The sequence below is a fragment of the Bubalus bubalis genome, chromosome 23 (assembly GCF_019923935.1).
Source record: "Bubalus bubalis isolate 160015118507 breed Murrah chromosome 23, NDDB_SH_1, whole genome shotgun sequence".
Taxonomy (NCBI): domain Eukaryota; kingdom Metazoa; phylum Chordata; class Mammalia; order Artiodactyla; family Bovidae; genus Bubalus; species Bubalus bubalis.
The window spans coordinates 17806855-18333634 of record NC_059179.1 but is presented as its reverse complement, the minus strand read 5'-3'; the positions used below and the strand labels follow the sequence as shown (position 1 = coordinate 18333634).

General features: G+C 43.2%; 5 protein-coding genes and 2 long non-coding RNA genes across 14 annotated transcripts; 5 read left to right on the top strand and 2 right to left on the bottom strand.

Moving 5' to 3' along the window:
* The first annotated feature begins 10825 nt into the window (after positions 1-10825).
* On the top strand, positions 10826-12579 carry LOC123331344. The gene is made up of 2 exons (XR_006547921.2): positions 10826-11050; positions 11532-12579. It is a non-coding gene; the product is annotated as an uncharacterized LOC123331344 (long non-coding RNA).
* A 77989-nt stretch (positions 12580-90568) lies between these two features.
* PIK3AP1 (phosphoinositide-3-kinase adaptor protein 1) lies at positions 90569-212092 on the top strand. 3 transcript variants are annotated; one of them, XM_044935402.2, is made up of 17 exons: positions 90569-90723; positions 101168-101584; positions 149685-149824; positions 155057-155201; positions 156950-157092; positions 157614-157746; positions 160527-160723; positions 163606-163795; positions 178012-178107; positions 183402-183593; positions 186650-186715; positions 189098-189303; positions 192300-192372; positions 197100-197255; positions 201870-201940; positions 203151-203269; positions 210773-212092. In XM_044935402.2, exons 1-17 carry the CDS (start codon positions 90711-90713, stop codon positions 210828-210830), a joined length of 2415 nt encoding a protein of 804 aa, XP_044791337.1. In that variant the 5' UTR covers positions 90569-90710; the 3' UTR covers positions 210831-212092. The 3 variants fall into 3 exon arrangements, with proteins under 3 accessions (XP_044791337.1, XP_044791338.1, XP_044791339.1); XM_044935403.1 differs by lacking the exons at positions 90569-90723; positions 101168-101584 and adding exons at positions 108608-108751; positions 208770-208922; XM_044935404.2 differs by lacking the exons at positions 90569-90723; positions 101168-101584 and adding exons at positions 135562-135878; positions 208770-208922.
* LOC123331453 lies at positions 206095-209101 on the bottom strand. Its single transcript, XR_006548101.1, has 3 exons — positions 209010-209101; positions 208717-208809; positions 206095-207342 (listed from the first exon to the last, which is right to left on the bottom strand). It is a non-coding gene; the product is annotated as an uncharacterized LOC123331453 (long non-coding RNA).
* Positions 212093-219056: 6964 nt separating the features above from the next.
* Positions 219057-277902, top strand: TM9SF3 (transmembrane 9 superfamily member 3). The gene is made up of 15 exons (XM_025274151.3): positions 219057-219336; positions 228432-228627; positions 241088-241210; positions 244015-244175; positions 245194-245271; positions 248339-248470; positions 250663-250829; positions 255652-255746; positions 257271-257401; positions 266057-266196; positions 269046-269114; positions 271986-272132; positions 272554-272637; positions 272765-272841; positions 276539-277902. The coding sequence occupies exons 1-15, from the start codon at positions 219238-219240 to the stop codon at positions 276604-276606; spliced, it is 1767 nt and encodes a 588-aa protein (XP_025129936.1). The 5' UTR covers positions 219057-219237; the 3' UTR covers positions 276607-277902.
* A 7197-nt stretch (positions 277903-285099) lies between these two features.
* On the top strand, positions 285100-430381 carry TLL2 (tolloid like 2). Of its 3 annotated transcripts, none has more exons than XR_003106211.3 (21): positions 285100-285515; positions 324058-324168; positions 352031-352108; positions 367768-367923; positions 369582-369699; positions 375271-375449; positions 376368-376473; positions 384945-385069; positions 387657-387772; positions 393694-393796; positions 401839-401955; positions 403131-403276; positions 404003-404198; positions 412605-412733; positions 413455-413615; positions 414269-414449; positions 416332-416457; positions 418513-418640; positions 421499-421712; positions 424858-425049; positions 427077-427215. XR_003106211.3 is itself a non-coding variant. In XM_006061180.4 (21 exons), exons 1-21 carry the CDS (start codon positions 285326-285328, stop codon positions 427209-427211), a joined length of 3063 nt encoding a protein of 1020 aa, XP_006061242.3. In that variant the 5' UTR covers positions 285101-285325; the 3' UTR covers positions 427212-430381. The 3 variants fall into 3 exon arrangements, 2 of the variants coding, with proteins under 2 accessions (XP_006061242.3, XP_006061241.3); XM_006061180.4 differs by having other exon boundaries at positions 285101-285515; positions 412608-412733; positions 424799-425049; positions 427077-430381; XM_006061179.4 differs by having other exon boundaries at positions 285101-285515; positions 424799-425049; positions 427077-430381.
* Positions 430382-432961: 2580 nt separating this feature from the next.
* Positions 432962-447679, top strand: OPALIN (oligodendrocytic myelin paranodal and inner loop protein). Of its 4 annotated transcripts, none has more exons than XM_006061184.4 (6): positions 432962-433382; positions 437474-437509; positions 441603-441638; positions 442717-442836; positions 444464-444520; positions 445857-447679. In XM_006061184.4, exons 1-6 carry the CDS (start codon positions 433380-433382, stop codon positions 446031-446033), a joined length of 429 nt encoding a protein of 142 aa, XP_006061246.1. In that variant the 5' UTR covers positions 432962-433379; the 3' UTR covers positions 446034-447679. The 4 variants fall into 4 exon arrangements, with proteins under 4 accessions (XP_006061246.1, XP_006061244.1, XP_044791336.1 ...); XM_006061182.4 differs by having other exon boundaries at positions 437474-437536; XM_044935401.2 differs by lacking the exon at positions 432962-433382 and adding an exon at positions 434981-435029.
* An 8416-nt stretch (positions 447680-456095) lies between these two features.
* Positions 456096-492862, bottom strand: DNTT (DNA nucleotidylexotransferase). Its single transcript, XM_045164226.1, has 12 exons — positions 492831-492862; positions 488276-488503; positions 477842-478016; positions 477043-477171; positions 475605-475775; positions 474277-474348; positions 472952-473075; positions 470187-470319; positions 468824-468929; positions 463827-464072; positions 458322-458405; positions 456096-456525 (listed from the first exon to the last, which is right to left on the bottom strand). The coding sequence occupies exons 1-12, from the start codon at positions 492860-492862 to the stop codon at positions 456439-456441; spliced, it is 1587 nt and encodes a 528-aa protein (XP_045020161.1). The 3' UTR covers positions 456096-456438.
* Between the last annotated feature and the right edge of the window lie 33918 nt (positions 492863-526780).

Below are 526780 nucleotides of genomic sequence, written 5' to 3'. Positions count from 1 at the left end.
CTTAAATCATCCCTGTTTATCATTTTCAACCTGCCTGTGGCCCGACACCAACTGTTGCAAGTTCTGTGTAACTGCTTCTCAGAACTTCTAGGTCGAAACTGCTCCTCCGAGGAGCCTAAGAAGCTGAATTAAGAATAAATGCCCGGATGCCCGTGGAGGCACTGAGCCCAAAAGTTTCCAAAGGTGAGAAGCATGCATTTTATTAGGTTATTGAAAAGCAGCCGGCATTCGTAAACCCAGTAAAAAAATTGAAATCGAACTTCCTAAATTTTGAAAACTATTAGCAAGGCTGATCACGGGCAAAATTCTAAAGTTGGCGTATTCAGAACCTCTGCTGTGTTGTATGGAAGGGATTTTTAAAAATTGTGCTAAAGTGCGACTATTGCGAAAGAAGACAACGATAATTAAAGCAGAGTGTTGGGAAATGGCTTAATATTTAAGGAAAGGACTCGAAGAGAAATATTTTCGATGGCAAAGGGGATTTTCAGGTGAAAACCTGGAATAATTAAAGCACCCTGTTCAGCGCACAACCTATGCCACTTAAACACAGTGCTGATCTTAATTGCTGGACTGTTAATTAGGGAGAAAGAGAAAAAAGATGAAAAGGGAAAAGGGAAAGAAAAGTGCAGGGGCAGGAGGAGGGGGAGCAGAATGCAAAACCAAAAGGAAAAACAGTAAAAATCCCCCTTTAGCAATAGGCCCAGTACCCTAGGATCCTGACCTCTTCCCTACCTTTGCAGTTTAAGGATGGTGCATTCCTACTTTTAGATATTTAAATTTAAGTTTGAAGACTTGATTTTAATTACTGTAGAAGGTAACACAAAGTCGTTAAATACTTGACTTCAAGGATCCCATTGGTGTATTGATTTTTACCTTTTCAAAGGCTATAGTCCTGATTCTCTGAACCAGGCACTTGTGGAGTGGTGTGTCCAAAGAGCTGGACTGGGCGGGCCTCTTGAGGAGGAGGAGTTTGAAATGTATGAGTAGAAAGGTACCTTCAGCACCCCCAAGTTTAAAACCATTGATTTTCCCACAATTCCCAAAAGTCCAGAATACTTCATTGACTTAAAAGTACATCAACAGAACATGAACAAAGTATTACCTCAGGACGTATTCTGTGTACACGAAACTATTCTGAGTCATGAGGGGACAAGACAAATGCAAGATAAAAGCTGTGGACAGTCGTCTTGAACGTCTGATGGCAAGACACCTTGTATTGCCCACATGAAACTTCCTGTCTTCACCGCTAGGTGGTGGATTTGTCTTCTGTAGCTTTTAACCAAGTTTCTATGGTTTCTGGAAGTATGTTTCAAAGTTTCAAATAAATGAACAACATGCAACTCTAAAATGAGTTAATAATTAATATATTTTCCAATTACCCCATATAAGTTGTTTAAAAATCATCAAGTCAAGGCTATTACTTTCGCAACACAATCTCTTTAAGAGCCTGACATACAAATTTAAGAGGATCCTAGAGACTTCAGAGATCAACTCTAATATGAGATACAGATTCTGTAATTTGAGGTATGAAGTTGGAAGCACAAATGAGTAACAGTTACTCCTCAGTCCCCCCCCAACCCTTGGCAACAACTAATTTACTTTCTGTCTCTATGAATTTTCTTACTGTAGATATTTCACATAAATGGACTCATACAAATTGTGGTATTCTGTGACTGGTTGCTTTCACTGAACACAGTATTTTCAAGGTTCATTCATAATGTAACAGTTATCAGTATCTATTTCCTTTTTATTGCCAAATAGTATTTCATCCTATGGCTACACTATTTTTTTTCTATCCATTCCAGTTGATGGATATTTTTATTGTTTTCACTTTGGAGGTATTATAGATAATGCTCCTATGAACATTTGTGCACAAACTTTGGTACAGACTTATGTTTTTATGTTTATTTTATATATGAATATGTATGGGAATTCCCTGGTGGTCCAGCTGTTAGAGCTTGGTGCTTTCACTGCTTGAATCTGGGTTCGATCCCTGGTCAGGGAACTAGGATCCCACAAGTTGTACAGCATGACCATAAATAAATAAAAATATGTATTTTGCTCGGAGAAATATCAATAACCTCAGATATGCAGATGACACACCGTTATATCAGAAAGTAAAGAACTAAAGAGCCTCTTGATGAAAGCGAAAGAGGAGAGTGAAAAAGTTGGCTTAAAGCTCAGCATTCAGAAAACGAAGATCATGGCATCTGGCCCCATCACTTCATGGCAAATAGATGGAGAAACAGTGTCAGACTTTATTTTCTTGGGCTCCAAAATCACTGCAGATGGTGACTGCATCCATGAAATAAAAAGATGCTTACTCCTTGGAAGAAAAGTTATGACCAACCTTCAGTTCAGTTCAGTTGCTCAGTTGTGTCCGACTCTTTGCGACCCCATAAATCACAGCACGCCAGGCCTCCCTGTCCATCACCAGCTCCCAGAATTTACCTAAACTCATGTCCATCGAGTCGGTGATGCCATCCAGCCATCTCATCTCTGTCGTCCCCTTTTCCTCCTGCCCCCAATCCCTCCCAGCATCAGGGTCTTTTCCAATGAACTCCTTACATGAGGTGGCCAAAGTATTGGAGTTTCAGCTTCAGCATCAGTCCTTCCAATGAATACCCAGGACTGATCTCCTTTAGGATGGACCAGTTGGATCTCCTTACAGTCCAAGAGACTCTCAAGAGTCTTCTCCAACACCACAGTTCAAAAGCATCAATTCTTCAGCCCTCAGCTTTCTTCACAGTTCAACTCTCACATCCATACATGACTACTGGAAAAACCACAGCCTTGACTAGACGGACCTTTGTTGGCAAAGTACTGTCTCTGCTTTTTAATATGCTATCTAGGTTGGTCATAACTTTCCTTCTAAGGAGTAAGCATCTTTTAATTTCATGGCTGTAATCACCATCTGCAGTGATTTTGGAGCCCCCCCAAAAGTACAGTCAGTCACTGTTTCCACTGTTCCCCCATATATTTCCCCATGAAGTGATGGGACCAGATGCCATAATCTTAGTTTTCTGAATGTTGAGTTTTAATCCAACTTTTTCACCCTCCTCTTTCACTTTCACCAAGAGGCTTTTTAGTTCCTCTTCACTTTGTGCCATAAGGGTGGTGTCATCTGCATATCTGAGGCTATTGATATTTCTCCTGGCAATCTCCATTCCAGCTTGTGCTTCTTCCAGCCCAACGTTTCTCATGATGTACTCCACATATAAGTTAAATAAGCAGGGTGACAATATACAGCCTTGATGTACTCCTTTTCCTATTTGGAACCAGTCTGTTGTTCCACATCCAGTTCTAACTGTTGCTTCCTGACCTGCGTATAGATTTCTCAAGAGGCAGATCAGGTGGTCTGGTATTCCCATCTCTTTCAGAATTTTCCACAGTTTATTGTGATCCACACAGCAATCAATGCAAAGAAATAGAGGAAAACAACAGAATGGGAAAGACTAGAGATCTCTTCAAGAAAATTAGAGATACCAAGGGAACATTTCATGCAAAGATGGGCTCGACAAAGGACAGAAATGGTATGGACCTAAAAGAAGCAGAAGATATTAAGAAGAGGTGGCAAGAATACACAGAAGAACTGTACAAAAAAGATCTTCACGACCAAGATAATCACGATGGTGTGACTGACCTAGAGCCAGACATCCTGGAATGTGAAGTCAAGTGGGCCTTAGAAAGCATCACTATGAACAAAGCTAGTGGAGGTGATGGAATTCCAGTTGAGCTATTTCAAATCCTGAAAGATGATGCTGTGAAAGTGCTGCACTCAATATGCCAGCAAATTTGGAAAACTCAACAGTGGCCACAGGACTGGAAACGGTCAGTTTTCATTTGAATCCCAAAGAAAGGCAATGCCAATGAATGCTCAAACTACCGCACAATTGCACTCATTTCACAGGCTAGTAAAGTAATGCTCAAAATTCTCCAAGCCAGGCTTCAGCAATACGTGAACCATGAACCTCCAGATGTTCAAGTTGGTTTTAGAAAAGGCAGAGGAACCAGAGATCAAATTGCCAACATCCACTGGATCATGGAAAAAGCAAGACGTTCCAGAAAAACATGTATTTCTGCTTTATTAACTATGACCAACCTAGACAGCATATTAAAAAGCAGAGACATTACTTTGTCAACAAAGGACCATCTAGTCAAGGCTATGGTTTTTCCAGTAGTCATGTATGGATGTGAGAGTTGGACTATAAAGAAAGCTGAGGGCTGAAGAATTGATGCTTTTGAACTGTGGTGTTGGAGAAGACTCTTGAGAGTCTCTTGGACTGCAAGGAGATCCAACCAGTCCATCCTAAAGGAAAATTAGTCCTCAATGTTCATTGGAAGGACTGATGTTGAAATTCCAATACTTTGGCCACCTGATGTGAAGAACTGACTCACTGGAAAAGACCCTGATGCTGCGAAAGACTGAAGGCGGGAGGAGAAGGGGACAATAGAGGATGAGATGGTTAGATGGCATCACCGACTCAATGACATGATTTTGAGTAAACTCCAAGAGTTGGTGATGGACAGGGAGGCCTGGTGTGCTGCAGTCCATGGGGTTGCAAAGAGTCGGACATGACTGAGCGACTGAACTGATTTTGAAATAATCTGAAGTTAAATAGAAGTTGTAAGAACTCCCATATCCTTTTTATTTAGATTCCTTAATTGTTGATATCTTGCCATACCTGTTTTCTCTCTCTTTCTCTCTGTATCTTTATATATGGTCTTGTTTTGGTTGAGTCTTTTTCGGAACAATCTTATAGAAATCTATAGGCTTGATACCCTATCAGCCCTAAACATCCAATGTGTATATCCACAAAGCAAAGGTACTGTCCTTCATAACCATTGCATAACCTTCCAAGTCAGGAAAGCAACATTGATACAACACAAACTCCATTAAAATGTCACTCTCTGTGCCAACAATATCTTCTTTCCTTTTCTGATCCAAAAACCCATGCAGGAAATTATGTTGAATTTAATTGTCATCTATTTTAGTCTCCTTGAATCTGGAACAATTTCTCAGTCTTGCCTTATTTTTCATGACCTTGACAGTTTTAAAAAGAACAGGCTTTTCATTCCGTAGGATGACCCTCAACTAGATCCCTTGTGGTTTCTCATGACTAGACTCAGGCCATACATTTGACAAGAGAACCACAGAAATGAGGCAGTACTTTTCTTTACACCTTTCTGGGGACTCATGATGTCATGATATCAACTGTGATGAGAGCTTTACTCATCTGGTCAAGTGATCTTCTCTACTATAAAAATCACTTTATTCCCTTTATACATGGTAAATGTTTTGCAAAGAGATATTCTGAGATTATGCTAATATTCTGTTCCTCACTTCACCTACCAGTCTTAACATCCATTAATTCCTGCCTGAATCACTTATCACAATGATGATCAAATGGTGATTTTCTTACTCCACCATTTCCTCTGTATTTGCTAGTTAACATTCTAATGTAAAGAAGAGTTTTCCTTTCTATTTATTCATTCATTCATTTACTTATTTATTTCCAAATGGATTCATAGATTCCTGTCTCATTCAGTGGGTTGTAATGTTTTGCTCTAGTTATTTGTTTTCTTGCTCAAAGGCCCCATATTTGGCCAGTGGGAGTCCCCTCAGGCTGACGTTTTGTCCTGATGGCATATCCCCATCATTCTATAAAAACTTCCTTACTTTCTGATTCAACTCAGCTGTTCTAGGTTCATTTTGTATTTTCCCTGCCTCCACTCTGGAATCAGAAATCAAGATCTCAGTGTGTTTCTTGCTATGGAGGTATCCTGGCACCTAGTTTCTTTCAAGCTGTAAGAGCTAAGAAATATCTATTTCTACATCTATCACTAAATATATTTTAAAACTGTGAGTTTATACTGATGCAGTAGATTCCAATCCAGCATCTCTTGAGTACTTGTAAGCATTTTCCTGCTCTAGATTTGTAAATCCCCGCTTTGACAGTGAAACTAGGTTCCCATTTTTTTAATATATATATCAACTTCAACATATATATAATTATTTGCTTGATCCCCTCTGTATTTAACAATCCCCTGACGACACTGGCTGCCTTTCTGGCCTGCTGCCTCTGCCACTCCTTATCCAGAGGTTCATCTATTTGGCTACCAACCAAAGGTCATCTCCTTGGTACACTACTGTCCCCACATTGAATGGCATACATTCTTTACCATTCCAACCAAAATTCCAGTAGGAGCACAAAGAAATCTTCCCAAATTTATAAAGAAGAATGAAGATCTATGTATAATTACGATGTCGATTTTTTAAAAAGTCTGTTAGATGTGGAGATGTGGAGCATAGATCCTCCTTTGAAGAACTCACTGCCGAGCTGCTGGGAGGGCAGCTACTATTCAGCCTCCAGCTCTCAGCTGCTTCAGGGTCAGCCTCACCTGCTGGGAACTGTCTTGCCCAAGGTCATATCCTTCCAGGGCTTCCAGGATGGTGACTGAGGGCAAGTGGACTCTAAAAGACTGGCCATTTCAGCCTGATGCAGGACACTGTGTCGATTCATAGTGTTTGTTCCAAAGTGCTTCACTGGATTGCCTGTGGCTTTATAAACCTTCATCAGCCTGTGATTATCAACTTGCTTTATCAACCTGCAATGACTTTCTCTGGCCAGTTCTGTTTCCTCTCCTTTCACAGATGCTAATCTTTAATAAAACTTTTGCATCCCAAAGTCCACCTTACCTTCTGCTTCCAGACTATCTGAGGTGTGACAAGAAGGGATTCACTCTGCTAGGGTGATGCTAGCACTACTGTGGCCCCCACTCCAGTCCTCCTGCCTGGAAAATCCCACGGGCGGAGGAGCCTGCTGGGCTGCAGTCCATGGGGTCGCTGAGGGTCGGACGCGACTGAGCGACTTCACTTTCACTTTTCACTCTCATGCATTAGAGAAGGAAATGGCAACCCACTCCAGTGTTCTTGCCTGGAGAATCCCAGGGACGACGGAGCCTGGTCGGCTGCTGTCTATGGGGTCGCACAGAGTCAGACACGACTGAAGTGACTTAGCAGCAGCAGCACAGGAAGAGGGATATCTTGGAGAATAATGTCTGTGTGGCTTTGGTGTGGGGATAACTTTGTAAATCAGACCTGCCAAAAACATTATATATATATATATATATATAAAATACATCAAAATTAACAGTCTACAAAGGACATCATATATACAGACTTATTCCAAGAATTTAACAGATACTTGACAGACTGGGAGAAGATGTTTGCAACATCTAAAACCAACAAGGAATTGATGTCTAAAATATACAGGGAAATATTTCAAATCAAGAAAAATATAGGTAACCCAATGGAAAATGGAAAAGAGCTTAAATGGGAAATCCAAAGGTATGAACACCATATGGCCCACAGGTGTATGAAGAAAGACCAGGTTTCCCTAGTGATCACAGAAACACAAAATAAAACTATGAAACTATGGGATGAATCTAAAAGTTGTCAGTGTTGTTGAGAAATAGGAGCCCTTAGTGAGAGTGTGAGTGGGTACAGCTACTCTGAGTAAACTGGCCATACAGATAGATCTGTGTAGATCCCATGAGCCGGGGTCTTAAAGCCTGGGACAAGAATTTAAATTCAAGTAGTCTATTTCACAGAGAAGGCAATGGCAGCCCACTCCAGTACTCTTGCCTGGAAAATCCCATGGGCAGAGGAGCCTGGAAGGCTGCAGTCCATGGGGTCGCAAAGAGTCGGACACTACTGAGCAACTTCACTTTCACTTTCATGCATTGGAGAAGGAAATGGCAACCCACTCCAGTGTTCTTGCCTGGAGAATCCCAGGGACGGGGGAGCCTGATGGGCTGCCGTCTATGGGGTTGCACAGAGTCGGACACAACTGAAGCGACTTAGCAGCAGCAGCCGCAGTCTATTTCAGGGGGCTTCCCAGATGGTGCTTGTGGTAAACAACCTGGCTGCCAACACAAAAGACAAGAGATGCAGATTCAATCCGTGGGTCGGGGAAGATCCCCTGGAGGAGGACATGGCAACCCACTCCAGTGTTCTTGCCTGAAGAATCCCATGGACAGAGGAGCCTGGTGGGCTACATTCTATTGGGTTGCAAAGAGACACGACTGAAGCAACTAATCACACACACAGTCTATTTCAGAGATGATTCCGAGAAACATCGATATGGAGTGGGGAAGTGAAAAAAGAATAAGGAACCAATTAAGGATGCATTCTTAAATTCCTACTGTGGGTAACTGAAGTAAATCTCTCTGGGGAAGTCTAAGACAGAGCCTCAGATGAACCACCTGAAAGATGAGATGAGGGAGCTGGAGTATTTATACATAAGCCCTTTAGTCATTGGTTGAGAGCTGTTCAGAGTTCAGGGGAAGGATTAATTTCCCAGACTTCTGCTTGCACTGTCCATCGGCAGAGCAGGCTCCAGGAGCCAGAGAACGCCCTCAGATACAGAAATGCAGGTGCTGGTAAATGGAAGTCTTGAGCAGCTGTATACCAAAATGATAAGGTTCAAGGGCATAGGAGTGGGGCATTAAAACACTACCTGCTACACCGGGTAATGCTGCTCCATTCTGGCTCTCAGAATGTGGGCATGTGTGATGAAGCCACTAATGTTAAATGGAAATTTAAGTTTCTGAAATATTTTCCTAAATGACAATAGAATTGACTAAGATATAAGCAGTTTCAAGAGGATGTAGGGATAAACCTTAAATATCTTTAGCAGTGTTTTTTACTTCTTTTAAGGAGTGAATGAGACTTTTTCCCCCCTTAAGCCCTTGGGATCACATCCAATGCTGAACTATAGTTACCTAAATACATAGTATTATGTTCATCTGCTCTTCAGGAAAAAAAAAAAAACAGTTCACTATTGTCTTTGTTAGGTAGTTGTAAGAAAAAAGAATCACCAGAAAGAAGTTATTTATAACTAAATAGCACACGAAGGTTGTTTCCATGGAAAATTTGTTACAATTTTTAAAGCCTAGAAAGGTATAAAATACAACTGAATTAGGCTAAATGACGGAGAAGGCAATGGCACCCCACTCCAGGACGGAGGAGCCTGGTGGGCTGCCGTCTGTGGGGTTGCACAGAGTCGGACATGACTGAAGCGACTTAGCAGCGGCAGCAGCAGCAGGCTAAATGAAACCAAAGGAAATTCTCAGAGAAAAGTTTAAATATATATAAACCTTGGTAAAATTACAAAAAACTACTTGAATATCCTTGCTGAACTTGAGCAAAATATACATTTCAAAGTTTATATCTGATAACTTTCCCATCTAACAAAAACAACTCATTTCTGAGTAACCACTCTAACTTGTTCTCATTTAACCATTCTAGTTTGTTTTCATTTAATTTTTTGAAAGATTGGTTATTCAGAGCCTGCTATATACCAACTACCCAAGCAATTGGGTGACTTGTTTTGGTCAATGAACTGTGAATAGAGGTGATGCGAATAACTCCCAGACCAGGTCATTTTCATGGGTCTGAAGATGCAGATGCCAGTCATTAGAGGTTTATTTAAATCAACTTCAAGGATGGAAGGCAGAATAGATAGATAGAGCTGGGCATAGAATTTATATCTGCTCACTCCTTAAACAATGGTCTTTCAATGCTGGCCTGTAGGAGTGTGATATGATATGATATATGATATAATATGATTGATGCGTGTACACATGTCAGTCATGTCCCACTCTTTGCAACCCCATGGACTGTAATCCACCAGGCTCCTCTATCCATGGGATTTTCCAGGCAAGAATACTGTAGTGGATTGATGTTTCCTTCTCCAGGGATCTTCCCAATCCAGGGACCAAACCCACACCTCTTGTGTCTCCTGCATTGCAGGTGGATTCTTTGCCACTGAGCCACCAGGGAAGCCTCATCATGTGATTAATATATATGATATAAAACTAGATTATCAAAAAGGGTAGTTTCAAGACTTCCCTGGCAGTCTAGTAGTTAAGACTCTGCTTCCACTGCAGGGGACTTCCCTGGCAGTCCAATGGTTAAGACTCTGTGCTTCCACTGCAGGGGACATGGGTTCTGTCCCTGGTCAGGAAACTAAGATCCCAAATGCTGTACGGTGGGGCCAAAAAAAGAGTACTTTCATTGTGGATGACTCTTACTTATGTTCCTTGTAGGAATACAGTAATTATTACTGCAAAAAGACAATTCAGAGATCTTAAGTACCTATCAACTTAAGATAAAAAAATCAGAGTAACTTACATGAATTTGTGGAATAATGAAGGGAGCTACATTATTATAATGATAGAAGACTAATAGTCCTCAATATTTATTGAGTGAGGACTCTAAGCTAAGTCCTGAGCTAAGCACTTTACCTGCCTTATTTCATTTAATACTTAAAATAATTCTACAAGTATTTTTTAAATATATATATTTTATTGAAGTATAGTTGACTTGCAATGATTCAGGTGTACAGCAAGGTGATTCAGTTATACATATACACTTGTATTATTTTTTAAAATTATTTTCCATTATAGGTTTTTATAAGATACTGACTATAGTTCCCTGTATTTTTTTTTTATCTTATTTAGAAACAGGGGAAACAAAACACTGATGTGAGAGCTGAGCCATAAAGAAAGCTAAACACCAAAGAATTGATGCTTTCAAAATGTGGTGCTGGAGAAGACTCTGGAGAGTCCTTGGACAGCAAGATCAAACCAGTCAATCCTAAAGGAAATCAACCCTGAATATTCATTGGAAGGACCAATACTGAGCTGAAACTCCAATACTTTGGCTGCTGATGTGAAGAGCCAACTCATTGGAAAAGATTCTGATGCTGGGAAAGATTAAGGGCAAGAGTAGAAGAGGGTGACAGGAGGAGATGGTTGGATGGCATCACAAACTCAACGGACATGAGTTTGAGCAAACTCCAGGAGACGGTGAAGGACAGGGAAGCCTGGCATTCATGGGTCACAAAGAGCTGGACGCGACTTAGTGACTGAACAATAACAACCTTACTCAAAATTCATACAAAACAGATAGATGAAGCAATTTAAACTTGAGATTCAATAATTTCATCCTTATTTTTTCCACTGTGGTACATCACAGATCAAGGTAAATGCTAGCCTGGCTTTTTTTATGAATTAAAAGAAAGTTGTCAAACTTCCCTTTTTCCTAGTTGCTATAAATTAAACATTGTGCTATGGACATTTAACAAATACTTATCCACTAACTCTTTGAAGTTTTTACATCATTTTATGGAATTTCTTTGTCATCAGAGCGTTAAAGTTCTTGGGCTGACTAATAGCAGTTATTTTTGAAAAATGACAAAAGCATTAGAATATATCTAATAATTCTGCTAACCAATTTCCACTCTTTTTCAAAAATAAATTTCTGTCACTATTCTTTTATTTAGGATTCCTCCCTGAAATGCCTTTTCAAAAGTTTGAGCACTTACATTTATCACTAAAACCTGTGTTATGCTGAATGACTTCTATGGTTGCATATGCTATGACTCTTATTATTTTGCCTGAAACACAGATCTATGATTTCTTCTCAAGCATTGTCTTATTGATCCAATAACATTTCTCCCCAGATCAACTGAAAGAAGTAACAAATTCCAAGGCACACCGTATGGAAGACTTGAAGTAGGGTAGGTGCAGTGAAACATAAAACAAAGAACAGTTCATCTATTCATGGGACGGATGACATTTCATATTCAGAAGAAAGAGAATAAGTACAGTAAATTGATGAATGACATCTCAATCTTTTTCTCACATTTATTTTTTTAAAAAGAAAACAATTTCCACAAGTTGCTTGCAGTTGATGTCACCTTAGCACAAAAAATTTCCCCCTTACAACTCTTCTCAGAAATTACTCTGTACATCTCTCTGAAGCTTTTATTCTCTCAGTCAGATTCTTCTTGACAGATATTCTCCTAGAAGCAGCATTAATGATGCCAATATACTCTAGGTGTTCCACACAGAAAAAGATGTTGCTGCACAAATGCTCTTTCATATTGTCTGACACTATTAATTCTGGAAAACTCTACTGGTCAGTTCTTTGATCTATAATCCTTTCAGAAATTTGAGGATCAAAGACATGATTATACCTTTGAAATTTGTTGAATATCTCTTTTGGCAATTGATTTGCTTTATGACCTTCAATAGTCACTGAATTCTCTGGCCCTTGTTTTCTGCATTGTTAAAAGAAAGTTGGATTAGGTATTCCAAAGTTTTTTTTAGAGCTTAAATTGTCTAACTTATTAGGATTCATCACTGTCAAATACCTGAAAGTTTCAAACAACTAATTTTGTATTTGTTGATTTTAACAAAATACCAAGGCATATAAAATAGAATTGTAAAATTGCAGTAATATGTACTATGGTATATTAAGTAAGATAAACTCAGTTTTGTTTGAACCTATTCATTTCAATTTGATGTAATATTATAGTAATTAATATTTGGTTTTCATTTGACAGTGTAACATATTCAAAGTTTAAGGCACTAGAAGTGTTCTAGGAGGTATATATGAGAAATGTATGGCTACCTCTTGGCTAAAAACCATCTAAATCAGTAACACCAATAGGGAAACCCAAAATAATTAACAGCAACAAAACTTAACAAAATAAATTTCAAAACAAAGGAATTGTGAAACAAACCTTCTATATCCAGTTAGCAGGTGTTGCACACCAAATCCACGGGGTCGCAAAGAGTCAGACACAACTGAGCGACTGAACTGAACTATACCACCAAAACACCGTATCCTCACAAGGTGCTCAAAAGGGCAGAAAATTGAGCCCATCTGAAGACTCTTAAGCAAGACAGTGGACAAAAGAGCAAAACTGATGTATTCAATATTAGCAGAAACAAATAGAACCAAATTAATATTCAACAAAAGGAATTGGTCGTGTATGTAATGAGATTGCCTATAGCTAGTACCATGTAGCTACCAGAAATTGTGTTCCAGAAGAATATTGGCTGATAACATGGCACAGTATGTTTACCACGTTTTTCAGGTTCTCTCCTCTTCTGGACACAGTAGCTCTGCATGTCCTGTCCACTTGTGGTTGAGTGGGACCGTGTGACTCCTTTTAGTCAATGAGCTAATTGTGAGCAGATGTGTTACATGTGACTGTAGGCTGGGTCATTTGAGTGTTGATGCAACACCCTCCTGGCACTTTTTTTCTTTGTGGGATGACAACCAGAAACATTCTAGGTAGCAGCTCTGTCAGCTTAGGTCCCTGAGTAATTCTAATGAGCTGAACCACTCTCCTAACTTTCAATGAATACATACTGTGAACAAATGTTGTTCTCAAAATATTGAAATTCTGGGATTGTTTCTTCCATCAGTAGAAGTGCATAGTGTGTTGATTTCACAAACTGAACGCTAGCTTGGGCCCAGTCCCTACATATCCCTTCTTACAAAGAAAATGATTATCCCAACTTCTAGCAGCATAGACTAGTTTTACTTGTTCTTAAATTTAAAAAGTTGTAAGTATACAGTATGTATTTTGGGATGAAGGGTCTTTTGCTGAATATTGTGAGCTTCATCTATATTTCTACATGGATTTGTGGTCCATTCATTCTCATTGGTAAGTACTGTTCATTGTGTGAATGTATTAAATTTTATGTGTTTACCATTTGGGGTGTTTGGATAGTTTCCAGTATTTTACTATTACAAATCACATTCCAGTGAATATTCTGGTACATATCTTTTGGTGTACATCTGTCTGCAATTCTACTGGATATATACCTATATGAGTGGAATTGCTGGTTTATAGAGTATGTTTAGTTTTAGTAGGTATTGCCAAATAGTTTCCCCAAAATAATTGCATTAATTCACATTCTCACCATTAGTATAGAAGTGTTTTGGATGCTCCAACATCTGGCATTTTTCACTTCTTCACTGTAGCCATTCTGGAGATAACTAACAACATTGAGCACTTTTTCACATAGTATTTAGTGGCCATTTCTGCCCCTTTTGGCGGTAATATACCTATTCATCTTTTGCTGTTTTTCTGTTAGGTTGTCTTTGTATTTCTTTATATATCCTTTACTTATAAAGTTGTTTTTTTACATATACTGCTTTATATATTCTGAATATGAGTCTTTTTTGAATATATGTATTTTGAATATTTTACCCCATTCTGTGCATTGTTTCTTCATTTTCATAATGGTATTTTATTTTGAGCTCTTAATTTTAATATAGTCCAATATATCAGTTTTTAAATTTTTGGTTAGTGCTTTCATGTAGTGTTTTTAAAAGTTTTGCCTACTTCAAGGAGAAGAAGATATCCTCTTCTAAGAATTTTATTATTTCATCTTTCACATGTAGATCTGAAATCTGCTTGGAATTGGTTTTTGTGTGTAGAATGAAGTAGTGATCAAGATATGTTTTTTTGCATGTTGTTACCCAATTGCCTAAACACTATTTACTTAAATATTATCTTTTCCCCACTGTAGTGTTATCTTTGTTGTAAATCAGGTGACCATACATGTATGGATTGGTTTCTGGTCTTTCAGTTACATTCCACTGATCAATTTGTCTGTCTTTGTAGTGTGTTAATTGCTGTACCTTTGTAATAGTCTTGATGTCAGATAGTATAAGTTGCCTGGTACCATTTTTTGTTCTTCAGAATCACCTTGGGTATTCTTAGCCCTTTTGTGGTCTATCTGAATTTTAGAATCTGTTGTTGATTTGCGCGCGCACACACACACACACACACACACATACACACACACATAAGCTCTGCTGGGGTTCTGATTAGGATTGCATTGAATCAGCAGATTAATTTGAGGACATTAATATTTTAACAATATTGAATCTTCCAATCCATGAACATGATATATCCTATTTGTCTGAGTCTTTAAAAATTGCTATCTATAATATTATGTAGTTTTCAGTGAAAGTTTCACATATCTTCCATTAGATTTATTCCTAAGTATTTGATTTTCAATAAAAATAAACAATGAAATCTTATCCGTTAAATGTAGTTACATACATCTAAACTTTTTGTTTTGAAATAATTTTAGATTTACATAAAAGTTGCAAAGAAAATACCCTTCACCCAGGTTCAGTTCAGTTCAGTTCAGTCGCTCAGTCATGTCCGACTCTTCGCGACCCCATGAATCGCAGCACTCCAGGCTTCCCTGTCCATCACCAACTCCCGGAGTTCACTCAGACTCACTTCCATCAAGTTGGTGATGCCATCCAGCCATCTCATCCTCTGTCGTCCCCTTCTCCTCTTGCCCCCAATCCCTCCCAGCATCAGAGTCTTTTCCAATGAGTCAACTCTTCGCATGAGGTGGCCAAAGTACTGGAGTTTCAGCTTTAGCATCATTCCTCCCAAAGAAATCCCAGGGCTGATCTCCTTCAGAATGGACTGGTTGGATCTCCTTGCAGTCCAAGGGACTCTCAAGAGTCTTCTCCAACACCACAGTTCAAAAGCATCAATTCTTCAGTGCTCAGCCTTCTTCACAGTCCAACTCTCACATCCATACATGACCACAGGAAAAACCATAGCCTTGACTAGACGGACCTTCGTTGGCAAAGTAATGTCTCTGCTTTTGAATATGCTATCTAGGTTGGACATAACTTTCCTTCCAAGGAGTAAGCGTCTTTTAATTTCATGGCTGCAGTCACCATCTGCAGTGATTTTGGCGCCCAAAAAATAAAGTCTGACACTGCTTCCACTGTTTCCCCATCTATTTCCCATGAAGTGATGGGACCAGATGCCATGATCTTCGTTTTCTGAATGTTGAGCTTTAAGCCAACATTTTCACTCTCCACTTTCACTTTCATCAAGAGGCTTTTTAGTTCCTCTTCACTTTCTGCCATAAGGGTGGTGTTTAATATTAGCATGACCATGGTACATTTGTCAAAGCTAAGAAATGAACATTAAAGTAATAGTATTAACCAAACTACAGGCTTTATTTAGATTTCAGCAGTTTTTCCACTAATGTCCTTTTTCTGTTCAGGGTCCAATCAAAGATGTCACAGTGCAATTAATCATTATGTCTCTAGTTTGTGACAGTTACTGAGTCTTTACTTGCTCTTCATGACCTTGAAATTGAAGAGTTCTGGTCAGGTATTTTGTAGAATGTCCTTTGGTTTCGGTTCACCTGATGTGTTCTCATGAGGGACTATGGGACTGGGGATTCTGGGACTTAGAGAGGACGCCCACAGAGATGGGGTGTTCTTCTCAAGGCATCATGTCAGGCGCAAATGAGACTGACATGATTTATCATGGGGTGATGCTAACCCTAATCACTTTATTACAACAAAATTTGCCAAATTTGTTTAGTCATTTATCTGTTGATGAACGTTCAGGTTGGGGCTTCCCAAGTGGTGCAGTGGTAAAGAATCTACCTGCCAGTGCAGAAGATGCAAGACATATGGGTTTGATCCCTGGGTCAGGAAGATCCCCTGGAGCAGGAATTGGCAACCCACTCAACTGTTCTTGCCTAGAAAATTCTGTGGACAGAGGAGCCTGGCAGGCTACAGTCCATAGGGTCATAAGGAGTCAGAAATGACTGAGCAGCATGGCATGGCATGGACATTTGGGTTATTTCCAGTTTAGGAATTTGCTAGGTTTGCCATAACAAAATACCACAAGACTAGGTAGCTTACGGAGAAGGCAATGGCACCCCACTCCAGTACTCTTGCCTGGAAAATCCCATGGATGGAGAAGTCTGGTGGGCTGCAGTCCATGGGGTCACTAAGAGTCGGACACGACTAAGCGACTTCCCTTTCACTTTTCACTTTCATGCATTGGAGAAGGAAATAGCAACCCACTCCAGTGTTCTTGCCTGGAGAATCCCAGGGACGGGGGAGCCTGGTGGGCTGCTGTCTGTGGGGTCGCACAGAGTTGGACATGACTGAGCAACTTAGCAGCAGCAGCAGCAGGTAGCTTAAACCACAGAAATTTATTATCTTATAGTTGTGGAGGTTTTCCCACAAAGATTATTATGTTGTATTTTCATTTGATTAAGTTAAAAGTGTTTTCTAAAATCTCTTTCGATTTCTTTGACCATGGGTTATTTAGAAGCATGTTATTTGGTTTCCAAAAATTAGTTTTTCTGTAGACCTTTCTGTTGATTTCCAACTTAATTCTATAGTAGCCCAAGAACACGTTGTATGATTTCAGCTCTTTAAATTTATTGAGACTTGTTTTATGGCCCAGAATATGATTAGTCTCAGTAAATGTTCAGTGTGCTCCTGAGAAGAAGGTATATTCTGAAGTTGGGATGGATGGAGTTAAATAGTTTCAGTGTTGCTGAAGTCTGCTCTATTTTTGCTTATTTTCTGTTTACTTAATTATTGAATCTACTTGATGAAATTAGATAGTAGCAAGCTTCCCTGGTGGCTAAGATGGTAAAGAATCTGCCTGCAGTGCAAGAGACCTGGGTTTGATCTCTGGGCTGGGAAGATCCCAAGAGGGGAATGGCAAGCCACTTCAGTATTCTTGCCTGCAAAACTCCACGGACAGAGGAGCCTGGCGGGCTACAGTGCATAGGGTCACAAAGAGTCAGACATGACTGAGTGACTTTCACTTTCCTTTCATGTAGTAGCAAAGTGACACCATGGGGTCTCAAAGAGTTGAACAAGACTTAGCCACTGAACAACAACAAGTTATTGAATTAAGAAGGAGATACCTTGAAAAAGCATCGAAGTCGTTAATTATCTTACCTTATGGTTTTGGTTTCACATGACCAGAAATTGTTGCTAGATATTGTGTATAAAGGACCATGACCATATTGTGCTCTAATGACGTTATCTTGCATCATAGAGGATTCATCCTTTCATTTGTTGGTCTGATAGAGGAGGTGGCTGATCATCTCATTTCAGTCTGGGACTGTGTTGACAGTAGGGAGGGTACAGTGAAAATAGATTACAGTTTTAGACTCAGCCTATCTCTGATTTATTCTTTCCTAGGGAAGACCTTCCAGAGCTTTAATGAGAAACAAGAGTTTGTTTTCTCTGAGGTTTTCTACAGATTAAGTTCTGACTTAAAAGGTTTTGAGGAGGGCATGGCAACCCACTCCAGTATTCTTGCCTGGAGAATCCCCAAGGACAGAGGAGCCTGGCAGACTACAGTCCATGGAGTCACAAAGAGTCAGCCATGACTGAGCGACTAAGCACTAAAAGGTTTTCAGCTTCTGGTATTCAGTCTCCTACACCAAGCAACTTTAAAATTTGGCACATATCTTAAGGGGATGTGGAGACTAGATATCTCCATTTGACTCCTGAAATATCCAGTTTGTCTCCTTTGTTCTTGTTCAGTCGCCCAGTCGTGTCCGACTCTTTATGATCCTATGAACGCCAGCACACCAGTCCTCCCTGTCCCTCACCATCTCCTGGAGTTTGCCCAAGTTCATGTTCATAGCATCAGTAATGCCATCCAGCCATCTCATCCTCTGATGCCCTCTTCTCCTTCTGCCCTCAATCTTTCTCAGCATCGGGGACTTTTCCAATGAGTTGTCTGTTGGCATCAAATGACCAAAAGAATGGAGTTTCAGCTTTAGCATTAGTCCTTCCAGCGAATATTCAGGGTTGATACCCCTTAAGATTGACTGGTTTGATCTCCTTGCTGTCCAAGGGACTTTCAGGAGTCTTCTCCAGCACCACAGTTTGAGGGCATCAATTCTTTGGTGTTCTGCCTTCTTTACAGTCCAACTCTCAAGACCATGTGTGACCACTGGAAAGACCTTCAGACCTGGGGGACTCATCTTTTGGTGTCATATCTTTTTGGCCTTTTATACAGTTCATGAGATTCTCACAGCAAGTATACTGGGGTGGTTTGCCATTCCTTCCTCCAGTGGATCATGTTTTGTCAGCACTCTCTGCTATGACCCATCTGTCTTGAGTGGCCCTGCACAGCATGGCTCATAGCTTCATTGACTTATGCAGGCCCCTTTGCCATGAGAAGGCGGTGATCTGTGAAGGGTTGTCTCCTGTGGCCCTACATATATACCAACATCTCTGCTGCTTTACTTGTTCCCTGCCCTAAGACCCCTGTCCCAGGGCCAACCCTAGATGCTTCAGTTCAGTTCAGTCACTCAGTCATGTCCGACTCTTTACAACCCCATGAACTGCAACACACCAGGTTTCCCCATCCATCACCAACTCCCAGAGCTTGCTCAAACTCATGTCCATTGAGTCGGTGATGCCATCCAATTATCTCATCATCTGTCATCCCCTTCTCCTCCTGCCTTCAGTCTTTCCCAGAATCAGGGTCTTTTCCAATGAGTCAGGTCTTCACATCAGGTGGCCAAAGTATTGGAGCTTCAGCTTCAGCATCAGTCCTTCCAATGAATATTCAGGACTGATTTTCTTTAGATCTTTACGATTTTCTTGTTTGATCTCCTTGCAGTCCAAGGGATTCTCAAGAGTCTTCTCCAACACCACAGTTCAAAAGCATCCATTGCTGGATGCTTAGCTTACAGCTATAATCAGTAAATATCTCCAGGGTAAATATATCTACAGATCCTCAGTGTCATTCAGCACTCCCTCCAAGGCCCTCAACTCCTACACATTGTAGTTTCACTCCCCTGTTATTGGTGGATACCGTGCTGTGTTTTCTTTTCAAATTTATATCTAGAAAAACTACTCAGATGCATACTTTACCTTGTTTATTATGATTTTACTGTTGATTATATATCATCAATGTTCAGATGCATATTTTACATTATTTACTGTTGTCACGCGAGTGTATGTTCCTCGGTTCTTTGTCTCGTCACAACAAAGATTTGGAGCAACGGACATTAAAGCCCTCGGTGCGTCACAGCTCTCGGGTCTTGGACAAACCGTGCTACAGCGCTTAGGCAAATCAATGTTACAGCTCTATTTTATTTAGAAGATAGCAGGAGAATCCAAGACTAGATGAGAAGAGAGTGGAGTGCATGGGGAGGGAGGGAGGGAGGGGGGGAGAGAGAGAGAGAGAGTGAGTGAAAGAGAGAGTGAGAGAGAGAGAGAGAGAGAGAAAGAGCGCAGGCACGCAGGAGAGTCCGTGAGAAAGCGCTTTGGCTCCTCCTTTTATATGTTTTTTCCTCCACCTGGGCCTGCCCTATGCAAATTGGGCTTAGCCAGGAGTGCTGTTTGTTTTGTCTGAAGTCTTCTCTCTGGTCCTCAGACCTTCCTTGGACCTTCCTTGTCTTTTAGCCACCCCCATTTTGGACTCCTTTTCCCTATTCTACCTACCTAACATTTGGTAGTTCTGAATAGGTATCTGAGATCTCCCAGGGGCTCACAGGTGTATCGAGTGTCCTCTTCTGTTTTCTTACATGGCTTGACTCATGAGTAGTGAATCCAGGAGTCATGTCCTGGTACCTTGACTGCTGTGGGGGTAGAAAGTATTACAGGGTAGGGGCCCTTCCATGTGGGCTGGAGTTGAGCCTTTGGGGACCCATCTTTCCAGACTTTAATTAGGACTTGAGTCCCTGGAGAATATAGTGGTGACTCTTTAGAATCTTTTGGGTCCTGGTTCATACCCCACAAGCGTATATCCTGTTGGAATTGACCAACGGCCATGCTATAAGACTGGAGGGTCTGAACCTCTGGATCTAGGAAGAGGGCATTGACATAAACAAAAGGTCTCCCATATAGCATCTCATAAGGACTAAGACCAACCTGTTCCTTAGGGGCAATGCGGGTGCAGAGGAGAGATATTGGTAAAGCCTCCTTCCATCCCAGGGAGGTCTCTTGGGTTATCTTTTTTATCGATGATTTTAAGAATTGATTGGCTCTTTCTACTTTTCCTGAAGATTGAGGCCTCCAGGCACAATGGAGATAATAAGTAATGCCCAATGCTTTGGAGACTCTTTGGGTGACCTTAGAAGTAAATGATGTCCCATTGTCACTTTGTAATAACCTGGGCAGACCAAATCTTGGAATGATTTCATGGAGCAGTTTTTTTACACCTCACAACCTTTCGAAGACCGATCCCAAGGCAGGTCAAGGCGTGATGACCTCCTGGGACCCCCCGGACTGGAGTTTGGGCATCCCCAAGATCTCCAGTGTGACCAATGCTGGGTAGAATTAAGAGGTTTGTAACTCATTGCTAGTTTGCTCACCGTGAATGGGAATAGACATGATGTAAGTTCATCCTACCCAGAACTGTTGCAGCCTGAGAGCCAGGCGTCCCTGGGTCAGGAGGCAGATCCCCAGGCAGGCTGAGGCGTGACAGCCTCCTAGAGATCGAATCCCCGGGGCAGGTCGAAGCGTGACCGCCTCACAAAAATTGGGTCCCTGGGCAGGTCGAGGTGTGACGACCTCCTGGGACCCCTAGGACTAGAGGATCCCCGAACATGTTGAGGCGTGAAAACCTTTCTAAGACCGATCCCTAGGCAGGTCAAGGTGTGATGACCTCCTGGGATCCCCCGGACTGGAGTTTGGGCGTCCCCAAGATCTCCAGTGTGACCAGTATTGGGTAGGATTAGGGGTTGGATATTATAGAGTATTTCCCTCCCTCCCAAGGCCAGCTATTTTCTGGTTGTCTCTCCAGAAGATTGTAGAGGCAGCCTGGTGGGTCTGGATGGTGCTCAGAAAAAGAGCATGAACCAGGAGGGAAGGGGGCAGAGCACAACCTTTGAAAGAATGACATAGCACAAGGGTATAAGGTAAACCAATTAAAATCAATTGGGTCCAAGATGACAAGTCAAATTCAAGTAAACCTTAATCCCCAATCTATAAGCCAACAGACACACCCAGAGGTGGCAGGACAGCTCCAAGGCACAAGGTCAAAAGAGGGAGGAGTGGGTGGCTCCCCAATGGCTGGGATGATCCTCTCACTCATTAACATATGAATTCCATCCCCTCACAAAACCTAGCCAGGCCTAATACTATGGCCCCAGCCTTTGCCCTTGGCAGTGGTTCACACCCTGAAGAGTGGCTTCTCTCTGGATCCTAACAAATCCACCTCTTATCGCTTTGTCTCAATGAATTTTTGCATCAGAGCCTGAGTTTCATTAGTTTTGGCCAGGCTTGAGTCCCGGCAGAGAGCTGAAGGACAGGAGGAAAAAGCAGTGGGAAAAACATGCCAAGGAATCCCCTTCAAAGCCCGCTGGAAAATTTGCTAAATATCTGACCGGTGCTCACAGTTTCATTGGTCTGATCCTTGGCACAGAGAAGAGAAAGGACAGAAGAACCCCCACCGGCTTGGGTAACAGTTACTGGGGCTCAGCAGATAGCGCCTTTGGGACATGCTGAGGAGTAGCCTCTCCAGAGTCCCTCAGTTGTGACCCTGCCGCCTGCCTGTTTGCGGGAGGTTCGAGGAAACAAGAAATGAGAGATTGTAAAGGTCCTTCCAGCCATAGGAGCGAGGACCTCTTACCTTAACCGGAGGTCTTCTGGAATCTGAGACTGGGCCGCGTGAGCTTTCTGCTGAGTTCATTTTTCGCTGTCCTGGTTTCCAGCATGATGGGCCTTCCCCTGCGCTGGGTTTCTTTGCCTTCCACTTGTAGGGCGGGAGCTTCTCTGAGTTGGGCTCCTGCTGTGCTTGGCCTCTTCCGCGCGGAGGTTGTTTCAGCCAGGTTAAATCCAAGTCATGGCACCATAGATGTCACGCGAGTGTATGTTCCTCGGTTCTTTGTCTCGTCACAACAAAGATTTGGAGCAACGGACATTAAAGCCTTCAGCGCGTCACAGCTCTCAGGTCTTGGACAAACCGTGCTACAGCACTTAGGCAAATCAGTGTTACAGCTCTATTTTATTTAGAAGATAGCAGGAGAATCCAAGACTCGAAGAGAAGAGCGTGGAGGAGTGCGTGGGGAGGGAGGGAGGGAGGGTGAGAGAGAAAGAGCGCAGGCAGCGGGAGAGTCCATGAGAAAGCGCTTTGGCTCCTCTTTATTTGTTTTTTCCTCCACCTGGGCCTGCCCTATGCAAATTGAGCTTAGCCAGGAGTGCTGTTTGTTTTGCCTGAAGTCTTCTCTCTGGTCCTTGGACCTTCTTTTGACCTTCCTTGTCTTTTAGCCACCGCCATTTTGGACTCCTTTTCCCTATTCTACCTACCTAACACTGTTACTATCCCCAAAGGCACATAATTAAAAAAAAAAAAAACAAAAACAAAAACATGAAGCCGTTTTCAGGACTTTGACTTCTGTCAATATGGAAAAGTGTTTGTCACTCAGCTGTATCCGACTCTTTGCAACCTCATGAACTGTAGCCCACCAGGGTCCTCTGTCCATAGAGTTTTCCAGGCAAGAATACTGGAGTGGGCTGCCAATTCCATCTCCAGGGTATCTTCCCAATCCAGGGATCAAACCCAGGTCTCCTGCATTGCAGGCGGATTCTTTACCCACCAAGCTACCAGGGAAGCCCTGTGAATATGGGAAGGTAGATACTATAAAAAACCTGTTACTCCAAAGGAAGGAGATTCTGGAAGAGGTTAATTTTTTTTAAGGTATTACAGGACTTTCAATAAATAAAGCAAGTCTTCAAGTAACCCCTAGTAAAATGTAGCCTGAAACTCTAACAGGAGGGAAGAGGGCAGGACACAACCTTCAAAAGAATGATAAACCCTGAGGACATGACATAAATTGATTAGAACCAAATAGGTCTAAAATGGCTGATAGTTGACTTCCAGTAGACTCTTTAATTTTTTTTAAATCACTTGATTTTTTTTTTTCATCAAAAGTCTTTCCCAACCTCATAACTTTATCTGGAAAATAAATCAAGCAATTGTCAATGTAGCTATAAACACTAACTTCAAATTTTCTATCACAAAGTTCCAGTGGATATAAGCGTTAGAATAAAACATTTTTAAATAATGTGCTTCTAAAAACTAAGCTTTTCATGGACTTCCTCTAGACCTTGAGTCTCAGTATATGTTCATGGTAACATATCAGCAAGCTAAATGACACACCCACTGCACCATGACAGTTTCAAGGCTGACAATAAAGGTGATTATCACTTTGTCTCTCATTAAATTCTTTTGCAATGAGACATTTAGAACCTGAACTTCATTAAGTCCTGAGACCAGGTGTGTGATCTCAGTTAAAAGACCATGGGTTCAAGTCCCAATCTGTTACAGGGTTTCAAAACCAGAACGGGAATGTGAGTAGCAAGGTGCCAGGAGATTGGTGTTGATATGTATCTACATTTATCCTTGGTGAAGTGTATATATATATGTGTGTGTGTGTGTGTGTGTTCTGTTCTGTGCTAAGTTGCTTCAGTCATGTCCAACTTTTTGCAACCGTATGGACTGTAGCCTGCCAGGCTCCTCTGTTCTTGGGATTCCCCAGGCAAGAATACTGGAGTGGGTCGTCATAAATATAAGCCACACACACATATATGGCTTCCCGGGAGCCTCAGATGATAAAGAATCTGCCTGTAATGCAGGAGACCCGGGTTTGATCCCTGAGTCTGGAAGATCCCCTGGAGCAGGGAATGGCAACCCAATCCAGTATTCTTGCCTGGAGAATTCCATGGACATAGGAGCCTAACAGGCTATACTCTATGGGGCTGCAAAGAGTCAAACACGACTGAGCGAACAACACTTTTACACTTTCACACACACATATATATGGTGTATCAGTATGTCAACTGATCAGAGACCAAACCTGGACTAGTTCCAAATACACTTCTTGAAACTGAGATTCTTAAATAAGAAAAAAAAAAAAAAAAAAAAAAGCTTAAGTACTATCCCAGGGTGGTAGTGTAACAGGAGGGAAAGGGGAAGGGCAGGACTTTTGAAAGAATGACAGCCCAAGGACACAACATAAGCCAGTTAGAATCAACTGGGTCCAAGATGGCAGACAAGTCAGCTTCAACTAGACCTTGATCCTCAATCAGCAAGCTAAATGACACACCAGAGGCACCATGACAATTCCAAGGCACTGTCACAAGACCAAGGGGTGGGTGGTGGCCCAATTCCTGGAAATCTCCATCCCTTCCTCAAAATAGTTGAAATAATCCTCCCACTCATTAGTTTATAACCATGCCACATTTCAGGGTCACCAGATTCACCCTCTGCAATGGCCCACACTCTGAATTTGAATAGACCCATTTCTTACCTATCATTTGTCTCTCACTGAATTCTTTATGCGATGAGACGTTAAGAACCTGAACTCCATTAGGTCCTGAAACCAGGTAGCAAGGGTTTTGCTGCTGCTGCTGCTGCTAAGTTGCTTCAGTCGTGTCTGACTCTGTGTGACCCATAGACGGCAGCCCACCAGGCTCCCTTGTCCCTGGGATTCTCCAAGCAAGAATACTGGAGTGGGTTGCCATTGCCTTCTCCAATGCATGAAAGTGAAAAGTGAAAGTGAAGTCGCTCAGTCGTGTCCGACTCTTTGTGACCCCATGGACTGCAGCCTACCAGGCTCCTCCATCCATGGGATTTTCCAAGCATGAGTACTGGCTGGGTTCAATTCACAGTGTATGGGTTCAAGTCTCAATCTGAGGTAAATGGTTTCAGTAAGTCCTGTTTGCTTGTAGTAGAAGCATCAAAAAAACCCCAGTTTAGGCCTGTAGGATCCCCAAAGATAAATACATATGATCAGACAATCAGAGATTAATAAACATAAGAGAAAAAAAGCTACTATGATCGTGACCCAGAAAAAAAACAACAACAGATTTGGACCTCTGTGGTCTTCAAATATTGGAATTATAAAATCAAAATATAAAATAACTTTGTATAAAATACTGGAAGAAAGTTTAAAATGAAATCACAAAACTGATCAAGAAACAAGAGACTGGTAATTTATGAAATAAAAATAAATAATATATTTGAAAATAAAATATATAATTGTTGACATTTTAAAACTTCAGAAAGGCATGGATTAAATAGCAGCTTAGACATGGATGAAAAAAATATAGTGAAAGTTGAAGCTAAATAAATTACCCAGAAGGTAATACAGGAAAACAAGGAGATGGATTATTAAAGTGTGATTGGGAGACAAAGAAAATAAAATAATAAACTTAGTTTATGGATTTCTAGGAGATAAATTGATGAGAATAGAAATAAATATTTGATGAGTTAATGGGTAATAATTTTTCAATTCTGATGAAGGCTGTAAATCCATAAATATCCAAAACATGATTTATAGCAAGCTTGATATAAAGAAATCTGGACCTAGACACTTTATTTAAAACTCTAGAACACAAAGGTTAAAATATTTAAAAACAGCTTAAGAGAAAAAAAATTATCTATAGATGATAATTTGACTGACTGCAGATTTCACAACTCTGGTTAGAAAACATTTTTTTATAATATCTTCAGTGTGCTGAAAGAACATAATTGTCAACCTAGAATTAACTGTTCATTCCAAATTATGTTCAACAAAAGAAACTACAAGCCCAAAATGGAGTCACTTGTGCTAAACCTTAAGACTTAATGCTGCTCAGTTTCCCAGTCATATCTGACTCTCTGTGCCCCTGTAAACTGCAGTATGCCAGGCCTCTCTGTCCCTCACCATCTCTTGAAGTTTGCCCAAGGTCATATCCATTGCCTCAATGATGCCATCCAGCCATCTCATCCTCTGACACCCTCTTCTCCTTTTGCCCTCAATCTTTCCCAGCATCAGGGGCTTTTCCAACAGGTCCGCTGTTCACATCAGATAATCAAAATACTGGAGTTTCAACTTCAGTATCAGTCCTTCTAATGAGTGTTCAGGGTTGATTTGATTGACTGGTTTGATCTCCTTGCTGTCCAAGGGAATCTCAGGAGTCTTGTCCAGCACCACAGTTCAAAGGCATCAATTCTTCTGCACTCCGCCTTCTTTACAGTCCAGCTCTCACAACCCTATGTGACCACTAGGAAGACCATTGCCTTGACTTACAGACCTCTGTTGGCAGAGTAATGTCTCCGCTTTTAAACACACTGTCTAGGTTTGTCATAGCTTTCCTACCAAGAAGCAAACATCTTCTGATTTCATGGCTGCAGTCACCATCTGCAGAGATTTTAGAGCCCAAAAAAAGGAAACCTATCACTACTTCCACCTTTTCCCCTCTATTTGCCATGGGGCTGGATGCCATGATCTTAGTTTATGGTTTTTTAAAATATTTAGTTTTAAGCTGGCTCTTTTCACTCTCCTTCACCCTCATCAAGAGGCTTTTTAGTTCCTCTTTGCTTTCTGCCATTAGGGTGGTATCATCGGAATATCTAAGGTTGATGTTTCTCCTGCCTATCTTGATTCCAGCTTGTAACTCAATTCAGCCTCAAATTGCTCATGATGTGCTCAGCGTATAGATTAAGACTTATAACCTATTCTAATTGTAGTTTCACCCTCTCCCAGGAGCAGCCTTTTAAACCAAGCAGTATGGAATTTCCTGGTCAGCACTAGGCAGATAATCTGCCTAAGACCTCCTGCCTCCCCCTAACCTTGTCTGAAATAATCCACTCTTTTAAATCCTTGTCTCACCTCTTTCTGTCTCTGAAAACCTTCCATTTTGTACATCTCCTAACAATGCTTTTCTACATGCTGAATGGGATGCTGTTTAATTGATGAATCATCTAATGAAACCAATTATGCCTTCAAACTGAGTATAATTTCTGTTCTTTAACAGTATGAGGGCAGAGTACACTATCTTCAGATTGTTATCTGAGGGAATCTGCCCCAGTGGACCTTCACCAAAAGAACTTCTAAAAAATGACTTCAGGAAGAAGGAAGATTGTCTCAGTACAAAGACCTGAGATCCAAAGGGTAACAGTGAGCAAGTGAAAAGTGAAAGTGTTAGTTGCTCAGTCGTGTCCTACTCCTTGCGACCCCATGGAGCCCACCAGGCTCCTCTGCCTATGGGATTTCCCAGGCAAGAATACCTGAGTGGGTTGCCATTCCTTTTTCCAGGAGATCTTCCCGACTCAATGATCAAACCCAGGTCTCCCGTATTGCAGGCAGATTCTTTACCTTCTGAGCCACCAGGGAAGCCCAGGTAAACCTAAATAAACATTATTTATATGAAGTTAAGCTGTTATACAATTTGTGTGTTTTTTAAAGGACTCAGTGAAAATAGTGGAAAACAATTATGAATTAAGAGTGGAGCATTTAGAGGTCTTCTAAAGACTTTGTACTGTTCAGCAGAGGAGCAAATATGAACTATAAGTAAGTAAGTAAGTGAAGTCGCTCAGTCGTGTCCAACTCTTTGCGACCCCATGGACTGTAGCCTATCAGGCTCCTCTGTCCGTGGGATTTTCCAGGCAATAGTACTGGAGTGGATTGCCATTTCCTTCTCCAGCGGATCTTCCCGACCCAGGGATCGAACCCAGGTCTACTTTTCGAGAATAACTAGTAAAAGAATGGAAATAAAATGTAGACCTTAAAAACTTGTAGAGAAGTGAACTGAAATTAAAAAAATACAAACAAAACTACTTTCATGATTTTTAAAGGAAAAAACTGAGGAAAGAAAATAATTGAAAAAATAAAACATATTCAACCAAAAGGTAGACAATAGAAAAAAAATATAGATCAATCAATAAGCGCAATAAATGTAATCGGACTAAAATGCCAGTTAAAATTCAGAGATAGTCAGATTGAACAAAAAAAAAGAAATGTCTAAGTTTTCCAGGTCAGACTATAATGGAGCAACAGATATTAGACTTACTTTCCCATTATATACAACTATAAAATTGGCAAAATGTCTGCAACAACTGTTTTTAGGTACTGACCAACAAGCAGTGCTTATGTGTGACTTTCAAGGAAATAGAAATACATGAGGTGAAAGCCATGTTCAACCCAACTGTCTGTCTGGACACACTTTCCAAATTGTGGTTCAGGAAAGTAGAGCCAAAATGGACCACAGAGATCTTGCCGAGCTGAGGAGGCAGGGATCAGAATTCCAGACCATCGTGGTGCCTGTAATTTGTGAGGCAAGTGGAAGACAGGAGACAGCTGCATTTAAAAGGTAGTTCAAAAATATGCAAAAGGATTCCCTTATTGGAAATCGAGTCTTCGTTTGAATGCCAAACTGCATGTACACAGGAAAGCATCCAGAAGGCCTGCAAGAAAACAGCTACCAGTGGGTTGTGAGAACAGAGATCCTTGGAGTCGCAGCATGCTGGGAGAGTAATTAGAGTTCTGATCAGAGATGGTAGAGCGACCTTAATGTAAACTTAGGCCTTAAAATTGGATTTCTTAAACACATGCCTTAGGCACAGGGCTTTTTTACCTGTAGGATAAAGGGTCTCTAAAAGGGTTAAAAAAAAAAGTTGTGATCAAATCAAACTAATCCCAAGTAAATTAACTTATTTTCAGGAAAAAAAATAGTGTACATTTTTTTAAAGGGAGACAACAATATTCAGCTGCTCTACAACGTAACATCCATAATGTACAACATTCAATAAACTCTGCATGTTATGAGAAAGAGGAGAATATGATAAACCCCTAAGAGAGACAGACAAAAAAACAGAAACATATCCAGAGATGGCAGATATTTAAGACTTCAAAATAACTATCATAAATATGTGAACTCCTTGAGGGTAAAAACCATCCCTCCTCCCAAGGCAAGGGAGGGTAGGGGCTAAGAGTATATGCTTTGCTGTTAAGTATATGCCTGGGTTCAAATCTCATACCTGACATGTGTTAACTACAGAAAATTTGGAAAGGTATTTAAGTTGCCTAAGCCCTAGTTTACTTAATCTTAAAATGAGAAAAAGAATATCTTCCTTACAGAATTATCCTAAGATTCAGTGGAATATGCATGCTAAGTTGCTTCAGTCATGTCTTACTCTTTGCAATCCTTTGGACTGTAGCCCACCAGCCTCCTCTGACCATGGGATTCTCCAGTCCAGAATATTGGAATGGGTTGCCATATCCTTTTCCAGGGAATCTTCCCAACCCAGAGATTAAACCCAAGTTGCTTATGTTTCCTGCATTGGCAAGAGTTCTTTACCACTAGCACCAGCTGGGAAAGTGGGATAATGTACCAGGAGTAACCAACACAGAAACAAGAGCTCTGTAAGGGTAAGGGCTAAGAGCAATACTTACCTATTATTACTCATTACACAGCACAGACTGGATTATTTTAGGTTTCTAATATTATGAATGAGAAAAGGCTACCAAGTCCAATGGCACTCATGTCTGGTCTGAATGTTGGAAATCAGCTGGGGTAGGATTAGTGAGCATTAGTTGTCAAATCCACTCATAGCATTGAGCAACTGGCCAAGTGGAGAAGGAGAGAGGAGCACCTGTGGTCTAGCCCCTTGGGATGAGAAGACAGCCGAGAACACTCTGAGTTGAATGGAGTACTCACATTTCAGGGGCCACTTTAAGAAGAACTGAGGACCAAACAGTGCCCGGCCCAGCCGAAAGCACCTTGTTTATCTGCCACTCTCTGTTACTGATTAACAGTAGCTTCCCCTCTTGCCACACCCTTTTGCTCAAACACAATTAAATTTTAAAATAACATGACTTTAGGAAGAACTGTTCAAAGTGCAGGTACCTGGTCTATGAATGAGAGTTGGTTGGGCGTAGTTGGGAATCAGAAAACACTTTGTACCTGTTTGCTTTGACAAAGAATCAGATCCAAGTTCTCTCCCTGTAGGAAACTTGGAGGAAAACAGGGAGCTTTTAGACCTGGGTTTGGGAATCTGTTTAAAACCCCAAATGTGTGATCACAACCTGATCACGTAGAATCAGGATTTCTTGTGTTACAAACATTGACCCCCCAGGAACCTCTTTTGGCCATGCCCAGGAAACATCTGAAATTCAGAGGTTGAGTAGGGTTGTGAGGGGACCACTTGAGGGACATAGGGGCCTTCAGTTTTAATTTGGGCTTTACCACTAGCTTCCTGTGCATGTTTTCTGATCTTCTGAGTCTTGGAGATAGACCAACTAGATCATAATTTCCCAAAGTATCTCCCTAGGATGTTAACAGGTGATAGGAAAAAAGCAGTTCTGTTAACCAGTATTTCCCAAACTGTCGTGTGAACCACTGGAGTTAGATGAGTTGACTTCAGGAGGCTTCCCTGGTGGCTCAGATGGTAAAGAACCTGCCTGCAATGCAATAGACCTGGGTTCCATCCCTGGGTCAGGAAGATTCCCTGGAGAAGGGAATGGCAACCCACTCCAGTATTCTTGCCTGGAGAACTCCATGGACAGAAGGGCTCCTCTGGAACTCCACGAGGTCACAAAGAGCTGGAGGTCTCAGTTGAGACTACGAGGTCACAACTAAGCTACTTGCACTTTCACTTGGTTGAAATTAACATTTTTTTTCTAATTAATTTTGGCAAATGATCCTAATTTTCCATTTGTAATAATGATATAAAAGTACTTTAGAATGTTCCTTTTAAAATGTGAGTGGATTTAAAGGAAAAGATTAAATCAGTAACAGTATAAATTGTCGGTATGGCAAAGACTGTGAAGGTGGTACACGAAGGACTGAAATTTGAGAAAAGTTCTGTCAAATCAGATAAAATTGGTTTATTTGTTTCGGGACTTTGCAGAGATTTTTATCATGTTGATAGAAATTTTGCCTCTTCAAGAAGGGAATTGGCATTTAGCATTGCTTTAACTCATTTGACTGTAGAAGCCTTCTTTTCTTTAAAATAGCAACCTCTTGTTACACTTATGTTCTGGAAATTTCACTTCAAAAAATGTTTATGAAAAGTTCTGAGACAGTTTTATTAAACTTGACCATTTTAGAATTTTGGGTCCTCTACATTTGATAGAAAGTCTTAGAAGAAAGTACAGAAATGGAGCTAGAAATGGTCATTTAAGAAGGTTTATACAGTGGTCAAAAGCACGTTAGCCCCAAGTGCAATGTGCTATCCTGGATTGGATGCTGAAACAGAAAAAGGACATTAGTTGGAAAAGACTAGTGAAGTCTAATTGGGATTTTAGTTAATACTAGTGACATAGTTTTATCACCAAGTCTGGTAACATTCCCTACTCACTCCATTGCCTGGTCTCACAGTGCTCAGCTTCAAAGTACAAAGGCTAAGCTAAGAAAGAGGAATCATGTTCCTCACCAACCCTCAGTGAATCCATGTACCTTTCCTGGTACCAAATTCAGCCCAGGAAGAAGACCCAGGTGGCAGTGAAGAAATGGGCATTTTTCACCCTCTTCTACATTCTGATCTTGGAGAAGGCAATAGCAACCCACTCCAGTACTCTTGCCTGGAAAAATCCCATGGACGGAGGAGTCTGGTAGGCTGCAGTCCATGGGGTTGCTAGAGTTGGACAAGACTGAGCGACTTCCCTTTCACTTTTCACTTTCATGCATTGGAGAAGGCAATGGCAAGCCACTCCAGTGTTCTTGCCTGGAGAATCCCAGGGACGGGGGAGCCTGGTGGGCTGCCGTCTGTGGGGTTGCACATAGTTGGACACGACTGAAGTAACTTAGCAGCTACATTCTGATCTAGCTACTCAGCCCTCCCAGTCACAGCCTAGTCCCTTCAACATTCTTCAACTTCAAACTAAAATCAGGGCCAAAGTCCCCTTGGGGCCAGAGAGGCTAAATTTCTTCAGACCAAGGACTTGAGTGTGCTTACCCATCTAACTGCAGAGTGCTGCAGACAGTCAGACTGTGGCCATAAAATCCTCAGCAGGTGTTAGTGGACAAGGCAGATAGATTGGGAGAGGAATGTTCTGGCTGAGGGAGGCTGTGAGTATATAATTCTGCTAACCCTCCCCACAGCCTTTGTCTAGATGATAAATGGGTGGAGACAAGAGAGGAGTAATCACTCTCTTCCATGTGCAGACAGACACTGGCATTTATTGCCAGCTTATCACAAAAGTCTACAAGTTATTATATTTCACAGCAAACAGTTATTGGAGGGACGAAAGGAAAGCAAGACCTAAGAGAAACTGAAACGGAAATAAGCCTTAACAAAAACAACAAAAGCATTACATGAAGGGCCTCTCATAAACACTTGTCTTATTAGAGAGTCCTGATCCACCCACATGGTTAACACAGAATCTTCAGGATAAATTTTTAATTTCATTGATCCTAATTAACATGAATATATGTAATGCATGAGACTGTCCTCAGGGCAGTGGCAATGGGGTGGGAGGGAAGGACAGGAGAGTGAAAAGACCTGGCTTGGAAAATAATTTCACGAATCTTTTCCAGCTGGTTAGAGAAATTCTACTGCCTTTTTTTTTTTTTTTTTTTGGCCGCAGGATACAGGATCTTAGTTCCTGGATTAGGGGCTGAAACTGTGCCCTACCCACACCCTTGGAAGTGAAAGTGCAGAATGGACTGCCCTGCCAGGGGATTCCCTATTGCTTCTTTACATATTAATTTCTTTCTAGTTATTTTAGCTAACACATTTATTAATTTCAAACCTCTTGATCAATTCTTTTTAGTTTTCTAGCACTGAAACTGCATCATTTACAAATAATGATTTAAAAAAAAAAAACTACATTCTTTTCTAATATATATTTATTTTTACTTACTTATTTGGCTGCACCAGTTCTTTGTTTTGGCATGAGAACTCAGCTGTGGCTCATGGGATCTAGTTCCCTGACCAGGGATTGAACCTGGGCCCCCCTTGCATTGGGAGCATGGAGTCTTAGCCACTGGACAACTAGGGAAGTTCCTACAAATAATAATTTTTGTTTCCTCCTTTTGTTGTTCATTCCTCTCATTTCTATTTCATATCTTACTACATTAGGAAGGATTTTTGAAACAGTAGGTAATGATAATATTAATACTCAGTTCAGTTCAGTTCAGTCGCTCAGTCGTGTCCGACTCTTTGCAACCCCATGAATCACAGCACGCCAGGCCTCCCTGTCCATCACCAACTCCCGGAGTTCACCCAGACTCATATCCATTGAGTCAGTGATGCCATCCAGCCATCTCATCCTCTGTGGTCCCCTTCTCCTCCTGCCCCCAATCCCCCCCAGCGTCAGAGTCTTTTCCAATGAGTCAACTCTTCGCATGAGGTGGCCAAAGTACTGGAGTTTCAGCTTTAGCATCATTCCTCCCAAAGAAATCCCGGGGCTGATCTCCTTCAGAATGGACTGGTTGGATCTCCTTGCAGTCCAGGGGACTCTCAAGAGTCTTCTCCAACACCACAGTTCAACAGCATCAATTCTTCAGTGCTCAGCCTTCTTCACAGTCCAACTCTCACATCCATACATGACCACAGGAAAAACCATAGCCTTGACTAGATGGACCTTTGTTGGCAAAGTAATGTCTCTGCTTTTGAATATGCTATCTAGGTTGGACATAACTTTCCTTCCAAGGAGTAAGCGTCTTTTAATTTCATGGCTGCAGTCACCATCTGCAGTGATTTTGGACCCCCCAAAAATAAAGTCTGACACTGTTTCCACTGTTTCCCCATCTATTTGCCATGAAGTGATGGGACCAGATGCCATGATCTTTGTTTTCTGAATGTTGAGCTTTAAGCCAACATTTTCACTCTCCACTTTCACTTTCATCAAGAGGCTTTTTAGTTCCTCTTCACTTTCTAGGTATCATTATTTTGGAAAGAGTGCCTCTCATATTACTCTTTTAATTGTGTTTTGTTTGGGTTAATTGCTCTTTATCATAGCATTATCATTTTCCCCCACATACTGACTCATCTCTTCTCTGGCAATTTAACTCCTACCCATTCTACAAAGATCATCTGAAATCCCATTACTCTCATGAAATATGTACATACAAAAGCACATATAAATAAACACCAAGCTAATCTTAAAGTAGTTTTTTGGACTTTACAAAGAACTTTCATATACAGATTCTTATTTGATGCTCTTGACAGACCATTGAGTAGGTATTGTTAAGACTTTCATTTTAGATATAAAAAAGTTCACTCTGTGAGTGGCTGAGCAACTGGCTCTAGGACATTAGCTGACTACAATTTTGTGTTTTCTCTCTTCAGTACCACCTCGCCCTGTTGCTGAAGAACTTTCTCCAACATCCTCCTCAGTCTCTGTACTTACTGTGCTCCTTTTCCACCCCTCCCAACTGCCATATAGGTTCTGTAACTGGATTTATCCTCTCTCTGAGAAGGGTGCTCTAGGGTTCATGACATGCATGAGGTACACTTCCCTTCCACCTGAAGCACTGGTGATACCAAGGTGAAAGAGTCAATAAAGACTGAGTTGGAAAAGATATATATTTATATATTTTGCATCCCAAGGAATTGCAAGAGCTGATGCAGTCCAGACAATCACAAACAACTTGTTAAACAAGTTATTGAAAAGCATCTTTCAGACTCAGTAAAAGTCAACAGGCTTGGCTCCAAGTTCACTCACTCAGTCATGTCCCACTCTTTGCAACCACATGGACTGCAGCAGGCCAGGCTTCTCTGTCCTTCAGCATCTCCCAGACCGTGCTCAATTGAGTCAGTGATGCCATCCAACCGTCTCATCCTCTGTTGTCCCCTTCTCCTCCTACCTTCAATCTTTCCCAGCATCAGGGTCTTTTCAATAAGGAACTGGGGTAGCAGTAGGAAATCTCAGGTTATCACTGCTCATCCATTCACTTTTGTTCAGAAATGTAAATATCTGAAAAAAATTTTTTCAGCAGTCGTTTATAAAGTTGAACTTAGTTGGCCATCCTATCCATGATTGATCTTGGACTAGAAGAAGGGTAAAGATGTGGTGTGGGAGGGATGGTGATAGTCCTGCCCTTGCCAATCTCACAGACCTGAAATAAGAAAGTGTCAGGGACAGTTCTTCCAATCTGTAGTGAGCAGCAAAGTATTATTTCAATCCTCTGATATATGGATTATCTTCCAGTTAGACTATGAGCTCTTTGAGCTTGCATGTCTTATCTTGTTCCCCTATTTACCTCTTTAATCAAACACCTGTCACACTAACAGAAGACTGTTTTAGTAAATGTGCACCGTTTTTATTTATTATGGTAAAATATATATAACATAAAATTTACCATTTGAACCACTTTTAAGTATACTGTTCAATGGCATTAAGTACATTCACATTATTGCGTGCTCATCACCCCTATTCATCTCCACAAATTTCACATCATCCCAAGATGAAACTCTAAACACATTAAAATACAACTTCCTATTCTCCCCTTCCCCAGTCCCGAATAACTACCATTCTATTTTCTGCCTCTATGATTTTGACTATTCTAAGTACCCCATACAAGTGAAACCGTACAACATCTGTCCTTTTGTGTCTGGCTTATTTCACTTGATGTCTTCAAGGTTCATCCATGTTGTATATTTTTAAAACAAATAAACTCTTTTTATTCCATACCTCCCAATCTTGTCCATAAGTGCAGACTAGAATGGAAGTCTGAAGGAGGAAGGCAGAAAGCTTCAGAGGTTTTAGGGGAGGGGAATAGAAAGGTAAATGAGGCCCGGTGCTCTCTAGACCAGGAAACAGTGGACCAAGGGTGAGGAGAGGGTATGTAGCGGGACCGAGTAATGGGAAGGAAGGGAATAATCCAGAGGAAGTTGGGTCACTCCTGCTTCTCACCAGGAAATCCCCCTGGATCAACTTCCAAAGCTGTCATTAGATCAGGAGTTCTTAACCCTGGAATCTATGAACCCCTAGGAGATTCATGAATGGACTTTAGGGGTATGCTTGCCAAGAGTATATGTAATTATTCTGAGCATATATATATTTGGGGGGACAAGGTTTATAAATACAGTAGATCCTTAAAGTCATAGAAGCTGAGAACTATTGTGCCAGAGGAACACATTGTCCTTCTTTACATTCAAAAATGTTGAAGGGTGGGCCAGTCAGAGAAACTCGTTTCCTTTGATTATCCCTGAGACAAACTGAGAGTGTTTTGAAGAAGAATCTTCACTATGTAAATAATGCAAACAACAGCAGAATCTCATAAATCCAAGAAAAGAAACTATTTTACAGTGCTGTTTGTCTGATGGTAGATCAATTAAAGTCCAGTCATAGATGAAAATGATCACCAAGACTTAAGAACTTTATGTCTGCCTGTGATTCTCTAATTCTCATCTTTTATCGCTACTTTGTTTTTCTTTCCTGATAAGAATTGCTGTCTCTTGAGGGAGGCTTGGCTACCTGATAGGAACCCTGAGGCCAATAAATGAGAAAGCGGTTCTCCCATACGGGACCACCTATATCTCCAGGTGTTTTCTGAACACTGTTTTTGTTCAGTTGCTAAGTTGTGTCCAACTCTTTGCAACTTCCATGGACTGCAGCACGCCAGGCTTCCCTGTCCATCACCGACTTCCAGAGCTTTTCTCAAACTCATGTTCATTGAGTTGATGATGCCATCCAACCATCTCATCCTCTGTTGTCCCCCTTCTCCTCCTGCCCTCAACCTTTCCCAGCATCAGGGTCTTTTCCAGTGAGTCAGCTCTTCGTATCAGGTGGCCAAAGTATTGAAGCTTCTGCTTCAGCATCAATCCTTCCAGTGAATATTCAGGGTTGATTTCCTCCAGGATTTACTAGTGTGATCTCCTTGCTGTCCAAGGGACTCCCAAAAGTCTTCTCCAGCACCACAGTTCAAAAACATCAGTTCTTCAGTGCTCAGCCTTCTTTATAGTTCAACTCTCACATCCACACATGACTGCTGGAAAAAACCACAGCTTTGACTAATTCAGACCTTTGTCAGCAAAGTGATGTCTCTGTTTTTTAACACACTGTCTAGGTTGGTCATATCTTTTCTCCCAAAGAGCAAGCATCTTTTAATTTTGTGGCTGCAGTCACCATCTGCAGGGATTTTGGAGCCAAGAAAATAAAATCTTCCACTGTTTCCATTTTCCCCCATCTATTTACTATTAAGTCATGGGACCAGATGCCATGATCTTAGTTTTTTGAATGTTGAGCTTGAAGCCAGCTTTTTCACTCTCCTCTTTCACTTTCACCAAGAGGCTCTTCAGTTCCTCTTCCCTTTCTGCCATTAAGGTAGTATCATCTGCATATCTGAGGTTTGTTGATATTTCTCCCGGCAATCTTGATTCCAGCTTGTGATTCCTTCAGCCTGGCATTTCACATGATGTATTCTGCATGTAAGTTAAATAAGCAGGGTGACAATACACAGCCTTGACATACTCCTTTCCCAATTTTGAATCACTCCATTGTTCCATGTCCACAGGTTTCTCAGGAGGCAGGTAAGGTGGTCTGGTATTCCAGTCTTTTTAAGAATTTTCCACAGTTTGTTGTGATCCACACAGTCAAAGGCTTTAGTGTAGTCAATGAAACAAAAGTAGATGTTTTTCTGAACTCTCTTGCTTTTTCTATGATCCAACAGATGTTGGCAATTTTATCTCTGATTCCTCTGCCTTTTCTAAATCCAGCTTGTACATCTAGAAATTCTCAGTTCACGTACTGTTGAAGCCTAGCCTGAAGGATTTTGAGCATTACCTTGCTAACATGTGAAATTAGCACAATTGAGCACTGACTTTTCAGACTCTCACTGTTGTAGGTGCTGCCAAGGATATTGAACTTCTTTGTAAAGACACTGCAAGTTCAGGATGAATTTCTAAGGTGGACTCTACCAACCAACATACCTGGGGTCCATCATTGGTATTTATAATAGGAGATTACATATGTATAAGTCTTATCATTCTAGTGGATATGATTACATGATATCAAATCATAGAGGTAAAGATAGATTAAGAACTGTCAAAAATCCAGAAATAGTAAAATTAAAACCACCAGATCAGTAAGATAGTATTTGATAAGTTTATTGTGTGTATAACAACAGTTTGCAAACCAGGAGCTTTCAAATACAAAACTGATATGAAGCTCAGAAGCTGTAAAATGATTAGCCTCCAATTAAAATTAAAAAATAAAATAAATGAAAGCTGACACACAAAAAAAAGCTCAGAAGCATGACCTTACAGGATGCTTTATAAAGTGAAAATGAGGAAGTACCTTAAGCTTTGCCTTGATTGGTTACTGCAATCAGGGAGTTTCCAGATGGTAGGGGATTGGTTAAAAGTAATTATTTTATACCACTTTGAGGAAGATGACTTAAGTTTCTATTATGATTATCAAAGACATTTACAAGAAATAACCTACATTTCACTTATGTTCATGATTTAGTTTTTCTCACATGGCTCAGGAAATTTTCCAGTTTGGCTTCCATGTTTTATACTTTAACAGAAGAAAAGGAATGTTCTTTTGTAAGTATTTCTAGTACTTAGAAGTATTTCTAGTATGTTCTTTTAGAAGTATTTCTCTTAAACTTAACAATAAATTGTCCTTCTTGACTAAAAAAATTTTTTTAATTGAAGTATTTAGGACCAACCATTTCAAGTCAGTATATTCTTTCCTCTGAGGACTACTGACGAAACAATGGCAAGTCATTTATGTCTAGATCTTTTCTTCATTATTTGTGCAGACCAAAATCTAACTTTACTAAATCTCACCCTTAGTATTAATTCATGTTGCAATTAATAAAAGATACTCACCTTATTTTAATTTTAGATCTAGACTGTGATTTCCCTAGGGAATTTGAAAACATTTTGATTCCTCAAAAACATTCACAAGAAGAGGATCGCTTTTGGGACTATTTCCATAGGTAGCTAATCCCAGACGTTTTATATTGGTTCTCTTAACTTTAGATTTCTAGATAAAATTTTCTTGCTTAGAATTGAATTTTAGGGGTACATTTATTTGTTTTTTTGCCTCCTGTAAACTGTCTTTACCTAAAATTACAGTTTTAAAATATTATTAATTTTAATTATATTGAATTTATTCAATTAATTATAATAAAATAATTATTTAAAATGCTAATTATTAATAATTAAAATATTGTGTTTTTAAAAATTTAGTTTTTATTCTAAAAGGACTATGTTCTGATTGTAGACAGTTTAGAAAAAGATAGAAAAGTTGAAGAAAGAAAAGTGGAAAAAAGTGAAAGTTGCTCAGTCTTGTCCGACTTTTTGAGACCCAATGGACTATACAGTCCATGGAATTCTCCAGGCCAGAATACTGGAGTGGGTAGCTGTTCCCTTCTCCAGGGGATCTTCCCAACCCAGGGACTGAACCCAGGTCTCCCACATTACAGGTGGATTCTTTACCAGCTGAGCCGCCAGGGGAGCCAAGTAAACCACTAAATCTACCATTAAGAACAAAGGCACACTTAATGTATATTTGGGGCTGTATTTTCTCTCTCTCTTTTTGTTTTCTCCTTGAGACAATGCTAAATATTTAATTTTATATTCTGATTGGTTCAGCTATCAGGAAAAGTCATAAGACTTTGAAATGGGGGGAGAAAGGGAAAAGAAAAAATGATGACTTAATGTCCTGTTTGTCCCAAGTCTCTGCTAATCAGTAACAAGACAAAGGACTCTGGTCCATAGATAGGCAAATGATTTCTGTTGGGTGAAGGGACAAAGGACTCCAAAATTCCCAAGTAGATACAGTCAGCTTTGTTATCTATTTGTAAATTCTTTAAAGTATTCCTGATTGACCTATTCCTGTGGGATTCTTTGAATTCTCTTTGGAACCGATTATCAGATCAGATCAGTTGCTCAGTCGTGTCCGACTCTTTTCGACCCCATGAATCGCAGCACGGAACTGATTATAACTGTTTTCTCATTAATTAATAAGTTGAGTTAAACTCTTGATGGGTGTTAAAGTCTCTTGAAAGATGCTGCCAACTGCTTTCTGGTAAGAGATGCTTCTATCAGCAATGGTGGTGAGATTACTCTCACCAACATTTAACATTAGTGAAACGCGTAACTCTGATTGGGATTTAAACTCATGTGCCATGACTCAAACCCAGCCAAAACCCAGACTGAGACTTGAATACCTGGTCTTTTAACTGAGAAGGACACACTTGGCTTCAGGACTTAATGAAGCTCAGGTTCTTAATATCTCATCACAGAAAAAATTCACTGAGAGGCAAAGAGATAGGTAAGGAGTGGATTTATTTAGAGAGAAACACACTCCACAGACAAGGACTGTGGGCCATCTCTAAAAGTGAGAGTGGCCCCAGGACAGGGATTGTCAGGTTTTGGGGTGTGGGAGAAGACTCTTAAGAGTCCCCTGGACAGCAAAGAGATCAAATCAGTCAATCCTAAAGGAAATCAACCCTGAATATTCATTGGAAGGATTGATGCTAAGGCTGAAACTCCAATATTTTGGCCACCTGATGTGAAGAGCCTATTCATTGGAAAAGACCCTGAGAGACAGTGAAGACCAGGGAAGCCTAGCCTTCTGCAGTTCTTGGGGTCGCAAAGAGTTGGACTTGACAGTGACTGAACAACAAAAAATCTCATAGGCTAATGAGTGGGCTTGAACCAGATGTTCCAGCTGGTTTTAGAAAAGGCAGAGGAACCGGAGATCAAATTGCCAACATCCGCTGGATCATGGAAAAAGCAAGAGAGTTCCAGAAAAACATCTATTTCTGCTTTATTGACTGTGCCAAAGCCTTTGACTATGTGGATCACAACTGTGGAAAATTCTGAAAGAGATGGGAATACCAGACCACCTGACCTGCCTCTTGAGAAACCTGTATGCAGGTCAGGAAGCAACAGTTAGAACTCAACATGGAACAGACTGGTTCCAAATAGGAAAAGGAATACATCAAGGCTGTATATTGTCACCCTGCTTATTCAACTTATATGCAGAGTACATCATGAGAAACGCTGGGCTGGAAGAAACACAAGCTGGAATCAAGATTGCCAGGAGAAATATCAATAACCTCAGATATACAGATGACACCAGCCTTATGGCAGAAAGTGAAGAACTAAAAAGCCTCTTGATGAAGGTGAAAGAGGAGAGTGAAAAAGTTGGCTTAGAGCTCAACATTCAGAAAACCTAAGATCATGGCATCTGGTCCCATCACTTCATGGCAAATAGATGGGGAAACAGTGGAAACAGTGTCAGACTTTATTTTTCTGGGCTCCACAATCGCTGCAGATGGTGATTGTAGCTATGAAATTAAAAGACGCTTACTCCTTGGAAGGAAAGTTATGACCAACCTAGATAGCATATTCAAAAGCAGAGACATTACTTTGCCAACAAAGGTTCGTCTAGTCAAGGCTATGGTTTTTCCAGTGGTCATGTATGTATGTGAGAGTTGGACTGTGAAGAAAGCTGAGCGCCGAAGAATTGATGCTTTTGAACTGTGGTGTTGGGAAGACTCTTGAGAGTCCCTTGGACTGCAAGGAGATCCAACCAGTCCATCCTAAAGGAGATCAGTCCTGGGTGTTCATTGGAGGGACTGATGCTAAAGCTGAAACTCCAGTACTTTGGCCACCTCATGCGAAGAGTTGACTCATTGGAAAAGACTCTGATGCTGGGAGGGATTGGGGGCAGGAGGAGAGGAGGGGAAGGGGACTACAGAGGATGAGATGGCTGGATGGCATCACCAACTCAATGGACATGAGTTTGAGTGAACTCCAGGAGATGGTGATGGACAGGGATGCCTGGCGTGCTGCGATTCATGGGGTCGCAAAGAGTAGGACACGACTGAGAGACTGAACTGACCTGAACTGAATGAGTGGGAAGCGTTTTCCAGCTATTTCAGGGAAGGGGTGGGGATTTCTAGGAATTGTGGTACTGCCCACTTTTTGAATTTTATGGTCAGCCTTGAAACTGCCATGGTGCCTGTGGGTATGTCATTTAGCTTGCTGATGTGTTACAATGAGCAGTTTACTAAGGCTCAAGGTCTAGTGGAAGTTGATTTGTCTGCCATCTTGGACCTACTCTGTTCTAATCAGTTTATATCATGTCCTTGGGCTATGTCATTCTTTTAAAGGTTGTGCCTTGCCCAGTTTCCTCTTGTTTCATTATTATTTAAAAGTTTTGAGAGGTTAATAACAAGGTACACAAAGTACAACAGTTTCTTCACATTCCTGCCAATGCTTGTTAATTTCGGGGTTTGTTTTTTTTTTTTTTGGTGGGGGGAGTGATTTTGAGTTGCATTTCTCTTATGATTAGTGATGTTGAGTGTTTTTTATATGCTTGTTGACAATTTGTATATCATCTTTGGAGAAATGTCTGTTCAAGTCCTTTTCCCATTTTTAATATTGGATTTTCTGTTTTTGATGTTGCTGATGTCAAGTTATAGGAGTTCTGTTTATATTCTGGATACTAAGAGCTTATCAGCAGTATGATTTACAAATATTTTCTCCCCATCTGTAGGTAACTCTGTTGAATGTAACCTTTGATGCACAGAAGTTTTCAATTTGATGTAGTAGCATTTAGACAAACAGTATATTGAATTATCTCTATTTACTTCTACTGTGAGGTTGAATTATTTTAATGTTTACACTGAAGTCACATTTTACCCAAAATTTGGGTTCTAAAAGTTAACTGCTAATGCAAAAAAACACAATATTTCTTTCTCTACCATTAATTTTTTAAAAAATGCTTATACCCTGTAAAGTGATCTTAAAACCCACTAATGGATCATAACCCATAGTTTGAAAACACCATCTTAACTCATCCCTAAAATATTAATAGTATCTTCTGTAGCTGATACTATCAGTTTCTCTAACTCTTTATCAGTGTTTCTCTGTGGGTCATAATTTATTCGGCCATTTGTTTCTTGAAGACAAAGTCATCCTAACCCACTTTATAAGACCATCTGAACAAGGGTCTGCATTGCCCATGACATACACTCATAACAGGGAATAATAGAATTGAATCATCTTCCTCTCTTTTATCTTGAGCATTGACAATCAATCAGATTTCAAACTTAACTATGATTTGAACCTACTGAATTTGTTAATTCTAATTCCAAAGTTAGATTAAATTGTATTTTTATGTATTTTGACCATTTAATCTTTGAGGACTTCTAAATTTTTCTTATTCCTATTTTATAAGCTTCTCCTATTATACACCATAACTACGGAGAGACTGAGTATACAAACAGACAATAAAACAAACAAACAAAAAATAGACAATAGCCAGACCAGGTATGACAATAGAGTTCTGTTTTACATCCTCTGTAGTGGCCAGTCCAGGCCACCAAACCAGAACCTCTGTAGAAAGTGACCCAGGACCATCAAGAGTTGAACAAGGACTATTAGTTTTCCTTTTTCCTGTTTGTTTGTTTCTTCTCCTCAATTTCCAACTCAGGACCAACCAGAGAAAGCCAAATATACTCCCCAAACTAATCTCGTAAGATACCCTCCTTCTAGTTAGTTAGTCTACCTCCAGCTTCTCTGTGCCGAGAGTCTCATCAAAGCACACCTTAAGCTTTTTATTTTTTCACCATAAGGCTTTCCCCACTCCCGAGACACTTTGAATCTCTGCCAAAAACATGTGGTGGTGATGACTTCTTTGCTCAGTAAAGCTCTGAGTCCTCATTTGAATAGGTTTTTATTTCCACATTGCATTTATTTCTACATAGCAAATTGTTTTCACATTTGGTTGTTTATCTTTATTTTTAAAATAATATGGTTTTAAGATCCTTTTAACATATATGATTTAAAATTTTTATGTAATCAGATCTATTCAGTGCCTCAGTGGTGAGACTTTTCATTGCGTTTTTGCTTGGCAAATCCTTTCCAAGGAAGGTGGGATATATAAGGGTGACCTTAGGGTGATTTTCAGAGAGTTTAAATGCATTTGTATGTTTTTGCTAATTTTTATGAGTTATGATTGTTTTATAGGAAGTTCCTCAGAGGTCTTCATGTCACCATGATAAAAGTGTTTCTCAGGAAATGCTCCTTTGCATTTTGCTTATTTCATTTAGTGAAATATCCTGGAAATCACTTTATATCAGTTCTTCCTCATTCTTTTTACAGTAGCAAAGTACTTCACTGTGTGAATATGCCATAATTTATTCAAACACTCGCTTATGTAGGGGAATTTAGGTTGTTTCCAATCTCTTGCAATTGCAAACAATACAGCAGTGAACAACCTTTTCATATTTATGGAGGTGTAAATTCAGGGCAGATTCCTAGAGCGGCGTTGCTAGGACAAAAGGTAAGTACATATGCATTTTGTCAGATATTGGCAAGTTCCCCTGTAAAAGGATTGCACCAATTTTGATTTCTATCAGTGATGTGTGAGAGTACCAGTTTCCCCACAGCCTTATCAACAGAATGTGCTGTCATTTTCCATTTCCCCCCCCAATTTTCCCAATCTAATAGGTGACAAATGATATATCATTGTAGCTTCAATTTGCACTTCCCTAATTATAAGTGAGCCTGAACATCTTTGCATACTTTAAAGACCATTTGTAGATCTTTTTGTGAAGTATCAGTTCATATCTTTTTCCCTCTGTTTTTTTTTTTTTTTTATCAAGTTTTTGGTCCTTTATTCCTCAATTTAAGAGTTTAGTCCTTTATCTGTAATGCATGTTGCAAATATTTTCTCCCAGTTAATCAATTATCCTTTTACTTTGTTTATGGTGTTCTTTTTTTTTTTTTCCTTCAAAAGTTTATTTTATGTAGTTGAATTTATCAATCTTTTCTTTTATTATTCTTGGATCTTGAATCAGTTTGATAGCTTTTTCCTATACTTAGGTTAAAAAGAAATTTAACCATATTGTTTTCTAGTAGGTAAAGTGTTTCTTTTTCTCATTTAGATGTTTGATTGGGTTGAAGTTTTTTCTTATCCATCAATGAGGTATGGAATTTTATTTTTCCAAAAGGTTCCTGGATTTCCTCATATCATTTATTTATCCCAGTGATTTCAGATGCCACTTTTGTTGTATACAAAAAATTTTTCATATCTATTAGAATTTCTTTCTGGAATTTCTGTTCAACTCTGCTGTCAAGCTATTTGTACCAATTGCTTTAATTATAGTGGCTTTATTGCATGCTTTAAGGTCTGGTAGGTTTAGGTCCCCCTTTTATTTCTTTTTCAGATTTTTTTTTTAATGTTTATTTATTTTTGGCTGTTCTGGGCCTTCATTGCTGTACTTGGACTTTCTCTAGTTGCAAAGATGGGGGCTACTCGCGGCAGTGCGTGGGCTTTTCCGTTGCAGTGGCTTCTCTTGTTGCAGAGTACAGGCTCCAGGGTGCACAGGCTTCAGTAGTCATGGCACGTGGGCTCAGTAGTTGAGGCTCTTGGGATCCAGAGTGCAGGCTCATTAGTTACATTCACTAAATAGGGAAGATCAGATCAGATCATATCAGTCGCTCAGTCGTGTCCGACTCTTTGCTACTCCATGAATCGCAGCACGCCAGGCCTCCCTGTCCATCACCAACTCCGGGAGATCACTCAGACTCACGTTCATGGAGTCAGTGATGCCATCCAGCCATCTCATCCTCTGTCGTCCCCTTCTCCTCTTGCCCCCAATCCCTCCCAGCATCAGAGTCTTTTCCAATGAGTCAACTCTTCGCATGAGGTGGCCAAAGTACTGGAGTTTCAGCTTTAGCATCATTCCTTCCAAAGAAATCCCAGGGCTGATCTCCTTCAGAATGGACTGGTTGGATCTCCTTGCAGTCCAAGGGACTCTCAAGAGTCTTCTCCAACACCACAGTTCAAAAGCATCAATTCTTCGGCGCTCAGCCTTCTTCACAGTCCAACTCTCACATCCATACATGACCACAGGAAAAACCATAGCCTTGACTAGACGGACCTTTGTTGGCAAAGTAATGTCTCTGCTTTTGAATATGCTATCTAGGTTGGTCATAACTTTCCTTCCAAGGAGTAAGCGTCTTTTAATTTCATGGCTGCAGAACTTACTCCAAAAAGTATTTAGAGTGGAAGTCCCTTGCATGCCACAAACCAAAATTCTTTCTTTCTGATAAAAATGATATGGTTCTTAAAGTTAACTGAGTTTATGGATTTTGAAGGAGAGTTGTGATTTGGTAGGCCTGAGAAGGAAATGGCAACCCACTCCAGTGTTCTTGCCTGGAGAATCCCAGGGATGAGGGAGCCTGGTGGGCTGCCGTCTATGGGGTCGCACAAAGTCGGACATGACTGAAGCGACTTAGCAGCAGTACCAGCAGGCCTGAGATCTTATCTGTAGAAATGGGAGCCCTGTCTCAGCTGGGAAGGGGATGGTTCACCCAACAGTGCATAGTGCCACCTAGTGGTCAGCCTCCACCAGACCGCTCTTTCTTCTGCGAGGTCTGTGACCTCGGAGAAGGGGCTGGACAAAAGGGCAAAACCTCTTAGGAATGATCTGTAACAAAGTCCAGTGGCAACTGACACACGTGTACATCCTTTCTGGTTTTTGAGGTCTTGCCTCCCTTAGCTGACACTGTTCTGGTCTGCACCGTAGGACAACCCGGTGGATCTGTGTTTCCTTTCTGGACTGTGTTGCCTTCTTTCTTTTTGTGGATCAAAATCTCCTCCTAAAGTTTCCTGTGATACTTCCTCTTTTCTTACTTGCAAATAAAGAAGGAAATAAAATGAAAGCCTTTATTTCGAAATAAGAGTTCATGTTATTAGAGAGTGCTTAGTTATAAGATTCATTTGGCAGAAGTGAAATGCAATATAGACTGCATAATTAGGTTCCAAAACAAGCAGCAGAATCAGCAAAGAATATGAGAACATTAATTTTTTTCTTGCTATTTTTTTTTCTTAAATTGTGAAAACTGCATTAAAATTTTGCAAAGTGGAAGACGGAGCTTCACTTCTGTCACTTATTACTATGAGCAGGCTTCTAGTGCTACCGCTTCTGATTTGCGTTGTTTCACACCTTCATTCAGCAGCTGGTGATATAATTAATACCATTTGCTTGGAAATACAGTCAATGAACCAAAAAAAAAAAAAGTAAGGTGTGAAAGTACAATTTCCTAATTGATTACTTAAAATTATTTCTTTGTCAGAGTGACCAAGAGCGTCTATTACTCAACAGCATTAGACATTAGCAATATTTTCCATTTTGCCCATCTTACAGGCTATAGTGATGACTAGGTATATGAGTGTGTCTTGCTATTTTTTGGGGTAAGAAGTGCATTTATTCAGAGAGAAGCACACTCCACAGACAGTGTGGGCCATCTCAGACCACAAGTGCGGTGGCTGAGTGTGTCTTTCTTGTATTACCTCTGAGGATGAACATTTCATAAATTGACTATTTATAGTCCTCTTTTTTAAAATTTTTGTTCCTAGTCTTTGTCCATTTTTCAGTTAGCTTATTTACATATTTTGTTCTTATTAATTGGAAAGAATTATTCATAGTAATGTTTACACTTTTTTTGTATCTTACCAGTTTCTTTCCCAGTCTCTTCATTTATCTTTGGGCTTTGTTTACGGTGTTTTAAATGTTTATGTGGTTGAATCCAGAAATTTTCTTTTTATGGTGTCTAAGTTTTCAGTCTTTCTTAAAAGGACCAACTCCATTCTAAGGTTAAACGAATGTTATCTTTTATTTTCTCCTATTTTAATTGTTCTTTTTTAATTTGCATCTTTAATTTCTATGGAATTTATTGTTATAGTGCAAAGCAAGGTTCCAACTTAAATTTCTTCCAGATAGAGAACCATATCACCCCCTGCCTTTTCCAGACAGAGTAGAAACTGCCCTAATCCTCTTGGAAAACAAGCTCACCCAAACTACTTAAGTTTAAAATGCACATACCATTTTAGAAAAAAAAATCAGTGAAACCAAGAGTTGGTTTTTTAAAAAAGGAAGTGAAAATTGTCAAACCCTTAGCTAGGCCAACAAGGAGAGACGGAAGATTCAAATAAATAAAATAAGAAATGAAAGGGGAGAAGTTACAACTGATGCCACAGAAATGAAAAGATCATAAGAGACTACTACAAACAATTGTAACAAAGTGGATAACCTAGAAGCAATGGATACATTCCTAGAAACATACAAAACTGAATCATGAAGAAATAGGAAATCTGAATTGGTCTATAAGAAGCATAGAGATTGCATTAGTAGCTAAAATCCTCCCAACAGAGAAAAGTCCAATATCAGATGATTTCACTGATGAATCCTGCTGCTGCTGCTAAATCCCTTCATTCGTGTCCGACTCTGTGTGACCCCAGAGACCGCAGCCCGCCAGGCTCCGCCGTCCCTGGGATTCTCCAGGCAAGAACACTGGAATGGGTTACCATTTCCTTCTCTAATGCATGAAAGTGAAAAGTGAAAGTGAAGTCGCTCAGTCGTGTCCGACTCCCAGCGACCCCACGGACTGCAGCCCATCAGGCTTCTCCATCCGTGGGATTTTCCAGGCAATAGTACTGGAGTGGGTTGCCATTGCCTTCTCCGATGAATCCTACCAGTGCTTAAAGAAGAATTAACACCAGTTGTTCTCAATCCCTTCCACAGACTAGAAGAGGAGGGAACACTTCTTCTTTTTTTTTTTTTTAATCACCCAATTATATATTCTTTTTTAAAAATTTTTATTCTATATTTAAACTTTACAATATTGTATTGGTTTTGCCAAATATTGAAATGAATCCTCCACAGGTATACATGTGTTCCCCATCCTGAACCCTCCTCCCTCCTCCCTCCCCTCCCTCGCTAGTCCAGGTTTGATGCACGATAAAGGATGCTTGGGGCTGGTGCACTGGGACGACCCAGAGGGATGGTATGGGGAGGGAACACTTCTAAACTCATTTTACAAGGTCAGTTTTACTTTGATACCAAAGCCACACAAAGATACCACTAGAAAACTATAGGCCAATAGCTCTGATAACTATAGATGTAAAAATCCTCAACAAAATATTAGCACACTGAATCTAACAGCTCATACACCATGACCAAGTGGGAAGCAAGGATGAGATGCAAGAATGGTTCAACATATGAAAATAAATTAATATATGATACACCACGTTAAATATAATAAGGATAAAAATTACATGGTCATCTCAATAGATACAGAAAAAGCATTTGATAAAATTCAATACCGTTTCATGGTAAAAAAAAAAAAAAAAAAACTTTCAACAAACTAGGAGTGTGGGAATGGAAGGAAAGTACTTTGACATAATAAAGTCGAAATATGGAAAATTCACAGCTAACATCATACTCAGCCGTGAAAGGATAGGAAACACGAACAATACAATGGTTGTTCTAAGCCATTACTTTTGGGGATGTTCTGTGATAGGTACAGCAATAGATAAATGACACAGATAAATAGATAAATGTAGCTGCTTGGGCAACTTTTGGGACTACAGTTAAGTTTATTTGGGAGATAATGGATATTACCTGTGGAAGTGGATCATTCTTGATTAGACCACAGTTGTCTGGGCTGTGATCTGTGATACAGACAGGGAAAAGTCTTTGGTGGTACTGATAAGCCCACTGGGGGAGGTCTTCCAAATTGGGAAGGGTGAATTTCGACCAATCATGAGAGAGTTTGAGGGATTAAGTTAGTTTTAATATGATTGTAAAAAATAAAGAAATGTGATATTTCTTGCACTCAAGTGTTACAGACAAAATGCAAATAGGATTACGTAAACCTGTTTATATATGCAATATTTATTATATTAGACGGTCTCTTTAATTTCTTCTTTTTGCTTCAAAACCTCATATAGAGTATAATTTTAAGCAGCGCTAGCTCACAAGGCAAAGAAGCCTATTCAGTCTTCACTTTTGTGGCAGAAATGTCACTGTTTCTTCATCTCTTTCTTTTCTAAATAAAAGGGTGTTTATTTATTTATTTTACATCCAATGAGATTATATTGAATTTTAAACTTGTTAACAACAAAACAAGTCAGGGAAGAAGAAGAGGCATGGGAGGGAATTGTGTTGTTTTCCTTTCTCTGCCCCTATTCTTTGAGCTTCTGAACTCTGAACACAGAGGCATAGAGAGTGAGCTAGTTCCAGTTCCAGTTCAGTCGCTCAGTCTTGTCCGACTCTTTGCGACCCCATGAACCACAGCACTCCAGGCCTCCCTGTGCATCATCAACCCCTGGGGACCACCCAAACCCATGCCCATTGAGTCAGTGATGCCATCCAGCCATCTCATCCTCTATTGTCCCCTTCTCCTCCTGCCCTCAATCTTTCCCAGCATCAGGGTCTTTTCAAATGTGTCAGCTCTTCCCATCAGGTGGCCAAAGTATTGGAGTTTCAGCTTCAACATCAGTCCTTCCAATGAACACCCAGGACTGATATCCTTTAGAATAGACTGGTTGGATCTCCTTGCAGTCCAAGGGACTCTCAAGAGTCTTCTCCAACACCACAGTTCAAAAGCATCAATTCTTTGGCGCTCAGCTTTCTTCACAGTCCAACTCTCACATCCATACATGACCACTGGAAAAACCATAGCCTTGAATAGATGGACCTTTGTTGGCAAAGTTATGTCTCTGCTTTTGAATATGCTATGTAGGTTGGTCATAACTTTCCTTCCAAGGAGTAAGCGTCTTTTAATTTCATGGCTGCAATCACCATCTGCAGTGATTTTGGAGCCAAAAAAGTAAAGTCAGCCACTGTTCCCACTGTTTCCCCATCTATTTACCATGAAGTGATAGGACCAGATGCCATGATCTTCGTTTTCTGAATGTTGAGCTTTAAGCCAACTTTTTCACTCTCCACTTTCACTTTCATCAAGAGGCTGTTTAGTTCCTCTTCACTTTCTGCCATAAGGGTGGTGTCACCTGCATATCTGAGGTTATTGATATTTCTCCCAGCAATCTTGATTCCAGCTTGTGCTTCTTCCAGCCCAGCGTTTCTCATGATGTACTCTGCATATAAGTTAAATAAGCAGGGTGACAATATACAGCCTTGACGTACTCCTTTTCCTATTTGGAACCAGTCTGTGTTCCATGTCCAGTTCTAACTGTTGCTTCCTGACCTGCATACAGGTTTCTCAAGAGGCAGATCAGGTGGTCTGGTATTCCCATCTCTTTCAGAATTTTCCACAGTTTATTGTAATCCATACAGTCAAAGTCTTTGGCATAGTCAATAAAGCAGATGTAGATGTTTTCCCATACAGTCAAAGTCTTTGGCATAGTCAATAAAGCAGAAATAGATGTTTTCCTGGAACTCTTTTGCTTTTTCCATGATCCAGCGGATGTTGGCAATTTGATCTCTGGTTCCTCTGCCGTTTCTAAAACCAGCTTGAACATCTGGAAGTTCACGGTTCACGTATTGCTGAAGCCTGGCTCGGAGAATTTTGAGCATCACTTTTCTAACGTGTGAGATGAGTGCAAATATGCGGTAGTTTGAGCATTCTTTGAGATTGCCTTTCTTTGGGATTGGAATGAAAACTGACCTTTTCCAGTCCAGTGGCCACTGCTGAGTTTTCCAAATTTGCTGGCATATTGAGTGCAGCACTTTCACAGCATCATCTTTCAGGATTTGAAATAGCTCAACTGGAATTCCATCACCTCCACCAGCTTTGTTCGTAGTGATGCTTTCTAAGGCCCACTTGATTTCACATTCCAAGATGTCTGGCTCTTGGTGAGTGTGAGTGATCACATCCTTGTGATTATTTGGTTTGTGAAGATCTTTTTTTGTGAGCCAATTAAGTGGCTTCATAATTTTTTACTTTCTTACTTAGCTGTTTGTTACTTTTAACATTGTATCCAGGTTTTTCTGTTCATCCTTAGTGGACATGTAGTCTAAATTACCTAGTGTTCTAACCTTGCTTTTATGAACAGTCCCCACTTCGTTGAACATAGGGACTTGATTGCCATTCATCTATACCCATATCTCACTGGCAGGGTGATTCTAAAATACTTAACAGTGATTTGATAGATGTACAACCATCAGAATAGATGCTGTTTCAGTGTTGGAGTGGGATGCTGGCAGCTCCTGGCTCTGCCAGACATCACTCCTGTAGGTGGACCATCGCGGAAAGATCCAGGGGTTCCTGAGGAAGGGATGGCAAAGGCCCTTGGAAGGACTGGGTGGTGATTATTGATAAACTGTTAAGTAAAGCTGTTTTCACTTTCATGTACTGCCTTAGTTTCCCTAGAAAAAAAATTCTGAGACTAAGGACATGTATGCAGATGGTTACTCTGAAAGGTGATTCCAGAGAGCAGGAGTGAGGGACGAGGGAGACTGGCTGGGCAAGGAGGGAAAGTCAAGCCAGTTGCATTGGTCACTGCTGTGGGCAACTGTGTCCTGATTTCAACAGGAACTTCTGAATGTGCCTGCAACTGATCAGCAAACGGAGAAGTGTTTTTAAATCTTCATCCATCGACTCCCAGTAAGCATTGGCAGAGGGTTGGTTGCCCCAAAGGGTCGTAATGTGCTTTGCACCTCTGGGTTGTACACAAGCAAGTATCAAGTATGCTCATGTAGGCATCCCATACCACCACATCGGAGAAGCACTTCGGGAGTCAGGGGAGATGGGCAGTGCATACTTGGGCCGAGGCATGGCCAAGGAGGCAGGCTGAAGCCAATGTGGAATCGTGTCCCTGAACAATAGCTGGGGTTGAAGGCAAGACCAAGAGAATACAAGGACATTCATGTACACAGGGGCCCAACACTTTTGCATTCCTCTGAAAAATCTTGTTTTCTGCAAAACTGAACTGTACAAATAATAGGGCTTATGGGCAAAATGAGGTTAGAGGCAGATCACTTCAAATGTTTAAATGAAATGCTAATAAAAATAGTAGTTTGCATATAAGGAGATAACCTGGATGCCCAGACATGCATCTTGGTGTGGCTGGAGGCTGTCACAATGGATAATTTCTAATGCACAATATGTTAGAGTGGGAAAATGCTGGCAATACTGTACTTAAAGCTGGCCCAGCAGCTGCTGAAACAGTGCAGATGGCAGTGGGCTCTGAGTGCTGCTCACCTGGATCCAGGAGGCAGCACAACCTGGCCTGGAGCTGGGGAAAGGGGCTCAGTTTTAATTTTCCTAAAGTACAGCTGAGAGGCTCATGGAGTTCATTGTAGTGATGAGCCAGGGGCTTCCTGCTTTCCTGATGATGGTTGTAATTTTCCTCCGTTAGTGAGCTGGTGCCCTTCCAGGAGTATGCATTCTAGCAGAACGAATGTATACCAGTGTGTCACTGAACACCACTGTGATGCATACTGGCTAAATATTGGCCAACTTCACTGTGCCTGTGGGCATCAGCTCACTCCGTGTTGGTGCTACACTTCTTCATTTGTCAGATGCTGAGCCGTTGTCCATTTGGGTTTATAAGTACATTACCATCTGTGGCTCCTTGCCTGCCATTCTGGCTCCTGTTCACTGGCAGGTGTTACTCTGAACAACCTATTTACTAACTAACCTCTTTGACTTTATGTGTAAGCCCCACTTTCCCATGGGAATGCCCCCATTACCCTTGTGACTGCCCTGTTAGAATCCCTGATGGATGTGGCCAAGTGCTTGGAATACACTTCCTTCTCCTGGTTCTTATTCACCCATCATATACACATCAACACAGGCTATATATAAACTGTTGAGATTAAAAAGAAAACTAATAAAAAAGAGTTGGTCATTTATCACAACTAGGGGAAAACAACCAGTTTTTGAGCTATTGAAGGAATAAAAAGATTATGATAGTAACAGTGATGATCTACTTTAATTAATTGCTATGCAGTAAACATTTTTTTTTTTTTTTGCATTATCTCCTCTAAGGCTCATAAGACTCTATGAGCTCAGTGCCATTGCCAGTGGTATCTGGTCCTTGCAGACGGGAAGAGGTATTTGAGAGACTAAGTAATCTGTCCAGTCACTCACCGTGGCAGAGCAAGAACAGGAATGGTGGAATTTGAATTTATACACTTTTAACTATCCTTTTCTACCTTCTAACATAGATAAATGAATAAATAATAAGGAAAAAGTTGAACGATTAGGACATAGTAAAAGTGAAGAAGATCTAAGTACAAAATAGAAAAGATCGGAGGAAACAGTTCCAGCAGATATGAAGTATTAACAACTGTGTGTGAATGAGAGTATCAGGAAGTCAATTACAAGTGGACAAGGACATAGACAACATACAGAAGAGAAAGCAAAAGTTTTAAATAAGTGGTACACTTTTCAGCAGTGCTGGAAATCATGAACATGAAAATGGAAATTATCACTAAGTGTAACTTGCATCAATAAACTGACTTTTTTGAAAACAAAATCTGACATAAATGAGGCTATGGAGAAATTTTCATAACTCATGGCATTGTAAATTGGCAGGCTTGTATGGTGTAAAAATTTAACAGTATACACTGAGGGTAATAAACATGTAAACTTCTCATTCTGCATTTCACATATTCCCAGGGGTTTGCTTTGAGAAAATAATTTGATAGGAAGAGGAGTTCAATTGTTTAAAAATGTTTTATTACAAATTTTACGAAGCAAAAAAGAGGAAATAACTTCGATGTCAACACTAGAGAAACGGGTGTTGATTATGTCATTTCTACATGATGGAATGATACAGATTTTAAAGATAAGACTCATGATGAGAAGACTACTTTTGAAAAATCAAATTAAAAAGTAGAACACAAATTTGTATGCATATACAAATGATGTTACTTCATCAAATGAAAGTAGAACACAAATTCTTACGCACAAAAATTGTGATTACAGCTCTGTGAGAACCATGCATATGGAGCAGGAAGAAAAGTTGTCCGTCTAAAGAGCTGGAGACTGAGACTTCCTTGATGGTCCAGTGGTTAAGAATCTAGGGGACATGGGTTCCATCCCTAGTCGGGGAACTAGGATCCCAGGTGATGAAGGGCAAGTGAGCCAGAGTGCCGCAACTAGAGAAAGCCTGAGCACTGAAATGAAGAACCTGCTTGCTACAATGAAGACCCAGCACAACCAAAAATTAAGAAAAATAAATTAGAATAAAAAAATATTTTTTAAGCTGGAGACAGAAATCTTCAGAATGTGAGATATCTTGCTTTGCCAAATACTTTAGTAGACCCTCATGGTTGTAGTCATCTAGAACTTCATGGTGGCCTGGATTAGAGTGAGATAAGTAATATAGTGTTGTGCTTTACAGTAAATAAATATGAATCTTTAATTTCCTGGGACAAGTGAAGGGGGAAGGGGAGGAGTGGGTAGAAGCTGGTGGAGTTGAAGACTAAGATCAGAGAAAGAAAAACAGACAAAAGGATGAGAAAAAGTGGCCCATGAAATTGTTCTAGGAACAACCATGAAACAGGAGTGCAAGAGGCAGCTAGGGAGAGGCAAAAAACAAGAAAAGTGTCTGCAGAAAGCAGGTAAATTTGAGATAATCAAGAGGTGGACCTTTGGGTTACACAGATGAAATGTGGAAGATAAGATAAAGTACTAGAATACAACTACACTTTTAACTGTTTTTATGTACTCATTTCAGACTATACCATACTCTGATGAAAAGAACAGCATTATAGAAAATTTTAACTTTTAGTATGTCAAGTCTACTCAAAAGATTTTTTTCTTGAATTTCTTGGCCATTCTCTCACTTTGCAGACCTTGGTTCTTTCTTACATGTTCTTATTTGCTTTCATTCCTTACTACCCCAGCACACCACTGACTCAAACCAATAATGGAATCGTACAGGAAGCTCAGAAATGAATTTAAAGTGTATATTCCAAGCTAATATAGCAAAGTTGTTATTTTATATCAGTGGAGAAAGTATGATTATGGCTAGCATAATTGACACTTCATCTGGAGAAAACAAAGAGACTCTCTACTTCATGCTCTATACTAAAGTAAATTCAAAGCAAGTAAAGATGCAAAAGTCAGAAAAAGAAAACTTTTGAAAATAGCGTAGAAGACAATTTATCAAACCTTGTGGATGATGGTAGAGACTGTGTTAAGCAAAATAGAATCCAAGCCTATAAAAATGGTTTCTATGAAAAAATAAACTATAGACAAGAGTCAATAGATGGTGATGGATGGGGGAAATCATTTGCACACATATTATAGACAAAGGATTAATATCCCTAGTGTTTGACAAGTTTCTGGGTGGCTCAGTGGTAAAGAATCTGCCTGACACTTTACCATTCTTGGTAAAGAATTGAGATGTGAGTTCGATCCCTGGGTTGGGAAGATCTCCTGAAAAAGGAAATGGCAACCCCCTCCAGTATTCTTGCCTGGGAAATCCTGTGGACAGAGGAGCCTGGCAGGCTACTGTCCCTGGGGTTGCAAAGAGTCAGACACGACTTAGCGACTAAGCAACAACAACATCAGTTGATAGGGAGTGAACACATGCCCAGTAGAAAAAGGGGTAAAGGATGCTGTGCTGGCCTTGCTGTCTGGTCCTCAGATCTGTTCTCCGCCCTGAGAGGATGCTCTGTGGATCTGCATCACTGGGGATCCTTGCTGGCTGTCTAGTTCATTAGGTTTGACCAATGGGCAAAACCAGTAAGAGATTTAAGGGCCGAAAGAGAAAGAAGTCAGGATGTTTCTCCTTTCTGGTGATATGTTTCTGGCATGAGTGAAATGCTTCCACCCCAGGAGCTCCTACAGGACATCTTTTCCTTCATGGTAAGTACTCACTGGGCTTAGTGGGTAACACTAGTTCCTTGTCTTGTCCTTACGGCTTTGGGAGGAAGCAACAGATCCCCTCTGCTTCATTTCTGGGTGTCTCACCGGCTCTTCATCTTTTATTTACCCTCTTAGTTCTGCCCTCAGCTCTGTTAGTAAGGCCTTCATTACAACTCCTTCATTTGAACCATCCCAGATGAATTCGGTTTCCTGCTGGGATCCTAACAGATACATAGGTAAATCAGGAATACACAGAAGAGGAAATTAAAACCATCAATAAAGAGGATGATTTAAATAGCCTCAACCTCACTTATACTCAGAGAAATTCAAATTTAAGTGACATGGGCAAAAAATAAGATCATTAATGATAACATGATGGAATGAGGACTCTCATTTATTGCTGATGAATGTACAACTTAGCATTACATCATTTGGGGGGAGTAATTTGTCAATATACATTAAGGTTAAAGGGCTTCCCTAGTGGCTCAAGACAGTAAAGAATCTACCTGCAATGCAAGAGACCTGGGTTTGATCCCTGGGTCAGAATGATCCCTGGAGAAGGGAATGGCTACCCATAAAATCTCACACATCCTTTGACTCATTTTGGGCAATTCATCCTCAGAAACAAAAGTTGTAGGAAGCCAGGAATCTATCAACAAGCATGTTCACTGAAGAAACTTTTTGGGTATAGAAAGGTGGACTTGACTCACCAATATAGGAGTATTGAACATAGTACATTATAACTGTACAATGAGATATTAGATTGGCTGCTATTAAAGCAAATTGGATATAAATTTATTGACTTGAAAGTTCATCATGAAATAAACAAGTTGCAGTGCATGCATGCTAAGTCGCTTCAGTCGAGCACTGTCTATAGTCTGCATGGGGAAAGTGAAAGTGTTACTCTGTCAGTGATGTCTGGCTCTTTGTTACCCTATGGACTATAGCCCGCCAGGCTCCTCTGTCCACAGATTTCTCCAGGAAAGAATATCGAGTGGATAGCCGTTCCCTTCTCCAGGGGAATCTTCCCGACCCAGGGATAGAACTTGGGTCTCCTGCATTGCAGGTGGATTCTTTGCCATCTGAGCCACCAGTCTGTGTGGTAGAGATTATTAAATGTCCCCCCCCACCAACACCTAAGATCCGTTCTTCCCCCTTCTTTTCCTTTGGTAACAGAATCTCTAAATTTTAACCAGGCATGTTTGATCAGCTAAATACTGTCTTTCTAAGCCTCTTTTGCAGTTAGTTGGTTTTAAATTATGGCCAAAGGAGAATGATTAGAAGTGATCTTTCCTTCTTTGAGAATCTGTTCGTAAAAGGAAAGGACCACCACCCTTTCCCCTTCCTGTTGCCTGGAATACAGACATGGTGTGAACCACCCTGGAAAATATGGTTGAAACAACCCCCAAGGATGGTGGAGTTGAAAGATGGAAGAAGCTTGGATTCCAAGTTGACTTCCCAGAACAGAACCACCTCACCAGTTTTGGACTACCCACCTTGGGCCTGATACTCAAAAGAGAAGCAAATTCCCATCTTGTTCAAGCCACAGATATGTTGATCTATATTATAGGAGCAGAATCGGAATCCTAGCTCAAAATAATTTAATTTCTGTAAAAAAAAATAGTAAAGCCCTTGCATATATGTAAATATGGAGCTTAGAGAAAGATATGAAAAGATGCATACCAACCTTTTACCTTGGTAACATAGAAAGTGGTTTGGAATAGAGTTAGGGATAATGCACTTTGTCTCTATGGAAGGACACAAAATTCTTTCAATTGTGTTCTAGAGAAGCTTTCAGGTTGCAAGGAGGCTCCAGTGAAATGAAAGGAACTTTAATATAAGGATTACAGAAAGGTCCAATAGAATCTAAAATCAGGAACTCAAGTACAGCTGGGCTCATGGGAACTGGAAAGTAGTCAGGAACCACGTCTGGTCTCCGCTTCTCTCTGTGGTCTTCTCCATCCTCCTCCCTTCTGCACACATGCTTGTCCATTGTCCAAAAATAGTTGCACTTTGGCAATGTCTTCATCAGTGGTCCTCAAAAGTGTGGTCCTTGGTCCACCAGCATCAGAATTTCTTGAAGCTTGTTAGAAATACCAATCCTTGTGCCCCAATCCAGACCTAGCCAATTGCAAGCTCTGCAGTCTGTATTTTAACAAGCCCTTTGGGTGATTGTCAGGCATATTAAAATTAGAGAACCACTGGTCTTATAGATAATGTTTCACCTCTAAGCCCTAAACTCAATGGGCAATAGATGTTGCTTAATGTAAAAAAGAGAGACTCTTAATAGGCTCAGTTTATCTTTTTTTTTTTTTTTTTAAACCATGTCACACAAATGATAGGTCACTGGCTGGTTGATGGATGTGTCAGGCATCTGTCCTTACTCCAATCAGTCTTTGAGAGGGGTCAGGCTTACAAGGTAATGCTTACCCTGTTACTGTACATTTGAAAAGTGCAATTTTTTTTGCCACTATAGATGTTACTAATAATGAATATCTTCAGACATACACACATGTGTATCGTCACACAGACACGCACGTTCACAGGATAAAAAATAATGCATAATTTTATGGCTGTGTATCATTTTCTACTCCCATTAGAAATATGACATTATACCAGAGAGCTAGCATCAAATATTATAGTTAAATTATTTTTGCTTCTTGTTAACTGTGTCATTAAAAAAATGAAACAAGAATATGTTGTCTTATTAATAAAAGGGAGGGGGGATTCACAGTGAGTCAGATGAGAGGTTCATTTCAGACAGGCACTGCCTGTGTTGTGAGAAGCAAATTTGTGAAAAGCACATAGTTGAAGGAAGGAGAAAGGGTTCATGGAGTGATGTTGAGCAGGGGTCTTGGAAAGAATGCAAGACAGGAGATAAGATGGTTGGATGGTATTACCGACTCAATGGACATAAATCTGAGCAATCTCTGGGAGATGGTGAAGGACAGGGAAGCCTGGCATGCTACAGTACATGGGGTCACAAACAGTCCAACACAACTGAGCAACTGAACAACAAAAAAGCATATACATAAATCTAATCGCTTTTTAATCTTAATTTTGTTTACTTGTCAAGACTTAAAAATGAAAAAAATGATGCATTTGAATATCTGGGTTTAGTGATACTTTTTTTCTAATTGCATTTTGAGTTGAGAAAGTTACTAGTCCTTCAGAGAGCTAATGAATACTCCATTCTCATTTCTCTTTTGTTTTGTTTAATATGATTATTAAATTTAACACTTCGATTGATCTGGAGTATCTTTTTGCAGTATGTTGTAAGATATGGGTCTGACTTAATTTCATCCCTCAATTACTGATTATTCTAGCACCATTCATTAAAGAATAGGCCAAAGCCTTTGACTGTGTGGATCACAATAAATTGTGGAAAATTCTGAAAGAGATGGGAATACCAGACCACCTGACCTGCCTCTTGAGAAATCTGTAGGCAGGTCAGGAAGCAACAGGTAGAACTGGACATGGAACAAGACTGGTTCCAAATAGGAAAAGGAGTACGTCACCGCTGTATATTGTCACCCTGCTTATTTAACTTATATTCAGAGTACATCATGAGAAACCCTGGCCTGGAGGAAGCACAAGCTGGAATCAAGATTGCTGGGAGAACTATCAATAACCTCAGACATGCAGGTGACACCACCCTTATGGCAGAAAGTGAAGAAGAACTAAAGAGCCTCTTGATGAAAGTGAAAGAAGAGAGTGAAAAAATTGGCTTAAAGCTCAACATTCATAAAACTAAGATCATGGCATCCAGTCCCATCACTTTATGGCAAATAGATGGAGAAACAGTGGAAACAGTGTCACACTTTATTTTTGGGGGCTCCAAAATCACTGCAGACAGTGACTGCAGCCATGAAATTAAAAGACGCTTACTCCTTGGGAGAAAAGATATGACCAACCTTGACAGTGTATTAAAATGCAGAGACGTTATTTTGCCAACAAAGGTCTGTCTAATCAAGGCTATGGTTTTTCCAGTAGTCATGTATGGATGTGAGAGTTGGACTATAAAGAAAGCTGAACACCAAAGAATTGATGCTTTTGAACTATGGTGTTGGAGAAGACTCTTGAGAGTCCCTTGGACTGCAAGGAGATCCAACCAGTCAGTCCTAAAGGAAATCAGTCCTGAATATTCACTGGAAGGACTGATGTTGAAGCTGAAACTCCAATACTTTGGCCACCTGATGTGAAGAGCTGACTCATTTGAAAAAACCCGGATGCTGGGAAAGATTGAAGGTGGGAGGAGAAGGGGACGACAGAAGATGAGGTGGTTGGATGGCATCACTGACTCAATGGACATAAATTTAAGTAAACTCTGGGAGCTGGTGATCGACAGGGAGGCCTGGTGTGCTGCAGTCCATGGGGTCACAAAGAGTCGGACATGACTGAGCGACTGAACTGAACTGAACTAATTCATTAAAGAAAGAGTCCTCACCCCGGAATTTTAAAAAGCTTACAGTATCATATAATGTCTTTATGTTTAGCTGAGTCTATTTCCAGACTCTCATCTTTGTTCACTGCTGTATGTTGATTTTCTTTTTCTTTTCTTTTTGCCAGTAATGTATTATATTCCTTCTTGCTTTTGTTAGATAACCTTCCTACTTATAAAAGTAATTATCCAGGGGACTCAAGACAGAATCCTATTATATAATTTTGGATATTTGGGGGGTGAATATTTAATATATAAGAAATCTATATAATATTAATAATATGTGCATTTAGCAGATAAAATCACTAATTTTTATTAGTATAAAATAGCACATATCCTTTGTAAAGTTTTTATTAAAATTTTATTGAGATATAATTTGGATGTCATACAATTGACCTGTTTAATGGCTTTTAGCTCCACAATCAGTTTTAGAACATTTTTATTATCCCCCAAAGAAACCTCATATCCCTTAGCTGTCGCTTCCCACCCTGCCTTCATTTCCCCCAACCTGGGCAAGACCAATCTACTTTCTGTCATATTCTGAACTTTCCATATAAATGGAATCATATAATATGTGACTGGCTTTCAGAGATCATTTGTATTGCAACACATGTCAATATTTCATTTATTTTTATTGACTAATAGTAATCTACTATACGGGATATAATACATTTTATTTATTTACTCATCAGTTGATGGACATTTTGTTTATTTCTACTTTTTGGCTATTATATTTTTAAAAATTAATTATTGAAGTCCTGTTGATTTTTAAGCTTGTGCTAAATTCTGCTGTGCAGCAAAGTGAATCAGTTGTATGTATACATATGTGTGTGCTGTGTTAAGTTGCTTCAGTTGTGTCTGACTCTGTGTGACGCTATGGATTATAGCCCACCACGCTTCTCTATCCATGGGATTCTCCAGGCAAGAATACTGGAGTGGTGTGGCATGCGCTTCTCCAGGGGATCTTCCCCACCCAGGGATCGAAGTTGAATCTCTTACATCCTTACATCTTGTGCATTGACAGTGGGTTTTTTACCACTATGCCATCTGGGAAGCCCTATATATCCACTCTTTTTTAGATTCTATTCCCATATAGGTCATCATGGAGTATTGAGTAGCACAGTTCCCTGTGCTATACAGTAGGTTCTTATTAGTTATTTATTTTATATTAGGAATGTGTATATATGTCAATCCCAGTCTCCCAATTTATTCCTTTCCTACTTCCCTCCTTGGTAACTATAAGCTTGTTTTCTATATCCATGACAATTGTTTTCATTGTCATTGAAATGAAATAAGATTCACTGTTTTGTAAATAGGTTCATTGCAATCTGTTTTGTAAATAGGTCCATTTGCACCATTTTTTTTTTTAGTTTCCACATATTAGCAGTATCACATGATATTTGTATTTCTCCATGTGACTTCCTTCTGGGGAATTATAAACAATGCTGCCTGAACATGTGTGGATTTTTTTGTGCGGACATTCGCCTTCATTTGTCTTGAGAAGACACCCAAGAGTAGAGTTGCTGGTTCATATTGTAAAGTTTTTATAATATAGAATTGTATGAAGTGAAAGTCATCTGATACCCTTCCAACCTCCTCCACCCTCCAAATGAACCAAGTACTTTAACATTTGGTATCATATCTTTTTTTCTAAGTGTATGTACCCCCTTTTCTTCCTTGTTTTAATATTCTTCTTTTACTTTCTTTTTAAAATTTTACTTTATCCTTTCCTTTTCCTCCCTGCTCCCTCTCTTTAACAAGAATGGGAAAGGACTCAATAGAGGAATAACCGGGGGCAAAGCCCTCCATTGCAGGCTGTCCATTATTGAGAATGTGAGCCTCACTCTCCCCCTACTCAACAGTTCCTCTCTGTACCTCCATAGGAAATAACCATTGCTCAGAGTGAAATCATTCCATGTAGCAGAAGAGACACTCATGGGTAACTCTTAATCTTCATCACCACCCTCCGTCCTGTCCCTGCTAGTGTCAGGTTAAGGTGGGGAGTGGGGCTTGCAAAGCACAGTTGCTATTTATCAAGAAAAACAAAACCATTGCATATTCATTATATTGCAGTAATAAGACCCTTTACAGTTATCGGTAATCTCTCTCACCAATCCTAATAGATTTTAGTTGACTCTTGGGTTTTCTTAGAATACAATTATATCTCTGACAAACAGCTTCTATTTTTCTTTTCCTATATTTTCCCTCACTTTGCTTGTTACACCAGAACGATGGTTCTCTATTCCATCATACTTGTAACAAAAATAATGCAACAACATCTTTACTAATCTGAAATTAGTAAACATCTGAATTCATGGGTACTAATCTCATGATTTCTAAACATCAATATATGTCATAATGTAAAGGAGAAAGAAAGCATAATTAGCTTATAATAAGATAGTAGTATTTCAATACATAAAAGTTTGGCACACAAATACACCAACAGTCATAACAAAGTTGCAGATGCCGCTATCTATGAACATTATTACTGGGAATGTGACAATTCACATTTATATAAACACAGACGTGGCATATTCAGATACCTATAGTGGTGACAAGGTTTTTCTAAATAGTCAACAACTGAGAAAAACTTGAAAAAAACAAAAGTATAATACTCCATCAAATTATGTTGTAGTTTTATTCCTGGAAAATTTCATTACATGTTGTTGTTGTTTAGGCACTAAGTCATGTCCTACTCTTTGCAACCCCATGGACAGTAGCCCACCAGGCTCCTCTGTCTGTGGGATTTCCCAGGCAAGAATACTGCAGTAGGTTGCCATTTCCTTCTCCAAGGGATCTTCCCAGCTCAAGGATCGAACCTGCATCTCCTGCATTGGCAGGCGGATTCTTTACCATTGAGCCACCAGAGAAGCTCCTCATTATGTGTTAAGTCCTTGAAAAAAATGCCTTGTGTTTATATATACAGATGTATGAAACAAAGTAGCAGGACATGAGAAAGTTGTGTGGAATGTGAGGCAGTTTTTTGATCTGTAGAACTGTTCTTGTATTGCAAATATCTAGTATCTGGGGTTCCTACCCAGTGTTTACCATTATCATACCCCCCCACCCCGACCCGATCATTATGTTAACCAAATATGCTTCCTCTTTCTTCCCTCACATTTCTTAGGATGTATATGTATATGGCTCTCCTAGGATGAGTCCCAGTGATGCCTTTAGAAAGATCCTCCAATGCAATGGCACTTGTAATTGAAATACTTTCTTCGTCAGATGAATAATCTTTATCCAGTCAAGGAAGTTTGCTATTACTAGTTTCTACTTGTGTTTTTGTTTCTGGAATGTGAGTTAGAAAGATGGTAACAATAACCCTGTGTACAAGACAGCAAAAGAGACACTGATGTATAGATCAGTCTTATGGACTCTGTGGGAGAGGGAGAGGGTGGAAGATTTGGGAGAATGGCATTGAAACATGTATAATATCATGTATGAAACGAGTCGCCAGTCCAGGTTCGATGCATGATACTGGATGCTTGGGGCTGGTGCACTGGGACGACCCAGAGGGATGGTATGCGGAGGGAGGAGGGAGGAGGGTTCAGGATGGGGAACACATGTATACCTGTGGCAGATTCATTTCGATATTTGGCAAAACTAATACAATATTGTAAAGTTTAAAAATAAAATAAAATAAATATTTATTTAGTGCTTATTGAGGTGGTCTTGGGGTTATACTCCCTTATGAATAGAATGATTTATATTAACAGCTTTTCTATTATCTGTCTCACAGTTTTAATATAAATTACAATATGTTAAAATAGCTGGAAAGTTAAAACTCCTGGGTTTCATTTGCTTTTTATATTTTTCTTTAAAATATTTGCTTACATACTTTGTTTTTCAATCAACTTTTGGAGGAATAATTTGCATACAATGAAATCCATTTATTTAAAGTACACAGTTTAATGGATTTTGACAGATTTATATACCCATGAAATCACCACCATAGTTGAGATATAAAATATTTCCATCATTTTTCTTATGTTCTCCTATCATCAGTTTCCTTCTACCTTTAATCCCAGGCATCTATGGATTGCTTTCTGTTGATATAGATTAAATTGATTTCTTAGAGTTTCACATAAATGGAATCATACAGTATGTACCCCTATGTCTGACCTCTTTCATCCAGCATGTTTCTGAGGTTCATTCATGCTTTGTGTATATCCTTTTATAGTTTTGTGTATCTCCTTTTAAAAAGGAATAGTTTATTCCTTCTTACTGATGATTAATATTCTATAATTTTATCTGATTAACTTTTGGATTGTCTCCAGCTTGAGCTATTATAAATAAAGCTGCTATAAACATTCATGTGAAGGTTTCCCCAGTGGCTCAGCAGTAAAAAATCTGCCTGCAATGCAGGAGACTTAGGTTTGATCCCTGGGTCAGGAAGAACCCCTGGACTAGGAATGGCAGTCCACTCTAGTATTCTTGTCTGGGAAATCCCATGGACAGAGGAGCCTGGAGGGCTACAGTCCGTGAGGTCACAAAGAGGCAGACACAACTGAGCACACACGCACGCATTCGTGTACAGATCTGCATGTGAACGTGGGTTTTCCTTTATCTATGGCTGGAATGACTGGCTCTTGTGGTGTTTAACTTTATAAGAAGCTGCCAAACTGCTTTTCAAAATGGTTTGAAATGCTATATTCCCATCAGTAATATTGATTAATGGAGAAAGAAATGGAAATCCACTCCAGTATTCTTGCCTGAAAATTTTCATGGACAGAGGAGCCTGGTGGGTTATAGTCCACGGAGTAGCAAAGAGTCGGCTGCTACTGAGCACGCAGCACACACATGCACAATACTGATTAGAGCCAAATTCTTGCTTTCAAGCATGTCTCCATGCCAAGGATGGAGTCTAGTCTACCCTTTCCCATTCCTTGTCATTCTGTGGATAAGTGGATGCCTAAATTTGAGGGAGGAAAGAAGAGGGAAGGGCGGGGAAGGTATGGGGTCACAGTGTGGGTGTGCTGAGTTGCACAGTAGACCCCTTTGGTGGGCATTGCCTGGGCATCTATCTTCTCAGACAATGTGGCAATGACTGCAGATTCTCACCTTGGGACTTGATTCAGCAAGTGCTGGACAAAGATAAATACTACAGGGGAAGAGGAAGTCAATAGAAAGGGCCAACTGTCATGTACGTGAATGACCCTTTGTGCTTGTTTTTTTATAGAATGGGAATCCTTAGCCTCTTTCTTTTTCGCTCTCAGAGAAATGTGCTTGCTTAATTGCATCCCCTCCCCCAGCCCTTCACCATATTCCCAGCCAAAGAGGAACCAAAAGTTCTGCTGTCGAAAGGGGAAGACAAGGTAAAGTGACTGCCCCCAGACAGTAAAAACTCACATAAAACTAATTCTAAGTTTACACAGACCCAAGTGGCTTCAGTCACTAGGTCTGCAGGACATAGGTCTTCCAGTCGTTAGACAAATAGGCCATGGTGGTTGTGTACCATTATTTCATCCGAGTTTTTCTGGCATTGTGGGCAGCTGCAGGCTGTGTCTTGCTAAGTCATCTCAGTGTTACTGAGATGTTAAGTGGGCACGGAATGCACTGATGGATACCCAATCAGAAGGACCTGTCCAACTGCAGCAGCAGCTTAGCTGTCACTCTGGCGCAGATGGCCTCAGCTGCAGAGAGTTGCCTTGTCCCAAGGCATGCCTTCCCAGGCTGGCCCACTGATAGTGGGGGTGCGGAGGTTGCTGAAGCCCAGGTCTTTGGGACCAACAAGGCTTGGGGCAATTCTGATGGTCTGGTTAACTCTGGAGCTCCAGTTAACTGAGTTAACTGGTTGGCTGAGGCTATCCAAAATCTTTTTTTTTTTTTCTTTAATACTTTATTTATTGACTGGCCTGGGTCTTTGTTGCTACATATGGGCTTTCTCTAGTTGTGGTGCATGGGCTTCTTATTGTGATGGCTTCTCTTGTTGCAGAGCAGGGGCTTCAAGGTGCTTGGGCTTCCGTAGTTGCAGCATGTGGGCTCAGTAGCTGCAGCTCTTGGGCTCAGTAGTTGTGGGACATTGGCTTAGTTACCCTGCGGCAGGTGGAATCTTCTCAGAGAAGGGATCAAATCTCTGTCCCCTGCACTGGGAGGTGGATTCTTAACCACTGGACCATGAGGGAAGTCCAAGGCTGTCCAAGATCTTGACTTCTTCTGTCCACTCTTGCTCCTGCCTTCCTTCCTTTCCACAGATGTTACTTCCAAGAGCACTTCCTAGTAAGCATTTGGCACCCTAAAGTCTGTCTCAGAGTCTGCTTCCTGAGAACACACCTGGAGCAATGATTTAGTAAAAAGTACAATGGCACCCCACTCCAGTACTCTTGCTTGGAGAATCCAATGGATGGAGGAGCCTGGTAGGCTGCAGTCCATGGGTTCGCTGAGAGTCGGACACGACTGAGCGACTTCACTTTCACTTTTCACTTTCATGCATTGGAGAAGGCAATGGCAACCCACTCCAGTGTTCTTGCCTGGAGAGTCCCAGGGATGGGGGACCCTGTTGGGCTGCCGTCTATGGGGTCGCACAGAGTTGGACACGACTGAAGCGACTTAGCAGCAGCAGTAGCAGCAAGCTGTGAATTTGTATGAACCTATTTGTGCAATGAATCAATATATACTTCAGTTCAGTTCAGTTCAGTTGCTCAGTTGTGTCCGACTCTTTGCGACCCCATGCACCACAGCACGCCTGGCCTCCCTGTTCATCACCAACTGCTGGAGTCTACCCAAACCCATGTCCATTGAGTCGGTGAATATATACTTACAAATGCACAAAAATTTGTGGAATCATACTGAAAATACTGTTAATAATACCTACCTCCACAGACAAGTGCTAGGATCTTTGGGGAGTGGAGAGGTTTTTCTTTATACTCTTTACTATAAGCATGAATTTCTTTTTCTTATATAATTTAAAAAAATCTTTAATTTTAAAGAGACATTGGATTGCAATATGCAGAGTTGCCACAGCTACCATTTGGGGAACACCTTCACTCCCTATACATTAGGGTGCATTCTCTAATCCTCCCAGCAATGTGGGGAGGTGAGTTTCATTGTCATGCCATTTTACAGAGGAGGAAGCTGAACTTCAAAGGTGCCAAATGACTGGTCCAGGAGCATCTGTCACCCAGCAGTGGAGACAGAATAGACTCAGGCTCACCTGTTAAAGTTCAGGCACTTTCTGAGCTCAATCAGGGTGCGTGTCCTTCTGCCGGTTCAAATGGTAACCTCTCTTCTACGGGGACAGTGTGGTGTGATGGAAGGAACAACGAACTGGCGGTTGAGTCAAGCTTCTGGTCCTGTCACTATCATTAGTGATCTCTGAGGCATTTACTGTCTCCGTGCTGCACTTATCTATAAAACTCAAAAGGCAGTTTGGTGTAGAGAAGAGATCTAAGGGCCATTGGGTTTGACAGAGCTGAATCCTGCTAGTTACTGTGTGATTTTTAACAAGTTATTTAACCTTTCTGAGCCTCAGTTTTCGATTCTCTAAAGCAGAGAAAATGGTCTGCAAGTCTCAGGGTTGTTATGAGAGTTAAACAAGGTAATGTAACAGCACTTAATATATTGCAGACATGCAAGAAAAATTTTCTCCTCCTTGGAATGTAACCTTTGGTCCTTACAGTAAAGAAAAAAAATTGTCCATAGATTTAGCATAAGTAGCAACACTTAGTTTGGTAAAGAAAATATGTTTAATGTATGTGAGAGAACTGGCTTGGGATTCTTTGGTAGATTAGCCGAACAAAGGAACCATTTTTCTCCTGACCATTGTTTAACCTCATAAGCTCCACAGGAGTGAAACATCTCTGAGGGGGATGGGCTACCTTGGATGGGAACAAGAAGGGCAAGAGATTCCACTCGGAAAGTGTGAAGGGAGAAAAATCAATCCCTAGATTTGGGGAGAGTGGTGCTGTCATGGATTCAATGGTGCCCCTGAAAGGTATGCCCACGTCATGACCCCTGAAACCTGTGAATGTGACCTACTTGGGCAAAAAGGTGTATGCAGATGTGATGTCAAGGTGAGATCATCCTGAATTACCCAGTGGACCCTAAATCCAATCTCAAGTGTCCTCACGAGAGATGTGGAAGAGAGACAAAGGGACAAAAAGTCCACGTGAAGATGGAGATGGAGATCTGGGTTACACAGCCTACATGCAACTCCTGGAACCACCAGGAGATGGAAGAGGCAGGATTGTCCTCCAGCCCTTCAAGGGGTCTTGACTCTGAGAACACCTAGACTCCAGACCGTGCTCAAACCTTGATTTTGGACTTTTGACCTCCTGAACTGTGAGGATGAATTTCTGTTGTTTTAAGCTCCTCAGATTGGGGTAATTTATCACAGCAGCCACAGGAAACAAATCCAAATGCAAAATAAGCTTTTAGTGCCAAATCTGGGAAAAGAATCAAGGTTAAAAGACATCCCCAAAAGGACCTATATGACTAAATATTTAGGGTTAAGAAGTAAGAATCAGATGTCATCTAGATGACATGTTGACGCTCTGAAACTAAGTCAGATGAAGAAGGAAGTAGACTGGCGGAACTGCAAGGAGTTAAGGGCAGAAAACAGAAGAGGCTGTGTTTCATGAAGTGAGTGTCACATCATTTCAGATCCTGACCCAATAATGGCAGAATGGATTCTCCAAACACTGGGAAATCTGATAAGGGCATATAGAGATGTGACCATGTTCCTGCTAGGATAAAACATATATATGTATAATAGGAGATGTTCAATAAGCAGGAAGGGTTTCCTTTCAGGGAGCCAATGAGTAGTGTCACGTGCTTTCCTCAAAGGTGTGAGAGGAGCAACCGACTGATCTCTAGAGAAAGATCTCGTGGAGAAATGCATCAAAGAGAAAGGGTGTGAAAACAATCTAAATGTCCAACGCCAGAGGGCTAGCTAAGGGACAGCATGGCCACACAACGGGACACAATGCAGTCACTAAAGATAAGGCTTCTGATTAATACTCACTCAAATGAAAGATGTTCAAGATATATTAAGTGCAGAGAGCAAGCGATAAAACAGTAGGTACAATACATCCTCTTCTCATGTGAAGATAACAGTACCTGCCTTGTGGGGTGCTATAAGAATTTAATTAATATATGTAATGGGCTGAGGAGTACCTGGAACTTGTAGATGTCATACATCATGAAAATTATTATTACTATCATCACTTCTTTCTAGTATTCAGGTCCATAATTCTGACCTCTGGGGGTGTTTTGGAATTTAGAATTTTTCAGATTTTACAAAGGTGCTCATTCAGTCTGTTTGAGGCAGCAACCAAACCCATTAATCTTTCTGCAGTGAAGCACGACTATTCATACTAATTGGGATAACTAAAGACTGTAAACAGCACTACTTCCATTTGGATTAGGCTGCACAGCCAAACAGATTTGCTGCAAGCTTAAAAAACAAAAGCAAAAAGGTTTTACTTTCTGAATCATAGATGAGGGGTTGTAAGCCTGTGTTCCACATGGGTATCAGGAAAACAAATGCTGTTGCTGGAATTACAGACCGTTTTTATTTTCACTTTTGACTTAGTCATGTTTTAAATTTTTCTGCAATTAGAATTTATTATTATTATGTTGCTATAGTTTCCTGAATTTTAATCTATTTTGATAAACATAACACAGGAGGAATAATGCATGGACCTCAAAAGGATCTTAGTCAATACCAGGCTCACAATTCTCATTTTTGCCATTAAGAAAATATTTTTCTGGTGAAAGTGGAACACTTAAGTAGATGGAATGGAGTTTTCAAATCCTTTTCTTGGGCCTTTAAGCCAATCCCAGCCAACAGTCAATATCCTGGAAGATCAAGCCCCCAGGAATCTTAATTTAACCAGGCTTATCAAATGTCTGCTGCTAAGTATGTACTTGTTTTATATTAAAAGGTAAAACAACAACAGCAACAGACCGGAAGAGAATCATGAGAATGTGGGAGGGAAGAGGGAAGTCTGTGTGGACAGTGTCAAAGGAATAAAGGAAAAAGGAGCTGGTGAGGCAGAGTTCTCTTCCCTGCCTTCTGAGGAAGGGATAGGAGGGGTTGCAGTGGAGCAAGGAAGCAGGTAGAGGGACAGTGAGTGAGAAGCAGAGAAGAGTGAACTGTGTCAAGAGCCAGGAAGGAGGTGTAGGTAGTTGAGCAAAGCTGTGGTCCAGCGAAGCGGGGTGAGGTTGCTGCTGGAGGCTGACTTTGCAGCTGAGGAGACGACAGGGCCCCAAGGGGAAGTGTCCATGTTAGAAGGTCTGCAGAGGCCCTGCTGGGTCCTACAGACAGTAGAACTGGGGCCCTTTCCTGCCCAGCTACTTGGGCGCTTGAACAATTTGAGGACGGAAATTACAAAATCAAGAGGAAATTTCAATGAGTGTATGCAGAATTTTCTAGTGGCTGAGAATTTCTTAGAATGAAAAATTAGGAATGTGAAAAATATATGTATAAGATTTTAAATAATATGTTGTATTTCTATATAATATATATGATAAGATTGGATTGCTGATTGTAGAGGGACTTTTGCCAGAAGGATGGGCAGCCTTGAGAAAGGAAGTGACCCTAAGCCAATGGAAATCACAGAAGAAGAGGGATGCAAAGCACCTGCAGAAAATCTAAATAGAAATGGAGCTTTTGATTAGGCAAGTCATGGCACAAACTTCAAAGACACTGAAAGCTATCAATCAAGACAGTCAAATATGACTAACCTATGAAGTGGAAGAGAGAGGGAGGGAGACAAACATGTTTAAATAATAATGGGAAAAAGCCGAAATTCCCTGGCAATTCAGTACACTTTCTCACTTTTCACTTTCATGCATTGGAGAAGGAAATGGCAACCCACTCCAGTGTTCTTGCCTGGAGAATCCCAGGGACGGGGGAGCCTGGTGGCTGCCTTCTATGGGGTCACACAGAGTCGGACACGACTGAAGTGACTTAGCATAGCATAGCATAGCATCACTACCAAGGGTTAGGGTTCAATCCCTGGTCAGGGAACTAAGATCCTGAAAGTCATGCAGCATAGTCAAAGAGAAAAAAGGACAGCATGTCTGAGAGGAAGAATTTGAAGATGGAGGAGACACAAAGACCCACAATCATCTTGTTTGATGATGATAATGATGATGGCTTATCCCAGTGTTTTATCCCTGACTATGTATCAGAAAATTTGTTATGTTTTTAAAGTAATTTTAGAAATCTTTCCGTGATGGAGATTTTCACAATCACAGAGCTAATAAATGTTAACATTTTGCCAATCTTGTTTCCTCTAATAAATAAATAAATAAACAGGACCAAGGGATTGGAAAGTTCATATAAAACTATATTCCTGGGCCATAAAATACATTTTAACAAATTTAAAAAAATAGAAATCATATAGAAGTATGCCCTCAGTCCATAGTGGATTTAAGCTAGAAATCAGTACAGAAAAATAGTTGGAAAATTCCAATATATTTGGAGATTAAATAATGTACTTCTAAATAATGCCTGGGTTAAAAAAGAAATGTCAAGAGAAATTTAAAAAACATGCTGAACTAAATGAAAACAAAAATACATCTTACCAAAATTTGTGAGTTGTAGCAAAAAGAGGGCTTAAAGGCAAATTATAGCATTATATGTATATATTAGAAAAGAAGCAAGATATTCCACCTTATAAAATTAGAGGAAGTAAAGAAATGTTAGCCTAAAGCAACCAGAAAGAAAGAAAAAATGTAAAAGCAAACATTAATGCCCTTGAAGACAGAAAAGCAATAGAGAAAAATTAATGAAAAAAAAAAATCCTGTCTTTTGAAAAAAATCAAAACCTCTTGCCAGGTCAAGTTTTAAAAAAAAAGCTAGAGAAGACACAAAAAATGAATATCAGAAATGGTTAAGGAGTCATCTCTACTAGACATTGAAAGAATAAAAGGATATTATTAAAAAAGAACAAACTCGGTACCCACAAATTTGCTACCTTAGATGAAATAGACAAATGCATTGAAAGACAGAAACGACTAAAATTCATACAAGGAGAAATAGCTAATATAAACAGACCTATAGCTATTAAAGAAATTGGATCGATAACTAGTAACCTTCCAAAACAGAAAACACCAGACCCATGTGGGTTCACTGGCGAACTCTACCAAAGATTTAAAAAATAAATGATACCCATTCTATATAATCTCCTCCAGAAAATAGAAGTAGAGGGGACACATCTTAACTCATTGTAAGATTCCAGCAAAACCCTAATGCCAAAGCCGGATAAATATAAGAAAAGAAAACTATGAACCAATATCTCTTATTAATGTAGATATAAAAGTCCTCAACAAGATATAAGCAAATCAAACTCAACAATGTATACAAAATTATACATCACAACACAGTGGGATTTATTCCAAGTATACCAGGCTGGCTCAACATTAAAAAAAATCAATTAATGTAACACAACACATCAACAGGCTAGAAAGAAAAAGTATAACTATGTCAGTAGGTGAAGGAACATCATTTGACAAAATCTAATTCTCATTCATTATAAAAACCCTCAGAAAACTAAGACCAGAAGAGAACTTTCTCAAGTTAATAAAGAACATCTACAAAAATTTACAGCATTTTCTCTTTTTTTGGCCCTGCTATGTGGCTTGCAGGATCTCAGTACCCAGGCCAGGGATTGAATCTGGGACCACAGCAGTTAGAGTGCCGAGTTCTAACCACTGAATTGCCAGGGAATTCTCAAGCTAGCATCACTCTAATGATGAGAAAATAGATGTTTTTCCCCTATGACTAGGAACAAAGCAAAGATGTTCCCTCTTACCACTCTTATTAAATATTTTACTGAAACTCCTAGATAATACAAAAAGATAATAAAAGGAAGTAAAAGGTATACAGATTGGTAAGGAAGAAATAAAACTGTTTTTGCTCACAGATGACATGCTTGTCTATGTAGAAAGTCCCAAAGAATTGACACAAAAACTCCTAGAACTAATAAGCTATAATAATAGCAAGATTCCAAGATACAAGGTCCATTGCTTTACTATATATAGCAATGAACAATTGGAATTTGAAATGAAAAACACAGTATCATTTACCTTAGCACTGAAAGAAAGAGAAATTCTTAGATGTAAACCTAACAAAAATATACATAATCTATATGAGGAAAACTACAAAACTTGATGAAAGAAATCAAGTGAAAGTGAGTCTCTCAGTCGTGTCCGACTCTTTGTGACTCCATGGACTGTAGCCCACCAGACTCCTCTGTCCATAGAATTCTTCAGGCAAGAATACTGGAGTGGGTTGCCATGCCCTCCTCCAGGAGATCTTCCCAACCCAGGGATTGAACACAGGTCTCCCACATTGCAGGTGGATTCTTTATTGTCTGAGCCACCTGGGAAGCCCAAGAATATCTGGAATGGGTAGCCTATCCCTTCTCCAGGGGATTTTCCTGATCCAGGGATAGAACTGGGGTATCCTGCATTGCAGGCAGATTCTTTACCAGTTGAGCTACCAGGAAAGAAATCAAAGAAGAGCTTAAAAAATGGAGAAATGTTTCATGTTCATGAATAGGAAGACTCAATACTGTTAAGATATCAATTCTTCCTAAACTGATTTATAGATTCAATTTAATCCCAGTCAAAATCCCAGCAAGTGTGTGTGTGTGTGTGTGTGTGGATAGCAACAGATTTATTTTAAAGTTTATGTAGAAAGGCACAAGACTGAGAATAGGCAGTTCAGTGCTGAAAAAAGACCAAAGTTGGAGAACTGACAAGACTTACTTTAATGTTACAAGAATCAAGATGAGGTGGTATTGACAAAAGAATAGACAAATAGATCAATAGAACAGAGTAGATAGTCCAAACATAGACTGACACAAATATAGTCAATTGATCTTTGACAAAGGGGAACAGGCAATTCAACGGAGAAAGGACAGTCTTTTCAACAAATTGTGATGGAAAATTGGACCTTCATACGCAAGAAAATGAATTTAGACACAGATCTAACACATTTCACAGAAATTAACTCAAAATGAATCACAGACATAGCTGTAAACCAAAAAAACTAAAATTTCTAGGCAATAATATAGGGGAGAATCTAGGTCCCCACAGGATTAGCTATTACTTTTTCAATACAACACTAAAAGCATAAAACACAAAAGAAAAAATTGATTAAACAGTCTTTATTAAAATAAAAAAAATTTACAAAAGACATTTCAGAGAATAGAAAGACAAGGCACAGGTTGAGAGGAAATGTTTTAAAACACGTATCTGATAAAAGACTTGTATACAAAATATAAAATACAAAAACAACTCTTAAAACTCAACAATAAGAAAACAACCTGATTGAAAAAATGGGCAAAAGATCTGAACAGACACTCCACACAGATGACAAACATATGAAGTGATACTGAACATCATACCTATATCATTCAGTTCAGTTCAGTTCAGTCGGTTAGTCGTGTCCGACTCTTTGTGACCCCATGAATCGAAGCATGCCAGGCCTCCCTGTCCATCACCATCTCTCGGAGTTCACTCAAACTCACATCCATTGAGTTGGTGATGCCATCCAGCCATCTCATCCTCTGTTGTTCCCTTCTCCTCCTGCCCCCAATCCCTCCCAGCATCAGAGTCTTTTCCAATGAGTCAACTCTTCACATGAGGTGGCCAAAGTACTGGAGTTTCAGCTTTAGCATCATTCCTTCCAAAGAAATCCCAGGGCTGATCTCCTTCAGAATGGACTGGTTGGATCTCCTTGCAGTCCAAGGGACTCTCAAGAGTCTTCTCCAACACCACACAGTTCAAAAGCATCAATTCTTCAGTGCTCAGCTTTCTTCACAGTCCGACTCTCACATCCATACATGACCACTGGAAAAACCATAGCCTTGACTAGATGGACCTTTGTTGGCAAAGTAGTGTCTCTGCTTTTCAATATACTATCTACATTGGTCATAACTTTTCTTCCAAGGAGTAAGCATCTTTTAGTTTCATGGCTGCAGTCACCATCTGCAGTGATTTTGGAGCCCCCCACCCCTCAAAAAAAAAGTCTGATACTGTTTCCACTGTTTCCCCATCTATTTCCCATGAAGTGATAGGACCAGATGCCATGATCTTCAACCTATATCATGAGGGAGCTGTAAATTAAAACAACAATGAAATTACAAAACTGTGAGAATAGCTAGAATTCAAAACACTGACAATACTAAATGTCAGAGAGGATGCAGGGCAACAGGAACTCTCATTCATTGCTGATAGGAGTGCAAACTGGTACGTAGGAGACAGTTTGGCAGTTTCTGACAAAGCCGAATATAATCTTGCCATACAGTTGTGCTCTTAGGTATTAATATTTCCCCAAATGAATTGAGCTTATGTCCAGATAAAAACCTACACACAAACATTTATAGTAGTTTAAATCATAATTGCTAAAGACTGGAAGCAACCAAGACGTCCTTTAATATGTGAATGGATAAACTGTGATATATCCATATAATACAATATAATATTACTTAGTGATAAAAAGAAATAGTTCTCAACCACAAAAAGATGTGATGGAAAGTTAAATGTGTATTTTTGTTAAAGAAGCTGAAAGGGCTATGTACTGCATGACATTTGGAAAAAGGCAACTATAGAGACTGTAAAAAGGCAAGTGATTGGCATGAGTTCAGAGGCGTTGGGAGTGGGATGAATAAGTGGAGCACAGTAAATTTCTCGTATGGTAACTATGTGATATTGTAACGGTGGACACATGGCCCTATGCATGTACCAAAACTCACAGATGTGCAACACAGAGAACCTTAATGCAAGCTCTGTACTTCAGTTAATAGTAGCACTATCAATACTGGTTCATCAATTGTTAACAAATGTGCCATATTAATGCACGATGTTAATAACAGAAATTCTGTGTGTGTGTGTGAGTGTGTGTGGTGGGAGGGTGGGAGAGTATATGGGAAGAGGGTAGATGCAAAGTCTCTGCACCATATCCCTAATTTTTCTGTAAATCTAAAACTGTTCTAAAAAATAAAGTATTAACTAAGAAACATAAATGTCTGAGGACAATTTTTAAAAAATTGAAAAGGATATGGGAGGGGAGAGGGCTGAGACTAGCTAGGTTCACAATCAATATCCAGCTACTAAAAGACTAAAATGCTTCACTTTCAGATAGGGATATAAATAAACTTGTTAGATGGGACTTCCAGAAACTTCCTAAAAGGGATGTTGGACAGCTGCATGTACTTTTTTGCCCTTCCCTGCTCTGCTTGCTTCATAACTGGGATTAGGGATATATAGCTGGAGTTTCTGGAGAAGGAAATGGCAACCCACTCGAGTGTTCTTGCCTGGAGAATCCCAGGGACGGGGGAGCCTGGTGGGCTGCCGTCTATGGGGTCGCACAGAGTCGGACACGACTGAAGTGACTTAGCAGCAGCAGCAGCTGGAGTTTCAGTAGCCATCTTGGAACATGAGGCAATACTCAGCGTGAAAGTCGCTGCTAAAGGATGGCTGGGCAGAGCAATAGAAGGAGATTGGATTCTTAATGAACATGGTGCTACCATGCCAACCCTAGCCTAGGGTACCAGACTTCTTCTACATGAAAGAAATAAACTTATTTCTTGGTTAAGCTTCTGTTATTGGTATCTATGCTACTAGCTAAACACAATTTCTACGTTACATACAAGATAATAAAATGTATTATAATACTATTATAATAAAACCATACATAGCATAAGAATGAATAAGACAAGTGGAACATAATAAAGAGTCCAGAAACAAATTCAAGTGGGGACTTAATATAAATAAAGATGACATTTTGTTTAGAGGGGAAAGATGGTTTACTTAATATATGGTGCTGGCAGAACTGACGATCCATCTGGAAGAAAACATGGTTACACTTCTACCCCACATCACATGCAAAAATAAACTCCAGATGGATTAAAAATCTAAATGTGAAATATAAAAATATTAGATACAAATGTGAGGAATTATTTATAAGATCATAAAGAAGAGTTTCTGAAGGAAAAGATAAAATGCCGAAACTAAGAGTCGCCACCTGAAAATCATGGGCTTCCCAGATGGCTCTGTGGTAAAGAATCTGCCTGCCAATGCAGGAGATGTGGGTTCAGTCTCTGCGTCCAAAAGATCCCCTGGAGGAGGAAATGGCAACTCACTCCAGTACTCTTGCCTGGCAAATCCTGTGGACAAAGGAGCCTGGAGGACTTCAGTCCATGTGGTCACCGAGTCAGACACGACTGAGTGATTGAGTACCTGAAAATAACAGTCATACATTACCTCTTAAAAGTAAATGCATTTTTATATATCAAAAGAAACTATAAACAAAACCAAAAGACAAAAGATGAAGAAAAATAACTTACTTTGAATTTCATCAGTAGAAAAGAATTGATATATTACAGCGACCATGGAGTATTATACAACTTTTAAAAGAATGACTTAGATATGTATTGACCTAGAGTCATGTCTGAATCAATGAACTTTTTAAGTTCTCCAATGTCTATTTGAGAACTGTGTTTACTTAAGCAACAGAAGAAACAATTTGTATTTCATCTATTATGGAAGGAGTAACCTGAGGAAACTTGAGCAAATTGTCACTGTATTTCTTTGTTTTTCAGTTTTTTTTTAAAAATTGAAGTATAGTTAATTTATAACATTGTGCTAATTTAGAGTATACAGAAAAATGATTTAGTTATATATATATTTTTAGATTCTTTTCCATTATTGGTTATTACAAAATATTAAGTATAGCTCCCTGTGCTATACTGTAGGTCCATGATTACCTGTTTTATATATTGTTGTTTAGTTGCTAAGTCGTATCCAACTCTTTCACGACCCCATGGACTACAGCCCACTAGGCTCCTCTGTCCATGGGATTTCCCAGGCTAGAATACTGGAGTGGGTTGCCAGTTCTTTCTCTAGGGGATCTTCCTGACCCAAGGATCAAATCATGTCTCCTGTATTGGCAGGCAGATTCTTTACCACTGAACCACCTGGGAAGCCCTATTTTATATATAGTTGTATATGTATGTTAATCCTAAACTCCTAATTTATCTCTCCCCCTCCAACCCCCACTGTTCCCTTTGGTAACCGTGGTTGGTTTTCTATGTCTGGGAGCCTATTTCTGTTTTGTGAATAAATTCATCTGTACCATTTTTTAAGATTCCACGCATAAGTGATATGTGATATTGGTCTTTCTCTGCCTGGCTTACTTCACTTAATATGATAATCTCCAAGTCCATTCATATTGCTGCACATGGCATTATTTCATTCTTCTACCATATTTCTGATTTATTCCTGTGATGCTTCAACATTCCTTAGAGAGCAGCACCTCAGGAGACTGTCCAGCTGATCTGTCTCTTTAATGGGCCCAAAATGCTAGTGATTTTAGATCTGACAATAGGGGATAACTTGATTGGATCAATTTTCCCATGATAAACTCTGGACAAAAAAACAGAAACAACCAGTACCCTAAGTGCTATAGAGAGTAATAAGAAGAAGGCGGACATTGAGTCGAGTCAATATTTAGAAGGGAATAGCACTGGGTTTCTCAGTTTTATAGCTTTTTGCCACAGGTCTGCATCCTGTGAGGCAGTTAAAATTCAGGTGGATCATACACCGTCATAAACAACCAACTGCTGCTTAACAGTTTCCCTGTTATGCTTCCCTGACAGGGAAGTTTCCCTGAAGTGCTTCCCTGATAGTTCAGTTGGTAAAGAATCCGTCTGCAATGCAGGATCCGCCTCCAATGCAGGAGACCCCAGTTCGATTCCTGGGTCAGGAAGATCCCCTGGAGAAGGGATAGGCTACCCACTCCAGTATTCTTGGGCTTCCCTTGTGGCTCAGCTGGTAAAGAATCCGCCTGCAATATGGGAGACCTGGGTTTGATCCCTGGGTTGGGAAGATCCCCTGGAGAGGGAAAAGTTACCCACTCCAGTATTCTGGCCTGGAGAATTCCATGGACTATAGTCCATGGGGTCATAAAGAGTTGGACACAACTGAACGACTTTCACTTCTTTTTTCTTTCTATATATCGTCAAGCTGGTTTTCTTAAAAAGTGAAATAAAGTCGAAAAAATTATAATAGATATGATTACAAGGAAGTGTAATTTAATAGGCATAAATGACTTTAATTTTCTCCCAAATCAACAAGCTCAGCTACTATATTTGCAGCTTTTCACTCTTGCTCTGTACCCACAGTTTTATTTCATCTATCAGCTTCTTTCTGGTGGATGCAAGCATACATTGATTTACCTGTTATGCAGCAGTTGTTTGTCTATGAGAAGCAACTGTTTATAAAGGAGTCATGAATAGTTATGGACTTTGTTATTAGAAGAATCAAGGAGATGGCAAATATTTTGCTATCTGCCACTGATCAAGAATAAAAATATCAGGAAACAGAAATGTCATGATATAATTTTATATAGAATATTAAATATTTAGAAAAGTGTATTAAAATAGAGCTTTCATATTTAAGGATAGAGTCACAAATTATGCATGTATTTGAAATGGGTTAAACTACAGGCAGATTGCTGTTACATAAAAGCTCAAATTTTTCTATAAGTAACTACAATATATACCAACAGTTTCAATTGCTTATTAATAAATAACATCCATGTAATAAGGCTCATTGATATTTGGTAGTAGAAGTACAATCGAACTGTTTTAAAGACTCAGAGGATACAGCAGCTGTAAGGGAGAGAAAACAAAGTGAAAGTGAAGTCGCTCAGTCGTGTCCGACTCTTTGAGACACCGCGGACTATAGCCTATCAGGCTCCTCCATCCATGGGATTCTCCAGGCAAGAATACTACTGGAGTGGGTTGCTGTTTCCTTCTCCAGGGGATCTTCCTGACCCAGGGTTCGAACCCAGGTCTCCTGCACTGCAGGCAGATGCTTTATCCTCTGAGCCACCAGCAAAGCCAAGGAGAGGGGTTATCTCAAAAGGAGAGAGCAGGAGAAGGGAGCTCCAATCTGCCCAAACCTCTGCTGAATTTTATTTTTTTAATTTAGCCAATGTTCTTAATTACAGTGTGATAGTGCCTCTGATTCAATAGACTATCTGCCAAGATATTATTATTTGGCATAAGAGATGATTTTATTTTATTTTTCAATATTGGGGGAAGGAGTTTCTTGTACTACTGCAACTTTTTTATATGTATTTTAAATTTTTTATGAAATAACTCTCATCTCATTATAATATCTCTTTCAAAGAAGGCTTTGATATGCTATATAATATTTTTTATATATTTTTATATATAATATATAATTACAATATATATAATGTGAAAGTGAAAAGTAAAAGTCACTCAGTCGTGTCCAACTCTTTGCAACCCTATGGACTGTAGTCCATGGAATTCTCCAGGCCAGAATACTGGAATGGGTAGCCTTTTCCTTCTCCAGGGGATCTCCCCAACCCAGAGATTGAACCCAGGTCTCCAGCATTGCAGGCAGATTCTTTACCAACTGAGCCACAAGAAAAAGGCAAGAATACTAGAGTGGGTAGCCTATCCCTTCTCCAGCAGATCTTCCCGACCCAGGAATCGAACCACGGTCTCTGGGCATTGCAGGTGGATTCTTTACCAACTGAGCTATAAGGGACGTCCAATATATGTAATATAATTATAATATATAATATAATAAATAATTGAAGTTCCATTCCCCTTTATACACTTCCTTGTTTTTTAGCTTTTTATTTTATATTGGAATATAGCCAATTAACAATGCTGTGATAGTTTCAGGTGGACAGCAAAGGGACTTAGCCATACATATACATGTATCCATTCTCTGGCAAACCCCTCTCCCATCCAGGCTGCCATATAACATTGAACAGAGTTCTCTGTGCTATATAGAAGACTTGTTGGTTATCCATTTTAAATATAGCAGTGTGTACATGCTGATCCCAAACTCCCTAACTCTCCCTTCCCCCATCCATAAGTTCACTAGGAGGTGATTTTAGACAGTACATGAACATGGCATTGAATGACATTTAATTACACAATGAGAAAATTGTTCTTTTCAACTCTTTTGTCTTTAATTTAAATCAAACAGAAAATTTCATTCTGGTGCAGTATAACTTGAACCCCTAATCTCTGCTAATCTCCCTTTTCAACAGAGGGGTGGCGGACTGAGGGCCTTCCAGCATTTTGTGTTTTCTTGATTTTATGGCAAGGGATATGGCTTTCCATTTATGGTGTTCATATAAGACTTTCATTTTAAAATAAACTTAAGTAAACAAATGACACATTGAAAGTAAATAAAGCAGGTGAATGCAGCCATGGCAATATTTGTGATGGTATTTTCACATGATTGAAGTTTGGGAAACACTGTCCTGAATTTTCTGTTTTAAAACTTCCTTTAAAGCAATGGTTTTGGCAAACATTGAGATCCTTAGTACTTTCATCACAAAAATTCTCAGTTTCCCTTCCTAGGTTGGGAACCCAGCTGGGATGGAATTTTCATCAAGTCATCCAGGGAGAAAAGTAATGCAATGTGGTGAATTTTTACTAACACAGAATACATTCAGTTTAAAATATTTCTTTTTTTAAAATATTTCTTTTTCTACTTTTTTTGGTGTTAAAATCCCTTTCCTTTCTTGTGAAATGATAGTGATAATATGGATAGATTTTGTTTTGTTTATTAATGTCCTTGCTTAGCAAAATTAAAAAGTTGGAAATTAAGAAATTGTACTTATCCAGAAAACACAAAATTTGGGTGCATTGCTCAGTCACTTTCTATTCATGGTATGAGTCTTCTCGGTCACCTAGCAGCCTTGAGTATTTCAGGAAGGATGATATGGTCTGCTAACCCTTGAACTATACTATACTATATATGGCAGACTCTGTGCACCCCAGTTAAGGCTGAAAGAACTGGACAGAGATCTGCTATTGCTCACCACAGTGGAGAAGACAGAGCTGGAGCCAGAATCACTACCTTCTCTAGAAGAACACTTTTCAAAGCCAAAGTAGAATTCAGTCTTACCAAATATCACTTACAATATCTACGCCACCATCCAGTGTTACTAGGTACATGAAGAAATAGGAAAATGGGATTCACCTCAAGAGAAAAGGCAATCAGTGAAGACTGACCCCAAGATGTACTACGTGTTACAATGAGCAGATAAGAGTTTTCAAAGAACTATTATAACTATATTCAAGGATGTAAAGAAAGATGTATTCAGAGTGATTGAACAAAGAGAAACTATCAGCAGAGAAATGGAAATTTTAATAAAGAACCAAATGGAAATTCTAGAACTGAAAAATCCATTGGTCGGGCTTAAAAGCATTTTAGAGACAACAGCAGAAAGAATCAGTGAACTGACTACAGATTAATAGGAATTGCTCAATCTGAAGAACACAGAGGCAAAAAAGACTGAAAAAAAATGAACAGAGACATAAGTGTCTATCAGATCCGATCAGATCAGTTGCTCAGTTGTGTCCGACTCTTTGCAACCCCATGAATCGCAGCACGCCAGGCCTCCCTGTCCATCACCAACTCCCGGAGTTCACTGAGACTCACATCCATCGAGTCAGTGATGCCATCCAGCCATCTCATCCTCTGTCGTTCCCTTCTCCTCCTGCCCCTAATCCCTCCCAGCATAAGTGTCTATAGGATAATATTAACAGGTCTAACACATGTGTTAATGAAACCTGAGAAGAGATGAATAAAAAAAATGATGCAGAAAAAATGTCTGAAGCTTCCCCATATTTGGTAAGACACATAAAATTACAGACTCAAGAAGCTTAGTTGACCTTATACAGAATAATACAGAGAAAAATCACATCTGAGCTTATTATACTCAAACTGCTGAAAATCAAAGATGAAAAAAAAATATCAGATTGGCCAAAAAGTTCATTCCAGATTTTTCCATACCATCTTATGGAAGAAATTGAACAAACTTTTTGGCCAACCCAATATGTTATTTAATGTAATTATTATGCATAATATTAATATACATTTAATGTCATTAATATTAACATAGTGATTAATATGTAGTTCCACCATTTTACTATTTATTTATTATTGGTCCCTTCTGTATTTTGCTCTTCTGATCCTCTCTTCCTGACTACTCACATTTATTAGCTATACGTAAGAATTCCATTTTAATTTATTTATTGACTATTTAGCCATACTTTTTAAAATGAACTTTTAGTGGCTGTTCTTGGGATGAAAATATACTGTGCATTCTTAATTTTTTACAGTCCACTTAGAATTAATATTTTAATGCTTCTCATAAAATGTAAGAAATTAGACACTCTAGTCAAGGCTATGGTTTTTCCAGTGGTCATGTATGGATGTGAGAGTTGGACTATGAAGAAAGCTGAGAGCAGAAGAATTGATGCTTTTGAACTGTGATGTTGGAGAAGACTCTTGAGAGTCCCTTGGACTGCAAGGAGATCCAACGAGTCCATCCTAAAGGAGATCAGTCCTGGGTGTTCATTGGTAGGACTGATGTTGAAGCTGAAACTCCAATACTTTGGCCACCTGATGTGAAGAGCTAACTCATTTGAAAAGACCCTGGAAAAGATTGAGGGCAGGAGGAGAAGGGGATGAGATGGTTGGATGGCGTCACCGACTCAATGGACATGGGTTTGTGTGGACTCCAGGAGTTGGTGATGGACAGGGAGGCCTGGTGAGCTGCGGTTCATGGGGTCACAAAGAGTCAGATGTGACTGAGCGACTGAACTGAACTGAGAACAATTTACTCTCTCCTCAGCCCCTTACTTTATGCTGGAGTTGTTCAGTCACTAAGTCATGTCTGACTCTTCTGCAACCCCATGGACTGTAGCCTGCCAAGCTCCTCTGTCCATGGGATTTTCCAGGCAAGAATACTGGAGTGGGTTCCCATTTCCTTCTTCAGGGGGGTCTCTCAGACCCAGGGATCGAACCCATGTCTCCTGCATTGGCAGGTAGATTCTTTAGCACAGAGACCAGGGAAGCCCTGCTGTATGCTACAGTTGCCATATAGATCACATCTACATGTTTATAATATGTGTATCTGCAAGCAGAATCTGCTTTCTGACCATAATGGATCTAAATTGCAAATCAGCAACATTAAGCTATCTTAAAAAATAGCCAAATATTTGGAGATCTCACTTTTAAACTACCCATCACTTGAACAAATTACAGGGGACATTAGAAAATATTTTTTACTAAATCATAACAAAAATAGGACATATAAAATCTGGGGGATGCAGCCAAAGCATTGAATGGGGGTAAACTTATAACTTTAAATGTTTATATCATAAAAGACGAATGGAATAAAAACAGTGGCCACATGTTCAACCTTAGGAAGCTAGGTAAGTGAAAAGTGAACTCAGAGTAAATAGGCAGAAGGAAATAATAAAGACCCCAAATCAATGAAGTAGGAAACAAAAAATAGAAAAATTAGCAAACCCAAAAGTTGATTCTTTGGAAAGATTAATAAAATTGATAAACAGCTATTTAGAATGATAGAGATTGAGAGGATAAGATTGAGAGAGAAAGACAGAAGACACAAATGACCAATATCAGAAATAAAACAGGGGCCATCATTATGAATCCTACAGACATTCAAAGGATAATAAGAAAATATTAAGACTGATTTCATATCAATAAATTTTTGAAACTGATGAAATGGACAAATTCCTTGAAAAATACAACATATCAATACTGGCACACCTCAAGAACCCTGTCTTTTGAGGGGGCTATAGAACTGGCTAGCAAAACCTCACAAAAGAAATTTTAGACATGGCTAGTTTTAGCAGTTAAGTCTATTAAACATTTATAATGTCAAGTGTTCTCTGTTAGAAAATAGAGGAGAAAAGAATACTTTCAAACTTGTTTTATGAGGCCAGATTAACCTGGATACAAAAACTAACAAAAGATGTTACCAAAAAGAAAATTATAGACCAACTTCCCCAATGAACACAGATAGAAAAATCCTTAACAAAATATTAGCAAGGTGCTGCTGCTGCTGCTAAGTCGCATCAGTCATGTCCGACTCTGTGTGACCCCATAGACGGCAGCCCACCAGGCTCCCCCATCCCTGGGATTCTCCAGGCAAGAACACTGGAGTGGGTTGCCATTTCCTTCTCCAATGCATGAAAGTGAAAAGTGAAAGTGAAGTCGCTCAGTCTTGTCGGACTCTTAACAACCCCATGGACTGCAGCCCATCAGGCTCCTCCGTCCATGGGATTTTCCAGGCAAGAGTACTGGAGTGGGGTGCCATTGCCTTCTCCAATTAGCAAGTTAACAACATGTAAAAAGGATGGTAAATCATGACCAAATGGGGTTTATTCCAAACATTCAAGATTGATTTAACCCTCTAGGAACTTGTGGCAGACAAAGATGAAACATCAGATTAAGGAAAACATTTTTCTACAATTGCTCTCTTTTACTAATAGGGAGGAAAAGTGGTCAGATATAGCTAAAAACACCAGACTAAGAATCAAGACCAGGATTTTAATCCTGGTTGTGCTTCCAACTCAGAGTATGTTAGAAAGGTCACTTTGCCTTTCTTGGTCTTAGTTTCCACACGTGTCCAATAATGACCTCTTAGGGCCTTTCCCGTTTTAATATTCTAAGAGCATATGAGGCCAAGTCCTAAACTTTTTCTCACAGCTGTTTAAACTTTCTGCTTCAGCACCTCAGAAGGAAGAAGTAGAAAACGTGCAAGACTTGCTTTCATGCACAAATGAAGACACCATCTGTGTGAGACTTGAAGTGCCGAGGACTCAAGGGGGACCCCTCACTTGAGAGCACCTGTGTGTCCTCAGGAAGTAGTTTTAATTTACTCTCTGAAGTCATCCAGTATGTCCTTATGCCATGGAAAAGACCATGGACTTAGGGTTTAGAATCAGTTGGATTTGAATCACAGTTATGCTAACTACTGAATGACCCTGGAAAAACTAACATCTCTCAATCTTAGTTTCTTTATCTCTGAAGTGGAGATAATACTTGTGATTCAGAATTATTTTGAGGGATGATTATGAGATAGTATAAGAAAATTCATGAATTATAGTTGGTGCTCAATAAATGTTAGCTTCCATTCCCATTTCAATAAAGAATTAAGTTTGGTTACGTATAGCAGAATACACAAATAATCATGGCTCTAGCAAGACAGAGATGTGTTTATTTCTCTTTCATGTAAAAGAATTCGAAGGTGGGAAGGCTGGAGTTTGTATGAGAGCTCCATGATCAGTAAGGAACCAGATTCTGTCCACCTTTGTTCTCTGCTCTCTTTAGTGTGTGACTTCCATTCACATGGTCATCTTGAAATCTAACAGGGCTGTCAGCTCTCCAGCCATCCATTCACATTCCAAGTAGGCACTAAAGAGAGAAAAAGGCAAAAGGAGTATCTGGCAGCAGAGTTAAGCATACAATAGAGAACTTTGTGGATCCCGCAGCTAATGACTTGCACTTACTCCTTAGTCTCCTCTAAGTTGGGGAATGAAGTCTTTTAGTGGGGGACATTACTATCTCCAAATAAAGGGGTGATTGTGTTACTAAGGACGATAGATACTGGGTATGCAGTCAGCAATCTCCACAGAACTCCTTTTTCCTGTTATTACAGTCACTTTGGGTTTGGAGATCGTGGAACTGGCATGGAATAGATGGTGTGGCTTCTGAGTCACAATTCATGACAAGACAGTCAGCTCTTGCGTAGCACATGGATTTGAATTAAAAATCTACTTTTGATCCTTCTAAATACGTGACCATGGATCAGGCAGATTACCTTTTTGGAGCCTAGTTTCTTCCCCTGTGAAATAGGATGATAATAACATGCCTACCTCATGGGTTTCAGGTAAAGATTCATGCAGGCTGAATAAGTGATCGCATTCTGTGCAGAGCTGGCCACAGAGCAGATGCCCAACAATTTGTTTCCCTGAACTGGAGGTCCAGCCTGGAAATGGCCTCTGCCATTGCTCAAAATGCCCCAAGGAGACAAGTGACAGAAACTTCATGGGGAGTGGCCATTTTGGTAGGTAAGGAAGGAAGCTCAAAAGAGGGCTAGGTTCTTAGGCTTTGTCTAAAAAGCTGCTTGTAACTGCAGAAAACGATCTATGTAAGTTCTATGAAAGAACTGTACAGAGTTGTGACAGTGCATTGATAGGGGGGCTGGAGGTGGGTAGGAGGTATGGCTAACGCGGTCTGGAGGCCAGAGAAATCCTGAACATGAGGAATCGCTATCACGCATAGCAGGTAGTAAGCTTATCTCCTCTTTCAGAATTCCAGGTCTGTGGTAGGCAGAATAATGCCCCTGTCCCCCAAAGATGTCCACATGCTAACCCCTGGAACCTGTGAATATACTGTTACACAGCAAAGAAGAATTAAGGTTGTAGATGATAATAAGGTTGCTAGTCTGCTGACCTTAAAAGAGGGAGATTTTCCTGGATTATCTGTGTGGGACCAATGTAACTGCTAGGCCCTTAAAAGTGAAAGGCAAAGGAAACACAAAAATATGTGATGAGGGAAGAAGGGTCAGAAAGATGTTATGTAACTGGATTTGAAGATTGAGGGGGGCATGAATCAAGAAATGTGTGTAATTTCCTCTAGAAGCTGAAAAAGGCAAGGAAATTCTCTTCTAGAGACTCCAGAAAGGAACCAAAACCTGCCAACACCTCGATTTTAGCCTGGTGTGGCTCATGTTGGACTTCTGAAATATAGAAGAGTAAGATAATTAGTCAGTTCAGTCACTCAGTCATGTCTAACTGTTTGCAATCCCATGGATGGCAGCATGTCAGGCTTCCCTGTCCATCACCAACTCCTGAAGCTTGCTCAAACTCATGTCCATGAGTTGGATGGCATGAGTTGGTCATGCCATCCAACCATCTCATCCTCTGTCGTTCCCTTCTCTTCCTGCCTTCAATCTTTCCCAGCATCAGGGTCTTTTCCAATGACTCAGTTCTTCAAATCACGTGGCCAAAGTATTGGCGCTTCAGCTCCAGCATAAGTCCTTTCAATGAATATTCAGGATTGATTTCCTTTAGGATTGACTAGTTGGATCTCCTAGCAATCCAAGGGACTCTCAAGAGTCTTCTCCAACACCACAGTTCAAAAGCATCAATTCTTCAGCGCTCAGCTTTCCTTATAGCCCAACTCTCACATCCATACCTGGCTACTGGAAAAACCATAGCTTTGACTAGACCGACCTTTCTTGGCAAAGTAATGTCTCTGCTTTTTAATATGCTGTCTAGCTTTGTCATAGCTTTTCTTCCAAGGAGCAAGCATCTTCTGATTTTACGACTGCATCTTTTAATTTCATATCTTACTCATGTAAGATAATAAATTTGTTTTATTTTAGGCCATTGAATTTGTAGTAATCTGTTATGGCAACAGTGGAAAACTAGTTCTTGGACTGAACCCTGATATTTCCATTTTTAAATGTCTTTCATTTCTTTCCACTTGCACAGAAAACCTATCTCTCTGTCATCTCTGCTCTCTGGACATCGCTGAGGGCTGCAAGGGCACAGGTCCCTGCAGATCCACTACAGGAGCGGCAAAGGGAGGAGGATAAGACGTGGCAGGCGAGTGCGAGGGTTAAGGGAGAGCTCTAGCTCTGGTCTCAAACAGGCGTGGTATAGAACCTCGGGGAGCATCTGCTCTCTGTGGGAGTCTGAGCAAGAGATCTGGCTTCTTTCTTCAGCGCTAACCTGAAGGCCATGATAGGTGCTACCTCAAAGGCACAAAAGGCAATGACGACGATACCGTCCGTTTGACATATGAGATTATCATTAATGCTCTTGTGTCGTCTGGAGATCAGGAATTACAGGAAGGTCACTGGAGGGTAATCAAGGGCAACACCAAGCACCAGGGCCAGGTGCCAGAGAAGATGCCTCTTCCCCTTCCTGCCCCCTCCCCTTCCTGCCAGGGCAGCGGCTCAGGGAGAAAGCCCCAGGGAATGGGGAGATGGCTGGGCCACCTGTGCACACTGACAGCCCCCGCCCCAGATCGCAAAGGCCGTGCAGATAATCCTTGCGTCCTCTCTCAATGCTCCCTCACTCGGGCTGCCCTTTGGTGGCCGACCCGGCTGATTTCACGGGGAGCGGGGCGCACGAAGCCCCTCTGCCTCCTCCCCACCCTGAGTGAGCGATGAGGGGAACGCGGGAGGCTGGCCGGCTGCGGGCCGGTGGGGGGCAGTTCTCACTTCCCCTCCCCAACCGCCCGGGGAGCAGGTGCCGGGGGCCGAGCCCCGCCGGCGAGGCGGGCCTTGTGGACACGCCCTCTCGGCGAGTCCTCGCTGCCCCGCAGGAGGAAGCGCCAGAGCCGCGGCTGGTGCTGCGCGGAGCCGGGCGCGCCGCTCCCGTCCTGCGCCAGGGCCGCCGCCGAGCCCGCTCCGGCCCCGGGCCCCGCGCGCAGCGAGCCGGGCACGGAGGACCGCGGCCGGCGGCATGGCAGCCTCAGGTGCGTAGGCCGGACGCCGGTCCCTCTCCCCCGCCTCCCTTCCGCGCGCCCTCTCGCCGCCGCCGCCCGCCGTCCGCTGTCTCCTCTCGCTGTCCCCGGCTGCTCCCTCGGCTCGGCGCGGGATCTATGTTCTTTCTGTTCTTTCCTCTCTTCTTGTCGCAGACTTTCCTCCCCAACTTTCTCACGTTCCCCTTCCCAAGCTGTTGCTCGATTCTCTTCGGCCCCTGCCCTACCTTCCCTTGTCCCTCATCTTCTGAGTCTCCTTTTCTCCCTCCAGCACTGGCCCTTGAGCTTCTGAGGGTCGATCTCCCTGTTGAACTAACTCTGTGAACCGAGAGTCAAATTTAAAGAATGTGGAGAGCCCTCTGGTCTCTCCGCTGGCTAAATGCTTCTCTTCGGATCCTATCGGGCCAATAGGGGGCGCTCAGACAGTCCGAGTTTGGAGATGGGCTTTGGGCCGCCTTCCTTAACCCGCTTCCTCTTCCCTCCTGGGCTTTTTTTTTTTTTTTTTTTTTGTCTAGAATTTCGGTAGGACTCTAGGAACACCACTCCTTTAGTTTTACTTTTCTTATGTCCTTGTCAGAACTTTGGGGACTGGGGATAGGTGAGGGTAACTGGGTAATCTACCCATCAAAAGGTGCCAGGAGTCTCTTCCAATTAGCCCTGGGCTCCCTTCTGGTCCATGAAGTGTTCCCTTGGCAAGCCTCTCACTCACTGAGATCCAGAACAAGCACAGTAATGATGATGAGAATAGAGACAACCAATGAGCACTAACTATGCAATGTAGTGGATATTGTGCACCTAAATATGTCCTCACTGGTGACCAGGACACCCTAATCTCTGCTCTCAAGGAGTTTATAGTCTGTGAAGGCAAGCCATAAGTAAAACAGGGAATTATTAAATGAGAAGATTAGAGTTACCATGTTTGTGAGTGCGTTTACTAGTATTTTTCCATCCCATCTTATGATGTTTTAGTAGAGATAACATGTGAAAACAGGATGTAAAATCTTCTTGAAAAATAATATCTAGTTGGCTGGGAGGACGTACTATTTTTGGAGAAATTGTGGGCAGATGCTAGAATGAAGGGCCAGCTCTCCCCAGGTGCCCTGAGATAGTCTTCTAATTGTGATTTGAAAGAAAAGGCCAATCAACGGTGACAGTTCCCTTAGATTTGGTAATGCAGACTTCATATTTAAGGGAATTGGGAAGGTAGCTAACCTTAGCCTCCTGGTTCTCTAGCCAGGCACTAGAGGTTAGAAGAACTTGTACTATGAATAAGGTAATAGTAGGTTCATAGTCCACACAATCCATTTGAAAGCCCATGCAGAGTTAACTGCTGCTGCTGCTGCTGCTAAGTCACTTCAGTCCTATCCGACTCTGCGATCCCGTAGACGGCAGCCCACCAGGCTTCCCCATCCCTGGGATTCTCCAGGCAAGAACGCTGGAGTGGGTTGCCATTTCCTTCTCCAATGCATGAAAGTGAAAAGTGAAAGTGAAGTCGCTCAGTCGTGTCCGACTCTTCACGACCCCATGGACTGCAGCCCACCAGGCTCCTCCATCCATGGGATTTTCCAGGCAAGAGTACTGGAGTGGGGTGCCATCGCCTTCTCCGGCAGAGTTAACTAGAGGTAATCAATTCATTCAACATAAATTTATTGCAGGCACAGTTCTAGGTGTCAGGTGTATATTTAATAAAACAGACATGAGCCATGACTCCTTGAAGCTTATGGAACAGCGAGGGAAGGCAGGCAATACACTGAATAAGCAAAGTGCAATGTGCCTGCATGTTTAGTCATGTCTGACTCTTTGTGACACCATGGACCATAGCCCTCCATGCTCCTCTGTCCATGGGATTTTCCAGGCAAGAATACTGGAGTGGGTTGCCATTTCCTCCTCCAGAGGATCCTCCCAACCCAGGGATTGAACCTGTACCTCCTGTGTCTCCGGCATTCGCAGGCAGATTCTTTACCACTGAACCACCGGGGAAGCCCAAGGAAAGTACATCATGTGATAAGTGTGATGGCAAAACAGTAGGGAGGTAAAGGGGGTTGGAGATACATTTTTAAAGGAAGCTGCCAGGTTAAGTCTCATGGAGAAAGGGGCATCTGAGCAAAGACCTGAAGGAGTGCAGGAGAGGAGGCATGTGGGGGAAGAGGGCTTTAGGCAGGGGAACAATAAATGGGTGGATATGACATATGTCTGGAACAGGGAGCAGGCCAGAGTGGCCACAGTAGGTGGGTGACTGGGGAGAAGTAGGAGATAAGATCAGTGATGCTCCCACCTCCGTCTATTGCTAGGAACAGTTCCTGGGCTGCTTAGACCAGGAAATAGCATACTTTGGGTGGAGAAAACCACCCCCGACTAGTGTCCAGTAGGCGTGGCCAAAGGGGCTAGAATTGTGTGCTTCTATTCTTACAGGGATTCTGAGCAAAGACCTGAAGGAGTGCAGGAGAGGAGGCATGTGGGGGAAGAGGGCTTTAGGCAGGGGAACAATAAATGGGTAGATATGACATATTTCTGGAACAGGGAGCAGGCCAGAGTGGCCACAGTAGGTGGGTGACTGGGGAGAAGTAGGAGATAAGATCAGTGATGCTCCCACCTCCGTCTATTGCTAGGAACAGTTCCTGGGCTGCTTAGACCAGGAAATAGCATACTTTGGGTGGAGAAAACCACCCCCGACTAGTGTCCAGTAGGCGTGGCCAAAGGGGCTAGAATTGTGTGCTTCTATTCTTACAGGGATTCAAGCCCAGTGGCCAAACCTGGGCCCATTTATGGGCTCTGTAGTGTCTGTAATCTCTTTATGTCTGTAATGGTTAAAGCTGTCAAATCTTCTTGCCATAAGCATCCTCTGTGGTGAGTCACCACTCCAGTTTCTGCAAGTGGAAGACTTTCTGAGGTCTGGAAGTACCGGGTCCCATGGTGGATGGCACACTGGAGGGAGTGGTGAGACCGTCTCTCTGCCAGGATGCTGTAGTCTCTGGAGCCATCCAGGCCACTCTTCTACATGTCTTCCTCTTTTTCTCCTCTTCCTTTGCCTCTTCGTAGGGTTAAAGAATCATGGGTTCGATCCCTGGGTCGGGAGGATCCTCTGGAGTAGGAAATGGCAACCCACTCCAGGATTCTTGCCTGAAAAAATCCATGAACAGAGAAGCCTGATGGGCTACACTCCACGGGACTGCAAAGAATCAGACACAATTGTATAACCATCATCACAGTCAATTTTAGAACATTTTCATTACCTCAAAAAGAAATTCCATACACTTCAACCATTACTCCGTTGTTCCCTCTTCCTCTCTAGCCCTAAGTTCTACTTTCTGTCTCTGTAGATTAGATTTCCCTACTCTGGACTTTCATATAAATGGAATCATATATTATGTGGCCTTTTGTGACTAACTTCTTTCACGTTGTATAATGTTTTCAAGGTTCATCCAAGCTGTAGCATGCATCAGTACTTCGTTTCTTCTTATGATCCAATCTGTGGTCTTCTTCAATTCCCTTCCACTGGAAGGATGAGCATTAGTTTCTTTCTTTCTTTTTTTTTGGGGGGGAATGCATATTTGCTTGTTGAAATTGAGGAGAATCTTGACTATCTGAAAAAACTTGGAAAATGAGGTGAAATGAAATGGAGTCAGCCTACCCTGGAATATTCTGCAGGCTTCTGATGATGTCTGTTGTATTTACTCTTGAGAGAGGGGAAAGAGAAGCCATAAGTGATTTTCCCAAGTGGCCAAGCCTGGTTGAGTGAAAACTAGAATCCTTTCCTCTGTGTATCAGCCTCCAGGTATTTGAAGAAAGCTGTCATACCTTTTTCTACCCTCACAAGGCTTCTCTTACCTCTAGATCCTTCTTCCATTCCTGGACTTATAGGACAAAAGAGCTTGAAGGGACCTAAAATTTTTTTGTCACGTTACCTTCTGTCTGATCCTTGAAGTCCCTCAATACTCCTGTGAAGTCTCTAAACTTGAAACTTTCAGAGTCTGGAAGCTCCTCGTGTTGTTTCCAGATCTCTCCCTATTCGAGTTGCCTTCCTTGTGTCACACCCCTCTTCAATATGGTGCCCACATTCAGACTCGGACTCCAGGTTGGATGAATGGAGTGGTCTGGGCTGGGTAGTTTGAGAAGCTGCCAAGCTCTTTCTTCTCAGGCCTTTTCTGGGGTGGATTCTTCAAAGGAAGCTGTCTTTCGGTCACCGTGTTTCTTACCACCACTGCCACTCCCTGTCGCCACCAGCCAGCCCTGCCTCTGCTGTTCTCCACTCCTTTCTCCTTTGATAGCCAGTCCTGGTCTCTAAGCTCCTCAAGGATAGAGATCCTTCCTTATTTCTGTCTGGAATTTATGGACTCCTTATTGGCTCATGTATTTCATTTCTCTAAATAAACAAACAAAAATGAAGGAAGGATTTGGCACGTGTGAAGAAGTGACTTATGATTAAAGGAAGGGACTCATTGAAGAAAAGGGTGTCCCTACACATGAGAGAGAGTCCCTGACAAAACATTTAGTCCCAGCAGGTTGTGGAAGGACTTTGACTTCCACTTTGGACTTTTCTAGAATTTCCCCAAGTTTCAGTTTCAGCCCCAGAGTGAAATTCAGGAAGGTGATAGATCTCGCTGTCCTCATTTACACTGAGGCAAAATTGCTTAGACAGAGTATATTGGTCTGAAGTCACACCAGAAGTTGGTGACCAAGTAGGTTGTGATGTTAACTAGCCTGAGGTACTAACCACTTCCTTCTCAAGTACTAGCATACCTCATTTTATTGCACGTGGCTTTATTGCGCTTTGCAGATATTGCATTTTACTTTTTACGAATTGAAGGTTTGTGGCAACCCTGCATCAAGCAAGAGTGTTGACGTTATTTTTTTTCCAACAGCGTTTGCTCACATCCTGTCTCTCTTTCACATTTTGGTAATTCTTGCAATATTTCAAGCTTTTTCATTATTTACTATATTTGTTATGATGATTTGTGATCAGTGACCTTTGATTTTACTATCGCAAAACATGGTTAAGGCTCAGAGGGTAGCATTTTTTAGTGATAAAGCATTTTTAAATTAAGGTATGTACATTGGTTTTTTTTTTTTTTTTTTAGATTTAATGTTCTCACACAGTTAACAGACTACACAGTATAGTATAACTATAACTTTTATATGCACTGGGAAACCCTCAAATTTGGGAGACTTGATTTTGCGGTATTTGCTTTATTATGGTGGTCTAGAACCAAACCTTCCATGGGGTCGTGAAGAGTCGGACATGACTGAACGACTTCGCTTTCACTTTTCACTTTCATGCATTGGAGAAGGAAATGGCAAGCCACTCCAGTGTTCTTGCCTGGAGAATCCCAGGGACAGGGGAGTCTGGTGGGCTGCTGTCTATAGGGTCGCACAGAGTCAGACACGACTGAAGTGACTTAGCAACAGCAGCATCAGAACCAAACCTGCAATTACTCTGAAGGATGCCTATACTTTCACTCAAAGGGGGTGAGTGAAATTTAGCACCAGAACCTCAGGAATGAGACATTTTAAGTAGATTTCCATTTAGAAGAGTCTAACTCCGGGAAAGACTAGAGATCTCCTCAAGAAAATTAGAGATACCAAGGGAACATTTCATGCAAAGATGGGCTCGATAAAGGACAGAAATGGTATGGACCTAACAGAAGCAGAAGATTTTAAGAAAAGGTGGCAAGAATACACAGAAGAATTGTACAAAAAAGATCTTCACGACCCAGATAATCACGATGGTGTGATCACTCACCTAGAGCCAGACATCCTGGAAAGTTAAGTCAAGTGGGCCTTAGAAAGCATCACTACGAGCAAAGCTAGTGGAGGTGATGGAATTCCACTTGAGCTATTTCAAATCCTGGAAGATGATGCTGTGAAAGTGCTGAACTCAGTATGCCAGCAAATTTGGAAAACTCAGCAGTGGCCACAGGACTGGAAAAGGTCAGTTTTCATTTGAATCCCAAAGAAAGGCAATGCCAAAGAATGCTCCAACTACCACACAATTGCACTCATCTCACACTCTAGTTAAGTAATGCTCAAAATTCTCCAAGCCAGGCTTCAGCAATATGTGAACCATGAACTTCCAGATGTTTATGGTGGTTTTAGAAAAGGCAGAGGAACCAGAGATCAAATTGCTAACATCCGCTGGATCATGGAAAAAAGCAAGAGAGTTCCAGAAAAGTATCTACGTCTGCTTTATTGACTATGCCAAAGACTTTGACTGTATGGATTACAATAAACTGTGGAAAATTCTGAAAGAGATGGGAATACCAGACCACCTGACCTGCCTCTTGAGAAAACTGTATGCAGGTCAGGAAGCAACAGTTAGAACTGGGCATGGAACACAGACTGGTTCCAAATAGGAAAAGGAGTACGTCAAGGCTGTATACTGTCACCCTGCTTATTTAACTTATATGCAGAGTACATCATGAGAAACGCTGGGCTGGAAGAAACACAAGCTGGAATCAAGATTGCTGGGAGAAATATCAATAACCTCAGATATGCAGATGACACCACCCTTATGGCAGAAAGTAAAGAGGAACTAAAAAGCCTGTTGATGAAAGTGAAAGAGGAGAGTGAAAAAGTTGGCTTAAAGCTCAACACTCAGAAAACTAAGATCATGGCATCTTGTCCCATCACTTCATGGGGAATAGGTGGGGAAACAGTAGAAACAGTGTCAGACTTTATTTTTGGGGGCTCCAAAATCACTGCAGATGGTGATTGCAGCCATGAAATTAAAAGACGCTTACTCCTTGGAAGGAAAGTTATGACCAACCTAGATAGCATATTCAAAAGCACAGACATTACTTTGCCAACAAAGATTCGTCTAGTCAAGGCTATGGTTTTTCCAGTGGTCATGTATGGATGTGAGAGTTGGACTGTGAAGAAAGCTGAGCGCCAAAGAATTGATGCTTTTGAACTGTGGTGTTGGAGAAGACTCTTGAGAGTCCCTTGGACTGCAAGGAGATCCAACCAGTCCATGCTAAAGGAGATCAGTCCTGGGTGTTCTTTGGAAGGACTGATGCTAAAGCTGAAACTCCAGTACTTTGGCCACCTCATGCAAAGAGTTGACTCATTGCAAAAGACTCTGATGCTGGGAGGAATTGGGGGCAGGAGGAGAAGGGGACAACGGAGGATGAGATGGCTGGATGGCATCACTGACTCAATGGACATGAGTTTGAGCAAGCTCCAGGAGATAGTGAAGGCAGGGAAGCCTGGCAATCTGTTATCCATGGCGTCACAAAGAGTCAGGCATGACTTAGCAACTGAACAGACTCCTTAGAAAAGTGGTATAAATCACTCATATCTTCATAGTCAGGCAATGTACTGTTGCTGCTTTCCTGCTAAGACAATCAGTGCTCTGAGACCCAAGTTTCCTTCTTAAGGGTATTTCTTAAGTACCTTTTAAGGGTGCTCTCAGAAATCACTTTCTTCCTTCTTCCTCACTCTTTAACCATCACTTGTCAACCCTGTTGAAAACATTACCCATGGTTTCTCCATCACTAATGTATTGGGACCACAGCCAGCCTCTTCTGAGACCTTACTCTCCTTCTAGTTCTTTTGCACAAACTATTGACATGATATTTGCTAGTATATTTGTCTCTGTGTGTATGTGGAGGGAGGGTATGTGACTACAGCTTCTTACTTTTATACTTTTAAGTAAACCCTGAGCACAGCATCACTAACTTTGCATCCTTAATACTGTAATGACATGTAGTCTTGCACACTGCCCGCCTGAGGGGCCATATTCATGCCCATTCATATACAATTACCCTTTACATTTAGAAGAACATTTGCTTCTTAGTATAAAACAGCCACGTAGGGAGGAGGAGCATAAAGAAGACAGATATATTTGGATGTTAATTCTGCTTGTTCTCAGTATGAGCTCCATAGTTATGTAGATTTGCCAATTTTATTCCTTTTGTAGTGCAGAAATTATTTTTCCATCGAGGTTCAAAGAAATATTCTACACAGAAGAAAAAGATTCAATTGGCAAAGATTTCATTTTATGGAAGGCTGCACCACTGATACATTTAAATTTTGTCCTTGATCTACTTAACTCTGGAACCAGAGTAAGCATTCCTAAAATGGACTGTTTTATTCAAAACTGAGGAAACAGACCATGTTCAGAATTGAGTTTGCTACAGAGCCACAGACGTCCATGGTGTCTTCAGAATTGCTGACTTTTATTCCAGTCTCAAATTGCCTTCTTTTAAAATTTGCGCACCTTCCCTTCAAAAGGACTCACAGGCTGATGCTCTTGTTCCTACTGGAAACCTATTGGGTTTTACATTAGTACTGAATGAGGGGCTCCAAAAAGAAACATCACATATTTTGTTTTATTTACTGTTTTAAAAGATTTGGTGCTGTCATCCTGGGGGGATATCAGAACTGTGTTGGGTTTACATTTTATATGTCATTTTTTTTTTTTTGAATATGGAGATGGATGGGGCCAGGAACGGGACTTCCTTCCATGATGTTTTCAGAACTGAGAAGCTCAGGTCTTGCCCCAGTCCTGCCTCTGACATTGAGATAAATGTGGCCCAAGGATGGCATTTAATTGTGCTAATCCACAACCTAGATGAATCCCATTTCACAAAATTCCCTGCTTACATCTCTGAGTGGGAGGAGGGCTCCCTATTTCCTTGTAGATTCGTAGATGCTTCTCTGTGCTTACCCCTTCCAAATCCCTTAGAATAGTTCATCGAATTAATGGGAGATGAGGACTCACAAGTGTTATGTTAAGAGCCAAGCTTCTTTGAACTTCCATAATGGAAAACAAGAGTTATTGCTCATAAGATTCTTGACAGAATTCCTGATGGGAGGTAGCAGGTGAAGTCGGCAAGAGGACGGGATAGGAAACCAGGGGGCAACCTGAGTTTCAGTCCAGACTCTGAACTAATTTGCTGAATGTAAATTTAAATAAATTCCTTTATCTTCTCAGATGAAGTATATCTTTTATCTGTAAATGAGGAGTTTGGGATCAGTTTGTGATCCCCCAAAGATTCAGCACATCTCTGAGGCTTTGGACTCCATTTCTGGCATTTCTGCTTTATTACAGGAAGAATAAAGCCTGTGTGACAGACCATGTGGTGAGGGGCACCTTATAGAAGACACTGTATAGGTCAATGTGTTGGTTCAACCATGGTTACCTTTACGTTAATGCACTGTTTATGTTGCTGGGAGGATAATGACACCGGCTACCAATCACTTGGTATTAGGAGAAGGCAACGGCACCCAACTCCAGTACTCTTGCCTGGAAAATCCCATGGATGGAGGAGCCTGGTGGGCTGCAGTCCATGGGGTCGCTAGGAGTCAGACACGACTGAGCGACTTCACTTTCACTTTTCACTTTAATGCATTGGAGAAGGAAATGGCAACCCACTCCAGTATTCTTGCCTGGAGAATCCCAGGGACAGAGGAGCTTGGTGGGCTGCTGTCTATGGGATCGCACAGAGTCGGACATGACTGAAGCGACTTGGCAGCAGCAACCAATCACTGAGGGTTTACTACATGCCAACCACTATGCTCAGCAATTTACATAACATATTTAATTTAATTCTCACAAACCACTGATAAATATTGCCTTTATATTGCCATTTACAGATAAGTACATGAGGTTTAGAAAATGTAAGCAACTTGCCCAGGGTTTCACGGCTACTACTTCAGAAAGCCAAGATGCTAAGTCTGGCTGCCTGATTCCAGATCTGTGCTTGTAACCACTGTGTTTGGGAAAGCCAGGTTCTGGGATCAAACTGAAAGTGTTAGACGCTCCGTCGTGTCTGACTCTTTGTGACCCCATGGACTGTAGCCCACCAGGCTCCTCTGTCCATGGAATTCTCTAGGCAAGAATACTGGAGTGGATAACCATTCGTTTCTCCAGGGGATCTTCCCAACCCAGGAATCAAACCTGGGTCTCCTGCACTACAGGCAGATTCTTTACCATCTGAGCCACCAGGGATCAAACTGCCTCGGTTCAAATTCTAACTCTGCCACTGGGGCTCTTGGGTAAATTACTTATTCTGCCATACCTCAATTTTCTCATCTTTAGAATCTGGCTAGTAGTGGTACCTTGGAAGGTTGCTGTGATGATCTAATGAATTTTCTAGGCAATAAGCTGGAATGTAGTAAGCTCTAAGTAAGTGCTTGCAGTTTCTTTCATCATTGTCATCCTATACTACATCAGCCATTTGCAGGAGAGGATACCAGCAGAAGCAACGGCATATGCAAAGATCTAAAACAGCATGGGGTGTTTGGACAATGGCAGGGAGTCTGGAATGGTAGGAACACAGGCTGTAAGTGGGAAAGAAGTTGGGCAGGTATGCTGGGGGTGGAGCGTGAGAGATTGTGGGTTCCAGGCCCCTCGTCTGGATGGTGACTCTTGCAGGTCATGGGAAGCCCTAGTGGGAGCAGGCATGTTAACATGCTTCCGTGTCTCCTTCTTGCTCAGGGATGCCGGGAGGATGTGACATCCTCATCGTTTACAGCCGAGATGCTGAGGAGTGGTGCCAGTACCTCCAGGACCTTTTCCTTTCCAGTCGGCAGGTCCGCAGCCAGAAGACGCTGACTTACAGGCTGAGCCCCAAGACGTCCTTCTCCGCCGAGGACCTGAGCTTCTTTCTCCATGTGCGCTGCATTGTGGTGCTGCTCTCTGCGGAGCTGGTGCAGTGCTTCTGCCAGCCGAGCTTGCTGCCCCTGCTGCAGAGAGCCTTTCACCCTCCACACCGCGTGGTGCGGCTGCTCTGCGGGGTACAGGACAGCGAGGAGTTCCTGGACTTCTTTCCAGACTGGGCACACTGGCAGGAGCTCACCTGTGACGATGAGCCTGAGACTTACGTAGCAGCTGTGAAGAAGGCCATTTCTGAAGGTAAGTGTCTCTTCCGGAGTACAGATATGCAAGCCCTGGAAAAAACGACCCATCCAGGCCTCAGGCATTTCAGGCGAGACGTTGTGGTGTTAATGGTCATCATTCCTATTACAGACTGAAGCTAGACCTCACTATGCTAAGAGCCCGAGTCGTATTTACTGGTTTAGAGCAGCCTATTTCTGGGATGGGATTGTCCCATCCCAGAATAGGGTAGGTTAGGTCTCCTGGATAGGGTAGAATAGGGTAGGTCTCCTGGACCACAGGAAAGAAAGATGACACTTTTCCTTGGGTTCTGTGCTAGGATAAGCCCTCTTTTTAGAATTGTCTACACCTCAGAAGACATTGGACAGAGACTCCAGCCTAGAGGGCAGTGGGGATGTGAGTCTGAGACTTAGTTTGGTGGGGATGTGAGGACTATGACTTCCAACCTTCCTGTTGCAAGCCACTTCCATTTTTTATCATCAGGTGACCTTAAGATTTTGGTTGAAAAGGTGTCACTTTTGGGTAACATGGTTATAGAGAAACACATGCCTTCTCTATTTTCCACCAGCCTAGTTTCTGTCCTTTGCCTTGTTTCTCCTTTTAAAATGGGAGAATTCTGAGCCTCTCTGCCAGGACTAATGACTTCAGTGGCCCCAGGAAGTATGACAAATGTTCCAGTTAGCAGTACCGGAAGATGTGCTCTGGGATGGACGCGTGTCACAGCGTTTCTTCCTCTTTTTGATTTCTATTTTTTGCTTCACTGTGAGCTATGAGCAAGCTATGTGTTTATCTTCTATTCTCTTGCTATTTGAGCTCTGATACACCTGATGCCAGCAAAGAAACCTGGAAAATAATGGAGTGATGTAACTATGCTCAGTTATCCCTGAAGTGCCTTGGGCATTAACCTTTGACTCATCCACCCCATGTCGTTTGATTTGTGAATCAAGAATTCACAAATTCTTAGTGACCTTAAAAAGCTAGTAGAGTTCCTAGATGTTTTTATCCCAGGAATGGCCTGCTCCAAACCAATAAGTATGACCAGGTGACCTAACACAGTAGGATCCCAGGCCATTCTGTAATATAAATGGCAAGTGTGAGTGCAGAAGAGGTTTCACTTGAAACTCCTGGGACCTGGATTTTTCCAGAGTTTGCTTATCTTTACTTCAGAAGGGCACAAAGATAGAAAAAAATGTATAATTCATACTTGCACGATTGTACTTCATTGGTTTGAGGGGTCTGCTGAAACTTACAGAGAAGTCAGATACAACTGGCTGTTGCAGCGGATGAGCTGCTGTCACTGCTTAGCATGAGCTTATGATCCGGTGGGCAGGCTGCTGTGACCCGCCTGTCCATCATCCCGCACACCATGGCTGTGTTTTTGCTGTACTGGCCTCATGGCGTGTGCGCTAACAGACTGTTCTTTCAAATACTACAGTGGTATTGTTTTTAAAAATAGATGCTAAAAGGGATTCTCTGACTATTGTTTGGCAGTGTCTGATGTTCAGATGCCTAGATAAATTGATCGCTTATAATATTTTACTTTTCACTAATGACTCTGGCTCAGTGTGCTGTGAGCCCTTAGCTTCAAGTGTTTCAGAAGGAATGACATGTTTCAGAGTGGTATTTCTGTTCTGAAAGCAAATAACCTCTCGTCAGAAAGAGATGTTTTAAATGGGAGAGTAAAACCAGCTGCTTAGTGGAAAATCTGGGTGGTTCAGAATCAATGGAAATGTAGGGACAAATGGAATCATAGATAATGGTATGAGGCAGGATGGCTTGTGCCTCCAATGTCACTTTCTTATCTGATATTAGATTTGTGAATTTGGGGATTTGAGGTCTCTGTGTGGGGAGGCTAGAATGGCTTAGGTTTGCTTTGGGAATGTCCAGGGCCATCACCCTCAGTTGGCCCAGAAATGGGGGGCTGTATCTCTGATTTTTGTGCTGAACAAGCTTTCTTAACAAACGGAAGACTTAAAGTCTAATGTAGCAAAAATGAGTGACGACACTCTATTGCCTGGCTCCGATGCTAACTGGATGCCCAATATTGGGCAATTTATGTAGCCTCTTTGGGTTTCAGTTTCCTTTTTTATGGGACTTCCCCAGTGGCTGAGCCCGTAAAGAATCTCTCTGCAATGCAGGAGACCTGAGTTTGATCCCTGGGTTAGGAACATCCCCTGGAGAAGGGAATTAGCTACCCACTCCAGTATTCTTGCTTGGAGAATTTCATGGACAGAGGAGCCTGGCAGGCTACAGTCCATGGGGTCACAAAGAGTCGGACACGACTGAGCATCTGACACTAACACTTCCTTCTCTTTAAGAGGCGGGCTTACACTTGATCTAAGACACTTTCCAGGGCTGAAACCTATGAGTCCCTTAGGCCAGAGAGTCTCAAATACTTTTGAAGCGCCACCATCTTGTCCTATTTCATACCTGCTTTGACTCCCCAGAAGCTTAGAGCTAAAACAGTGTTTAAGGATCATATTATCCCTATACTATGTTTCTGGTATGAGTATGTCCTTAGTTATAGTCTGTATAACTTGTGATAATTTATTTTAATATCCTCTTGTACACATGAGGTTTTCCTAAGGTAGTTCAAAATAAAAGTCAAAAATAAAATTTTCATACACCCCACTAGTACAAGCTAGCCCAGTCCTATGAGAAATAAATACATGAAACTTGTTTATTTGATTTTCTCTGTTAAAACAATTCCAGTGGGAGACATAATGGAAAATTGATAATGGGGATGCACTAATGGTAGAAACAATAATTGTGGGGTTACTGATTGTACAGCTATTAAAAGCTACAGGGAGACACATTTCAGGCATCTTTCTAATAACTGAAGTCTGCAAAGATGGGATGGGTGGCCTTTGGAGGTGGTGAGTTCCACATCACCAGGAGTGTGCAAGCAGAGACTGCCTGTATGGTGTAAAAGGAATTCATCTTTGGAACCATGGTTAGACCATGTGACCTTCACAATCTTTGATCATAAAATTCTCTTACCTTAAGTTTCTGGGATTTTTTTGCTAGGGAAACATGTCTATACTGAATCCAGTCTTCCTCCTTCACCAGATCTCCCTGGGGTTTCTAATTCCCAACTAAAGAAATATTGGTCATATTCCTACTGTAACCCCAACAGAAAATAGCAGGGAAAAAGATTTCAATTCATAATCTATGTAACACTTGAAAATAGTAAAACTCCAAGAATATTTATATACATATATATTTTTTTAAATTTTAAGGTCTTTTGTGAGAAAACATGATGAAATAAAATTTTTATTTTAAGGCAGGGCAAGAAAAAATTAAACATCAAACTCTCTCTGTGTATTTGGACCTCTCCTCCCCTCCCACGTGTACAGTGTGCATCCGCATTGCGCATTGACCCACGTTAGCCTGAGTTTCTCAGGAATGGGAGTGCCTGCTCGACCGTAAAGATCAATTTTTTCTTTCTTCGGACACTAACAATGTAACTTAAAATAATAGTGTTCTTTCCCAGCTTTGTACAGGGTCATGATGACTTGTTGCTTCCTTTGTCTGTGCCTGCCTGGACCATGTATCCTTGATGAACTTTATGTAAAACATCAGCATGTCATTTTGATGCACAGTCCTTTGTCTCGAAAATGTTTGTGACTGTGCCTTTGACTTGTAGCAGGTAGGAGAGTTCTTAGAGCTTTCTGAGAATCTACTTGCTAGGTTATAGTCCTCCGTATGGCTCAAATAAAATTCTTTTTGTCTTCTTAACTTGATAATTAGTTGAATTTTTGTCAACAAATATTACTATTTAGTAAGATATTCATTGAGACCATTTAAAATTTAGGCTAAATTTTAAACCACTTAAAATTTAAAATAAGGCTTAAAGATTAAAAGCTTTAGAGAATAGAACTGGTAATAGAGGTAATAATTCCAGAAACTTGGATCGATTGTGGTGGTTGTTGTTTGTGTCTAACTCTTTTGCCACCCCATTTACTTTAACCCACTAGGTTCTTCTGTCCATGGGATTTCCCAGGCAAGAATACTGGAATGGGTTTCCATGCCCGCCTCCAGGGGATCTTCCCAACCCAAGGATTGAACCTGCATCTTCTGCATTAGCAGGCAGGTTCTTTACCACTGAGCCACCAGGGAAGCCCTGAATGAGGTTACAAGTAGTTAATTATACTTTCTCTTGCTGCTGTGTTATCTAAATAAGTACTTCTCAAACTTTAATGAGGGCGGGAAGACCTGGGATTCTTGTCAATATACAGATTCTTACTCTATGAGTCTGGATGGGACCCAAGATTCTGCATTTCTAACAAGCAACCAAGTGATGCTGCTGCTGCTGGTTAGGGGTCTGCTGAAAACTGAGCTAAGGTCTAAGTCACCCTTCCTTTGTCAAGTCAGTTGTCTTGTACTTCTGTTATGCCTGGATCATTTTCTCAGATATCTACTTTTCTGGAAATGAAGGCACTATCTCATAAGGTTGACTCCTGGACCAGTGTTTACATATAAAAAAAGACCAGTGTTTGGTGCTTAGGCCAGTAGACTTCAGGATAGGGCTCTTGAGTTCTCTTCCTGGTCCTTGACTCACAGATTCAATATGTTAGCTCTAACAGCTTTCAGCCTCTCCGTTTTCCAGATGTAAATGGTCCTGACGTCGGAATGGGGGTATACTTCCATCACAGTCCTTACTGCTTCTTCATTTAACAGGCGTGTTGATCATAATTACTATGCCACTAAAAATGTTTGGGAGGTTTTATTTCCTACCCCCTCTCTCCAAATTTGTCAGTCACCTTAAAACTGAGCAGATGTTTTAATTATAGAGTCTTCAGTGTGTTGTAACAGCCAGTTTATTTCCCAAGGCCTTCATCTGTAAAATGATGGGTTGGACCAGATGATTTGGAAGGTTTCTTCCAGTACCCCAGCACTGTCAGATATCATTGTGAGTTTTCTAAATACATGGCAAATTACCCAGAACCTTTTAACCTGTTCAGTTTAGTTCCAAAATGTTTGCAGGGTTATATACCCAGAGCATAGAAGACTGTACTATTGTTCTGAATTGTTTGGATTTGTTAGGTGATTATTTTAAAATAAGGAAGTGAGAAAAACCAAGGTACAGCACAGAAATTATTTCCTCTTTTTATAGGCGCTCTATTTTTTTTTTTTTTCAGGCGCTCTATTCTTTACTGCAAATCTCATTGGAATGTAAAAATAGATTCTGTTAGTCTGTGTGGGAGAAGTCTTGATGGGTAACACTGAGTTTTATTTCAAAAGTTCTCATAATTTAGTGTGTCCATATTTGTGTGTGTATGTGTTGAGGGGGAAGGGAAGCGCTGAACCAATTCTTCCAGTATTATTCAGTATTACGTTGGAGATCTTGTCTGCTTTCTTATATGTATTTTCTCTTTACCTCCCCTATCTTTTCTCATGCCGTTTGTGCTTCTCATGCCCAGAATCATAATGAATTTTGCCTTTTTTACATGGGGAAAATTTAGAGGGATATGTCCACATCTGGCCTTCCTTTGTTGATATTAGTATTCTAATCTGATTGTTAAACTGGAGTTTAAAAGGAAAACAATTGAGATACAAATACTTTTAGCTAATCAGATGGATTCCAAAGTCTTCTCCCAGATTTAAAAGGAACATTTTCTTTTCTGAAATAAAATACAATTGACCCTGGAACAACATATGGGTTAGGGGTACGGACTCCCCTGCCCCCACCCATGTAGGCAAAAATCTTTGCGTCATCCTTTAGTATTGGTGGGGGATTGTTGCCAGGACCCATGTAGGACACCAAAATCCATGGATGGTCAAGTCCCACACAGGCCCTTGGTATCTGTGGTTCTGCATTTATGGATTGAACCAACAGGGGATCATGTAGTTGATCATTTTTATTGAAAATGAAATCTGCGTATAACTTGTCAGTGCAGTTAAACCCATGTTGTTCAGAGGTCAACTGTAATGTATGTTTATCATAATGTTTAAAAAAAGAAAATGAAAAATACACCTGTAGGCTATTTCCAATTTAAAAAATAATAATGTTGCAATAAATCTCCACACAGCTTTATGCCTAAATCTTTGTCAATCTCTGTGGATTTCCTCTTAGCCAGTCTCCGTAGAGCTCCTAGAGGTGGTGCTCACCTGCTCCGTGCATCTCCCCACTCTCCCCATGTGACCTGAATTCATGGCCCCTTACTTGGTTTTTTGTTGTTGCAATTTATCTACTTATTTTTCTTTCCCTTTATGCCTAAGTCAGTGATTTACGTTTGCAGTTTCTCTTGCAAAGATACTCATATGGAGAACTGCCCTGAACCACTCCTTCTCCTCATGGAAAGAGCTAACACTAGGGTGACGCTGTGACAGTTGCTGTGTGTAATACACTGGTCACTTCATGGGTATTTATCCCCCACCACATCCCTGAGTGGGTATTTATCCCCCACCACATCCCTGAGTGGGTATTTATCCCCCACCACATCCCTGAGTGGGTATTTATCCCCCACCACAACCCTGCGTGGGTATTTATCCCCCACCACAACCCTGAGTGGGTAGATGGTTTTACCACCAGTTCACAGGTGAGAAAACTGAGGTTCAGCAAGGTTCAATAACTTGCATGATGACTGGGAGCAGCTCACATGGAAACACAGGGCCTTCAGACTCATGCTCTGCTTTGTCTTGCTTCCTTCTAAGCCTCTCTCCCCTCATCCTCCTCTGCCTCATGGAGACAAGAAGCAGGAAGAAAGCCTGGGAAAGAGAAAGGATTAAGGACAATGAGGCTTCCCTGAGTTCTCTAGACCACAGGATCCCAAGTCAGACTGGATATTGGCAATGCCCCCCTACTTTGTTTAACATGCTGGTGTCCCCGCCTCACCCTAGGCTGACTGAAGAAGAATCTCAGAGGTTGGTCAGACAAAATGAATTTCAAAAAGGCTCCGCAGCGGGTTATGCTCTGCAGCCATGCTCTGGAGACTCTGTTCCATGCCTGCAGCCCTGTCCATTGGTTTTCTGGTTGGAGGAGCTGGCAACAACTTAGGCCTTGTGGGCTGTCACAGGGCAGGTCACGGGGCAGTGTTCCCAGGGGCTTAGAGCCTGGCCAGGTCACAGCTCACTTCCACGTCACAGGCGGCAGCTTTTAGACAGGGGAAGAGAGACAGACCCTCCCAGCAAAGGGGAAGTGACTGCACCCTCCTTGCTGTCCTTGCTGTGGCCTCGCTGATGGTAAGTCCGTGATGGCTTCTGGGGCTTCTGTGCTGCCTTGCAGAGACTGAGGGGAGAATCTGATCTGGGGCCTCTTGAAATAGTCCGTTTTTGTTCTGCTGTCCTCCTGCCTTGTGGCCTTGGGTTGTTGGCTCTGCTCTCTCTCTGCTGTGGTTTAATTCACACTTAAGGTTCCCCCTTAAATGACCCTTGCAGAAATATGTTTCCTTCACACAGTCTTCCCTTTTGAAATAATCTTTGATTTGGAGAGACGATGCCCAGCTGGGATGGTAAAACCTGTCCCAGTGTCACTAAAGAGCTGCAACATGTCCAGAGGTTGTTTGGATTTCCCTTGCCAGGTACCTTGACCACCTCATAGAACGAGATGCTTCCTCCTAGCTACACCTAAAAACAATCAACGAGGACTAATGTGCAAGATAGATTTTTGTACCCATGGATCTGTATGAATTTCCCACAGAGCTGTGGGCCCAGGTGGTGTTGTGGAATTGTCCACCCTGCTGCTTCAAAAGCCACCCAGAGACAGCCTTCTGCTCCCAGCTAGACTTTCTGTGGTCCCTCAAGGAAAATATCTGCAAGTCACTTTGTCAACTGTGGTTGCTGAGGTGCAGTGAAAAGAGAGTGATGAATGCTGAAGTTTCCACTAGTGTGAGAATCTCAAATTTGCACCTGTTTTTGTATAAATTGTCTAAATGCAGGCCAGAATGGAAATATCAGATGTAGGAATTTTTTCGGTTGGTTTCTTACCCTGTTGTTTCTGTAGTTTTTGCAACTCACTTCTCCTGCAATTATTGCTAGAGGAGAGTACTAGAACGGAGGAGCGATCTGACATCTGTCTTACCCCTTCAAAGCCCTTTTGTAAACGTGATCTCATTTGGTCAGTGTTATTTTCTTGTAGCGTTAGTAGCTCAGTCGTGTCCAACTCTTTTCGACCGCGTGGACTGTAGCCTGCCAGGCTCCTCTGTCCATGGGATTCTCCAGGCAAGAATACTGGAGGGGGTTGGCATTTCCTTCTCCATTCCCAACCCAGGGATCGAACCTGGGTCTCCTGCATTGCATTTTCTTATAAGGCACACAGTATTATCATCACCACTTTAAAGATGAGGAAAACAAGGCCTGGCAGGTTCACACAGCTGTTGTTCCATTAGAGCAGGATCGGGTCAAGCCCTCCTGCCTTGTCGTCCCAGGCCTAACTCTTTTCTTATCCAGACATTACAGTGAGCCTTCCATTCTCAAGACCCTGTGCTAGGTGCTGAAACAGAGCAGGGAAGCCAGATATAGTCATTGCTTTAATAGTCCCTGCGTTCTAGACCAGCACTATTCAAAAAATGTATAACACAAGCTACATGTGAAATTTCAAGCTTTCTAGTAGCCATAGTAAAAAAAAAAATTAAATACTAGAATAAAAAGAAACGAGTAAATTTCAATAATGTGGTTTACTTAGCCCAATATATCTAAAATTTCAACCTATAACCAATGTAAAATTATTAATGAAATGTTTTCTATCCTTTTCCTCATACTAAATCTTTGAAATCTGGTGTGTGTTTTACGTATAGAGCACACGTTTTAACTGTTCAATAGCCACATGTGGGCAGTAGCTATCATATTGGACAGTATAGATCAAGAATGATGCTTCTTAGAGAACTGGGGGCCATATCTGTTACTATTTTAATACATGAAATGTCGTATATGTTTTTAGAAATGACTGTCCTGTTTTTTTTATTAATTTATTCAATCAGTCATTCAGCAAGTATTGAATGAGCATCTGTCATATGCTAGTCTGTAAGGAACATCTATTCATTGTTTTCTTTCCTTTCTCATCTCCTCTTTCTGGCTTTTCTTCCTCATTCCTCCCCTTTCTTTGTCTCTTTCTATATTTTGTCAGCTATTTGGCTATGTTCCCAGGCTCTGCAAGTATACATTTGGGTAAGACAAAATTAACTTTGATTAACAACAGCGTTTCTGTCCTTGGAATGACCAGTTTATCATATGTACTAGTGAGACTGGACTCCTGGCAACCTATCTGAAGGCAGAAACTAACCAGGGTGCGTCTGTCTATCTGTTTACCTACCCGTCTACCTACTCATCTATCTAAATTTTGCAAGTATGTATAGAGCAGCATTTATATATATTTATGCCAGTGTATATGTATCTATGTATTTTATACTGGTTTATGAACTTCTTCGCTGCAAGGACACACAGGAATTGTTGGTAGTGGTTGCCTTTTGGTGGATGGAGGACATTTTGAACTTTTTCTTTTAGACATTTCTCCAGTGTTTAAATTTTTCTGTGATGCTAATTTTTACTCTTTGAGATTTTAAAAGAGAAAACTGATGGGGTCATGGGGATTTTATGAATCTAGAGGAAGGAGTTGGACTAATACCCAACTACTCCAAGTAGGTTGAGTTTCAGGTTAAATTCCTTTCTGCAAACTCCTTGGCCTTTTTCTCAGCTTCGTTAGATTGATCTTCTGGGTAAGGGGAAGTGACACTGGTTTGTTTATTGCTGTAATGACTGTCCCATCAGTCACTCCATGTGGGCTCTGCTTGAAAAGAGGGAACAGCCACTTATCACTGAGTCATAGTTTTACTCTTCTCAAATGGAATTTGACTCTTGTGGAATTTAGATTGATGTCTCCTTAGGTTACTTCAGTCTTTGTGACAAGAAGTAAGAGAATGTGGGTGTATATTTCACAGACTTTGACACCAACTGGCTGTGCCACCGTGGTCAAGTCACCTGGCCACCCTGGACCTGTTCTTGTCCTTGCTAAAATGCCGGGAGGTGCACAGATTGACATCTCAGACCTTTAAAGTCATGAAATTCCATGGTTCCAACCACATGTAATTTTAAATATCTTACATTTCATTGTTCTCAATCTAATATTTTTCAAAATCCCATCAAGGTATTGTATATTATTTCAGCTAACAAGTTATTCTTTCCAACAGAATTTAAATAGAATTTTAAATGACATAAAAGTAGCTTCCTGTTTATGGACATTAGCCTAAATTCAGTCTTAGAAGAACATAGCAGTATGCCATTATCTGTGTGGGAATGAAAGAATGCATGTATTTCAAACTTTGTATATACTGTTTATTGTGGATGTGTAGATACATGGTTGTGGCTCACAGGAAGATAATGGGGGCAAGGGAAATGGGGGCAAATGTGCATGACAGAATGGCTCTGTTAACTTCCCTATTTTTGCAGGATGTTTTCACAGTTTTTTAATTTAGTTTCCATTGCCATTCACATGACTGAGAGTGTGTCTGAGATGGCTGAGGAAATAGGATGATTCATGCTGTAAATGACTTTTTATCATTGGAGAAATTATTGAAACCATGGCAGCCTTGTCATATAGACTTCTGGGCAGAAAACTTGCTAATTTAGCCAGTTTGGTAAAATTTAGATGTGAACAGTGGTCAGTTGATTTTCTAAGACACAGAAAAATGAACAAAATTAATAATTGATAAAGTTGCCTTTTCCCTAGGGGAAAAAGCCATTTGGCGACTGTTTTACTTTCACTGTATTTATGTTTTTAAAGAAAATACTTGTCTCCACTGACAGATGTTGTGTGCTCAGTAAATGGTAGTGGATGGATGAGTGGCTCGGTGGGTGCATCCATGGATTGTTGCCATTTTCCTTATTCTTGAGCCCATTTTGAAGGTCCTAGTTGGAGAAAAAGATATCCTTCCTGTGAGCATCCTTCTTAAGGAGCCTGTGCTGCTGGTGCTGTGTGGATCATCAGCTGTTTCCATGGAGCAGATTTGTCTGTGGTCACATAGTTAGGATGTGTCTGAACAGAAACTTGTCAAACTGATTCAGAGCAAGACAGCATCTACTGAGTGCATCTTTGTTTGCTGTCTCCATACAACCTAGATAGCATATTCAAAAGCAGAGACATTACTTTACCAGCAAAGGTCCGTCTAGTCAAGGCTATGGTTTTTCCAGTGGTCATGTATGGATGTGAGGGTTGGACTGTGAAGAAGGCTGAGCGCTGAAAAATTGATGCTTTTGAACTGTGGTGTTGGAGAAGACTCTTGAGAGTCCCTTGGACTGCAAGGATGTCCAACCAGTCCATTCTGAAGGAGATCAGCCCTGGGATTTCTTTGGAAGGAATGATGCTAAAGCTTAGTACTGGATGCTAAACTAAGCTCCAGTACTTTGGCCACCTCATGCGAAGAGTTGACTCATTGGAAAAGACTCTGGTGCTGGGAGGGATTGGGGGCAGGAGGAGAAGGGGACGACAGAGGATGGATGGCTGGATGGCATCACTGACTCGATGGACGTGAGTCTGGGTGAACTCCGGGAGTTGGTGATGGACAGGGAGGCCTGGCATGCTGCGATTCATGGGGTCACAAAGAGTTGGATACGACTGAGCAACTGAACTGAACTGAACTGAATACTTAAACGTATACCAGATATGACAGCCTATCCCAGAAAGGAACCAGGTATGCTATTATAGAGGCCAGCTAGTAACTTGAACTGTTAACTCCATGGGGGTGTGCATGGATCATTAGTAGCAGAAATTGAGTGCGTCCTTTTGAAGGAGAGCATTGAAGTGAAGAAATCTGAAGTGTTCAGAAGAAACCTCTAGAACTGGCTTAGTGGTTTTGGGAATTCCTTGATTTTTTTCCCCCCCTGGGTTTGTACCTTCTGCATTTGTGTAGCTTCCTTATCACTCTTTCAAGATTAGACCCATACTAGCCTTTCATTTAAAAGAATGCTGGTTGAACGTGCGTATTTTGTCTGCCAAGTTGCCAGTTTCATAAACAGATTGCTGGCTCGCTCTCTAACATCTGATAACACAGGAAATAGAGGGGAAGCTGATGATGAAATAAAAATGCTCTACTTTTAAACTGGACTAAAACAAGTTTCCTTTTATATATATCGGCTAATGTTTGAAGCTGTAGCTAAAGTTAAAGCATGCAGTGGAATTGACATTCATCAAGACTAGCAGATAGAATATCAGTGTTAGCTGTTGACTTTTTTTTTTTTTGAGTGTGTGAAATGTGGGGAAACATTTTTTGTTGCAGGATATGGTATTTAGCATCACAAGTGGAGTTGTAACCTGAAAAGAAAACTGGATTCTTGGTTGGTGTTGAGCCAAAAGACACAACCTAGGCAATGGCAACCCACTCCAGTACTCTTGCCTGGAAAATCCATGGATGGAGGAGCCTGGCAGGATACAGTTCATGGGGTCGATACGAGTTGGACACGACTGAGCGACTTCACTTTCACTTTTCACTTTCATACATTGGAGAAGGAAATGGCAACCCACTCCAGGATTCTTGCCTGGAGAATCCCAGGGACAGGGGAGCCTGGTGGGCTGCCGTCCATGGGGTCGCACAGAGTCAGACACGACTGAAGCGATTTAGCAGCAGCAGTAGCCAAAGATCAAGAGAACAATTTATTATTGCTTGTAGCAAGTAAGGAGAACTGTGGGGATCTTTCCGGAAGCAGTGTCTCCCTGAACAGCAAAACTGGGGAAACTTAGAATACATGCATATTCATGAAAGGGCTGGAGCAGAGGAGATCAGCATGGAATTGGGGCAAAGGTGGACAGAGTCCAAGCTTTAGTTGATTGAATTCAGGAGGGTCAGCTTCATCATTCCCAACCTGGGTTGGGGCCTTAGTTCCTGTAGAACTCAAAGATATGTTATTATGTATAGCCCTTGAGGAGGAACTAGGACTCAGCTTTATCACTGCACTATTGTTTGACTGCCTTCTCTTTGTTTCCTTAAGATCATAGATTACTGGAAATTACCTGGCAGTCCAGTGGTTCTGCTTTCATTGCTGGGGCCTGGAGTTCAGTCTCCGGTTGGGAAACTAAGATCCCATAAGCCACATGGCACAGCCAAAAAAGAAAAAGGAAAACAGAAAGATCATAGATTACTGTTCAAGGGCAAGCACTGCGGCCAGGCTGAGATCACAAAATGACTTAGGCCAAAAGGGCTTCTCTAAAGTCAAGAAGTCATTCTTGGTTTTCTTTCCAGGGACCCTATGACCCATTTGCTTAGAGTCAGCCTGTTACTTTTTCTAAAACAGAGCCCCCCTTTTCATTTTCTAAAACTGTCTGAATATCATCTCTTAAAGCCTTGGTTTGTTGTTAGAGAAGGTCTCCAGCTCTGATTATAAAGCATTTTTATAGGAGAAGTTTTCAGGCAAAATGTAATGTTGAAATAATCGTACAGTAGTTGGGCAGCCTAAATGTTTATTTTCATTTTGAAATCAGAGTCCTGTAGACTATAGAAATCCTTTGACATTGTTTCACTCCAATCTCTTCCATGGTACAGGGTGTTCATTTGATTAAAACTTGCCCATCCTCTGGAAACAGTCTAGCTTTAGAGTCTCTATTGGCAAAAGAGGGACAGGGAGCCGTGCAGACAACAAGATGGAAATATAGAATATTAACATGAGAAAAGGCAACTGTGGGATCATCTGGCTCAGTCTCTCTAGTTTGAAAGGAACAAAGTAGGACTCTGAGAGATAGAAGAACTGCCCAGGGTTACACAGTTAATGGCAGAGATGAGCGTGTTAATTTATGTTTCTAGTAACAAATATTTGTTGAGCTAATGGAATGACTGCCATGGGGGTGGCACTCTGCAAGGTACTAGGAAGACCTGATGGAAAAGTCATACTCAAGTCCTGCTCTTCAAGAGTTTATGTGTCCTGGAGGTAGAGGACGACTAGACAGCCAGTTGTTCTTTTAATTACTTAATGCCAAGAGGGTACAGTGTTATGAAGCAGAAGTCAGGGAGCTCCCTATGAATAATAAAGGGGATCTGTGGTTTTCTAAGGGCCCTTTCCATAGTTCCTTACTCTCATCCATTAAGGAAAGAATGAGTTTCCTGAGCATCCATCTTGGAAAAAAGAAGAAAGGCATGGCTGTAGATATGGCAAATATTATACACCTGCTTATCTAATGGTAATGTATTGCCGAAATTAACCATGGCTTTCAGGCAGGGCTTTCATGTTCTCCAAGTAGTGATTAGGACTGTCTAAAATTTTACATAGTTTTACTTAATTTTAAAATGAGTGTTTTGATCATTTCTTTAAGTTTATAGACAGCAGTGACGTTGAGAGGTATTTATTACTATGTTCCCACAATTTGGAACTTTTACATTCTTGTTTACCTAAATGTGAGTTGGTTGGAAGGACAGGCTAAAGATAAGTTGAAAATGAATAAGAATCAATATAAAATCCTATTCAGCATTCAAGAAAATAATTAAGCAGTTGTACAAGAGCAGGATGAAGGAATATATATGTAAGAGTTGTGCATGTGAGGTCTGGTGGTTTTAGTTGAAGGCAAGCTACGCATGGTCAACAGAGCACTGTTGCCTCCAACTGGGAGTGACCATTTGGGAAGCTTTGCCACTGATGATGGAACCTTGAGTCAAAACAATCTTGACAAGCAGGAACCTGGCTCCAATCCAACACACAACATTTTACAAGGCTAGGTGTTTATTTGCAATTAGGTCTCAAACCTCGTCTCCCACCCCCAAACAAAACTGAACTATAGAATTAAAGCATGGTGGAGGAAAAATCCTGGCTTCCATGGTTTACATGAAGAAGAGGTGGGGATTTGAGGTAACCACATGCTCAGTATGAATCAGCAAGGTGGCACACCTGCTCTAAGATGCAGTCTTGAGCTTCCCTTCTGAACAACAGCCAGGCTGGAAGAAATGACGGCCCTTCTTGTATTACACCCAGACTGTAGCTACCCATCTGGAGTAGCTGTTGGCAGAAGGTGAGGGAGGGGAAGTTAGGTTAGGGGGATGAGGAGACCTATAAGCCAAAGCTGTCTCTTTTGGGGGCCCACTTAGAAAGCTGAGTGTATTACTCTGGACTTTTTTTGCTTGTAAGGAGAGAGCCCTGACCTGGGCCCAAGAGGAATTACTTAAGCTATGGGAAGGGCAGGAGTGTTAGTCCTCGGAGATAATGTGGAACTAAAGATTTGAACTCCAGAGTTACCTCTCCACCTCTCTCTCTCTGTGTCTCTCTGCAAACTAGAATCATTCTCTGATGAGGCATCTCCAAGAAGGATAATTAAAGCTCCTAGGAACTGCCACTCCTCAGTCCTCCCAGTTCCAGCTTCAGAGAGGAATTGACACTTATTCTCTCAGGTCCACGATTTAAACATCCCGGGTAGGATCTAACTAGTTGAACTTGGCTCAGGTGCCTAACTCTAGGCCAAGGACTATGAATGGCCCATTTGATAGCCCGGGGAGTGGGATTTCTAAAAAACTTGGTAGCTTCCACTCAAACCACTGGTGAGAGTGGAGGGATAGGGAATTTTCCTGAAGAGGATCTGATATTCTGTCCTTATCAATCGATGCAAAAGACAGTTGCCACGTAGCCTGGATGGAAGTGGAGTTTGGGGGAGAATGATGTATGTATGGCTGTCTTTTTGCTGTCCACCTGACTATCACAACATTGTTAATTGGCTATTGTTGTTTAGTTGCTAAGTTGTGTCTGATTCTTTGTGACCCCATGGACTGTAACCCTCCAGGCTTCTCTGTCTATGGGATTTCCCAGGCAAAATACTGGAGTGGGTTGCTATGCCCTTCTCCAGGGGTTCTTCCCAACCCAGGGATCGAACCTGCATCTTCCGCACCGGCAGACAGATTCCGTACCACTGAGCTACCAGGGAAGCCACTAGTTGGCTATACTCCAATACAAAATGAAAAGTTTGTTTTTTGTTTTTTATTTAAAGACAGGTGTCTCAATGAGGGATCTGGAAACATGCCTGTGCCTAAGGAAACAGAGGAACTAACTGAGGGTGTTATAGAATTATAGAATTTGGGGCTAGAGTAAAAGGGAGGCTCACTTTTGTCAAAGGACTTGCCCAAGGATGCTCAGCTGGGTGGAGACAAAAGCCCAGGCCTCTAACTCTGAACTTGGAGTTTCATCCAGTATACTTGATTGTCTTCCTAAGAAGAAAATATCAAGGGAAGACAAGAAAATTACCTTCAAACATTTGAAGGACTGGGCTGTGGAAATAAGAATGGTGTTATTTAATGGTGCTTCAAAGGTTAGGTGAGAATTCATGGGCAGTGGTAACCGAAAAGCAGAATTCTACTAGATTTAAGGAAGAATGTCAACACCTGAAGTGGCTAAGCAATGGAGCCCGCTTCCTCAGAAGGTGGTGGCCAGAAGTCCTGTTGTCAGAAGCCTTCAGGCTAAAGACTAAATCTTAGAGCAGTCATGCTACCCTGCTAATCCATACTGAGCATGTGGTCACCTCAAAACCCCAGATAAAGATGTTTATCCAAATGTCTGCCAATGGTGCTAAAGAAGGAGTCCCTCAAATCCCTTTCAGCCCAAAGACACTGTCAATTAAAAACCTGGGTGGTGGTGTTTTTTACTTTTTTCCTACAGCTTCCTCCAGTTGTATCGTGTTTACAGTGTGAGATGCTGTGCTGATCGTTTATAATGATTATCTCACTGAATCTTCACCTATCATGTAGACACTCTTATCATCTCCATTATCACATCTGAGGCACAGAAACATAAAGTTACTTTCCCAATGGCACGTGAAAACTTTGTTTTTGCTCCAACACCCCTAGACTTAACCACTACATTCAATGACGTCTCAAAAACTACTTGTTTCTAGTTCCATTTTTACAGTGTCTCTATCAGGTGTCCTCAAAGTGTGATGCTGAAAATACCCGTGTGAGAACCATATATTTTGGGGTTTGTTGGAGAACCAAATATTTTTGAAACTCATATTTTTGTAAATATTCACATTCCCCATGTATTTGAACCCTACATTTTTGGTAAATGTTTATGTTCCTGAGCCCTACCTGGTACTCAAGGAACCAGAATGTTTGTGTGGAATGGATTGGAAATATGTATTTCGATTTGGAAATACATATGTATTTCCAATACATCCAAGTACTCAGTATGATTCCGATGGACAGTAAAGTTTGAGAACCACTGGTCTAGATCTTTCTAGGGAAAGCTGGAGGGTAGACCAGATCCTGAAAAGCCCCATAATTCTCTAAACAGCTTAGACTACTTTCTGAAGGCCATGGGGAGACTTTGAAGAGCTAAAAGTCGAATTTGACATGATCTGGATTGATTTTCAGTAAGTTCAGTCTGGAGGCTCTGTGGGCATGGCTGGAGGCCAGAGAGTGAGCAGAAGGCTCTTGTATCCTTCACGGGAGAGGTTGGGTGTAGAGCTAAATGTAAACAGATACTACTGAAATGAGAAATGGAACCCAGGTTACATGCAGATTTTCTGATGAAATATTACAGTCAATTTCCAAAGGCTCGTGTGAGTATTTTCTTGAGATAGCATCAAATGCTAAGTTCCTCTGACATCTTATTCTTGACCTTTGATTCTTATCATCAGCCCCCCTTTACTATCAGTGGTACATACCCTAGAGAGCTCAGGCGGTGTGTGTGTGCAAGGCCTCATCTCCGGTGGGTGGGGAGTGATGGTTGGCTCGAAGGAGCAGAGACCTAGGATAGCCTATTGAATAAACAAGGGAAACACCATGGTGTGTTGGGGTGGGGTGGGGTTGTTTGTCCCTAAATCTGTACATAACCAAGGGTTAGTAGTGTTAGTCACTCAATCGTGTCCGACTCTTTGCAACCCCATAGACAGTACCCCGCCAGACTCCTGTCCATGGAATTCTCCAGGCAAGAATACTGGATTGGATTGCCATTCTCTTCTCCAGAGATCTTCCTGATCCAGGGGTTGAACCCAGGTCTCCCACATTGCAGGCAGATTCTTTACCATCTGAGCTATCAGGGAAACCAAGGGTGGTGAGAGCATTAAATAGTTGTGACCAAGCAGCCTACCATACAGAGGGTGAATTACCTGAGAGCTGTGGGTGTTTTAATGGATACTGTGAAATGCCATTATGCTTCTAAGAGGCTAAGGAAAGCCCTGGTTTTTCTCTCTATCCTGTACTCCACTGGCTTCCCTGAAAAGAATCCACCTGCAATGCAGGAGACTGGGTTCTATCCCTGAGTCGGGCAGATCCCCTGGAGGAGAGCATGGCAACCCACTCCAGTATTCTTGCCTGGAAAGTTTCATGGATAGAGGAGCCTGGTGGGCTACAGTCCATGGGATCATAGAGTCAGACACGAGTGAGCAACTGAGCACCCATGTCCATCTCCTTTAGACTCTGATATCCATGGTTTCTCCTCTCTCTGGACTTTAGGACTCATTTGCAGGACATCCACAGGTAATATTCATTTATCTAGTCGTTTCCTGAATTTCGAATGGGTTCCCCAGGTAGGAGTTTAATTTCTGTAGGAGTGGGGCCTGTGTATTATTCCATGGGGTTCTCCACTGTGCCTAGCACAGTGTGGGAACACGGAGATCTTAGTAAATGCTACTGAGTTGGTTGGCTGCTTGGTTGAAGTCTTGGAGGACAGATATTATAGTTACTTTGCAACTGAAGCCGCTTTGACAGAGAGATTAAATTACTCTCTCAGTTAGGGTCACAGTCATTATCCATCACAAATGTGCATTGACTGCCTACATCCTGAATTGTTCAGAAAAAAAAATGCTTTCAGAACACTCATGCTCTAAATAAGGAATCAAATGCAGTTTCATATTTGCTTCAGGTGATCTTGCTGCCCTTCCATTAATATATATTTATTAAACACCCACTCAGTGAATGCAGTGAGGACTTGGCACTCTATTAGATGCTCTGGAGGCATTACAGATTCTGTAGGAAACACAGGCTGTGCTCTCAAAAATCCTCGTGAACGAAGCTGGTATGTGGGCAGTTTCAGCGTCTGGGACTCCTGCCCACCGTGGGGGATGGGGACAGGTTCTGGCTTTGCCGTTCTCCGCTTGTCTCACCTGTGTTGTCAGAACTGGCTCCCTGTTTCCTTCTGCTGCCTGGGATCAGAACTTGAGCACAGAAGAGGGCCCTGAAGAGAAAGAAACCAGTTGGCCAAGGCAGTTAAGTCCAAGACCTGGAGGCAGGAGGGCCAGGGTTCTAGTCCTGGCTTTGGTATCCAGTTCTGGGGTCGGGGGCAAGATTCTCCGAGACTCCATTTCATTATCTGTAAAATGCGGTGAAAATGCCCACCTCACAAGAGCAGAGGATGGAAACACCGGCCCCCCACTCCCCCACAGTCTCCTCCTTCCCCCGGTTCATATCTGCTCTTTGATCAGCATTTGTCTGATGAGTTTGTTCCCCTCTTTCTATCTTCATGACGACTGGTTTGGTTTTAAGCCCTGATCATTTCTTGTCGAAGAAACTGTTTCTTTTATTTTATGGTAATTAAAAATTTTTTTTTAAGTTTTAGAAATCTCAAAAATTATAAAGGTAATACATGCTTGTTATAAAAAAATTTTTAACCATTAGAAATCTGTAGAGGAAAAAGTGGAAATATTTGTCTGCTTCCCCAAAATCCTCATTCTCTTAGAGGGAAAGACCATAAACAGTTTGGTGTATCTTTCCAGATCATCCTTATAAATTTATAAAATCCACACAGACTTTTTTCTCTATAAATAGAATCACTGTATACATATTATTCTTGATTTCTTTCAATTAATTGATCCTTTCTTGTGAGTTTATAACATTTATACACATAAATTCTTTTTTTTTAAACAAAGTAGATTATTATATACATTGTTTTGCAGCTTGCTTTTTATCTGACCTCATGGACAACTGTCTTTTAATTGATCTTCATGTTTCCATTTCATACCTCTCCAGCCCATCCTCCACTAAACTGCAAGAAGACTTTCCTAAATCCAGATGGGGAACCATTGACTACAGGATAAAGTCTGGACTTCTTAATATGAAGGGTTCAAAGCTCTGTACCATCTGTCCCCCTGCTGACTTCTATAATTTTACTGCAGTATTAGATTTGTTGTTGTTCGCAGCAGAAACTTTTTGTTCTCTGAACAAAACCTGTGTATACCCACAGTGTTTAAAACAGGTAAACATGGAGCTCTTGGGGTTCATGTGTCCATTGGTGGGGCCTATGGACCCCAGCTGCTCAGGGACCCTTCCCTGTACCCTGAGCACAATTCTCTATCTTGCTTTATATTCTCTTATGGCTTGTTGGTCCTTCTGAAATCAGCCTAAAAAGATCAGAGATGTATACATACTTTTCCAGTTTCTCTTTATTCATTACAGGACTGCAGCTCAATAAAGAACAAATTTGGGGGAGTTCGCTGGTGGTTTGGTGGTTAGGATTCAGTGCTTTCACTGCCATGGCCCTGGGTTCAATCCCTGGTCAGGGAACTAAGATTCGTCAAGTCACACGGTTCATGGCCAAAAAAACCCCAATAAATTTGGGAGCTTTTTGTTAACCTTGTTACTGGGAAAAAATGAATTCCATATGTGTTAACTTTTTGTGACATGTCCTGAATGATTCCTTGAAGATTCTAAGATGTCCAAACTTAGACATGGAGATTTAGAAAGCCATTTTTGGGGACTCATTCTTGTCGCATTAGGCATTCTCCTGTTATTGACCTTTCTCTTTGTTCTAGAGTAACTATTGTATTATGTTTCAATCTTTATGATCCAAAGACTGTGAGATCCTTTAGGATTGAAACAAGAAGATCTATTAGAGAACAGCTGTCCATGAGCTAAGAAAGGGAGCTGCAAAACAAAATGAATCCAGCTGAGTAGTCCCAGTATCTGGCTCAGTGGCTGGCACATAATAAATGTTCAATAATATTTTCATCCCCAGAAAGCATGTTGGGTATGACAGTTCCCTTGTCAACACAAAGGAAGAGATAGAGTCGTTCCTATCACCAGGCGTGTGAGGCCCATAGTTTGCTGTTGATATAGCTTTGGAAATGGCCCCCAGGACTGTAGCAGGTGAGGCTGGTCAGCATCTCTTCTTGCCAAACCACAGCCAGGCTTCCTCTGCTCCTCCCAGGACTGTAACAGAAAGGGGAAACTTGAGGTGCTCTCTCTTTGCTTAATTCACACCAGTGATAGGCTTGTGCATCTTGAGTTTGATGACCACTGAATGACCACCCAAAAACCATGCTGGGATTATTTTAGATTCAACATCAGTCATAAGAAACTCTGAAAAAAAATCAAGACATAAATAACTCAAGCTGAATTTTGTGGCTTTTGTGGATCTATTTATTTATATTTTTCAAAAGCAGTAAATCTACAGCCTTAAGATACTCAAAATAACATTCTTTGCTTCTTTTGACCTCAAAAGCCACACGTCTGTTTTATTACTAGGAGGCTGTGTTGGGGGAGATTGAAATCTTCCTACTTATCTTTAAAAAAGCGAAAACAAATGAAAACCCAAGAACCCCTCTGTTGGTTGCAATGCATGTATTGGATAGGCTCTTCAACTGTTAGAAAAGGATTTGAACTTTATCCTCACCCTGTCTTATTAATTGGCAACTGGCATATCAAAGGGTGTCATCTCAAATGTTCTGACCTCTGAATTCTGTGATCATATTTATGTTTTACATTTCTTACCCTTCTTGGTCCATTTTTTTCTAATATGGAATGTGTTCAGTTGGTCCATCTTTTCTGGTCAGTTGGAAGGTACGCATTCTGTCTTAAATTCTGCTGATTCTGCCTCAACCTTTTTTCTTAATATCGTTGACACCAGTTCATTGGTATTTGAGTGCATTTGGGGGGCCTTCTTTTTGATTATTCCTCTACACTGCCCTAGGTAACTCAGTGGCGTATCTCCTCACTCCTCCTCCAGCACTGCCCAGGCTCCCCACACCATGGTCTTGTAGAGGAGCATATATTGTATAGTACTGCCTGGCTGCTCCCAGATCGGGCTTCATAGATCAAGCCATCTTTTCTCAGTGATCTGGGATTGGCTTCAGCATTGGTCTCACTCAGGGGTCTGGACATCCAACCCCATCCACTGGAGTTGGCACTTAATGTGAAACCAGCATCCCATTCCTGGTCTTGCACTCTCCACATTTATTAAGTGAGATGACACTCTCTTAATATGTAAGATTTCTCACTTCTGGGCATGTAAGATATTTTGGCCATTATCTGTAAATACCCCTACCTTTTGCTTATGTTGCCTAACTAGCTATGTCAACACTTAAGTGGAAAAGGATGGCTGAATACCTTCAAAAGCTGCCTTGATTCCCACAGCACCTGACTGTTAGAAGTGTTTGGGGAGGCTTCCTTATCATTTATCATTTAGGGTAGAATTCATCCATATTTCCTGAGTAGCAGAGTTGCACTGGGAACAAGTCAGGACATTTTCAGAAACTTCAAAATGAATGTCCTCTGGTGAGCTCTACTAGGTCTCAGTAGTAAAGCTGAGCCATTGGTCTAGTCTCTGGTGTCCATACTGAGATCATGGGTACAGCCAAGTGATGGGCATCACCTCCTTTGTACAGATAGAACCTTGAGAGAATTCACTGAGAGAAAAGGTGTTAAGATTTCACTGGCATTTTGGTGTAAAACATCTGCCATCCTATAGAATTATAAAAGTAAAGCTCTCAAGGTCTTGGATGAAGTTTCACTCATCTTTGTGAGATGTAGTTCTCAGCATATGGTAGCATCTAAATATTTGATAAATGTTTGATAAATGAATAAATGAACAATTGGAGTATCACATTATAGTTTGGTTTTCAGGAAATAAGCAAGACCAAATTATTTGGCTTATGAAAAATGACAATTTTGTTGTCTAAATTTTCAGTTCATCTGAGTTGCCAATTTCTGGGACTTTAAGTAGCAAGGGAATGAGAGGAAGTGATGAGATGGGTGTGTATTAATTTGTTATTGAGGTTAGTGTCATAAGTAGATTTTTTTGTCTCAGTAAAATTTAGAAAGATATCTTTTCTTACCTTTGTCTAAATATGAAATATATTTCCAACAGCTGCAAATACTCAGGGCTCTTGTGGCACTGTACTCTAAACTAAGAAAAAAGTAGACCCCTTGGGTGGGGATATTTACCCTTTTTTATCTCTAGTTTACTCTCCATTACCTTTGCATATTTCCACATGGCCATGAGCCACACCCACAACTGAATATCTCCTCTTCAGTCAACAGGTGAATCCTGAAAATTTCAGATTTGCTGACTGCACATTGAATATTCAAACCAAAACCTTGTTTTAGTAAAAAACAAAATTTTTTTTCAACATGATGCAAATCCATTTTGAAATTAGCAGAATTTTCTGCCTTAGCTCAGGGTCATCATCTTGGGGCACTTTTTATGAGATGGTTGTCACAATTATAAGTGAAGCCTTGTTTTGATTTTAACAGTTCTCAGTGCAGAGGCAAACCCTTGAGACTTCAGCAATGTACAGCCACCAGTTGAGGGAGAAAGTGTATGGTGCTAAGTGTCTAAAATCCACTTCAAATGCCTGTTTTTAGAACCTTGTTACAATCTTGTTAAATGCAGTTTTCAAAATAGATTTTTAATGGTTATCTTCTGAATAGCTTGGATTTGCAACTGAAAAGAAAAACAGCTCTTAAAAAAAGTAGATGATATCAGAGTGGGAAAAGTTGTATTTAATTCTCTGTGGTGGTTGCTATGGTGATGGTTGAATGTAAATTTCAGTTTATATAAAACCCTGCTAAGGTTTTGATTAGAGACCAGAGGCAAGACTTGGTGTCAGTTGGTGAAGTGGCTAAAAAGCATCTATTAATGAGGCAAAAAGGAAAAAAGAAGAATGGGGTCACACAGCTCTCTCCCCACCCAGGTATCATGTCAGCACATACTAACCATGTAGTGGTGACTAAGGCAGTACAAGTTAGAGCAGGGAATGAAAAATGGTGCTTTTCTCCCTTGACAATTTCTTCCTTGAGGAAATTGAAGACCAGAGTGCTTCCTCGTAGAAGAGGCAGCTCTTGCAAAGATGAACTCCCAGGTGCCAGTTTCATTAGTTTGAAATAGGCATTTGGTTGTAAGAAAGCAATTCAAGCATTGGATGTAGGAGCTGGGCTGAATGTCCTCTGCAGACCCTCTAGTCTCTACTCCCCATCTTTTGAGTGCTTGCTCAAATCAACAGGAAGGGAAAACAAGCAAACACCCGGCCAGAGGGGTTAATAACATTATGTTACCCTACAGCTTCAGGCACTAGAGCTGTAAATCTACCTGGAGAGTAGGCTTTTGCCTCTTAAATTAATGGATTTAATCTAAGAAGGAATAGTTAAGAATCAGTAAGTAATGGAGCTAATTATTATACAAATAGGTATTTGTTTACTCTTACTCTTTATTGCTACCTACTTAATTCTTTTGTATTTATGTGTAGTTGCTCTAATAGTACACACAATAATAAGTATACTTATGATTTAAGTATAATAAATACGCTGCTGCTAAGTCGCTTCAGTCGTGTCCGACTCTGTGTGACCCCATAGAAGGCAGCCCACCAGGCTCCCCCTGTCCCTGGGATTCTCCAGGCAAGAACACTGGAGTGGGTTAAGTATAATAAATATACTTATTTATTATTCATATTTGTGTGTATTTTTTTAAAGAGGGTTACAGTGAGAAAGCTTAGCAATTGCTTTCTATTCATGATGTCTATAGAGACAGGGGTCTTCAAGTCCCTGGGCAGAATACCAAGTCGTTGCTGCCCACCTGACTAATTACAGACCAGAGTAGTGAAGACAGGCATGGCCAATCTATGCTATGCACAAAAAGCTCAAAAAAAGCTCAAACTCAGTTGCTAAGTCGTGTTCGACTCTTTGTGACCCCATGGACTATAGCCCGGAAGGCTCCTCTGTCCATGGGATTGTCCCAGCAAGAATCCTGGAGTGGGTTGTTATTTCCTTCTCCAAGGGAACTTCCTGGACCAGTTACTGAATCCTCACCTCCTGCCCAGGCAGATTCTTTACCACTGAGCCACCAGGGAAGCCCATGCTATGGACACTCGGGGTAATTGTCAGTGTCTCTATTTCATTTGCCACTACTCATGTCCTAAGTAAAATTGGGAAGTAACTGAACTTGCCTTTTGATAACCTTGTAGCTCTTTTCCCTCCAGTTTCCATAAAACTCACTGCTCAGCAGGCCCTTGATTCAGCACCTTCATGTCCAAAGTCATGCACTCTGACTATGGAAACATTCTAGTAGAAATGCCCCAGGTTCCAGAATAATCTTTCTCTCTAAAACTCTCCTTGATATAGTTCAGATGTCCTCTCCAAAGTGACTGATGTCAGCTGAACCAGAGAAGGTAATTAGATTAGGCTGTCCATTAATGGCCCTCTTTAAAGGATTATCTAGTGGAGTACCAGACTCTGGTCTTAGATTTCCTTTCCAGAAAGCAGACCTGCTGATATATTGATTTTGGACTAGCCTCCAGAACTGTGAAGAAATAGATTTCTCTTGTTTAAGCCACCTCAGTTCAGTTCAGTTCAGTTCAGTCGCTCAGTCGTGTCCAACTCTTTGCGACCCCATGAATCGCAGCACGCCAGGCCTCCCTGTCCATCACCAAATCCCTGAGTTCACTGGGACTCACGTCCATCGAGTCAGTGATGCCATCCAGCCATCTCATCCCATCCAGCCATCTCATCCTCTGTTGTCCCTTTCTCCTCCTGCCTCCAATCCCTCCCAGCATCAAAGTCTTTTCAATGAGTCAGCTCTTCGCATGAAGTGGCCAATGTACTGGAGTTTCAGCTTTAGCATCATTCCTTCCAAAGAAATCCCAGGGCTGATCTCCTTCAGAATGGACTGGTTGGATCTCCTTGCAGTCCAAGGGACTCTCAAGAGTCTTCTCCAACACCACAGTTCAAAAGCATCAATTCTTTGGCGCTCAGCCTTCTTCACAGTCCAACTCTCACATCCATACATGACCACAGGAAAAACCATAATGTTGACTAGACGGACCTTTGTTGGCAAAGCCACCTAGTCTGTGTTATTTTGTTATGGCAATGCTAGCAAACTAATATGGATTTATATTAACAGATGGATAACATTTATAGGTGGCTAGATAGTTATTACATTGAGTGCGTGTATGCTAAGATATTTCAGTTGTGTCCCACTCTTTGCAACCCTATGCACTGTAGCCCTCCAGGCTCCCCTGTCCATGAGATTTTTCTAGGTAACAATACTGGAGTGGGTTGTCATGTCCTCCTCCAGGGGGTCTTCCTGACCCAGGGATCAAACCCATATATCTATGTCTACACTGGCAGGTGGGTTCTTTACCACTAGCACCACTTGAGTGGCAGAAGAATCATTCAAAATTATCTTGATCTAGTTCAGTGGGGATGATCCTACATTCTATTCTGATGTTGTAAAAGCAACTCAGTTTGTGCAACAGATTAGAAATCTGGTGTGGCATTCACTTGTAAAGATGAAGTGTAGGTTAAGGTTGACTACTTGATTGATAAGGAGCCAATAGTATGATCTTGCCACCGAAAGCTATTACAAAACTAAGCTACATTAATAAAAAGATAGCTCCCCAGTTGTGAAATATTGTAATTTCACTCTACTCTACCTAGAATGGTGTTTCATTCTGGATGACACCTGTTTAGGAGGAAATGGACCAACTAGATTATGTACACAGAAGGACAACCAGGGAGTTTGGAAATATGTATGAACCATGGTTTTGTGGAAAGGGCTGAGGCTGTGTTCTGAATTGTAGGGGAAAGGAAAACTCTATTTGAGGTGGTTGTTTCTAGGAGGTAGGGATGGTGGAGTTACAGTGGAAGTTCTAACATCCTTTCCATGCTGGATGGTGAGTGGAGCCAGTGAGTACATGGCATCCCCTTGGTGACAGTTACCGTGCATATAAGAGAAGCTGAAACAGAGTGACAAGAAGAGTTTATATTCCATGTTTGCTGCTGCTGCTGCTGCTAAGTTGCTTCAGTCGTGTCTGACTCTGTGCGACCCCATAGACAGCAGCCCACCAGGCTCCCCCGTCCCTGGGATTCTCCAGGCAAGAACACTGGAGTGGGTTGCCATTTCCTTCTCCAATGCATGAAAGTGAAAAGTGAAAGTGAAGTCGCTCAGTCATGTCCAACTCTTCACGACCCCATGGACTGCAGCCTACCAGGCTCCTCCATCCATGGGGTTTTCCAGGCAAGAGTACTGGAGTGGGGTGCCATCGCCTTCTCCATATTCCATGCTTGGGAGAATACTTTTCTCTTTTTCTTCTGGTGCAAGTGAATCTGCAACTGCCACAGCCATCTTGCTACCAACCTGAGAATGAAGCTCAAGCTGAAGATGATAGACTAGAGGAATGGAAAGGACCTGGGGCCTTGAGGATGTTGTCGTTCAGTTGCTCAGTTGTGTCTGACTCTTTTCAACCCTTGGACTGCAGCATGCCAGGCTTCCCTGTCTATCACCATCTCCTGGAGCTTGCTCAAACTCATGTCCATTGAGTCAGTGATGCCATCCAACCATCTCATTCTTTGTCATCCCCTTCTCCTCCTGCCTTCAGTCTTTCCCAGCATCAGGGTCTTTTCCAATGAGTCAGTTCTTCAAATCAGGTGGCCAAAGTATTAGAGCTTCAGCTTTAGCATCCTTCCTTCCAGTGATTATTCAGGACTAATTTCCTTAGGATTGACTGGTTTGATCTCCTTGCAATCCAAGGGACTCTCAAGAGTCTTCTCCAACCAACACCACTGTTCAAAAGCATCACTTCTTCAGCACTCAGCCTTCTTTATGGTCCAACTCTCACACCCATACATGACTACACCTCTTCTTAAAATCTTCTGCTTCTGTTAGGTCCATACTATTTCTGTCTTTTATTGTGCCCATCTTTGCAAGAAATTTTGAGGATGTCACTGAATCCCTATGTCTGTCACCCCCAAACTCCCCAACTGTTAGACTTGCTATTCTGATAAATGTTCTTATTGTTTAAGGCATCTTGAGTTGGAATTCCCTTTACTTGCAGCAGAACCATCTTAATAGATTCTACAGAGTTGGGCTGAAGATAAGGATGAGTTTTCACACAAAATTCCAAATGCCCATCAGTGGAGTTAGACCCTTTCAAGAAGGGAACTCTTGTTACTGTTAACTATTCAAATAGAGATTGACTATGATTTTCTTTAAAAAGCCTTTATTGAGTGGAATTTTGCTCTAAATGATTCTCAAGTGTCGTTCAAACTCTGATGATCTAAGATTCAAAAATAATTCTTACTAAGGTGTGAGTGACCATGAAGCTGAACTTTTCCCCAGGGCATTTGCATTATCTCCAGGGTAGCTCAGATGAAACTTTTATTAGTTGAATGTGGAGGTGGGGGAGGTTTTGTGCATGAGAGCCTTCCAGGTGCTCCTTGGCTGCGTCATGTGAGTGAGTCACAGTCCTCTTTGCCTATAGGAGTCTGTGTCTGGGCTCTCCACTTTTGGAAGGTTGCTGAACCCTAACCAAAAGGGAAATAAACCATATTGTGACTGCTGGGTTTGCAAAACACAACATGCAAAGGCCTGCAATATGGAGAGGAAAAGTGAGCAAGACAAGGTTCTGTGGACTGTGGGCTCTTAGTGGGAGGGGCCCAGAGGCTGGGGGAGGGGAAGAAGTAGACAAAACATTGCCAGGTTTACAGGGATGCAGTTTTCCTCCCATTTTATAATAACTCATGGTCTCTTTCTCATCCCCCTTCCATAGTTCATATTACAAAATTATAGTTTAAAAATTTTAAACATAATAGAATATTGACTGTGCTTTACAAGCTACGCAGCTTCTCCATCCTAATCCATCACATTTGCAAACACTCCTCTCTCCCCTCCAAAGACGTGAATCACTGAAATAGATTTTTCTTAATACTGGTCCCAATATTGATTAGGTTTCTAGCGGTTTCTGTAATTAAACATAAAATAGTAGTGAAAACTATATTTGCCTTCATGCTCATGACTCTGACAGAAAGGGAGAAATTTCACAGAAGCTGAGAATGTAGTTGGGGAGGCTGGTGTGGTGTCACTCACAGAGGTCAAGGCTGGACAGAGAACCCAAAATACAACTGTATTGTCCACTCTACCTTAGCACAGAGGAGGCACTCTGTGAGCAGGGATGTGACTCCCTGGGGGCCCGGTGGTTAATGAATCACTGATCTGAAGGTGGGAGTGTGAGAATGTCCAGGTTTTACTTCAGGGGATCATGTTTTAAGAATTTGGATTTGCAGGGAAACCAAATCTGATTGATTTTCCAGTTAGTGAGAGGGATCAATGCGAACAAGAGGCCAAGGTGGTATGAAGAGGCTAATTACTAAGCTTGTGGATATTTTCATGTGTAATGGGGCCAGAAGACTGTCCAACCAGTGTTACCTCCCTGGTGGTGGCAGTTCTCTGTCTTGGGCACTGGGCATGTCTGGTGTCAGGGTGGCCAGTGCCTTCCCAGCTCTGATTGAATAACCAGAGGAGAAAAAGAAGCCAAGTTCAGAGATGGGCTTGGTGCTTTTGTTGGTTGTATGTACAAGTGGCCAGCATGGTTACTGCTCTGAGGCTTTACCTCCACTTCTGAGAAACCTCATGTTCTCTCAGATGGGAAAGCCTGCTCAGCCTGGTTGTGGGCACTCAACCGGTTTCTTAACTTCCTGCCCTTAACTCTGACCTCAGGCTGACACATAGCAGCTCAAGCATTGGATTCCAGCTCCAAACCGGAAGCTTAAAATTCCCTGAAAAAGTCCCTGAAAAATGGAGAATATCATTCTGGAAGAAACAGTTTGATCAGCTCTGTTAAGAGGTTAATTATTAAACAAAATCAATAATCTTTAGTTTGATTTTGACTCTCTTCAGTTTAAAAAAAACAATTGAAGGTCATTCCTTCAAAGATTAAAAAAAGAAAAACAAGCAAAACCCAGAAAGCCCAGCATGTTTTTGGTGACCCTCTGGGAAGTGGAGGTTAGAGAAAAAGCCTGTGAGGTGGCAGTGGAAGGGATCAGAGTGTGGTTTTCAGTTTGGGGGCTCCTTTTTGTGGGTTCTTAGTTGTTACTGCCACATGGCACAGAGTCTGCCAGGCCGGGGAGAGGCCCAAGCCCACTGAACTGAGGCCATGAACGCTGTGACTGCCTCGGGTCAAAGCCAGTCCAGCAAGGGGATACTGTGGACTCCAGTCAGATGGAATGGCCAGAAGCCAGCAGCGGCCAGCAGTGACCACTGCCAGAAAATCAGCCCAGGTTTTAAAGAAAGAATTAAGGTCACAAAGGCAAGCAAGGAGTCCCACACAGGTGCTCAGAACGTACAGCATAGCAGGGTCATGCCTCTCAGAGCCTGTTCTTGGGGGGAGAGTGTGCAAATGGTGGTTTCCTTCAAAGGTGGACAGCTGGCAGGGGATGGGCCAAGGACACTGCAGGCGAAGTGCAGCCAGTGGAAGAAAGCGGAGGGATTTGTGGCTGTAGGTGGATTCTGGCACAAGACCTACCCTTCCCCTTCAGGAAATAGCCAAACTAGAAAAGTCCCTATGACCTTTCATTTGTAGACAAACTGGTTTGCTTGTTTGGATTGTGATCACGCCAAACCATGGTTTTAAGGCTTACATAGACTCATGAAACTCAAATTCATGCTGTTCTCATATCCTAATTGTTAATAGAAGTACTTCATGATGAGTAATAATAATGGTCAAGGAAAGGACAGCTGCCTTTTTATTGAGCACTTAATATGTGTAGGCACAGTGCTCAATAATAACAATCCTAAGAGGTTGAAATTGTAATTTTCATTTTACAAATAAGGAAAATGAGGCATGGAGGGGTTGAGTTACTCGTTTAAGGCAGCCAGCCAGTAAGAGCGAGGATTCACCTTCGATTGGTAAGAGCACCAAATCCCCATGCTCTTAAGGGCTACCACGTGATGGCCATGAGAATGCACCTGGCAGACCTCCAGCTCTAGGAGTGCAACTGACCAGGGGCCTAAGGCCTGCGCTCTGAATCCATCATGGTGTTTGACCAAGGCCCTGCTTCCCACTGGCTGTTCCCAGCCAATGAGCACATGATGGGGATGCCACAGCAGACTGACTCCCAGACAGTACAGGATTCCTCCAATAGCCAGCCTCAGCTTGTGGAACTTTCTAGAATGCTTCCACCCATCCTTCCTTCCTGCTGTTCTTCATTCAGGCTCAGGCCATCTGGTGTTTCTCCCAGCCTCCCTCCTCGTTTTCTGCTGCAGGCACTTTCTCTAGTAAAATCCTTGCATATTTAATCCCATTTAAGTGTTTGTTTCTCAGAAGACTGAGACAGTGTACCACACCAAATGTTGAGGACAGCTTGGTTCAGCCTGCCAATGTAAACTGGGAATTAGACAGTTTCCTGTTTGTCTGTAAATTCCACACTAAAAGGCTTGAGGCCTTGCAGTGGTCCTCCCTGTTTGCATTTCTCCCCTCTGGCACTAAGGTGGTTGGTCGTATGTCTTTCATCAATTCATCCATTCACACAAGAAGCGTTTATTGATTTCTCACTGTGATTTCTAGACCCTGGGGATCCAGAGATAAATGTCAGGGAATTTGCCCTCAAAGAAATCACAGTCTAGCGGAAGAACAATGTGGTTGACAAACAAACGACTCTGATTGCTGATCACTCTTCAGTGCTTACTCTTCCTCAGGTGCTCCTTTAGGTGTTGCATATGAATCAGCTCACTGCACACTACTGAGTGAGGTAGGTGGTATTATCATCGCCATTTGCACATGGGGGAAACTGAGGCACAGGGAATTAAGTGACAGAGTTAGAGTTTGAATGCATAGAGTCCTCACACTCACTGCTGTGCCATGCTACCCCTTGCCATGCCACCTCTTATTTTGTGCCCGGGGAAGGCAGGCTTCTATTGTGACAGAACCCTAAGCCCAAAGCAGCTCAGTTTCCCCTTTAAAAATCCATATCAGCTGCCACAGTGATCTGTTGAGCAGTCTGGTGGGTGCAGATGCCTGCTCATTGTGGATACTCAAGGCTTGCTGTTCCTGCCTGCCTGGAGGTAGGAGCATCTCTGCTGGTGTCTGTCTCCATGGTTACCCAGAGCATCCCTGGGTTGCCTGACAGTCACTTCCTTGGTCACGTATGACTGGCTAGCCCTGCACTACTGTATGCTCACTTCCACACAGAGAATCATTTCATAGGAACTGCCACTCGTTAAATGACTAATAACAAAAATAACAAATACTTAACTTTGTCTAGTACTTTTCAGTTTTCAAAGGGCTTCGTTTATCACTTCATCCCAGTAACCCTGTACAGCAGACCAGGCAGGTGTGAATATTCCCATTTTAAAGAAAATGATATTGAAGCTTTGAAAAGTTATGGTACCCTGTGACTTGGGAGAGGGGACTTGAATCCAGGCCTCCCTCTTTGACTCTTATCTCTTCCAGAGCTCCTCAGTCATTGCATTTATGTTGCTAGAATATATTCTACCGAATCTTTAGAGCTTTGCCCCTCATGGCCCAGATTTTAATTACCGGGGGCAGTCAGCAGCTCCTGTGTTAAAGAAATTTTCATTTTGGCCCACAATTATTTAAGCTGATTTGGATGCCATCTTGTTCTGTATTTTTTAAGCCAGTCACTGAAGAGAGCATGCTCCCATCCCAGCTTGACTGTACTTGGAACCCAGATACAACATCTCAGGGTGAAGAGTGACAGAAAGTTACCCATTCCAGAAATGGAAAGTGAAACTGACCAGTCCAGTTTCATAGTTTCAGCTGGTCAGAATGCTAAAGATCTGCAAAAGTGGGGGCAGGTAAATGCCCACTTGGCCTTTCCTAGAAGTGTGATGACTGAGCGGCAGACAGACGAAAGAGGAATTTTCTTTACAATTTCTTAAGCGTGGTTCTGCTATCAAGAGTTGCCTTCAGCCTCAGTTCTTGGCTGGGGGAAAATGAACTGCATTGTCATGGTCTGCCCCAAACAAAGCCCATTTGTCTGTCCTCATACCAGCAAATCCAGATATCAGTGTCTGCTTAGATTAGAATTGATTCCTGAACCAGGAAACCAAGAAGAAGCTGTTTAAAAGCTAGTTATTAATGGCCTCATTACAAACCTGTGTCATGCCATTTGAACGAAATTTACATAGAGAAAGGAAGCACATTTATAAGTGTTGGAAAGAGATGAAGAAAGAGGAAGCTTTCATGGGGGGCTGTGGTAGCCCCTGCTTTGTTAGCAACACTGGGGTTTCCTGAACGATGAAACAGGGGCCTGCTGGCCTCCAGCCCTGAGATCCCTGGTGGAGAACTTTCTCCCTAGTGGTGGCCTTTGAAATGTAGTTATGGACAGTGCTTCTTAAGGCTCTTGATAAACTTGGCTAGTGAGCAGCCCCACTCACTGAAGCAGCCCCAAAGATCATGGGTTCAGGATAGAATGGGTTTCTATGGAACCTGGTTCCAACGGTGGGGCAGCAGATTTTTCCCCCAACCCTTTCCAGATTTATCCCAGAGACTGGTTGAGGGCACTTCAGCCTATGGCCAGGAAGCAGCTCATACAAGGAAATGATTTCCCCACTGGCACTGTGTTTCCCAAGAGCAGCTGTTCGTTTGATCTCGGAACTGGAGTGGAGATGGGAGCCTTGAGTTCTTAATGGGGTTCTACCATTAATCCAGAAGCTAATGACTGAGGGCATTGACATCAGTTCATGTCCCTGTTCCCCCAGTTATCCATCTGCAAAAGGGAGGGGTCATATCTGTCGTATGTGCCTGGGGATACTGAAAGAAACAAACGAAAACACAATTAAAAAGTTCTGAGGCACTGGGTGGTGCAAGAGCTCCAAATATCCCTCGGCTTCTCAGTTGAGTATGGAGCGACTTGGCTCTGGCACTCACAGAAGTTTTTCCTGAAGGTTGAACTCGGGAGAGGGCTGGAGGGCCCCAACCCCAGCTGGGTGGGTGGGAAGGCTGCAGGCAGATTTTTATCATCGGTGGACAAGGGTGAGCCCACACTTTCATCGGTTGTCATGGCAGCCTCAGCTGTGGGGCTATTTTTACTCAAGCTGAAGAGCAAGTGGGGTGAGTTGGGGAGGGGACGGGAAGAACCATCATCCTTTGCTTTAAAGCTCCACTAAACTGGCACTTTGAATAGCTCACTTAGAACAGCTAGGTGGGGCTGCGTAAAGGTCTTAGCCCTGTCCTCTTATCCTGAACTTTGAGGACCTTGAGGAGGGCCCAGGGAATTGCCTGGTGAATGAAAGAAAAACGATTGCTTGTCTGTGTGAGCTGGAAAAGACTGGGGTTGATGTACAGTAGATTGCTGATCCAGAACCCTCTGCCAAGTGCTGGGAAGCCATCGATGTGTGGTGAAACCCGGCAGCCTAGGGAATCTGCAGCTAGCACGGACCACTGGATGGCAGAGCAGGTCGGATGTGACAGGTGAGCCAGCCTGTGCGGGGAAGATCAGCAACATCGACTGCCTCAGGAAGTCAGTGTGGACTTATAGGAGCAGATCCATCCTTCCTTCTCCTTTCTACTTCTTTCTCCTTATTTCCAGGGAGGTAGAGAGGCCACCATGGGTTCATTTAAAGTCGGGGTCACGGCTCTGTCTATAGGGCTCTCTCTGCCTTACCTTTTTGGCATCATGAGGATGATGATGATGAAGATGACAAGGACAACGATTGATGTCACTGTAATGAATTCACACTGGCACCACTAAATAATCATCACCTCCTCCCCATACCCCAGCCATGCCAGTAAGACCTGTGGTCTTACTGAGTCTTAACATCGTTCTGATTCATGACTGTGTATGACTTAAGGGGGAAGCTGGTGACTTGCTGGCTGGGTATACTTACTATGTTTGGGGCTTTTTAAGTGAAAACGGTTAGTTGGACGGGAAATTCGATACCTATTAACCGAGGTGGGTGAAAAGCGGAGAAGAAAGACCCATGGGTGATGACTAAAACGAAAAAGCAGTCTTGATGTTTGTCAGGAAGCTGCAAAAAGGTGGGGTTGTTGAAACTCAAGATCTGAGTCCCTCTCGCCTCCCCCCGAGAACCCACACGCTTTTGCAGTGGAACAGAAGCTCCTTCATTGGGATCCCCACATTTGGAATCTGGGGGCAAGGCCAGGATTGAGGTCTCTCTTTGTACTAAGGACATACCACTAGCAATGACACTGATTTTTTTAAGCTTATAGCTAGTGTAAACAAGATAAACAGTAGGAGAAGTGTTCTGTCTACTCAAGAACCATTTTTCTAAGCATTTTGTGAACTGTGCTTGTGGTATGCTTTCAGACACTGGGTTAATTATAGCATCTTATTTGCTCATGCAGGCAGGTAGAGCAGGATGTTGGCTTGGTAACACTTTGTTAGCCACTGGTTCATGTTATTTCACAGATTTAAAGGCACTGCTTGCTCAAGGTGTGATGGGTGGTCAGCTGCTCGACTTCTCCATTCTGAGTAAGATTTAGAAACGAGCTGACATGCTCTGCTTGTGTGTCTGGAATTATTTCAAAAACAAGCAAAGAAAATTCTTAAACTTTGGGTTTGGGAATTCCCTAACAGTGCAATGATTAGAGCTCTGCACTTCCGCTACAGTGGGCCTGGGTTCATTCCTGGTTGGGGAACTAAAATCCTACAAGCCACGTGGCACAGCTAAAACAAAACAAAACAAAAAAACCTATGGTGTTAATCTGTATTTTACAGAATTTCCTTTTCTCATGAATACTGTTTGCTGACAGGTTTTCATTGTGCAGACCAAACTCCTAACATGGCATTTGGGATTCCTTTCCTGTCCTCCTCTCTCCCATCACCCTCCCTCCCCACGTCATACAGAAGGTGCCTCTCCCCCTTGCTTCCTGTGGTCCACGTACATCATTTGCTCTCGTGCCTTTGTGTCCTTAAGCTTGCCTTTGCCTCTGCCAGGATAGTCTTTCCAGCCCCATGTCCGCATTCCCTCTGCCTTTCAAGGCCCTACTTGTCACATCTTTGGGGAGACCCTTCTTTGATCCTCTAGTGGCCATAAAATGTGTTTTATAAATCCCTGCTTGTCCATTTGAAGTTATTCCTGTTCTCTTCTGTCTCTGGAAGATGGAGAGAACCTGTTTCTCTCCTCTGTGGTCCCTCCACTTTCAGTGAAGCGGAAATGTTCTTACTGTGACATTTCCTGGGAGGCCTAGGCTAGGGTTTGAATATTTGTTTTTCATTGAAAGGCATTGGATGTTTGTTGAAGGAATAAAGGAATGAATTACTAGTTATTTTATTAATTTTAATGGAAAATATGCTTTTTTCATCAAAAGGGTAATCCCAGCACCCAAATGCTATTTGCTTTGGTTAAAGTAAACTAACTTCTTCATCCTTCAGGAGGTTTTGCTCAACTTCTCTAAACTTCTGGTATGTTTTTTCATGTGCCAGCACTTTTATAAACAGCTGGAAGTACAGCTCACTTTATTTAGTTGTATTTATGGTCTCATAATGCTTCCTGGTGTCACATAGTTCTCTCAGCTGTTTCATGTGAAGCCTTATCTTCCCAGTTCAGCTGCCATCTCCGTAAGGCCGATGCTCTCCAGGTGCACCCTTGGGAACCCCTGTGGCATCCTTGCCATGCATATTCAGTGGATACTTACTTGGTGATTAGGAAGTTCAGGCTTCAGAACACTGTATGTTGGACTTTGAGAAATAGTTGTTTTGTGATTTCATCATCATGGTTTAGATACAATAGATGAGTGTCAGAAAAGCTGAGAAATTTCATCCTGAGTGGAGAAGTCTCTGGAAGTTTGTCCAGACCTCAGACAACTCTCTAGACCTCTGCCCCATCTGTGTGGTGGTTAAATTTGGGCCCTGACCCGGGATACAAATGCAGAGGGAACATGGCTCCTTTTCCTTCATGGGCCACGCTGCCTAGGTTGTTTGACTATTCATTTTTGCTTTCTTCCAAGGACCTTTGTCTTGTCTAGTCAAGGCTATGGTTTTTCCAGTGGTCGTGTATGGATGTGAGAGTTGGACTATAAAGAAAGCTGAGCGCCGAAGAATTGATGCTTTTGAACTGTGGTGTTGGAGAAGACTCTTGAGAGTCCCTTGGACTGCAAGGAGATCCAACCAGTCCATCCTAAAGGAGATCAGTCCTGGGTGTTCATTGGTAGGACTGATTTTGAAGCTGAAACTCCAATACTTTGGCCACCTGATGCAAAGAGCTGACTCATTTGAAAAGACCCTGATGCTGGGAAAGATTGAAGGCAGGAGAAGAAGGGGACGACAGAGGATGAGATGGTTGGATAGCATTACCGACTCAGTGGACATGGGTTTCTGTGGACTCTGGGAGTTGGTGATGGACAGGGAGGCCTGGCATGCTGCGGTTCATGGGGTTGCAAAGAATCAGACACGACTGAGCGACTGAACTGAACTGAACTGAAGAAACTTTGAATCTTCTTCACTCTTTCTTTCATCAGACACAGTAGAATCCTGAGTGTAAAGTGATGGTATCCTACTTCAAATCAGCCTAGAGACACCCGTGAGCCCCTGACTGGCCCCGATGACCACTTCTATTTCATCCCATTTTCAGCTCAATTGATAGAAAGCTCTTAATTCTCAGTTGAAATTTATCTCCTTAGTTTCCTTCTTTGTTCACTTTCTTTTTCCTTGTCATCTAAAACTTGGAGAAAATAATTTGGCATGTTAATGCTACAGGCCTTTTTCCTGCTTTCCCAGCTTTGCTTTACCTTGTTCTAATTTAATTTGTCAAATTTAATTTGACAAAATGAAAGCTGCTGCTGCTAAGTCACTTCAGTCGTTTCCGACTCTGTGCGACCCCATAGACGGCAGCCCGCTAGGCTCCCCCGTCCCAGGGATTCTCCAGGCAAGAACACTGGAGTGGGTTGCCATTTCCTTCTCCAATGCATGAAGGTGAAAAGTGAAAGTGAAGTCCCTCAGTCGTGTCCGACTCTTCGCAACCCCATGGGCTGTAGCCCACCAGGCTCCTCCATCCATGGGATTTTCCAGGCAAGAGTACTGGGGTGGAGTGCCATTGCCTTCTCTGAATTTAGCCATATAGAGTGTGCAATTCAGTGATTTGGGGGTATATTGCATTATCAAGTTTTTTTAAAAATTGTGACAATATATATAGCATAATATTTGCCATTTTAACCAATTTTAAATTACAATTTGGCAGCATTAATTACATTCACAATGTGCAACCATTACCAGTATCTATTTCCAGATTTCTCCATGGTACTTTTAACAATACTTTAAGTCAATTCCTGTTTTTTCATGTAAATAAATTTACTTTAAAAGGAAAGTTTGCTGCTGTAAATTAAAAACCAATATCTCTGGATAGAAACAAGGTAACTATAAACATAAAGACAATAAAAACAGAACAGTGGTACTAAATTCTACTAGACAGTGGTGCCTGCAGACGCCTATGGGCTTAGTGCCTTATTTTCTCCGTGGTTCAGAGGGAGGTAAGCATGTTAAGGAGAAGTTAAAGGCATCCTCTTACCACATTGAGCCTTTCTTCTTTGTATGAGTGAGACTGAAAGGGTTGACAGGGGACTGCTTCCTTACATGTGGCTCACTGTCAGCGCATGTGTGCTGTACGCTCTGAAATCATCTCCTGTGTACTTGTCACACAGTCCCCAGTGTGGGAAACACCATCAGAGTGCATGAGAGCGTGGATCTGGGGGTTAACTTTCTATACAGCACACACTGTGTGACTTGGACAATTTATTTCAATTTTGGTGCCCTCGTTTTTCATCTGTGAAATGGGCAGAATTATTCTAATCTATCAGTTGTGATCAAATAGAATCATTTATGTCAAGGGTTTTGCCTGGTTCCTGGCCTAGAGTAGATGCTCAACAATGGCATTTGTGGTCGTTTTGAAGAATGGTACTTGTTTATGGTGGGGTTTCTCTGATGGCTCAGTGGTAAATGAACCTGCCTGCCAATGCAGGAGATATAGGTTTGATCCCTGGGTCGGGAAGACCCCCTGGAGAAGGAAATGGCAACCTACTCCAATATTCTTGCCTTGGAAATCCCATGGACAGAGGAGTCTGGCAGCAACAGTCCATGGGGTCACAGAGTCAGACACACTTATTGACCAAACAACCACCACCTGTCTATGGTACTTTCCCCAAAGCTTAGCATTACCTTACAAGAGAAGTGAGCCTGTATATTCTGGGAGGGGGGTAGGGAGAAAATGTTTCAAGATCAGCAAACATCATTCTCTGGCTGTCCTTACCCTTCCTGTCCCTCAGACTATTAAAAAATTGTCCCGATGGCGTGCTAGACAATGTACAGGGAAGAAGCAGTCAGCCCTGTGGTCTGAAAACTTGTTTGGAAACTGAGACCTTGCAGCTTCGGGCAGAGGCCCCTGGAGCACACAGAACTCTGACTGGTCCTGCTGGAATTCAGTGTCTTCGACTTAAACTCTATCCTTCGGATGTGCCTGTTTGCCCTCGTGGTGGGTCATGACACACCTAACCAAGGCAGCATCATTCAGAACAGGGCAGGACCACCAGCTGTTGGTGAACAAAAGCCCATGTCATGTCTCTTGAGCTACAGTGAGAACCTCAGACCGGGAATAATGAGTGATGCTGCTTCCTGCCCTCGTCCACATCCACAGAGAAGGCAGGGCACAGTCACCTCGGGGCAAATTCCCACGCTGCCCCTGGCTTGCCTGTGGCACAGCCTGGGCTGGGTTACTTCAATCCTTCAGGCACAGTGTTTCCATCTATAAAATAGGAATAGGTTGTTGATTTCTATCTCACAGGCTGAATGTAAGAATTAAATGAGATTGTCTAGTAAGGCAGTCACCACAATATTCAATGAATGATAACTTTTATTGTTATCATTGTTAGTAATATTGAGTCTGTCACCAAGCCCTCTTATTAAAATATTGAATAAATGGTAACTTTTATTGTTATCAATATTAGTAATAGTCACCAGCCTTCTTACCTAGTATGAGATTGTCCAGGTGGCTTGGTGTGACTCCAAGTACATAAAGTGAAAGTGAAAGTGTTAGTCCCTCAGTCATGTCCAACTCTTCGCAATCCTTTGAACTCTAGCCTGCCAGGCTCCTCTGTCTATGGATTTCTCCAGGCAAAAATACTGGAGTGGGGAGCTATTCCCTTCTCTAGAGGATCTTCCCCACCCAGGGTTTGAAACACAGTCTCCTGCATTGCAGGCAGATGCTTTACCATCTGAGCCACCAGGAAAGCCCCAGATCCAAATACATACACACACTCAATTCATTTAAAATTAATAGTTCCTTTAGATTCAAATAATGTTAAATAACTATTTAGACTCCCTTATAAAGGACAAAAAAAATTATGAACCTTTAGTGTGATAAGTTATTTTGATGTTGTTCAAATATGTATAAACATATTCAACTCCTAATGCTTATTGTTCTTTCCCAACTCCAAAAGCAAAACAAATGAACCAGATTTACACAGTACATGTGTAAAATAAATACAGGGCAAACTGATGACATTTGTTTTGCATAGATCATGGTCATTTTCTGAAACAGCCTCATGAACGTGACACGAGGCTCTGGTGCTTGCTGATTCTGTCAAAGGGCCTTGTACAGCTCCCCTGAATTATTGGGGGACTTATCTCCCGCTGCATTATTCAATGTGGAGTGGTATGTGGGGAAACCTCCTTGGGTTCACTTGGTACAAATCCCTCATGTACATGTCATCCTGCCCCCTGTCTTCTTTCCTCATTAGCCCCTGACAGTCAGCTTAGCATGACCTAGCTGCAAAATGTTTACACACACACACACGCATGCACACATGGGCACCACAATCCTGTGGCTGGGCCCAAATATTATTATTATTTTAATGTTTGTTTATTGCTTGTACCAGTTCCTAGTTGCGGCATGTGGGATCTTTGACCTTCATTGTGGCATGCAGGATCTTTAATTGTGGCATGAGGGACCTAGTTCCCTGACGAGGGAGCCCCTTGCATTGGGAATGCAGAATCTTAGCCACTGGACCACCAGGGAACCATTTATAATATGGTCACCTGGATAATCTGGAATGTCTTTGCATCACAGTTTAAAGGCACTGTCATCTAAATGAAAAGTCCAAGCACTAATTCTTGTAAGGACTGTATCTGAAGACTTTTGGCAGATACCAGTTTTGAGAAGCATTGATTCACACCCTACCTAGATCCCCAAAATGTTTGAAGCAACCTCCAAAATTAAACACAATATAAAAAAAGAAAAATGGCAAGAGCAAGACCTGGATGAAAGTGTTAACAGTGGTTAAAAACCAGAATGGAAACTGAGCTACCTGGCAGCAAGGGCAGAAAATGAAACACACCGTGTTAGCTTGTGCTGATGAGAGAAAGCAGGCAAGTTCTCTGGGGACACAGACTTTCTGCCACTGGATTCAAGGAGTGTTTTGTCACATGTGTCCTTTATAGATGACCTAGATGCACCAAGTCTTTTTCTATATTTTTTCCATGGTTTCTGCAGGCCTCACAAAAGCTGAGAGGAATATCGTTAAATTTTAAAGCAATAAGGACACCATTTTTGGTGTTAGTTCTGGAAGGTCTAGCGGTCTTCACAGAACTGTTCAACTTCAGCTTCTTTGGCATTAGTGGTTGGGGCATAGACTTGGATTACTGTGTGTTGAATGATTTGCCTTGGAAATGAACGGAGATCAATTCTGTCATTTTTGAGACTGCATCAAAGTACTGCATTTCAGACTCTTTTGTTGGCTATAAAGGCTAGTCCATTTTCTTCTAAAGGATTCTTGCCCGCAGTAGTAGATACAAAAGTCATCTGAATTAAATTCGCCTATTCTCACCCATTTTAGTTCACTGATTCCCAAAACATTGATGTTCATAAACTCCAGGAGTCAGTGAAGGACAGGGAAGCCTGGCATGCTGCAGTCCATGGGGTCACAAAGAGTCAGATATGACTTAGCGATTGAACAAGGATACTATTGGTGTCTTGATAATACTTTAACTGGGGAGGATCCTTGGGGTTTTCAGTGTTTTGTTTTCACTCAAACATTTATTTATTTGAGTCTCAGGACAGTAAGGATAGTATTATCGTCAGTGTGGGGAGGGAGTGAGAGGAATTTACATGTGTAAGCGGGAAACTTTGGTGGCATCTCACTCTTTCAGGTGGGTTTCGATGGTGCTTTTGTCTGGGCTGGTATTTCCTTCAAAGGAAGCTGCTGAAGTGGTTGGACCCTGACCCAGTCCACAGTGGGCTGGGAAGAGGGCCAATGTGGCTGAAGAAATAAAAGTGACGCTCGACTGGCGCCACCAGAACTGCCCTGCAGAGTGAATGGCACCCTGCCTGACTTCTTGAAATGAATTAGCCTCCAGCAGCTTGTTCATTTCGGCTGACTAAATGAACAGACCTACTAGAAGGAGTTGTTTCTAGGGCCGACCTGAATACTGGAGAATATCTGCCACGTGCTGTACTACTAAGACCAATCTCATCATAAATGATGCCAAGCTGATGAAGTGATTAGTCAAAAGACTTAGCTGCTATTTTTCTCTGTGCCCATCTTCACCTCTCCCCATTATCAAAGTGCTTTCTCACTGTGGAGAATATGAAAATGTATGAATGGTTGGAAGGTAGAAAAGATGGAGGGAAGGATCACACACAGTTTATCTACACATTTTCTTTTTTAAAAAAATTAATTTTTTAAGTGGAGGCTAATTACTTTAAATTATTGTGGTGGTTTTTGTCATACGTTGGCACGAATCAGCCACAGTATCCACACATTTTTTTTTTTTCTTCTGACTTTTTTTTTCTTTTTCAATTTTTGGTTGCGCTGGGTCTTTGTTGCTGCGTGAGAGCTTTCTCTAGTTGCAGAGAGCAGAGGCTACTCTCTGGTTGCAGCGTGCGGGCTTATCATTGCGGCGGCTTCTCCTGCTGCAGAGCATAGGCTCCGCAAGATGCAGGCTTCAGTCGTTGCAGCCAGACTCAGTAGTTGGGGCACACCATCCCAGTTGGAGGGCTTCCCTGGTGTGTCAGACGGTAAAAAGCGTCTGCCTACAACGCAGGAAACCAGGGTTCGTTCCCTGGGTCGGGAAGATCCCCTGGAGAAGGAAATGGCAACCTACACCAGTACTCTTGCCTGGAAAATCCCATGGACAGAGGATCAATCTTCCTGGACCAGGGATTGAATCTGCGTCCCCTGCAATGGCAGGCAGATTCCCACCCCCTGTACCACTGGGGCAGTCCTCTTCCGACCTTTTAAAATGCACTTTCCTTTATTTAACTGGTATCTTATACTCTGAGATGTATGATTTTACACTCTGCTTTTTTTGCTTAACATGTCGTAAACTTTTACTTAAAATAATATTTAAAGTGAAATATACTTTTAATATTCTTTTATCAGACAGGTTGTTCTTTGTTTCTCAGAGATGCAAAGAATGATTTAGCAGACATCTTGGTTCATTATCTTTGTCTACATTTTGAACATTTATTTTCCTACCTTAAGAGAGATTTCTAGAAGTAGAATTGTGTGGCCAAAGACACGAACATTGTAAAGACTTGCGCTCTCTCTCTGTATATGGTCACATGGCTTTCCAGAAAGAGTGTGCCGGTTTATACTTTCTTCACCAACCAGTACGAGTACCTGTCCTACCTGACCTTTGACTATTTCCTAATTGGAAAAAGGTGAAATAACAGTATATTATTTTTATTTGCATTTCCATGATGATTAGTGATAATGAATGATTTAATTTTTCTGAATGGGGAGGTAAGTTTTGTTTCTTCCTTTGTGGATCATCTACTTATTTGGCTTTGGGTATTTTTAAAGAGATTTCTATGATCTCTTCATATATTAAGGAGATCGTCCCCTTGGCCTATTTATTTCAAATTTTCAACCAGTTTGTGGTTTGCCATTGAATTTTTGGTAACAGCTTTATTGATATATAATTCACATAGCAAACAATTTACCCATTTATAGTATACAATTCTGTGATCTTCTTGGTATCTTCACAGACCAGTTCAACTGTCACTATGATCAATTCTAAAATATTTTCATCACCTCAAAAAGAAACTTCACACCCTTTAGCTGTTATCTCCCAACCTCCCCACCCCTTTCCAAGAGTCCCCAGCCCTAGGCAATTACTAGTCTATTTTCTCTTTTTATAGATGTGATGATTCTGGACATACCGTATGTTTGAAATCATGTAATATGTGATCTTTGTGGCTGGCTTCTTTCAGCATAATGTTTTCAACATTCATCTATGTTGTAACATGTATTAGTATTTTATTATTCTTTTCTGTGGTGAATAATTTGTCAATCCATTCATCAAAGAATGGGTAATTTGGGTTGTTTCCACCTTTGACTATTACGACTAATGCTGCTAAAGCATTACACTTTTATTTTTAATTAAATTTGTTTACCTAAGTTTTAAATTAATGTCATCAATGCTATTGCTTGTTTCAATTGTATTTTACAGTTGTTTTTAAGATAAACAAGTCTTTTCTCAAAACAATGATACAATTTTTGCCCGCGTTTTGATATATCTTTTAAAAATTTGTTTTATTGTTCATTTCCGTCTATAATCCATCTAAATTTTCTTTTGGAGTGTATAAGACTTAAGATTCTAAACAGTCTCTCTGTCCCTCTATGTCCATCCCATATAGCTAAATTTTTTCAGCACCATCTGCTGAGTCATCCTTTTCACCAACCATTTTCTTTATTCTGTACTGACTTTTACTGCTTTCTTTATCACATATTTAGGTGTTTTTGTTTTTGATTTTTTTGGCGGTTCAATAACTTTTGGACAATTAGCAGTTAATTTTCATCCACATTAACTGTAGATATTTGAAAGCTGCGACAGGCACATAGGTAACCAACGTATGGTTTGTTTGGTGAATGTTTTCTGACAAGTGCGCACAAATAGGGTTCAGGGCATTCCTTATTCTGCTGGCCCAGACAGGGCGGTTGAGCCTTGTGTCAATGTGCACGCCTAGGGCTCCCATCTCCTTCATGGCAACTTTCTAGATTTCTCTGAGTGCCCGAGGGGCACACTTCTTGGAACCCGCTCCAAGGATGAGCTTGTGAATGTTGATAGTGTATTCTTTGGTCACTCCGTTGATGGCAGGTCAGCCCTTTTTCTTCTCGCCGCCCTTCTTTGTGGGAGCCCTCCTGCAGGGGTGGGGTTGGAAAGAAAGTGCAAGGGATTGTCTCATATTAAGTTTTTGTGAGAATGAAACTTGGTTTGGGAGTTGTCTATTGTATTTAATTGCTCTGTTAAATTTTTTTATACATTTAATATAAAATAAGACTATCCTTTATTGTTTTTGTAAACTTTAGTAGGAGACAGAAAACCTATATAAATGGAATTTTTCTAGATAGGAAACACTGTGGCAACTATAATTTAAAATTCAGCGCAGGGAGGGTGTGTGGCCTGACTTTACATTTTATTTGAAAGTCAGAAAAATTTGTGATTATTGTTTTAGTCAAATTTTCTACTTATTTTGAAACATTTTTGATAGTTTATATATTCTCTGTAAAAATTGTATTGAAATTAAAAAAAAACTATTAGCAACAAGTTTTCACATCCGTATGTTTATAAAGTTTTCTCCATATTTGTTATCATCTCTATCTTGTTTGGCTTATTTCTATTTCTCTATTCTTTTCTTGATTGTATTTTTTAAAGCCTTAATTCTTTGGCTAGCCAACTAACTAGGTCAGTAATTTGGGGGAAATGAAGAGATTTTCTTTTTTGAAGCAATAGACCGTACTATGAGTCTATCCTAAGGCAATTATATCTGTACGATAAATTGGAATAGGTTGTTGGCAAAAGTTGGTACCCACTCAGGGTAGTATATAAACAATTCTAGGTCCATAAATAGATCCAGGGAGTTTCTTGCCATTTTAAGTGACTGATGAATGTTGTAAGTCAATGAGGTTATTTTCTCATCCAGGAAGAACCATAGAAATGAAAAACTGACGTTTAGGCATCGGATGATACAAAACTAAAGCTTGATGTGGTGTTACATAGTTATGTACAGGAAGAATATTAATTGCCCCTGATTTTTTAGCTCTTTCTTTCACAAGTTCCGTGGTGGGTGGGACTGTGCCTGGGTAGCATGTGTAGCTCTGTTCATGGGGATGGGCCCTGGCCATTTTAATAGTGACTGGTCAAGGAGAAGGGCTTCCCTCATAGTTCAGTTGGTAAAGAATCTGCCTGCAATGCAGGAGACCCCAGTTCAATTTCTGGGTCAGGAAGATCCGCTGGAGCAGGGCTAGGCCACCCATGCCAGTATTCTTATGCTTCCCTTGTGGCTCAGCTGGTAAAGAATCTGCCTGCAATACAGGAGACCTGGGTTCGATCCCTCCCTGGGTTGGGAAGATCCTGTGGAGAAGGGAAAGGCTACCCACTCCAGTACTCTGGCCTCGAGAATTCCATGGATCATATAGTTCATGGGGTTGCAAAGAGTCAGACACAACTGAGCAACTTTCACTTTTCACTTTCAAGGAGAAAATGTTGTGGAGAAAGGCAGATCCGGCAGAGAAAATGTCAACCTTCCGTTAATTTGGCTCAGATGGCACGGAGGTGGAAAGACTACTGCACTTAGCCTTTGTGAAGGGGTCAAGGGGCATTGGTCATTAGCACTGAGTGAGAGGGGAGTCAGTAGGCCTGAAAGGAAAGGAGAGATAGAGGTGATTATGGCTCTGGCACAGAGTGAAGAACAGTATCTGTCTCCTTAGGGCTCAGCACTAACTTCTGCCTGGATTCCCATTGTGCTAACAAGGTCAGAGACCAGGCTGCACTCAGCCCCGCCTTCTGGACTAGTGCGTCTTGGGTGAGATCACAGAGAGGGACCAACGGCGGGAGTACCTGCCTCACTGTCCATCACACGCTGGACCTGTATGTAGACATCTGTCAGAACCCACGTCAGGCTCCAGGACCAGACCCCTGCCCAAGGCTATGGAGCTTTTAAGTTGCATATCTGGGAGGCCTTGGGCCCTCCCCTGGCCTGGGCAGGTTCCAGAAACCCTTGCCTCACAGTTATAGCCCTGGGACAAGGTGGTGATTGGTCCCCCACACCTGCTCTGGCACCTCAGCCATCATGGTGGTGGGAGAACAGCCCTCCCCTGGCATGACCTGGGATCTAGAGAGCAAGCCTGTGTTACAGCTTTCTTTGGGGACATATTGGTGGCCTGATCTGCCATCCCAGCTTTCTCCCAGGATGGATGTCCTTCCATGGGAGGCCAGCCTGCTGGAATCAGCCAAATTAACCTCCCTCCAGCCCTTCTAGAAGATGGGCTCTCTGAAGGCAGGATGGGTGTTTGGTTCACGCTCGTGTTCTCGCAGCACCTAGCACAGTTGGCTGGCTCTGTCGGTGGTTTAGAAATGGAGAAGAACAAGCCTGAGGAAGGGACTAGATGGACCTTCCTGTTCCTCGCAGCCGTTCTTAACCATTTTGTTCCTCTTTGAGGATCTGATGAAGCTCTGGACTATCTCCAGGGAAGTTTAGGCAAACACACACACACATGCACACACACAGACACACAGAGAATCTTGCACACAGGCACCCCATCAGTTGTTGAGCCCTGGTTAAGAGTCCCTGCTTTAGCGCTCTGGTAGGGTGCATCTACCCCCATCTCAGCATCATCTCATTCCATGCCATGCTCTATCTGCATACCCCTACTCATCTGCTCCAAACCCGAGCTCGTGCCCATCTTCCCATGGCAGGGGTGTTGGCTGTGATACTGATTTGGGACCCAGTGACACTCTAAGGTTGGTTGAAAGTGATTGCCTTTTACCACTGCCCTGGAGGGAGTAGGCTGGCTAGCCATGACCTTGAGGAATAATGACTTCCTGGAAAGCACAGGATTTACCTGATGTTCAAAAGACGGCCTTTAAGGGGACAGCCTATTCTTGACACCCCTCCCCTTGAGGAGAAGGGGCCTCTTTCCTCACAGTCACCAAAGCCGGCCCTGCAAGAAGAGGTAACACCTGCAGAAGTTGGTTGTTTGCGACCAGACCTGCCAGCCTCAGACAGCAGCCCGTCCCAGACGTCTTGGCCTTTCTCTCCACCATCATCTTCCTGCTGTCACCCTATCCTCGTGGCCTCCATGGGGGTTGACTTTTCCCCAGGAGGTCCTCTCTCATGATTTCCTGAGTCACTCCCTTCAGCCTGTATTTGTTTGACATTTGGAGCCATTTCCTATTTGGTAACATTTGGGGTTTTAACGAGGGTGGGACATGCCCAGCTCTGCTTCCTTTTCTTTCCATTCAGCTTGTTCTCTGTGCCATAGATTCTGGCTGCGACTCAGTCACTGACACCGAGACTGAGGACGAGAAGGTCCTTCCCTACTCAAAGCAGCAGAGCCTGCCGCCGCCGGAGACTCCGCCTGGGAACCTGATGGTGGTGCAGCCGGAGCGCATCCGCTGTGGGGTAGGCACCTCTGGGGCTGCTGGGTGGATGTCGGAGCACGAGCTTCGGGGCTTTTCAGTGGATGTAGTAAAGGGAACGGTGTTCTCTTGTCACATCTTTGTGTAATCCCAGCTTTCTTGTAGGGCTTCCATATACATTAGCCACCCTGGGACCCCCACTGCCTGGGCCCTGGACATTCCTCACTCCTTTAAGTCAAAGGGAGAAGAGCCCAGGAATGTATGTGTCATCAATCCAAGACATTAAGTTCATGAGACAAAAACTTAGAATGTGTTGAAGACCAGCAGACATGAACATTACAATATACTATATGCCAACCCTGGAGTTAGAAGCCTGGGTCTGGTCCTTCCAGCCCAGTGTTGAGCATTTTGACAGCTTGCTTCTCTGTCAGCTGGCTCCTTGTATGGCCCAAAAGTGCATCAGAGCTTGATGGCTGAAACTTGCTGGCCAGTATCACTTGCAAAAGGAAGTGATAAGTGGTAAACTCAGCTTAATGCCTGAGCTGCTGCTGCTGCTGCTAAGTCGCTTCAGTCGTGTCTGACTCTGTGCGACCCCATAGACAGCAGCCCACCAGGCTCCCCCGTCCCTGGGATTCTCCAGGCAAGAACACTGGAGTGGGTTGCCATTTCCTTCTTCAATGCATGAAAGTGAAAAGTGAAAGTGAAGTCGCTCAGTCGTGTTCGACTCTTCGCAGCCCCGTGGACTGCAGCCTACCAGGCTCCTCCATCCATGGGATTTTCCAGGCCAGAGTACTGGAGTGGGGTGCCATTGCCTTCTCCGTAATGCCTGAGCATAAGGTGACTAACATTCAGGGGTGGGACCCACGTGAAGAGATGATTTGAATGTGATAACCAACTGGTGAGCCGCTGTCATTTGAATACTACCACAGTATTGATAGTTTTTCATTATCTTTCCTTTTCTGATTAAAAAAATGTGTAATATTGGTTCAGAGCAGTGAAGTGCTTTCTTGTGGGTAGGAGCCTGTGCTAGGTTTGCCACTGCGGGCTCCTGGAGGCAAGAGGGCGGAAGGGCCGTGGAAATGGGAAGTCTTAGCTTCTCTGCACTTGTGAGTGGCTTTCTGTGCAGTCTGAGACCACAAGGCGTTGGGCAAGGACGCCCTCCATGGGGGTTGCAAGCTGCTTCTTTGGACTCGATTGAACTCATAGATGTATTTGGTTTGAGCTGCTCAGTGTTTTAAGAATTAGGCATGAAAATCTGTTTCCAGCTCCCTTTGGACCAGATTCTGGTAATAACCAGGTCTGAGATGAGCAGCTGGGCCATTAGATGCATCCCTGGTTCTCATTAGTCCCTTTTCTTTGTACCCACTTCACTCCTTTTCCTGACCAGCCAGGCTTTGTGGTGGGCATGCAGTTTCTAGTCTCCCTATACTCTTTCCTGCCTTCCCCACGCCCCTCTCATCCTGACATCAGACTGGAGACTATGAGGAGGGTTTGGAACCAAAGGATAATGCCACATCCATACCTCCCTGATTTTCCAGGCTTTGGCTCCTTCTCTTGTGCTGGCTCCCACTGACCCAGGATTCTCTCTGCTGCCTGCTCCAGGTCTCTGGATCCTGGGGCAGCTGGGCTGGCATTGGCTCATGACTGTCAATGGGGAGACACACTCATTTTCAGTGGCTCCCCCGCCTCCTTGGGAGAAGGAGCAGGTTGGACAGGGCTAGACCCACAGTGGGAAACAGGTCCACCACAAACACACTCACATTCACCCTCAGCAGCTTCTGTGAGCCAGGACCACAGCCCCTTCCCACTTGCTCTGGAATCAAGAGTGGCCCTCATTACAAAGGCCTATTCTAAAGGCTTGATAGCCGAATTTTACAATCAACATCTGGGGAATATCTATGGTGAGAAATTTCTCCTTTTCGCCTATTATTTGGACAGCCTGTCCTTTCTAGTTCAATGTCCTAAGAACTTAACCAGCATAACCATCACAGTAAAATAGATAATTCCATTTGGCAGGTTTGACAAGAGATCTCAAAACAATATAAAACTGCACTCAGGTTGCTCAATGCCTTGGGAAAATTAATCCTCCAATCAGTTATTTTTGTCCATCTGTTCAGTTCAGTCGCTCAGTCATGTCCGACTTTTTGCGACCCCATGAATCACAGCACTCCAGGCCTCCCTGTCCATCACCAACTCCCGGAGTTCACTCAAACTCACGTCCATTGAGTCATCGATGCCATCCAGCCATCTCATCCTCTGTCGTCCCCTTCTCCTCCTGCCCTCAATCTCTCCCAGCATCAGAGTCTTTTCCAATGAGTCAACTCTTCGCATGAGGTGGCCAAAGTACTGGAGCTTCAGCTTTAGCATCAGTCCCTCCAGTGAACACCCTGATCTCCTTTAGAATGGACTGGTTGGGTCTCCTTACAGTCCAAGGGACTCTCAAGAGTCTTCTCCAGCACCACAGTTCAAAAGCATCAATTCTTCGGCGCTCAGCTTTCTTTATAGTCCAACCCTCACATCCATACATGACCACTCGAAAAACCATAGCCTTGACTAGATGGACCTTTGTTGGCAAAGTAAGTCTCTGCTTTTGAATATGCTGTCTAGGTTGGTCATAACTTTCCTTCCAAGGAGTAAGCGTCTTTTAATTTCATGGCTGCAATCACCATCTGCAGTGATTTTGGAGCCCCAAAGAATAAAGTCTGACACTGTTTCCACTGTTTCCCCATCTATTTCCCACGAAGTGATGGGACTAGATGCCATGATCTTCGTTTTCTGAATGTTGAGCTTTAAGCCAAATTTTTCACTCTCCTCTTTCACTTTCCTGGCAATCTTGATTCTAGCTTGTGCTTCTTTGAGCCCAGCGTTTCTCATGATGTACTCTGCATATAAGTTAAATAAGCAGGGTGACAATATACAGCCTTGACATACTCCTTTTCCTATTTGGAACCAGTCTGTTGTTCCATGTCCAGTTCTAACTGTTGCTTCCTGACCTGCATACAGGTTTCTCAAGAGGCAGGTCAGGTGGTCTGGTATTCCCATCTCTTTCAGAATTTTCCACAGTTTATTGTGAGCCACACAGTCAAAGGCTTTGGCATAGTCAATAAAGCAGAAATAGATGTTTTTCTGGAACTCTCTTGCTTTTTTGATGATCCAGCAGATGTTGGCAATTTGATTTCTGGTTCCTCTGCCTTTTCTAAAACCAGCTTGAACATCTGGAAGTTCACGGTTCACGTATTGCTGAAGCCTGGCTTGGAGAATTTTGAGCATCACTTCACTAGCATGTGAGATGAGTGCAATTGTGTGGTAGTTTGGGCATTCTTTGGCATAACCTTTCTTTGGGATAGGAATGAAAACTGACCTTTTCCAGTCCTGTGGCCACTGCTGAGTTTTCCAAATTTGCTGGCATACTGAGTGCAGCACTTTCACAGCATCATCTTCCAGGATTTGAAATAGCTCAACTGGAATTCCATCACCTCCACTAGCTTTGTTCGTAGTGATGCTTTCTAAGGCCCACTTGACTTCACATTCCAGCATGTCTGGCTGTATGTGAGTGATCACACCATCGTGATTATCTGGGTTGTGATCTTTTTTGTACAGCTCTTCTGTGTATTCTTGCCACCTCTTCTTAATATCTTCTGCTTCTGTTAGGTCCATACCATTTCTGTCCTTTATTGAGCCCATCTTTGCGTGAAATGTTCCCTTGGTATCTCTAATTTTCTTGAAGAGATCTCTAGTCTTTCCCATTCTGTTGTTTTCCTCTATTCTTTGCATTGATTGCTGAGGAAGGCTTTTTATCTCTCCTTGTTATTCTTTGGAACTCTGCATTCAGATGCTTATATCTTTCCTTTTCTCCTTTGCTTTTTGCTTCTCTTCTTTTCACAGCTATTTGTATGGCCTCCTCAGACAGCCATTTTGCTTTTTTGCATTTCTTTTCCATGGGGTTGGTCTTGATCCCTGTCTCCTGTACAATGTCACGAACCTCTGTCCATAGTTCATCAGGCACTCTGTCTATCAAATCTAGTCCCTTAAATCTATTTCTCACTTCCACTGTATAATCATAAGGGATTTGATTTAGGTCATACCTGAATGGTCTAATGGTTTTCCCTACTTTCTTCAATTTCAGTCTGAATTTGGCAATAAGGGGTTCATGATCTGAGCCACAGTCAGCTTCTGGTCTTGTTTTTGCTGACTGTATAGAGCCTCTCCATCTTTATCCATCTGAGAAGAGCATAAATTAAAAAACTCAAGAAGTCTTCTGTAAATCAGTGCATCTTGCTCTGTAAGGCTGAGTCACCCAGAGGTCTTGGTAAAATGCAGACTCCGGTGTGGTGTCTGGTGGGTCCAGGCAGGGCTTGAGATTCTGCGTTTCTAACAAGCTTCCACAGATACCAATGCTGCTGATCCCTTGGCCTCACTTTGGATACCAAGGCTGATCTAGAATCAGTTCAGTTCAGTTGCTCAGTTGTGTCTGAGTCTTTGCCACCCCATGGACTGGAGCACGCCAGGCTTCCCTGTCCATCACCAACTCCCAGAGTTTGTTCAAATGCATGTCCATCACGTTGGCAATGCCATCAAACCATCTCATCCTCTGTCATCCCCTCTCCTCCCAGCTTCAATCTTTCCCAGCATCAGGGTCTTTTCCAGTAATTGTGTATGGATGTGAGAGTTGGACTATAAAGAAAGCTGAGTGCCGAAAAATTGATGCTTTTGTACTGTGGTGTTGGGGAAAATTCTTGAGCGTCCCTTGGACTGCAGGGAGATCCAACCAGTCCATCCTAAAGGAAATCAGTCCTGAATATTCTTTGGAAGGACTGATGCTGAAGCGGAAACTCCAATACTTTGGCTACTTGATACGAAGAACTGACTCACCGGAAAAGGCCCTGATCTAGAATACTGCTTCTCAAACTATCTGTGGTGAAGAACTTTTTAAAAATGTTGTTCTTTCAAGTTTCCAATTATGCCATGGACCAATACTTTTATAATGTACAACAAAAAAGAAATGCTATGAAAAAGTAAATAAACAGACATATAAAATACCAGCCCCAGGTTTTAAAATTATTATTAGGTTTGACAGACATAAGATGATCAAATTGCTATTAAGGGTTATAAATGTTCACTCTTGGGCTTTGTAACTGGTCTTTTGGGACCTGTGGCAAGCAGTCACTGCCTGGCAATGGACTGCAGACCCCACCCTGCCTGGAGCAGCTTCACTGGGGAGAGCTGGGGCTCCAAAAACCGGGGAGAAGGAACAATGACTGGTCTCCCATTCCAGGCCGAAACCACTGTCTACGTCATCGTGAGATGTAAGTTGGATGAGAAGGTGACAACAGAAGCCGAATTTTCTCGTGAGGATTCTCCCTCGATAAGGGTGGAAGCCAAGCTGGAGAATGAGTACACTGTTTCCGTGAAAGCTCCCAGTAAGTAGCCCGATTGACCTCCAGAAATGAGGCCTCTTGTGAAGAGGCCCCTTTTTTCCTTACCTTATTGACAGCTGTCTTTATCAGTCATTGAGAAAAGTGACAACCAAGATTTGGATTGGTTGTCATATTCTCTTGAAAGGAAGAAGAAATTGTAGAAGCATACATGTGTGATGGGGAGGAAATGGATATAGTACAATGTTTACAAAGTTAATGTATTAACATTTTTTAAAATTAGAGAAAAATAGGAAAAGTAGGGATAAAGTCATCTGATACCCTACCACTAGGTCTTCTTTGCCTTTGTTCCTAATTTTTAAAAACATAGTTGTTCCAATAGTATCTATTACCTTATATTCTGGTTTTCTTTATGTAACTTTAATTTATCCTGTCTCCATCCTTTTACCACTGTACTATTACATGGACTTTGAAACTCTCAATTTTATAATTTTTTTTTCTATTACAAAAGTAATGTGTGCTCAATATAGAAAACCTGGAGAATACAGTAACCATAAAAGAAAGTAGGTGGAAAATTACCCATATGCCCCCAAAGGAAATCACTGGTTTCTGTGTTTTCCCACATCTGTGTACAAAACTGTCTTGCAACCAACTTTCGTTACTTGAAAATACACTGTGAATATTTTCCCATGTTAATAAATATTCTTTTGACAAAATGATGCTTAATGGTTGCAAGGTAATCCAAGGTGTAGATGTGCCGTAATTTATAAAACTAGTCCCTTGAATTGAACCTGTATCTTAAAACCATAATTTTTAAAGATATATAATACTCAGCTGAATAGAAATATCTTTTAATTTTCATTTCCTCATTATTGCCTATTTATGTCACTTTTAATTTCTTATTGTCTTCTTGTTACTTTAAATGATGATGTATTGTGCATCTTTATGCATGCAGGTTTTGTGTTTGGCGTAGTGTCCTCGAGATGGAATTCCTCAAACACTGGGCGTTTTTAAGGGTCCTGAAAGATGATGCTTAGTTGCTTAATGGAATATTACTACTGCCAAGTTTATCTGCTATCTCATCACCAAAACAGGCCTTGTCACTTTGAATATGTTTGCTAATTTAATATGTTTCTAAAAAGTAGTCCATTGTTTTAATTTGCCTTTCTTTGATTACTAGCGAGGTTAAATATTTTTCCATGTTCTCTACTTGTCACATTTCCTCTTTTGTGAATCGAATCTTTGTGGTTGGTGCATTTTTAATTTTTTCTTTCCCCCTCAAAACCCCTTCCTGTGGTGTAGAAGAGAGAGCACTCAGGGAGAGCACACAGTAATGACGGCAGCCCAGCAAGTGAATCAGTTCTACTGGTGCGATGGGCGGAAGTGCGGAGTCCCACCGCCAGCATCCCCCCTGCCTAGGTGACCACTGGCCAGCATCTCCCCTGCCTCTGGTGACCACTGGCCTTTATATAAAGTGCTTTCAATTCAGCTCTTCTTCCTGTCTATTGACTCGGGGCCTGCAGTAGTGAGTAAAGCAGATGAAAATCTTCGAAAAGTTAAATTGCAGACCCAGTGCAGATGATCCCTCTGACACAGAGCTCTCCTGGTGTCGGTCTGCTCACCGCTTCTTCTGCTCTGTCCCTCACTTCCCAACCCTGCAGTTCACCTCCAAACCCTTTCTTCCAGTCCCCAGTTCATTTCTTTACCGTTTAAGTAATCCAGGAACACTTTCCCCTGTACTCTTAATAAAAAACACACACACACAGTTTTATAGTATCTTTTCTTCCATCCAGACCTTTCATCTGGGAATGTTTCTCTGAAGATATATTCCGGGGACTTAGTGGTGTGTGACACCATTATCAGCTATTATACTGACATGGAGGAAATTGGGAATTTATTGTCCAATGCTGCAAATCCTGTGGAGTTCATGTGTCAGGTAAGGACGATGAAAGGACCCCAGGGTTTTCTGTGCCTGTAGTTTCTGCTCACAGTTCACAATCTGAAATCTGTTGGGTGGGAGATTGTTGTTGTTGATCAGTTGCTCAGTTGGACTGTGGCATGCCAGACTTCCCTGTCCTTCACCATCTCCCAGAACTTGCTCAAACCCATGTCCATTGAGTCGGTGATGCCATCCAACCATCTCATCCTCTGTCATCCCCTTCTTCTCCTGACCTCAATCTTTCCCAGCATCCCGGTCTTTTCCAATGAGTTGGCTCTTCGCATCAAGTGGCCAAAGTATTGGAGTTCCAGCTTCAGCATCAGTCCTTTCAATGAATATTCAGGGTTGATTCCCTTTAGGACTGACTGATTTGATCTCCTTGTTGTCCAAGGGACTCTCAAGAGTCTTCTCCAGCACCACAGTTTGAAAGCATCAATTAAGGCAAAAAGATGTAACAGTATGAAAAGGGTGGGAGATAGCTGGATTTAAGATCTGACCGTCTTCACTTTTGTATTTAGGCCTTTAAAATTGTGCCCTACAACACGGAGACCCTTGATAAACTGCTAACGGAGTCCCTGAAGAACAATATTCCTGCAAGTGGGCTGCACCTCTTTGGAATCAACCAGCTGGAAGAAGAAGACATGATGACGAGTAAGTTGACAGTTAAAACTCAAGAAAAAGGCCGCAGGTCGATTTCAGTTGGTCGGTTTCAGCATGCAGTCAGCCTGTGCTCATGCTTTCTACTGAATCCTGCTCTTCTGTTCATCCTCTGAGAAACATTCTTCTCTGGTCAGCCTGGGATTCTAAATTATAAGCCCAAATATCTCGCTCCCTTACTAAATACCCTCTGTGGTTCCCACTTGTCTTCTAAGGTCCAAACTGCTTAACCTTTCACAAGCCCTTCCCCAGGAGCTCCTGTAGTGTTTCTGCTCTCACCCCTCTCTGTTCTCTCCCTTGGCTTCTATGCTCTGCTCTACGGAAGGTATGAACATCTTTTACCTAATGAAGGTTCTACCCTGCCTCTTGCTACCTCAACCTTTGAGAGTACAGCTTCTTCCTCCCCTCCTCCTGCAGCAGCTTAGGAAGCACTTCCTCAGGTAGGTCCCACCTACATGCTGTAGGCTCCCCTTGCATGTTGGGTTCTTGTACTCTTCAGCTTTGTCTGTCTTTTTTGCTGGTCTGTCAGCTGGATGATGGAGAAGGCAATGGCACCCCACTCCAGTACTCTTGCCTGGAAAATCCCATGGACGGAGGAGCCTGGTGGGCTGCAGTCCATGGGGTTGTGAAGAGTCAGGCACGACTGAGCGACTTCACTTTCACTTTTCACCTTCATGCATTGGAGAAGGAAATGGCAACCCACTCCAGTGTTCTTGCCTGGAGAATCCCAGGGACAGCGTAGCCTGGTGGGCTGCCGTCTATGGGGTCGCACAGAGTTGGACACGACTGAAGCGACTTAGCAGCAGCAGCAGCTGGATGAACACAGGGACTGTGCCTGGTGGCTCACAGTAGGCACAAAACAATTATTTGTTTGACGAGGAAGGAGCAGTCTTGTGGGCATGTGTCCCTTGCTAGGAGCTGGGAGAACCACTTGCATGGGGATGGTGCCCTGCACGCTGGACTGGATGCTTGTTATGGCACTTTTGTGGATGCCATTTTTCCTTCACGCCGCAACTGCACTGCCCAGGAGGAACCCAAGTCTCTGGTTACTCACTGCCTGCATTTTATCCTTCCACAGCCTCTGAGAGCCATAAGGATGAGGTTATATTACCTTCAAGTACTTCTCCTGGGGGCATTTTCTTGTTGCCTCTCCCCATTTTCCTACTAGGGAATATTCTTGCATCACTTTCAGCGGGTGTTAATATTCCCTATTTGGGCTCAGGAGAGAATATTTTGTAGCTTGACAATCATGGGTGATCCTGGGAACGTTTTCAGACCTTCGTTCCAAAGATTATATCCTGGTGAATAGGATGCTGGGCTTGTCTTTTCGTTGTTTTTTTTTTTTTTGATTTTTTTCAACATGGACCATTTTAAAAGTTTTTATTGAATTTATTGCGGTATTGTTTTTGTTGTTTATGTTCTGTTTTTTTGGTTGCAAGGCATGTGGGATGTTAGCTCCTTGACCAGGGATTGAGCCCAAACCCCCTGCATTGTAAGGCAAAGTCTTAACCACTGGACCACCACAATGTCCCTGGGTTTGTCTTATTAAAAAAATACATATACATATTTATGTATACACACACACACACATATATAAGACATATGTATATATACATATATTTATCTGTTTATTTATCTATCACTTTTGGACTTCCCTCATAGCTCAGTTGGTAAAGAATCTGCCTGCAATGCAGGAGACCCCGATTTGATTCCTGGGTTGGGAAGATCCCCTGCAGAAGGAAAAGGCTACCCACTCCAGTATTCTGGCCTGGAGAATTCCATGGACTGTATAATCCATGGGGTCACAAAGAGCTGGATACAACTGAGTGACCCTCATTTTCACTTTCACTTTGGGCTTGGAAATCAACTTTTATAAAAATTAAAAAAGAGATTTGTCCCCAACTTCCCAAAACAAACATGTCTATTTCCTTGGTTGAGTTTGACTTGCTGTATCACGTATTGGTAGGTGGAGGGGCTCATGGGGACCAATGACTCTCAGGAGCACTTTGTTTCTCATGAATCAGAAGGTTCATGGACATCCTGGGGTTCGTGTACGTTAATAACATCACTCAAAACCTGTCCTCAACAAAGAGCTCACCAAAAACCACCTCGTTAATCCTCCCAGGTCCCTTTGAGATAGTATGGAAATATTTTCTAGTTCAAAACTAAAGGTCATGGACCGTTCAAGTAACAGCATCAGGATTACTTGGCACATGTTATGAAACTGGGCATAAGAGCTAAGAAGATGAATTTTTTTTCCCCCACGCCACACAGTTTGCGGGATCTTAGTTCCCTGACTAGAAATTGAACGTGTGCCCACAGTAGTGAAAGCACCGAGTCCTAACCACTGGATCACCAGGGAAGTCCCAGGATTTCTTTCGTTTAATCAGCATACATAAAGCGGTTATTTTAAAGTGTTCTGAAATTTGAAGAGATGTTCAAAAGACGATCCCTGTTGCTCTTCATGGCTGCTTTTTAAAAAAAATCCTTAGCATATCCACGTATTTTGAACTGGTGTTATTTCTCAGGATTCGCCAATCCTTTTAGAGAAAGGAGGCAGGATATTAATGATAGATTTGGTAATCAGTTGACACATCATTTCTTCTGTCATCTTCAGCGGTGCCCCAGAGGAAGCCGTTAGATGTTAGGTCAGTCAACCAGGAAGCAATGGTTGAGCATCTGCTGGGTGCCATATTAGGTTTCCAGTGTCATCTCCATGAGCCTGGTGCCCTGGGCTTTCTCTGATCATTTCATTTTGCTTGACAATTTTTCAGATCAAAGGGATGAAGAGCTGCCCACTCTGTTGCACTTTGCTGCCAAGTACGGCCTGAAGAACCTCACTGCCTTGTTGCTCACCTGCCCGGGAGCCATACAGGCCTACAGCGTTGCCAACAAGCACGGCCACTATCCGAACACCATCGCCGAGAAGCATGGTTTCCGGGACCTGCGGCAGTTCATCGACGAGTATGTGGTAAGGTCAAGGCGGGAGAGGCCCCGGGAATGGGAAATGCACCATGTGGTCCCCAGGGCTGCCTTTGCACCAAAGATCTGGGTGGACTTCATCTCTAGCATGTTCTCATGTGCCTCTGCTGGCAGAGCCAGTATACGCGGGCTGAAGAGATGAGCCCTGGAGTCACATGTCGTGCATGCGTGCGTTCTAAGTCACTTCAGTTGTGTCCAACTTTTTGCGACCCATGGACTGTAGCCCACCAGGTGCCTCTGTTCATGGGATTCTCCAGGCAACACTGGAGTGGGTTGCCATGCCCTCCTCCAGGGGATCTTCCTCACCCAGGATTGAACGCAGGATCAAACCTGCAGCTCTTAACGTCTCCTGCATCGGCAGGCAGGTTCTTTACCACTAGTGTCCCCTGGGAAGCCTGGAGTCACATGGACCTGGGTCCAGTTTCCTTATCAATACTTGTTAGCCACATGACTTTGGGCAAATCATGGATCTATATTCTTTCCCTTTCTGTTTCCTAATATGCGGGAGAAAGATGATAATAGTTCTACTTTTAGGGTTGTTTTGAGGATAAAAAGAGATAATGTAGGTAAAGCACTAAAATCCACCCTTGAAAAACTTACAGAGTCATTTGTTGAGTGAATCTGCTGAGGGCAGATGCCAACTCTTCTTTCCAGCTGCCTCCCCACCCACCTCCAAGGCACTTGGCAGAATGTTCCCAGCTGCTTCACCCACCGTCAAGCCCAGGTTAACTGTTAAGCTTGGTTCCTTTCTTAGCACTGACCATAGTAAAACTCTGCATCTGAGGCTACAGGGAGGCCAGCCGTGAGGCCCCGCCTCCTGACAACCTCTCTCACTTTCTGAGCTTCTGCCTGTCTTTAGGTTTAACTGCTTCTCTAGTTTAGGATCCACAGATCCTTCTCGATCATTGACTTGGGGGTCCTTCTTTGAGTGTAATCTCACCCTGTATCTTGGCCTTGATACATGCCCCAAAATTCCTTCCATTGTTTTGGAGGCAGATGCCCTTTGTGACTCCACCCTTTTCTGGTTTTCTTCCGTTTTCACGATTCACAGCAGCAACGCGGAAATAGCTCAGCCTCTCATATGAGGCTATGACCTCAAAAGGAACAATGAACACAATCCAGTCTTGTTTTCTACCTCCAGACAGGAGTGAGCCTGACACCTCCCCAGAAACTTACCCCTCTGCTCTGGACTTGACAATCTACAAGGCAATGACTCACTGAGATTATATATAGAGAGGCCCCCAAAATTTGGGGAGTGATTAAATATATTGAATGAATAGAATAGCTAGAGTGCTTATTTGGTGTATCATTGGCATAAATGAAGCTAAAAGGTACTTACAGTCTAGAAGCATTTACTTGGCTTCACTTTGGAGTCAAAAATGTATAAAAGGCAGTGTTAGGTTTCCCTGCCAATAGTTTTTGTTAAGAGCATGCTGTGTTCAGATTAATGACCACTATTTATTGCATTTATTTGATTGGCAAATGCATTGTCTCCTTGAGTCCTCCCCACTATTCTTTGAAGTTGACAGTATTGTTATCTTTCTTCAGCAAAGGAGGAAAAGGGCCTCAAAAGACAGAGTAGTTGTGCCAAGGGCCCCACACTTGTCAGGGTGGAGATAGGATGTGAACCTAGTTGATGCTAAAGCTGGGGCCCATTATCCTACTTTATGTCACAGGGACGTGGAAAGATGCATGTCCAGTTTGCACTGAAGTTAATCTGGTTCACATGTGTCGTATCATCTTTGTTCTCAGACTATAATCCCTTCAACCAATGCATCTCCAGCTTTGCCCCGCAAAGGTCGTCCCTCCATGTTGTTCATGATTCCAGAGAACCATCCCATTTCCTCTTTCCATCATATCAAAACCAAAAGCCAGGCTCTGAGTCTCCAACACTCCACAGCTGTCACCTGGTTTGTTTCTTGGGGTTCATCAGGAAACCAACGCAGAGTGTCAAGAGCAGATTAGTGCTCTTGGGGTAGTGATGATGAAAATGAGGATTTTTGTGGGTTGATGCTGAAATAAGGATTGTGAAACACCAGAGTTTCTTACCAGGAGAAGTTGTGCAGGGGTTTCAGAGAAGTCACCTCTCTGGCTTCACCACCACCTGGAGGCAGAATGACAGAAGGGGACGGGTCTCTCTGACTTCAGTGCATTTCACCCAAGACCACCTCTCTTTCTGGACACAGGATTTAAAACTGAGGTGGGCACTTTGGAGAAGTGCGGTCAGGCACTTTGGAGCAGCCTAATATAAGGAACAAGGATAGGTAAACCAAGTTCCCAAGGGACTTCTGACTATGCAACTTAGCTGCAGCCCTGTTTAGTCCATTTGACTTTCCATCTGGCTAATCTGCAAAGGTTCCACCTTTGTGGCCATTTGTTCCCATTTGAGGAACCACTAAGGTATGGTAGAAAAGTCAGAAGCCAGGATTGCGGATCATTGAGTAAGGCACTAGATTTTTCTGAGCTTTGGTTTTCTCGTCTGTGAACGAGAAGCAGCAGTGGAAAGGACGTCAGGATAGACTGCATAAGCACATCCCTAGCCTTCCCTGACACATCAAAGGCGCTCATGAGAAGGTGGCAGATTTGTATCCTTCAGGCATTGGACATTTAACAGACGTCCCCTCTGAGTGCCTAATTGCTCCTTAGTGTTGGAGGAAGATACAAAGGTGAAAGCAAAGGACATACAACAAGGACTTGGAGCCTGGCTCCTCAAGGAGCTTTCAGTCTGGTGGGAAATAGACCTGCACACCCAGTTGCAACCCTGATTCTTGTGAGCCTTTACTCGACTGTCATGAGGCCACTCGCACACCCGACGCTGCCCAGAGAGCCCGGCTGTGTCAGCGTGCCTGTGGGGCCCTCCCTCTCTTTCAGGAAACTGTGGACATGCTGAAGAGTCACATAAAGGAGGAGCTGATGCAAGGGGAGGAGGCTGACTCTGTGTATGAGTCCATGGCCCACCTGTCCACGGACCTGCTCATGAAGTGCTCCCTCAACCCCGGCTGTGACGAGGAGCTGTACGAGTCCATGGCGGCCTTCGTCCCAGCTGCCACCGAGGACCTCTGTAAGTCGCCCGGCTCAGTTCTGCTTCTGTCTTTCTGCTGACAAAAGCGTTTCTTCCTTCTGCTGTGTGTGGGGGAAGTCCCTTGCTTACCCTTACCCCAACTCCGGAGAGATGAAGATCCCATTTTACACAAAGTTAGACAGGTCATCATGTACTATGACAAGCAGAATTGTTCTCCAAACTTCCTGCTTTGTTACGGGAAAGTTTAAGCAGGGGCCTGGAAGGCAGAGTTGATGAAAAGTGTTGCCTTCAGATCCCAGAAGTGAAATCAGTGGCTTTTGACTCTTATCAGTCCCAACAGTCCCTTTTTTATAGCACACATTCGGTAATGCTCCCCCATCCACTACGCTGACATGAGATTTGTATAATATAACCTATGTATTAATACACATGAAATTTTTAGAAATCAAATATTGCCCTGATTGAAATATAGAAGAGAACTAGGAGAGGAATGCTCGGGGTACCTGCCCCTGAGGACGTGGCGATTGGGCAGACGCGGGCACCTGCTCTCTGAATCACTGGCACTGTCACGGCTGCAAATGCTGGCTGATATGTTCATTGTTTTGGTGACTTGGCTACTACCAGCAGGGCTGGCATCAATGCCTGGATTTTCCTACATAGTGAGCGATTTCCCGTTTCTCCTCCCCATTTTTATAGTAATGGAATTCCTGGAAAGTTTAATATATATGAAAATGATGCAAAGGTACAAGTTGTATTTTATAAATGAAGTAGTTTAGCTTCTAGGCTCAGAAAATTATGAAAAGCTTTTTACTGGATTAATGTATAATAAACTTATTTCCAAAATATCATATCTCCAGGACATGATTTTTTTTGTAAATTGCTTAACAAATTTTGCCCTTTTTTTATCTTAATTGTTTTATTCAATAGCAAAAATAGCACATTCTTCCAAATATTGGAAACAAAAATGTAGAACCAAGTTACTAAAAGTCTATGACTCCACTCCACCAACACTATAGCACTTCAGTTTGGTAGATACGTTTTGCCCATATTTTTCCTTATACCTGCTGATATTAATTTTAAAAATATATACACGTGTATATGTATAAACCGATCTGTACGAATACACACATATGTATAAATACATGTCATAAGCAGTTATTGTTTAAACTCATGTGTGGGTCTAGCGAAATATTTTAAAGTCATGAGGGACCCAAAATAGCGCTGTCCCCCCGCACTGAAGGTGTTGTAGCCTCTTTCTGCCTTCTGCTCAATGCTAGTCGTGTATCATAGTGACAACCCAAAATACCCTCACAGATCTCCCAAATACCCTGCAGAGGGCAGTGCCACTCGCCTGGAGAACCACTGGTCTAAATAACACTGGACTTCAATGCGCATGTCAGCGCTGAAGCAGGAGGACCACACACCTGGCCCTCTAAGAGCCTTCTTATCATGTTACCATTATTCGCTCTGAGATGCTAAGAACTCTGAAACACTGCCTACATCTTCGCTGTCCTTCCCTCTGGTCTAATTAGTAGATTCAAGAAAGACAAGACAAATACTTAGCAACACATCTATCAGCTCTTTTGATGGAGGACTTTCTAGAATGAGCTGGATTGAGTACTGCCAACTTTCAGCCTGAGAGGAAGACCATAGGGATCTGGCCCCATAGGGAGTGGAGCCTGATTTTCCCACCTATGAACAGAAAAGCAGACACAAAGAGGGTGTTTTGGAGCCGCAAATGTGGTCAGGTTGGGTGGCCAGAAGCGAACCCTGGTACTGCAGGGCCTTTGACGCTGCAACCCCAACACCTGGAAGGTGTGGTCCTGTGGTTGTTAGGTGCTTCCCCGTCAGACTGGCTGCTGCTCTGGGGGCGGGGAAGAAAGAGGGAAAGAGTGGTAGAAACTCTCTCCCAGCACCTGACTGGGAGGACCGAGGTGCTGATGGAAGCTCTTCCCAAATGAGCCGTGACCCAGCAGGGAGGTGAGGAGAGAAGGTGTCATCCCCACCGTCCACATCCTCTCCCTCCCTGAATCCTCTAAGCAGCCAGACAGGGGTACTCTTAATTACCTGCACTTTACAAATGGGGAAACTGAGGCACAGAGAAGTTAAGCAGCTCTCCCAAGGTCTCACAGCTAATAAGTGATACAGCCCAGGTTTGAACCCGGGTCTCTCTGTCTCTAGGACTACATTCCTTACTCTGCACCAGAAATTTTCATCTAAAACCACAAATTTGTAGTCCTGGTTTCTGTTTAGAAAAACCATCCAGCAGCTCCAGCCAGGCTTCCTCTTTCTGTGGCCCAGATGTTGGCTCACGAAACAGCCTCTGGTGCCCTCTGGCCCTTGCACACCCATCCCTCTCTCCATGGACCCAGCAAGCAATTCTGGAGCATCGGCGTTTCGGCCACTTACCTCTCCCCGTTGTTGGTGAGAAAATGGGGTGCAGGGGAGATGCGGTCCTTTGCAGTCTGGAACACAGGCCCATTCACGAAAGAACATTTGGAGAACAAGAAGTACTCCTGTGGGAAGCCAGAGACCATGCATCAACATTTCTGCCCTGGGTCCCTATGGTGGAGCAGCTGGACAATGAGAGAAGCCCCCACTTTACTGGCAGTTGATTTAGTGTTGACAGAGAGCCTTAACCCCCGTTATGCCTCTGGATGTTCCAGCACACAAATCCTCCTACCACATCGGTGCAGAGCTGGCGGGAACACTAAGGGCAGCCATCCCACTCCTCCTGGTCTGCCAGGCCTCTCACAGTGGGAGCCCTGAGCCTCTCCAGCACTTTCCAAGGCAGCGGAGTGCTAGGGAGCTTGCCTGGTCTGCGGCCAGTTGGCAACTTGTAAAGTTACATGGGGCCAGGATAGGGTAGGGGGAGATTCTGGTTGCCTTGGAGCTAGCAGGAGGCCACAGACAGGCAGGCTATAAAATTCGGCTGTTTGGGGAATGGGCAAAGGAAACCCAGTGCATTTTTCACTTTCCAGATCATATAAACTCTGAATTTTCTGAATCTAGATATGATTTGTGTTTCTGTCTGTGGTTTAACCTTGAGAATGACTACTGGCCCAGAAGCAGCAGTCACTGGTACCTGGGGAGGAACCATTCATTTTACTACCAGTGGCCAGCAACTCTAGGAGAGAAGGCAGGTTAGGTCATAAACAAGCAGGGCAAACCGATCAGTCTAAGACGTATGTTTCTAACAGCACCCAGCACAGTTATCACTGGGAACATCTGCCTTTAGTGCACTGCTTTTATCTCTGTGATCTCATGTGATCATCCTGGGGCTTGGCGGATAATCCTCTTCATTTTAAAGAGAAATGGCCACCAAGGTGCAAAAACTAAGTAACTTTCTTAAGTCCCGTCGAGAAAGAACTGGGTCAGGAAGCTGGGTCTGCAGATTCCCAGGGATCCAGGCTCTCAGCTGCCCACTGGGTTGGAGGACCCTCCTGGCCTGCCCTTCCTCTCAGGTCTACACTTGCCTGCCATGGGACAGATACAGGAGAGTTACTTCTAAACTGAATAGCAGAGGTTATCAGTGTCTCGCTCTGTTACAATTCAACCCTAGAAGCTGAAAATAAATGTATTAAGGAAACTAGGCTGTGTTTATTCACTAACTGACTCACTGACTCATTCACTCATCCGCTCACAGGACAACATAGTGGATGCAGCTAGGCCAGCTCATACCATTGCGCCAGAGTTCATCTAACTATGTTGGGACAAATCTGCCCCTTTCTTTTTTTTTTTTTTAATTTTTATTTTTTAACACCAAAAACATTTTGTATTGGGGTATAGCCAATTAACAATGTTGTGATAATTTCAAGTGAACAGTGAAGGGACTCAGCCATACATGTATCTATTCTCCGCCAACCCCTTCTCCCATCTAGGGTGGCACATATCATTGAGCAGAGTTCCATGTGCCATACAATAGGTTTTTGTTGGTTCGGTTCAGCTCAGTTCAGTTGCTCAGTCATGTCCGACTCTTTGCGACCCCATGAATTGAAGCACTCCAGGCCTCCCTGTCCATCACCAACTCCCAGAGTTCACCCAAACTCATGTCCATCGAGTCAGTGATGCCATCCAGCCATCTCATCCTCTGTCGTCCCTTTCTCCTCCTGCCCCCAACCCCTCCCAGCATCAGAGTCTTTTCCAATGAGTCAACTCTTCGCATGAGGTAGCCAAAGTGTTGGAGTTTCAGCTTTAGCATCAGTCCTTCCAAAGAATACCCAGGACTGATCTCCTTTAGAATGGACTGGTTGGACCTCCTTGCAGTCCAAGGGACTCTCAAGAGTCTTCTCCAACACCACAGTTCAAAAGCATCAATTTTTCGGCCCTCAGCCTTCTTCACAGTCCAGCTCTCACATCCATACATGACCACTGGAAGGACCATAGCCTTGACTAGACGGACCTTTGTTGGCAAAGTAATGTCTCTGCTTTTGAATATGCTATCTAGGTTGGTCATAACTTTCCTTCCAAGGAGTAAGTGTCTTTTAATTTCATGGCTGCAATCACCATCTGCAGTGATTTTGGAGCCCAAAAAAATAAAGTCTGACACTGTTTCCCCTGTTTCCCCATCTATTTCCCATGAAGTGATGGGACCAGATGCCATGATCTTAGTTTTCTGAATGTTGAGCTTTAAGCCAACTTTTTCACTCTCCTCTTTCACTTTCATCAAGAGGCATTTTAGTTCCTCTTCACTTTCTGCCATAAGGATGGTGTCATCTGTATATCTGAGGTTATTGATATTTCTCCCAGCAATCTTGATTCCAGCTTGTGCTTATCTTCCATAAGATAAGCACAGTGTTTCTCATGACGTACTCTGCATATAAGTTAAATAAGCAGGGTGACAGTATACAGCCTTGACGTACTCCTTTTCCTATTTGGAACCAGTCTGTTGTTCCATGTCCAGTTCTAACTGTTGCTTCCTGACCTGCATACAGGTTTATCCATTTTAAATCTTCCTCTTTCTGACTTAAGTTTTGGAAAGGGGATAGTAATAAGGTCCCCAAAGGAAATCCAACCAACTACTAAGTAGGAGGGTTGTCAGAGAGGCTCCCAGTGTTGAATTAAAGGGGCTGGGGAGCAGTGTTGAGTTCTGATCCTGAGATTTTGGGGCCCTTCCCCTGAACTTGTGCATGTGCGTGCATGTACACACACACACACACACACACACACACACACACTCCTCACCATCGCTGTCTTTAGTTTAGATATGCTGCCACCAAGTGGTAGCTATGTGTATTTGTTATTATCAGACTTGCAACTTTGCTCCCAGTTCTCTTGACAAGTTTGTGTTTAAGAGCCCCACAGATTTAAACCATCATGTTCCACACCATACGATATAATAAATAAATGTTTTTAGGGTAAGCTTATGGAAACACTAAACGAAAACTATGGCACATCTCTCTCTGGGTGACTTCACTATCTGTTGATCTTTTTCTCATTTACTTCTTTTGCTTCTGTCTTTGCCTTCAGAGAATGGTACAGTGGTCCTGTCGGTCCTTTGACTTAGGTAACACATTTAGGTCACTTTGTTGAGGCTCTGGGTGCTAAGGCCTCAGGAGCCTCTCTGGGTCCAGCTGTTTCCCAGGTAATCCACTTGTGGAGTTAGCGCTGCTTGAATATCTCAGAGGATTGTCTTTCTCCGTCAGGAGAAAGGAAAAAAAGGAGAAACATGCGGTGTCTTGCTACTGGGAACTAAACTCACACGTGTCACTCTAATCCATCCCAGAGGGCTGCTGCGCTTCTGGGACTCCTGCTTTGAACCTTCCTCTTGTGCCCCTGCTCCCTCCACCTGGTTCTGTGGATCAAGTTTGCCTTCAATGGAGAGAGCCAACTCAGCCCAAGCTAACGGCCCAAGCTAACTAACGTGATGACTTCTCTTAGCAACCTCCTTGGTAACTGGCGTCTTTGTAACAGATCATCTCCAGTAGTGTTTTCTTTACCTGAGCTCTCTGGTTACAGTCCCTCTCTGCCAGCTGGGTCCCCTCTGAGGTGGGGCATAGCTGGGCCCAGTGAAGGTCCTCACAGCCCTGATATGTAAGATCTGAGCCCCCCGAAGGACCATTTGTAAGCAGTCCATTAAGTTACTGAAACATGCCGCCTTCCCCATCTGCGCGCTTTTTTCTCTCAAGATCTTCTTACCCGCAGGGAACTCACTCTGAGGCAGGGCTGGCCCTTCTTGTCTTGTGTGGGGCTGAAACTGACCTAGTGAAGCCAAGGGAGCCTCAAGACACTTCTGACTTCTGCAGCTTTTCCCTCCTTTAGATGTACAAGAACTGTGTTGCAAATATAGGCATTTAGTGAAAGAGCACTGGATTGAATGTTTTCAAGTTAATTAAGTTAAACTCCTCACCACCAGCAGCGACCTTGCCCACCTCTGCAGCTGCACAGCTGTGGGCAGGCCTTCCTCAGGGCACTGCCCACAAGTCAGTTTGCAACTGGACATGTACCTGCTTCTCTGGTACCTGCTCCTACTAACGTTAGCAAATATCATCTACAGGCCCTACACCACAGACATTTGATTATTTCTTGACTTTGAGGGTTGCCAGAAAATAAGAAGTCATCCTAGATGTTGTGGTGTGAAATTATTTGTCGACATTACAACGCAAGGACTTCACTTCTCCAACAAGTGGTAGTAAGACATCTGTGAGATGCCCCCAAAGGTGGAACATCTGTGGCTGCTCCCGGCTGCCCATTTTTTTGGCTGTGTCTCCATCCATCCGCCCGTGCTGGTCATGCTGCCTGCATTGCCCTTCTCTTTTCTCAGCTTGGAAAATGCCCAGATCCCTTCCCAAAGCCCAAAGACCTCCATAGCCATGTATTCATTTGCTTCTTCCTCATTAGTCTGTTCACTTTCACATTCATTCAACAACATTTATCGGCCTACTCAAGTGTTTAAGTCACCGCACCAGGTGACAAGGAGTCAGCAAATAAGCCAGCATGGTCCCTGCCTTCTAGCACTTCCCTTCTAGTGGGAGAGCTGGATATTAAACAAAGAGACTGCCTGCTGCTGCCTCTGCTGCTGCTGCTAAGTCGCTTCAGTCATGTCCGACTCTGTGCGACCCCATAGACGGCAGCCTACCAGGCTTCCCCATCCCTGGGATTCTCCAGGCAAGAACACTGCCTAACTGAATATATATATAACTACAAACCGTGACAGTGCCGCAGAGGAAAACGACATGATGCCCTCGAGAGGGTAGCTAGTAGAGAATGGATCTTAGCAAGTCCTAGTACCCACTGCACCCCACCAGGAAACTGACCTGTGAACTCCTTGCTGCAAGGCAGAGGGTATGTGTGCTCACCAGGAGCACCGCATTGAGGCCTTGCTTGTCTGCTAAGAAATTCACAGAACTTGACATGCTGCTTCGCCTAACCCTTTCATGTTAGCCTCTTTGTCATTGCAAATCACCTCTCAGTCTCTCTAATTTCAGACTACCGTTCTCCTCTCTCTGTCCGCGTGTCTTTGTCTCTCCCCTCCACAACTCCGTCTTCCTGTCTGTCTCACTGTCTCTCTCCTTCTCCTGCTCCCTTCCTCTGACTCCCACGTCTGCATGTGTGTGACTATCTCTTTCTCTCTGTCCCTGTTTCTGCCTCTCTGTCACTGTCTCTCACCTTCCCCTCACTTCTCCATGAGGGTATAGGAAGGTTGGACTTTCCTGTTGACATGGTCAATCATAGCCATCCTTCTACCTGTGAGCAAATAGAACCAATCAGGTTTCAAGTTTGTTTGTTTGTTTTCAACTGTTTCACCATGCAGCTCCTTGCTCTAAGCCTCTTTTCTATTCAAAATAGCACTTGCTGGGAAAAAAAAAAAAAAAAAGCCTTTGGCCAGGTTGCAGGGTTTGAGAGCCTTTCCAGAAGAACAGTCACTCAGTATCTGATATTTTACTGGATTATATACTCAGATTAGGTTTTCTATTAAATTAGTAACACATAATCTGAATGGAGTTTCCACTGCAGCTAAGTGATCTAGATTTATGTCCCAGGAAGAGTATCACATGAGCGTCTTTGAAAATTCATTATTTCTCATGACTCGTTCCTTAATTAAGTGCCTTCCTGCCTTCACTCATCTGTTCCAGCTTCTTTCTGCCCAGGAATGGTTTCTCTGGGATCGACTCCTGTAAAAAAACTATAGTGTAACTCTGCAACTGGCTTTCCCAGAAGGAGACTGTGGCCCCAGAATCTCCTTGTTATTGTTTTGGGTTGTTTTTTTTTTTTTTCCCAATGAAATGAAAGAACTCTGCATTTTTTCCTTAGATCAGCAGGTTTCAGCACATTTCAGTTTATTTTTAACTGACCAGTGGTGAAGGTTAAATGCTTAGAATCTGAAGTACAAGCCCTGAGCATCCAGGGATGCAGGATCTGTTGCTGTGGCTGTCCTTTTCAAAATGTCCTTTGTCTGGAAACTGACTCCATTCCCCTCTAGAATTTCTATGTATTTCAGTTACTCATGTGTTACTGTATGCTTGGGTTGTATGCACACATGGGTTGTCCAATTTAGAGTCTGAGGGTTTGAACTGTCATTAACTTGAAACAACCAGGAGCTTTTTCTTTTCTTTGTTCTTATGAAGGTAGTATCTGCTACTGCGTGGACTTACTGCCTAATACAGCTATGGCAAATAGTGTTTTAAAAACAATTTCCACGTCAGTTAGCTGGTGTTGAGATCCTGGGAAGCTGTTTTGAGAAGGATCCTGAGGCCACAAAGAAGGTGGTGATTGAATAAAGATATGTACCTTGAATATGGAGTAGTGGTGTGGAGGCCAGTGTGTATCTGCTGTTCCTTGTCTAATTTAAAGATTGTTTTGTTGTTGTTTATTCGCTAAATCATGTCTGACTCTTTTGTGACCCCATGGACTATAGCTCACCAGGCTCTTCTGTCCATGGAATTTTCCAAGCAAGGGTACTGGAGTGGGTTGCCATTTCCTTCTCCAGGGGATCTTCCCGACCCAGGGATCAAACCCACATCTCTTGAATTGGCAGGAGGATTCTTTACCGTTGAGCCAAAAGAATAGCCAATTCAAAGATACTTATGCAGTCCAGCAGTTAACACTTCATGTTTTCACTGCAGGTGGCATGGGTTTAATCCCAGGTCAGGGAACTAGGATCCTGTGTGCCCCACCGTGTGGCAAAAACAAAAAAAAAAAAACAAAAAAAAACACAAAAAACCCTCATGACAAACGTATGTGATATGTACTATTATTGATGCAGAAAGCTTAGTTTCTCTTAGTTTTTCACATCAGTGCTAAATCAAATCTCAGAGACAGAGTTTTGGGTGAAGTAGAAAAAGACATCTTTATTGCTTTGCCAGGCAAAAGAGGACATAGTGGGTTGATGCCCTCAAAACCGAGTTTCCCAACTTGGGGAAGATAGAAGTTTTATAGTAAAAGTGGGAGCAATCAGCTTGTGAACATTCTTCTGATAGGTTGGTGATAAGCTAAGTAGAAGTCAGCCTTGTCAACCTTCAGGGTCAATTGGCCTGGGGTCTACATGCTTGTGGGCAGCACTTCTCCCATCTGGAAGGAGTTTCAGTATCTGCAGAATAGCTCAAAGATAATGTTGTGTGTATCCATTGATGGGGAAACAGGACCTTGTCCCAAGTGTTTCTCCCTGGTCTCACATCTCTGCCCTTCCCTGATTAACAACTGCTTGAATCTGCCCTATGGAAGGTCATGGAGGCTGAATGAAGACTGTTTCCTATGATCAATGAAACTGGGACACAGAAAGGCTCTGTGCCCAGGACACAGGGCCCTGCAAGGTATCATTATTATCACCATTTTAGAGACAGGAAAACGAACCTGAGAGGATGTAAACAACTTGGCCCAAGATAATCGTGGGCAAAGAGTTAATGTAACAGCTTTCATTTCCCTTCTCCAGGAGAATTTGACCTTCATTGACTTCCGCTCTGTTACCCTGGTAACCTGATAAGAGCCATATGTCAATTATGTCTCTAGGCAACATTGCCTATGATAAAAATGACCCCTAATTGGTTGGCAAATTGCATCTGGAACTAGGAGGAGTTTTATGTAAACTATAAATACTTGAAAAGGACACCATACTTTGGGCTTCCCTGAAGGCAGTGTCTCTGGATGCCTCTTAAGGGGCCCTTGAAAGCTGTGCCTCATGAAGTGCTGATATAACTCAGGAGTTGCGAGATGCTGCTCCTCTGAGACACAGGACATCTCCTCCACCTGCCTGATATGGCTCTGGTCACCTTACATGAGAGTTGCGAGACTGGCCAGAGACTCTCTGAATGAGGAAGGCTACTTGGTACTGTCCTGCTGGTCTGTATCCTCCAACCTTCTGCGTAGGTTGGCGCCAGCATAGCCCATGGTCATCTTGTAAGTCCCAATGATCAGCTGGATCTAAAAGTTGGATCTAGAAGTGAATTGGCCCCGGGGTGTTGCAGTCCTACAGTCAGAAGTGGAACAATCAAAATTGGAACCTATGCATTCTGACTCAAATGCCCATATCTGTCACCATCCAGCTAGGGTGCCTCAAGGAGGAGAAATAATTCTACAAATGTCTCAGGACTGATGTTTATCTGATCCTAGTTTGTCTACTTCCAAAACTATGCTCTTAACCACCAGTGAAGGCGTGGCTATAGAATAAAAAGAAGTGTTTGTCACAGGTAGCCCTGCCTCGTTCATCGAACCCATGGATGCATGGCTCACGAGACTTCCTGGAAGGTGACTTAATAATGTAGGTGGACAAGAAGGGGTCAGTGTAGGTCATTCCCAGAGCTTATGCTTGCATTTCTTCCTCTCCTTTTCTCTTTTCTTTCCCTCCTCTCTGTTCTTCTCCGTTTAAAAAAACAAAACAAAAAACTTTTGAACTACTTTTAGATTTTGAGAAAAGTTCAAAAATGTTACCCTTCCTATATGCCTTTCATCCAGATTTCTCAGACAGTAACATCTTACATAACCATAGTTACTAAAGCTGTGCAATGAGCATAGGTGCAATACCAACTAAACTCTAGACCTTGTTCAAATTTCACCAGTGTTTCCCCAAGCCTCTTTTTCTGTTCGTCGGTGGGACTAGATGCTGATCCTAGAAAGGGAGCTGCAGCGTCTGCTGTTGTTCTCCTTAGTCTCCTCCAATGTATAACGACAGTTCCTCAGTCATTCCTCCTCTTGGATACTTTGGAAGAACACCAATCAGTTATTTTGTAGAATGCCCTTTAGTTGGGTTTGTCAGATGCTTTCTACGAGTGGACTGAGTGAGGTTATAAGTTTTGAGCAAGAATACCATAGCAATCCTCCTCCATGCATTGTATTAAGGGGTCATGATGTTGATATGTCTTATTCCTGGGGCTCATTCTTTTCTTCTCTCTTTCCTTTCTTAACTTCTTTCTTTAACCCACAAAAAACTCAGCACATTAAGATGGGGTCATAGTACCAGGACAGAAGCCCTCATCCTTATTATAGAAGTGTGAGAGATCCAGCCAGGGATGCTCTGGCTGCTTTCATTTTTCTTCTACATTTTGTTTTTCTAACTCTTTGTAGCTCCTTCAGTTTTTCAGCTATGTCTTGAATATGAAAATCAGTTCTGTCAAACTGAACTTTGTTAATGAAATAGCTAGGCCATGCGTGACTCTTTTACTACTGTCAGTGGGGGTGACTGATTATACCTGTGAGGTTTGCACTCTGGTGTTGCCAGCCTGGGAGGTTTGATTATTGGTGATCGAAACTGTCCCGATGCTGCTCTGCCCTCAGCAAACTCTTAAAGATGCTGGAGCCTGAGTGGGCTGCGGTTCCTGGAGGATGCAGCACTGGGTGTAAGAGAGTCCAATGCCAAGCCCATCCTCATCTCTAGGAGTGTCTGATGCAAGCAAGTCTTTCCTACAGGGTCTTTTCCTCTGTGTTTTATTGCTTTGTGAGTTAGGAGTTTCAAAAGTTGTCTGGGTCAGGGTCAGGCAGCTGAGGGGTGAAGAGGTGTAGGAATAGGAGTGGGGAGGGTAGAGGAGGGCCCTGTGACCAGCAGGGCACATCTGTATGATGTGTCTTTCTAACTTCAGGGGGAAAGTGTTCCATAAAACCGCAGTTAAGCAATTTAAATAGAAATCTCAAATAAGCGGAATTTCTCTCGTCTTCAGTTTTTAAGAAATGGATTGTGAGTTCTTACCTGAAATTTATTTTTAAAATACTTCTAGGTATGTTTCAGGATCAGTACAGTTACCCTAATCTCTACAGTTTACTTTATAGAATGCGGTGTTGACCAGAGATGTTCACTGAGTTAACAGTTTGCATATTTCGAATCACAGGGCTTTGGACTAGAGGGTATCAAGGTAGATTATATTCAATGTAATGTCTTTACTACATTTATTTCAAGAAATATTAAACTGACAAAGTAGAAAAAAGGAAAGGAATTGGAAAAAAGATTCATCAAGAGTATATATTTCTTTTTCTTTTTGTCTCAGATCTTTTTTTTTTTTAACTACATATTATATCCCCCTATGAGCCCCTTCTGGAACCTAATTGTCCTCCCTCCCAGAGGTAACCACTACCATGAATTCAGCATTTATCCTTTCCAGCATGTCAGCAAGTTTTCATATGTTTATTAGATATTTATGAATTCATAAACCACATGTAGTATCATTTTACAGGTCTTAAAATGCATATAAACTACTATATATACTGCAAAGTGCTTTACATAAAATACTTTATATACTACAAACACCAGTCTGCAACTTTTTCACTCAATATTGTGTCTTGTTTTATGGTCACAAAGTTTATATTTTGATAATCAAAAGATTGTCAAAGTTTGAAATAAGGTCGAGCAAAAGCTATGCTATGTAATAATGCCATATCTGCTCACTGGAAAGTTTAAAAATCAGCATTTTTATAATTAAATCAATAACCTGGTAATTGACAGGTGAGCCATAATTTTTTTTTAATAACCTAAAATTATTTTTGCTTTGGGAATCTAATTGTACAGACTTGATCATAATTACCTAGACCTTAAAGTGTTAATAGGGTTTTTCTTATATATGAATGCAACACAAGCCACTGTGGATAATCTGGAAGACAAAGAAAAGCGTAAAATAGAAAATAAAATGTTCACAATCTGAATTGTCCATGATCTACATATACTAATTCAGAAATAGTCACTATACGCATTTTGATGTATTTTTTTTCCAGGCTTTCTTCTATGTACATACAAATATTTTGTTTCAAAACTAGAATTATGTCATGTGAAGTTCATTATCCTTAACATGATTTTATGAACATGACCTCTTTTCAGTGAACATTCTTGGGAAATGTGATATAAATTTTTCATACAGATTCACCAGATTGTATTTAACTGGTCCCCAAAGATTAAAGTAGTAGGAAACAGTATATCTATGTATAGTGATTAAATTCAAATGATTTTTTTTCTCAAAGCATAGTATTCAAATTATATATTTTGCCTAAGGAAACAAATCCCCAGTAATTGTATGATATGACTTACTGAATGCAAACTCTTGATAATATCAAAGCTCTACTTTTAAACGCAAGGCTGTAATTTTGCTCCCAAAATGCATACTTCAGAGTCATAAAGTAACAGCTACAGCTGCTTAGTCAGGCTTAAGTAGAATCTGCTACAGTAATTGAATAGTTTTCACATAGTTTTGGTCTCCATGGGTTTATGCTTAATAGTGAAAAATCAAAGGTCTGTGAATGTCCTCCTTATAAATGACCAATTACATGGATGACCTAAAAAGAGTTCTGGTTGTTCTGTTTATGAGATGGTACTAGAGTAGGTCCAATACATGCTTTTAACTGTAACAAAATGGTTCGTAGTTTAAATAAATTATAATTTATCTATTCTTTGTTGTTTTTGCTTCTAATTTTTTTTCTGTCATGCAAAAGACTACAATTATATATTTAAAAATTAAGCCTATTTTTTCCAATGCAAATGAGCATATCTATACCTTTTGAGTCCTGTGGTCCAGCAAAAGTCCTGAGGATTGTAAATATTGTTTTTGTTTATACCCAATACTTACTAGGTAGCCTTGCTGAGTAGATAAATTGAATGGATGCACGCATGCATGGATCCATGGATGCATGGATGATTAGATGGATGGTTTAATCAATTCTTGAATCTCTTAATTTGTCAAAACTTGTATTGGGTTGGCCAAAAAGTTTGTTCAAGTTTTCCATAAGATGTTACACAAAAAACTCAAACAAACTTTTTTGGCCAAACAATGTATCCATTTATAAAATGTCTTTGCATGTGTGGAAGAACAACATGTAAATTCTTAGTCTCCTTTTCCTTCTAGATGTTGAGATGCTTCAAGCCAGTACATCTAATCCAATCCCCAGGGATGGTTTCTCTCGGACTACGAAGGACTCTATGATTCGCAAGTTTTTAGAAGGTACGTTGCATCAGTGAGCAGGAAAGCAAAAAGAAGGAAAGGGAAACAAATGTAGACATTGCCTGGCCACCTATGAGGGTTGCTGCACTCAACAAATGCACATGGCCTGTGGTGTGATAGCAGACCCATGAGCTCCCCCATCAGCCTGTTACAAGTAGCCCGGAGTTCCCGCCAGTGGAGCCTTTAGCAAGGCCTCTTTTGAAATACACAGGTTCATTTTTATTTGACCAAAATTTCATGAGTACCTACTATAAGCAAAGAACTATTTTAGATACTGGGCTAGGGTCACAAAGGAAAATAAGATATGATCAATACCCTCAAGAGACTTTACTTTCTGGTGAAGGAGGAGAGCATGGGGGACATACATAGGTTAAAGGTTGCATTAAATCAAGGCTGTATTGTATAGTGATTTTATATATATATATAGCTCAGTTTCCCCACTATTTATGAAGAGCTTGTCTTTGCCTCCCTTTGTATTCTTGGCTCCTTTGTCATAAATAACTGATCATACAAGCATGAGTTTATTTTTGACTTTTGATTCTTTTCCATTGGTCTACAGTGGTCTGTTTTTACGCCAGTACTATACTGTTTTGATTACTGTAGCTTTGTAGTATAGTTTGAGATCAGGGAGTATGATACTTTCAGCTTTCTTCTTCTTTTTCAAGATTACTTTGGTTATTTGGGGTCTTCTATGTTTCTGTACACATTTTAGAATTATTTGTCCTAATTCTGTGAAAAATGCCATTGGTATTTTGATAGAGATTGCATTGAGTCTATAGATTGCCTTGGGGAATATGGTCATTTTAGCAATATTAATTCTTCTAATCCATGAATGTGGTTTATCTTTCCATTTGTTTGTGTGGTCTTCAATTAGTTTCATAAACGTCATAATGTTCAGAGTACAGATCTTTTACCTCCTTGGTTAGATTTATTCCTAGGTATTTTATTCCTTTTGATGCAGCTGTTAATGGGATTGTTTTAATTTCCCTTTCTCACAGTTCATTATTAGTGAATGCAACAGATTTCTGTATATTAATTTTGAATTCTGCAACCTTCCTGAATTCATTGACTAGTTCTAATAGCTTTTTTATGGCATCTTTAGGATTTCCTATATATAGTCTCATGTTATCTGCAATCAGTGACAGTTTTTCTTTTTCTTTTCTGATTTGGATTCCTTTTATTTCTTTTTCTAATGTGATTACTATGACTGGGACTTCCAATACTATGTTGTATGAAATTGTCTTGTTCCTGATCTTAGCAGAAATGCTTTCAGCTTTTCACCATGTATGATGTTAGCCATATGATATGGCCTTTATTATGCTGAATTATGTTTCTTCCGTACTCATTCTGTTGAGAGTTTTTTTAAATTATAAATGGATGTCGGATTTTGTCAAAAGCTTTCTATGCATCCGTTGAAATGATTACACAGTTTTATTCTTTAATTTGTTAATATGACATATCACATTCACTGATTTGCAGATACTGAATCATTTTGCATCCCTTGGATTAAATCCCACTTCATCATGATGCATGATCCTTTTAGTGCATTGTTGAATTCCATGTGCTAATATTTTGTTGAGGACAATTTTGCATCTATGTTCATCAAGGATATTGACCATAATTTTCTTTTTCATGGTGTCTTTGTCTGCTTTAGGTGTCAGTGTGACGCTGGCCTCATAGACGAATTCAGAAGCATTCCTTCCTCTGCAAATTTTTCATCTGAACTCTTCTTTAAATATTTTCTAGAATTTACTTATAATCTGTCTGGTCCTGGACTTTTGTTTGTTGCAAATTTGTAAAGTTACTGCTTCAGTTTCATTCTTGATAATTGGTCTGTTTATATTTTCAATTTCTTCCTGATTAAGTCTGGGAAGATTGTATGTTTCTAGGAATTTATCCATTTCTTCTAGATTGTCCATTTTATTGGTGTATAATTGTTTGTAGTAATCTCTTGTGATCCTTTGTATTTCTGTGATATCAGTTGTAACTTCTCTGGTTTCATTTCTGATGTTATTTATTTGGGACTTCTTTCTTTGTTTCTTGATGAGTCTGGCTAAATACTTATCAGTCTCTATTTTATTTATTTTTGCTCTTATCTTTATTGTTTCCTTCCCTCTACTAACTTTAGGTTTTGTTGTTCTTTTTCTAATTCCTTTAGGTATAAGGTTAAGTTGTTTATTTGAGACTTTTCTTGCTTCCTGAGGTAGGCCTGAAGCTCCCTCTTAGAACTGCTTTTGATATGTCACCTAGACTTTGGATTATTGTGTTTCCATTTTCATTTGTCTCCAGGTGTTTTTTATTTTCTCTTTGATTTCTTCAGTGACCCATTGGTTGTTTAGTAGAATATTGTTTAGCCTCCATGTTTTTTTTTTTTTTTTTGCAGTTTTTTTTTGTAGTTGATTTATGGTTCCATCCTGTTGTAGTTTGGAAGATACTTGATACAATTTAAATCTTTATAAATTTATTGAGGCTAGTTTTGTGGCCTATCATGTGATCTACCCTGGGGAATAGTCCATGTGTACTTCAAAAAAGTGTGTATTCTGCTCCTTTTGGATTCACTGTTCTATCAGTCAGTCAGTCAGTTCAGTCACTCAGTCATGTCCGACTCTTTGTGACCCCATGGACTGCAGCACGCTAGGCTTCCCTGTCCATCACCAACTTCCGGAGCTTGCTCAAACTCATGTCCATTGAGTCAGTGATGCCATCTAACCATCTCATTCTCTGCCGTCCCTTTCTCCTGCTTTCGATCTTTTCCAGCATCAAGTTCTTTTCTAATAAGTCAGTTCTTTGCATCAGGTGGCCCAAGTATTGGAGCTTCAGCTTCAGCATCAGTCCTTCCAATGAATATTCAGGACTGATTTTCTTTAGGATTGACTGGTTTAATTTGTAGTCCAAGGGACTCTCAAGAGTCTTCTCCAACACCATAGTTCAAAAGCATCATTTCTTTGGCATTCAGCTTTATTTTTTTGTTTTAATTTATTTATTGTAGTTGGAGGCGAATTACTTTGCAATATTGTAGTGGTTTTTGCCATAGATTGATATGAATCAGCCATGGGTTTACATGTGTTCCCCATCCTGAACCCCCCTCCCACCTCCCTCCCCACCCCATCCCTCTGGATCATCCCAGTGCACCAGCCCTAAGCACTCTGTCTCATGCATTGAACCTGGACTGGCAATCTGTTTCATATATGATAATATACATGTTTTAGTGCTATTCTCTCAGATCTTCCCACCCTCACCTTCTCCCACAGAGTCCAGAAGACTGTTCTATACATCTGTGTCTCTTGCTGTCTCACATATAGGGTTATTGTTACCATCTTTCTAAATTTCATATATATGTGTAAGTATATTGTATTGGTGTTTTGCTTTCTGACTTACTCCACTCTGTATAATAGGCTCCAGTTTCATCCACCTCATTAGAACTGATTCAAATGTACTCTTTTTAATGGTTGAGTAACATTCCATTGTGTATATGTACCACAGCTTTCTTATCCATTCGTCTGCCGATGGACATCTAGGTTACTTCCATGTCCTGGCTATTATAAACAGTGCTGCGATGAACATTGGGGTACACGTGTCTCTTTCCCTTCTGGTTTCCTCAGTGTGTATGCCCAGCAGTGGGATTGCTGGGTCATATGGCAGTTGTATTTCCAGTTTTTTAAGGAATCTCCACACTGTTCTCCATAGTGGCTGTACTAGTTTGCATTCGCACCAACAGTGTAAGAGGGTTCCCTTTTCTCCACACCCTCTCCAGCATTTATTGCTTGTAGACTTTTGGATCGCAGCCATTCTGACTGGCGTGAAATGGTACCTCATTGTGGTTTTGATTTGCATTTTTCTGATAATGAGTGATGTTGAGTATCTTTTCATGTGTTTGTTAGCCATCTGTATGTCTTCTTTGGAGAACTTTTGTTTAGTTCTTTGGCCCATTTTCTGATTGGGTCATTTGTTTTTCTGGAATTGAGCTGCAGGAGCTGCTTGTATATTTTTGAGATTAATTCTTTGTCAGTTGTTTCATTTGCTATTATTTTCTCCCATTCTGAAGGCTGTCTTTTCACCTTGCTTATAGTTTCCTTTGTGGTGCAAAAGCTTTTAAGTTTAATTAGGTCCCATTTGTTTATTTTTGCTTTTATTTCCAATACACTGAGAGGTGGCTCAAAGAGTATCCTGCTTTGATTTATGTCGGAGAGTGTTTTGCCTATGTTTTCCACTAGGAGTTTTATAGTTTCTGGTCTTACATTTAGATCTTTAATCCATTTTGAGTTTATTTTTGTGCATGGTTTTAGAAAGTGCTCTAGTTTCATTCTTTTACAAGTGATTGACCAGTTTTCCCAGCACCACTTATTAAAGAGATTGTCTTTTCTCCATTGTATATTCTTGCCTCCTTTGTCAAAGATAAGGTGTCCATAGGTGCATGGATTTATCTCTGGGCTTTCTATTTTGTTCCATTGATCTATATTTCTGTTTTTGGCACTCAGCTTTCTTTATAGTCCAACTCTCACATCAATACATGACTACTGGAAAAACCATAGATTTAACTGTATGGACCTTTATATATCTATTAAGTCTATCTGGTCTAATATGTCATTTACAGCCAGTGTTTCCTTACTGAATTTTTGGCTAGATGATGTATCTGTTGATGTAAGTGATATGTTAAAGCCTCCTATTATTGTATTATATTATTGTATTACTGTCAATTTTTCCATTTATGCTGGTAATATTTTCTGTATGTATTTAGTGCTCCTATGTTAGATGCATCTATACCTTTAGTTGTTATATCTTCTTATTGGATTGTTCTCTTTATCATTAGATGCTGTCTGCATTTGTCTATTGTTACAGTCTTTGTTTTAAAATCTACTTTGTCTAGTCTTCTTCTGGGCGTTTTCTTGTTCCTTTGTTTGGCATGTATTTCTCTGCCCCTCATGTTGAATAATTCTCTCTTTTAATTTTTGTGCATTTGGTAGCTTGGAAATGTTTCCCAATCTCAGAGAAGTGGCCTTATATAGCAGATATTTATGGGGCCCAGTAGATAGCCCTTTTGGTCACCGGAGCTATATACTGTAGTTGTGCCTTCTACTTGGGCTCTATGGGCCTTTCTGTTGTGGCAGGGCCAACTGCTGTGGAGGTGCTGGTAGGTGGGGCTGGTCCCTGGCCTGGTTGGTTGCCAGGCCGTGCCTAATGCGGAGGCTGTCAGCTTACTGATGGGCAGGGCTGGGATCCAGGGCAGCTGGTTGCAGGAGTTGGGGATCCCAGGGTTTGACAATTGTTTTAGTCACCTTTCTCTCTGCTTCTAGGCAACAGCATGGGGATGTCCAGTTTGGAGAGAGACCATCTTAATCAGGAAGAAGATGTATATCACACAGTGGATGATGATGAGGCCTTGTCAGTGGACTTGACCAACAGGCCCCCTGTCCCAGTGCCCAGACCAGAGGCCAGCGCATCTGCCACTCACCAGCTATCTGACAATGAATCATACATTTCTAAAGGCAAGTGTGGCAGGGGATGATGCCCAGTGGGGTCTTCAGGGCCTCTCAGCAGGAATTCCCTGGATCCTCTACCTCCTGAATTATTGCTTAGAGAGTATTCCCTCCTGAATGGTCTCCAACCAGTACCCGGAAACAGGGTCAGTGTTTGGGGCAGATTCTGGAACTAGACTAGGGGGAGTGGTCAGATTCAGTTCTGGCCTTCCTGCAGGAATTGGTGCATAATGGGAAGATAAAGATAAATAAGATGTCTCTCTACTCCAAATAGCAAGATCCCTGGTAATTGTTATCTCCTGAAACTATTACTATTATTATTAATTTTAAATATTTAACATTTATTGAAATCTACTGAGTGCTTTATTTGGAATATGTCATAATAATCTATTAGGTGCAGGCCGTTATCATTTCCATTTTACAGATGAGAAAAATGGAGGCTCACAGAGGTTGCTTGATAACCATGTAGCAGAGCTAGGATTTGAATTCAGGGAGTCTCTCTCTACAACCTTCGTTTTCAACCGCAATGCTAGGCTATCTACCTACCTACCTACATTGATAAAAGTTGATGATAACTGAGTTTTGAGTTCTTCACAATGACCCCTGGGACATTAGATGCTCATAGCATTGTAAGTTTCACTATCTTTCAGGACTTGACTTTATTAATATGATTACAAGTACTATATGAGTGTAAGAATTGCCAGATCTGTGCACTTGACCTCCATTTCATGTTCAATAGTATAACAGGTTATGGAAGGTATGGCAAAAGATTATAAACTGGGAAGATAGCCCTCAACCAGAGCCCCAGGTAACTGGGCTGCGGTTGTCAAATAAAAATACCATATCTCATTAAGTATGAATTCCAGAAAAATAACAAATAATTCCTTAGTGTAAGTGTGTCCCAAATATGGCACTCTTTTTTTTTCAGTTTTTATTTTGGTTTGTTAAATCTAGCAATCCTAAGTTGGGTAGAAATGCAGTGGAAGGATATTTACATACTGTCTAATGCCCTCAGTCCTCAAGGTTTGCCATGATGGTCTGGCTCATTATGGGGAGTTCAGTTAGAAGGGGCACGGGCAACTCCTAAAGAGCCCTGAAGGACTTGCTAGGAAATTGTGGAGAAGAAGAGAGGCAGGAGATGACAAAAGGGCAATGGTTAGGAGGTCAGAATATCTGGGTTCATGTCTCAGCTCTTGCATTTTCAACTCTACAAAATGAGACATTGGGTAAGTCATTTCACCCTCTTTAGTTTTAGTTTCCTCACCTATGAAATACATATCATAATAATATATGTATAAATTGATGCCTAGTAATACTCTGTCAGAACCTTATTATGAAGGTCAGATGAGATAATACATGGGAATTCAGTTCAGTTGCTCAGTCGTGTCCAACTCTTTGCGACTCCGTGAACTGCAGCCCACCAGGCCTCCCTGTCCATCACCTACTGCTGGAGTCCACCCAAACCCATGTGCATTGAGTCGATGATGCCATCCAACCATCTCATCCTCTGTCGTCCCCTTCTCCTCCTGCCCTCAGTCTTTCCCGGCATTAGGATCTTTTCAAATAAAGCACTATATAGATGTCCTTTCTATTGGGATTTCTGTCCTATTGGCATCAATCTCAAGGTTTAGCAATGAATAATGATAATAAAGGGCTTCCCAGGTAGCTCAGAGGGTAAAGAATCTGCCTGCAATGCAGGAGACACAGGAGATGCAGGCTTGATCCCTGGGTTGGAAAGATTTCCTGGAGAAGGAAATGCCAGCCCACTCCAGTATTCTTGCCTAGAGAATTCCATGGACAGAGGAGCCTGGTGGGCTACAGTCCATGGGACTGCAAAGAGTCAGACACGACTGATGGGACTGAGCACGCACTAAATGATAATAAAAGCTAACATGAAGTGCTTGCACATGCCAGGCACTTTTCTAAGCACTTTCCATATATTAACTCATATAATCCCCACAACAACCCATAGCCAAGGGTACAATATCATCTTCATTCTAGAGATCAGAAAACTGAAGCAAGAGTTCAGGCCTCTTGTCTTAGATCATGTGGCTCATAAAAGGTAGAGACAGGGTTTAAATGCAGGGAATCATGTGCAGAGCCCAAGGAGCCTTAATCACTTGTTAGTCCTACCACTGAGTGAACGTTTGTCACTTCTCAGTGTTCCCTCCGCGCCTTTATGGATTCCTTGTGCATGAGTGACATCATCGAAGTTACTTTGGAGCCTTGCACACATTTTACATGTCCCACTGCTCTGAGTTCTGTCTTACGGCACTTGTTGACATGTTAAGTGGCTGCTGCTGCTGCTGCTAAGTCGCTTCAGTCGTGTCTGACTCTGTGCGACCCCAGAGACAGCAGCCCACGAGGCTCCCCCGTCCCTGGGATTCTCCAGGCAAGAACCCTGGAGTGGGTTGCCATTTCCTTCTCCAATGCATGAAAGTGAAAAGTGAAAGTGAAGTCCCTCAGTTGTGTCCAACTCCTAGCGCACTTCCTTTTATTCTCACACTTCGGGGTGTTCCATGGCTCGATTCAAACATTCAAGGACCCAGCACACGTCCTTGTTCACATTACCCTTTTCCTTAATGGTCTCATAAATGCCGATTATGTCCTCTGCCTGGCCTTGTCTTTCTGGTTTGAGACCTTGTCTGTTTGATCTGTCTTGATGTTGTAATCTCTAGAGCTTCCATTCATTGGTTGCCTCCGTTAAAGGGGCTTGTCTGGTGGCTCAGTGGTAAAGAATCTGCCTGCAATGCAGGAGACCCAGGTTCAATCCCTGGGTCAGGAAGATCTCCTGGAGAAGGGAATGGCAACTCATTCCAGTATTTGAGGAGCCTGGCGGGCTACAGTCCATGGGGTTGCAAAGAGTCAGACCCAACTGAGCAACTAACACTTCATTTTCTAGAATTTTGGTTTATAGAACTGCATGCAGTGGTCCAAGTTGTGATCCATTATTATTTATTTCGGATAAGATTTTGGTAATTTTTCTGCTAAATGTATAAAATATTATAAAGCTTCTTAGAAAGAGGTACTATTTGGCTTTACTTAGAATGCTCTTTATCTCACAGTTTTTGCAGAAAAAAGTCAAGAGAGGCCTGGGAATTTCTATGTTACCTCAGAGAGCATCAGGAAAGGTAAGCAGATGTCCTCAGCTTTCTTTTGCAGGACCTGGACTTCTTGGTGGTGGCAGTGATCATATTTCAGAGATTTCCAGGTGTAATCACTCCTTAGCCTTGAAAAACAGAGGTTCAAGAAATATCTGAAGTGGAACCATACCAAAGGTGAAAGGAGAGAAGAGATTGAGGTGCCTTAGAACATTGTACAGATTGATCATACCAATGACTTTAATACCTGAGAGAGTGTCTGTAACAGCACACTAAAATACTATTTAGACATTGAAACTGATACCAACGGGATGAAAGTGGGCAGCCCAGCAGCCAGTCTTTACCTAGTGATCCAGCCCTACCGTGCTATTTACCTAGGCTAGCTGTATTAGCTAAAGTATACTTTAATTCAACTTTTACTTGAGACATTTTGTTTGTCACTGGTTGACATTTTTTTTGAAAGCTTTTTAAAGGAAGTTTGAAGAGATAAGTGCTCTTTTGTTCTTGATACATTTCCTTGTGCTAAACAGAGGCATTCAGTACTATCCCAGTGACGATTCTTTTGAAAAGGAGCCATGACACCATCTAAACATTGGAAAGCATCCCTAAAGACTTTGGTGGTAGGAGACTGGAACCGACTGACTTGTGCATTTTTATTTTGCCCCCACACTCCATCTCCCAATATAATTAAAGATTATAGGGCAAACCTGGGAGAAAGGCATATGAGTGCGTGTGGATGGAGAGAATGGTGGTAAGAATAATGGATAAGTTTCTCTGAAGCTTTTTCAGTACCCACTGGGTGAAGTCATCTCTCTTTTTCCTTTATGTAACCTCCTTGAATCGCAATGTCCAAATGGGGTCCTCCTGGAGAAATTTAGAATCAAAGATAGCCCTACAGGGATGAGCAGTGGAATGTCACGCTGTTTCCATGTGCTTCAGTGGCTCCATCACTTCTGCAAGTCCAGCTTGCTCCCCACCGAACTTAGAGGAGCCACGCGGCCTGGAGAGAGAGGAGCTGGCATCATACTTCCCTAGAACATTTAAAGCATGAACAACCCAAGGAGAGTCACTTGGGACCCAGCACCTAATTTTTACCTGGTGACTTTGGACCTGGGTCATGATTCCATTAGCCTTCCAGTCTCTTCAGGCCTTTCGTGCCTGTAGGTTCACATCATGTGCCCTATGCTGCTTGGAGAAAGGCAGGATGGGGAGGGCTAGAAGTGCTGGAAGAAGCATCCTGGTTAGCCTTTCCTCTATATTCTCTTCTGGGAGTGGATTTTAGTCTAAATCAATGGTTCTTAACTGGGGGTGATTTCTCCTCCACTCGCCAGCACCGCCCCACCCTGCCATTTGGCAACATCTGGGACTTTTTTTTTTTAAGATTATTTATTTATTTATTTTGGCTTCACTGGGTCTTCTTGCTGCGCCCAGGCTTTCTCCAGTTGTGGTGAGCAGGAGCTACTCTCTACTTGTGTGTGGGTTTCTTGTTGTGGTGGTTCCTCTTGTTGCAAATCATGGGCTCTCGGGCATGTGATCTCAGTAGCTGTGTCTCTTGGCCTCTAGAGCACAGGCTCAGTAGTTGTGATGCATAGACTTAGTTGTCCCATGGCATGTGGAATCTTCCCAGAGCAGGGATAGAACCTATGTCCCCTGCATTGGCAGGAAGATTCTTTTTTTTTTTTGGCAGGAAGATTCTTAATCACTGGACCACCAAGGAAGCCCTGGGACATTTTTTTTTGTTGTGGCAACTGAGGAAGGAGATGCTATTATCATCAAGTGGGTAGAGGCCAGGGATAAGGTTAAACATCCTACAGTGTACAAGACAGCCAGCCAACCCCAACCAAGAATTACCTCGTCCAAAATGTCAGTAGTGCCAAGGTTGAGAAACGCTGGTCTAAAGACTTCTCAGTAATTCATGTTGACTTATCTACTGGATGCTGTGTGGATATGCATGTGTGCTAAGTCATTCAACTGTGTCCAACTTTTTACGACCCCATGGACTGTAGCCCACCAGGCTCCTCTGTCCATGGGATTCTCCAGGCAAGAATACTGGAGTGGGTTGCCATGCCCTCCTCCAGAGAATCTTCGCCACCCAGGGATTGGACCCCCATCTCTTATGTCTCTCTTGGCAGGTGGGTTCTTTACCACCAGCGCCACCTGGGAAGCCCCCCTGGTTGCTATACCTTTCTAAAATGTTGTGACCTTGTCTACTTTAGTGTCATAGGCTTTGAAATTATTAGCTGCTTCCCTCTCTCTGATTCCATGTAGCATCTCCCTTGTCTTGATTCCACATGCGATTGTTCTTCTGAGACATGTCCTCTTGAGCCCACAGCCAGCATCATGAACCCCATTCACCTGGTCAGCTCTCTCCAGTGAAGGAGCCTGGAAACTGAGTTTCTCTTTCCTTTCCAGAGCCACTTGTCAGACCGTGGAGGGACAGGCCTCAGTCGAGCATATATGATCCCTTTGCTGGGATGAAAACACCAGGCCAGCGGCAACTCATTACCCTCCAGGAGCAGGTGAAGCTGGGCATCGTCAACGTGGACGAGGCTGTGCTGCACTTCAAAGAATGGCAGCTCAACCAGAAGAGGCGGTCAGAGTCCTTCCGCTTCCAGCAGGTAACTGGCTCTGGGTGGACTTTGTTTCGTGTCTGACTCTCTGCTAGACGGTAGAGAAGGGCTGAGTCCCTGGCTGTTCTGTGTATTGCTGTAACTGCACACCTGGGCTGGGTCTGAGAACGTTTGTTTGAGTGTCATGGTGAGTCACTGCATACTTGCATTTGTCACCTGTTGTCTGGAACCATATGGCTCCCTGGCCGAGCGCTGGTTGGCCTTTCTTGTTGTCATGAGGCTCCAGATCAGGAACCGAGACTCAGTTATAACCCCCAGTTCTGCCCTGCCACTTCCCTCTGCATGTGGCCCTCTACTTTTGCTTTCTAGCTTTTTGCTTTTCAGAGGCCTTCTCTCTACTCCTAGTGCCGACACGCCCACAGAACTATCACACCTTAGAACTCAAAGAGAACTTGGATGGCTCCCAAGAATTACGCTAAAGTGAGTAAAGCAAGTCACTGACATAAAACCACTCGAGTTAAAACACACTCTCGTATATACACACCCACCTCCCGCCCCCACCCCTCCCCACACACACAGATGCACACACAAACTGTAGCCATGTTTGCAAATGCAAAGATCTGGAAAGGACGACCCTACACCCACCCCAATGGTCACCACTCAAAAGGAAACTGGGATCAGAGGGCTGGGCTGTCAGGAGACTCCTGCTGTTACATGAGGACATGTAACTCCACACAGTGACGCATGGGGATGTGAGTCCTAAAGCTGCATTTGTCCAGCTCTGACAATAGTCTGTGGCACTGTGCTAAGTGCTGAGTGGACCCAATCTCTTCCACCCTTCACAGCAGGCATGGACATAAGTGTCACTGGGCTTCCCTGGTGGCTCAGACAATAAAGAATCTGCCTGCAATGGAGGAGACCTGGGTTCAGTTCCTGGGTAGGGAAGATCCCCTGCAGAAGAGAATGGCTACCCATCCTTGCCTGGAGAATTCTATGGACTGAGGAGCCTGGTCGGCTACTGTCTGTAAGGCCGCAAAGGGTCAAGACACAGCTGAGCTACTAACACTTTCACTTCACTTTACAGAAAACTGAGGCTCAGAGAGGTGGGGAGGCAGCATCAGGATTCAAAGGAAACCTTTCTCATTTCAGAGCCTGTGCTCCCTTCGCAATGCTGTGTCTGCCCTCTGAGTGCTCCTAAAGCACTCTCTCCCAGCCTGTCTCCCTCCTTCTGGGGGTCTGGATGCAGGAACCCAGGGCCCTCCTCACCCAGGAGACCTGGGGAGGCTGCAGTACTGCTGGGAACAGGCTGGTCTTAGCCAAACACTGATCTTCTGAGTCCTTGCCAAGTTGGTGCCACGCAGCATGGTCATCAGGAGTAGCCAGGGCTCCAGTGCCAGGCAGCCTGAGTCCAGCCTTACTCTGCCTCTTTGGACTGGACGACCACAGCCTCTCTGTACCTCTGCTTTCCCATCTCTGAAGTTGAAGGAAGAGGGCTAGACAATGTCAACCTTGTGAAGCCCTTGGCATGCCTGGCACATAGTAAATGCTGAGAGTACTCCATGCTCTGATTGTCTCCTGGCACTTACAGAGCCAAGGAGTCCAAGGACCGGACAGTGTGAAGACCATACCAGGGGCTGCCCCATTGTGCCCCATTTTCCTCTGTCTCTGTCCCTTACTTCCCCTCTCGTGAGCAGGTACCTTCCCTTCAGCTCCTTCTCTCTTCAGGTGACTCTTGCTTCTGTGTCTCTGGTAACGTCTTTTCAGCCACCAGCTGGGCATGTCCCCCGAGGTATCCTAGACCTGCAGCACACCCAACAACACACAGGCCCTTGAGGCCTCTTCCCTGTCCTGGCTCCCTGTGTCTGTTCACTTACTGTTATCTTCCAGAGGCCGATGTCCAGACTTCAGACTCCCCTGGGCTCTTCTCCACACTCCCCCATATCCAGCCCGCTGTGTGTCTTGCTTGGTCTTGCTCCGTGTGTTCTTCCTCTCACCTCTGCTCCTATCTTTGCGCTCCCTCTGCCACATCTTCATGCTGACCTGTATCACCTACATCTGCCCTATCACATTGTCTTCAGGTGGGTCTCCTTGTCTCCAACTCCTTCCCCCTCCTCTCTGCCCAACCTTACAGCTATGGCCAGCCCCCAACTTCCAGTGTCTCCCTGCTGCTTCCTGGCCCAAGCTCAGCCTCTCAGCTGCAGTCACAACCCAACCAGTCTTTCTGTCCTGCCTCTGTGGGTCCCTCACAGGAACGTTCTGCTCCAGCCAGATGGTCTGAGTGTTAGTCCCTGGGGCATTTGCCTAGAATGCTCAGACACTTCACCTCAAGGTGATTGTTGTTTATGAACTAAAATAGCAACAAATATTGCTCCTCACATGTCTGTTTAACATTTATTGAATGACTGTGATAGCCCAAACAGAAGGATGACAGGAAGGTGCAAGACCTGGTCGCTTGCCCTTTAAGAGCTCACAGTGCCTCTGAAGAGACTACACACACACACACACACACACACACACGGCACACACATGCACACGGCACACACATCATAACCCAGTGCCACATGGCATGGGTATCACTAAAGACTGGGACAGTCTGGTGTAGGGGGAGGTGGTTTAGAAGGTGGGCCTTGACCCAGGCTTGGAACAGAGTCATGGAATGAGTGTCCCTCAAGGTCAGGGGAATGTGCGAGAACACAGTCTCAGAGGTGGGAATGAGGGTGGAGAGCTTGTAAGCAGGTAGGAGACTGGCCTGTCTAAGGGGCGTGCAAGGTGGGGGTGGGTTATACAGCTGGGAAGGAACTGGGAACCAGAGAGGAGGGGAGACCCTTTGTTGTGGACAAGACGTCTTCTCTTCAGGCATAGCTTCTAAGAGGACTTGAATTTCTCTGGGAGCTGATTGCAAATGCACTCAGCCTCATTTGCATGTTGGAAATGTTATTGCAATGTGATATATCTTGCAAATGTCATAAAATCAGAAAGAAACTCTAATGCCTTGAGGGTATAATTCTGGTGTATATTTTTAAAAACAAACTAAATTTTTCCAGGAAAATCTTAAACGGCTAAGAGATAGCATCACCCGAAGACAGAGAGAGAAACAAAAATCAGGAAAGCAGACAGGTATGTAGCTTCCCGGGGCTCCTGCATGCTGGGGGACTTTGCTATGGTCTGTTTTCCTTGACTCTCTTTTCTGCTGGGGCCTGAATGGACAGACCACTTGCCCAGCACCTGTCACCCTCTTTACGGATCTGGGTCCCCCAATAGGCTGTAAGGTCCTTTGGAACAACGACTTTGTCTTGTTAATTCTGTAAATCTAGTACCTGGCTGGCACATAAGGCATGTCAGCAAATGAAAGAAAGGAAGGCTTGAACTCTGTACCCCTCTCTCCTCCCATGAGAGAGGACGATAATGCTTTCTCCTAGGCACCTGACTCTCCCCTTGGCATTTAGGAAGACATGTTTCTCTGAGCAGAGAAAGGAGAAAGTCCTATTCATGTAGTGTCAGTATCTGGTTCAAGCAGGTCTACTGTGTCATTGGTGTCCACGCCACACAGATCTCAGGTGCAGCAGAGCTCCTGCCGTGTGTAGCAGAGGTCCAATAGCAGGGCCATGGATTCCAGTTGTGCGCACTGAGAACCTTCTGCTCCCCTTGACCCTCCCTCCTCCAGGTGCTACCCATGTGGCACCACCATCGCTGGGCAAGGAGTGGGCGGAAGGTCAGAGGGGTCATCCTCAGAGTCCTGCCTGGGTGACGAGGTTTTAAATGTGTGCTGCCACTAGCCACACTCATACTTGTCTGCCTTCTGGTTGGGAAGAGGACAAAGGAAAGGAGGAAGAAAATCTAGTTCAAGAGCTGTATTCATCCTAGGGTCAGATGGCAGGGTACCCGGTGGTAGAGGGTGGAGGTGCTTTTTAAAACTATGGCACAAGAACCATGGGACATCCCTGGTGGTCCAGTGGTTAGGACTCCATACTTCCACTGAAGGTCATGGGTTTGAGCCCTGGTTGGGGGACTAAGATCCCACAATCTGCACAACATGGCTAAAAAAAAAGAAAAAGAAGAAGAAGACTTGATTGAATGAAACATTTCACGCTTTTAAATATACGTAGTGTCAAGAAAGCTGTGATTTGGCGGGACATGTGGGGGCATCATTGGTGGATCAGTCGGTAAAGAATCCACCTGCAATGTGGGAGACCTGGATTCTATCCCTCCATTGGGAAGATCCCCTGGAGGAGGGCATGGCAACCCACTCCAGTATTCTTGCCTGGAGAATCCCCAAGGACAGAGGAGCCTAGTGGGCCGCAGTCCATGGGGTTACAAAGAGTCGGACACAACTGAGCGACTAAGCACACACACCCACAGCTGATTTGGGAGGTGACCCTGGGGAGCACAGTAGAGGCTGGGGAAGTGAGAGAGGAAAAAAAGGTGGCCAGCAGCCTGCAGTTAGCACCGCGGAGACTGCAGCTTCCTCTCCACAAAGATGCTAGGAATCAATGGAGAACACTCTGGAATGGTTATCCCTCCCATGGAGCATTTAGACACCAGCTCCTGTGTCTTTGGGATGGACGCTTGGAATCTGGCTCCTAGAGAAAGGTCATGCAGGTGGAAGCTGGACCCTGCACTACCTGGCCAGGCCCCGGGCATCAGAGCATCTGCCAAAGCAAAGGCGTCATTTGTGGCCGAGTAAATGTGATGCATTAGTTAATTGCATAAAGCTCAATTGTATATTTAGTGACATACTAACTTAAAATTGCCTATTCCAGGGTTTTCACATTCAGCTGCCCCAGCACTGGTGCCTCCCTGCTTGTAGGGGTAGCAGGTAGGAGCAGGGTGGCAGTTAGGGATGGGGTAGGGGTAGATTAAGAATGGGACAGGACTTGGGGCCCCTTACTCTGCTTCAACCATTGCAACTCCTTTACAAAAAAGTCTGTTTCTATTTTGAGCTTCTGTTTTCTTCAGAGGAAAATATTCTGCTTTACAAAAAACAAAAAAAAAAAATTGAAAATCGTCCACACAGGATAACATTGACCTATAGGAGAATTGGGGCTGATGAATGGCATTTCTGCTTGAACAATCTTTTCCAAGAATGGAGGCCACCCCACTCAAGGACTGACTCTATTCATTTGGAAACCTCATTTGCCTTAGAAAAGAAAAACAATGATGATTTTTCTTTAATTTGGGTTAAAAGACCAAGGACGATTAAGAAGTAAAGTCTGTTCATAATAACCTGCCAGTCTGTTCTCAGCCCTGGGAGTTGGCTTACTCTCAGACTGTGCAGAGCACTGATAGTGTAGGAAGTCAGAAGAGGGCTGGCTGGCCCAGGACTTACTGAATGCCCTGGCCCCACTGAGAAGAATACCAATATTTGTGTTCTGGGTGTGTCTGTGGTCAGTGCAGGGCAGGACCTGGAGGAGCAAGCTGGGTCCCAGGAAGCCTGGATTCTGATCCCAGCTTTGTCTCCAAATCATTTCATGATCCAAGACTTTTCCATTAACCACTTCATGCCTCAGTTTCCCCATCTGTGGTCACACCCAGTTTATCTGCTTAACAGAGTTGTTGTTGTTTAGTCTCTAAATTGTGTCCAACTCTTTGTGGCCCCATGGACTACAGCTTGCCAGGCTCCTCTGTCTGTGGGATTTCCCAGGCAAGAATATTGGAGTGGGTTTGCCGTTTCCTTCTTCAAGGGATCTTCCTGACCCCGGGGTCAAACCCATGTTGGCAGGAAAGTTCTTTACCACTGAACCACCAGAAAAGCCCACTTACCAGAGTAGCAAAGTTCAGAGGAGGAAGATTAGCACATGTGAATGCACTTTGGGAAAAGTGATTCCCAGTATAGTGATGATAATTATTTTTCCTGGCACTGTTCCTCTGTTCAAAGAATATCAGGATTTTGTGGACATTTAGCCTGGATCTACTTGATTTTTTTGAACTTTGACTCCCAACTTTTTTCCTGTGTATTTTACTTACCTTTCCTTGAACTGGTTGTGAGCTGAAAACTGCTTCACTGAAGTGAATTAAGCAGTCACGAATTTACCTTGAAAAGATTGTCATTAAAAACCTCAGTCAAAGCTGAGGGGGAGAAATGTGTTACCTGTTTGGGCTCTGAGACACTGTGGGTTCACACCCATGTGTGGGTTCACTGACTAGTCTCTGCCCACGCACTTCCAAGCTTAGGCACCCAAGTGGGTGGGTGCTTCCACTGCTCAGTCATAACCAAAAGAGGCTAAGGATGTGAAAAAGATCTGTGTTACACAGAGGTCTGGAAAGCTAGGACCATACACTACCCTTGAGATCAGGGTCTCTAGAATGAGGCAAGCTCGAGCCCACGCAAGCTGGCAATCAGCTGTTTTAATACTCTCCATGCAGAATGTTGAGCACACGCTCCATCCAGCCCATCCTCACCCCCGCTCTTCCCTGCTGTGCTAGTTTACACATTCACCCTTCTTGGCAGACCTCTGGCTTTGGCAGGTGCCACACTCCCTAGACTTCCTGCCACACCTGCTCCCTAACAGAGGGGAGGCAGAGGAGGAAGTAGTTCCTTGAGATTAAGGGCACACATCCCCGAAAGCCCACCCATGCTTCCACCTCTTCCTAGAGTCTCTGCCCCGAGACTTGGGAAGGTCTGGGGCCTCAAGGGGAGCCCTGTGACAGGAGCTCACCTGGCTTTCACACTTCCCTGGGGAGGAAGCTGGGTTGGACACCCACAGATACTTTGTTCCCCTTGTCAGCTGGGGTTGTTTTCTGCTCATAGCAACCAAGGGTGGAAATCCCCAGGGCACAGGGAAGAAAGACCAGTCACTGATCGGGCTAAGCCAGTGAAGAGGCCAGGTTAATGCTTTGCAGGGCAAAGGAATTATCTTGCTGAATCTGTGGGTTCTCAAACCACTGATCAGCCTTGCAATTCACAAAATCTTTCATGGATCTTATGGACTTCTTTCCATGAATTCTCTGGATCATTACTGTCATTGTGGACCACCCACCCTCTCTATGGGAGGCAACCGAGTCCTTAAGGGCCTGGACTTTGGAGCCTGGGTTCACATCCCAGCTATCCCACTTACCGGCTGCTTGACGGGGACTTGGGAGACGCTACTCCACGTCTCTATACCTTAGTTTCTATTGAGCATGCTGACAATAGTATTTATTTCATGGGTGTTGGAGGACTGAAGAAGCTAAGAATATGTAGGCTCTCGGAACTATGCATGACGTGCAGGATAACCTAGTATTACAATCAATGGCATTCGTAACCCGTCCTTAGAAAAGGAAGAAATCAGAGGGGTTGGCTGACTAACTCAAGTTCCACAGTTGGTGAGTGGCAGAGCTGGGGCACCCACGAACATGTTAGTCGCTCAGTTGTGTCCAACCCCCAGGCTCCTCTGGCCATTAAATTCTCCAGGCAAGAATATTGGACTGGGTAGCCATTCCCTTCTCCAGGGCACCTTCCTGACCCAGGGATTGAACCCCAGTCTGCTGCATTGCAGGTGAATTCTTTACAGGCTGAGCCACTAACCTTTCCCTAATTGTACATTCTTTCTGTCACCTGATGCAAAAGCACTTCTCTGCCCTTTCCAACATTCCTCCACCCAACCTTCTGCCAGTGATTGCCATTCATGGTTCTGGAGCTTCCGTGCTGATTGGGCAGGGTCCCCACCCTCCTGCCCCTCTTTCCCCGCGGCTCCTCCCCCTCTCCTTCCCCCCCTCCCCTCCCCTCCTCTCCTTTCCTTCCCCTCCCCTCCAGGTTCAGGGGAAGGAGGCGGGTAGAGAGGAAGCAGCTTCGCAGTTTGGTAACTGGCAGTTTGGTAACTGGCGTCCCGGTTCCTTAAAGCTGATCCCTTTCTCTCTAATTCCAGACTTGGAGATCACGGTCCCAATTCGGCACTCACAACACATGCCTGGGAAAATGGAGTATGGAGTCTATGAGAGTGGCCCCAGGAAAAGCGTCTTTCCCCCAAGGACAGAGCTAAGACGAGGAGACTGGAAAACAGACAGTACCTCCAGCACAGCAAGTAAGCAGGTGGCCCCAGATGCCTTCACAGCTGGGCTCCAGCAGGTGCCTTTGGGTCTTGGAAACATGCTCTATGATGAGCCCAGAAGATCTTAACTGGAGCCTGGTTTGGGCCTAGGAGGTGTAAGAAATGAGGGACATTTAGCCTGTGAGGTTTGCCTTTTTTTCAGGGCACAGAAGACCCTTTACACAAATATCCCCGGAAGGCAGATTGTGTGATAATTATTACTCTATCACTTTTATAAATGAAAAATCCTAGTAATAGTACTGGTTAATATTTATTGAGCATTCACTATCTGCTAAGCCTCTTCCACAGATTCTCTGATTTAATTCTCAAAATCACTCTGCAGGATAGGTACTATCACCTCTATTTACTGAGGAGGAAACAGGCAGCCTAGGGCCTTCCTCTAGGTTAAATAGCCAACAAGGGGTAGTGCTTGGATTTGAGCTCAGGCAGACTGGATCAGGGTCAAGACTCTTGCTTACTGTTCTTTTTGCTTCAACCATGGTCAGGGAAAGGAAAAGTCACAAAGTCAAAAACATTAAGTAACAGTGGATTCAGATTTGAGAATTCCAACTGTATAGGCAGTTGAGGATCTGATTTGGAAATGTCTTTCTTTTGGCTTGAAAGCTTGAATAGGAGTCTGATTGCGACAGACAATACCCGCTGATGTGCAGGCAGGAGCTGGGGCTTTGTTTCCGGATCCAGGGCAATGTTAACTGACTTCAGACACACCTGCTTCACAAGCCAAATAAATTGAGTTTCCCTGCTTTCTTACATTTCAGTGTTAACAAAAGTGGCTAGGGGAAAAAAATTAAAGAGCAAGAGACAAGCTGAATTTCAGGACTCAAAGTCTCCTTGAATGTCAGGTGGAAGACTGCCATGTGGAGGTAGGAACTGGAAGCTCATCTAACCCAGAGCTTCTTTATCTTTTCTGTATCACGAACCCCTTTGAGAATCTGACGTATGCTCTGCATGTCCTTCTTATAAAAATACATTTGCACATGTTTTAACACACACACAATTTTGCCCATCTGTGGACTTAGGTCAAGAGCCTCTGAACTGTTCCTCCTCCCTACTTTATTAGCAGAGTATTTGTAACCCAGAAAGGGAAAGAGTTTTGCCCAAGGTCCCACAACCAGTCAATGGCAATAGGAGTAGAACCCAGCTCTTCCCTCTGCCACTGTTACCTGTTGAAACATACCCAAAGCGTATCACACAGCCATGTTAAGTCTGGACTTGATAGAGATGAAAATCTCCCCTTACATAATGAGGGTAATAATATATACTACCCCCTTGAGGCAAGTTAGAGAATTCTGACAAGTTCAGAAATGGGAGAGATTTTCCCAGTGATCACAGATGGCAGAGGAAGCAAGGGGCAGGCAACCCATCTCAGATGTACTGTGGAGGAGAGAAGGAGTGTAGACACTCTGGGGGTGAAGGCAGGGCTTTCTGGGGTAAGGGAAGGGGAAATTTAACAAGATAAACGCAGAATACTCATTTCGGGTTTGGATTCATTTAAACTATTTTATCTGTATGTTTTACTTTAAGTTACTTTGGAGTGAGACTAGAAAGGAAAGCATACACTCTGCTTTTTACCTTGTGTGGTGGTTTACTGCCTGGGGATCGCTAGCTGATTGGGTAAGAAAATGTTATTAAATGACAGACCAGAGGGTTTTATTTTACTCTGTGGCTGTAGATTGCATCCGGTCCCTGTTATTCAGTTATCTATTGCTGTGTAACAAACTATCCAAAAATGCAACGGCTTTAAACATAATCATTTATTTATGCCTGATTCTAAACTCGGCAGGAGTCCGTGGGGATGGCTCACCTCTGCCCCGTGTGGCCAGTTGGGGTCACTTGTGCAACTGGACTCAGCTGTAAGCTTGGCATGGACTTGGCATCCATGATGGCCTCTCATGCTTCAGGGCCTCTCTGTATATGGCCTCTAATTCAATAGCCTGAACTTCTTGTGTGATAACAAGATCCATATAGGGAGCATTCCAGAAAAGCAAGCCCCGGTGTGCAAGTGCTTATCAAGCTTTGCCTTACATCACACTTGATAATGTCGAATTGGCGAAAGTGAGTCCCGCGGCTAAGCCAAGAGGGAGGTGAGGAGGAGGCAGCACAAAGGTGTGGATACCGGAGGTGGCGCCCTTGAGTCATTAATGGATAATCTGCCATCTTGAAGTTGGTGATGATGATGATGATAGCTGCGGTAATTAATTAAATGCTGCTCTTACAGGCTCTGTGCCAAGCATGTTACCATACGATCTCATCCTATACAGCAGTGCTCTGAGATCAGGAGACCGAGACATAGGTTAAGCATCTAATCCTGGGTCACTTGACAATTAAGCAGAGGATCGGGGGTTCACATACAGATCTTTCTGTGTACTCAACCTTGGGGACATATTTCCTTCCAAAGAGAGAGAGTTCACAGGGCAAGGAGAGAGAATGAGGATAGTCCAGCTCTGAGCCACCAACAGCCCTTCAACCCCCAGAATCATGCCCTAAAAACAGCACTATTTTATCGTGCTGCGGCTGTCATCTGTTGGAAACTATAGGAAAACAGTTTCAGGTTAAATCTAGTTATATCTACAATTTTAAGCACAAGATATTAGTGTTATGTTTAACAGAACAAAAGTTTCATTAAAGAAAGACCATTGAGCTCCTTCTTGTTTGCCTGACTCAAGTTTCTTAACAATCGTATACATGATCATTTTTTTCTCTCATTCATACCTCTATCAATATTGAGGACTGCTCTGTGCATGTGGAGCTAGACTGTACCCTGGAGACATAAAGCTGAAAAAGAAACAGGGTCTGTCCTCTGGGAGCTTATAATGCAGGACAGAAAGTGTAAAAAGAGGGCAATTTATAGGCTTGTCTGATCCTTCTTCCCTGGTGACAGAAGCCTGGCAAGGCATGGGCGCTGCCCCTTTCCCCCAACAAGAGTGAATGTGATGGGGGGCCAGGGCCAGAACCTCCTACCAACGGTGCCATCCAGGTGGGTTGGGGCCAACCAGGTCATCGGTCTTGGAGAAGGGAGAGGGCCAGGGCAGATAAACCAGGAGTGAGGGTTCAAAGTCAAGCACTGGGGGTTAAAAATGCAACAACACCAAGGGAAAGGATAGTGGGAACTGGTGGGTGTGAATTTCCAGGATCCTAGAATCAGCTCCTGGACACCTTTTTGCTCCCTCCCAGCAGATAATCTCTGGACGGAGTCTGGTTCGTTGTAAAGGAATAAGATGAACAATGATGAATGATGTGGAGGCTTGGCCCCACAGGGATGGAAGCCCATGCACAGGAGGGGTTACTTCCATCTGGGGGAATCAGGAAAGGTTTTGATAGCATTTGTCCTGAGCATTGGAGCCTGAGGAGGTTTCAAATTTGTGGATGGAGTGGGCTGGGGGAGTGGGAAGGAAAGGACATTCTAGCTGAGCGAACAGTGTTATATGTGGGCAGCTGGATAGAAACAGACAGGGTCGTGTGGTCCTTAACTCTGAAACAAAGTCTGAATCCCCTGGTTTCTAGAAATATTTTGACACATTATCTTAAATTTAAAAATCTACCTCCAAGAAATAGTCCAAAATTATAATCTCAATCTGCTTTTGTGAAGCTGGTATCTAAATTAATTAGGTCAAAGTTGATGGCATAATGAAGTCAAAACTAAGACAGTTTACCTATAAACTAATAGAAGTAGCTATTTTGAGTGAAAATTCAGCTAAACCTAAATGCTGGCAATACTGTTAACAGCATATATTGGAAAAATTAAGTCAAAGTTTTAGTTGATTAACTGTTAATCTTCCTTCTTCACTGCCAAACCATCACGTCCTTGAGCTTATTCTAATGCTGTCCTGTCCAGTGCAGTAGCCCATAACTGCATATGACTATGTAAATCTGTTCGTTAAAACTAAATAAAATTTAAAATTCAGTTCCTCAGTTGCACTGTGTCACATTAGCTACCAAACTGAACAGCACACAGCAGAACATTTCCAGAAAACTCAATTGGATAATGCTGTTTCAGTGATTTAGGTGATAAATCCTCAACTTACATCTCTAAGCAGCTGAACTCACACAGTCATATAATTCCTATCTGGTGTGTAAATCATACTTTTGAATTTGTGCTTTGTGTTCTGTGTCACACTGGCCCCCTTTTAGAAGGTGTGTATACATGCGTAATACTTGCACGTGCTTGCTGTAATTCCTAAATAGGTAAAAAAACTTCAGTAACAAAGTTTGTTTGCAGATTTAAGAAACACCACTGAACAGGTGAGAAACAGAGCATCTCTGCTTCCTAGTCTGTCAAATCGAAGTACTAGCATCAGATAAGGTTTTCCTAGGGATTAAAGGCAGTCATGCTTTTAAAGCATAGAACGTGGGGTGAGCTCTTGGTAAATGGTAGCTATAAAGCAAAACGTGGTCATAAAAAGATGACCCATTTTTATGCTGAAAGAAGTGAACTCTAATAACATGGTATATTATTAGATAGCAGCATTTTGAAGAATCCTGCATTCACAGCTTATGTGCTGTTTCTATCAGTAAGTACTAGATTTTTGCCTTTTACTTCATCTCGAGAGCCTGCGCAGTCCAGCTGACTCTGTTTGCACCCTTTAGGCAGCGCGAGTAACCGGTCCAGCACCCGGAGCCTCCTCAGTGTGAGCAGCGGGATGGAGGGGGACAACGAGGTGAGAGCTGGGGCACCCCCACCCACAGAGGTCTTTGTCTCAGGGGTCATTTCACTGCAGGAAAGAGAAATCCAAGAGAAAGAAGCCAGACACAAAAGGTCATCCATTGTGGGACTTCATTTATTTGAGACATCCAGAATAGGTAGATCCATCGAGATAGAAGGTTGGTGGTTACCAGGGCTGGGGATAGGGGAAATGGGGAGAAACTGCCTAAGGGATAGTGTTTCCTTTAGGGTGTGTCGGGAAAATGTCCGGGGACTAGACAGGAATGGTGGTTGCACGATACTGTGAACGTACTGAATGGCACTGATTGTTCACTTTAAAATGATCGCTTTATGTTATATTAATTTCCCATCAATAAAAAGAGGAGAAGAAAGGAAGGGAGGGAGGGAAGGAAGGAGGGAGAGGGTTAAACCAAAAGGGGTGTCTGAGAGAGGGGACTGGGTGAGTATCCGGAATCCAGGGGTGGCGGTCACCTTTCTGGGCCTGGGTCAGGAGCAGCAGGCATGCAGAGCCGGGGCTGGTGGTTTGTGTCCCCCCACCACCACCCGCAGGCCACACACTCTCTGGTCTCCTTTTTCCTGTGGGTGTCTGCTTTTTCTCTCACCATGTTTTTCTGCTTCTCCACGGGTGGGGGTCACACGAGTCACTGCCAACCCGGGAGACTCCCTGAGGTAGGGTCCTAGGGTGGGCCACCCACCAGCGCACAGCTTGTATTATCCTGTGACGGAGGACCAATCACAGTCCCCCAAAGGGACTTCTGCTTAAAAAGAAAACTTCTCCAGCCCTACCTGGTTCCCCTAGAGCAATGCTCCTTAAACTTTACTATGCATAAGGATCACCTAGGATCTTGTGAAAATGCAGGTGTGAGGAGGAGCCTGAAACCCTGTGGTTCTCATAAGCTGCCAGGTGATGCTCACTGTTGGTGGCCCACGAATCACGCTGAGCAGCAAGGAACGAGAGCTCAGGTCACTAACAATGTCAGTAACTCAGGTCCCATCGTCTCTTCAGTGACTCTGGTTGTCAGAGTCAGTGGGAAACTGCCCCCCGTGTTGCTGGGTTGTTGATTTTCATTCAGTGAGTAACCTTCCACCAAAGCCTGGGGAGAGCCGAGGAACTTGTGGGATGGCTCTGTCCCGCTGTGTTGCTGCTTAATGTCATTTTCAGCCTTCTCTCTCATTTTTTTTTTTTTTTTTTTTTTTTGCTGTAGGATAATGAAGCTCCCGAGGTTACCAGGAGTCGTAGTCCAGGCCCTCTACAAGTGGACAGCGCGCCCACCGTGCCCCTTGAGAGGCCCCCCAGGGTGCCACCCCGAGCCGCCTCACAGAGGTAACAAGGAAGCTGACAGAACATTTTTTTCCTTGCTTGTTGAGTCTCAGGGCAGAGTAGGGTCTGGGGACATCTAAGGTGACCCAAGAGTGAGTACAGAGCTAAACTCACTGAAATGCATACTTTGGACACATTTCAACGTGGACTCTTCATTCACTTAAGTGATGCTTTATCCAGTTGCAGACTCTAAGTAACAAATTCAGTATTTTGTCAGTGAAATACACTGGGAAAGGTCAACATTTTGCATATTTTTTTTAAATCTGTTTGGCTAGAATTCAACTCCTGAATAATTAATTCCCTTGGTTGTATTGTGGGGACAGTGCTTCTGGAGGACCAGAAGATAAGAAGCACTTGGGGATGAAAATGCAGATGAGAGACAGGATGGTGTGGTAGTGGGGAAACACCACCTGGGAAGACCCCAGCAGCCTCTTGTGTACATGGATGGATTGTTTAACTTTCATGAGACTTTATTTCTGTGTCCAGTAAATGGAGATAATAAATGGACTTCCTCACAGAGTTGTAAGGATTGAGTTTCTGGCCCTAAATAAGAGCACAACTGTCTGTGTGATTCTTTATACAGAAGGATGAGCCTATGGAGATTGGGGACTGGGCATTAGACAAAGGAGTGTGACTGACTTATGGGGCTCTGAGGTGTGTTCTGGCTTCTGGCAGGAACCTTTTTGAGGTCTTGTGGAACCACTGAAAAGGTGGTCAAAGCTAGCTTGTGTAACTGTCTGCTAAGGCAGAAAGGAAGCTTTGGGAATAAAAGCCTAGGCTTGTCTTAGGAGTTTAATTCTTTGATGTCTAAAATACAGTGTGTGGGTAAGGAGTGATTAACTAGGGTTGTTTTTTTTTTTTTTTTCATTTTGAATCTTTTAACTCAAATAAACCTCATCAGTGAAATTTGTTGAGAAAGTGCCACAGGGAGGTTTTTCTTATGTTTTTCTGGAAAGAGCAGCTGACTCTGCACTGAGGATCTCTCCATTTCTGTCTTTGCTGTTACCACTTTTGGCAACATTCACCTACTGACACTTGCTACGAAAACCTCCCACAGTCCCAAAATGCTTCACCCTCACCAAACATGTTTCCCTGTTGTAGACTAGAGGTCACATATTAGAGCATTAGCCCTAGAAGGAACTTTAGTGATAATCTAGTCCTGTCTGCTGAATTTGCATTATGTTCTGTTACTTGAAAATTATATATAGTTGGTGATTGAGGAGGGATGTTTATGGAGAGCAGTTATGGTAATAAATGCTTGTATTTATTGGCACTTACTATGTGCTGGGTATTCTGGTAAACTCACTAAATGCATTAACTCATTTAATTCTCTCCACAACTTCAAGTGGTAGATGTTTAGAGTTATCCCATTTTGCAGAGGTAGAAACTGGGGCCATGGAGACTTTATCTCTGTGATAAACCTAGGTGTGCCTGACTCCAGGGTCCAGTCGTTTAGTCATTGTGTTATACCTGTCCAAGGAGGTCCAGGTGTCATGGGAGAAGATCTAAGACCTTTTATTCTTGAAGGTAAATGAGGGAGTTATCTAATTGTTCCAAGATTAAAAAGAACATCAGTCTTGAAATGTAGAGCTTCAAAGACTCTGTGGAACTTTGTCTGCAGGAGAGAGAACAACTAGGGAAGTGGATTCCAGAAATTAAAGACTGGAAATGGGGATGCATTTAATGTGTAAAGAGAAATGGCAGTTGAATTGTTTGGGAGATTCTGGAAGCATGTTGTGATAAAGATGGGGAGAGAAAAAGGAGGAAAACACATTTGACTAAAGAAATGGTGTTTACAAAGAAATCTGTAATTGATAGAAAAAGGGTTTGGGTGCATTTTTGATGTGAAGATTGGAAAAGATGCAGTTGTTCTGAAACTGGATATAATGTTCATAATTAAATGAGGAGGTGTTTGAGCGATGAATAACATGGGCCTTTGTCCTGAATGCTTGACCTACTGATGGATAAGAGGGGAGGCTGACTGGATATTCTCCACTTCACTTCCAGATCTGCGAACTGGCAACTCTTCCCCCTTTATGTTCTCCTGAACTTCCCTTCCCCAAACAGCACATCCCACTCATCACTCTCCCCAGCCCTGGTCTCTTCCTCTCCTCACTCTGCATGCTGTCCCCAGAGCTTGAACTGTCAGCTCCAAGTCGATCTCCATCTCTATCTTGGCCTTCTATTTCCTGCTCTTCACTGGGGACCTCACCAGTGGTCCCAGAGATCTCAAGTTCAGTTCAGTTCAGTCACTCAGTCGTGTCTGACCCTTTGTGACCCCATGAACCGCAGCACGCCAGGCCTTCCTGTCCATCACCAACTCCCGGAGTCCGCCCAAACCCATGTCCATTGAGTTGGTGATGCCATCCAACCATCTCATCCTCTGTCGTCCCCTTCTCCCCCTGCCCTCAATCTTTCCCAGCATCAGGGTCTTTTCAAATGAGTCAGCTCTCCACATCAGGTGGCCAAAGTATTGGAGTTTCAGCTTCAGCATCAGTCCCTCCAATGAACACCCAGGACTGATCTCCTTTAAGATGGACTGGTTGGATCTCCTTGCAGTACAAGGGACTCTCGAGAGTCTTCTCCAACACCACAGTTCAAAAGCATCAATTCTTTTGTGCTCAGCTTTCTTTATAGTCCAGCTCTCACATCCATACCTGACTACTGGAAAAACCATAGCCTTGACTAGATGGACCTTTGTTGGCAAAGTAATGTCTCTGCTTTTTAATATGCTGTCTAGGTTGGTCATAACTTTCCTTCCAAGGAGCAAGGGTCTTTTAATTTCATGGCTGCAATCACCATCCAGAGTGATTTTGGAACCCAGAAAAATAAAGTCAGCCACTGTTTCCATTGTTTCCCCATCTATTTGCCATGAAGTGATGGGACTGGATGCCATATCTTAGTTTTCTGAATGTTGAGCTTTTTTGGCTGGGAAGTCATGAGAAGAAGGTAGTTCGGGCCAGAGGAAGGCAGGTGGGATGATGAGTTCAGTTTTTGCACTCACGATCTCATTGAACTCATCATCCCACCTGCCTTCCTCTGCCCCGAACTACCTTCTTCTCATGACTTCCCAGCCAGAGACATGACACTATTTTCTTTCTTCTCCAAGTCCCTAACCCCGGAGGCAGCCTTCATTCTTGCTCCTTTGCAGCTCCCCAGGCTCTGTTCATTCTGCTGCCCTTGCAACTCTCAGATCCACCCCCTCCTCTCCATCTGCCCATGCATAAGTTCATCCCTGCATTTACCTCCCTGCCTCCAGTCAGTCCCTCCTCCACATTGCACAAGAGTGCACTTGCTAGAACAGAAATAGCTGATGATGTCACTTCCTGGCATAAAAGCCTTGCATTTATTTCTGTATTTTTTAGCATGCCGTAGCCCTAAGTCCCATCTCTCTCCTGTATTCACTGATGTTTCACCCCTTAAGCATTCCTAGTGAGCTGTGCCATTTTGTACGGTCTTTACCCAATCTGTTCCTTTTGCCTAGAATGCTGTCTTCCTACTCCTTTCCAATCTCTGCTTAGAAGATTCCTGCACATCCTTTAGGACTCTGTCAAAACTTCAGCTCTTCTCTGAAGCCTGCCCTGATGTTCCTCTGTAGCATGAACCTTCTGTGTTCCCCAAATGCCTCTGTTATAACTCACTCCACATCGTGGTCCTTGTTTGCATATCTATCTCCCAAGTAGATGGTAAACTTCAAAATGATGAAGACTGTTTTGATTTTTAAAGTTTTTTCTACTCTCCCCAGTACAATATGGAGTTAACTCAGTAGTTGGCACATGCTAGGAACTTAGCAAATATTTATCATGCAAGTAAGTGAATGGGCAGATGATAGATTGATACTGATTGGGTTGACAGCTAGCCATCAAGTCATGTACCGCAGTGCAGGTGGGTTACACATCAGTAGAAAGAAGCTTCACATTCCCACAGGCTGTAAGTTCCCAACAGACTTCAAAGTTAGGGAAGGCAGATGGTGACATGAACAGGAGCAGATGCATTATATCCTTGTGTGGCGTTTCCCTTGCAGTTCCCACAGAGTGGGCAGCTGACAGTGTCACATTCTTCATAGGTATAAAGTCCTGCCAGTAGAGAAAAAAAGAGCCAATATCTTGCTGAGACATTGCCCCTTTGTTTTTGAATATGTTTTGCTGTTTACTAGTGATTTTGCCAATCACTATGGGCTTCCTAGGTGGTGCAGTGGTAAAAAAAAAATCCTCCTGTCAATGCAGAAGAAGAAGAGACGCATGTTCGATCCCTGCGTGGGGAAGATCCCCTAGAGAAGGAAATGGCAACCCACTCCAGTATTCTTGCCTAGAAAATTCCATGGACAGAGGAGCCTGGTAGGCTATAGTCCATGGAGTTGCAAAGAGTCAGACACGACTGAACACAATGAGCTCAGCACAACAATCTGCACTCCCCTTTAAGGCACAGCCTAGGTACTAACAAATCAGAGCATATTTCTGAAGGCCTCCTGGAGTACCAAGAGTTAACCTTTTAGCTGCTTGGACTTCCCTGGTGGCTCAACTGGTAAAGAATCAGCCTGCAATGTGGGAGACCTGGGTTCGATCCCCGGGTTGGGAAGATCCCCTGGAGAAGGAAAGGCTACCGACTGCAATATTCCAGCCTGGAGAATTCCATGGACTGTAGAGTCCATGGGGTTGCAAAAAGTCAAGCACAACTGAGTGACTTTCGCTTGTAAAGATATCTGTGGAGTCCCTAGGCAGGAGCAGGGGGAGTGGTCAGAGAGTAAGGGGACTTGGACCTGAGGCTATTTACTAGTAGGGAAGCTTAAAAATATTTTTTAACAATGTTGTGATCATACAAAAGCATACCGTCTAAATAACAGACCTGCTTTAAAAGAATGTTAACCAACATTAGGATTGCTGGGTTCTTGAACCAAAGTTATGTCCTCAACACGGAGGAGAAAGCAGTCAGTGCCCAGGTCTCTGGAGTGGACAATCCTGTGTCCAACTCCAGCTTCCCAATGTCCTTGGAGGCTATTTCCCCACAGACCGCCCCTCAATTCTGATTTGATACATTTTACTTCCGTGGTTCTGATATGTCTATAATCACAAATCCATTCCCAAAGACAGGGCTTCCAATCTTTCGCTGGGCTGTTCACCAGAAAGAAATATGGAGATGGTGTGTTTGCTGCTGCACTTCGTTGCTTCAGTCATGTCTAACTCTGTGTGACCCCATAGATGGCAGCCCACCAGGCTCCTCTGTCCCGGGGATTCTCCAGGCAAGAACACTGCAGTGGGTTGCCATTTCCTTCTCCAGGTTTGCTTACAGACCTGCTCAATTGCAGAGTGGGTCAACAGAGGAAGAGTGACCAGGAGGGAATCGTGCCTCTCTTTGTGATGGAAGGTAAAATGTAAGGCTCATGGGGCATACATGGGGAAAAGGTCTAAGAACAGGTCTTTCACCACAAATAATAAAATTATTAGCTTTACCTCTTGAGTGCCTACTCTAAGCCAGAAAGTGCTCTCCATCTTCCACCTTCCAGGCGGCACACATTACTCCAGTGTGGACATCTTTACTTCCGTCTGGCAGATGAGAAACAGAGAAGTTTGAACTTGTTGAACTTGTCCTTCAGATGTGCGAGTGAATGCCTATGCCACGTGTTCATAGGTTACGAACGTCCCTAACAAAACATTCGGTACGGAGCACTGACTTTCCCTATTGTCTGTCTCATCCATTACAGTCTCAGCACTTTGAGGGTGGGATCAAAGCCCACTTTACTTACTGTTATATCCCACACCAGAGGTTAATGCACAGTAGATATATGTTTGTTGAGAGGAAGGAAGGAAACCATCAAGCCAGCCTCAGCTCATTTAGGTGATGACTGGTAACACCTGAGGGTTCTTCAGCTTTCTCCTCTAAGCTCATGGTTCATACGGCAGGTTGGGGCAATGGAAGGAGACTGTTTTCTCTGGATAAAGAGACAATCACACAAAACCATCTACTCCCAGGTGCTGTAGGACCTCTTGAGGATATCTGCTGTTATTCTTTTCTACTTCTGCCTCCCTCTCTGCCTTCTGAGATGGCCCGTCTTTTCCCAACTCCTTTATCGTTTCCTTGACCTATGCAAAACTTGCATTCAAGAGACATTTAATAAATATTTACTCATCGATTCATTCAATCAACTATGTAGTTCCAGGGTAGCACAGTTCAATTACAGCACTTGACAAAGCGCTCTTTCTTGACTTATTGACTTGCTTCCAAGAGAATTAAATATTGGTTTTACAGCACACATATGGAAATACCATCTCGATTGTTGAACCTCTTGTAAATATATTCCCCCAGGTCTATCTGGAGTGTCATTTAGCACTGTTCAAAAACCATCTAGGCAATGTGGAGGGAGGCTTCTAGGAAAGTGGATGTGGAGTTGAGACAACACTGAGTGATCCCAAGTAGAAGTAGTTGTGAGAAGCTGACTTCAGAAATTCTTAAGTCCTCTCTCAAGGATCTCCCTACTGCAGTGTGTCTGCTGCCTGGCTGCATATTTGAATCACTGGAGTTTTAAAATATAGATTTTATTATTATTTAGGTGTGGCAAGGTCAGCATATCAGGAGACAACTACCATTGAATAGGTGGTTTGTTATACTCCTAGATCTCAAGAGGAGGCGGGCACATTATGCTGGGGTGGGGCACACAGGAAAGCCCCAGGTTTAGGCAGAAGGGCAGGTAGGGCAGAAAGAGGGGCAGGAACTTTTCTTGTGGGTTCTGCAGGAAGGAACCAGTGAGGCAGCCTAGGCAGATTTGGCAACCCACTCCAGTGTTCTTGCCTGGAGAATCCCAGGGACGGGGGAGCCTGGTGGGCTGCCATCTATGGGATCGCACAGAGTCAGACATGACTGAAGCGACTTAGCAGCAGCAGCAGCAGCAGCAGCAGCAGTTTGAGTAATTTCTGCAGGCTTTGGGGCCCAGGGGCTGTCTCCAGTTGCCCAACACCTGGCCCTGGGGTGATTAGTGCAGGTGGATAGAGGCCTGGACTTTGAGAGTCCCAGTGCTGGAGGTGTTTGGGATATGGACTCTGGATTGGTTAGTTTGCATGTGAAATGTGTGCTAACTGCAGGCTGCTTAGAGGAATTAGCCCCCCTCAGAGGGGCAGGCCTTCCAGGATGAGCCAGGACCCGGATGTCAAAGCTTCACAAAATAAACCACATGGTTAATACAACTGGTTGAAGGAGGAACACTATTTACATGTTGTCATGCTTGAGCCTTATCCTCCAGAGATTATGATGGAATAGGTCTGGGATTGAGCCTGGGAACTGGTATTTCTCAAAGCCCCCCACCCGGAGTGATTCTAATGTTGGCTAGGATTGCAATCCACAGATCAGCATGTATGCCACTGAAAGGTCCGTATGTGCCTCCAGTTTTATTAATTGAAGGATGTGTCCTTTGCATAGTATACCATAGTATACCAAGTTTGCAACATATCATGGATTCCTAAGAAGTAGTTCATCAAATCTGTTTGATCATAATTGCTTTGTCTTCCATTTCAGGCCTCCGACCAGGGAGACCTTCCATCCTCCTCCACCTGTTCCACCCAGAGGTCGCTGATTCCACCTCCTAAAGGCTACCTCCTTCTGGACTTTGAGACTTGCAGTTTTCAGCCTGTTAATGATGTCTTCATGTTGAGTTTTATGGCCTGACTGCTGACCTTAAGACCCACTCTCATCACTGATATTGCTGCGGCCCTGCTGGTTTGGGCTTACCTTGAAGAAGATATTATTAAGGCGCAAAGAATCAAAAAACTAAGAACTTCATTCCCCATCATCTATTGATCCATATCCTCGTTTGCCAAGAGGATGATGACTTAATTGGAACTGGACTAATTTTCATGTCAGGAGCCTGAAAAGATTGATCAGAAATGTACAAGTGATTTTACAGAAATGCACTTATATTAGGTCTTACTTATTTGCTAGTCCAATCTAACTTCTGTGGTTATGATTTAAAACTTACAGTATTCAAGCAAGAAGGTATATCCTAATTTTTAAATGATTCTCCAGCTTTTCTGTAGCTTCAGGAGTGTGTTTAAATGCCAGGGCTGGTCACATACAGCAAACTCAAAAGGACTTTAGAGAGGGATTAGTCCTAACTCCTTTTAGATAAGAAGGAAAATCTAATTTCACTGAAGCCTGGAGCCAAGAGTACTCAGTTGGTTAGAGGAAGAGGTGGGTCTAGAATCTGGACCTGCTGATTCCAGGTCATCACACTTCCCATATCCAAATGGCCAAGCTCTCTCCCTCAAAAGATGCCCAGATGTAGAAATGTGTTCAGTGACTATTGACCTTCTAGAAGTTTCCTTTTTCCATATCTCCCAGGTATGGAACTATCAAGTATTTGGGGCATTTATAATTCAGTATGCTTGCCAAGGAACATCTAAAAATGGTTGGGAACCAGAAGCTTGGCATGCCAGGGACCCCACTTATTGCTCTGCATACTTTATAGATCTTAGTTTTGGCCATAAGAGACAGGGGGGGATCCTTGAATTTCACTCTGCTGAGGGGTCAGAAGAAGGAGAAGGAAGAACTTAAAATAGAAATAGTCCTCTGTTTTACTATACACTTGTTAATAACACCAGGTTTGGGAAATCTGTGCAGAGAATGTAGAGCCTTAGGTATATCATTAATTTTGAGTTCCTAGCACATAAATCTACCTTGAAAACACAGGTCTTTAATTTGATGTTTAAATATACAGTAAAATTAGTGTCAGACCCATTTCTTTAAAAATTATCAGAACTCTGATAGTTCTCCATGAAATTATTCTCCATCCCACACAAATATATAAAAACTATACTATTAAAGATCCATTTAAGTACAGTTTTATTGAGTCCTTTTCTAATGATGAATGGTTCTTTTTCAGTCGAATTCCTCAGTTCAGCAAACAACGATTGACTGAAGTTAATAGCTTCTGGGATCTTGGGTTTTTGTTTTTCTGCTTTTTTTTTCCTGACATAAAATACACTATTGGCACTGGCCTTGAAGAGAGTATTTGTGCAAATTACCTACCACAATTCCTGGCACACAGTAGCTGTTTTGGAATGGTCCCTTTACTCTCCTTGTCACTTATCTGGGAGAAATAAGGAAATATGAGATAAAAGGAGAACAAGAAGTGTCAGACTGTATTCCTCTTATTTATAGACAGTTTCTATTTTAAGCATGCTTGATTTGATAAAGCTATACTCTTAAAAATATTTAATGCCTCTAAGCCTCCTTTTGGATGCCAAATTTAATTTTTTTAAAGATTCTTTGATAAATAAACATTTAGATCAGTAACATGGCAAAACCTACTGCTAGCCAATGGTGTTACCATCTTTGAATGCACATCACTGTGCAATATTGAAATATTTTATGGCATTTTATTCTTGCAGGAAAATAAATGGAAAACATAAAATTGAAAGTACTTATGAGAAATCTGGGTTTCATAAATATGGTACACTTGGGATGTGGGCTGAAATGATCAGGAGTACCAAGTCAAAAATGGCAAGTCTTAAATCCTCATTGAATGTTCATTGAACATCCAAAATGATTGTGTGTAAAAGAGGAAAATGAAAATTTGTATGAAGCATGGGGACCATGTTATCAAGGAATATCTCTAAATGATGGGGTGAAATTTTTCGTTCTCCAGAAACAGAACCACTCATTATAATTTAAATTTACTCAATTTCCACACACTCAACCTTAGTATAAATTTTTAGGAATACAGTATGTAACAAAACCATGAATTTAAGTACAATGAGAATCAGAAACTAAATTGTAACTAGGTATCCAAAGAGACAGTTAAAAAGTTCCCTACATGATGCCTCTCCTTCCCCAAGATTTTACAAACTGGCTCAATAGACAGTGAAGCTGTTAGTCATATTCACTGCCATTGCCTTTGCCTTTCTAACTGTGCAAGGTACATTGTCCTCCAGTTCCCAGTCCAGCACTGTTCCTTCATCTTATGTTAAAACCTGTGAGCAGATAACCCAACTATATGAGCAACAAAGTATGAATACTGAGAGACTCTAAACAGGAGGTTTGTATTACAATCAAATAATTTAACTTGACATATTTAATGATGTGAATAATCCCTAAGGCTTTGCCATAATTAGGTAAAGTAATAGTATGTAAATGACTTAAATGAATATTTTTCATATCAAGCTAAGTTACCTGCTCTTTCCCCCTCCTTTTGTCTTTCTTTGTTATTAAAAAACAGGGATCCTAGTCCACCCTACTGCGATTTTTAGATCCCTCTCCCATTTGCTCCAGGAAGTAAGTTGGTTTTCTATGCTTGTCTTTCAAAGCATACTGTGTGGATTTGCAACTGGTTGGCTGAAGAAGCATTAGTAACGGATTTATTTCTAAGAAAGACAAGTAGCTAATTTGGATATCTCTAGAAGATTCATCCTAAAAATCGATCTTCAATTTTGAGGACTCTGACTGTATAAATATTTGCTTTGGTTTGATAAACAAATTGTATTCTATTCATTTCCAAGTATAATAAGTTATTAAGAATAAAAAACGGTCTTCTCCATTCATTCCTGTGGCTAGATACTATGTTCACCAGAGTGGTGAGAGGATGAGTAGGAGGTTGAAAGATATATTCTGAATTCTGAGCACAACTCAGAATTAGTTTTCTCATAGAAACTGTAATAAATCGTGGGTTCCCTGGCTAGCCTGCCAAAGCCCATTTAAAATGTCTTAGCTAGCCATGCAGTAAGAGATAGCATGATGAAGGGAAAGAACATTGGCTTGAAGTCAAGAAAATGATTTTATTTTGGACTGCTGCTGACTTGATGAATTCACCCACCTTGACTACCCATCATCTGTAAAATAAAATGTTTTGTATTTAGTAATAACCTAAGTCCCTTCAACTCTGTAAGTTTAGGACTAAGGCTAGGGGTGAGGAATCACTCATTCTGAAGAAGGAAGGAGGCAACCATACTGGAGTGATCACCTAGTTAGCAAGGGGTCTTATTATGTGGCAGCTCCTGTTCCATGCCCTCTATCATTGGTATGACAGATCAGTTAAAAGAAATGTGTGAGAAACAGTAAAATGGGAACTTAGTTGTATCATAATACAACTTATAATATTATAACTAATAATAGCCTTAGTTGTTCTTTGGTCTAAGAACCAAATGTTTTAAGTGATTGCTTCCTAAAGAAAGAATTCAAAACAATTTTAAAGTTCCTTGGTATCTAGAACATTTCAGCTAGAACAGAAAAGGTAGAGGCAGAAGGTGATAAATAGCAATAGAAAAGTAGATTACTAGCAAGACAAACATAACAAAGTAGAAAGAAGAAATAGAATTTCAAAGAAAAGGTAGCTGAGGATGGAAATCAGAAGATATTTTGTCATCTATAGACCAAACTTTTGATGGTCATGTTTACCAAAAATAAAAGATTGAAACTGTGGTTTTCTGGATCATTCGGTAGTTATAAACTCCTTAACCAATTGAGTCTTATTGAGTCTTACTAGAACTACCACAAAAAGGTTTTACAACCATTTTGGAGGGGTTGCCTTTCACTGGCATTTCCCCCTCAATCTTTTTGGTGTCAGGGAAGAAGGTCATTAATCTAGATGAAGAAACTCATGAAATAAGACTAATCAATGTTTTTCACTCCCCAGTTTGGCAGAACAACCCTGATTTTGATGGTGCCCTTGAGTACTAATGATTTTTTTTAATATATTTATTTATTTTTTGGTGTGTTTTGTTTGGGTCTTTGTTGCTCTGCATGGGCCTTTTCTAGCTGTGGAGAGTGGGGGATACTCTCTAGTTACTGTGTGTGGACTTACTCATTGTGGTGGCTTCTCTTGTTGGACAGCACAGGCTCTAGGCACATGGCTTCAGTAGCTGCGGCTTGCAGGCTCCAGAGCGCAGGCTTGATAATTACGTGGTGCGTGGGCTTAGTTGCCCTGTGGCATGTGGGATCTTCCCAGACCAGGGATCGAACTGGTGTCCAGTGTGTTGCAAGACAGATTCTTAACCACTGGGCCACCAGGGAAGCCCAGTACTAATGATTTTTGAGCCTTGAGGTCATCAGGCTCCAAGAATCTTTGAAGCCATATTCCTTTTCCTCTAATTAGTTACTTTATCTCCTATTCTTTCTTCCCAAGCCTACTTGTTATCAGACTTTTATCACCTAAAGCTATTTATCATTTCCTTGTTACCTACCAGAGTTCCTGGCACATAACAGGTGTCCAATAAATATTCCTTACATTAATGGCCCTATATGCTCTTTCCCTCATTAAACTTTCCCAAATATGCTGCCAAAACAGGGTCTGCTTTTCTCTTCTTGCTCATTGTTCATAATGCCTTTTGCACATTTGAACTGTTAGTCACATTTTGTGCAATTCCTTTTTTGTACACTGCTATGCCTGTTGTCCTTGGAAGGAAAGTTATGACCAACCTAGATAGCATATTCAAAAGCAGAGACATTACTTTGCCAACAAGGGTTCATCTAGTCAAGGCTATGGTTTTTCCTGTGGTCATGTATGGATGTGAGAGTTGGACTGTGAAGAAGGCTGAGCGCCGAAGAATTGAGGCTTTTGAACTGTGGTGTTGGAGAAGACTCTTGAGAGTCGCTTGGACTGCAAGGAGATCCAACCAGTCCATTCTGAAGGAGATCAGCCCTGGGATTTCTTTGGAAGGAATGATGCTAAAGCTGAAACTCCAGTACTTTGGCCACCTCATGCAAAGAGTTGACTCATTGGAAAAGAATCTGATGCTGGGAGGGATTGGGGGCAGGAGGAGAAGGGGATGACAGAGGATGAGATGGCTGGATGGCCATTTCGGTGGACGTGAGTCTCAGTGAGCTCCGGAAGTTGGTGGTGGACAGGGAGGCCTGGCATACTGCGATTCATGGGGTCGCAAAGAGTTGGACACGACTGAGCGACTGATCTGATCTGATCTGATGCCTGTTTTCTGTTATGTATGTAATGTTTCCTAGTTCTAAGTCTACACTCCCCAAATGAATACTTTTTCTTGTGTCCTCCCTCACTCAGTCGTATCCGACCCTTTGTGACCCCCATGGACTGTAGCCCACCAGGCTCCTCTGTCCATGGAATTCTCCAGGCAAGAATATTGGAGTGGGCTGCCATTTCCTTCTCCAGGGGATCTTCCTGACTCAGAGATTGAACCTGAGTCTCCTGCATTATTGGGCAGATTTTTTTTACAGTCTGAGCAACCAGGGAAGCCCTGTGTTCTCCCCACCCTCAAGCAATTGCCAACCTACTGCTCCTGACAATATGGAGCACATGCTTAATGCCTCAAATCCGTAGAGGCTGGTGATGGATGTTAAGCAAGAAACTACTCATCCATCTTAATTCAGCACTTACACTGCTTATTCTTCAATTGCCCATCATCACTTGATTCAAGAGCTGTGATTATTCATTCATGGAGCATTCACTGAGCTTACACTATGAGCAAGTCACAGTGCTAGGTGCTCTGAGGGATATACAAAGATGGATAAGACACCTCCTCTGACTTCTATTGCAATTGCTGGGGTATGATTCATTCAGCAATTAATCAGGTACTGCCTTTGTGATGCCTCTTAGACTATTTGGAAAGTGTTCTTTAAATCCTTCTATGCTATTTGACTTTTCACTTATGAATGTCTTCAGTAAATAATTATTGAATGTCTATGATGTGACAAGCACTGTCCCAACAGCTGCCATCAAAAAGGGTCAAAAAGGTAGTGGTTGCCATCAAAAAGGGTCAGAATGCAGTACAGAAGAGGAAATGAGACTATGGTAATTATGACATAAATGCAGCTGGAATCCTGAAGAAGGGATGCTTAACTTCCTGAGGGCATCATGCAAGGTTTCACTGAAGAGGTCATTCATTTAGGCCAGGAAAATGAGTAAACAAAAGTTGTCCATTCATTTCCATTCTAGGCAAAGGGAACATTGAAGAATCTAAAAAAGGGTGGATGAACGTGTATATACAACCGATTCACTTTGCTGTACAGCAAAAACTAATATAACATTGTAAATCAACTATACTCCAATAAAAATTAAAAAATCAAAAGCAAAGGTACAGAGGTATAAAAGAATCTGGTGTATTTGGGAAATATAGGGATGTAGCCTGAGCAGAGATCAGTGCGAGGTAAAGTTGAGGAGATAAATTGGGAACTGATTCTGCAGTTGCATGCTAATAGGATTATCCTTTAGGAAGGAATTTTTTTTTCTAATTACACATATAGCACATACCCATTGTATAAAACACTCAAATATTGGCAGTCACATACACTGTTAATGGTTTGAGTCATAATCTTTCAGATTATTTTCTGTGGTTAGACTAATATCATTCAAAATGGAATTAGAGTCTATACTTGCAAATTTTTTCACTTAAAATTGTCTCTTGGCTATCATTCCATGCCAGCATATACAAGTCTACTTCATTTCTTAAAATGATTGCATGGATGGCAGTCCATTAGTAGGAAGAAATACTGATTCTGGGGCTTTCTTGGTGGTTCAGTGGCTAAGACTCCACACTCCCAATGCAGGGGGCCTGCGTTAGATCCCTGGTGGGGGAACTAAATTCCACGTGCCACAACTGAGTGTTCATATGCTGCAAATAAAAAACCCAAGTGCCACAATGAAGACCGAATACAGCCAAATAATAAATAAATAAATAAAAATATTAAAAACAAAAGACTGATTCTGAAGCCAGATGCTTGGATCAAGTCCTTCAGTAACCACTTAACCCTTCTGTGCTTCTGTTACCATTTCTGTAACATGAACATACAGTGCCTGTTGCCTAAGGATTGAATCAATACATGTGAAGCGCTCAGAATAGTGCCTGGCAGATGAAAACATTAGCTGTGATTTCTTGATTTATGTAGACAATGTACCAGGAGTATTTTAAGCAAGGCAGTAATATAGTTAGCTTTCTTCATAGAAGAATCACTCTGGTACCTGTTGGGGAGGATAAATAGGTAAGGACGACCGGTAATAAGAATCCTATTAGGAGGTTGTTGCAATACATGGTGAGTAAGGTGTGGACGACTGGCTGTTACTAGGTGGGGAGAGGAAAAATAAATTCTTTAGATACTTCTAAGATAACAAATGCTAGAACTTGTTGACTGCTGATGGCTGATAGAGACAACTCGACTCCAGGGTCCAGATGTTTATATATTTGACAAATAACTTTTGAGTTTCCACAATGGGCCTGACACTGTTCTAGTACATGTCAGTGAACAGGGTCTCTGCTTAGGAGAGAAGCTGATTCTAAAAGGTGTTTCTATCTGTGGACGGGAGATTCAACAAATAAACCAACAAGAATTGTAAAAAGATTGAATAGTAGAGGTTCAATAAATATTCTGGGATTTTAGGACACTCATCCAACCCGGCACCAGTTTAGCAACCTCTCTTAATGATGATTATGGAGCTGGTGATTCATTCTCGGCGGGAGCCGAACTCCTGTGAGGGTTATTTGATCTGATCCCCGCAACCGAGAGGGGGCAGGTCAGACTATTACCCCACTTCACAGCCGAGGAAAATGAGGCCAGGTACAGTTGAGCGTTTTGACCCAGGTCGCACAACTCGAACGGAGGCGGCTTCGGCCCTGCGCTGAGGGCCAGGCAGCCGCAAAGGGCGCGAGGCCGGGGCCAGTTTGCGTGCCGCCGACCTTAGGAGCCGGCGGGCGGACCCGCCGGACCCTAGGGCGGCCCTCAGAGGCCACGGACTCGCGCCTCCCGGGCGGGGCGGCCGGCGGCGGTTGCGGCCCCGCGTCGCGAGGCACTTCCGGCGTGTGCCGGGGTGGCCGGATGACGTGGCTGAGTCAGAGGAAGAGGCAGGGAGGCGCGGGGGGCGGGGGAGGCTCCGGAGCGGGCGGTGACGGCGGCGGCGCGGAGGAGCCAGCGGCTGGGCCCGGGCCCCGTGCGTCTGTCCGCGCCCCGTGGATGCGAATCGGCCGCGGCGGAGGCGGCGGCGGAGGAGGAGTCGGTGGGCCGGCGCCGGTCCGGTGGGAGCGCGTAGGATGAGGCCGCTGCCGGGCGCTCCCGGCGTGGCGGCGGCCGCCGCGCTGTTGCTGCTGCTGCTGCTGCCCCGGGCCCGGGCGGACGAGCACGAGCACACGGTGAGAAGAAGCGCTCCCTGCCGGCGCGGCCGCCTCCGCCCGTTCCCCTCGGCCCGCCGCCTCGGCAGGCCCGGCGCGGCCTGGACGGCCCGGCTGCCCGGCCGAGCCCCACGGCCGCCTTCCGGTTGGGCCTGGCGGAGCAGGAACCCCGGTAGCGGGGAGGAGGCATTTCCGTGTGTTCCCGGGACAGGACTCCACTCTCGAGTGCCTGGGCCTCCTTTCCCCAACCCGGACCTAATGGCGCCGAACCTCTGGGTCCAGGGGCCCCGGGAGCAGGGAAAGAAGCGGAGTCTGAGGGTCGGGGCTCACTTGGCCGCGGCATTGGGGGCCGCAGGCAGCCAGTCTCGGGGCTGGTGTCCCCCAAGGAAGGGAGCTGCGCCCGTGCTGCTGGGGGGCTACGACACGGCGGAAGATGGATGCACCACCTATTACTCGTCATACACTAACCAGGAAATATCCACCACTTAATGGTGCTCACCGGCATTTATTTCCCCCTCCTGCCCAAACCGGAATCTAACCCTGGCGTGGGGACAACCTTGATAAACTTGAGGTGAAGAGCACTTTACACGTGTACAGGCCCTCAGCCACCCGCATCCGCCTTGGAGGCCTTGTAACTTTCTCCTCACCTCTTCTGGCCCCGAGATGAGGCTCGCGTCCCAGTGGTCTCTAGGGCAGCTTCTCATTGTGCGGGGTCTTAAGTTGCCCAGCCCTCTTGTCTTGCTGGGAACAGTCCGTTTTTGCATTTAGCCTAAAATTGACCGACTGTTTGTTTAATTGGCATTTTCCACATCAAAGCTTGGATATTAACGACTCCTCTTGTGACTTTCACTTAGGAATGTAATTCAGTGACTTTCTGAATGGTAGATGTGAGCAGAGCAGTGAAGTCATGTAAATTAGAGGGTGAGTGTGAGTAGTTTGTGTTTTTAGACCTTAACTCATTTATGATACGACTTTGCATGAGAGGTTGTGTAGTACTAAATCTGAAAGTCTTCTGTCATTTCTGACAAGTGAGGAAATGAAGCGGCCAGAAAAGTCTGTAGGTTAGCTGTGCTCTTCATTTAGTAAGTTCTAAACTTTGAGGTGCAGCAACTTGAGTCACAGCAACTTCTTATCTGTATATTTTTTAAGTCCTGGGCTCGGTGACATTTTTGTACTGTATTTATGACTTTTCACCTTAAGATAGTTTTATTTGCAGGTTAAATAGTTTAAAAACTTGTCTCAAAGAGTAAGAAGTGTTCATTTCCAATGGGCATTCTTTTGGCCAATGAGTACTAATATTTTTCCAGTTTTTTGGGGCACTTTGGAAAAGTTACCATGTAAAACTCGGAATTGTCTCTTTAGTTCCACCGTACAGGCATATAAGCTTGAGAGTAGTATTTTACTTTTTTAAAGTGAAAGTCGGTCAGTCTTGTTCGACTCTCTGCGACCCCGTGGAAATTATACGGTCCATGGAATTCTCCAGAACAGAGTACTGGAGTGGGTAGCCTTTCCTTTCTCCAGGGGATCTTCCCAACACAGGGATCGAACCCAGGTCTTCCGCATTGCAGGCGGATTCTTTACCAGCTGAGCCATAAAGGAAGCCCAAGAACACTGGAGTGGGTAGCCTATCCTCCATTGGATTTTCTCGCGCAGGAATGGAACTGGGGTCTCCTGCTTTCCAGGCAGATTCTTTACCAACTGAGCTATCAGGGAAACCCCTTTTTATATTGTGTTTTATATAAACCGCTGTAATAGGGAAAAGAACATATTAAAATGTTACAAATTGGATGTGAATAAAAATATTAGATTAATTTACATGTTTAAAATGTAAATGGCAATTTAACTGAAATTTTATGGTAGGAACGTTTAATATTTTAAAGCTAGAAATTGAATATAAAATACTTGATAAAAGGTTTTTGAGAGAATGTCATGTATGAGAAAATTGTTGGACAAAAAAATTTTGACTCTTTTATTTCAGTCATGTTTACATTGAACTGCTCTCACTTGTTAATGCCTATTTTAAAAATTTAGGTATTTAAAAATTATAGGAAAAATAGCATGAAGATATATGTTAAAAATTTGTGTCATTATATATTTTTTGGCTATTAGCCAAGATATTTTATTTCTTAAAAGTTTCTTGAAAATATTTTTGAAAACTAGGCATTCACCTCAAACCGATAATAGTACTGAAAAGGCTATGGTCAAGTGATTTTTTTTTTTCCACCAAGAAGGCAGAAGTAGCTAGTGAAGACAGAATGATACTGAAGGGAGAGAAAAACTGTCAAGGGAAGGTTAGTGAGTAAGTGTTTAATAAATACTTGTGAAATTGGATTGTTAACCAAAGAACCATCTAAAAGTTAAAGTTTGCCCTTCAGATTAACTTTTTGTGAAGACAATTTCCAGATAGAAATAATAGCTAAGCTTTAAAAAGAAAGCAAGCAAGAAAGAAAGAATAGCTAAGCTTTTGTAGCAATATGTGGTAGGTACTGTCCTAAGTACTTAATATGTATTAACTTGTATTTTAAACACGTATTGATAATTTTGTGAAATGGGATTATGTTCTCTGCATAGATGAGAAAATGGGATGGCAAAGAAGTTACTTGCTTGAGGCTGCACAGCTAGTAACAGGTAGAGGTAGCATTTGAATTTAGGCAAACTGAATTAATAGTCTGCTGCACTCTCATAGGATATGCTCTACAGCCTTTTATCCTTAAAAGACAGGACAGTAAAACACTTGGTATCAAATTGAGTAATTTTCTGTGTTGATAATACTTTTAAGTGCTTAAAAGAAATGTTTGGGTAAGCCTGGTTTCATAGGGAATTGTTACTGAGGTTGTTTCAGTGAGGTTGGTTTAGTGTCAAAGGGGGACAGAAATGGGCATGTGACCCATGCCGCCACTTGGTGTGCGAGACATAAAGACTTAGCGGAATGCTGTGCTGTCACCATCTGAAGTTCTTAATACTTGTTTAGAAAGGAGTCTTGCATGTTTATTTTGTGCTGGGCCCCACAAATTATGTAACTGATCCCAAGAAGGAGCTACTACCTACTTAATGCAGTTCCTCAAAGCCCTTGATTTCTCTTACTTTACCTACTGGATTAGGATTCAGCTGACCATTTGAGTCATACAGTATTTTTTTATGTGCTTATTTGTCCAATGCTCTTAATATTCTCAGAAGAATAATGGGGAGGAAACATACTGCTGGCTTCTAGAATATATACACATGCAGAATATATAAAATGAGTTCCTTTCAGTTTTTAAATTACAGAACATACTCAAATAAAAATTAAAGAACACTTTCATGAAAGACAGGTTACTAATAAATGATTGAAGAATCATAAGAAGAACACTTAAGAGTGAAAGGTGTATAGGGTATGGCTCATGCTTGTTTGGATTTCTGAAAGTTGGAGCACTTGGAAACAACTAGAGTTAGATTATCATGTCTCCTAAGATTCCAGAGGACTCGTTAGAAAGATTGCAAATTGAGAATAGAATTTTAGAACTGGAAAGACTTAGGACCATTGAATTCAAGACTCATTTTCCTAATGACCTGAAGAGGCCCAGTGGCTGGCCCAGGGCCACAGGAAGAGTCTGAGCTACATGATTTCTAGTCCTTGTTTTTTTCCACCTGTCTTGTACATATAATTTCCATAGTAATACTATGTAAAAATATCAGCATCAAAAAATCAACAATCAATGGCACAGGAATCTTAAAAGCATTTTATCATTTACACTGAAGCCTTGACTTATTTTGGGCTCTGTTTCCTCAAGGTCACAAAATCAAAAAATTTTTTTCTGGGTCTGTCATATACCAGGCTCTGTGCTTGGCACAACAAGTGGTATTTAATCAGTGCTTGTTGAGTGACTTGAGTAATTGGGGAGCCGCCAGGGGTAAGAATATGCAAGGTTGGAAGTTTGATAACCCTGTTGCTTAACACAGACCATTGTTATTTAAGATGCATGGTCTTGAGGGTGCCTGTTGTGTTTTAGGGGCCCTACTAGGTTACAATTCCATTTCTTTGTGGCCCATTGTACCTCGTATGGGTAATGTTGGAAGGACCCGCTCTGTGCTTAGGATAGCCTATTCTCAGCATCTGCCATAAGCACTATTACACCACTGGGTTAAAAAAAAGATGTTTTGTTTGGTTAGACAAATGGAAGCCTTTAATCTTGATCTCTTTTGGGAGTATGGAACTCTTAAAACATATGTGAAGATTTATAAAGAGGATAAACTGTTTACTACAAGTGAACTTGTGAGTGTTCTAATATAGATCTAGTTTTAGGAAGTGCCAGAATTCATTGTCCTATTTTCAGCTGTACTCTATGGTAGACTAAAAGTTTATTTAGGAATAGAGTTATTTTGAGAGAGAGCAGTTATCTCAAGAGATTATCCAAAAATACACTAATAATTTGTTTGTATTCACATTCTGATGTATGTGTTTTAAGTAATTAAAAGGCATTGAAACTGTGATTTTTGAAACATTTCAGAACTGGATTTTGCTTTCTCAGATGTGTTTTAAAGTAAGCATATATCTTTTCCCTCATCTCATAAAAGTAATGGTATTTGGGAACTTAGTCTGAGTCTTCAGTTCTTTGCCTGTCTACATAAATTCTGGTTTATTTGGATTTTACATGAGATCGTCAGTAACCTTATCTCCTGAAGTGTTCCTCCTGAGAAAAGGTAATTCACCATGTCTATCAAGGAGGGAAACTTCTGTACCTGCACTTTCCCAGCGCGTATGCTATGCTATGCTAAGTCATTTCAGTTGTGTGCGACCCCATAGACGGCAGCCCACCAGGCTCCTCCATCCCTGGGATTCTCCAGGCAAGAACACTGGAGTGGGTTGCCATTTCCTTCTCCAGTTCATGAAAGTGAAAAGTGAAAGTGAAGTTGCTCAGTCGTGTCCGACTCTTCACGACCCCATGGACTGCAGCCCACCAGGCTCCTTCATCCATGGGATTTTCCAGGCAAGAGTACTGGAGTGGGTCCGTATTTAAATGAGAGACCCAACATTGGTCACTTCTTGAGAACAAAGGTCATTACTTTTGAGATTAGAGCACCAGGAGCTTCTTAGGAAGGTTTTTTTTCCTGTTGGGCAGATTAAAGGCTCAAATGGAAAAGTTGTTCAGTGTTTAGCACTTCCCTAGGTGCTTTGTACAACTGTACTTTACCCAAATTCATTTATTTAGTTTTTGCTCTTCAATTAATGAAGCTGATTAGGGATTAGCAAAAGTGTAGTCCTGAATTTATAAATGTGATACAAATTAGAATGATCTTGGACAAATTATGTAACATCTCTTTTTAGTTTTTTCGTATCTATAAAATGGGGAAAATCATGGGAGCTGTCTTATAAAGCTTTGAGAGATTAAATGTTTATATATATAAAGACCTTAGAACTGTGCCCAGCACATGGTATGTCCTTAAGAAGCCTCATGGAAGGAACCACCCCCATGTCCAGGGATCCTCGGATCCACTGCTATGCTTTACTTTTTCTCTCCCTTTCTTCTGATTACACCCTGCAGGTAAGTTATTAAATTCCATCTTGCTCTTTGGCAACTCAGTTTTTCCAAGGAAAGTATTTATAAAGAGCTTGCTAAGACATGGGGTGTTTTGAAAGCAAATTAGACTAGCCTTTTGGCCACACCACTGGTGTCTCAGATGGTAAAGAATCTGCCTGCAATGCCGGAGACCCGGGTTTGATCCCTGGGTCAGGAAGATCCCCTGCAGGAGGGAATGGCAACTCACTCCAGTATTCTTGCCTGGAGAATTTAATGGACAGAGGAGCCTGGCGGGCTACAGTCCATGGGGTTGCAAAGAGTTGGACAGGACTGAGCAACTCACACTCATGGCCGCCACAGGTGGAGGGGAGAGCCTTACCAGTCCTGTATCCACCGAGTTAGGGAGCCCAGGGACTTTTCCAGCAGCTTAGCAGAAGGAAAGGTTTTTCTCCTTAAAACGTTTCTTCCTTTTGGTATTTTCTTATTTCAAGATCTTTTAAGACACAGTTTTCTCTCTTGAAAAAGAACTCTCCCCTTGACCTTGTCTTGGAAATACTTACTCTCAGGGATAATCAAAAACTATAATGAAAAGTAAACATTTTAAGTTCTTGAAGTCTGTGGTCTGTATAAGGAGCAATGTAAAAGAAACATTTTTAACCTTAATATTCACCCTAATCTGTGTGTGTGTATGCGTGTTTATGTCTATATAACATATATATATATATATAAAAATATATATATGTATTTTTCCCCCCAATCCCTGCTTCAGTCCTCTTCCCAGAAGGAATCCTAGGCTACAGAATTGTACACATTTTGTTATAGTACAATTTGCATCATGTCATCAGAACTCTATTACCCCATTAGGGTTTCATGAATGTTTAAAATGAGTGACTTCAGAATGTGTAGTTAACACACACTATGACACTATGACCTTTAAATTATTTTAGTCTTATGTTTCAATCTGTATGAAATAAATGAATGCTCTATTTTAACAAGTGTTAGTGTTCAAGTTTTTGTCTATTTTTAGAGGAATATGAGTATTAGGATTTATAGAGAAGGTGTTCTGTTTATTTTTACAAGTTGTGAACGTTTATAAAATTTCTGCAGACTCTCAGCAGGATTAATGACAAGAATCGTTCCTCTCTTTCAGGGTTATAATCCTGAATGGGTACATGTGATTACCTCTCCTTACTTCTTTCAAAGGATGCCATTGCATTCAGTGCACATACTTAAAACTTCTAAGTTGCTAATGACCTTTCATTTCAGCCTTTCTTCAGTGTTTTTTCATCATATTTATTAAATATTTTTTGTGTACATGATACTGTGCCAAAAGGTTTCTACTCTGTGAACAGGTCTCAATTCTATTATAATACCAGCTCTGTTCAGTGGATACTGATTGGTTTAGAGAACTCTTCTGAGACTTGTTATGCTGTATCTGTATCTGTGCAGAAAGGAATACCTTGATTGACTAGTGCAGTGAGACCTTAAACGTTGGACAGATGGGTGATGTCATATGGATATTTTTCAAGCCCCTAAAGTAACAAGAATAGTTATGAATGGGGATCTATGGGTACATTAAGACTTTAGATTGGTTTCTTCATACATAAAGATTATGTACAGTTTTTCTGGATTCACTTGAAACAGCTTGTGATTTTCCATATTATTATTCATCCCAATCCTTCTGTGCCAAAGCAAAAATAATCATTCTTTTACTGTTGTCACAATACTCTTTTCACCTTAATTGTAACACTGTTTCTTCACTGTAAATCATTTACTTTTTTGTCTCCACTTTGGACTGTGATTTTCCTTTATACACTTAGGACAAGATTTACCTTTATAGCCTTAACACCTAGTACTGTGCTTAGTACATGTGTCATGTATTCAAAAAGTCAGGTAGTTTTTTATTTCCTTGATGAGGTACCCGAATGATGTCTTAGGACAATGAGACATTATGTTTGAAGGTGATTAGATCTAAGTCCTAGTTTGATGGTGGTACGAATCAAAAGAGGCAGATGCTTTATATAAGAATAGACAGTCAATGGTTTTTGGAATGCAGAGGGACTTGGGGATTGAGTCTCCATGTCTGAGAGGATAATACCATTAGAAAAAGTTTTGAGGGGTTGAGTTTGGGTGGGATGAGTTTGTTTGGGAGATCTTGGATTTTGATGGAAAATGTTTATTCATTTTAGATGGAGGAAAAGTGAAGTGAAAGTCGCTCAGTTGTGTCCAACTCTGCAACCCCATGGACTGTATAGTCCATGGGATTCTCCAGGCCAGAATACTGGAGTGGGTAGCCTTTCCCTTCTCCAGGGAATCTTCCCAACCCAGGGATGGAACCCAAGTCTTCTGCATTGTGGGCGGATTCTTTATCAGCTGAGCCACAAGGGAAGCCCGAGAATATTGGAGAGGGTAGCCTATCCCTTCTCCAGGGGATCTTCCTGACCTGGGAATCGAACCAGGGTCTCCTGCATTGCAGACGGATTCTTTACCAACTGAGCTATGAAGGAAGCCATTAGATGGAGGATTGGGAGTACTGTTTGGTATTTGGGCTGGTTGGTCAGGTTTCTCTTTTATATGTTCCATAGCACCCTGCCTGATTATAATTGCTCATTCAGTGTTCATCTTTTTGTTTAGGCTCTAAGCTCTAGTAGGGCAGGAAATGTGTCTTGTTCAAAGTTGTCTCAGTTATGAACACAATTATTGGCACATAGTAGGTACTCAGTAAATAATTGGTGGTATAAGCTCTGCACTGTTAGTTGACAAGCTGCATCTTATGTTGTCTTTCATTTATATTGCTAATTAGGATTATTAGTTTTAAAATCACTTGGTAACTACTCTTCATAGAATCATTGGAATTTTAAACTTGAGGTTTAGCAGTTTCCCCCGTCAGACCCTGGAAAGGTGAAGTCACTTACCCAAAGTCATTGAACCACAGCCCAAGTTTAGCTACATAAAGTATTCACTGATGGGTAAAGCCATAATTGTTTATTCAAAAAAATTTGCATGCAGTAGCTGTGTTTCAGGCTGATAAAGGGAAAGCCAGAATGATGACTTGGATGAGGTGTGGAGGTTTCATAGTATGGCTTTCTCTTCCTCTTTGGTCATTTCCTCCCTTTGACCAATGATTGTGGGGGGGAAAAAAAGGTGAAATTTTATTTGTGCTTGCTGACAACATTAGATTTTTGGAGTTTCCAGTGATTAACATAGGTTCCGGATAAACTGCTGATTTTGTTTCCTCCTTTGTCCACATTAGTATGGTGAATCATGTTGGTTCTAGGTTTATTATTATTTGATAGTGTAAATATTAAGTATAAACATATTCTTACAGGTTATTGGGGTTTATTTAAACAATATCTTCTATAAAACAAAGTCTGGAAAACATGAATCTGCCTGAGACCATAATCAGAATATATCATTTTAAAATTCACCAAATTTCATTTTTAATGTGTAGAAACTGATCATCATTTTGAAACAAGCTTCCAGCATTTTATTTTAAAGCTTCCAAAACTGAGATAGTGCATTTTTTTTTAGAATAAATGGCAAAATATTCCCTTAATTTGAATTAGATTTTTTTTTTAAACATATTCTTAACTTGCTTTTTTGGTTTGTTTGTTTCAGTATCAGGATAAAGAGGAAGTTGTCTTATGGATGAATACTGTTGGGCCCTACCATAATCGCCAAGAGACATATAAGTACTTTTCACTTCCATTCTGTGTGGGGTCAAAAAAAAGTATTAGTCATTACCATGAAACTCTGGGAGAAGCACTTCAAGGAGTTGAATTGGAATTTAGTGGTCTGGATATTAAATTCAAAGGTACGTAAACCTTAATAGTCCTCATGATAAAAGTTAGATTGTAGACCAGGGTTTCTCAACTTTGGCACTACTGACGTTGGGTCCAGATGATTCTTTGTGGGGGTGTGGGAGTGGGTTGTCTTGAACATGGTGGGATGCTGAGCAGAGTTCCTGGCCTCTACCCACCAGATGCCAGTAGCACTTCCCAGTTGTGACAATCAAAAACATTTTTAAACTTCGGTAATCACCCTTGTTTGAGATCCACTGCTCCAGACTCTCAAAGATGTTTTTAAGTTACCTGTATTATATTTAGAAAAGTATACTAGTAACTAACAAAGATTGGTTTCGAATATTTATAAAATATTCATGGATCTTGTTAATAAAATTACATTTCCTTAGCATATTTATTTCTGAAAGGTGTTTTCTAGTAAACTCTTTAGTGATTGGACATAATGTGTTTGGGGAAAGCTTTCATAGATTCCTAATGGAGTCATTTCCAGAGGTACAGAGATGTAATGGGCTGTATGGATACTTAAAAATTATGTGTAAAGTTTCAAATTCAAATTTGTACTATTGGCTCAGTGTGTTTATCAGTGTTGTATTGCTTTATCCTCTCAATACCTGTTTAGTGTGGTTTAAAATTTTAAGTCAAGGACTTGTTAAAATTAGGGGGAAAAATCCCCTATAGCTATTTATTATTTGTTTTATCAGTGCCCAAGAGTGTGTTTATACTTTTTATTTTTCTGTGTGAAGTTTGTCTCACCAGGTATTTCCTGCATGGACATTTTTACCTGGTGGGCAGACACCTACCTGAGTAATTGAATTTTTGCAGGATCTTTGATTAGGTGTCTTGATGTCTAAATAGAGCATGGATCTTATAATCAGAAGCTTTGAATTTTAATCTTGTTTCTTTTATTCTATTGATTTTTAGTAAAGTTGTTTACTCCAGTTTTAACTTTATTGTCTACATGTATGAAATGAATAGTAATGGCCCTCTGATATTTTTAGCCTTTTGGGAAAAGAGTGTGAAAAGAAGTATTTTAAAGATAATATTTTGAATGTAATGTTTAATTTTGATTTGTTAAATTCTGTTGTTTTTAGGATGTTTTTCCTTATTGTTGAAAATAGGTATACGCATTTACATTTTTTTTCTATATTATTCTTTGGGGTTTAATTATAAAATTAAGTTATAAATTTAAACCACAATGGCATGGCCTGTAACTTTATGAATTATTATAAACATGCCCTGAGGCTTGTTTTAATTTAATGAGGTAATTTATTTAATCAGAAATAAGGAGGAAACTTAGACTATGTGGTCTTTGAGAGCCTCAATACTACATTTATTCACATACTCTCTCCTCTCCCATATTTGATGGACTTCCCTGGTGGCTTGATACTCATGTCTAATTTATTAAAAAGGATCCAGAGAAAGAATAGACAAAAACACTGAGTCCTTCATTGCTCCTATGAACAGATTTCATCCCTTTTTGAAATCTTCACTTTTACTTACTAAAGAAGAGTTACTCTTTCAGCTGTCTTAATGATTCTTATTTTATTAGTTTCTTGAGGCTGAGATGGAAAGATTACTTAGATAGAGGGGGACGGTTTTCATGGGCTGTAGAAGTGGAATTTATTTTCCTTTCAGACCAAACACTTTTAGATAAAAGAATCAGAACTGGCTGATGTCACTCCCTAAGAGCCGACAGTTCCTTGGAGTTCTGTCAACCCTGCACTACAGCATGGATATGCTGCTAAAGGAGCTGCCACGTTATGTGGTCCAGATGCAATAGAAAAATGCTAATTAGACTTCTCTTTCAGTTGTAGATCCTTGGTCTCCCTGTTCAGAGATAAAGTTGATCACGCTTTGAAAAGTGTTTTGTGGGGTTTCTTGGTTGTTCTTGTATCGTAGAATTTTAAAGGTGGAATTCCGGACCTTACAGATTGTGACATCTGATTTCCTCTTAGGGAGGCCCAGAGATGAAACGATTTACCTAAGGCATACCGCAGCATGCTAATACTTGTCGAAACTTGAGCCCTCTGTCTCTGTGTGAACTGTAGAAGTATTTATATTGTTAATCTTTCATCCCTTAAGTATTTGATTTTTAAAGGTTCTTCTGAAGGCATACTCAAGTAAGACAATACAATTTTGGAAATACTGTGACACTAGGAAAAACTATCTATATACAAATACAGATACACACTTAGGCGTGCATTCACACGAATGTAAGCTGTTTTTTTTTACCTAGTAGATTCTGTCAGGCTAAATGGATTGGTGGTGTTTCGTAAAATGAAGGTCACTAAATAGATGCTTTTAGGAAACTGATGGTGGCGCAGTGGTAGAGACCCGCCTGCTAGTGTAGGCAGACAGGAGCGACTCGGGCTTGGTCCCTGCGTCAGGAAGATGCCCTGGAGTAGGAAATGGCAGCTCTCTCCCGTCTTCTTGCCTGGAGAATCCCATGGGTGGAGGAGCTTGGAGGGCTACAGTCCATGGGGTTGCCAGGAGTCAGACATGACTAAGCATTCTTAGAGGAGAAGATGGTAGTTTTGAGTCTAATGTAGGATACCCCTCTTTCAAGATTTTATGTACAACTTAGTTTTTTCCTTCCTTAATAGTTTTTATACTACCACTTAACAAAATGCTACATTGAGAACATTTAGAGAAAGTTAGAAAGAAAAGGGCATTCTCAAATTGTGTATCTTAGAGACTTGAAATCATTACCCTTTAATTTTCAAGGGTACCTCTCTCTTGGAGTCTTGCTTTTATGGAGTGGAAAGAACATGTGCTTTAGAGTCAGAGAGACTTGATACATCTCAGCGCTGCCTCTGCCTATCTATATGGTTCTGGACAAATTATTCAGCCTCTTTAATCTTACTTCCTCATCTTTGAAATGAGGGAAATATTCACTTGATAGAATCATCAGATTTAAATGAGATAATGCATATACATCATTTATCAAAGTTCCTGCAAGTTTACATTCAGGAAAAGGTCATTGTTATGAATACTAATAGCACATAGTATGTGTCTGTACTTCAAACTTGATTTTGTATTAGCAATTACAAAATGCTAATTGACTAAATTATAAAATTCAATTATAAAACAATAATTGAGTTTATTGACTATAGTATAGGATTTGACTTATCCTCAAGCTGCTGGGTGGTTTAGTTACTTCCACAGGGCCAAGGACAGTTGCATTCTTGTTCACTGTCGCATCCTTAGCTATTAAGTTATAGTGAGCTCTGATTGTCTGGCACCTGGTTTGTGCCTACTTGTTCTTTATGATAACTGGTTCATTAGTTATTTTTGTTGGTTTAACTTTAAAGTTTTTATTTTGTATTGGGGTATAACCAATTAACAATACTGGGGTAGTTTCAGGTGAACAGCAAAGGGACTCAGCCATACATACACATGTATCTCTTCTCTCCCAAACACCTCTCCCATCCAGGCTGGCACGTAACACTGAGCAAGAGTTCCATGTGCCATACAATGGGTCTTTATTAGTCATCCATTTTAAATATAGCCGTGTGTACATGACCTTCCCAAAGTCCTTAGCTATCTCTTCCCCCTGGCAACTATAAGTTTGTTTTCTAAGTCTGTGAGTCTCTTTCTGTTTAGTAGGTTAAGTTCATTTGTGTCATTTCTTTTTAGATTCCACATATGAGGGATGTCATTTGATATTTCTTTGTCTGTCTGGCTTACTTCACTCAGTAAAATATAAGATGGACTCTCTAGGTCCATCCGTGTTGCTGCAAATGGCATTATTTCATTCTTTTTAAAGGCTGAGTGATATTCCATTGTAGATATGTCCTACATCTTCTTTTTCCATTCCCTGGTCAGTGGACATTTAGGTTGCTTCCATGTCTTAGCTATTGTAAACAGTGCTGCGATGAACATTGGGGTGTATGTATCCTTTTGGATCATGTTTTTCTATGGTTATATGCCCAGGAGTGGGATTGCAGGGCCATGTGGTTGCTCTATTTTTAGTTTTTTAAGGAACCTTCATACTACTCTCCATAGTGGCTCTAGTAACTTACATCCCCACCAACAGTGCAGGAGAATTCCCTTCTCTCCACATCCTCTCCAGCATTTGTTGTTTGTAGATTTTTTTGGTGATAGCCTTTCTGACTGGTCTGAGCTGATATCTCATTGTAGTTTTGATTTGCATTTCTCTCATAACTAGCAGTGCTGAACTAGAATAGTAATTCTTAAGCAGGGGAGGTAACCAACCACTCCATTCCCTCTCTTACAAGAATTCTTGTGGTATAATGAACAATTAATATAAATATTAATTGTTGAAAAGTTGATGGCTTCTAGAGGGTTCCTTCCTCCTGTTTATTTTATTGATCTTCCCTTGAATTTTCTCTTCCTTGAATATTCCAAGTTAACAGAGGGGTTAACTTATTTTACTGGTATTTCTTCTACTTCTCTAGAGTGAAATGGTAAGTACTGCAGATATGGAGATATACCAGGGACTGTTTAAGACTCTTGTGTATTTCTAATTCAGTGATTCTCAATCTTGTCTATTTTCATCCTTGAAATAAACTTATAGAGGTGTATTATACCTATTTTTCAGACTAGGAAGTTGGGGCCCAGAGATGAAGTAAACTTGTCTAAGGATTCACAGGTGAAAAGTGGGAAAGTGAGAACGTGAACTAAGCAGCCCAGCCTTAGAGTTTGAGCTTTAACCAATTTGAGTTTTAACGACTCCAGTATTTCCCTTCAGATATCTGGCCGGGGTGGTAAAGCCTGATTTCCAAAGGGTGGGGAAAGGGCTTGGGAAGCTGCAGGTCCTTTCTTTCAGCCCGAATGAAGATTTTTGTTTTTGGTAACCCCACCCCATCTCCAGTCCCTGGATTCTCCAGTTCCTGCTCTTCGGAGGCTGGAGCCTCTCTGCTGAAGTTCTCTAGGGCAGGTGCCTTTGGTCAGCGGCAGGGGCAAGTTGAGGGTATTCATCTGGTTTTGTGGTGGGTGGGGGAGGGGACCTGGGCATCCAAGTCCTCCATACACGTAGTCTCATACAGTGTGTTCAGCCCTGTGTCTGTCTGTCCTCCACCTTTCCACGTCTGTGGTGCCTCCAGGTCCTGAGAGAGCCTCCTGTGTCCTATGACGACAGTCCTAGCGTCCCTTCTGTTACAGCTTCCTCTGCCTTATTAGTCGTTGCCATCTTCCATTTGTTTTCCATTTCCTCAACATTTATTGAAATCTTTTCTCACTGTCTTCCTTTCTGTCCTTGTGCGCCTACGTTCTTTTTCTTCCTTTATTGACATTTTAATGGAGTTTCAGAAGGTAAAAGACACTTGTGGTCAGTCTGCCTTTTTTAATTGGAAATCTGGAAACTCGATGCAGTACTTTGTTCTGTTGGTTTCAACTGAAGTGTTGTAGCTCAACCAGGCAGTTTGAATCTTATATTGAATCTTGACTAGATATTTTGAATTCATGGTGTTAGCAATTTTTTAAACTTTACACTAACTGAAAATTTGATAAGCACAGTCTTTCTATAAGTTCTTATTCAAACCATTGCTAACATTGTTTTCTTCAGATTGACATCTGTCTTTTTTGTTTTCAAAACAATGTGTGTGTATATATATATATTTTTATTTTAACAGTGAGATAGGATCAATGTACAAAATTTAGAAACTACAGAGAAGTGTAAAGAGTATAAAAATCACCTGGATATAAATACTAGTAATAGTTTTTTCTTTTTTCTGAGTATCTTTACAATCATTTGCATTATTTAAGATTTTGAATATTGGGTTCATGTTATTAGTATGATTTTAAAAATGTATTTAATGAGCACTTACATAATGTTTATTATGTGCCAGATACTGTTCTGAGCACTTGCTCATTTAATGTTATGTATTAATTAGTTTTTAATCTTTTTTTCTTAACATCTTATGAGCTTGTCCTCAGATTGTTAATTACTGTTTAAATGTGTTTGTTGAGTTTTCTGTGAGTGGATATTATAATTTCCCCCCATTTCCCAGTGGCAGTTTACTCATTTTCTTTCCTTCCTTCCCCCCTCCCCTTTTTTTTCTGTTAGAAATAATGATGCATTTGTCTATACTAGCACATAGGTACTTTATTTCATCTTTGACTCTTTCATTAGGTTAAATTCTTAGAAGTAGAATTACTGAATCCAAAGGTATACATGGCAGTTGTTTTTACATGTTGCCAGATAGCCACCTGGAAAAAAATTATACAGTTTATCCTGCCAGTCAGTTGGGTCAGTTAATATTGTTTATGTTTATGGTTATTAATTAACAGTGAAAATGCCAGTTTTTCAGTCCTTTTTTAAAAGGTTCATTCAGCAGTTTTTGAGTGCTTACTGTATTCCAGAGCCCTGTGGTAGGCTCTGGGTATACAAAGTTGAGTAACAAGCTCTGGCTTCGGGGGTCTGTAGACCCTCTGGAATTGTACTCTTAATTTTGATTGAATATGCATTTTCAGGGGATAAGGGAGATATCACTTTCATTGGATTTTCAGAGAGGTACTTATAGTCACTATCTGTGACTATATGGGCACTTGTTGTCCTTAAAACAGCTCTGGGACGGAGATAGCATAGATGTTATCTCTTTTACAGCTGAGAGACCTGAGGGTCACAGAGGTTAAGTGAATTGCTTTTATTCACAAAGGTAGTAGGTAATGATATCCAGACTAAAATCCAAGTTCTGCCCATTTCTCTATCATTTGTCTAAAGTGACTTCATGAGAAATTTTGCTGAGTGCTGCTGAATTTGAGATAGAATATTTTTGATTTTCCAATTCAGTAATGCTATCAAAAGAAAAAGTAAACAAAGGAAGGTGTGATATGTTCTTAGAGAACTCATGAATAATTATCACATTCTTTTTTCAGTGCTTTCACTATCTATTCAGTTATTAGTCTTGAGTGTTGTTGAGAATTGATTTACTGAGAATTGATTGAGAATGACAGATTTACTGGCATGTAGTTTCCAGAATCTACCCTTGCTTTCTGTTTGTAAGATCAGTGTTATATTTGCTACTTTATAACTTTGGTTTTCTTCTTTTTCCCCCATAAAAAAAATTTGCACTGGTAAGATCCTGAATCCTCTTCAGGATTCACAGGCGTGTCTCTCATGTGAAAAGAGCATGATGTTGTTGTTTAGTCGCTAAGTTGTATGCAGCTCTTCTGCGACCCCATGGACTGTAGGCCACCAGGCTCTCTGTCCATGGAATTTCTCAGGCAAGAATACTGGAGCAGGTGAGAAAGGTATATCCTGTTGTAATTTTAAAGTTGTGATTTGTGGTGATGGATTTTTCAGATTGTGTTCCAGTCATGTAGAGTGCTGAGTGGTGATTTGGTATATTCAGAGACATTATGTTCCTTGTCTTCGAAGTGGCTTCCTCCAGAGGGAAGTGCTTGTTTCAGTTGAGCGACCAAGCTCTTCAGTTATTGGTGATGTTTGTATTTGCTTACATGCCTGCAAGAGGAATTTCATTCAAATATGACAAACCTAGGTCCTTATTATAGCCTGCCATAATGATGTTTTCTCTTTTACCTCAGTATTTGTTTTCTAGACTTTATATCACTGAAAGATACTCTTCAAGACTTCTTTATCAATCCTTCTGAGATACTCAGCTGAAAAATTTCATTTGTTTATATTGGTATTTTCTCCTTACACCCACACACTTCCACACCCTCTCCCCCGCCCCCATTCACAGGCAGATGCATGTCTGTGTGCATACTTAGTAATTTCCTTTGTCAAATAAATGGAAAATCATGCTCTTAAAATTTGTTAAAATGTTTTGTTTATTTGTTCAGTGTTTGCTCTGTGCAGGATACTGAAACAGGCAGAGCTGGGGCTGAAAAAGGTTATGATCAGTTATAGACATTGCTCTCAAGACCTGGTGGTCTTTTTGAGAAGCTGAGGTACTGGTGTGAGGTTCTAGGTGGTGCAGGCCTAGGTGCTGTAGGAGTTATGGAAAGAAAGCCGTGGGGCTTCAGCGAAGGGGCAGGCTGTGTGGTTTCAGCAGTGAAAAGGTTGGGGAATCAGAGATCACTCTGTGGGGGACAGGGTTGAGGAATGGGAAAGATTTTAGGATAGACACGTGAGGTGGGGTTTACTGTACAAACCAAAGTCCAGAGGCCCCGGGAGCACAAGGTGTGTGGGAACTGCAGGTGGTTGACTTTGGCTAGAGTATAGGGAGAGAGGATGGTAGATAGTTGGGAAAGAGAGGGTTAAGCTAAAGTTCAGACTGTGAGGAATCTTTTCAGTGCTTTATATGGGCAAATGTCATATTGTATACCTCATAACTTCATCGGAGAAACTACTGCATTGTGAATGACAGTTACCAGTGAATGTCTGATTTAACACACGGTATTTGATGGCCTTGCAGAGGTAGCGTGAGTTCTCCCACGGCCACTGGGGCCATTTGTTGCTGCTCAACCTGGACCTTCCTGTGGTTCTTGCTCTCCCCTCTGTAGCTCCAGTTGCCTGCTGCCCTTGGTGCATTAACACAATCTGTGGAAATCCCATTTGGAGCCCTCTTGCTGGTAGTTCTCTTAGTTCCTTTTGTAGTAATCTCTTTCTTAATTCTCCCTTCCTTCTCCTGTGTTCAGTCTCAGTTTTTGCCATTATGAAAACCCTAAATTTCTTGCTGCCTTGAAAGGGCCTGGGTAGAAAGAAAACACGTATAGGAGCCATTGTTGTTGGATTGTCGTTGTTCAGTCGCCCAGTCACGTCTGACTCTTTACGATCGCATGAACTGGAGCACGCCAGGCCTCCCTGTCCCCCACCATCTCCCAAAGTTTGCCCAAGTTCATGTCTGTTGCTTCAGTGATGCCATCCGGCCATCTCATCCTCTGACACCCTCTTCTCCTGCCCTCAATCTTTTCCGGCATCAGGGACTTTTCCAGTGAGTCAGTTGGTCGCATCAGGTGCCCAGAATACTGCAGTTTCAGCATCAGTCCTTCCAATGAGTATTCAGGGTTGATTTCCCTTAAGATTGACTGGTTTGATCTCCTTGCTGTCCAAGGGACTCTCAGGAGTCTTCTCCAGCACCACAGATCAAAGGCATCAGTTCTTCGGTGCTCCACCTTCTTTATGGTCCAGCTCTCACAACCCTGCATGACCATTGGGAAGACCATAGCCTTGACTATACAGACCTTTGCTGGCAGAGTAATGTCTTAGCTTTTCAACACACTGTCCAGGTTTGTCATAGCTTTCCTGCCAAGAAGCAAGTATCCTCTGATTTCATGGCTACTGTCACCATCCGCAGTGACTTTAGAGCCTAAGAAGAGGAAATCTGTCACTGCTTCCACCTTTTCCCCTTCTATTTGCCATGAAATAATGGGGCCGGATGCCATGATCTTAGTTTTTTCAGTATTCAGTTTTAAGCCAGTTCTTTCACTCTCCTTCTTCACCCTCATCAAGAGGCTCTTTAGTTCCTCTTCGCTTTCTGCCATTAGAGTGGTATCATCCGCATATCTGAAGTTATTGAGGGTTGTTCTCCCACCTCTCTTGATTCCAGCCTGTAACTCATCCAGCCCAGCATTTCTCATGATGTGCTCAGCATATAGATTAAACAAACAGGGAGATAGCAGACAGCCATGTCTACTCCTTTCTCAATCCTGAATCAGTCAGTTGTTCCATACTGGGGTCTAACTGTTGCTTCTTGACCCACATACAGGTTTCTCAGGAAACAGGTAAGAAAATCTAGTATTCCCATCTCTTTAAGAGCTTTCCACAGTTTATTATGATCCACACAGTCAAAGGCTTTGGCATGGTCAATGGAACGGAGGTAGATGCTTTTCTGGAATTACCTAGCATTCTCTATAATCCAGCAAATGTTGGCAGTTTGATCTCTGGTTCCTCTTCCTTTTCTAAACCCAGCTTGGACATCTGGAAGTTCTTGGTTTGCATAATGCTTTAGCCTAGCATACAAGATTTTAAGCATGACCTTACTAGCATGAAGGGCTTCCCTGGTGGCTCAGACAGTAAAGAATCTGCCTGTGATGTGGAAGACCTGGGTTCAGTCCCTGGGTTGGGAAGATCCCCTGGAGAAGGGAATGGCAACCCACTCCGGTGTTCTTGCCTGGAGAATTCCATTGACAGAGGAGCCTGGTGGGCCAGAGTCCATGGGGTCCCAAAGAGTTGGACACGACTGAGCAACTCCCTTTACTGGCCTGGAGATGAATGCAGTTGTCCGATGGTTAGCACATTCTTTAGTACTACCCTTCTTGGGAATTGGGATGAGGAATGACCTTTTCCAGTCCCATGGCCACTGCTGGGTCTTCCAGATTTGCTGACATATTGAATGCAGCAGCTTGATGTCATCATCCTTTAGGGTTTTGAATAGTTCTACTGGAATTTGTCGCATCCACTAGTTTTATTAACTAATTATTATTAATATTTATTATTCTCATCTAAGGTTTATTCCTAAGGCCCACTTGACTTCGCTCTCCAGAATTTCTGGCTCTGGATGACTGACCACATAATTGTAGTAATCCGGTTCATTTGGATCCTTTTTGTACAGTTCTGTGCATTATTTCCATCTTTTCTTGATCTCTTCAGCGTCGACTAGGTCTCTACCGTTTCTGCCATTTATTGTACCCTTCTTTGGACAAAATGTTGCCTTGATGTCTCCAATTTTCTGAAGAGATCTCTAGTCTTTCCCCTTCTGTTGTTTTCTTCTAGTTTTATACACTGTTCATTGAAGAAGGCCTTCTTGTGCCTCCATGCAGTTCTTTGGAAATCTGCGTTTAGTTGGATATACCTTTCTCTTTCTTCCTTGCCTTTCATTTCTCTTCTGTTTTTTAGCTATTTGTAAGGCCTCCTCAGATAACCACTTTGCCTTCTTGCTCTTCTTTTTCTTTGGGATGGTTTTGTTCATTGCTTCCTGTACAATATTGTGGACCTTCTTCCATAGTTTTTCAGGCACACTATTTACAAGTTCTAATCCCTTAAATCTATTTGTTACCCCCATTACATGTTCACAGGGAATTTAAGTCGTACTTGGCTGGCCTAGTGGTTTTCCCTGCTTTCTTTAGTTTAAGCTTGAATTTTGCTATGAGAAGCTGATGATCTGAGCCACAGTCAGCTCCAGGTCTTGTTTTTGCTGACTGTATACAGCTTCTTTATCTTTGGCTACAAAGAATGTAATCAGTTTGATTTTGGTATTGACCATTTGTTGATGTCCATATGTAAGGTTGTCTCTTGTGTTGATTTGCTATGACCAGTGCATTCTCTTGGCAGAATTGAGTTAGCCTTTGCACTGCTTCATTTTGTTCCTCAAGCCAGACTTGCCTGTTTTTGGATACAAAGCAATTTTCTTGTCCCACTTTGAGAGTGAGAGTATTACCCTGTCCTTGTTTCATGGGACTTCAGTGTTTCTTGCTATCTTTGGTTTTATAGTTTTGGGGTATCCACTCTGGGCTGAGCAGTAATGAGGAGAAGCTGTTCTCTCTGTTGAGGACTGGGGAGACATGGTGGTGATATCTGGAGTTACACCTCAGATTGTTACTTCTGGTCTAAATAACATAGATGGCTGTTATGCTTTGGCTGCAATTTATGTTTAAGTTGTTTTAATCAGCATTGAAAAATTTGAGAAATTTAACATTGTTTCTTGGAGGAAGTTGTTTTTCATGTTCTAAATAACCAGTATTATAGTACAGGAGAACTTAAAAACAAACATCTATGCTTTCTTTTTTGTTGTTGTTAAGGTTTATTTCTCTCTTTTTTCCCCTCATTGCCTAAGTAACATAAAAAAAACTGTTCAATCCTTTGGTTGGTCATATAGAGTATTTTTTCAGATTTTGTTTTGTTTTGTGTAGAAACTGATGATCCTAAGCACATTTTTGAAAGGTTTATAAGTTAGAGAGCATCTGAACAGTATTTTCAGATAGGAGTATTTTTAAAAGCAGTCAAGAATGGAGATGACTCATCTCGAGGGAACTTTCCAGTAATTTATATACAGTGACACCTGCTGGATAGAGGTTTGCCTTTTAATCTTCCAAATTATGAAAAGTCACTGGCATTTCTCATAGAATTTGTGGCCTCCAGTGACTTGCACTTCCAAGAATGTTCAGATGAACACTTATTTCAGAGATTGTATAGCTAGAAATTGTTGGCTTTACTTAGGATTATATTTTTGAGTTTTTTTTTTTTTTTTATAAAATGAAGCTTTCCTATGTATTTTAAGCTTTTCATATCTGTTTTAAATCAGTTTATTCATTTGAAAGTTTTTCTGTAAATGTTCTATATAATTTTGTTTCTATAAGAGAGGCATTCTTCACTAAGAAGATATCTTTGAAAGTAAAGATGATTAAAATTCTTCTATTGTGAAAATCTTAAACATACACAGAAGAGGAAAGAATTGGATACTGAATTCCCATATATATATCACCCAGGTTCATCTGTTACGAGTAGAAATTTCAACTTCAATAAATGTTGTTTTTGTGTGTGCTAATTTTCCTGTAACTCTTCTGCAAGCAAGAGTACTGATTTGCAGTTTTTATTTTATATAGATGATGTGATGCCAGGCACTTACTGTGAAATTGACTTAGATAAAGAAAAGAGAGATGCATTTGTGTATGCTATCAAAAATCATTACTGGTACCAGATGTACATAGATGACTTACCAATATGGGGTAAGTACTGTATGTTACATTTAAAGTTTGGGGGATATTTGCATAATAAGCAAGATTTCTGTAATGACTATGCAGGTGATTGTACACCAAATCAATAAATGTGTTTTCATTCTTTTCCACAGAATTATTTCAATACCAGTTTTATATGGTCTCCTGTTGCTTGAAAGATTTTTGACATTGTGTCAAACTTTACATGAAAATTCCTGAAAATGTAACTTTTATAATTTTTCAGATTCAAGAAATTAAAAGGTGCTTTGAACAGTCTGAAATATTCCTCTTGCCCCCATTTTTCTCAAATCTTACTTTGATTTATCAAATACAATCAAGGGGACTGAATAGACTTTAAAATTATATTCTGGCTTTATCTTATGCAGAACTGTGGTGGTATGATTTTTAGGTTCAAGAGTCTCCTGAATGACTTGTTTTGCTAGTTCTTTGTTATTTTCCAAAAGTCTATATTATGTTTAAAATTTTTTTTAACTTTTTTATGTTTTATTTTTTTATATTGTATGTCCTTGTTCATCGCTGTTGATAGAGAGGAGCAATAGAATAGTAATACCAGTTTATGCATAATCCAAACATTGTTTGTGCTGGACTTGATTAAATTACTTAATATTCAGAAAGTACAGCCATCTATCATAGCCAGCATGTTTGATCACATTTTTCTCTTAGTGGCGTTTGTTGTTGTTTGTTTTTTGATCTTTGTTGTTTGTTTTTGATTTGTTCTTATATATAATTAGTACATATAGTTAATATTCTAATTCTTAAAATTATTAGCAGACTGCTGTATTCATGAGAAGCAAATTGAAAGACTGAACATATCAACTCAGAGTTTACTATGGTACTAAGATGGAATTAAGGATCTTCCCTGTAGCTCAGACGGTAAAGAATCTGCCTGCAATGCAGGAGACCCAGGTTCGACCTTGGGTTGGGAACATCCTCAGGAGAAGGGAATGGCAGTCCACTCCAGTATTCTTGCCTGGAGAATCCCATGGAGAGAGGAGCCTGGCGGGCCACAGTCCATGGGGTCGCAAGGAGTTGGACATGACTGAGTGACTAACACTATGACTAAGATGGAATTTATAAGAAAGTTACTCTTAAGATATAATTGCATGCAGCATCATTACTGTGTTTCATGTTAATTAGGTATAAATAGGAAGCATTTCATGTAAATGACTGTAATTAGTATAACAGACATTTCTCTGATCAGCTCTGAGGGTAGCAGGAAGATCTGCTGAATATTCGCTGAAGATTTCTGAGCCTGTAGTTTAGGAGAATCCTTTAATCTGGGTTTCCTCTTTTTGGTGAGAGAACAAGTCCCTCTCCTGCTCTTTTGCATTGCTTATGGGTTTCCTGCCTGGAACCTTAGGCTTTTCCACTCATTTCTTGGGCCTCCATAGCAACATAGCAGCTGTGTTTTCCTGTCTTAACATAAATCTTTTTTAGTTCTGGGTTTCTGCCATATTTAGGGCAGATACTTTTGAATGTCCTAGAATATCTGAACCATGGAAAGCCTTGTCAGAAATAAATATTTACCTGGCTTTTCTTGGGATAAAGGTTTTAGATCTTTTAAAAGTCCCTCAGAGAATTTCCTATTTAGTGTAATTGTGTCCCCACCCTCAGAGTTTTCAGAGTAGATGAGTAAATAAACTTCCATGAAATTAATTATTAGGAGGATTTTATTATCCCTCTGCAACCTCAAAGAAAATGCATCTGTATTCCTTGAACTTGTACCAATTAGAACAACTTTGGTTAATAAGCAAATGATTCTTAATAAAAAAATGATCCCCCCCCCCCCCACAATGCTTTCTTGCGTTGCATTGACCATAGAGGGAAGACCCAAGGAGTAACTTTTAGAACCTAAGATTTTCTAATGAATTTATAGGCTTGGGTGTAGGGGAACATTGGATAACTAACCGACAGTATGAGGGCACAAGAGATGGTCCTCAGTTACTACCTGCTTCCTTGTTTGGGTATTCTCCTTCAGTATCCCAAATTGGGATCAAAATGATCATTTTAACTATTGCCTCAGTACCATTTATCTTCAACATTTCTGTCATTTTGTCGACAAAATCCTAGGGATAATTCTAAGACTTGAGGTGTGAAGAGGAGGCATTTTAAGTTAGTCTTCCCTGGTGGTTCAGATGGTAAAGAATCAGCCTGCAGTGCAGGAGACCCGGGTTTGATCCTTGGATCAGGAAGATCCCCTGGAAAGAAAATGGCAGCCTACTCCAGTATTCTTTCCTGGAGAATTCCATGCACAGAGGAGCCTCGTGGGCTCCAGCCCATGAAGTCACAAAGAGCTGGACATGACTGAGCAACTAATACTTATATACATATGTGCAACTATTAGGAATGGATTGATCATAGGTTATTAGAGAAAATACAAGACTGGAACTCCGGGAACCTTGGTTTTAATTTTAGTTTGGCCACTAAACTGAGAACCTTGCCAAATGGTAATATAGTGCTTCCTTGAAATTTTGAGATATCAGGGAATATAAAGTATATGGTCATAATTATTACGGTGGAAGGTATACTTTGCGGATCAAAGTATGAACTTTGAAGATCAAATTAATGATAGACTATGCTGAGCTTTTTTACCATGAAGTGAAAACGGTTTGGGTTTGCAAAGTACTTAACAAAGAGAAGTCCAGCCTGCAGCTCTTCCTTGTTCTAACTGTAAGGAATAATGGTAATGTTGCTGTTTTTTTATAAAAATGCTTTTTACTGAGCTTTAGTTTCTATTGTGTTTCAAATATTAAGTGATGTTACATACCTTGTATGAAGTGTTATTTCTTTTGTAGGTATAGTTGGTGAAGCAGATGAAAATGGAGAAGATTATTATCTTTGGACCTATAAAAAACTTGAAATAGGTTTTAATGGAAATCGAATTGTTGATGTTAATCTTACTAGTGAAGGAAAGGTGAAACTGGTTCCCAATACTAAAATCCAGATGTCATATTCAGTAAGTATGAAAATAATTGTATACAGGAAGAAGTGTTCATGACTTAACATCAAAAATTAAGTTTTACAACTTCAGTAAATGAAAATGTAGCTTGAAATGGGGTGCAACAGAAATACTGCTCAGTATTTAATTTATATAGTAAAAATCTTATTAGATTGTATTTCCCCAGTGTCTGTAAGTAAGCCTCCTGAAAACAAGGAGATTTACTTTAGGTCTGTAGTAATAGATACCTGTTATGCAATGGCAGGACCTACCAGTTGCTTCAGCGAAGTTTACCGTTATAACTGAGCAGTTAGCTAACCCAGCCATGTATTCTCATGGTTACTTTTTAGCATACTCCTTGTCTTTCCTTTTACTGTTGCAGATTAAGAGATGACGCTATGTTGAAAATTTCTGGATGAGTAGTTTACCATATTTTGCTTTATCAGATGGAATAAGATGCTCTTGCAGAGTAAGAGCCCTTTGTAGCTGTCAAGTTAATTCTGTTCTATTAGGATTAAAAGTAATGGAAAGAAGAGAAATCTGATGTAGGTAGCCTCTCTCTTTGCGAGTTTCCTTTCCTGGTAACTAGAATGAGTCCATTGCTATTAGATAGTTTTGAGAGTTTTTCAAGCTTTGTGCATATGTACCTAGTACAAATAATATTTGCATAGCTGTATTTATAAAGAAACACAATCTTTGTAATAAAACTAATGCAATCTAAAGACAAAGATGTTCAGATTCTTAATTTATTTTGTCTGTTTAATTATTACCACATTTATGAGGTCAGAGAATTTAACAGTTAATAATCCTTGAAAACTGAAATAATCACTCTAAGTAAAGTTATAAGTTTTGTTAATACACAGAAAGGGAAGTTAGGTAGTTTTTTTAATCATATATTTCAACTTTTCAGATTGGTAGTAACTTTCTACCATTTCTCAAATTTCTTATTCTTAGAGTGTAAATCTTCTAATTTTGCTCCGAGTATTGTTTACTCTGAGCAAATGTCCTTGATATTCAAAATTTTTTTTTTTTTCAGGTGAAATGGAAAAAATCAGATGTAAAATTTGAAGATCGATTTGACAAATATCTTGATCCATCCTTTTTTCAACACAGGGTAGGTAAATTGTGTACTTTAAGACATTCAGTATGTGCTTCAGTCAGTCACACAGTAAGCAGTTGCCATCTATAGGGCACAGTGTGAGGGGTGTGAATCTCAAAGGTTTAACTATAATGCTGATTTCAGATGTGAGCTCAGAGGGCCCTGAGCACCTGTTAAAGTGGAGTTGCTGTCTTCGGGGCAAAAAACTGTGTTTGAAGAGTTGGAGGGGAAGATCAGAGTACAGTTTGGGACATGGTAGTTTTGAAGTGTCTTCAAGACATCCAGATGGAGATAATGACCAGCTAGTTGGATCTGTCAAATGGAGTTCAGAAGAGAGGCCTGGGCTAGAGATAGAAGTTTTGTGGTTGCTGGCATGTAAGTAGTATTTAAAGCTGTGAGACTGAACGCAGTTACCAAGAAAGAGTGTATGGGAATAGAAGAGCACTAAGGATGGAGCACCGGGAGCAGTAGTGTGAGTGCAGAGAGAAAAGCAGAAACCAGCTCAGAGCTCTGAAGAGATTCTTGTATAGTGTGAAAAAAGAGTTGTATGGTATCCTGAAAGCCAAGAGAAGAAAGTCTGTCATGGAGGATAGAAAGATTAGTTCTGAATTGCTGCTGATGGGTCAGTAAGAGGAGTACTGACAGTAACTGTGGACTCATCTGGAGTCATCAGTGAACTTGACAGAGAACAAGTCTGGCATAGTAGTGGGGCGCAATCTCAGCAGAGCCGCTGTAAGAGGATGAGGGGAGGGTAATTGGAGGCAACAAGCCTGGCTATTAATGGGAGTGAGGAAATGGTACAGTAGTCAGCAGGAAAGATGGGATCAGGAGGGAGTTGGGGTGTTTTTTGTTTTGTTTTGTTTTTTTGAAATGTAAGGAAAACACGTTTGTATGTTGATGGGGTTCCGTAAAGAATACAAAACTGACGATGCAGAAGATGGGGGAGAATTAATGAACCTTTTTCCTTGAGTAGGCAGGAGTGGATGGGGTCTCCTGTGAAGCATTGGGATTGTTTGTTATACAGTCACTTACAAGCACAGACTTAGGAGCTCCAAATGCATGTAAACAGTCTCTGTCATTTACTGTAACCTTGGTGAGAGGACTCAGTTCTTTAGCTTTGTTTCAACAGTGAAGCGAGGGTTATACTACCTTTCAGAGTTGTTGTGAAACTCCATTTGACCGTGTTTATAAAACCTCTGGTATAAAACCTTCCATAGCAGGTGCTCAGGAAGAAGCAGCACGGGTGGTATATTAATCTCCACCGTTCAATGTTTGTGGTAAACCTGGAGTGCTGCTTTTAGGATCAGCAACACCAGAGGGCGCTGGAGGCAGCAGTTCATAGGGTTAGTCACTGCTGTGTGACATCTCATTGCTTTATTGTTTTAAGGAAATATTTCCCTTGGTTAATAACTTCAGAATCATACAACATTTTATAATTTTGGGGATAAAGAAATATTATAAACTGTCAGGTTATTAGTAGTACATTATAATAGGTATTAAAGTTTGCATCTTTGATTAGAAAATAGAGAGCTTTGCTAGAAATTTTAACATTTTGGGGGCATATCTTTCTTACTACCAAACAGTAACTATATAAAACTTCTTTTCAAAAATTTGATAAATTGACTGAAAAGTTATGAGTTGTGTGTGTGTGTGTGTATATATATGTATATATACACACACATATATATGTATATATGATTTTTTCTCTCTTGTCCTTTTCTGGGTCATTAATTTCCAGAGTAGCAACAAAAGCAAATCTTTGTAAAAACCTATTATTATATAGTGCATTTATAAATCTTAAGAGATACTTTTGTGATAAACTTTATATGTGAATAGTTTAGGTTTGATATGCAAGCTTCCTTGGTGGCTCAGAAGGTAAAGAGTCTGCCTGCAGTGCAGGAGACCTGAGTTTGATCCCTGAAGTCAGGAAGATCCCTTGGAGAAGGAAATGGCAACCCACTCCAGTATTCTTGCCTGGAAAATCCCATGGACGGAGGAGCCTAGTGGGCTACCATCCATGGGGTCGCAGAGAGTTGGATACAACTGAGCGACTAACACTTTCTCTTTGATATGTTAAAAAATAGGGAATGTCACTGTAAGTTTTAGAATAGAGAAGTGATATATGAACATGATGTTTCAGAAACATGTACTGGATTAGCTGTTACAGGATAGACTGAGAGGAAGGGGAAAGACCAAACATAAAGGTCATCACCTAGGAGGCCATTAGAGCTATCAGATGAGAGGTGATGGCTTGGGAATGGAGAGGAAGGGGGAAAAAATGAAATGAGAGAGAAGAGAAATTTTGAAACTATCCATAAGGAAGAATTTTGGGGAATTAAAATACAAAGAAATTGCTAGACAGTGCCACAGACATAGTTGAAGTCAGATGTGCTGCATCTGAACGTAATTTTTTGACAAATGTATGGGTGAAATCAAAGTCAAGAGCCTTGGGGATGTTGAGAACTATGGAGTACCTCAGAGTTCTCTGTACTGTGGTTAGGAAGGTAGCTTAAGTCCATGGCACCCAACTATGATGGTTTAGTCTTGTCATTTTGATGAGGTTTTCAGGTTGTTGCTCAGTTAGAGGGAAGGGAACTAATATTTATTGAGTATTCACTGACCTGTGCCAGACAATGGTGACATGTGGCTTACATATATATTAAAATGTACAAATGACTTATGATATAGTATCATTTCCTTCATTTTTGATGAAGGAAAACTGGGGTCAGGGCCTGTGTTTGAACTGTGTTTTAATTCCAAAATCCATGTTCTTTTTCTGTAATACTGAATAGTATACTCCGTGTGGCCAAATTATACTTTATTTGTACAATTTGATTGTGATAATCTATATATATAGTATCATACTTTTAATGCATCTGAAGCTTACTGGAAAGAAAGCCAATCCCTTTGATTACTCTTCTCTAGTGTATTTTAATTATGGATTTTCATGTAAAAGTTTTAGAAGATTTTTGTGTTTGGTTTTTTTTTTTCTTTTGCATAAACATTCTATTGTCATCATGAAACCTATGAATTTTGTAACTGGTATTTCATGTAAGTAATACTTTATTTTCTGTTTTTCTAGATTCACTGGTTTTCAATTTTCAACTCCTTCATGATGGTTATCTTCTTGGTAGGCTTAGTTTCCATGATTTTAATGAGAACTTTAAGAAAAGATTATGCCCGGTATAGTAAAGAAGAAGAAATGGATGACATGGTAAGCAAACATTTTATTAATACATTGTATTTACAAAACAATTTAACTCAAGTGTTTTTGAATGTTGGAAGTAGGTTTATAATCCTGCTATCAGCTGATCTTAAGAATTCAGAGTTTTCCGGCTTTATAAAGATATAAACTCCAATCAAATATTTTAATGTTTTTAAGTGCCCTGATTAAATGTCCTATAATCAAATACATTAATGTGTTTTTAGCAAAACATATGAATGTTCATCCTAAGTGGGACGAATAAAATAAACAGTGTAAGTAATCTCTTGTTAGTTCAGTCTTGAGATTTGCCACCAGATATGTCAAGCTTGTGAAACAGACTCACTTTTCAGAGCTTTTGATTTCAGAACTGCAGCTAGGAGGGTGTCGACTTGTATTGGTATCTTTCTAATGCTGCTAAATATTGCATAAAATTAAGAGTGGGTGGAAGGATTAATTTACATGTAGTTCACATGGTTCAGAGGTTTGCTTTTGAAATTATTTTTACAAAATTATAGAACAGTGTTATAAATAAGCAGAAGTGTGTTTTGTTTGTTTGTTTGTTTGTTTGTTTGTTAATTTTTTTGCCCACACTGCACAACTTGTGGGATCTTGGTTCCTTGACAAGGGTTTGAAACCATGCCCTTGACAGTGAAAGCACAGAGTCCTGACCATCAGGGAATGTTAATGGCTAATCTTTTTTTTTTCCCTTTTTTAAAAATGAAGTGCAGTTTACAATGTTGTATTAGTATCAAATGTACAGCAAAGTGATTCAGTTGTTAATGAATATTCTGGGTAGATATGCTCCATCATTAAATGAGCTTGGAAAACAGTTAAATTAAACTTCACTATGCATATGTGTCTTGTGAAATATCAGAGGATAGATGAACTGTTTCAGTTCAGTTCAATTGCTGACAAAACATGGTCCACTGAAGAAGGGGATGGCAAACCACTGTAGTATTCTTGCCTTCAGAACCCCATGAACAGTATGAAAACATGAAATATTTGCTGCCTCTCAAATATAGCTGACCCAGACCACTCCCCCTCCCCTACCACCACCAAAAGAAACCCAGAGATTATCTTGAGGGACTGATTGATATTTCTTAAGAAACTCTGTTTTAGATACTCGCTTACTCAGGTTGAAAAGGCATAATTGAATGTTTTGTTTAAAAAAGCACTATAGACAGCATATTAAAAAGCAGAGACATTACTCTGCCAACAAAGGTCCGTCTAGTCAAAGCTATGGTTTTTCCAGTAGTCATGTATGGATATGTGAGTTGAACAATAAAGAAAGCTGAGTGCCAAAGAATTGATGCTTTTAACTGTGGTGTTGGAGAAGACTCTTGAGAGTCCCTTGGACTGCAAGGAGATCCAACCAGTCCATCCTAAAGGAAATGAGTCCTGAATATTCACTGGAAGGACTGATGCTGAAGCTGAAACTTCAGTAATTTGGCCACCTGATGTGAAAAACTGACTCATTGGAAAAGACCCTGATGCTGGGAAAGATTGAAGGCAGAAGGAGAAGGGGATGACAGGATGAGATGGTTGAATGGCATCACTGACTCAATGGAGATGAGTTTGAGCAAACTGTGGGAGTTGGTGATGGACAGGGAGGCCTGGCGTGCTGCGGTTCATGGGGTTGCAAAGAGTCAGACACGACTGAGCGACTGAACTGACTGATAGACAGTTAAATAACATTTAACTGTTCGATATATTCCCCGTGTATTTTCTTAGGCTCCAGGCTATAAGGGGCATTTCTGCATTGCTAGGGCATCTAGTACTGGTTTTAATCTTCTCTTTTGCTCTCCACCTGGGCCCTGGTCATACGTGAGCCATAGTCATGATGTAATGTCAAGAACAGCATCTGTGGCTAATGTTCAGAGAGCTGCTGGGCTTTTCTCCCTGTGGTACCATTTCTTTTTGCTCCTAGACCTTTTCTTTTTCCATTCTTTGAGATTTTCTGAGTACAACCAGGAGCCACCTTTCTGAGTTTCAGTAATATCACACTTTATAACATAATGAGTTATAAAGGCAGAAATTATTTTAAATTTGAAACGTCTTTTCTTGATATTTTGAAACTTTTAATAGCTCTAAGTTTGTAGGGAGGGAACCTACAACTGTAGTTGTAATTTTTTAAGCTATTTTATGTATTCTAATTTCATTCTGGGTTATGTTCTTTTCTCTCAACACTTATATATATATAGGATAGAGACCTTGGAGATGAGTATGGATGGAAGCAGGTGCACGGAGATGTATTTAGACCATCAAGTCACCCACTGATATTTTCCTCTCTCATTGGTTCTGGATGTCAGATATTTGCTGTATCTCTCATTGTTATTATTGTTGCAATGATAGAAGATTTGTATACAGAGTAAGTTCATATGTTTATAACTTTATTAATTTTTCATTGTTCTTGAATAGTTTTAATAATTGAACCTTTAAGTCAATCATATTAAATATCTGCTGATTCTAATTATCTTAGAATTTAAAAAGCATAAGTGCCATTATTGTAAACAAATAATGAACAGTATTCTGCAGCTGTAATAAGTATACTTTCCTGTTATCTTCTAAAATTACTAACCTTACTGAACACTTTGTTTGGTTATAAAGATTGGTTTTCATTAGAGGTATGAGAAGAATTACAAATCAAGAGTTCTTTGACAAAGTGAGTAGACACTTTTATGAAAGCTGAAGGTCCAATTAGGTCTTCCTAAGAAGCACACAAGGATTACCCATTTACGGAGTTAGTACTTCATATTTGCCTCCAAAACATGAAGCTCTACAGAATAGAAGAAAGCATTATAAATAACACTAAAAAGAGTGGTGGAAAAGGCACACGAGGTTAGAAAAATAATTGCATGGTTTTTCCTTTATTCTGTCTTTACATGGTTTCTGGTACACTGTTTCTTTGAAGGCAAAACCAGTTGCAAGAAATCTTTAATGTGAGGCCTTTGGATCCTAAGAAAAAGTAGTACATTCATGGAGATCTTAAGTCTTTATTGAGTAGTCCTCTAACCTTGTGCTCAGAGAGCCATGACCTCAGCAAAGCAAAAACACTCTGAGCCTGGGGTGTAGATGCCGCCCTGTGAAGTCCTCAGTCAGAACGACGCTTGTCTCCTGTTACATTTCATAGCCCTATTTCAGTTCCTGATGGTGCTTGCTTATAAATGCCTGGCATTTGGTGGACAAGTGACAAATTGTCGCTGAAAGCACACCTCTTTCGTTACATATTAAATGTTTAACTATAAATTATTGTTTCTTGCACTGGACAGTAAGTTCTTTGAGAGTAGAGACTGGGTCTTATCTTTACATTCCCTGAGTACCTGAAGAACTTCGCGTATTCAAGTTTCTCAGTCAGTACTTATTGAACTGAAATGAATGATGTATTAATTGACAAAGGTATTTCTCTGTAGTTTGTTATATTTCTTTAATATAACCTTTGTACTTTAGTTACCACATAAACCTTAAAATGGCCAAAACCTAAACTTCAGTGTTTTGTAGGTAGTTCTAATTTTAGGATATAATATATTTCAAGTAAATTAAATCTCAAATTCAAGAAAAGCTGCACTGGTAGGCAGATTCTTTATCACTAGTGCCACCTGTGAAGCCCCTTCCTACATGAGACTACATCATCCTTCACATTAAATACTGGATTAAATTCATCACTATGGAATTGACGCTGACTATATAGTCACAGTGTTAGAATTTAGGAGTGGGCATGTATGGATGTGAAAGTTGGACTGTGAAGAAGGCTGAGTGCCGAAGAATTGATGCTTTTGAACTGTGGTGTTGGAGAAGACTCTTGAGAGTCCCCTGGACTGCAAGGAGATCCAACCAGTCCATTCTGAAGGAGATCAGCCCTGGGATTTCTTTGGAAGGAATGATGCTGAAGCTGAAAGTCCAGTACTTTGGCCACCTCATGCGAAGAGTTGACTCATTGGAAAAGACTCTGATGCTGGGAGGGATTGGGGATGGGAGGAGAAGAGGACGACATAGGATGAGATGGTTGGATGGCATCACTGACTCGATGGACGTGAGTCTGGGTGAACTCCGGGAGTTGGTGATAGACAGGGAGGCCTGGCGTGCTGCAATTCATGGGGTCACAAAGAGTCGGACATGACTGAGCGACTGAACTGAACTGAACTGAACCTCTGCTAGGGGTTTCCCAGATGGTGCTAGTGGTAAAGAACCTGCCTGCCAGTGTAGGTAGACATGAGACACAGGTTTGATCCCTGGGTTGGGAAGATCTCCTGGAGGAGGAAGTGACAACCCACTCCAGTACTCTTGCCTAGAGAATCCCATGGACAGAGGAGCCCGCAGGCTGCAGTCCATAGGGTTGCACAGAGTCAGACATGACTGAAGCGACTTAGCACACACATATGCAGCCTCTCCTAGAATCCAAATTTTTGCTTTGTTCTTTCTCAGATGTTAATGTTTCAGTGTTGGCAGTTCATTTTTTAATGCTGAAGCTGTTCTGCTTATAGACCTTCAGCTTTTAGAAATAAGAAACCGCACCTAATAGATGCTTATTAGCAGGCTAGTAGGGTGCAGTCCATGAGGTTGCTAAGAGTCGGACACGACTGAGCGACTTCACTGTCACTTTTCACTTTCGTGCATTGGAGAAGAAAATGGCAACCCACTCCAGTGTTCTTGCCTGGAGAATCCCAGGGACGGGGGGACCTGGTGGGCTGCCGTCTATGGGGTTGCACAGAGTCGGACACGACTGAAGTGACTTAGCAGCAGCAGCATGCATTTTGTTATTTAAGCCTGTCATTGTTATCAGTGGTTTTTCTACCATTTGAAGTGAACATACTTAATGACTTACATGATAAGTACTACACCTATGAATATTATTATGAGATCAAAGTGACTAACCTTACTGAGGTTCCATGTTAGTAGCTTTATGCTCATTAGCTCATTTAATCCTCACATCAGCCCTGTGAAGGGACTATTATCTTCAGCCCACAGATGAGAAAGGTGAAGCTCAGGGAGGTTGAGTAATTTGAGTAAGATAACACAGCTGTTAGTAAGGTGTGTTAGTAAGATGAGATCTGAACCTTGACACTCTTCCCTGATAGCTTAGATGGTAAAAAGTGTGCCTGCAATGTGGGAGACCGGGGTTCAATCCCTTGGTCAGGAAGATCCCCTGAAGAAGGAAATGGCAACCCACTCCAGTATTCCTGTCTGGAAAATCCTATGGACAGAGGAGCCTGGCGGACTACAGTCCATGGGGTTACTAATAGTCAGACACGACTGAGCAACTGACACTCACCACTTTCACTCTGACTCCAGAACTTGTCTCTTAACTTTCAGTGCTCTAGATATGAAGATAGAGATAATAAAAATGCATAGTGATGAGAAAATGAAAAAACTTGCATGTAAAATTCGTAAGACTCACTCCAGCAGTAGATATCTCAAGGATTCTAGAGGCTAAAAAGCAGATAAATGTATAACCTGAGAAAATTACTTTGTTCAATGATGATCATGGCAATCAGGGAAGAAGAAAATACTTAGATAGAATATCAGCATCAATGTGGATGTGCCAATTAGTGTGATATTAACCCTGGAGAAAGCATGGTGTTTAAGAAGGTATGAGTAAGTCTGGTAAAATGCTCTGCAGTGGTGGGATGGCAAGTGTAGGTAAAGTAGCTACTTAGATATCACCCTCTCTCTCCCCACCCCCAGTCTTAGAGAGATGAGCAAGGATGGTTCTCTACTTCAGTAGATTTCTTCATTGTAGATGAAAGTGGTCTATTTTGGGTGGAAAATGCCCATAAGATGTTTATGAAAAAGAGATGCAAGGGTATATCTGATTTTTAAAACTGTAACTTATTCTCACACTTCCACTTAGTGGAAATCTCTCTGGGGACTGCAAATTTAACTCTAGGCATTTTGGACTCTTAGTCACATGACAGCAGCCTGAACTCTGTCAGTGTCTGTGTCAGTATCCACACACCCGGTAATAAGCAAAATGATCGATTTTTTAATGATAGCCTGGAAAAAAAAGTACTTGCAGTGTTTAATTATATTCTTGAAAAAACAAATTTGGCTTTTCAAACTGATTAACTTTGAGGGACTCACAATCTTTTAAACATGGGAAACAAACATATTGCTGCCACGTTTCTCTTTAGCTGTATATTTATGTAATTGAATATTATATAGTGTTTTAACATACACATTAAGAAATTGAGCTTAAGTGTTTGAGCAGAAAAGTGGTACATGTTTCAAGACCGTGTGATGCCTTTGTAAGTCTACATAGACGGACAATGGAATGTAATAATTATTATCCAGAAGATGGTTAATTTTTGAAAGTTGTATATCCTTCCAGAGCACACATTAGTGTGATATTCTTGTAAGTTGTGTTTAAAAGATTATTCTTTAACTCAAATTAACAAGGCTATATGTTCTGTCTACAGATTTTTACCTTCCTAGTTGTGGTGAGTTTCAGAAATGGTCTTTATTTTTAGTTAAGTACATGTCTATATTATGGCAGATGATGCTGTCATTTTATCATTTTAATATTTCTCTTTGCAATTAGGCATTTAACATATTTTTGTCCAGTTTTGTTCAATAGGAGAGTTGATCTGTATTGCCTAGATAGCATTACTGGAAGAAGAGGTTAGAAATTATTGATCTGAGTTAATGTTGATTTGTAGACCTATGGATTTTTAAAAACAATTTTAACAGTATAAGGGAAACTAAACAGAAGTCTCAGTACTATACCATTTAAAGTAATAGTAGTAATATAGGTTACAGTACTTCCATTTTATTTCTGTCAGCAGGCAAGACTCTTAAGCAGTTAAACTATAAAGAGAAATATTCTAATTAATTTTCTTAACAGATGAATATTCTTTGCCATGTGATGCGATTGGTTCACAAGGTTGTGAAACAGTTTTAGTGCCAGCTTCTAGTATGTTTGCCAAAGAAATGTGAAATGTTTGTTAGGAATATTATGAAATTTAACTTCAAATTTAAAAAAAGTAGGATCAGTCTGTTACCATTTACATGCAATTTTAGCTAGAAATTCATTCATTGGGCAACCTTTTGAGGTCCGCTGAAGTCCAGGAATACATTTTTTCTGTTACTGCTAAATTTGTCTTTGGTATTAAACTGATCCTAATGTGATAGACTGTATGATATTTTCTTTAAATCATTGGTTTTAGTTTATCATATATGTTGTTTTGCCTTTTTAGGAGGGGGTCAATGCTCAGTACAGCCATATTTGTCTATGCTGCTACATCTCCAGTGAATGGTTATTTTGGAGGAAGTCTGTATGCTAGACAAGGAGGTAATTTCTGAGTTACTGTTTGTGTTTTTAATTACAGATGCTAATATTTCACTGTGAGGTATATGGAGTTTAAAATGGGCAGTATAGCTGTTATAAAGTCATTTGTTATCCAGTTTCACATAATCTCCACCAAACCTGTTACATGTTCTCATCTACTTTTTATGGAATCCTTACATTTTATTTCCTAAAATTATGAATAATTAGTAGATTATCTCCATTGTCCACTGTGAAGTTAGGCCTAAGGAAGCTGTAGGAGAGAGTGTATTTAAGTTATTTTGCTTTGAGGTGTCTAGTTCCTTAACAGTGCTCCATGGGAGGCTTCCTCATAGACTCTATAGCTTTACAGCTGACCATAAAGGCATGTTTCATGGTTTATGGATATATGTCTGGGCAGTGGAAGGATAATAGGAAGGAAAGCTATTTATTTCTGTTGACCCTTAAATACTTATCAAAGGATCCTGTAGAAAGATTTTCTGTCACAATCTTTTGCTAAGGGAGCTTCATCGGAAATACCCCCTTGCTTCTTTACTGTTGTGACCTGAAAATGATGGGTGTTCATGTATGATGTGAGGTTTCTGCCTTGTGGTGTTTCTTTCTGTGATGGCATTTAAGGTCTTTAAGTTCCTTTGTTTTTCCTATAATTGGTTGGGGTCAGAAAAGTGATATAAGTAGTAGATTTGCATATTTCAGTTTATGAATGAAAGTTTGTTGAAAGATGTTAAAATTATATTCCTCAGGATAGAGACTTCCTAATGTGATTTTCCCAGCCCTTCCTAAGCAGTGTCAGCATTAGAGGGTCCTGCCCTTCTTTTAGTAGGCTAGACATATAGGCTAGAGGAGCTCAGAGCATAGGATCATTCAAAATTCCCCCAGGATATCCTGATTTACCATGGCTTTAAAAAAAATTGGTCCTGTCAGACTTAATGTGCTCTGTACTGTAAACAGATCATTCTTTGGATTGCCTGAAGGAGTATCATTGCAGATTCCTGACTGTTTAGTTAGCTGTTCAGTTTCTCTGTTCTCCCTCTGGATATGGGAAATGAGTCTTAGCACGCAGGTCTACCATCCTGAGGAAGTAAGGATGCCTGAGGTAATGCCTGCATTGAATTTGATCTGAAAACTAGTTAGGCTAAGAGCTGTACAGTTTATGGTCTCTAGAATAGTCTCCACAGCAGGAACAGGTTACTCAAAACAGGAAATTGAACATAAACGCGCTTTTAGTCTGATTGCAAGTGAAGAACACCCAACCAAACTTAACTTCACTACACTTGTTCTTGAAAGTTGGCAGAGTTCAGACTTAAGCCTAGGAGTATCAGATCTTACCGAGAGTAACCTAAGAGTTCTTTTCTGATTGACAGTGTCTTGAGGAGATCTGATCATGTCCATGTCCTACATTGAAAGTGTAGGAAAAGAGAGTGCTAGAAAAGAGTTGGAACTTAATAAGAGAAATAGCCACCTTTCAAACACTGACGTATGTCTGTCTACCTAGCTTCTCTGATTGTTACAGTTTCCCTTTTCTTTCAGGAAGGAGATGGATAAAGCAGATGTTCATTGGTGCATTCCTTATCCCCGCTATGGTGTGTGGCACTGCCTTCTTCATCAATTTCATAGCCATTTATTACCATGCTTCAAGAGCCATTCCTTTTGGAACAATGGTGAGTTGCTCGAATCTTACTTTTAAACTGAGAGTATATTGGTGATGGACAGGGAGGCCTGGCGTGCAGTCCATGGGGTCGCAGAGTCGGACACAACTGAACTGACTGACTGACTGATAAGCATTGTAATATGAGGTCTACTGTCTCTCCAGGGTACCTCTAGACTAGGAGGTACTTTAAGTATAACAGCTGCCTTTTACTATTTGCAGTCAGTCCCTACTCAGTCCTGGAAAGTGAGGTAAAGAAAATTTTTTCTTGATTTTGTCAACCAATGAAGTGAAAGGTCAACTTAAAGTAAGACAAAAGAGAACACTGTTTATTAGAAATGAGGGAAACCGGTGAGTATTTTGCAGAGGAAGGATGATGACGCACAGGAAACAGGGTGCTCTAAGGTGATCGTTGAGTGCAGTGGTGAAGACGGTCTCTAACTTTTTTTTTTTGGTAACTGTACTATTTTTAGAACCTCACAAAAGCATTTATATTAATATTGATAACTTACATGCTATAAATATTAAAATCCTATTTTATATCTTACATGTTATCACAGAGTTTGAAATGTTGTAAATTTTTAAAATATATTAAAACTAAAGCACAGGAATACTGGTGCTTTATAGAGGTAACTCACAGTCTCTTGATTCTTCCAGTTGTTATCATTTTACTAGAAACAGAATTTTAGGCCTAGAGTAGACTTTAGTCTTGGTGTACACTTGTGCAGATATGCACACACACATACACAAACACATGCAAGTTGCAAGGTGGTTACTGTTTTTCAGAGAGGTCATATAACGTTTAACGTCATATAGATTTAATGGCAGAACTGCAACTGGAACCCATATCTCTGTCTGAATTTTAACCTTGTTTTGGGTTTCTTTCTATCATATGGGAGTTATTGAATGGTCTGAGAAAAGTCCAGATGATGGGTTGTTTTACAGTCAAAGTTGTGCAGAGATACCTTGCATATATGTTTTTATTAAATCTTTAATAATTTTTACTTAGGAATATTTTGCAGATTGCTTCAAAATTGGAAGCTTTTTTTGGTTTGTATTTTGTTTTTGCAAGCCATGGATACTGATAATGATTAGGAAAGGGTAAAAGAATTAGTAACATTGAGAACTGGAAAATAATTTGCTTTATAGTAGTTCTAGGCCATCAGAAATTATATAGACAGAGTCAAGTTACTTAGAGGTGATCTGCCAAATGAATTACTATCATAGTGCTTTAAAAACTAAAATTCAGATTCCATTATAATTTTTATCATAAAGTTTTTAATTTGTTATGGTGAAAATGTTATTTCAAAGTTGCTTTGTTTCACAAAAATTATAAATTTTGCCACTCTGTAGATGGGGTTTTAAATGTTAACATTCAATGTAATTTACCTTTAGATACTTTAATAATTACTGATTTTTCAAATATAGTATCAGACTCTATGCTGAGCAAGAGATGATCTATAAAATTGATCTTTATTGTATAAAAGACTGACTGTTGGTGCTTAGCATCCTCCTACAATGTCCTGGTCTTAATGTCCTGGTCTTTGTAATGAAGGAATACTCCTTTCAGGTTGTAATCAGATGTTTGGTCTAAAATTTTTTATTCCTTTTAAGAGTATCAGAATTTGTTTAGAACATGAAATGTAAGAATTGAGATTATTTGACCTGGTTGTCCATTAAGTGTTTTAACTACTTAAATTTGTATTTTAAGTTATTTGACTTGTTGACAATATGAAGGAAATGGTTATATTATTCTCATAAACTCCATGGTCCCCAACCTTGGATACACATAGAATCACTTGGGAGTTTAAAAATTTCAATGCCCAGGGCTTCATCCTATGCCAGTTTATCTGTCCTACTTTAAACCCAATCTCTAGTGTTTACCTGATTCTAGTTCTCAGCATCTGAGGGTGGATCTGTTAGCTGTAAAGTTCCCAAGTCCCAAATGTCTGATAAACTGGATCCCCGACTTTATTACCCTCGTTTAAAATCAGAGTCTTCAAATACTCCTGTATACTCTTCCCCAGGCTTATCCTGTCCCCTTCCTTTGATCTCGCGGCTGTTGAGCCCTTTCTCTGGGTAATCTTCACTCTAGTTCTGTTTTCTCAGAGAGTCCACAATTGAGGGCTTAATTCATTCTTAGTAAGAATGACTTCAGCTTCTGTGTTGCCCTGTAGAGGCACCAGAACAATGGGGATTTGTCCAGCTGGAGTCTGGAGTTTTGTCAGAATACTTCTGTTGTCCCCAGGACTAGCCCAAGATAACATTGAAAGTGGGAGAAGTTTGTCTCTGGACCCCAAATTCTCTGGTCGTATGTACCTGTATGTAAAAGCCATTAAATCCATGCCAGATTAAACTTGTTGAGTACTTGTCAATCTTAGCAGCTTATTAAAGGTAAAAGAAACATAAATAGAGGGTGGTAGCGGTAATCTAAGCTAATGTCTAGCGTCTCGTCTTAAGGCATGATTCCTAGAGAATATTACAAAACTCTATAAGAGAGCATTTAAATGAAATTTGGGGTCGAAGATGGTTCAGAAGATGGTTCCTGAAGTTGGCTTGTTCTGGCCGAGATACTACAGAGAGTTGGAGAGAGTGTACTTCAAATTAAATTGAATCTGGTAAAGTAAAACCTTTTTCCTTTGGAATTTGTTAAAAAATGGTTTAAGTGTCATACCCAGAGTTTTTGGTTCTATGAGGGTTTCTTGGGAATGAGGAAAGGTTTGCCAGAGTATTCTGAAAAAATGTTTTAGGCATCAGGTCTTTTCTGGGTTGTAAATCTTAGATTCCTAATGATATTGGAGGTTTTCAAAGGACAGAGAACCAAATTTCAGTTTTAAATTTATGGAGACAAAGTAGCTTAGAAACTGATAACCTTTCAATCTAAATATCATTCACTTCAGAATGCACTGATAGATTCGTGACTTATCATACTTCATGATTTTGTCTCTCAGTAGGTAGAATAGTTGATGGAGAAGTAACAGGTCATGAGCCATGTTTATCATTTTAAGGTTTGTTTTACCTTGGGAGGGAAAATACCAGAAATGTGCCCTAGGTTTTAGGAAAAAGATTTCACAAATATTTAGGGAAATGCTCTCTCATGATCCAAATATTTTACCATAAGTGGGAAAATGTCATGAGAATTCAAGGGTCTCAGAAATGAAATTCATGATGTATAATCAGAAATTAACACAGTGAGGAAAGAATGGAGACGAAGATTAATGGGTGGGTGCTATTTTGTGATCTCTCAAAGGTTATGAAAAGAGTACAATCAATTGACCATGTATCTGTGTGGATCTATTTCTGGACTTTCTTTTCTATGCTGTTGCATTGATTGATTTGGGTTTGTTTGTTTGCTTTTCCAATATCACACTGTGTTGATTATTGTAGCTTTACAATAAGTCTTGAAATCAATTCTTTTTCAAAGTTGTTTTGGAGTTTTTAGGTTCTTTGCATTTCCGTGTGAAGTTTAGAATTGGTTTGTCAAATTCTACAGAAAAACCTGATTAGAATTCCATTAAATCTGTGGATAAACTTGGGAAGAATTCACATCTTAACAATATTGAGTCTTGACTAATGAACATGGTATATCTCTTGACTTATTTAGACGTCTTTTTCTTTGTAATGTTTTGTAGATTTTAATGTTCTGGTTTTGTACAGCTTTTATTGAAATTACTCCTGAGTATTTCATATTTTTTTATTTTATTCATAAATGGTATTTCTTATATTAAAAATTTTGGTTGCTTGTTGCTAGTGTATAGAAAAACAGTTGATTTATGCATATTGGCTTTGCATCCTGCAACTTGGTTAAACTCACTTATTAGTTCTCATTTCTTTTTTGTAGATTCCCAGAGATTTTTTGCATATATTGTTGTGTTGTCTAAGAATAAACAGTTTTACTTCTCCCTTTCTAATCTGTATACCTTTTATTGCCTCACTGCACTAGTTAGAACCTCTAGTTCTTTTCTTTTTCTTGCCTTATTGCACTGGCTAGAACCTCCAGCACAGTGTTGAACAGAAGAGGTGAGAGCAGACTTTATCTTGTTCCCAGTCTTCGGGGCAAGGTATTCAGCCTTATGCCATCAAGAAATGTTACCTCTAGTTTTTTCATACATGTCCTTCATCACATTGATGAAGTTTCCCTCTATTCCTAATTTGCTGAGTTTGTTTTATTGTGAAGGGAGGTTGTCTCTTGCAACAGATTTTTCTGCACCTTTTGAGATGATCTATGATTTTTCTTTTTTTAGTCTGATAATATGGTGGATTGCATTAATTGATTTTTGAATCTTAAACCAATCTGGAATTCCATTGATAAACCTCAATTTGTTATGATGTGTTATCCATTTTATATATAGCTTGATTTAATTTGCTAAAATTTGTTCTTTTTGTTGTTTTGCATCTATGTTTATGAGAAATGTTGATCTGCAGTTTTCTTATAATGTCTTTTTTTAATGGTTTGGTATCAGGATATTACTAGCTTTATATTGGATTGGCCAAAAAATTCATTCAGATTTTTCCATACCAGCTTACAGAAAAGCTCAAACTTCTTGGCCAGCCCAGTAGACTAAGTTCTTAACTTCAAATCTAGTGTTTTCTTCTATCATAGTATTGAAGTTGCCAGGAATCAGAATGAGAAGTGTTGAAAATATCTGTAAGATAGGCTTCTTATAAGTATTTGTGTTTGAGTTGGCAGTGTCCTGTTTATTAGGTTGATTATTGTCAGCATGCTTAAATTGAAGCTAATTTTTATATAGGTATAAAGGTATAAAATGTATAAGTAGAAAAGGAGTGATAAAAATTGTCTGCTCTGAGCATATGTCAAGGAAATACCTAAACATAATGACTGAGAAGATGATATATTTTCTGAGAATCACTTTGTGCTAAGTTGATTCAGTTGTGTCCAACTCTGCAACCCCATGAACTATAGCCCACTAGGCTCCTCTGTCCATGGGATGTTCCAGGCAATACTGGAGTGGGTTGCTGTGCCCTCCTCCAAGGGATCTTCCCAACCCAGGGATTGAACCTGAGTCTCTTACGTCTCCTGCATTGGCAGGAGGGTTTTTTAATCACTGGCACAACCTGGGAAGCCTGAGAATCACCCCACCTGTAAGCAATTGCTGTCTTTCCTCCTCAGACAAACAGTGAAATTTATATCCTTTAGCATTCCAAAATAGCACATTTTAGGCTGCCTTTACCCTTTCCATTTCACTCACACCACAGATTTCCTTAAAAGGCCAGTTTTGAGACAAAGATAAAATAATATTCACAATCTTGTCTTGTGACAAGATTGAGAATACTTGACCAGTTGGTACATCTTTGGGATATTAAGGAGTACGCAGTTTTTGTTTCTAACTTGTTCTTCTTGTCGCTAGGGGACGCCCTCAACCTGGAGTGAGTCCTTTCTTCCCTACTCCCTGTTTTCACTTTACATTGGTCCGTGAACAAAGGCTAGAAGCTCTAAGGGAAGGCCCTATATTAGTTTGAGTTCCAGGGTTTTCACCAGTATATTAGGCTAATAATTTTATAACTCTTAGTTGCTAAATTTCAAGTTAAATGAAAGCTTAATGCAGAAGCCCAAGAAAGAAAGCAGATAATAAGCATGATTCTATTAGTATAAATAAATTTTGCTAATTCAGTACTTAACATTTTAAGTTTAATGAAGCCAAGAAAATTGTGATGAATGCAGACCTAATATCAAGGGTTAAGATAACATTCTTCTTTAGTAACCAGTTTATTTGGTTGAGTATCAGTACTGAGAAAAATTTTGACTTCACAAATGATTTAGTTCCCTGTGACTCTTTTTTTTTTTTAGCAGCTCGCCTTGCAGTCTCAGAGTATTTCTTCAAGTAAACTCATCCAGAACTTGGACATAAAGGAGCAGGAAATTGGTTTTACAGTTTAGTCACTAATAGTTTCCAACATAACTGCTCGCATTTTTACCATGTTTTAAAGTCAGGAAAAGGGGGAGGGGGAATTAAACAAATATAAACAGTTGATAATGTCTTGAGACTGGTTATAGATTCCTTTATTGACTGTTGTTAATGCTTTGACTGAGTACACAGGCAAGGTATGTCTTCACTTCACCTGCCACTTAATTGCTTATGACATGCATGTACTGTAGTGCATTTGCTTATAAAGCTTTTAATGAGCAAATATGTGCAGGCCAGAATTGGCTGGGAGTGGGGTATGGGAAGGAAGAACAAAAGACCAGTGTAGGCCTTCCTAATCAGTGATACATTTACTAGGAGTCCAAATATGTATATATACAGAGATAGCAGAAGAAACTTTATTCTGAAGTTTGCGTGAAATGAGTTAACCTGGTTGTGGTATCCAGGTATTAATATTTGGTATAAAACAAATTTGAGTCTGTTTATTTAGTTGTTTGGAGAAGGCAATGGCACCCCACTCCAGTACTCTTGCCTGGAAAATCCCATGGGTGGAGGAGCCCGGTAGGCTGCAGTCCATGGGGTTGCTAGAGTCGGACACGACTGAGCGACTTCACTTTCACTTTTCACTTTCACTCATTGAAGAAGGAAATGGCAACCCGCTCCAGTGTTCTTGCCTGGAGAATCCCAGGGACGGGGGAGCCTGGTGGGCTGCCGTCTATGGGGTCGCACAGAGTCGGACACGACTGAAGCGACTTAGCAGCAGCAGCAGCAGCATTTTGTTGTTGTTGTTCTTTATTTTTATTTTATTTTTAAAATTTATTTTTAATTGATGGATAACCGCTTTACAACACTGTGTTGGTTTCTGCCATGCATCAGCTATTACTCAGCCATAGGTGTACATCTGTCTCCTCCCTCCTGACCCTCCTCCCGCCTTATTTTTTTTTTACAGTTAAAAATAATTTTTTAAAAAAGCTATTTTCAAAAGGATATTCAAATCAAGTGCTTGTGGAATTCCTAACTAAAACTTTTTTCAGCAGGACTTGAGGGTTCTGTGGAACAGATGAAACTACTTTGCTAGACCATGTCATCCCACATATGAATGTTTTCTCAACAACTTCTCTTCAGTCCTTGTTTGAAATTAGAGTTCTGGTAAATTAGGGAAAATACATAGGTCTCTATTACAGTGTTTTAATATTTATGAATTTTATATATTTAATGGTAGCAAAATAATAATTTAAAAAACAACAAAAATTGAGACAATTCAACCCCCAAATATGGGGTATGTATAATTCACAATATATCGTAGTATTTAAAATATCTTTAAAATATCTGCCTTTTTTTATGTTTCACCTTTTCTTATTATTCATATAAGCAAAAATTCATATTATTAACAGGTCTAAACGGAGATACCACTGATTTGAGTTTCTAAGTCTGAGCTTTAAAATGGAATGTCAGAACTCTTAACTCTCCTACTTTTATACAAGTTTTACTGGGCTTCCCTGGTGGCTCAGATGGTAGAGTCCGCCTACAATGCAGGAGACCTGGGTTTGATCCCTGGGTTGGGAAGATTCTCTGGAGGAGGACATGGCAACCCACTCCAGTGTTCTTGCCTGGAGAATCCCCATGGACAGAGGGGTTTGGTGGGCTGCAGTCCCTGGGGTCACAAAGAATTGGACACGACTGAGCGACTAAGCACTACCTGAAAGGAAAGTGTTGATATTCTTTGGTTTGTTTAAATACATGCAAGCACACATCAGGGTATAATGAAGATGTGGAGTTTTCAGTAATGTTGCTTCCAGATAGATTCTTTCCTTCTCATGTCATCACTGTGAATTTTCTACCCCACACCTCTTCATTTCTCTCAGTTAATTTCTTCACAATTTCCATTCAGCTTTTTCTCACTTTTACTTTTTATTTATTAGAACCCCAAAATATATATTTGAGAGATACTAGAGGTGATTCAGTTCTGTTTCAGTTCTAGAAGTTCAGAATGAACTAATCCTAATTTACGTGCTGGCTGGGAGGAGCTTGAGTGTGTCTTCATAAGAATACAAGTTTATATAAAAAGGAAGAAAAAAATTACAAAAATAAATGCTTCCTTAACTTTGGTTCTAGAACCTCCGTATGGTCTCCCCTGTAATGTTAGACTTTGGATTACTAATAGGCAGAGAAATACTCATTTTAGTAATAAACTATATGCATAAATAGTGATGTTCTCTTATTTGTAAGATCCTAAGGCACTGTAGAATAGAAACGAGCAGACAGAATGAGACAGGCAGATCTGAATTGAAATCTTAGTTTGGCTGCCTACTAAACTGTGTGATCAAGGGAAGTCACGTAGCCTCACTGTCTAGTTTTCTTCACCTGGGAAGTAGGAAAATAACACTTGTAAAGGTCCTTGAGCTTATTAGGAGCTCAGTGAAGTGCAGGCAAGTAAATAAGTTGGTTATAATGATAAAAGATAAAGGATATGTTAAAATCATGACAGCTGAAACTGAGAGAAAAAAGGACTATGGCGGGGGCAGTGTGAAAGAATAGGAAATAACAGGAGCCACAGTTGATAGGAAATATGGTTCAACTTCTATTTAGTTTAATTCTAATATTTTAAAGCACATTCTTTTCCTATTGCTATTAGTATGTATTCTGCACAATTTTAACCCATTTTGAATTTAAACATTTTCTTTTATAATCAAATTGCATTAAAATTTTTATATCCTTTTTATTTGTTTTTGTTAATATTATTGTTCTCTGAGTAATCACACGCATCTTAATTTAATTTACAGGTGGCTGTTTGTTGCATCTGTTTTTTTGTTATCCTTCCTCTAAATCTTGTTGGTACAATACTTGGCCGAAATCTGTCAGGTCAGCCCAACTTTCCTTGTCGTGTCAATGCTGTGCCTCGTCCCATACCGGAGAAAAAATGGTAAAGAGAATGCTAAATTTTTTTGATTGCTTCTCACAATATATAAATTCTTAAGGCTATTGCGTATACATAACTTTTAGAATTGGCATGTATTTATAAGTTTAAACTTAACATTTGTCTTTTTCTTTCTCCTTCAACTTATATTGTTAGGAGTAGTAATAAATGATATCTTTATTTTACTTTTTGAATATTAGTGCCATTCACAGAGAAATCAAATGCTTTGGTCAGTACACGAGTTCATAGAGGGGGATAGGACCTAATGCAGCAGCTGTTGTATTACTGCAGCCTATAAACCAAATCTGTTTTTATAAATAAATTCTGTTGGAATATAGCCACACCTGTTTGTTCCCATATTGTCTATGATTGCTTTTCCACTGTAGCATCAGAGTTAAACAGTTATGACAGACACCAACCATATCACCTTAGAACATGAAATATTATCTGAGCCTTTACAGAAAAAATTTGCCAACTCCTGGCTTACAGTTTCAGTGTCCTTTCCACATTTTTTATTCAAAACAAAATTGACACACATTTAGCCATATATATTTTGAATCAGGTGAGAGATGAACTGGGACTTCCCAGGTGGCACTAGTATTAAAGAATCTGCCTGCCAATGCCAGAGATGCAAGAGAGGCCAGTTCAATCCCTGGGTCAGAAAGATCCCCTGGAGTAGGCCCCCCAGTATTCTGGCACCCCACTTCAGTATTCTTGCCTGGAAAATTCCATGGGCAGAGGAGCCTGGCAGCCTCCAATCCATAGGGCCACAAAGAGCTGAATGTGACTGAGCGCATAATTTACTGACCTACATTCTTTATCTTCACTTCTGGGATAGTATAGTAATCTCTTAGATACATTTTGTCATTTTATGCACAAAATGTGTTTTTGAGGATCTCCCATAATTCAAGGTTTAATCCTGACAAAAGGTGACAGGTATTTCTGTTTAACAGCTAAAGCTATTCTTCTACTGCAGTAGTTTAAACATAGTTTATAGTCATTTAGTCTAGGCTTTGAAATAGTGATTCTTGATGGCTTTTTAACTTGAGATGGTTTGTATTTTTTCAACCTTGGACATAAAATGAGATAATCACTAATATGTTTATATTTCTAATTTTTGTAATTCAAATTTGAATAAAATGTGAACTCACTGTGTATATGTTTTGCCCTTTTAAATTAGTATATTGAATGGTTTAGTGCTGATTTATGCCATTCTGCATTCTTTATTTTACTAATTCTTCTGGACATAAATAGAACAATCTTACTGCATATTTTTTTATTTCCCATCTTGTTTAAACAGCTGTATGGTAGATTCTACATATTCATAATAGGGGATATATATTGAAATGCTTCTGTTCATAGATATTTTGCTATATTATAAATATTACTTATTTTCAAGTACTTATACAGTCTTTTGAAGACCTGGAGGTATGTAGACATTTGTAGAAGTGGAAGCTGGATAAAATAGCCCCATAGTTTAAAGGAGAATGATCTGTTCTAGTCTTAGGAATTATACATGTTCTTTTTTTCCCCCTTTTTTTAGATTAGTGCTTATGAGAACGTCTGTAGTCTGTGTTTTAAAGTCAGTTTTATCTTCTTCAAATTCAAGATTAGCCCGTTAAAGCCCATTGATATTCTGATCTTCCTTCACTCATTACTGAGGAGGATAAGGTTAAAGGAAAAGCCTAGTCAGAAATCACAAAAGTTCCTCTGGGTCACTAGGCTGGTAAAAGAGAGGAAGGAGTAACCTGTACCCTTGTTAACCATGGGTCACATTTAGGTGTAGGAAAAGCTCACGTGTCTCTTCATTTTCTATATGTCATTATATGGGAACCGAAATCCATATCCTAGATCTGACAGGCAAGTTGTTTTTAACCTCTGTGGATCTTGACTTTTTATAAAAGGAGGAAAGGAGACAAGATTAAATGATCTTTAATTTTTTTTTTCAACTCTCAAACTCATTTTTTTCTTAATTTTGTAGTTTGTTCATGTCAGAAATGGTAGTTTGCTGTCTTTTATGTGCTGTGGACTGTGCCAGGCACTGGGAATACCTAGATGAATAGCTTCTGCCTGCCAGGGTTTATAATCTAGTGAGTAATTATATAAGTAATTAGTATAGTATAGTGTGGTAAGTGCAGCCTTGGAGTTACATTCAGGAGGCAGTGGAAGAACGCACCTCTGCCTGGGAGACTTGGGAAGGGCTTTATAGGGAAAACACTCGAGCCAGTACTTGCAGGAAAAGAAATATGAGACAAAGGAAGGCATTCAGGGTTGGAGAATTACTGAGTGCAATCAGTAAATATTTGTTGAGTGAATGAATGAGGTTTGAATTTTATTTTTGAGTCATTCTTTGACTCCTTTTATAACTCAGAACTCATAATACTTGAATAGTATAATTCAAGCAAAAAGGAAATACTGAACCAAGGAAAGCGTGAGCAAAGATACTGGCAAGGCCACAATTTGGGAAACATTATTTCAGATGGGGGAAACGGTTTCAAAACTTATATTGGCTTTCTGTAAGTAAAGGACTAAAATTTTTAGAAGTTACTGGGAAGTATAGATCAGGAGGAGACAGAGTTTTTCTTGAGTTCTGCCAGTAGCAAGAATTTTTGTTCCTGAAATTCTCATCTTGGGCTTTAATGCCCAAAAGAATTTTAACTATAAAATTCTAACTATGGCTAATTTGAAATCCCCTTTCAATATTGTGCCTCTTTGAATTTTTGTTTTTCTCTTTACTGGCTTATTTCTGTCCTTTAGATTATTTTTAAGTACCAAGTATTCTGATTCCTGTTATCAGAGTTAATATAATGTGGAAATCATACTAGAAGTTTACAGTTAATTTTAATATTTTCCAGGTTCATGGAGCCTGCAGTTATTGTTTGCCTAGGAGGAATTTTACCTTTTGGCTCAATCTTTATTGAAATGTAAGTTTTGGCAATGTATTTATGTTTCGAGAGATTTCATTATAATAAGATACAGGAGAGAGGAGTTAGGGTGGCTCCCCCTTCCCTCGCCCAGAGCCCTGCTTAGATGCTCCTCGTAGGTGCATTGGTGAAGCACCTGTCATGGTATGTCACTATTGGCCCTCTACTGATGTTTCTCACTAAACTCATCTCCTTGAGGGTAGAGACTAATTCTGTTCTCACTGCTTCTCTAATATGTGTAGCGCTTCTGTAAATATCTGTTGAAAGAATGGGTAATAGATAAGGTAACTAACAAGCAGAAGGGAACAAGAAAAAGAAAAGAGGTTAAAAAAACCCTTTTTGTTTTAATGATGGCTTCGTGACATTGTACAGGAGACAGGGATCAAGACCATCTCCCTGAAAAAGAAATGCAAAAGGGCAAAATGGCTGTCTGGGGAGGCCTTACAAATAGCTGTGAAAAGAAGAGAAGCAAAAAGCAAAGGAGAAAAGGAAAGATATAAGCATCTGAATGCAGAGTTCCAAAGAATAGCAAGGAGAGATAAGAAAGCCTTCCTAAGCAATCAATGCAAAGAAATAGAGGAAAACAACAGAATGGGAAAGACTAGAGATCTCTCCAAGAAAATTAGAGATACCAAGGGAACATTTCATGCAAAGATGGGCTTGATAAAGGACAGAGATGGTATGGACCTAACAGAAGCAGAAGATACTAAGAAGAGGTGGCAAGAATACACAGAAGAACTGTACAAAAAAGATCTTCACGACCCAGATAATCACGATGGTGTGATCACTGACCTAGAGCCAGACATCCTGGAATGTGAAGTCAAGTGGGCGTTAGAAAGCATCACTATGAACAAAGCTAGTGGAGGTGATGGAATTCCAGTTGAGCTATTTCAAATCCTGAAAGATGATGCTGTGAAAGTGCTGCACTCAATATGGCAGCAAATTTGGAAAACTCAGCAGTGGCCACAGGACTGGAAAAGGTCAGTTTTCATTCCAACCCCAAAGAAAGGCAATGCCGAAGAATGCTCCAACTACCGCACAATTGCACTTATCTCACACACTAGTAAAGTAATGCTCAAAATTCTCCAAGCCAGGCTTCAGCAGTATGTGAACTGTGAACTTCCTGATGTTCAAGCTGGTTTTAGAAAAGGAAGAGGAACCAGAGATCAAATCGCCAACATCCGCTGGATCATTGAAAAAGCAAGAGAGTTGCAGAAAAAACATCTATTTCTGCTTTATTGACTGTGCCAAAGCCTTTGACTGTGTGGATCACAATAAACTGTGGAAAATTCTGAAAGAGATGGGAATACCAGACCACCTGACCTGCCTCTTGAGAAACCTGTATGCAGGTCAGGAAGCAACAGTTAGCACTGGACATGGAACAACAAACTGGTTCCAAATAGGAAAAGGAGTACGTCAAGGCTGTATATTGTCACCCTGCTTATTTAACTTCTATGCAGAGTACATCATGAGAAACACTGGGCTGGAAGAGGCACAAGCTGGAATCAAGATTGCCGGGAGAAATACCAATAACCCCAGATATGCATATGACACCACCCTTACAGCAGAATGTGCAGAGGAACTAAAAAGCCTCTTGATGAAAGTGAAAGAGGAGAGTGAAAAAGTTGACTTAAAGCTTAACTTTCAGAAAACGAAGATTATGGCATCTGGTCCCATCACTTCATGGGAAATGGATGGGGAAACAGTGTCAGACTTTATTTGGGGGGGCTCCAAAATCACTGCAGATGGTGACTGCAGCCATGAAATTAAAAGACGCTTACTCCTTGGAAGGAAAGTTATGACCAACCTAGATAGCATATTCAAAAGCAGAGACATTACTTTGCCAACAAAGGTTCATCTAGTCAAGGCTATGGTTTTTCCAGTGGTCATGTACTGATGTGAGAGTTGGACTGTGAAGAAAGCTGAGTGCCGAAGAATTAATGCTTTTGAACTGTGGTGTTGGAGAAGACTCTTGAGAGTCCCTTGGACTGCAAGGAGATCCAACCAGTCCATTCTGAAGGAGATCAGCCCTGGGATTTCTTTGGAAGGACTGATGCTAAAGCTGAAACTCCAGTACTTTGGCCACCTCATTCGAAGAGTTGACTCATTGGAAAAGACCCTGATGCTGGGAGGGATTGGGGGCAGGAGGAGAAGGGGACGACAGAGGATGAGATGGCTGGATGGCATCACTGACTCGATGGACGTGAGTTTGAGTGACCTCCGGGAGTTGGTGATGGACAGGGAGGCCTGGAGTGCTGCAGTTCATGGGGTCGCAAAGAGTTGGACAAGACTGAGCAACTGAACTGAACTGAACTGTGTAATGGAATTAGAGGAAAGGATCTTTTTTGGTGTAAAATCATAGTGCCCTTTCTCTTGCAATCCTGTGAAAATGGCATCGAGCTTTCTTAGGCTTTGCTTTCTTTTCCTAATTATTTTTATTTTCCTAATTTTATACATTATTACCATATCAAACCTTTTTAAAAAATTTAATTGGGTGTTTTATAAACTGCATTGCTTGTATAGTATTGTATGCAGAAAAAATAAATGAGAATTCATTTTTAAAATATGAATTTTTAGCTATTTTCATTTTTCTTTTCCACAATACACTCCTAAAGCTTCTAATTTATTCAGTTTGCTTACAGATGAATACCCTACCCTGCTAATGAATCTGTTCTTGAAAGATTATCTAAGAAAATATTTTTGAGAGAATTGTAAATGATTTAATGAAAGGGGAGGAAGGGAAACTGTTGAGAAAGTTGTTTGAAAGAAAAATACTGAGAGAGAACTAAGGTGCAAATGAGATTTAGCAAGAACAGGGTGAGTTTTATGAATAAAGACTGGAAAACTATGTCTGTGTTGGGTTGTATTTAGGTATTTCATCTTCACCTCTTTCTGGGCGTATAAGATCTATTATGTCTATGGCTTCATGATGCTGGTGCTGGTCATCCTGTGCATTGTGACTGTCTGTGTGACCATCGTGTGCACATACTTTCTACTAAATGCAGAGGATTACAGGTGGTGAGTACTTACTTTGGGAAGAACTTCTGGGGACCATATAATTTAAAATAAGATTGCATTTGAAATGTATCACGTGGAATAGTGTAGGAGTTTTTTCAATTATAAAAATATTGATGATTTTAGAGAAAAAAATAGTATCAGTCAAAAAAATTGGGAGTATTAATGATGGTCACTATTTTAAACATGAGGAGACATTTGAAAAAGGAAATGGTTTATTTAGGGTCATTTATAATCGGAAATCTGGCAAAATTTAGGATCTCTCCTTCCATTTCTTAGGCTTACTCCTTGTTGATATATTTAAATGCCATTATACATGCATTTGTTTTTAAATATATAGAATCATAAAGGATGTTTTTATAAAATGCTTTGCTTTAAAATCTTTCAGTGCCATCCATTCAAAAGAGTTCCTTTTTTTCTTCAGGCAATGGACAAGTTTTCTCTCTGCTGCATCCACTGCAATTTATGTTTACATGTATTCCTTTTACTACTATTTTTTCAAAACAAAGTAAGTGGAGACATTTTCTCATTTTGTATTTTGGAAACTAAGTTTATCATTTTAAATGCTAGGATTTAGGCCTTATGTTGAAAGTAAAAATGGATATACTATATATAAGTTTTTGGTTTTATTTCAGGATGTATGGCTTATTTCAAACATCATTTTACTTTGGATATATGGCGGTATTTAGCACAGCCTTGGGGATAATGTGTGGTAAGTTCTGAAATTCTTGGAATATCATGAGTAAATCTGAGTGTTTCTGAATCAGAAAAATACAGTAATTGGAAACTGAGAAATAACCTTCTGTTGTTTGATCAGGAACACCAAAAGAAGCTCAAACATCTGATTTCAGTCCTTTTAAGTATTCCTCAAAATCTAATTTATTACCTCTCTAATTTCTTTGATTTCCTGTTTTTAATAATTGTGTATAGCACTATTTCCCATACCACAGTTAGTTTTTCATTCATGTTGAGAATTGCCTTTTTTTTTTTTTAATAAGCTTAGATTTTTTGGAAAAGATTATTGTGTAAACAAGTTAAGGTTTTGGCCAAATGATTTTTGTTTGGAAGTTTCTGTTCCCCTGTTCATTGAGGTAAAAGTGTCCAGGAGGCAGCACAATTGAGTACACACTTGGGTGCTTGCAGACTGAGCTTATGTCCTGGCGGTGCAATCTGTGCTTCTATACCTTGATCCAATTCCCCAAGGTCTCCAAGCATCTATAAAAGGAGGATAATATCACTGTTTCATGGATCTATCACAGTCTTCCATTAAATGGAAGAGGTAATAGTTTTCACCATAAATAGCATGTATAGTATATATGAAATAGCTAGAAAATGAAGAAAACTTTTTAGAAGCACCATGAAAAATGGAAAAGACATGGTCTGGAAAGCCTAAGAGACCTAGAGTAAATCTCCATGCTGCCATTTAACCTTCTTTGTGGCCATGGGAGGGCATATTAACCTAAGTCTCATTTTCTAATCTATAAAATGGGCATATCTTTCAGAGTAATTATCTGTAATAGTGTCATGTGTATAAAGCAACAGGTATAATGCAGGTCTGTTATTAGGTGGTGAGACATATGAAACGTGATGGGGAGTTTTGGGGAGGAGCAAGACTTTGAGGGGCCAGTCTTGATTGTGAATCCTAGTGCCCCTACTTAATAGCTAAATTTTTTTAATGCTTTTCCTGTTGAAATTTCATCTTGCTGCCTGACAGTCCTGGCACGTTTAAAGTTCCCTGCTGTTCTGGCAATGTCCCAACATTTATTCTTTAATGGGTTTATATGCTTTTAGTGCTAATCTGTTTTTGTCGGGGAGGGGAACGAGTTCACACTGAAAATGATTAAAATGTCATCATAATACAAAAATTATACATACTCACCGGGTTATGTTGCTAATATGCTTTTTCAGTCAGTAATTGAAAAAAAAAAATATTTTTTTTAATGTAGGAAAAAATAATTATGTGAAGGGGAAATAATTAGATTGCTGCAGATTTTATGTTTTAAGCATATAGCATTTTAGTTTAAAAAAAAATTAAGTTTGGTATTATTCCCAAGACATTTATTTTTCTAGAGAGCATATTCAGTCTCTTCCTTTTATAAAGTAATATTTTATAAGTTTATTCTTGATACTCATAAGATTAAGAAAAATGATTCTCTAGATTGACACTATTTTGCTTTTAAGCATATCTCTGCTCAAAAAGGAACAATATTTTAAAGGTCTCGAAAATTGAATTTGCTTATTGGACTAGTACTGTATTATACTAGTTAAATTTTTGATTCTACCTAAAATTTTACAGATACTTTAAAAAGAATTCAGGTTTTTAAAATTGAATGGTTATTTCCAATTATCTTGTAAGGACTTGTATATAGCTATTTTAAAATGAATGATCACTATTTTCAAGTATAATATAATAATTTAATATTAAAAAATAAGTGTCTTTATTACAAAAATAGGTTTCCTTTATTGTCTGGGTGGGTTTTTACAATATTTTCGATATTTAATATGGGGAATTTTCAAATATATACAAAAAGAGAAACAGTAGTATATATGTAGTGAATCCCCATGTACCTAACACACCTAACATCAGTAATTGTCAACTTGTAGCCAGTCTTGTCTTATTTTTGTTTCCACTTTACATCCTTTTTTTCTGATATAAATCTCGAACTTCATGTCATTTTAGCTGTAAATATTTGTGTGTGTGTGTATGCATGTGGGTATATAGATACATCAAATGTGCAGTGTTTATATAATTATTATATAGCTATAATATATAAGAATGCAGTTATATAATATTTTAATATATATATATAATTTCCTAATGTGCTCAAATATTCACTTAGTATTCACTTTTATCCCACACGTCCTCATTTCTTTTTTAATACAGTTTGCATCAAGATCCAGTTAAAAGTCCATGCATTGCTTGATAAAACTGTCTTTTAAGCAGCTTTAAATCTATTGACGTTTACTCTCTTTTCCCTTGCAATTACTTAAGAAACTTAGGTTTTGGTTGGTTGGTTTGTTTGAAATCCTGTTGAGTTTTTCACACTCTGGGTTAGGCTGATTGTATCCCTAAGGTGTTATTTAATGTTTCTCTGTGTGCTTCCCCCCCATATTTCCCGTAAAGTGGTAGTTAAATCTATAGACCTGATCATACTCAAGAATACTTGTCCAAGAACACTTAACAGGTGTTTTGTAAACTTTCATAAGGAGGCACTTAAATGTCTGATTGTCTCTGTGAGGTTAGCAGCTGTTGATAATTATTGCCTAGTTCTTCCATTAAGTCATTAGTGGTTACAATATTCTCATTCCATTGTTCCTTTTATATTTATTAGCTGGGACACTTCTCTAAGGAGAAACTTCTTTCATCAGCCATTTGGTCCCCTTGAGGTACAGTTTTCATATGTATAGGAAAGGCAGAAAGACTTATTTTTTCTTTGCATCTACCAGTTGGGTGAATAAAAGTTAGTTCAAGTTAGTCAGTTAGGTGTATGTGTGTGTATCATTAACTCATGGAAGACTGACTTTTAGACTTGATGGTAAATTCCTAAATCTAGTGTAGACTCTTCTCTGTCATACGAATGACCACCTGTCTTGTCCTAAAGATCTCTTAGTATTTACAGTAAAGAACTATACAGTTAATTCATTCATTCAACAAATATTTATTGAGTATCTTATCATGTACCGAGCACTTTTTAAGCGCCAAGAGGCAGAAACTTAATTTAACAAAACAGATTAATTTAACACCCCTGCTTACTGGTATTTTGGGCCCTGTTTGAGGCTAATTATTCAAAAACAGCATTTCAGAATTCCTGATCTACTTATCTCTCTCTCTCATCCATGCCCTCAAATGCCTACCTTTCTACCAGTCACAGCTTCTACAATTTAAACATAAAAAAGAAGCCATCAGAAATGTGTCCTATCTAGAGCTTCAGATGCTATTGGGCCATGGGTCTCAGTCCTTCCCTGAGAGAACCCCCAGTCGCTTCTTACTAAATTATCCATAAGTGTATCATATTGTTTGGAGAACATGTTAGTATTGTTTCAATAATCTAGAATAATCTATGCTTAAATTTTTAAAAGACTTATTTTTTTCATTTAATGAATTTTTGTCATTCTGAAATTATTCTCTCTTTAAGAGATCATTTTAATTCATATAGTTCATAATTCATGTAATAATTGATATTTAACTATAAAAATGTTGCATCAGGCCACACTTGGTATATGACAGCAACAGGTGATTTGCAAAACAAGTGACACTATTTTAGTAAGTTTAGGGAGAGTGCTAACATTAGATGTCATCTTGAAAAAAGAATAACTTTCTAGAGCAGAGAGCATTTAGTGTTTGTTTGTAAATGATGGGTACTGCTCTGTGTGTATTTGTTTCAAAACATCTTGTTTTATCTTTACAGGAGCAATTGGTTACATGGGAACAAGTGCCTTTGTCCGAAAAATCTATACTAATGTGAAAATTGACTAAAGACCCAAGAAAGCCTGGAACTTCGGATCAATTTCTCTTTCACAGGGGTGGAACTTGGACAGCAAAAAAAAAAAAAAGTGCAAGAAGATTTGGGCTTTAACACTGGGTACTTTGTGGGTCTCTTTCATGGATGGCTTAAAGTAACATCTATTTCCATTGATCCTAGGTTCTTACTGACTGCTTTCTCCAACTGTTCACAGCAAATGCTTGGATTTTATGCAGTAGGCATTACTACAGTACATGGCTAAACTTCCCAAAAACTAGCTCATTAAAGATGAAATAGACCAGCTCTCTTCAGTGAAGAGGACAAATAGTTTATTTAAAGCATTTGTTCCAATAAAATAAATAGAGGGAAACTTGGATGCTAAAATTACATGAATAGAAATCTTCCTGGCACTAGTGTTTCTACAATACTGAAAAATGATGTTCCAGAAAGATTACTTTTTTCTCTTATTTTTACTGCCATCATCAACGTATTGTGGGACATTTTTATATATTGAACCTGGGTTCTTTTTGACCTGCTTTCCGCGCCCGCGCCCCCCACCCCCCCCAATTCAACTGCATCTTTTTTTTTAAGAGAAAATTTAAAAATATTAAATCCTGCATGTAATATATCTGCTGTCATCTTAGTTGGACCAACTTCCCATTTATTTATCTTAAAACTATACAGTTACATCTTAATTCCATCCAAAGAAGATACAGTTTGAAGATAGAGGTGTACTCTCTACAATGCAATTTACTGTACAGTTAGAAAGCAAATTGTTAAATGGAGAAGATATTTGTTTTTATTAAACATTTTGAGATTTAGATAAACTACATTTTAACTGAATGTCTAAAGTGATTATCTGCCCCCTCCCCCTAAGTTAGTCTTACATCTTTTTTGGGTTTGAATGAAGGTTTTACATAAGAAATTATTAAAAACAAGGGGGGGTGGGTAATAAATGTATATAACATTAAATAATGTAATGTAGGTGTAGATTCCCAAATGCATTTGGATGTACAGATTGACTACGGAGTACTTTTTTCTGATGATGATTGGTGTAGAAATGTGTGAATTTGGGTGGCTTTTTACATCTTGCCTACCACTGCATGAAACATTGGGGTTTCTTCAAAATATGTGTGTCATTCTTCTTTTGGGAGGGGGGATTATTTTCTTTTGTTTTTCTTCTGAGACTCCCAAAAGGAGCCAAATTTGTAATTTAGAAACATTTAATTTTGTTAATCCTGTCTGGGGCACTTAAGTAACATCTAAAGCATTACTGCTTTAGAATGTTAAAATAAAATTTCCTGACCAAATTGTTTTGTGAAAATACATGTGTTTGCAATTCGAAGATATCTTTTCAAAAGACAGTATTACTGAATGCAGGGTTGGGTTTTTTTTATCATGCTTTTCTGATACAAGGGACCCATACTTTAAAATCCCCAATATTGCTTGCATCTAGATTATCCAGTGCAGTCACAAAATGAATGAGAAGCCCTTTGAATGAAATTGTGGCACAGAATCTGTTCAGGTCAGTGTACTGTGTAAAGTGGGGGTGGGTAAAAGTGGTCAGTGTACTAGAGGATGAGCAAATAAAGCTTACAGTTTTCTAAGAGAAGTAATTTTAATTTTGAATACATCTTTCTGGAACGGTCCATAATGTGAAGTTTTCCTAGAATCATTGAGTTTCTAGTTTAATAGTTTGCTATGCAAATGACCACCTAAAAACTATACTGTATATTGGTATTTTTAGAAAGACTCAAAACATTTTAACCTTAATATATTTAAACCTTAACATGAAGTTCATGCCATTCAGAGTTACATAAGGTGTTTTCATTACAAAATACGTTTCTGTACATTAATAGACTGCATCCTATAATGTAGCATTAAAGACTATAAAGGGTGGCAAGTTTGATTTCTTACCACTTAAGTATGACTGACATGAACAAACAGAAATTTGATCAAAAGCTGTCGGTAAATCCTCTTCTTTAAGCCAAAATATTATATGAAGTGTAACCTGCTAGTTCCTTCATTTTCTGTTTTTTCTCACACCTGCCTTTAAGATCTAATAAGAAAAAGAACTAAAAGTTAGTACTTAATGGCTAATATTATATAACTTTTAAACTACATGTAAAATTCTTATAGGAACATAGAGTCTCTCTGATAGATTGTGAATTGGGTGGCAAGCTTCTATCTTCATAAAATGGAATTTGTTTCTCATGAGTCTTTCAGGTAAGATACAGGGTTTTTAAAGAATGAGTGCTTTAGCTGCATTCAGATACACCAGTTCTTTTACTAAACTAATCTGTATTTGAAATCCTTTGGAATCTTCACTGAAAAATAGTTTTGTGATATCCAAATACATTAAGAACTTTATTAAAATGAGTATAAGTCACCTTGAAAAGTCCTTTAGAAAATAGGTATTGGTTCATGGCTTTTTAGAGGGGCTGGGTTGTGTGTGTGTGTGTGTGTGTGTGTCTTGAAGATGTAATCCACAAATAGTTTAGTTCCATAGCTTTCAGTTGTAGAATAGCAAAATATATTATTTAAGTTAATCAAAGGGTAGGATTTTTCCACTTCATAAATGCCATTTGTCTTTCATTTATTAACATTTGCTCAACTTAGCAACTGAAGTTTTGAATACTCTCAAAAACTGGGGATTTGTATCTGTAAGTACGCTTCACTTGAAATTTAGCTGCATTAGTGACATTGTTAATAGGTATACCCTAGTACAAGAGTGGGCTTCCCTGGTGGCTCCGACCATAAAGAATCTGCCTGCCATGCAGGAGACCTGGGTTTGATCCCTGGGTCGGGAAGATCCCCTGGAGGAGGACATGACAGCCCACTCCAGTATTCTTGCCTGGAGAATCTCATGGACAAAGGAGCCTGGCAGTGTAAGAGTAGGATAAGGTGGAAATGTAGTGACTGGAAAATTGGGAAAACATTCTTTTGTATGGAGTTTGCCCATAAATTAAGCCCCATGCCCTTGGAATTAATTACATTGTGGTGATTTCTGAACCTAGTGAATGGTATGCTTGAGTGTTTTCCATTGAGAGTGGATGGATCCCTTTATAAAGGTGGTTGCTGCAAACTCCAGTTCTTCCAAAAGCCACTTTATTCAGGGTTTATCCACAAATTGTATTCATTTTGATAAAGCTTTTGTTTCCTAAATGTTTACTGATCACCATATGCCAAATGTTTTGCAAATAAATATTAGTTTAAGATTTCCTGATTTTTTTTTTTACAGATGTAAAAAAAGAAATAATGTATTAGTGTAATTTGTTCAGGAAAAGCTACATATCGAAGGGCTTCTGTATAGAAATTTTGAGAAAGAAAAGCCTATTTGTAATCTATACACTGCAGTTTCATCTAGGTTTTAAGCTTAGGTTTCAGTGTGTCTTAGTGCTTCATCTGTTGATTTATTGGCACACATAATAAGAGTAGTGACATGAAAATACAAATATTCATTAATGTTTTATATCTTCATAAAAATTGCATAGTTATGAAGCTATATTTTAACAATACGTTAAGGAGATCAGAGAAGTGAAAATTTATCAAGACTGGAAATGTGTGTAGAAATAGACTAGATTTAGAGGTCAGGTAGATCAGAAAGTTGACATATCGCTGCAGAAAGTTTATAAGATTTAAATTCAGTTTGAGGAATAACTTTTGTTCTGTGAGCGTTTTCTAAAAGCCATTTGATTTGACCTCTTTGAGCTGTAGGCAGACTTGTGCAGACAAAGGAAAAAGTACATTCTTGTTTCACCGTTATTAGGATATGGAAATAAACTGTTGTGAAAAGTGTTCATCTTGAAGTGTTTGTGAACGGGGCTAATAATTGATAAAGCAGCATTTTGTGTGCTTGCCCCAACTCATCAATTTAGGTCATTTGAAGCTTATAAACATTATAAGTAAGAGCTTAAAGGAAAGGAGGAAATTACATGTCATTCTATTTGAAGGACAACAGGGTATCTTTGGAAAAGCAGTCCCACTTGGGCTTTTCAGCTGTGTCAGACTTGAACCTATAAATCCCTGGAGTACGGACAATTGGTGACAGAGTTGGGAGGAAACAGTTACTACTCAGTGATGACTTCCATTTTTGTACTCACCCGTGATTTGTGTAGGCCATGTTCCAACTGGCTTTTTAGTAATAGAAATCCAGCGCAGTATAAAATGTATCACGTTTGAAGTTCTAATCTAGTCTGTTAATCTAACTGAAGTTGAATTTTTAAAAAGTAATAAAAAGTCAAATGTTCTTCCCTCGGATGCTTGCTTTCTTTCCTTTTTGAAACAGATGATCCAAGCATAAAGGATAACCCATTATTATTGGCACGCATATGAAGAGATTACTAATAGCTTTCCACAATTAAATAAAGCAGGGGTCAGCAAGCTTTCTGTAAAAAGCCCAATAGGAAATATTTGAGGCTTTGAGAGCCATACAGTCTGTGTCACGACTGCTCTACCATTGTAGCGCAACAGCCATGGGAGACAGTACATCAGCTAATGAGCATGGCTGTGTTCCAGTAAAACAACAGAAACAGCCAGCAGGTCATAGTGTGCTGACCCCTGAAACAAAGGATTTAAAATTTGAGATTTGGGTATTCTCCCCAACTTCATACTTTGAGGGAAAATATACACAGAAAATGGGAAGAATGGTATAATGAATAAGATCTGTCTTTTTAAGAAATGATTTTTTTCTCTCATTACCATTCTTTTGCCTTTCTTTGTATACAAACTCTGACACCAGCATTCAAACTCCTCTGTCCCTGTCATTCTCCTGATTGAGAATACTTTGTATTTGTCTAGCACTACTGTTGCACAACAGTTTCACTTGTGTCCTCTCACAACTGTCCTGTGAAGCTGATAGCATAGGCAGCTAGATTTTAAGAAACTAGAGCAGCTAAAGAGTTCTTTGTTTTTAGCCCAGAAGTAATCAAAATTAGGTCTTATTGTTTTGACGGCTGTAACTGTAAAATGGGGATGTCACTTCTCCAGCTTATGGAAGAGAGATTCATAGAGGTCACGTTGGAAATGAGTGTTCTATAGCAATGGATGGGATTATTTTTATTGTACTACTAATACATCAAAAGTAGCGGCGAACTTCTCCAAGTCTATTTGTACTTTTTTTCGTCTTTAGTTTTAACTGGTTATTTAAATTGTTGTCAGCCTCCTTGATTCTTTTCTCCCCCTGATTTTATTACCAGCTCCAGTTGACACCTTACTTGAAAATTCCGGTTAGCTGAATAGTTTAAATTGGTGCAAATTTGAGTACTTTAAATCTCTTTAGTGGGCACTTTTGTCTGGTTGGAAAACTAGGAGTTTAATAGAGGAAACTGTTACACAACCAACTTCTGAATTTCACAGTGAGAGCTTCTATTAAATAGCTAATCAATAGTTTAACATTTAGAAGGGGAGGGAATAAATTTGTGTTGGGACACATGGAGTCAATGGTAATGCAGTCTAGAAATGTTTTTAAAGTTATCTTCAATGTTTTGCATACTTAAGGTGGTAGGAGTTTCAAATTTTTTAAATGAAGGACACAGTTGTAGGGGGAATTTTGACATAAGTCATTTAAACTGGCCCATGTCACAGTTCTTATGGCTCTGGGTAAGCCACTAAATTATGGGACCTAACCTTGGAGTCACTGAAGGGAAGAGAGGGTCCAAAGAGGGTCCAGAGAGTAAGACAGATCTGATACAGGTTAGAGACCCAGAAGGATAAGACAGACAAATAGGTTAAATGTCATAGGTGTGGTAGCTGCTGTAATGTTGGCATGAAGATGCAGCCTGTGTAGTTATGAAGTTGCGGCAAAGACATGGAGCAGCAAGGCCCTATTAGGATGAATGCAAGATGTTTAATGCAATGTGAGTAGACATAATGGAGATGGCAAGAACTCAAGGCTGGAATACACATGTAAGGACAGCCTGATGGTGGATGGAGGGCCTGATGTGCCACCCTTAAACGGGCTTAGGTAGGGATCCTAGCCACAGAAGGTTTTAAACAGCTGCTGAAAATGGTTAACAGTATGAAATAGTTTAAAAATTCAAGTACTGTCTCAGTGGTCAGTTCATGTAAACCAAGAAATAAACCAGCAAATGAGAGTGCCCTCTACCCTGAAGGGTCTGCTCCCTGCCTTGGAGAAGGTGGTGTGTGGTAACCTGGAAAGGCATCAAGAGGAAGAAGGGACCTCTGCGGAGTAGTTACGGAAAACTTGGTAGGGGTGGAGGCGTTTGAGAGCTGCTGCAAGAGAGCTGTGGAACTCAGCATAGGGCATAGCAGCAAAGAGTTGGGTGGATGACAGACATCTGACTGAAAAGGGACAGTTGTATGGACTTGTGATCATGAGCTGTGGAGGAGGAAACCCACAGATAACTAATGGAACTGAGTTGCGTGGCTTTAGATCCCAGAGCCTTTTATTCCAAATCTATCTCGGGTTTTGTTTTATTTTTTTCTTGGAAATTAAAAAATACATTTATAAAATTTGAGCCCCGATTAGAGTTTAAAATATAAAAGTGGTAAGTGAAATCATAAAACATGAAGCTGAGAAAAAATATTAACCATCGCTTTCGATTGTTTCTAACTTTCCTGTACTATGACTCAAGTAGTTTGTTCATACTTGTTTGATAGCCTTTAAGATAGTATTCAAACAGGGCTTCTGACATAAAGATGCAGTCTGCTCATCCTAGAGCACGACTGTCTTCAAAATATGTGGGCAAAGAATGTTGGTGAGAAGCCTGGCAGCTACTCAGGAGGTCGGGATTAGAGGCAATAAAAGCTCACAACCTCGGTGCTTGCACAAGAGGTCGCCTGTAATATCTATTTTCCGGAGGAATTCCCTGCTAATGAGGCCAGTTGGCTGTTCGCCTAGTGCCATCTGGAGATCTGGAAGTGTCACACAAGTTTGTTAGGCTTTTGAGATGTTGACGTTGTGGACTTGTCTACTGACAGGTGGTGACCTTCACTGGGTTAAATTCAGAGACCTATGGCGTTGGGTTTGACTCCTTCCAGTGTTCAGGCAGAAATGACATTCAACTCCTTCCCATACCTATTTAATGGCCACTTGGTCTTCCCTGCCATTTGGTTGGCATCCATTCCCCTCCCGCCGCTCGCCTGCCCCAGATACTCCCTCCCCTGTCGGTTCTTGCCCAATCTGGCTCCATCCTATATATATATGCCCATTTGATGAAGGCTCAGCATGAAACAGGGTCAGCTTACATTTCTAAGGGCCAAGACAAAACAGCCAGTAGTTAAACCTTTACTGGGTTGTAGGACTTGTCACCCTACTTATTAGATGATCATAATGCAAGAAATTCAGAATCCTGTGTAAAGCCCAGCTCTGGGCTCCCTGTCTGCTGTTTTGTCATTGGTGACTGTGAAACCATGTGGAAATCCTAAAGGAAATCTTGTTCCTTTTTTCTGCTTGCAGTTTAAATAGAAAAAGGATTCTGCTGGGTGTGATGCTGACTACACATTGATGTATTTTACTTCTTAATGGGGCAATTTTGCTTTTGTAGAAAGGTCTTTGAAAAGCCTCTTGGTAATAGCATTTTTATGTCTATAAATCAAATTGGCTCAGTTCTAACAATTTTTACATTTAAGGTACAGCATAGGAGGGGGTTTCAAATATCTCTTGATTATTCTCACATTATTTGGGCATATGTTTTTAATTAGCAAAAAATTAACCAGACTTCAGAAATTGGTGGTTTTTATTCCATCAAGTTAATGGTGAATAGCTTATTTAATAAAACATGCCTGTAATTTAACACAAATAGTAGGTATAGCTGTTCGTTTGTCCATCTTTTTGCCTGTATGAAGCGTCTCGCACTGTTTTCCTAAAGGATAGGGTCACGTAGAGGGGAAATCCGTCATTTTAAATCATTATTTTCTAAGCCACTCTATCACCAGCCATACGTTAGGTTAGGTGGTTACCGCAGCAAGCGCCGGTCACGGCTGGACGAGGGAATGTGGAGAAAGCTGAGAGGATCGTAATCGTCGGTTTTTTTCTGCGCCAAAAGCGACCCAAAGAGAAGATTCGCTTCATCCCTACAAGGAAATGATTCTCCGAAAAGCACATAGCGAGCTGGTCGTAATGGGGATCGTTCGCATTGGGTTTCTGGTCCGGCGCTCAGAGCTCTAGCCACTGCCTCCTGTCTTCACCCACGTGTGCACCGGGGAGTTGTAAAGTGAATTTTGAGAATAAAGCAAGGCGGAAAGTCCAGCCTTGATCTTCTGGAGCAGCGTTGAAGGGAGGGTGGGCCAGAGGCGCTGTAACACCCAGAGAAGGGCGCCCTTTGCTCGGTGGGAGCTCGGCAGGCCAAGGGTCCTTGCCTTCAGCTTCTGCACCTCGCTCCCCTTCCTCCGAAGTTGCGGAGGTGCCGGGAAGAGGAGGGGCCTTGCTTCGGGCGCCCGAGTGATTGGCTGCCCGGGGCCCCTGGCGAGGGCTGTGCGGTCCAGCCCGGGTGGAGAGGGGCGGGGCGGCCACTGTTCCATCCACTGCCACAGTCGCAGCCGCCGCAGCCTCGGCCGACGAGCAAGTAGCTCCGAGCAGCGGCTTCCTAGGCGCGCGGACGCGGACCGGGACCCCGCGCTCTGGGGGTTCCGCGCCCGAGCCATGCCCGGCAGCCGCGCGTAATCGCCGTGCCCGGTTGCCGCCGACCCGATTCTGTACGAGGTCCCTCGCCCAAGAGTCCAGCTTTTGGTGCACTCAACTCCCTTGGTCTTGGCCGGCCGCTCGCAACCATGCCCCGTGTGACTGCGCTCGGGGCCCTTGTGCCATTGCTGCTGCCTCTCCTGCTTCTGCTGCTGCCGCTACCCCGCGACGCCGCGGGGCTCGGGGAGCGCTCGGACGCCACCTGGGACTCCTCGGCGCTGGAAGGCGAGGAGAGCGCGGAGCAGCAGCTGGAACATTACCATGACCCGTGCAAAGCCGGTAGGTGCCGCCGCCGGGACGTCCGGCAGAAGTTTGCCTTTGAAATGCAAACGAGGTAGTGGGCAAGCCAGCGCGGCAGTCTGTGGGGGCGGGTCACCCTTCCCCTCCGCTGAGATCCCCCGGACTCCCCGGGAAAACAATGCCCCAGAGGGACTGCTTAAATACCTCTCCGGCTGGGACGTCCTGGCCCCTGGTGTGCGGCGCGCACCGGGTGGCGGCCGCGGGAATGTTCCCAAAGTGTCCGAGGCCGAGAGGGCGCCCAGGGGCTGGGGCGGGCCCCGGGGTCGCCTGACAGCCAGGTGGTCAACACGGGCCACCGCCGGACGCGCTGAGCTGGAGCAGAGGGGAGGGAACCGGGCTGGGCGCAGCGTTCCCAGCCTTAGACGGAGTCTCTGGTTCCGATTTCATGACATTTGTAAGTTTCACGCAAAGTTTCCCAAGATCTTGTGGTTACTCTTCGGAAGAGAGTTTAAAAAGGGAAAAGCTTCACAGCGGGCAAAAGGAAAGCGATAGCCTATGGAGAATGAGCATGACTCGAGTTGCTGCAGACTTCCGCGTAGCCTGCTCTGTGGTCGCGGCTGGGGGTCGTCCTGGGCGGGCAGAGATGGAAGCCGTCAGGTGCTCTAATCCGGACAGGAAGCCGCGCCCCGGGACGCGCGGGTGTTTCTGGCGCTAATCGCGGCCCGGGCGCTGCAGCTTCAGTTTCCCACTCGTGTGTCCCAAGGGTAGCGGCTTCAGCCGCTGCAAAGCCCGAGCGCATGTTCCAAAGAAAGCCTTGGGTCTGGGGCAGTTCCCAGCTGGAACCGAGGGGTGCTCACACTCCCCAAGGGGTGCTCATACTCCCGAGAGGGTTGGTCTGAAGCCCGCCGAGCAGCTCCTGGCCCGGGGCCGCGGGTAGCGTCGTTTATCTCTGGGCAGTGTCCGGCTGGTTCTGTGGGCGGCCCGCAGAGACTAGCGGACCGAAGGAAGCTCGCATCCTCCACTCGCAGAAGGGCAAGGTGCTTTACTTCTGTTGAATGAGGGCGTGCCGTGAGCCAGTGTGGGCCCCGTTCCCTCACTCCATGGAGAGGCTCAGTCTCCCTCTAGTAGGCTCAGTTTTCTCTTCTGCACTGGGGAAGCAATTGTCGGAGGGCTCAGATAATTTATGGGGAAATTCTCTGCACATGGAATAATGATGAAGACACTGCTTGTGGTGGTGTTACTGCAGCCAGTGTAGTCTAGGCTCTGAGCTGGACAGGTCAGAAGTCGGTGAAATCTGGGGCAGACCAGGTTACTCTGAGGCCAGAGAACCTAAGAGGGTGTGAGAATCTTGTGGAGGGTGCCGATCAAACCAGGCTTGAGGGCCTGGGCTTACCCTGAAGGAAGATTTCTCCAGAATAACAGCTGTACCTTGTGGGGTTTCTGAGTTAGGAAGGAGGACAAAGAGTTGATCCCTGGGTAATTTGAGAGAATATCCACAGGTAGCATGTCCTGACTGAGGTGTCTCAGTTCCTCACTGGACCTAGGTCCCAACCAGGCTTGAAGAGCCTCTGGAGCACTGAATGGTGGCCTTGCCTGAGAAGAAGGACACTGAGGATACAAAACTGGGATGGGGGCTAAATGGAGTAGATCAGCCATCGGCCATCACCTGCACCTGTCAGACCCTGGATTTTACTGGATGTGAACCAGGGGCCTGTGGGAGGCAGTGTGGGCCTGGACTGGGGTAGCAGTCAGTGTGCCAGAGAATGTATCGAGCTTCTCTAGGACGCTGAGTGCTCATCTGGGCCCTGTGAATCTGGGTGAAAGAGATATAGGTCTTGTCTGGGAGCTCTCCAGTTGCTGATCTCAGCTGTGTGGAATAACACTAAGGTAGCTTGGGGCCTCATTTTTCTCCAATAATTTTGGAGAAATTGCTAGATAACCAGGGCATGCATGTTCTGCAACTCTTCCCAAATGGGATGGGATGGGCGGGCAGGGCTAGGAAAGTAGGTGTAGGGTTTCAGCCAGCTCTGAGCATCCTGGACAGCCGTTGTCCATCCTCCCAACCCCCTGACCTCTCCCTCATCCATGCCAATGCCAAGAGTGTCCAGAAGAGGGCGATGGCAAGGGAGACATCAATAGGCTCAGACTTCTGGAAATACCCTGAGCAAGGGAACAGCCTTCTAAGGACAATAAGCAGTTCACCAAGGACTGGCATCTCAGTGAAAGGACGTGCCTCTCGGCTTGTGCAGAACACTGCCTTTGCTGGTTCTATATTCAAACCAAACCTTAAAGGGTAGCCTGTCCTCCTATCCCAGTTACATGCTAACCCCTGACTCCTCTTGGCTAGAGCCCCTTGCCTAGGACCTGCCTTGGGTCTTCAAATCTGAAACACCTCCCACTTGCCCTTCTTGAGCCAGGGGTCTCCGTTCTGTGGAGGATGCAGAGTGCAGACAGAGAGTCTGGGGTCTGTTCCTAGCCTCTCAGGAGCTGTGTTCCTTGGCATGTTCCTCTCTGAGTCTTAGTTCCTCATCCATAGAGTGAAACTGTTGGACTAGTTAGGGTGGCAGACTGCCAGGTCCAGGGAGCTGGCTCCCTTAGTCCACATCAGCCCCCTTCACACCTTGCGAGCCCTTGAGTTTGTGCCCCTGGCTCCTTCTTTCTGTATGGTTCTATGACCTTTGCTTCCAGCTCGGGCTCTCAGAGGCTGACCAAACTGGTCAGTGTTCTGTCGTTTACACTTTTACCATTTGCTCATTTTACTATTTACTCTGTCATTTACAAACTGTGTGACCTTGGGCAAGTCACTTGATTTCTCTGTGCCTTAGTTTCCTCATTTGTAAATAAGGATGATTCCTAATATGTTATGCGCTTAGGACAGTACCTGACTTATAGTTAAGTACTTAATAAACAGATTTCCTAGAAACTTGTTGAAAGAACATCTTCATGCTGATCTTTGGAGTAAGTTTTGAATTGTGAAATTTAAATTTACTAATAGACAATCTAATTGAGGAACTTCACTGGTGGTTCGGTGGTTAAGAATCCATCTTCCAGTGCAGGAAACTCAGGTTCAATCCCTGATCAGGGAACTAAGATCCCACATACCTATAATCGAACAAATAAATAAATATATTTTTAAAAACCAGTCTATTTAATGCTGTAAAAAGGAATGCTTTCGAATCATATGATCTTGAAATGGGAGTGGACCTGAAAAGTGCTCCTGACCTGGGGCTGGTAAGATGTGTGGGGCTTCATGGGTGTGGTCTCTGTCTGGTGGCCCATGGGTGTGCCGTTTGCTTTTCATCTGACACTGCAAATGAGGTCAAGAGTTCGACTGAGTAAATTTCAAGACATCCTTTCAACCACCATGTCCCTGAGAACAACTTCTGCAAAGCTTCTGAGAGCTTCTCCAGCCTGCTTGCCCTCACTCATAATTCCTTAGCTGCACCCAGAGCCAGAGGCCTGGATCCTTATCCTGACCCTGCCTCTTACTCTTCGTACAGCCTGGAGCAAGTCCTTCACCTCTCTGTGCCTCAGTTTTCTCATCTGCAAAATGGGGATGGGGACAAAACTGCTTCTAGGGCAGACATAAGGCTAGTTGTAGCTGTATTTCTGAGAGGGCAGGGTCTCAGACAGGACTTCTATGTCAATAGATTGTTTAGGAGGTGATCCCAAGCAGCAGGATGAGGGAGCCGGGCAAGTATGACCAGGAAAGAGGAAATCCAATGAAGGAAGAGGAATCCAGGTAACTGCCTTAAGTTAATAGGGCCGTGTTCCCACCTAGCCGTGTTCCCACCTAGCCCTTCCATAAGTCCTCCCAGAATTATCTGCCCAGGAAACAGGAGGCTGGAACATTTATACAAAAGCTGCTGTTCTTCGTTGTTTGCTCCCTTTTCCAGCTTCTATCCCTGTGTGAAAAACCACCCGAGCTCTGTAGTATTGAACAAGCGCCATTTGACTCTGTAGGTGAGTCTGTAGATACGGAGTTTGGAAAGGGCACAGCAGAAATGATCTGCCTCTGCTCCGCAGTGTCTGAGCCTCTGCTGGGTAGGTGTGCAGGCTGAGGGTGACTTGACAGCTGGGAGCTGGCATCATTGGAGGCTCACAGGTTCTCTCACATCTGGCAGCTGAGGCTGGCTATTGCCCAGGGCCTCAGTTGAACTGTTGGCCAGAACCTACAGGTGGCCTCTCTGTGTGGTCTCTCCATGTGGGCTGGTTAGGCTTCCTCACAGCACAGCAACTGGATTCTAAGTGCACGCATCCCAAGGGAACCAGATGGCCGCTATATTTCCTCATGACCTTGCCTCGGGAGCTACGTAACATCTCTTCTGCCATGGTTACAAGCTCTCCCAGGTTCAAGGGACATGAACATAGCCCACCTATCCAAGGGAGGAGTGTTAAAGTCACATTGTTAAAAGAATATGTGGAGTGACTTCCCTGGTGGTCCAGTGGCTAAGACTCCATGCTCCCAATGCAGGGGGCCCGAGTTCAATCCCCGATTGGTGAACTAGGATCCCACATACTGCAATTAGGCACATACTCCACAAATACTGAGCCCAGGTGTGCTCTAGAGCCTGCGTGTAGCAACTAGAGAAGCGGGTACACTGCAGAGAAGAACCCAACACAGTCTAAACAGATAAATAAATATGTAAAACACCTTAAAAAAAAAAAAAGAGCATGTGGAATGGAGGATGTTGTTGCTGCCAGTTTGGGAGAATGTGACACTCCCTGAGGCATTAGCTTCCCTGCCCTTCTGTATGTGGTTGCCATGGGCTCTAGATTCAGAAAAAGTTCTCAAGTAGAAAAGTGGGAAGCCATGCAGCGGATGCATGGGACTGAGGATCTGGGGCTCAGGTCACACGCACTGTCTACCTAGGGCTGAAACAATATGCAAATACCTTGTAAACTGTGACGTGCTACATAGCCTTTTGGGTTCATAAAAGTAAAGTTGACAGCCAGCTTTACTTTTCAGTTGGTGGCTTAATAAACGCCAGGCCTTCACATATGATAAACATATATGTTCCTCCATGAATAAATACAGTCAGCAGTCCCTGACGGCTAATGGCAGCAGAGCTGGGGTAAGGAGCCTGGCCTGGGAACTAATTCATTTCCCAGGAGCAAGTTTGCAGGCCTTCCTCACACTTTGAGACCTGACTTCTGCCTGGAATTTGGGGCCCCACTCCGTCTTGTCATTCTCTCCCAGAGACAGTGACCTTACATTCAGTTCCTCATTTTGGGGGTCACCAGAGCCCTCTTTAAGATGGCCCTCTCTGGGATAGCTCCTACCTGCAAGCCCTCACGTTGCTCATGTGAGGCTGGAATGTCAGACTGTGTGAGGCCAGTGATGGTTGTCCACCTCGGTCATTGCTGTAAGCCCAGAGCCCCACAGCACATCGCAGGTACTTGTCAATATTCGCTGAATGAGGGAAGGATGATTCTGCCTGGCCCTGTGTGGCCTGGGTCCGTGGCTGAAGGACCCTCCAAGCTTGCTGTCAGCCTGGAAAGGGAAGCGGAGCCAGCCGGATGGGCAGCAGCCCCTCCTGAGAGAGCTCCAGGTGGAGAGTGGAGTCCTGGGCAGCACTCCCAGGGTTTCCTTCCTTCATGGCAGGGGCACGCACCCCAGATTCTTAAGCACAGATGTGAGGTTCCCGTGGTGCCTCCTAGAAGCCTGTCTCCCTGGCATAGCCTGTCCCTAGTGCGGGAGCCACCATCTCCCTGGCACCTTGTCTTTCCCCAGGTGGCCACACCCAGGTGAGGGCAGCTGGCAGTTTTACAACTTCGGTTTTATCCCTGCTTGTCTTGGTGTCCTTGCTGATTCAGGCAGGTGCTGATTTGATGGAGTCAAAATATTCCAGAGCTGCATGGAAATGAAATGCTGATCTTTCCCTCTTCTCCAGGCAGGAGCTGCATCTAGTCCACCTTGGTTTCCAATTTTTTACCCCTGAAGTGCCCCAGAGCAGGGCATGAGGTGGTTAAGAGCCCCGGCTTTGACAGTTGATGGACTGGGGTGCAAAATCTGCTGCCGGTGCAAGGCTTTGTGACCTTTAGAAAATTACTTAACCTCTCTGAGCCTCAATTTCCTCCCTTGAGAAGACTGTAAATATTCATTTCTCAGGGTTGCCAGGGATTGAGTGATGCAATGTTTGTCACGTGCTCAGCACTGTTTCTGGACAAGGCAAGAGTTCAGTGATGGGTATGCACGTCCCTAGAGCACAGAGCAGGTGCTCCCAAGTACTTCCTGAACTTGTGGTGAAACACTCCAGAGGAATTTGAATTTTTGTGATATGTGAACAAGTGATTTCATGTAGTAGAGTTAGTTAGAGATTCTTAAGTTCAGATCTGATAATTATTGGCAAACAGCATCTCAAAAGTAAGTGAAGGGTGAATTTTAGGAAAAAGCTGAGGATGGGCCAAGGCAGAGCTAGGGGAGGAAACACACTGTTTTGGCTTCTGCAGAGAGACACGGCTGCCCACGCTGAGGATTCAGCTAATCGAGCGGGTAGAGAACAGGCGGCCTTCAGGTGCCCAACAGAGCCAAGAGGTCCCGGCCAGGCCATGACTCAGGCTAGGGCACAGCATCTGGGGGAGGGGAGGTCAGAGGGGAAGGCATCAGCCCCTTTTGGGCGAGGATGTTCCGAGAGCTGAAAGATAGCAAGGACACCACCCCATTGACCTCCAGTCCAGGCCCCAGAACAGACAAACAGCTGGGATAGTTTCCATTTTACATCTGGAGACGCACCCTCAGGCCGAGACCTTCTGCCCAACATTGGTGCTCCTTTGAAAAGGAAAGTTATAAACATCTGAATGCAGAGTTCCAAAGAATAGCAAGGAGAGATAAGAAAGCCTTCTTCAGCGATCAGTGCAAAGAAATAGAGGAAAACAACAGAATGGGAAAGACTAGAGATCTCTTCAAGAAAATCAGAGATACCAAGGGAACATTTCATGCAAAGATGGGCTCGATAAAGGACAGAAATGGTATGGGCCTAACAGAAGCAGAAGATACTAAGAAGAGGTGGCAAGAATACACAGAAGAACTGTACAAAAAAGATCTTCACGACCCAGATAATCACGATGGTGTGATCACTGACCTAGAGCCAGACATCCTGGACTGTGAAGTCAAGTGGGCCTTAAGAAGCATCACTACGAACAAAGCTAGTGGAGGTGATGGGATTCCAGTTGAGCTATTCAAATCCTGAAAGATGATGCTGTGAAAGTGCTGCATTCAATATGCCAGCAAATTTGGAAAACTCAGCAGTGGCCACAGGACTGGAAAAGGTCAATTTTCATTCCAATCCCAAAGAAAGGCAATGCCAAAGAATGCTCAAACTACTGCACAATTGCATTCATCTCACATGCTAGTAAAGGAATGCTCAAAATTCTCCAAGCCAGGCTTTAGCAATATGTGAACCATGAACTTCCAGATATTCAAGCTGGTTTTAGAAAAGGCAGAGGAACCAGAGATCAAATTGCCAACATCTGCTGGATCGTGGAAAAAGCAAGAGAGTTCCAGAAAAACATCTATTTCTGCTTTATTGACTGTGCCAAAGCCTTTGACTGTGTGGCTCACAATAAACTGTGGAAAATTCTTCAAGAGATGGGAATACCAGACCACCTGATCTGCCTCTTGAGAAGTTTGTATGCAGGTCAGGAAGCAACAGTTAGAACTGGACATGGAACAACAGACTGGTTCCAAATAGGAAAAGGAGTACGTCAAGGCTGTATATTGTCACCCTGCTTATTTAACTTATATGCAGAGTACATCATGAGAAACGCTGGGCTGGAAGAAACACAAGCTGGAATCAAGATTGCCAGGAGAAATATCAATAACCTCAGATATGCAGATGACACCACCCTTATGGCAGAAAGTGAAGAGGAACTAAAAAGCCTCTTGATGAAAGTGAAAGTGGAGAGTGAAAAAGTTGGCTTAAAGCTCAACATTGAGAAAATGAAGATCATGGCATCCGGTCCCATCACTTCATGGAAAATAGATGGGGAAACAGTGGAAACAGTGTCAGACTTTATTTTTCTGGGCTCCAAAATCACTGCAGATGGTGACTGCAGCCATGAAATTAAAAGACACTTACTCCTTGGAAGGAAAGTTATGACCAACCTAGATAGCATATTCAAAAGCAGAGACATTGTTTGCCAACAAAGGTTCGTCTAGTCAAGGCTATGGTTTTTCCTGTGGTCATGTATGGATGTGAGAGTTGGACTGTGAAGAAGGCTGAGCGCTGAAGAATTGATGCTTTTGAACTGTGGTGTTGGAGAAGACTCTTGAGAGTCCCTTGGACTGCAAGGAGATCCAACCAGTCCGTTCTGAAGGAGATCAGCCCTGGGATTTCTTTGGAAGGAATGATGCTAAAGCTGAGGCTCCAGTACTTTGGCCACCTCATGCGAAGAGTTGACTCATTGGAAAAGACTGATGCTGGGAGGGATTGAGGGCAAGAGGAGAAGGGGACGACAGAGGATGAGATGGCCGGATGGCATCACTGACTCGATGGACGTGAGTCTCAGTGAACTCCGGGAGTTGGTGATGGACAGGGAGGCCTGGCATGCTGCGATTCATGGGGTTGCAAAGAGTTGTACACGACTGAGCGACTGATCTGATCTGATTTGACTTATGATGCTGGCTCTGTAGGTCAAGCTCAACAGTGGAGGCAGAAAACTCCAAGAGTGTCCCCCACTCTCACGTCAGTGGGACCGTGTTTCCATCTTTCTCCTGCCCAGGGATGCTGCAGTCAGCATCTTGCAGCCTCTGCTGAGGGTGGCATGTGTGTGGGGAGTGTCCTTTATTCCTCTGTCCAGCATAGAGAGACGAGAGGAGGAGCCATCACAACAGCCTTCCATCTGCAGGGTGCCTGGCGCCTGCAGGGCCAGGTCCCGGGTGCTAAGGAGCTAAGTGCCAATCAGACCTCAGAACTGTCCCAGGAGCTCCTGGGCATGGCCTCCTTAGTGGGAAGATGCTCCTGATGGAAGCCGAGTGCAGACGGGCAGCAGCCCCCTACCCGGCAGCACTTCCCGTCAGACCTGGACCTCCCCTTACCACTGCTTTTCTTGCCACTCTCGGGGTTCTCTCCGGCCTGGGTTGTGGTTGTTTGAGCACCTGGCTCCTCGCCTGATGTTTGACCACCTAGCCTGTTGCTTTGGTACCCAAGCTTTGGAGTCAGGCTGACTTCTATTTCCCTTCTCAGCTCTGTCACTTACTAGCCATGAGAGCTTGAGCGAGTCTTGCAGCTGTAAAGCCTCAGTTTCCTCTTCTACATAATGCAGTTAATAGAAACTCCTATTTCACAGGCAGTTGTTGAATGAAAGGCAGTTGATACTGTGCTTAGCAAATAGAAGCACTCAATATTTGTGAAATATTGCTATCATTTTGTGGCCTCCGAAACACCTGTCATGCGCATTAAATTGAATTACATGAACCTCATCACTTTCTATTCCTCTTGAGAGCTCTGAGGAGTGAGCCGACTCTGGAGACAAATTGCCTGGGTTCAGATCCTAGCTCTTGCACTAAATGACTTTGGGACCCTAAGCGAGCCGCTTAAGCTTTCTGGATCTCCATTTCTTCACCCATAAAATGTGGTTACTAATGTCTACCACAGAGGGTGATTATAAGGGTTAGATGAGTTAATATAGATAAAGCATTTAGAATAGTACTTGGAACATGGTAAACAGAATATTTAATATTCAATAAATATTATTGTTTTTATTATTATCATTCCATAGAAATCCAGCAAGGTTTCAAAGAGCAGGAAACAACTGGAGCAAATGATGATTTCAGAGTTTTATGTTTCCTAGTGATGCTGATGGCAGTAATTCTATATCCAGACCTTGCCCTATAAACAAACCTTCGATGGCTCTCATTGGCTTCCTTGATGTTTGGCTGGGTTAGGGGGGAGTTCCCTGTGCTGCAAGCCAAACAGATGTCTAGGTCTCACTCTAGAAGCCAGCCCTTGACTGGAGATGTGTGATTGGTGTTAATCTGAGCCTCCGTTCAGTCGTGGTTCTCCCAGCTGCTTGTCTTTCCAAAAGCATTCCTCCAGGGTCCAAATAGCCAAGATGCAAGCTGGATTGGGGCTCACATTGCATTCGATGGCAGTGCACATCCTTCTGGCACACATGGTCGAGCAATCTAAATAGAGGCTGTAACTCCATTGGGCTCCAAACCTTTGCCTTCTCACCCCTCACTATGTTTTTCAAGAGGAAGAATAATGGCATTAACCCCCACAGTGGTTACAGCATTGCCTTAGCATTGTTTATAAAGCTCTTTTCCTTCCATTCTCTCCACTGGTCTTTCCAAGAGCCAGGAGATGATCCAGGCACTCATGAGAGGTGTTCCGAGATCTTACGATCTTGTGGGTATTACAGGATAGGTGTCTGCCCAGGGAATGCTGGGCAAAATGCTAGGACCCACACAGGACACTGAACTTGTAATCTGTGAGACGAACAACTCAAACACCTATTCTCCCCTTGAAACCATGGTCTCTCCAACCCTGGAACAGCTTCCCTTCTCCTGGCTCCCCCACCCCAAATCAACAAGCATCTCTCACTGCTCGTTCTGATGGTCATATTTTCCACTTGTTCCCAGAGCACCATAACCCTCCACCTTCTCCCTACCCTCTTCTCTGTCCTTGGCTAACACCCAACAAGAATGAGACAGTTCTGGCCTTCAAAGTATTCTTAGTCCCAAAGCAGAGGGAAGAATAAATGAATAATACAGGGTGTTGAAATGTATCTTTCATCCTCTCTGTTGCCCCATCCCTTTCCTACCAGGCCCAGATAAGTGCCTGGGAGTCAGCTCAGTTGAGGACAATGGGTCCAGCCACTCACCCCTCCCCAGAAGGAGAGGACTTCAATGGCCCATGATTTCCAAAGCGGCTCTGGTTGAGTGGCAGCCTGGGTGGCAGAGCAGAGCAATGAAATATCCTGTATAAGAGACTACTTTTGGCATCAGGCAGCCCATGGCCTAAAACCTGCCTATGTCCTCATTGCTTGTGTGGCTTTGACTAAGTTTCTTAACCTCTCTGAGCTTCGGTTTTCTTATTGGGAAAATGATATGAAAACCCATCAACTAGATTTGTTTGCAGATTGAATGAGGTAGTGAACAAAAAGTGTTTAGCAAGTGGTCATTAATTGTTAGCTCTTCTCTTTGCTATTATGATTACACCTGTTATTGTTCCCCATTTAAGAATTTCCCTATAAGTGATAATCTCTCTGTGGCCTGTGCAGGCTTATCTCTCTCTCTGCAGAGAGTTCTCTTGGGATCCAGAGTGTGCGGCAAGTGATAATTTATTGCTCCACAGCTCGCTTGCTCTCATCCATGAAGCAGGGAGCGGATAACAGATAAACCAAATGCATAGAAGCAGGTTTCTCATGGTATCCTCTTAGCCCGCTCATAATACAGTTCTGCCTGGATGCAAACATAGCAACAGGAACTGAGCTTTCCTGCTGATTGGTTACAGACCTATCTGTGATCACGCCACCCTCTAACCACTTCTGTCAATTACCAATAAATATTCTCAAGCTCGCCTGTGCGGGCACTTGAGTGTTGATGTTCAGCCCCGAGTCTTTGCCCGCTCCGCCAGCTGGGCCACTTATCTCGTGGCTCATCCTGTAATTTGCACTGAGCCTCCTCTCCTTCCTCCCACCTGGGTTTCTGGCCTTGAGTTGATATGAGTCCTGCCTGAGCCAGTTTCCCACAGGAGCAGGCTACCTTCCTCCCTGACTCTTTATCATCTCATGCCTGGGTCAATTCTCCTTCCTGCTGAGCCGGCACTGGTTCACCGTCCTCTCCCCCTGGGCTCAACCATGGCTTGATGGGGTCTGGGCCCCATGGTGGCAGATGCCAAGTGGCACCTGGTGGTGATGCCAGGTGCTTCAACCAGGAACTGGGCACCATCCTGGATATAGGTCTCTCCCTGCTTCTCTCAGGCGGTCCAACCCAAGTCCTGCCAATTCTGTTTCCAAATTTCAGCCCATCCACTTCTCTCCCTCTTTACTGCCCCTGTTTGATCTGAACCCTACTGACTGCCACGTGGGCTACTGTGATGGTACCTGCACCCATCTCCCTGCTGCCCCCTGGTCTCCCAATCTGTTTAGGACCCTCAATTTAGGTGTCCTTTCCCCTTAACGCCTTCCCAGGCCTGATCTCAATCATGTCCCTTCTCTTAAATCTCTCATCACCTTTTTCTCCCTTGTACCACAGGTTTTACAATCAGTAACTAGGTATGGTCATTGGAGTGACTTTATTTGCTCAGTGTCTGTCTCCATATCAGACAATGAACTTCAAGGAGCAGAATCGTTTGGTTCCCCACTCACCAGTGCAGTGCTTGGCACATGATGAGTGCTCAACCAATAATTGCCAAATGAAAAACTGAGCAAATGAGATACCATAGAGATTTGGAAAAGGTAGCAGTCACTGTAAGACAATCAAGGAAGGCTTCCTGGTAAGGGAGGTGATGAGCCCTGAGTTTGGCCTGGAAGGATGGATGGGATTTAAAAAAAAAAAAGGGATTCAAGGGAAAGCATTTCAGGTAAAATAAACATTATGAGTCAAGACTAGGTAGCAGGAATGCTTTGAAGTTGTCTGGAGCTGTGGCATTACCTGGCTTACTCTGCTGGATACTAGTGACAAGATTGAAAGAGGTTAGAAACAGTGAAGTCAAGCTGAGACATTTAAAACATGCCCCTTAAGCAAGGGGGAGCTATTGATGTGTTTTAAGCAGACAACCATTGTAAGACAAGTGATGTTTAGGATCTGTAGAAGCAGGAAATAGGAGGACCACCAGGAGTTCTAGGCTTGGGAGCATGGAGTCCAGACTTGGGCCTCAGGAATGGAAAGGAAGGGAAGATGGGGGAGAGATCGTGGCTCTGTGTGTAGGACAGGTCCCAAGCTGAGTTCTGCCTCAAAGACAAGTGAAACATAAATGAGTTCATCCAGAGATGCTCAGCAAGCTTTGGAGTGCTCTTGAGATGGGCAGGAAAGGGAAATTATTTTTTTTTTAACATAAAACAGTTTTCTTAATTATTCAGCAAATACGCATCCACTGGAGAACATTTAGAAAATACAGAGAGAGCCAGAAAGAGTAAAAACTTCAGGCAATTCCATTGCCTAGGAGTCACTGTTGTTAATATTTGCTGTATAGTCTCCCAAAGTTTTTCCATGCACGCTACATATATTGTTTTGGACTGCTTGTATTTCACTTTCACTTAGTACCATGAACCTTTTTCTGTGACAATAAAGATGCTTAGGTAATAAATGTACTTGTATAGCATCTATTTTAAGTTGTTTGGTATAGATGCACTTAGCAGCAGCAGCACCATATTTAATTTAATCAATCCCCTATTGTTGGACATACAGATTTTTTTCCCAGTCTTTTCTTTTGCTTTTGTAAATAATCATGCTGGAGTTATCCTTATTGCCTAATTTATGTGTATGTTTTAAATTATTTACTCAGAAAAAATTCTACCCATTGAATTGCTGGGTCAAAAGTATAGATCTTTTAGGGCTTCTGACTCTTATTTTCAAATTGCCCTTCAAATTGTATATATATTTTTTACTCTTTGCATCTCATTAAGATTAACATTAACATTTTTGTATTCTAGTTTTTAAAGTCTTTGTAGATTTGATAAGAGAAAAATAATTTACATTTTTTTCAATTTGCATTTATAATTGTATTTCTTTTTCAAATAATTTTTAGACTTTGAAAATATATTTTGGTCATTTGTATTTATTTTGCTGTGTGCATTTCCTATTTATGGGCTTTTTCCCTCCTTATTTATGGACTTTCTTTTTTCTTTCTGTTTATGCTCATTTTTCTAATTAGATAGTCATTTTTTAAACATTTTGCAGGAACCATGAAAGATTAAGACTTCAACCTTTTATCTGTCATGTTTGTCACAAATAATTTTTGGAGAGAAGATTTTTGAAAAGCAGAAAGCTTATCCCATCTTTATTACTCACTTGCTCCATGGCGATGACTGCATGGCTCAGTCAGTTAAGATTAGGTTGAACTGCTAGTAATGAACCCATGTTAATTGGCTGTGGCCATCAGGATCCAGTTGGGAGACTGAAACCACATCAGTAATTTCAGAAGTAATTCAAAAATTTAATATAAGGATTATTAACTACAAAAGGGGATGACTACTAAAAGAGGCAGAGAGAACTTTAAAGAAAACAGGGATGGTAGATATAGGGAGCAATTACTAGGGAAGGAATATATTTGAAAGAGGTCCCTCCGCCCCCACAACCCTCCCAGGCTGTGACTTAATAGGAAATGATGTGGCTGTGGCCCCCTGACAGTTGGAGAAGTTTGTTGAGATGCTGCAGGAAAAGGCTGACAAGTGGGGAATTGCCCTTTGGAGTTTGGTCAAAACTCTGAAGGTTGTGTGCCAGTGGGTCTCCTGAGCACTGCGGGTGACCACTCTATAGGAGCCAGAAAGATGAGACCCCCCAGAATGAGGAAGTCCCTTCCTCTTGTCATGTCCCTCTAGTGCCCTCTACTGACAAAAAACGTTTTCAGGGTTCGGATCTCTCAAAACAAAGCACAAAACATAACAAGGGTGGATCTAGAGCTGATAAGCAATATATTGATAGCTGGACCCCTGCCCTAAACAAGACAGAAGTTGCTTTCTCACTTCAAAGTCAGGAGTTCTGCTATCTATGACCAGGATGGCGGTTCTTCTCCAGGAAGTCCCCCTGGAGTCCAATCTGCTTCCAGTCTGCTCCTCCACTCTCCCTAGGCTGATGCCCTTCATGGTCCATGACAGTAGCCCAAGCTCAAACCATCACAAACACAGTCTGGAGATGGAAGGCATGGAAAAGAAAAAGACAAAGAACGCGAGAGAAGGTTCCCAGGAGATGCCATCTGTTTTCATCTCATTGGTTGAAAGTTAGTCACATGACCACAGATAGCTATATGGGATTCTGGGAAATACTTCTTCTGGAAGGCCCAGAACTGAACATCAGAGGTTGTGTTATTTAGGGGAGAAGGGAGAAAATTGGTGGATAATAAACAGCCTCTGCCACAAGAGCCCACACTTGCTGTACCTTTATGAAGAAAATTTAGGCAAAATCATGATATGCTTATGACCATTAGTGAACATTAACTAGACACACAAGGTGAGATCTTAGGGTAAAATCTTTTAGCATGTTTGAGTTGGAAGTTACCATTGAAATTATTTATTCTGTCTTATGAGAACCCTTAGGGCCTAGAAGGGCAGTACTGTGTCCAAGGTCACATGGATAGCTCCTGGCATGCCTGGAGGTGGACCCCAGGTCTCCTTTACTTTCCACTTAGTGTATCTGTCCACCCTCTGCACTGCTTAGGCTCTCCAGTGGGCTTTTGTCTTCAGAATGAGTCCTGCTTAATTGCACTGGTGATTAAAGCTCGACAAGAGATCATTCCACAGTGGAGGTATCAGGGCTTGTGAGATATGCCTGGTCCTGAAATCAGGCATGTAAGATGCGAAATTAGAGTCCAGGAACCCTCTGGCTTTTAGAACCTAAACTGCACCCTTTTCTCCATGACTTATTGGAGGCCATGTGAGTTTAGGCTATGGGAACACAGCAGGTGTGAGACTGCAGTAAGTCCTTTGCTGCTGGAATTAAGCAGTAAGAAGTGTTATCTTAGGCTAAAGTAGCCATTCACCTTGCTGCTGCTGCTAAGTCACTTCAGTCGTGTCCAACTCTGTGAGACCCCATAGACGGCAGCCCACCAGGCCCCGCCGTTCCTGGGATTCTCCAGGCAAGAACACTGGAGTGGGTTGCCATTTCCTCTTCCAATGCATGAAAGTGAAAAGTGAAAGTGAAGTCGCTCAGTCGTGTCCAACTCTTAGCGACCCCATGGACTGCAGCCTACCAGGCTCCTCCATCCATGGCAGGAGGAGCATTTTCATTTCCTCCGTCTATTTTCTAGGCAAGAGTACTGGAGTGGGTTGCCATTGCCTCCTCCGAGCCATTCACCTTACCAGTCAGAATGCCATCTTCCTATTTAGCCATGGAAATAATGGGAGGACTTTCTTAGAACAGGTTATAAGATGGCAGCAGGAAACAGACTTTACCCCAGATGTTTCAAATGAAGAGATTTTCATGAAGGGGCTACTGTCAGAGGCAGGGTTAGGGAACAGAGAAGAGCACAAGGGACCCAGAGATAACCAAGTCTCCCCTGGGGCTGAAGAAACGGGAAGTGAGCTGTGTTACAGGAGCTCCAGCTCCTGTGCAGGAGAGTAGGTGTCTGAGTCACTTAAAGTATAGCTGATTTCATTTATTGTGTTAGTTTCACGTACACAGCATAATGATTCAGGGTTTGTTTGTTTCTGTTTGTTTTGCAGGTTATATTCCAGTATAGGTAGCTATCAGACAATGGGTATAATTCCTTATGCTATACGGTGTATCCTCCTTGCCTATCTATTTTATATATAGTAGTTTTAATCTGGCACCAAAGTAGGGAGAAAACAGGGAAGAAATGCCTGCAGCTCTCTCCCCTCTTCACTCTGATCAGCCAGGGTGTCCTCTTGATTGAATGCAACCAGAAGCCAGAGAGCAGGGAGATGTGGAGGAAGCAGTCCACAGGCTCTGCCTTCCTGGGCACAGAGCAGGGCAGAGAGGGTAGAAAGTAAGTATGAAAAGGATAGCTTGAGTCAGAGCTCAGGCCTTGCTGCAAGTGTTCTTTTCTGTGGATGGAACTGTTTTCAGTATCTTTACAATATACATTTGTAAATGGCCAGGTGTGGCACCTCCAATGCTACTCCTTCTAGGCCAGTGGCAGACATGACTAATTGATCACGGCTGCTTTTCCTGTGGGTCCAAGAAGTCACCTGTGGGCATGTCAGGGGCTTCCCAGGTGATGCTAGCGGTAAAGAGCCCACCTGCCAGTTCAGGAGACCTAAGAGACTGGGGTTCAATCCCTGTGTTGGGAAGATCTCCTGGAGGAGGAAGTGGCAATCCACTCCAGTATTCTTGCCTGGAGAATCCCATGGACAGAGGAGCCTGGTATGCTGTAGTCTATAGGGTTGCAAAGAGCCAGACACAGCTGAAGGGACAGCATGCACACACACACACATGCACAGACATGTGAGATGAAATCGATTTGGAGCTGTAAAACGTAACTAACCTTGCAGATGTGGCCTATCTGCTCATGCCAGACTGGTAGAGAATCTTTTTTTCTGGAGAATTAGCTGAGCAGGTATTTCTTAAGCCAAGTGAGTCCTGCTTGGAACATGGATCTAAAGTGCATTGGTGCAAACTTACTGTAATATAGATGAAGAGGCAAGACAGAAGGTAATGTTTTCTGTCTTGAGCAAGGTAGCTTCTTGGCTCCTCTGGAAAGTAGGATGATGCCAACCAAGGCAGAAAGCAAAACTGGGTGTTCTCTTGAAATGGGATCAGCTTTCAGAGCTGAGTTGCTCTGTGGTACCCATCTGTTTGTGGTGCTCTCCTAGGTCCTGACTGACCTTAAAAAGGTTTTTGTTTAGTATAGTTGACTTACAGTATTGCGTTGGTTTCAGGTTTACAGCACAATGATTCAGTTTTTTGCATATTATATTCATTATAGGTCATTACAAGATAATAGGTAAATTTCCATATCCTATACAGTATATCCTTGTTGCCTATTTTATATATAGTAGTTTGTATCTGTTATTCCTCAGAGAAGGCAATGGCACCCCAGTCCAGTACTCTTGCCTGGAAAATCCCATGGACGGAGGAGCCTGGTAGGCTGCAGTCCATGGGGTCGCGAAGAGTCCAACACGACTGAGCGATTTCACATTCGCTTTTCACTTTCATGCCTTGGAGAAGGAAATGGCAACCCACTCCAGTGTTCTTGCCTGGAGAATCCCAGGGACAGGGGAGCTTGGTGGGCTGCCATCTATGGAGTCGCACAGAGTCAGACACGACTGAAGCGACTTAGAAGCAGCAGCAGCAGCAGCAGCATTTGTTATTCCTATACCTCTAATTTGTCCTTCCCTCTCCCCTGTTTGTTTTGTAACAATCTTGTTTGTAACCACAAGTTTGTTTTCTCTGTCTGTGAGTCTGTTTCTATTTTGTACATACATTCATTTCTACTATTTTTTAGATTCCAAATATAAGTGATACCATATAGTATCTGTCTTTGACTTATTTCACTAAGCATAATATTCTCTGGGGCTACCTAAATTGCTGCAAATGGCAGTATTTCATTCTTTTTATGGTTGAGTAATATTCCATTGTGTATGTATAAAATGAAATATCTTGTTAATCCACTCATCTGTTGATAGGCACTTGGGTTGCTCGCATAGCTTGGCTATTGTAAAACAGTGCTGGACAGACATTGTGGTGCACACACCTTTTTGAATTGGTTTTCATTTCTACCCAGAAGTGGAAGTGTTGGATCATATGGTAGTTCTGAGCTTCCCAGGTTGCGCTAGTGGTAAAGAACCCACCTGCCAATGCAGGAGACCTAAGAGACGTAGGTTTGATCCCTGGGTCAGGAAGACCCTCTGGAGGAGGGCATGACAACCCACTCCAGTGTTCTTGCCTAGAGAATCCCATGGACAAAGGAGCTTGGCGGGCTATGAGCCATAGGGCCGCACAGAGTCGGACACAACTGAAGCAACTTAGCATGCATGGATGCATGATAGTTCTATTTTTGTTTTTATAAGGAACCTGCATACTGTTTTCCATAGTGGCTGCACCAATTTACGTTCCCAACAATGGTCAAGGGTTCCCATTTCTCGAACATTTCTTATTTGTAGATTTTTTGATGATAGCCATTCTGACAAGTGTGAAGGGATACCTTATGGTGATTTTTGATGTGCATTTCTCTGATAATTAGTGATGCTAAAAAAAAAAATTAGTGATGCTAAGTATTTTTTCATGATTGACCTTTAACACAGGAAGCCTATGGATTCTCAGGCCCTGCTGCTTTTCTGGTGTGTATGCTCAGACCCCTGAGTTCAGACTGTAAGTGGCTTCGAATAGAAAACTCTTGGCTGGAACAAATGGCCAATGGGTTATGGACATTGCCAGCATGATTTAGGACATAGATGGCAAATAGGTCCCAACTCACCTGGCGTCTCCATCCATTTGTGCTGGCTCTCTGTAGACTGTGTTGAGATGGATATGAAGGCTGTGGCCTCCTGTCCAGGGCAGTAGGGCTGTGATTAGCTAAGGATAATTGCCCTGGGATAGAGGGGCTAAGAGGGGTGCATGTTTGTCTCATATTTGCCATCACTGGTTGATAGTCAGCAGATGTGGCTTCTAGATGTGATATTTTAAGCAAGTCAATTAACCTTCCTGGATCTTAGTTTCCTCATATGGAAAAAAAGGGCATTGCTTGGGTGACTTTTAAACTCTCTCCATCTTAGAAATGCCATGATTCAAACTTGTTTATGTGTGTGTGTGTGTTCATGTAGAACCTGCAGCAAATCTGTTTGATCCAATTAAACTATTTCCTTTTCCCCACCTATCTCTGCCATATGCTTGAGTAACTAAGTCCTCCATGCCTATGAAGGCCATTTCCTCAGGCTGGAGCAGCTGGAGACCCTGGAGACAAGAGGCCTCCCATACTAAACAGATTCTCTTCTTTAATCTCAACCAAAAGATCCAAGAGGCATGATTCACAGGTCCTCCCGTTTCCTCTCCTCTGTCCTCTGCCAGCCTGAACCTCTCCCCTCCTGCTCTGCAAACATGCCTGAATGCAGAGTCCTGAAATTTAGGTTCATGGTTTCAAAGTTCATGGTCCTGAGAATAAACAAAAAACTATTGTGGTTGCATAGAACTGCGGACCCCATTAACACCACCCCATGAATATTTATGGCGTGGAACTACAAAAGAACATAGAGGCCATATTGTATTTCCTAGAACTTTCTTTCCATCAGGTCCTTTCTCTGTGGGTCACTTTCATGTAAGCTTTGCTTATTTAGTTGCACACTTTAAGCCGATTAACTTTTCACTAAAAAAAAAAACCCTCCCTGTTTGTTTGTACATACACTCCCTTGACAAAGATTCACAGAAAACTGCTTTAAACCTGGTAAATCCCTCCGCTGGAAACTTGACGTGAACTAAATGTGTCTCTGGGTAGGATTTCCCTGTTACCCTTCCTGCCTCTGGCCCCTCCACCCCACCTCAGCCTGTTCCCTGAGACGAATTCCAATGGTCTGAAGGCTCTTCCAATGGTCTGAAGACTCTTCCGGGAGTCTCTGCTCCCCTCTAGGTGACTGTCTTATGGAGCATTAGAGAGGTCCTTCCTGAGTGGCAGGTTATTGGGATGGACAAGCGTTAGGTCCTGGGTAGATGCCCTATGCTTCTCTAATAGAATTGGAGTGAAATCAACATGACAGCCAGAGGGACCTGGAGACATCACCTCCACTGCTCTCCAAACTTCAGTGAGTGAGTCCCCTGTGGGGCTGGGCAGGATATGAACTTAACACGCATATTCCAGGACCCTGTCCCTAGAGATTCTTATTCCATAAATGAGGGCAGGGCCTGGGAATCTGCATATCAACCCTCTCCTTAGAGACTTCTAACACAATGGTCTGTGGCCCTGCCTCCAGAATCCCTAAGCTAGTTCAGTTGTCTCATTGTATGGGTGGAACAAATCCCACCAAAGGGAAAAGTGGCCTGCTCAATGTCACACGCAGCCTCCCAGCGCCCTCTTCCCAGGGTAGACCATGCCTGTGGTTCCATTACTGCTTTAACTCTGGCCTTTTATGTCCCGAGAGGCAGCTGTACTGTGGAACATTTGTGATTAAGACCATGAGTGGATAATTGAAAAATAAACTTCCTGCAAGGCCGGGCCGTGGGTGTAGAAATGAAAATCAAGGACTGGCCTGGTTGATGGAGGTGAGGTGAGATGAGGTCAGGTGAGTACTTGGTGGAGGTCACTCCTATGGGATAAATCCAGGACTCTGTTGGTTTTGGAGTGAACCCTGGGAGGGGGCAGGCCTGTGGTCAGGATGGGCAGGAAGGTGGTGGGGGGCCGGGCAGGGAGTGGGTATCCCCCAGCTGTGGCAGCCCTCCCCGGGCCTCCTGCTCTCTGGGTGGTGGGAAGCAGTCCTGGGGAGGGTGTGGTTGCGGACAGAAGGCAGCAGCAGAGTTGAAGGGGTCTCCCTCTGATTGGCTGGGCTTCTGCCTGGCTCATAGACTCCCCAGCTCTGTAGGCTCCAAGCCAAGGGCCACTTAACATCCCCTGAATCCTCCCTTGAGATTCTCTGGATCTCAGGGGGACCACTGGGGAGAGGGTTGTGAAGGACCCTCTGGCTATCCTCTTCTGCTCTCTGTCTCCTCCATTCACCCTGACCAGACTGTCCAGTCCAGGCTGGCCAGCAGCTCCTCTGGGAGCAGAGCTCTTACCTCTGACCATGAGATCAGCTCCCACCTTGCATCTCAGTTCTAGAAATAGGTCCCATATGAGGCAGTGAACCGGGCTCCAAGTTCAGAGCTGAGAGGTCTGCATTCCCCCTTTCTTACAGTTGTAAGCTAACAGGCTGGTCGTGAACTCCCCTGAGCTTTCCCCGTGAAATGGAGCTGATGGTCTGTACCCTGCCTTCCCCTAGGACTTGGGTGAGGAGTGTTCATTCACTCACTGGTTCCATATTTATGACTATGGAAGGTCCTAGAACTGAAGGTCCTTGCCCTCAGCAGGGTGCTGGGGTGGGGAAGAATGTGTGGGTGGAGGGGATGCAAACTGGGAAGTGCTGCACCCAGTGAGGGACTCCTGTGCCCAGCTCCACCTTGGGTGTTCTAATAGCGCTGGAGCTGCATTCCCTGTGTCTGAGCCTTCCTTTCCCCCCTGCCCAGGCCCGCAGTTCCTGCAGCCCTATCTCCTATCTCACTATCGTTGACGGTCCACATGACTGGTCCTCACTTCAGCCAGGCGCTCTTACCTGGATCCTTCTCCTCCTGCCCTGACAGTGCCTCACTGTTTCTCCCCTCAGAGTCTTTGCACACGCTGACTCTTTGACCAGCATGCTCTTTTCTCTTGTTATCCACTTGCCAGACTTCTGCCTACGTGTCAACCTCCTATTCAAGTGTCACCCCTTCTGTGAGGTCTGCCACAGACTCAGCCCACCCCCGAGGCTGAGTTGGTCCCTCTTCCTCTCCACACTTCCATCCCTGCCTGAGCAGCAGGGGTCACTTCAAAGCAAAGATGGGAGTTAGAACTGAGATGTGGCCTTGAAAGTGAAAGTGAAAACTGAAAGTGAAGTCGCTCAGTCGTGTCCGACTCTTTGCGACCCCATGGACTGTAGCCTATCAGGCTCCTCCCTCCATGGGGTTCTCCAGGCAAGAGTACTGGAGTGGGTTACCATTTCCTTCTCCAGGGGGTCTTCCTGACCCAGGGATTGAACCTGGGTCTCCTGAATTCCAGGCAGATGCTTTAACCTCTGAGCCACCAGTGGCCTGGAACACTTTGCCTAATCTCTCTCAGCCAACTTTCCTCATCTGGAAAAAGAGCACGGTGATGCTGATGCACAGAGTTGCAGCTGTGAGGGTTAGAAGAGTGTGGAGAGCTTGGTATGTGGCTGGTGCTCAGGAAGTATCAGTCCTGGGACTCTCTTGGCAGTCAGTGGTTAAGACTCGATGCTTTCACTGCCAGGAGTGCAGGTTCAATCCCTGGTCAGGGAATTCAGATCCTACATGCCACGCAGCAAGACCAAAAAAAAAAAAAAAAAATTTGTCAGTCCCTTTCTTTTCTCTGGGTCCAGAGAGAACAATTAGAACACTAGATTTGGATGAAACAGACCTTGAGCTCCCTGTCACAGGAGGAGAGGTGTGGGGAGAGGCCACTCAGGCATCACATGGTGGGTTGGACCCGGTAGCCCCTTCTGGTCCTAGGATGGTTGCTGAGCAGTGCAGCAGTGTCCACAGGTGTTCCTTAGGATGGAAGATTCGGTGAGAAGGAATGCCAGGGCAACCACATTGGCAAATGTTGCATTCTCTTTCTCTTGGAGGGTTGTGATAATTTTGGGGAGCTTGCTTCTTGGAAGAAAAGCTATGACAAACCTAGACCGTGTACTAAAAACACGGTCAGAACAAAGGTCTAGTAAAATGTTGCACCCAGTATAGTCAAACAAAGGTATAGTCAAAGCTATGTTTTTTTCCAATAGTCATATATAGATGTGAGAGTTGGACCATAAAGAAGGCTGAGCACTGAAGAATTGATGCTTTCAAACTGTGGTGTTGGAGAAGACTCTTGAGAGTCCCTTGGACTGCAGGAGATCCAACCAGTCCATCCTAAAGGAGATCAGTCCTGGGTGTTCATTGGAGGGACTGATGTTGAAGCTGAAACTCCAGTACTTTGGCCACCTGATGGGAAGAACTGACTCATTGGAAAAGACCCCGATGCTGGGAAAGACTGAAGGCAAAAAGAGAAGGGGACGACAGAGGACGAGATGGTTGGATGACATCACCAACTCAGTGGACATGAATTTGAGCAAGCTCCAGGCGATGGTGAAGGACAGAGAAGCCTGGCGTGCTGCAGTCCACAGGGTCGCAAAGAGTCAGACATGACTGACAGGCTGAACAACAGCAACAAAAGGCTTTGAGAAGTACTGCAGTAAAGAAAGCTATTCATCTTATCTTGCTTTATTTTCTTTATTGAGGTATAGCTGATTTACAATATTATGTTTCAGGTGTACAACATAGTGATTCACAATTTTTAAAGATTATACTCCATTTATAGTTATTGTAAAATTTGACTGTATTCCCTGTGCTGTACAATACGTCCTTGTAGCTTATTTATTTTATACATTGTAGTTTGTACCTCTTAATTCCCTACCCCTATCTTGCCTTCCCCCACTCTCTCTCTCCACTGGTAACCACCAGTTTGTTCTGTCTATCTGTTTCTGTTTTGTTATATCTACAAATTAAGAAAGCAGTTTAAATAGCGTTGCCGAAGTTTGACTGGTGCTGGCTTAAATCTCGGGGATGAATTTTGGGTGAAGTAGAAAAAAACAGTTTGAAATTTCATGGCGGTTCAATGGTTAGGACTTAGTGTTTTCACTGCCAGGGATCTGGGTGTGATTCCTGATCAGAAAACTAAGATCCTGCAAGCCATGCAGTGTGGCCAAAAAACATAAAAGAACCTGCCTATGAAACAGAAACAGAATCAGGGACGTAGAGAATAGGCTGGTGGTTGTCAAGGAGGAAGCGGGTGGGAGAGGGCTGGATGCAAACTGGTATAGAATGGATAAACAATAAGGTTCTGCTCACAGTGCAGGGAACTCTATTTAATTTCCTGTGATAAACCATAATGGAAAAGCAGTAATTAATACAAAATTGCAACTTGACGACACTTCAATAAAAATACATTTTAAAAAGTTTTATTGTTTTGCCAGGCAAAGGTGGCCATACCTGACTAATACCTTCAAGACTGTGTGTCTCACCCTGGAGGGGTAGTGAAGAGTCTCACAGTGTTCAAGGAGCGGGGCGTGATCAGCTCATGGACTTGCTTCTGATTGGTTGGTGGTGATGTAATTGGGAGTCAGCATCATCAACCTACTGGGTCCAACTGGTCTGGGATCTACGTGCTTGTGGGCAGCATACAGTGAATGTCTTCCTCCTGGTGGGGATTTCAGTATCTGCAAAACAGCTCAAAGGACGTGGCTCAGAATATTATCTATAGTCCTTGAGGAAGAACTAAAGGTCCTTGACTTTGTTTAATGGCTAAAGTATTATTATTTTGTCTTGCTTGACTGTTTTCCTTTCTTTCTGCCTTTTCTCACGTCTCTGATGAAATTTATACTTTGACTAAAGTTTTTCTACAGACAAAAGGCAGGTGGAGGACATGGGTGGGGGGTCTATTCTGAGAAAGCCTCGTAGGGTCTGCTTGTTTACAATAGTGTTTCTTATTAACGTCTTAGAATGTGAAACTTTGGGAGAAGTTGACTTGGTGGAGGGGGCTGTGATTTGGGAATCAGGAAGGCATTTTTTACTTAAAACACCCATGAAGCCTCATCCTGCCTACATAACCTTGGCCAATTCCTACCTCCTCTCTGGGCCTTCCTTTGAAGGTAATGTATAGGAGGCATTTATCTTGATCCCTGGGACAGAGTGCTGTGTGCTTCAGTCAAGATGCTGTGCTATGGGGACCCTGAGATGGGACCTTCTGTGATGGGCCTTTCCCTGCAAGGATTAGGTCATGGTCATCTTTTGCAAGCCTTGAGTTCAGGCTCATGGAATCAGATGGGAAACATGACATAACTGTAGAAACTGAGAGACTTTACAGTTATTTATTGTTATTACAGAAGTGTGCTGAAGCTGGCTCTTACCTGTGTGTGAGAGCTGAATGTACACATGTCCTCCATATCCATGTTCTGTGACCTTGAAGTCAGCCACGGTGGGTGTATTTATACCAGAGAAATAAGACTTTCTTCTCCCCCAGCCAGTTGTTAAATATCAGCACATCCTTGATTATATATCATTAGAAAGTATTTCTTTAAAATGTCTTTTTTATTTTCAAATTTATTATATAATAGCTTTACATTTTTATTTGACTACTTTCAAGGTTTCTATTTTTGATTTCTGAAAGGCAGTTTTCCAGTTGAATTTCATAATCTTTTCCTGATAGTCAGTGTCCAGAGCTTCATAACCAAACTCCACCATCAGGTGACAACTGCCTGAATTGCAGGTTGGAGGTCCATCGGGGTCAGCCAGGACTGGAAAATATGGCAATTTCTTTTTTTTTTTAATTAATTAATTAATTTTAATTAGAGGCTAATTACTTAACAATATTGTAGTGGTTTTTGCCATACATTGACATGAATCAGCCATGGTGTACATGTGTCCCCCATCCTGAACCCCCTCCCACGTCCCTCCCCATCCCATCCCTCAGGGTCATCCCAGTGCACTGGCCCTGAGCGCCCTGTCTCATGCATCAAACCTGAACTGGCGATCTATTTCACATATGGTAATATACATGTTTCAGTGTTATTCTCTCAAATCATCCCACCCTTGCCTTCTCCCACAGAGTCCAAAAGTCTGTTCTTTATCTCTGTGTCTCTTTTGCTGTCTCGCATATAGGGTCATCATTACCATCTTTCTAAATTCCATATATATGTGTTTCAGTTCCAGTTCCAGTTCAGTCTCTCAGTCATATCTCACTCTTTGCGACCCCATGAATCGCAACACACCAGGCCTCCCTGTCCATCACCAACTCCCGGAGTTCACTCAAACTCATGTCCATCGAGTCGGTGATACCATCCAGCCATCTCATCCTCTGTCGTCCCCTTCTCCTCCCATCCCCAATCCCTCCAAGCATCAGAGTCTTTTCCAATGAGTCAACTCTTTGCATGAGGTGGCCAAAGTACTGGAGTTTCAGCTTTAGCATCAGCCCTTCCAATGAATACCTAGGACTGATCTCCTTCAGAATGGACTGGTTGGATCTCCTTGCAGTCCAAGGGACTCTCAAGAGTCTTCTCCAACACCACAGTTCAAAAGCATCAATTCTTCGGCACTCAGCTTTCTTCACAGTCCAACTCTCACATCCATACATGACCACTGGAAAAACCATAGCCTTGACTAGACAGACCTTTGTTGGCAAAGAATGTCTCTGCTTTTTAATATGCTATCTAGGTTGGTCATTTCCTTCCAAGGAGTAAGTGTCTTTTAATTTCATGGCTGCAGTCACCATCTGCAGTGATTTTTGGAGCCCAGAAAAATAAAGTCTGACACTGTTTCCACTCTTTTCCTATCTATTTGCCATGAAGTGATGGGAATGTGAAGTCAAGTGGGCCTTAGAATGCATCACTACGAACAAAGCTAGTGGAGGTGATGGAATTCCACTTGAGCTATTCCAAATCCTGAAAGATGATGCTGTGAAAGTGCTGCACTCAATATGCCAGCAAATTTGGAAAACTCAACAGTGGCCACAGGACTGGAAAAGGTCAGTTTTCATTCCGATCCCAAAGAAAGGCAATGCCAAGGAATGCTCAAACAACTGCACAATTGCACTCATCTCACATGCTAGTAAAGTAATGCTCAAAATTCTCCAAGCCAGGCTTCAGCAATATGTGAACCGTGAACTTCCTGATGTTCAAGCTGGTTTTAGAAAAGGCAGAGGAACCAGAGATCAAATTGCCAACATCCGCTGGATCATGGAAAAAGCAAGAGAGTTCCAGAAAAACATCTATTTCTGCTTTATTGACTATGCCAAAGCCTTTGACTGTGTGGATCACAATAAACTGTGGAAAATTCTTCAAGAGATGGGAATACCAGACCACCTGATCTGCCTCTTGAGAAGTTTGTATGCAGGTCAGGAAGCAACAGTTAGAACTGGACATGGAACAACAGACTGGTTCCAAATAGGAAAAGGAGTATGTCAAGGCTGTATATTGTCACCCTGTTTATTTAACTTATATGCAGAGTACATCATGAGAAATGCTGGACTGGAAGAAACACAAGCTGGAATCAAGATTGCCGGGAGAAATATCAATAACCTCAGATATGCAGATGACACCACCTTTATGGCAGAAAGTGAAGAGGAACTAAAAAGCCTTTGATGAAAGTGAAAGTGGAGAGTGAAAAAGTTGGCTTTAAAGCTCAACATTCAGAAAACGAAGATCATGGCATCCGGTCCCATCACTTCGTGGGAAATAGATGGGGAAACAGTGGAAACAGTATCAGACTTTATTTTTCTGGGCTCCAAAATCACTGCAGATGGTGACTGCAGCCATGAAATTAAAAGACACTTACTCCTTGGAAGGAAAGTTATGTCCAACCTAGATAGCATATTCAAAAGCAGAGACATTACTTTGCCAACAAAGTTTCGTCTAGTCAAGGCTATGGTTTTTCCTGTGGTCATGTATGGATGTGAGAGTTGGACTGTGAAGAAGGCTGAGCGCTGAAGAATTGATGCTTTTGAACTGTGGTGTTGGAGAAGACTCTTGAGAGTCCCTTGGACTGCAAGGAGATCCAACCAGTCCATTTTGAAGGAGATCAGCCCTGGGATTTCTTTGGAAGGAATGATGCTAAAGTTGAAACTCCAGTACTTTGGCCACCTCATGTGAAGAGTTGACTCATTGGAAAAGACTCTGATGCTAGGAGGGATTGGGGGCAAGAGGAGAAGGGGACGACAGAGGATGAGATGGTTAGATGGCATCACTGACTCGATGGACATGAGTCTTAGTGAACTCTGGGAGTTGATGATGGACAGGGAGGCCTGGCATGCTGCAATTCATGGGGTCGCAAAGAGTTGGACATGACTGAGCCACTGATCTGATCTGATGGGACCAGATGCCATGCTCTTAGTTTTCCTTTCTGACTTACTTCACTCTGTATAATAGGCTCCAGTTTCATCCACCTCATTAGAACTGATTCAAATGCATTCTTTTTAATAGCTGAGTAATATCCCATTTTGTATATGTACCACAGCTTTCTTATCCATTCGTCTGCTGATGGACATCTAGGTTGCTTCCATGTCCTGGCTATTATAAACAGTGCTGCAATGAACATTGGGGTACACGTGTCTCTTTCAATTCTGGTTTCCTCAGTGTGTATGCCCAGCAGTGGGATTGCTGGGTCGTATGGCAGTTCTATTTCCAGCTTTTTAAGGAATCTCCACACTGTTCTCCATAGTGGCTGTACTAGTTTGCATTCCCACCAACAGTGTAAGAGGGTTCCCTTTTCTCCACACCCTCTCCAACATTTATTGTTTGTAGACTTTTTGATAGCAGCCATTCTGACCGGCGTGAGATGGTACCTCATTGTGGTTTTGATTTGCATTTCTCTGATAGTGAGTGATGTTGAGCTTCTTTTCATGTGTTTGTTAGCCAAAAAGATAGCATTTTCATTGGTGTACATTTTAGATCTTTCCTATGGCCTATACACCCATGTTCTACATTTCTGTGAGGGATTACCCTGCTTGACCTTTTCCTTACAGCCATCACAGGCACAGAGGGGTAGAGGAGAGCCCGTGGCCCCAGGGGCATGGTTGCTGGAGGCAAAGCCTCTGGTGCTTTGAGTCAGTGCTTCTCGGACTTCACTGTGTACTTGTTCCACCTGGGAATCCAGTTAACATGCAGCTTCTGATTCAGCAGCTTTGGGACAGGCCCTGGGAGTGGGTGTTTCTATCAAGTTTCAAGATGAGGTCAGTGCTGCCCATCTAGTGTGTGTGTGTGCTCAGTCGCTCAGTCGTGTCCAACTCTTTGTGACTCCTTGGACTGTAGCCTGCCAGGATCCTCTGACTGTGGGGATTCTCCAGGCAAGAACACTGGAATGGGTGGCCAGTAGCCAGGGGTCGGTGGTGGAAGAAGAAAGTGACCCAAGTGGTAGGAATCCTTCCTTCAAGAGTCTTCTCTTAGGAGGCTGATGGGTCTTGCCTTTTGGTAGCCATTCAATAGCTGTGTGTTTTGAATGTGTAGACTTAGCCCATTACATTGTAAATACGGTTCAGCTGATATGTTGATTTCAATTATTTATTTGTGATTTATTTTGGTGAGAGGTTCAAAACCAACTTGACTTTTCCTCAAAGAGCTAACCCATTGTCTCCATGTAATTTACTGATTTTGATTAATCCCCCTCTTTCCACAAATTTGTGAGACCTCTTTTGTCATATATACATTTTCTTATATAGACTAAGGATTGCTTCCAGACTATTCCATGTTGCAGGTTCGTCTAAGATTTATAACGTATTTTCATGTTTTATGAGGCCAGTCATCCTTTGGTACTTTTCTCCTTGACTTTTATCACCTAATTATGCAGATGAACTTTAATATTCTTTCGTAAATAATAGGAAAGAATTTATTGGACTTTTGATTAAAATATATTAAACCTACACATTAGTTCAGAAAGAATATTTCAGAAACAGAGTATGTCTTTCCTTTCATGTCACTTTTTATAAGTTTTAGTAGAATTTTACAGGGTCAGCGTGGTAGGCTTCACCCTTCAGCCTGGAGGATCTTCGTTCCCTGACCAGGATTGATCCTGTGACCCCTACATTGGGAGTTTGGAATCCTAATCACTGGACCAAGGAAGTCCCAACATAGGACTACTATTTATGTCAAGGTTTTTCCTAGATATATGATCCTTTTTTGCTGCTATTTTAAACAGAATTTATTATTTTATATTACTATGTTGTATGTTATACAATATTTTATTTTATATTATTTATATTGTATACTTAGGCTTCTTCGGTGGCTCAGTGGTGAAGACACTCCCTGCAATGCAAGAGACACAGGAGATGTGGGTTCAATCTCTGGGTTGGGAAGATCCCCTGAAAGAGGGCATGGCAACCCACTCCAGTATGCTTGTCTAGAGAATTCCATGGACAGAGAAACCTGGTGGGCTACAGTCCATAGGGTCGCAAAGAGTCAGACACAACTGGAGCAACTGAACATGCATGTAGGCATGCACATATTGTATACGTACAATGGCACCCCACTCCAGTGCTCTTGCCTGGAAAATCCCATGGATGGAGGAGCTTGGTAGGCTGCAGTCCATGGGGTCGCTAAGAGTCGGACATGACTGAGCAACTTCACTTTCACTTTTCACTTTCCTGCATTGGAGAAGGAAATGGCAACCCACTCCAGTGTTCTTGCCTGGAGAATCCCAGGGACAGAGGAGCCTGGTGGGCTGCCATCTATGGGGTCGCACAGAGTTGGACACGACTGAAGTGACTTAGCAGCAGCAGCAATTAGTCACATGTGGCAATTTAAATTAATTAAAATAATATAAAATATTGAGGGGTATCTGCTTAGCTCTAGCATTTCAGCCTGACATGCTGATCTTGCTGGTGAAGGCTATACTCTTGATCCTTTGGCTTTGGCTGTCAGTCATCCTCTATGGCCTGTCATGTTGACCTCAGGCCTCTGCTGTTCCGCTGGCCCTCTTGACACCCTTGCATCCTCCCTAGGCATGTGGGAGCACCCAGAGTCCCAGACACCAGGTGCTGGGACCAGATTTGGAAGCACCCTTGGCCCAGGTCTCTGGACATTGCCCTCCGCTCCCATTGTCCCATTGCCCCTGTGTGTGGTGGGTGGGCGGCTTCTAGACTTGCAGCCGCACTGGGCTATACCTTGGGGAACTTCCTAAGAGCCTTGTGTGCACAGGCTCCCTCACACCACATGGCCCATTCATATCCTCTGGTGTGGAAGGCTTCTTCCTACTCACCCTTCTGCTGATGGGGACTCCCCAGGTCATATCCAACTCCTTCCCTGAAGTAGCCTTCACCTTCTTCCCTCCCTGGGGCCACAATGGCAGGATAGATGCAGGAAACAAGACTCACTATCCATTGAAAATTTAATGTTTTCAGATATGCCTGTCATTTCAAAAGGAAGGAGACCTGGTTACTTCCCAGGCAGGTGGTTGAGGAATAATTTAGCCTGGCTTTGGGCATTGAACTTACATAAATAGAATTTGGAACACACTCTCCTTTCATTAATTTATCAATAAATATTTTGTGAGCATATTCTCGATGTCAGACATTGTTCTGGGCACTAGGGATATTTGTAGCAAAAAAAGTAGACAAAAATCTTTGCCCGCATTAACAGAGCTTCTAGTGGTACCTTGGGTCCTGGTTTTATGGTGGGTAGTTATTCAACCTGAGTTTTATGCATAATACTTTTTGCTCATCTTGAGAATGGCTTGGTGACTATCTCCTATGGGGTTAAGAGCTAATGGCCTGTCCTCATTTTCTGATATGCCTTAGTCTGTTGGATAGAGACATAGTGACCATCCCTATAGAAGAATGTGCACTTCTTTCTATTTCACATATAAAAAAACCCTTAAAGGAGGGTCGAGAAGCTCTTTCTGGGTCTCAGATTTCATCTTCGAGTGTAGAGACTCAGGCTAGAAGACAGTCTTCTGAAGTTCCTCAAGGCTTTCATTCAACAGATGTTTCCTGCTCTCTGTGCTGAAGATGGACCTACAGGACAGGCAGACAGTCTTTGCCTTCATGAAACTTCGAAGATAGAAGTTAATTAAATTCTGTTGTGATGAGACCCCTGGTGGCTCAGATGGTAAAGAATCTGCCTGCCAATGCAGAAGATGAGGGTTCAATCCCTGGATCAGGAAGATCCCCTGGAGAGGGAAATGGCAACCCACTCCAGTATTCTTGCCTGGGAAATCCCATGGACAGAGGAGCCTGGAGAGCTACTCCATAGGGTCACAAAGAGTTGGACATGACTGAGCGACTGAACATTATGAGACTGTAGAGGAGAATTTCTAGTAGAATGGCCTGGCCCTAGGACTCAGAGCAGCTCAGGTGTGGTAGAACATCCTGTGACTCTTCTGGAACAAGAGGACTCTCCAGTCTATTCAAGAGAGACTCACAAGTTGTCTTGGAAAAAAAATAGGAGACAAAGGCTTTGTCTAGTTGAGAGGAGAGGCTATTTCAGAAATGGACTCTCTCTGTAACTCCATGGATGCAGCCCTCAAAGTCCCTGCAGTCAGATGGATGGGAGGCATCCTCTCTGAGGATGGGAGCCTGGCAGGAGGCTCTGGTGGCATCCTTCTCTTGCAAGCAGAGCCCATCCTGTGTGCTTGGCTCAGTAAATGTGTACATCCTGCCTTTCTTCCTCAGTCTGCTCTTTATCGTGCCTTTCTGCTGGAGGAGGAGCCATAAACCCACAGTAGATACTGTGTTGACATGAAGTTGTGACCTCTGGGGAATCCCAGAGTGCCAGCACCTGCCTCCAAGCTGACTCCTGAGCATTCTTAAGTTCTCCTATGGGGCAGTGGTTGAGATCGTTGAAGGAACTAGGTGCAGAAGAGCATGCACGTTGTTATTGGAGTCTGGGGTGATGGCTCCCCACTGTTGCCTCAGGCTTATTTTGAATATCCAAAGCCCATGTCTTCCCCCTTTGGCATTGGGATTTTCACTCTTGGCTCCCAGATGCATGTGGACAGATTCTACTGTACTAGTTCAGATGACAGCATAATGAGAATTGTCCTGGACTGGAGCCTTGGCTCTGCGAAATGCCTTGTTCAGGGACCTTGAACAAATCACTCAGCCTCTCTCCACATCATGCTCATGTCTATGGAACGGGATCAGAGTAGGACTGGAGATGACAACCTGATTCTGGACCTCTGTTCTGGGGTACCAGTTACGCTGGTCTGAAGCCTCATGTTGGGGAGCTTCTAGAGCCCAGTGCAGTGCTGGTGAATCATTCTAGAAGAGGCATCTAGGTGACAGGCAGCAGCCTTCTCGGCCTGTGTCTTTGAGGGACAGGTTACAGTCGCTCAGTCGTGTCCGACTCTTTGCGACCCCATGGACTGCAGCATGCCAGGCTTCCCTGTCCATCATCAACTCTCAGAGCTTACTCAAACTCAAGACCATCAAATCGGTGATGCCATCCAACTATCTCATCCTCTGTTGTCCCCTTCTCCTCCTGCCTTAAATCCTTCCCAGCATCAGGTCTTTTCTAAGGAGTCAGTTCTTCACATCAGGTGGCCAAAGTATTGGAGTTTCAGCTTCAGCATCAGTCCTTCCAATGAATATTCAGGACTGATTTCCCTTAGGAAGGACTGGTTTGATCTCCTTGAGGGACAAAAGAGCTGCCTTTAGGATTCCGAGACAGCATCCGTTAGACAGAAGGGCAGTGTGTGAGATCAGATGTGATGTCAGGGACCCTCCAGGACCACAGGAGAGGAGGCTAGGCTGGTGTGAGAGGGGGCTCTCTGGGTCCTGAGATGGACAGTCCGGTGGCAGACCCTGTGGTCTTCCCAGTGTGTGCTCCCAGGGGCAGGCTGGGCCAGCCCCTTCTGTGGGGCTGTGGGTAAGGGCTGCCTTGGGCTGGGTGCTAGTGATAAGTCAATGACCCCCTTGTGGGCGTGGGAGAGGTCATACCTGTTACAGCCTCTCTTGATCTCACTGTCTGTCACCATTAATGGGAGCCATTGCTGAGGATCTTCATGTCTGGAAGGTGCAGCTCAGCTGAGCATCTTATATTTACCCAATGGTGCCTGATGCCAACTTTACTCACAGTATCTGACTTGATGCTCACAACAACCTTGTGGGGAAGCTATTATAATTATTTATTCTCATGTGAAAGATGAGGAAACTGAGATTCAGAGAGATTATTTGTTCACGGTTACGCAGGCACAACTTGGACAGTTCGTCTCTTTCAGTACTCACACTCTGAGCCAGAGCATCTATATGATGACTTTCCTTAGTATAAAATGAGATTTGCTATATGAAATATGTGTACAGCTGGAGCCTGTCCTCAAGGCACTTGGAATCTGGTAGAACGGGAAGCTGAGGAAGGAAACGTGGGAATTGAAAAAAGCCCGGGTTTGGTTGTTCTGGCTCTGCCACTCACTGGCTGTGTGACCCCAAACAAGTCATTCTCTTCTCGGAATTTCAGTTTCTTCATCTATAAAATGGGAATGAGAAAGGTCAAGAATTACTGCATATGGACAATCCAATATTAATTTAAAGCATTATAGAATACACTATTCCACCCCACACCCCCAGCTTCACTTCCTCTACCCCCACCCTTGCATTTGTGGGCTCAGTAAATATTTGTTAGGTAGATGCACAGACACAATTTAGCTCCTGTGGTCTGGTTGATGTGGTCTGGTTGGGACTGTTTTTCCTAAAGGAACACAGAGAAAGGCTGGCATGTTTCAGGAGTGGGAGGAATACTTTCAGGCAGAGATATGGCTGTTGGGAGCTGAGTGAGCTTCACAGGGCAGGAGCTTCTGGATGAAGACAGAACAGAGTAGGAGAAAGGGAACCCAGTGAAAATTACAGTGACATGACTCTTCACTGAATGCTCCCTGAGGGCCAGGACCTGTCGTACTGAGTGTTTAACACACTTACTTCATTTAGTTCTTGCCAACTCTGCAAGGTAGGTAATTCTATTTCAAGACGAGGAAACCGAGGCTCAGCAAGGTCAAATGATATGTTGAAGGTCACACAGCTATCAAATGGCCATAACAGGATTTGAACCCAGGACTCCTCTGGCTTAAAATTAATGTTTTTAATCAACCTACCTCCCCAGGTGAACAATACAACACATGCAGGCTGGAAGTGATTTCAGGAAGAATTCCTTATGTGGGAAGCAGCCTGGGACTCCTTCCCTTTGAAGCAGGAGGACTCCTGAGTGCTGGGCATTGAAGGGCTGGAAACCAAGGCTGGCTGAGGAAGCCCAGGAGGAGTTTCTCGGCAGCCCTCTGACTTAGGAAGCTCCCTTGCCCTGACCTCTGTTACTCTCTGGTTTGCAAACTGGTGTGTGCAGGGGTACCAGAGACTTAGCAAGGGCTGCACTGTGCAGAGAATTTAAGGCAATGAGTATCCAGATTCTAAGGCTTCCACACAAGATTCTGTATTAAAACTGCTGGAGGATGCCCTGGTCATGGTGGTCCCTCCCCAGCTTTACCGAAGAAAGCATCACTCGTCACTCATCCTGGAGTACAAAAGCCTCTGAGCACTAAAGGGAAAATGAGAAATGACTGGTCACAGAGCAGCCTTCTCTGATGATGAGTCAAGGTATCTTGGAAAAGGAAATGGCAGCCCACTCCAGTATTCTTGCCTGGAGAGTCCCATGGACAGAGGAGCCTGGCAGGCTACCATCCATGGGTTGCAAAGAGGTGAACACAACTAAAAACAAGGCACTTTAGACCTGGCATTCTCCTGTCTTTTCCTATCTGTATGAGTCTCTGTCTAGGGGGATGCATGGTGCTTAGTGGAATGTTTTGAATTCAAAACAACTGAAATAAGTTAATGACAGTGATTCTTTTAAGTATAACTGAAATGGTTTCTGAACTTACATTATTTCAAGATATGTCGATAAAACCCAAGATGAATATTTCCTTGTTTTCCTTCTGATGTAGCATGTGCTATTCAATAAGATGGTTAAATCTATTTTACCAAATCACGTTCTGAAACATTTATTATAATTATAGTCAATCTTCATCGTATAAAATGTTCACTATTTTTTTTTTTACTTCTTGTGAACAAAATTAAAAATGCATTTAAACTCATGGGGGGAAATCTTAAATGTTAGGGCTCACAATATACATAAGGATATGTGGCTTTTAAAAATTATTTTGGGGACTTCCCTCTGGTCCACTGGCTAAGACTACATGCTCCCAAGGCAAGGGGCCTGTGATTCATGGGGTTGCAAAGAGTCGGACACAACTGAGCGACTGATCTGATCTGATCTGATCAGGGAATTAGATCCCACATGCCCCAACTAAGACCTAGCACAGTCAAAAAATAATAAATAAATAAAATATTTGAAAAATTATTTTGGGGATATTTTGTGTGGGCACAAAAGCTTGAACATCATTGTGCTACTTCCTTGGCTTGTTGAAGTCTTCCCAGGTCCTGTTATATCCTCCCTTGCCTTCTGCCCTCTTGCTTCTCTGTCTGCTCTCAGAATGTGAGGGGTGCTCCTGACCACACTGTGAAGGCATCATTGGCAAGGATGTTTTTCCTTGGAGGAAAAGATGGCCCTGTATTGTGGACCTGTGCTAAATATTCAGAAAGGTGGGAGGGGCGCAGGACCCTCAGCTGGAAACCATCTTTGGCTGAGCCAACTTTGTTACACTTTTCAACAAGGTGAAAAGAAGTGTAAATTTCAAAGAGTTAAGCAAATTGGTAGTTGTGCAAACCATCACCACAGTCCAATTTTAGAACATTTCTACTACCTGGAAAAATTCCTTCATGGCAACTTATAGTCTGATCTCATCCACACCCCCAGCCATAAGCAATCACTATTCTTCCTAGCTCTATAAACTTGTCTTTCTAGATGCTTCATATAAATGGAATTGTATAAGATGTAGTCTTCTGCATCTAGTTTCTTTCACTTAGTATGATGTTTTTTAGAATCATGTATTGTAGCCTGTGTCAGACTTCTTTTTTTTTTTTAAGTTTGTTCTTTTTAATTGCTAGATAGTTTTCCATCATATATATAGACCACATTTTGTTTATCCATTCAACAGTTGATAGACATTTAGGTTGTGTTCAAGTTTGGGGCAATTATTAATAAGGCTCCTAGAGCCTGGCAGGCTGCAGTCTATGAGGTTGCAAAGAGTTGGGCACAACTGAGCGACTAAGCACAGCATAGCACATTAATAAGGCTGCTGTTGACATTTGAGTACATGTCTTTATGTGGACCTATATTTTCATTTCCTTTGTGGAGATCTCTAGGAGTGAAATTGCTTGTGATAAATTTAACTTTGTAGTAAAATGCCAAACACATTCCATAGGGAGTATACCATTTTATATCCCTGCTGGCATTGACTGAGGGTTCCCAATTCTCTACACCATGAGCCTGAGTTTTAATCAGTCTTTGTTACTCAAAGGCCTTCTCAGTTTTTCTTTTACTGTTTAGTGATAAGAATAGGTTGGCTCTTCCAACTCCCCAAGTTCCTGATTTTCCAGATTCTCTCCATTCCTTTTCATTCCCACTATGAATTGCTCGATTCTCTTTTTTTAAAATTCAACTTATTTAAACAACAACAAAATAAAAACAATAAAAATAATTTACCTATTTCTCCCACACCTACCCCACTCCCTGCCTCTGGCAACCATGTTTGTATATATATACATATAAGCTTTCATGTGGAATATATATATTCTGCATGTAAAAGAGATCATGTGATGTTTGTCTTCCTCTGTCTGACTTATTTCACTTAGCCTAATGCCCTCCACACCCATCCATGTTGTTGCAGCTGGCAAGATTTTGTTCTTTTTTCATGGCTGACACTTACATTGTTTCCGTATCTTGGCTATTGTAAAAAATGCTGCAATGAATGTGGAGATACAGATATTGTTTCAAATCAGTGTTTTCATTTTCTTTAGATAAGTACTCAGAAGTGGAACTGCTAGGTCACATAGTAGTTCTATTTTTCATTTTGGGGGGAAACTGCCATATTGTTTTCCATAGTTTTTGTTGTTTAGTCACTAAGTCATGTCTGATTCTTTTGCAACCCCATAGACTGTAGCCTGCCAGGCTCCGTTTTCAGTGGGATTTCCCAGGCAAGCATACTGGAGTGGGATGGCATTTCTTTCTCCAGAGAATCTTCCTGACCCAGGGATTGAACCTGTGTCCTCAGCATTGGAAGGCGGGTTCTTTATCACTGAGCCACCAGGAAAGCTTGTTTTCCATAAGAGCTGTACCAATTTACATTCCCACCAACAGTGCACAAAGGTTTCGGTTTTTTTTTTTTTGTTGTTTTTTTTTAATATTTATTTATTTGGCTGTGCTGGGTCTTAGTTGTAGCATGTGGGATCTAGTTCCCTGACCAGGGATCAAACTCAGGACCCCTGTACTGGGAGCTCAGAGTCTTAGCCACTGGACCACCAGGGACCACAAAGGTTTCTTTTTCTCCACATCTTTGCCAACACTTCCTTTTCTAGTGTTTTTGATAACAGCCATTCTAACAGACGTGAGACAATATTTCACTCTGGTTTTGCATTTTCCTGACTTAGGCCTTTAATCTTCAGTTCAGTTGGCCCCAGCCCTGTGGCTTTGATGCACAGATTTATTATCTGTTGTTCTCTCTCTACCAGTCCTGTCTCTTAGGCTCAGGGAGAAATTTGATTGGATGGACTATCTTTTCTAGAGTTTGCTACTTAGCTTTCAATACCCTCTGGGCCACTAGTAAATTCATTCTTTGATCTCCAGCTTAAATTGATACACTTCTATTTTTCCTTCCCAGCTGTCTTTTGGGGAGACATTGCCTTAGATGAAGAGGACCTGAAGTTATTTCACATCGACAAAGCCCATGACTGGGTCAAGCAGTCAGTGGAGGACATGGGACACAGCACAGGTAAGTACCATGTCCCCTCCACCCCTGCCCCGGAGGGAAGGGCCGGGGGCTCGGACATGGGTAGGTGTCCCCTCCACCCCTGCCCTGGAGGAAAGGGTGGGGACTCGGGCATGGGTAGATGTGGACCACATATCATTGGTATTTGGCCTATTGGTCCAGGACCCACCTGTCAATGGAAAACCAGAGGCACCACATCTTCTCCATCTCAGGCTGGGAAGGTGAAGTTTACCTGTCCTTCTAAGAAAACCTCCATTTGCCTCTTTATCCAAAGGTTCAACCCTGAGCTCAGAGACTTCAACTCAACACAGGTTCTCAGGACTCTGGCCTCAAGGTCTAGCACTTCCCAAATGGAGAGAATTCCTGGAGAGGCTCCAACTGAGGGCGTGTGGTGGTGATGCTGATGCTGATTAGTGGTGGGAAGATGCTTGTGGGGGGAGATGGTGAGGGAACAGGGGTATTGTGTACTTGCTTGGCCTACAAACCAGGTGGAAATCCCCCCCCGGGCCAGGAAACACTGACAAGGCGTATAATGCTTTGAAAACACCTCTCCCACCCTCCTTCTGTGCCTTCACCTTGGGGTAAGCAGTAATGAGACTGGTTTCCTGAGTTCTCCTCACCTCCCTGCCCACTGTACTCAGATGCCTCCCCTCTGTGGAATCTCCAGTTTCAGAAAGAAGCCCAGGGTGCTGCATTGTGGAAGATGATAGGCTGTGTGGCTGACAGTGACCAAAGCTCCCTTGTGCCAGATGCTACACTTTCCCTCCTTCCTGTGACCCCTCTACCCTCCCTCCCTTCCTTTCTTTTGAGGCTTTAAAAAATTGTGGTAAGAACACTTAATGTGAGATCTGTTGTCTTAACAAAATGTTAAATGTACAACACAATACTGGAAACTACAAGCTCAATGTGATACAGCAGATCTCCAGAGCATTCGTCTTGCGTGACTGATGACACTCGACTGTATTATAATACTGGATACTTCCCTTTTTAGCACCTCTCATGGGTCTAAGGCGGTGCTGGTAAGAGAAAGAGGAATAGCGTGTGGCCTCCGCCTTCAAGGAGAGCTTTCACGCCAGGCAGACAGAGCTTAGACCTGGACGAGCTCACTAACATCTCAGAGTTCAGTCTTCCTGTCTCTAAAATGAGGATGAAACCAGCACACCCGTCAGTAGGGGTTGGCAGGAATGGGCTAACCTGGTGCCTGGCACGTGGCATGTTCTCAGGCAATGACAGATGGAATCACGAAGGCACCCAGTCCAGCGGAATGAAACTGAAGCGTAGATAGATAAACTGTCATTCCTCAGGGCAAGGGTTACAACGAATCAAGAGCAGTGGGGTCAAGAAAGTCATCATGGGAATGGTCTTGTGTCTTAAAGGATGAATAGGAGTTCCTTAGGTGAAGAATCAAGAGACATTTCAGCCAGAGGAGAGACTGTGTGCAGAGACAGGGAGTATGAAAGGGGCTGCCTTAAGGAACAGAGGAAGGTGTACGTCACTGGAGTGTGGCTCTTTGGGGAGCTATTGAAGATAGAGGCACCTGGAGAAGTTGGGGTAGATGATCGAGGTGCCTGTTGACAGGGTGGGTGGGAATGTGCCCAGAGTGGAGGCAACTCCCATGGTACCTGATGTCTATGGCCCCAAAGAGCTGGGGCTTTCCTCTGTGGGCTTCAGGGGTCCTGCCTAATGTTTCTGAATGGAAATGTAATTTGCTCATCTGTGGCTCGGGGAGCTTGATGGAGTCTCCTCTACCACTGCTCTCAACATCCCATCTGCAGCCCTGAGGTTGCTGGGTTCCTGACTGGATGCTTGGGTAGCCTTACCATGCTGCTCGCTGGTGGTAACAGTGGAAGAGGGGTTGTCAGGGCCACCCCTTCCCCTCTGCTGATGAACTTGGTGGCATCCAAGAACATCCCCAAAGCCCCCCACCCCTGAGTGCCTTGCACAGCTCTAAGATTCCACTAGAACTAATTTACCAATTCTCCATTTCAGCATCTCCTGGAACACAAGGCCCTGGGATCTGTATTCATTTGGGAGGGAAGGAGAATACACTGTATTCATATTTCTGCGTGTGGTCCCAATTCACTCATTCGCTCACTCACTCAATTATTAATTGAAACCTCTACTGAGTGTTCATTTTGTGCCAGGTCTAGTGCCAAATCCTGAGAGGGTATAGACTGGGGTGTCTCTTAAGGGTTCACCAGCTCGCAGAGGAAATAGATGCAAAACAAATAAAGAGTTAGAGGTAGAGGTCCCAGGAAGCACAGGGGGAGTAGGGGCACTGAGAAGGTGCCATTGCTGGCGTTGGGGAGTCAGAAAGGCTTCCCAGAGGAGGGGGTCCTGGGGAGGTGGATGGGATTCCCAGATTGGAGAAGGAATCGAAGAGTAGAGAAGGACATTCCATACTGAGGGAGGGGTCATTCTTGGGGTGGGAAATGGGATGGCAACCTCCACTGAATTGGTGATAAGCTCCCTTCTTGTCCAAGGTCTGCTCCCTCTTTATGTGGGGGAGGGATGGGTGGGTGCGGTAGGACTATGCTCAGCAGACCTGGGGGCAACTGCCATGGCTCATGGGGAATATGAGCAGCTCCAAGAGCTAGGCTAAGCTCCACACAGCATGTAGGGCTGAGGGCAAGGCAAGAGGGCAAAGGTTGTCAGGAGGTCAGGGGTCCTCATCGCCAGTGGCCTGGAGAAGGAAGGAACGAGCTTCTTTTGGTGTCTGGCTTTATGATTATCACTTCTTTGGATTTGAAGGGACCTCTCCTGTATGGTTTGAAAAGTCCATTTGAATTTTAAATGGGATTTCAGAACCCAAATTATTTCGCACACCGTTATTTACATGGTGTGTAAATTACATCGTAATTGAGCTCCAACCAAAGGAAGCATCTCTACATAATTCTATCATTCCAGCTTATCATATATGCCCCCCATCCTCACCCCCCGCAAGATTCTTACTGGTGTCCTAGAGAAGTTGATCAGATTGTAAGTTTTGTGTGATTAATTTTTAAAAATTTTCCTTTTTGCTATATTGGGTATCCCTGGTAGCTCAGCTCATAAACAATCCACCTGCAATGCAGGAGACCCTGGTTCAATTCCTGGGTCAGGAAGATCTGCTGGAGAAGGGATAGGTAACCCACTCCTGTATTCCTGGGCTTCCTTAGTGGCTCAGCTGGTAAAGAATCCGCCTGCGATATGGGAGACCTGGGTTTGATCCCTGGGTTGGGAAGATCCCCTGGAGAAGGGAATGGCTACCCCCTCCAGTATTCTGGCCTGGAGAATTCCACGGACTGTATAGTCCATGGGGTTGCAAAGAGTTGGACACGACTGAGCGACTTTCACTCACTTCACTTTTGTTATATTATTTTAGTACTTAAAATTAGTGAACCTTGCTATGGCCCAGGTTCAATCCCTGGTCAGGGAACTGAGGTCCCATGAGCCATGCAACGCAAACAAAAAATGAGTGAACTTCATATAGCTCAGACATGCAGTATGATGTAGTTTTCTGTGTCCAGTCCACGTGGCCACCACCCAGACCAAGGGGTGGAATATTTCCAGAGCCCCGAGACTCCCTCTCATGCCCCCTCCCAGCCAGCACCCATCCCACGGCAGCCATTCGTCTGACCTCTCTCCACACGGATGCATTTCACTGACATGAATGGACCCGTGCAGGGTGTGTTGTTTGTGTCTCCCCCTCCTCAGTTTTGTGACTGTGGAATTTCCTCCATGTTGTGTGTGAAGCTCTGGTTTGTCCTCTTTGGTTCTTGTGCTGTGTTCTCTTGCATGAAAATACCCCGGTTTATTCATTATTCCATTGAGAGCCATTTGGACATTTGACAGTTTAGGGATATGATAACTGAAACTACTACTCACAGTCTTGTATCTGCCTTTCGGTGGACATAAGCACTCATTTGTGTTTATGTACCCAGGAGTGGAATTGCTGGGTCACAGGGTATTTGTAAGTTATTAGTAGATACAGTCAGATTTCCCAAGTGTTGCACCAATTTACAGCTGTGTGGGTACGTGTTGATTTGGAAAGCAGGCGGAGGTGACCATGCAGGACCCAGGGAGACCTCTGGGTCTTGGTCTCTCCAGCTTGGGGACCCCACTCATCCCTCCAGAACTGCACAGCATCATCATCCCGAATGCTCAGGGTGGCTCCTCTCAGCAATCCTCCTGCTGTCCTTGGGGGACCTGCCATGGCACAGCATGGGGACCCAGGCTTGCAAATGGAAGTAAAAGACCTCAAAGAGAGGCTGGGCTGTGGCCAGCCACCATGCCAACTGAATGACCAGCTGCCCGAGAGTTTCCTGTCTGGGAGGTTGCCTCAAGGATGTGCAGGGAAGGGAAGCCTAGCAGCCCTGTCGCTGACTCCTTCATGGTACTCTGCTAAGGCTACCATGGTGAGCCTCATGCTCTAAAAACCTGAGTATCTGTCTTCTCATTCCCTCTCCCCTGTGAGCTGAGAGAGAACAGAGTCCACACAGATTCGACTTTGGATCCCCCAGAGGTGGCCCAGCACTTTTGTATCTAGAAGGTTGGAGAGAGGAGAAGAAAGAGGAGGATGGAGACTGGCAGGCCCTGAATCATCTCCCAGGGGCCTTAGGGGTGAAAAGCTCCCACAGGGCATTGCTCTCAGGAGTGTAGTCAAAGCACTGGTCACCATCACTAGCTTTGACCTCAGACTGTCTGGGCTTGAATCCTTGAGCAGGGCCTCAGTATCTTCATCTGTTAAATGGGTAGAGTAATAATCCTTACCTTGGTGTAAGGTAAGGTGTGGGGACCAAAGGAAAGAATGCATGCAGAGTGCTGAGCACAGTGCCTGGCATATAAGAAATGCTCAATAAATATCAGCCCTTCCTGTTCTTCCTCATTAGTAGTAGTTAGTAGTAGTATTTGTAGAAAGAACACTGACCTAGGTGGGTTCAAGGTTAAAGTAGAGGATGATGGACATTTGTTATATGCAGGAGGGAACTTTGGGGGCTCGGGCATGAGGCCTTTGAAACATAAACCTTCCTGATATTTCCTCCTTCCCAAGCTAGAGATATATAGTTTTTTCTGGTGTGCTTTTATGCAAGGTTGTTTTTATCTTGATTACTTTTCTCTGAGGGCCTATAGGACTTTGCATCTATGTAAAACAGTTATTTTATTTTCATAATGGGAATATTTTAAATTGTTTTTGCTGATTAAACTAATACCACTGGTTGTTAAAAAAAAAAGTCCAATAGCTCAAAACTGTAAAAAGTATAAAGTGAAAATCCCCTTTTCTCCCAGCCCCGGGGGTCCCCATCATGATCTATTTGCTGGATCCCTTCCAGCCTTACTGCTCTCAGGTCATGTGAAGATATTTTTTAAACATAAAAGGAATTTCTCTTAACACCCTCTTGTGTAACCTGCATCTTTAACACCATACCATGGACATCTTTTAATGCGGTATTTTGAGGTTGATCACATTTCATGTACAACTCTGCCACCATTTATTGAATTAATCTATACAGATGGACATGATGGCTGTTTTTCTTCTTTTCTGTAATTTTTTTTTTTTTGTTTTCTATTAGAAACATTGCTACTGTGAACAACACTATGCATAGATCTTTAAATGTTTGCTTTGGTTAAAAAAAAAAAATTTAAAAGGAACCACACCTTTATCCGCTCTTTGTACTTCCAAATGTGTGAAAGGATGTATTCTTAGATATCGGTTATCTCATTTCCAAGTTTGGGTAATTACCCCTGAGTTTTTGGGAGGGTGGGGTGGGAACAGGGCTAAATCCCTGGAGGGGGATGGGATGCATTGTGGCCCCAGATCCCTCCTTTCCCTGGTCTCTCCTGTGAACTTGGAGCTGCTTTCCTGGTTGCTGAATGAAACAGTGTCCTTGTTCTAGAAATGATCTGGTCTGCCTCGTTGTCTCCAGATGTGCCCTGTGTCCCAAATTCAGCCAGTTGTGGTGTCAGGACTAGAACCCAAGGCTTCCAGTCTCCCAGGCTGTGTCCTCCGTGGTACCAACCTGTCTGCCATGTTGCCAGAAGGAAAGAATGGAAACCAACAGGGTGCATATAGCCATGCCTTTGCTAGCCCTGGGAAAGGAGCTGGAGTCTTTCTGGACCAGGAAGTGAGCCAAGACCTTGTACCTAGGTGGGTTTGAGAGCCCACTCAGTGTGCTGGGCTGGCCACAAAAATAGCTGCTGAGGGCTCTGGGTCCCTAGAAGGGAGCTCCCTTGCTGGTCATTTAGGATCCTAAGCTATTGGTAATTATTTCTGATCAGACCAGTCTCCCTGCCTCCAGTTTCTGCTTCCCCATCCTGCTTCCAAGTGATCTTCCTGGACCTGACCTTGCAACCAATGTGCTGGATTGAATAGTGTTCCCCTAGATTTATGTCTATCTAAACCCCAGAATACAACCTTGTTTGAAAAGAGTCTTTGCAGATCTAATTAGTTAAGCATCTTGAGATCATCCTTGATTTGGGGGGCCCTGAGTCCAGTGACTAGAATCTTTATAAGAGGAGGAGAGGACACAGAAGGACACAGAGAGGAAGACCACATGAAGAGCGATGTAGCTACAAGCCAGTGGACACCAAGGATTGCGGAGAGGTAGCTCAACTGGTAAAGAGTCCGCCTGCAATGCAGGAGACCCCGGTTCGATTCCTGGATTGGGAAAATCCACTGGAGAAGGGATAGGCTACCCACTTCAGAATTCTTGGGCTTCCCTGGTGGCTCAGCTGGTAAAGAATCCGCCTGCAATGTGGGAGACCCGGGTTTGATCCCTGGGTTGGGAAGATCCCCTGGAAAAGGGAAAGGCTACCCACTCCAGTATTCTGGGCTGGAGAATTCCATGGACTGTGTGTAATCCATGGGGTCACAAAGAGTCGGACACGACTGAGCGACTTTCGCTTAATCACTTAATCACCACGAGCTAGGACGAGGCAAGGAAGGATTCTCCCCTAGAGCCTAGAGCAGAGGGAGCATAGCCCTGCCGACCCCTTGATTTTAGACTGCTGTCCTTTGGAACTGGGAAAGAATAGATACCTGTTTGTAAGCCGCTGACTCTGTGGTAACTTGTCATGGCAGCCCGAGAAAACTGATGCACTGCTTTTTAAAACCCTTCCATAGCTCCCCATCCCTTATCAGAAACATTCCTTACCTGGTGCCACAGGTCCTCGATGCTTTATCCACACACTCATTCCCTTCCCTCTCTTCATCCTCCAGCGAAACACTGCGGCATCGTGTCTTTACAGACCCCCAGTGTCCTTCCTTCTGGTCTTCTGTCCCAGCTACGCCCTCTGCTCCAAGTCCTCACACTACAGAAAAAGAAGAGAAGGTCCACAGACGACCAACGGCTTGCCCAGGGCCCTGTGACTGGAGAGATTTATGACCCTTTCAGCACAGATGCTGGCTTCAGTGGCCACCTGGGTTGACAGTGCTGTTAATATCAACCTGATTTTGTGCTTGAGACGGAGAGAGTACTGTTCTTCCCCTCTGCCCGTTTTCAGACAGTCCCATTCCCCCAGCCATAAGTGGCAGCAGCCTCTAGGATGTGTGTGGGGGTAAGGAGGCGAGAGCGCATTCTTCAGGGAGAGAACGTCCTTCTGTGAGCGTTTTATGTGCAGTGAGAAGAATGGGAGTTCTGGGCAGGCATGGGCCAAGCTGTTCTATGAATGGGGCCCTTGAATTAACATTGCCGAGTTTCCTAAAGCCGCTAATCGGATTAGCTGTGTAGTGAAGGAAGTACTTAGCGGGACACACACACAGTCACACACGCAGGCACACACACATTCTCCCATCCTTTTGCATCCTCTCTGATGTGGGGGTGCAGAGCCTGACACCCCACTTCTGAATTCTGGGATATCTCTCCCCCTAACCACACAAGATGTGGAGAAAAGGCCTGTGCTCTTGACTTTTTGGGACTTTCTGTTTGTTTGTTTCTGTCCTAAAGCGTCCAGGAAGTGAAGTTGAACATTCTCATCTTTGCAAATGTTTAGAAACTTGGAGAGGAAATCTCATCTTGCAGTTCTCTCCATCCAGGTAATGGATCTGATTTCTTGCTCTTTGTAATGAAGACTCTGGAAGGGGAAATGGCTTTAATTACTTACTGGCTCTGATGGAAGCTGACGTTTCCTGCCTTGTCTATTTTTGAGCCACTGGGCCATGTCCATCTCTTTTTAAAGAACCAACCTTACTCTTAACTCCTGCCATCTGTGTAGGATGTCCACATAAGCCCAACAGTTTGGGCATTTGAGTTCAAAATAATAAATTAGCTGGAGAGAGTCAAAGACCTAAGTTAGGGTAACTTACCTCCTCTCCTTAGGCCTTATCTCTCACAGATGGACCCCACAGAGCCTTCGACTCCTTGAGTTCCTTCTCCTACTTTGTCTGTGACTCATAGGAGTATGTGCTACCATCACCTGGTCTCAGAGTCTCCTCTGAATAGAGGGTCTCATGAAACCACATCCTGACTTCCTTCAAGCCAGTTTGAACTCTGTATTTGAGCTCTGGTGCTTCAAGCTGGAGAAAAGAGAGGAAGCAGAGGCCATTGAGCCTTGAGGGGCTAAATTTAGGCACAAAAGGCTAAAGCGTACCCAGGAGAGACCCACACATACCACACGGGTTCCTGGGCCCTGCCTTCCAAGGGACCCAACATGTCTCTGTTCCTGGACACATTTTTAGCCGTGAGGCCCTTGAGAGAACTTGTGAGTGGGGGTTGCTTTGAGCAGTCCCATCAACAGGCTGCGGTTTTTCTGACTGTCCTCCCATGGAGACATTTCCCATGCTGGGTAGACGTGGCTTCAGCTTTTCATGAATCTTTACTGGTGGTGGGCATGCTACTAACTGACCAGCGTCCAGGAAAGAAACGGGGGCAGTGGCGGCTCCCTGTGGCATCCTGTAGAAGGGACGGTGTCCTGAGCTTATGGATGAATGGCAGGTTAGGCTTGCTGAGATGGAGACGGTTGGGTTCAAAACTGTCTTCTGTCACATCAGAAAACATCATCTGGGTAAGATCTGGTGGTCGCTCTTGCTGGGGCCACTGGCTTAGAGGAACAAGAAGCTGTCGGGAGCAATCTTACTCATCCTTTCCACTGTCTCCTCCAGAGCTTGAGAATAAGGTCTTAGGGACTTCTTTTTCTCTCCTTATATTGGACTTGATATTTTATGCTTCACAAATCACTCTGAGAGTCAGATGAGTATTTTCAGCACTTCTTTGAGAAAAAGGTACATACACAGTTTTGCTTGCAGTTTTAAGAAGTTTACTCTGTGAATTCCAAGTTATGAAACTCAGGTCCATGGTCCCCCTTTCCTGCCTGTTTCCACTCTATCAGAGATGCTCTCACGTGGACATACTGGATCCTAGAGCTGCAGGATAGAAAGGCATGGATGCTGGGGTCAGGCGGGCCTCCCTGGCTCTGTACTGATTAACTGTGGGAGTTAGGGGATTCCTTCCTTATTTGGAAATTGGAAATGTAGGGGGAATGGGAAAGTGTGGGAGGTAAAGCACTCAGCCTGGAGTCTGAGGAATAGTAGGCGCTCAAGGAATAATACCCATATGACTATCTGTATGCTGGCTCCTGCCTTCTCATCTCCCAGCCCACCTGTGTCCCAGACTCCACACTCCCTAGAGGGCTGGGAGTCGTTTCCTTTGCAGTACCCTGCCTGCATGCCACTGGGGTTTCTGCAGCTGGGCCTGCAACAGTGTCATCTGATCAGATCCTTGGATTTAGATCCCACCAGTCATGGGGAATCTCTATCAATCCCCAACATAAAGCCTTCTCTAGTCCACCTGAGTCAAACTCTAGGTCATAAAGTTGGCCAAACAAAGATCTGAGAAAGGATTAGATGTTGGTTCTTCTTTGATGGCAATAGCCAAACGAATAACTAGTGTTTGTGGTGTGATAATTGTCTTGTTTATTTTTTTTTTATTTTATTTTTAAACTTTACATAATTGTATTAGTTTTGCCAAATATCAAAATGAATCCGCCACAGGTGGTTCAGGATGGGGAACACATGTTACCTGTCTTGTTGTTTAGTCGCTTAGTCACGTCCGACTCTTGGTGACCCCATGGACTGTAACCTGCCAGGCTCCTCTGTCCACAGGATTTTCCAGGCAAGAATACTGGAGTAGGCTGCTATTTCCTTCTCCAAATAATGTCTTAAGTGGTCTCATTTAATCTTCATACAACAGCTCTATGTGGCAGGTACTCTTGATAACCTACAGATACGTAAGCTAATGTTCAGAGAAGTGTGTGACCTTTCTTTGATCACACAACTAACTATTGGTAGAGCCAAGATTAGGACTTTGTCTAATGTCAAAGGTTGCTTTTAGCCTCCACACTGCATCGCTTCTAGAAATAGTTGCTGGCTTCACCACTAACCCTGTTACCTTGAGCTGTGAAGGCTTGGTTTCCCCACCACTACCTTTGAGAGGTGAAGATAGAAGACAAGGGCGAGTTCTAGGCACTTATGGAGCTGCTCTTCATCCTGCCCCCTGTCATCTCAGGTTGCTGTGTTCATGTTCAGTGTGTGCCTTGCTTTGCCCACCAAACTGTCAACAGCTGTGACTTCTCTTTGTTTGGTTTTGGTGCTCTCTCTTTAGTTCCAGCATCAGCCTGGGCACAGGGACAGTAGCAGACAAACGCTTGTGAGTTGAAGATGGAGCCTCAGGATTGCATGGTGGCCTCCTTGCTCCTCTGCTCCCGAAGGCCACTTGGGGTTTGGACTGTTCGTTTGAATGTGGGTGCCTGGCATGGGATCCAGCAATGAAGAAAGGTACATGCTCAGGGGTGGTGCTCTCGGGCTGAGCAAGCCCAGATCACCTTGCAAGAGTATCTGAAGAGGGTATCCTTTGGCCACATGGTCAGTAGCTTACCTTTACTGATACCTTCGTACAGAACCCTAGGAGTGGTCCTTGGGTCTTTTCCAAGCCAGAGACAAAGTGCCAGCCTTTCTTCCCACTCCTCCAGAGCTCCTCTGAGCTCTTTTCTTTGCAGATCTGAGCCCACCCCTCGCTGATGGAACTATTCACCCCTCCCCTTCCAGAGAGAATTTGCCTTGGCTCCCACAGTCTAGAACTTGATCTTTATAGCTGCACTGTGACTTAGGCATGTCTTACACTCCCCTTGTGTCTGCCCACAGCTCTGCTGAACGCTGTCTTCTTGGTAAGAGTCCCTTTCCCTCTCTCTCCCTCCACTCCCTCTCTTCTTCCTTTAAGGACCAGCTGCTAATTGGGAACCTCTTCTGTGCTCAGCACCAAGGGTACAGCTGTATCCACTTTTTCTTCCGCCATTAAGGAGATGGAATTTTAATGATGGACGTGATTATGGTCCTGCTTTGGCAGTACTGCAGGAATGGGGCAGGCTGAGGTCGGGGAGGACCTGGAACCAAAAGACCCCATGGGTTTGGGGGCCCTACCGACTTCCCAGAGGAGGTGAGGTCCAGTGGGCAGAACTCACACCGGGAGAGAAGGCCCGACAGCTGTCAGCAGGCAGAAGTCGGTATTGGGCGTCCAGCCTGGGACCCAAGGCCTGATGGAGAAGGCGGGAATGTTCGTGTGAGGCCAGAGAGCCAGGCAGACAGCATCAGAGAGGCCTGTAATAAAACTCACAGAGTGTTCCAGTGCTATGCTGGGAGCTGGGAAGAAAAGGCCAGGACCCTGATTCTTCCACGAAGTGGGTACTAAGGAGGACAAGAAGTCAGAGCCTTGGCCTGAGAGAATAAGGTGGGAATGGGGGTCAGAAATTAAGCAGAATTCCTTAGATCAAAATCGGAGCCAAAGGTGATGTGCCGCTGTGACCCTCAAGTGTGGAGCCCAAACTCCGTAAATCCCCCCGCCTGAGGACGGGTCTGGCTCTGCGTGCAGTCAGCAACTGGAGAGGACTGGGGCGAGGAACCGGGCGAGGCCTGGCAGTTATTCCGCCCATAAAGTTTTCAATTTAGTGAGATGATTTGAGATGAAAAAGAGGCATCTGATAGAGTGCACATCTGCTCTTTGGGAAGGAAAAGAGAATGCAACATAAGGATTCTATCATCTCTCTCCCTGAGGCCTCGTTCAGAGACTGACTTATACCTTGGACTGAAGCCAGAGTTCTCTGTGAATTTGAAGTGTTGGGAAAAGTTAATTCACCTTTGGATTGATTTTTATTATGACTGCGTTTGTCAGAATTTGGAGAAACTGGGCTGGAAGGCTACTTGGAGTCACAGCAGGGTGCAGACCAGGTGGGGAGGGGCAGGGACCACCCTTGGGCATCCGTGCAGGGAACCGCTATCCCAGCCCTGCCACCCCACCTCCTCCCCACCCCCTCCCCTGCCAACAAAGGACCTTGAATCTGGGAGCCCGAGTCAAAACTGAGAGATATAGCTTGAGAAACCAGGACAAAGACGAGTTTACTGCCTGACCTTCTAGGCAAGGTCCTTTCAGTTCAGAGATACAGAATCCTACTCAATATAGCTCGATAGAAGAGTTTATTTAGGAATATATTTTCTTGGCCATCTAAGGACAGAAGCAGAAGAGCTGGGCTCTGGTGACTCGACTAGAGAGAAAAGAAGGCTGGCTTCTCTCAGGGGCCACAGAGAATCTCCTTCCTGCTTTTTCTCTTCTCCTTACACCTGACCATCATGGCCACCGTGCCCACGTCTGCATCATGATCCCTCTGCTTGAGTGTTCCCCACTGAATGCCTGCAGTACCCATCTATGTAGGGGTACTGGGGAAGCCCTCAGAGTGGAAGAAATCACCAAAGGAAGGAATAAGAAGTGAACTGATCAGTGCCCCGGGGAGGCAGGAGGAAGAAACAAAGTGATGAGAGAAGCAGGTGGTGGGTGTCTTTCTGTGGCTTCAGAGAGGAGGGAAGGCTGCAGCCGCCTCTGGGTAGTGGAGGGGACAGATGAGTGAACTGACGCCCAGCGAGTGGAGATGTGGAAGGAGCTCCCTTTGGAGTTAACTTGGTCTTGGGGTCAAGCCTATTAACCTCACACCCTCTTTGCCATTTATATTATGTTCATGGGAAAATACAAGTTCCCATCAGTCATCTTAATACCTGGAATTCGGGAACACAGCCTCATGAGAGCTGGGGATGGCTAGTCTCGGGTGAGGATCCAGCCTCTGCCACTCAGTTTTGGCCAACAGAAAGATTGTGCCTCACCTGTCCAAGCATCACTCTTTGCTTCTTCTTAATCTGATTCTATTTTCATGCTCTGTTAACTGTGTATTTTTTTTTTAATTTATTGAGTAGAAATCTGTTTTCTGTTCATTTAAACAGTAGGTGATCCCTAAAGCAAAATGAAATTAAATAAATCTACTGTAAGGCTTTTTATTTATGCAGCTCTCCAATTGATTGTTCTAGCATCAGTGGCCTCAATATAAACAATATTCCGCACCCTGACCTAAGAGCACACTGTAGTGAATCTTTTTTGACAAAATAAAGGATGCGTTTATCCAATAATTAACCACCCTTAAAATTTTTTAGCGTAGCATTTTTAGTTTTCTTGCACCCTTGCTTTTGTTTTTCTTGGCCTCTTTTGGATGTGTACATTTTGTTACAGCTGAAACTGACCTTTGTTTCAAATGCATTTACTACTCAAATATTTTCTTATTGGGCATGATAATGAACTAAATTGTTTTCAGACAAAACCAGTGCCACACCCCTTCAGTTATCCATTGCATGGCAGACCTTGACATGTCAATTCGCCTCATGGGACCTCCTTGTCTGTAGAACGGAGGGTTGGACTTTAAGCTTCCTGAGGGCCAAGAATGATTCTCTCAGTTCTTTTGACAAAATAATCCATGAATGTATGTGGACTCAGTGATGGTGTCAGCAGCATTCATGGTTGATCAGATATCTGTATGTCTTCAGCTCCTCCATTGTGGGATGCCTTGTGGGACTTTAGAACGGTCTGCTCAAATTGCATCTAGCACGAGACCTTCTAGAGACCCTCCAATGGGCTCCCACAGGTGTTGACAGCAAAGTGACTGTGGCCCCACTTTGCCAGTGGAATCTCATCTGCATTCAGGTCGACATATTTCTCTTTGGTATCCTTTACTGACCCTGTTTGCCCACAAACAGTGAGAGAAAAGCACCTCCTGACCCAGACACTGAGCCTCTGAACTTTGTTAGTCCCCATCCTGCTGCTTGCCTCTGCTTCAGAGATTCTCCATGACTCTCCTGCATCCCTGGACCTTGCTGCCGTGGCCTGAGGAATTCCCATCTTGCCTGACACGGGCACCCCCTAGAGGCATTCCCATTTGCTCCACAGCCCGTAGGTCCTAAGCAGTCAGCCCACCAGCCAAATCTGGTCTGCAGATGTGCTTTGTTTGTTTTGTAGAGCTTACATTTTTAAAAAATTTACTGCCAAAATTTAAAAATCAAATTTCTCATAAAAACCCAGAACTCTGGCTTCTCATGAAAAGTTGGAAGTTCTGGCCCCACTGGTCCAGCAGTCCCACATGGCAACAAGCAATGGGGTTGTGTAACGATGGACTGGACTGTGGAGGAGCAGATGCTCTGCGGTTTGCCACAGACCTCACTGCTCCCCAAGCATTTTTCACACCCTGATGTATTACTTGCCTTGGCCCCTAACTCTGGGCATTGGAGTTGGCACTTCGGGCCGGTGGGTAAGGGTCAACATCCTTGGGCCCTAATTCAGGTCCCATGACAAGAGCCAGGGCTGCGCCTCTCTGCTCCATCAAGGGAGGAGGTCCTAAGTGTTAACTATTGCCTGGTAGTCTGGAAGACCAACCTTCTCCTGGAGTCTCTTTTCTTCCTTTCTTGGAACTTTCGATCAAAGTCCTCATCCTAGTCCTCATCCCATCCCCTCTTTACCCCCACAGCACAGCATGCCCTATCCCAGGCTCTGGTTGGCATTAGGGTGCCAACAGGACAGTGTCCCGCCACAGGTGGTTTATGGCCCAGCATGTGCTGCTTGGCTTCAGAACACATTCTTTCTGGCCCAGGGAATCAGAGGAATGGGACCCTTAGGTATTAATCTTTCTGAAACAAAGGGCTCATTCCACATCTCTGACATACACCATCACCCAGAAAAAAACTAGTCACCCTAATCTCTATTCACCTAGGTTATCTCTTAAAGATGAAGTAATTGCTCTGTACTTCTTCTTGAACTAAGCTGACTTCGGTCCCAAAAGGTCAAAGATAGGCTGTGGAGCTCCATGGTCCTCTTTCTGCTTCTCTCCTCCAGTTCCCTGAAGAGGGCTTGGGCTGGTCTTCCTTCATGATTCCTGAGTTCCTTGCTACTCTTCCTGTGACCCACTTCATGGGGTTTGTCCTTTAAGACATCTGTAGATCTGTAAATCTTTATCGGTCATTTGGTCACCTGTGAAAAGGTCACATGCTAAAATTCTTCTAAGATGTTCAATGAGGACAAATGTGTGTCTCTTCCAAGGAACGTTATACGAGGCAGTGAGAAAGACTTAACCCTTGGGTGTCAGTTACCTTTTCTTTATTGTCAGGGGTTTTAAGGACAGACCAGTGAGGCAAAAAGTGAGTTGGACCCTCCCGGCTCTGCTACATACCAGGTAGTGACCACAGATCGAGTACTTTAACCTCCTCGAGCCTCAGTTTCCTTATCTGTAAAAGGGGGGTAGCCATAATAATTTACCGCACTCAGGTGCAGCGAGAATACACACAATTGAGATAATACATGCAGGTATCAGTCAGACCTCTTCAGTCCAGTTCAAATGGACACACTTGTTAAGCCTCTGCTATGAAACCACACAATGGAAATAGACAAGATATTGTCTCGGTCCTCAGGAATTACATGTCTCATATTGAACAACAGAGTTGGTCGGCAAATTGTTATACTCTGGAGATGGTATGATCAGGGCTGGGAACTCCTTGAGAGGAGGGACTTTGTCTGATCTGGTTTTCTATCTCTGACATCTGGTACAGTTCCTGGCACTGAGAGGTGCCCCTTAGAAGCTTGCTGAATGAAAGAATGAATGAACGGATGAATGAATAAAGGGCCACTAGGGGTTTGTAGGTGAAACACAGAGACAAGAGATGGCTTCACAGAGCAGGCTGAGCTGAGCTGTGAAGGATTTTGATTAGGGTTGAGGTGGGGAGGGCATTGCAGGTGGAAGGCAGAGCCTGAACACAGTCATGGACTGGGGAGCTTGGGGTGAGAACTGAGCGGCTCAGGGTGGTTGGGATGTGGGTGAGGAGGTAGGACTCGGGGGAGGAGGGAAGCTGGAAAGGCTTGTTGGGACCAGACTCTGGTGGGACTTGTGCTGAGGACTTAAACTCCCCTCCCTTTTCTGCCTCAGTGCCCAGAAAGCTGTGTGACTGTGGGTGAATTATTTAAATTTTTCTATGCCTCAGTTCTTTCATTTGTAAGTAAAGTCAGTAATAGTCCTTACCTCACTGGACTATGCTGAGAATTAAATGAGAAAATACACGTATGACAGCAAGCATAGTCCTTGGAAAACAAGGTCCCCAGTAAATAATTTCTTTCAGCAAAGCTCTAACTTGTAATTTGGGGCCCACTATTCAGTGAATGAGTAGACGGGGAAAAAAAGGATAGATGGGGGAAAAATGGAAACAGTGGCAGATTTTATTTTCTTGGGCTCCATAATCACTGCGGATGGTGACTGCAGCCATGAAATTAGAAGACGCTTGCTCCTTGGGAAAAAAAGCTATGACAAACCTAGACAGCATATTAAAAAGCAGAGACATCATTTTGCCCACAAAAGTCTGTATAGTCAAAGCTATGGTTTTTCCAGTAGTCGTGTACAGATGTGAGTGCTGGACCATAAAGAAGGCTGAGTGCTGAAGAATGGATGCTTTCAAACTGTGGTGCTGGAGAAGACTCTTGAGAGACCCTTAGAGAGTAAAGAGATCAAACCAGTCAATCCTAAAGAGAATCAACCACGAATATTCATTAGAAGGACTGATGCTTAAGCTGAGGTTCCAGTATTTTAGCCACCTGATGTCAAGAGCCAACTCATTGGAAAAGACTCTAGTGCTGGGAAAGATTGAGGGCAGGAGGAGACAGGGACAACAGAGGACGAGATGGTTGGATGGCATCACTGACTAAATGGATATGAGTTTGAGCAAACTCCAGGGAAGTCTGACGTGCTGCAGTCTATGGGGTTGCAAAGAGTCGAATACAACTTAGCAACTGCACAACAGCAACAACTCAGTGAATGACACTTATCTTGGCCAATCCACTCTACTCTCCCAGGAATCACAGGATGACAACACACAAGCTAGGCACCCGAGTCTTTTCTTAATGTATGTGTGCATCCTAAGTTGCCTGAGTCGTATCCGACTCTTTGCGACCCAGTGGACTGCAGCCCGCCAGGCTCCTCTGTCCATGGGATTCTCCAAGCAAGAATACTGGAGTGGGTTGCCATGCCAGGGATCAAACCCAAGTCTCTTCTGTCTCCTGCATTGTCAGGCAGGTTCTTTACCACTAGCGCTACCTGGGAAGCCCGCTCCAGTATTCCCAGGGGCAGAGTGGCCTAGTGGACTATAGTCCGTGGGGTAACAGGATGTATATCTTCTTAATGTATATCTTTAGTTAATGTTTTAGTTATTTGATGTCTCAAGTTGTTATGGAGCAATGTTTGAAGAAATACCATGCTTGGGTACAGAGAAGGTCTGGTTTTCACGGACTCCCATTGACTATCAATGGATCCTCAGCCTAAACTTGGTTCTCTTAAGTGCATTTTAAGGAGAACTTGAACTTTTTACTTCATTTGGGGTATTTCTGGTATAAAATGTCTTGTCTCCATGGCTTATTGTTTCACCCCATTTCAGACTTCAGAATAGTTTTAGAACCAATAGTAATAATAGCTAACTTTCAGTTCAGTTGCTCAGTCGTGTCTGACTCTTTGCAACCCCATGAATCGCAGCACGCCAGGCCTCCCTGTCCATCACCAACTCCCGGAGGTCACTCAAACTCACATCTGTCGAGTCGATGATGCCATCCAGCCATCTCATTCTCTGTTATCCCCTTCTCCTCCTGCCCCCAATCCCTCCCAGCATCAGAGTCTTTTCCAATGAGTCAACTCTTCGCATGAGGTGGCCAAAGTACTGGAGTTTCAGCTTTAGCATCATTCCTTACAAAGAACGCCCAGGGCTGATCTCCTTTAGAATGGACTGGTTGGATCTCCTTGCAGTCCAAGGGACTCTCAAGAGACTTCTCCAACACCACAGTTCAAAACCATCAATTCTTCGGCGCTCAGCTTTCTTCACAGTCCAACTCTCACATCCATACATGACCACTGGAAAAACCATAGCCTTGACTAGACGGACCTTTGTTGGCAAAGTAATGTCTCTGTTTTTGAATATGCTATCTAGATTGGTCATAACTTTCCTTCCAAGGAGTAAGCATCTTTTAATTTCATGGCTGCAATCACCATCTGCATTGATTTTGGAGCCCCAAAAAATAAAGTCCAACACTGTTTCCACTGTTTCCCCATCTATTTCCCATGAAGTGATGGGACCAGATGCCATGATCTTCGTTTTCTGGATGTTGAGCTTTAAGCCAACTTCTTCACTCTCCTCTTTCACTTTCATCAAGAGGCTTTTGAGTTCCTCTTCACTTTCTGCCATAAGGGTGGTGTCATCTGCATATCTGAGGTTATTGATATTTCTCCCGGCAATCTTGATTCCAGCTTGTGCTTCTTCCAGCCCAGCATTTCTCATGATGTACTCTGCATATATGTTAAATAAGCAGGGTGACAATATACAGCCTTGGCGTACTCCTTTTCCTATTTGGAAGCAGTGTGTTGTTGTTAGTGAGTGCTGACTCTGAACCAGGCATTGCTCTATGGCTTACATGCATCATTGCTTTTAATTTGGATGATGACTGTATGAGGTGAATACTCTCATCCTTATTTTATGGATGAGGAGACTGAAACATAGAGACATTAAGTGAGTTAAGATCACATGGCTAGTAAGTGACAGAGTAAAGGTTTAGCCTTGGACAGTCTGACTCCAGGGCTAGTCCTCTAAGTCCATCTTGGAAACCACCTGACTTGCTAGAACTTTCAGCATAGGGGTAAGCTGTTCCATTTGCGGTCCCTGACAAACCACTCCTGGCATAGTCATTCCTCGTGACTCTAGGCTTGGTTTTGACTGGCTTTGGCCAGCAGGACATTAGGAAAATTACATTATGCTGTAAGCAGAAGCTGAAAATAGTTTATTGCGCAGTAATAAATGATGGAAATGGCCAAGAAGCCAGGGCCAGGCTTGTGTGAAAGATATGGGCCAAGTGTACAAGAATACCTAGAGTCCAGGGCTCAGGAGAGCATTGGAGGTTTGAAGCCAGGTGAGCAGCAGGTACTCCAAGAGCATCTTTAAGCAGAAGGCCTGATGTAGCTCAACCCACAGTCAGGGACTAGGAAAAATGCAGTCACAGTGGGGCGGAGGGCTCAATACCAGGCAAGATGGACATCTGGCTGGAGGCTCCGGGCAAGAGTAGCACAAATTTGCATGATAAGAAGGCTCTCGTGAGCTTCTGCCTGGAGTCGGAGCAAATTCCGAGGCCTCTTCAGCCAATGCAAGGACACAGGTGGGAGTCAGTTAACAGAGTGGGGAAGGGCGGACTGGGTCTCCCCAGAGCCCAGCCCACACTGTCTGAAGGAAGGTTTCAACAAGCCTTCTCTCATTCTCACCAATGAGCTTTGCTCTCTTCCATCTTGCCAGGGTGTGGGCTCATTATTTTCTCTTTCCATGATCAGAGCAGAAAATCAGAAAAAAAAAAAAAAAAAAAAAAACAAGGCTAGACCACAACTTTTCCATCTGCATAAACACAAGTATCTTTCTTTCTCATCAGAAAAGGGTTTCCCAGCAACCGTGTGTGTGTGTGTGTGTACAGACATTACACTACGAAGTGCAGAACACATGTTCTTAGGCAAAATATGTGATGTAATCTAGTTCTTCATTTGAAAACCTTTTTATTTCCTGATTATAAAAGTAATATGTTGAACAAGATTTAGAAATTACAAAAAGCACATAAAAAAATTAACATTTGTCCAAAAATCATCACCATGGACACTGTGGTTATTTCCTTCCAGTATTTTTTCCACATTGCTTTGTATTTCCTTTGTATCATAATTCCTTTGCTGCCCTCTCTGGGGGGTGTGATTGACACAGTCTGTCTTTAAAATGTTGGGGATGAACCTCTGTTGTTTTTCATTGTTAGTTCCTTTGTACTGATATCTAGAAGTTATATTATTGGGTCAAAGTCATTATTATTGCTTGTTTTAAAAGACGTTGATGCATCTTGCTAAATTACCTCAAAACATGTTACTAATTTATATTTCTGTTCCAACAGCAGTATCTAAGAATTCCTATTTTATTATACACTGGCCAGTAGTAAATCATTTTATTAACAAAAACTGGCAATGATCTTTTAACTTATTCTCCCTTCCCCTTCTGTAGCATTTGAAATTTGGCATAGATATAAAATTACTTGGCACCGAATTGCTTAGGATTACACATTGATTACTGCAGTGATTGCCTGGTGCATTCCTAAATCAACCTGTTAAAGGGACTTTGCCTTGCTCTTTTTTTTCCCTAGTAAATAAATAAAAGCTCTGGTGAGTAGGTGTGCCTTGCCTGTAGTTTTCTGACAGAGGTATGTGGATACTTCATCCATTGGCCTTGCCTGGGATGCTTGCTCAGACCCTACCTGTACAGGTGTGGAGCAGGGTTAGGAGCATGGATTCTGGAGTCACAAGGGCCTGCTTTGCAAGGCAAATTCCGTCACTTACCAGCTGGGTGACCTTGGACAACTTATTCACTAACCTCAGTTGTCTCTTCTGTAGAAGAGGAACGATGTTACTTATTCATAGCGTTGCCATGTGTATTACATACGACCAAAGGGCATGGCGAGTTGACTCTAAGGCTAAGAGTCTAATGCCCTGCATGAACTGGCCTTGCATCTCTCAGGTGTTAGCCTCAGTTCCAGCTCCATCGGATACTTATTTTCCTCCCTCTGGACTTTTTTTACTTGCTGGTTTTCTTTTTTCCTTCTAGAATACTCTCCCCAGATAGATGTCTACCTCATCATTTAGGTGTCAGCTCAAATGTCACCAACTCAGATCTTGCCTGGGATCCCATGCCCCATTGTTCTTTGAAAAACTTTTAATTTCTTGAAAGTGCTGAATCCTTCCACGGAATGGTCTTTTTTGCTTTGTTTTGTTATTTGCGTTTTGGCCTTGCCATTCAGCTTGCAGGATCTTATTTCCCTGACCAGGGATCAAACCGAGGCCCATGGCACTGAAAATGTCGGTCCTAACCACTGGACCGCCGGGGGAGTCCCATGATCTCATTGTTGACTGTGGATTTTCTTCCCTCCACTGGCACCAGGAAGGCGCCATGAAGAGAGACGCTGCCTGTCTATGCCTTCAGGAGCCCAGCACAGTGCTGCCCAAAGCCGGCTCTCAATCAGTGCTTAGGGAGTGGACTGGCAATAAAGTAACTTTTAAGATCTTGTGCTGGAGATTTTATTTTTTTTCCTTAGAGTAAGCAAAGTAGTTTTCTGCTAGATTTACCGCTAATGGGTCAGAGCTGGAAATACAGGTATTAAAAAGTCAGTAAAAATGTGAGAGCTAAGGTTGTCCTGGCAGGGTTACTTGTGTTATATCTTTAAAGTTTTGACTTTAGACTGATCTGGGAGACTCTCAGCCTCTTTATCCAGTGGCTGTGTCGACAGTAATGTCTTAACTGGCCTAAACGTCCGTTACCCTGCATGTAAAGTGAGAATAACACCCACCTCAGAGGGTTGGCTTGAGGAATAAATACAGGTAACATGTGAGTACCTGAAAATAATCAAGCGCTTTTTTTTTTTTTTTTTTTTTGGCCTCATTGGCATGTGACAGCTTAGTTCCCCAACCAGGGATTGAACCCACGCCCCCTGCACTGGATGGCATTCTTAATCACTGGACCTCCAGCAAAGTCCTAGTCAACATTTTTTAAGTGGTAGTTATTTTTATGTTTAAGAAAAGCAAGAACCAAGTAACATTGGGCTCTGAGAATGATACAGAAGGAATAATTACTATGATGTTCTGTTTATTAATTACCATATTCATGAATATTAATTAATAGTCCCAATGAGTGATCGTATAGTCGAATAAACAATACTGATCTATGACTCTGTCCTCTTGGGCTTTGGAAAAGCCCATCCCTTTCTACCTAGATGTCTTTGGATGTATATGGTTAATATTTTGTTAATTATGGTGGAGGGGCGTTGTGTGTACATCGGTGTCTCATATGATGCATATAATTAAGCCACTTTTTGTTGGGAGCGGAAGAAAATTGGGCTTTCCCGAAGAAAAGCAGCTTGCTCCCAAAGTTGCTAACAGATTGCTTCTTAATTGAACTTGGGAGGTGAATTATATGGTGAATTAGAAAAAAGAACAACTCTGAATTTAGTGAATTGTTCCATAAAGAAAACTGTGGGATTGAATTGCAAATGCTGGATGGAAACATTTCAGCCTGGCCCCATGCATCACGGGCCGCTGACCTCTGCTGTGTTTCAGTGAGAGCGGTGAACAGGCCTGGAGCTCTCTTTCCAAGGCCTGGAGGGCATTCTTTCCCAGAGACCAGCTGTAAGCCTGGGTTTCTTATGCAAAGGAGACGTTTGAATAAAGCACTGTGACTAATGAAATCTACAAGGTCTTTGCATAGCCTCTTACTGAAGAGGTAATTAACCAAAGATTAAATATGGCCATATATATGTATTTTTTCAAGTTTTTTTTTTTGTCTTGCAGTCACATGCAAGGAAAATATATCCGCAGTCTCTGAATACTCCCTGTCCGCATTGCCCCCAGTCTTTGTCTGCATCAGGCTGTATTTCTCTCTGCCTTGTGCTGAGTGCTTGTGGCTGCAGTTATAGCCACAGCCACACCTGTCTCACTCATTCGATTGCTTTTACTGAAATAGATGTGAAAAATGACTTTCTTAGTACTCAGTGTCTGTCTCCAGCTCCACATTTTCCATTCCTGGTGAGCTTGGGAGGAAAAGAGATTGGTTAAAAGAACACATCATGAGATGAGGCTACCTTTTACAGGGTTCTCTCAGTAGAGGATCGCAATTTTGGCTGCACCTTAGAATCACCTTGGGAGCTTTTTAAACTCCCAAGGCCTAGGCCATGCCTCAGACCAATCAAATAAGAATCTCTGGAGAGGGATGCATACATTGGTATTTTTCTAAAAGGCTTCCCAAGATGATCCCAAAGTGCAGCTAAGGTTGAAAGCCATTGTTCCAAGAATATCTATTCCCCTCTCTCTGTAAACTGAAAAAGACAATACTTTTCCATTCGTGATGCTGAGTTAGGAATGATTAGGGTTTTCTTTTTAAGCACTGTCTACCTGATTCATCCATCTACCTATGCATCCATCCATCAATCCATCCATCAGTCACATATTTTATTGGGTGTCTGCTATGATGTGCCAAGGGCAGTGCTGGGTGTTTATTATTGGGCAAGACAAGGTCCTCTCTTCAGGATGCTAAAAACTAGGTGAGGGGATCGGCCAAATAGACGGGAGATGCCAATGACTTGTGGTGAGGGATGTGACTAAGCCCAGGGCGCTGGAGACAGAGAAGAGGGGGCTTCTATCTCAAGAGGAGCAACAGGGCTTCCCAGAGGAAGTGGTGTTCAAGCTGAGCCTTGAAGATCCAGAAGGATTTGGCCAGGCGAAGAAGTTGGTGTGACAGAGGAAGAAGCATCAGCAAGAAGAGAATGGAAATCCGAGTCACCACCGTGAGTAGCTGAGGTGACTGAGCACAGAGCAGGAAGCCCTGAGGTACCAGGTCGAAGAGGCCAGCAGAGCCACATCACAGGGGCCTCAGGGGTCCTGTCGGGGTTTGGAACTCATCCCGGGGCAGTGGGAAACCTGGAAGAGTTTTCCTCAGGGGAGTAGTCAAACCATATTCACTCCAAGTTGACCCCCAGGCTTAGCTGTAGTGGAAGCAGAAGTTTGGCTGCCCTTCTGAGAAAAGACTAGACCCGCCAATCTCTTGCTGGTAAGGGTGACAGAGAAAGGATGTGTGTTCTTAACTGCTGTGACCCCCGTCTCAGTGGTGACCTTGGATATACCCTCAAGACCTCCTGGAAAACACCCTAGGTCCCTTGGGAACAGCCAGCCACCCCTGCTAGATAACCCAACTTGTGTTCCTTGTTCTTTCTGGGTCTGAGGCAGAGGGGAAGGAGTTCAAATCTGGGGGCTCCGTCAGGACCCACCTTCAGCTTCTCCATTACTATCCATCTCTGTACCATCAGGGCAGACAAGTCACACCTTTTGGAACCTTGTTTCCTCCTCTGTGAGATGGGGATGTTCGTGGCTTTTTTGCCACTGAGTCTTTTTGAGGCTGGACTTCCAGGTGGTGCTCGTGGTAAAGAACCCGCCTGCTAACGCAAGAGATGTAAGAGACACAATTTTGATCCCTAGGTCTGGAAGATTGCCTGGCGGAGGGCATGACAACTCATTCCAGTATTCTTGCCTGGAGAATCTCATGCACAGAGGAGCCTGGCGGGGTCGCAAAGAGTCAGACAGGACTGAAGCGACTTAGTGCACACACATGCAAATATTGATGCTTTCCCCGCCTTCATCTGCTAGGGTACCTGGTCTCCTCCTCCTCGACTCCAGGGCTTTGCTTCTATTGTAACACCAAGGACCGAGGGGCCAAAGGAATCAGAAGTCCTCAACCTCCACCTCCTTGGCCTCCTGCAAAACGGAATAGTAATCTCTCCCAGCCATCGCTTCCTCAGCCACAGCCTCCAGCTAACCTTGAACCAGGCTGTGCCCAGCTATCCTTAAAGGACTATATACTCATTGGAAAAGACTCTGATGCTGGGAGGGATTGGGGGCAGGAGCAGAAGGGGACGCCAGAGGATGAGATGGCTGGATGGCATCACTGACTCGATGGACGTGAACTTCGGGAGTTGGTGATGGACAGGGAGGCCTGGCGTGCTGCGATTCATGGGGTCGCAAAGAGTCGGACACGACTGAGCAACTGATCTGATCTGATATATATATATGTTTGTAGGAGCCAAGCAGGTCTAATTATTCCAACTCTCCATGCTAGACTGGAACTACATGGAAATCTTTCGAATCCCGGCTTCTGTGCCCCTGCTGCCCACTACTAATACCCCTGAGTATATTCACGGCCAGTGCAGTTACAGAATCCTTTCACGCCCTCTGGCTCCCATTTAGATCTCTCAGAATAAAAGCCCTTATTTTGAAAATGGCCTGCTCCAAACCCTCCACTGCTCACTGACCTCAGCGCCTGCTGTTCTTTGCCTAGCTCATTCCATTCCAGTCACACCCACCTCCCTACTGCCAAGCACACTCTCACCCCAGGGCCTTTGCACCTGCTGTTCCTTCAGTTGGAATGCTCTTCCCCAAATATCTGCAGACCCTTTCCCTCACTTTCTTCAGGGTCCTGCTTTTCTACCTTGTGTGAAATGGTAAACCCTCACCCCCAGCATTCCCTATTCCCCTCCACTCTTTTCTTCATAGAGCTTATCAACAACGGACACATATTGAGTCTTCTATTTGTTATCTCCTTTACTATCCACCGGAATATAATTTCCATGAGGTCAGAGTAGAGATTGTTCGGTCATATCCTGAGCAGCAGAAACAGCATCTGGCATGTAGCAGGTGTCGGATAAATATCTGTTGAATGAGCGAATGCCTAAACAAACCATTACCTCATTCGAAACACGCAATGGCCCATTTGACAGATGAAAAGTCCTAGCGCTCAAGGTCCCATCCATGCTCACACAGGGAGTAAAGACGAAGCTAGCCTTGGCCTCAGGCTCTCCTTCAGTCCGCTCACCGGCACATTCCTCTGCTGGCCAGAGATTTTCATACCATCAGGATTTCCCCTGACCTTTAGCCCAAGAGGAAATGATATTGCAACTGGAAGAATACCCAGAGGGCTGGGAGCTGGCAGCGAAGTCCCCAGCAGCTGCAGGGAGCGTGTGAGTGGATTCGGAGTTGGCCAGAAAGGCCGCGGACAGCAGAATGAAGGCATGCAAAAATATCTGCGTGCGCCTGGGCCGCCGCCCGCGTCAGTCACCCGAGGGAAAGAAGTGGTCTGTGAGTCAGGAGCTGGGATTCTGGAACAGCCGAGCAGTCTGTCGGGGTTGTTCGGGGCCAGGGCATTAGGTTCCATGTTTAGGACCCTTCTTCGGGCAGCACTGGAAGCCTGTGACCTCTGGGACACAGGAAACATCATTGAGCTTCTGACCAGGAAACTGTCTTGAGCCCTCAGCTTCACTTATGGGCTGGCAACCCTGGGCTGATCATTTTGTGTCTCAGTTTTCTCCTCTGTAAAATGGGGTTACACTTCTGCCATAGAGTTTTTTAAGCAAAGTCAAAGGGGAGATGGGGAAGCTGCTTTGTAAGCTGCACTTTTCTAAACAAATGCAAGAAGAAATAATTTTGCACCAGTAGCTTGTTCTGTAGAGGTTTTGATGTGGTTTCATAGTCTCCTGGACACAGGATTTGTCCTTAAATCTGCTTTGGGGTATCCTGACCCACCCAATTGCTCAACCACTGAATGCAGGAGACACTGGGGGCTCCTCTCAGCCCCTCATGTCTAAGCCATCAGCCTCTCCTGTTGCTCTGCCTCCAACTATTAATGTATTCCTGATATCCCTGTAGATCCAGCCTCCCTGCCTGCCTACCACGGTCAACACCTCGACACCACATGCCCATTCCTGAACTAGTGTCTTTTCCAGATCCTGCTTCTGCTGGGATGTGCTGGCCCAGATCTCCATGTGGCCAGCTCCTTATCTTCCAAGTCTCAACCCAAATGTCATCTCCCTGAAGGGCCTTCTCTGACCACTTTCTAAGAGGCTGCTCCAGTCCACTTTATCACATGCTGCATTTGGTCTTCAGAGCATTTTCTGAACCTGCAATCATATCTTTCCTTTATTTTCTTACCTACCATGTATCGTCCAGCCGCCCATTTGGAACTGATGCACCATCTATCTTGTTCACTTCTGGATCCCTGCTCCCTGGGGCTGTACCTGGTTCACAGTAGGTCTAATAGTGGACAATGATAGACAGTCTTCCTGGTGGGTCAGGTGGGAACCTGGTTTCCAGATGATACTAACAAATGAGATTGTGCATCACTGCTCTTGACTGAGGCAGTGTCTGCAGAGTCTGATTTATAAAGTAAACAGGGAAATTTCTAAAAGGAGACTCATCCCAAAGAGGAAGGCAGGTTACCTAAGTTTAAGCCGAGGCAGCAGCCGCTGTCACATCACACAGTCAGGAGCAGCGCTGGTGACATTTCCCTGCATCCCACGCCAGCGGCTTTAGAACCAGGGAGCATCCTTTGTGTACTGCGCTTTCTCAGGGAGGCAAGGGTGAAGAAGCTGACGATAGTATTCATCTGTTCACTTTGTATATTTCACTCCAAGTACCCTGAACTGATTGAGGAAAGGCTACTTTATTAATAACTTGTGAACTATGTGCATGGTTATAAGAAAGCAAGTTCTTTTTAGCTTCGGCATTGAGAACAGCCCCCCCGCATGTGGTAGGAGCCTGGATATCCTTTGTTAAACAAATCTTTGGGGACTTCCCCTGGTGGTCTTGTGGTTAAGAATTCGCCTTGTAATGCATGAGTCAGGGAACTAAGATCCCCACATGCCACGCAGCAACTAAGCCTAAGCACTCCGGAGCCCTTGCACCACAACGAAAGATGCCACATGACTCAAATAAGACCAGAAGCGTCTGAATGAATAAATAGTTAAAAGAAAAACAAACCCAAAAAACCACCCCCACAAGCCTTTACTGATCCACTGGTGATTCTGATTGTTACCCAGGAGACCAGGTTTGTCCCCTCATTCATGGTGCTAATGCAAAGAAGGCTAGTATGTCCTCACATGTCTCTTCTTTGTTCCTTTAGGTGGGCTTGGAGAGCAGCCATCTGGGAGCTGGCCGAATGCTACAGCCACGAATGCCAGCAACGAGGAAGCCAGAGAGGGTAATGTGAGACCCCACCAGGCCTGGGGGTACTTTTTTCTTTCAGTTGTTGTAAATTTCACATAACATAAGATTTTTAGCCATTTTAATGTGCCCCATTTCATGGCATTAATTACCTATACAGTGTTGTGCCACCTTCACCACTGTCTAGTTCCTACCATTCCCCGTGTCTCTCCTGCCTCCCTGATGCCAGCTTTGGGAACCTCATGTGCATTAGTAGCTGTGCCATGTCTGACCCTTTGTGACCCCCATGGACTGTAGCCTGCCAGCCTCCTCTGTCCACGGAATTCTCCAGGCAAGAATACTGGAGTGGGTAGCCATTCCCTTCTCCACAGGATCTTCCTAACCCAGGGATCGAACCCGGGTCTCCTGCATTGCAAGTGGATTCTTTACCATCTGAGCCACTAGGGAAGCCCTTTGGGAACCTTGTCTTGTACCTTTTACTTTCAACCTTAGTGGACTAGAAGCAGCAAAGGCTGTGGGTGAGAGAGCGAGTCCTCTGGTTGAGGGAGGTGGGCCGGTTGCCAGAGAAAGGTATAAGGATGGGGTTTGGTTGCTCGGGGACTGGATGACGTCCAGTTAAACCCTACAGTCTGGACTTGATTTTTCTCTCTGGTGCTTGGCTGGTGGGCTGAGGGCCCCAAGAATCAAGAGGTGGCATGATGGGGCTATGGGCACTGGGGGTCTTACAGAATGAGTTGGCCAGAGAGGCAAGGAAGGAAAATAAAGCTGGAGTGGGGGCTGGGGAGGCAGGTGTAGAGTAGAGACCCCTGTGGGCTTCTCTGGGACGGGGGTGCTGTGGGAGTAGCTGGCTGTGGTCAGGGCCACTGTCAGCAGGGGTCTGCCTGGAGGTACCACCTCTGCCTGTCTGCACACCAGTGCCCAGATATGCATGCACTCTAAGAGATTCTAGCCTGGAGATTACAGGAGGCGCCTCACTGCAAGCATCTCACTTTGGATGAGGGTTTTCCTATTCAGAAAGTGTGCTGGAGGAGAAAGGCTGCTGGGCTTGGGTCTGGCCTGCATCCTGCAGGAATCAGGGCTGTTGTCGAGAATAGCATGTCTTCTATATAAAATCAACACAGAGCAAAGGGAATCATTTAAAATGCTAGAATCCTGTGTTTTAGGGATGCCTCTGTAAAGATGACTGCAGCCATGCTTACTCCTTGGAAGGAAAGTTATAACCAACCTAGATAGCATATTCAAAAGCAGAGACATTACTTTGCCAACAAAGGTCCGTCTAGTCAAGGCTATGGTTTTTCCAGTGGTCATGTATGGATGTGAGAGTTGGACTGTGAAGAAGGCTGAGCGCCGAAGAATTGATGCTTTTGAACTGTAGTGTTGGAGAAGACTCTTGAGAGTCCCTTGGACTGCAAGGAGATCCAACCAGTCCATTCTGAAGGAGATCAGCCCTGGGATTTCTTTGGAAGGAATGATACTAAAGCTGAAACTCCAGTACTTTGGCCATCTCATGCGAAGAGTTGACTCATTGGAAAAGACTCTGATGCTGGGGGATTGGGGGCAGGAGGAGAAGGGGACGACAGAGGATGAGATGGCTGGATGGCATCACTGACTCGATGGACGTGAATCTGGGTGAACTCCGGGAGTTGGTGATGGACAGGGAGGCCTGGCGTGCTGCGATTTTATGGGGTCGCAAAGAGTTGGACATGAGTGAGCGGCTGAACTGAACTGAACTGTAGAGATGAAATACAATCATTGTTTGCTTTATTTTATGTTTTTTCTTTAATGTTATTTTATAGTTTACATATACATTTATATATATATGTATAATTTCATACTAATGTATATATGATAGCATCATATACTTTCATTAGTTGTAGATTTTTTCTTTTCCCTTCAATTTGACTACCTTCTTCACTTCTTTTTTCCCACATATTACCACTCTCTCTTCCCCAGGTAATGCATGCTAATAACTTTGTATGCACCCTTCCATGTGTTTCTCCATGCACATATATTCACATATACATTGAGATACACACATATATAAACATACACACATATATAAACATACATATAAACCCATAAACATATATACAGATATATTTTATCACCTAAAAAATGGAATCATATTTGATACATTTTTTTATGCATTATGTTTTTCTCACTCATCAATACTTCATGGCAAGCCTAAGACCCTTATTACAATTTCAATTTATTCGTTTTTTAAATGTTATTTATTCACTTATTTACTTTTGCCACTGCTGGATCTTCATTGCTGCTCTCAGGTTTTCTCTAGTTGCATCAAGCGGAAGCTACTCTCCAGTCGTGCTGCGTGGGCTTCTCATTGTGATGGCTTTTCTTGTTGCAGAGCACAGGCTCTAGAGCAAGTGGGCTTCAACTGCTGTGGCCCACGGGCTTAGTGGCCCTGCCACAAGTGAAATTTTCTGGGAGCAGGGATCAAACCCATGTCCCTTGCACCAACAGGTGGATTCCCAACTCCTGGACCACCAAGGCAGTCCTCAATTTATTTTTGTTGTTGTTGTTGTTCAGTCACTCAGTTGTGTCTGACTCTTTACGACCTCATGGTTTGCAGCACTCCAGGCTTCCCTGTCCTTTACCATCTCCAGAGCTTGCTCAAACTCATGTCCATTGAGTCGGTGATGCCATCCAACCATCTCATCCTCTGTCATCCCGTTCTCCTCCTGTCTTCAAATCTTTCCCCAGCATCAGGGTCTTTTCTAATGAGTCAACTCTTTGCATCAAGTGGCCAAAGTATTAAAGCTTCAGCTTCAGCATCATTCCTTCTAATGAATATTCAGGACTGATTTCCTTTAGAGTTGACTGGTTTGATTCCTTGCAGTCCAAGGGACTCTTTATTCTTTAAATAGTTGCAAAATATTCCTGGTATGTACGGACCATGATTTGTTCAATCTTTCCTGTATCAGTTAATACTCACTTCATGTTTTTGCCGTCATAAACAATGCTGCAGTACAGTTCCTGAATACAGATCCTTACAGAGTACGTCTTTAATAGATGTTGCTAGAATGCGTTTCAAAAGGTGTAATCATTCACATTTCCATAGCAGTTCATAAGTGTGTTCCTTTCATCATATCCTCCCTGGCACTAGGTATTATCAATGTTTTCAATAATACAAACAGTTATTATTCAGTTCAGTTCAGTCGCTCAGTCGTGTCTGACTCTTTGCGACCCCATGAACCACAGCATGCCAGGCCTCCCTGTCCATCACCAACTCCCGGAGTTTACCCAAACTCATGTCCATTGAATCGGTGATGCCATCCAACCATCTCATCCTCTGTCGTCCCCTTCTCCTCTTGCCCCCAATCCCTCCCAGCATCAGGGTCTTTTCAAATGAGTCAGCTCTTCGCATCAGGTGGCCAAAATATTGGAGTTTCAGCTTCAACATCAGTCCTTCCAATGAACACCCAGGACTGGTTTCCTTTAGGATGGACTGGTTGGATCTCCCTGCAGTCCAAGGGACTCTCAAGAGTCTTCTCCAACACCACAGTTCAAAAGCATAGTAGTTATTATTATTTAATTTGTATTTCTCTTATTCCTGGTGACTTTCAGCATCTTTTATCTTCACCAGTGACTTGGGCGTGCAGTTCTGTGAATCACCTCTTGCTGTCCTTGGGTCATTTTTCTCTTGGCTTGCTGACCCCTCTTATCCATCTGACCTCATTCCGAGAGAGGCAGAGTCTTCTCCCACTCCCATCTTATTCTTAGTCACATGAAAAATCTGTATTTTTCTGCTTTGCTTTCTTGAAGGTATTTTGACTTAGGCATTTTCAGGCTCCTAGACACCTGATAAACTCAGTGTCACTTCATTTTGGCCACAGACGACCAGCCCTTAATGGTAAAAATGATGCACAGGGTATGAGGGTGAAATCAGAGGGACTTGCCATTACTCTTTGCTGATAGCGCAGATGGTTAAGAATCTGCCTGTAATGTAGGAGACCTAGGTTTGATCTCTGGTTTGAGAAGATCCCCTGGAGAAGGGAACAGCTTACCCACTCCAGTATTCTTGCCTGGAGAATTCTGTGGAACGAGGAGCCTGGCGGGCTATAGTCCTGGGGTCACAAAGAGTTGGACATGACTGAGCAACTAACACTTTCACTTTTCACTTTCAGTGATGTAGACACCATACCTAATTTAAGTGGTTCATTTTTGCATTAAAAACTACCCCCAAACGTAGTGACTTCAAACTGTGATTCATTATCTTGCATGATTCTGTGTGTTGACTAGGCTTCATGGGGTGAGTCTTTGGCTAACATCATTCAGCCAAAGTCGTTCACTTGCCTACATTCATCTAGTAGCTGAGTTGGGGTGAGAGGTCTAGAAAAAGCTTTAGTCACATATTTAGCACCCCAGCGTGCCCCAACATGGCTCCTCTCTCTGAGTGGACCTTTGCCACGGAGTTGTATGTGCTGTGCTTAGTCTCTCAGTCATGTCCAACTCTTTGGGACCCCATGGACTGTAGCCCACCAGGCTCCTCTGTCCATGGGCTTCTCCAGGCAAGAATACTGGAATGGTTGCCATACCCTCCTCCAGAAGATCTTCTCACCCTGGGATCGAACCCAGGCCTGCTGCATTGCAGGCAGATTCTTTACCATCTGAGCCACCAGGGAAGCCCAAGAATACTGGAGTGGGTAATCTATCCCTTCTCCAGGGGAACTTACCAACCCAGGAATCGAACTGGGATCTTCTGCATTGTAGGCAGATTCTTTACCGGCTGAGCTACCAGAGAAGCCCTAACTTAGGTGGTCTAACTAAGTTGTTAACTAGTTGTCTAACTAAGATTTTTTTACAGGTGGCAGCTGGCTTCCCAGAGAAAGGAAGCAGAAGCCACCAGTCCACTTGAGGCTGGGACTCAGAACTCTGAGAAAGCTACTTCTGCCACATCGTATTGGTCAAAAAAAACCAAAGGGCCAGCTTAGCCTCAAGAAGAAAATAGATTCCTCCTTAGTGTGAGAAGTGGTGTGAGCTTACAGAAATGAGAGCTATGGCCATATTTAGAGACCATCTACTGTCTTCCCTCACTGTATCTTGTCTGCTCACCAGCAATAGTTATTGTCAGGATTTCTAGTATTGGCTAGTTTGTTAGGTATAAAATGACCCAACCAAATAAACTTGAACAGTCAGGCACACTTGGGTTTGCATCCCAGCTCAGCCACTTTGTAGCTATGACCTTGGATAAGTTATCCAGTTAACCTCATCTAAAGTTTGGCAAGGATTAGAAACAATATTTATGCAAAGCACATAGCCATGTGTCTGGAACATAAGAGGGACTCAATGAGCGTAGCCCTTCCACTTCTTTCTCTCCACCTTCACTTCCAAGAATTATATGATCCAACACTGGAAGTGTGTCGTCCACCTCTGGACTGGGATTTCACAGCTGTTCAGCAGCTGTACAGAAACACAATTAAGGAGGACAGGAAGGAATAAAGCTGCCGCAACCCATTAAAATTCTGCCTCTGGCTGGGTTGTACACGGTATTCACATTGTGATGAGCGATCTTCTTGGGTGTTTTAGGGAGGATGACAGCGCTGCCCCACCCATGCCCCATGCCCCTGCAGCTGGCTACATCCACAGTCTGCAGCCCCTCAGATAACCCTGGTGTGTTTGAAGAGGAAAACATCAAGGTTAGGCCAATCCTTCCAGTCTGAATCCCTCCAGTATTACAACAGCAGACGAGTAAATCTTTAAGCATCCAGGGTGAGCTGGAGGAGGAAGGAGACCCCCAGGGTGAGCTGAGGATGGTCCCTTCTAGCTTGTTCCTCCAGCCCTCCCATTTGTCCCTCCAGGACACTGTCAGGCAACCAAACTGGGTACCTCTTGTTTTGTTTGAATTAAAGATAAGACAAGTTGTGTCAATCTCAGGTTCCTCTTTAATCACAACCGGCGCCCCCTTCTGCCACCCCCCAGAAAAAGAGACCGCCCAAGGAGGATAAAGGATCTGAAGGGAGCCTCTGGTTGGCCGGCTGCAGCAGCACATTTATTTCCTGGCATTATGTGGCTCCCCTCAGCCTTGACGGCGGGGATTTGTGCTTCCAGCCTTGGGGAGTGCTGGGGGGCTTGGGGAACTACTCACTTGGCACCCCCCGGCAGACCCTTTGGTCTGAGAGCCTTCCTTCTCTGGAGATGAGAGCTCAGCATGCATTTGGGGGCTGATAATGGGATTAATGAAATGAAGTGTGTAACTGTTCCTCAGATGAAGCTGTGACTATTTTGATAGAGGCTGATTTCCAGAACCATATTCATAAAACAGAAGGGACTTTTCCCTTTCTGTAGCAGTCCCTTAAGGGCTTTGGTCTGAACAACCTGATTCGGTTGTCCCAGAGAATAGGGATCCCTCAAACTTGGGCACAGAGCATCCAGACCCCTGAATGTCTCTCGGGTCAGCGTATCTGGGTGTAAACTGAACCTGACTTTGGACATTCCTTTTAGCCTATCCCCGAATGCAGACATGGTGGTGGTGATTGCAGCTCGTGCTGAGCTCTTACTGTGGCGGGCGTTTTTTGTTCACCGCCTGGCTCCACGCCCATGACACCACCACACAGCAGGCAGGAGGGCTCAGGGGACAGTGGCTTGGCTAAAGCAACACAGGTAGTGAATGGCAGCATTTATCTTCAGCCTGAGTGCCCCAGACCCCAGGCCTCTTGCTACTAATCTCTGGGCTACCTCATTGATTCTCAAGCTTCCTTTTGTGTCCGAATCACCTGGGGAGCTTGAAAAAGCACAGACATCTTGACAGTCCTCTAGGTTAATTGAGTCCCAGTCTCCCAATCTCAAGGCAGGGGTGCGGACACCAGAATTTTTAAAAAGCTTCTTGATCAAACCATTGTGCAGAAGAAGCCACAGTCTCTGCTCTCACCCAGCCTTTCAGAATCACCGCAGGCAAGGTGTGAGTTTGCCCATCACCGGTGAGGTGAGGGTTATACAGATGGCTGGACCATCAGGGTGTTAACTTCCAGTGTGGGAGGGACCGGCTGACTAATAGAAAACCTGCAGTTCCTCGGGTGAGAAGTCTGGGTCAGGCCTGGTTCTGTTTATGACGTGGCTGTGCCTTCAGCTGGAAACGGAACATTGAATAGCTGGAGCTGCTCTGCTTTTTCAGAGAGAAGAGGGTACACTCCCAGAGCCAGGGAATTTAAATGGACTTTATCCCCCAGCCCACCCTACCCCCAGCGTGTTAAATCCTTTCAGACACCCCTGTGCTCCTCTTCAAATGCAGGACTCTTGGACCATAATAAATAATTACATCCTTCTATTTGGACTCCAATTCCAGATAGTAGTAATCCAAGAAAATCCAATAATGACAGTTGCATTAAGATCCTTCTTCCAGGCTAAGCAGAACATCTGTTTAGACATATTTTTAATCGGCAAATGCTTCCTGTGTTGAGTCCTCAGCAAATTAAATTTCTCACTGGACCGAGAGGGAAGCTGTCATTCAATAACCCATCTCTGGAAATTACACTCCAGCCTCTTTCCAGGTGCACTTAAGATTTTCCCATGCTGACTCGGCTGCACACAGGCCCTTATAACACCAGGTCACAAGTATGGATAAGCGCAGCTTCTCTGAGAAACATCGGATTCCTTAGTGTTAGTCCCTCAAACAGAGAAGTATTTTTGCCCATTCTCCAAGGGGGAGTTGGCGGCAGAGGAAAATTAAAAGACTTGTTGAAAACCATATGGGAAGTGAATAACAAACTTCCACTAGCTACATCACTGCCTGTGATTACTTAAGACAGGATGATTCTCAGGATTTAAACATTAAGGACTTCAGGGCTGCCAACATTTTGGAGAGGTTTCCGCCGCAGAATTGTTTGGCCTGTTGGTTGTTTATTTTTAGAATAACTCATCCATTCTTTAATTAATTAATTGAAAACCTAAAAGCACCCCATGCTTACCACCAGCCAGACACTGTGCTGGGTGTGAATAGAGTGGTAAATGAGCCAGCCACAGTCCCTGCCCCCATGGACTTCCAGTCTACTGGGGCAACTCACATTTGAAGCTTTCCCAATGGCTCAGCGGGAAAGAATCAGCCTGAAATGCAGGAGACGTGGGTCTGATCCCTGGGTCTGGAAGATCTCCTGGAGGAGGAAAGAGCCATCACTCCAGTATTCTTGCTGGGAAAATCCCATTGACAGAGGAGCCTGGTGGGCTGTAGTCCACAGGGTTGCAAAGAGTCCGACACTACTGAGCACATATGCATTTGGAATCTGGATGCAATCTGTAGTCCTGGGCTGGGATAGCAAGTTAAAATATCTGTAGAGGCCAAGCAGGTAATGTCAATGGGTGAAGTGGCTGGAGGGAACCGTGTGAAGGTGGGAGATAGATTCTAGCAACCAGGAAAACATGTGCCTTGACTGTGAGGAGCAGATGCTACTTAACTGCTGTGGCTTGAAGATGGGCCACTGTTGCCACATCTTTCCATTTTTGAAGAAAAACTAGAAAATTGGGATTTCTATGTGAAAGTCCTTGATTTTTAAAAGTTGGCTTCTCAAGTGAGATTTAAGAAAAAACAAAACAAAGTGTGATCCAAAAGCATGCAGGCCAAACAAAACACATCTGTGGGTTGGGTTTATCCCAAGAGCTGCAAGTGTGTGACTCCCGATCTAGAAATTCTAGCAGTAAAACAATTATGTTCAGGCTGAAAAATATGTTACACGCCAACTTTCTGATTCTAGTGACTGAACTGGCATGGACCTCTTTTACAAACGGAGAACTACTAGGAAAAAAATAAAATCTTTCCCTTCCCCCAAATTAAAAATACAGAGTTACACTCAGAGAAAAGAAAGGGAAATTGTCATGATCAGGAAGGAATAGCTATTTGCTTTTAATGATGGATGCCTAAAGCTAACTACACTTAGATACGGAGGGCTGATGGTATATAATTACAGTACTAAGACAGTGTTATATTAGCAAAGGGATAAGCAATGGAACAGGATAGAGAATGCAGCAATAAACCCAACTGCTGTATGACCCAGAAGTTCCGCTCTTCAGTATTTATTACAGAGAAATAAAAATCTTCATGCAAATACCTGCACATTAATGTTCATAACAGCTTTCTTTGTAAGAGCTGGAAACAACTCATGTGTCCTTCAATCAGTGAATGATTAAACAAACCGTGGTGCTTACATACCATGAAGTACTACTGCTGCTGCTGCTAAGTCGCTTCAGTCGTGTCCGACTCTGTGCGACCCCATAGATGGCAGCCCACCAGGCTCCCCCGTCCCTGGGATTCTCCAGGCAAGAACACTGGAGTGAGTTGCCATTTCCTTCTCCAATGCATGAAGGTGAAAAGTGAAAGTGAAGTCGCTCAGGGGGGTCTGAGTCTGAGCGACCCCATGGACTGCAGCCTACCAGGCTCCTCTGTCCATGGGATTTTCCAGGCAAGAGTACTGGAGTGGGGTGCCATACTCAGCAATAAAAAGGAACTATTGATACATGCAACAGCTTGAATGAATCTCCAGGGAATGGCGCTAAGTGAGAAAAGCCAATTCCCAAAGGTTATACACTGTAGGATTCCATTTAAATAATATTCTTCAAATGAAAACATTTTTGAAATGGAGAACAGATTAGTGGTTGAGAGTTTAGGAGTGGGTTGGGAGGGAGGGGGAAGGAAGTTGGGTGTGATTGTAAAATGGCAACATGAGGGATCCTTATGGTGATGGCACTATTTAGTATCATGAATGTGATGGTGGATACACAGACCTGTACACATAATAAATTGTGTAGAACTGTACACACACACACATGAGTATATATAATGCTGGGGAAGTCTGAATGAGATCCCCTGAGTAGATGTTCATATCCCAGTTGTGATGTTGTACTATAGTTTTATAAAATGTTGGGGGAAACCGTCAAGGGTACACAATCTGTCTGTATTATTTCTTGCAACTGCATGTGGATCTATAACTATTTCCAAAAAATTTCAATTTACAAAAACTATTTCATATACTTCCTGGTAAAGAACCTCCTGGCAATGCAGGAGACGTAAGAGATGTGGGTTCAATCCCTGGGTCAGGAAGATTCCCTGGAGGCAGGCATGGCAACCCATTCCAGTATTCTTGCCTGGAGAATCCCATGGACAGAGGAGCCTGGTGGGCTACAGTCCATAGGGTAACAAAGAATTGGACATGACTGGAGTGACTTAGCACACATTTCATATACAACAAAAAGAATATTGAACCTCAGTATTATGACCATTGCAAAGCTTGTTTTATTGTTTGTGGTGGGAAATGTATTGCTCACAGAAAACACCTGTTAAATGACTCATTTAAAGCAAAAAACATAATTACACAAAAAGATTGAAAGTAAGTGATGAAGGAAAACTATACAAGGCAAACTCTAATCAAAATAAAACTAACAGCAATATTAGTATCAGTCAAAATAATCTTTATTATGGATTAACATTATTACATTACCCTCTTTATTAGATAAAGAGGGTATTTATTGATAAAAGATACAGTTTAGCTGGAACATTTAACAATCCTTACCTTGTATTACTTAGCCAACATAGCCTTGAAAAATATAAAGCAAAAATTAAAAATAAAGATGACATTCACAATCTTAGTTCTCAAGGTTGTTTAAAGCACTTTTCTTGATAGCAGATATACCAAGAGGTCAAAAATTTTTGTAAGGAAAATATTTGAACAACATATGTAGCACCCTTCAACCATCAGTTTTGGAAATTGATGCACTTTATTTCAAGGATATATGAAACATTTATAAAAAGCGATCACGTTGTTGTTCAGTCATTCAGTCGTGTCCGACTCTTTGCAACCCCATGGACTGCAGCACGCCAGGCTTCCCTGTCCATTACCAACTCTCGGAGCTTGCTCAAACTCTTGTCCATTGAGTCAGTGATGCCATACAACTATCTCATCCTTCTCCTTCTGCCCTCAATCTTTCCCAGCATCAGTCTTTTCCAATGAGTCAGTTCTTTGCATCAGGTGGCCAAAGTATTGGATCTTCAGCTTTAACATCTGTCCTTCAAATGGATATTTAGGATTGATTTCCTTTAGGATTGACTGCTTTGATCTCCTCGCAGTCCAAGGGACCCTCAAGAGTTTTCTCCAACACCACAGTTCAAAAGCATTTGGCATTCAGCCTTCTTTATGGTTCAACTCTCACATTCATACATGACTACTGGAAAAACCATAGCTTTGACTATATGGACATTTGTTGGTAAAGTAATGTCTCTGCTTTTTAATATGCTGTCTAGGTTTATCATAGCTTTTCTTCCAAGAAGCAAGCATCTTTTAATTTCATGGCAGTCACCATCTGCAGTGATTTTGGAGCCCAAGAAAATAAAGTCTGTCACTGTTTCCATAAAGCAAGGCTCAAGACACCAAAGAATTGATACGTTGAAGCACAGGCCAGCATCCATGGCCAGAAGGCCAAATCTAGCCTGCCATCTGTTTTTGGAAATACAGCGTTATTGGAACACAGCCATACCCACTCATTTACATAGTGTCTATGGCTGATTTCACACTACAGTAGCAGAGTTAGGTAGTTGCAACAGAGAATGTATTAACCTCAAAATGTAAAAATATTTACTATATGGCTTTTTACAGAAAAAGTTTACTGACCCCTGCCTTGGAGAATAAGTCCTTGGAACGCAAAGCGATGTTGGAGATCAATAACACACTCACACACACAGAGACAAATATTTTAGATATTAAAAATCACACCTCTAAATAATTCAAGAACCAAAGAAGAAAGTCCAAATGGAACTTACAAAATGTATCAAGGTCTAACATTGAAATGTACATGTCAGACTTCCCTGGTGGTCCAGTGGTTTAGACTTCACCCTCCAATGCAGGGGGTGCAGATTTGATCCCTGGTCAGGGGGTTAAGATACCACATACATCTTGGCCAAAAAAAAACAAAACATAAAACAGAAGCAATAGTGTAACAAATTTAATGAAAAAAAAATTTTTTAAAGAAATGTACATGTCAAAAGACGGGATGTAGATAAAAAGGAACTCAGTGAAATTTCAGTGTTAAAATGGTAATATTAGAATATAAGAACAATGAAAATTAATGCGCCAAACATTTAACTCAAGAAGCTGGAAAGGCAAGGCCAATTGATTTTTTATATGTTGCCAAAACAGTCCCATGGAGGGAAAACTAGTCTTTTCACCAAATGGTGCTAGTACAACCAGATATTGCACACAAAAGAATGAAATTAGACCCCTACCTCACACTATATACAAAAATTGATTTAAAATGTTTGGAGATCTAAATACAAGAGATTAAACTATAGACATCTAAAAGAAAATATGGATGTGAATTCTTATGAGGTTGGATTATGCTGCACCTTGGAATATCATGACCTCGATGTCTCGTGGCTCCAGACTACTGCAATAAAGTGAGTTGCACACATTTTTTGGTTTCCTTCTGTGTATAAAAGTTATGTCTATACTATACTGTAGTCCATTAAGTTTGCAGAAGCATTACATTTGAAAAAAATTTTACATAATTTTAAAATACTGCTAAAAAATGCTAACCATTGTCTGACAACTCAGGGTTACCACAAACCTTCCATTTGTAAAAAACACTCAATAAAGTGAAGCACAATTAAACAAGGTATGTTTGTAATTTATTATGTATGACACAAAAAGCAACAGAAGAAAAAAATGAATAAATTGGACTGCATCAAAGTTAAAAACTTCTGTGCTTCAAAGGATACTATCATAAAAATGAGAAGACAACCTCAAAATAGGAAAATATTCGAATTTATCTGATAAGGATATGGTCTCCAGAATATACAAAGAGTAACTATAATGCAACAATAAAAAGACAACCCAGTTGAGAAATGGACAAAGGATTTGAATAGACATTTCTCCAAAGAAGATATGTTGTTGTTAGTTGGTAAGTCATGTTTGACTTTTTTGACCCCATGGACTGTAGCCTGCCAGGCTCCTCTGTCCATGGGATTTCCCAGGCAAGAATACTAAAGTGGGTTACCGTTTCCTTTTCCAGGGGATCTTCCCAACCTAGGGATCGAACACGAGTCTCCTGCATTAGAAAGCGGATTCTTTACCACTAAGCCACCAGGGAAGACCCCCAGAGAGGATATACAAATAACTAACAAGCACACAAAGATATATTCAACATCATTAGTCATTCAGTTCAGTTCAGTTCAGTTCAGTCACTCAGTCCTGTCCGACTCTTTGCGACCCCATGAATCGCAGCACGCCAGGCCTCCCTGTCCATCACCAACTCCTGGAGTTCACCCAGACTCACGTCCATCGAGTCAGTGATGCCATCCAGCCATCTCATCCTCTGTCGTCCCCTTCTCCTCCTGCCCCCAATCCCTCCCAGCATCAGAGTCTTTTCCAATGAGTCAACTCTTCGCATGAGGTGGCCAAAGTACTGGAGTTTCAGCTTTAGCATCATTCCCTTCAAAGAAATCCCAGGGCTACTCTCCTTCAGAATGAACTGGTTGGATCTCCTTGCAGTCCAAGGGACTCTCAAGAGTCTTCTCCAACACCACAGTTCAACAGCATCAATTCTTCAGTGCTCAGCCTTCTTCACAGTCCAACTCTCACATCCATACACGACCACTGGAAAAACCATAGCCTTGACTAGACGGACCTTTGTTGGCAAAGTAATGTCTCTGCTTTTCAATATGCTGTCTAGTCATTAGGGAAATGTAAATCAGAACCACAGTGAGATGCCACTGCACAGCCTTAGGATAGCTATAATAAAAAAAGATTGATGTTGACAAGGATATGGAGATACTGGGACCCTGATACTTTGCTGGTGGAAATATAGTGCAGTTCCTTTGGAAAACAGTCTGGTGGTTCTCTAAAAGGTTAAACATAGAGTTATTATGCGCATTGGGATGCTTCCACTCTTTGGCATATACCCAAAAGAACTGAAAAATATATGTCCACACCAAAATGTGTACATTAATGTTCAGACCAGCATTATTCATAATAGCCAAAAAAGTGGAAACAACCCAGATATCCACCAACTAAAGGACAGGTAAACAAAATGTTGTGTACCTACACAGCGGATTATTATTTAGCCATAAAATGTAGTGAAGTGCTAACACATGCTACAACACAAATGAGCCTTGAAAACATGCTAAGTGAAAAAGGCTAGACACAAAAAGCCACATATTGCATGATTCTATTTATATGAAATGTCTAGAGTAGGCAAATCCATAGAAACAGAAAGTAGATTACTGGTTGCCAAGGGCTGGAGGGATTGACTGATAATGGATACAGGGTTTCTTTTGGAGGTGATGAAAATGTGGAATTCTATAGAGGTGGTGGTTGCACAAGTTTGTGAATATACAAAACCAGTAAACTGTACACTTTAAAGTGGTGGCTATTATGATGTGTGAACTGTATCTCAATTTTTTTTTTTAAAGAGAGAAAAGAAGCTAGAAAGGAAACATCAGAATAAAATAAGTGAAAATAGAAGGATGTAAATAAAATTAATGAAATAATGAAAACGAAAAGAATAAACAAAACCAAATCTAATTTTTATGGGAAAAAATATAACAACGAAAGAGAAAATGCCCCAAAGTGAGCTTAGTGAGTATAAGCAAGTAGATTGAAAACAAAACCTTAAACTGTCTGAATGATGAATGAAACGAATGTGGATTCAATTATTCAGTTGTCTCAAGGTTAAGCGAGTCTACCCACCCATCTATCTCTACTGTTCCTAGGGATCATAACTTGAACTCAGAGCCTTAAATAGAGTCCCCGTTTCTTTCCCATAGTCTTCCCTCAAAGGTCCAGATGTACAGACAGATCCAGAAGAGCTGGGGGATTCTACGGGGCTCTGCATTTTACAGGGGTTTATCTTGCAAATAATTTATTTTCCCAGCGTCACAGACTGGTTCACTTTGTCACACTGGCCAAATTATTTCCAATATTTGCAGCATTGACAATATTTGGTCAAGAGAGGGGACCGATGCAGCTTGTTCTCCCCAATGTCTGTGGCTTTGAGAAGAGAGTACATCCCCAACTTGGCTCCACTTTAAAGGGCTGTGAGTTGTCCTAGACACTTAATTCTGTGGCTCACAGGCTGCCCTTGAGTCCCATGGGGCTTCTTTCAAGACCTCCTACAAGCCAGACCCACTTCCATCCTAGGCTTGGGATACTTACTACACTTACTCTTAAAAAAATAATAATAATATTTTTTTTTCTTTTTGGCTGTGCTAGGTCTTCACTGCTGTGTGGGCTTTTCTTGGGCTTTTCTCTAGTTGACGCAAGTGGGGTCTACTCTTCATTGCAGTGCACGGGCTTCTCATTGCAGTGGCTTCTCTCTTGTTGTGGAGCATGCGCTCTAGGGCATGTGGGCTTCAGTGGTTGCAGCACATGGGCTCAGTAGTTTGCAGCTCCCTAGCTCTAGAGCACAGGTTCAACAGGCACATGGGTTTACCTGCTCCAAGGCACATGGCATCTTCCTGGATCAGGGATCGAACCAGTCCGTGTCTCCTGCACTGGCAGGTGAATTCTTTACCAATGAGCCCCAGGAAGCCCTACACTTTGTCTTGCTCCACTCAGGTTTAAAACCCTGAACAGATCCAATATCCCCTTTAGAATACATGTTCTGAATTTCTCCTTTTGTGGATTCATGGGTGATATAATCTTCACTATATGCCCAGGAGGAATTAAAAGCAAAGTAAATGGCAGCCCAACTCTCTTGCAGATGGAAAGGAGAACGCCCTGCTTCCACAGAGCCCTGGGACCTTGCATGCTGGAGCTGAGACCTTCTCTCCCCGGGTCCGAAGAGCCACAACCTCAAGGACAGAGAGGATATGGCCAGGAGGGGTCATCCCGTACGTCATTGGCGGGAACTTCACTGGTCAGTAGCTGCAGATGAGGCTTGCTTGGGGCTGGGGGCTTTGTCTTCCCTGGTGGGCAAAGTCTTCCCTGCAAGGACTCAGATGGGATGGAACAGATGCTGGGGTCATAGCAGTCACCGTGCTTCAGGCTTCCTCATGACCAGCGGGTCTCATGCACTCAGCCTGGGGAAACTGCAGTCTCATTTGGGGCTATGTCCTCAGAGGCGGTCATCTGGTCCCTGAGGCATTATCCCAGAGCCTCCAGTAAGATGCCACTCTGCCCCTCAAGGAGTCCCCAGTTCTAATAAGAGAGAGAAAGAGATGTGTGTTCTTAAAGAACTAAAATGTAGGAATTGTCATCAGCTACTAACTTTTGTTCCTTGGTATCTTTTTTGTTTTCTTTTTTTTGACCTTGCCATGCGGCTCATGGGGTCTTAGTTCCCTGACCAGGGATCAAATCCATATCCAGTGCCGTGAATGCTCAGAGTCTTAACCATTGGACTGTCAGGGAAGTCCCTGTTTCTTGGCATCTTAACCATGTTCTTTCAGATCTAGTGTGCTTATTTTGCCAAAGATTTATATAACTTTCATCAAAAATTAACTAATTTTATAGAGAAAACTTTCTTTACAAAGAGATTTTTTATTCTGTAATTAGTAGGATTGCTGTTTTGGTGAATCACTGTTCTATAAACAATTTTAATTTAAAGTGTCAAGATGGCTCCCCCAAAATGGACAGCTAAGTTACTCTTTATTCTGTATATATGTTTTAGGGGGGCAATGAAATGACACTACACCCACATCTTCTAGATCATCATGGGATCCTTCCAGTGGTTTGTTGGTTTTCTGCAACAAAGTCATTCCAGAATTCGGATCCCATCCGCAACCTTCCTGTGTACTTCCCAAACGACTCTTTTTTTCTAGATCTTTCTCATTCCTTCTACCAAAATCAAAATACAGTTGTCTTATTTATTTCAGACTGATAGATTTTGAAAAGAATACTTATTGACTGGATGAAACTATCAGCCTAGAGTTTGCAACTACTTTATTCTTGCTCCCAATTTACTTGTTGCTTTATTTTCAATGCCTAATCGAGGAAATATGAAGACAAGTTCGGAGGAAGTATGAAATTCATCTGTTCTCAAAGGCCTTGTAGAACATTAGACTCAAGGATCCCCCAGCAAACACTGAATCCTGATGCAAAAACATCATGAGTGTACCTACAAATAGAATTTTTAGAGCATGTGGGAATATACTCTCCTATAGGTAGAAAGTAAAACGAAAGGGTGGAATGCAGTGCTGGTGATTTACTTGAAAGGCCAGAAATTTCCAAATTGAATAACCTAAGTAACATTTTTTTAAAGTTTAGGAAAGTACTTTCAATGCAAAGGAAAAGTTGGGAGGCTGGGGACATTTGAAAATCTATTTTTACCCTCTCTTCCAATTCAAAAACTCCTATTCTCTAAGTTTTGGTTATTTGGGAAAGTTATATTGTATTCTTAGCCAGGGAAATCTTTAGTCCTAGTTCATTTTAATTCCGGGTCACTGAAATAAGCTTTTTTTTTTTTTTTTTTTTTTTATCATTGGAACAAGCTTTGTTAATGAACCAGCATGCTCTAGAACATCTAAGGAAGCTATGGACCCTTCAGTGAGTTGATGGGCACCTGTCCTGTTGTTTCAGGAAGCCAGAGGGCCATTTTTAAGCAGGCCATGAGACACTGGGAGAAGCACACCTGCGTGACCTTTATCGAGAGGACAGATGAAGAGAGCTTCATTGTGTTCAGTTACAGAACGTGTGGGTAAGTCAAAGTGAGTTCACCTCAATGGAGATTGAGGCAGACAAGTCAGATGGCCCAGGAGCCTTGAATTTTTTCTCTAAAACAATATGTGTTCTAATATGCTGTAATATATAGGAGTCCAGAATTTGTTAGAAACTCTTCTTGCCCTCAACGAACTCACAGTCCAGGGACAAAGTAGGTAGGTCAAGAGGAAGACTCCAGAATGACAAGGTGTCTGTATTTCCTGTCATGGGAGCAAGCTGAAGGAACTGGGAATGTTTCATACAGAGAAGTGATTCTGAACCAACTTGGGGCCGGTGATCCCACTGAGAATCTGATGGAGCTATGGGCTCCCTCTGGATGGATGTACATTTATGCAAAATTCTTCATGTAATTTTGTGAGCTCCATGGGCTTACAGACTTCCTCCAGAAAACATAATAAATAATAAGATGATTGGATTATAACTAAACTTATCTGTTATGCCAATAAATATAACTGTGGTGTATTTTCCTGAAAGGAAAACGTTCTCATATTAGTTCAAAATCTTAAACCCAACTACATGCTATATATGTGAGAGGACTACTGAAGAAAATGATCCAGAAATGTTTAAAAGTAAAAGGTAAGAAGGCATACAGGCAAATACTAACAAAAATAAAGCTGAGATCACAATTCTAGTTGTAGACAACACTTTTTTGTTGTTTCTTCAATTCATTTTTAAAGTCAGAAAGTGCCAAAAAAAAAAAAAAAAGTGAGACACTTTATAATGAGAAAGAGTACAAGCTACGGTGAGAATATAACAGTCATAAATCTTTATGTACAAAATAGCATAGCATTAAGAGTCGTAAAACAAGCCCCGAGGGTTTCAAGGGGAAATCAACAGAAATACCAACTGCAGAAGATTTTATTTCATTGCTGTCAACCCAAGTAGATCAATGTCAAGTTAACCAAAAAATAAGTAGAGATTTGTAGAGGACTGGAAAAAATGTAATTAATAGAGTTGAACCTGTGGGTCCACCAAATTCTATAACCTGTAACACATTTTAAAAATGCCTCTTAAACATTTATAGACATGGTTCATTTATTAAGTATTAAGAACACCTCAATGTATTCTAAAAGTCCAAAATAAAATATTCTCTGATTGTAAAGCAATGAAACTGGACATAATAACAACAACAAAAATAGAATAAATACTCCTGCATTACCTGTTAAGACCTCCCCTCCCCCCCTCTTTTTTTACAACTCTTAGATTTTAAAGAAATCAGGATTAAAATGACAAGACATCTAGATAGCAAAAGCCCCACAGTTCAAAATTGAAGAGATCTGGGTAAAGCTATGTCCAGAAAAAAACCCATAGCCTCAGATATCCACAAATCTGAGAATTAAGAATGACAGTGAAATATTCAATTTGAAGAAGTTAGCAAAACAAATGAATACATAAAACCCTCTACCACAACAAAATAAACCTCATGAGAGCAAGAAAATGGACAAGGTAACACATTATAGAACTGATAAAGTGGAGAGTGACTTCTTTGAATAAACAAACAATAAACTATAGATAAACTAATTACTTGTTAGTCTAAGACAAAGAGGTGACATTGCAGAAACACACAAAATCAGGCATCAAAAGGGAGACGTGACCACAGAGTCAGCAGAATCATAAAAAAGAACCATGTAAACTCTTAGGGAAACAAGTGTTGAAACCTGGATGATGTGATTGACTTCAAGGTAGATGTAAAGGACTGGCACAGACCAGCAACTTTGAAAGAAACTGGAAAATTGATGGAAAAACTTTCTCCTCCATACCACCAACCTAGAGTTTCACAGATGAATTCTTTCCAAACTTCAAGAAACAGATTATTCTGGTACTATTTAAGTATTTTAGAGCATAGAAAAACACATTCTTCCAATTTACTTTTAATAAACTATCACGGTGTTGCTACCTCAAAATGAAAAAAAGATGGCACTAAAAAAGAGAAAATTATAAACTCATCTCACTTATGAATAGCCATGCAAAATCCTAACTTAAATGTTGGCACATAGAACACAGCAGTAAAAGAATAGAAGAGTGGCCTGCCAAAAAGGTTTATCTAAGGAATACAGGAGTAGTTCAACATTAAGAAATCTATCTGCATGATTCAACATATTGATAGCTCAAAGGAGAGAAGCCATATTCATGTGTCAATAGATGCTAAAAAGGCATCTGCACATTTCAATACCTTCATGATAGATCCTTGACTTAACACACACACATATACACATTAACATAACACACACAAATCAAATATATATATATATATATATCCTCAAAGCCCACATCATGTTTATCAATAATAATTCTAGAAGCATTTCTATTAGAATCAGGAACAAAAGATATTTATGATCACCATAGTTATTTCATTTTTTTTTTTCTGGAAATACTAGCTAATGTAATTTGACACGAGAAAGACAAACACAATGAATATTGGCAAGAACAAGTATTGTTTAAAGTTAATGTGACACGTGGTGAAAAAACCCAGAAAATCAATAGGAAAACTGTCAGAAACAAAAGGAGACTCTATTAAGGTAACTGACTTCAAAATTAATCAACAGGAAATAACTTTTGCCTTAATGAAATAATTTGATAAAGTAATACTTTCATAATGGGGGAAATCACAACTTTAGTAGAAACATAGTAGATAATATATCTAAGAATAAACCATAACAAAAATGCAAAAATATGCCAGCCATATAGGAAGAAAACAACAAAATTCTAAGGAAACTTTTAAAAAAGAAGTAAAAATGGAAATACATGCTGTTTCCTCGAATGGAAATGCCCAACATAGTAAAGATGTCAGGACTTCCTAAAATAACCTATAAATTCATGCCATTCTGATTTAAACAGCATCTTCATATATGTATTTGTGGGTGTGTATGTACATATATTTTAAGAGCTTGAACAAATGATATTAGAGTTTTTCATGTAGAAATAACAGAACAAACAGCAGTGATAGGGACAGAGGTAGGGGAGGAGAAGAGGTCTGATATTCTGTCCCAACATATGTGATATCAAAATGCAAATGAAGGGCTTCCCTGGTGGCTCAGTGGTAAAGAATCTGTCTGCCAATGCAGGAGACATGGGTTCAATCCCTGACAAGACCCCACATGCCACAGAGCAGCTAAGCCAGTGTACAACTATTGAGCTGTGCTCTAGAGCCTAGGAACCACAAGAGAAGCTACCACAATGAGAAGCCCACATACCACAATTAGAAAGAAGCCCGTGCAGCAACGTAGACCCAGCAGAGCCAAAAACAGATAAATACAATTATTTTTAAAATGCAAATGAAGATAATAATTAAAACCATTTGGAACTCAAGAAAAAAATAGATATATGAAACGAAAGAGCTTAAAATGAATATGTTTATACACTAATTTAGGTAGCATTTTAAATGAGAGAAAGATGGATTAGTCAGGGATATGTGAATATTGGAATAATTCAGTAGCTCATTTTAAAGAAAATATAGCTGGGATACTACCACACTTCACATACCAAAAATGATTTTGGCCAGATCAAAGATGTAGGCATTTTGAACATTTTATTTATGTATTTGTTTTTGGCTTTGCTGGGTCTCCATTGCTGTGCAGCCTTTTCTTGGGTTGCAGCAAGCAGGGGCTACTCTATAGCTGCGGTGCACAGGCTTCTCGTGGCAGTGGCTCCTCTGGTTGCCGAGCACCGGCTCTAGGCATGTAGGCTCCATAGTCACAGCTCGCAGTCTCTAAAGCACGAGCTCCATAGTTGTGGTGCACGGGCTTAGTTGCTCCACGGCATGTGGGATCTTCCCAGACCAGGGACTGAATCCATGGCTCCTGATTCGTTACTACTGAGCCACCAGGGAAGTCCAAAGATGTAAGGATTTTTTAAAAGAAAAAAAGAAAAAGAAATGTGAAATGTACTAGAAGGAAGCAAGATTGCATATTAATTATAATCTTGCAGTGTAGATGGCCTTTCTAAATAGCACATAAGAAAGTAAAGACATTGCATTAAAATTTTAAACCTTTATACGGCTAAAACGGAAATAACAAAGGGAGAAAAACATTTGTAATGGATTTAATAGTCAAAGATTTAATCCCCTAATTTTCAAAAGGTTCTTCAGTTCAGTTCAGTTCAGTTCAGTCACTCAGTCATGTCCGACTCTTTGCGACCCCATGAATCACAGCACGCCAGGCCTCCCTGTCCATCACCAACTCCCAGAGTTCACTCAGACTCACGTCCATTGAGTCAGTGATGCCATCCAGCCATCTCATCCTCTGTCGTCCCCTTCTCCTCCTGCCCCCAATCCCTCCCAGCATCAGTCAACTCTTCACATGAGGTGGCCAAAGTACTGGAGTTTCAGCTTTAGCATCATTCCTTCCAAAGAAATCCCAGGGCTGATCTCCTTCAGAATGGACTGGTTCTTACCAAATCAGTAATAAAAAGATGGACAACCCTCCCCGCTCCCCAACTGGGGGAAGATGGGATCTCATAGTTCACAAGAAAAAACATAAATATCACATAAAACATGGAAAACTATCCAACTTCAGTGAAATACCACTTTTCATCTATCAAATTGGCAAAAGTAGTTTGGCAAAACCAGGGCTGGCCCGGTTGTGGGGAAATAGGGCTATTTAACATACTATTAATGGACATATAAAAAGACACAACATTTGGGGATTGCAATTTGATAGTATCTATCAAAATATCAAATGCACATATCCTTTTATCCATCGATTCCATTGCTTGGAATTTACCCTACCAAAAGCAAGTAAGACCTCAATGGTTTCTTTGTTTTGTATTTTGTTTGTTTTGTCTCCCTCTTCCCTGAGGCTTCGGTTCAATAGAAAAAGCTGAAGTCAGTCTAAATGTGTGTTAATAAGAGACTGATTAAATACATTTTAATACTATGTTGCTTTGAAAAAAATTAGGTTAACATTTACTGTTATGAAAATATCTATGAATTAAGGAGGAAAAAAGGCAAGATGAAGGACAATGTACATGATGTATTTTGTAATTAAAATATTATATGTGTATATATGGATGTATTACATTTTTTGGACTAGAATTCAAGAAGCTGTCAACAATAGTTATCTTTGGAACCTTAATACTGTACTTAAATCTTTTGTGACATGGGCATGTATTTTTAAAACATTTTATAGAAGTTATCTGAGTGGTGGGATTATGGGCCATTTTAATTTACTTTTTACAGCTTTCTATATTAGGAACAATGAATATATATTTTAAAAAATAATTGTGCCCAGAAGGGAAGTCATCTCTAAGGCTCCTCTAAGAATAGCAAAAAGACTCATGCTTTACAGAAACTCAGGGGCTCCTTCCTTCGTCTTGTCACAACTATTGACACTCCTTGTCATCAGAGACTCAGGGGTAAAAGGGTGGGGGAAGGTATGTACTTTTTTCCTGGAGGAGAGGCTGTATCTTTCTAAGGATTCTCCAGGCCACCAAAAAGGTCAAGAGCCATTTTTGGAGGGAATTCCTGCCTTGGGAGGGAAGTTGGACAATGAGATAGTTTTCAAGCTTCATTCCCTGATCTGCTGACCTGGGTATTTCTGCAATTGTCCAGCTGTTGTTCCTATGTTGGGCGTCGAGGTGGAGGCCCACAGGCCATATCCATTGGAAAAAACTGTGACAAGTTTGGCATTGTGGCCCACGAGCTGGGCCATGTGGTTGGGTTCTGGCATGAACACACCCGGCCAGACAGAGACCAGCATGTAACCATCATCAGAGAAAACATCCAGCCAGGTAAGGAGTCTGTATGGAGCCTAGAAGCCAGCGGTCAGGCAGGTAGCATCATGGGGTCAGGAGGGAGGAAAGAGAGGGGTTGCTGGGGGCAGACCGACACTCATTTGTAAGCATGGAGGCCTTTGTCACCAGCACTTTGTCCTTCATCCATGTGTGGTCCTTCCTGGGAGGGCATCTGCTAGAGCTTTCAGGTTAGAGCAGAAGCAAAATGATTCCATGTTGTAAAGGACAGTGAAATCCAACTCCATTTCCTAACAGGAACAGAATGGACCAGAACACTGTTGCAGCCTCAAAGCTACTCGTCCAAAAAAAGAATCTCCCAGTTGCTTTTCGAAGACTCATTTTTGCTGATGTAGGCAACACATATTTTTGAAACTGAAATATAATTAGGACACAAGTACATGAAAAACAGTATTTCTGCCTATCCCAAGGCAGATAAAGTGTCTAGATTTCTTAAAAATACCTCCCCGTGTTAAGCAGTTTTATACAGAAATTCATACTGAACATGAAAGTCACTGACTGAATAATATATTTGCCTTAAAAATGCTTTCAAGAGTCTGAATAGTGAATTTGAGATTGAACCTAAATATTGGATTTCTTTTCTTTGTTCCTTCAATAACAAGACTAGAGATTTAAAGGCATTTTTTTTTTCATAACTAACCTATTAACTTACTTTAAGAGTTTTGAGAGGCATTTTGGGAGGGGTGTTGGGTGGTGGGGTTGGGACTACATAGAGCTGTTCTAAGTTTCAAATTTCTAATCTGTCAAAAACAGCAAGAAGAACCACCACCAAGCCTGTCATTTGACTGACTAACAGAGCTCTCGGAAGTTGCTATGGGCCCTCCTTCTCCCCTCCTCTGCCTCCTTTCAGGTGCCTGCCTTGGTTTTCAAAGACGTTAACAGAGTGTTGTGTCACAGGTCAGGAGTATAATTTCTTAAAAATGGAAGCTGGGGAAGTGAGCTCTCTGGGAGAGATGTACGACTTCGACAGCATCATGCACTATGCCCGGAACACCTTCTCAAGGTCGGAATCTATGGTTACGCCTCATCTGTGTTGTACTGTGCCTGCTGCAGGCGGGGGTCGGATTCTAGGAGGTCTGCGGAGAGCAGGTCTCTGCATGTTCCTAGCACAGTTGGCATGTCTGTCCTTGAAATACGGTGGCCTCTGGGCTGCAGTGAAATATAATCTAATCAGGTTCCTGCTAATAAGATTGAATCCCATAGTGAAGCTGGTGTTTCATCATGCCCTCATGTCACAAGCAGCAAACGGGAAAAAGGAAATTATTGAGGGGTTGGCTGGAATCATAACTTAGAGGCACTGTATAAAATTTCCTCTTCTAAAGTACATCCAACCAGGTCTCCTAGAAGAGGTGTGGTTTATTGGAAGCTAGACCGTGTCAGAGTTGGGAGGGTGGTAAATCAGGGGTTCATTTTAGAAGAAAGTGGGGCTCTAGCCAGTTGGGGGGCTCACAGGTAGCGGAGGTTGGAATGAGAACAAAAATCCAGGTCTCCTGCCTGCTGGCCACACGTGATGGTAGCTGGTGTCCTCAAGCCTGGGCAGGCCAGTTATTTATGGCTGGCCTCAGCAAGATCGGTTTTGATGAGCTCATGCTGTGCTGGACCCAGTGTTAAGTATTTTGCATATTACCCTTGCTTCTGTATTACCATATTACTTTACCCTTATCATGTAAGTATTTTGTATAGAGAAGTGTTTCACTGCTCATCCCAGTTTTGTAGATCTTTCCACTCGAGTTATTTTTCTCTCTTGGCATTTTTTTCCCCCTAGTTTCAGCCTAAAATCAGCTTTTTATTTATTTATTTAATCATTAAATAAGATTTAAGGTGATTCCCAATATAGACAAGAAAAAAAAATTATGTGAGAAGACTTGGAGATGTGAAGAGGGAAAAAATAAGGGTAGGCAGCTAAGTTGAAGCTTGGAATCTATTTGGTATTCAGAATATATGCCACAAAGTCATGTACCCTTTGTTAGGGTTGGCAGCAAATCCTGCCCCATGCTTCCTAGCAGGTCATAGCAAAGAGGGAAACAGTTCGTTTCATGAGTCTCTATGTCCATCAAGATCAAAGGAAACCATTGGTTCAAGAGACACACAGCTCTTGGGAGTGGAAAGGACACTGTTTACCCAGGCTGCTTGGCCCTTGGGTACAGCTTCTGAAACTATCCTGTTGATAAGGTAATACTACCATGGGTGACGTCCTCTACATCTCAGCATCCCAAGTTCCAAGGGGCACTGGTCCTCTGGCCACACAACTGAGTTAGTTATGATCGGCATCCCGCACCCAGGCAGGAGCTCTCCAGTGCTTTAATGGGTGGAGTTTGTCAGCATCTTGGAACACCTGGGATGGGAGTGACCTACCCAGTTCTCTTTACTCTTCTTCTGGCTCTTTATCCGAAGATACAGAAGGCAATATGATGTAATGAAGGGACCACTGACCTGAGAGTCGAAGGCTGAATTCTAGCCCTCGTTCACCCATGCACCTTGCTGTTGAAGGACGTATAGATAGTAATTAGGGGCAGCTTTGTGTGGGATCAGATCTCCACCTTCCTGGGCCTCAGTTCCCTCATGAGAGAGTTGGAGCAGATGTTTTCTGAGCCCTTCCAGCTCTAACATTTCATGTTGTAATTTATTAACCAGAATGGGTGAAGCATTGACATATTGATCTCACACATTGCCATATGGGAATCTGAGGCTTCCTTTTCCACATTGGGAAATGGAGACTTTGAAGGACCTAACCTGGGGGTCTGAGAGGCAGGATGAGTGCCCCCTCTGCAGATGTTGGAGGTGGGATGCTTGGATGTGGGGGTGGGACCGACTCACAGGGTTGGGAAGTGGTGCAGGGAATAGCCAACTTGCACCTCATTAGCTCTGGGGGTTGCTAAGTGGAGTCAAAGTATTGATTTTTTTCAGGGAATCAAGGTCAAGTTGGTCCAAGTGAGAAGCTTGTACCTTGTTGTTGTTGTTGAGTTGCTCAGTCATGTCCTACTCTTTGCGGCCCCATGGACTGAAGCATGCTAGGCTTCCCTGTCCTTCACCATCTCCTGGAGCTTGCTCAAACTCATGTCCATTGAGTCAGTGATCCCATCCATCCATCTTGTCCTCTGTCATGCCTTTCTCCTCCTGCCTTCAATCTTCCCCAGCATCAGGGTCTTTTCCAATGAGTCAGCTCTTGGCATCAGGTGGCCAAAGTATTGAAGCTTCAGCATCAGTCCTTCCCATGAATCTTCAGGGTTGATTTCCTTTAAGATTGACTGGTTTGTTCTTCTTGCAGTCCAAGGGACTCGCAAGAGTCTTCTCCAACACCACAGTTCAAAAGCATCAGTTCTTCGGCATTCAGCTTTCTTTATGGCTCAACTCTCACATCCATACATGACTACTGGAAAAATGATTGCTTTGACTAGATGGACCTTTGTTGGCAAAGTAATGTCTCTACCTTTTAATACACTGTCTAGCTTGGTCATAGATTTTCTTCCAAGAAGCAAGTCTCTTTTAATTTCATGGCTGTGGTCACCATCTGCAGTGATTTTGGAGCCCCCCAAAAATAAAATATCTCACTGTTTCCATTGTTTCCCCATCTATTACCATGAAATGATGGGACTGGATGCCATGATCTTCAGTTTTTGAATGTTGAGTTTTAAGCCAGCTTTTTCACTCTCCTCTTTCACTTTCATCAAGAGGTTCTTTAGTTCTTCTTCACTTTCTGCCATAAGGGTGGTGTCATCTGCATGTCTGAGGTTATTGATATTTATTCTGGCAATCTTGATTCCAGCTTGTGCTTCATCCAGCCCAGCATTTCACATGATGTACTCTGCATATAAGTTAAACAAGCAGGGTGACAATATACAGCCTTGATTTTCTCCTTTCCCAATTTGGAACCAATCCATTGTTCCATGTCCTTGTACCTTGGGTCTTGTTTTTATAGATGCCAAAACTCTTCATATTGCTTTATAACTTATCTATTAATTATTCATATAAATTTATTATTATTTATCTGTTGGGACTTCCCTGGTCGTCCACTGGTTAAGACTTCACCTTCCAATACAGAGGGTGTAGATTTGATCCTTGGTTGGGAAACAAGGATCCCACATGCCTCATGGCTAGAAAACCAAAGCATAAAACAGAAATAGCATCAAAACAAATTCAATAAAGACTTTCAAAATAATCCACATCAAAAAAATATTTATCTGTTGTATTCCTCTCTCCCTCACTGAACTGAGGTCTTTATGGATAGAGACCACCTTGTTCTCTTCTACTCCCCAGCACTCAAGACAGTGCCTGACACAGAGTTCAATAAATATTTGTCAAATGAACAAATTAATGAATGAGTCCAAGGAGACAGGAAATCTGTAGTGCTGGGGACTAGGTGAGGGAATAAATGTCCATCATCTCACTACAATTCTTCCCATATACAGATACCGCGGTCACTTCATTAAGAAGAATCTACACGTTTCTATTATGTAGGAAATTTCAGATAGATTACTACTAATGGGTGGTAGAAGCTTAATTGCCTTCCCCATGCCTGCAATGTACCAGTTACTATGCAAAGTTCTGTAACTAGAGACAAATCTTCTCTTCTGGCACCAACATTTCTTTTCTTGTCTTTTCAGAAAAAAAAAATTCTGTCTTTTTTTTCTTATTTCTAACCCAGCAGGGAAGCCCACTCCCTCCTGTTACCATGATGTTACCTGTTGTCACTGTACCTTGCGTGCATGCTAAGTCCCTTTAGTTGTGTCCAACTTTTTGCAAACCTATGGACCATAGCCTGCCAGGCTTCTCTGTCCATGGGATTCTTCAGGCAAGAATATTGGAGTGAGTTGCCATGCCCTCCTCCAGGGACTCTTCCCGACCCGGGGACTGAACCCAAGTCTCTTTCCTTCTTCTGCATTGGCAGACAGGTTCTTTACCACCTGGGAAACCCTGTCACAGCACCATCTACCCCCAAACTTGGCAGTTTATAACAGCTTTTTTTTTTTTATGACACTGTGTGGGTCATCCTGATTCATTCCTTGCTGGGCTTGCCTGGGATTGCTGCCACAGCAATAACCATTAAAACTCCCAAGACCCAGGCTTTAGAATGTGCATGACATCACCTCTGTCACATTTTATTGACCAGAGCAAGGCACAAGTCTAGCCCGGATTCAAGTGATGATGAAAGACATCCTACTCTTAATGGGAGTACTTGCAACTTCACACCGCCAAGAGATATGGCTGTTAGGAGGCACAATTTGTTATTTTAACAATCCACCGTAATTACCTTCACACCCTGTCCCAGAACTGAGAATGGTCCCAGCAAATCTATTTTGTTGCCGTGTCTTCTATGCTAATTTTCTTTATGGATTTTCAGAAAACTACTTTGTTCAATGGGGATATTTATCAATGGAGTCTTTAACTAGGGGTCTTTCCTGGTCTACTTTTTGTTAAATTCCCCACCCCCCTGCTTCTTAACCCTCTGTCATTACTCTTGGTCAGGTGTCCCCTGGATCTAGCCTGCCCTCATCTTTGATTCTGCCAAAGAGCAGAAAATGCCTACAGAACATTCGCTCATCTCTGGGGCAAATGCTATTCTTGCTGTTGGGAAACTCAGTCTTCGTGTGTCTTTACAACTGAGCTGTCTGCTTCCAACTTCATTCCCTCTAGTTTATTGCAGTTCTTGCCTCCTCCCCTTGGTTGGACCCAGGCTGTGGGGAGTGATATCTTTGGAGGTTTTCGTGGGCAAGAGTCCAGGAGATGAGGAGACAGTTCTCTGGTACAGGAGCGTCTTTGTTTGGAGAACTCTGAGCTGACAGTTTTATTCCCTAAGGGCATCTGCCAAAGCTGTTCTTAGTTTAGCAGAGTGTCAATGCTGAGGGTTGTCCTACATGAAAGGGGGGATGTGACTGCAGCAGTTTACACAGGGGCGTCTCTTGTGGTGAACATCTTCCGGAGCCCACCGCAGTGCTGCCCGCCCCAGGATGTGCTGGGGGGAGGTGGAAGGGCCCTCAGCCTGCAGAGCCATCTGACTGTGAGCCGTGGCTGTTCCTGCCGCTTTGGTTTTTGAAGTCTCCACACTTCCCAACTCTGTCGGGCATCTAACGCACCTTAAGATCTGTTTCTTGGGTGGTGGGAAACACTGGCTGGAGAGAGGACGATGTCAGGAGGGGGTGTCCAGGCCTGCCTGCGTTCGGGCCCAGGGTTGGCTCCCCATCCCTAGCTTTGTACTTGGGTGAGTCTCTGAGGCTCTGCAGGTTGGTATTCTCACCTGTAGAGAGGACCCCGCATAACAACAGCACCTGCTTCTTCGGGTGTTACTAGGATTAAATGAGATGGTGCGTTTAAAGGGTTCAGCCAGGTCCTGGCACGTAGGCAGTTCCCATGAATGGACAGCGTGTGTGAGCGCACGCTGCCCTCGCAGCAGGCTGCTGGCCGAGTCGCCTGCCCCGTGTGAGTTTCCACAGTGTCAGTTAGTCTGAGTTGCCAAGAGATTATACAGAGCCCTGCATTTTGTGCAGCAAAATGTCTTTCTCCAGGGGCATCAAGACAACAACTACAAGTGAAAACGTTTTACATTGGAGCAGAAGCACCCATTTTAAGATTCATAGGTGATTGGATTTAGAATTTTATGTAGTCATCCTTTGTGGTTTCACTGTTGGTGAAACCGGCGAGGTCAGTGAGGGAGACCAGGGATTCCACAAAAGTGTCTCTAAAGGACCCAGAGACGAAGCAATAGTGAGAGACAGACCAGGTGGTGAAATGTTGGGGCAAGCGCTTGTGAAACAGACATAGGCAGACAATCTGGTTCACAGTGAAAAGAAAGTGAGCTTGAAATCTGATTTAGAAAAAAAAGGAAGTATATACAAAAACAAAAAGGAAGAAACAGGGGCTAATAAATATTTTCGAAGGTAATGCTGACCTTAGGGAAAAGGAAACGTTTGAAAGTGAGAGAGAAGAGAAGGAGAGAGCAGCTAATAACTAGGTAACAAGCATTTTTTGCATTCCCTTTTGGGTCTAAATAACTGTTTTGCAAAACCTTTTGATGCCAGTGTCCTGTCTTGGCTGTGGGATTTAATTCAAGAAGCCTTTGTTGAGGTCTGCTCTGCTATATTTCCCCTGAGGGCAGAGATGAAGGACCTGGTCTCTCTGCTGGAGGAACTTACTGTTTAGCACAGAAGATAATTATCATCAATCCCAAAAGATAATACAGTTTGATAAGAAGAATCATATCAAATTAGACAAGAAAGGCCCAGAGGAGGGAACGACTCACTCAGGATGGGAGGGATAGAATTTCTAAAAGGGATAGCCATCTGACAGAGTTTTGAAGATATGAACAAGAGTTTGGTAGTGGTCAAGAAGATGGGTGGTGGGCAGTCTTGGCAGAGGACAGCTTGCTTAAGGGCATGTTTGGGGCAAGAAGGAGGATGAAGTTGTTTATGGTAAAGGTGGAAGAGTCAGGAGAGGAAGGCTGAAGCTAGTGAGCCCTGGGTCTGGAGCTTCAGGTGATGGTTGGAAGTGGGTGAAGGCCTCCAAGCAGAGCGGGCACATGCATGCCCTTATATTCAGGATGATCACATTGCTGCATTGGGTGGGGAGAGAAGAGTGGCTGAGCCTACAGTGGGGTGACTACTGGAAAAAGTTCAGGAAGGGAATGCTGATAGCTAAGGCAGTAGTCTGGAATGAGGAGGATGGCATAGATTCAAGGGATGGATACAGGGTGCTACAGACAGGCCCTGGTTCCTGGTTTCAACAAGGGAGTGAGAAGGAGAAGACAAAGCCAAGGGCACCTTCAAATTCAGCCTCAGGTTCATGGAAAGGGCAGAAAAATGGAGTGCATTAGGTTTTGAATGAATTGGATTTAAGAATAGGACAGTGCAGTGGAGGGGTCACTAGACATGTCTCTTAGCAGATGGTTCTAGAACTGGAATCAGAGAATTAGCTGTCAGCCTATAGGTGTTCCCTGGTGGCTTAGACAGTAAAGAATCTGCCTGTGTTGTGAGAGACCTGGGTTCGATCCCTGGGTCGGGAAGATCCCCTGGAAAAAGAAATGGCAACCCACTCCAGTATTCTTGCCTGGAAAATTCCATGGACAGAGACTGGTGGACTACAATCCATGGAGTTGCAAAAAGTCAGACATGACTGAGCGACTAACACTATAGGTGTTGGTTAAAACCCAGAGAGCAGGTGGAGCGGAGCAGTAGAGAGGAGAGAAGAAGGAGAGGGCAGAATTCTAGAAATAGCATTTCCAGGAGGCAGGAGAAATAGATCCTAACTTGAGAGAGCAGTGTCTGGGGAACCAGGGAGAGGAGAGTCGGAGAGGGGAGGGCCCGGCAGAGGTGACCATGCTGCAGAGAGAGCCGCTGAGCATTGACAAGGGTTCACCCAACTTGTTTGGTCACTGGCTGGTGACTGGTGACCATGGCTGGTGTAGTCAGGCCACAGTTGGATTGAGGAGTAAAGGAGCAGTAGGCAGCCGGACTTAGTATGGTGATGATTCTTTCCAGATTTTTGGTTAAGAAGGGATGGAAAGGAACAGGGTGGTAACTGGAGAAGGCCCTGCCCTCCAGGAGAGGTCCCTGATCAGGGTCTGGAAGCAGAGTGGGAGGGTCAGGCAAGGGGTTAACCACGCCCATGACTGGGAGATGTGAAGAGAGCCAGTGTCAGCCAGGGAGCCTAGTAGGCTTTGGTCTGCTTTGCTCCTCTTAGATTTCATTCCCACTGGAGCAGAGCGAGATGGTTAAGTTCAAAGAGGCTGCCACGACCATCTAAACCAAGTTCTCACCGTCCAGAAGGGCGAACTGAGGCTCAGAGAGGGAAGGGACTTGTCTGAGCTCACCAGGTGGCAGTCAGGCCTTAGACAGAGGTCTCTAGGCCAGAGCTCTCCTGACTACCTCCTGTCCTCTGTATTCAGCCCATTCTCCATCTGATTATCCCTCCTGCCAGCAAGGCCCCCAAACCCTGAACGCCTTCTTTCACCAACCCGTCAACCAGCTCTTGCTGACCAGCCCCTCCCTGAGAACCTCTCACTGTACTGGTTCCCAAGCTCTCTCTGGAGCCTCTCCAAGACCTATCCACGTTGGGAGCTGCCCGTCGCACAACTCCAGAGGGCGCCACTCACACGGTCGTCTCTGAATGGTGCTCCCTGCAACTGTGCAGTGGGGGTGGGCGGGGGGACCCCGAGGCCTGGGCCTGTCCGGGAATATGTGGAGATGCTCAGGATACTTCCGTAAGAAAGCCCTCAGGGCCACTGGGCTAGGGCATATTTTTAAACTTGGCAGAGTCATTTTCCCATTGGAAAGGGAGCTGGCAGCTGAGGAAATGGAATGCTAACATGCCAGCACCAGGCAAGGCAGCCCCGTGAGTCACACCAACAGGGGTGGGCAGGCCAGGGGGTAGGAATGGGGATGGGGTGTGGACAAGGACAGGAAGACTCTAAACCCCTACACGGACAGCCTGACAGCCTTGACTTTTCATTCTCCTTTCTCCCTCTCTCCTTTCTTCCTGTAGAGGAGTTTTCTTGGACACCATCCTCCCCCGACGAGATAACAACGGTGTCAGGCCAACCATCGGCCAGCGCGTGCGGCTCAGTCAGGGAGACATAGCTCAAGCCAGGAAGCTGTACAAATGCCCAGGTAACTGTAAATCACTGGGTTCCAGGGCCTCCAGAGCACCACAGAGACCTTGCAACCACTGTTTGCCAGCATCCCCGGGGCTGGGAAGACACCTCGGGGAGTGTGAAGAGTCTCTCCCTGGGCAGCTGTCATTCCCAGAGTGCTACTGTTAGGAGGTGGTAGACAGTGCGGAAAGTCCAACCGGTGGAGTAGTTGCAGGCAATGAAGCAGATGGTGCCTCTTAGAGGCCACAACTTAACTTGTGGGAAGCTTTGGAACTCTCTGGCAAAGCCCTGATGGTCAGAAGAGGAAGAAGTTGTAGTGGAACGACAGTGAATGGGGGTCCAACACGGTGTGCGTGCCACAGGGGCGAAAGTGCTCTCCTTGCTAAGGGAGTAGGGGAGGTGGGTTTAATAAAACAATAACCCAGAGTTTTGTAGAAAGGCAGAGTGAGGGAGCATGTTTTTGGAAGGGTGGAAGCCAGCTTCCCAAACACTGGAAGGCAGAGGGTATCTCTGTGCGGTAAATGAAGTCACTTCTGTGATCTCGGGCTGTCCTAACCATCCAAGGTGCTGGACAGTGGCCAATATTCTGCCCTTGGAGGCTGGACAGGACACTGGATCCCAGCAGATGTCTGTTTCTCTTCCCGTTCAGAAGCCCCGCCCCTTGAGTTTGCCCTCTTTGCTTCCATCTCATCCGCTTCAGCATCATCACCTCCCGCCCCCCACCTGCTTGCCACCCTAGGAGGAACTCACGTCAGCCCCTTTAAGTTGCTGAGCTTCAGTGGAAAGTACTACTTTACAGCAGGCACGTTTTCACCAATGATAGGAGAAAAGGCAGTTTGGTGGCTTGGAGAGGAAAAAGGAAATTCCATTCCCAAAAGGTCTGGTTATCTTTTCCACACTCTTAGACCAGACCTGCATATGATCATAGGACACAATATTTGAAATAGGGGCAATCTTAGAAAATTGGCCTATCACTTTTTTTTTTAACCACACTGCTGGCAGGATGCACTTACTCATAAAGCCACAACCGTGCTCGGTCCCCATAGGATGGCAGTTCTGGCGCTGCTCCCCTCCCAGGCCACCGTTCTGGGAGACTCGCTTCCTCCTACAACCCACTGCCCGACCATCTGTGTCCTGAACCTGCCCAGGAAAGCCCTCTGGCTGCCCCAGCTTGTGTGCAGAGGACCGTGTGGGACTGCTCCATCATGAAACTCTAGGAAATGTGTCCATCCAGCTATTAGTCGTCTGGGGGTGTATTAGGGCTGAATTACAGGACACGTGTATCATATAACCCCGCTGCATTGAAAGAGAAATCTTATAGCATTCCCTGGGAAATGCCTCAGTATTTATTTAGTTATAATGTATATACGTATGACTCTTACTTCCCCCCGAAGGATTGGAAGCAGCTGGTAAATACCGTGGAGCCATACAGTAATGTGTCTGTCCCTGCAGAATGTTGATGATTATTCTAAAATAATTTCCACAGAGCCCTCGGGGGTGTTGACTGCTGGGCGTAATCCTCACGATGCCTGGCAGTTGTTCAGTAACATGATATCGGAGCCCCGATATCCAGGATTTCCTGAGGTCAAGGATGGGCCGTTCTCCAGCCATCCCTTCCTACAGCTCCTCAAACTGCATCTTCAAGTAGTTTCAAGCAGTCACTGAAAGCAAAGGTGGTTGCCACGCGGAGGCCGCGTTGAGTGGAGGAAAAGAAGTGTAAGGAAGTGTGTGTCCCACACTTTGGAGGTGGCCCCACGAGTCGAGGGGCGCTCAGCAAACCAACGCTCTTGTCTTTGAATTCTGAATCCCCAGAGGTGAGGGGATACGAAACCCACAGCTTCCAAGCTTATGCCTACAGACATTGTTTCTTTTGAGAACAGATTAGGGAAATACTGCTCACATGCATAGGACTAGGTTCCAGACTCCAGGCAACCCTCAAACATTCAAGGGAAGAATATCCCACTGTAGAATGTGCCAGCTCCCTGTGCTGCTGGTCATTTTCCTTCCTTTTCTTGACTATTCCATGCTCTTTCAGAGGTGGGTAGCAGAAAAAGAAGAGAAAAGATCTCACTTAACAGCTGATGTACATTGCAAAGTATTTTGTTTTTTTTTTTGCTCCACATGCTTGCCCTTTCATATTCTCTCTGCCACAGATGTTATTAGCAGTAATTATAATGGCTGTTATGCAGGGGGTACTCATGGTGTGTCAAGCACTGTGCTGGGCCGTTTCATGTAAAGCAGATGGTTTCATTAACCCTCTAAGCAGGTCCCACCCATTTCACAGATAAAGAAAACTGAGGCCCAGCAAAGCTGGGACATGTGCCCACCACCCAACAGCCAGCTGGAGAGCTGAATTCAAAGCCAGCTCTAGGCTGTGCTCAATCCTGAGAGCCTCAGAGGAAACCCTTAGGGTGTTACTTTTCGGCCCCCAGGCCTAGTTTTTGCTTTTATTGGTCAGAAAAATGTCAATCTGCTTGCCATGCTTTTCGGCAAGGTGTTCCTGGGGCTTTGGCTGGTTAACAGTGAATTTGCTTAGCAGCCCTGTCCATGGGCGGGAAGCGTGTGCACACGCCCGAATCACGTGTGTTGTTTTGCTTGTGCAGCATGTGGGGAGACCCTGCAGGACACGATGGGGAACTTTTCTGCACCTGGTTTCCCGAACGGCTACCCTTCTTACTCCCACTGTGTCTGGAGGATATCAGTCACTCCAGGGGAAAAGGTAGGTATGAAACCACCTCAGGAAATGACGTTGCATTCTTTGAGTTGGGCGAGGCATGAGGAATTAGTGTTATTATTGATAGTAGTAATGGCATCTGTTATGTTATGTTATGTTATGAGCACCTACTATATGCCAGTTACTGGGCAAGCTTGCTGAACGTTCATGATTTCTAGACTTTCCCACCCACCCCCACCCCCCACCCATACAAATGGAGGCCTATGTACTACATGTCCACTGGAGTTCTAACTCAAGCTCACGTCTGGTCAAACAAAGTAGGCGCTATCCTCCTACCTTGATAAAGACACCAGCAGGATGCTCTGGAAGGCAAGGGACCAACTTATAATTTCTTGACACCTCAGAGTGCTGTGTATCAAAGTGGTACTATAAGGAGCTTTAGCCCCCAACCATGCTGTCCCTCCTCCTCTTCCCAGCCCCAGTTCCATCTAGGAGCAACCAGGGCACCCCCCAGCCCGCTTCCCAAGCATTCTCCACACCTACCTTGCAAACAGCTGTTGCTGGACTCCCCTTCTTGTGGAAGTGGACTGGCCGTCTGTGTTGTCCACCTTTGGGAGGGTGGATCCAAAGCAGGGATCATTGCACACCCTGGATTCCTGTCCTGGGTGCAGTTTAAGGTGTAGGATCTGGGAAAATCCTGGGTAGGCACATTCCTCTGGTTCTGAAGATTCCACAGCCCTCTAAAGTTGAGCCCAGGGCAGGTCTCTTTTGCCCTGGTGCAGGGGTGGTGTATTCTTAACCCTTCTGCAGGGTTCATCTTGTTGTCTCCATTATATGAACAAAGGATCTGAGTCTCAGACATTTAAAAAATTGCCCCCAGCCACTATAGGATATAGAACTGGGAACTGGGGCTTCTGCACCTCGAAGTTTGTTTTTTTTCCCCTACACCTCTCTACAAAACCAAAGGTCCTTCAGGTCTTCTTGTTGCAGGAAGGAGGACCCCTTCCAGGGCCCGAAACTGGGCTCTTGTCTAATACTCGGAAATGAATCGTCCGAGGAGACACCTGTGCTGACAAAGCAAGAGATTTTATTGGGCAAGGGCACCCGGGTGGAGAGCAGTAGGGTAAGGGAACCCAGGAGAACTGCTCTGCTGCGTGGCTCGCAGTCTCGGGTTTTATGGTGATGGGATTAGTTTCCGGGTGGTCTTTGGCCAATCACTCTAATTCAGAGTCTTTCCTGGAGACACTGCGTGTCCGTCCACTTCCCAGAATCCCTCTCGCTAGCATCCGTTTTGGCTGAGCGATGCGTGCGCCACCAGGAAAGACTGAATTAGAGTGATTGTCCAAAGACCACTGGAAACTAATCCCATCACCATAAAACCCAAGACTGTGAGCCACGCGGCAGAGCAGTTCTCCTGGGTTCCCTTATCCTACTGCTCTCCACCCGGGTGCCCTTGCCCAATAAAATCTCTTGCTTTGTCAGCACATGTGTCTCCTCGGACAATTCATTTCCAAGTGTTAGACAAGAGCCCAGTTTCGGGCCTTGGAAGGGGTCCTCCTTCCTGCAACACTCTCAACCTAGATGCAGCTACCTGTGAAATGTCCTCTCTGCCCCTTGGGTCTAGCTTCCTACAGTCATACCTGTCGTGACTTGTCTCACAGTATCTTGACTGCTGACTTATATGGCTCTTCCCTTTCTAGACCCTAAATTCCTTGACCATAGACATGGTCCACCCCCAACACTCAATACAGCCCATGGTACAGAGTCACACAATAAGTATTTGTTGACATGTAGATAGATGAGTGGCCGCATGGAAAAAATTATAGCTGGGGGTGCAGTGGGGGGGGTGTTAGATTTTCAGGTACCTGTAGCCATTCTTCAGAATATTCGTAATTCATCAATTCAAAAAAATGTCCACTTAAATGTTAAGTTAAAAATATTGTGATAACTAGAGAGAAGTGATGGCTCAGAACCACTGTGAGCACTTTCTACGGACTAGGCATTGTTCTCAGCATAACATGTGGAGTCTCTCATTTAATCCTCACTTCCTGTGACAATTACCACACTCATTTTGCAGGTAAGGCTACTCGTTGGTTGTAGAGCTGGGATTTGACCCCAGGCAATTTGATTTGGAGAGCCTGGATAGTTAATCATCCTAAATTATTCCACAAAGGGGACAGGCTAGACATTTAAGCATACATTCATACACACAGACTCACACACACACACACACACACAACAGCCACATGCTCACATCCTTCCTTTGGCTCTAGGCATTTATAACAGAGCGGTTATCATCTTGAACCTAAGAGACTTCAGACCAGTCTGCCTTGAGCAGGTTTGCTGTCCTTGTGCCTGCAGGAGGCTTCAGGGGAGGGAGGCAGGAGGGAGGAGGAGGAGGAGGAAGAGGAAGGGATGTGGTAATCCCTAAATTGTTGAATTGCCCTGAATAGCAGAGGCTATGTGATATGTGTGAACAGCAGAAGATTCACCAAGCCCTAATTATAAATGCTGACTGGGGCAGGGAGAATATATATGCTGACTGGAGCAGGGAGAATATATCATTGAAATTCCAGCCCCAGTTATTTCAACTTTGGCTTCATCCAGCCTTCTCCAGAGGTGTTAGTAATCAGCAAACTTGATTGATTTGAGTTTCGCCTCCTGTGCATCAACCTCTTCCCCTGTGGTCTTCGTGGTTCACTAATATACCTAAATAATTAGCCTGAATAATTATCCATTCATTTACATTGTGAACATGTTGCTGAGGAGGTTGTAATAACATTTCCGTTCTGAAATTTTTCAAAGCAAAGGCTAAAGAATTATATTGCAACCAGTTAGCAAGGATTACCGAGCCCTTCCTTCCTGAATTCCAGCACTATGAGAGAGATGAAAGAAATCTAAGGTATAACCTCTGTCTTCAAGAGACAGAGTTGAGAGTCCTTTCTTCACCCCTAGGGAGTCTGATTTAATTGAAGTAGGGGCATTTGCTCAGCACCAGTACTTTTTTTAACTTCTGAAGTGAGTTCAATCCACAGGCAGGTTGAAAGAAGAGTAACATCACACACACACACACACACACACACACACACACACACACACACACACTACAGCACAGGAGGTGAACTGGCCAGTTATTTTCCGGTACTGACTTCACTTCCTAGGAGATTATAGGGCTTTGTTGAAGATGGTGCTGCTTGTCCTGAGGCCTGAACTGTGGCACTGTGGGCACTCTCAAGATAGGCTACAAAGAGCCCTTAGTACACCATGTACATGCAGTATGGCTTGATTTTTTTTAAATCGCCCTTTATCGAGTGTCTGTTATGTCCAGGCATGGCACTATACATGCCATATACAGTTTCTCATGCAGTCCTGTCAAAAACCCAGTGGTGGGCATGTTGTTTTACAGGTGAGAAAGCTAAAGGTCCAAGGGGAAAGTATTTTCCCAAGATTTCAGAGCTGGAAAGAAATCCAGATCTTCCTGCCCCTAAAAACACCTGCTCTAGAATCACTCTAAGAGAGAGGGGCGAATTCACCTGCTCTAGAATCACTCTAAGAGAGAGGGGAGAGTTCACCTGCTCTAGATAACTCTAAGAGAGAGGGGGAGAGTTTACCTGCTCTAGAATCACTCTAAGAGGGGAGAGTTCACCTGCTCTAGAATCACTCTTAGAGAGAGGGGAGAGTTCACCTGCTCTAGATCACTCTAAGAGAGAGGGGGGAGTTCACCTGCTCTAGAATCACTCTAAGAAGGGGAAAGCTCCAAAGAGGGAAAGTCAGGTTTATCTGGGCAATCAGGGAAGGCCTCAGGGAGGAGGGAGGGGCCCCCGATCTGGGTCTGGGAAGGACCCATTAGCACAGATACATCAGGGTGTACCTGGAAAACAAGGTCAGGTAGGCTGGGTGCTGGAGGCTCTGAAAAGTAAGCCAAGTTTAATTTATGAGACAGGTGTATAGGTAGCCACTGAAGTTTTCTGAGCACAGGAGGGAGCTGGTAAACATGAGCTGTAAGTGCAGGACTGATCCAGAAGACCTTGTGTGCAGAATGGATGGGGGTGCAGCAGGCCTGGTGAAGGGGAGCGAGACTGGCTCATAGCAGGGACTCCGACATCTCAAAGGAAGAAAGTCCATCAGTGCTGGCATAAACAGTGGAGGCCGAGGAGAACTAACTACGAGGTAGAGCACCTCAGTGACTGGGGTGAAGGTGTCCCCTACAGACAGGGAAGCTGGGAGGACGATGTTTTTCTTTTGAGGTGCCCTCTAGTTATTGGCATCACCGATTCAATGGATATGAGTTTGAGCAAACTCTGGAAGACGGTGAGGGACAGGGAAGCATGTGTGCTGCAGTTCATGGGGTCGTGAAGAGTGAGACACGACTTGGTGACTGAACAACACAGTGAATGGGCCAGCAGAAGAGAGAGAATAGTGGACAGAGCACAGGCTGCCGTGGCAAAAACCAGAGAGGAGGGATTCCAAGCAGAGAGGCCAGGGAATGAGGACAAGACCCAAGTGCTTTCCATGTGGCCAGGAGAGCACCGCAAAGCCTCCAGCCCGAAGTTTTACTTAGAGATGTAAGACCCAGGGCTATAAGAACAGAAAAGAAAGTGGTCAGTGGAGGCAGGAGAGTGAAGATGCTAGAAAAAGATGAACTGACTGTGAGCAAACCCCCCACCGCCCCGGGTGGGAAAACTTCAGGGGTACAGGGGCTGGGGCATTGGCCTTATGCAGGACTCTGGAGAGAAGAAGAGCTGAGAGGTGACAGGTGAGGACATACCAAGCACAACAGACAAGGAGCCCACCGGAGAGCTGCAGCCAGACAGTCCTGGGCACCATGCGTGGTGGGGTCCAAGTGGGGGTGAGGGGAGAGAGCAAACTTGACCTCGGTCTGGGCTGGAAGGGGCACAGGGCCCATGTGCTGAGCCTGCAGGGCCACCCAGCCCCTTCTATCACTTGTGGACTAAGGCACCGACTGAATGGCCTCAGGGGGGTCTGAAGATTGTCCAAAGGAACTGAAGCCTCCCTCCTCACCTCTCCTGCCCCCTCACTCCAGACGTGCACACAATGACCTCTACTGAACGCTCAGCACAGTTCCCTGGGTATCTCCTTGGTCTGCTCGTGTCAAGGCCTCGCACCAAAATTCTGTCTGGCCCTCCTCTACCCCTGCGTCCCCGTTCCCCTTAGGTTAAATGCCACCTCCTCCAAGAAACCTTCTCCTTGTCCCCAGGGCAGAATCTAGTTCTCCTTCCTCGAAGCTCCAGAATGCCTTTCTGTCCATCCCTGTCTTTTCAGCATTTCTTCCATAGTGTTCTAATTGATTTAGCACATCTGTCCTCCTTCTCTGAGTTTTGGCAGAGAACTTACAGGCAAGAGCTTACAGGCAAGAACTCTGTCTTACTGACCTTTCTATCTTGATTGGCCGACACAGACTGGCACACAGTAGGTGGTCAACTAACAATGGTGGAATGAATGAACAAAACTGTAGGAAGGTTATTAACACACCACACCTCAGAAGAGTGAGGTCACGACCAGGGGAACGTTGATCACAGAGATGCTCGGATGCACTCAGGCTCACTCCGGGCCCTTTAGAATGATTGATGATGTTTTAAGATCTTTTCGTATCTCTAAACTTCACTGACCCCTTACCTCCTCCCAAATCCCCAGTCTCAATGCATCCTGGCCTGTGTTTTTAATGCGTCTTGCTTTCTGTAAACCACTAAGTGACTTCAAAAGCTCAAGTTATTCCCCAGACAGAACCATAGAACCCATCTCCTCTGTTTACTCCTCATCCTGTTTAAGGTTTATTATTTAATGTCACGAGGTTTCCTGTGAATGCGTTTTTGAGAGGACACTCCTACTGTGGTCTGAGAGCTCTATATGCTAAAGGGTAATGTGAGAACACCGCTATGCAAGATGTATCTTCAAATCTCCTCGGACTTGGCTGCCAAAACTCACTTTACGGTAACTCTTTACAGATTGTCTTAAACTTCACATCCATGGATTTGTTTAAAAGCCGCCTGTGCTGGTACGACTACGTGGAGGTCCGGGATGGTTACTGGAGAAAAGCCCCCCTGTTGGGTGAGTTGACTTCAGAGAGCCTCAAGAGGGGTGTGCTCAGATGCTCTCTGGGATGCTCTTAAATGTTTGGAAGGGGCCATCCACCAGTCACAGGAAGCTCTCACGGGTTGGTGTCGTTGTAAAACTCTGAACACTCCATTTGGCCGCACATGTTAAAAGCTTTTAAAACTGCGAATACTCTTTGACCCAGCCGTTCCACTTCTTGGAATTTATCCTAGGGAACTAATTAAGGAAGTGTGCAAAGCTCTCGCTACAGGGACATTCACTGAAGCAGGAAACATTGAAAACAATTTAAATATTCAACAGTAGGGGTTAGATGAATAAATTATAATACATCTTTTCCATGGAAAACTATCCAGCCATTAAAAACAAAGTTGGACTATTTATTGATACAAAAAGATGTTTGTTGTATGTTGCTATGCAAAAGGTGTTGCAAAATGGATATGCAGTAAGATTCTGTTTTAACAAAAGCATATATATTATGAAGCATTGCAAAATCAGATGCCTTCAGGGCTGCTTTCCATAGGGTCGCACAGAGTTGGACACGACTGAAGCGACTTAGCATGCATCCATGCATTGGAGAAGGAAATGGCCACCCACTCCAGTATTCTTGCCTGGAGAATCCCAGGGTCAGAGGAGCCTGGTGGGCTGCCGTCTATGGGGTCGCACAGAGTGGGACACGACTGAAGCGACTTAGCAGCAGCAGCGGGAATAAGGTATAAATTAGAGAGATGGCATTGGTATAATAAAGTAAGGAGCGGTGGGGAGTGTGGCAAGCTAAACAGTAAATATCCTGACTCGAATTACCCAAAGCAAAATTACTTAAAACAATCATGCAGGCTGGATTCAACTGGAAGGAACCATTTTATGACCTACAATATAAATATTAAGTAAAATGGCAACCCACTCCAGTGTTCTTGCCTGGAGAATCCCAGGGGCGGGGGAGCCTGGTGGGCTGCCGTCTATGGGGTCACACAGAGTCAGACACGACTGAAGTGACTTAGCAGCAGCAGCAGCAGAAATGTAAATAAATAACAGTGGTTATTTCAGGATGATGGATATAAAAGTTTATTCTCTTGTTGTTCCTGGTTTAGCTGTATTTTCTAATTCTTCTCTGATAAACATGTATTCTTTTGGGAAGATGGAACAGTACATGAACTCATCGATGAAAAGGCAGGTGGGCCTTTGAGTGAGAGGCAGTGGGCAGGTGGCATAAAGAGAAAGATCAGTTCACTCAGGATTGATCACCAGAAGAGAGATCTCTAAGGGTGACCAGGGAAAGTTAAGGTCATATAGAGGCTTGATGGCATCGGTGTCAGGACAATGGACATGGGGACTCGTTTGGCCCAGGAATATCAACCATGGTGGAACTAGAAAGAGGAGCAGAGCCTAAGGAGTCAGTTGGGAGGGTCTCTGCTGAGAGCGGGCTGTTTATAGACGGTTGTTCAGGGTGGACTTCTGAGGTGGACCACTCTAAGTTCTCTCTGCCAACTTTGTCCCTGGCAGATCTTCACGTGGGCAAAAAGCCATACTTGTGATGCTTCCAGTGACTGGGCCGTGTATGACAGCTGGCTAACGATGGAAGCAGGAAAGAGTGAAGAGTGCTAAGGTGGGGAGTTTCCCTGCCAGACCAAGCCCAGCTTCCTGTCAGATTCTAGAATAGCTCAGGAGAGACAGGGATGAAAGGTCTGGCTGGACCCAGGGGGGCCTGGCAGATACTAAGCTTCCATATGGCCAAAGGGTCTCAGCCAGGTCAGCTACTGCTGGGAAGGGCACACAAGTCCTCTCAGTCCAGAAGGCCATGAGCTTAACTTCCTAGAGGTACAAATAGGTAGGTGTTTGTGTCGTCTGGGGTGGGAACATAGCCAGAGCCGGTTTCGAGTGGAGGGTGCCAGGTTATCACTGGTAGGGGGGTCAGTCAGGTAGTCAGTGGTCCAGAAAAGCAGGGCAAGAAACTGATTCCCAGGCCAGGCACAGACAGACAGGAGTGTGTGCAGTTCGGGACAGGTGGGCTATGCCCCCCGATGGCAGGGTGGAGGCTGTCTGCCCTGGGTTTCTGCTTCCTGTCCAACGTGAGCAGACGCAGTGTGTATGGGGAGGCATGGCTTTGTAGGTAGCACCAACTGGGTGCAACAAAATAAAAACAGGGCTGCTCTCCTGGTCGCAGAGGTTCCAAACCTGGCTGCACCCCAGCGTCAGTGGGGAAGATTCCTATGAGATTCCTGGGAAACTGTTGAATCAGGATCTCCACGGGGTGGGTCAGGGAATGATCCCACTTACCGATAAACATTTGTGCGTGTGTACTTGTCTAGTACCAAATACACAGAAACGGGGCTGCAAGGGCTCTCAGCAAACTAAAGAAAGTGCTTGCCTTGGAGAAAGAAAGCGTGGGGAGGGGGCAACCTCATGGTTTGGTTTGTGTACTTCTGGATTATTTGGCTTTTTTATAAGAATGCAGCCAAATATTTCATAATTGAATTTTTAAAAATGCTGTGTGGGAGGAGTTTCTTGAGAATGTGGAATCGTGTGGACCTTTGAGTCACTTCATCACACACCCTCATGAGAAACCCACACTCCCCAGAGCTGGACGACTCACCAGGGCCACACAGCCTGCCAGTGGCTTGAGATCAGTTCAGAACTCAGAAGTCCCGCTGATGGGGTGAGGGGACTGTGACTCTAGAAGGGACTCCCCATAGGACTGCCAGATAAAAATGCATGATTCGTTGTTTATCTGAAATTCAAATTGAACTGGGCTTCCTGTATTTTTGTTTGCTAAATCTGGCACCCCATACCCCCTAGGGAACGTGATAGACTTGAAAAGCTCTGGAGCGGGACGCTCTCTGTTCCTAAAGTTCCCTGGAGAGGGCCAAGGCACGCTCCTGAAAATGGGCACAGACAGAGGGATTTCCAACCACCCCTTGAACTTGAAACAAGAATTTTCTCACTACAGATCCTGGGAACTCTGACCACATGTTCATTGATTCGATGGGGCTTTGCTGTTCGTCATTGTCAGTGATGGTTTTTGTGTGTGGGTTTTTTGTTTTGCTTAGATATTACACTTTTGCAGTGAGTGTGTGTAGGTATTTGTGTGTGTGTGTTTGTGTGTGTGTGTGCCAAGTGTGCTTCAGCCAAGGCATGGCCCAGTGCCTGTAACCGTCATTCTTCATTTGCAGGAGTTCTCCTTTGCCAACTATTTGGCCTGCTCTGATGTTTCCAAATGCAGTTGTTAGTGAACTTTTGTGTTTGGAACAAGTGCATTGTGTAGGCCGAGCTGGTCCCTGGGAGGGGTCAGTGCCATGAAATCTGCCGCAAGGAGGCAGGTCAATGCCCCTTTGGCAGGAGGGAGAGCGGATTAGAGCGGATTGTGAAAGTATGCATCTTGCTCTGAAAAACTGTGCATTGCATATTTTCCCAGGGCAGTGTGTGAAACTCCAGGCATAATGGACGCATAACTTTTTATGAATGAACCCTTTATGACTCCCCATGGAGTCCTCTTGTAGTGTCCTCATCTGCATTTCCTCTTCTTGATATCCTTATTAAACTCCTCCTCCAAAGGCGGGAACCAGAGTTCAGTTTAGGAATTTGACACCTTTCTCTCGTCCAATTTCTCTCCAGCCTGTTAGTCTCCCTGGGAGGAGGCTGTTTGGGACCCGGCTTTTCACATCCTGATTAAAGGGAAATGTAAGTAGATTGAGAACATTTCACGCCTGCTTAAAGGTAGCAGATTCATTTTTTCAGTTTCGAGGGTCACTGATGAGTTTGCACCTAGAGAGGGGAGAAAGGTGGCTGCACGGAACTCATCCAGAAACCTGAAATGCTGGCCTATTAATTGGATTCTCCTCCCTTCTTTCTGCTAGAGGAATTACTCCAACAATGCACTTTTGTATGCAGAACCATCCTTGGGCATTCTGTACCGCCACAATGTGCACAAAAGCCTTTTCCCCCCCTTTCCCTGAAGTGGGGAGGGAAGTTCAGAAAGGCCAGGCTGGCCAATCAGTGTCGCGTGGCCCCACTACTGGGGGCTCCCTGGGCCGGGGGCAGCCTCCCAAATGAGCAGAACCCATGGCATGAGGCAAATTGGCATGCCCGGCATTGCCACAGGCTTGCTCTATGGTTTGAGTCTTTGATCATCATTCCAATGTGTCTGTTTCCAAATTGGGAAATGGGAATAGTGATTACATTCCCAGAGAACAGATTTGATGTCTATTGATCCAAAAATGTACAGTATTTAGAACCGAGTCCTAAACAGAGACGTTCTTTTGGATGGCGGGTGGCAGTAATGGTGAGCATGATGAAGAGGGTTAGACTGGGGCTGAAGGTCAAGATCTCAGGCTGCTTAGGTTCGACTCCTGCTGCACTTACAATCTTGAATGTGTGCCAGTGTGCTCAGTCGCTCAGTCGTGTCTGACTCTTTGTGACCCCATGGACTGCAGCCTGCAAGGTCCTCTGTCCATGTAATTTTCCAGGCAAGAATACTGGAGTGGGTTGCCATTTCCTACTCCAGGGTTACAATCTTGAGCATAACTTGAGTATGGTGGTAGTGGTTTAGTTGCTAAGTCGTGTCTGACTCTTGTGACCCCATGGACTGTAGCCTTCCAGGCTCCTCTGTCCATGGGATTCTCCAGGCAAGAATACTGTAGTGGGTTGCCATTTCCTCCTCTATAAATTGAATATAATTCAACTCAAATTCTCCAAGGCTCAGTTTTTTTTCAGAAACGAGATTAATAATAGCACCTACTTCAAAAGGTAGTAGGGAGACAAATAGATAATCTATATAAAGTGGTATAGACTAGCTCAGTTTAAAAAGGGGCTTTTATTAGAACCATTACTGTGAAGGTAAGAGTCTGGTGACGTCAGTCTAGGGACTGTGCAGGAGGTTCAGATTAAGAATTGCAAGGTGATTTGGGGAGATTTTGCTTAGAAATAATTTGTGATTTATTCTACCAAGTCTAGGTCTGCCAAGGTAGTAAAGGGGCTTCCCTGGTGGCTCAGACAGTAAAGAATCTGCAATGCAGGAGACTTGGGTTCAGTCTCTGGTTTGGGAAGATCCTTTGGAGGAGGGCATGGCAACCCACTCCAGTATTCTTGCCTGGAGAATCCCCATGGACAGAGGAGCCTGGCGGGCTACAGTCCACGGAGTTGCGAAGAGGCGGACACAACTGAGCGACTAAGCACAAGAAGCCCAAGGCAGTAAAATCCAGCTGAGCCTGCTAATTTCTACCTCCTCCCAGATAGTGGAGCAGAGGCAGGTTGTCCTGTGGCCCCAGGGTGGGTGGTTCAGTCTCATCTGGTTGCGTTCTTAGGCAACAAGGCGGTGGAAGTCCCTCTCTCTTTTGGAAACATCCCCAGCAGCTGTGACAGCTGGGATTTTAAAAGGAGGAATTTGGACTTGAAACTGGGTTTGGCTGAGAAACCGTTCCTTTTGTGAACCAGCATTCAGCGGCTCTGTCTCCTCACTGGTGAGAAATACCTCCCCAGGTTTACATGTTGTTTTCCAAAAACGAATTGGTACTAACTGGTGATGCTGAAGGAGCTGTTACTGGAAGTGTAGAAGCATCTGATGGATTTTTCCCTGCTCAATTCTCAACAACAGTTTCAGCTCATCTTATTAAGCTCTCCAGATCCAAAAGGCTGCAGGCAGCCAGAATTGGAAGGTTAGGAGCCTTCCAAGATACTTGCTCCTTGGAAGAAAAGCTATGACCAACCTAGACAGCATATTAAAAAGCAGAGACATTACTTTGCCAACAAAGGTCCATCTAGTCAAAGCTATGGTTTTCCCAGTAGTCATGTATGGATGTGAGAGTTGGACTATAAAGAAAGCTGAGCACCGAAGAATTGATGCTTTTGAATGTGGTGTTGGAGAAGACTCTTGAGAGTCCCTTGGACTACAAGGAGATCCAACCAGTCCATCCTAAAAGAGGCTGAAACTCCAATACTTTGGCCACCTGTTGTGAAGAATTGACTCACTGGAAAAGACCCCGCTGCTGGGAAAGATTGAAGGCAGGAGTAGAAGGTGACGACAGAGGATGAGATGGTTGGATGGCATCACTGACTCAACGGACATGAGTTTGAGCAAGCTCCAAGAGTTGGTGATGGACAGGGAAGCCTGGCGTGCTGCAGTCCATGGGATCACAAAGAGTCGGACACAACTGAGTGACTGAATTGAACTGAACTAGGAGCCTCTACCCTCTGTGTCACCCTTAAAGAACGTTGACCCCTGTTGGCCAATAGCAAATGTCTTTTATTATATAGTGGCTTTTATTCCTCCCCATCTCACTCCTGCATTTATCAGAAGGGCAATAGAAGGATACCCATTAAATACCTGTCAAATGAACTTTAAAATGGTTTTTGGAGATGAAATTCACACACCATACAACTCTGCATTTAAAGCATGCATGTCAGCAGTGTTAGCATGCTCACAGATTTGTACAGCCTTCACCACAGATGTAGAACATCTTCATCAGCCCTCAAAGAAGACCCATACCCATTCACAGTCATTCCCCACTCCCCCACAATGTTAAATGGACTTTTGAGTGACTCATACTGTTAGCACTTGGCAGAACCATGGGCTTTCCATCCAAATAGACCTTGGCTGGTCTGTGTTGTGAGCTGATCAGTGTGACTCAGCCCACCTCCCGCCCCACCCCCATCTCTGTTCTTGCTGTGCTGCTATCCTTATGTGGCATTGGAAGTGATAATAGTCAAGGATGACCGTGCTCTGGGAAGGCCTGACCTTCCCCCTTTTCCTCTGTAAAAGGTCCAGATTTCATAGAATGTATTCATAAGCTTAAGAAATACACATTTATTTGTATTTTCAATAACTCAAATTCAATAGCAATTATGAGCCCCTTTGCATCAGATAGTGGGAACTTAATTGAATTCAATTTGTGTCCCCCCCGCAGAGTGCCAGTAGGGGGCACACTTTGTGCCAGAGCCTGGTGTCCCAGGGGCATCTGCATTGCTATCCCGACTGGCATTCCTGGTTCGGCCTCATCCCCCTCTGGTCTCCAGTCCTCTGGCATCTAAGTGGCTGTTGTGCCTTATCCTGTGTCAGCTTCTCCAGGCCCATGCAGATCAGTGCCAAGTCTTTATCTGCCTAGAAGACGTTCTATGGGAGACAGTGAATGACTGTCCAGGCCCTCTGGGCCATGGGAAGGCTCCTTCTGTCCCCTTCCAGGATTCCTGTTGCTGCCATCCTGTCCTGCTTTTCCTGAAGAACTCGGCCTGCCTTTCTCCTGCCCTAAGGTCTTAAGAAACCATATAGACACTCCTGTTCTGAGCCCAGGTGGGACATGGGGGATCCAGGGTCTTGTTGCCCTCAAGGCTCTGCCAGGAACTGCTCCCGGGGTTACAGCTCTCTGCTTCTCCCAACTCCTTAAACCTCCCTGGGGCATCTATCACCCTTGTCCTTCTGGGGCACCAGGTCCTTTCAGAGGTTCCATGGTGCCCTCTCCAATTCTCTGCCCCCTCGCCCCTTACTTCTCCATCCCAGGAATCTTTCTAAGACAACAAGGGGAAGGGAATGTGCTCTTATTTACTGTGTACTTCCCTAAATTTTTGGTGTTGTGACCAGACTCGTGGAATTCAAAAGCCAAGAAGATCTGATCACGTCATCTTGTGTCCTCTGGCAACCCTTCCTGGGGCAAGGAAGGTATAAGGCATGCCCCTCAAATAGAAGGCTATGTATGTAGTAGAAATACCATGGGGGACCCTCGTCACTCGCTCAGACCACCGCCCCACCCCTGGCCTTGCTGAGATGTCCTCCTACCCCTTAGCACTCATCATGACCCCCTGGCAGGGGAGGGGCCACATGCTGGGTATTCGTTGATTGGCGTCTGAGGCTCTCCGGAAGGAGGCACACCAGCGGTCACTGTTTCCATTCCAGCTTTTCATCCTTCAGTGCTACAGGATGAGTCCTCCAGTGAGAACTGCTCCCCTTGAACCTCATCTGAAGCAGCACCGCCCTCTCTCTCTCTCTCTGCTTGTGCGGAGGCCCTCCTTGCCGTCTGCCAGCAGCCTGACAGTTCTTTTCCCTTTCCCAGGTAGGTTTTGTGGCGACAAAGTCCCAGAGCCCCTCATCTCCACGGACAGCCGGCTCTGGGTGGAATTCCGAAGCAGCAGCAACATCCTGGGCAAGGGCTTCTTCGCGGTATATGAAGGTTTGTTCAGGAGGGGAGAGGCCGCCGGTATGGCTCCTGATGTACCTCTGTTCTTCCCATGCAGCCCTTCCCACCCTGGCCCGGGCAGCAGCTGCCGGTGCCATGAGGGTGGGGTAGCCGCCATCCCCTCTCCCCATGTCTGGAAGCAGAGAGGCCAGCTGGGCTCCCTTCAGCACAGGCAGTCTACCTGTCACTACGCTGCTCAACCCCCATTAGAGTCCAGTGGGGATGGTGTTGGGGGCTTAGAGAACCCTGTGGAAATGCAAGCCACCTCTGAATAGCTTTGAGTTGGATTCTGAGCAAAGAATCCAACCTCTCTGTGTTTCATTTGTGAAACAAGGACTTTGGACAATGTTCAGGAGTTTCCAACAAATTTCTTGGAAGGGCCTGTGAGGCCACCGTGGTGGTTGAAGAAACCAAGAGGTCTGGGCCCTAGGCAGCTGCGACCAGGGCAATTCTGCTTCCATCTATTCTACATATTGGGTCTCTCTGGCTACATAACCCTGTGCCCTCCCTCCCCCAGAAGAAAAGTCCCTTGGGGACTTAGATTGTAATTTTGGAGAGGCCCGAGTTTTTGTTTTTTAATATGTATTTATTTGGCTGCACTGGATCTTAGTTACAGCATGTGGGACATTTTTAGTTGTGGCATGTGGGATCTACTTCCCCGACTAGGGTATCAAACCTGAGCTCCTTACATTAGGAGCTCAGAGTCTTAGCCACTGGACCACCAAGGAAGTCCCAAGTTTTGTTTTTATAAAGGAAATAGCATGGGCATGCGTATGTACACATCAGTCTCTACCCGTGGCCCTCCTTCCTCTGCATCAGAGTCACGGGGGGGAAGTCAGATATCACTGCGGCTGGGACTCCTCCCTCAACACCACCCCCCCATACCTGCACACTTGATCGGAACTTCTGGAGGTGTGGCCCCTGTTCCCAGAGCTTGAAAAAAATCTCCCAGGTGATTGTGATGCCCAGCAAAGGTAGAGAGCCACTGCTCTCCATGGTTATTTTCTTTATATGAGAAAAATTCAGAGTTGTAAACACAGGGAACTATGCCCTTCCGGAGGCATCAGGCCATTGGAAATGAAAATGTTGGCAAGTGGAGCCACCTAGCGGCGTACTTCCTTAATAGGCTCTGACGGGGGACCCCCTTCCTCCTGGCTCTTTTTCTAAAGCTACCTGTGGGGGAGACATTAACAAAGACGCCGGTCAGATTCAATCTCCTAACTATCCGGATGATTACAGACCTTCCAAGGAATGTGTTTGGAGGATTACCGTTTCGGAGGGGTATCACGTGGGGCTTACCTTCCAAGCTTTTGAGGTGAGTACTGCTGGTAGACAATGGCACCCCACTCCAGTACTCTTGCCTGGAAAATCCCATGAACGGAGGAGCCTGGAAGGCTGCAGTCCATGGGGGTTGCTGAGGGTCAGACACGACTGAGCAACTTCACTTTCACTTTTCACTTTCATGCATTGGAGAATGAAATGGCAAGCCACTCCAGTGTTCTTGCCTGGAGAATCCCAGGGACGGGGGAGCCTGGTGGGCTGCTGTCTATGGGGTCGCACAGAGTCGGACACGACTGAAGTGACTTAGCAGCAGCAACTGCTGGTCTTAGACACTGCTCTATACAGACGAGTTTCCAGTTTGGGGTTGAAAACAGGAACCCAAGAGGCTATTTCAAGTCCAAGGCGCATTTTGCCAGGACATCTGGTATCAAAACCTCTGCAGGTTTTGAAATTGCATCTGCCTTCTTTCTGAAGGCTGCTGCTGGAGAGCCTTCAGAAGCAAAAGCCTTCATTGAAGCAAAAGTCTAGAATGGGATCCCAGGGCATTTTATTGACTCTTTCTTCCCAGTTTATCATGACTTAATGTCTTTGCAGCTTGATTCATCCTTGCCTTATGCAAGTAGGAGACGGCTTGGAAAAGTTCCAGGACACACTTGGGCCCTTTGGCCTCCTGGTTAGGTTTTTGAGAGTGATATTTCTTAGATTGAAAGCCCTGAGGCCAAGCTGCTATCTTCCACGTTGCCTCTGTTTCTCCATTTAGATCGAAAGGCATGATAGCTGTGCATACGACTACCTGGAAATCCGTGACGGCTTCACAGAAGACAGCGCCCTGATCGGCCACTTCTGTGGCTGTGAGAAGCCAGACGGTGTGAAGTCCAGCTCCAATAGAATGTGGATGAAGTTCGTGTCCGACGGCTCTATCAATAAAGCTGGCTTTGCAGCCAATTTTTTCAAGGGTATGAATTAGCAGTTGTTTCCATTTTAGACACAGGAAGAGGTATTGCCCCCCGGCCTAAGAATCACTAAACTCACAAACCTTAGCACCAAACAAAGCTCCCTGCAGTGGGGAGGCAGCGAGCCGTTTATGCAAAGAGCTGTGCATAGATTCCCCAATAGAGAGTGTCCTCCACTGACTCAGGAACAGGCTTAGCCTTGGCTTCTGTCTTTGTGGCAGAAAGTTTTGCTGCTGCACTTGGAAATTAGGTTTATCAGTTTACAAGGGCAGCTTCATGAACCTTAGTGAAACTGAGCATTGATAACAATTTTTGCTTGTGTAGTCACTATCATTAATAGAGCACCTATTGTGTCAGGAACTGTGCAAGGTACTTGATTTACACTATGTCATTTAATGCCCTCGATCAAGATTTAAAAAGGCAGGCTCAGGGTTGTTCAGATAGTTAAGCGGCAGACCAAGAATCCAGTCACAATCTGACTCCTAAACAAACTCTCTCCAAAACACTGCCTTGCATTCTCTGATATGGGGTAGAGAGGCAGCCCAGGTCTTTGGCTCCTGAAGCATCAGCTCCCAGCCTGCAAGTCTATGCTCAAGTGGGCAGGGCTTGTGGGGGAGACTGAGAAGGTTTGGTGCTCAGGAAATGAATATCTGTGCTGCATTAGGGACTGACTGCTCTGCAAGTTCTTGATAAAATCAGACCCAGAGTGGTATGGGAAGACCATCATTCCTGGTCCCAGCAGAACAGCTTCCTAAGACACTTTTCAATGGACAGGTCTGCCTTCTCTACTCTCAGCACCCTGGAATTCCTCAGACCATTTGCTAAGAAGGAATATAGGCTATTCCACAATGCATTTGGGTTGGGCACCCACCAGCACACCAGTAGCCACTGAACGGATATATCCAGTCTGTAAATGGAGTGACAGATCAGTAACTCCTTCCCTCTTCCCTCCTTTCCTGGGCTCCTGGCTGTGCTGACCCAGAAATCTTGGTCCCTTCCTTACTCCGTCTCTCCATCTGCCCCCTTTCTATCCCATTCTCCCAGGTTTTAGGTGAGCAGATGGTGTCAGAAGAGCCCATTTCCAGCTGTGTGACCTGAGCCGGCATCCCTTTGTCCTTGCTGAAGCCTCAGTGTTCCTCTCTGTAAAACAAGGAGAAGGAAATCTGCCCATTTTCCCCAACCAGCTGTGAAGCCCCGATGAACTAATGGCTGTGGAGACACTTCATAAGCTGAGAAGCGCCACACGAGTGTGTGGGAATGTTATTTTTTCCTTCTTTGAGGCGTCTGACGACAGCAAACCAAAACAGAGCAAGAAGCATACCATTCTGAATAACTGGAGACAAAGTCTAATACTTTCCCAGGCAAAAACGAAGCAAAAAACACAGAAAAACAAGCCACAGCACGTGTATTGCAGATGCAGTTAGGTTAGTGATGGTAGTGGAAAGAAGAATGTGGGGGTCTTAGTAGAGATCCCAGGAAAGTCACAGCCCCTGCCCCACCCTAGCCCAGACTGCACGTGGGTCTCCCAGCCTGGGGAAACCCCCGTCTGACTTAGCAGCCACTGCGGCTGGGTGGTCTTAAGCAAGTTACAAATCCTGAGTCTCAGTCTCTCCACCTGTAGAAACGACACAACTAGTTTATCTTAGAGTTATTGTCAGGAAGAAATGAAATAGCATTATGTGAGTAGACGTGGTATCCTGTCTAGTCCTGTTAATTTCTTTGCTAAGGAAGGGATCTCTGAAGTAGTTATTTTCTTCTCTGGAAAAAATGCTGTGACAGATTCTTCTTGCTGTCACCATGTATCAGTTTTTTATCGATGCTGTAACAAATCAGCACAAATGTGATCACCTTCCAGTTCTCAAGCTCAGACTTCCTTGCCTTTTCCAGCTTCTGGGAGGAGGCGCCTGCACTTCTTGACTGGTGGTATTTTTGGTCTTCAGGCCAGCAAGGGTGGCTGGGACCTTCTCAGGCTGCATCATAGACCTCGGTCTCCATCGTTATGTTTCCTTTTCTGACCCTGATTCTCCTCTTGCTGCTTTCAGTTGGAAGGACCCTTGTTACTGTGGGCCCACCAAGCTGATCCAGCATAATCTCCCATTTCAAGAACCTGAATCTAATCACATCTGCAAAGTCCTTTTTGCCATGTAAGGGTAAGGTGACAGATTCTAGGTTCCAGGACTGTGATATAAATGACTTTGGGAGACCTCATTTTAGTTAATCTGTCACCCATAATCACGAGGTTTTATTCTAATTCTCTTTGTCCTAATTCTCCTGTCCTCCTCCTTCCCTGCTTTCCACCCCCAGGTCTTAGGTGTTGGAACTTCTTTGCAGTAAGACAACTGGTAACCAGTTGGCACTGGCCCACTCACATCTCATTCCTGGTTCTACTGATGATCCGCATTATAGTTTTTGAGAGGATCAGCTAAAATTGAAGGGTTTCCAAATTAAACAAGTTAAAATAGTTTGCCCAGTTAAATTCAAAATTCCGATAAGAATGATCTTTTTAGTGTGTGTCCCAAATATTGCATACTGTACTAAGAAATAATTGTTCATCTGAAATTTAACTTTAACTGAACCTTCTGCTTTTTTTGTGGCAGCCCTAGTGGAGATAACAGGCATTGCGATGGGGTGGGGGGAGTTTCTCTCTGTGATGCTAAACCAGTTTGTAAAGGACTGAGTCGAGAGCCTTGACTTGCTCTGACCAGCTGTGATAACTGGCTCTGTTTTGCTGGTTAGAAAATGCCATCTCCCCACTCCACATTTAACGTTTATTCAGCAGTCATCAAACTGTGTGTCAGGGGCTGTGGGACAGAGGAGAACATGGTCATTGTCTTCAAGAGCTCAGGCTGACCAAGGGGACCTGTAAGCCAATGGGCAGTGATGTTGTGTGAAGTGTGGACATCGGAGGAGGGTCTCACTCAGTGTGGGGGTGGGGTGAGTGAGTACCCAGACGAGGTACTTCAGAGACATTTCAGTTGGCAGACATCCTTTTAGATGCTCGTCAAGGTGTTGAGGCCCATGTATACTAACTGCACAGTTAAGACATCTTTTTTGAGCTCGTCTTTATGTCAAGAAGGGCTGCAGAGAACCACGTTCAGAAAAGGAGAACTATACAGCATTGACCTTGACCCTGAGTCTTCAAAGAGGAGCCAGGTCTGGTGGAAGCCTCTTTGGGACCTGTCTATTAAAGGAGAAAGAAAAGACACTTATTGAGTGCCAGAAGCTGCATTAATTACCTCCCTTTGTCTTCGGAAAAACTCCTTGCTTGGTGTTATTACCCCAATTTTAAAACAGAAGAAACTGAAGCTCTAAGGAGGCTGAGCTAGAACTAGACCCCAGACATGTAGGATTCCACAGCTCACTGTCTTTCCTCTACAGAGACCTGAAAGCCACAGGAAAGTAAAGTGAAGGGATTTGAATTTTTCATTTGATTCTGACGCTCATCATCTTTCTACCTTCTCTACACATGGGAGAATAGGGAAAAGGGCCCTGGCTTCAGCCTCTGCAGTGTGGGGTCTAGTCTTGCCCACGCCCCTTGCCAGCTCCCTGCTCTCAGGCAGGTCAGTTTTCCTTTCTGAGACTCAATCCTGCCTGCTTTGTCCTCCACCGTATTCCTAGTGCCAGACCCACAGTGAGTTCAGTAAATACTTATGGGGCAAAGGATGAATGAATAAGGCTCAGATTCTCATTTGTGGATTGGGCTTCTTGCTCCCTGCTCTGCCTACCTTTCAGGGTTCCCACGAGGATGAATGAAGCCAGAGAACACAGTGCAGAGCAGTGCTGTCCAACAGAAATAGGAGGCGATTCACAAATGCAAGCCGTGCATGTAACTTTAAACCTTCTAGCAGCTACCTTACAAAACAGATAGAAGAAGAGGAAAGAAAGAGGCAAAATTAGTTTTAATACCATGTTTTATTTAACCCAACGTATCAAACCTACTGTCATGTTAATCTGTAATCAATACACACAGTATTTTTTAAAGTTTTTAAATTTTTTATATGTTTTTATTTATTTATTTTTGGCTGCACTGGGTCTTTGCTGCTAAACACAGGCTTTTTTTCTGGGGGCGATGAGTGAGAGCTACTCTCCAGTTGGGGTGCAGAAGCTTCTCATTGCAGTCGCTCCTCGTTTCGGAGCACGGGCTCTGGGTGCACGGGCTCAGTAGTAGTGGTTACACAGGCTTAGTTGCCCTGTGGCATGTGGGATCATCCCAGACCAGCGATCAAACCCTTGTCCACTGCATTGGCAGCCAATTCTTAACCACTGGACCGGACCACCGGGTAGGATCCAATATACAAATATTGGGAGAGATTTTATGGCTTTTTGCCCCCAACACTAAGCGGACATCCAGCGTGTCTTATCCTCACAGCAGGTCTGAACTTAGACTAGCTGTATTTCAAGGGCTCCGCAGTTACGTGGGGTCTAGCACAGTTTAGTAGAGGTCTGGACACAGCCAGCTTCTTTGCCAGCCTTTTTCCTACAAGGCCATCAGTAGGATGTCCTGTGAGCACACAGGGGCCAGCGCGTGTGTCAGGAATTCTCCAGTGAAAGAAACTAGAAGAGCAACTACAAAGGCCATGCAGAGGAGTTGGACCAGCTACCGAAGCTCTGGCCTTGGTGCCAGTTGGCAGGAATCTCTGCCCAGGGCCCAGCTGGCACATGGCTCTGTCCAGGGTGCCAGTTGGCCTCTGCATCCCTCCTCTGGTGCCAGATGGCTTTCCCGCTCAGAGCCTGCTGGCCAGGCAGCAGGCGGAGCACCTCACGTCCCTGCTTACTTGGGGAGATAGTGAGTGCATTTGCAGGTTGGCAGGGTCAGTTTGGTGATACGTTCCCCACATCAAAGGTAGGAGGATCTCCCACCTTGATCCCCACATTCCCCAGTCCCAGTGCTGCGGGCCCACCACAGAGTGTTTGATGTGGGGGGTGGGGGCTGACTTTCTTCAAGGTGCCTTAGAAGCTTAGGGATATGCCCTGCCTTCCCTTTCCTTATCTCTCTCTGAAATAGCTTTGGGATCCTGCCTGAGTCATCTCATTATCTAACCTCAGAATGGTTCCTTCTGTCACTTGTACCACTTGGAGAAGGCAAAAAAGAGTCAGAATCCCACTCTGTGAAGCTGGTCTCTGGTTCAGCCTCTTCTCCCACCACCCTTCCCTACTCCCCCAAATTTTCCTGGGGTACTTAGTCTTGACCACTATAGCCTAGAGCAAGCACAAGCCTGTTGACTTCAAGTAGGTGCTACTTCAGGCCAGTGGGAGATGATGCAGAGTACACCCAGGCCCACCCCTTCAAGGGCAGGGCCCTAGTACACTTCCATGCCACCCACCCGAGCTGGAGCAGGGGTGGAAATGGCCAAACATCCCATCACCCTTCTAGTCTTCAGGGGAATTATACTCTCTCCCCTTAAGTACAAACCCAACCCACCAGCCTCTTGCCCTCCACGTGGCTAAGGATGCCAGGAGGCTTAGCAGTGGTCCTCCTTTCTTGCCTATGTGTGTCCTGTCCATGGCCACAGCACATTCTGGCAGAGGTCTCCCCCGACCCCGGCCGCCCATCTGGGCCCTTCAACTTGTTCTTGGTTGATGGGCTCTTTCCATGATTCTTTTTATCCCTCCTCCAATGCCCTCCAGCCAGTTTCTTGACTCTGCTGTGCTGCCTTCTTGCCCATCTAGTCTTCCTTCACTGGCCCATCCTTGCTGCCTTTTTCTTCTTTCTGTCCCTATCTCCCGCCCTTCCCCAGGCCCACACTACTCCACTCGGCCCTGACTCAGGGATGTCTGGTTACCTTATCCTTTTCACTACTCCCATCATTGTGTCTCCACCCACTGAAATTTCAAAAGCAACCCTGCTCTTGTCTAGAGCAATAACTACTGTGTACCTAGAGTCTATATGCTGGGTATTTCACAGGCATCATTTTCAATCCCCACAACCCTGAAATCAGGTATTATCCTCATGTTAAAGCTGGAGGAAGGCTCAGAGAGGTCAAATCACCCAGTTTATTGAAGGATGATTCACCTGGTGAATCCAGCCCGGGTCTGTTTGGCTCATGCTAAAGACTGGACTCTTTCTATTTCTCATTATTAATGCTTCTCCTCATTTTATACTTTTTAGTCTAGGAAAGTGCTTTGCCTATTATAAAGTAGTAAATAATTGTAGGATTGTTGCTACGTTAGCATACTTAGTACTTATATTTGTTTGTGACTAGGGGGCTTCCCTGATGGCTCGGTTAGTAAACAATCTGCCTGCAATGCAGGAGACCCTGGTTTGATTCCTGGGTCGGGAAGATCCGCTAGAGGAGGGACAGTATCCTCCAGCCCATCCTGGAGTGGGGATAGGCTACCCACTCCAGTATTCTTGGGCTTCCCTTGTGGCTCAGCTGGTAAAGAATCCGCCTGTAGCTCGGAAGACCTGGGTTTGATCCCTGGGTTGAGAAGATCCCCTGGAGAAGGGAAAGGCTACCCACTCTAGTGTTCCTTCCTGGAGAATTCCATGGACTGTATAGTCCATGGGGTTGCAAAGAATCAAACACAACTGAGCCACTTTCACTTCACAAGGACAACTTCAACCCTTTGCCAACAAGGTGTTCCCTAAACCCAGTTCTCCCTACTGACCAACTTATTTGAGCTTTTGTTGAACCCAAGGACGCATCACTCTTAGAGCCACCACCTAAATCTGCTTCACACTATAGGAAACAATGGGGGATTTACAAACTGTCCTTTACCCAGTGATGAGCCACCAGGTTGATGAGTGTTTTGTGCATCGTGGATCAGGGAGAATGGAAGGAAGTGAGTTTATTTGAGTTGGAATTTTTGAATTGAAAAAAGGAGAATTGACGGTGGAAAGTTTTGCATTTTCTGCAGGACCACTGTGCTAGAAGTTGCCAGGAGTCAGAGTTGTTAACAATTCAAATTTCAAAGAACAAGAAATACTTTTAAAAACAGTGAGAGTTCTATCTCTGGGTGTTTTCCAGCCGGGTCTGAAAAGCTCTTGACCAGAAATCTTATGAAGTGGATCCGTGCTGAGGTGGCGGGACTGGGAATCTTTTCAAGTTTTTATTAACTTGAAAATGTCCTCATTCCTTTTATTTTATGTATGATGTGAGGTCTTGCGAGATTTTGTGAACTCCGTCCTTGCTCTGTTCTTACCTTCCCTGGTATTAGGAAACCAACACTTCTACCCACTCCCCAACCCTTTCTTCCTAGAGTGGGCTCTTGTTGTTTGAAGATCTCTCCGTGTCTCATCGTCCTTTCATGAGACTGCAGCTCTGTTAGGCCACAATATGCATGCTCTTTTTTCTTTTTTTGTAATCTGCATGCTCTTTAGGGCACAAATTGATTACAGAAAATAATGTGTTTTTTTTCCTTTTACATCTGACACTCTTTCTGGAGACATCCGGTGCCTGAGGTTTTTCTTTCCTCATTGGTGCAGGGCTGACAGTCTGGGGTGATTCTCCAGTGAGTTCTGTGTTCTCTCTGTGCACAGCATCCTGCTTGCTGCTCTTTAATTGCCCCCAGACACATCAATGGACACTTGACAGAGCTGAACCCCATCTAACACCCCTGCTAACTCAGTCTCACTGTGGCCTCTTCCTGCAGTTTCTCCTGGGAGCATTGGCTCCCCTAAGAGCCAGTGTTTTCTGTAAATTTGATGATCACCCAGGACACATCTTCAAATTAGTAATAAAAATTTAACTCATAGCCTCCGGCTCTCTTGCTAGAGAATAATTATATCTTAATCTAGGAGTGTGTCTCTTTGTCCCTGTGTGTGTGTATGTGTGTGTGTGTGTGCATCCTCATGCCCACATGCATGCATGGTCAGTTGTGTCTAACTATTTGTGACCCCATGAACTGTAGCCCACCAGGCTCCTCTGTCCATGGAATTCTCCAGGCAAGAATACTGGAGTGGTTTGCCATTTTCTTCTCCAGGGGATCTTCCCAACCCAGGGTTTGAACTCGTGTCTCTTGCATTGGCAGGTGGATTCTTTACCACTGCTCCACCTTGCTCTTGGTCCTTACCCTTTGCTTAATGTCCTGAGAAGTTCCACATCTATGGAGGGAGCCCCAGTTTTATGGCATTGAAGTCGATCATCTTTGGTATGGAAGCTTTGAGATTTATTAAGGTCACAAACGAACACTGCTGATTAAACTCTTCGAAGAGCACAGTTATCCAAGTTATCCAGGCCCGATCGTCTCTCAGAGGAGTCTTGTTTCCTGCTAACAGGTTACTCGCGTGTGCTGTCAAGACTCACTCGCTGCTGAAGCTGCTGCCAGTTTCTGTGGACGGGGAACTCCTTGGAAGGCGGGCAGCAGGAGTGGTTCTTGTTCTTAGAGGGAATCCTGGGGTGTGGACCACAATGGGGAACAGACCTGACAGCTGTTTGATGACTTAACCAGGGTCACCTTCCTCCCCAGCAGAGGTGGATGAGTGTTCCTGGCCAGATCACGGCGGGTGTGAGCAGCGCTGCATGAACACTCTGGGCAGCTACAAGTGCATGTGTGAGCCTGGCTATGAGCTGGCTGCTGACAAGAAGGCCTGTGAAGGTTAGTATTGGACCTGCCGAGCTGGAGTGAGAGGGGATGGGGGACAAGTCTTAGGAGAAGGGGAACAGATGGAGATGGGGCAGCTGGTCGGCTGTGAAGAAACAATTGTGGGGGATGATTCACCTCCTTCCTGGAGGGAAAAACAACTCGATAAGGCCACAAACACGAGATGACTTTATCGGACTCCACCCCAGCAACTGAGCAAATGGAATCATGGAATTTCATTTTCTTCTGTGACCATGTGAAATTCACATGATTATAAAGATGGAAAATGAAAACAAAGAATAAATGTGAGCGCTTCGGTGTGACACAACAAAGAGCGCATTTCATTCATTTCATTCCAACCCGGCTGGAGGTGTCTCCCTTGCCTGCCTGCATGACTCTGCCTGTTCATGGAAGCCAGGGACATCGCATAGCTTGGTGCAAACATTTCTTGGCCCAAGTCATGTGAAGTCCCCAACTATGCCCCTGAGTGAGAGGTAAGCACAAACGCCTCGTCTTCTTTTTAAAAAAGCAGTAAAGACATGTCCTCAACGCCATCCCTCCAAAGCCTCAGTTGAAATAGACCAGAAGAAAGGATGTGAATTAATCAGTTCAGATTGTCTATTTTTTGTTGTTGTTGATGTTATTAAAGAACAGCAGGGCTTATTGCTGCTTGGGGGAAATCGCAGTCACTTGGAACTAAAACCAAATGAATCTTGCTTCTTTTCCTCCCGTGCAGTGGCCTGTGGCGGTTTCATTACCAAGCTGAATGGAACCATCACCAGTCCCGGGTGGCCGAAGGAGTACCCTACGAACAAAAACTGTGTCTGGCAAGTGGTGGCCCCCACTCAGTACCGGATCTCCCTTCAGTTTGAAGTGTTTGAACTGGAAGGCAATGATGTATGTGTCCAGGCTCTGATTGACTGGGGATGCTGTTGGGATGTGACCCAGGGCTGGGAACTGGGGAGGGGATCAGCAGGCAGGGAGGTGGCCTCCAACGGTCGTGGGGTTGTAGCTGGGCAGAATCTGGGGTGTTTGTCGAGGTGATTTCAACTGCACACCCTTGGCAGATGGAGTGCTCTGGTCCTCTCATCACTGATAAATCCAAGGAGAAGCAGGACAAGAGAGGAGGAGGGGGGTCTTGGGAGTGGGAGGTGGTCAGGACAGGTACGTCCCCTGGGGTTAGAATCTGGGGCTTAGTGTCCAGCTGGGAAGAATGGAGGGAGTGAGATGCATCTGGGGACCAGGGTAGCATAAACAGCCCATTCCCTCCCGTGGGCAGTGGTCATGGGATGACTGCATCAGCCAGCCAAGGCCCAGGCAGAGCCCACTGCTGGACAGCAGGTCCAACGTGCCCCCTGTCTGCACCTTGGGCTGGAGGGATCCCAGTGAGAGTTGAGAGGACCCTCCTGCCAGACCCAGTCAAACCCATCTGCTCACCTGGAGGGTGCAGCTCTTAGGAAGGGGGTCCTGCAGGGTGCCAGGATTTGGGGGGAGGGAAGTGGGAGCCCCCGACGGCTCCCCACGGTGCTCCCTTGCTTGGTGCTCCTCAGGTGTGTAAGTATGACTTCGTGGAGGTGCGCAGCGGCCTGTCCCCTGATGCCAGGCTGCACGGCAAGTTCTGCGGCTCTGAGACGCCCGAGGTCATTACCTCACAGAGCAACAACATGCGCGTGGAGTTCAAGTCCGACAACACGGTCTCCAAACGCGGCTTCAGGGCCCACTTCTTCTCAGGTGTGCGGGTTTGGGGGCAAGATCACAGACTGAGGGAGACAGGGTTTTGCAGGCTCCCAGCCTCAGGGCAGCCACCTACCCCTCTCTGTCTGCTGCCCCTGCCCTCACAGTGTCTCTGCCTCGGTCCGGGTTTTATATAGTGGTAGCTATTTCACTTTCACTTTTCACTTTCATGCATTGGAGAAGGAAATGGCAACCCACTCCAGTGTTCTTGCCTGGAGAATCCCAGGGACAGGGGAGCCTGGTGGGCTGCCGTTTATGGAGTCACACAGAGTTGGACACGACTGAAGCGACTTAGCAGCAGCAGCAGCAACAGCTATATTATTATAGGACTGCCGAAACAAATGACCACAGACTAGGTGGCTTAAAACAACAGAAATGTTGTCTCTCACAGCTCTGGGGGCCAGAGGTCTGAAACTGAGGTGTGGGAAAGGCTGGACTCCCCCAAAGGACTTGAAGAAGAGCCTGGCTTGTGTCTTTGTAGCCCCTGGTTCCAGTAATGAAGTGCTGGGTGGTCTTCAGTTCTTTATCTGTTAAGGGTCCTTGAAGGATTCTTGGTTGTCCTCATGGAATCAGAGGCTAAAACACTGAGTGTCTGGTGACATTACAGGCAGCAGGCAGAGGGTTCAGAGTGAAGGGAGACACCTGAGCCCCGAGGTTATCCTTGGGGGAGGGCTGGGAGTGGAGGCTGACCCTCGGTTAGTAGGGGAGGAAGCTGGCTTAGGCAAGGGCTGCACGCTGCTGGCTTGAGGCACAGGAACCACAGCGACGACAGCAGCTGGCGCTTGAGTCCATCCATGATGATATATAAAAACTAACAGTGACGCGGGGACTGGACACTGTTCTAAGTGTTTTTTTCTTATACTAATTCATTTTCTCCTCTCTATGGAGAAACAACCCTATGAGGTAAGGACACCGTGACTAACTCCATTTTACAGGCGAGGTAACTGAGGCATAGAGGTCAAGGACTCCCCAAGGTCACAATAGCTGGAAGCAGAGGAGCAGGGCTGGCGCTGGGCTGTCTGGCTCACGGCTCTCGTGCTTATCTGCTCCGCAGGCATGAGGAGGCATGGAGCTGTGGAATAAGAGCCCGGCCTCCAGGTCGCACCGGCTGCTTGCTCACTGAGCAACCTTGGGCACGTTAGCGGTCTCAGCCTCAGTTTCCCTACCTGTAAAATGGGGACACAGGCACCTCCTCCGAAGGTTGTGTGACGATTAAGTGAGGTAATATAGAGAGTATGTGTTAAGTTGCTTTAGTTGTATCCAGCTGTTTGCAATCCTATGGATTGTAGTCCACCAGGCTTCTCTGTCCAAGGGGTTCTCCAGGCAAGAATACTGGAGTGGGTTGCCATGCCCTTCTCCAGGGGATCTTCCCCACCCAGGGATCGAACCCACATCTCATGTCTCCTGCATTGGATGCAGATTCTTTACCACTAGCGCCACCTCAGAGGCCCAGAGAGTATAGTATAGAGTGATTAGTGTCCACCACATAGTAAATAATTCATGGTAGCTGTCTTTTTATTGTTAATATTATTACTAATATTAGCCTATCCTTTAGGGAGCTCCTTGGTTTGGGTGGGAAGCAGGGGTGGAGACACATGTACACATGAAGTGCTTTAGGAGCATGGGGAATTCAGAATATACAGGGCCAGGTCATGCCCAAGGAATGCTGCCCCACCCTCCCCCTCAGGGAGGAAGAATCAGCGTTGGCGATGATCAGGGAGGCTCCCTGGCAGAGGCTCCTGTTGAGCGGGGGCCCTGGGTTGTGAGGAACGCTCCCAAGTTGGTGGTTCCTGGAGGCTCCTTTTGAGCGGGGCCCTGGGCTGTGAGGCGCGCTCCCATGTCGGTGGTTCCCCTTAGGATAGTCCGTTGATCCCCACAGACAAGGACGAGTGTGCCAAGGACAACGGCGGCTGCCAGCACGAGTGTGTCAACACCTTTGGGAGCTACCTGTGCAGGTGCAGGAACGGCTACCGGCTCCATGAGAACGGGCAGGACTGCAAAGAGGGTGAGGCTGGACCGTGGCCGGGGTCAGAAGTGGGGGGTCACCTTGGCTGCCCGAGTATACCCATGCTCAAGAGCCAGGGGCGCTTCTTCCCCGGTTGGCCAAGCCTGGAAATGAGGCTCAGCTTCTGCCTGCCTTCTCTTCCCAGCCTCCTGCTCATGAGTGAATTCCCCCAGGGTAGTCACTCCTTCAGGGGGCTTGTAGGGGCCCTCAAGTGCTCTTCTACACTTATTGTTGGAAAGAAGTTAAACCCCAGGTTCCAGAATCAGACCCCCAAGGTTTAAATCTTGGCTCCGCTACTTACTAGCTATGTGACCTTGGGCGAGTGACTTAACCTCTCTGAGCCTCAGTTTCCTCTTCTGTTTAAAAAGGACTAAACATACCTCCTTCTTAATGTTTTTATGAGGGTTAAATGAGAGAATGCTTAGCAAGTATTTCATATAGGCTGACACACAGTAAGCACTTGAAATGTCCATAGATATCAGCTATCTCTGTTGTAATCTTATGTACCATGCACGAGTCTAGTAAAACAGAATTTGGGGAAGACTTTGTTCCCTGCTCCATTTGCTCCTGAGAGTCCTTCAGAGCCAGATGGCTTTTGATGTCCAGCCAGTCTGAGAAAGGCCTTCCCTGTGTTCCTACTCCACCCTGCAAAGGGGGTTGAGCATCTCGATAAACACACAGGCCTGCTGGCCGTGGCCCCACCACAAAGCCCTGCATGCATGCACAGCAGGGGAGGGAAGAGGTGAAGACTTCACGCCCCATCTGGGACAAGCACTTCAGACTTAGGGGATTCGGGCTGGCCAGGGCCTCCCTGGAAAATGAGCTAAATAAAGAATTAAAAAATGAGCTCAGACATCTTCCGAAGCCCACCCTCAAGGCCCATGTTCTGACCTGGACACAGGGAGTCACAGGTTGGGTTGAAAGGTGGGTTGGAAGAACTTGGAAGGACTGTCATTCTGAAACTTAAGAAAACGAAAAAAAAGCCACCTTCCTCTAGCCCCTGTGGTGCAGGGGAGGCCAGGAGGATTATAAAGTCAGCTAAGGGTCCATCAGGTGAACGGGATGGGTCCCCATCGGTGGGTGGGGTGTCCAGAAGCAGACACCCTGTGTCTGAACTGTTGCCCTGCTGGCACCTGTTCTCTTCATGGCTACAGGGCAGAGGCAGCAAGGAGGTGGAACCTCCACACAGCCGCCCCCAACCCTGACCTGCCCTCAACTGCCCCCTGCAGCTGCCTCAGCCTGAAGCACCCACAACCTGCAGCCTAGGAGACAGCAGCGGTACCTCCTTGGGGTCCTCTCCTTCCTAATCAGCAATAGCAAAGGCAGTCCTGGCTCCACCCCTGACCAACAGGTCGCTTGCCTTCTCTCAGCTTATTTTCTCAATTAGAAGGTGGAAAGGATTAAATGAGAGGATGCAATCAAAGTGCTTACCACAGCGCTCAACGCAGAGGGAGACATATTCTAGCTATTGGCCAAAACGGTACTTACTGAGCAAGTCGTGGCACCACTCTTTGCAAATTGCATGGTAACCAGGGCAACATCTGTAGCCTCCAATTGAAACTACTTTGGAAACTAAAAGACAGAGGGCATGGTGATGGAGACCTTTGTTAGCACTCGCTGCGCCTTTCACATGGATTATCTCATTTAATCCATGCACTCACCCCCCTCCAAAGGTTGGCACTCCTTTTACAAACAAGGACACCAAGGCTTACAGAAGTTCCCAAAGTCCCCCAGCTTGTATGCAGTGGAACCAGGACTTGAAATGAGGCCCATCTGACCCCAGGGCCTGTGGTCTTAACCAACTCTACCATATTTCCAATGACAACTGCAAAGCAAATAGCAATAGTTAAAAAGCTAACTCCAGGAAGGTAGCAAAGAAAAATACATCAGCAGATCTCTGAGCCGGGGAACCCTTGATTCAGGCCAGCCTCTGCCCCCATGTTCAATGACCATGTGACAAGAGCTCAGGGAGGAGACTCTTCCAGAACACCTCTTCTGCTGCCCACAAGTGAGCTACCTCTCTCTCTCTCACTCTCTCTCTCTGCCTGTCCCCAGCCGGCTGTGTACACAAGATCAGCAGCGCAGAGGGGTCCCTGGTGAGCCCCAACTGGCCTGACAAATACCCAAGCCGGAGGGAGTGCACCTGGAACATCTCTTCAACCGCGGGCCACAGGGTGAAACTCGTGAGTTATTTTCAAAGTCTGTGAACAACCCAGATTTCAGTATCAGACCGACATGGGTCTGGGTCTCTGCCCTGCCTCTTCCCAGCTCTGAAACCTGGTGATGTTAATCAACATTTCTAGGACTCACTTTTGTATTCCGGAAAATGGGGCTGCTGGTAAAACCTACCTCAAGTAGCTGTTGTGCAGATTAAAAAAGAGGGTGTACCTGAAGCCATCAGCACAGGGTGATGGCTGAGCAGCTGTGTAAACAGCATCTGTTCACGGTGGTGTCACTCTGAACTGGCACCCTTTACACAGACCTGAAGTGTTGTTTGTGATTCCATTGTTTGCAGTTATAACATTTTACCAAATGATACATTCTCGAGATATAAAAAAAATATAGTCAGTCAGAGGGTTGGAAAGTGAAAACCAAAGTTCCAGACCCCCATGCTCACTCTAGAAATTACTTTTCTGAACATTTTTTTGTGAATTCTTCCAGAAATTTCTGTGTTTGTGTGCACAGGAAAAAAACATACATCCTTTTCTTGCTCACATTTCTCAAAAGTACTCTATTATTCATATTCCTCTACAACTTACATTTTTCCCATTAACAATGAGTTGGACATGGCTGAGCAACTAAGCACTTTGCACCTCACTGTTGTTAGCCAATTAACAATAGGAGATTAAGTTATGTATGCTAATTCTCTCTTGCATTAAACATATATGTCTTCCAAGCCTCTCTTTGAGCTTCCCTGGTGGCTCAGATGGTAAAGAATCTGCCTGCAATGCAGGCGACCCGGGTTCGATCCCTGGGTTGGGAAGATTCCCTGGAGAAGGAAATGGCAGCCCACTCCAGTATTCTTGCCTGGAAAATCCCATGGACCGCAGAGCCTGGTAGGTTACCGTCCATGGGGCCGCAAACAGTCGGACACGACTGAGCGACTTCACTTTCACTTGGATTAATATATATGAGTGTCCCCTTGACTGGGGCATCGGGGGGTAAAGGCAGGTTCCCTGACCAAGGGTGCTCATGTGGGCACCTCCTATGCATGGCTGTCTCTGTAGTAAGCACTTTCAGTTGCTCTCCTGGGTCAATCAGAAGCCTTGAATCTGGGCGAGGGCGAATTAAAGCGAGTGCATTGGAGAAAGGCTGCCATCTGCTGGACGATGTTCGTCATGGCAACAGGAATCTCTGAAGCGGCGCGGGAATGGAGCCCCCCGGGGTTGGGAACGCGCAATATGCACTCTTGGAACTGGTGCTTCGGTGGAAGGGTCACAAGATTTCAGTAATTGCCCCCAAAGTCTTTTCCTGTTCTCTGCAGTGCTGAAGAACCAAAACAACAGATCACAGTGGCCAGAGTGAGCCCAGACCTCCAGTTTATCTGAGGCTCATACATACGTGCTAGCTCTTAAATATTTCCTTGGGAAGTGGATAGTGGGTATTGATCACACTCTACCGTTTTGCTGCCGCAGAGTGTGAGCTGAATGCTTACCAGGAAGCTGGTGTCTGACTGCATGGGGGCAGCCATAGGGCATCCCATGAACTTTGGGGAGCTCACTGGCCCGCCATCCACCTCCCATTGCCCTGCCCTCCCTGTTACCACCGGCCTCCCTTTCATACTCCTGCCCACATCCCTAGCCCCACTCTCTGGCCCCACCTCCCTGTCTGTAAGTGTGAAGAATCTTTCCCATGTCAAGTGTGTTTAACATCCTTACAAAAGCCAGTGGCCCCTCTATTTCTCCCTCTCTACCTCCATCTCTGACCTGTTGCCCCAGCTCCCTTCGTGTGAACTGAGACGCCTTCCCAGCCCCTCCTGGTAATGTTCTCTCTCCCTCTCTGTCATTTGGTCCAAGTCTTCATTTAAAGTGTCCCCTCTCACCTTGTCCCATGCCCCTGATAGCCACGGGCAGGCCATCATCTGCCCAGAGCCTGAGAAGTCCTACATGTGGAGCTGCAGAGCCCGGCACACAGCCTGAAATTATGAGGTTGCCCTGGCCTGCTTTGGGGGACAGACTTGGGGGGACAAGAAGAAGAGAGGTGGTACAGGCTAGTGATGGTTCAAGTGTGGTCTGGAGTCAGGCTGCCTGGGAGTCAAGTTCAGCTCCGTCCTCTAGCTGTGGGAGCATGCACAGATCCCTTAACCTCCCTAAGACTCATTTTCCCCTTCTGCACACTGGGGCTAATCATAGCCCTTCCCTGACAGCATCATCAGAATTAAGTAACAAAATGCAGGGCTCTGCATGGAAAGCAAACGCTCAACTCAGGCCAGCCTTTCTGACCATGAGCACGTGGAGCAGCGTGCACTTCATAAAAGCACCGTTCACGTCATCTGTGCTCAGGGGGCTGCACAGTGCAGTGCAGAGGTTGAGGGCAGGGGCTCCTGACCTCCTGGTCCTGGCCCAGCTCTGCCAGTGGGTGACCCTTGGGCAAGTTATGCGACAGCTCTGTGCCGCGGTTTCCTCATCTGTAAAGTGGTGGTTATCACGGCAGACACCTCACAAGGTCGTGAGGACTGCTACTTACAAAACACTGAGAACAGTGCCTGGCTCAGAGGAAGCACCTTGGTCTCATGGTTAAGCGAGGGAGACGCCGTGAGACATGACAGAGGAGCACAGACACCAACACGCATTGACACTCTCTGACCCCAGCTGTCTTATCCGCCAAGGGGTCGTGGTGGCAGTGGTTCTCAGGGCTGCTCTGGAGACCAAAAGAGGCCAGGTGGTGACCCTCATCACAAGTGTGACCACCATCGCCATGGGCGCCACGCCCCCCGCACAGCTGGCTGGGCCAGATGTGTGTCCTTCTGTTCCCAGAGAGGGGGCCTGCACCCACCTCAGCTGAAAGGACCTGGGCTCACTCGCTGCTCTTTCACCCCTAGACATTTAATGAATTCGAGATCGAGCAGCACCAGGAATGTGCCTATGACCACCTGGAACTGTACGACGGGCCTGACAGCCAGGCCCCCGTCCTCGGCCGTTTCTGCGGCAGCAAGAAGCCGGACCCTGTGGTGGCCTCGGGCAGCAGCCTGTTTCTCCGGTTCTATTCGGATGCCTCGGTGCAGAGGAGAGGATTCCAGGCTGTGCACAGCACAGGTGCGTGGGCTGGGGCCCTGGCCTTCAGCTAATCCCCATGTGGACCCAAGATAGATGACTGATGAAGGCAGGGAAAGGACCGCCTTTAATTCTGATTATTGTGGGGACGGGAGGTGTGTGATGACGTGCCCCGTTTAAAATGAAACATGAACAGCCATGGGGGGAGGGTTATAGCAACCTATTAAGTGAGCAACCGTTTTTCGGTGCCAAACTTCCTACGTCTCTTCCTTTCTTCCTCCTTCCCTCCTTTTAAACTTTTATTTGTAATTTTGCTGTTTTGTGAAACCCTGGGTCTGGGTGCTGAATGGTGGAAAGAAGTCCTCTGTACCCCCCCAAGAAGCAGTTCCAAAAAACGAAGTGTTTCTGCTTCCCGTTATTTTTCTCACTTGAAATAAACAGCCTTAATCAGCCCTTTGAAGGAAAATGTTTATGCTTATAACTTACATTATTTACCATGCTAAACAGAAGAAAGTCAGTAAGAACACTGGCTCTGCTCTTTAGCCACTTAAAGGATACAGCCTGGGACTTGTTGTTCAGTCACTAAGTCGTGTCCGACTCTTTGTGACTACTCTTTGCAGCACGACAGGCTTCCCTGTCCTTCACCATCTCTGGGAGCTTGCTCAAACTCACGTCCATGGAGTTGTTGATGCCATCAACCATCTCATCCTCTGTCACCCCCTTCTCCTGCCCTCATACAGCCCGGGACTAGAATCCGTGAAGCAACCTTGACTTTCTGATCCCCGCCCTCTGACAAAGCAGCGGCAGTGAGGCTCACTCAGAGCTTGCGATCATGATCGTGATCTCTGTGAGGTTTTCTGATCCCTTTAACAGCCCCTCCTCCCAGTTTTTTCCTAGAGCCAGAAAATATGAATCACATGAGACAAAGCAACAGCCAGCATCTTCGAAGCCTGGCTGACCCTGGCCGCAAACTCCCCACTGTTCACGGCTGCATCACCACTCCCCTGGTGATGTTTTAAAGCCACTGACTAGTGACTTCACCCTCTTGTCCCTGCAGACTGAGTGTGGGTCCTCAGGGTGGGTCAGGGTCCTGCAGGAAACAGGGGCACAACTCAGGTGGAGTCATTATTTGAGAAGCTACTAAGGGACCGTTTACAGAGGGGTGGACAGGATGTGGGGACACCACAGGGGCTGTGCAGCAACCATGGCTAAGATGCAAGGCTGTCACTCCCCTCGGTCTCGACGACAGAGGTAGGGGATCAGTTCCTGAAGCCTAGAGACAAAAGCAGGCAAGCAGAGGGCCCCCAAACAGGAGCTGTGACATGCAGTCAAAGGACACAGCCTGTGGTGACCAGGCAAGGAGGGGCCTGGGACTAGTGCCTGACCTCTCTCTTCCCTGATCTGCTAGTGCTGGCTGTGGCCAGATCAGGGAGCCAAGGGGCTCGTCCATGTAGACCCAGAGGTCTGTCTCCAGGGGCCAGGGCAGGTGGGAAGAGGAGAGGAGATCTGGCAGGATGGGTGGGAGGCATCCTACCCTGCTCAGCCCTCATTTCATTGCCAGCCACATCTCAAGAATTTGAAATTTTCCAAAGACAGCTCAGACCTGGAAGAAAATCTAAGCCAGAGCACACTCGGGGCTGAGAGTTGGCAGTCGGACAGGACTGGGGCCAGGCTGGATGTGGAGGTCCAGCCGGGGGTGGGTGGGCAAGGGGGGCAGGGACCTCGGGGCAAGGTGAACGTTACCGCACAGTATGGAAGGCACACCATGGGGAGGAGGCAGGGAGCACACTAAGAACTGCAGTGGGGGAATTTACCTGCAAAATTCCGTCACTCTCTAATGGCCCATCACTCTCATGTACATATTTTTATCATGTGTTATGTAGGATGGGCTCAGGCCAACCAGAGTTACCATCCTAGTAAAAAATAGAAGCTAAAGCTACAGAATACAAGTCCAAAGTTTGAGGCATAGCTCACCTGTAACACCCGCAGAAGGTTTTTGAAAGCTAGCCTGTGGCCAGGCTCTCAAATGCAGGTGCTGCTGCTGCTGCTTGGTCGCGTCCAACTCTTTGGGACCCTATGGGCTGTAGCTCACCAGGTTCCTCTGTCCATGGTGATTCTCCAGGCAGGAACACTGGAGAAGGTTGCCATGCCCTCCTCCACCGTCTGGACCATCAGGAAAGCCCAGCAATACTGGAGTGGGTAGACTACCCCTTCTCCAGGGGATGGGGATCTTCCAGGAATCGACCCAGGAATAGAACCGGGGTCTCCCGCTTTGGGGGCAGATACTTTACCAGCGGAACTATCAGGGAAGCCCAGATACAGGTGCAATCCAGACCTATTCTGAGGTTTCAGGTTTGAGCCCTCACCAGCAGTTTTGAACCCACTCCAGTGTTCTTGCCTGGAGAATCCCAGGGACAGCGGAGCCTGGTGGGCTGCGGTCAATGGGGTCGCACAAAGTCAGACACGACTGAAGTGACTTAGCAGCAGCAGCAGTTTTGATGCGCTTTTGCCGCCCTCTGCTGGCAAAAATAACAGATTACGGTAAATCTGTCGTCAGGAGTGAGCCCTTTTCAGATGCTTCCAGACAACAAAGTGGTAAAGATCCAACCACATCCCGGCGACCAGTAGGGCAAACCATCCCTTGGCCCTGTATATCCATAACTGGAGAGAAGGAAAGGCTTTTTATTATGGCATCTCTGGTGTTCCCCGAGGCTCCCTATAGCCCAATCTGGGAACATAGGTCCTGGGTGTGTATGTAAGGGCTAATTTGGATTCCCCAGCGAACCTTGGAAACTTCTGGATCTCTTTTACTTCTCTGTAAAATGGGTTTTTTTGGAGGAGGAAATGGCAACCCACTCCAGTATTCTTGCCTGGAAAATTCCATGGACAGAGGAACCTGACAGGCTACAGTCCATGGGTTGCAAAGAGTCGGACACGACTGAGCGACTAACAAAATGGGGTGATGAAACTTGCTTAGCCTTTCGCACAGAGCAAACACTAGGCTTTGTAGAGAAAACGGGCCTGTACAGCGGGTGTGAAGAGAGACGGGGTTGCTGGGGGTGGGGTGTGCAGCGCAGAGCGTGCCCTCTCTGTGCCGAGGGGGCATCGCGCTTCTCTCTCTGCTCCAGAGTGTGGGGGCAGGCTGAAGGCCGAAGTGCAGACCAAAGAGCTCTATTCCCATGCCCAGTTTGGGGACAACAACTACCCGAGCCAGGCCCGCTGCGACTGGGTGATCATGGCGGAGGACGGCTACGGCGTGGAGTTGATCTTCCGCACGTTTGAGGTCGAGGAGGAAGCCGACTGCGGCTACGACTACATGGAGGCGTTCGACGGCTACGACAGCACGGCGCCCAGGCTCGGCCGCTTCTGCGGCTCCGGGGTGAGTCCTGGGGATGCTGGGGTGGTGGTAGGCGGTCACTGCGGGGACCCAGAGCATGAACTGAGCGGTCAGACACACGTGGGTCACAGCCCTGGCGGCCCCTGCGGCTGCTTAGGGCACCAGGCAGGAGGCCCGTCCTGCTGGAGCAGAGGGAAACCCGGAGGGTAGCTGGAGAGGAGGCTGGGAGGTAAGGGGGACTAGGTCAGGAAGGCCTAATGCAGAGGCCAGCTAGGGAAGAGCATCTTCCTTTTAGGGCTGCCTTTTTGCAGACTGGGCTTCCCTGTAGCTCAGCTGATAAAGAATCCGCCTGTAATGCAGGAGACCCCGGTTTGATTCCTGGGTGGGAAAGATCCCCTGGAGAAGGGATAGGCTACCCATTCCAGTATTCTGGTGGCTCAGCTACCCACTCCAGTATTCTGGCCTGGAGAATTTCATGGATTGCATAGTCCATGGGGTCACAAAGAGTCCCACGCAACTTTCACTTCACTTTTGCAGAGGGTTTGTCTTACTTTTGCAGAGGGTTTGTCTCCTCACACCCCCATTTTTATTTAGCCTTCAGGTCTTTTTAAAAAAAAATATTTTAATTATCCTCTTGTGTATTCCATATACTCCCAATTCTCTCTCCCAGTAGAAACCAAATGCTTATACAAATTACGAATCACTGTTTTAACTATAAAAATTAGTTATGTTCAAGGTCATTATGATTGTTTTCATTATCATCTTTTTCCTGGGCCACCTCCTCAGGACAGGGCAGGCCTGTTCTCATCACTATTTCCCCAGCACCTGCCATAGGGCCTGGCACTGAGTTGGTGCTCAGTGAGAGCATAGACCAGTTCAGTGTCCTGGTCCTCCTCCATCTGCATCACACTCCCCACACTGGGCTCCCAGCTCTGTCTTTTCCTTCACCTGCAGAGCTGATCGCTCAAGCCTCTTTGCAACTGGCCGAACTTACAATAAAATCATTTTGGAGTCATTAATGCATGTGGTAAACAGAACCTCAAACTGGCCTTTGTATGGATCTTTGAATAATTTCCCTTCATCTTCTCTCACCCTCCAAAAGAAAAAGGATGACACAGTGTGGCTTAGCCGATGCAGGCCTTTGAGAGATAAAGGCTTTCAAACTGTGGGGTCCACACGTGGAGGAGAACTTTGAAGGGTCCTGAGCAGTGAAATATACAGGAAGCCCAGTTTGGTTCCATTAGAATCTGGCAGATTGCAGCCTGGGATCCTGGCTTCCTTTCACCTACCACCTGGCGAAACCTTTCTGTCAGACGTAGCAACTCCATCCCACATTTTGTCCTTGGACAAGACAGAGGCCTCAATAATGGTCTTTGTCTTAGATCTCCTGGGAGAACTTCACAGCGATGACCCTAATGCTGGGTGATTCATGATATACACTTTATAGTCAGAAGACCTGAGGTTGGGGACTATTGAGTTGTGAACTAGATTTTCAACTAGATTTTCAAGCATAGAATGGAGATAGTGCCTACCTTATAAAGCTGCTGTAACTTTACATGAGATGAAATCTGAAAATCCTTCAGCATGTGTGTGTGTTAGTCACTCAGTCACGTCCAACTCTTTGCTACCCCGTGGACTGTAGCCCGCCAGGCTCCTCTGTCCATGGGATTCTCCAGGCAAGAGTACTGTAGTGGGTTGCCATTCCCTTCTCCAGGGAATCTTGGAGGGATCAAACCCAGGTCTCCTGCATTATAGGAGATTCTTTACCATCTGAGCCACCAGGGAAGCCCTGAAAGTGCTTAGGTGCACTTAATTAACTGATGCACTTAATAATAATAGATTCTGTAAGAGCTGTGCGTTTAGAATTGTCTTTGGAAAAGTAGAGCTGGGACAGGGGGGTGGGGGTGCTCTTGAGAGCAGAATTTGAAAAGCTTTTCTTTGAAAAAACAGCTTGTTTTGATGCCCTTCAGTGTCTCTCCTGTGTCTTTGTCTCATCCTCCTTATTTTAATATTCTAACCACAGCCAACTGGCTTAAAGTCCCCCTGGTTTTCCTTTCTCCCCGCCTCAGCCATTGGAAGAAATCTACTCTGCAGGGGATTCTCTGATGATTCGATTCCACACTGATGACACCATTAACAAGAAAGGCTTTCATGCCCGGTATACCAGTACCAAGTTCCAGGATGCCCTACACATGAAGAAATAATGTTGTTCTTGAAAAACAGGAACTGAGAATGTTTTTATAACAATAGCACCTTGTGAATCTGCCCTAAAGCAGTGTACAGTATTATTCTCAAACAAAAACTCAAAATCTAGCCTTGGAAGTGTGTGTATCTGATGAATTTGGCTGATCTGGCCAGAACAAGGAGGGGAGAAGATATTTCTTTGATTCCAGCCTCGGTGTTACCAATCATGCAGCTTTAAAGATTAAGATTTGATGTCACTGGCTATTTAAGCGTTGCCTGTTTGTCTCCTTGCCCTTTGCCCCTATGAGGCAGAAGCCTACCCTTGGGTGACTCTGTTTCTGGATGTGCTTCCTTACGTGTAAGGACACAGGCTGACTGTGTCTTGGGAGTCGGGGCATCTTCCGTCAGCGCTAGGCAATGAGGATAAAAGACTGGCCATAGCTCACGTGTTCCTCACAGCTTTGGCTGGAGACATTAACTCTCTGCCAGGGACACATCACCCAAGAAGCCCAAGAATATGGGCATTGGGACTAAAACAGGCATTGCAGCAAGCATCATGCAGAGGAAGCTGGTGTTTGAGGATCACTGTCACATAGCAAGGAGACCCCCAACTTGTCCTCTGTGTCTTCAGCTCTCCTTGCTCATGTTGGGTTTTCCCTATCCCTAATTGCATTAAGGGTCCAAGGCATCTGCTGTGACTTCAGCAGAACAGTTGCTGGTGAGAGTCCCTAGTCTTCCGAAAAGAAGACGTCCTGACTTGTCCTCCTGCCCTCGCTGACTTGGAGAAGACTCCACGTGGCCTTGGGATTCCATGGGCCAATAATATCTCTTTTTCCAGCTTTGGAGGCCCTTGCTGTGGTTGACTTCCACTCTTGACAACCAATTCCAACTGTATTTGCAAAACGTGCAAAGACATCTTATGGGGGACCATTCAGGTCCCTCATGAGCATCAGTGAAAACTGGTTAATTATAAGTTATGTAAGAATCAACACTTTGTGGAACAAGTCTACCTGTGACTAACTTCCTGAAGCTGGTTGGGTTAAAGAGTGCATTGGTAACACTCAAGACTAACCAGCATTCAGTCACCAACTTTCAATTAGAATTCATCACAATTGGCACTCGCTTTGGAGAAGTGGAGAGGATGTTGTTTACATAATTTTAGAACCTCTAGGTGTACTTTAAACAGTGAGGTAGTTTTGAATGGCATTTCATTAAGGCATCTATGGGCATTATGAGCTAAAAGCTGTGGTATGTTAGCTTTAAAAAAGAGTATTTATGTTGGAATAATTTTAAAATAATGTTTACATAGCCGTAAGTCCTGTGTGGTTGCTATTGAACACAGGATTGCACACGAGAAGATTTTTGGTGAGAGTTGAAATTGCTCCCCAGCACCAGAATTCCTTGGGGACGAATCAACATCATTCGAAACAAAATATTTGCAAAACATTTAAAGGTGATATTTTTGAAAATCAGAATATGGCCCCAAAGGACTATGTTTACTTAAAAAGATTGCTGGGACTTAAAATAAAAAGACATAAAAAAATAAGAATACAAGAAAGGTAGAAAAAAATGCATGGGAATATTTTTTCCTTAAAACAGAAAAAAATCAAAGTATTATTATTAATTATAATATATGTCTGTATATATGTATGTATGTAAAGGATCAACTGTCAGAGCCTTAATCAGTGCAGTGTGATAAATGCTGACCCATAGGCTTGACTGAATAGGCCCTCCTGGACCGGCCTTGTGTTTTATGGGTCTACTTTTACCAAGCCTTTCTTGGCCTTTCTTGGCCCTGGAGGGAGGTTCAACCTGCATTCTTATATTGCGATCTTTCACAGCCCCTGTCCCGGAGGATCTTTGATTCAGCACTTGGAACAGCTTGTTATGTGGTTCGGGTCTTACCCGCCTCATACGGTGGATTCCATTTCTCTGATTTTTTGTTTGGGGGCTTTTATTTTGTCCCATCTGATCTTCAAAGTTGACACCAAAATCAGGATGCAGAAGGTGGCTGTTAAGGGTCTCTCGCTGAGGACTTGAAAATTCTGTAGTTTCAGCCTTTAGAAGTCTGAATAAGATTGATGAATTCCCTGGAAAAGTGAGAGGGAGTCAGAAACAGAGTCAGCTCTGCCTCTGTCTTTGCTGCTCTCGTGAAACAATGGTACTTGTTTTTCTCTCTCTAGTATGATTTCAAAAACACACAGCTTCAACCATTATCAACCTGTGGCCAATTGGAAACAATGAGACGCTTATGAAAACCTTTCTTTAGGCCTTCTGTGAGTGACGTATTCCCAGAAAAGACAAGCTCTGATTCAGCTGGGGCTGGCCAGACAGCTTCCCTGGAAGCTCAGATTCACGGAACATACACACAGCGCAGGTTCTGCAAAGAACTGAACAGATGGCTTCACGAGAGAAAGTCCACTCAGCAGAAAGACCCAGGCCCCTGCCTTGGCTCTTCCAAATGCTCAGTGACCTTTCTGTACACATCCCACGGGACATTACCTCTGCCTGCTTTGTCCTTGGGGCTGTTGCAAAGCTCCAAGCAGGTTGACTTCAACTCAGAGAATTCTCTTGATGACCTGGTGAAACATTTGGGGTCCAGGTCTTCAGCCTGATCGAATTCTAGTGTCATCTGGTCTAGCAAATGCTAGAACCTGGATCCCAGGGCGGGGTGAGGATCTGGAATTAACTTCAGCCTGTGGAATTTCTCCAACCAGAGAAGGAGGCTGTGCATTGATTCACCATAAGACGGTTTTCCGGTTTTCCTCTAAAGTTAAGTTTTATGTTACTCATGAAATGCTCAACCTGGTTACATCATGTGTAAAATCTTGTTAACTAGCAAATCACCCTGGGGTTTGCCATCAATCTGGTCCATTTGATAAATCTCAGATAATTCGTGGTATTGTCATTGTTCAATGTGTGAACAAGTGTTCCCTAGGCTTTGGCAGATGGTTTTCAAGTTTCCTTTGTAGACTGAACTTCTGAAAAATAATCCCAAATGCCTAGAAGATTTCTTTAAAAAAAAAAAAAAGAAAGAAAAACCGTTTAGAGGATTATCTATAAATATACTGTATTTTTTATCTTGTGTAATTGTACGTTTCATGAAATGTCAGTTTCAAAAAGAAAGTGGAAAGGAGCTAACATATGTCTAGAAAGAATTGTTTCATTAAAGAATGTGGATTTATCGACATGTCCTGGGTTTGTATGACAAGTTCAGTCCTCTTGGTGATCTTTTTCTCCAATATCACAGGAACTTGGGAAGCATGTACAAAAAGGGGGGCCTTCTCTCTGGCCTTCTATGATCTGGTGAATACCCAGAGCCTGGCTCCAGAACAGGGCTCCTATTGGACCCAGAAAGTCACGAGCAAAGCTGAAGAGGGCTTCAAAGTCGCCCCCCTTCTTGGACCCAGACAGGCTGGAAATCTAACAACATGAACATCGAGGAGATGGTTTCTACTATAACCACGCTGGCTTAGGCGTGGTAGCCATCTTCCCTTTGTCCCCCAGAAATTCTCCATCTGGTTTTGAGCCTGAGGACCACATGTGGCCTCTAAAACTGAAGGTCACAGTTCTTATAAGAGGGCTTTCTTACAAGTGGCAATTGTGGTTTTGGTCTTTTGGGACCTTGTTCATGATTTGCCCCAGCTGCCCATGCACACGGTTATTTTTAGTTCCTTATAGTTTCTTTGTGTTTGGTTGCATTTGGTTGCTCAAGGAGACATTTGTCCAGGTGCAAGCAAGCAGTGTAACAAGGGGTCCCAGGTCCCAGACCCCCTGGCTCAAGACACATCAGATTCTCCTCCTGAAACTAGAGTCCTGATCAAGGGGCGAGAGGGCTGAGCTTCTTCAGGGCTGGTTTTCCCTGGGAGGATGTCCTGAGAGCACCATCTAGGAGTTCTTGCTGCTGAAGCCTCAGGAGTGACCCAGAGCCGGGGTCCCCGACCTCTCTTCTTTCTGTTGGCATCCCTACACCCACCCAACCAATTTCATTTCTTCTTAAATTAAAGATTAGGCATCTGAAAAAAAATTGGACTTCTCTTTTGATGCTATGACTGGAAAACCATGACTGACCCAGACTCTTAGGCCAGAGCACCCATTCACTGACTTTCTTAGCAGTTCTTCCAAAGAAGTAACATGTCCATTGGAGAACAAGTTGGTGATCAGTGGATGCAAAGCAAAGACAGAGTTAAAAAGGCCCTTGCTGGCCTTGTCCATCCGCAGACAGCTTAGCCAGAGGGGGCAGGGCCACCAACGCCAGTTCCTTGGTCCAGATCTCTGGTCCGGGTGCGATTTCATGCCTACCAAGCAAAGATAGAACACACTTTGTACCAGTTGTGCTGATTTAAATAGTAACCTGTATTGTAAACATGGTGTCTCTACTTTATAGATTGAGACAGAGATTGGAAGAAGTTACTTCACTTGCCTAAGACCACACAGGGTCCAGAAATGTGGTCAAGGCATTCCAAACAGGGGTCTCTGAGCTGCATTGTCTCCCTGACTTCTGGGCGCCAGTGATTCAGTTTAAGCCTCACTGAGACTTGGGGACCTGAAGCCCCATGAAGCAAAGGCCACGCTGGTCTTGTTAAGCAAGGCATCCAGTGCCTGGATCCTCACACCCCATTTTCCAGGATCATCTGCCTGAACAGATGGTGTCTCCACCCCTGTTAGTTATATCCCAACCCCAGGCATTGGCTTTCTTCCCATCTCCCCCTCCCCCTCTTCCCTCCCCCCTGCACGTTTCTTCCATCATCAAGTCTCACTGCCTCTGCTTCCTCAGTAAGCCACAGCCTCTCACTGCTCTCCATTGCCACTGCTCTCATCCCAGGGCAGCCAGTGTCACCGCTCACGTGGACTCTGCGAACCAGAGTCTGGGTTCACCCTTGTATGCCTTGGAATCCAGGCAGTGCAGGTAATCATTGTCAGCCCCACTTAGGTCATCGTCTCCTCAAAACCCTGAAAGTCTTCCCTTTGCTGCACTGTGGAAATCTTACTATGCCCTGCTGCTCACATCACAGGCCCCAAACTCACTCTGCTTTTAACCTCCAGGTTTTCCAGGTCCCTCCCACCAGGTTCACTGGCCTCCCTCCTATCCCAGCACACTAAGCCTGCTTTAGAACCAGGCCTTTGAATTTCCTGTTCCCTCTGCCTGGAACCCTCTTCTTATTTTTCATGTGCATCTTAAATGTCATGTCTCAGAGACCACTGCCTCCCCATCACTCCAGGCCCTCTTCCCTTATACACCCCACTTGCTCCTCCATAATGATTTTCCCTGTCCTGTTCTGACTGGTGTCCATCTGCCTCACTGGAACATACATTCCCTTAGAGTTGGAGTCTCATTTGTCTTTATCACCAACCCCAGAATAGAGCCCAGAATAATGCTTGACACAGAGAAGTTAAAGATTTGTTGAATGAATGAATGAATGCACTCATTGTAATGACCAAATTATTGGTTTTAATTTTGTTGTTTTGTTGACATAAGATTCCAACCCCTTCATTGTTTTAAAGAAGTGAACTTCTAACAGAGAACTCATAGGAAATATAAGGCAGTCCATGTCAACGGCTCTGTGAGGCTCTGCATCAAAATGTGAGAAAAGAATGAGGGTGAGGCTCAACTCATGCTCATCACCTAAAGCAGGTACAGCCCTGCCTCCAACACAGAGCAGGCTCCAGCCACCATCTCCAGGCACCCCCTCCATTGATGCTGGTGATGTGTTGATTCCCTCATTGCTTGGACGGTGATCAATGCCACTGCGGGGCCACTGGGGGTGGAGTGGCCAGCCTCACTCAGCCTGTGTGTAACCCATTGTTTCTAAAGAGCTGCTGGCTGCAGGAGCCACCGAGGTCTCGGGCCAGCTCTGAGTTCTTTGCTGAGATGAAGATGTAACCAAGGAAGGAGCTTGAAAGTAAAAAGGACAGAAAATGAAAGCAGAGAGCATAGGTGACCCGGGCCATACACGGTGGCCACGGAGCAGAAGAGCATCTCCCCTGAGGGATGGGCCAACGACTCGGCTACTCCCCTGACCATAAATGGCTTGGCCAGAGCTCTGGTGGAGCCATCTCTTCTCTTGGCACCCTTGCTCTCCCAGTTAGATGTTCCTACAAATGCAAGACACAAGCCAATAACACAAGCAAAAAGTCGAGGTTGCCGAGGGCAGCGTTTGGAGAAGGCTCTTGGGAAGCTGTTGGAAATGGTGAGTGAGACTGAGCATCTTTCCTCTGCCTAGCCTTCATTTCTATAAACAACAATACCCAGGCTTTTAAAGCTCACATCTTCTAATTCAAATATAACTGTACCTTCAGTGAAAGGAAGTTAAGGAGCTTGGCTTTTAATTATTTTCCTATTAGTATGAAATTAGTTTCCGGTTAGTACGAAATACTAATCATTAAAATATGAAATTATTTTCCTACTGGTATGAAATACTAATCATTAAAAATTCTCATCTGATATTTGCTGATGCCTCTTATATTTTAATATTAAGGTTTTGTTTTTAAAACCCCACCTACAAGGGTGCAGAGTAAATGTTTCAGCTAAACTCATTTCCCAGCTGGAGCAATGAGTCCTTTATCCTTATTTGTTTAGTCTGCCTTTTGCTGTGTGATCCACAGCAGAGAGACTCATAAGTTGCATCAGAAACCATCCACCTTTCTTACTGACTTGTGGTACATGTTTGGTTGTGACTCAATCAAATGAAGTTTGCTGAGTTAGAAGGGGCTTCTGTGATTCTTTTATTAAAGAGATTAGTAAAAGGGGCTGTTTAGATTTGGAGTTAGGAAGATCTGTGAAATAAGATTTTTTTATTTAGACGATCCAGCCTCTTCTTATCCAGCCTCTCCCACTGACCAGCTGGGGACCTTGAGAAGCCTGTCTTGGCCTCTTAGTTCCCTCACCCATGATGTAGGGGTGAGAGTGTGCGCTCCTTGTGGGGATGCATACAGTGTGTGACACATGGGGTATCCTCAGTCACTGTGAGGAGTTAGCCTATCTCCCCTCATTCCCATCACAAACAGCAGACTCATAATGAGTGACACTCAACCACTGAGATCCTGATGTCCCTTTGGAAACGCTATGTAGATATCAACACAGTGCTTAGACTAGCAATGAGTGTCTTATACCAAATTCCTGTACTTTGAATATTATAAATTCATGCAGACAATTGCATCCAACAAGATTGTCCTAGTAACTTTCTGGTGGCTTGCTTCATGCTGGTCAGGCCATGAAGAATATGACACCATGGGATCCCCCACCTGGAGTAATTTGTAGTTTCGAAGGAGCTGCCACAGACATTAGTTCCTTTGACTTTATCCCTTGAGACAGGCAGGGCAAGTTAATAGTATCCCAGTTTTGAGGATGGAATAACTGTGCCTGGGAGAATAGATTTGTTATGAAGAAAAGGAGACCAGAGAGCCTGAGTCTCTTTCCCCAGGCCACACAGCTCCTAAGTGGCTAAGTGGGCTTGAATCCAGATCAGGGGACTCCAAGGTCAGAGCTGCCTCACCCCAATCAGCTTTCTCTCTAAAGGACACTGAGTCAGATTCTTCTCCACCCACGTTTACGTGATGTTGTTTTCTCCGTGAGAGTACTGTAGTGTGTTTCTACAAAATATAAATGTCTTTCTGAAGTTGGCCAAAGTCTTCGTCATCCAAATGTTGATAAACAGCATGTGCAGTGGCCCACTTGTTGCTGCTCCTCCCTTCTGTTGTCCCCCAAAGAAAGCTTTGTCCTGGGCCTGCTGACATCAGTAGCTGGTGTTTGCTGATGAGATAAGGCTCTGGGCAGCTGCATTTGATGCCGTGATCAGCCAGCATCCTCGGTGGGCTTGGTCGATGTTAGCATGAAGGTAGGTCCCTTGAGCAAAATGACCTGAGTAGCTCAGGTGTCTTTCTAATACTGTCTTGGAAGAGGAGGTGCAAAGTGCTGTGAGCCTGGGGGCTCCAATTATTCTGAAGAAACTCCAGGAGTCCTGAGGAAGCCTGTGACATGGGAGAAAGAGGCTGCTGGGACTTCCCTGGTAGTCCATTGGCTAAGACTCTGCACTCCCAAAGCAGGGGTCCTGGGTTCCATCCCTGGTCAGGAAACTAGATCCCACATACCGCAATCAAGAGTTTGAATGCCCCAACTAAAGATCCTGCATGCTATAACTAAGACCCAGATCAGCTAAATAAGTAAATAAATAATTTTTTTTTCTAAAAAACGAAAGAAATAGGCTGTCACCAAAAGACCCAAGTCCCAGTGACAGCCAGCTAATCATGTGAACTTGGGCAATCCATTCAAATTCTCACCTCAATTTTCTTTTCTATAAAGTAAGGGTTTCCTGTTGCTAAGAGACAGGGAAGTGAACAGTTGCCATTGAAGGGTGCTGGTCTGCTGGGGCCATCCTAATTGAAAGACAGTCTCTGGGGCAGGCGGCAGTGGGAACTATACCTTGTAGGTGCTTGAAACATTTTTAGTTCACAAAAGAGCTTCTCATTCATTGACCTCTCTGAATTCCAACCTACCTGAAAGCTAGTAGAATAGGTGTTTCATCAATTTTGCATATATTGGTACTATCGCCTCTAGACCAATCTTCCAGGTTGGATTTGAGTCACATGGACCAATCTCATTTGTCTGTTTTAAGAGATAAGCCCTAACTGTTCTCATTTATCCATGAGGGAATTTCTGAGAAGTCCCTGGGCCTCAGCTTCCTCTTCTGTAAAATGAAGGTCTGAGGTAGACCATCTTGGAGGCACTTCAGCTCTGAAATCTTAGGATTCTCTAATCCATCCCAATCTTCTCATTATTGGCTAACATTTCATTTTAAATCTTAGTACGCATATTGCTTCTAGAATGACAAAACCAGGTTTCAGAGGCTTCAGGAAGATCAGGAGCTGGAGTTTAAGCCAAGTCATCAGGGACTGGGGAGGCTGGGGCTGAATGAGAAACAGCCCGGCCAGGGAGCATGATTCAAGGGTGACTGGACACGGCGGGGGGCCAATCAGGTAGAAACAAGACCGCTCCAGCCCCTTGAGCCAGGGGCAGAAACTGTGACCAGCTGAGTTGGAGCAGAGTCCACCCATTTTTCACATCCAGGCAGGAAAGGCACTGGGTAAAGAGCAGCTGGAAGAAACTGACATGAAAGAACCCAAACTGGAAGGATGGAAGATGGGAACAGGGAGGAGGAAAGAGCCACCAGGGGCCCTGGGCAGGACCTGATCCTGGAAAGTGGACACGTGGGTAGGCTAACAAGTTGATGCCCCATTGAGTCCATGATTTTTTTAAAAATTTTTATTGGAGTATAGTTGCTTTACAATGTTGGTTAGTTTCTGGCAAAGTAAATCAATTATATATATATATATATATATATATCCCTTCTTTTGTTCTCTGTGCTATACAGCAGGTTCTTATTAATTACCTATTTGATACATGCGCTCAGTCACTGAGTCATGTCCAGCTCTTTGCAACCCCGTGGACTGTAGCCTGCCAGGCTCCTCGGTCCATGGAATTTTTTCAGGCAAAAGGACTGCAGTGGGTTGGCATTTCCTACTTCTGGGGATCTTCCCAATCCAGGGATTGAACCCATGTCTCTTGCGTTTCCTGCATTGGCAGGTGGATTCTTTACCACTAGCACCACCTGCAAAGGTCATTTTATACTTGGTAGTGTGTATAAAGCCCACGATCTTTAAATATTGACCCCATATTTGAGGGAGACATGAGGCTGGGTTCTACGTGAGGGGAGGTCACAGAGCCTTAGCCCCTTTCCTCTGTCATCCCAACCAGCTCAGCTCCAGCCTGAAACCCCTGCCTTGGACTCAGTAAAAAGGGAAACTTATTTTTCTCAAATTCTCCTCCAGTGAGGGAGTTGAAGTGGGAGCCCCTGGGGTCTTACTTCCCACCCCAAGAAGAAAGTGGCATCAGTCTACACAGTTTGCTTCCTGAGAGGAGCTCCAGGGAGACAAAGAAAAAAACAAAACACCTTTCAGCACTCTGCTGAATGTTTCTATTAATGTTTTTGCTGCCCTTTTGAGTCAGGACCTCTCAGGAAGTAGCTTAACTGGCTGGTCCCTTAAACTGGCCCTGGTGAGGGCCTGGGAGGGGAGGAAGGATAGGACTGCCTTGATGCTGAGTGGGGATCTCATGACCCCTGACTCACCTGCTTCCCTGCCTCTTTGGGGGCCAAGATTGGGAGGGGAGGCTGGAGCTGACTGAGCCTGTGGGGTCAGCACACTCTCCTCATTTGGTGGAGGGGTCAGACAATGGCCTGGCTGACCATTACTGGAACCTTTAAGGTTTCCTTCTCTCTTGCAGAGTTTTTCACTGAACTTCACACTGCCGGCCAACACGGTGAGTACAGCGGCCCCCGCTTACCAGGTAGGTGAGCAGAGATCAATGCAGAGTTGACGTTGGGCCTCCAGGACACCATCACACAAACCTCATGTAAAGCTGTAATGTTACACAGGTTTCAAAGTACTGCAAAGATCTGGGGGTGTTGAGAGACATGTTCTCAATGATAACAATTATAAATACACATTTTGAAAAGGAATATAGGAAGAAACCAAAAAACACTTAAATTGCCATCAGCAGAAAACATGGGGGTCACTCCTTCCAGTCCTCTTTGACCCTACATAAATTTTGACTTCTGTTGTCTTCATACCATGGTCTTCTCACCTGTAATTTTATATAACAAATGTTTTCCATCAGCCTTTATAAAAGTAACTAAGGATGGTCTCATGACATTTCTTCAAGCAAATTATTTAGCTAAATGACCAATCACAATTAAGAATTCCTTTGTGATAAGCAGAGGTATAAATAAATCCTTGTTGGCACTTAACCTGATTTCCTTAGACTGAAGTCTAGAAGGGAAATCATTGGGTCAGGATGAATGAACATCTTATGGCTCTGGATTATGACAGTTGCAAGTCCACATGGAGATTTTCAGTTGATGATGGCGGACAGTTTCAATCCAGAATTGACCCTCCGTCTTTTGTTCTCCTGTTGTTTAGAAGATAACACACCAGGATTGTTTTCTGACCAGAATTGCTACTCTGATGGAACTAGGCATTTTCCTGGCCCAGGTTTTTAGTGGTTTGGGCTATGCCAAGTTTTTCTAAGTCATATAGTTATTCAAAGAAAATAGACTGAGACTGCCAGGAAAGAGGACGCCTAAGCCAGTGCTCACGTTTACTGTAATATGAGGGCAGTGTCCTGGAGAGCAGTGGAAATGCAGACCCTAGTGACCCACTGCTACCTTTGCTGCCCACACTGGTGACCCTGACCCTGTCCCTGACTTCCCGGCACCTGCTCCACCCTCCTGGTGAGGACCCTGTCTTCTGAACCTCCCTGACTCACTCAGCTCCCTGCTTCAGCCTCTGCCTATTGTCTGCAGAGGCTGACAGTAGCCTATTGTCAATATTGTCAATAGCCTATTCCCCTCTCCTTGTCCTTCCCTGTCCGAATCTTTCAATATGTGACTGGTGGCACTTCCTACCTGGCTACTCGAAGCCAGCCGGTCTGTAGAGATCCCAGGTTCTGTCTTATCCTGGCTTGGCTCAGCCTAGGAAGGTAACCCAGAGAAGCAAGGAGTCATTGCTTAGGGCCGTGAGGGTGAGGGGGTTAGCTGCTGCTGCTGCTGCCGCCAAGTCGCTGTAGTCGTGTGCGACCCCATAGACGGCAGCCCACCAGGCTCCCCCAGTCCCTGGGATTCTCCAGGCAAGAACACTGGAGTGGGTTGCCATTTCCTTCTCCAATGCAGGAGAGTGAAAAGTGAAAGTGAAGTCGCTCAGTTGTGTCCGACTCTTAGCGACCCCATGGACTGCAGCCTACCAGGCTCCTCCGTCCATGGCATTTTCTAGGCAAAAGTACTGGAGTGGGGTGCCATTGAGGGGGTTAGAGGGAGGCACTAATGCTGCAAGTCATCACCTTTTGGAGCATCTTCTTGGTTAACAGCCTATTTCTCTGAGAACTGTCCCTCCTCCCTTTGAATCTATGTAGGACAACAGCCACCCCAGTCTGCCTGGGACTGTCTGGTTTTAGCACTGAATGTGTTGCAACCTAGGCAACTTTTCTGAACAACCAGGACATCTGGCCACCCTATCTGTGATTATATTTCTGCCACATAATCCTTCCTTTTGGTGTAGCTAGATGCCCTGGAAAGTGGGGGGAGGTGGATGCCAGGTGCGTCAGAGCCTCTCTGCAGGGAGTGGGGAACAGGACCACATATGCAAGCCAGCCCCTGCTGGGCCACACTGAACTGTCTAGTATGAAAATTAGGGATGGGGTACTGCATTTGTCATGGAAGGCAGAGCCTGGACCCTGAAGTCAGACCACTTGGCATCTACCACTGAGGGCTGTGTGACCTCACACAAGTTACTTCACTTCTTTGTGCCTCACTCTTCTTGTAAAATGGGGATCATTTTAGTCCTGCTTCACTGGCTGTTGTGAAGAATAAATGAGCTGATAGAGGGAAAGTATTTGAACAGCCTGGCACATAATAAGTGTTTCATATGCATTAGCTGGTACAGTTAGCAGGTGTTCATGAGGGTGGAAAAATCCATCCAGGGAGAGAAAGAAGGAAGCAAACAGGCAGAGAAGAGCACAAGTCAAAGGCCATGCTGTCTAGGAGTGACAGAGTGATCCCAGGAGGAAGGGATCTTTGGTCATGACAGAGTCTCAGGCCCCAGCTCCAGTGCCTGGAGAAGCCAGATTCCCACCACCTGTGGGATCCACAAGGAATCCCTGAATCTTTAGAGTTAACTCATTCTGGGAGGGGGGCAAAGCCAGCTCAGATGAATTTCTGTAACCTGAAGGCAGAACATCTTACCTGAAACATCTAACTCTCCCTATCACCCTGAGAAACAGAACACTTTAGGCGAACACAGCATTAAGGTCATATTGTGGGGTGGTGGTGAGATTGTGTTTCAGTAAAACTAAAACCATTTAAGTACCAGGTGTCAATACCAAGTTAAGCAAATATTTCTTTGATCGGAGCTCTCTGGGAAAGAGGTCTAGGCTTGGAATGCAAACATCCAAGTTCAGGTTAAATTTATCTGTGAAACCTGGGAGAAGACCCATAACTTCTCTGAGATCCAGATCACTTTTTTTTTTTCTTTTTTTGTAAAATAGAGAAAACTATCAAAAATACAAAGCCACTGGAATTCCAGTGTACTCACTGAAGTTGATTGAAAGTGAAAGTGAAGTCCCTCTGTTGTGTCCTACTCTTTGTGACCCCTGGGACTGTAGCCCGCCAGGCTCCTCTGTCTATTGGATTTTCCAGGCAAGAATACTAGAGTAGTTTGCCATTTCCTTCTCCAGGAGATCTTCCCAACCCACCAGGGAAGCCCATGGTTGATGAGAATATTCAATAAATAACAGGTCTGGCCAGAGCTTTGCCAAGTTTAAAGGAATGATCAAAGCTTCTACTCCTGGTGCACATTTGATCCTCCAAACAACCCTAGAGGTAGGTGCTCACAGCCCTATTTTATGGATGAAGAAATGAAGCCCATGAGCTTGTGAGTGGAGAAATCAACACCCCATTCCAGAAGGAGACTTAACCCCACACTCCACCACCTAGCATAGCTTACATGAGTTAGTTGCTAACGTGGAACTTTGTGCCCTGAGATTTATCCATCCAGGTAAGACTCTCACCTGAAATATCTCATAAATGGGTAAAATTCAGTGCCCCTCTTTGAGTGGAGCTGTGAACTAGAAACATGTATTCATTCAACATGGAATTATGCCTGGAATATGGATAATTCACAGCTTCAGAGACCTGCCCAAGCCATCTGCTTCACTGTGGTAAGGGAACAAGTAAGGCCTTCTTAGAAACAAGTAGTCTTCCCTTGTGGCTCAGATGGTAAAGAATCTGCCTGCAATGCAGGAGACCTGGGTTCAATTCCTGGGTTGGGAAGATACTCTGGAGGAGGAAGTGGCAACCCACTCCACGATTCTTGCCTGGACAGAGGAGCCTAGTGAGCTACAGTCCATGGGGTCACAAAGAGTTGGACACGATGGAGCAACTCACACGTCCTTCTTCCAAGGTCTTCTTAAAGAGCCTGGCTCCACCGGTATTTATATTTTTTCCTTTCTAGCAATGGGGACAAGTAGGCCCAAAGTGTGCTGGGAAGGGTGTGGGAACTTGGGACAGGATAAAGCCTTTTTGAGTTGTAAAATGTATTATGGCAAATCCACAGGGTGAATAACGAAGCTCTCACCTGAATTTCTGATTTCTCGTGCCTTGTAACTGATCTTATTCCTTCTTACCTGGGAAGGATTGAGGAAGGTTCTATTCCACAGTTGTTGTCATCTGTTGTTTTTAATAAAAAGTTTAGCAAAGGGATATACTTTAGGCATTTACATCTTAACCTTGGGCAGCCTATCTTATATGATGTGCGTGCTATAGATTTTGTTATCCTAAGATGTGTGTTCTTTTTCTACGCAGACTTCCTCTCCAGTTGTGACTGATGGAAAAGGAACCGTAAGTATGCCACTTAAATTATGGAGCCTTGGTTCAGTCGCTTAGAATCGGGATAATGCTGTACCCATCTCGTGCATTCATTTTGAAGATTAGATGACGTTTGCTATGTGACCTGTCACCAAACATGTAATCTGCTCAACTGTGTTTCTTACAACCAACTCAGTTCAGAAGGGAAGGAGAATGTGAACAATCACAGATGATTCCACAAAGTCTGGAACAAAAGAAGCTAGACGTGAGAGAGTACATACTTTCTACATTCATCAAGATAACATTGAAAAATAGACAAAGCTAAACCACAGTGATAGATTCCAGGACACACATGCAGTGGCTGGATAGGAGCCCAGGGGGGCTTCTCGGGGGTTGGCAACGTTCTGTTTCCTCATCCAGGGGCAGGTTACCTGGGTGGGTTCATCACATGATGTCATCAAGCCACATATTTGTAATTTATATACTTTTCTGTGTTTTGTCATTCTTTAACAAAATCACCGCCTCAAAAGTGATGAAGACTCCAGTGTTATATGATAGTTGCACATTTACAGGGCTTCTCAATACTCTCTGCAAGTAATTACAAATATGAAAACTTATGGGGCTCCGAGCATGGCTACTTCCACTCGGATCAAAGCAAATGTGAATTTGGAAATTAATCGGTTCATGCATTTATTGTACATAAATTTTAAAAATTCATATCAAAATGGTGTGGTATACAGTAAAACTTTTTGGTATATATTTTACTTTTTGCTGAACTAACATAAGAATGCTAATTGTTGCTTTGAACTGTTTTTCAGCTTTTCCTGTATTGATACAACACACATTTCTGTTTCTAGGAATGGCCTGTTCATATGTTTGTCCAATTTTCTACTGAATTATTGTCCTTTTCCAATCAATTTAAACAACGTGCATTAAGTTTGATGAAAATCAGCCATTTGTCATGTACATTGGAAAGAATTTTTCACTGTATTTCATTCCCCCTTTGATTTTGTGTAGGACACTGAGGATCCATGCAGAGTTCAATTTTAATTTTAATCTTTTGAACTCTTCCCTTTTTTTCCGGGAGAACCTGACTGTTTTCTCTGTGCAGGACTGTGGGCCTTCTCTTGGGTTAGCAGCAGGCATCCCGTCCCTGGTGGCCACGGCCCTGCTGGTAGCCTTACTGTTTACTCTGATTCACCGAAGAAGAAGCAGCAGTGAGTCCACTGAGGTGACTGGCAGTTTCTTTGGGTCGCGGCATGTTGGCGGGAATCAGTATTCAATGAACTGGCTTTGGGCTAGGGGTGTCAGGACTTGTGTCTGTTTTCTGAGGACAAAAGGGTGGGTGTTTCTGTGCTGCATTTTCTGTCAGACTCATGACCCTACCCTCCCGGCAGAGCTGATGTATCATCCGATCCTCAGGTCACCTGAGGACAGTACTGGGGTGGCACAAGTAGGAGCAGAGAGGGATGCTTGTTGCCATGGCAAACACGTCTGTGTAGTGAGTGTGTTTTCTAACCTTGAGAAGCAAGGACACAAGCTTCTCAAAGAAAATGCAGATGAACTTACGAAAGGAGACAGTTGCTGAGCTGTCCATCACAAGGATATGTCCAAGAGCATGTGACTCTATTTATCTTTGTACTTTTTCTACATCCTAACACACATCGGTCACACACATCTGACCCCACCCGTTACAAATACCAGAGTTCTCTGGAGACCAGGCTCAGAATTCAAGGGCCACCCTGACCCATATCCAACCAGAGGCCATGGTTGTGATACAGTGGTATTGTGTGGTCTCTGTGTTCTAATTCCATCCTTATTTATGAGCATTTCTGATTGTTCTTACACTGGTGTTGCTGCTGCTGCTGAGTCACTTCAGTCGTGTCCGACTCTGTGCGACCCCAGAGACGGCAGCCCACCAGGCTCCCCGTCCCTGGGATTCTCCAGGCAAGAACACTGGAATGGGTTGCCATTTCCTTCCCCAATGCATGAAAGTGAGAAGTGAAAGTGAAGTTGCTCAGTCGTGTCCGACTCTAGCGACCCCATGGACCGCAGCCCACCAGGCTCCTCCATCCATGGGATTTCCAGGCAAGAGTACTGGAGTGGGGTGCCATTGGGAGTAAAAAACCTAGGTCCTATCCCTGAGTCTGCCACTTTACAATTTATATGTGAACCTGGGCAAGTGATAGAACATTTTCTGTTTCTTGGTTATTTCAACTCCAAAATAACTCCAATTAAATCACAATCTCTGGATGATAGAGCTGTGGCACTGGTATCAAAAAACCTTCAACAAACAGATACTAAAGTAGCTGCTACTGCTGCTAAGTCGCTTCAGTCGTGTCCGACTCTGTGTGACCCCACAGATGGCAGCCCACCAGGCTGCCCCATCCCTGGGATTCTCCAGGCAAGAACACTGAAGTGGGTTGCCATTTCCTTCTCCAATGCATGTAAGTGAAAAGTGAAAGTGAAGTTGCGTCTGACTCGTAGCGACCCCATGAACTGCAGCCTACCAGGCTCCTCCATCCATGGGATTTTCCAGGCAAGAGTACTGGAGACTAAAGTAGAGGGGATAGTATAAGGAATCTAGTTATCCACAGCGGCCAATCTCGTTTCATTTCTACTCCCACCCACTTCTCCACAGTGTCAACCTATATTATTTCTCAAGTAACTCACAGTGGTATCTCTTGTTTGTGGTTTTTTAGGGGCCAGTTATTATCCTTTTCTTTATTTTGTTTTTAAAGTACTCTACTGATCCTAATGTGTGGCTAGGTTTAAGAACCACTGATTTTAATCATGGTCATGGGCAAATGTTGTAACCTTTCATTTCTTCTTTTTTATTTTATTCTTAACCAACTTAGGAAAGTGAGAGGCCTTGTGAAATTACAGAAATCTATGACAGTCCCCGGATAGCTGAGGTAAGGACTCTTGGTTATAGTCACTATACATCATTCACACGACAAACAAGCTAAGGGTCTTCAGGCCTGTTGTGTACAGCAGCACAGTGTGAGCACAGAGGAGGTTCTCATTATACATTTATTGGCTGGACAGGAATTTAAGGTTGAATTCATATTAAAAAACTAATTTACTATTATTTGTTCCACTGACAAAAGAGAAAACCGTGTGATCATTTCCAGAGGAGACAACAGTTCAAAAACATTAAACAGCCATTTGTGATATGAATTCCGAGCAAACTAAACACTTTAAAGGAATTTTTTTAACTTGAAACAAGACATCCTTTTTAAAAAAAATCACAGCAAATATCATACCTAAAGGTGAAATGTTAATGATTCTCTTTCAGGTCAGAAATGAAACAAGGATGCTCATTGTTACCGTTTCTACTGAGATATACACTTAGGTCCTAGCCAGGGCAGCATGTTGAGAAAACAAAGTAGAAATTAACTCAATGAAGGGGAGTTCTTTCACAATGTATACGTATGTCAAATAATCACACTGTACTCTTTAAATATCCTTCGTTTGTCAATTATACCTCAACAAAGAGGAAAAGAAAAAAGAAGCAGAAAGCATAAAACTGTAAAAGAAGAAAGGTGTCATTATTTGCAGATAATATGATTATCTACATAAAAAGCCAAATTATCTACAGATATATCGCTAGAATTAGCAAGATATTTTAACAAGTTTACTGGAGGTAAAAGTCAATATTAAAGAGTAATTTTTGTTTCTAAAAATCAGTAACAATTAATTTTAAAAAGTAATTTTTTAAAAATACAATTTTATAGTGGTAATAAAAATATATAGAATGATGAGGAATCAATCTAACAAAAACATGTAATCCTTTCATGGAGAATGATAAAATTTCAATAAAAGATATTTAAATAAAACCTAAATAATGGGAGTTTATATACAATTGAAGAACTCGATAGTATATAGATATCAAACAACTTCAAATTGATCTGTATAATAAATGTAATTACAGTATAAATTTCAACAGGTATTTTTCACAGAACTCAATAGAGTGCTTCTAAAATTCATATAGAAAAAATGACAGGAAAAAATTTAAGTACCAACAACAGATAGAGCAAATAGCAAATAAACAGGAAGATAATAGGTTAAAACCCATCTAGTGATCACATGGATGATGTTCAATGTCTTGAAAACTATGTTTCAAATGTTTTGTCTGATGGTTGGTTGTTTCAGGTGGGAGGGTAAACCTGGTTGCTGTTACTCCAACTTGGCCAGAAGCAAAAGTCTTTGATGTATTTTTTTTTTTTTAAACCTGTTTGTTTTCTCAAGAATCCTAGGAGGTTACCTACCCAGGAGAAGAGTATGATGGGAGGAGAAGAAGCCCACATATATGTGAAGACAGTATCAGGAAGTGAGGAGTCCATGCGTGACACTTACCGCCCTCCTGCTGAAGTGGAGAGAAGGAGGGGCCTGTGGTGGCTTATTCCAAGACTGAGCCTGGAGTGATGCAGCGAGCCAAGGAGCAGAGCTGGAGCTGGAAGCGAGCTAAACACACAGGGATAGATCGTGCCTGGAGCGAGGAGAGAAGCCAAGCTGCTTCTTAACCACTCCAAACTTCATTTGCAGATCTGGAAAACTTTGGGATTGATTTTACTCTTTAAGGGACTGATCTGATACAGTGCATTCTGACCCTCAGACCTTGTGGTTTAATAATCAGTGAAGTCGCTATGCATTCAAAAGGAGCCCTTGAACCCTGCTCCTGACCCCCAGTGGGGATTTGCTTTTCTTTATGATTTGGGGAAAAGAGTTTGATTTCTCAGTGGCTCACCTTTTCATCTTTTTTCACATCCATTTTCTCAAAAATGCCATTAGACCTGGCTTCCATGGACAGGTTGGCCAAGGCTAACATGGTGCAGGTTGGGATAAATAATATAAATAATATAATATAATATAAATAATATAAATGATACTCAAAGGGGACGTGTGAGAAGGAGCAGTTCTTTATCTCTGAACACCTCAGGGTAGAAATCAGGGGGAGCCACACATTCCCTGACCACAGGGGAAGCCTGTGGCTGGGTCATTCATCACTCTCTCTTGTGATCAGAGGGTATTCAAGTGTGTGTGGGAGGGGGGCAGTGAGCACACGTGTGTGCTGAGGGTAAAGAGGGTGGAAGGAAGGCAGAGATTACTTCAAAAGATTATTAGAAATAGGGGCTGTACCTATTTTGTGGGAATAGAGAGAAAGGTCCAAGTCCTTGGACCATCAATGGGGAAAAACTCATGAGCAGGAAGAGAGGTCAAGAGTACTCTGGGTGGGTGAACACAGGAGCAAAGGGATGATCCAGGTACCAGCCTGACTGTCATCTGAGGGGAGCCCATGAACAACAGCAGCTGGATCAGGTGAGGTGTTTACCATCGCTCCTGGGAGGAGGCTTCTGGGAGTCCTGGTTCCCTAGCGCAGGTCCATTGTTCCCCTTATGGGAGAACCTGGGTCCAGGAGATATCGGGTCTGCCCACCAGCTGCACGGACGGGCCCCCTTGAAGAGCTGTGGAGATACTCCTTTCTCACACAGGGCCCCTAAATGCTCAAACATGGCTCCTCTGATTCAAACAACCCAGGACAGGTTCTGCACACCCCATCACTGCCATGCCAACACATGCTCTTCAAAGTTCCTTGTGAAATTCATTTTGTGCTAAGTCCCTTGAGTCGAGACCTGTTAACAAGCAGATCTGGCCGTGTTTAAGCAGACCTGCCCAGTGATCCAGGTGCTCCTACTTCTCTTACCTGTTGAGAAGGACCTTGAATTTGCTGAGAACATGATTGTGGCCCTGGCCTTGACACTCATAGGTGTGCGCTCTGGGGCAGATCATGGACCTTAGCTCTGTAGGTACAAAATGGAGACTGTCATTTTCTTCCTTCTACCCTTAGGAGTGTTGTGAGGGTGTAACGGAAACATGACTTATAGTCTATAAAGTAAGCTGTGACTTATATTTTGGACCACTTATTTTATGTAATTCTGCTTACAATCCATTGCTTATTACCTTATTTTAAATGGTTTCTACTAAACTATCAAGGTTCAATATTTCTGTCACCTTTTTTCTGCTGTGATGCACAAGAGCTTATTTTGGAATAAAGTGAAAAGCAAAAATGAGCATTCTTGTGGCCCTCTGCAGTCCATGGGGTTGCTAAGAGTCGGACACGACTGAGCAACTTCACTTTCACTTTTCACTTTCATGCATTGGAGAAGGAAATGGCAACCCACTCCAGTGTTCTTGCCTGGAGAATCCCAGGGACGGGGGAGCCTGGTGGGCTGCCGTCTATGGGGTCGCACAGAGTTGGACACGACTGAAGCGACTTAGCAGCAGCAGCAGCAGTGGCCCTCCAACATGTCTGTGGTTTTTCTTTGCCTATATTAAAGCATATGACATTGGCCCTAGAGTTGGAATCAAGGTCATCTCCAGGATATAGCTGGTGCTAGCACTTTGTCGGCTCGGCTAATGATGGAGATGTTCAAGTTGTTCACAGAGGGCAGCCCAGGTTGTGAGCAAAATGCTGAGACTGGAAGTCAGAAGCTCTGGCTCCCCAACCTAGGGCCTGTACTAGCATTGGGATGGCCTTGGCCAGTCACGTTCTAGAAAATGCAAACGAATTAATAGTGACAGAAAGCATATCAACCATTGCCTGGGGATGGTGGGGTGAGGAAGGGTGGAGGAAGAGATTCCAAAGGGCCACAAAGAAACTCTAGGGGGTAATGGATGTCTTCTCCATCTTGATTGTGGTGATAACTTCATGGGTGTGTCACATGTCAACACTTTTTAATGGTACACTTTAAACATAACAATTATTGTATCTCAGTTTTACCTCAATTAAGCTGTTAAAAAATAGCATCCAAAGCACACAGAGCAATAATCTCTGCCTGCTGGGTTTTGCTTTGTTTTTTTTTTTTATTTGACCAGATGGGGTCACAAAGGCAATGGCACCCCACTCCAGTACTCTTGCTTGGAAAATCCCATGGACAGAGGAGCCTGGTGGGCTACAGTCCATGGGGTCGTGAAGAGTCGGACACGACTGAGCGACTTCACTTTCACTTTTCACTTTCATGCATCTGAGAAGGAAATGGCAACCCATGTTGGGGTCCTTTAATGGACCGGAACCTGGTGGTCCAGAATCGACGATAAGAAAGTGAAAGAAGGAAAGAGGCTAATATTCCCTGGGTTTTACAGCCAGCCTTTGCGCTCCAGGGAATCAGCCAATAGAGATAGAGAGAGAAGGAAGGATACAGGACCCAAGTCTCTGGTGGAACAAAGGTGCTTTATTGAATTCTGTGTGAGTATATATACCGTATTACAAGGTAGCTTCTTCAGATAAAGATCAAAAGACCAGACTTTACAAGTTACCAAGGAAACAAAGAGCAATAGACGACATAAGGCCAAAGGCAATCCATATCAAAAGAGGGTCGTAGATAATCCCTTTCACCATATGGAAAGGCTAATGAAGGGAATCCTATGCAAGCATCCCATCTCTATGATCTCAGTCCTGGGACTGGCTTGCCACTCCTCTCCGACAGGAACTGATAAGGAACAGAAGGCTCAAGAGAGATAGGAAACAGCACACAGGAATCCTACTGTTAAACATTCCCTGACAAACCCACTCCAGTGTTCTTGCCTGGAGAATCCCAGGGACGGCAGAGCCTGGTGGGCTGCCATCTATGGGGTCGCACAGAGCCGGACACGACTGAAGCGACTTAGCAGCAGATGGGGATAGGATCTTCATTGCTTAGGGCAAGCTCTCGGTTGTGGCATGTGGGATCTAAGTTCCCTGATCAGGGATTGAACCCAAACCTCTTGGGTTGGGAGCTCAGAGTCTTAACCACTAGACTACCAGGGAAATCCCAACCTCTCTTTTTTCAGTCTGCATTTTGCCAGGAGAACAAGAGGATATGGGAATGTGGTTGGTGTCCTTTCTAGGACAAGCACAGTCTTTCTCTGGAGAAGTTGGAATTAGACAAAAATAGATTCACATACTTGGTGCCTAAAAGGTGGAATGAAATCCACTCTCAAGAGCTCTCAGTGTCATCCTCAACTGAGGACCCGAAAACCTCCCCAAACCACGTACACTGTAGAAGCATTTTACCCGAAGGAATGATGGGTGAATTATTCACACTGGAGGCAAAATTAGAATTCCTTTAAACCTAGGTTTAAGAAGATATGAATTCCCTGAAGTTGTATGCAAATTTTATATGAATAATCATTACTCATGGGATGAGATTTCATTAATCTCTTCCGATTCTCAAAGCAATCTGCAATACCCCTCAGTTCAGTTCAGTTCAGTCGCCCAGTCATGTCCGACTCTTTGTGACCCCATAAATCGCAGCATGCCAGGCCTCCCTGTCCATCACCAACTCCCGGAGTTCACCCAGACTCACGTCCAGCATCTTTTAATTTCATGGCTGCAGTCACCATCTGCAGTGATTTGGGAGCCCCCAAAAATAAAGTCTGACACGGTTTCCACTGTTTCCCCATCTATTTCCCATGAAGTGATGGGACCGGATGCCATGATCTTCATTTTCTGAATGTTGAGCTTTAAGCCAACTTTTTCACTCTCCACTTTCACTTTCATCAAGAGGCTTTTGAGTTCCTCTTCATTTTCTGCCATAAGGGTGGTGTCATCTGCATATCTGAGGTTATTGATATTTCTCCCGGCAATCTTGAGTCCAGCTTGTGCTTCTTCCAGTCCAGCATTTCTCATGATGTACTCTGCATATAAGTTAAATAAACAGGGTGACAATATACAGCCTTGACGTACTCCTTTTCCTATTTGGAACCAGTCTGTTGTTCCATGTCCAGTTCTAACTGTTGCTTCCTGACCTGCATACAAATTTCTCAAGAGGCAGGTCAGGTGGTCTGGTATTTCCATCTCTTTCAGAATTTTCCACAGTTTATTGTGACCCACACAGTCAAAGGCTTTGGCATAGTCAATAAAGCAGAAATAGATGTTTTTCTGGAACTCTCTTGCTTTTTCTATGATCCAGCGGATGTTGGCAATTTGACCTCTGGTTCCTCTGCCTTTTCTAAAACCAGCTTGAACATCAGGAAGTTCACGGTTCACATATTGCTGAAGCCTGGCTTGGAGAATTTTGAGCATTACTTTGAGCTAGCATCTCATTACTAGTGTGTGAGATGAGTGCAATTGTGCGGTAGTTTGAGCATTCTTTGGCATTGCCTTTATTTGGGATCGGAATGAAAACTGACCTTTTCCAGTCCTGTGGCCACTGCTGAGTTTTCCAAACTTGCTGCCATATTGACTGCAGCACTTTCACAGCCTCATCTTTCAGGATTTGGAATAGCTCAACTGGAATTCTATCACCTCCAGTAGCTTTGTTTGTAGTGATGCTTTCTAAGGCCCACTTGACTTCACATTCCAGGATGTCTGGCTCTAGTTCAGTGATCACACCATTGTGATTATCTGGGTCATGAAGACCTTTTTTGTACAGTTCTTCTGTGTATTCTTGCCATCTCTTCTTAATATCTTCTGCTTCTGTTAAGTCCCAACCATTTCTGTCCTTTATCGAGCCCATCTTTGCATGAAATGTTCCCTTGGTATCTCTAATTTTCTTGAAGAGATCTCTAGTCTTTCCCATTCTGTTGTTTTCCTCTAGTTCTTTGCATTGAGCGCTGAAGAAGGCTTTCTTATCTCTTCTTGCTATTCTTTGGAACTCTGCATTCAGATGCTTATATCTTTCCTTTTCTCCTTTGCTTTTCGCTTCTCTTCTTTTCACAGCTATTTGTAAGGCCTCCCCAGACAGTCATTTTGCTTTTTTGCATTACTTTTCCATGGGGATGGTCTTGATCCCTGTCTCCTGTACAATGTCACGAACCTCTGTCCAAACAGTGATAATTACAGCTGAAGGTTAGTGACAAAGATATCAAATTAAACCTTTCTTAAGTGACTTGTTGCCACACTTTTAATACAAACTGACTGGAAATTGGTTGTGCCTTTTTAGTTTTATAGAAAAAGGAAAACGGAGTGAAAAAAATTAAACTTTCCTATATAGATACCTGTTTATATGAAAGTCATGGAGATTATTTGTTAAGAATACCTCATAAGAATTACAGACAAGAAGGCTGAGTGTGGGTTTTAGTGTACTTCACATTAGATGCGTCTTGTTGGAAACAGCCTCCAAGGGGGATCCTGTCCGTTATCATTATCATCTTCATCATTAATTTTGCAGCAAGAAGGTAGAGATGGTAAAAGTAACCTCACCTCATTCTGCTTCCTGCTCCTGGGTTAGGGAAGGCTAAACACATTTTTGGACTTGTTTCTTGTGAGAATGTCATACTGTATATACCAGGGACATGTAGGATGTAAAATGCATTGCAGTCCTGTTCAAATCTAAGTGGATCACAGTGAGGGCCATGAAGAGTCTTTTTCATTTCCAGCTGCATTAAAGGAGCTGGATTTTTCTAAAGAATAGAGTATTTTTGCCCTTGGATTTACAACACCAGTCCATGAGAGACTGATTTGGGTTCTTAAATCATATGCCTGCTTTTCTGGGAAGTAGTCCTCAGGTTTCCAAACTACACCCAGATTATATGAAAAAGACTAATCCCTATTACATTTATAGCACTTTTTAGTTTTCAAAGCACTTTTCATTCATTATTTTGTTTGATTTTTTACTCCAAATCCAGGAGGTAATGTAGTGTGGGTGTTACTCATGCCTTTTTTACAGATGAGAAAACTGAAACTCTACAAAGATAATTTTATTGGTCCTCGAGATTGTAAAGCAAATTGCTTTCAGCGATGATTTAACTTTGCAAAAAGAGTTAAGAATAATGAATTTAATTGATGATAGAGGCAGGTTTCTGTACTGTTCTGGGTCCTTTGATATACACGTTGCAGGGAAGGGTTTAAAACATGATAGTGTGAATTAATTGATAAAAAGTGCATTCAGAACAGATGAAATTGACTCCCACTATGGCTCCCATCTGTCCCTAAGAGATGAAGGTCAGGGAGTACCCGAAAGTCCCTGTAAAGTAGCCTTTGACTTCCAAGAAACTACCAAAGTCATGGGACAGGGCCCTTGCCCCATCACCATCAGGCTCATGAGTAGAGAGTTTCAGCTGGTGTAGCTGGTCCCGGCCAGATCCAGACAGTCTCAGGTCTGGGAGTCCAAGAACCAGCACACTGGTCCTAATCTTTACTACCTCCCGTTCTGCTTCAGGGGCTTGGTACTTACTGGTACAAAGCACCGCATGTGAAGTCCTGGCAGTGGACAGATGGGTCCCTTTCCCTAAGGGGAGTAACTTGCTCTTTGTTGTTGCTGCTGTTCTCATCTAGTAGCCTGGTCATGTCCGACTCTGTTTTGCAACCTCGTGGACTGTAGCCCGCCAGCCTCCTCTGTCCATGGGATTTCCCAGGCAAGAATACTGGAGCGGGTTACCATTGAACCTGTGTCTCCCCGCTGAGCCACTAGGTGTCCTTCCGAGTCCAAGGGATCACAGATGAAGCACTTTCCAGTGTTAGCGCATCTATCCTCCTGCAGAGGCAAAGGGAAGAACCATTACCATCTTGATTTCACAAAAGAGGAAATCGAGGATCAGAGAGGTTAGGTAACTTGTTCAAGGTCACACAGCTAGTAATTAGGAAGCCTGGCCTATGTGCATATTTTCTGCTGAATCAACAGAAACTCGGGCATTAACTGTGTGGCGTTGGGCAGGCCAAGTCTTCTTTCCAGACCTTTGTTCGTCACCTGCACAGCAAGAAGGGTAGACTCGGATGTTTCCGAGTTCCTGCTCAATATTCTTGGGCTTCTGACTAGTGTTTTTATTGTAGTAATACTTGCTGTTGACGGTTCTTTTTTTCTGCCACCAGAGGGTGCTCTGCTCCCAAAGCAGGAGGCACTGGGGAAGGCTGAGTTCCAATTAATAGTTGACACCCTGATCGATAAAATTTTGATCAAAACCAAAAATTTCTGTGCAGCTTTAAGAATTTGTGGAATTCTTAACAAGCCTTTCCAACTAAAAAAAATTAGCTCAAGAAACCCCTTAGAATTTTTTTGCTGTTCTCACGGGGTAACTCCTCCCTCATGGACCTCCTGGGGCTTTTGTAGGATGAGGACCTTGAGAGCCTCAGCACAGGGCAGTTGGCGTGTTAAGGCAAGCAGCCCACCTGCACGTTTCCCAGGCATCAGCTCCTCCTCCCTGTGCTCCTCTCTCCTCTCTCCCAGTTCTTGCCGTGTCCCCATCCCACTGGTAATATTTATTACATGTTTTCCCTTATATTGATTTTCTTTTTTCACTTACGTGTACTCAAAAGGGAAGCTTTCTGCCACTACCATAAATGGAAAAGCATTACTTTTGTAACACATATGAAAATAAATAGCTTTCTAGAATATAAGTTCCATACTTATAATCAGAGAGGTTTTTAAGTTCTATCCCATGTCCTATGTCTAGATGAATGAGTTACCTAGTAGGCACTCAATGAATATATAATAAATAGGTCATATAGATATTAATCTACATGTTACCTAAATAATCTCAAATATCATATGTGGGCAATACTGGGGCAGTGGAAGAGACTACAAGAAAACCTGGTAGATTTGGGGAGTTGAGGCTGATGAACATGACCTGCCATGTGATCAGACCATGAGGCCTTTCTCAGGGGGAGTGGCTGCGTCCACTCCCCACCCCACCCCCGTTTCCCCAGCTCACCTTTGCCAGAAACCCCAGGTGCATATACCTGAAGCCTGGTCCAGTGTACAACTGTGTTCCACCTGAACCATCAGGAGAGGCAAAAAGTCTTCATCTGCCACTTCACATCCTCTAAAATCACTCTCATCAAAAACAAACAAATCAAAAAACAACAGAAAACCAAAAGAGAAAATAAATCTTGGCAAGGATGTGGAGAAACTAGAAACCTTGTATACCGCTGGTAGAAAGGCAAAATGGTGCAGCCACAACCGAAAAGAGTAAGTGGTTCCTCCATAAAGTATAGATTTACCCTGTGATCCAGCAACTCCCCTTCTAGGTTTACATTTAAAAGCAAGCAGGGTCTTAAAGAGATACTGTATAGCAGTGTTCACAGAGCACGATTCACAATAGCCAAAAGGTGGAAAGAACCCAAATGCCCATCGACTGATGAGTGAATAAATAAAATGTGGCATATGAGACATACAATGGACTATTACTCGGCTTTCTAAAGGGATGATGGGCTTCCGTGGTAGCTCAGTCAGTAAAGAATCTGCCTTCTCTGTGCAGGAGATCCAGGTTCCATCCCTGGACCAGGAAGATCCCCTGGAGAAGGAAATGGCAACCCACCCCAGTATTCTTGCCTGGAAAAATCCTATGGAGAGAGGAGCCTGGGCGGGGGGGGGGGGGTACAGTCAATGGGGTCACATAGAGTAGGACACGACTTAGTGACTAAACCACCACCAAAGGGATGATGGCTACATTTAGATGAACCTTGAAAACATCATGCTAAGCAAAATACGCCAGAAACAAAGCAAGTACTGTATGATTCACTTACATGAGGTACCCAGAAGAGGCAAATTCATACAGAAAAAAAGTAGAACTGAGGTTACCAGGGGCCCAGGGGAAGGGGAATTGGGGAGTTATTGTTTAATGAACACAGAGTTTCTGTTTAGGGTGGTGAGGCATTTCTGGAAATGAATAGCGACAACAGTTGCACGACTTGAAAAGCCCTTGCCCACTGGGGTTTGCTTGCTCCCGTGTCTCGGCTGGCATGGTGAGAAGGAGAGGGCTGGGTTACCCCAAGGGTCCCAGGGGCAGGAGGAGGATGAATCAGAGGAGCAGAAGCCTGCCTAGCAGAGCCAAACACCCAGCTCGTGTGCAGAGCTGTGCTGTGTTAAGCAACTGAGTTTGGGGATAGTTTGCTTTGGGGGCAATACTAGCTGATACACACCCCACCCCCAGGCTCTAGCACCAGGAAGGGAAGGAGGCTCTTCGCCTGTGCCCAGGGCAGGGGATCATGCTTCTCTAGGGGGTCCCGGATCTCGCCATCCTCTCTTCTGAGGGAGCTAGAAGGAAGGGGCTGGGACCACAGGGAGGCCTCCCAGTCCTCTAGCAGGCTGGGGACACAGAAGCAGCTGGAACAGATGGCCTTTAGGGTCCTTTCCAGTCAGAGTCGATGCCCTCCTAGAGGAGGCCGGCATTCTGAATGGGTCTGCAACCTTGCAGTTCCAAAGGCTGCCTCCCTTCCCATGGGTACCATAAGGTGAAGAGGGCAAGAGAGATCAGCTCCTTGGAAAGACTCAGAGATGGCCATTTGGCAGATTGTGCTTCCTTCTGTGTGAAAGCAGTGAGAATACATTCCACACGTGGCCTCCTGCCAGGACGCCTAGGGGCACAGCTGCTTTGAGAAGCAGGCTTTGACCTCAGCTGAGAGTCAGTCCTTCTCCTCCAGAAACCCCCCTTAGAATCTCTGACCTTCTAATGAAACCTGTTCCTCCTCTCAAGGTAAACCTTACCATCCTTATTCTTTCATTTTGTTACATTTTTGCTTAAGAATATTTAAAAATATGTGAGAGAATAAAAAAAGACTCAACCATCTTGTTTTTTCCTATTTTTATTGGAAGTATACAGTATTTCAGCTACACTGTGGGCAAAGTGGGCTTTGATGAACTTCCCTGGAAATGAGCCACCAATTCCAACACCGTTTCTATGGAAAATGCATTGCAAGTTCTACACAACGGTCCTACAAATGGCTTGCTAGAGCATAACCCAGGTGGTGCCTGATCACGTTTCCAAAACTACTTATTTCTAGAAGCAATCTACATCTTGGTAAAATGTAAAGAATCCCAAACTTGACTAAGGCATCTTTCATTATAATATGAAGCATAATTTGTCTAACCTGAAAAAAAGAACAGAAAAAAAAAAAGTTGACGGCTTTCTCCTAAGCATTTCTTTCCCATGGTTCAATGTAGTCCAATCCCAGATGTGCAAAGATTTCTTCTTCACTTTCCGCTTTGAGAAATACCCTCTGAAAACATAAGAAGATGTATGTGCACTATGATATTTTTGTTAAGTATCTCTGAGCTGACATAGTAAAAATGTTACTTGTAAAACTGTCTTGTCAGAATGAATTATTGCCAAAACACAATTCCCTGCTTCTGAGGATAAAAATTCATTTTACCTGACTTCTGTAATTTTTATATTTTCATCCCCCCAAAACTTAATAAATTAAGGTAAAATTATGACAGCCTTATATATTCAACTAGAGGCATTTGATACTTTTCCTATTGGTCTGTAGTGTTCATTAGAACTACCTGAAGGAGCCTTTTAAAAGAATGTTGAAAACGGAGCTGTAACCCAGCCCAAAGAAATCAGAAGATCCAGAGAGTTCTTGTCATTCATCTGTTTAAGGGGTCTGGGAAATTCTCACGTACAGCCAGAGTTACATACTGCTGCCATTGGTAAGGAGGAGGGGCGATCATGGGATGCTTGGACATGCCGGATTCTCCCCCTGGCCTTCCACCCTGCCCCACTCCCACCAGGCTCCCAACCCCACGGTCTGTTACATCAAGCAGCACTTCCCCTCCAGTCCTTCTTGTCTATAGCACAACGTTGGGCACATAGGAGGCACTCGCTTACTCTGAACTATTTATGTGTCAGTTTGTAAGTTTCCTAGATCATGTTAGGTGAAGTTGCCTCCACTCACATGCTTCGGAACTGAGGCTTTCTTGCCAGCATCCACTGCCCTCTCTTATGACAGCAGCACCTTGATTTCTCTTTGGAAAACCACACCTCCCTATTCTCAGTCTCTGAGGGTCACCTCCAAGAAGCGGCACATGACACAAGCCTGATCAATCAGAGCCATGGAAAAGGGTTGCAGGATGGCTACATGGCCCAGGTCTGGCCTGTGAGCATTAGCTAGGGCTTGCTGGAACTATTAGGAAAGTTCTTTTCTGTTGGCATAGCTAAGCTAGAAGGATAGGATTCATGGGAAAACCCTGCCTGAGAGGGACATCAACACTGAGGGAAAATTGCATGAGCACCTGGATACAGCCACACCTGAAGTCCATGTTACCCCAGAGGCCACAGTACATAAGCCAATTTTTTTTTTTTTTTTTGCCACTGCCATTACTTCATTTAGACTAAACTCCTAGAGGATAAAAACCATTACTTCTACTTATTTTGCATCTTCTTCCTACTCGGAGCTTCCTACAGCGTCCTTGGTCACTGTAAGTACAGCTGAATATGTATAATAACTCTTCCTAATTCATGCAGCAATCACTTTGCTGAGCAGCCTTTGGATCATGACCACTGTAGGAAGAGCACACCAAGCGAGCCTCTATGGTGTGTGAGTCCAGCTGACCGCTCATCTCCCTCTCAGGACAGCTCTGTTGCTCTCCTTCTTGCAGCTGACTCTCATTAATGACCCATGTGGTCACTCAGAATTCTACTTCCCACTGCATTTGAGGGATACTTGAGTGACATTTGTGATTTGGGGGGATCTTTGGTTTTCTTTGGAGTTACACAATGCAAACACCAAGGATATACTAAGCTCAATTCAAATTCATTGCTGGCCTGGTTCTGGAGACCCAGCTAGCTCAGCATCATTGAGCTCAAAGCCTCTGGTGCATTCTGGGCCCTGTGGCGGTTGTGCTCCTGTCAGGATCTTTCCAGCTGCCCTCAGCTGTGATCTGTGGGACTGGGGCACCTGGGGCAAAGGAAGCTGAACCTGGACACTAGAATCAGTTTAGGAAAGGTGCTCAGGGAGCCAGACTTGGGAATAAGGATTAACGTGGCCCATCTCAGGGAGACAGCGCTCCCTACCTTGGTCTTGTCATATAAAGCGTGGTTATCCAGCATCATCTTCCGCTCGTGTGTGGCGTAGCGCCGGATGTCTCTCTCGAACTGCTGGATAAGAAAGAGATCATTAAAATAAATCACTATCAAGTCTAGAATGTCTTCAGTATTATGTATCTAAAGATATTTAAATCCCTATAATGAAACATCTTAGGGCTTCCCTGGTGGCTCAGTGGTAAAGAATCTACTACCTGCCAATGCTGGAAATGTGGGTTTGATCCCTAGGTTGGAAAGATCCCCTGGAGAAGGAAATGGCAACCCACTCCAGTATTCTTGCCTGGAAAACCCCATGGAGATAGGAGCCTGGCAGGCCACAGTCCATGGGGTCGTAAAAGAGTCGGACACAACTTAACAACTACACAACAACAACAATGAAATATCTATCTCCACTAAACATTCTCCAAGTGAATTTTCTCCCCCAGGGCAACAGTCCACCACGACAAAGCTCCATGCTCACACGTAAGCATTGGATTGTAAGCTCCATGAAAACAGGAACCTGATTTGTTCTGTTCACAACCATATTCCCTCCTAATGATGCCTGGCACACAGATGGTGTACAGTAAATGTTGCTCAGTGAATAAACAGGTATTGTGAGGATTGTGTCCAGAATAATTTCTGGTCCAGAGTAAATGCTAGATAAATAATAGTTTGGTGCTGTTTTCTATTTGGAATACAGCTACTGTAAAAGAGGATGAGAAGTCAGGAGACCAGGTTCCAGCCTGGATTTTGTCCCTATCTGGCTCTGTATCTTTCGGCAAGTCACCCAACCTCTCTGAATCTTGGTTGGTCAAATAAGAGGGTGGAGGAAGTGTGTGAGTAAGGTCCTCTGGCTGTAACATCCTCTCATGTGAACTTCTATAAAACTGATGGTCTGGGCCAGCTGCTTCAGAGTAGCATCTCCTATGATCAGCATGGGCTCTGAGGCTCCAGGGAGAAAAACTTGAAGCCTTAGATGGATGACGGGAAAACCTTGGGAAAAGAACGACAATGAATGGAGTTGTTGAGATTAATTTTCCTGAGAGAAGCACAGATCTAGAAATGTCCTTTCTATGTAGGATTAGGGAGCAAACTTGGAATCATTGAACATGAACTTGGGCAAAGTTTGGGAGATGGTGAGGGACATGGAGGATGGCGTGCTATAATCAATTGGGTCACAAAGAATCAGACACGACTGGGCAACTGAACAACAACACCATGGAATAATTGCACTAAAGTGAAAGAGGAGAGTGAAAAATTTGGCTTAAAACTCAACCCTGCAGAAAACTAAGATCGTGGCATCTGGTCCCTTTCACTTCATGGCAAATAGATGGGGAAACAGTGGAAACAGTGACAGACTTTATTTTTTGGACTCCAAAATCACTGCAGGTGACTGTAGCCATGAAATTAAAAGACGCTTACTCCTTGGAAGCAAAGTTATGACCAACCTAGATAGCATATTCAAAAGCAGAGACATTACTTTGCCAACAAAGGTCCATCTAGTCAAGGCTATGGTTTTTCCAGTAGTCATGTATGGATGTGAGAGCTGGACTATAAAGAGAGCTGAGCACTGAAGAATTGATGCTTTTGAACTGTGGTGTTGGAGAAGAATCTTGAGAGTCCCTTGGACAGAAAGGAGATCCAACCAGTCCATCCTGAAGGAAATCAGTCCTGAATGTTCATTGGAAGGACTGATGCTGAAGCTGAAGCTACAATACTTTGTTTACCTGATGCGAAGAACTGACTCATTTGAAAAGACCCTGATGCTGGGAAAGACTGAGGGTAAGAGGAGAAGGGGACGTCAGAGGATGAGATGGTTGGATGGCATCACTGACTCAATGGACATGGGTTTGAGTTAATTCCAGGAGTTGGTGATGGACAGGGAGGCCTGGTGTGCTGCAGTCATTGGGGTCTCAAAGAGTCAGACAGACCGAGTGACTGAACTGAACTGAACTGAACTGAAGTGGTGAGTATGGGAAAGCTGGCGAAGACTGGGACCTGCCCTTCCTGATTTGGACGTGTGAAGACAGATTTCCAACCCGAAGTCCTTTATAAGGCAGTGGGGTGGGGGGCGGAGCTAGGGCTGTGGAAGAGTCAGGGTGAAGCAGATTCTGGGTGTAGTAGCTGCTGGTCTGTGAAAGTATGGGGGTGTTGCTTAGCACATGGCCTCCACAGCCCAGGGCTTCAAGTCCCCCAGCACTTAGGGCAATGGCTGCTCACACTGGGCATGGGAAGGCTGGAGAGGATTGGGTAACTGGAGCAGTGAAAGGCTGCCCTGGGCTCCTCAGGTCTGTGTGCTGAGAGATCTATTCCTGGACTCCTCTGCTAAACTCCCTGAAGCATTTTTGCATGGATTGTTAGGAATTATCATGATATCTTCCATTTGGAGAGTAATAATATTGATTAAATCAACCCTTATTGAGCACCTACTGTGTGCCAGGTGTGTTCTGGATGCTTGGAATATAACAGTGAAGAAAACAATGATGTCTGCCCTGGTGGGGCTTGGATTCAAGCAGGGGACACAGATAAGACACGGTAACAGCATAAGTAAATTACATGATGGACATGAGTTTGAACAAGCTCTGGGAGTTGGTGATGGAAAGGGAAGCCTGATATGCTGCAGTTCATGGAGTCAAAAAGAGTCGGCCATGACTGAGTGACTGAACTGACCAAAAGTACATGATGTGTTAACAGGTAATGCGGGGTACAGGGCAGGCCTCATGAAGGAGACAGGATCTGAGGAGGGACTTGCGCAAGGTGAAGGAGTTAGCCAGGTGGACTCAGGAAGGAGCACTCCATGCAGAGGGAACAGCTAGAACATAGGCCTTGGGGAGGAGTGAGCCTGGCCCGGGTAGGGAGAGCACTGGGAGGAGTCCAGAGAGATGAGGGGGTGAGAAGACCATGCAGGGCCTTGTGACCACCGGAAGGCTTTTACTGTGAGTTGAATGGGGAACCCCTGCCAGGTTTTGAGCAGGGGAGTGATGTTCTGACTTATGATGACAGGATCACTCAGGGGGCAAGCGACCAGCTCGAATGGCCACAGCTATAATCCAGGCGATGATATCCTGGTTAATGTTTACAGAGTGCTTACCCTGTGCTGGGCACGGGGCTGATTTCTTGTTTTATATTAATTTCTGATTTGCTCTATTATCACTAGTACTTAACAACTTCTAAAAGAGTCTAACATTATCTCTAAAAGAACAGTACTACATATACAATTAGCCTCAGAATTGTGTTAAGATGAAGGCATTGTCTCATTCAGTTCTCATGATAATCCCATGAGGTTGGTACTGTTATTAGCTCCATTTTTCAAATGAAGAAAGGAAGCCCAGAGAGCCTCAGCAATTTACCCAAGGCCACACAGCCAATGATAGAGCTAGGATTCAGACTCCTGAATCCCAGACTCTTTACCCTGGATGTTTCTGCCTTCTGCTTTACAACCTCTTTGGTTTCTCTCAACAACCTGTGAAATAGGCAGGGTAAGGACGTTGTCTTTTGTTTCAGATAAAGAAGGGCAGTGGCACTAAGTCTGGCTGTATCGTCCGCTGGTCACAACAGACCAGAGATTCGCCTACTGCTGCTGCATACAGCTGTGCAAGTTATGTGCCGCAAAACTCTACAGGGCGTGATTCACATGTGCAGCCTTTGTAAATATGCATGTTTCTTCTGACAATTTTCTGGGAAATGGCAATTAGGTGTTTTAAGGAGGAGATGCTTTTTAAAGTTGGTGAAAGGGAGCCATCTGGGCTAGTAAAGAGGCTGGGTTAGCCTGGGCACCTGGTCACCATCATTCATGTGTTTCCAAAGCAGAGTATGCCTCCTCTCAGCATCTGACGCAAACATAGACAATACTCTTGAAGGAACCTCAGCCAATAAAGCCATGCTGGCAAACAGTTCGAGTTTGAAGAAATAAGATTCAGAGGAAAACAGAAGCTTCTTTAAAAAAAAACAAGCAACAAACTAATGAACTCTGGACCCAGTCCAGAAGTTGTACCGTACTTGGATGGCTCTAGAAAAATCTCAGCTTAATGTATCCCTGCAGATATATTCTGGAGAAGGCAATGGAACCCCACTCCAGTACTCTTGCCTGGAAAATCCCATGGACGGAGGAGCCTGGTAGGCTGCAATCAGTCCATGGGGTCACTAAGAGTCGGACACGACTGAGCAACTTCACTTTGACTTTTCACTTTCATGCATTGGAGAAGGAAATGGCAACCGACTCCAGTGTTCTTGCCTGGAGAATCCCAGGAACGGGGGAGCCTGGTGGGCTGCCATCTGTGGGGTCACACAGAGTCGGACACGACTGAAGCGACTTAGCAGCAGCAGCAGCAGATATATTCTGCTCTGGAAATCTTTAGTGCACAAAGGTATGAAGGAAGCTTTGTCAGCTTAGTAGATGAGACAACCTGGTAAATTAATGAACCCAAACTGGGGTGAGATTAACAGATTAATTGGCTTGAGGACATTTTCCAGGCTCTGAAATCTTTGGGTAAAAAGGTGAAATTAAACATCCCAAGCTGCATATATGATGTATTGTTTCATCAGCTTTCCTACTTTTTATGAATGAAAGATGCCAGCCAATATTTTTGATTAGGGTAAGAAGTTCTAGTGCTGAGATTGTGCACTGAACTAATTCCAGCCCAAGGCAAACACACTTGACATTTAATTCAAGGTTAAGGACAATGAATTTCTATGTCGTTTATCACACAAAATCCTCTAATGACGTGTGCCACTCAAAGCAACAGCTAGCTACATGGGAAAACAGGGTGGGGTGTTGGGTGGAGGGTGGAGCACAGGCTAACGGCACAGACCATGGGTACCATGTCTGTGAATATCACATGGTGGGAGCTGGGGACTGCTGCTTGGCCAGCACTGGTCCCGTGCCCGGCATGGCGCTAGGGGCTTTGCCAGCTTCATCTCACTGGATCCCTGCAGCCCAGTGGGGTAAGTGCTGTCTTTGCCCTAACTTTCCTGATGGAAAACTGAGTCTTAAAGGCCATGGGGAACTTGACAAAGATCACCTAGCTGGTCAGAGGCAGAGCAAGGGCTTGTGACCAGGTCTGGGATGAGCCAAACCTGTGCCCTTAGCCACCAGGCTGCTTTCTCTGCTTCAGGGGTTCTCATACCTGCAGGGTTCTTTCAAACACAAATTGTTGGGCTCCACCCCCAGAGTTCCTGATTCAGTAGGTTTGGGGTGAGGTGGAGTGTTCACAGGTCTAACCTGGTAAGCAGGTAAGGCTGATGCTGCTGGTCAGGGTATCACATTTTGAAAATACCTATTCTAAAGGCATCTGTCTCAGTTGACCATGTGCAAGTGGAATGCCCTGATTCAGAGATTTCTGGGCACTTTCTTCTCTCCTGTCCACCATCTCCTCCTTCCCTGTCCATCCTCCCGCCACCCCCACCCCCACCATTGTCTCTCCCCTGGCCCCATGTAGACCTAGTCTACCTCTTATGAAAAGCTAAGGCCATCCCAGAGATGAAGGCAGCACTTACCCGGGAGCCAGTCCAGCCTAGCAGGGCAAAGGCACGGTTTTCGTAGGGGCACATAACCAGGTCCACACGGATGGCCTTCCAGGTCTTTCCTTCCTGCTGGTTGGACCTACCACTGTCTACTCTCTGATGATGCAATTTTAAAATCAGAAAGCATTTTTGAAAATGATCTAAAGTATCCACCTGCCTGCTTGGCAACTTGAACTTTTCAAATGTCGACTCCACAAGGTCATAATATAAAAGTAATCCCTGAAAATAAACAAAAAGACGTCAGGAAGAGTCCCTGATGCAGAGGGTCAGAGACTTTATATTGGGCTCTTAACAAATGCTTTTAAAGAAAGCTTTGCACATTTGAGAATATGGGTACGTCTGTCCTTGCATTGTGAGCCCACTTGGTGACTCTAGCAGGGGAAGGCAAGGAGTGGGTGCATTACCCTCCTTCTGCAGCAGAGGAATTTAACAATTAGAGGGGCCATGCCAAGGCCACTTCATGGCAAAGCTGCCAGAGGATCCACTCCCTGAACATCTTATCGCAGACAGTGCTCAGAAACTTGCCTCACTCCCTTAAGTACAAACCAACCTTGAACAAAAAGCCGAGCCCTTATATGCAGTTGTTTTGACTTAGTGTCCCTCCATATTATCCTAGTCGACCATAGTAGGTCGACTTGGGCCCAAAGGATTATAGCTGGAGGCTCAGCCTGCTTTGGGGCCTGATGACTCACTCTTTCTAGCAAGCACTTTGGGATTGTTACTCTGCCTCCCTTGGAGACAGGGACAAAATTAGTGGTACATCACCAAACGTTGCCTAGTCAGGTCACACCCAGCAATCAGCCATCCTCCAATTTATCTGCTCCGTGGGAATTCCTCACCACACAGGGCAGATATAGGGTAGGGAGAAGCAGAAATATACAATTAACTGCTAAATCTGAGTTGCAACTAAAAGAACAAATAGCCTTAAAACAATCTAATCACAGCTATTAGGATGTAGGATTTGTTCTTGGGTTCTTTAGGTCTGATGTTCTCAAATATTATCATCAGGAGCATTTGAAAGGTTTGTTTCAGCACAGTTTTGGAGGCCCTGTCCCCAGAGTGATTCATGGGCGGTGGGGGTGGGGGAACTTCCCAGGTAGTGCTCTTGGTAAAGAACCTACCCACCAGTGTAGGACACAAAGAAAGCAAGTTTGATCCCTTGGTCAGGAAGATCCCCTGGAAAAGGGCATGGCAACCCACTCCAGTATTCTTGCCTGGAGAATCCCCATGGACCGAGGAGCCTGGTGGGTTACAGTTCATGGGGTTGCAGAGTCAGAGAGACTAAAGCGACTTAGCACACATGGGGGTGGGGTGGGGTCGGGGTGGTGCATTTCTAGTAAATTTCCAGGTGTTGCTGATGCTTCTGATCCAGGGACCACACTTGGAGCAGGCCTGGTTCCCTTTACTGTTATTATTAGACACATTCGCATTTCTTCTGCAATCCACCCCCACCCCCAAGAGACATTGTTTCAACTGGACTCAACACTTGGAGGAGGGGGTACTTTTGTGGATCTCAGAAGAGGGAGCACTCTGCCCTCAAGGCCTATCCCAGAAAAGGTGAGAGGAAGAATCTACCCCATCTGCAGGGTGGAACACTAATGTCAGGAAGAGTCTCTGGTGCAGGAGGTAACTGTTGCCCTAAACAGATCTGATAAACAGCTGGGGGAAGACACAATTCTGCTTTCTAATGAAACTTACTAAGATTAGTCAGAATACCAGCCTTTCATGGCCATTTAAATTATGTAAATTTGAAAAGGAAGCTATTAAAGTATCAACCAGTCTTACCTTGAAGCCAAACTTATAAAACAACTTTTCCCCCTTAAAAAAAAATTCACAAAGCTGGCTTCCTAAAAGTTGTAACCTGTGTGTGCACTGTGGCCACACAATAGTCACACTTTGGCTGGTCACAGACAGAAGGGCCACCCACCAGGCATGAGCCTGGACCATACTCAGTCAACCCTCCCCTTTGGGTTGAATTGCTGGCAGCCAGTGGAGCTTTCTGGATGATGCCCTCCCGCCAGGATCCGTATCTCCAAACTCTTTTCCTCCCACAAGAAGTCTTTCAACTGGTGGAAGACTCAAACTTATACCCATTCTTGGCTGTTCATTAGTTCTTCAGGTGTTTTAAAACATTGGTTGTGTATATGTGTGTTGTGTGAGTATGTGCTCGAGTGTGCCTGTGAGACAGGCTGGGGACCTGGGACCCTTTGCTGAGCTGCTTGCACCTGGACATACCTCTCCTTGGGCAACAAAATACAAATAAACTATATAGGACTAAAAATAATTGCGTGCATGCACAGCTGGGCAAATTCCGGATCCAAAAGATACAGAGACCAAAAAAACCCAACTGCCACTTTTGAGGAGCCTGGAGCTAAAGAGCACAAGTAGGATACTGCTCAAGCCCGCTGCACACACCACCACCTAAGAGGTGAGCAAGCCTCCTAAACCACCCCTTGAGCTCGACCTGGACACACCCCTACCCTCACACCACAGAAGGAACAAGCTCACGCCCCCCCCACCCCCCACTCAGGGAGTGAGCAAGTAAGGGACTTTGTTGTTTGTTCCTGATCCCCTGTGCTGCTGCAGGGCCCCCAGTAAAGCCTGACCTAGATTTCTTGTTTGCTGCTGCTGCTAAGTCGCTTCAGTCATGTCCGACTCTGTGCGACCCCATAGATGGCAGCCCACCAGGCTCCCCCATCCCTGGGATTCTCCAGGCAAGAACACTGGAGTGGGTTGCCATTTCCTTTTCTAATGCATAAAAGTGAAAAGTGAAAGTGAAGTCGCTCAGTCGGGTCCGACTCTTAGCGACCCCATGGACTGCGGCCCACCAGGGTCCTCCGTCCCACCAGGGTCCTCCGTCCATGGGATTTTCCAGGCAAGAGTACTGGAGTGGGGTGTCATTGCTTCTCCAAGATTTCTTGTTTGGCCTTAATCAATTTCTATGTGTTGGGGAATGCCAAGAACCCTGGTCGGTAACTCCTGCGTGAGATAGAATCATTTTAATCTGGAAAGTACAGATTCTTGTAAGAAAGGCAGGGTTGGGAGGTATTGGGAACAGGGAGTGAGGCAGAGGTGGAAATTAACCACCATGATTCACAGCTGAGGCGCTGGGGGCAGCCGGGCCACAGCGGGGCAGGCAGGTAGTGCTGAGACACACACTGCCCCAGCCGGTTTCCTCCCTGAGGTCCTGTTTGTCAGAGAGCAAAGGGGAGCAGCTAGCTGCCTGTGCTCTCGCCTGGGTCCCCTCACCCAGCAAGGTCTGGCCCTCTGCAGAATTCAATATGCGACTATGCAGGAGAGATCACAACAGCCTCGGTTTTGCTGTTCAGTTGTTCAGTCGTGTCTGCCTCTTTGCGACCCCATGGACTGCAGCACGCCAGGCTTCCCTGTCCTTCACCATCTCCTGAAGCTTGCTCAAACTCCGGCCACTGTTTAAGCCACTGTTTAATAGACATTTATCAGGCACTGTGCCAAGAGCCTTATCTAATGCCCTCAATTAATCCTCTGACTAATGACAGAAGCTTGCTATCCCGGTTTCACAGATAAGGAAAGAGAAACTTGGAAAGATTAAAAGCATAGTCCCAGGTCATATAGCCAGTCAGTGGCAGGGCTGTGCTTGGACAATCCCAAATCTAAACCCCCGCCATGCCTAATGCCCATCTCCACCCTCACTTGCCCATCTCTTTGCTTGGTGACCAGCAGGATGGCTGCCTGGTGACTAAAGAAAGACCAATGAAAAGGAGGCTCCTTGTCCCCTCTCCCAACCCCACCCCATCTTGGGTTGGGACAGTCACAGAGCATGGGGATGGTGGGGCCTCTATACCTAGGTCAAATCGGTCCACCCTTGCCGGCTGAGAAGCCAGGCAGCCCCCTCTTAGCCCAGGCCGTGGCTGACAGGGTGCATCAGAGTGATGTCTGTCCACGAAAGTTTCTCAGCTTTCCTGGTTGAGCGGAGCAGGGGGGCCAGCCTCAGTGGAGCTGACACTTCCCCATTCAGCCTTTCCCTGGCTCAGCCTATGATGTTCATTTTCAGGGCTCTTGGCCACCTGGAGCCACTCTCCCGACAGATGGTGGGGTGGGTGGGGGAGGGTGGGGGTGGCTCATGGCTGAATTTGGATCTGGTTCCAAAGCTGGGTCTTTATTAGTAATTCTAATGTTCCTGGCACCAGGGTTGTGTGTTTCTTATTCTTGCTGTATCTGAGGTCTTCTCTCTCTGGTATATCAGGGAGCTTTGTCCACACTCAGAAGATGCTAGATCACTCAGGAAAAATAAAGCTATGCCAGAAAAACACCAGCCTCAGCCTCCTCAACCCACCCAGGCCTGTGGGTCTTTGGATAAGGGCCCTCTGGTCTTGGGAAGCGGAGCTCTCACTGGAGTGGGGCAGGAGTCAGGGCCCTGCAGGCGGCTGTGGCCACAGGGTCATCCCTAGCTTCCTCCACTGGGCAATAGGTGGCCTGTGGCAAGTCTGATCTTAGTGGGTGGGGGGCCCTGAGCCATGACCTCTGCTGGACCCAGCCTGCCCTCATTAGCTTCCTTCTTCCCATCTCAGCACAAAATCAAGGTGGTTATCAACCAAGATATTGTTCAAGGCAGCAGGGGCACCTCTTAGACTGGTTTTATCCCAGTCTGATCCCCACCCCTTAGCTTGCTCTGCCCCGGCTCACCCCTCCCAGGTCTTTGCAGCACATGCTCTTCACATTGTTTAGGGCTCTGAGCTGTCTGAATGGCCTGCACAGAGAGTTGCCCTCGGCCCTTTTGGTAACAGGACGCGTGCATATACACAAGTTCATAACCTGGATTCTAGGACCCAAAGCAGGTAAGTCCCATTGCATGTCACTGGCACTGTGCAGACTATTATAAACCATTGAGACTGCATTAGATGCTCATGGCACAATTACAAGGTCGATAAGTGTGTCAAATTCAGCATTACTCCTATAATGCCTGAGTGTCCAAACATCTTTCTTCTTACCTTTTTTTCCCATAAGTTTATCACTTTAGGCAAAAGTTGCTCTTCATCCTCTGCTGATCCTGGGCTGGTAATTAAAAAATCTACATCATGCCCAATCTTCTTACCCCTGATTTTAAAAAATAGCATAAGATGGAAATAAATTAGATTTTTAGCTCTCAATTTTTAAAAGTCACCTGTGTTTCTATGCCCCCTACTTAAGGTTTGTGACACAAAATGCTCATGACATGCTTTTTAAACAAAAGATCCTTGTTCACACAAGTCTACTCCTTGCAAAATAAATTTATGACACAGAAAAATTTAAGATCATAACATGGTATGTATGTGATTATATTGTTGTTTAGTGCTGAGTCCTGTCTGTCTCTTTGAGACCCTAAGGACTATAGCCTGCCAGTGGGATTTCCCAGGCAAGAATACCGGAGTGGGTTGCCATTTCCTCCTCTAGGAGATCTTTCCGACCCAGGGATTGAACCCATGTCTCTTGTGTCTCCTCATTGGCAGGTGCATTCTTTACCACTGAGCCACCAGGGGAGCCCATATGATTATATATGGGTGGCTAAAAACTAACAAAGATTATTTCTTCTCCATGCCCACATGTGCACACACACTTACACAGAGACAAGTGTGACAACAAGCAAACCAAGAACTATACTCGCATAATACAAGATAGGACTCTTGAAATTATGGCCTAGACTAAAGGCATCTTCTTGGATTCTGTGTTCTCTTCTCACTTTCTCTGTCACCTCCCACAGCCAACAGCCCCCATGTAACAGGACCACAAGGAGAGATGGAAGAGGGTGTGGGAGGGAAAGAGGCTCTGAAATGGAGGCTTCAATATCCAACAATTGCATACATCTCTGTGCAGAGTTCATTCATTCACTGACTTCACCAATATTTTTCACATGCCTATTTTGTGCCAGGCACCACGCACTGGCTCTCATCAAGCACCAAATTCTGAAAACTTAGTGGGGAAAACATGCGTGGAAGCAATACAAACAAATTACTTGACAGCTGTCCAAGGAGTGCTGAGGAGGGATGTCTCACCCAGCATGGGGAGAAGGAAGTCAAGGAAGGCTTTCTGGAGGAGGTGGCATCTGAATTGAAGCTTAAAGGATGAGGAGAAGTGAGCCAGGTGACAAATTGAGGAAAACCAGTCCAAGCAGAAAGGTAGGACTGAGCAAAATCACAGAGGAAAGAAAGCTCTGTGTGTGCAGAGAATGACAAGCCACTTGGGGTTGCTGGAGTGAAACATGAGCAGCAGGAGATGAGGCTGCAGAGAGAGACCTCCGTAGGCCTTTTGTGCCACAACTCCTGAGCATGAGAAGGCCCTGAAGGGGAGGCAAAAGCAGCTTTTATCATCATTTACCTGCGGAATCCTCCCGTCATGGTGATGAAGGCATCGGGCAGAAATGCCCACACAGCCTCTTTAACCAGCACGCCAACTGCCTCTGCTTCGGCCCTGGTCACGCAGCTGACAAGGTCTTCATAATAGAGAAATCCTGAGAGGCCACAGACAGGTGAGTGGGGAAAGGGACATGTCCCATGTGAAATGACCAGCCCTCAGGGAGGGGATTTGGCCCTCACACATAGCTAACGGGGCCACAGACATCAACCCCAAACTGTTCCATAGAGACTGGGTGATCTGTGTTCTCTTGGCTGTGAATTTTTCATGTTAACAATGGCTCCTTATTTTCCTACAAATTCCTGACTGAGAAAGAGGCAATATTATATCCTAGAACCATGCTATTCCCATCTGGCTTCCTACTGAAGAACCAGCCCTCTTGATCAATAAGCTGCAAAGAGTTGGGATAGGAAGTTTTGGGGTTGGAAGGGGATAGATGAATTAAAGAACTGAAGTCAAGGATAGGAAGACAGTTGATTTGCATCTGAGGAGAGTTAGGAAATGTTACTGGTGGTCTGGTTTGCTTCTTTGCCTGACCATCACAGATTAATGAGCGCTCCAACAGAGTAGTTATGATGAAGAGTTGTTTTAATGACTTATTTATTCCCACAGATCCACAGAGGAAGGCATAGAGTGGAAGAGTAATGGAGATGGGAGCTGTATCTCCAAGAACTGGGATGAAGCATAGGAGGGGTGGGGAGCAGGGCGCAGGGAAGATCCATAGAGCCTGAGGGCCAGCTAATGGTCCTTCCATACAAGGCTTTGCTCTCTTCTCTAGGATCCCCAGAGGGAGTGTTCCAACTCTGCCGGAATCTTTCTAATAATGAGAGGCTTTGGATACCTACAGAGGCTGCCCATTTCCTAATTGAAAGGTCTCTCTGGGGCAGTTCTTTATCTTTTTTCCAGCTTTATTGAGGTATAGTTGACAAAAATTGTATAAATTTAAGGTGTATAACCTGAAGTTTTGATATATGTGAAATGGTTAACTGTTGACTAATTAGCCCACAATGGAATGTTTTTCAACCTTAAAAAAGAAGACAGTCTTGTCATTTGCAACAACAAGGATGCACCCCAGCTATTTGCTAAGTGAAATAAACCAGAATGAAAGACAAGCAGGCTACAGTCCATAGGGTCGCAAAGAGGCAGACATGACTGAAGCGACTTAGCGCGCGTGCACATGCGCACGCGCACACACACACACAGAGTCTCTTAGAAGTAGAATTGTGACTATTAGGGGCTGGACGATGGGGAAAACGGATAGATGTGTGTCAAAGGGCACAGGATGAATAAGTTCTGCAAATCTGACGTACAGCATAGTGACTACAGTTAATAACACTGTGCAGTTTACGTCAACACAGTCATAGAATTCCCTAGTCATCTTTCATGGGAGAAGGCAATGGCATCCCACTCCAGTGATCTTGCCTGGAGAATCCCATGGACGGAGAAGCCTGGTAGGCTGCAGTCCATGGGGTCACACAGAGTCGGACACGACTGAAGCGACTTAGCAGCAGCAGCAGCAGCAGCAGTCATGTTTCATAAAGTTTCTAACCTCTGAAAGATTGCTAATAAGTTTTATAAGATGCCACATAAGAACTAGAAGAATCTAAAGGAAAAAAGACCCATATTCTTATTCTGGACTCCTGAAGGTTCAGCTTAATAAGCATTGATGTGAACCACCAAGAAATGCTTTCTTTGTCTCCTCCTGCTGTTTCTTTCCATCACTTAAACAGAAGATAGCAGGTTTTCTTTTCGTTGTTGTTGTTTTCTGGCCTTCTCTTGTAGAAGATCCCCCTTTTTTCATATTATTAAAAATGTTGATGACTTCCTCATTCTTTATAACTCAGAAGCCACAGTGCTCAGAACTGTGGCTATGACTTCCTTTCAAATCCCAATAATATTATGTTCTACTGCATATTAGAAATAAATGTTTTTAAAAAGTAAATGTTTAAAAGATGTACATTTTTTGACCCTGGTTCCAGAAATTTTGTCATTAAAAAAAATGACAAGTACCCTGTATAAATGGAAGTAACCAAGCCATCTGCAACCTCCTGGAAGCCTTGTCAGTCTTTCAGATGTCTGTCTCTACTCTCTTCTAGGTTAACAAGGCCTGATTGGGTAGACAAACCCCATGTCTAGGTTGCCACAGTTTCCCCTATATGTCTTGGTATTTTACAGTTTCTAAAGCTGATCCCTATTTGTGCCAAGCAACAACTCCAGTTTGTTCAAATATTATTTATTCCAAAGTTCTCCATGTCAACTTTCTGACCTGGATTCCTTACCCACACCTTTTACCCATCTGGGACCCAAATACCTGGAAGGGTCAGTCCAGTAAGAATAGATCAATGGTGCAGCCAGTTTTGACGTCTAGATAAAGGAATGACAACAGCCATCAGGCAGGGCCTATTTGCTCTGTGCCAAGTTAATTGTCTTGCCTCCAAGATCTGATCTATTCCCTACTTACGTACTGATGTACAGATGAGGTAAAGAAGGCTCAAAGATTTTAAGTAACTGTCTCAAGATCACACAGCTGGAGAGTGTGAGAGCCAGGATTTAGATCCAGGTCTATCTGATTCCAAAAGCTTGGGCTTTTAGCCATAGCATGAAGAGAGGCCAAGGAAGTGACCAGATCACCAAGACTGGAGGTAACATATGAAGTACAGCTGACAGATCCTTACCAAAACCTGACCAGCCCATGGCAATTATGGGAATCTTTAGGAGAGACAATTCACCTGCTTTCTGCATTTTTGTGAATTTCAGGGTTTTGTCCGACGTTATTTTACTCAGAGATCTGAACCCCATCCTGAACCATTTCTCAGATGTCTTCAGCCCCACTCCAAAAACAGAAGTAAAGAGCTGAAACAAAGGGAAAGATATGTCTTTAGTTTCTAAAACAGTCATTATGACACAAAGTGATACTTTTCAAGGTCAAGCAATTAAGAAAAAGCATAAGCAAATCTCGGACCTAGTGTCTCCTGAATATGACAAGCAGGGGGCAATGGTAATTTTTCAGAGGCTTTTCTGTTTCAGGACATATGGTATAACTAAATGAAGCAGAAGTCAGGAGGCAGCTTCTGGAACTGCCCAGGAATTCTGTATAACCAATAAGGATTGCCTTCACTGTCAGTGCATGACAACAGGTATCCATAGCCACACCTCCTCTGCCAACGGTCTGTTACACACACATGCATATTCACCCTCACAATTTAACGAGGGATGCACATGTAGGTTGCATAAATTCCCCAGCATCACACACTTGTTAAGTGGCAGAGCCCAGACTCAACTCAGTCTCTCTGTACTCTAAGCCTGGGCTTCTGCCCTCAACTACCTTTGAGGCTGAGCATCACTTCTGATCCAAAGGGATTGGTAGAAGTCTCTGCCTACTGCAACTCAGAGATAGGGAACACTGGGAGGTAATAAATCCTGCTTCAGAGTAGACAAGATGCAGTGAGGAGCTTTCCAGCACAGGTTGATTCTCTAAGAGCAGGTTTGTTTTGTCTCAGTCCTAGTGTACCCAGGAGTGACAACCTCTGGGAGATAAGGTCATTTATATCTCACCGTAGCATGGCAATAAGCTCAAGCACCTGTATTTATTCAGGCATTTGCTTCCTAGATCACTGCTATAGACTGAGTTGTGACCCTTCCTCCCAAATTTGTATGTTGAAATCCTAACCTCCAATATGACGGTATCTGGAGATGGGGTTTGGGGAAGGTAATTAGGTTAAACGAGGTCGTGAGGATGGGGTCCTCGTGGTGGGATTAGTGCCCTTATAAGAAGAGACCAGAGAATTTGTTCTCTCCTTGTGTGTGTCATATGAGGGGATGTTGAGAAGGAGGCTGTCTGCAAACCAAGAAGAGAGCCCTAACCAGAGCCCAGTCATGCCAACACCTTGATCTCAGAATTCCAGCCTTTAAAACTGTGGAAAAATAATCATGTGTTAAGTCACTCAGTCTGTGGCTTTGTGTTATGGCACCCCAAGCTGATCAGTACAACTACTTAGAATAATAGGATCAACTGAAAACCTATTTTTGATAAATACATGTACAAATCACTTACTTTGAAGGACTGATATCGTTCATCATTTAACACAGCTTTAACTTCAGAACTTTCTCCATCTTCAATAATTTCCTGCATGGACATTTGAAAAGCATTTTACACTAGTGATGTTAATCACAATATGAGATTTTCAAATCCCCAGATATAGTAGCTTAATTTTTCACTAAATACACCTATGACATAAAGGATGTTTCCTTAGCTGATCTAGAGAGAACAAGACAGTTCTTGCTTGAAAATCTCAGGTTATTATATTTCCAAGGACCCCTTTATAATCCTCGGGAAGGAAGGTACAGAATGATTGGAACACCAAACCAAAATGTTCACTGACAAAGGGGTGTCTAAATATTTGGGATAATTTTCTTTTTAATGGATATGAACGAACTGAAACAAAAGGACTTTTCATCTGATTGGGTTAGTTTCGGACCTATTGAAAAGCTAATTCAAGTTCAAGTCCTTATGATGTCTAGCTCAGAGCCACCTGTACATGCTAAGTCACTTCAGTCATGTCCAACTCTTTGCGACCCCATCAACTGTAGCCTGCCCAGCTCTGCTGTCCATGGAATTTTCCAGGCAAGAATATTAGAGCGGGTTGCCATTTCCTTCTCCAAGGGATCTTCCCAACCCAGGAATCAAATCCATGTTTCCTGTATCTTCTACATTGGCAGGTGGATTCTTTACTATTGCACCACCTGGGAAGCCCCTGGGAAGCCCCACCAGAGCCATCCAACCTCCTTTAAATAGAGTTAGGATTAATTTCCCTCCCTTGAATAATTTGCCTTGCATCTGACTATACTGAAATTTCCTCTTGGATGACCAATTTGCCTTGCCAGGAACCCTTAAACATTATTTAATAAATAACTAACCATCCTTGGCTCTCCTCTTAGAACACACAGGCGGAGATGTGGAATCAGCTCCACTGTCCTTCATACCCACCACCATTCTGGAGGGCAATGTCTGCTGAATGGAACTGAGGTTCTTCACACAGCCTGGGTTTTAACTCATAGCATCCCCTCCTGTTGAGCTTTTAGGTCATTAGAGACTTTCACTGTGATTAATAATACAGGAGAGTTATTTTCTCACTAGCTGGCCCCACATAGCTCCAAGTGAGATAATATTGGGGTATGAATGACACATATACATGTGTAGCTATCTATGTAATATATATATATGTGATATAATATATATCCATATAATATAAATCAGAGATAAATGAAAAAGTAATGAATACCACATCTATATAGTTAACAGGAAAATTTATTAATTGCATCTCTCTCCCTCCCTCAGTAGCTACCTAGTAGGAGCTGAAACGAATCACCTTTCACCCTTACCTCTATGACACATTTCACCTTGTCCCCCAGGCAGGGAATTCCTTGTGTGTCCTTCATACTGATGATTGTGAATGGCAGAGATTTAAGTACAGAAGCTGCTCTCATAAATGTCACATAAGAGACTTCATTTTCTTTAAACTCAGAATTTTCAGCCAATATCTCAAAGGCATCCTAAAGAATAAAACCAGATGAGCAAAACACAGTCTGTTTCCTAGCCCCTAACCCCCAAGCCAGCAGTCCCTTGCAAATGCCTCTTGTTCTCTGTTAAATATTAGAATGCCTCATGACTGTTCCCTCAAAGGTCAGGATTGGGTGTCCTGTACTTTTTCACTTCTCCCTGGTTGGATGAGCAGAGTTGAGTTGAAAACACAGACCACAGCATGCTTTGTAAGGAAACTTGGAATTCTCTGCCATTAGATATTCATGAATGATTTAAGTAAAAAATGACTTCTTGCTCACTGCATCTTCCTAGTCATTACTTGGCATGATCCTTCCCTGTTTGCTGACTTTCCCACCAGCCTGTGGCCAGGATTCTGCCTTGATCACTGGAAAATCCTCTCTCTTAGCTTGTTGGTGAAACAGAGTCAGCACTTAGTATAGACTTGTTGAATGAATGGGTATGATCAGAAGTGGCACAAACCCGCAGGCAGGGTTATTTAAGGTAGGGGGTTATTTAAGGTAGGGCATGTCTGCATTTCTGGCAGAGGAGGAAGTAGCTACAGCTGTGTGGCATGATCCTCAGGGTGCTCAGTAGCTGCCATTTCCTGGTCTTCCTTGGACACCTGGGGCTAGAATTTTAGAAAGGAGAAGTTCTGTATTCAATCTACTAATGCATGTTTTATCCATTTGACTACTGATTGTAGGCTGGAGGATAAGCAGTTATGGTTTTGTTCGGCTCATTTTGAAGCATAATTATGAAACTTCAGGGCTAAATGGGGCTTTAGAGTTGATCTACCTAATTGTTTATTAAGCAGATGAGGAAACAGGCTCAGAGAGAGAAAATGATTTGCCCAAGATAGTTAATATAAGGCTGAACCCAGGTCTGCTGACTCTCAATCTTATGTCTTCCCAACAAAGCTGTTTATGCACAATTGCTATTTCTATGCAATTTGTTCTTACTATGTAGTGGACTAATGATAGTATGTATTTAGTTATTCAGAATATTTGCCTTTGATAACTGTTGCATCCATTAATAACAACTCCCAATAAATCGTTAAGTTACTTTCTCTAAAGAATATGCTCTAAATATATTGTCTATTTTCGTAATAGAAGGAGACCCATTCTTGACAGAAAGAGGAACCAGAGATCATGTTAGGGGAGTGAGTAAGAATGGGGAAAACCTTCCTAGATTTTCAAGAAAATTCATAATTTAATTGGAGATCCACAGAAAGAAGCAGCAAGCCTTACGTTTGCTATAGTTGTTGTAAAGCTCCATTACCGTGAATATGTGGTTATAGTTGTTCAAAGTGGTTTTTCTTTGACACGCGTACTGGGAGATCTTTTTTACAGCAAGTGGTGGAGTCTTCTGGAAGCCTGCATTTGGGGTAGCTGAATAGTCTGTTTTCACCTAAAGAAATGTATAAGCATCTATTTTAAATAAAAAATTAATAGTAATAGACGTGTATGAAGAAAAATAAGAGGCAGTTCAATGGCAATTGTCTCTGGAAAGAAAATAATACTATAGGAGGCTCAAGTTTTATGTTATATGCATTTCTAATATTTGAAATTGCTATAATTAACGTAATATTTTTATGATCTGAAAAAGTAACATGAAAAAGAACTACCGATTAAACATCATTTTCCTTTTCTGTAAACTTACATAGTTAGGATCCATTGGTGAAGGGTTTGGAACTAAGAATTTAATTTTTTTCTTTATAAATGATCACGGTAAGAAAAAAATAAGAACCTTCTACTTTTCTGGCTGCTAGAACATCAAGACTTCAATATTTTGAAATATTTGTGTATAGACTTGTTTGTAAAAATAGCTACCATTTATTAAGTGCATATATAGATCAGGCTCAGTCTTAAGCACTTTGCATGTGTGTTATTCTAATCCTCATAAGCCATCTTACAAGATAGGCAGACACTACTGTTCTCATAATGTAAAGGAAGAAACCGAAGCTCAGAAAAGCTAAGTGACTTGCCAAAGTTCACACAGGGAGCAAGCAGAGAACCTGGGGTTTAACTTAAGTCTGTTGAGTCTATAGCCCACATACAACCACTTTCAGGACACTTACAACAAGCTGGTGTTTTCCTGTAATCTCCACTGGTTTTCCTGCTCCCATACTTTCGATCAGCCAGGAGACATCAAGGAGTTCTAGCTCTGAGCTGGCTCTTATGTTCTGTACCTGAAGCCACTTGAGAACCTCTGAACCAGAGTTGTTTTCTGCTACAATGTGGGTGACAGAATCACTGCAGAATAAGACAGAGACTTTCAAAATGAGAACCTCTCCTTTTTTCCCTGGGGTGTTCAGAGCATTCCATCTGATAGAGAAAGATGCACAGTAGACCTGACCATAGACATGGAGAACCTAGGCGTCCATGTCAGGGAATTCAACTTCAATTAGCATAGCAACGTGGCCTATGTTACATATCAGATGCAATAAAACTTAAGAAAACATTAGTAAGATTGTGATGTTAGTGGAAAACAAAGGTCCAGAGCGGATAGAGGATAAAATCGCTCTTAAATTAGCACCTTGCACTCTGCCTGTGGCTTTGGTGTGCTGTTTCATTTTTATTTTGCAGAGGGTTTTAATCTGGTGCCTTTCAAACTTGTATGTGATCCACAGTTAGAAACACATTTTATATCATGACCCAAAATAGATATAGATGTAGATGTTGATATGGATGTAACATCCCACTAAATTGATCTCATAAGTCATTAATAGGTGGTGACCAGCCTTTGGGAAATAGTGCTTTACATGTTTTTCAAAGCACAACTCTGTGTTGTAAGACCCTGTATCTTTTCCTTAAAAAAGTACTGAGCACTTAGCACACTTCAGCACTGTCCGAGTACTTCATATACATCATCTCTTTTAATACTCACATAGCTTCTTAAGTAAATATTATACTAGTCACACTTCAAAAATGAGGAAACTGAAGAACAGAGAGGTTAAGGACACCCTGAAGGTCACACAGCTGGTAAATGACATTTATCCTTTTTGATTGTCTTTTCTGGTCAATATGTTATTTCTATTTTTAAACAAATCTTTGAAATCAGCATTATATCACTGGAACTAATAATTTTTAGGGCTCCTTCAGTTCAAATTGTCTACAAATCTGGGAAATAGCAAAAGCAAATAGCATATATAGGCATTGAAGAGAAAAAAATAGAATTGTTTTTTCTTCTTTTCCCCACTTCTCTTGCTTGACTTCTTCCTCCTTCTCCTTTTCTTGATTGACTCTTAGATTCACTAAGTATTTCTTGGTTCACTGTTCTAGACACAGCCCTAGGTTCCCTGTGGTGGTGATGGGAAGGGGTTGGGTACCAAACAAGAAAAACAAAGTTTCTGGGCATCAGCATCTTCTGTGAAACAGCTGGTTAATATGTTATGGCATAGGCAGGACCTGCAAGTGGTATACAAAGAGGGAAAATAATTTAGTGTGGGCTGGGAGAGGTGGATGGCTTTGTAGAAAAGCGGCATTTGTTTGTGCCTAGTCTGGATGCATGGGAGGGATAAGGTACCAAGAAAGTAGCACTATAGATCCTCCTGGAAGAAAAGGTTCAAAGGTCAGAGAAAAGGAAGGAGAGTGGCCTGGATTGGAATGAAGAATTTCTGTTGGGAAGTAGTTGTAGATGTGACTGAGCAAGTGGGTTAACCACATTACAGAGGGTCTTAGAAGCCTGGTTGAGAAAGCTGGATCTTATGTTCTAGGATTATGGAGCCACTGAAGTTTTTTGTGAGCAGGACATGGATAGCATTTCAGTGTTATTTTAAAAGACTAATCTGGTATACACAATGATTTGGAGGGGGAGTCATGGGTTGGGGAGCTTTGAGAAGCTACTTAAGAAGATGAATCACTGGACCAGATATAAGATGATTTAAACCTCAGTCTGGTTCCTACAGTGCTAGAAAGGAAGGCAAAGGAGACATATGATGGATAGCTGGCATCACCTATAAAAGGTGAAGTGGGGAATAGACTCAACTATTACTCCAGCTTATCTATCACACTCAAGTGTTATCACTTTTGGTAGAAATAGGGATTTAGGAAGTTCGATCTCTTTGGAGGAAGAGTGGGGGAACAAAATTGAAGTTTATTTCAGGCAAGCTGCCTTGAAAGGATGGCTGGAGATCCAAATAAAAATATTTGGCTGACAGTTGGGTTCTGGGACTGGTGCTGGGAGGGAAGTGGGACTGGAGACCAGAGCTGAGACCATCTAGATGGCAGGATGTGCAGCAGGCCCAGGCAGAAAATAGTCGAGATAAAACCACCTTCTAAAAGGGCCAAGGGAAGACGGCTAGCTGCTTCCCTATTCCAGGTGCATATGATTCCAAAGACTACTTATAGTCAACTTCTTGGAAGATTGTCTATCTCAAGACTTGAAGAAAACCACAGAAGAATTAATAGGGTTAGACAGTATTATTCTTTCTATGTTTCTGCCCTTTGAAGAGAAACGTTATTATTATATTATTTATTATGCTTATTAGTACTATTAGTCTTCTAGGTCGTCCCAGTGCACTAGCCCCAAGCAACTATTAGTCTTCTAAATAGGGTTTTGTCTAAACCTCAGAGAGAGATGGGAGCGCTGAGGAAGAGCTCTGGGGCTCAACTTCTAAATTTAGGCCCCTCATCATCCAGTCATGTACCACCACCCTCAGTACCTCTTCACCTGGGATTCCCCAGGACAATGTGGGGATGTCTGAGCTCACCCTATTGGAGGAGGACCATGTGCATCTCCTACTGAATTCATATAAGCTTATTCAGGAATATAAGCTATGCAGTGTATGAAAGAAGATTCCGATTTGGATTTCCAACCCCTGCTCATTAAGCAACTAGCAAACAAAACAACAATTATCAAGTACATACAAAAAAAAAATCAAACAAACCACACATTGTGCTGTTCAGAGTTCATTTCTGTTTGTCACCGGTTCCCACAAAGTAAGAGATTGAAAGTCAGTCTTAGAAACTTTGACATCATAGTACAGGCGCATCTCAGAGATATTGTGTGTTCCATTGCAGACCACCAAAATAAAGCATTTGTTCACTGTCTATGCTGATTAGCAGACAGGATTACCAAGGAGGGTCACCTGCTCTGGTGTGTTCTGCACACAATGTCTTACTGCTCTGTTGTGACAGCTGTTTGCTGGTATAATGGTTTTCTCTCTGCCCTGAGCACTCTGGTATTGAAGATACTAATAGAACATCACCATGTGCCAGAATCATTGTAGATTAATTTCATACACTACTTCATTTAATTGTAAATAATTCCATGAGATAGGTAGTTATGATTATCTCTAATAGTAAGAAAAGAGAGCTTGGGACATTAAAAATTCACCCAGCTAATAAGTGGTGGAGCAAGGATTTAATCTGAGGTCCATTTTAATCTAGAACCTGTGTTCTGGGGGCTTCCCTCATGGTCCAGTGGTTAAGACTAGTAGGGGGCATGGGTTCAGTCCCTGGTCGGGAACTAAGATCCCATATCCCACGTGGCATGGCCAAAAGATAAAATAAAACCCGTGTGCTGGGCCACACTTAGCTACCCCTCTGTGACTCTGTGCTTTTTCCAATGAGAACATTTCCTTTTCTCAAAAGGAATAACATCAGAATGAATATCATCATCATCAACATCACCATCATCATCACAATGAAGATGAGAAAACCAAGGCCTGCAGAGGTCACATGAAGGCAAGATTCAAACCCAGGTGTGCATGACTTGAGCAATCTCTTAACGTTCTGCTAGACTGTGGTTAGACCCCTGCGTGAGGTTTTGTTTGTTTGCTTTAAGTATTTTTCTATATTTTCTCACTTCCTGTCATGAATTGTTTATTGTTAGTTTTCTGTGTAAGGGAACAAATATGCATGAATGTCATTTTCAAAGGCAAATAAACCTGGGATTGGGGCAGAGGTAGTCTCTGCCTTGCCCCCGAAGGCCTGGGCATTCTTCTTAAGATAAAAGGTGGCAGCAAGCTTCAGGCAGCCATCCTCAACGTCTTCTAAAGACCCCAAGGTCCTGCTGACATGGCCGTTCCTGAAATATCAGTGGATTCCCTTCTCTAAGTCACCTGGTTTCTTAGCCATGACCAATTAACAGTGACTTGGACTAGGTTTGGGAAGTTGTGAACCAATTACAAATATTCTGAACTAGGCTTTGGCCTTCAGCTTCCCCCAGGGAAAACCATGCAGGGCCCTCTTCTTTAAGTGGTGCTGAATTGAAATGTACTTGGCTTGGTCCTTGGCATCCTTGAGGGCAGGGACAGTGTTATAACCTGCCTGGTGATAATCATGTCTGGTGCCCAGCTCATGGCAATATTCATAGTAATGGTCAACAGAGAGACCACTGGTACAATGAATTGATCATGCATGGATGTGAGATTTGGACTAGAAAGAAAGCTTAGCACGGAAGAATGATGCTTTTGAACGGTGGTGTTGGAGAAGACTCTTGAGAGTCCCTTGGATTGCAAGGATATCCAACCAGTCCATCCTAAAGGAAATCAGTCCTGAATATTCATTGGAAGGACTGATGCTGAAGCTGAAGTTCCAATACTTTGGCTACTGATGTGAAGAACTGACTCATTGGAAAAGACCCTGATGCTGGGAAAGATTGAAAGCAGGAGGAGAAGGGGACAACAGAGGATAAGATGGTTGGATGGCATCACTGACTCCATGGACATGAGTTTGAGCAAGCTCTGGGAGTTGGTGATGGACAGGGAAGCCTGGTGTGCTATAGTCCATGGGGTTGCAAAGAGTTGGACACAATTGAGTGACTGAAATGAACTGAACTGAACTGAATAGCTCTGAAAGAATGTTTCTAAAATTGTAGTGTCTGCTAGAGGCACCAAGGATGCTGGCCTAAAATTCAGATGCCTGGGTCCTATTACCAGAGATTCAGATTCAGTAAATCTCACCTAGGGCCCAGAAATACACATTCTGAGAAGTTCCCTTGGTGATTCTGACATATGGTAGTCAGTCACTTCTAGTTATCTACTGGTGCAGCACCAACTATCCCAAAATGTAGTAGTTTTTAAAAGGCAACAATTTTGTTATGTCTCACAATTTGTGGGTCAGGAATTCAGGCAGCTCAGCTGGGCCATCCTTCTGTTCCATACGCAGCTGATGGAGGCACTGATATTCCATGCAGCCCGAGAGTCTGGCACCTTGGTGAGGGTGGCTGGGAGCCTGGGCTCAGCAGCATCTGCCACCTGAGCACCTTTAAGTGGCCTCTCTCAGGGGCAACTCAGACTTCTTACCTGAGGCTCTGGGTCCAAGGAACAGCAGAAGCCTTGAGGCCTTTTATGACCCAGCCCCTAAAAGTCACATGGTGCCATTTCTGCTGGGTCCACCAGCCCTCCCAAGGCAAGGGAAGGGAAGGTAGTCCTTGTCGCTCCATGGGGTCTGCCATATTTCAAAACCATCTCACAGCCCAATGACTCCACCTTGTGAAACAGTGCTGGAGAGGAAGATCAGTCTTTACCTGCCCCAGCTTAGATGGGATCCCCATACTGGACTCGGGGATCAGTTATAGCAATGTTTCCCCATCCAGTACTCATTTCTCTGCAGGTACATGAGACAATTTTAGGGAGTACACAACAGAACATCTTAGAAGTTTATGTGTTAATTAAATCTATATTTTTAAGTTATGTATATCAGACCCATGATTTTTATGGCTATTATTCCTTAAGCTAGAGATAAATTATAATGACTCAGACTAAGGGCAGTTAAAAGAAACACTGTAGTTATATAATAATACACATGATAAAAGATATTACAAGAATCATGAGTATGACCCTCAGATGTTCAGAAAGCTCTAAGTTTGAGAGATTAACTCACAAATCTCAGTTTTGATTTTTTTTTCTGAGATACCAATATCCCTGATTTTTCTTTTTTCTTCCCCTAGTTTCTCTTGCCTCTTGACACAATTAGAAAAAGTCTTCATGAAGGAATAGGCAGCCATCTTTTTTTGTGTGTGTGAGAAGCCAGACTGATATCTCTATCTGATTCCCCCAGTTCTCATGGATGGTCATCTGCTTTTTTCTTTGTCTTTAAAACTGTTTTATTTCCCTGCAGAAGTCATTCTTAATTCTTTCCATCTGACACAGGACTTATTTTGTCAACAATAACTTTAAAAATAGTTATTTACAGTTGAACTGGGATGTTTACAGTTTAAAAAAAAAATCCTCTTGCCAATTTCCCTAGCAACTGATCTCTTTCAGAATCCCTGTCACTGAAAAATCGAGGTAGTTTTATTTGGTTTTATCCCACACTCTTATGGAGCTTCCCTGGTGGCTCAGATGGTAAAAAAAAAAAAAAAAAATCTGCCTGCAATACAGGAGACCTGGGTTCTATTCCTGGGTCGGGAAGATTCCTGGAGAAGAGAATGGCAACCCACTCCAGTATCCCAGTATCTTGCCTGGAGAATTCCATGGACAGAGGAGCCTGGCAGGCTACAGTCCATGGAGTTGCAAAGAGTCGGACATGACTGAGTGATGAACACTAGCACCAGTAAAAACAAGCTTTTATTTCCAGCCCTTGATATACTGAAGACTGAGAGGGTCTTGCCCTGATTTTTCGGCCCACATTAAATGAGACCGTGAACACTTACATTAACTTAAAGTTCACAAATTTTGAAATAAGTAATTTGAACCAAAGCAGGACAAACTCCGGGAGATAGTGAAAGACAGGGAAGCCTGGCATGCTGCAGTTCATGGGGTCACAAAGAGTCAGACACAACTTACTGACTGAAGAACAACAGGACTCGAGTCTACACTGCATGCTTTTGAACTTACAAAAATAAAATCTTCATTATTTCATTGATTACAAAGGTAATACTGTAACCAAAAGGTAACCAAACATTGTAAAAAAAATTCAGTGACAAAAATTACTCTTGGTAGTCATAAGTTCCTTTGGTTGGTTTTATATTCTCCAGATAAAGTATTCTTTGAGCAAATATTTCCTGAAGCCTACTCTGTGTAAGAAAATTGTCAAAAGTGGAGTTGGGGAGGAATAAGGAGAAAAGCCAGGTGGAAGAGTCAGGGGCCAACCGTAAGCCATGGCTCACCCTGTGTCCAGGAAGGAAGTTCCTCCCCTAGGAAGGCTTCCAGAGGTCTTAGGTCTTACATAGAGAAGTGTAAGGAGAAGCCATTCAAAGTTGGAGGAGAAAAAGTGAGGGAAAAAACATAATGAGAAACCAGTGAAGATGTGTTTGGACACTGAACTTAGAAGAAGCCTAGAGAAAGACTAGTTCAATATCATATTTTCTGGAGCAGATAATAGCTCTTTCATCTGGTGTTCATATTCTTTTCCAAACAATGACTTTTAATATTTTTATTTCAAACACCAAAAATCTGAAGTGATAGGGCATTGTCAAAGATAAACAAAGCTGGACACTCATTAAGGCAGTAAGAATAGAGTTTATTCAGTAATGACTATTGCAAAAGGGAAGAGGGTTCAGCATGAAAGACACAAGGAGGCTCGAAGTAAAGCTTTGGGTAGGAAAATTCTAATTTTTTTAAAAAGAGGAAAATGAGTACATGCCAGGGAAATACATTATGCTATCTTTTCATGCGAAGTGACAACAAAGGTACAGTTCCTGGCTCTCTTGTCTGATTTGAAACTCTTTGCTCACAAGGTGCAAGCCTTCTACTTGGGTCCTAACAGAACCCTTAACTTGTGATGGCATGGTGGTGTATTTTGCTTTCATTTAAACAAAGCCTTTCAAAGACAGCCTTGTAGACAAACTATGGAGGTGCAAGCAGGGGAAATGTATCCTCTGATGGGTTTCTACTGCTTAAACAGTGGAACTCAGAAAAAGTGATCATCTGCTGGCTGATGTAACCATGGAAAGCCTCCCTTCCTATCCGGCTCTTTCTTTTTCAGCATCAACAATTTAGGTCAAGACAGAAATGGTAAGCTTAGCGAGTATGCAAAAAGAGGAGAGTTGACGCTGATAAAGTTTTAAAACAGCTCAAAGTACTGGAATCAAGGATAAAAGAAGAACGTGACAAACACTAGATTCCGACCCTTCTCTAGCTTGTCCCAGAGAACTGGAATATTATGAAGTTGCTCTAAAATTTAGGGTGTTGGCCATGGAATAAAATTCAGTAACCTTTTTAATGAATGTGCAAAAATGCCTCAAAGAACTTGACACCTCCCTTTATTTATATTTTAAGAACCAGCTTCCTATGGTACTTGGAATAGCATGTCTTTTGCAATATAACATAAATATTAATGAAGTCCAATCCAACTATAAAGATACAGTATACATATGCTGGAAAATTAAATAGTTCCAGATAGCTCAATACATTCAGGCACACCAATTCTAAGCTGTGTGTTCAGGTTCAGGTAAAGTAGGGATCAGATTTTTCCTCATATTTAAACCCTCCTAGCAGCCAAAGAATGCACTAGAAATTATGGAGATTACTGTCTACTTTCAGAACTTTTTTTAGCTCCTCTTTCTCTGAATCTTTTATATCAAAAGGTGAGGTCTAGCTGTTCCTCTTAAGAAGTATCCTTTCTTTTAAAATAACAATTTCCTTTATTTTCACTTAAAAAATATGTTCATTGTAAAAAGTTTGGAAAACATAGAGCATAAAAGCAGCCATAATCTCTCACTACTACCCTCATGCCCACTAATAACCAATTTGATGGGTTTCCTTCCTGTCTTTGTTCTGTTCATTTGTGTCACTCGACCTCGTTCATATTGTGGAGAGAAAGCCCTCTCCTTAGGATTTTACTAGAAAGGTCAATGGATTCAGCTAAGTAACGAGAAAACAGCTACACTACAATCATATAGCTGTTCTAATTTATCCAAGTACACTGATATCCATCATGGCATGTGGTATCACATCAGGCAGACTAGACGATTTATCAAGAATCTAAGGTCAGAGAGGAGAGAGGGGGTCTTCCCCACATCACATGGCTGGGAAGGGTCAGAGTCAGACTCTGAGGTCTAGAGATTTTTTTATCTAGAGATTTTCCCCTGTAATAATCTTCATTGTCCTTTCCAATTAGAGTCTATATAGCTAACTATGGAAATTCCGTTTGAGAGCTAGAACTTCTGCTTCCTGTGGTTTATATTTGTGTCATAAAACACATTTGCATTTAATGTGTCTTCTGAGCAGCCAGCCTGGGAACTTTGCCACAGTCGCATCGCAGCAGCAGTTGGCTCGCTGTGCACCAGTTTCCTCTGTCGCCCGAGCAGCTGGGCTCAGTCCCTGGTAGCAGAGCTGCCTCTTGAGTTTTCTTGTCAAAAGAAGAAACTTGCCTCCAGTCGTCTCTCCACCTACCTACCTCAGCCACCGTGCGCATTACTCGTAGCTGTGCCTATAACTAAACCAGTCAGCTCTTGCTGAAAGTGTAGAGAAATTGGGTGAGGAAATCCATGGGAGACTCAAGAATTTCTGAATGGGGCATTTTAGTAAAAAAAAATTAAATGTTTCTATGAGATTTGACTCATATTTGATGATTGACTTTTGACATATGTTTCTCTAGCAATTTGTAACTGACACTTCATCAGGATATGCTTGTCAGTTTTTCTTATTTTTTTCAAGACAAAAATTTGTTTTCACATAGAATTCTTATACATTTTCCTGAAAAAAAAAAAAATGTGATCAACCTATTCCTTGGACAATCAAGGCCAGCCAATTGCATCAATTATCATTGTTTATTCACTATAAGCCCTCTGGCAATTCTGTTTGGAATTATTAATGCCAAGGTTCTAATACCATTTGTGTCTGGATTTTGTTTGGTTTTCTCTTCCATCTATTTGAGACCCATGAAGAGCTTACATAACTGTTAGAAAAAGAGCAAGGCCAGGCTGGGATGTGAGTGGGTGAACATTCGAGGCACCCTGCATGGTTGCTTCAGTTGCCTTCTTATTTGAGCTCTGAGCTCATCACTCTCAGCAAGGCGTCTTTCACCCTTAGACAGAGCCACCCCTGAATCTTTAACCAGCATCCCTCTCTCTATGAATCCCACTCAGACTGCAGTTCAGAAAAACATGATCAAAGCCACATTTGGGTGCCTGTGGTGAGCCAACTACAGTCCTAGCCCATCACAGACACTCCCCACTTCCACCCAGCAGATGTGCAGCTTACTGGCCAACCAACCAAACTATTCTTTCTGCCTCCAAGCAGCTGCCAGTTTTTGTCTGGACTCAGTGATGCTTTTGTTCAGCTCGGTCAAGAGTAAACCTCGGTGGTTTCAGCATTGAACTTTCCAACTAGGTTTCTGTTTATCATTCCTTGATACTTCATCTCATAATAATGAAAGGCAAAAAAAAAAATTACTTTATCTTTTGGTGCCAACTGGTTTCAATATAATTGTATCAAATTCCCACTGATCTTATTTCCCTTAAGTAATTGCCTCAGATTTCTTCTTTGACCTCATACCTGTTCTCCCAGTGGGAGCATCACCTCTTCTGTTTGCAGAGGAAAACACAGATTCCTTGGGTTCCAAAGAAGTTGTTCACAAAAACCCTGCTTATTCACAAGCTGAAATTCATGATGTCTTACCTGAGCTCATTTTCAACCCTGAAACCTTTCCTTCGAGCCAGCTCCATGAGGAAGTTTCTGCGGGTGGTTCCCATTTTCTTCTCCAAAATGAAGAGGACCAAATTTTGAAACTTGATGTCATGAGGAGGGGAGGCCATCGAGGCACCCACCTGCTTGGGTCTCTTCTTCCGAGGGCCTGAGGAGGCTGTGCACAGCGGATCCATGGGAAGACGTTGATGCTGCCTCTGGCTGTGCCATCAAATGATATCTCCAGAAGAGAGGAAGAGCTTGCCCCTCCTTCACGAGGAGCCCTGATGTCATCTCACCATCCCACCCAGCCCTGCCCTGCTCATAGCTTCCTGCCCAAGATCCAGGGGGAACTGCTATCTCTGTTCATCTGTCCAGTCTTGGGATCATAATGGGAATGGCAAATTAACTTTGGCTTTCCTATGCATAATCTCATCAGATCATCAGAATAACTTTGTGAGGAAGGTAGGGAAGCATCATTCTTCCCATGTTATTAATTAATTAATCAATTTACTGGTTACAAATTTCTTTAGACCCCTCTTGTCTTTATTTTTGATGCTTTTTTAAATCTCCCAAATAGTTTGCATTCTCTGCTCTCACTGCAATACATTGGATTTCTATAGCTTGCATGGGTGTTATTCGTTGTATGTGGTTGTTTTGATTTTACATAAATGGCAATGTTATATTTCCCATCCTGCTGATTACTTTTTTTTTTTTACTCAGAACTCTGCTTTCAGATCCATTCACTCTGCTCTGTGTTCTAATCTGTTGCCTCTGATTGTTCCATTGTATTTCATGGTGGGCATTTTAGCTATGCTGGTGCATTTATAAGTGATAAAACAAAGGCTCAATGTATGAAATATCATAGAACAAGAGGCAGAACAAGATCTTGACTTAAGTCTTCAGGTTCCAAATGATATATATCTCAGCTTTTTCAGTAGACTGAGGTTGTCTGTTCAGGAGATTGAGTAATCTGTTACATAAGCCTAAAATCAATGGGATGAAATGGGATGATCTTTAGGTGAGAATTACTGCCATAAAGAGACATTTTCACAACTTTATGGGCAAAATAAAATTAGTGTCTTTCATCAATACACTTCATGGATCTCATTTTCCGAGCACCTACAAGCTTAGCTGATTGAATCCCACAGCAACACTGTCTAGCATCCCCACTGGGTTTAACAACTTGCTAAGGGTCACAGAACTAGTCAACAGGAAATTATTGAATTTAATCTCATTATAAAACCTGGGCTTTAACTACCAAGAAGCCATCCTCTACACATGTCTCCCCCAGTGGCAAATCTAAACTCTGCTCACGCTTGCTCCTTGGAAGAAAAGCTATGACAAACCTAGACAGTGTATTAAAAAACAGAGACATTACTTTGCCAAAAAAGGTCCGTATAGTCAAAGCTATGGTTTTTCCGGTAGTCATGTATGGATGTGAGAGCTGGACCATAAAGAAGGCTGAGTGCTGAACAATTGATGTTTTCAAATTGTGGTGTTGGAAAAGAGTCCTTTGGACAGCAAAGAGATCATACCAGTCTATCCTAAAGGAAACCAATCCTGAATAGTCATTGAAGGACTGAAGTTGAAGCTGAAGCTCCAATACTTTGGCTACCTGATGCAAAGAGCAGACTCACTGCAAAAGACCCTGTTGCTGGGAAAGATTGAATGCAGGAGGAGAAGGGGACGACAGAGGACCAGATGGTTGGATGGTATCACTGACTCAATGAACATGAGTTTGAGCAAGCTCCGGGAAACGGTAAAGGACAGAGAAGCCTGGCATGCTGCAGTCCATGGGGTCCCAAAGAGGCGTACACGACTGAGCGACTGAACAACCACAAGATTCACTCTGCCATATTTGAGACTGTTGCTACCTTCAAGTACATGAGCTCCTCACCATAATACCAGGGAAAAGGGATGTAACAGCTTCCTTCAAACATCTGCAAAACTGCGTTGCTTAAGAGAGAAAGATCAAAAATCTTCAGGTTGAATTTGCAGAGTAATAGCTTTTAACTCTCTGCAAGTAAGAACTTTTTATTTACTGCTGCTGCTGCTAAGTCACTTCAGTCGTGTCCGACTCTGTGCGACCCCATAGATGGCAGCCCACCAGGCTCCATCGTCCCTGGGATTCTCCAGGCAAGAACACTGCAGTGGGTTGCCATTTCCCTCTCCAATGCACGAAAGTGAAAAGTGAAAGTGAAGTTGCTCAGTCGTGTCTGACTCTTAGCGCCCCCATGGACTGCAGCCCACCAGGCTCCTCCGTCCACAGGATTTTCCAGGGCTGGCTAAAAATTGAGAGGCCACATTGCACAGTGAAATATTACTAGTCATGAAATTTGTTTCAGTAGAGTCTAGACAAGCGCTTGTTGAAATGTTACAGAAGGGATTCATGCATCTGGTAAGACCGTCACTTCAGTTCTGCTGTTCCAGTGTGCTGTGACTGCTCACCCGAGGATGAGAGTCCACTGTGGTCCTAACTTTGGTGTGTGGTCACCAAAGTGCTGAATGCTTCACGTGAGAATGCCAACTTCCCCCAAGGCATGGCATAAGCAAAAGATTCTGGCAAGAGTCTGGGACTGATATGTTCACCCCCAGGAGATGGCGAAAGGAGGAACCAGTATGTCATCTAAGTGGTAAAGGGGATGGAGAAGTATAGAGACATGGCTCTGACCTCGGGCTGCCAATACAAATCTCATTATCTCCATTGCTTTGAAGCTGTGACTTTGAGGATGGTGTTTCACTTCTCTAAGCCTCAGATTTTCCAATCTATAAAATAAAGAGTAACTGAGATAACCACAGAACAGCTGAGTGAAGTGCTTGGCACAGTGGAAGCACTTTAAATAAAGGTCAGTTGATAGTGATTTGATGTTTTGTTTTGAGGGAAGTGCCAGTTTGATCTGAAATCAGAACTATATGTTTTATAAAGCTATTAAATCATCAAAATATTATTTGAACCAATGTCTTGTTTAATTTGCTTTGAATCACTAGTATGCTGAAGATATAAGACACGCAGATTCGATCCCTGAGTTGGGAAGATCCCCTGGAGGAGGTCATGGCAATCCACCCCAGTATTTTTGCCTGGAAATCCCATGGACAGAGGAGCCAGGTGGCCTATAGTCTATAGGATCGCAAAGAGTCAGACACTACTGAAGTGACTTAGCATGCATCAAAAATTAAAAAAATGATGATGCTTATCTAGTCAGTCTCTCAGCCAAGAAACCTATCTTTCTATGATCTGCTCTATGAGGTTGGGGATGGGACTGTCAGATCAGATCAGATCAGTCGCTCAGTCGTGTCCGACTCTTTGTGACCCATGAATCACAGCACGCCAGGCCTCCCTGTCCATCACCAACTCCCGGAGTTCACTCAGACTCACGTCCATCGAGTCAGTGATGCCATCCAGCCATCTCATCCTCTGTCGTCCCCTTCTCCTCTTACCCTCAATCCATCCCAGCACCAGAGTCTTTTCCAATGAGTCAACTCTTCACATGAGGTGGCCAAAGTACTGGAGTTTCAGCTTTAGCATCATTCCTTCCAAAGAAATCCCAGGGCTGATCTCCTTCAGAATGGACTGGTTGGATCTCCTTGCAGTCCAAGGGACTCTCAAGAGTATTCTCCAACACCACAGTTCAAAAGCATCAATTCTTCAGTGCTCAGCCTTCTTCACAGTCCCAACTCTCACATCCATACATGACCACAGGAAAAACCATAGCCTTGACTAGACGAAACTTTGTTGGCAAAGTAATGTCTCTGCTTTGAATATGCTATCTAGGTTGGTCATAACTTTCCTACCAAGGAGTAAGAGTCTTTTAATTTTATGGCTGCAGTCACCATCTGCAGTGATTTTGGAGCCCAGAAAAATAAAGTCTGACACTGTTTCCACTGTTCCCCCATCTATTTCCCATGATGTGATGGGACCAGATGCCATGATCTTCGTTTTCTGAATGTTGAGCTTTAAGCCAACTTTTTCACTCTCCACTTTCACTTTCATCAAGAGGCTTTTGAGTTCCTCTTCACTTTCTGCCATAAGGGTGGTGTCATGTGCATATCTGAGGTTATTGAGATTTCTCCTGGCAATCTTGATTCCAGCTTGTGCTTCTTCCAGTCCAGCGTTTCTCATGATGTACTCTGCATATAAGTTAAATAAGCAGGGTGACAATATACAGCCTTGACGAACTCCTTTTCCTATTTGGAACCAATCTGTTGTTCCATGTCCAGTTCTAACTGTTGCTTCCTGACCTGCATACAAACTTCTCAAGAGGCAGATCAGGTGGTCTGGTATTCCCATCTCTTTCAGAATTTTCCACAGACTGTACAAGCTCTTAATCTATCAGTTGGCTAATGTTGGGACCTGCCAGTAGGAGGCACTAGAGAGAGAAAGACTGCAAGGCTGGAGTGAGAAGCACTCGACCGTTTTGATTTGCTTGTTGATACTTTCAGAGTCTTCTCAGCGACGGGTCTTCATTCTGGCATCTCCAGCATTTTTTTTTTTTTTAACCTCTCTCTTTTCTTTTTTTTTGCATAACCAGACAAAGCTTCAACATACCTTTCAGGGGCACCAACACTAGCCAGGAACATCTACTTCTCAGAGGTCTGAATTCCAGCTCTGCAAGGATTTTCCTATGAATTCTCACAGCATCACCAGCAACGAGCAGCTCCCTCTTCTCATAGATCTATGTTCCAGCACCATGGGAATCTCCTGCTCCAAACTTGCAGATTTCACCTATATCCACTCTGTCCCTGTGTTCTTACAGCCCTAGGGGTGGGTCACACTTCCTATTGTTACTCTCTCTGAGTTATCTCAGTGTTCTCATTTTGCTTTGGAGCCCTCTGATGCCTGTTAAACCAATCCCCTGTATTAAATTCTCTCTGTCGAAATAACTAGCACGCTTTCCTTTTTCCTAACTGAACCCTGACTGATAAATATATTGTCCAATGAAAGTGAGGGTGTAGGAAATGGGGACTGACCTACACTGCTGGAAGCATACTCATTTCTCTAAGGGTAAATTTGTCTCATAAAAGATACACATATTACTGCTGGTTATAACCCCTTGGCTAGAATCAGTCACATTGTTCCACTAACTTCAGCAGGGCTTGGAAATGCAAGGAAGTACATAGGATTTATGGGGAGTGTTCCTGTTCCTGCCATGTCCAGGGTCAAGCTAAGTGCTGGCTGATGAGTGTGGAGACTGTCAGTCAAGGAGATATGACTGCATCTGCACCAAGCCTGGGGCAGAGACTAGGGAGGACGGGAGCCCATAATTCCTGGAGGAGAAGCTTCAAGAGAGGGACCACACGGTGTAGTGGTCAGGCCATTCCCAGCCTTGCTAGAATTTCAAACCACGGGTTTGGCTTGGAATAAAACACAAGAATATGTGATTCCTCTGAAATAACTTCATACCAATTGCTCCTTCTTTAAAGCATCACATAGAGGTGAAATGTCCAAGGGCTATCCTAAGTTTAGGTCAGGTGTCTCCCTGCTCTCACAGTCTTCTGTGCCTCCTTGCCCGGAAGAGCACGTTATTCTATGCTGCTGCTGCTGCTGCTGCTAAGTCGCTTCAGTCGTGTCTGACTCTGTGCGACCCCATAGACAGCAGCCCACCAGGCTCCCCCGTCCCTGGGATTCTCCAGGCAAGAACACTGGAGTGGGTTGCCATTTCCTTCTCCAATGCATGAAAGTGAAAAGTGGAAGTGAAGTCACTCAGTCGTGTCCGACTCTTAGCGACCTCATGGACTGCAGCCCACCAGGCTCCTTCATCCATGGGATTTTCCAGGCAAGAGTACTGGAGTGAGGTGCCATTGCCTTCTCTGTATTCTATGCTAAAATACACTAACCCCTTCTGCGTTCCTTCCACTGAACTGTAAGTCCTGCTGGGACAGGAATCATGTAAGTTGTATTGTTAACAACATCTGAATCCCCAGCATCTAACACAGCTCCTTGTACGCAGGCACCAGTAAATGTAGAATAAACTATAAATCAAATCTAAATTGGTGTTTTTAACTTTTTATGCTGTTCGGATAACTATGATATAATCTTACATATATACGCATATAAAGATTGAAGGCAGGAGGAGAAGAGGGTGACAAAGGTTGAGATGGTTGGATGGCATCACTGACTCAATGGACATGAGTTTGAGCAAACGCAGGGAGATAGTGAAGGACAGGAAAGCCTGGCGTGCTGCAGTCCATGGGGTGGCAAAGAGTCAGACACGACTTAGTGACTGAAGAACAGCAACAATCTTCTATCTCTGCCCTTCTCATGCTACAAATTCCCACCTAAATGTGAGCAAGTACAACACAATTGTAAAGGAGCCAGACTACCTGAATTCTACACTCAGACATTTATGAGCTGTGTGGCCGTGGGTAAGTTGTAACACCTCTCTGTGCAATTCCCTCATCTGTACAATGGAGGTTATAGTGATTTCTATCATATAGGTGGTTATAAGGAAGAGTCCTGGTAGGCAGCAAGTGATAAAAAGTGTTCATTGGTCACTGTAATAGCTCAGCTTTCTTGCCCCCTGTCCTCCTCTGTCCCCTTGTGGTATTCCCACATAACTGAGAAGGTTTTCTACCAGAGAACTTCTCACTGGACTTTTGATTTCCCTAGATTCTACAAAAGTGGTGTGAGGCCCAGTTAGAACCAGGATCAATGAGACTGGAAGGGTGTCCTGCCATGATTCCCAACATGCGTGCTGGGCGGCACTTGTTCCATGAAGTGTTCCATGCAAAACAAAAAGTTCTGTGATGTATTAAGGGAAACCAGACAAACTTTATGTGTGTTAGCTCACCAAAGACTTCGAGAAGCCTTGCAGTAAAGAAACCTGTTTAATTTTGGTTTGTCCAGTGTATTCCCGACTTGCTTGTTTGGTTTGTTTGTTTTCTAGAACGCCTTGCTGAACACCACAGGCGCTGACAGCCACACACACTTCCTCGGGGCTTGGAGTTAGGTCTGGCAACCAGCGGCCACTCACCACACTCGCCAGGTATGTGGTGTTGGGCAAGTCACTTAACCTGTGGGCGGCTCGGCTTCCAGTCAGTAAAATGGCGATTATGGTGCTGACTTCACGGCATCATAATTGATGAAGAAGATAACACGAACATAGCCACTGGCTTCCTGTGGGTGCTTGGTCCCTATTCTACCCTAACCTTCGTCCTGCCAGTCCTGTGTGCCAGGGACACGACCTGTGGTCCTATGTGCTGGGGACACGACCTGTGGTCCTGGCTTGGGTGGACGATGGCCGCTGTGAGGAAGCAGAGAGTATTCCTAGCCATTGGCTACCACTCTTCGGCCCCTATGCAGTTGTTGCTCTTCTTCATTTAACCTTGATTTGTTTTTCCATCTGGGGTAATCCTTGGTATCTGCATGATTGATCTTAGAGACCTTTATTGAGTGTGAGTTTCTGGCACAGAAAAGAAGGGAGAGGGTTTCAGTTTCTCCCTGGTTGGCTGGAGAAGTGGGCTTCTTCTAGCAAAAAACAAAACCAAAAAAACATTTTTATCCTGAAAAGTCGTGTTGTTCTAACGTTTCTGTGCATTAGAAGAAGTCAGTTTGAGACAGAAAACTTCTGCTTCCGGCAGTTTTATTTTCTTTTATATAAAAAATCTGGTATCATGTACTCACTTCAAGCTGTTGATCTGGGAACTCTGCCATCCCCAAATGTGTGGGCAGGGTTTTGTTTTGGTTTGGTTTCTTACCAAGCACCAGTTTCCTCTGCTGCCTGAACAGCTGTGTTTGGTTCTTGGCAGTGAGTGTTTTCTGGAGCTTTGAACTGCCTCCTTGGGAAAACTCGTAGAGTTTCTTGAATGGTAAAAATCTTGGAAAATTTGCTTCTCGCTGCTGAGAAGCAATCTGTAGCGATGTATCCTTCAAGCCAATAAACACAAGAAAATTCTATATTTTAGTTAGAACTTGAGATTTCCCCTTTGTCCACAGGGTGAGAAATGATGGCAAGAATAAGGAAATCAATGGAAACAGCAGCTTATTTGTGACTTCTGGTCTTCATTCAAAAATATTTACTAAACTCTATGACACAAATGAACCTAACTACTAAACAAAAGCGGATTCACAGACATAGAGAACAGACTGATGGTTGCCAAGAGGACAGGGGAGGGATGGAGTAGGAGGTTGGGATTAGCAGATGTAAGCTTTTATATATAGAATGGATACACAACAAGATCCTTCTGTAAAGCAAAGGGAACCATATTCAATATCCAGTGATAAACCATAATGGGAAAGAATATTTAAAAAGAATGTATCCATCTATGTATTTCTGAATCACCTTGGCGTACAGCAGAAATTAACACAATATTTTAAGTCAACCATACTTCGATTAAAAAAAAAATCTATATATTTATTAAACTGCAGCTGACCACCAAATAGTGGGAGAAAGCATGTGTTGAGCCTGGAGGTAAGAAAGTACAGGTATTTGCCTTAAAGAAGAGTTTGAAGAGGAGAGTTGGGATTTTATTTGCAAAGAATTGCTCAAAAGTGTTTGAGCAAAGGCAGAAGGTGATGAAAGGGAGCCTCAGGAAAATCAACCAGTCAGGCATGAATGGGAAGAACTGGAGAGAGAGAGAGAGAAGGGAAGACGTTAGGAGACAGTTGGAATAGTCTAGGCATGACGTACTCAAAGGTTGACCTGGGACAGCTGGAGAGAATTGAACAGTTTGAAATGACAGAGGCAGGTCCTGGGGGCTGTGCTGTGGCTGTGGGTGGGACAGAACTGGGTCAGCAAGGGCTGCTGGATGCCTGAGGCGAGTCCTCCAGTGCTGCCAGAATGAGGGGCCTTTGCTCCAGCTCATTCCTCCCCCTTGAATGTCCAGCCCATTTAGGCTCCTCTTATAGGTCTTACTCAAAATGCCTAAAACAGAACTCCTTACTTCCCAAACGTCTCCTTCACCTCTCTCCCCAGATCCTTTTGACTCCTTCTCACTTGTTGGTGTTTCTGAGGTAGCCAGTAACACCTCTGTTCCCCCTGGATTGCAAACCAGAAATAAGCACAGGAGTCAGATAGGTGCCTGGGAACATGCACATGTTTAACAGTCAGCTCCCAAAGTTCCAGAACGTTTAACATTTAGATCTTGTTAACTGGCACTAGCCGGCTCTAATACACCACTGTGACCTGAATCACTAGATCAGCTTTGTTTCTAGTAAACTGGAGAAGCTGACTTGACTTTCAGCTTCAGGACATGAATAATTTAATTGAGAGGTTGATGACGGAATCATACGGCGATGACGGCAAAGCAGTTGTGGTCATCTGTGAAGATGTTAGGCTCTAGGAAGTACGTTATCATTTAGCCTCATGATCACTCTTCAGAGCACCCAGAAGGATGTTTTAACTTGCCTCTCTTTTAGCCTCCTGCTGGAGGAATTCAGAGCAGAGAGGGGTGGGGAGAGGCAAGGATGATTCTCACAGAGAAGGGAGCCTGTCCAGGGCCGGGAGGCATGCTCTAGGTCTCAGAGAGCGCTGAAACCCTGAGTTGGCATTGGGAAGCCATGGAGACCTTCTGAGCAGAGAAGTGTCAAAAACAATTCAGCCTAGTAGTGATGTGTGTTATAGTCTAGAAAGGGGGCACCTCAGAGATGTGGAGACAGAGAAGAGAGCATTGGTGGGAGCCTTAACTGGAGTTATTCATTCATTTGTTCATTCATTCATTCACAAGTATTTGTTGTGTGGTTACTATGTTATAGGCACTATCCTATACAATAAGAATACAGAATGAACAGCAAGAAATTAATACAACATTGTAAAGCGATTATACTCCAATAAAAGATAAATAAAATAAAGATATACAGATGCTAGAAGAGAAAAAAAAAAGAACACAGAGTGAATAATACAGACTATCCTTGCCCTCATGGAATTTACATTCTATTCAGTGGAGAAAAAAATCAATAAATACAGTTAATACGCTTTAACCTCTGAGCCAGCAGGGAAGCCCCCAATAAAAGAACTAGAGTAGGCCAGATGGTGGTAAGTACTAGGGAAAGAATAAAGAAGATTGGGTGGGGTGGGGATGGCGTCTTAACTAAGGCGATCAGAAGGCCTCACTGAGGAGGGAACCTTTGAGCAAAGACTTGAAAGAAGCTAATGGCAGCAGGAATGGAGATGGGGGATAAATGTGACAGACCACGGGGGCAAATTTGAAAGAAACAACTTTAAAAAGACAATCTCACAATCATTTAGACAAGGATTTGGAAAACATTAGGATCATAACCCAAATTGTAAAATATAGAATTCAACCAAATTTGGAATGTGTTTGCCCTATATGGTTTGAAAAGAGTTGGTTGAATTTTCAGTTAACTGTTACTAGATTGTATGGGGCAAATGTTACACTGCAAGCATATCAATATTTGTAAATCTAAGGATCTGAGATGGACTTAGGTCAGAGGGAAATGAATAGCAAACCAAGGCTGATGATAATAATAATATGCTTTGAATTCCTGGTTGCTCCTAGTCCCTTAGGAATGGGCCTTTCCCTGCTCCTGCTACAAACATTTATCACGAAGGTCATGACCCCACCCCTGCAGTGGGTGCTGTGGTGTACCGCCCAGAGCCCCCATTTCGGGACCCACGTACCCGTTTCCTCTGCTGCTAGGAGTGCTGCCGGCGCATGGCTTACTGCCAAAGGGAGCCACCTGGCTTGAGGTCAGGACCCTCTCTGGGGACAGCTGCATCCAATTCCTGGTGGGGGAGGGTTATGAAGGCGAGGCCATCTTGTTTCAAGGGGTGACAACTCTGAAGGGCCCCCCAACTCCAGAGCGTCCTATAAGATTGGCTGAGGCCTGTCTTCTGACTGTGTTGTGGCCCAACTGTTCCCTCTGCCGAGGCCACTCCCTTCATTCTCCCCAAGGTGTTGATCCCAAGAACATCCTTAATAGACTGCCTGCACACAAATCCCACTCCAGGGCCAGCTTCCTGAGAATTTGCCCAAAGAATACCCCTTTGTTACTTAGCCTATTTTGATTGCCTTCTGATCCTCACTACCTTTCTTTATGCAAAGATGCTCAGCCTGTCTTCCTACCCAGGTCATAACCTCCTTGAAAGCAAGGAGACTGTCCCTGATCTCTTCGTGTACCCTCCAGAGTCCTTGTACATACATGATGGTCCCTAATTACAGGTGCAAGAACCCATTTCTGCTTTCGTCCAGGAGACCAATGAGAACCGTGTGCATGGCACACCCCTGGTGCATAGCAGCAGAGAGCTCAGGCCCACAGATGTTTTTGCCAAACCATTTCTCTAAAGCTGGTTTTGCTGGGGATGCAGCCAAAACCCTCTCTCATTCCCTGCCAGGAAGTGAAAGTCTTTTATCACCACCTGGGAGGAAAAAGGGGTTCAACCGCTCAGGCCCAGTAGAAAAAAAAAAAATCTCTCATTGGTGAATATGGCTTGAAACTCAGTTCTTGATACAACTCTGAGAAGTTTCTTTAGAATGCATGCTTCTCAAAGGGAATCATTGAGAGGGTGAGAAGCAGGGTCTCACTTAAAACATATAACCTTTTTTTCATAAAGGTTTGTGAGCAATTGTTTACTTTCTGCTCAGGCACTCAGTCATGTCCAACTCTTTGCAGCCCCCTGGACTGTAGCCATCCAGGCTCCTTCTGTCCAGGGAATTTTCCTGGGAAGTACACTGGAGCGGTGGCTTCCTCACTGGCTCAGTGATAAAGAACACACCCTGTTCCCACAATGCAGGAAACATAAGAGATGTGGGTTCGATCCCTGGGTCAGGAAGATCCCCTGGAGGAGGGCATGACAACCCACTCCAGTATCCTCTCCCCTGGAGAATCCTCATGGGCAGAGGAACCTGGCAGGCTACAGTCCATGGGGTCACAGAGTCGGACACAATTGAAGCAACTCAGCATGCAGCACACACAGGCTGGACCGGGTTGCCATTTTCTACTCCAGGGAATCTTCCTGACCCAGAGATCAAACCCACGTCTCTTGCATCTCCGGCATTGTCAGGAAGATTCTTTACCATTAGCGCCATCTGGGAAGCCCTTATTTTCTAAACATAATCTCTCCAAATTTATATGCAATGTTTTAAAATAGTGGACACAATAGCTTAGCTTGTAGTTCTATGCTAAATTGTATGATTAAATTTAATCAAAGTGTTTTAACTTGTAGAAACTATATGCTATTCTGGTACAAAGAGGCTAACTCCTTTTAGAAGTTTTCTGAGGTAGCAGGTTACTTAGTCTCAGGGAAAATAAACTCATGCTCTACTAGTAACTGTGAGTTTTATTAGAAAAGGCAGGGGAGAGCACAGAAGAAAGAGCTTTGGTGGAAGGAAGAGGTTTGCTTCAGAGAGCTTTAGGAGAGGACAGGGGGAGAGAAGACGGGGAAGTCCCAGGAAAATCAAAGCTGAGACTGGCAGCTCAGAGACGAAAATTCAGTAAATTCTAGATGTTAAAGTCTCCTGGGGCTTGTGGGTGTTTTAGTCAGCTCAGGCTGCTGTAACAAAAATAATAGATGGAGAGGCTTAAACAACAGAAATATATTTCTCACAATTCTGGAGACTGAGAAGTCCAAGACCATAAAATGCTGACCGATGTGGTTTCTGATGAAGGCCTTCTTCCTGGTTTGCAGACTGCCACCTTCTTGGTGTATCCTCACATGGCAGAAAGTGATCATGTCTTTTGTGTCTCTTCTTTTTTTAATTTTTAATTTTTTGGCTACACCGCACAGCTCATGGGATTTCAGTTTTCTGACCAGAGACTGAACCTGGGCCCCTGCAGTGAAAGTCCTGAATCCTAACCACTAGGCCACCAAGGAACTGCCTGTATCTCTTCTTATAAGGGAATTAATTCCATTTATGAGGGCTACACCTTCATGACTTAATATGCTCCCAAAGGCCTCACCTCCAAATACCATCACACTGAGAATTAGGGCTTTAATCTGTGAATTCTGGGGAGATACAAACATTCAGTGGGTCAGAATGGGTGAAAAACAGAAACAAAAGCATAAAATGCTGTTTGCCTGTTACATGCATACATTTTACACACCTATTTTTTTCTCTGCTTAGAATTTTAGCTTTGACCCTGGCTACGTTGTTGCTGTTCAATCAGTAAGTCTTGTCAAACTCTTTGTGACCCCATCGACTGCAGCATACCAGGCTTCCCTATCCTTCACTATCTCCCGGAGTTTGCTCAAACTCATGTCCATTGAGTCAGTGATGCCAACCAACCATCTCATCCTCTGCTGCCTCCTTCTCCTCCTGTCCTCAATCGTTCCCAGCATCAGGGTCTTTTCCAATGAGTCGGCTCCACTACCTGAGCTTTTATAAAATATCAGAGGTCAGGCTCTCAGATCTCAGACTAATGGAATCTGAATCTCAGAAGATGGGGGTGGGACTTTGGTCATTTGTGTTTTATAAGCTCCATAATTATCTTCCTGTGCTGCGAAGTTTGAGAAACAGCTTAGAATTTCATGTGTACAGCTGCCATTGCTAACTCTATCTTATTCTCCTTTGTATATAGCTAAAAATATAGAGAGAGACATAGACTCCTTCTCTACTGCCTTTTGATATTTGGATTTGCTAAATCAAATCACTCCTTTTAATAAGTGGAATATTTTCCTCAGTATTCTGGACAACTCAAACCTGCATCAGCCAATGCCTGTCAGATAGCATAAGCAGAACATCGGGAAAAGGCATTGCGCACTTTGAGTGCCAGCTCCTTCCATCACCACTCCATGAGAAGATGTCATAAGGACACAGGGTAACATGCTCCTCCCATGTACCCAGGTGCTATCTTGGGGGTGTCACGTTTCCTGGAGTTTTCCAAGCATGGGACAAGTTTAAATTCTTGGATTGGACCAAAATGACCAGAGGGGACTAAACTTTAGTTCTTTCCCCATATTCCAACAAGAAGAAAGAAAATCAGCTCTTCTGTAGACAAAATAACAAAACTCACATTTGCTCTGCTCATATAATGTAAGTGATCTTGTACCCTGACACACGAGCTTATAAATCCATGTGCATATGCCTATGTCTATATCTATGTATATGTATATATCTCTCTCTGTAGACAGAGAACTGAGAAGTTCAGGCCAGCAGTAGGCAGCACCTGGCATGGTGCAGGATTCTGGTTGCAGAGAAGAAATATCAGTCTCTTGGAGGAAAATCTTGACATATGCATATGGGAAGTGGTTGTAAAATGAAACTCATCAGTGGTGCCATTGACAAGCCAGTCTGCCAGGGAACCGCTCCCATCGTTCAGTGAGCAGGCCAGATACAGGGTGGCTTCACTCCCAGTGATGCTGCTGCCCCACTCACGGAAGTTCTTGTTGTCACCATTTGGTGTCACTATTTTCTCTCTTAAAATGTCTCTAGGTTGTAAAGCAAAGATCCTGCTGGAGAAAGTCTGGCGCATTCAATTGTGAATAAATTAATTTCAAGTTTTAAAAATATTCTTTTAGCAGTTTCTCAATCTTGGAAGCCCAGAAGGTAACTGTGGAGCTTGTGAAAGAGCACACAGATGCCCAGCCTCACCCTCACCTTCTGAGATTTAGATTCCATTGGTCTGAGGTTTGACTGTGTGGATCACCACAAACTATGGAAAATTCTGAAAGATATGGGAATACCAGACCACCTGAGCTGCCTCTTGAGAAATCTCAGGAAGCAATTAGTTAGAACTGGACATGGAACAATGGACTGGCTCCAAATAGGAAAAGGAGTACATCAAGGCTGTATATTGTCACCCTGTTTATTTAAATTATATGCAGAGTACATCATGAGAAATGCTGGGCTGGATGAAACACAAGCTGGAATCAAGATTTCCAGGAGAAATATCAATAACCTCAGATATGCAGATGACATCACCCTTATGGCAGAAAGCAAAGAAGAACTAAAGAGCCTCTTGATGAAAGTGAAAGAAGAGAGTGAAAAAGTTGGCTTAAAGCTCAACATTCAGAAAACTAAGATCATGGCATCCGGTCCCATCACTTCATGGCAAATAGACAGGGAAGCAATGGAAATGGTAAGAGACTTTGTTTTTTGGGGCTCCAAAATCACTGCAGATGGTGACTGCAGCCATGAAATTAAAAGACTCTTACTCCTTGGGAGAAAAGTTATGACCAACCTAGACAGCATTTGGAGAAGGCAATGGCACCCCACTCCAGTACTCTTGCCTGGAAAATCCCATGGACAGAGGAGCCTGGTGGGCTGCAGTCCATGGGGTCGCTAGGAGTCGGACACAACTGAGCGACTTCACTTTGACTTTTCACTTTCATGCATTGGAGGAGGAAATCGCAACCCACTCCAGTGTTCTTACCTGGAGAATCCCATGGACAGAGAAGCCTGGTGGGCTGCTGTCTATGGGGTCGCACAGAATCGGACACGACTGAAGCGACTTAGCAGCAGCAGACAGCATATTAAAAAGCAGAGACATTACTTTGCCAAGAAAGGTCCATCTAGTCAAGGCTATGGTTTTCCAGCAGTCGTGTATGGATGTGAGAGTTGGACTATAAAGAAAGCTGAGAGCCAAAGAACTGATGCTTTTGTACTGTTGTGGTGTTGGAGAAGACTCTTGAGAGTTCCTTGGATTGCAAGGAGATCCAACCAGTTCATCCTAAAGGAATTCAGTCCTGAATGTTCATTGGAAGGACTGATGTTGGAGATGAAACTCCAATACTTTGGCCACCTAATGCGAAGAACTGACTCATTTGAAAAGACCCTGATGCTGGGAAAGGTTGAAGACAGGAGGAGAAGGGGATGACTAAGGAGGAGATGGTTGGATGGCATCATCAACTCAACACACATGAGTTTGAGTAAACTCTGGGAGTTGATGGACAGGGAGGCCTGGCGTGCTGCAGTCCATGGGGTTGCAAAGAGTCGGACACCACTGAGCAACTGAACTGAACTGAACTGAGGTGGAGTCTGGTTCCTGATATTTTAGAAGCACAGGTAGTTCTATTCTGTAGCCAGTGTTGTGAACCAAAGTCCTAAGTAGAGAACAAATATTTATGTAACAATGTATGCATGTAACATGCGAACAGTGGTTTATGGTTTTGCTTTCATTTTTTTACCCATTGTTGTGGGCTCAGTGTTTGTCTCCCTGAAATTCACTGCTTCATTTTTTGCTTTGTAATTTTTTTCTCTTTGTGCAGAAAAAGGATAGCATCTTCTTTATCTACAAAGAACAATGTAGGATTCAGTTCAGTTCAATTCAGTCGCTCAGTCGTGTCTGACTCTTTGCGACCCCATGAATCGCAGCACGCCAGGCCTCCCTGTCCATCACCAACTCCTGGAGTTCACTCAGACTCACGTCCATCGAGTCAGTGATGCCGTCCAGCCATCTCATCCTCTGTCATCCCCTTCTCCTCCTGCCCCCAATCCCTCCCAACATCAGAGTCTTTTCCAATGAGTCAACTCTTTGCATGAGGTGGCCAAAGTACTGGAGTTTCAGCTTCAGCATCATTCCCTCCAAAGAACACCCAGAGCTGATCTCCTTTAGAATGGACTGGTTGGATCTCCTTGAAGTCCAAGGGACTCTTAAGAGTCTTCTCCAATACCACAGTTCAAAAGCATCAATTCTTCAGTGCTCAGCTTTCTTCACAGTCCAACTCTCACATCCATACATGACCACTGGAAAAACCATAGCCTTGACTAGACGGACCTTTGTTGGCAAAGTAATGTCTCTGCTTTTGAATATGCTATCTAGGTTGGTCAAAACTTTCCTTCCAAGGAGTAAGCGTCTTTTAATTTCATTACACCATTCATTTATTTGACAAACAGAAGTTGAAGATCAGCATGGTATAACACAGGTTCCTCCTCTTAGAGAACTTTTCTTCCCGACCCAGGGATCAAACCCAGGTCTCCCATACCGCAGGTAGACTCTTTGCTGTCTGAGCCACCAGGGAAGCCTTTGAGGTTCCAGCTGTCAGCATAAACTGGGCAGGGGTCATAAGGAAAGAGGCTGGTCCTGGGTTTGAGTCTGGCTTTGTCATTTAGCAACTTTTGTCCTTGGGTAAGAAACTTAACCTCTCTGAGCCAGTATCCACACATAAAACATGCATAATAAATATTCAGGTTACCCTGAAAATTAAAGGTGTTAACTTGCACTAATGGGTACATATTGAATGTCTGTTTAATATGTAGGTAAGGGCTACTCTGGCCTCATGGTCCTCCAGTTCTGAGGCTGTGCAATAGTGTGGGGTTTGAGGCCCAGTCTAGGTTCCATCACTTACACTCGATGACAGGTAAATGGCTGAAATCCTCCATGTGTGAATTTAAATTGTTACAGATATTGCCCATCTACAAATTGCTCTCCATGAGGGTGTACTATGTTATGCTCAGATTATACATCATTTTCTTACACTCAACACAGTGCATTATCAAATATTATTATTTGGGATCTTTGACAATCTGACATGTGGAAAGGGATCTCAGTGGTGTTTGCATTTGCATTTTCTTTAATACAAGTGAGTTTATGCCTCTTTTTCATCTGTTTTTATAAACCATCCATCTATATATTTGTCTATTTTTCTATTGCATGTGTTGGGTTTTTCTTACTGATTTGTGAGATTTGTTTACCTATTACAAAATAAGACCTTTTTGATTTGGTTAATTGTGATGTTTTTTAAACATACAGATTTTTTTAACATAGTCAGTATCTCAATCTTATCTTTTATGACTTCTATGTTTTGTTTCTTTATTTTATTTTTTTAATATAAATTTATTTATTTTAACTGGAGGCTAATTTCTTTACAATATTGTATTGGTTTTGCCATACATCAACATGAATCCGCCACGGGTGTAGATGTGTTCCCCATCCTGAACCCCCCCTCCCACCTCCCTCCCATCCCATCCCTCTAGGTCATCCCAGTGCACCAGCCCCGAGCATCCTGTATCATGCATTGAACCTGGACTGGTGATTCGTTTCACATTCGATATTATACATGTTTCAATGCCATTCCCACAAATCGTCCCACCCTCACCCTCTCCCACAGAGTCCAAAAGACTGTTCTAGACATCTGTGTCTCTTGCTGTCTCGCTTACAGGGTTATCATTACCATTTTTCTAAATTCCATATATATGCGTTAATATACTGTATTGGTGTTTTTCTTTCTGGCTTACTTCACTCTGTATAATAGGCTCCAGTTTCATCCACCTCATTGGAACTGATTCAAATGTATTCTTTTTAATGTCTGAGTAATACTCCATTGTGTACATGTACCACAGCTTTCTTATCCATTTGTCTGCTGATGGACATCTAGGTTGCTTCCATGTCCTGGCTATTATAAACGGTGCTGCGATGAACATTGGGGTACACGTGTCTCTTTCAATTCTGGTTTCCTCGTTGTGTATGCCCAGCAGTGGGATTGCTGGGTCATAAGGCAGTTCTATTTCCAGTTTTTTAAGGAATCTCCACACTGTTCTCCATAGAGGCTGTACTAGTTTGCATTCCCACCAACAGTGTAAGAGGGTTCCCTTTTCTCCACACCCTCTCCAGCATTTATTGCTTGTAGACTTTTGGATAGGAGCCATTCTGACGGGCATGAAATGGTACCTCATAGTGGTTTTGATTTGCATTTCTCTGATAATGAGTGATGTTGAGCATCTTTTCATGTATTTGTTAGCCATCTGTATATCTTCTTTGGAGAAATGTCTGTTTAGTTCGTTGGCCCATTTTTTGATTGGGTCATTTATTTTTCTGGAATTGAGCTGCAGGAGTTGTTTGTATATTTTTGAGATTAATTCTTTGTCAGTTACTTCATTTGCTAATATTTTCTCCCATTCTGAAGGCTGTCTTTTCACCTTGCTTATAGTTTCTTTTGTTGTGCAGAAGCTTTTAAGGTTAATTAGGTCCCATTTGTTTATTTTTGCTTTTATTTCCAATTTTCTGGGAGGTGGGTCATAGAGGATCCTGATGTGATTCATGTTTCTTATTTAGAAAGCCCCTTTACCATGCTGAGATTCTAAAAGAGGGGGAAAAAAATCTCATGTTCTCTTTTAGTTTTTTTCTGGTTTTATTTTTATGTTTAAATCTTTAATCTACTTGGGACTTATTTTTGTGTACAAAGTGAGGTGTTGGATCCAAGTTTCTTCTCCTCCAAGAAGCTTTGAGTTGTCCTAGATCCTTTTATTAAATAAGCCATATTTTCTCCACAGATTCAAAACCTACTTAGGTTTTGAAAGAAGGTCAGTGGCTTCTAAATTTGGCAGCAGGAGGAGATCCAAGCAGCAGAACCTCAGACTAGGCTCTTAGTTTTTTCTGAATTGTGTCTCTCTTCATTTGGAAAAAGAAGAGATAAATGTGCATTGATCTGAAATTTTAGTTCAACAAATAGCTGTGTGGGAGAATGGAAAGAACATGAGCTCAGGAACCTGACTTCATTTCTCCTGTTGAGTAATTGTGGGCAAGTCACCTCACTGTTCCATGCCTCAGTCTCCTCCTCTGTAAAACAGACCTAATAATATCTTCTATGCTGTACTGTATTGTGAAGTTCAAGTGCGTTCATACATGTCAAAGAGCTTTACAAATTATGAAGGGCAGTAGGTATCTTAGTTGTTCTTTGAACTTTTACAAGTTGGTACAGCATTACCACTTGACTTAGGCAATAAAATTCTAGATTTTTAAATGTATCCACTTTCTTGAAATCCTTCCACCTTCTTTGGAGATGCTTAAGTTCTTTCTCCTTGCTGGTGAACATTCTGGGTTTGCTAGTTTTGTTTATTTGTGTGTTTTCTGACAGCATCTGTGTTGGGGGAGACAGTGAGAGGAAGAGTAGGGAAGTCTAGGAAGTTAGAATCACCCATTTGGTGTTGAGGAAGAGGGAAGTGAATCTGCATGGGAGAGTGATTTGGTGGAGGGATGGAAAACAGGGAGAATCACAGTGACAATGAATTGGTTTACCTGCCATCTTAGAATTATTTCCTAGAAAATGTGAAAATGTTTTGCTTCATAATTTAATTTACAAGAGGGCAGAACAGCATAAAATGGAAGAGTCAGATAGTGTAGTAGTTGAATCAAAATCCCTTCTCTTTTTGCAGGCCCAGTTTTCTCATCTTTGAAATGGCAATACTTATATATGCATTCCTCATGCTTGTGTGAGACTAAATCAGGGATTGAAGCAGGCAGTCAAAGAAAAAGCATAAATCTCATAATAATGACCCTTGTGAAAAGAAGCAGAATCCGTCTGCACCCAGTCTTGCTGGAGTCCAGGCAATTACCCTTGCCCATCCTGCAGACAAATACCTCTCTCCACTTTGAAGCCAGCGGCAAACTGGATGGAGGAAGGTGCCTCTGATATCTCACCACATTTACAGGAAAGGACATAGGATGATGACTCCATCCCCACAAGGGGAAGGTAGAACGTTCAGGAGGAGAAGGGGTGGGGCCACTAAATGTGTGCCCCTAAGTTGCTTCAGCCATGTCTGACTCTTTGCAACCCTAAAGACCATAGCCCACCAGGCTCCTCTGTCCATGGGATTCTCCAGGCAAGAATACTGGAGTGGGTTGCCATGCCTTCCTCTAGGGGATCTTCCAAACCCAGAGATCACACCTGCATCTCTTACGTCTCCTGCATTGGCAGGCAGGTTCTTTACCGCTAGGGCCACCTGGGACGCCCGGGGCCACTAGCCCAGGGATTTAAAAGAGAGGTGTCCATGGGGCCAGTAGGAGAAGGACCAGCAGAGAATCCAACCACCATTTGTGCTGCAGCTGTGGGACACTTAATGAAGAAAAAAGTGACTGTGACTTAATTGGCTGGAGCCAGAGAAATCTGTTCAAAATTCTCTCTGCTGTAAAGTCAGTTTTAGCAACCATTCTGTAGATATGTTAGATGATAGCTAAGGTTGATCATGGCTCTCAATACTCAGAGCCCTTCCACATACATTATTGCAAATGCTTCTAGCCTCAGGGAAAGGTGAACTCAAAACTCCTTTTCCACATTTAGCACATTTTATCAAGTTCTAAAACTTTGAAAACAGGTCACCAAAAAACTCATCAGTTGGCCCAGATGTTATAACAAATTACAATATTTTCTCTGTGTCAGTTGTTATGAATAAGTGAATCGTAAGGAAGTAAATTGGAAACCACCAAAGGGTGTCTGCACTTTTTTGTAAGGTCACAGTACTAAATTTTCAATGTAAATTTTCTGGTTAATTCTATACCAGCCTAGAGAAATGTGCATGTGTCTATGTGTGTGGGCTCTCGTTAACAAACCACCCCCAGCAGGGCCAGCTCCAGGGGCACGTGGCCTGTGTGGTCACATAGGGTCCTGACACTCAGAAACCCCAGGGTTGGTTCAGGGCTATCACAATCCTGAAATTCTTCACTTGTTAACAAGAGGTCTCACATTCCCATTTTGCACTGGATCCCAGAAAATATTAGCCAGTCCTGTCCTGTTCACTGTGAAATATTGGACTTTGTTCAAATGGCCAAACAAGTTTGTGTGTGTGTTTTTAATTTCCTAGTTATCAGTATCTATTTTTTTAAATGCCTACAGTTCATAAGATATGTATAAAATCATATGCTAATGCTTACAGGGAAAAATGCTTCCTCACACCAATGTACACACAAATGGTGTGAATTTTGAATAAACAACAATAGATAAAAGGTTTTGAAAGAAAAAAAAGGTAGTTGAATTAATTTCTTTGGTTCAGGAGGATTAATTCTCAACACATCATCTCCTATCATTAGTGGAAGTGAAAGAGAAAGAGAGACTGAATAGAGAAGATCAGTCAAGGGTCTAGAAAAGAAACAGAGAGGAATTAGGGTGAGAGAAAGAAATGAATCAGGTACTGAGCCCTATAGTCTTCTTTCCATGGAAAAAAAGCATTTCGCATAGTTTACCCCTTCCTAATACGTGCATTATCTGATGATATTTTTTGACTTACTAGGGAGACAGATTGTGTGCTCTCTTTATTGTGTGGTTTTTAAATTTTTCTGTGTCTGGCTTGCTTCAAAGCGGACTAGAAACCTCATCTTGGCGATTTCCTTGGTTGACTGGATTCGAAGTAAAACCAAGCTGTTCAGGTGGCTTTGATCTCTTGACTCTCCCTGTGCTTGGAGACGCTTTACTGTTTTGCCCGAACCTGAAATAATAAGGTTTACCCATAAGTTAACCTCTTTTCTTATACTGTGCAAATATATATCTTTACCCCCCTGATTTTCAGCACTGCTGTTTTCGTTTTGCAGCCCCAGGCATGTCTTTCATCCAATTAAATGGATATGTGTTAGCTAAAAAAATGATTCTGTTGCTTTAAGAAGGGGGAAAAAAAAAGTTACACTTGGTCAGTCTGAAAATGTAACACCTGGCACCCATATTTAGAAATTTTTAAACACACACACACACCAGCCTCTAGCACTGAAGTGTGCAAAACATTACAGGAAGCTCATTGCTTAAAAGCAGCGTGAGTTCAATAATTTATTTGTAAGTCTGTTGTTTGGAACGCGAAAGCACTGTTCCCCATAGAAGCAAAGCTATAAATGGTGCTTTGGTCCCCAGGCTCAAAAAGACTGTTGGAAAAATGTCTGCTCTGGTGATGAAAATAGAAAACGACTCTCTGCAATATAGTAACTGAGCCAAAGAGAAAAACTAACAAAGTAAGAACTTGTTTTCTTTGAATGCTTGTGCTTGAAGAGGAGTGGGTTTCATCTGAGGAGGCAGTACTATAGACCTAACTGGAAATTCCAGGGTGATCAGGGGTCATTTCCATAACCCAGGCTCTTTGAAAGTTCAGTTTAAAGCCTTCGTGTTCTCTGTCCCCCGTGAAAGAAGGGGTGGAAACCACAGTGTTTTGCTGCAACTTCCATGGTTGGGTTCTGTTTTGGGCACAGAATAGAATGGAGAGCACGAGAGGAAGGGAAATTTTCCTGAGATGTCTGAAGTATTGGAAAAAAAAGAGAGAAGGGATAAATAAAGCTCTTTGACCTTGTGGTACCACAACTCCCACTGTTCCTTTGGTATAGAAAGTTCCCTTTGTGCCTCTCCTGCCGCACAGGGAACTTCCTACTTGTATGTAAAATGCCAGCTCATAGGTCCTTTTCTCTGGGGAACTGTCCCCATTTTCCTCACTTCCCCACTAGCTCTCAGCACAGCTTATAAATATCTCTAAGAAATCATACTTCACATCTCTGTGTAATTATGTATTTGTATGTCTCCTTCACTTGACCAGGACCCATCACAGGAAGAAATCATTTAAATTGATTTTTTTAATTCTCAGGAACCCACACAACACAAGAATGTGTATTTCATTTATCTAAGTAGGAAGCAAGCTGTGAGCAGAAGGGGAGATAGTGGGGACATCATTCTGCCAAAGGGGAATATTGGAGACTGTGGGGAAGAGGTTTCAGATCAGAACCTTCCCATCTCCCACCATTTACTTTGTTGGTCCAGAACCACTTGCTTCTTGCTCAAGATGAATGGGGAAAAGACACCTTGAGGTGGGTTAGGTGAGATGGAGATTGCATGGAAGCCACTGCTTTATGCGCTATGGTGATAATATTTTGAAGTTTCTCTAATAGCCAAACTCCCTTCTTCCAGTGAAAGCTTCTGATTTTCATGTGGGGATCAACCACATGATAGCCTCTGACTCAGGCTATGGGGCATAGGATAGCCTCTGACTGAGGTCCAGGATGAAGCACAGGTTACCACTCTCCCTCTGACTTTGGAGTTTGGTTCAGGGAAGAGATGTGACCAAAATATCCAATCAGGGTAGATCTCACTTTTGAAGGTGCTGTCACGATTCTGTTGTACTTGAGCCTGAGGGTCTGTGAGGCTGAAGTAAACAGTGGTATCCTGGCGAATGTTTAATAATTGGCTCTCAAAAAAACCCACAAAAAACCCATCTGTAATTTGAGATATTTGCCAATTCCTATGCTATAAACATTTCCACCATAGCTGATTTCAAGCTCCAACCTCATATTGCTGTGATGGTAAGGTAGAATCACCATCACATGGTCCTTCCACCACAGTCAGAGATACAATGGATTTAAATAACCTCAAGAGCACAGATAAAAGCAAAATGTAATAAAATAACTAGGAAATATGGGTTTTGAGTATCTATTACCTTTGTTTTAATTACAACTTGTATGCTTAAATAATTTATCTCTTTCAAACAACGACTGTTAACAGGCTCACACACACACAAAAAAAGTGCCTAGAGTTTTAACAGTTGTTTCTCAAAAGCTGATATGAACTAGACCCAGCGGCCCACTGAGCCACAGCCATCCAACTTGTAAGGAATTAACCAAGAGGCCCAGAGTGTGAAAAAGAGTCCTAACCATAATGTTTACTATATAACTCTGTAACCTGTTCAGCCCAGGAAAGTTCTGCCATTCATGGCTTTAATCGAGTGATTGATTAATGTGATTCCATTTTTTTTTCTTTCTTACCATATTGCTTATATGTCCTTTGCAATTGAGCTAGAGTTTGCAGTATACATGTACAGCTAATAAAATTCCACTTTAAAAAACACTATGCCACTTCACAAGAAGTGTCAGTACATTATAATAAAATAATTCTAATTTATTTCCTCTCATCCTTTGTATTATTGCTGTCATTCATTTCACTTATATATAAGCATGCACAACCATATTCATTGAAATAGACCCTGATGCTGGGAAAGATTGAAGGCAGGAGAAGAGGGTGACAGGATAAGATGGTAGGATGGCATCACTGATTCAATGGACATGAACTTGGGCAAACTCCGGGAGATGGTGAGGGACAGGGAAGCCTGGTGTACTGCAGTTCCTGGGGTCGCAAAGAATTGGACATGACTTGGGGACTGAACAACAACAAAGCGTATACATAAAATGTACACTTAAACACACATACATTGTTGATATTATTTTGAATAAACTGTTACCTGTTAGACCAATTAAGAATAAGAAAAATAAAAGTTGTCATTTCACCTTTACCTATTCCTTCTTCAGTTCTCTTCCTTACTTTATGTAAAATGATTTTGACCAATATTATTTTCCTTCTCTCTAGAGAACTTATTTGGGCTCCCCTGGTGGCTCAGTGGTAAAGAAACTGCCTGCCAGTGCAAGAGACACAGGTTCGATCCCAGGGTGGGAAAGATCCCCTGGAGAAGGAAATAGCAACCCACTCCAGTATTCTTGCCTGGGAAATCCCATGGACAGAGGAGCCTGCTGCTACTGCTGCTGCTAAGTCGCTTCAGTCGTGTCCGACTCTGTGCAACCCCATAGACGGCAGCCCACCAGGCTCCCCTGTCCCTGGGATTCTCCAGGCAAGAACACTGGAGTGGGTTGCCATTTTCTTCTCCAATGCATGAAAGTGAAAAGTGAAAGTGAAGTTGCTCAGTCATGTCCGACTCCCAGCGACCCCATGGACTGCAGCCTACCAGGTTCCTCTGTCATGGGATTTTCCAGGCAAGAGTACTGGAGTGGGGTGCCATTGCCTTCTCCCAGAGGAGCCTGGTGGGTTACAGTCCATGGGGTCGCAAAAGAACTGGACACAACTTATCAACTAAAGAACAGCAAAGAACTTATTTCAACTATTCTTGCAAGGCAATTCTAATGGCAACAAATTCCTTCAATTTTTCTTTGTCTGATAAAGTCTTTCTCTCTTTCTTCTCCTTCTGGTATTCTCACTGCATATGCTACAACTTTTTTAGTTATCCCATAATCCTTGAGTACTCTGTTCTGGCTTGGGTTTTTTTTTTTCCAATCTTTGTCCTCTCAGCTTTTCAGATTTGAGGATTCTATTGAAATCTACTCTAGCTTTGAGATTCTTTCCCGAGCCGAGTTCAGTCTACAAATAAGTCCATCAAAAGCATTCTTTATTTCTGTCACAGTGTTTTTTAATGTCTTACATTTCTTTTTGATTCTTTCTTAGGACTTCTATCTCTCTGTTTACATTGCCTACCTGATTTTGCAAGCTGGTTCCTTTATCCATTTGAGCCGTTAACATGTTAATTATAGATGTTTTAATTTCTGGTCTGATAATTCCAACATCTCTGCCATGTCTGGCTATAATGTTTGCTATGTCTCTTCAGATTGTGGGGTTTTGCCTTTTGGTATGCCTTGTAATTTATTTTTTTGACAGCTAGACATGATGTATGAGATAAAAGGACTGCTGTAAATAGGCCTTTAGTTCCGTAGTAGTGAGGTATGGGGGAGGGGGAACATTCTGCAGTCCTAGGATCAGGTCTCAGCTGTTCAGTGAACCTATTCCTCTGGACCATGAACTTCACAAACGCTTCTCTTTTTTATTCATCCCCCTTAGGTGGAACAGCATGACTCAAGCGAGCTGGAATTGGGTACTTCCCTTTCCCAGGTCAGTTAGGCTGTGATAATACACCAGCAGGTTAGGCTGTGGTTAACTAGTTTCCACTGGGGGCAGGGCTTGTTACTAGTGGAGTGCTCTGATTTATTTCAAAATGTTTTCTTTTCTCCACCCTGACCGGAAGCTCAAGGGGGTTTTTCTCTGCTATTTACTGTGGGAACTTGGTCAAACTCTTAAAGGTAAATCTCACAATATTGTTGGGGTCTCCTAAGGCCTGGGTCCTGCTGCAGCTTTTAACTCTCAAGAGTTGTCCCCACTGAGCCTCCAGCAACTCATCAATCACAGTTCAGGCTTTCCTACACCCTCACTTGTTCCTGCAGTGAACTTGCTGGTTTTGCCAGCAAGTTTCTGCTCTAGTAAGCCGTGATGACCTGTACTCACTTGTCTGCCTCTCCAACCTTGGGGGCAGTAGTTTGCACTGTACCCTTCCTCTCTTTCAGAACAAAGAAGAGTTGTTGATTTCTTTCAGTCTGTTCAGTTTTTCACTGTTGTTAGGATGGAGTGACAACTGGCAAACTCCTTACATATGAAACCAGCAATGTCAATGATTATTTATTAGTCTTATTGAATTTGTTACAATATTGTTTCTGTTCAGTGTTTTGGTTTTTTGGCCTTGGGGCATGTGGGATCTTAGCTTCCCAACCAGGGAACGAACCCACACCCCCTACATTGGAAGGTGCCAGCATGCTTAGCCGTATCCGACTCTTTGTGATCTTATAAATGTAGCCCGCCAGGCTCCTCTGTCCACGGGATTCTCCAGGCAAGAATATTGAAGTGGGTTCCACATCTCCCGCAGCGGGAGGCAGATTCTTTACCACTTGAGCCACCTGGGAAGCCCTGCATTGGAAAGTGAGGTCATAACCACTGGATCACCAGAGAAGGCCCAATGTCAATCATTTTTAACATCGATTCAGTTCCTGAATTGGAATAGTAGTTGCATCTCACAAAGTTTTTACTTTATTTACACATATCTTTTAATAACTGTCAGGCTTAATTCAGAAAGCATTTATTATATACAAATAATAGTGTCGTTTTGTGCTTGCTCTAGAGAAAGACCAAAAAAATAGAATACAGTCCTTTCACTGGAATGTTCATAATCTCATCAAGATAATACGATACACACTTAGGAAAAGAATATATCAGAAAGTTGGCATATGGCTAAAAGTAAAGACTGTGGTCCAAGAACCAAGAGCTTGAGGAGGTCAGAGTAGCAGCCCAGGTGGATCAGAAGACAGGACAAGCTTCCAGGAAGAATGTACCTTGAAGGTGAGTGGGACTTGGACAGGCCACAGGAAGTTAGAAAATGGTCAAAACTGGGGCCATAAAAGGGAGATGGAAAGACTGTGCCCGGGGACTCCTGAGCAGCATTCTCTTTTTGATGGAGACGGCATTAATAAGGAGGCCTGGGGCACCGGGCAATTCCAGCATTCCTGATGGCTCTGTAGAGGGGCTTGAGGTTGCCAAACATTTGGAGTCCTGCCATTTTTTAAACTCTTACATGAAAATGTCAAATGTATAGAAAAGCTGAAAGAATGGTACTATAAATTTCTGTATACCTACCACTAGCTTGTCATTGCTAAAATTTTTTTTCTGAATAATTTGAAAGTAAGCTGCAGACATTAAACCTCCCCAAAGTGTCCTTATAAGCCTTATAAGGATCTTTCTATACTACCTCAATACCATAACCATTCTTAAGAATGTTGACAATTCTAGTATCATCTAATTGCCAGACCGTATTAAAATGTTCCCGATGGTCCCCAAATATCTTCTAGAGTTCGTTTCTTTCCACCAGCATCTTATTTGGGTTCATGCATTGCACTTGGCTGTTATGACTCTTGAGTGAACATCTCCACTATGTCTCTTTTTATCTTTTTTTTTTTTTTGAACCCAGGTGGTTATCTTGTAGAATTCCCCACATCTGGATTTTTAAAAATTGTATTCTTTCCTCTTCATGCTGCCCAATTTGTTTCTCTACCACCTTTACTTCCTGTAAACTGGGCAAGACTTCATATTTTGGTTTATCTGGGAATGTCCTGCTTGTCTGTACACGTAGTCCTGATGTAATTGTTAAATGAGTCATCTCTCACTCTCAAAAGTACCTTAGTTTGGATGATTAATTTTATGTTCACTTTCTGGAAATGGGAAATTAGGTCTAAAAATTATTTCGATTGGGATCAAACATTTGTGGCAACAGTGCTTCTTAGTGAAATGCATTTAGTTTTGCATCAGGTTAGGAAGAAGTGTGGATCATACTGAGTTTGATCACTCAAAGCAATGACAGCTAGATTTCATCTTTGCAAACATTGGTTTTTCCCTTCACAATTAGCTAGCAGCCCTTGAGAGGAGCCTTTACACCTTGAGAATATCCTTTTCCTTAACATTTCACCTACCAGTTTTAGCATTAATTGATGATCCTCACCTTAATCAATTATTTATTTGCAGTTGCAAAATGATGACTTTTCTTATTCTGTAATTCTTTCTACATTTACTAGCTAGCATTCTTAGAAAATCAAGGAAGATTTTCAATTCCTCTTTTAAAAGATACTTCATTCCTTTTTAATTTATTAAAATTAAGTAAGTAAGGAGTTGATGGACTAGTTATCTTTAACTGTGGCAAATGGCTTTGGGTTTTGGTTTTATTATTGTAGGCCAGTGAATTTTAATTTGTTCAACATTTTAAAATAAATTACAGTTGGAAGGAATGATGCTAAAGCTGAAACTCCAGTACTTTGGCCACCTCATGCGAAGAGTTGACTCATTGGAAAAGACTCTGATGCTGGGAGGGATGGGGGGCAGGAGGAGAAGGGGACGACAGAGGGTGAGATGGCTGGATGGCATTACTGACTCGATGGACGTGAGTCTCAGTGAACTCCGGGAGTTGGTGATGGACAGGGAGGCCTGGCGTGCTGCGATTCACGGGGTCGCAAAGAGTTGGACACTACTGAGCGACTGAACTGAACTGAACTGAACAGTCATTATTCATTTCTGTTGCTCAAATCGCCTTCTTCAAAGATCTGCTCCCGTGTCTTTGATGCCCTCCCCACCAATTCACTATCCTGATTGTGTCTGTGTTTTTTTGCACAAAATGTTCCACGTTCATCTTTTATTGTCTATGTTACAGACCTGAAATCAACCCTTCCTTCTAGCCTCTAGCTCCTGCCAGTGGTGTTTCAGTCTGTTTCTTGATAAAATTATAATTGAGCAATTTTTCATGTGTTTAAAATCTGGAATGTCATTGCTTTTAGGTCCTTTCAATATTTTATACTAGGAAATCATCAGTTCAGATTGATACTTCTAATTAAGTTTAACATTACCAAGTTTTTCTTTGATTTTATGTTTGTATTTCTCCCCTCATACTAAGAACATTTGTTTCTATTAATATTAATGTATTTATTAGCTTTATCTACATTATATAAAAACACTTCAAAAATTATAATACACACTTTATTACTGAAAATATGAAGTAGAGTTTGAGATTTCTTTGTAACATTTTCATTTTTAGAATATATTTCACTGAGGATTCACAGAGGATTACATTCAAAAGTCAAAATAATTCTCTTTTCCAGGGTATGTTACTATTTACATTCGTTTCTATTTATTTTTATTCTAAAGTTTGCCTTTTTAAATTTTTTGTGCTAATTTTGTTTCTAATGTATGTCAAACCATTATCTAGCTTAAAAGTCAAAACTGAAAAGATAGATCCAGAGAATCAAGCTGTATCACTTCTGCTCTATTTCCAGTTCCCTTCTGCCTCCTATGGGTGATTATTTGTATTAGTTTATGATTTATCCTTCTAATGTTAGTGGCTCAGACAGTAAAGCATCTGCCTGCAATGCAGGAGACCTAGGTTTGATCCCTGGGTCAGGAAGATCCCCTGGAGAAGGAAATGGCAACCTACTCCAGCACTCTTGCCTGGAAAATTCCATGGACATAGGAGCCTGGTGGGCTACAGTCCATGGGGTTGTAAAGAGTTGGACACAACTGAGCAACTTCACTTTCTTTCTTCTTTCTTTCAAAGATAAGTGTGTGTGTTTCCTGTATCTTCTTTTTTAAAAAAAAGAAGGAGCTTATACTGTCCTGACCTTATCTATTCCACTTATCATATTCCAGCGGTCACACCATTTTTATGGCTTCACAGAACTCTGCTGTAAGGATGAACTAAAATTGATTTAACCAGTCCCCGACTCTAAAGCATTTAGGCTTTTCCGATTTTGGTTGCTGCAAATAAAACTAAAATAAATAATTCTGTGTAGATGTTGCACACGTGTATGTGAACGTGTATCTTCAGGAGAGGATCCTCAAATTGAGATTGCTGGGTTACAAGGTCAATGCATCTATTTTAAAGTTAGATATCCCCAGTTCCCCTCCATGAAGATTGTAACATATTATTAGCAAAGAGCACCTGTTTCCTAAGAATCTCTTATTATCAGACTTTCAGACTTTTAAAATCTGATATGTAAACATCTATATGTTCTGGTTATAAACTTCCTCTTAATAGGAGATGGATTAAGCATCTTTTCATCCATCTAAAGGCTTTTCAAGATCTTGGCCACTTTTTTTCCATCTCAATTTTTAGTAAGTCTTTATCTACTAGGGAGATTAATCTTTTATCTGTGACCCATGAGGCAATTATTTACTCCCAATTTGTCCTTTGTCTTTTGATATTGTTGATAATACTTTCTTCCCACATGAAAAAGTTCTTTATGCTTTTCTAGTTAGATTTATTAATCCTTCTCTAATTGCTTCTGGATTTTAAGTCATAGATAAGGTTATAAAAAAAATTTAACAGTGTCTTCTTTTGGTACAGGTATGGCTTTATTTTTATAGTTAGATTTTTGATCCATTGGGAGTTTTTCAAATGGTTTGAGGTATAAATCTAAGTTTTATCTTTTTCCTAAGTGGCTTTGCAATTGCCCTGCTTATTAAAAAGTCCAGCTTTCTCCTGTTAGGTATGCCACATTCATAACAATCTCCTTACATTTTTCTGATTTGTGTCTACACTTTCTCTTTAGTTGCAGTGGTCATGCAGAAATACCATGCCATTTGTGTTAGGCTTCATAGCATGCTTTGGGCTTCCCACATAGCTCTAGTGGTAAAGAATCTGCCTGCTAATGCAGGAAATGAAAGAGACGCGGGCTTGATCCCTGGGTAGGGAAGATCCCCTGGTAGAGGGCATGGCAACCCACTCCAGTATTCTTGCCTGGAGAATCCCATGGACAGAGGAGCCTGGTGGGCTACAGTCTATGGGGTCACAAAAGAGTTGGACATGACTGAAAATACCCTGATGTTGGTGTCACACGAGTGTATGTTTCTCGGTTCTTTGTCTCGTCACAACAAAGATTTGGAGCGATGGACATTAAAGCCCTCGGTGCGTTGCAGCTCTTGGATCTTGGACAAACCGTGCTACAGCTCTTAGGCAAATCACTGTTACAGCTCTATTTTATTTAGAAGATAGCAGGACAGAGAGAGAGAGAGAGAGAGAGAGAGAGAGAGAGAGAGAGAGAAAAGAGCACACGCACGCGGGAGAGAGATTCCGAGAGAAAGCACTTTGGCTCCTCCTTTTATATGTTTTTTCCTCCACCTGGGCCTGCCCTATGCAAATTGGGCTTAGCCAGGAGTGCTGTTTGTTCTGTTTGTTCTGCCTGAAGTCTTCACTCTGGTCCTCGGACCTTCCTTGTCTTTTAGCCACTGCCATTTTGGACTCCTTTTCCCTATTCTACCTACCTCACATTGGGAAAAATTGAAGGCAGGAGGAGAAGGGGACGACAGAGGATGAGATGGTTGGAGGGCATCACCAACCCGATGGACATGAATTTGAGTAAGCTTCGGGAGTTGGTGATGGATAGGGAAGCCTGGCGTGCTGCAGTCCATGGGGTCACAAAGAGTTGACATAACTGAGCGACTGAACTGACTGAAGCAACTTAGCATACATGCACGCATGCATAGCGTGCTTTAAATCTGAAAAGTCTGTCTCCTTCCACTCCCTTGATCTTCTTTGTCAGAGATGTCTTGGCAATTTTTGCTTGTTTTTATAGACAGAAGAACTGTAGAGTCTACTTGCCTCTGGCATGGTCGGAGAAGAGGATCTTGCTACTTTTCTCGGCATCACATTAAACTTATAAATTAAATTGGATGTAATGGCATTCATGATGTTGAGTCATTCTATGCGAGAACATCAACTGTCTCCCCATTTGCTCAAGTCTACTTTTATTGGGGGCCCTCTGAATCTAGATAGTCTGTTTGGGTAGGAAGATTAGGAGACTAGTCAAGCTTCAGATAAAAGGTAATAGAAAATTCTAATCAACAGTTCCCACATCTGTTATCAAGGACTTCTCCTGGCGTCCAGGACCTCAACCCCTGCAGGTTCTGAGCCTTATCTTGGCTTTCTACTTCTCTGATGCACCCATTCCTTGGACAAATCCCCTCTACCCTTGCCTGCTCTCTGGCTTCTTCATGGCTCTGACTAACAGGGAAGACCTGACCTCTTGACTGTCTAGGACCCCACATATCTGCCTCCCACCTTGCCTTTGGATGGCAGTGTCTGGCTGGTGGCTGGTCCATGTGACTGATGAGGAGAATGGATGTTTGAGAACCAGTCTGCCCAAAAGGATGGTCATGTGCAGGGAATTAGTCAGGAATAAGATGGATCCCCAAGGTGAGACTCAGTGACAAGGCATAAATGACATTCATACTTGGTTCTAAAATAAAGGAAAACTCTCTGAAATCCTTTTTTAAGAGTCAGCAGTTGGAAACATAGCCTGGAATGAGAGTGGGTGTGCATCTTGCCACAGAGAAGAAGCAGGAGGCTGAGCAGTGATCCAGGTGAGGATGTAGGTTGGAGTGAGAGCAGGGTGAAGGTAGAAAGATTACAAAGGAGAGTCCTGTTGGCAGACTGGCTCTGTGGGCTGAAGGCAAGGGAGCAGGTGAAGGTGAGACATGGGCAAGGAGTTGTCTGTCCTAACAACAGGCTATTGTAATGCTCTAACTGACCAAGGACTAGGACTGATTATTGGACTGTTTTCTTCTAAGTTGTTCCCCTCATAAAACACATACTGCACTCCAGGCAATTTGATATACAGAATATTGAGTTTAAGACGTCCCTGGTGGTCCAGCGGTAAAGAATCTGCCTGCCAGGGCAGGGGACATGGGTTCTATCCCTGGTCTGGGAGGATTCCACATGCCGGGAGGCAACTAAGCTTGTGTGCCACAACTATTGAAGCCTGAGCTCTACAGCTCGTGCTCTGCAATAAGAGAAGCCACCGCAATGAGAAGCCAATGCACGAAACTCGAGTCTAGCCACAACTAGAGAAAGCCCATACACAGCAACGAAGACCCAGCACAGGCAAAACTAAAACAAATAAATAAATATTTGAAACGAATATTTAGTTTATTGGACAGATAAAATAAGGAACTGATTTGTCTCACAAAAGTGAAGCCCCAAGCTTCAAAGAGCCTTTGCCCATTTGTTCAAGTCACAGATGTGTTGTCTCCTTCCCTCTTCCTCCCTTCCTTCCCCTTCCCCACAAAGGAGAGCAGATAGACCACGAGCAGCATCTGCCTCACTTCCTATTTTCTCTTGGCCTTTACCTGGCCTCTTCTGTTATTTTTAGCTGGTGGTTTCCCCAGGATCCCTAACTTCCTCCCAGATCTTCCTCCATCTGGGCCCTTAACTGGCACTGGCCAACTAACGAGGCATGGGCCTGACCAACGGCAAACTCCTGCCACTTCAGGCTGTAGGTGTCAGAAAGCCACCAGGGCCACTGTTTCTATATGACAGCCTCCCCAACCACACCCCAAGAAAGGGGGCCAGCACAGGGGAAAGAAAGTGAATGGTTTGGGGCTTAAAGGGCCCTGGCTCATGGATCATGAAGACTGAGTGGCCTTAGGTAAGTGCTGTCACCTATCTGAGGCTCAGACTTCACATAGTACTTCAATCACAATAGTACCCCTTTCATAGAGTTGTTGTGGGGCTAATCTTCATGGGAATAGTTATGATTAGAACCAAAGAGCCACACTGCATATATCAATGCCACACCTTGCCTACTTCCTTTGGCAATTTGCCTAAACCAGCCCTGGCAGGGGAAAAGCCATCAGCAGGTGGGTGGCAGACCAGAAGAAGTGAACCATGACTGACCTTCCAGTTTCAGTGAGGACTGGGACTACTTTCAAGGCTCTGTCAACTGCCACAACCAACTAGCCTCACTTTGGGAAGCAACCTAGCATAGTGCATCAAAGGCAGCTCTTCTGGAAGCTATGAAAGTATTTCCACTGATGGAAACCAATTTCTGTACACATTGGCCCATGTCCAAATGCCAAGTCAGAAGGAGTCTGAATCCTCCTTGAATACCCTTTCTCATCCACTAAAAATGGAAGTTGAGGTTGAGGAGATTACGTGATTCCCCCGAGGTCATGGTTAAGGTGATACCGCGATGTCAGGGCAGGGCCTTCTGCTGAATCACAGATCTCTCTTGTGATGGCAAAACTCTGTGATTGTCAGATTAGACTATGGAAACAAGCCCAGGTTTGAATCCCAACACTGAAGATGGTGGTACTTTGGGTCAGTTACTTAACCTCTCTATGAATCAGTTTCTTCACATGTAAAATGAATGATGTCATAGTACAGGGACATAAAAAACATCCGAGAAGCATGCTGTTAGTTGTCATCAATGCATACATGGAAAATTTGTTGTTCAGTCTCTCAGTTGTGTCCTACTCTTTGTGACCCCATGGACTGCAGCACGCCAGGCTTCCTTGTCCTTCACCATCTCCTGGAGCTTGCTCAAACTCATGGCCATTGAGTCAATGATGCCACCCAACCATCTTATCCTCTATCATTCCCTTCTCCTCCTTCCTTCAACCTTTCTCAGCATCAGGGTATTTTCCAGTGAGTTGGCTCTTCTCATTAGGTGGCCAAAGTATTGGAACTTCAGCTTCAGCATCAGTCCTTCCAATGAATATTCAGGGTTCTTTTTTTTAGGATTGAGTGATTTGATCTCCATGCCATCCAAAGGACTCTCAAGAGACTTCTCCAGCACCACAATTTGAAAGCATTAATTATTTGATGCTCAGCCTTTTTTATTGCCCAGCTCTCATATCCATACATAACTACTGGAAAAACCATAACTTTGACTATATGGACCTTTGTAGGCATGGAAAGGAGCCCAAGAGAAACCAGTGCTGGTCGGTCTCATCCCCAAACTATTTTTATTAATATCTTCTTGTTCTCAAACCTCACCATCTCACAGGGCTAACTGAGACTTGGGGAGGAGGGTGTTTGTCTTGGCTTTGCCTCATAGCTCTAGAGCAGATGTTAATTTACATATTTTTGTTAAATATTTAATACCTACAACAAGTACCTATAGACCCACCATGCAACTTAAGAAATAGAACACTACCATTGCCTTTGAAATCCTGTGTATCCCTTCACTCCGATTCTACTCCTGGTAACCATTCACCTGAATTTTACATTTATCATTCTCTCCCTTGGTTTGACCATTTATGTCCTAAGTAATAAATTAGTTTTACATGTCTTTAACCTTGCTCCTTGGAAGATAAGCTATGAGCAACCTAGACAGCATATTTAAAAGCTGAGACATTACTCTGCCAACAAAGGTCCGTTTAGTCAAAGTTATGGTTTTTCCAGTAGTCATGTTTGGATGTGAGAGTTGGACTATAAAGAAAGCTGAGCACTGAAGAATGCTTGCTTTTGAACTGTAGTGTGATGGCATCTCTGACTCAATGAACATGAGTTTGAGCAAGATCTGGGAGTTGGTGATGAACAGGGAAGCCTGATGTGCTGCAGTCCAAGGGGTCGCAGAGTCGGACACAATTGAGCAACTTAACTGAACTGAATTGAACCTTAATATACTCAGTGGGTAAAGAACCGCCTGCAATGTAGAAGACATAGGTGACGTAGTTTCAATCCCTGGGTTGGGAAGATCCCCTGGAGTAGGAAATGACAACCCACTTAAGTATTCTTGCCTGGAAAATTCCATGTTTGGAGGAGCCTGGTGGGCTACAGCCCATGGAGTTGCAAAGAGTCAGATATGACCAAGCTCAAACACAAACAGACCTTAACATAACTGGAATCATGGTATATGGTCTTCTTTAACTTGCCTTTATTGCTCAGGTTATTTTTGTTATTTGTCCATGCTGATCAATTTTAGTTCACTCATTTTCACCATTTACTTGCAAGAATATGCCACAATTAATTTATTCATTTTCTTGTTGATGGGCAATTGAGTTGTTCCTAGTGTTGCTTCATTTTCCATTAGAAAGGGTGTTTCAGTGACAATTCTTGCATATGACCTTGGCGTACATGGTATACTTTGAGTGTTCTGACACAGTGCTATGTCATGACCTCCTGCTGGTCATTGGTATGTATCCCATCAAATGTATTAGCTAATACTAAGCTGTTTCCAAAGTGATTGTACCTAGTTATATTTTTATCCGCAATGTATAGGAGTTCCAAATTTTCTTTAAGGTTGGTACTATCCATTTTCATCTATTAATAGTAATTAATTAATTTTCATGTTCACTGTGCTGTGTAGATCGAGACTGAATGTTTATCATGCTTTGTCGATCTCCACGTGCTATGGAAAGAAACCATGTCGTGTGGTCTCATTCTGTTCACAAATTATCAGCTACTATTTGGTGTCTTCCATTTCCATGCTTGCATTGACATTCATGGGAAGCTGATTGTAGCTGCACATTAGTTCTGCCAGTTTGGAACATCATGGTTATCACGCTGCATACCACATGGGATAAAATGTCCAGTCTGGAAAAGCAGACTCTCATTTTTATCATGTCAGACTAGACACAGTAAAAAGAAGAAAGACAAGTGGCTGTAAAAAGAAAAAGCAGAAGTGTAACTCTTGCCCTTGGTCTTCTTCTCTGGGGAAATAAGTTGCCAGCCCAGGTGCTGAACAGAGTTGTTGGTTGAGAGCGAAGCAGCCAATGGAGTGCACTTTACAGTAATAGAGAAGGAACAAGATGATTACCATCCCATTCAGTGGAGCTCATTTTCCCTGATCCTGATGACATTCTACGTGCCTTCACCCTCCTGGTCTACTGGTTCCTTTCAGTCAAGAACTGTGAGGAGAGGAGGGACGAAGATCCAGAACTCCTCTGAAATACACTGCAAGAAAACTGAGCTGCATTTGGGGGGAAATAAACAATTGGATGAGTCAAGCATTTATATTTTTCTCATGAAAGATGATCTGCTCTCTTACTAGCCTGGCAAATTCCATAGTTTGGCTGGGCAGAAGGGCCCCACCCTTCAATAGCCCTGAGGACTCTGCTCCTGACCATCGGGTTGAGCTAGAAATCCAGAGGCAGTACATGAATGCGAACAATCAAGATTTACCTGGAGAAATACAGAACCTCTGTGTGGACAAAGAAGCAGCACAGGAGGAAAGGGATCCATCTACCACATCCATTTCCCACTGCCACTGCTGCCTCACCGTCCTCCTCTTTTTTCCCTCTTCTGCCTCTTCCTCCCGCCCCGCCCCCCCGCACCCGGCCCTTTTCCTCCAGCTCTCTTGTTTTTTGCCTCTTCCTCCCTTTTCTCCCTCTATCTTCAGCCAGACCTTGGGTCTGTAATAGGGGAGGTAACAGGGATTGCTCTGCTCGGCCCTTTCTGTGTGTTCTTCAGGCCCAGGAGAGGACTGGTTACCTGGATACATGTGGGAAACATATGCCAACTTCCTAAAGATGAGCAGAGCATTCCTGCTGGAGACAGGGAAGAGTGTCCCTGTATAAAGGGAACGTCTTTCTCATTTTCTTCCTCCCTGACATTAACTGCCTCCTGCTCTTTGAACAGACACGTTCGAAAGTTTCAGAAGAGGTAAAAAAAGAACTGTCAAGTCTTCCAGGAGGGAAGTGGACCCCTTGGGATGGGTTCAGCCCAAGCAGGTGTGTTTCCCCACACTGTTCCGGGGTACCCCTTACTGCTCCCATGTCTGGCCATCACTGGGTCTGGTAAGGGGCTGAAAGTGAGCAGGGGATGAGGGCAGGAGGGGACAAAGGCAGTGAGGAAAGTGGCACCTGCCCTTCAGGGGACCTCCCAATGGCCTGATGTCAGAAAGCCTTGTTGGGAGGTTGTTAGATTTGTTCTCAGCTGACTTTGGGGTACATCTTGATTTTGTTTGATAGCATCTGGATATCAGCACACCTCCTGACACCATCAACCTGATAAGGTGCCCACACTGTACAGTGGACAACCTCTCCCCTTTCCCAGATCTCC

What these genes read in the sequence shown, in the direction of transcription:
- TLL2 (XM_006061179.4), top strand. Translation starts at nt 285,326, where the DNA reads ATGCCCCGTGTGACTGCGCTCGGGGCCCTTGTGCCATTGCTGCTGCCT. An exon ending in CAGAGAAAACATCCAGCCAG is followed by an intron (nt 375,450 to 376,367) that starts GTAAGGAGTCTG and finishes GTTGTGTCACAG; the next exon opens with GTCAGGAGTATAATTTCTTA. An exon ending in CAGGGCCCACTTCTTCTCAG is followed by an intron (nt 414,450 to 416,331) that starts GTGTGCGGGTTT and finishes TGATCCCCACAG; the next exon opens with ACAAGGACGAGTGTGCCAAG.
- PIK3AP1 (XM_044935402.2), top strand. An exon ending in TGAATCATACATTTCTAAAG is followed by an intron (nt 183,594 to 186,649) that starts GCAAGTGTGGCA and finishes TTTATCTCACAG; the next exon opens with TTTTTGCAGAAAAAAGTCAA. An exon ending in GGATGGAGGGGGACAACGAG is followed by an intron (nt 201,941 to 203,150) that starts GTGAGAGCTGGG and finishes TTTTTGCTGTAG; the next exon opens with GATAATGAAGCTCCCGAGGT.
- OPALIN (XM_044935400.2), top strand. An exon ending in TGACTGATGGAAAAGGAACC is followed by an intron (nt 441,639 to 442,716) that starts GTAAGTATGCCA and finishes TTCTCTGTGCAG; the next exon opens with GACTGTGGGCCTTCTCTTGG. An exon ending in ACAGTCCCCGGATAGCTGAG is followed by an intron (nt 444,521 to 445,856) that starts GTAAGGACTCTT and finishes TGTTTTCTCAAG; the next exon opens with AATCCTAGGAGGTTACCTAC.
- DNTT (XM_045164226.1), bottom strand. Translation starts at nt 492,862, where the DNA reads ATGTTCCTGGCTAGTGTTGGTGCCCCTGAAAG. An exon ending in ACTATAACCACATATTCACG is followed by an intron (nt 475,776 to 477,042) that starts GTAATGGAGCTT and finishes TTTATTCTTTAG; the next exon opens with GATGCCTTTGAGATATTGGC. An exon ending in CACAAAAATGCAGAAAGCAG is followed by an intron (nt 470,320 to 472,951) that starts GTGAATTGTCTC and finishes GTGGCCTCTCAG; the next exon opens with GATTTCTCTATTATGAAGAC.
- TM9SF3 (XM_025274151.3), top strand. Translation starts at nt 219,238, where the DNA reads ATGAGGCCGCTGCCGGGCGCTCCCGGCGTGGCGGCGGCCGCCGCGCTG. An exon ending in TCTGGATATTAAATTCAAAG is followed by an intron (nt 228,628 to 241,087) that starts GTACGTAAACCT and finishes TATTTTATATAG; the next exon opens with ATGATGTGATGCCAGGCACT. An exon ending in CATCCTTTTTTCAACACAGG is followed by an intron (nt 245,272 to 248,338) that starts GTAGGTAAATTG and finishes CTGTTTTTCTAG; the next exon opens with ATTCACTGGTTTTCAATTTT.